The following is a 576,716-nucleotide window of genomic DNA, read 5'->3' on the forward strand; positions in this document are numbered from 1 at the left end:
CCCAACCCCCGCCAGCCGAAGACATCGTCCTTCGTTCGTTTTCTTCTTTCTGAGTCTCACAATGGCTTCAGCTGGCGGGGATTGGGGTCCCCCGCCAGCAAAGGTAAGCGACAGCAGGCGGGGGGTCAAGAGGGTCGTCGGGCAGGTGGGCGACAGTTGTTGGAGGTGGTTCTGGTTCTGGTGGTGGCAATGGCGGCGGGGGGATGGGGTGGCGGCACCGGGGGGGGGGGGTTCACCGGGGGGGGGGCTAAAATGTGCCCCCTCACCTCGGCTCTGGACCCCCCTACCGGCAAAGTCCAGATACGCCCCTGCATGCAAGTAGCAGAATTTAACATGTGAATTTTGCAACCTGTGCATCAGTAATAATAAGTGCCATCACTTGAAAGTGTAGGTGCCAGATTTCACAACTGGACATCCAAAGGGAACCAGTTAAGGCCAGGAACTACCCAGTTCTTTTGCTTTTTCAGGTGGTCTAAACATCAGAGAGGAAAATAACAGCTGTCCTCTCAATCACTCCACCAAAGATTAGATCCAACAAGTAGTTGGCTGATTCTTATGCATGAGTCTGAGCAGGAGTAAATGTTTGAAGGGTAAGTTATTTAAAACATGCAAGTGTTGCCATTGCAAAATAGTGAAAAAAAACCAAGAACAAAAACAAAAAACCGAACTGTTCCACAAGTAGTGGCTACGCTCTAACATCAAGGAATGTGAAATCAAACTCTAACCTCCCACATTTTTAGTGAAAGTCCATAAAATTATTTCTATTTTTAATATTATAAAAAGGAGGAAAAAAGGTCTCAGGTTCAAAGGTTGTTGCTGTGGAATATTACAAATAAAAAAAAGAGAAGTAATTTTATGGACTTTCACTACAACTTTGGGAGGTTAGGGTTTGATTCCACATTCCTTGATGTTATAGCATTACAAAATAGGAAATACCACAGGCCCTCCCAAACCTCAACCAGGACACACCCTCTTTAAAACACTGTGCATGCCACAGGTACACACATGTAGGTGGCATCTTTTCTAAAATCACTACTTATATCCACAGGGCCATTTACAAGTGTAAATCCACTACTTTCACATGAAAATACCACATAAGACTTCCAAAATGACCGTCTTGATCTACATAACTGAAAGGTGGCAATCCAAGATGGCACAGACAAAATCCCAAGGAAAGAGAAAATGTACATTCTTAGCAACAACATCCCTGATATAAACCAAGGAGGTAACTGCTCACCAAAGCAAGATTTTGGAGTCTGGCTCCTCCAAAGTGAACCTGAGCACAAAGGAAAGAAAAATGCTGATATCTGAACATCCATTCAATAGTATTAGGATGATTACTCAATGCCCTTTAAAAAAAGGCTTGGACAAGTTCCTGGAAGAAAAGTCTATAACTTATTGTGCGGCTTATTCCTGAGATGAACAGCGTGGAAATCTTTTGGGATCCTGCCAAGAACTTGTGATCTGGATTGGCCACTGCTGGTAACAGGATACTGGGCTTGATCGACCTTCCTCCTGTTCAGGGCAATGCTTAGGTACTTAATGACAAGCCAAGGAAAAAGTGGCAAAACCTTGAACGCAGAAGGAAATTCAAGGAAGCTGCTGACCTTCCTTTATACGGAGAGACGAGTATCTTGGAAGGGCAGGTGCAAGTTAGCCTGAGCAAGGAATAGCAGTCATAAGAAAAGGTATGTTACTGCATGAGTAGTCCTGCTAAGCTGTAGGACCATTAATTAAACAAAAACAGCACAGAATATTACACAGTTGGGACAAGATGTTATCATGCCGCTAGAAAAAGGTAGGATGTTCTACTCTAGGATTACAAGAATGAAGTATTTGGAGCCCGAAGGCATAAATTCATACAAAAAGGCAACCGATTCATTCTATAGTGCTCTTTCCAACGCGTACCGTTCATTCAGCACTGCAGAAAAACACTTTCGGCATTGCCCTAATGATATACAGAACGTATACAGTAGATACCACTGTATTCCATCATGGAAGAAATGAAGAAAATGATTATTCTGCTGAAATAAAGGGACAGGCATGATCTGGACACTTTTTGTGTGTGTGTGTGTGTGTGTGTGTTAGAGTTTCCCAAATGTGTTTGTCTCACGCATGCTAAGAATATAAAATAACGGCATTTATTTGGAAAACTCTTATGATATCTGAAAGGAAATGTTTGAAATTAAAATACAAAGATTTTACGAAAAGAATAAAATACAAGTTTCTTAGTAGATTGCAATCTAAGGCAGTCAAAAATATTTGTTTTCAAAGCAGACGACTACCAATGAAAATGAGAAAATAAAACAATCTTTTAAATGTCCTTATAAGTTAAAACAATGAAACCAAAAATGTTTACGGCTGTTATAAATGTATATCCGAAGGTCATCTGAGAAAGAGAAAAAAAAAGCTTCGTTTAAGCTTAGCTTAGCATAGCTGCGATGTGAACGAAAAGTTCGTTCAATGCAACTTTTTCTAGAGCTGAAAAGTGTCCGGGCAGCACTAGACTTAGGCAACATTTTGCTCACATGTTCCTACAAATCCATAAAGAATGATTTGCAGTTTTGCACGGGAGAAAGATGGAATGACATTGACTCACAATGGCTCCAAAATAATCTGAGACTCCGATAAATTCACAGCAATTTCCCCAGGTGTTGTTTTTCCTGTGGTCCTGGTGATTAAGAATGGCTGTGTCTGGTATACTGAGTTTCAAGATGCTGAAATTTTAGGATTAAGTTCCGATAATACATTACTATGTTGCTCAGCAGGTGAAAACGAAAATGGTTCTATTTTAGAAGAAAAAAAAATCGAATAATTTTAAACAGATCGGACATTCTTGTTGTATTTCAGACCAGGCAACAAACTGTAGAAAATCCATAATACTACTCATAGCTTCTCATTATTTTCGCCTGGCAGTCCTCGGAGGGGGGGGGGGGGGGGGGGGATTCTCTTACGGTTTTCAGAAATCATTCCTAATCTTTTACGGTCAGCACAGAGAAGTACAGAAGTACATTACATCTGGATCAGAACTGTATGTATGTGTGTTTTCAGGTTGCAGAGTACAGCAAAAGTCCATTCATTTTGCCTAATCAATATTACTTTGCTTCCAGCTCCCAGAAATGTATTAGTTAAAAAAAAAAACGTCTCATCAAAAAAATAATATTAGTTATTTCTTACAACTTATTGTCCTAAAAAGCAATATTTTGCCCAGGCATCAAGTTGAAATGTTATTGCACCCAGTGTCTCCCTAGCCACCCAATGTCGCAGAAAGAAGTCCCAGATTGGATGTATACTCCAGAGCGATAGGAACGAGACACTTTTGGGCGCACTTCGGAAAATTAAAGTATACTACTCCAGCACTGGTTACAGCTGGCTCCGTTTTCTTATTTGTATTCGCGAAAAAGCAACGTGATGAAAGGGAAGTGACCGGGCAGCACTCGCCTACCTGGGAGCCTGCAGCATCACTTAGCACTTATGTAGACGAGACGCCTCTTTGTATTCCACTATCGTAAACCACCGATTTTTTTTTTTTCCAGCACAGGGAAACATTCGTTCAAGTGTGACAAAGCAAAGCAAGAGGGGCTTCGCCTGGTTAATGTAAAGCAAACATAAGCATCACAGGGTTAGCAGGAAAGTCTCAGAGGGAGATGCTTGAGGGTACATACTGCTCTGTCTTGAGCTCAGGAGCGGGAAAGGGTACAGAAGCGCTGCACTGGACTGGAACCTTCATTGCTGGCTGCAGAGAGCCCAGGGGTCTGCGTTTAGAGGAGGGGAACAGATCACCAGAAGGCAGAAAGACAAGGGTTAAACTAAACTTTAAAAAAAAAAAAAAAAAAAAGGAGAGAGAGAAAGAGACAGGCTGCCCCCTTCGGATAGGCGGGAGAGCGCGCGACGGCTGCCTCCCATTGGTCAGAAGTTTGCAGCGGGGCGGAGCGTGCGCCGCTCTCCTTGCGGTCCCGAGAATCACAAAAGGCAACGCAGGGAAGCGCCGAGAGGCCGCCGCCGCCACACAGCACCCCCTCCCCCATTCCACCGTCAACCGGCGGCCGGCAGCACCCGCACCCTGCAATCGCCCCCCCCCCCCGCACCGAGGTGCTCACCCCTCCCCATTTTCCCCTCTCCGATTGGGCTCCTGGCGAAGTTGACTGACCCACTCGTGCAGTAAAGCTTGCTCAGTCGGGGTGGGTTTTGTTTTGTTTACCCCTTCCCCTCCCCCCCGAAGATGTGGATTTGAAGATGTGTGCTCCTCTCCGCCCCCACCCATCTCCCCGCGCACCCCCCGCCTTGGATGGCTGTAGGAGGTGGAAGAGAGTTACTGCTGTTGCACTTGCAGGTAGAACTTCTGTCGCTGCTGTTTCTGCAGAAAATGATCCTGTGAGTGACTGAAAATCGAACAGAAGGAGAGAGAGAGAGAAAAAAAGCACACGTCTATCAGAGTTCAAAGTTTGATTTCACCTCTCCCTTCTCTCTGCTTGGAAGAAATGATTTCGGAGCACATGGACAAAGCCAGCTAATTGGATTTACAACTTAATTGTATGGGGACAACAAAAGATCGCTATATACGTTTCTGTGAAACTTATTATTTAGATCGCGGGACGAATTGAAGGTAAGCCGTGGGGGGCTAGTCGAGTTGTGTGCGGGGATCGGCGAATGCCGGGGGGAGGGGAGGGGAGGGGAGGGGAGGGGGGGTTAGCGGAATCGGGCGCCTTTAGGAGCCAGAGCCCGGCACAGCCTCGCTCCCTGTGCCTGGAACCGGCCGGGCGGGGGTGAGTTTTGCTACACAAACATCTCTCCTGGTAAAAATGCTAGAAACGCCAGCAGAGCGCATGCAGTAGTAAAGATCGTGGAAGCTTCTCCGCATGCTAGAGTATTCGTAAAATTCTTCCTGAGTGTGTTTCTACCCCCCCCCCCCCACACACACCCCCACCCCCACCTATAACGTTCTGCTAAGGGCAGTGAAATTATTTTACCAATAAGCTGCCCAACCTAAGGTTACAGTTCTTGGGTGAACCAAGTGGTCTTGACTTTATCTGCAGTCAAAAGTGTCGCCGACCCTGGCAAGTTGTATCGCTGCTGAGCATAAAGCAAGATCTGGAGAACATCAGGTTTATATAATTTCAGCTAATAATAACATTATTACTATATATGCGCGTTCAACCGCTTATTACATGTTTTTTTTTTTAATTTTAGTTGCGACTAAAACGTGAGTATTAAAAATACGAAATGCGTAAGAAGTGGCCCGCTTCTTTTTCAAAGTTGATTGGAAGTGACAAGGCGCGGTGCTTGTGCCCTGATTACAGCCTGAAAGGCTGGGCATGCCTGTGCCTCGTATGTAGTCACCCGTTCAAGTACAGCCGAGGCTCTCTTTAATGTGCACTTCAAAGACTTTGCGGTTATTATTCCGCCTGGCTGAGAAGAAGCGATCAGGTTGAAAACTGCAAACCGAGGATGTTCACACGGAATAACCTAGACAGATTTCTGGATCCGGGGCTTCCAGGTACTGATCCTGGATGTGCAGAAAACACCAGATCGCTCTGCTCAGATGGATTTCACCTTTGATCTTACCATTGATCTCTCTCTCTGACTAGTTTGAGTGGTTTTGATAGAAATGGGATCCCCCTCCCCCAAAATATTCCATAGTGATCTCAAAGCTCTCAGATTATGAGAATTGACAACAAAATCGTATCCCACCCTGCCTGCCCCACGTGGGTCTGTGTGTTTGCAGTTTCCGTAAAGAAAAGATTAAAAAAAAAAACCTTGACTCGTCTAGCGCCTTCAGCATTAAAAAAAAAAAAAATCTCCTCCTTACACATTTGTAAGCTAATGGCCTTGTGTAATTATTAGGTTTGTTGGATGAGATCCTGAGATTGTTGCGTGGCCCGCGGGCATGAAGCGTTTAGATCTGGGAGTTTACATGAGTCAGGAATTCAGACAGTGTTTAGAGAGTGAGAGGAAAGAGAGTTGCATGTCATTAAGGTACAAACTTTTGCTCTGCCTTGGCGATCGCTTTGATTGTGGTGCATTAACGTTGCCTTTGAAGGGAATCCTGCGGAGATTGCAGAGTGAACACCTTGCAACGGCAGAAACAGCATTGATGGTGCTACTGTTCAATTTTAAGGACTGGCAGCATTTTGAACAGTGTGCAATCAGAGATTCTTTGTAGTAAGGACACATTGAATCCCTCAAGAGGTTCTCGGACATCTGTGCACCAAGCGCTTTTTCATCCTTCCGAAAAAAATAGTTTTTCTTATGGACGTGCTGTTTAGCAAGTTTAGTATTGTCTGCCTCAAGAGCAATTCGTCATCCGGTATCGCGTTATTCATGTGTAAATGAAAATAACTCCGTCTCAGTGGTTTCTTGGCATGCATTGTATTAAGAAAAAGATTAAGGTAAAGTTGCTTAAACTTATCTGGTTGATTTATGAGTAATGACGTTACAGTTCCATTTTCTAATTCTGCCGTGCTGCAGTGAAACCAGTGGCCACACGATTATGAGCTATTGAAAATGCTTGTACGGTTGTTTTTCAGGTTGATCGACGGGAGTCAGTGTAGACAGAGATAAGATCCAGTCGTGAAAATGGAATTCCGCTTTGCTATCCTCTTCGCTGGGATAATTGCAGTTTCTGATTCAGCACGAGGTAAGTGTGGTTTTATTGCAGCTCTTGGGAATACCGTTTGGCTTTTAACTTGAGTTTTTGTTCCAGGATATCCTAATTTTCCATAAATAGTTACATGGTTTGTTCAGTTTATTTCCCCCATTACCAATTTACTTCTTTCAGGGAAAATAAGGGCAAAGTAGCAGAGAGGTCTTATTGTTTCCTTTAAAAATGCATTAATTATATTCTGGGGATATATGTACTGAATTATTTACTTTGGAAGTGACTCCGTTTTTACAGTTTTTTTTCTTGGTTAATTAGGCTCCAGTTTTCAGAATAAAGTTAAACAAACAAACAAACAAACAATGACGTTTCTCTGTGGATCAGGGGTGCTTCTCCTCTCCTGTAATCCCTTCCATTTCTGTGCCTTTTTCCCCAATAGCAAATCAAACAAACAAATCCATTAAAGCAACAAAGAAATGACAGCAGCTAGCATGGGTTTCACCACCAAGTTGCCAGCGGATTTCACGACATAGTTTATTCAAAGGTGGCATTAACAGTTGGTTATATGAATTAGAGCTATGAGTTTGAGCAGAAAATGGCATTTAAACATTTTTTGTTGCATCAGAATTGGCTACATAAGACCTTTCTAGAATTCATTGTCCTTTTCCATTTTGCCTAATTAGACCATGAATAACCAAGGGGATAGGAGTTCCACATTTCTGTCATAGTGTCTCAGTATGTTAATTGAAGTAAATAGCATATAAGAGAGAGACTATTGACAGGAAACAGTTTTTGCAAGACGAGAAACTTGGATGCCACATCTAATTTCTTTACATACAGTTGTTTAATCTGTTTTTAGTTGTGTTATCACTACAGATTTCTGAGCAAACGTCTGACACCAGTAGCAAGAAACAGAAAAACTGTTTCTGTTTTTGAGTCACGTCACCTAGAAGACCCTAATGGCTCATAGTACAGATATATTTCCAAGCGCCATGTGATAGGGCTCTGAACGCTTTAGTTAGAAAATACCTGATACAGTTGAGGCTTGGGCAGTGTGTCAGTGGAGCAGAATACTCAGTTTTTTGACTGCCAGGTTATATATGCTGGTGCCTCACCTTTCTGTCCTGCCCAGGACATTTTATCATATGCAGGAAATGTCCAGCAGTCATGATTCATGATGGCAGCGTTGTCGTAAACGGGCTGGCGTAGAGTACAAGGCAACAATCATTATCCCTGATGTATCACAGCTTTTTTTTTTCCTCATCTGGAGGGGAAAACTAGACATAACATCGTCTTTCTGCAGTTGTCACGTGTGCCATTAAGGTAAATCTCATCTGCCGTATCGGAAGATGGAGGAGGATTTCTTAAAGACCTGCTTTTGTGACTTGTGGAGGAATTTGTGCTGCTCGGTGTACACACTGCCCATAGGCATGGCATGTCATGCACTTCATCCTTTCTGGCATTTCGAGAATGGGGCTAGCTAAGAAATGGAAAAGGCACAGGGCTGTGCTATTCTTGAATGTGCAAACAGGAAGGAATGCTTGTTAAGTGCCGCTTTCTAGTTGAACATCAGTTCCATCCCATTTTATTGATGGATTTTCAGCATCCTGGTTCTAAAAGCAGCAGCGAGGTAGTGCATGCACACAGACTGCAAGAACTAGATCATAACAATCTCTGGGCCAGATGTGCTACTGCTTTTCAAAGTCAAGGTAAAATAAAAGTAGGGTTAGTGAAAAGACATTCAAATGAAAAGAAACTAGAATTAAAAAGTCTGATGCTTTCGAAATTCTTCATCATGAGATTTTTGCAGATGTGAAAAACCTCCCTATGAAGGGTTTCTTTCAGGGCACAGTCTCCTTATTTGTTCTTTTGCTCATACCATGACAGTAATGAACCTCACTCCTAAGCCAGGGTGTGTGAAGTATGATCCAAGCAGGCCCCCCCCCACTCTTGATTAAGTAGGAACTAAATCTGTGTTTTATATGTTTTTTTATTTATTGTCCATTAAACCTAACAACAATAATTGATAATAAAAAGAATAAATTATGATGATTATAAATTGTAATTTCCATTATTTATAATTGCACTTATTTAATTTTTTTTGAAAAATATGAGGACCCTTGTAATGTGAGGTGCTATGTTGTAGCTTGTCTAGATTTAGACATAAATCTGGCCCTGGATCAGTCTCTCAAATGTACTGCTCACGGCCTTGAAATGTACCTGCTGTTTGTAAATTATTCTTTTGTGTCGGGGAGTTATGACAGGTGCATCATTTTTATCACTTCATTTCCCCCTAGGAATCCCTTGGTCCGTTTACCCTCTGCTTTTCAGATTAAAAAGGCAAGGCAGTGCAGGCTGCTCATTTGTTCTGCATTTGGCAGGCAGTGTGTGAGAAGCCCACCCTGAACCTATGCACTGGCTCTTCACTATGACTAATATTAATAGAAAGCCAGTTTGCGTCTTGGGGTGGGGTTGGTTGGTAGCAGTGAAGGTCAGGTGACCCAGCTTAGAACCTACTGTTACAAATTGCTTTAACCTGCATATTGTTTACCTTTTCAACAAGGATACATTTAATGGCTGAGTTTCTGTGGCTGCCCATCTATGTTTTGGGATGGACAGAATATTAACTATGAGCAGATCAGATTCAGATGGGGATACTTCTGGTTTGTTGTAAGGAAAGAGAGGGGTACCAGGGTCTTGGGTTAGTGGTCTCATTCCCTAACATTTTTATCCCTCAGGCACAAAAAATTGAGAGTTCTTTTGAAGACGGCCCAGGGGGGCAATTTTCAGACTCTCACATTGCTGCAAAGTTCCCAAGTTCGCTTTCCCTGACGCCTTTGCACCAGCTTTTGCTGTTCAGAGTGCTTCCAGAAGAAAGACATTTGTAACTGCTTTTTGGTCTGTGCCTTTTGCTTTGGGAAATAAGTCTACACATTCTATTGATCTAAATGCCCCTAGGAGCTTCTCCTCCAAACAGTGGCTCAGAGGATTCCTGTAGGGAAGACTGTACAGTAGTCCTTGGGCTGAGGGTGGTAAATTTCAGGCAGCCCTTTTACCTGGGTCAGTTGGCTGTGTACCTGGGTAAATGGGTTTTTGTAAATTGCCTTCCCCATATTCTTCTTTGAAGTTCTGATTCTACATGTTTAGGATATTTTTAGTTGTGTAACTGTAGCCAGGATATCTGGGGAGCACTTTGAAAAATTTAAAATACCTGCAAAAGTTCGCTCCTGTCTTCGAAAGCTCATGCCTCAAAAAATCAGTTAATCTCCATTGTTTTTGCTCAGAGGTGTTACTAGGTGGGTTGCGAGGGGAGCAGCCTCTTCCCCAAATGGACTTCACACGGCACCAGCGCCCATTTTTCATATGATCTGTAGTGTTTAAAATACACTCTGTCGCCGTCGACAGTCCACTCTCCACTCCCCCTGCATCCTCAACCTGGCTACACTTCTGTTTTTGCTGCTCCTGACTAACAGGCTACTCCTTTGGAAGTACGAATATTGTTATTCCTATTCAAAATGTTTGTTGATATGGAGCCAGTATTACTGCATCTCAGGTGCACTTTAAAAAATGTCAGGTTTCCTTTAATATTTCCTCATCCTAGGTGATTGACAGCATTATGTTTTAAACATCATTTATGCTGTAGCAAACTAGCTTCTTGCTCTGGTGTAATAGTGCATAGCTGTATGTAATGTCAGTCCCAGGTCAGTGCATAGAAAGCAAGGTCAGCAGATAAGTACTGTGCTGTATGGAAGTCATTAAGAGGGTAATTCTATAATAGTGTCTCCACTATAGGTGCTGGTTATGGTGCCTTTTCATTACGTAGCTTCCCACTATTCCAGAACCTGTGGGATAGTTGTGTCCATCAACCAGCAGGTGGAGATAGAGAAGTGATCTTGGCATCCAGTCCAGCTCCTCAATATTTTCTATCTCCAGCAGGTGGATAGAGTCAATTTTTAGCTTCTGGTTCTTATTGATTTGCTCCTGGTCGAGTTGGTCAGCTGGTCCTCAGTTGAGCTTTGCGGGTGGCATGAGTCTGCGGAGTCATATCTGGAGGTCTTCAGATCCCTTTCTCTTCTGCCCTGTGAATTTACTTTTTCCCTCCCTTCACCTCTCCCCTGTTTTCTGTGGAGCTGTCCTTTCCTGAGTCACCACTTGGGTCCTTGTGGTGTGGCACTTGTGACAGTCGGGATGAATGGTGACTCCCGCAGAGGCAGTTAAGCAGTGTTTCTGCTGTGGGACTCTGATGTTGTGGTGCGTGCAAGCCTGAAATCTCACAGGACATGGAGGAAACAGTCAGCGGCAGCATGTCTTCAGATTTGGTTCAGCGTCCAAATATGCTGGGGATTTCACGCTCTCTGACAGGGCTGGTGCGCAGTATGATGCAGGACAGTGTGGGAACAGGCACCATTTTGTTGGGACCAACTGGCAGTGAGGAGCAACCTCTGTCTGATCATGTGTGAAGTATAGCCGCCATTTTACAACTTCAAGGCCCAACAGAGCATTCAGCTGCATCTATTGTTTTCTCTGGAGTTTATATTGTTCTTACATCAGGCCTATTGACTGAAGCAAGGGACAGTCGAGTAGCTGCAAGGTGCTTCTGTTTCTTGCCCTGCTGCCCCTCTGGCTCCTAGGAAATCTCGTTTAGACCTCCAGGAGTGGGCAGATAAGGCTCTCTGCTTCTCCTTCCGTATTTGAAGTGGCCTCAGTCTATTCAGAGGAGCCATCATTGAAGGAACCATTAGTGGAGGGAGTTGACCAGAAAGTGCTTTGACTTTGCCTCTTTACACACTCTGGTTCATACCTTTATCATTTTCAAACTCGACTATGTGACTCTATACTTGCAGGACTCCCGAACTCTCAGCTAAAAAGACTCAGAATTTCTCACCGTCATCGATTTCAAGGAGGCATACTTGCATATACCCACATGGCCACCATATCAGAGGTTTCTACAGTTTGCAGTCCAGTGACAATGCACGCCAGCAAGTTGGGTTGGAGAGCTCATTACAAGTTCCATCTGGCACGAGTCACAAGGATGGAACAGGAGTCTCAGTGGTCAATAAATTGCTTGGAACTCAGGGCAAGGCAGAATGCCTTGCACAACTTAGTTTTCTTTCTGGTGGGGGTCCCAGTCTGAGTTTTCTTTTGCCAGTTCAATGGCAGTGGTTTGTATCAACAAGCAAGGAGGGACCTGCAGCCATCTGATGGTAACGGAGGTGGCCTCCCTTATGAGTTGGGTAGAGAAAAATCTTCTCTGCTTGGTAGCAGCTCGCATTGTTGGGTTCTTGAATATGGAGCAGACTTTCTCAACAGGCACTCCTTGGACCTGGGAGAATGGGAACTATTCAGTCAGGGTTTTTAGCTGATAGTGGACCAATGGGGTTCTCCACTTCTGGACTCGATGTTGACAAAATGAAATGCCAAAGTTCTTCAGCCATGTAAGAAAGGGCTCAGTGAAGATCGATGCCTTACTGGATCCCTGGCTGGAGACACATCTACTGTGTGTCTTCCCTTCTTGGCCCATGGTATGCCATGTGTTGAAAAGGATCGTATTGCACCAGGGTTGAATAATTCTTATAGCCCCGGATTGGGCCACAAACCCAACCCCCCACCTGATGGTCTAGCGTCTCCCCCCATACCTCCACAATTGAGGAGTGGGTAGTACAGTCCCACCTCTTCCAGCGCCACCTTCAAAATGGCAGTTCCTTGCCCTGCCCAGTTGATCCTGTGATGAGCTGGTCAGGGCTTCCCTACCATATAACAGAGTTTCTCTCCCTTATATGGTAGGGAAGCCCTGCCAAGCACATCCCAGGATGCACTTTGAATGGGCTGTGTTGGCATTGCCGCGTGGCACTGGGGGGGGGGGGGGGTATGTTTGTTCGTCTGTATTTTTGCTCTACTTTTACCCATGGTAGAGATAAGATTCATGTTTTTATAATTTGTGCTAGATAGTTTATTTTTAGCATTCTGATTTGTATTATTTTTGTTGTTATGATTTTTGTGTAGTAATTTATATTATTGTGTCTGGTTGACAGTCCTTGCCTCTGACACAGCCATGTGTAGGTGGAACCTGGCTATGCCAGGCACAGTATTTTCTGTGATGCAATAAAAGCCTTTCACGTTACTACTCTGTTCATGGCTTTGATGGTCCACTCGTGTATCTGCTAATGACTGTAATACCTCCATTTATGCACCTTCTGGCTCAAACTAGGCAGCTCCTTTTGATATTACCCCTAAGGGTCCGATTTAGTAAGCCTTTTTACTGGTAGTAAATCAGGCTGAAGGTTAGTTTAGGGTTTGCAGCCTGTTTCTGTTCAGCACTTCGTATGTAGTTAGCAATATGGGTGTCAGACAAATGTATGAATGCTGCACAGCACTTTCTCTATAGCCTATAAGCCAGGTCCACTTGTGATGATCTTCTGGGGCACATCTGGGCATTCCAGTGGTGTGAAGAAGGGTTGAAATGATATATTCTGACAAAAGTGATAGTCTCTGTCCCTTCTGTACAATAGTAAGTAGATCCCTTTTCTTCAAATTAGGTTTGCTGCTAGTTTTTTTTGTATTATTTCTTGTTGAAATTTATGGCCTGATTCCAAAACTGTTTTGTGTTTGAACCTGAGGAAGGGAGTGTTAACTCCCCAAAGCTACTCAAGTAGTGGATAGTCCAGTAAGAAGGTTTTTCACCATATATTTATTGATTCAGTTTCTAAAATGTATTTAATGACTTTTTGAAGAAATTCTCTCAAGATGGTGTGCAGCAAGTGTAACTGGATGTAGGCAGTTTACAAGTATAGTTACAATGGGCCTGATACCTGTATAAATGCTGTGATCAGCACTGACCCTGAATATTCAGTGCCGGACTGTTTCCAGTAACCGGCATTTATTCGTGTTTTTCTTTTTTCTTTTTTTTTTTTTTGTCTGGCTCAAACTTAACCAGCTAAATGAATATTCAGCGTTGGCCAGTTAAGTTTATAGTGACTGCTATTTAGGTGGTCTGATTTGGCCACTAAACTGAGGGGCCCTTTTACTAAGCTGCATAAGCGCCTACGTGCACCCAACTCATACCAATTCCGAGTTACCACCTGGCTACCGTGTGGCCCAGGCAGTAATTTCATTTTTGACACATGCCCACTAGTGACAGAAAATAATTGCGCTACCGAGCAATAAAAGGCATTTGACATGCATAGACCATTACCACCCAGTTATCACATAAATCCTTACCGCTAAGTCAATGGGTGGCGGTAAGGTCTCAGACCCAAAATGGACACGCGTCAGTTTTCATTTTGCCACACGTCCATTTTTGGTCAAAATTTTTAAAAGGCACTTTTACAGGTGCGCTGAAAAATGAATCTGCGATCGTCCAAAACACGAACTTACACTAGCTCAGGCCATTTTTCAGCGCACCTTAGTAAAAGGACCCCTCAGCCGGCCAGCGCTTGAATATTCAAGGCTAGCTAGCTGTATCACACAATATAGGCATTTAGCCGCTATGCGCTAACCGCAAAGATTCAGCGAAGATAACCGACTATCTCCCGCTGAATATTAGCAGTTAGCCAGCTAAATGCTATTTAACCGGCCAGGAGCTGTTCCTGGCCGGTTAAATATTGCTGAATATCGGCCAGAGTATGACCAAAATAAAATGCTCAAATATTGGCAGCTTAAAATAAAGGACCTGACATAGATAACGGGGCATAACTAACATTCAGTGTTGTGGCCCCCACATTTAAATTAGCGTGTATATATATATATGGTGCACCTACAAATACAGTATGTGATGTGGAATTGATGTGGAATGTGGTATCTGCCACTGTTGTGTTTAGCTTAGCAGGTCTAAACTAAATACAGAGCGGCTGATTATCGTTCGGATTGAATGGGCCTGTTACAGAAATTTTGACAAAAATGTAGGCTTTAATTCTATAACGGTAATATTGCTCATAGTTGCTGCTGTAGAATACTCAAAACAAATGTTTGTCCAGACCCAACCGGAGGAAGGTCATATTAAAGTTATGAAATTTTAAACAAACGGAGCCTCAACTGTCCAGCTGAAAGTTATAAACTTATTCATTAACTGTTAATGGACATCACCATTGCTTGTCATCTTTGTTAAATGTGTATTGAATCATCTCATCCATCCCCTTTTAGTCTCACTTATTTCTACCATTCGTCTTCTGCATTTTGCATTAACCTAAAAAATCAGTCATTTTGTTGTTGGCATGTATATAGCATGCTAGGGCAGATACTCTTATGGGCTTAAGTATAATATAGGAATTATAGTTCTTTCATCTTTGCAGGCTTTCCTCTCTTTATACAATTAAATCTAAATCTAATATAATTAGGCTTCTTCTATCCCTGTGTTAATTTGTTAGCATATAATCTTTATGATGAACACGTTTATTCCATGTTACTTTATTAATTTGGTTTGTACAGAACTGTTTTCGCCGCCTTTGTCTAAGGTACATTTCTGCTTTTGATCCAGATTTTACGAGGGTGAGGGTGGGCTGGGGCGGGGCTGGAGGCATGTTAAATGATCCCTTTTGGTATTTTTCTCTTCGTTATGAAGCAGCGAGACACCACACCTCACACCCGATTTCCAAAGATGATCCTGCTTGTTGGTCATGTAGATTCCACTGTCTCTTCTCTTATTTTGGAGTTCTGGCTGAAGTGGAGAAATTATTCCGTCATGACTGATGCTTTTTGCCATAACACAAACATGATGCTTTACGTTCTTGAATTGCGACCAAGAGCGGTCGTCCCTTCCCTCTGCTCAGTGTTCAGGGTAAGAAAGTGATAGCCTGTAACTCTCACCGTAGTTTTATTGGCTGCATCACTGGAAATACTAATAAAGAAGTATATATGGGAATGGAGTCCTGTAGCTATCATGTTCTCTCAAATGCTCATATTAACGACATTGGAGGAGCAGGTTTGTAATATTATCAAGGTGATTTTTTTCTAAATTGGAAGTTGTTAGGTGGCTGAAAGATTTTTTTGACTGCTGACAATTTCAGAATGCCGAACACTAGAACTCCATACTTTGATTACTGTATTAGTTTATTGGTAGGTATCCCTAAACGATCTGAGGAACAGGATGGGTTTCGTTCATTGGCTTTCTTCTTTTGGAAATTGTGAGGCGATTTGTTAGTTGTGTTGTTCTTGGCTCCAGTCCTTTAGAGTAAGTGGATGGAGGAGGAAGGTCCCTGATAGTTTTTTCTGTAGGTATGGATAATTTGTATGGTTTATTTACCTACAGTAAGAAGCGTGAAACGCTAGAAAACGGTAAGTTGCACCTCTAAAAACCCTCAGCTTTCAAGATTATGAAAGTAGCTTTGTAGTGATATACTGTAGAAGAGCTACAGAAAATTCAAAGTCCTGGATGACATTGACTGTGGCAGACAATGGGAAGGTTTTTTTTGGTGGTGTCGGGATTCTTTGCAGTGTTTGGTGCAGGCGAATAGAGTCGTGTAAGGACTTCCTTAGGATGCTGCACTGCATGGGCTTCCCAACCACATGGGTGTCTTCTTCAGATAAACTGTGCACTCTTAGAAGCTCCTGGAAAATACAACGTTGAGTATTTCTTTTGTGGCATCTTCCGGTAAATGCTTCCAAGGTGTGCTTGCACAGGGAGAGACCTCTTTCAGTGGAAAGCAGGTTAGAAGGAAGGATCATGAGATGAAAGGGGATAGACTTAGGAGTAATTTAAGGAGCATGGAACAGCCTGCCGGTGGAGATGAGGGCATTATAAGTGTGGGACAGGTACAGAGGATCTTGGAGAGGAATGGATTGTAGAGCCAAGCAGGTGGTGTGGATGACAAAATAGACCATATGATGTTTGTCTGCTGTCATACTCTGTGTTTGTATGTTTCTGAAAAGGTATCAGTATCTATAACGGAGTTAATCTTCTTCAGGACGTAATTCTTGCTATTAGAATTCTGCGCTGTCTGATAATGACAGTCCTGAAAGAATCCTCAGAAAGTGGAATGTATTTCTCGTGGTGTTGGTTACTATGTTTAAAGAAAGGATAATGATCAGAGAAATGGACCAGATCTGCACTGTACAGAATGCAACAGTTCCATACTGATGGTTTTCTGAAGATCATGATTTTAATTGGATGAAGCATGCTTTAATTTATCATTCCACGTTTGTTCACAGGTGGGTCTGATCCAGATCCTTCCCTTGGTTCTAGACTGCCCTGCTGAAGCATTTTGGCCCACTGTGAAACCTTCTCTGTGTTCAATGTGCTACTCCTGGGGAAAGTCTGCCCACAATATTTTAAAATTTTGCAAAGTTTTTATTTGTAGTACTTTGTGTACAATTTCCCTCATCATAAGGCCTGAAATCCCTTCCTGCTTTTTCCTTTCTCGGGTTCCAACCTCCACAGTTTCCTCTCCCTCTATATCCCAACAAGACCCATAATTCTGTCTGCCCCAAAGTTTTCTCCTGCATACAATACTCAACCTCTCATTCTTTCTCCTTCACTCCCCAGCTATCATTGTATCTCTCCCCTCATCCTCCCACATGACACACCCTCAGGATTGATCACCCACATGGCAGTGGCATACCTTCAGCTTATTGCTCCCACCCTATGGACAATCACAGCTTTCTCTGCCTTCCTATCCTTATGGCACACTCTGACCTTGCTCTGTTCCTCCCTCCCCCCAACCTCCATGACCTACTCGCACCTTTTGCTCTGACCCCAATTCCCCAATACACTTCACCTTTGCTCTGCCCACTTCTCATTTCCAGCCATGGGCAGCAGCTGCTCCACTCACTTTCTCGTCCCCTCCCCCGCTGAGCTCCCGTGGCAAGAAGAGGAGAAAGTAACCCATGGTTCACATACAGGTGGGTCTAAGCTGACATAGGAGGAGGAAGTGGCCCAATGTGCAGTGGTTCACTTTCTCTTCCTGCCACACAAACTCAGTGAGGAAGGGGAAGAGAGATGGGGAAGAGCTGTTGCTTCCCGTTTCTGCTGAATTTTGCACAGCAAGTGCAGAATTCTGCACATCCTGTGGGGGTGGGTATGTAAGTTCCGTGTTGCACAGTTACACAAAATTCTCCCAGGATTAACAATTACTATATGAACTGGGCCGTCCTACAAACCCAGTCTTCCCTCAGCTGTCCCTCAGATAAGGCTGAGCTAATCCCATTTGTGTTTTTAAATGCATTTACTCACTTGAAACACAATTGCTGTTAATGAGATTCTGTTTCTGATTTATTTCGAGGGATATTTTTGGTCTGTTCCTTCAGCCTTGAACCAGGCGCCTATCTAAGGGTGCCTCCTCTAGGGGTCACTTTGATAGCAGCAGTTCCTCTCTTTAATATCTTCTGAGCATCCAGCATTATGGTCTGACACAGTGGAAGAAAAATGAGGAAGTGAATGAAATTAACGGCTTGAGTTTCTGTCATGTGCTACCGCCATTACGCACATTATTATACTGTAGATCTCATTTTATGCACGGTGACCAAGTTACTAATAACGCACGCTAAAGAGGTTCCCAGACCTGGCCCTGAAGGCACCCCGGTCACTCAGGTTTTCAGGATATCTACAATGAATCGAGTGGAGGAAGTGCATGCAAATCTCTCTTGTGAATATTCATTGTGGATATCCTGAAAATCCGACTGGCTGGGGTGCCTCCAGGATCAGGTTTGGGAACCATTGCACTAACACTTTAGTTGGGACTATACTTACTCAAAACTGGTATTACTATTCTCCATGGTGTTATCTGCTCTTCTGATCTGACAGTGACGTTATAACATTCAGCTTCGTATGCTTTAATTGCTAGCTGAAATGTTGAAGTGCTGATCCAGTGCTAGAAGCCCTGATCATGTAGGGAATGAATTTATTAAGCCCATTCCACATAGCCCAAGGGTCTGCTTGGCATTTAAGGAAGCACTAGGGGTGCAGACGAACTGGCGCTTGTAAAGGGTCTGCTTTGGCACTCACTACTGTGAAAGCAGGGCTCTGCCATGCAAGGTTTCCATCTCTAGCACATGCAAACAGACATTTCCTTTAGCTTACTTTGGAAAGCTCAGGCGTTGGCACTTTTTATCCTTCAAGTTGTAGGTGGTGCCGAAATTAATGAAGCTTTCAGTTTTTTCTGAAGGCAAGAAATTCCTTCTTCTGCTTATATAATCATGCTGCTGAAAAGTTCAGCTCCAAGGCACATCCGAAGACTGCCCGAGTCGGTAAAGTTGTTTTCAGTAACCTGTTGTGCTCTCATAATATTTCCGTTTTTTTTTTCTCAGGGTTTATGCTGGCTGACCTCGGTTGTGGCTTTGCGTTGCATATCTGCAAGTCTGTGCACTGACCCCTTCTTTCAGTTATTTTAGTGTTGCTGTGCCCTGAATCTCTCCTACAGTGCGTTATTTCAGTCTGGCCCACTACAGTTAGAATCTAGGTTTAAATGCTTCACTGAGGAAATATAATACTAACTGGTGTTTTCTTGGAAGGAATAGAACATCTTGCGGGTTTTGAGCTGACTAAGCTGCAAGTTACTTCCCACCTCCCCATCACTATTAGGTCTCTACTTTAAGCAACTCCCCATCCCTATACCAACTGTTCAGGACTTACTGTAGACACTGTTCCTTTGGTTGGCAGCAGTTACCTTCGCAGCACAAGGCATTTGTTTTCCTCCCCAGGGACTGAGTGTATTGCCTCTGTGTCAGCTCAAGCGCCGCTATTACGGCGAGTCAGGACAGACATCTCTCGTGTTGTGACCTGGGCTAAGAGGCCATCCCTGCAGTGCTGCTATAGGATAGTTGAATATTTTATGTTTTTGAAGATGCTGCCACCAGTAGTCTTTTGTCCCTGTGAACTGGTTCCAGTTTAGCACGTACATAAGGTTGCCAATTGGATCCAGATTCGCCCGACAGGGTTGATCCAGTCCAGGATTTATCCCATTGCATGCAGGGACTTGTAGTCTTGCCTTCTCTTTTAGGGAATGCAATGGGGGAATCAGAACTACAAGTCCCTGCATGCAGTAGGGTAAATCTGAGGCTGGATCAACCTTGTCAGGTGAATTTGGATTCCTGTTGGTAACCCTATGCATACAGTAGAATTTAGGATTTTTTTGTAACATGCATGCAGTGTTGTATAAAGCAGGCAAATCTCATATTTGTTAACTTGGCATAACTGACCGATTTCGCAATAAGATGAAAAAGAGAGGTGGCTGCCGATCTCCCTATTCCTGGCTTTGTTTCTGAATATTTAGTTTCTTCCAGCTCAGCTGGCATGGCTTGAATGCAAGGTGGCTGCGAAGAGACTCAAATTCATGGCACATAGCTGTGGGCCAGTTAGTGGTGCGGCCTGTGGGACAATTTGCGTCATTCTGTAAGGTGGGCTGTCGGGCAGAGAATGTACTAAAGGCGGTTAGCTTAGCGGAGTTTAAAAAAAAGGTTTGGACGGCTTCCAAAGGGAAAAGTCCATAGACCATTATTAAATGGACTTGGGGAAAATCCACTATTTCTGGGATAAGCAGTATAAAATGTTTTGTACTTTTTTTTGGATCTTGCCAGGTATTTGTGACCTGGATTGGCCACTGTTGGAAATAGGATGCTGGGCTTGATGGACCTTTGGTCTGTCCCAGTATGGCAGTACTTATATACTTACAGTGGGGGAAATAAGTATTTGATCCCTTGCTGATTTTGTAAGTTTGCCCACTGACAAAGACATGAGCAGCCCATAATTGAAGGGTAGGTTATTGGTAACAGTGAGAGATAGCACATCACAAATTAAATCCGGAAAATCACATTGTGGAAAGTATATGAATTTATTTGCATTCTGCAGAGGGAAATAAGTATTTGATCCCCCACCAACCAGTAAGAGATCTGGCCCCTACAGACCAGGTAGATGCTCCAAATCAACTCGTTACCTGCATGACAGACAGCTGTCAGCAATGGTCACCTGTATGAAAGGCACCTGTCCACAGACTCAGTGAATCAGTCAGACTCTAACCTCTACAAAATGGCCAAGAGCAAGGAGCTGTCTAAGGATGTCAGGGACAAGATCATACACCTGCACAAGGCTGGAATGGGCTACAAAACCATCAGTAAGACGCTGGGCGAGAAGGAGACAACTGTTGGTGCCATAGTAAGAAAATGGAAGAAGTACAAAATGACTGTCAATCGACAAAGATCTGGGGCTCCACGCAAAATCTCACCTCGTGGGGTATCCTTGATCATGAGGAAGGTTAGAAATCAGCCTACAACTACAAGGGGGGAACTTGTCAATGATCTCAAGGCAGCTGGGACCACTGTCACCACGAAAACCATTGGTAACACATTACGACATAACGGATTGCAATCCTGCAGTGCCCGCAAGGTCCCCCTGCTCCGGAAGGCACATGTGACGGCCCGTCTGAAGTTTGCCAGTGAACACCTGGATGATGCCGAGAGTGATTGGGAGAAGGTGCTGTGGTCAGATGAGACAAAAATTGAGCTCTTTGGCATGAACTCAACTCGCCGTGTTTGGAGGAAGAGAAATGCTGCCTATGACCCAAAGAACACCGTCCCCACTGTCAAGCATGGAGGCGGAAATGTTATGTTTTGGGGGTGTTTCTCTGCTAAGGGCACAGGACTACTTCACCGCATCAATGGGAGAATGGATGGGGCCATGTACCGTACAATTCTGAGTGACAACCTCCTTCCCTCCGCCAGGGCCTTAAAAATGGGTCGTGGCTGGGTCTTCCAGCACGACAATGACCCAAAACATACAGCCAAGGCAACAAAGGAGTGGCTCAGGAAGAAGCACATTAGGGTCATGGAGTGGCCTAGCCAGTCACCAGACCTTAATCCCATTGAAAACTTATGGAGGGAGCTGAAGCTGCGAGTTGCCAAGCGACAGCCCAGAACTCTTAATGATTTAGAGATGATCTGCAAAGAGGAGTGGACCAAAATTCCTCCTGACATGTGTGCAAACCTCATCATCAACTACAGAAGACGTCTGACCGCCGTGCTTGCCAACAAGGGTTTTGCCACCAAGTATTAGGTCTTGTTTGCCAGAGGGATCAAATACTTATTTCCCTCTGCAGAATGCAAATAAATTCATATACTTTCCACAATGTGATTTTCCGGATTTAATTTGTGATGTGCTATCTCTCACTGTTACCAATAACCTACCCTTCAATTATGGGCTGCTCATGTCTTTGTCAGTGGGCAAACTTACAAAATCAGCAAGGGATCAAATACTTATTTCCCCCACTGTATGAAGGCACAGAGATCTGGACAAGTGTTTTTTGATGAAGTTAATACATGTTGTCTGCCTCTGACCGTATTCATGTTTCAGGCTGTTTCTCCCTACCATCTTCCGAGACAAATAAACATCGGCTGCATGGTGTTTGGTCAGTTGCGACTATTACATTGGTCAGTTGTGACTATTACACAGTCTCTCCATTGTATCTCAGTAGAAACATGGAATCCCTCAGTGCTGTGAGCAGCCTAACATGTTCATTTCATCTAATGCGCTCCAGTTTTTAGTTGGAAACCCAGCCAGTAACTCCAGGCTACTGCTTCCATTAAGTGTTCAAACTGAATTCCGAGTTGATACGGGAAAAGAGAAAAACAAAGAACTAAATTGGGAACAGAGACTTCTTGAGGGCGACTCCATTTCTCTTGGTAGTTTGTTTTCTTTTCTGTGTAATAGTAGAAGTTCAATGTTTTTTACCTTGGCAAGAGAAACTTAAGTCAAATCTCTCCCCACCATGTCTAATAAGCTGGTGTAACGCAGAGAATACAGAATCTTAGATGTGTTTGGTTCCTTTTCTGTCTCTGGTCAGTAGAAGGCAAGGTCTGTGTTGGCACAAGCTAGATGCTTCTTGTGTGCCCTCCAGTGAAGAATGGCGCCGTCATGCATTTGAGTGAAGAATGTAAAAAAAAAAAAAAAAACAAACCCAAAAAAGCCAATGGAGAGCTCAGGGCGAAAGTGTTTTGCAGCAAAGTTTTGTTATGTTTGTTTTCTTGCCTGGTCCTGCATATTACGCATCTATTGGATTTACTGCAAAATGCACTGTACATTTCAAGTTGACATTCTTTCCGTTACTGAAACATGCAAACTTTTAAAACGTTTTTCAGAGTTTTTCCATCCTCTGTCAAACTGTCAGGCATGTGACTGGGTGCCGTCTGCTCTGCTGGGTTCAACAAGCAATGGCAATGGGGGAAGGTATGGCAAAGATCTGTGGTGGAGGTCCTGAAAAGACATTTTGCATTAGACATAACAGTTGATCAGTCGTTTTTCTTCTTGACGCATTGGGGTTATGAAAATAGTTTGTTCAGGTCTGCGTACAGTGAAACAGAAGAACCTTTTTAATTACTTTGTAGCTATTAAATGATTTTAATTGTAATATGTGGGGTATCAAATAAAATGAATCTTTGAACCATTCTGAGAGTGGAAAATTTGGTCAGACTAGGATACTCATGGCCTACCCTGTTCTGATGCCCCTGATGAAAGGGATTAGCACTTACCCCACTTTAAGCCCAGTTATGTTTCCAGTGCAAGGTGTTTGTAGATAGTCTGAAACAGCAGACTGTCCCTTCAACCCTTTTTCCTACCCAGCTACCTCTCTGCAGATATGATACCTAGGAAATTCTGAGTTACCATACCCTAACCCAGCATTTCTGCCATTCCTAGGACCGATCTTGGCACTCACCCAGTTCCTTGACCCATGAGTGGCTCAAGGCAATCTCCCACCTGAGGCGAGGGATGAGACGCTGCACTTGCCCCCCCCCCCCCCGAGTCCAAAATCTCTCTGTTCACACACTCTGCCAACTCCCGCCCGCCCTGGCACTGTCTGGCATCTCCCCCCATCTTTCCTCACCCCCTTCCTCGAAATCTACCTTCTTTTCTTGTTTTCCAAAAAGTCGGTGGCAGCAGCGATTCACAAAGGCTGCCCTCGCACCGGCCTCTTCTCTGTATTGCGGCCCGCTTCTGCAGAAACAGGAAGTTATGTCAGAGAGGTGGTGGGCCGTAGAAGAGAGAAGAGGCTGGTGCCGGTGACAGGGCAGTCTATGGGAATCACTGCTGCTGCCGACTTTTGGGAAAACAAGAAAAGAAGGTAGATTCGGGGAAGAGGGTTGAGGAAAGAAAGGCAGAGGGAGATGACAGACTGCGGCCAGTGGGGGGGGGGGGGGAGGGTGGAAAGGAGTAAGATGTTTCTCCATGAAGAGTGCTGCCTGAGGCCCCCCTGCCTCAGTTGGCCTAATGGTAGGGCTGCCAGTGCCTTGACTTCAGAATACTTCCACATCCCTCCTCTCTGACTCCAGCACTTTTCCCCCTCTCTAGGCGTAGGTGCACTGGGCTGGTGAGATTAGTCTTGTATAAAAGAACAACTCTCTGCTTTCTACTCCAGCTCCTCCATTCTCAGGTAGGAACATGTAGGAACAGGAGGGGAAGAGGTGAGGCAGATGTTGGAGCAGACAGTGCAGAAAAGACTATTCAGATTGTGAATCCAACATCCCTCCTATACCCTTCCTCATGTTGCAAGAAACATGGGCCAGCACTGCAGCTTCCAAGGTGCCCAGGTCCCCAGTGGAGCAGTCTGTTTTTTGCAACAACTATTCAACAAAAATCTTCCCAGGGTGCTGTTGATTCTGTTTAACTTTCAAGGAAATACTATGATTAACTTCCTGAAAGACTTCTTACCAATATTTATACTCCTGTATTTGAAAGACAATTGTATGTGATCTGATTTGTCAGTTTCACTGCCTTGAATGGCCCATGCCCAGCCTTTATCATATGGCTCAATGCAGTCCAGGCTCTGAAACAACAACAAGGACAGTGAAACCAAAAAAACAAATATCGTAACTGCTAAAACTTTATTACACATAGGATTAAAAACTACATGTAGGGACTTGACATGGCTGTGTTTCGGTATACACCACAAATGTAACAACAAAACGTTTTTCCAATATTTATTTGCTAGCATCACTCTAAATTTGAAAGTCATAAAGACAAAAAATAAACATAACATGGAAAAACACAATCATTGTAAAACAAGGTGAACAAACAGAAATGCAAACATTGAAAAAAGGAATACAAATAAGTCTTAAGAGAGACCATGAATGCGTATGTATAGATTTAGTAGAGTAGAATGACTCAAGACATCAAACTTCTCAAAACCACCATGGTCATATTGAGAAGGTATGGAATTGCATCATCAAAAGTTGAAGTTTTATACGGTTACAGTGTTTCTTTTGGTTCCACTGACTTTTTTTTTGTGTGTGTGGTTCATTGCCTCTTCTTTTTTGTCTTTGAGGGCATTGAAATAGATAACAGTGCAGGAAATAGAGGTCCTGGCTTACAGTGGTGCAGGACAGTACAGGGGAGGGGAAGGAAGGAGAGCAGCCAGCTTCGACAGGCAATCAGGGGTCCCAATGTGGTCCAGAGATGGCAAGTGGCATTGGAAAAGGAACAGACAGGAATATGGCAAGAGTTGAACCAGGGGCGTATCTGGAATCCGGCGGTAGGGGGGGCCAGAGCCAGAGAGAGGGGGCACATTTTTCCCTCCCCCCCCCCGCCGTCGCCTCTCTCCACCCCCCCGCCGTCAACCCTCCCCGCTGCTTACCTTTGCGGGGGGCCCCAACCCCCACCAGCCGAGGTCCGACCCGCAGTCTTCATATTTCGTCTTCCTCCGATGTGCGTACAACGTGCTGTGACGTCAGACTCCGAACTGGATTCAACGAATCAGCAGCGTTACTTACAGCATGGCCACGGAGGCGTCGGAGGAAGACGAACTATGAAGCCTTCGGGTCAGACCTCGGCTGGCGGGGGTTGGGGCCCCCCGCCAGCAAAAGTAAGTAGTGGGGGAGGGTTGACGGCGGGGAGGGGGGCCAGGTCGAAATCTGAGGGGGCCCAGGCCCCTGTGGCCCCACGCAGATACGCCCCTGAGTTGAACCAAAGTGGTGTACACTTATGGAGGCTGTGTCACACCAGGTCACTTCAGCTCCTAAATGGAAGCAAATCAGGGACTGCTGTGGTGATGATTTTCAAAACCTTCTGCATTTATTACATTATTGTAATTCTTATTTTAAATGTAATTCCTGGTATGTCCAGTTTTATTATATAAATCACACTGAACTCTTTAAGATATGTTGCGACTTATAAGAAATAAATTAAAGTAAAAGTAAAGTAAAGCAACTAAAAAGTACATTTAGGGAAGGAAATTTAGGCCCCTGCTCCCAGTACAAAACCAGACTTTGAGAGGCTAAGTTTATGCATCGTTTGTGACTCTTACAGAACAAGTACATGCCTAAAACTCTGCGCACTGCAAGATGGCGCATGCTTGTACATTAGAGAGGCTCAGGGGCAGAGTCATGATTTATGTGCACATTTTATAAAATGCACGTGCATGTTTCTACCTGCTGCCAAGCAGATGTAATAATGTCCATGCCTTCAATTCAGGAGCAGTTTCTCCAGGATCTGTGTTAATATTTGATAAAGACACGCACAGGGCCCAATATTCAAAGTGATTTAAGCAGCCAGGAGAGGATCCGGTCTGTTTAAATTGCTTATCTGGGGCTAAACGGCAATATTCAGAGGCACTTAACTGTACAGTACCACTGAATAATGCCTCAACGGCCAACCCCTAAATGACGAGATTGTGGCAGGCTGGGGGGCTGTGTTTGGGTGGAGCAGCCACCTAGCCAGTTAGGGGTGATTAGTCTTCTAACCAGCCAGGAACCTGCATAAAGTTAGGACAGAAAAAAAAAAGCTGTCTTATGTTGTGAAGGTAACCAGTCATCATTCTGAATATTGGTCTGTGCCTGGTTACCTTCCGAGTAGCAGCTCCGGCTGGCTCCCTTGGCCCGTTCTCCCCCACCTTCCCAAGATACAGGAAGGTAGGCCTGGGCCCCTACCCCTGCCGGACCACCTCTGCATCTTTGGATGTATCTTGAAGAATTCCTGATGGTTTAGTGGTAAATGGGCAGGAGCAATGCCCATTTGCGCCTGCCCATGCCACAACCCCTAGTGGCAGCTTCTCGGTGCTTCAGGTACCATGGTACGTGAAGTACGTGTGGTACTTGAAGTACCATGAGGCTGCTGCTAGCGGTCGTGGCAGCCATTTTGTTGCTTCCTCGGACTTGGGAAGGAATGAGTGGGCATGGCTCCTGCTCATTTACCACTGGACCACCAGAGATTCTTCAAGGTAGGTCCAAGGGAGGGGGGTCTGGTGGGGGTGGGGGCCCAGGCATATCTGCTTGTATCTTCAGGGGGTGGGTGGGGGGATTGTTTCTATTCTGTGTGTGTGTGTGTGGGGGGGGGGGGGGGGTAGGGGGGTTAGGATTGGGATTCGGGCAATAATGTTTTTATTCAGTGTCAGTTCCCAGACATGACTTGCCACCAAATTCTTCAAGGTAGTCCCAGGGAAGGGGGTCCGGCGGGGGTGGGGCCCAGGCCTATCTGCTTGTATCTTCAGGGGGTGGGTGGGGGGATTGGAGGACTGTTTCCATTCTGGGGGGGGGGGGGGGGGTGGGGTGGTAGAGGAGGTTGGGATCCAGGCACAATTTTTTTTTTAATGCGGATCTTGGCCAATACTCAGCCAGGACACCCATAAGCTGTAGTGTCCAGGGACTTGTGAATTAGCTCCTAATATTCAGTGTCAGTGCCCAGACATGGTTGCCACCGAATACCTAGGGCTAATTTAGCTGGCGATGGTCAGTGTTAAAAAAAACCCTGACCGCTGCAGCTGGACAGCCTATTTTGTTGAGGCATGTAGGTGCTAAAACTAGGCCCCTTCCTATCCTATTAAACTAGGGGCCCCATAATAAAATTACCTTCTGAAAGTATACATAAAAATGTACGTCTTTGGTTCTTGAAAAAAAGTGTAAAATGTCCCGTAAGAAGTGAAGGCATGTGAGCTAGAGAGGAAGCAATAGAGGCAGATTCAGGAAAAGCAATGGTTTGGGGGACTCTTGCTAACATTGCTCCTGTGAAATCCTGTTTCTTAGAATGGCCGCCTTTGTTTATATATGGTGGGTAATGTGGAAGCCGCTAAAATAAATAATCTGGCTGAACAGGGGATGCTTCTATCATAGCAGAGAAACACTATTACTTCTTTCCCCTCTGGTGACCTTTTAGCTAAACATAGGTCAGTTGCAGAATATTTCCACTCCATACAGGAAACATTTTTCTTTTTCTTTTCTTTTTAATTTTGTTTTTCCTGCAACTAAGAACTGAGGGGCCTTTTTACTAAGCTGCGTTAGGCGGTAACACATGCCTAACACAGAAAAAGATGGCTTAAAATGGGATGTGTTCAAGCGTTCCGTGTTAGTCTTGCCATCTGCGCGTGCTCCTTTCACTAAAAGGAGCGTGCAGGACGTGAGGGGAAGAGAGAGCACGGTGGCGCCGGAGACTGGCGCTGGACGAAGGCTTCAGCTGGTGGGGATTGGGGACCCCAGCCAGCCAAGGTATTTGCAGCAGCAGTGGATGGGGAGTGGCAGGGCAGTGAGGTGGTGGTGGGGGGGCAGAGGCGAGGCAGCAGGCCAAAATGTGCCCCCCCCCCCCCCCCCCCCCCACCTTGGGCTCTGGCTCCCTCCCACTGTGAGGTCTGGCTACACCCCTGAACAGCACACAGCTATTAATGAAACAAATAGAAAAAAAAGCTTTTTTTGATGGCCATTCTAGAAGTGTCTTTCTTCTGTGTTTGTACAGCGCTGCGTACACTTTGTAGCGCTCTAGAAATGTTAAATAGTAGTAGTAGTAGTAGAAGTGGGTTTAGCGTCTGTGTAAGGGCAGGCACTGAGCCCGTTTCTTAGCGCAGCTTAGTAAAATGACCCCTGAGAGCAAGATAGATAATGTTTCCTTTTTATTTTTTGTGCTTCATCTTTCTTGCCGCAGGCTTCTTGTGGCAGCGGTGGCTGAATGTCCTGGGTAGGTTTGGGGGGTGGGGTGGGGGGTGTTGTAATGTTCAGCCTTCTCCTGACCCTCCACCAGCAGGGCCCAGGAGAAATGGCTGACCTGCCATGAAAGGGGTTCCAATTGAGTGAAAACATCAACAAGACAAAGGAAGCGATTGGGAACATAATATCCTCACCTCTGCTGTCTTGCAAGGATTTATTGGCTTGGGGGGGGAGTAGAGAGGGGGTTTACTGCTACAAGTTTGTTTTTTCCCTAATGAGGTGTGATTGATGGGGAGTAATAAGCCAGTTGTGCAGGTGTGTGTATGTGTCTGGGTTTCTGCTCCCAGGGCTTCATCAGTTCAAATCCTGTGCTGCTTTTTTGGGGTCCAGCTGTTTAATACATGTTTTTTCCTACATTATTCTCCTTGAAGAAAACTAAAGTAAACCACATAGGGTCCCACCTTTATGGCAGACGTGCCCTGTGTTGTGTAATTTGTATGTCTCGGTCTTAAAATGATATGGGCTGATCCGGACCTGCATTTTGAATACATTTTGGCTTTGTTCTCTTGATTAAACTTGAACTAAAATTTGTTTCTGTGCGTCTCGGCGGATGTTCTAGATTGGTGTTTTTTAATCAGGAAACATTTGTAAGACCTCTAGTTCATCCTTGGGGGGGGGGGGGGCGGTTATGTTGAGTGACTTGATTCTAAGAACAGTAGGCTATCCTTTTTTTTGTAATAGGTTTATCTTAGGGTGCGCAGGAAGATTTAGGAAAAGGTTATACAGTTGAAACCAACTGGAAAGTCTCCCAGCAGCCCAGTACATGCTTCTGAAGGGGTTATGAGGGGTGTAGGAGCAGCCTAATGATTAGTGCAGCGGCCTGAGAACCAGGGCCTGATTCCCACTTCAGCTCCTTGTGACTCTAGGCAAGTCACTTAACCCTCCATTGCCCCAGATACAAAATAAGTACCTGTATATAATATGTAAACTGCCTTGATTTTATCACAGAAAGACAGTACATCAAATCCCATCCCCTTTCCCTCAAAGGCAAAACAACCATGCCCACTTCTCCCCCTACCTCATGACTACTCATAGCAACACAGCACAGGGGGAAGGGATCATCGGTTAAACCATTAAACCTGCCTTTTCTCACCCTGGCCTAGTGATCTACTGTGATACTCCTGCAATGATGGAAACTTGTGGAGGAGCTCACCCAAGGAGTGTAACAGAACCCCCCTTTCCTTCAAAGAAAAAGACATTTGCTACAGCTCTTCAGTCAAGGGATTCTTGTTTGCTTTTTCTTTCCCCCCCCCCCCCCCCGACTCCCCCACTAAGTTTATGACCAATGTTTGCCCAGAGGAAACGAATGAATGAACATAATTTACTGTTTTTAAAATGACATATTATGTGCCCCCTCTGCCCTTCCCTCCGTTTCCCTGGCACAGTGCAGGCAAGTGTGTGTTTACGGAGTCTGGGTCCATTTAGAGAGAACAATACCCTGATTATGGTACACACAGCCTGCCGTTCACAGGAACCGGGGAGAAACCATCAGCTTAGACTAGCTACTGCTCTCTTGAAGGTGCAGGCAGCAGGAGCTGTTACATTGCTAAAAAAAAAAAAAAGAAAAAAAATCTGTAGACACAAATGGAAGGCATTGTTCTCTGTAGAAGTTGATTAAAAAAAGATTTCTGTGGTTCAACCCTATGCCAAGGTTTTGAGGTCCTCTACATGTGGAGCTTTAGTTGAGCTTTCTAATCTAATTTCCAAGTGGAAATAGGGAGCTGAGGCAGGGAGTCATGGTGTAGAAGGAATGGGAGGGCTTTGTGGTAGAATATCTCAATGCTTCCTGACTCCTGACCCTGTTTTGCCAGGATTTCTGAAAGTGTATCTGAGCCAGAACTGCCCAAGTGGAGGAGAAGGCCTAGTACAGCACTAGCCTTAACATCCAGGGATGCCTGGTTCAAATCCCACTGCTGCTTCTTATGATCTTGGGCAAGTCACATGGGGGCCCTTTTACTAAGCCGCTTAGGCTCCTACGCGCACCCAATGTGCGCCAAATTAGAGTTACCGCCCGGTTACCACGTGGCCCTTGCGGTAATTTCAGTTTTGGTGCGCTTCCGCAAAATATTTTTGTTTCTGTTGCATAGCAGCTCCGCACGTCAAGTGGCATTTGACGTGCGTAGACCTTTACTGCCCGGTTACCGTGTGAGACCTTACCGCTAGGTCAATGGCTTGCGGTAAGGTCTCAGAACCAAAATGGACGCTCGGCAATTTTCATTTTACCGCACATCCATTTTCTGCGAAAAAAGGCATTTTTTGTAGGTGCGCTAAAAAATAATTCTGCGCACACCCAAAACATGTCTACACTAACGCAGGCTATTTTTCAGTGCATATTAGTAAAAGGACCCCTTAACCTATTGCCTCAGGTGCAAAATTAGATTGTGAGCCCTCCACGAATGGGGAAAATATCTACAGGCATATGCTCAAAACTCCAGCGCTGTACAAAACAGCACTTGAAAATACCAGTGTTACACCGCCAAAAAAGAACTTCCCATTGCAGTGCTAATGATATGCAAATTTTATGCACGCTGTTAGCACTGAGCATTGGGAAGTAAGGGGGTGAGGATGTGCCTAGCACATACACACAAGAGCTGTCTTCCTTCTTTTACTGCTGCAGCTCCTTCCTGCACTTGTGTGGCTGAGGAGATCTGTAGTCTGTTTTTTTTTTCTTTCAGTGTAGGTCTGCTCTGCTTTACGTTCCTCTTTGTAAGGTTTACATTTTTATCTAGTGTTGGCAGCGCTGATTATTATTTCCTGCTGGGCTTCCCATTATCGTAATGCATCTAGCTGTTCTTTACTCTTGCCCATCTTTTTGACTCTGTAAACCTCCTGCATGAGGGATGCAATCATTGATCACTTCTAGTATTTTTAATATTGGCAGCCAAAACCTACAGTTAAACTCTGTGAATGCATTTTTGGCCCAGCCACAAAACAAAGCCTTTCCTAGCTGCTGTGCATATTCGAATACTGTAACTGGAGATGATTTACATTGTTTTGAAGTTGGATTTATAACGCTCCTGGGTGACTGACCACTGTATTATACTTCCTGCTGCTAGGTAATATGCACGACACGTTCTGGACACATTTAATGGCGGCAGTATCTAAAAACAGAGGCTTCCAAAGAAGATATAAAAGTTTTATTAATCCATAGCTAATCAAAGGCCAGTGGAAGGTATATAATGGTAACATTTACAGACCGTATTGAATGTTAATAAATTTATTTTTGTTGTTGTTGTTTTCCAAAACTCTGGTGTAGGAGGGGGAGAGAGACTGGAGAGACGGTATCCCTGACACCCTAACGCCATCTTTGAACTGTCAAAGGGGTTACAGCAGTAGAAGCGCCCTTATGACGCACGCATTTCTCTGAGTATTGGGGATGAATACAGAAGGACCTTGTCAGCGTACATTTGCATGCTCATTGCACTGGCGAGCTCGTTAGTTCATGCGCTCGTTAGCTCTCAGCAAATGCAGGTGGTAGTCTGGCGCTAATGGCCTCTAGCACCCGCTTTTGCTTCTGAGTATCGGGGCCCTAGTATACCTGAATGCAACTCACCTTGAGCTACTACTAAAAAAAAGGTGTGAACAAAGTCTAAACAATAAATAAAGTATCGTAGAATGTGTTGAGGTGTGAGATTGGGCCTTCCAGTGATGAAGAGCTTCATTTAATAAACAGATTCAGGGGGCAGTTTCTCCAAATGACTTAGTTTTGCTCATACCGTGACAGTAATGAACCTCACCCCTAAGCCGGGATACGTGGAGAACGATCTTTGAGCTTTACTGTATGATTATTTTAAATAATCACACCAGAGGTCATCAGCAATTAGAACGAGTCAGATTGCTGTGCAAGCTACTCATGTCAGAGGATGTCCGTGGGGATGAAAGAATTTGCACAGCTAGAAGCTTCCCTGTTGTGGCAGCATATGCGTTGTTTGCCGATGTTGAAGTTCAGCTGTCAGATGGCTGTCTGTCTTTGATTTGTATTTCTCAGTTTGGACACAACTTTGGATCTCAAGAAGGTTGGGTTTCTAGTATTCAATTAGTGGCAACTCTTTTCTTCAGCCAAGCTGCGTTCAAAGCATTTTCGGAAGATGAGCAGTTCACCTTAGGTGCATGCAGAGGTCATGTGCTTAATTTTTCTCCAAAAAGACAAGGAACTATGGGGCAGACATGAAGCTGCTAAGTAGTAAATTTAAAACAGATTGGAGAAAATATTTTTTTACTCAGTGTGTAATTAAGCTCTTGAATTCATTGCTAGAGAATGTGGCAAAAGCATTAGCTTAGCAGGGTTTAAAAAAAGGTTTGGTCAAGTTTCTAAAAGAAAAGTCCATAAGCCATTATTAAGATGGACTTGGGAAAATCCACTGCTTATTTCTAGGTTTAGCAGCATAAAATCTGTTTTGCTGTTCTGGAATCTTTCTAGGTACTTGTGACCTGAATTGGTCACAGTTGGAAACAGGATACTGGGCTTGATGGACATCGGTCTGTCCCAGTATGACAAAGCTTATGTTCTGAACATAGCAGGTCTATATTCAGCTGCCAGGGGTCAGGAGTTAAAAAAGAATTCCAGCCACAATGGTCAAATATCTGGTATTTATTTATTATGATTTATTTACTGCCTTTTTGAAGGAATTCACTCAAGGTGGTGAACACCAAGAATAAGTCAAACATAGGCAATAGATAATTACAGTGGTAAAAATATTTAAATAAGAATACAAAGTATGGCATAGTATGGTACATTACAATGTCAACACAATATGCAATAAAACATTTTAATGGACAGCATAAGTTGTAAATAAAGATGGAACATATAGGTAGATAAAACAGACTAACAGGAACTAGAAAATAAGGAGACAAATTTAAAGAGGTCAGAAAGGTGCTTGAATATTATCTTAGCTAGGGTAGCAGTGGATGAACATGTCTTCTGTAGTATGTCCAGCCGGTATCACTTCGTGTGTGTGTGTGTGTGTGTGACTAACAAGTTAGTTAATTCTTCTATTAAAGGCCTGGTTGAAGAGCCAAGCTTTGACCTGCTTCCTGAAGTAGAAATAGTCCTAGAGATTGTCTTGTGTTAAGCAAAGCCTTTCAGAGAGTGAATTCCATTGGGGTCTACTTCGGAGAAGGATCGCTGGTGGGTATCACATCGTGTGATGTCATTTGATGTTCCGCCATCCAGAAAGTGGTTGTGCTAAATATCCAAATGGGGACGGATTCCGTAAATGGTGCCAAATGTAGGCACTGTGAAAAAGTCGCACTAAGCTCTGTATTGTAAAGGGTGCTCTGGGCTGGGCACCTTTTATAGAATAGCACTTAGAGCGGATTCCCGCACCCAACTTTGAGTGTAAGGACTTATAGTAGCTGAAACCTGGCATAAATCCTGTTGCGCAAGTTGGGTGTGTAACCCCAGTAGTTGTCCTAACTTACTTGGACAACAGACCAAATATCCCCCACCTCACATAATCCAGGTTATCAGTAATTGGGTCTTTTTGGGGTCCTTTTACTAAGCTGTGGTAAAAAGTGGTGGTATTGCACCCTTACACAGATCAAAATAATGTTCCTGGTAAACCAGTTTAGCTTTATGCCATTGTATAAAACATCAGCTTGAGTAATTTTTCACGAATCAGCTATATCTGACAATGAAAGAAATAAACTTCAGCCTGACTAAGGACATTCTTCCCAAATAACATACCACTTACCTGGGAAAGCACCAGTGCCTCATTTCCATGATAATACAGTGCTGAGACTTCCTTAGACCATAGAGAGTTCTGAAAGTCATCCTAAATGAGTATGTAATCAGAAATTAGAAGGCAGTTCCTTCTGTACCACTTTCACACCAACAATGACCAAATTCCCCTATTTTGATGTTGTCAGATTAGCTATCTAGTGGCTAGGGCTAGGGCTTTTCAGCTTGGAGAAGAGACGGCTGAGGGGAGACATGATAGAGGTATATGAAATAATGAGTGGAGTGAAACAGGTGGATGTGAAGCATCTGTTCACGCTTTCCAAAAATACTAGGACTAGGGGGCATGCGATGAAACTACAGTGTAGTAAATTTAAAACAAATCGGAGAAAAGGTTTCTTCACCCAACGCATAATTAAACTCTGGAAATCATTGCCGGAGAACGAGGTGAAGGCGGTTAGCCTGGCAGAGTTTAAAAAGGGGTTAGACGGTTTCCTAAAGGACAAGTCCATAAACCACTACTAAATGGACTTGGGAAAAATCCACAATTCCAGGAATACCATGTATAGAATGTTTGTACGTTTGGGAAGCTTGCCAGGTGCCCTTGGCCTGGATTGGTCGCTGTCGTGGACAGGATGCTGGGCTCAATGGACCCTTGGTCTTTTCCCAGTGTGGCATTACTTATGTACTTATGAACTTTGCTACTTGAAAGTACAAACACAAGGTGAAAGAATTTGAGGAACCTTCTTGCACGCTCTGGAGTTTGACCACCCAACTTATGGAATACCAGCTAAGGGTAACTGATAATTAGTGCCAGTTACTGTCACACCCCTCACCTCATTCAGTGCCAAGAAGGATCCTTTTACTTTTACGCAGTCGATGCCCCAGTTTCAGGATCTTACAGACTCACAGACACCAGCTTCTCGTGCCCCCCAGGAGGAAGACCCCATGCATATAAGGAATTCTCGACTTTCAGAGGAAGAGAAAAGGCATCGGAGAGTGCAAAACCTTTGTCTATACTGTGTGGACCTGGGACATTATGCTAAGCGATGTCCCAGAAAGCCGGGAACACTTCCAGACCTAGGAGTTGTGGGGGAGATGTCCCTAGGTCCTTCCGAGTTGTTCCGACCTCCCTCTGTACGTTCTCTGACACCCTTCTATGGGACAATAAACAGATTAATGTCCAAGCTCTCCTCGATTCTGGTGCAGCCGAGAACTTTGTGGACGAATGGCTGATACGCCAGAGTGACATTTTTGTGAATCAACTCAGGGAACTCCTTTGCATTTCCTCGGTCTACGGCTACCATGTCATCTGTGGGCTACTACACAACTTATTTCCCTTCACGTGGATTCTCAGCATCGATGGACAGATCTAGGGAGTACATAAAACTCTATCAGGTCATTTTGTGGCTTCCCTGGTTGCAGAAACATGAACTTCGTATTGACTGGCACTCTGGTGACATTCTTGCTTGGGGTCCAACCTGTTCTCAGTCTTGCTTAACATCTATTCTGTAATGTGTGTTGCAGCCTTGTTCCTATTCCTGCCTGCTCCTGCTTCGTGTTCCAGCCATGCTCCAGCCCTGTCTTCCAGCTCCAGCCTTGTCTTCAGTCATACCCGGGTGTCCAGCCCACTGCCAGTTGGGTCCTAGCAAGTCCTCGGGTTGGCTAGGTAGCATCAACTTGGCTGTGGCCCAAGAGCTCACCACGAGTCATGACAGTTACTTTTGAAACTGACCTTATTCTGTAACTTGCATGTGCAAATGCAGCTGTATCCAGAAAATTACCTTGGGATCTGGTGTAAATGTGTGTGGCTGAAGTATGCGCATATGTCTGTAGAAGGATGATTGGAGTTCCAAATTGGAGTTCCTTTCTTTTTTACATAAGAACATAAACATTGCCATACTAGGACAAACTGAAGGCCCATCAAGCCCAGTATCCTGTTTCCAACAGTGACCAATCCAGGTCACAAGTACCTGGCAAGATCCTGGAACAGTAAATCAGATTTTATGCTGCTTATCCTAGAAATAAGCAGTGGATTTTCCCAAGTCCATCTTAATAATGGCTTATGGACATTTCTTTTAGGAAATGTATCCAAACGTTTTTAATCCCTGCTAAGCTATCTGCTTTTATTACATTCTCTGGCAACAAATTCAAGAGTTTAATTACCCATTGAGTGAAGAAATATTTTCTCTGGTTTGTTTTAAGTTTACTACTTAGTAGCTTCATTGCGTGCCCCCTACTCCTAGTATTTTTCAAAGAGTAAACGAGCGATTCACATACCGTGTTTCCCCGAAAATAAGACACTGTCTTATATTAATTTTTGCCCCCCAAAATGCACTAGGTCTTATTTTCAGGGGCTGTCTTATTTTTCGGGGAAACATCGGGGTTGGATCGGGGTTGGCCCGCCCGCCCTCTGTCGCTCCCGGAACTAACCTTAAACGCATCCTTTCACCTTCGCAGCAAGCAGCAGCAGGGCAGGCCACTCCTTCCTTCCGTGTCCCGCCCTCGCCTGACGTAACGTCCGCGAGGGCGGGGCCCGGCGACCTCGGGTGGGGGGACAGCCCGGGGGTGGCCTTGTCCGGCTCTCGGCGGCCCTGCTTTCAAACAAAAATTTGCTAGGTCTTACTTTCGGGGGAGGCCAATTCAGGAAAACCTCTACTAGGTCTTATTTTCGGGAGATGTCTTACTTTCGGGGAAACAGGGTATAATCGTTCCACTCCACTTCACTCAGTATTTTATAGACCTCTATCATATCTACCCTCAGCCATCTTTTTTCCAAGCTGAAGAGCCCTAGCCGCTTTAGCCTTTCCTCAATGTGAAGTTGTCCCATCCCCTTTATCATTTCCATTGCCCTTCTCTGTATACCGCTTTGATCTACTTGTTCTGATAATGCAGTATGGCAAGCTTTAATAAACTGTAAACTGTACAGTAGTTCCTGCTTACAAGATGTGATCATGTAGAAGTGAGGGCCAGCAGCTAGTGCTCGGGCCAGTGTTAGACATGCTGCTGTTGGTGCCCAGGATAGAAATTATGGAGGGGGGCCAGAAAGCTCACTGGCAGGCAAAGCTTTCCTTAGCTTCAGGCTGTTTCCCTGTTTGTACCAGCCCTGAGGGTGACTTTTTTGTTTTGTTTTTAAAGCAGTCTAACCAAATACATTGCCAAAGAACTTTCAAGAGCTGTACTGCCTTCAGAGCTTATGTGACCTGAGGAAGGGAGTATGGGTTGGGAAAGCTACTTTTAATTAATTAATTTATTTATTTATTGGGATTTATTAACCACCTTTATGATGAGATTCACCCAAAGCGGGTGACTAATCAGTCATAATTAGTCCAATAAAGAGGTGTCACCTAGGATTTGTTAGTTGGCCATTATGATGTTTTAGAGTTATTGGATGCTACATGTTTTATAATATGGTATGTTCTGGTTTTATGAGTGTTAGTTGTAACCTGCTTAGATGAGCCGGATAAGCAGGATATAAATTTAATAAATATACAGTATATACATTTTGATCACACAGTTGGCTCACTAGGCAAACAGAAGAGAAAACTTTGCTGCTTGTGTACAAGCAGTGCAGAATTGATCTCTTGTCTTAGGCTGAAGTTGAACAAAGAAAAGGCAGAAATACCTTTGATTAGGCAGCCCAGAACACCGCAGCCAGACTCATTTTTGGAAAACCCAAATACGAAAGTGCAAAGCCCCTAAGAGAGAAACTACATTGGCTCATGCTCAAGGAACGAATTGAGTTCAAGATCTGCACGACCGTACACAAAATCATTCACTCAGATGCCCCACTCTATATGTTAAACCTAGTGGACTTACCGCCCAGAAACGCCAAAAGATCGGCCCGCAAATTCCTCAATCTGAACTTCCCCAGCTGTAAAGGAATTAAATACAAACAGGCTTATGCTACTACCTTTGCGTACAAAAGCACACAGATATGGAACGCATTTCCCATGGCCCTGAAAACCATGAACAATCTAACCAGCTTTCGCAAATCTTTGAAGACACATCTCTTCAACAAAGCCTACAAAAGACATCCTTAATGAAACTAATCATTCCTTAAACCACCCAAGTGCTTCAAAAAACACCTCTCACAGGACCTTGCCTAACACCTTTCCATCTAAATCCACATCCACCTTCAGCTTATTATGGACTGTATTTAAGATCAGGTAACGACTTTATCATAACAACACTCTGTAAGCCACATTGAGCCTGCAAAAAGGTGAGAAAATGTGGGGTACAAATGCAATAAATAAATAAATAAATAAATAAATAAATAAATAAATGAGGTTTGTCCCTCTTGCAGGTAGATAGAGTGGAATATAAGTAATCGTCTAAAGTCAGAACCCTGAGAATTATTTTGAAGTTGGAAGAAAACATAACTGCATTGTACTTTATTCTGTTTAAGGTCAAAATCCCTTGAGGCTTTTTTTGCATGAAAAAAAAACTGTAGCCCAAAATTGCACATTCAGATCTGTTTATTAAAAGTTGACCCAAGAAATTACGGAGTCAGAACGAAATCTGATCTAATGCTGTTTGATGGCTGCCAGCAGTGATGAGCTGGAAGCCGAAACAAAATGTAAAACAAAAAGTCTAAAATGATTACAGACCTTATGCCATCCCCAGAACTGTGTTTTTAAGCAATCTGATTGCCATAGCGCATTGCAGCATTAAAAACAAAAGAAAGGGGAGGGTTTTGCAGTCACCCATCGATTCTGGAGTAAGTTTCCTCTCACATTCTTAGTTCCCCAGAGTGGGGTTGATGCTGTTTTTACACTCAGGGTTCCCAGGTTGTGTTAACACCATTCGGCATTACAAGGTAATTCCTTTGGTGTTTTTCTTGGTTCCTCCTGCTTGTCACTGGCTCCCCCCCCCCCCCCCCAAGTTTTTGTTCAGTGCAAGTGGGCAGGGAAAGAGCAGAGCCGTGCCAGCTTGTGGCTGTGTGAAGGAGGATTTGTGAGAGAGTTTGAGCTGGGGGAGGCGTTGGGTCAGAGGTAGAAGCCTGGTTACCCTTTCCTGGGGCTCTTTTAATAACAATCCAAGTCCCTGGTGAGAGGGGTCCTCCATTTGCTCTGGCTCTGCCCAAGACAGAAACAGATTGCCGGGCCCCCAGCTGTTTCCTCTATCACTTTACAAATGAGATGTTGAAAAGCAGCCCTTGGACACCAGACAGCTTTTCTCTTTCTGTTTTGTTCTCCTCATCAATTAATGTCAAGCAAAGGTGTTTTATAGCTCTTTGTTAACTTTTAAATGGCAGAACTCTTGTATCCTACCTAAGGTAGAATCTGGCTTCTGTGTGGAACCTGGGTGCAGTCTCAGAAAAAGGAGAATGTGGTGCTTTTCATGTAGTTGGGACTGAAAGTCTATTTCTACCATTTCAAAAACTTGGTTATAGGAAGTTAAATACAATTAAAGATGTGAATTCTGACCCTAAGAAACAGCCCATTTGTGCAGTTTAATGAAAGAGAGATATATGTGTGTGGGGTGTGTGTGTATCTATCTATCTATCTATCTATCTATCTGTCTGTCTGTCTGTCTGTCTGTCTGTCTGTCTGTTTATCTATCTACAGACTAATGTTATCATTGGGGTTTCTCAGATAGAGCTTAATAATCACAATGGAGCAAAGAAATAAAGATATATACTGTCTGGCCAATATTCAGCGCTATTTAACCGGCCAGGAACGGCTCCTGGCTGATTAAATAGCATTTAGCCGGTTAACTGCTAATGTTCAGTGGGAGATAGCCAGTTATCTTCACTGAATGTTTGCGATTAGTGCATAGCGGCTAACCAGCTACAGCATGCATATTCAAACATTGGCCGGCTAAGGTTAGCGGCCAAATCAGACTGCCTAAATAGCAGTCCTGTTTTTCGTCACTATAAACTTAACCTGCCAGCGCTGAATATTCACTTAGTTAAAACACAAGATCATATTATTGTCAGAGTCCATCATAATTCTTACAGTTTTGGTTTAAAGGAAAAACTCAATCCAGGCAGGAGAAATGGAGCTTTGGGGGAGGGGGGGGAGGGGAACAAACTAGTCCCTGCCCTTGCCCTCCAAGCTTCCTAGTTGCTAATGTTTTGTGGAGGAAAAAGTTGGTCAAGTCATAGCCGTGGAGGTCCATCCCATCCCAGAGAGGGGGGAGAGCGCAATACCCAGAGTAATGTTTCAGAATTCTGATTGTCCAGTGCATGTCTCTAATCCTGTATATGGGTGTGCAATTCTATAAGGACAGCAGGAACATGCATAAGTGGCAGAATTTTAGTCATTTACATGCATAAATGGCCCTTGTAGAATGCTTAGGGGGGGAAGTTATCGACATAGGCTACCATTAAGATAGTTTATTTTACTGTTAACCCAGATTATTAGTATCTAGGGCCCATTGCATAAAATAGGACCTGTGCTAAAATATCAGGAGTTAGTGGTAAAATAACCTGTCTTAATGGCTGCCCACGTTGATATTTTTCCCCCTGGCCAGCAGAAAAGTATATGATATGTTTTGATGGCGCGTGCTTTGATACACAAATTTTATAGCATTCTGTACTTTACATGTATTCTAGCTAACATCTAGATGTGTGCATTTATGTCGGCTATAGGGTTGGTGTAAATGTGCTATAAATATAAGCATGTTTCCTTTCATTTGTGCTCCTTTTTTAAAAAATAGAATAGGCTTGAAATATGCGCCTGTTTGTCCTCTCAAATTTACCCTTGGTACTGTACAAAATGCCTTCCAGTGAAGAGCGATGGCAACAAGTTAGTTGACCGAATAAGCCAATAGTAAGGACGGAGCTGCCTGCCGAAATATCAGTTGAATACTATAGGAACAAGTAAGTTCCCAGAGAGCTCAGAATCCAGCAGGCTCCCTAGGCCCCATCATGAAAATCGAGCATTTCTGAATAACTGGTGCTCTGTTCTCAACAAATGCTTGCTTGACCTCATGATGCTGATCAGTGAAACAGCTGGAAATGAAATATCCCAGACTAACCAGGATTTAGATGGTTCTCTGAATGATCTTAAGACTAGTCAAACAGCTGAGAATTCAGACTCCAATTTGGCTGGCATTAAAACAACTGATGGAGAAATTCCTAGGGGAACTGAAGGGATTTAGATATAAGAAATTTATGAGGGGCAGTAATGATTATCACAGAGGTCTGTGCTTGGCTGGCTAACGCAGAACCCAAAAAGTATACTCCAGAAACTCACCGGAAGATGTCTGCTCTTCTACTGAGGTGTGTAGAATTGGATTAGCTTTTATTTTTTTTGGACGGAGAGAGGGTGCGTGTTCCTCATCTGCAAAAGGCCCAGAGCAGATGAAACAGCTTTCTGAGGCAGATGGCTGTCTAGTGTCAGGCTGTGGTGGTTTGGGATTTCTGTTTTATTTGCTTCTGTTTTTGTTATTTTTATCCTCGGAGTATATGGAGACTGTACCATAGGGTGTCCTCGTCTTCTTTTTTTATAATATTTTCCTGGGCGCTATACTATCTTTTTTTTTGTTGTTTTTTAAGTGCCCTTACAAGTTGATTATTTGCCAGCTGCGTTGTTAAATGTCATTAAAATCTCTCTCATGTTCTCACTAAAGTCTCTGGAAAACTTTACCTGCCAGTCCAGCAACTTGTGTGACCGAATGCCGCTGTTGGCTTTGTTATGGCATTAAATAACTCATTCCACAGGAAGCACAAATTCTATAATGGCAGTTGTGTATGCAACTGCCATTATAGAATACTAGTGTAAAGTGTGCATTTACATGCCTAACTTTAGGTGCAAGCACTTGCATTTGTTCAGTGGTTTGTGTAAATACTTGTGTCCAACAGTTTAGGCATGTAACTGTTACTATTCTATAATTCACATACCCTAATCGTGACTGGACAGATAGGCCAGTGCTGAGCAGACTTCTATGGTCTGTGCCTTGAAAATGGTAAGGACAAATTAAGATCAAGTATACATATGTAGTACCACACTGTATCTTATACTATGAATTTATCTTGTTGGGCAGACTGGATGGACTGTAAGGTCTTTAGCTGCTGTCATCTACTATGTTATTCTAGTTAACTAACTGACCCAGCTGTGCCCTTCCCAGGTCCACGCCCTCTGGAAGTTACACGCTCTGGAATTTGAGTGCCTCAACTTATTGAATAGCAACTAAGGGCAGTTACATGAGTAACTGCTAACTGGTGCTTATTAGTTCCAATTATAGCCTGTTATTGCTCGTTAACTCAATGATGACCTGATAAATTCGTGTTATGTGTGCAGTTGACCTTATTCTATAACTTGCACATTCAGCTTTCTAGAATTAGGGGTCAGATCATTGGAAAGGGAAGTGAGCTGCCCAGTCGGTGACTTCTGTTCTATCCCTCTTTAGTTACTGTGGGAGAAATATTCAGCCAGCGGCGATCAGCATTTTGCTGACCACCGCAGGCGGTTAAACCTGGATATTCAATGCCTGGCCATGTCCAGGCTTCGGCATTGAATATCTGATTTTGCGGATCCAGCTAAGGTCATAGCTACATTGCACCTAAGCTGTGGAACTCCCTCCCTGTTGCCCTCTGTCTCGAACCATCCTGTGCCAATTTCAAATCAGCGCTAAAAACTCACCTTTTCACGCTTGCTGACCCCTTCACTTCTTGATCACTGTCTGTTATCTCTCCCCTCTCCCCACTGTCCTATGCTTGATTTCATGTGACTGCAGCAAACCACATTGAAACCATTTACTGGCGTTTGTGGTATTTTGATCCTTGGTAAATAATTAAGTCCGATATTCAGCACTTAACCATATATGGGTTACAACCAGGGGCGTAGCTACGTGGGGCCACGGGGGCCTGGGCCCCCATAGATTTGGCCCTGGACCCCCCTGCCGACGACCCTCTCGACCCCCCCTCCCGCCGTCAACCCGCCGTCGCCGTCTGCTACCTTTGCTGGCGGGGGACCCCAACCCCCGCCAGCCGAGGTCCTCTTCTTCCTTCGTTCTGTTTCTGAGTCTGACGTCCTGCACGTACAACGTTCAGGATGTCAGACTTACAGAAGCAGAACGAAGCCCTGCAGATCGCAAGGCTTCGTTCTGTTTCTGTGAGGACGTCAGACTCAGAAACAAAACGAAGGAAGAAGAGGACCTCGGCTGGCGGGGGTTGGGCTCCCCCGCCAGTAAAGGTAGGCGGTGGGGGAGGGGGAGTCGAGAGGGTCGTCGGCAGAGGAAGTCAAAGTTGGTGGTGGTGGTGGCAGCGGCGGCGGCGGTGGTGGCGGTGTCGGGGGAGTCGGCGGCGCTGGGGGGGGGCTAAAATGTGCCCCCTCACCTCGGGCTCTGGACCCCCCCTTCAAAGTCTGGCTACGCCCCTGATTACAACATAGAGAGGACTAACTTCTATTCGGTCCTATTTATGCAGTTAATCAGGTGCTATTGGTACTTAATCAGTACTTAATCAGCCAAGAGCCGACTCCGCCCCTGGAATGCCCCCAAAATAGCCAGTTTGCAGTTCACCAACTGGTTAAGTGCCACTGAAAATGACTAGTTAGCCATGAACAGATGATTTAACCAGCCATGAACTGGTTCTGGCTGGTTAAAATAGCTTGAATATGGTAATTTAACTAGAATTTAGCCTAATACGAGCTCTGAAAGGAGGTATAGCAGTTACAGTCAGCTGAATATGTCTAACAGGGTTTTGAAAATGGTCACAGAAGGGAAAAGGACTTGATATACCACCTTTCTGGGGTTTTTTTCAACTATATTCAAAGCAGTTTACATAGTATATACAGGAACTTATTTGTACATGGGGTAGTGGAGGGTTAAGTGATTTGCCCAGAGTCACAAGGCGCTGTAGTGGGAATCGAACCCAGTTCTCTAGGATTAAAGTCTGCTCCATTAACCACTAGGCTGCTCCTCTACTCCAGAGTGTTGCTTGCACTGTTTTTTTTGGGGGGGGGAGTGTAGATGAATTAACTCTAGGAAACGCTGTGAAGGGGTCTCTGGCGGTCTACTTTTGTGTCTACTGGACCTTTGGTTTAGAGCTTTGTAGCAGTATTTCTTAAGTGTGAAGGAGAGAGGCAGTTCTGGGTACAAAAGAGTAGAGTAAGGTTTAAAGAAAGGGACCAAGGCTTTTGTGCCTGTGCTATCTGTACACTGTCTATAAGAAACTGTCCCCTCAGTATTCAGCGCTATTTAACTGTTCAGAAACATCCACTGACCGGTTAATTAGTGTTTGAGCATTTAACTGTGAATATTCAGCTGGCTATATTGTGCGACTTATCTGGTTAGGCGTGGATATTCGGCACTTAACCAGATAAGCGCTAAACTTAAGTCTGGACGCATAAATAGCAGTCCTATCTGCAACCGCTAACAAGTTAACCGGTCAGTGCTGAATATCGGCTTAATCGGTTAAGTTTTTAGTGGCCAAAAAAATCCAGATATTCTATGCCAGAGGCAGGATATGGCCCGGCATTGAATATTCAGGTTTAATACTGGTGGTGGACAGCAAAAGCTGTTCCTGAATATTGGGCCTCCTGTTTATATTTATCTGTTGATTTAAACTCACTGTGATGTGTGTGTTGCCCTGAAGGGGGTGTTGGTAGCAGTGCATCAGTGACCTGTGTGATCTTCTCATCCAAGTACTAACCAGGCCTGGCCTTGCTTAGCTTCTGAGAGCAGCTACACTAAGGGCAGAGTTGGCTATAGGTGATCTGTGGGATAAGTGTTTTAAACAGACACAACAGAAGAAGGGGGATGGAGAGTGAAATAAGTTACTAACAGACACAACAGAAGAAGGGGGATGGAGAGTGAAATAAGTTACTAGAGTTGACCTAGCCAGTCCTCTGGGAGGAAATAGATGGAAAGAATTGCCCATTATTCAAATAAATGCCAAAAGCATTCATATTAAAAGTGGGGATGTTAATCCATGTAAGTCCAAGTTAATGGTTTGGAAACTAAAATTGGTCTTTGAAAGTGAGAATGGCACTTTATCAGACCATTAGGGCAAATATTAACAGCTGAGCCAATTGGGAAAGAGGTTTTTGTTTGTGCAGCTATGGTAGCTACTTATTCACTAAAATACTCCATGACTTTGGAAGAAATGCTGTTTGGATGAAGACATCAGTTAAATTGGCATTTATCATCCGTTCCCATCTGTGTGCAGCCAGAATTGAGTATCTGACTGAACCTGCATCTAATAGAGACCTTACCACAGTTACTGTTGTCAGTTTTCTCATCTGCAGAATTAGCCTGGGCTTCGTCCCACTGCACTCCACAAGCCAAGCAAAGACCAGCTGAGCTTCCCAATACTTGTTTACAGCTGTTGCTCTGCACATGCAGGGGTTAATTCTATAAGGAGCAGTGCAGTTGTAGGTGGCGAAAGGTGCATCAGCGGTGGTGTGTTAGTCATTTACACATGTAAGTGGCTACATGTGTGCACAAATGACATCTTAATAGAATATAGACTAAGGTACGTGCCATGATATGATGGTCTGAACTTTGCCAGTGGGTGTGCGCATCTGTTGTTTTGGATGGAGCACACAAGTGCATATGTAAATTATAGAATGTTCTAATTTACATGCATTCTAACATGCAACTAGGCATGGGCATTTACATCAGCTATGTGGCGTATGCCTACATGTAAACGTGTTTTTGGCCACTTGAACTAGTATTCTATTTAAAAATAAGTAGGTGCCTACTTTTATTTCTAGAATAGGCATAAACTAGGTGCTCTAGCCAGCGCCTTTAGTAAGTGCCCTGTTACCTTATAGAATTGCCCTCCACATGTATAGTGTAAGTTCAAATAGGACTCTGGAAACCACCCACGAGACTGTTGTAAGATTCTCTCAGAGCACATTATTAGGAACTGGTGTGGGAGAAGGGCCACTTGGCTTCTTTGTGGGCGGCACTGCTTGTCCAGTGTTGAGTTCCAACAGCGCTAATAAACCCAGATGATATAGGATCTTTTCACTGTTTCTCTTCACTGGGTGTGGAGGCTGGGTGGGAGAAGGTACCATTTCATCTGTGCTGTAGAGGTGGCGGTGGAACTTAGTTTTCTCCTCTCCTTTTAGGGCATGCAGACGGGCAGAGGGACACACTTTGAGTTGGAAGGGGAAAACAAGCCACTCTAATCTATTCCCCCAAGCTTTCCTAATTGCAGATATCGTGTGGGGCAAAAAATTATGAGGGCCAAGACACTTGTGGCCACGATGTTGCTGTCCGTGCTTGTAGCTCAGTCAGAACCAGTCTCCAATGGGCTGTGGCAAAGGAACATAGGCGTTGCCGTACTGGGACAGACTGAAGGCCTATGAAGCCCAGTATCCTGTTTCCATCAGTGGCCAATCCAGATCACAAATACTTGTCAAAATTCCAGAACAATAAAACGGATTTTATGCTGCTTATCCTATAAGCGGTGGATTTTCCCAAGTCCATCTTAATAATGGTTCATGGACTTTTCTTTTAGGAAATTATGCAACCCTTTTAGAATCCTGCCAAGCTGACTGCTTTTACCACATTCTCTGGCAACGAATTCCAGAGTTTAATTGTTGTTTATTAAATTTGCTATACTGCTTTCATTGCAGGCAAATTAAAGTGGTTTACAATAAAATCAATAAAAACAGAACGGAATAGAATGCCAATTGTAGATAGGAAAGAATGAAAGAATGAACGCAACCAATCAAACACTATCTCAGTCACACAAAGAACATAGTCGAAGACATGCATACAAAGAAAATAAAACCTATAACAAAATCAAAACGTGATCAACAATTCACACAGTTAAATCCGTCTCTCACCTCCCATTGCAGAATCAACCCAAATCTAAATACGTAAAGCCTGCTGAAACATGTGAATCTTTAACAGAGTACAAAAGGACATGTAAGATGTTTCAAGTCCAGTGCACTGTGGTAACAAATTCCATAGTGCTGGTGAAATAAAATAGAATCTACTGGGTCTGGTGAATTCCCATCTAGCTTTTGAGGGGTGTGGGAGAACTAGCCTGTTTTCTGTTAGTGAAGAAATATTTTTTCCAGTCTGTTCTAAATTTACTACCTAGTAGCCTCATTGCATGTCCCCATAATCCTGGAAAAAAATAAACAAGTGATTCACCTCCACCTGTTCTACTCCACTCAGTATTTCATACATCTCCATCATATTTCCCCCTCAGCCTTCTTGCAATTTTTCACAATCCTTCCACGACTCAACAACCCTGAACAGCTCTACGTCATTAGCAAATCCAACCACCCCACCAGTCATTCCCATCTCTAGATCATCCACAAATATGCTGAAAAGCAGTGGTCCCAGCACAGGTCCCGAAGAACCCCACCATCTACTCCCCTCTCCCACCGAGAGCACTGACCATCCAACCCGACTCTGCTTTCTATCTTTTAACCAGTTTCTAATCCATAATAGGACATCATCTCCCATCTCATGACCCTCCGACCTCCTCAGGAGTTGTCCATGAGGCACCTTGTGCGTTTTTGAACAGATAACCAAGGTTTTATCTCTTAGAACCCCCACCTAGTCCACCCATTGCAGTGACAGTGGTCACGGATGGCAGCCCCCTGTTGCGCACCCTGAGTCTGGGCCCCTGGCTTATAGGAGTAGCCTAATGGTTAGTACAGTGGTCTAAGAACCAGGGGAACTGGGTTTGATTGCAGCTCCTTGTGACTCTGGGTGAAGTTACTTAAACCTTAATTGTCCCAGGTACACTGTTCCTAAACTGAACAGGAGTACTCCACCTACACTCCTTCCAGTGGGGAGTGCTGTTTCACTGTCACATCTTCAATAGTGAGGGACAGGCAAGCTCTGCCAGAATCCATGGAACCTGCCTGTCCTTCTCGATTGAAAACACAGTATTGAAACACCACCTCCTACTGGTAGCAATTCAGTTGGAAGACTCCTGCTCAGATTAGAGGGAAAAGTGCCCAGGTTCAAAATAAGTACCTGAATATAATATGTAAACTGCTTTGATTGTAACCCAGAAAGAAAGTATATCAAATCCCAGCCCTTTCTCTTTTCTCTCCTCTAAGGGCTATGAACACGGCTTCTGTTGTACCACTGACCACCATGAGGAGCAGAAGCCTGGCCTGGGAATTGAGCGTTCAGATTGTATGGCGGCACACAGTGCTGCCACTAAGCTGGCTTTCCAGAAAAAAAGGAATAAAAGGGTTCCTAATACACCAGGCATTACCAAAAGCAGTATGCAGTGGCGCTGTGGTGGAGGGGATTGTCGTAGAGTACCATTTACAGCACACGTAGCTAGGCTTCTCCTTCAAAATTCTGTGTTACTACACGTAGAGGGTAATTTTATAAGTGGAATGCCTATTCTAAGCAAGAAACTACATGCCTATTGAGCTGCAATTTTCTAATACGTAAGTACATAAGTATTGCCACACTGGGACAGACCAAAGGTCCATCAAGCCCAGCATCCTGTTTCCAACAATGGCCAATCCGGGTCACAAGTACCAGGCAAGATCCCCAAAAAGTACAATACATTTTATGCTGCTTATCCCAGAAATAAGCAGTGGATTTTCCCCAAGTCATTTTAATAATGGCCTATGGACTTTTCCTTCACGAGGCGGCCAAAAAAAAAGTGGATATTCAATGCCGATCACCAGAAACAGCCCAGCATTGAATATCCGGGGTCACCGCCGATCGTGGCACTTAGGCGGGCTGCCTCCTGTGGGCTGAATATCGGCCTCATAGGTGCCTACTCTGGACACACCCAGTTAGTCAGGTTTTCAAGATACCAAAATGATTATGCATGAGATAAATTTGCATGCATTACCTCCATTGTATGCAAGTCTGTTTCATTTATATTCATTGTGGCTATCCTTGAAAACCTGATTGGCTGGATATATGTATCCTGGGTTGAGAATCCCTGCTTTAGAGAGACTGTAGGCAAATTTATCACCCAACAGTTGTAGGAGAAAAAAAAAAGCAAGCTAAAATGACCAGGTTCTTTGTGTGACAGTTAGCATTTAGTCATAAAAACTTGCATTTGAGAACTAATAATGGACAGTTTAAGGACTTTAATAACATTATAAGAGCCAAATACTTAGTATGTGCTTTGCGCCTTCTGCAAGCCTTGTGTATCTGGTCAGTCTCCTTCCTCTTGCTGCGGGCTTGTCAGTTAAACTCCTAAATGAAACTGCTTCCCTCCCTTCCACATCCTTATTCACCACCTCTTGCCCCACATACCTGACCCTACCCTCCCTTTCCCTCCACTGTAGACCTCCACAATTTCTCCCATGGACCACTATGACTTCTCCCCATTTCTTTCCCTCCCTCTCTGTGTGTTTATTTCTTTTCCAGCCTCTTCTAGCCACTCACTCATCCTCTGCACAGGAAAGCTGCCAGGACAGAGCTGAGCTTCCTGCAACCCCATCCTTCTGCCTGAGCTTGGGAGGTGGGGGGGGGGGGGGTCTGAAAAGCCCAGTATGCAAACTAATCTTATGAATATTTATTGCAGACATCCTGCAAACCAGGACCTGTTTGTAGCCCTCAAGGATTGTCTGAGACCCCTGAAGTAATGGAATTAACTAGTTTCTTTTGAAGCAAAAGTACATAGTGTCTGTTGGACATATGGTAACACACAGAAAGATTGTTTAGAATTCCTTTAAAAGTAATGATTAATGCTTCACAGTTTTATGGAAGGAGCCAGTAGTCAGATTACAGATAGGAAAAACACTCTCACCAAGTGTTACTCATCAGATCTACTGTGTTTAAAAAGAATGGTGAAAGTGTGCAGTGTTTCCCAATTTGGCATTTGAACCTGTGGGTGAGGAAAGCTTATGAGGTACTGCTCTGGCTGATCTCATCAACAGGGGAATGATCAGAAGCAAACGCCGGCGCTAGAGGCTGTTAGCGCCGGCGTATGCTACCGCCCCATGATCAGAGTCCTCAAGCGCGTGAAACCTCCAGCCCCCCTGTCGCTGGGTGGGTGTGGGGGGGGGGGGGGGTTGGTTGGTTGCCCACTAGGCCACCAGGGACTGTTTGTTGAGGGGAATTGGGGGGGGGGGCTGGAGACCCATTGGATCTCCAGCCCTCCCTGAACCTGGGGGGGGGGGGGGGGATTGTCGGGGGGGACCTCCAGCCCCTGTTGCTCAGGGCAGGGGTAGTTGGGGCCTGGTGGTCCCTTGGACCTGCAGCCCCTGTGTTTGACAGGTTTGGGCTTGTGACAGCCCAGACCTGTCAAACAAGTGCGGGAGGATTGTGCTGAGCGCATGCTCAGGCACAATTCTCCCCCACTGCTACCCCATGATCAGAGATAATTGCGTGCTTAAATTTGCATGCAATTATCTCTGATCATCAGTGCGGTAAAGCCCCGAGCTGTTCCAGCGCTATTTTAGAGCGCTGTTTGGAACAGCGCGGGACTTTTGATCATCTGCTTGCAAGTGAAGTGGTGCATAGCCTTCTGCTGACAGATGTGTAAAGCACAAGGCATGCAAAATGCCAGCCGAGACCTGGATCTGACTACTGGCTCGTGTTCAGTGTGGCAGAGCTCTGAAAAGTGGAGCCTGCAAATGAAAACTGTAATCGGTTACCACAGGAGTCTGTGATTTTAATTAAATTTTTTTTTTTCCTTTTTGATATATGATAATATGGTGCTGGTTATAATATAGCTTCTAGTGTTAGTACTCACAGGTGGTTCCTGCAGTGAGTTTGTTGCAGCTCCACATCCGGAGTTACAGTCCTCGAGTCCTATGGGAATCAATCACAGATACTATGTTAATAAAATATATATTTATGATAAGGACTGAACTTTTGAAATAAGAAGTGGCTTCTCAAATCAGAACCTTCTATGATAAGTGATGCTATGTTAATATGTGGTACTAGCCTAAAACTTGCATAGGTGAGTGAGATTTCGTCTGGGCCTATGCTGTCGGCCATTTTGTTTTCTGACACATGATGCCTCTTCCCCTTCCCTGAAAGCAGCATTGGAGGTGGGAAGCCCATCCTACCATGAAGGCATCTCACAAATATGAGATGCAGTGCTTTTTTTGTGCCGGTACGCAATGGTACGGCGTACCGGCACCTTTTTTTTTTGCTCCCCCCGCCCCGTGAGTCCATGTCCCGCACGCAGTGCCAGCCCCCATTTCCGGCCGCTGCTGCTTCTCCTGTTGAGCAGCAGCGGCCGCTACACAAAGAAAAAGATTTAAAAAAAAATTCAAACCTGGCTGAAACGCGGCACCCTGGCACTGTAGACAGCCATTAGGCATTGGCTGTTGCCCCGCAGCCGCTCCTCCTCTTGCCTCTACGTCACTGCGCTCCTCCGGGGTCTTCCTCCAGGGGCAGTGACGTAAGGCAAGAGGAGGAGCGGTTGCGGGGCAACAGCCAATGCCTAATGGCTGTCTACAGTGCCGGGGTGCCGCGTTTCAGCCAGGTTTCAATTTTTTTTTAATCTTCTTTTTCTTTGTGTAGCGGCCGCTGCTGCTCAACAACAGGAGAAGCAGCAGCGGCCGGAAATAGGGGCTGGTGCCGCGTGCGTTGCGTCTTCGCGCCGTTCGCGCCAAACTTGGCAGGGAGAGGGAATCCAACAGAGGGAAGGATTGGGGAGAGAGAGAAAGAGGGAAAACAACAGAGGGAAGGATTGGGGAGAGAGAAAGAGGGAAAACAACAGAGGGAAGGATTGGGGAGAGAGGGAAAAACAGATGGAAGGATGGGGAGAGAGAGGGAAAAACAGATGGAAGGATTGGGGAGAGAGGGGAAAACAGATGGAAGGATGGGGATAGAGAGAGAGGGAAAACAGGGAAGGATTGGGGAGAGAGGGGAAAACAGATGGAAGGATGGGGATAGAGAGAGAGGGAAAACAGGGAAGGATTGGGGAGAGAGAGAAAGGGAAAACAACAGAGGGAAGGATTGGGGAGAGAGGGAAAACAACAGATGGAAGGATGGGGAGAGAGGGAAAACAACAGATGGAAGGATGGGGAGAGAGGGAAAAACAGATGGAAGGATTGGGGAGAGAGGGAAAAACGGAAGGATTGGGGAAAGAGAGAGGGAAAACAGATGGAAGGATGGGGAGAGAGGGGGAAAACAGATGGAAGGATGGGGAGAGAGAGAGGGAAGATGCTGGATGGAAGAATGCAGAAAGAAATAGGGGAGACACTGGAAGGATGGGGAGAGAAAGCAGAGCTGCTGGATGGAAAAGGGGAATAGAGAAAGACTGGAGAATAAGAGGAAGGGGCATGGGGAGAACAAGGGTGAGGAAAAGATGAAAAGCCACAGGTAGATGAAGGAAATTAAAGAATGGATAGTAAGAATGAATTAAATCTGGACAGAGAGAGAGAGCCTGAAAAATATTGAAGAAAGCAAAGAAAAAGGAGACAAAAATGACAAATGGCACAGAAGAGTTAAGCGAAAAGAAAAGAAAGCAGAATCACAGACTGGGACCAATATGGAAAGAAAAACAGTCACCAGACAACAAAGGTAGAAAAAAATCATTTTATTTTCATTTTAGTGTTTGTAATTATGTCCAATTTGAGAATTTACATTGGCTGTCTTATTTTGCACTGGGTATACTGGAGCTGTAAGAGCTTACAGAGATTATTTATAATGAAAAAAATCACTTTATTTTTTTCTCCTATAGTACTATAATATTTTCAATGATGTCTGTTTATATGCGCCATGGCTGGTATAGGGGGTGTGGTTAATGTGGGTGTGGCTATCATAGGGGTGGAGCCATGTGTGGTGACCCCGCCCATAATGAGTACCGGCACCTTTTTTTCTACAAAAAAAGCACTGATGAGATGCCTTCGTGGTAGGATGCGCTTTCCACTATATCCACAGTGTGTTTGATTGCTGATAGGATTATACAAAATGTTCTTTTTCACATCTGAAATTGATATAAAAATATGGTTCATAATGCAATGCAGTCAGTTTTGGTTACTGTATTCACCGGTTGATAGCGTTGATTTCTGTCTGACTTGACAAAAATTCTGTATCCAGACATCTGAATAAACCAAGCATGCACTAATTGGGTATGAGTGTAAAAATAATGTTTTCACCACAGCCGCATTTCTTAATGGAGGGGGCCTCCTCTCTGTAAAGCAGGAGAGTGGCTTTGGATGAAACTGGTATACTGTGTTCAAGAGACAAAGCCTAGTTGTTTCCTTTAATGCTTTTACTGGCACCTGTATTTTGTGCTGTGAGCTTGGAGCAATGCACTGGGCTTCTGGGGAGGTCAGAGAGGCTGGTGGTATTTCCTCATAATTAGAACGCTGGGCAAAAAAACCTCAGACTCTTTATTATTTTAATTTCAAGCACCATTGCTATCATATTTGCTGTATGATAAACCTTGAGCAAGTCACTTGATCTTTTAGTGAACAGACTCTTATTTACTCTTTCTTTTTTTTTGTTTTAAGGGAAAGCAAAATCAGTGCAGGTATTAAAACTCCCAGTGTCAGTGATGCCAAGTGTCACTCAGTTGAAGGCTCTCTCACTCTCATACTCTTTTGAGCACCTTCTCTCACTCAGTAGATCCTTGGTGCCAGTTAACTGATTCTGATCACTGCTTTCATGAGAGGCAAGGCTGAGAGAAGAAAAGCCAAGTGGCCTAACCAGTAGGAAGATATGAACACTTCTTCTCCTGTATTTTGTCTCCCTTTGCTGCATCGCTTTTCCCTGCACCCACAGCTACATATGCTGCAAAACCTGCGCTCATGCCTTTAGCTATTGAATGAGGAGCAACTTTCAGCATAGAGAATTTGACTGACAGACAGTTACCTGGGCAGATTCCTTTGAAAACTTTCATATTGCCTGTCTGTATCCTTTCATAGGGACCAAAGAAAAGCAGGTATCATTTTATGTTAATTTTTTTTTATTAGTACATAAGTAATGCCATACTGGGAAAAGACCAAGGGTCCATCGAGCCCAGCATCTTGTCCACGACAGCGGCCAATCCAGGCCAAGGGCACCTGGCAAGCTTCCCAAACGTATAAACATTCTATACATGTTATTCCTGGGATTTTGGATTTTTCCAAGTCCGTTTAGTAGCGGTTTATGGACTTGTCCTTTAGGAAACCGTCCAACCCCTTTTTAAACTCTGCTAAGCTAACCGCCTTCACCACATTTTCCGGCAATGAATTCCAGAGTTTAATTACACGTTGGGTGAAGAAAGATTTTCTCCGATTTGTTTTAAATTTACTACACTGTAGTTTAATCGCATGCCCCCTAGTCCTAGTATTTTGGAAAGCATGAACAGACGCTTCACATCCACCTGTTCCACTCCACTCATTATTTTATATACCTCTATCATGTCTCCCCTCAGCCGTCTCTTCTCCAAGCTGAATAGCCCTAGCCTCCTTAGTCTTTCTTCATAGGGAAGTCGTCCCATCCCCGCTATCATTTTAGTCGCCCTTCGCTGCACCTTTTCCAATTCTACTATATCTTTTTGAGATGCGGCGACCAGAATTGAACACAATACTCAAGGTGCGGTCGCACCATGGAGCGATACAACGGCATTATAACTTCCTCACACCTGTTTTCCATACCTTTTCTAATAATACCCAACATTCTATTCGCTTTCCTAGCCGCAGCAGCACACTGAGCAGAAGGTTTCAGTGTGTTATCGCCGCCGCCGCCCAGATCCCTTTCTTGGTCCGTAACTCCTAACGTGGAACCTTGCATGACGTAGCTATAATTCGGGTTCTTTTTTCCCACATGCATCACCTTGCACTTGCTCACATTAAACGTCATCTGCCATTTAGCCGCCCAGTCTCCCAGTCTCGTAAGGTCCTCTTGTAATTTTTCACAATCCTGTCGCGAGTTATCAGCAAATTTAATTACCTCGCTAGTTACTCCCATCTCTAAATCATTTATAAATATATTAAAAAGCAGCGGTCCTAGCACAGACCCCTGAGGAACCCCACTAACTTCCCTTCTCCATTGTGAATACTGCCCATTTAACCCCACTCTCTGTTTCCTATCCTTCAACCAGTTTTTAATCCACAATAGGACATTTCCTCCTATCCCATGACCCTCCAATTTCCTCTGTAGCCTTTCATGAGGTACCTTGTCAAACGCCTTTTGAAAATCCAGATACACAATATCAACCGGCTCCCCTTTGTCCACATGTTTGTTTACTCCTTCAAAGAATTGAAGTAAATTGGTCAGGCAAGATTTCCCCACACAAAAGCCGTGCTGACTCGGTCTCAGTAATCCATGTCCTCGGATGTGCTCTGTAATTTTGTTTTTAAAATAGCCTCTACCATTTTCCCCGGCACCGACGTCAGACTCACCGGTCTATAATTTCCCGGATCTCCCCTGGAGCCTTTTTTAAAAATGGGCGTTACATTGGCCACCTTCCAATCTTCCGGTACCACGCTCGATTTTAAGGATAAGTTGCATATCACTAGCAGTAGCTCCGCAAGCTCATTTTTCAGTTCTATCAGTACTCTAGGATGAATACCATCCGGTCCAGGAGATTTGCTACTCTTCAGTTTGCCGAACTGCCCCATTACGTCCTCCAGGTTTACCGTGAAGTCAGTAAGTTTCTCCTACTCGTCCGCTTGAAATACCATTTCCGACACCGGTATCCCACCCAAATCTTCATCGGTGAAGACCGAAGCAAAGAATTCATTCAGTCTCTCCGCTACGTCTTTGTCTTCCTTGATCGCCCCTTTTACCCCATGGTCATCCAGCGGCCCAACCGATTCTTTTGCCGGCTTCCTGCTTTTAATATACCGAAAAATTTTTTTACTATGTTTTTTTTTGCCTCTAATGCTATCTTTTTTTCGTAATCCCTCTTGGCCTTCTTTATCTGCGCCTTGCATTTGCTTTGACACTCCTTATGCTGCTTCTTGTTATTTTCAGACGGTTCCTTCTTCCATTTTCTGAAGGCGTTTCTTTTAGCCCTAATAGCTTCCTTTACCTCACTTTTCAACCAGGCCGGCTGTCTTTTGGAGTTCCGTCTTTCTTTCCTAATTCGCGGAATATGTATGGCTTGGGCCTCCAGGATGGTATTTTTGAACAGCGTCCACGCCTGTTGTACAGTTTTTACTCTCTCAGTTGCCCCCCCTAAGTTTTTTTTTAAACCGTTCTTCTCATTTTATCATAGTCTCCTTTTTTAAAGTTAAACGCTAACGTATTTGACTTTCTGTGTACAGTTACTTCAAGGTCGATATCAAAACTGATCATATTATGGTCACTGTTATCAAGCGGCCCCAGTACCATAACGTCCCTCACCAGATCATGCGCTCCACTAAGGACCAAGTCTAGAATTTTTCCTTCTCTCGTCGGCTCCTGCACCAGTTGCTCCATAAAGCTGTCCTTGATTTCATCAAGGAATTATATCTCTGTAGCGTGTCCCGATGTTACATTTACCCAGTCTATATTTGGATAATTGAAGTCACCCATTATTATCACATTGCCCATTTTGTTCGCGTCTCTGATTTCTTTTATCATTTCTGTGTCTACCTGCTCATCCTGGCGAGGCGGACGGTAGTACACTCCTATCACCGTTTTTTTCCCTTTTATACATGGAATTTCAACCCACAATGATTCAAAGGTGTGATTTGTGTCCTGCTGAATTTGTAATCTATCTGAGTCAAGGCTCTCATTAATATACAATGCTACCCCTCCACCAGTCCGGTCCACCCTATCACTACGATATACTTTGTACCCCGGTATGACAGTGTCCCACTGGTTATCCTCCTTCCACCAGGTCTCAGTAATGCCTATTATATCCAATTTTTCGTTTAGTGCAATATATTCCAACTCTCCCATTTTATTTCTTAGACTCCTAGCATTTGCATATAGACATTTCAGAGTATGTTTGTTGTTCTTATTTGCATGATGCTTAGTACCTGACACTATTGATTTGACATCTTTTGTCTGATCTTTAGTTGTATTTAAGGGCACCTGGTCTACCACGGTCTGTTGTGCAACCTCACTATCCAGAAACCCTATCTTCCCTGTTTGTGAGGTATCTTTGCAAGATACCTTTTCCCGAACCATGCGCTTTTGAGTGACTGTCGGCCTTCCCCCCATTTCTAGTTTAAAAGCTGCTCTATCTCCTTTTTAAATGCCGACGCCAGCAGCCTGGTCCCACCCTGGTTAAGGTGGAGCCCATCCTTTCGGAATAGGCTCCCCCTTCCCCAGTCCGGGGAATGCAACACTTAAATCTTTCTAGACTTGTAGCCTGGACACCATCTATAAAATCTCGCTCTTTGGCCTTCAGTCATTATTTTCATATGGTAAATCTTATTTGGTTATTGTCTGCTCTTGTATAGTATGTCACATTCAGGCTTATTTTTGAAACAGAAGGATGCCCATCTTTCGACACAAATCGCAAGATGGGCGTCCTTCTCACAGGGTCGCCCAAATCGGCATAATCGAAAGCCGATTTTGGGCGTCCTAAACTGCTTTCTGTCGTGGGGACGACCAAAGTTCACAGGCGCGTGTCGGAGGCGTAGCGAAGGCGAGACTGGGGCGTGCCGAACACATGGGTGTTGTCGACCAATAATGGAAAAAAGAAGGGCGTCCCTGATGAACACTTGGACGACTTTACCTGGTCCTTTTTTTCTTACGACCAAGCCACAAAAATGTGCCCTAAATGACCAGATGACCACCGGAGGGAATCGGGGATGACCTCCTCTTACTCCCCCAGTTGTCACTAACCCCCTCCCACCCTCAAAAGAAAAATTAAAAAATATTTTCCTAGCCTCTATGCCAGCCTCAAATATCCATGACAGCAGTATGCAGGTCCCTGGAGCAGTTTTAGTGGGTGCAGTGCACTTCAGGCAGGCAGACCCAGGCCCCCCCCCAATCTGTTACACTTGTGGTGGTAAATGTGAGCCCTTCAAAACCCACCAGAAACCCACTGTACCCACATGTAGGTGCCCCCTTCATCCCTTAGGGCTGTGGTAGTGGTGTACAGTTGTGGGGAGTGGGTTTTGGGGGGCTCAGCACATAAGGTAAGGGAGCTATGCACCTGGGAGCAATTTCTGAAGTCCACTGCAGTGCCTCCTAGGGCTGCCCGGTTGGTGTCTTGGCATGTAAGGGGGACCAGTGTACTGTGAATGCTGGCTCCTCCCACAACCAAATGGCTTGGATTTGGTTGTTTCTGAGATGGGCACCCTCGGTTTCCATTATCGCCGAAAATCGGGGACGACCATCTCTAAGGTCGACCTAAATTTCGCGATTTGGGTGTCCCTGACCGTATTATCCAAACGAAAGATGGCCACCCATCTTGTTTTGATAATATGGGTTTCCCCGCCCCTTCGCCGGGACGTCCTGCGAGGACGTCCTCAGGAAAACTTGGGCGCCCCTTTCGATTATGTCCCTCTATGTTATCTAACCTTGCATTGGATTCTAGAAGAGGAGAAAACTCCTTGTGGTAGGAGATTTGTGTTCAGAAGAACAGATTCAGGAGCAAGATTGGAGGGAAACAAGATATTTAAATACGTAATGTAAAGTACATTCTGAGTATTGCTGGAACAGAAAGAAAGAAAGGTGAGATTGATGTCATAAAGGGCAATTCTGTGATGTAGGAGCCTGCATTTACACGCCAATTGCACACACAAATGTCTAGAATACTAGCACTTACATGGATATGTGTGCACATACTTGCATTGATGCTAGCAAGGTGCCTAAGAGCTATTCTGAAAATACCTGCGTAACTGAGTAGTGTAGAACAAATAGAAGTAAATCAATTTTTTACTCGTTTGTGAAGTGGGCCTAGCATTGAATTTCTGGGTTTAACGTTGGCGCAGTCAGCAAAACATTGATTGCCGCTGGGTTAATATTGGGCCAAATATGTTTATGTTTTATCTTGGTGGCCGGGTTTAGAGAAGTGTCGTGTATATATCTTCACTGGAACCACTTCCTGAGCTGCTGGTCACAGCACTTTTCCATCCCACAAATTTGAGCAAGATGATAGGGTGAGAAGAAGGGCTCTGATAGACATGGCAAGGAATAAGGAGAGAAAGTTTGCTTGGAGGAAATAGAAACACTTTAATATGACAACAGTGTGTTTTTGGAAGGAGTTTTATGGTGTGTTTTGTTATGTATCCTGCAACAGATCCTTGAGATTTCACAAAAGGAGAGTATAGATCTTGTGCAAAATATGCAATCACGTTGACATTTTCTGCCTAATGTTGCACTGGAACACTGCTCCTAATCTGAAAGGTCTACAAATCAAGTTAATTAGCTTTTCTTAGGCCATTCATTACTCAATTGCCATGTACAGCAGCTCCAAGGCAAATGGGGCTGGCCTTCACTTTTTTTTTGTGTACTGTATTTGTTTTACAGAAAATGCCTTTGACATGTGCTTGTTGTATTTCCATGCTCTACAAATGATAGATTCTTCCCCTGCATCCTGTGACAGCCTTCCCCGGAGACAGACAGTCTGTGTTGTTTTAGTGAGATGAGGAAAGATTAGTAGGAGAGGCTGCAGTGATACTGTGAAGGGACTTGGTGGAGCAAAAGGAGCGAAATTCTAATACTGTAAAATAATAAAACAGAAACGAGAAAAGTGGGCAGATAATGAGAATGTTTCGTTTAAAGATTTTCCTTCTAGCTGCTGTTCTTACCATTAAATCAAGGCAGGCAGGAGAAGATTGTGAGTTGGAATTAAAGAATCATTTTGCCTCTTTTGTTGTTGTTGTTGTTGAGGTTAATTCTATAGGCTGGGAAGGCACATAGGGGATCTCTTACTAAGGCACGCTAATGTCCATGGATGTCACTAATGTTTAGCGCACCCTAAATATTAGCGCATGCTAAAAACGCTAGCGTGGCTTAGTAAAAGAGGCCCTAGACACATGTTCGGCCTTTTTTTTTCTTTAACAGTTATATTGCGAAAAGATAACACAAACAGCAAAAATAATAGCGCAATGACCACTACATACATGTGTACACCCCAAGACCCTCCCCAGCCACCTGTCCCGAACCCTCCCTCTTGTGGAGTCATTGTGCTATTATCACTGGGTTCGCAGTGCTCATAAGTTTGCCAGATTTTTGAAAAAGACAACAAACTACTGTCTCGATGCTATCAATTTGGACATTTGAAAAACATATTTGGCTTATTTTCTAATGCTGACCTGTTTTTTTTTTTTTTTTTCATTTCTAAAATCACTTCGCTAAAGGCTCCTGCTCAATGTGCTGAGGTTTGACTAACATTATGAATGTATATGCTGCTAGAAATTGGCACTTAATGCATGTATTTTCTAAGATATGTGCGTAAATGCTGGTCATTCATTCTCCACACATTCTCCGTCCCAGGTAAGCGTGTAAGGGGTATATAAGGTGTCCTAAATATAGTTGTGTTGGAATAATGCGTCTGATACGGTCAGTCAGCTGGTATCTAGACTTCTGTGACCTACATACCCTGATTCATGCATTTATCATTACACTTATTGACTACAATCCCTGCACAGTTTGGTTGCTCATTTTTTTGTGTCATGCAAAACATTTTGATCATATTACCCCTCTCTTTATCCAATTACACTAGCTTCCAGTCCCATTTAGATGTTGGTTTAAGGTTCTTTGGCTCACAGGGCACTTTACCAGGGCTGCCCAATCTATCTTTTGACTGTTACAATTCCTTATACTCCTCCTCGGTCTCTCCGTTCTCTTGACTCTAAATTACTTGTGCCTCTTTTTAGAATACGCCTAAAAAGCGTGCGTAAATTCCAATTATTGCCAATTAGTGATAATTATTGGTACTAATTGTAATCAGGATGTATGCGTGTAAATTTAGGTGCCTGATCTGCACCTAAATTTTACGCGTGTTCTGAAAAAGGCGCAGAAATGGGACGGTCGTGGGCGGATTGTGGGTTTGGGTTATTCGTGCAATTATAGAATAAAGGGGTTCCATGCATAAATTTAGGTGTGGCATTTACACCACATTTTCATTGGTGCAAATGGACGTGCCTAAATTTAAGCACGACCAACGGGACTTAAGCGCTATTCTATAAACCGTGCCTAACTTTAGGAACGGCTTATAGAGTAGCGCTTAAGTGTTTTGTTTTTTTTCAGTGTTGATTGTTTAAGCGCGATTTATAGACTTCATCCCTAATCACGATTCTATAAATGGCATGTGTCCTGGCTGCATTCCTTTTTCAGATACATAACATGGGATTTAGACACCGTGCTTTATAGAATAGCATGCAGCAAGATGAGTGCGCAAATCCTGATTGATGCCATTAACTGCAGTAATTAGGAACAAATCCTAAGGAAACTACAGACTGCTCAGAATAGGGCAGCCAGGCTTATCTATGGAAAATCTAAATTTGAAAGAGCAAAGCCCCTCCGGGAAAAACTACACTGGCTACCAATCAAGGAACGAATCGCTTTCAAGATTTGTACCTTTGTTCACAGAATAATACATGGTCTAGCTCCGAGCTATATGTCTGAACTAATCGACTTACGAATTAGAAACACAATTGAATCAGCTAGAATGTACTTAGCTTTACACTTCCCAAGTTGTAAAAGCCTGAAGTATAAATCAATATATGCGTCAAGTTTCTCTTACATATGCACACAGCTCTGGAATTTTGTACCAAAAAGCCTAAAATCTACGAATAATCATCTAGAATTCCGAAAAAACCTAAAAACTGACCTGTTCAAGAAGGCATACCCCACAGTATCTGACATAGTAACATAGTAGATGATGGCAGAAAAAGACCTGCACGGTCCATCCAGTCTGCCCAACAAGACAAACATATGTGTAAACCTTACCTTGATTTGTACCTGCCTTATTCAGGGCACAGACTGTACAAGTCTGCGCAGCAGTACTTCCCGCCTCCCAACCACCAGTCCCGCCTCCCATCACCGGCTCTGGCACAGACGGTATAAGTCTGCCCTCCACTATCCTCGCCTCCCAACCACCAACCCCTCTTCCCCCCACCTGCTCCGCCACCCAATTTCAGCTAAGCTTCTGAGGATCCATTCCTTCTGCACAGGGATTCCTTTATGCATATCCCACCCATGTTTGAATTCCGTTACCGTTTTCATCTCCACCACCTTCCGCGGGAGGGCATTCCAAGCATACACCACCCTCTCTGTGAAAAAATACTTCCTGACATCTTTTCTGAGGCTGCCCCCTTCAACCTCATTTCATGTCCTCTCGTTCTACCGCCTTCCCATCTCCGGAAAAGATTTGTTTGCTGATTAATACCTTTCAAATATTTGAACGTCTGTATCATATCACCCCTGTTCCTCCTTTCCTCCAGGGTATACATGTTCAGGTCAGCAAGTCTGTCCTCATACGTCTTGGAACGCAAATCCCGTACCATTCTCGTAGCTTTTCTTGCACCGCTTCCATTTTTTTAACATCCTTCGCAAGGTACGGCCTCCAAAACTGAACACAATACTCCAGGTGGGGCCTCACCAACGACTTGTACAGGGGCATCAACACTTCCTTTCTTCTGCTGATCACACCTCTCTCTATACAGCCTAGCAACCTTCTCGCTACGGCCACCGCCTTGTCACACTGTTTCGTCGCCTTCAGATCCTCGGATACTATCACCCCAAGATCCCTCTCCCCCTCAGTACCTATCAGGCTCTCACCGCCTAACACATAAGTCTCTCTTGGGTTTCTACTCTCTAAGTGCATCACATAAAGACCGAATAATGAAATATGGCATTTTAATCAGTAAACGGACAGTTTTCAACCCCGACGCATGATCACACCCTAACATTTTGTCTGAATCACCCCTACCTATTTACCGATACTTCTTTACTGTACCTGTCACTGTAATAGTACCCCTATACTGTATTTGTTCACACCGGAGTCTGTAACTCCCTCTCCGGAACTTTGAGCCTACTAATAAGCCACTTTGAGCCTACTAATAAGAGGGAAAAGGTGGGATACAAATGTAACAAATAAACAATTAAATAAATAATTGGTTGTTAGCGCTCAGTTGTTTCTAGTTAAGGGCTTGTTAATCAACTTGCACAATCAAATTAAGGTGCCATATATAGACTCTGGGGATTAGTGATTTAGGCTCACTGTTTATTGAATAGTGTCTGTCACATGTGCGTAACTGCCAGTCATTGGCACCGAGCACTAGTATTCTATAAATAGGCACACTATAGTAGGAGTGGAGGAGTAGCCTAGTGGTTAGCGCAGCGGGCTTTGATCCTGGTCATCTAGATTCAATTCCCACTGCAGCTCCTTGTGACTCTGGGCAAGTCACTTAACCCTCCATCGCCCCAGGTACAAAATAAGTAGCTGTGTATACTGTGTAAACCATTTTGATGGTAACTACAGAAAGGTGGTATATCAGTTCCCACCCCCCTTTCTCCTAATTTTGTATACCCTAGAGGAGAGGAGGGACAGGGGAAATATGATACAGTCGTTTAAATATTTGAAAGGTAGTAATATTAAATAGATATTTTCCAGAGAAGGGAAAGTGGTAAAACTAGGGGACATGAATTGATGTAGATTTAGAAGAAATGTCAGAAAATTCTTTTTCACGGAGAGGGTGGGGGATGCCTGGAATGACCCCCCCCCCCCCCCCCCGAGGGAGGTGGTGGGAAAATATAACTGTGGCGGAAGGCTGAATTCAAAAAGGTGTGGAATAAACACAGAGGATCTCTAATTAGAAAATGAATGATATAAAAAAAACAAAACATAAAGGGTTGCATATGTGTTTGCATGTCAGTTGGTGCTTAGAAGGCAACTCTGGCTGTATCAGCTAAGGCTGGTGCTGGGCTGGCTTCTCTGGTCTGGGTCCCGCATATAGCAATCCGGTTTAGGATGGGCTATAGAGAGAGCTTCGACGGAAGCGCCAGTGGTTTCGAACATGAGGACAATGTCAGGCAGACTATGTCCTGCAGATGAGAAGACGGATTTGGATAGGCTAGAATGAATGGGCTTTGATGGCAACTGTGTTACTCATGTTAAGACTGGAGGAGTGGCCTAGTGGTTAGGGTGGTGGTCTTTGGTCCTGTGGAACTGAGGAAGTGAGTTCAATTCCCGGCACAGGCAGCTCCTTGTGACTCTGGGCAAGTCACTTAACCCTCCATTGCCCCATGTAAGCTGCATTGAGCCTGCCATGAGTGGGAAAGCGCAGGGTACAAATGTAATAATAATAACTATGTTAACTCCAGTAGTTGGAACGTAAGGACAGAGTCGGGCGGACTTCTATGGTCTGTGTCCCAGAAACACCAAAGAAAGACCATGATCAAGTATATAATACCACATTCGTTGTTGATTTAAATCTTGAATTGATAATGTATGTAATTGTTAGGCAGACTGGATGGACCATTCAGGTCTTTATCTGCTGTCACTTATTATATTACTATATTATTGGCATCTGAATTTAGGCATGAGTTTATAGATTAAGCTTACACATTTTATAAGTGTAAGTACATGCTGAGACAGTTTTATAAGTGCCTAATTAAAAACTAAATACATTGTTTTACATATTTGTCAGTTATAAAATTGCTCCTTTACTCCCGCATTCAATAAAAGTTGCTAAAACTTGTGCATACAATTGAGTAACAAGCTAATTAGCACCGATAATTAGCTTAATGATCAATTACTGGCACTAGTTAGATTTAATTGAAATACGCGCGCATAAATTTAAGTGCAAGTTCAAAAAGGGGGCACAGAAATGGGAGAATCATAGGCGGAACGGGGGCATTCCGCTGTTATAGAATGGGGGGATAAGCGCCTAATTTAGGCACGTACATTTACACCACATTTCAGTTGGCGCAAATGGCTGTGCGTAATTTTAGCCGTGATTCCTGGGTGTAAGCGCTATTCTGTAAACCGCGGCTAACTTTAAGCACAGTTCATGGAATAGTGCTTTTCCCAGTGCCGATTTTTTGGCACCATATATAGAATTCACCTTTTTGTGGCTGAAAAACTTTTCCTAAGTTAGTTCTGGGCAATTGAGTGCTATACAGTTCACTGTCCTTTTTATCCCAAAGGTAGGCAGGCACATTCTAGCAGTTTAAATTCCTGGGGATTAGGCCTATGGGTGATCAGAATTGCAGCAGGTCCGAGCTTTGTATATCCCTAGTCACGCTTCTGGGACTGATTCAGATAGCTCTGGAGGGAAGCAAAAAGCATGGGATGCTTCAATTTGCAGCTGAATCTGGCAGTGATTGATATGCACTGAGCCATGCAGAGCTTTTAACCTTTCCACTGGACATTCTTAATGATTACTGTACAGTGTCAGAACGTAAATTGACAGAAATAGCCTACAGGAAGATTTTGAGCAACTGAGCTCTTAGCAAGGAGGAATATTTACACAAAGCTTGTGTGAATTTCCTACTTGTAAACCCTCATGCAGGTTTGATGGTTTTTTTTGTTTTTTTTTTTGCAGTTTGACAGCACAGATTAAATGTTGAGGTCCTGTTCATAGTAAAGAATGTATGCATTGTGTTAGTTTTCATTCAGTATGTGTTTTTTTTTTCCCTAGAAAGATCTCAGCAGTGGAGAAGTAAGAGTTGAAAAAGATCCTGATTATATCATTGCTAGTGTGATTTTTTTTTTAGGTGATTGGAGGTGGGGAGGGGATACCTAAGACCACCAGATTACTGGATTTTACATTTTTGGGTACAAAAGAAGATAGGGCGAGGGGCCAGCCTGGGTGGCCTTTTCTCTGGGAGAAAGATGTTTGATTAGGGAAATAGACTGGAGGAACATCAGAGAAGTGTGGCACTGTCCAGCAACTCATCAAGGATTAGAAAAAAAGCCAATTTGGAGGGAGAATGAGAGAGCTGAGCTCTTTGCATGCTGCTTGTGATGAGCTCAGTGGAAATACATGGACCCTGAGGCTCCTGGTTTCATGTTAATTGCTATCCCTGAAATTACTCCTGAAATTAGGCTTGTACTAAGACGGGAAAACAGGAAATTACTTGCACCTGTGGGCGACTTAAGGCAGCTGAAAAAAAAAAAAAAAAAACAACTGAAACCCCCAAACTAATTTGAACTAATTATAAGCCCTAGGTGAATGCAGAGTTTTGACATGCACATTTTGGCACAGTATTCAGGTTGGTAAATGGCAGAGGTGATGTGGATGCTAGCAGCTGTTGCTAACAAAATGGCTGTTTCATTCAGAGGGAAACGCAGGGCAAGATTTCTTTCCATTTTTCTTCTAGTTCCTTCCCACTGTCCGCACACAGAAAAAGCCCTCTCCCTCCCTTCTCCCATGTGCTGTCATATTCTTGGAACATCAAGTGCTTTTTCTTTGACCGCGTACATCTTTTTATTTCGCACAGTTGAGAAGGGCCAGGATGCAAGTGCCAGACATTTCAAACTGATGTTTCTGATTGACCCAGGTCAGCAGGGTTGAAAGTATATCCCTAGGTACAGAAGGCCTCATTTACTAATGGGCCAGTATTCAAAGGGACTGGGCACCCACTTTTTTTTTATAGAATACTAGCGTGACAGCAAAAATTCATGACTATAAAACTCTTAGGAGTCGTTTTGGATTCAGGATTAGCTATGGAAGTAGATATTAATAATCCAGTTAACTTTTTTTTCAGATTAAAAACATTACATCGTCTTAAGAAATATCTGGATGTTACACAATATAAGATAGTTATTCAGGCTCCAGTACTTATAGTATTGGGTTATTGTAATGCAGTCTTTTGGGGTCTTCCCAAAAAAACCCCTGAAGAAAGTGCAGGTTATACAGAACGCAGTAGCGATGTTGATCCTAGATAGAAAGAGGTATAATCACGTGTCTCCTTACTTGATTAAATTCCATGGGTTTTACCATTTATTGCCAGGATTGAATTTAAGGTTTTAACTTTGATTTTTAAAATATTCTATGGTCTTTGTGCGAGTTATCATTTATTCATCTAAAAGGTATCTTCAGTCTACACAGGAATTAGTGCTGTCCAATTCTTGACTCGAATTGGTTCACTGATTTGTTTTTGGCAAATCAATTTGAATCGATTTGTTTTTAAAAAAAAACATTGGATAGCTCGATTTCCCCCCACATACTTTTAAAAACTGTTCTTCGCTAGCAGAAAGCACGAGCAGCCAGCGACACTGCTCGTGCAGGCCACACATCCTCCCAGTGTCGTGACTTCCTGTTTCCACAAAGGCAGGAATACGCCAGAGGGAAGGCAGTGGGCAAGGAGGTTTTATAACAGGAGACGGCATAATGTCAAAACGTTGAAGCCGCTTACCCCGTGCAGCCTCCATATTGTTTGACTCCAAACATTCGCAGATGCTATTGAAAGCAATAGGCAGTCATAAACCTCACGTTTGCTATGTGTGTGTTTTTCAAAAATTGACAGCTTTTTTTATTTATTTGAACGCTTCTTATATGTAACCTGAGGTTTTATATTAACCTCTTGTGGGGGGGGGGGGGGGGCGAGCTGCTGTCCCGCCGTAGGTGTGGGCATTCCAGAGCGGCAGACTTGTGTTTGGAGCCATGAGAGGCTCTATTTTTGTAGGGGCCAGCTTTAAGAAAGATCACTGCTCTGCCTGAGCCTTGGGGTCGAGTTGTGGGCATCTTTCAGCTCTCAAAACAAGTCTGCCACTCCAGAGCACCTGCACCAGCGGCAGGACCACGGCTCACCTCCCAGGACCCCCTTCCCCAGGTTAAAAAAACATTGATACGAAAGGTATAAGCCACCATAACAAACAGTGAAAAATGTACTCATAAGTCCATTGTGAACAGTAATGTGAGCAGATATGAAAAATTTACATAAAAGACAAATGAAGAGCATAGTGGGCCAGAATCTATACAACTTGTGTAAGTGATTGGAAGGACATTCTCTTGTGTGAATACATAGTAGTACATATACAAAGTGAGATGTAACAAACTTTATTCAGCACCACTCGTGTATTAGACCCGATACGGGGCCGTGCTTCAAAGGATGCACCAGCCTGCTTCGGGGGTCTTAACACTCACAGTTGAAACACAAAAAGGGTCGGTGCAGAACAACGAGACTTGTATTTGAAAAACTTGCAGTGAATTTCAATCGGATGCCGTCAAGTCCGCCAAAAGATAGCATCTTACTTCTGGATTTTGTCTTGGATTATACCTTTTACTTTTTGGTTTGGCTTTTGTGAATACGTAGTAGAACATGAAGAAAAACTACCATGGACTGAGATTGTGAATCAGGGTGAATACAGAATTAATCCACAGATGTGAATGGTCATTTGGGACCACATGGATCCCTCTTCCTGTAGTAGTAGTCAGTTACATTTGAATCTCAAATAGAGTATAACCTGTGGATTAATCTTATGTTGCCAATGCAAGGTAGTATGGCCTGCAAAGAATCCAATGAACAATATGGGGGCTTGAACAATGTTTAACAATATATAAAATCTTATCCCCTTTCCTTTCCCCTTTACTTGCTGGTTGCAAGTGCTCTCTGCTTATCTTCAGCATTATCACCTACTACTACTACTACTACTAACTAGCATTTCTAAAGCGCTACTAGGGTTACGCAGCGCTGTACAATTTAAACATAGAAGGACAGTCCCTGCTCAAAGAGCTTACAATCTAAAAGACAAGAAAACAATCTAAAGACAAGTGAACAATCTAGAGGACGAGTGAACAGTTAGTCTGATAGGGTGGATAGATTGGGGTATTTTATATATCTCGAGTGGTTAGGCGCCGAAGGCAGCATTGAAGAGGTGAGTTTTAAGCAGAGATTTGAAGATGGGTAGGGAGGGGGCATGGCGTATGGGTAAAGGAAGATTGTTCCAGGCATGGGGTGAGGCAAGGCAGAATGGGCGGAGTCTGGAGTTGGCAGTGGTGGAGAAGGGTACTGAGAGAAGGGCCTTGTCCTGTGAGCGGAGGTTACGGGCGGGAACATAGGGGGAGATGAGGGTGGAGAGGTAGTGAGGAGCCGCAGACTGAGTGCATTTGTAGGTAAGGTAAGGTATCACCTGTCAGGATAGTGGCAGTGGAGTATACATGTTTTTGTGAATGCTGCAGCTGCCATATTTTAAAAAAACTGCTCACCGCTGGTTCTGAATATTGACCAGTAAATTTCTTTTCCATAGAGACAAAGATAAAAACAGAGTTGTAGGGCACTTTATTAAGAAGCACTAGGGTTTTGCAGTTAACGCAGTAACCAAAATGAATGTGAGGTATCAGCAAAACCTGCATTAACTGTTGGAGGTGTTAACCAGCATTTTGGGAGGACTACTGTGCCTTTATTGTAGAGAAGAAGCACCACCATGCAATGCACTAAGGACATAGCCAATGATGCACAGTGCAGTTAGTTACACTTCTTGAGGCAGCATAAAGAAAATAGCTTTATCTGCTGTGGTTTTACAGTTAAGGTGCGTAATGATCTCTGTGTAGAGCCCCCTCTTTCCTGTCCGGAGCGCTGCCCTGCATGCATCCTTCCTGTTCGTGATCTCGGCGCTGATTCAAAATGGCCACCTAGAGTTGAAGTGACCTCGCGAGACTTCAACTCTCGGCGGCCATTTTGAATCGCGCTGAGATCGCGAACAGGAAGGATGCATGCAGGGCAGTGCTCCGGGCAGGAAAGAGGAGGCTCTTTCCTGGCCCGAAGAGGTCACTAGACCACCAGGGCAGTAGTAAGGGGAGGGGAGTGACGGGGTGTGTGACGGGGGGGGGGGGGGGAATGTGACAGGGGCGGAGTGAGGGCGCGAAAGGGGGCGGAGCGAGGGTGTGAAAGGGGTGGGGTGCGTGAAAGGGGGTGGGGCGTGTGTCATCCTTTTTGGGCGACAAAATATGGTAACCCTATCTCTGTGTCAACTGGAAGGCGCAGTCCCTGCCCTAAAATGACATTTCCTGCCTTCTAGGAATCTACCAGCACCACTTGATTAGAGTCTAGTTTTTCTTGGAGCATGGCCCTGCTTATTTTCAGAAAGCACATGGGATCTAATTTCAAGAAGTCTAGCTGTAGGTTGTTTCTACAATGCAGGAGGATGGAAGTCATTTGCAGAATAATTCTTTATGATGACTGTGCTCTACTCTTGTAAGGGAGTTTTAGTCTCTGGCAGTCCTTTTGATAGGTCTCTTTAAGCTCTGTACTTGGTATAAGGGACTTAGCTGCTGAGAAGTCACCTTGACCCAAGATACTGTGGTGAAGTTGTGAGTTGCATGTGACTCACTCATTTCTAAGAAGCAAGTGAAGGAACTGGAGAGGAAAGGTGCCAAGCATGTCTAATGAAATGTGCCACGCAAGAGGTTCTCCCTTCTAAAATTCTACAAACTTCATTTTGGAAAATAGAGGTGGAGTGCATCCACAGCTATGGAACGCAACAAAAATCTGTGAAAGCAACAAAACAACCAAACAAGCTGGGACTTCGCATTTTCTTGTTTTTTTGCTGGCATAAAATAAAGAGCATGAAGCAAGGTGGGACTGTGACATATGAACGTAAAAACATAGGAGTAGCCATACTGGGTTAGACCAATGGTCCATTTAGCCCAGTATCCTGTTTCCGACAGTGTCCAATCCATGTCACAAGTACCTGGCAGAAACCCAAATAGTAGCAACATTCTGTACTACCAATCCCAGGGCAAGCAGTTGCTTCCCCATGTCTGTCTCAATAGCAGAGTATGGACATTTCCTCCAGGAACTTATCCAATCCTTTTTTTAAACCCAGATACACTAACTGCTGTTACTACATCCTCTGGCAAAGAGTTCTAGCCATTGTACTTTTGGAACGAGTAAAAAATCGATTTACTTCTACTTATTCTACACTACTCAGGATTTTTTAGACCTCAGTCATATCTCCCCTCATCCGTCTCTTTTCCAAGCTAAAGATCCCTAACCTCTTTAGCCTTTCCGCCTATGAGAGGAGTTCCATCCCCTTTATCATTTTGGTTGCTCTTCTTTGAACCTTTTCTAATTCCGCTATATCTTTTTTGAGATATGGCGACCAGAACCAAATGCAGCTCTGAAGGTGAGGTTGCACCATAGAGCGATGCAGAGGCATTATAGTATTTTTGGTCTTATTCACCATCCCTTTCCTAATAATTCCTAGCATCCTGTTTGCGTTTTTGGCTGCCGCTGCACACTGAGGAAAAGATTTAAGCGTATTATCTATAAATGACACCTAGTTCTTTTTCTTGGTTACTGACCCCCCAAGGTGGACTCTAGCATCATGTAATTATGATTCGGATTATTCTTTCTAATGTACATCACCTTGCATTTGTCCAATTAAATTTCATCTGCCATTTGGATGCCTTGTCTACCAACTTCCTAAGGTCTTCCTGCAAAATTTCACAGTCTACATGTGTTTTAACAACCTTGTCATCACCTTTAGATTTAATCACCTCACTCGTAATTCCAATTTCCATATCATTTATAAATATGTTAAATAGCACTGATCCCAGTACTGATCCCTCGGCACTCTTCTGTTGTCGCGTGCTCGAGGACCTTGGCATACTGTCAGGCTTCTTCCCCGGGAGCACTGGGTTTGTGAGCCCATGGGCCACTACCGTGGAGCGGCAGTGGCAGGCAAGATCACCTCCAAGGTAGAGATGAGACAAAACTGGACCGGAACCCCGGACTGGAGTTCTACACCGGAATACACGGAACTGGAACGCACCGGACGGGTGCGCACTGGAGTGGAGCCCGCTGGACTGGAACACACTGAAGGGCCCCACAGGACTGGAACATACAGGAGTGAAACCTGCTGGACTGGAACACACTGGACCTAGGCTTCACCTACGCTTGACCACCTTTCCCCGAGGGTTGAGCCCTCAGGTTCTGGCAGCCGGTAGGACTTACAGGAAAACCCGGAACTGGAACTTGCAAGCAGGAACAGCAGGAATGAAGATCCAGGAGTGCCCCCTGGCACCTAGGCGCAGGCAAGGCCGACAGGCAGGGACTGTCCATGTTCTGGCAGTCGGCAGGTTTAAACACAATGACTAGTAAACTGTACCTAGGCTAATAGAAACGCTATACCCAGGCAAACCAGTCATACACAAGAAACATACACAGAGCACACTCAGGAGACTTGAAAGCTATACACCAGCTAACAACAAAGCTGTGCCCAAGCTAACAAGTCATGCACTGGAAACAAACACAGAGCACTAGCAAAGCTATACACAGGCTAACAAGCCACACGGTGCCTAAGCTGGCTAGTCTAAACAAACACAGAGCACTAGCAAAGCTATACACAGGCTAACAAGCCACACAGTGCCTAAGCTGGCTAGTCTAAACAAACACAGAGCACTAGCAAAGCTATACACAGGCTAACAAGCCACACGGTGCCTAAGCTGGCTAGTCTAACACTAGGAACAAACACAGAGAACTAGCAAAGCTATACACAGGCTAACTAGTCACACGGTGCCTAAGCTGGCTAGTCTAACCCTAGGAACAAACACAGAGAACTAGCAAAGCTATACACAGGCTAACAAGCCACACGGTGCCTAAGCTATCTAGTCCAACATAGAAACTCACACAGAGCAAACACTGAAATAGTGTACAGAGCACTGCATACACCAGGGCCCTAGATGAAATGCAAAGGCCAGGGCTGTAGTCTCTAAGTGATTAATAAAGCCCTTCCACACCAGAGGCACAGCTGCAGCAATCACCTTGCATCCAAACAGAGGCTTGACACACAGAGAAGTCAGCCCAGCGGGAGCCATCTTGGATACTGGCATAGAGGAGTCGGCGGCAGCCATCTTGGAAAAGGCATAGCCCACACAGGTGAGGTTCAGTAGGGCAATCAGCACACAGAGCCAGAGAGAAACTAAGACAGACACAGAGACAAGCAGAAGCCAGCACAGCCACTGACTCCCAGAAACAGGGTAAGTCTGAGGGTGGTCACGGCCACAGACGTAACATCTGTTCACCCTCCTCCATTGAGAGAAGTGACCATTTGACTCTGCACTGTGTTTTCTGTCCAATAACCAATTCCTAAACCACCAGAAAATTGCCTCCTATCCCATGACTTGTTAATTTTCTCAGGAGTCTCTCATGAGGAACTTTATCAAAATCTTTCTGAAAATCTAGATACACTACCTCAACCAGCTCACTTGTATCCACGTGTTTATGCCTTCAGAGAAATGAAGCAAATTGGTAAGGCAAGATTTCCCTTGGCAGAACCCATTCTGACTCTGTCCCATTAAACCATGTTTGTCTGTGTGTTCCGGAATTTTATATAGTTTCTACTGTTTTGTCCGGCTCTGACGTCAGGCTTACCAGTCTGTTATTTACCAGATCACCCCTGGAACCCTTTTAAAAAATCTGCGTTACATGGACCACCCCCTAATCTTCAGGTATTATGGACGATTTTAACGCTAGGTTACATATTATTAACAGTAGATCAGCAATTTTATGCTTGAGTTCTTTGAGTACTCTTGGATATATGCCATCCAGTCCAGGTGATTTACTACTCTTTAGTTTGTTGATTTGACTCTGTACATCTTACAGGTTCACTGAGATTTCTTTCAGGTCCTCCACATCATTACCCTTGAAAACCATTTCCGCTACAGGCAGATCTCTTACATCTTCTTCCGTAAAGACCGAGCAAAGAATTAATTAATTAAGTTCCTCTCATGTGGCCTTGTCCTCCCTGAGTGCCCCTTTTGTTCCTTCATGATCTAATGGTCCCACGGATTCCCTTGCAGGCTTTCTGCTTCTGATGTACCTGAAAAAGTTGTTACTGTGAGTTTTCGCTTCTACGGCAAGTTTTTCTTCATATTCTCTTTTAACCTTTATTAATGCTTTGCATCTCACTTGCCAAAATAAGGAAAGACAGGTTATCTAGTTTATCAAATATTTCTTTTCCCAGGATACTGCACTAAACCCTTTCATAACCCAAACACAATTGCATGGTCCAGTGATAAAGCAGATTCAGGACACATAAATTAGTTTTGCCCGCTACATCCAAAGAAGTCATCTCCTAGCTAGTCAACAGTTGTGGAGCTTCTGGTGAACTCAGTGAAGTGGGGTATTATGAGATTGAGATGATGGAGACCATACAGTCAGCTATGTATAAGTGTAGGGCAGCGATGCTGTTTGGGGGAGGGGCTGGACAGTGTGGTATCTTTGTGTTATACCAAAAGGTGATATATTAAATTTTAATAAACTATAGTCCATGTCATTCTGTAATGCGGAAGGGTCCAGGCTATGGTCTGTGAAGAGACTTAAGGGACTTTGTAGCCTTCAGCAGAGTAATTTGGCCTTAATCTTCTACTACTAATGCCTACTAGACTGGCAAAAAAACTTCAACATAATTCCTTGGCCCAGTATGTATGGTAGCTCTATTAACCACATGGCAAATGTGAAAACATCTGCAGATGCCATCTAAAAATCATTTCCATTTAGACCAAATTGATTACACAATCATTCCACCCTGCTGCTGATATCCAAAGGTGCCATACTCACACCCACCCCACCCACTAAGGCAGTGAAACACACCTTTGCATAATGCTCTTCTTAAAGTAGGAAGTATGGCTGGAAGTGCATGAATATGTAGGGATGGGACATGACTATGAGTGTAGTGAGATGTGGGGTTATGTCTTTAAGTGCAGAGGATGGAAATTCAATTTCCTGTATGCAACTATGTAACAAAGGAGCAAGTCAAATAAGTGATTGAGGAGTTGCCCCACAGTAGATTGTGGAAGGCATGTGTGTTGAGTATGGAGTATGGTCAAGGAGAGGTATGTTCAAGGGGCAGTGTATTTGGTGAGGGTGTGTGTTTTCTTCTTTACACTCCTTCCCTCCCCCCTTGTATTTGCACTCCCTTTTCCACCTCCATTCACTCACTCTCCCTCTTGTTCTCCCCTTTCACTCACTTGCTCTCCCACTTTCTCTCTTCCCTTTCCCAAGTTTCCTGTTATCTTCTTTGGTTCAGTCGGTTCCTCCACCAGTGGCGTAGCCACAGGTGGGCCTGGGTGGGCCAGGGCCCAGCCAATTAGGGCTCAGGCCCACCCAACAGCAGCACACGTATTAGCGGTAGCAGTTGGGGATCCCAGGCTCCGCCAGCAGAAGACTTCCCCCTGATGATAATGAAAACGCTATTCTCCAGGATACCAGCACCTGAGCATGCTGTTTTTAGAGCGCACATGCTGTTTTCAGCGCGTGCCTGCTGCAGACTGCTAAGGTGGAAAGAAGCGTTTTCCCGCCAGCTGAGATTTTTTTTTTGGTGGTGGGTGAAGGGGAGAACACTTGGTGCCCACCCACTTCTTGCCTAGGCCCACCCAAAATCTGTTGTCTGGCTATGCCCCTGGCCGGCACATTGAAGAATGAGCCACCATGAAGAAGCCGCCTACTCTTCTAGCACGTTACTGGTTTGTTGGCTGCTGCCTCCTCTTCTGTTGGTGGTGTTGGGTACCTGGTACCGTGTTGATTACTACGCTGTCACCATCAGTTTCTTTTTGCTTTTGTGCTGTGGGAGTTGGGGCACCATGGTACTGATTTTTGATTTGAGGGCTCTCTTGGAGTGGTTCTGGTTTACAGTTTATGATGTATTGTATGTTGACTTGTGTGTGTTGCCTTCATTCTATTCTATTTTTATTGGAGTTCTGGTTTTTATCGTCTGTTGATTTGTTACCATTTGTATTATTTTGATTGTAAACTGCTGTGATTTTTTTTAAAGCTTATGTGGTATAGCAAATTTCATAAACTGTAAACCCCCTTAACATCTCTGGGTGGCAAGACTTGACCTTCCCATTGCTCAGATGATTCTTGCTCCTTCTCTTCTCAGCTTTGTGAAATGCAGAGATTAATTGGCACATGTTAAATGCAGATGGATCGTCTGGCAGAAAATGGATATACCTGTCCTCAGTAGGTGCTAATGCTCAGGCAAAATGTACCAAAATAACCCCCCAGTTGTGCAAACAGTTTCTGTTATATACAATGATCAACTTGGTAATTAATTCTAACTTTCAGTTTTAGATGTGAACAAATTCCGTTTCCTAGCAAGAATAGTTTTGGAAACTGGTTTCTACCACCTCTTGTTTTTGAGATATTCAGACATGAAGATTAAAAAAAAACATGCAAATTGGGAAACTGAGACTTTTTTAATTCTTTAGTAATGTAGGAAAGCACACCAGGAGGAATCTATCATTGTGAGCAGTGGCAGCCCTATCATTAGGCCAACTGAGGTGGGAGCCTAAGGCGGCACTCTTCATGGAGCGGCATCTCACCACCGCCGCCAGCCAGCCTAACTGCTTGCATCTCTTCCTATTGGGCTGACATTGCTCCGTTTCACCCTGCACCCTGGCTGCAGTCTGGCTTCTCCCCCCTTCCTTTCTCAATCCCCTTCCCCGAGTTTACCTTCTTTTTTTGTTAGCCAAAAGTCGGCGGCAGCAGTGACTCCTATATGCACCCTGCCGCCAGAACCAGCTTCTTTTCGCTCTACTGTGGCTTGCCTCTCTGACATAACTTTCTGTTTCCTCAGAGGCCAGCGGCAAGGCAGGGCAGTGTACGGGAATCGCTGTCGCTGCCGACTTTTGGAAAACAAAAAAGGAAGGTAGACTTGGGGAAGAGGGTTGAGGAAGAAAGGGGTGGGAGTTGGGAAAGAGAGAGAGAGAGAGATCTTGGATGGGGAGGGGGGTTCAGGGGCACCATCTCATCCTTCGCCTCAGGCTGCAGATTGCCTTGGGTCCGGCCATCCCTGATTGAGAGGGTGAGTTGGGGAAGAATTCCCTCCTTGATTCCCTTCCCAGCACACCTGTTGTGAATATGTATATTTTGTTCATATTGCCTTCCTTTTCAGTAACAATAAGTAAGTGGCACTCCTACTGCATATAATGTAGGTGAGATAAATAGCTGGTGATAGATATGTTGAGCATAAAGTGTTGTGATTATGCTGTGGCTGTTGCTGCTCCTGTCCTTACCACACTATCTATGATTCTCTTTTCTCTGTTGTCCTTCCCCTTCTCATGTCCCTCTGTCACGTCAGTGTTGACCTTCAGAACGATTTCCACTGTCTTGATTCCTGCTGGAGGTGGAGTCTGAATGGCTTTCCTCAGTAGTCCATTTTCTTTTTTGTTTATTTTGACCCAGTGGTTTCCTCATACTTCTTTGGGCGTCCAGCTCAGTCAGAACCAGGACTGTACTTCATTCAGAAGTACCTCTTGAGTTTTTCTGTCTTTTATAACAACTCCTCCTCCCCCTCCCCCCATCTTACTTCAGCACATCCATTGCAGTGAGGCACCAAGGCCTCTTTAGGAATTGCGCAGTCAAATGTGGCAACCACCGGATCCGTTTTCAGATGAGATGCCCGCTAAGATAGCCAAGGTGTGCACTAAGATTAGGAGCATTTTTAACAGCACTGCAAGTGTAAAAGGGTGTCTGCGTTTATGTGCCTCTTGTGTGTATAAATGTACAGAATACCAGCACTTTTGCAAAAAAAATGTACCCTTGCATACATAAGTGCTATCAGGCACCAAGTGCCATTTTTATTTTTTTTATGTTATATTAACAACATAAGAACATAAGTCATTTTTTACTTCTCCCTCTCCTTCTCTGCCCATATCCAGCAGACAGCTAAGACCTGTTGCTTCTTCCTCTATAATATTAGCAAAATTCGCCCATTCCTCCTGAACAGACCACCCGAACCCTCGTCCACTCGCTCATTACCTCTCGTCTTGACTATTGCAACCTTCTCCTCGCTGGCCTCCCGCTTAGCCACCTATCCCCCCTTCAATCTGTCCAAAATTCCGCCGCACGTCTTATCTACCGCGTGAACCGATACTCTCATATCACCCCTCTCCTCAAGTCGCTTCACTGGCTCCCGATCCGCTACCGTATACAGTTCAAGCTTCTCCTATTGACCTTCAAGTGCACTCAATCTGCAGCCCCCCATTACCTCTCTACCCTCCTCTCCCCGTATGTTCCCACCCGTAACCTCCGCTCTCAGAACAAATCACTCCTATCTGTACCCTTCTTCACCACCGCTAACTCCAGACTCCGCCCCTTCTGCCTCGCATCACCTTATGCCTGGAACAGACTTCCCGAGCCCATACGCCATGCGCCCTCCCTGGCCATTTTCAAGTCCTTACTCAAAGCCCATCTCTTCTCCCTTGCTTTTGGCGCCTAACCACCTTCCCCATTCATGATACGTACACTTACTACATAGTTTGTTACCTTTAGATTGTAAGCTCTCTTGAGCAGGGACTGTCCTTCCCCATGTTTAAACTTGTACAGCGCTGCATAACCCTGGCAGTGCTATAGAAATGCTAAGTAGTAGTAGTAGTAGAATAGTCATACTGGGTCAGACCAGTGGTCCATTTAGCCCAGTATCCTGTTTCCAACAGTGGCCAATTCAGGTCACAAGTATCTGGCAGAAACCAAAATAGTGGCAACATTCCATGCTACCAATCCTAGAGCAAGCATGACTTCCCCCCTGTCTGTCTCAATAGCAGACTATGGACTTTTTCTACTGGAACTTGTCCAAACCTTTTTTAAAACCCAGATTCGCTAAACGCTGTTACTACATCCTCCAGCAAAGAGTTTCAGAGCTTAACTAGTTTTTGCTTAATGTACAGACAAATCAGGCAAGTGCCTATACAAAAGCCATGTCCTTACAGAATAGCACTCAGTGACAGTATAATCACAATATTGCTATTCTTCCAACAAAATCACTGAGTACTAATATGTAAGGACATGCCTAAGTGCACAGCATGTAAATGTAAGGGGTTGCACACATGGACAGGCAATAGACAGACTCCCACATATGCCTGTAACTTGCAGAATAATGTAAATTATCCTGCATTTACCCTGACTGGTGTAACTGGGTGTGTGTTTAAATTTAAAGCATGCTGATATTGGGTTTTGCTCCGGATGCTGTGACAGAATAGGCTTTCACCATACGTCCTTGAGGTGCCTAGATGGAGGTACCTTGTTACAGAGTTACCCACAGTACACGCTGCTGAAAATATGTGCCTAATCCATACACCAATGCGCCTATTTGGGATGGATGGGCACAGTTATTGGACACCTATGCATCTAGCGTGTATGTTTGGGCCATGGAGGAGATGATATATATCTGCGTGGAAAACATTTCTGCCTAAGCATATTCTATAAACGATGCCTAGATTTAGGTACGGTGTATAGAATATGCTTAGTGGATACCTCAGCGCCTAAAATTATGCGCGTCTATTTACACCAACGAAAACATGGTATAAATTCCTGCACATAGATTTAGGCACACTGAACCATGTTCTGTAACTATGGGCATACATTTTAGAACACCCCTTTTTGCCTGCAAGCATTAAAATTTAGGCGCTCTGCATTATAGAATACACTTGGCGATTTGTGTGCATAAATTCCAAGTATTGTCAATTAATGCTCATTATAGCTTGTTAAGTGCTGTTGACAACACTGATTGGCTTGATAAGCCAATTAAGTTACGCGTGCTGTTATAGAATCCACTTGGATTTCGGTGTGGAACACCAGCAGGCTTATTTTCAAAACAGAAGGACACCCATCTTTCGACACAAATCGGAAGATGGGTGTCCTTCTCCCAGGGTCGTCCAAATCGGCTTAATCGAAAGCCGATGGGGCGTCCCCAACTGCTTTCTGTCGTGGGGACGACCAAAGTTCCCGGAGGTGTGTCAGAGGCGTAGCAAAGGCGGGACTTGGGCGTGCCTAACACATGGGCGTCCTCGACCCATAATGGAAAAAAAAGGGTGTCCCTGACAAGCACTTGGGCGACTTTACTTGGTCCTTTTTTTGTTACGACAAAGCCATGAAAAGGTGCCCGAACTGACCAGATGACCACCGGAGGGAATCGGAGATGACCTCCCCTTACTCCCCCAGTGGTCACTAACCCCCTCCCACCCTCAAAAAAAAACTTTTAAAAATATTTTTTTGCCAGCCTCAAATGTTATACCCAGCTCCATGACAGCAGTATGCAGGTTCCTGGAGCAGTTTTAGTGGGTGCAGTGCACGTCAGGCAGGCGGACCCAGGGCCATCCCCCCCCCCCCCCTACCTGTTACACGTGGTGGTAAATGGGAGCCCTTCAAAACCCACCAGAAACCCACTGTACCCACATTTAGGTGCCCCCTTCACCCATAAGGTCTATGGTAGTGGTGTACAGTTGTGGGGAGTGGGTTTTGGGAGGCTCAGCACACAAGATAAGGGGGCTATGCACCTGGGAGCAATTTCTGAAGTCCACTGCAGTATCCCCTCGGGTGGTGTCCTGGCATGTTAGGGGGACCAGTGCACTACGAATGCTGGCTCCTCCCATGACTAAAGGACTTGCATTTGGTCGTTTCTGAGATGGGCGTCCTTAGTTTCCATTATCGCTGAAAATCAGAAACGACCAAGTCTAAGGACGACCTAAATGTTAAGATTTGGGCGTCCCTGATCGTATTATTGAAACGAAAGATGGACGCCCATCTTGTTTCGTTAATACGGGTTTCCCCGCCCCTTCGCCGAGACATCCTGTGAGGGCGTCCTCAGGAAAACTTGGGTGCCCCTTTTGATTATGCCCCTCTAGGCGATCTATATAGAATCCTGTAGCATATATCCAACCCAGATATGCACGTTAGAAGTACATTATAAGTGCTCAATATCTGCACCTCTATCTAGAGTAGGTGCGTAGTGGGCTCTGCTCCTTCAGGACGCCCCTTCCACATCCATCTTTTTTGCATATAAACTTGGTGTACGCTTATGTGCGGCTTTGCTGAAAATGAAACTCAAGCGGTGGAGCGCCGAACATCTAAGTGCTGTTTGAGGATTGACCTCCGAAAGTCAGCCCTGAGCAATGACTATAACTTCTCGCTTTGCAGCATCCCCCAGCTTTGGCTCAGCCGTGAAGTGAATCTGAGCGTGGCGTCAAACCCAGGTCCCTCCGTACAGGGTTGTGAACTGCTACCACTCACCACTAGGCCGACTAGTATTCCATTTTTCTATTTATCGTTTAATATGGCACCATCAGCAGGAGAAGCACTGTTAAAGGGACTTCATTTTTTTTCCAGTGCCTTTGGCTCAGTAAAGTGACCTGCAGGAGCAGGACACTGGCTGATGACAGAGAGAGAGAGTGGAACAATAGAACTGAACTGGTCTCATTACAGCTGTTGGTTCGAGTGTAAACTAAGATCTGTAGTCTCACCAGTTTGATTCTTTCTCCCAGATTCTTCTGCCTTCTTTACAGAAATAGTATTTGTGGTTTATTACTTAATCTCTTGCATGCCACAGATCTCCATTGTTGCCATTTTCTTGTCAGTGTTTTGTGAAGCACGCTGTGTACAACCTCAGCCCCATGCAGGTGTGCTTTCCTAGGACAGATTGAGCATAAATCATGGGACGCTCAAGGGCTTACTATCTTTGTTTGCATTAGATATCTTTTGAAGAAAGAGAGGACTGTAGTATAAAGGCCAGGATGCTTATCCCTCTTTAATTCTAGTGTATTTAGCGAGTTCTGTACAGGGAGTTCCTTAAAACCATTTTTTTAGTTATAGTTCAGATGGAAATAATGGTCTGCTTAGCGAACTCATATGCCTCTCCCTGTACAGTCCGAGACATAGGAGCCTGGATAGGGCTTCTTGACTCAGAGAATCGATTAACTCATTATTCTCAAACAATAAGGGAAGTACAAGTATAATCTTATGCCTCTTTGATTTCCAGGAGAGTTGTGAACACCAGGGTTGGGGTTTCTGCAGGTGGGTGTGTTTTGTACATATCTTGACAAGTATGGAATAGAGACTGACCGAGTTTCGGTTTTGGTTTTGGCGCCAAAACTAGCCTGAAATTTTGATTCAGCCATGTTTTGGTGTTGGCTGAAAATACTGGTGCATTTTTTACTGAAGTAGCAACAAATAGCAGAGGTAGTCCAGAGAAGAAAGCAATCAAGGTGCAATTTTATTATGCATTGACCTGATTCGGCCAAGTTTCGGCACTATGCCTTCGTCAGGACTCTAAAAAATACACATTAAAATACTATAATAAATTTCAAAAACACTGAAACAATAAAAATAAATTCAAACAAATAAAATAAAATTGGCATATTAGTTTTGTTATTTTATTTTATATGCCAAATTTATTTGTTTTATTTTAATACTACTACTATAAATCATTTCTATAGCGCTGCCTTCTCCTCTGGACTACCTGCTGTTTATTGCTGCTTTTGCAGAGTGCTTTTCTCCTGTTTTGTTGCTTTCCAGTTTCTGAAATAAAACAACTCCCCCCCCACTTCCAAATGTGAAATGCTCCTGCCAATGCCGGCTCTAAAAAAAAAAAAAAAAAAAGGCTGCCGCGACTTTCAGTGACAGTCTCGTGAGACTGGTGCTAAAGGTCTCAGCAGGCATTTTGATGGTGGAGACAGCAGGGGCAGGAGTGACTGGGGAACATTCCTACCCTGGTTAGGCCACTAGACCAGGGTTTTAGTGGGCACTGGGGGGGAGGGGGGTCTAGTCAGGGGGGTGAGGTGGGAGACTTTAGTTGCAGAGGGAGGAAATGGGTGCTGTTCAGGGGGCTAGGGCAGGCCGGTTTTGGCTTTGGTCGAAATCAAGTGGTGAAATTCGGCCGCAGATTCAGTTTCGGTCCATATCTGTCTAGCATGAACCCCACTCAGTATAAACCATGCCATGTAGGAAAAGCTTTGTTTTACTACTAGTGCACTCTTTATTGGTTGCATTGTTCCAGAGAGGATGTACTATGTAAAGGTAACATATTAAGGAGTGCTAGGAAGTTCTTTATAATCACCCAGTGATGCTGAAGATTGGACGTGGATTCGAGAGCCTGGCTTTTGCTTTGCAGGCAAGATGGGGCTGGTGGATTCTGTGGGGTCTCTTATGGATGAAGCGGGAAAGGGAAATGGAACTTGATATACTGCCTTTCTGAGGTTTTTGCAACTACATTCAAAGCGGTTTACATATATTCAGGTACTTATTTTGTACCAGGGGCAATGGGGGGTTAAGTGACTTGCCCACGGTCACAAGGAGCTGCAGTGGGAATCAAACTCAGTTCCCCAGGATCAAAGTCCACTGCACTAACCACTAGGCTACTCCTCCACTGGAAGGATCAAACAGTCCACTGGAAATGAATCCAGCGTATTTTATTTGTAATCTAAGGTTATTTTGTTCACGTGATTTCTGCCCATTCAAGTGGCAAGGACTTGAGTAGGCATTCTTACTAGAGTAATCCACACTCACACTTTTGGGAAACTTCACTATCCATTGCATTATCTTATAGCCTAAATATCAAGACAGTTGCTTAGTGTTGAAAGCCAGAGTGAAGTTTTGCAGTGAGGCCCAGGGCTTCTTTGAACATTCAAAATTCCAAGATATGTTGATGCTAGACCTTTTGGATTGGCCCTACAATGGTTACTTGTTTGAGGCTAATATAATAGGTGAACTACATTGTGTTGTTAGGTTACAAATCCAGAAGCTCTCTGTCAGTTGAATGCAGTTCTAAAGCTGTAATAGATTTACCTCTAGAATGATCCACAGTACCTCCGTTTTGTACATACGTAATGCCACACTGGGAAAAGACCAAGGGTCCATCGAGCCCAGCATCCTGTCCACAACATCGGTCAATCCAGGCCAAGGGCACCTGGCAAGCTTCCCAAACGTACAAACATTCTATACATGTTATTCCCGGAATTGTGGATTTTTCCCAAGTCCATTTAGTAGCGGTTTATGGACTTGTCCTTTAGGAAACCGTCTAACCCCCTTTTAAACTCTGCCAAGCTAACCGCCTTCACCACGTTCTCTGGCAACGAATTCCAGAGTTTAATTACACGTTGGGTGAAGAAACATTTTCTCCGATTTGTTTTAAATTTACTACACTGTAGTTTCATCGCATGCCCCCTAGTCCTAGTATTTTTGGAAAGCGTGAACAGACACTTCACATCCACCTGTTCCACTCCACTCATTATTTTATATACCTCTATCATGTCTCCCCTCAGCCGTCTCTTCTCCAAGCTGAAAAGCCCTAGCCTCATTAGTCTTTCTTCATAGGGAAGTCGTCCCATCCCCGCTATCATTTTAGTCGCCCTTCGCTGCACCTTTTCCAATTCTATTATATCTTTCTTGAGATGCGGCGACCAGAATTGAACACAATACTCAAGGTGCGGACGCACCATGGAGTGATATAACGGCATTATAACATCCTCACACCTGTTTTCCATACCTTTCCTAATAATACCCAACATTCTATTCTCTTTCCGAGCCGCAGCAGCACACTGAGCAGAAGGTTCAGTGTAGTTGCTACTCCTTGTAGAGTGTATATACTGAAGTGATGGCTTAAGCATTTATTTAAAAAATCCCTCCAGTTTTTCACTTTTCTTTGTTTTGTCCTGCAGTGGAGACCTGATTGAAAGTGACTGTGGCAGCAGGAAATTCCTGGATGAGTTTGTGGAAAATAAAACCCCAACCAAACCCAGGGCTGATTTTGGTGATTGAAAGAGGCTTCCATTTTCCCCTGTTAAGGGCTGGAAAAATTGCTGAATACTTGGCACTCACATTTAATCAGCCTAGAATCCCCCCCCCCCCATATATTTTTTAGAAGTGGGAGAGGATTATTCCAGGAAAAAAAGATCTTTGAAGAGGCAGGAGCAATACAGAAAAGTTGAAACTGGCCATATATTAGAGCCTGGTGAAATCTTAAGTGTGTACATTTATAATAAATAATTCACCATGAGCACGTTTGCATTTTGTTTTGTTAATTGCTGAAAAGCGGTAAAACATTAGCTTTAATCTGATGTGTTATCTCTAGTTTCTTTTTCAGTTCTAATAATCAGCTGCTTGACTGTTCCTTTCCCACAGAAAAGGTCTCAGAAATCTCTTATGGCCCTGAACCAACTTTTCTTACTGTAGCTGCTGGAAATTAAGTTGCTGTGTATGTGAATCCTATGGTGTAAGTATCCTCTTGAGGATGGGAGATGCTATGGTAACCGACAAAATTATCAGCCTCTTCCTCTTGTCTGAGCCAGTTTTTCGGGAGAGATACAGTGCAGCTCTTCCTCGACTCGAGGTGGAGCCCATTACAGAGATATGCTCCCTAGTTTTTCTACAGCAGTTACCCTGTAAAGTTTCATTGTGTATTGTAGGATTTGACTGCTAAAATGTCTATTGAACACCTAAGTATTCAGACCCGTTTAGAGTGTTGGGAAAATTCCAACCTTCCAAAACTATAAATAGATTTAGGAGTAACATCAGGGAATTCTTTTTCATTGAGAGGGTGGTGGATGACTGAAATACCCTCCCAAGGGAGGTGATGGGGCCAAAAACAGTGACGGAATTAATAAAATGCATGGGATAAACACAGAGATCAGATCCCTATATAGTAACATAGTAGATGACGGCAGAAAAAGACCTGCACGGTCCATCCAGTCTGCCCAACAAGATAAACTCACATGTGCTACTTTTTGTGTATACCTTACCTTGATTTGTACTTGTCCTTTTCAGGGCACAGACCGTATAAGTCTGCCCAGCACTATCCCCGCCTCCCAACCACCAGCCCCGCCTCCCACCACCGGTTCTGGCACAGACCGTATAAGCCTGCCCAGCACCATCTCCGTCTCCCGCCACCGGCTTTGCCACCCAATCTCGTCTAAGCTCTTTAGGATCCATTCCTTCTGAGCAGGATTCCTTTATGTTTATCCCACGCATGTTTGAATTCCGTTACCGTTTTCGTTTCCACCACCTCCCACAGGAGGGCATTCCAAGCATCCACTACTCTCTCCGTGAAAAAATACTTCCTGACATTTTTCTTGAGTCTGCCCCCCTTCAATCTCATTTCATGTCCTCTCGTTCTACTGCCTTCGCATCTCCGGAAAAGGTTCGTTTGCAGATTAATACCTTTCAAATATTTGAACGTCTGTATCATATCACCCCTGTTTCTCCTTTCCTCCAGAGTATACATGTTCAGGTCCGCAAGTCTCTCCTCATACGTCTTGTAACGCAAATCCCATACCATTCTCGTAGCTTTTCTTTGCACCGCTTCAATTCTTTTTACATCCTTAACAATTATAGATAGATAGAAGATGGAATCAGAGCAAAACTTAATGAATTTAGCACATTAGACAGGTCCTAGAGGGGTGTGACTTGCCCAGAGCGACAGTTACAACTTTGTCTGCCTTGTTGGGCAGACTGGATGGACTGTACAGATCTGCCGTCGTTTACTATGGCGCTCATTTTCAAAAGAGGAAAGAGGTCTCATAAGCGGCACAATGTGGCAGATGGACATTTTCCCCATGAAAAACATCTAAGTAACGATTTTCAAAACTCAGATTTCTGACGGTTTTCTCCGTAGTTCATCTAAATCGCAAGGGGGCGTGTTTTGGGCAGGCCAAGAACTTGGATGCTTTTCAGGGATAATGGAACAAGATAAAAATGTGTAGGGCAAAAATTGGGACTTTTATCTGGACCTGTTTCAATCACGACTAAGTCACAAAAAGATGCCCTAACTGAGCAGCTGACCCCTGGAGAAATTAATGCATGACCCCTTCAATACCCCAGTGGTCACTGACCTTCTCCCACTCCCCAAAGATGTGACGGTGACAGCTTCAAATATTATGGCCATTCCTGTTAGAGCGGCAAGCTGGTCCCAGGAGTTAGGCTAGTGGTCAGTGCAATGGACTGTAGGCCATGAAAGGTACTTTACATTGGTTGTTATTAATCTAGAACCATCTTATCGCGAACATTGCTTTTTCTGAGTTTCCGCATTAATCACTATAAAAATAGATACGCTAACAATAAAGAGAGATAAGGTGCAGGCAGTCTGGTGTTTCCTGTTGAGTTGTGGTGCAGCTGTTTAATGGACAATGGAAAGAACAGTAAGGGCTTGCCCTTATTAAAGTAATCTGTGCTTTCCAGGTTATTAGCCTGATGTGTCATTCCAGGCTTGTCTCAAGTTTAGTCCTTGAGGGCCACAAGCAGGCCAGATTGTCAAGATATCCCTTATATTCTACCAGTGTCGCTATGCTCATATTAACCCTCTCCCCAAGCCACTTCACTGGCTCCCTATCCTTTTCCGCATACAGTTCAAACTCCTCTTATTGACTTACAAGTGCATTCACTCTGCAGCTCCTCAGTACTTCTCTGCTCTTATCTCTCCCTATACTCCTCCCTGGGAACTCCGTTCACTTATTTGCTCCCTTCTCCCCCACCGCTAACACCAGACTCTGTTCCTTTTATCTTGCTGCACCATATGCCTGGAATAGACTCCCTGAGCTGGTACATCAAGCTCCATCTCTGGCCGTCTTCAAATCTAGACTAAAAGCCCACCTTTTTGATGCTGCTTTTAACTCCTAACCCCTATTCACTCATTTGTTCAGTACCTGTATTTTATCATTCCCACCTTAGTAATTTCCTTATCTCTTTATTTGTTCTGTTTGGCCTAATTAGATTGTAAACTCTGTCGAGCAGGGACTGTCTCTTCATGTTCAAGTGTACACTGCTGTGTACGTCTTATAGCGCTATAGAAATAATAAGTAGTAGTATTAGCAATGAATATGCATGAGAGAGAGAGAGAGAGTTCCATGCCCACTACTTCCATTGAATGCAGATCTCTCTTTTGTATATTCATTAGAGATATCCTGAAAATTACTACTACTACTACTTATCATTTCTAAAGAGCTGTGGCCTGTGCAGAGACTTCAAGGACTGAACTTGGACAAACCTGTTTTATTGAGATGATTTCTCTTAGGAAGAGTTCAGGTCTTCAGGAAGCATTCACTGTAAGTCATCTCACTTCTGTTTCCGTTACAGAGTGTGCTAGATTATTGTAGTGAAATGATTTCTATCAAAGATCAAAGATCTTTCCTTGAACCTCCACTGCTTAGGCAGACTCACCACAGTTGAATTTCTGAGCCATTCTGATGGAAAGAGGTCTTTTTCTCCTAATATATGAATCATCCCTGAACAAGTTCCCCATGGAACCATGGTGGGTGAATTAGAAAGAGACATGACTCCCTGAACAGGAAATGAATAACCATCTGTGTCTGGCATTGTGTGTGTCATCAGGGGAACCTGGTTGACTGGGACACTTGTGTAACTGGTCCCAGCATAAGCAATAATGCTGAGCTATGAAATTGATATCAGATAAATATGAAGGAAAAGTATGCCCTGTTGACCAATAGTACTGTGATATGCATAAGGGGGTTAATTGATGAAAACAAGTGAACAGACAATAAAAGTCCTGCTCTTTAGAGTTGCAGTGAAAAAGATCCAGCGTGACCCCCTTACAAGACTTGTGTACACCTTTAGCAAGTCCAATGATTTAGTTGCCAGTGCCAGTTTGCCAGTGCCGGGAGTCATGGCTGGATCTGTTGAGATAGCCAAGAGCGTGGTGGAGAGTCGGCCGGGTGTGACCGTGAACCGCAGTGAGAGTGAGTTTACATCGTCTTGCCCAGTTGTTAGTGGAGCAGAGATGGAGCTGGCAGGCACAGCATAGCGGGATGAATTGGTGATTAGCTGCTCTCCCACCAAGGCTGTGACATCGGGGCTACAGTGGAAGACTGTTCTGGGCTTACCCTGTCATCTATCTGGAAGGCGATCACAAACCTCACTAAGACACTGACGGCGCTTCGGGGCTGGAAAAGACTGTGAAGAGGAGAGACACAAGTTAAATTAGTGAAGAGTATTATGGATACCCAATATAAATTGGAGCAAGTTGAGAACAGACTTGTAAACTTAGGTTTTTGAATTTTTGTAAGGTTGATTTATTGTCACCAAGAGAACTTTTTAAAATCTATCTGTTGGACATTTTAAATGTATTTCAGGATATATTATTTACCATACAAGTAAAGAAGATCTAGAGATCTGAGTAATGTGCCATTGATTGAGGGGGCAGAAGCCTCTCCAGATAGTTTGTGTCAATTTATTTTAGAGACATCACAGTACTTAGTGGAGATGTGCGCTACGTTTCTGGTCTCCTTTGTGTTTGAGGCTAAGAACTTAATTTTGAAACTTTTCTTTCAAAATAGCTCAGTAAGCTATAAGGGTCGAAAGATATGGTGTTTTCCTGATGTGAGAAAAGAGACTCAGGAACGCTGTAAGGCATTCCTGGATCTTCGACCATGGATTCATCAGAATAATGGTGATTTTTTTTCTTTGATTTCCTGCTAAATGTATAATTAAAATTTGAATGTTAGATATGTTTTTTATGACTTTGTGCAATTGAAATTGTTTCTTGATATTAAGTTTCCTCATCAGATAGTTGGAAACCTTCCTGTTTAGACTTGGTATCTCTATAAATTCAGGCATAATGTAGTGTCACCTGTAAGGCCTTTTCCTTTTTTGCTTTTGTTACTTTAATGGAATTCTCTGTATATTTCTGTTGGATCTCCATTATTGAGGACTACTAAAGGTTTAAGTTCAGTGGATAATTCTGATATATATATATATATATATATATATATATATATACTAGTAAAAAAGCCCTGTTTCTGGGAGAGATGAAACGGGTACTAGCAAGGTTGTGGTGTGCAGCGACGCTCGTGTCTCCCGGCGTGTGCAGCCTCCCCACCCATCCGCATGCATCATCAGCGACTCAGCTGTCCCCCAACCCCCGTGCAGGCACTTGGAGATCGTGTTTCCAGCCCTGGCACCCCATCCGCACGCATCGTCAGCGACCCAGCTGTCCCGTGGTCAGTGACCCACCTGGCCCCGAAGCCCCCTCCAGCCACCTATGCACTGTGTGATGCGGGTCCCGTCTGAACCATGGCCGCCAAGGGGCAGGGGGAGATCGCGTGTGCTTGTGGACTGTGCTCCGCCCTCATCATCATCACGTTCTGACGCGAGGGCGGGGCACGATGCCTCAAAGTTCCGGTTTTGAGCCATGGGCAAAAAGGATATCTCTGGTGCCTCACACTTCCGGTTTGTAGGCTTCATTTAGAACGTTGGGGTCGCGAATTATGTCCGGAAGGGGCGTGGCTGAGGGCAGGTCTATGAGTGACAGTGAGTGGTGCATGAGTGACAGTGAGTGAGCTGACAGCCTAGCCGTCACTGTTTCCCTCCCACAGAGTGAGCTTCAGAATGTTTTCTAGGTGAGAATTATATATATATATATATATATATATATATATATATATTGTCCCGTTCCGGGTCCTTACCCGTGCTCCCGCGGCGGGGAGCGATGATCGACGGGGGCCGCGGGCTCCAGTGCGGCAGAGACAGGCCGCCGACGGGGCCAGCGCTTCCGCGGGTCGGCCCGAGGCTGGCGACCCGCGGGAGCGAACGCCGGCCTCGGGGAAGGGAAGGCGCCGGCCAAGATGGCGGCGCCGGCGTCGTCGTCTCCCCGGCCGGAGCTGATCAGCGAGCGGGTCCCGCCCACTCGCGCCGGATTGGCGCATGGAGGGAGGAACTCCGCCTGCGAGGCAGGTCCACCTATCCAGGCCCTCCTGGCCTGTCAGGGCTGAACGGATTGGCTCCTCTCCAGGGAGGGGATGGACTGGCGGGGGATTTAAACCCCGGAACAAGAAGGGCTCAACGCTTCCGTTTCTATTGTCAGGAGCCGACACAGTGGAGTACGGAGCGTTGCCCTTCAGAGACTGCGTCCTCTTCAAGCTAGCCGTCCTTGCTAGCCACCTTCAGAGACTGCATCCTCTTCCAGCTAGCCGTCCTTGCTAGCCACCTTCAGAGACGGTGTCCTCTTCCAGCTAGCCGTCCTTGCTAGCCACCTTCAGAGACTGCGTCCTCTTCAAGCTCGCCGTCCTTGCTAGCCACCTTCAGAGACTGCGTCCTCTTCAAGCTCGCCGTCCTTGCTAGCCACCTTCAGAGACTGTGTTCCTCTTCCAGCTAGCCGTCCCTGCTAGCCACCTTCAGAGACTGTGTTCCTCTTCCAGCTAGCCGCCCCTGCTAGCCTCCTTCAGAGACGGTGTTCTCTTCCAGCTAGCCGTCCTTGCTAGCCACCTTCAAAGACCGTGTTCCTCTTCAAGCTAGCCGTCCTTGCTAGCCACCCTCAGAGACTGCGTCCTCTTCCAGCTAGCCGTCCTTGCTAGCCACCTTCAGAGACTGTGTTCCTCTTCAAGCTAGCCGTCCTTGCTAGCCACCCTCAGAGACTGTGTCCTCTTCCAGCTAGCCGTCCTTGCTAGCCATCCTCAGTGACTGCATTCCTTTTCTGTGCTAGCCGTCCTTGCTAGTTGCCCTTCCGAGACTGTGTTGCTGACTACCCGCCAGGCCGGCCGTCACCCCGCGGTTCCAGCAGTCCTGCTGGCCGCCTGCAGCTGGGGGCTCAACCCTCGGTGAACGGCGGTCGCCGCGGGTGAAGATTCGGGGTGCATGGCGGTCCTCTGAGGTCTTGCGGGCCTCCGGGAACCTAAGGGCTCACCAATAACCGAAACAGGACATATATATATATATATATAATTTTTTTTTTCTCCTTTTGGGGGAATGATTTTCTGTGAACTTTTCCTGTTTCTGGACAAGTAATGTTTGCTTGTGTATAATTTTGAAATTCTTAATAAAAAGAAAAGTAAAGCTTCCAAGACCAAATGACTTGAGGGCTTCTTGTGTGCATGTGTGTGCAAGTGTGCCCACACGTGTGTTTATGCCAATATCTTGTGAGGTCTCAATGTCTCCATGCATGGGTTAGATGTAGGCCTAAATTAGCTATTTCAGCATCCAGTGACTTCCTGTGAGATTTAATCTTTAACAATATTAGTTATGCAAAAGTATTCATTTCATTTCAGATATAAAGCTTCAGTGTGTCTCTTTTTAAATTTCCAGCTGTTGGCCTCCCGTCTTCTTCTTCCCTTCTTCCATTACAGATTGAGGCCCACCACTGTGAGGTGGTCAGGTTTGTAGCTCACCAGTCTCCCTCAGCTGGATGGGAGAAGTGCTCTCAAAAAGTCCTTGTAGGTCCTTCTTCCACTCAGTCTATCTGGCTCACCTGCACCCCTCTGTTAGTCCTCTCAGTGATGTAACCTTTGAAGCTTCAGATATCACACAGCCTTGGCCTGACTTCTGTCACAGGCATCATGGGCGCTGGGCCAACTTGGCTCTAAACCTCGGCCTGCAAAGGCCAGTGGCATGGGGTGAAAGCACTTATTTAAATGAGTTATGCTAATTCAAAACCACTTGAAAGTCTCTTCTTAACACAGTAGGGGCATTCTGATTTCAATATTTTCTGTTCCCAGAAGCAGTTATCACATGATAGGGATTCAACTTGCATACAGTTGTGGAAATGATGCCTGATGCTTCAGCAGAGGGGAATGATGCATATATTTTGTCATACTCTTTGTCTTGAATTTTGCTGGTTTTTCGTTGAACAGTGACCTTGACTTTCTGTTGCATATGATTAACCTGAAGCCTGTTAAAGAATCGGTTGATATGTATGTGAATAAACCCCCTGATATTCAGCGGCATTTGACCGGCCAGGATCTTCACTTAGCCGGTTAAATGCCAGAAAACCGGCTATCCGCTGATTATTCAGTGGTACATGGCCAGTTAGCAGCTAGCCGGTTATATCGGGCAACAAGCCGTTAAGCCCGTAAAAACGGGCGAGATTTCCAGCTACCCTCCTCGGCACCACTCCCTCCCCCCTCCGTGCCGGGCCCCATGCACTGACCTGACAGCGCCTCTCACCTCCGTATGAAAGCGCTGCAGGCAGCAGCAGATCGCTCTGCTGCTGCCTGCAGCGCTTCCACACGGAGGTGAGAGGCGCTGTCAGGTCAGTGCAGGGGCCCGATGCGGAGGAGGGCGGGAGCGGTGGCAGGCAGGAGGGTGGAGGTTGGTGCGCCCGATGTTCATTTCCAGGCGGCAGCGTCCGACAGTGACTCCGACTCCGTTTCCCTCTCTGTTCCGCCCTCTGACGTCATCACATCTTGACGCGAGGGCGGGACAGAGAGGGAAGTCTCTACTGCGCATTTGCAGGTGAGTCGGTCACTTGCCGTTTATATGTTTGATGTAACCAGTTATCTGCTGATTTTTAAAGTGTGACTGGCCAAGTTTGGCAGCCATATTTGGCCACATGCAACCCTAGAATATCTTTGGCCATTCTGAATTTAACTGGCCAGGGCTGAATATCAGCTTGGCTGGTTAAATTCTGAGTGACCAAAGATAAACTGGATATTCAGTGCCAGTCACCGGAAACGGTTCGGCATTGAATATCGGGTCTCCGCACAGACTGTGGGAGTTAGCAGGTCTAAATCTGAAAATTGGCCTCAAAGAGTTTAAAATTCAAGAGGCCTGCCATTCACTGTTAAGGCATTGTTTTAAAATCAGTATGGGGATCTCAGCATACTGAAGAGATCCATCATCAAGACTTCACCAGTTGTACCAGTTTGTCCCAGTGCTGGATTGGCAGAATACAACTAGCGGTTAGGGAAGTGGTAAGGGTAGAGCTTCCTGTGATAAACTAATTCCAATCGTTCCCTTAATCAGAGATGAGACCTTTTTAGTGGACTTGCAGTGCGTTTGAGAGAGAAGGAGCTCACTAAAACGTAGTACCAGCAACTTATTTCTTGAGCTCTTTTTCTATGTATGAAACAAAATAACTCCTCTCACCACATAATATAATGGTGGTTATTAATGACCCGTAAAGGCTGCAAAGGGTAGGACAAGCTATGAATGCGTTCAGAGCAGGGGCGTAGCCAGACTTCGGCGGGAGGGGGGTCCAGAGCCCGAGGTGAGGGGGCACATTTTATCTCCCCTGGCGCTGCCGACCCCCCCACCATTGCCATCACCCCACCGCCACCTCCACCATCACCAACTTTGACCTCCCCTGCCGACGACCCTCTTGACCCCCCGCCGCCGCCATCGCCTACCTTTGCTGTTGGGGGACCCCAACCCCTGTCAGCCGAGGTCCTCTTCTTCCGGCGCAAGGCTTCATTCTGTTTCAGAGTCTGACCGTCAGACTTCGAAACAGAACGAAGCCTTGCGCCGGAAGAAGAGGACCTTGGCTGGCGGGGGTTGGGGTCCCCCGCCAACAAAGGTAGGCGACGGCGGGTTGGCGGTGGAAGGGGGTTCCAGGGCCAGATCTACGGGGGCCCAGGCCCCCATGGCCCCACATAGCTACGCCGCTGGTGCAGAGCAGCACAAAAGTTAGAGGGACCCTTTTACTAAGGCACGTAGGTGTCTACACATGTCAAATTGGCACTACTGCCCATCTACTGTGTGCCCCAGCTGGTAATTCCATTTTTGGCATACGCGGTAGTTGGCAGTTTACGCAAGTTGAACACTTACCGCCCAGTTAGCGTGCGAGACCTTACCGCTAGATCAGTGGGTGGCGGTAAGGTCTCAGGCCGAAAATGGACGCGCGCTGGTTTTAATTTTGCCACACATCCATTTTCCAGCACAAAAAATAAATGCCATTTTTCTAGGCATGCTGAGGAAATGGACCAGCGCGTATCCAAATCACGCGCCTACACCAGCGCAGACCACTTTTAGGTGCGCCTTAGTAAAAGGGCCCCAGAGTGCTGTAAATTATGATGAGTCCACCCTCTTGCAGAGGAAAGTGTGATGGGAATTAGCGTGACGGAATCCACCTTCCAGCTCAGGCATATGCATTCATTATCTGCTTTTGTGAATGAAATATGCCACATGTAAGTTATCCCTGCCACACGCATGCTTGTACATTCCCATCTGCCTTGGTTTAGACCAGTGCTTCTCAACCTAGTCCTCGGGGCACACTTTGCCAGCTGGGTTTTCAGGATATCCACAATGAATATGCACGAGAGGAGGTAAATATCCTGAAGACCCGACTGTCTAGGTAGGCCCCAAGGACTGGGTTGAAAGGCAGTGCTTAAGATTAATAGTAGATGGGTCTGAGTTAGGTGTATTGCAAGGGCACAGGGCTGGTATGATGGGAGAATGCAGAATGGTTGAGAGGTCACAGAAACCCCTTGTAGGTTACAGTTGGAAGGCAGAGCACAATGTGCGGCTAAAAGATGTACAATCACATTTGGAGACGGTAAACTCTGTAAAGGTCATGGTTTAAGTTTCTCCTTTTGTCAGGCATGTGTGCAGGCACATCTTCAGCGCTGCTTGGTGTGGCCTGTTTCCACTGCAGCTCCTGTTGGGCTGGAAGCTGGTGTAGCCTTGCTCAGCCCCAAGTTGTCCTTGCATTTGTGCCTCCCTCTAGTTACTGAGATAAGGAGTCTGTGAAAGACTGTGCAAAGTACCATGTCAGTTTAATCAGCGTACGAAGGGAGATATACCCTGTGAATGCGGTCACAGCATAGGCATGAAGTCAAGTGGAGGGGTGATGGAGAGAAATGTGGGCTAGACTGAAAGACCATTGGAAGCATGTTTTATTTATTTATTTATTACATTTGTACCCCACGCTTTCCCACACATTGCAGGTTCATATTGAAACACGTATCTGTGTTGCTTTCTTTTTAACCTGCTGTTGATTGCAGGTATATAGGCAAGATATGTAAAATCTAGTGATTAGTGTTTTCAAAACTTCTGATTAGAATTTGCTCTCGGGGGTCAGTGCAGAAAGCTACTGTGAGCAGAAGTGTGTGGTTGCTGTGAGATGTAGGCACACGTTAATGGCCACAGAATATAGAAAGGGTTCAGCGCAGGAGTTTAACATGTGTGGTACACGTGAGTGCACAGTATATTAAAATACACGGTAATGAGGCCATTAGGTATTCTGCCTCAGTGCAGAGAAGTAAGCAGGGATTTTAATGTGTACACAAAATTAGAAATTCACCGCCAGGCCCAAGGCAGCGTAGAACGGTTAGTTGAGAGGCTTTTATGTCAATTTTTGAGATTTACTGCTAGTTTTTTCTTTTCTTATTTTTTTCCTGCAACTATTTAAGTACTTTCAACCTTCAAAGGCAGAATGGAAATAACAGCTATGTGCAGAGGTAGCAAGAGGTTCGCTGTGCATGTGTCTGAAGAAAAGTACAGTCCGTTCGCGCTGTTCGCTGGGGTTAGGTTCCTAGAAAACCCTGTGAATACTGAGAATGTGAAAACGGAACCATTGATCCTATGGGAAAAAGGGGGTCAGGTTCCGGTGTGACCCTGTTCACCTAACACCATAAACTCATCAGGTCTAATATTTATGCACAGAATTACATGCACAAATACGCCGGCACTTTCTGTTTACTTCTGACATGCGTACAGTGAAGCTGCGCTTACTATAGAACCTCTGTGCGCATGTGTCTGGTAGGCGTTCCCAGATTAGCACACAAGTTCTATTCTGGAATAAACTTCCTGAGCCCCTATGTCTTGCCCCATCCTTGGCCACCTTTAAATCTAGACTGAAAGCCCACCTCTTTAACATTGCTTTTGACTCGTAACCACTTGTAACCACTCGCCTCCACCTACCCTCCTCTCCTCCTTCCTGTACACATTAATTGATTTGATTTGCTTACTTTATTTCTTGTCTATTAGATTGTAAGCTCTTTGAGCGGGGACTGTCTTTCTTCTATGTTTGTGCAGCGCTGCGTACGCCTTGTAGCGCTATAGAAATGCTAAATAGTAGTAGTAGTATTCACTTTGAATTTTCATCTCTTTAGCTCCTGAATATTTTCTTGCTAAGCTTGTAGTAGAAACTGCACTCGGCCATTGGCACACAGCTGAACCGTGTGGCTGTCTGCATCGAGCTATCAGTGATTTACTAAATGGAGATACTCACATTTTTCTCAGGAGCAAAGCCCATTTTTGACTTTTCAAAAAATTCACAAAGTTGTGTTCTGAAAGAAAAATGTTCTTTGTATTAACAGAATCTGAGTATGTAGTGAGGGAGGTGTAAGAGCTGGGAATGTGGAGCCCCAGGAGAAGGTGTTCGGTAGCACAGAGTAGAGGATTTCAACTTCCCTCTGAGGAAGCTTGGGTACATTTGGAAGTGGGGGAGGGGGGGAAGCTTGTAACTGCCAGCATTGATGAAAAATACATCTGTCCTTTTCATTTTATGGACCTTATAGGATTTCCAGAGAAAAAGAACATGTATTTTCACTGTGAAAGTGATCCCAGGAAATGTATTCACACACATTTTACACCTTCTATGTTTAAATCTGTTTATTGATTTTACAAAACAAGAGAACCAGAATCAACTGAGCAGAGCAACCAGTGCTGGGAGCAACAATACAGGAGTAAAGCAAAACCAAAGAGGCCCTTGAAAACAATGAATACCATTCCTAGAAACAGTTTCAACACCCCAAACCCCCCCCTCCCAAAAAAAGAAACCCAACCAGAAGCAAGTCTCATCCAAAATTTACAAAGTATTCAATATCAGACTCCGAACTCTAGGAGAACATACATAGTAACATAGTAGATGACGGCAGAAAAAGACCTGCACGGTCCACCCAGTCTGCCCAACAAGATAAACTCACATGTGCTACTTTTTGTGTATACCTTACCTTGATTTGTACCTGTCCTTTTCAGGGCACAGACTGTATAAGTCTGCCCAGCACTATCCCCGCCTCCCAACCACCAGACCCGCCTCGAGAAAGGGAATGTATGTAAGGATCCAGTGCTTTTTGCGCTTAAAGGACAAGCCCAACCGTCTGCTTCTCCATCAGCATAACATGATGGAAAAGACTATGCGAAGTCCAGAAAGAAGGGGAATCTGAAGCAGTCCAAACCTTTTAAAATGATCTTTTTAACATTTACACCTTCTAATTTGCGCGGATACGATGTATGAGTAAAAATACCTGCATTCTTTGAGAGTGCAAGTATCCTTGTTTCTAACCCTATCCCCAGGAATGCTTCCCTGTACAGCAGGTGAATGTATATGTGAAATGCTTCTGTTCATGAACTGATACCCGCATACAGGGCAGAACAGTGTTATAAAGCAGTGGCTTAGCTATAGCAAAGGCTTTGAAAATTCCCCTCCCCATTGTTGTTCTTCTTGTGACCAGCTCTCTCTGAGAAAATCTGAAAACATTGGGTCGATATTCAGCCGGTTGTGCTCAGAGTTTTGCTGACTGCTGCTGACATTATGCCTGGAAATTCATTGCAGGGCCATGTTTGGGCTCCGGCATTGAATTTCCAGGTTTGTAGAGCCGGCTACACCATAGGTGGTTAAGTGCCATATTCAGTACTTAACTGGCTATGGGTTTCTGCATAAAGACAGGACCGCACAAAAGTCAGTCCTGTTTATGCACTTAACCTGGCTGGTTAAGTGCTGAATATTTGCACTTAATCAGCCAAATGCCAGCTCCCCTCTCCCCCAGAACACCCCCAAAATAGCTGGTTATGCTTGAGGCACCAACTGGTTATTTTCAGCAGTACAAACCACCAGTTAAATGCTGCTGAAAATGATCGGTTAGTTAGTAAGCTCTTTGAGCAGGGACTGTCTTTTTTGTGTATGGTGTACAGCGCTGCTTATGCCTTGTAGCGCTATAGAAGTGATAAGTAGTAGTAGTAGTAGTAATGTAGAAGCCTGCCCTTGCAGATCAGCAATGCGGCCGCGCAGGCTTCTGTTTCTGTGAGTCTGATGTCCTGCACGTATATGCAGGACCGTTGCTGATCTGCAAGGGCAGGCTTCTACATGGAATGTTGCTAGTGGAAGAGTAGCCTAGTGGTTAGCGCAGTGGAACATGGAATGTTGTTACTATCTCAGATTCTGGAATGTTGCTATTACTTGAGATACTACATGGAATGTTGCTACTATTTGAGATTCTATATGGAATGTTGCTATTCCACTAGCAACATTCCATATTTAGATTGTGAGCTCTTTGAGCAGGGACTGTCTTTTTTGTGTATGGTGTACAGCGCTGCGTATGCCTTGTAGCGCTATAGAAATGATAAGTAGTAGTAGTAGTAATCCCAAACAAATGATGTTTCTGGCCAGTTAAATTGCTTTGAATATCGACCGCAAAGTGCACATGAGGGCAAAAGTTAGTTTCAGGAGTGCTGTGCAACTTCTCTAGGAAAAAGAAAAGCAGCTTCTTGGTATCTTAACTCTTCATCTCTAGTTGAACTTAATTTTTCATTTTTTGAATTTCTTACGTTTTCCTTAATGTGATTTGATGTACTGGTTTTAACCGGCGCGCTCAGAGACATGACAGGGAGCAGTCATACATCCGGTTAATTAAGACTCACGTCGGCAGTGCACCGGTAAACTTTCGATTGCTTTTAGTTATTATACTGGAAAGAGATCATTGAGTCACCTTCAGTTCTCTCCATCAACGAGAAAAGCGAAGGTGGGGGCAAAAAAATGTTTAGTAGTGGAAAAATAGCACCGTCTGTTTATGTGCTGTAGTTTAATAAAAATTGACCTGCATAAATGCTTCCATATGGGGCATTTTTGTCTGTGTTACAGAAATAGGCCTGAAATGAATGTTTTTTTTCCCTGCACTCCTCATAAACTGGCCAAAAGGTGGATGAGAATGGAATTGGATGTCTATGTACTTCACATGGGGAAGGCTGGGGGGGGGGGGGGGGGGGGGGGGGGGAGGAGGTTAATTTCCTAACAGCACAGTGGGCCCTATGGCAGAGAATGTGTGAGCTAAGCTTTATTAAATGACCTCTCCCTTACTGAAAATGTGAATGAAGAGAGAACTAAGAGGCTTCCGTGTTGCACCAAAATAGTTCAGGTTGCAGGGCATTTGTGTAAACTTTGTGCTGTTTGCATGTAGGAGCCATTGTGTTTCCTGCATGACTAGATCTATTTAATGCAAACTATCTGAATATCCTTACATTTTCAGTCTCTCTCACTGTATCCAGTTTCCCAACGTTGCATCATTAAAAACAAGGCAAACCTTCACCAGCCAATGTTCAGCTGGCAGCAGTGAAAAAAACAGCGAAGTCGATTAGAAAAGTGGACGATGCTCCAGGTAAAAAACTTTATTGATGAACACGACTCGACACAGCTGTGTTTCGGCCTATCGGGCCTGCATCAGGAGTCTTGTGTGATCTAAAATTCACTTGTTGTGTTCATCATTCAGTGGGTGGTGTTGAAATGGAGCTTTATCGTCTTGTAAGTCAAATTGAAGTATTGCTCTTAGAAGCTTTTCGAATCTCAAGAGTAAACCCAAACGTTTTCATTTTCAAGTTCGGGTTTACTCTCGAAATTTGAAAAACTTCTAAGAGCATTACTTCACTTTGACTTACAAGACGCTACAGCTCCATTTCAACACCACCCACTGAATGACGATCACACAAGACTCCTGATGCAGGCCCCTTAGACCGAAACACAGCTGTGTCGAGTTGTGTTAATCAAAGTTTTTTACCTGGAGCATCGTCCACTTTTTTAGTCAACTTCGCTGTTTTGTTTCACCTTATATATCCTTGCGAAGATTCATTTCTTCTGTTTTAGAACAGCTGGCGACAGTCACATTTTTAGAATTTTTAAATCGTCTCTGGCTACATTAGCTCCCAATATTTAGTGCAAGGCAATGTCTGGGGACTGACACTGAATATTCGTGGCTAACTGAAAGGGCCCTGGCTGTTGGAGTTTGAGGGTCCCGGATAATATTCAGGGGCCAGCATAAGACAGTTATGTGGGTCCCGATTGAATATTGGCCAGGACCCACATAACATTTTTTTTTTTTAGCTCCTCTATCCCCTGTAAAAGCTCACACCTTCATTCTTCCCCCTCCCCTCAGCTCGCAATTCACAACCTCCTTCCCGACTGTCCTGTCTCGATAAGTCTCCTGGGCCTACCCAATATCCCTGGTTGTCCAGTGTGGTCAGTGAGGGCAGGAGCGAAGGCTACTATCTCCTGCCTCTTATGGCCACTAAGGGCCACTGAGAACATGGCTGCTTTGATCTTTTGCATGGAGGGGTTTGGGGGTTATTCTGGGGGGGGGGGGGGGGGTGGAAGGCGGTTTATGGCTCATGAGGGGGATGAAAGGAGGGTGTGCTTTTCCAGGGTATCATGGAGCTAAAAAACAAACAAACAAAAAAACGTTATGCTGATCCCAGCAGATATTCAATGCTAGGTTGGTTAAAGATAGTATAACTTTTGAGCTGTCCTAACTTGGCCGGCCTAGCTATGTGGTTCTAAGCACAGAATATTGCTGGCACCCGCATAACCGATGGCTGCTTCCCAGTGCCACTCCCCTGTACGGCCCCTGACCTGCCCACTTCAAATATGAGTGGTCAGAGACGATATTCAGCACCACCACCCGGTTTAATTTTGCTGAATATCATTTGTTAAGCGGCTTAATTTTGCTGAATATCATTTGTTAAGCGGCTCAGAGCTTCTCCTGTCCACTTCAATCGCTCTGAATGTCGGCCGGTGTGTTTTTAAAGATGCAAGTTCAGAGTGATTTTGCTTGTGACCAGGCAGGCAAGATTAAAGCTCCCTTTGATGTAGCCTTTAATTTTTTTATCTTTTAGGAAATGTTCTTATTTTTCATTGGATGATTTTATTTTTACTGGCTGTATCTGGAGAAAAGTGTAATGCGGCGCAAGTAAGTGGTCTGGGCATTGCCTTGACTCGCTGTATCTGAGGTTATAAGTTCCCCTGGCCATACCATCACTCTCCCACCAGCAATAGTGCTGTAGCAATGCCTCTGGTGCAGGTTTGCCATTCTGTGCTTGACTTTTCAGTCACTTCTACAAAGCACTGTAGTAAATTGGAGAAGCACAAGCACAGGCTGAGTCTTTACCCTCTGCTCTTCACAGCGTGCACATACACATTTACCCTGGGTGTAATAACACAGCTGAGTAACCCTGTAAACAGTATTGCTTTGCCCTGCAACACTATGAACTAGTCTCAGGCAATAGAACTTGGATTTTCACACTGCAATAAAACTGTTCAAAATCTTGCTCTCCTTTTGGGTCAGTGTGTGTGTCTATGTTCATGATTTTAACTTTTTATGTGGCACCTCATTCTTAAGAAACTATAATTAATTTATTTTTCTTGTTTGTATATTATGTTCTTAGTATTTATTTATTTATTTATTTATTTATTCATGACATTTATATCCCACATTAGCCCGAAATAGACTCACGTTCAATGTGACTTACAAACAATAAAGTGAATACAACATAATAATGTACAGAATATAACACAAATTACAAGAAGTTCAAGAAGCAAATTAATACATGTGCTGTAAGTAACCAGGGATTTAGACTATCTCAAGGACAAACAAATAATTAAGGGTGGATAGGTGAGAGCATAATTAGGAAGGACTAGATGGGAAACGAGATTAGGAAAAGGGTGTGGGTAAAATTCAAATAGAGTTCTTTGTATTCAGAAAGGCCAGACTGAAGAAATGTGTTTTTAGAATTTGATACTTGGTGACTTCTGGTCTTTCATGAATATTCACATTTTAGCTATCAGAAACATGAACTCATACCTTTTCACTATGAAACTACCCCTTCAAAATTTTCTCCCGTTTGGATCTCTTTGGAAACAAGTATGCCTGACAAACATTCTGTATAAAAGCAGCCCAATGCCCTGTAATATGGTGAAGAGTAATGGGAGGGAAATAGGCATGTCTGCTCCTCTGTTTCTGTGATTGTTCCGGTCGCTTCCTACAAAATCATAAGAGTCAAATCCCAGGTCGCCAAATTGGAAGTACTGTATAGGCTTCAACAGAATCTTTGCATAGGCGCATTATAAGAGCATAAGAACCCTTCCCGACCCCTAAGTAACCTCATTTTAGCGGCCCCCATCATCTTGTCTTGAATATTTGACTGCTCCCGTCCTTGCCTGCCCAACCTAAACAAATCTCTCTTTTTTCCAGACTTTTAAACCCACCCTTGCCCAGCCCAAACACAAGGTCAACTTGCCAGTCCCTCTCCTGACCTGAACAAACATCCCACTTTTTCCGGTATCCTATTCGTCTCCCTGGCTTCCTGCAGCCCTGCACACATCGAGAATTCTACAGCCTTGTAGCTGCTGGTCTTTTTGCAAGGTGCATTCATGTGCACCTCACCAGTCTCCGACAGATACCAGTCCTCCCAATTTATAGATATAGATATAGATATATAAACATTTACAACAGGTTTTAAAAGCATCAATTTTGTCTAAAATATATGGGGGCAATTTATAAGGAGGCATACTTATCACTGTGCCTCGGGGTTTATTTAACCTCGCATGAGGTTGTCTAAACACGGTTAATGACTGTATGAATGTATTGTTTTTGGATACTGGTTTTGGAGAGAGGCTGGGATGCTTGACTGAAACATTCAGGCTACGCTCTTAAAGTGGGTATATCCAGCTCTGTGATTTTAAGCTTCTGCATTCTGTAGAAGAAGAGCAGAGGCAGGGGTGGATGGGAGAGAGGGAAGAATTTCAGAAAAGCCATTCTACGCAGGGGTGTTTGTCCACCGGATGTATAGGTCACTCAGATTTGGGTGCAGATCACAGATCCATGTGTAAACTAATTAGTCAGATGTGAACAATCAATTATTGGAGTTAAGCATCACTTAAGAACATAAGAACAACCATATTGGGTCAGAACAATGGTCCATTTAGCCCAGTGTCCTGTTTCCAACAGTGGCCAATCAAGATCACAAGTATCTGACAAAAATCCAAATAGTAGCAATATTCTATGCTACCAAGCCCAAGGCAAGCAGTGGCTTCCCCATTGTCCATCTCAATAATAAACTATGGACTTTTTTCCTCCAGAAATTTGGCCAAACCGTTTTTAAACCCAGATACGCTAACCGCTGTTACCACATCCTCCGGCAGTGAATTTCGGAGCTTAACTATTTGCTGAGTGAAAAACTATTTCCTCCTATTTCTTTTAAAAGTATTTCCATATAATTTAATTGAGTGTTCCTTGGTCTTTGTACTTTTTGAAAGAGTGAAAAATTGATTCACTTTCATCCGCTCCACACCACTCAGGAGTTTGTAGACTTCAATCATATTCTCCCTCAACTCTCTCTTTTTCAAGCTGAAAAGCCCTAACCTCTTTAGTTTTTCCTCATATTGGAGCAGTTGTATCCCCTTTAGCATTTTGGTCGCTCTTCTTTGAACCTTTTCTAATTCCGCTGTGTCTTTTTTGAGATACAGTGACCAGAATTGAACACAATACTCAAGGTGAGGTTGCTTATGGAGTAATGCATAGGCATAATAATATTTTTGGGTTACATCACTCTCCTAATAATTCCTAGCATCCTGTTTGCTTTTTTGGCCATCGCCACACACTAGGCAGAAGATTTCACCATATTGTCTACAATGACACCTACATCTTTTATTGAGTGCTGCCTTCTAAAGTGGACTTCAGATAACTGTAATGTGGATGATTCTTCCCAGTGTGCATCACTGCATTTGTCCACATTAAATTTCATCTGCCATGTGGATGCCCAGTTTTCCAGTTTCCTAAGGTCACCCTGTAATTTTTCACAGTTTGCATGTGTTTTGACAACTGAGTAGTTTTGTGTCAGCTACAAAAGGAGCAGTTCGACAACGGAGAAGTAGCGTAATCAACAAGACTCTTCCAAAAATCCAAAGAGACAGGATGAAGAGCTATGCTGTTTATTGGTAATAAGAATGGACTCGACACGGACCGTGTTTCGGCAAAAGTGCCTGCCTCAGGAGTTTTTTCTCTCAGATATTGATTAGTCACACCACTTTGCAAACCTTTTCCCCAAAAAATATATAAAAAAATATAGTTATGTTTTGATCCTTTTTACTTATTTGTTTTCCTTTTCCATCTCATACTACTTTTCTTTTAATGCTTCTTTTTTGCCCATTCTTATCATGCCCACATACTTAAATTTATTCTCTTTTTTTTTTTACATACAATTGCTTTTACATATAAATATTGTTCTTCTTCTTTGTATGTAGAGTTGATCTGGCTTGTATACATGGCTTTGTCCCAGATTCCATATGATGCAGAGTTAGGCGTGAAATGTGGACTAAGTGGTCCTTTTATAAAGGCATGTTAGCATTTTTAGTGCATGCTAAAAATAAAGTGTTCGCTAAACGCTAGAGACGCCCATATATTCCTATGGGCCTGTCTAGCGTTTAGCGTACTGAAAGCACTACTGTGCCTTTGTAAAAGACCCCCCTATGGTAGTATTCTATAAAGGACATTCTGCGCAGAGCACCCTTTACAGAATACAAGTTTAGTGTGGATCATCCCGGCGCCTAACTTTGAACACTATTTACTGAATCTAGGTCTATATCATCTGTTCATATTTAGAGTTGCTTTGTTTTCTCCATAAAGAGAGCAAGCAAGAGAAACAGCTCCTCCACCCCAGTCAGCCCCCCAGAACAGGGCCACCAAGAAAAGAGGGGGGAGCAAGATTCACCAGGGCCCGGCCTCCAAGGGGGGCCTGGCGCCGGGGTCAGTGTCTGTCCTGCTCCTGACGGGGCGCGATCACCAAGGTCCCAACAGGAGCAGGAGAGAGACAGACAGACTCCGGCACCAGCTCCCTCTTAGAGGCTGGGGAGGAGCAGACACAGAATTCCAAATTGGGTTTGGCTTCGGGGCCTCTGGTTTGGCTGGCGGGGGTCCCCAAGCCCCCACCTGCAGAAACCTTCCTCCAGTGCTGTTCTCCGCTGCATTACCTGCCCTGCTTTCCCTCATGTCGCGCAAGCTCAATTTTGATGAAATTGAGCATATGTGACGTGAGGGAAATCAGCCGCAGGGCAGGCAGTGTGATGAAGAACAGCACTGGAGGAAGCAGTGCCGTAGCAAGGGCGGCTGACACCTGGGGCGGGTTGCCGCTGCGCACCCCCCCCCCCCCCCCGGGTGCAGCACAGCACAGCCCCTCCCGAGCGCATTCTTACCACTGGCGTAGGATAGGGGACAGGTGGGAGGACCGCTCCGCCCCGAGTGCACGTCGCTGGGAGCTGCGTCGGCTCTGCTGGTTCCCTGCTCTCTCTGCCCCGGAACAGGAAGTAACCTGTTCTGGGGCAGAGAGAGCAGGGAACCAGCGGAGCCGACACCCCCCTAGTGGCGTGCACCCGGGGTGGACCGCCCCACCGCCCCCCCCCCCTTCCTACGCCACTAGGAGGAAGGCTTCTGCTGGTGGAGCATGGGGACCCCTGCCAGCCAAGGTATGTGGAGATGCAGTGAGGGGGCAGGGAGGTGGGGCAAAATGTGCCCCCCCCCACTTTGGGCGCCAGCCCCTCCAATTTTTGAAGACTGGCTACGTGGCATCTTAGGGGGGTGGCAGCGGCGGTTCTCCCTGGGGGGGGGGGGGGGGGGGAATGGCAGCAGCAGTCCTGCCCCGGGCCCGGCTCAGTCTCTCGGCAGTCCTGCTCCAGAAAGGTCCCTTTGATTTCTGAGAAAATGCAAAACACACAAACTTCTTTTAAGCTAAAAAAAAAGTCAGAATTAAGCTACTGCTCTCAGGAGTCCCTAAATCTCTGAGATCAGTTCATAAACCAGCCCAGGAAATCCAAGCAGATCCCTCGCGCCAGGCTCGGTGCACCGGTGTGACTCCTGGATAAACTCCAGTGTGTTTGCATGTTCAGGCTGAGAGGCTTCGCAGTTTTCTTGAGGCCATGTCCTTGTCTGAGCCAGCAATTCTTGAGGCATGCCCATGAGATTGGGATGCTGAATGGACACATTGTTTTGCAGTGATGTAACTAGTGTTGCTCCCTTATGCATGTTTAAAACAATGGCAATTTGTCCTCTATGACTTGTGCTTCCTTTAAAAAGAAAAAAAAAATCCAAACTTACACCAACTCATTTCATAAAGAGAATCTGATAGGACCTGCAGATTTGGCCCGCTGACAACCCAAATCAGGAGTGGGGCTACATTTTGCCTAAAATCCGACAGAATTAATCTAGTCCACAGTAGAGCTGGTACATATCGGAAGTGAGATAAAATCAGCTTGGCTTTATTTTCATAGTGTAGAACAAACAGACATCAGCCCACAGTGCTCAACATAACCGCTGAGAAGTGTTCCTGATCTACCCTGGGCTGCTGCCAAGAAATCACTGTGCTACGATTATAAACAGACCATGCACATGGAACAGAGCACTGACTGATCAGAGAATCTACACACAAGGCTGCACAATAATATTTTGATTGTTAATGTGAAAAAAATGCTGCTGACCATCCTCATGCACTATATAAAATGTGTAATAACAGAGGATCAGAGAACTTGAAATAATGTGGATTCCCTAGAAGAACTTAATGTCTCAACAGATTTATTTCCAAGGGCAGCCCAAGCAATTGCCCCCTGAGGTAGGGTTAAGATGGTGCCCCAGCATTGTGCCCCCCCCCCCCACAGAGTCCAGCATTTTTCTACACTCTCTGCCAACTCCCTCCCTGCCCCCCCCCCGCAGTCTTGCATATCCCCCCTTCCTTCCTCAACCCCCTCCCCGAGACTACCTTTTGAAAAACAAAAAAGAAGTTAGGCTGGGGAGGGGGAGTTAAAAAAGGAAGGGGGAAAGATGTCAAAAAGAGTGCCACTTGAGGCCCCCACCTCAGTTGGCCTAATGATAGGGCTGCCACTATTTATTTCTATATATTTGAAAGTGCATATCTTTTTAACGTATATGCTGTTTTAAAGAAAAAGATAAGAGTCTGAGGATTAGAGGACTAGCCTAATGGTTAGTACATTGGATTGAAACCCCGAGGAACAGGGTTGGATTCACACTTCTGCTCTTTGTGATCCTGGGCAAGTCACCTAACCCTCCATTTCCCCAAGTACAAAAACTTAGAATGTGAGCCCACTAGGGACAGAGAATGTGCCTGCATGTAATTTGTAAACTGCTATGTTTGTACTACGGAAAGGCAGTATATCAACAATCAAAACAGAAACAGAGAAAGAGCATGTGTATTTAGGTATTTGTTTAGCAGAGGCAAGTCTTGGGAGGCTTTCTGTAAGTGAGCACTCCATTTAGGTGCCCCAGTGCTATTTGCTGGGGGCCTTTCCATAAAGGCCCCTGGACGCTGAGAATACTCTTGTAATTGAGTATCGGTGTAACTGCAGTCTCATAAATATGGAAGGGACACGTGTAACTGACACTATTCTGTAAGTTATTATTATTTAGAACTTATTGCTTGCCATATCCATTGATTACAGTGGGAGCCCTGCCCATGCACATCCCCCTTGTGTTTAGGTGCCATGCCAGTTATGTGTCCTGGTACAGAATAGTGTCGGTGACCATTCTGGCTGAGGAACCAGCGGGGTCAAGAGTGTCCGGGGATTACTGTTGCCTGGAAGAGGCCATTAGACCACAAGGAGATTTAAAAGGTAGGCCCGGAAGGGCGGAGGGGCTGTGGCAGGCCTGGGAGGTGGTTGGGCAGTCCAAGAGTGATTTGTGAGGGGATTGGGAGGAGGATGGGGGTGTTTCAGGTGAAAATGCACTGACATTCAAAACTGAAATTCAGTAGCCCAGTGGTTAGTGCAGTGGACTTTGATCCTGGGGAACTGGGTTTGATTCCCGCTGTAGCTCCTTGTGACTCTGGGCAAGTTACTTAACCCTCCATTGCCCCAGGTACAAATAAGTACCTACATATGTAAACTGCTTTGTAGTTACAAAAACCACAGGAAGGCAGTATGTCAAGTCCCATTTCCCTTTCATGGGTAATGCAGATGCCCGATTATAGAACTACCTGTTTGGGGTAGGGTATAATGTCATTAAAAGCAAAGTGCTCCAATGTCACCATGACTTTAGCTGTCCTCTTCGTTACCTGAAAGATGAAGGCATTGCCTGAAAATTATACTTTCTACTGCAAGGGTGCACATATTTTTGGGCTCTGGATGAAAGGTGGCACTAGCCTTTCTTTACTTTCTGAGAATATATACGAAAAGCTGAATTGCTGATTTTTTTATGAGAATTGTTGCTCACTGTAGTAGGTAGTCCTTTATTTTATGTTGGATCGTGTGATCTTGGCTGAACCAGTAGAAAGTAGCTGATCATTTTTATAGGATTTTTAAGACCTTATTTTTTTTTTTTAAGTTGAGGTCTTGCCAAGTGTGACTCAATTTAGTCAGTTAGGTTTTCAGAATATTCACAAAGACAAGGCATGAGAGAGAGTTGTATGTGCTGTCTCCATTGTATGCAAATCTGTTTAATGTATATTCATCTTGGATATCTTGAAAACTGGTGCTTGAGAGCTACTGCTGTAAAAGCAGACATTGAAGCCGATATACTAGTGTACAGCGCTGGACACTATACTGCTACCAAGGCGTACAGTCACTGTCCTTAACTAGTTCCATAGTTATCTTAACAATCAAACATGCCAACTTGCCCACTGTGCTTCCCGCTCCCCTGTTTTTCCCCTCCAGTCTGGTGTTCTTCAAGGATCCATCCTGGCCCCTACCCTCTTCAGTATCTTTCTGGCTGTTCTCCTCACTTTGATCCAATCCAATTAACTGCATTCCTTGCAGCCTCCGGACCTTTCAGAGCTTCACCTCTACCTGGACAGTTTCTTTGTGGCTGCGTGAGCACCGCATGTTCCTTAACACTAGTAAATGTGAAGCAGTTAATTTCCCCAACCCATATGCAGCTGCTCCCTCCCCCTTCATATCAATGGCAGCCCTCTCTATTTCCAAGACTTCATTAAAATCCTCGGAGTGATCTTTGACCTTTGGCTTACCTTCATGCCACAGATCGACTTGGTTCTACACTCTTCCTTCTTTGCCCTTCATCGAATTCGTTCTGTCAGATCTATTCTTCCGTCCTCTGCTATTTGCTTGATACTACTCAGCCTTGTGGTACCACACCTTGACTACGGCAACTCCCTGAACTCGGGTTTGCCATTTTACTCCCTAAAACATCTTCAGTTTGTACAGTCTACTGAAGTCCGTCTTCTTCACAACTTGAAGTCTTTTGATCACATCACTCCCCTTCTTCAAGCAGAATACTGGTTACCAGTTTCACTATGCATTAAGTTCAAAATGCTTACACTGGTCTTCAAGGTGCTTCACCCATCAGCTCCTGATTACATCCACCATCTGCTCATCCCCTGTGCTCCCTCCAGGACCCTTCGCTCCACCAACTCTGGTCAAATTACACTCCTGCCACCTTCCCTTCTTCATCTGAATATCACTTGTGCCTCCGCCATTAGTTATGTTGATCCCAAACTTTGGAAATCGTTCCCTCTGCAACTGCAGCTGGAACCCTCCTATCCCAAATTTAAGGTTGCCCTTAAAACCTTACCGTTTACTTTTTTTCTGAAGACTGCGTAGCCCTCTTGGTCTTTCTTGCTGCTCACTTCTTTCTCCTCCTCCTCCTGCTCCAGCAAATTTTACTTGCTTTTGTAAACCACATAGAAGTCAACTCTGATCTTTATGGTATATCAAGCACTTGTAAATAAATAAACAAAAAAACTTTATGTGAAATTTTCCCTAGGAAGTTTTAACTTTCTCTTCATAAAGAAGCAAATAAATTCAAACAAATAAAACAAACCTCCTTAAGGTGTACCCTCCTTTACATGCTAATCAGCTGTACATTCATGGCCAGTGAGTAGATGACAGCAAACCATAGCTACGCGATTTAAACTTCCACATAGGAGTCACCACCCAGGAAAAGGATCTAGGTGTCATTGTTGATGATATGTTGAACCCTCTGGTCAATGTGCAGTGGTGGCTAAGAATGCAAATAGAATATTAGGTATTATTAGGAAGGGAATGTAAAACAAAAATGAGAATGTTATAATGCCTTTGTATTGCTCCATGGTGCGACTGTGGTTTGAATACTATATGCAATTTTTGTCACCGCATCTCAAAAAAGATATAGTGAAATTTAGAACAGGTACAGAGAAGGGCGACAAAAATTATAAAGAGGATGGGACGACTTCCCTATGAGGAAAGGCTAGAGCAGCTACGGCTCTTCAGCTTGGAGAGGAGATGACTGAGGGTAGATATGATACAGGTCTATAAAATACTGAGTGGAGTGGAAGGGGTAGACATAAATCGCTTGTTTACTCTTTCCAAAAATACTAGGACTAGGGACCATGCAGTGAAGCTACTAAGTAGTAAGTGTTAGTAATATGTAACTTACAGAACTATTGTTAGTAATATGTAATTTAACTTTAAAATCAAGCATGGTATCGGAAGATTGGAGGGTGGCCAACGTAACACTGATTTTTAAAAAAGGTTCCAGCGGTGATCCGGGAAATTATAGACCAGTGAGCCTGATGTTGGTGCCGGGGAAAATAGTAGAGACTATTATAAAGAACAAAATTATAGAGCATATTCAAAAGCATGGATTAATGAGACAAAGCCAGCATGTAATAGTACACTACTTACATAATAGAACATTTTAATTGACAGTGAAGGGTAGGGTTACCATACGTCCGGATTTACCCGGACATGTCTGGACGGGTTTTGGCCAGCCTGCCCATTTGTCCGGATTTCTGGACAAATGGGTGGGCTGACTCTGATGTGCGGGCGGCGGGCTGACGCTGACGTGCGGCGGACCTCCCCTCCCCTTACTCACGATCTTCCCTGGCGGTCTAGTGACTTTGGGGCAGGAAAGAGCCCCCTCTTTCCTGCCTGGCGCGCTGCTCTGCATCCTGTATGCTGCCTGTTACAGTCTCGGCGAGATTCAAAATGGCCGCCGAGAATTGAAGTCTCGCGAGGCTGCTTCAATTCTCGGCAGCCATTTTGAATCTCGCCGAGACCGTCACAGGCAGCATACAGGATGCAGAGCAGTGTGCCGGGCAGGAAAGAGGGGGCTCTTTCCTGCCCCGAACTCACTAGACCACCAGGGAAGATCGTGAGTAAGGGGAGAGGTGGTGACGGGGCCGGGGTGAGGTGAGGTGAGGGGGTGACCAGGGGGAGGGGGAAATGTGATGGGGGCGGGGTGAGGTGCGACAAGGGGCGGGGCGAGGTATGGAAAGTGGCGGGAGAGGGTGTGGAAGGGGTGGGGTGGGGGTATGGGCGGGGCAAGTGTAATCTTTTTTTTAAGGACAAAAAATGGTAACCCTAGTGAAGGGTAAAGCAAAGATGGAACATGTAGATAGGTAAGAGGAGTTAGAAAATAAGGTGACTAATTTAATGAAAGGTGCACATGAGGTCAGAGATATTATCTTAGCTAGGGTAGGAGTGGATAAACATGTCCTGCTGCAGTATGTGCAGCCCATGTCACTCCTTGTGTGTGTGGGTGAGACTAACAAGTTAGTTACTTCTTCCATTAAAGGCCTAGTATGCAGCAGTATTACTTTTATGACCTGAAAGGAAGTTACTGGTGCAGTGGAGCCCTGGTGAATGTGATAACCTTGGTGTACACATGATCAGCCTACCTACGTCGGGCTCAGGCCCACCCAGCAGTGGCACAACTTGTGATGTGGTTGGTAGGGATTCACAAGCCCTGCCAGCTGAAGACTACTGGCATCTCTCTCTCTCTCTTCCCCTCCCCGACAAAACATATTAGTCTAGTAACCTAAGTGCTTTGAAAATGAGCCCAATAGTAACATAGTAGATGACGGCAGTTAAAGACTTGGAATCTCTTACCTCCACGCCCCCAAACACCTTCCATAAATTCTTCAGTTCTTGGCTGGCAGCAAGCAGTGACTCATATCTGCTGCTCATGTCGCCATCAAGCCTTCCCTCTGGTGCAGCTTCCTGTTCACGGTACCAGCAAGTTGTGTTAGAGTGAAGGCATGGGGCCAGTGTGAGCAGCAGGTAGGAGTCACCACTTGCTGCTGCTGAAGAATTTAAGGATTTAAAAGGTACAGGGGCATTGGGGGAGTGGAGGTAAGAGTTTCCAGATTGGTGGAGGGGGGGGGGGGGAAGAGATGCCGGGCAGGGGGTAGGGTTGCCTTGCCCACCCACTTAGACCTGCCAAAATAGGGTGTCTGGCTGCCTCCCTGCAGCATTTCTGTTCCATTTAGGTGCTCTGCTTGTGTATTTGTACTGCATACTGAAAATGAGTTGAGCAATTACCCCTTGAAGAGTGCAATTTATTATGTTTTGCCTTGGGCTGTCTTGTTATCTCTGAAAGCTGCATGTCAGAAGATAACACTTTTGTCTGGGTCAAGAATTATACAAAGCAGTGGTCAGTACAAGGATACTTCTTAACCAGAATCTTACAGGTCCAGGCTTACAGGTCCAGGCTTTCCTTGTCTAAGTGGCTCAATCAATCGGAGGAAGGAATCTAGTTAACAAGCAGCAACCACAGTATGTACCAGGGCTCATCAGCTCAGATCCTCCAGGGCTGTAAACAAGTCAGGCCTTTACAGTGAATATCCATGATGAATATTCATTCTTGCATAGTCTTTGCCCAAGAACTAGGTTAATTTGTGTACTTTGGTTAGCTTGTTTAGGACCTTGAGAACCGGAGGTACAGAGCCCCAGTATGCACCATACTAGATCCTTCTTCCTGTGCCTATAGCTACTCTCACCAGGGGCAAGTTAATGATCAAATGAATATTCATGATAGATTTGCATGCACGGCCTCCACTTAATGCAAATCTATCTCATGAATATTCATTGTGGGTATCCTGAAAACCTGACTGGCTGGAGTGCCTCCAGGACCAGGTTTGGGAACCACTGCCATAAGCCAATATTAAAATGGACTTGGGAAAATCCACTGCTTATTTCTAGGATAAGTAGCATAAAATCTGTTTTACCCTTTTGGGATCTTGCCAGGTTCTTGTGATCTGGATTGACCACTGTTGCAAACAGGATACTGAGCTTGATGGACCTTTGGTCTGTCCCTGTATAGCAACATAGAAAAGTGTAGGCAGATAAAGACCATATGGCCTATCCAGTCTGCTTATACATGCCATAACCCACAGAGGAAATCAAACCTACATCCCAAATGCCCTCAAATATGTCTACACCCAAGCTACATGAAAGCAGGCACAGCTGCACATATGTTTATGCATGGGTAATTTTATAGAGGAGTAGCCCAACAATTCTTGCAGTGTGCTGAGAAAACTGGGGAAGTGGGTTCGATTCCCACTGTAGCTCCTTGTGACTCTGGGAAGTCACTTAACCCTCCATTACTCTAGGTTCAAATACTTAGATTGTGAACCTGCAAGGGACAGAGAAAGTACCTACATATAATATATGGTTGTACGATAGAAAGGTGGTATATCAAACTTTGACCCTTTTTGCACATATACAACAGAATAATGTTATGACAGGTCACTCAGGTAGGAAGTGCAAGTAGATGCCTGTTTTAAAACTTATTTTGTAAAGACACATAGGTGCTTGTAAATGCACTCGCGTACATGTACTCCTGCTCAGGAGCTGGTATAAATATAACAAGTGAAGTATAAACTATGGGGCAGATTCAAGGAAGATCGCAAAAATTTAGGTGCTGGGATGATGTGCGCTAAGCGCAAGGGGGAAAATTCTATATATGGTGACGTAAAACATGGTTAGTGTGATTAAACTACACCTAAAGTTAGGCGTAGTTTGTAGAATACGCTCATGCATCGTTCTTGCGACTAAAATTTAGGCGCACCCATTTAGGCCACCTAAAACCAGGTCTAAATACTTGCGCCTAAGTTAGGCGCTCATCAGGTGTATTCCATAATTGTGCACATAGTTTTTTGAAATGCCCGTAACCCACCCTTGGCCACTCCCCCTTTTTGACTGAGTGTTATAGAATATGCCTAGAAAGTTGTGCATGTAAATTCTAATTAAAGCCAATTAGTGCCACTAATTGAATAAGTACCAATTATTTGGCGCTGATCGGCTTGTTAATCAATTAAGTTCTGCTTTCAATTTGGCCACGCAGCCAAATTAGTGTGCACAACTTAAGACACCATATATAGAATTTGGGGGAAGTATATAACGGCATAGAACTGACATTATGGAATATTAGCGCAAGTCTACAGTTTCCTGCCTAACATTAGGTGCAAGCACTTATGCCATGTCAAAGGCTGCTGTGAATGCTCACCCCTGTTGTCAGGCACGTAACTCCTTGTATTCTATAACCCACACACCTAATTCCTAGGCACGCCCCTGACCTACCCAGGCCCCTCCCACGACAGCATCTCCTGGTAGTTGCATGCAATGGAATCGGTGTGTACAACTCGAATAGCGACTAAGGGCAGTTGCCCATGCAAATGCAAAATGGTGCCAATTAATGCTAATTAACACAATTTAAAGCCAATAATTGGCTGTTAATGCCAATTAGCAGCCAATTATTATATTAAATTGCATGTGCAATTGCCCTTATTATATAACTTGCACATGCAAATTTGTGGGCTAGGGCATAAATTTGGCCATGTTTATCAAATCTGGGGGGTATGTCATGACTCTGCCCTACTACTACTACTATTTAGCATTTCTATAGCGCTTCAAAGCGTACGCAGCGCTGCACAAACATAGAAGAAAGACAGTCCCTGCTCAAAGAGCTCACACTTAAACATGGGTCACATATAAGTACCCCCCCTTCTTTTCACTGCACATACTTTAACGTATGTAACCTCTGGGGTATTTTTAAGAGTCCATTTACTCGCATAAAACAGGATTATACATGGAAAAATCCTTTCTAAAATTAACCCCCCACCCCAACGAATGGGCACTTGGACTTCTCACACACATCCTGAGGTAAAATTACAAGGCAGTGTTTATACTGCCTTCATAGCTGCAGAACCTGCGGATACCTTTTACCCAGGGGCTTTGCAGCATGTTTTTTGGCTTCTTCCCTGCTCCCCCCCTCCTTTGAGTTCCACCATGTTCTCTTCTGTAGCTCTCTGACTACTCATTATCATAATCTGTCATTTTCCTTGTCCTGTTCTCACGTTCTTCAATGACTTGGGTGTTTCATCTTTATGTTTGCTTTATTCTAAGGGGCTGATGTACTACCCCAGGGGATTTCTCTTGATGGAAAAATCTCTCTATAGATGCAAAGTAGCTTTGTAGCAAGCTTTCACATGAAAATGACCTATATGGCACTTAATAAAAAAAAAGATAACTGTACTTCACGGAGGCAGAGGGAAGGGCAACAAAATTATATAGAGGTGTAATTTGTTTGCTTTGATTAACTGCCTTTATGAAGTGGTTCACCCAAAATGGTGTTCAGCAGATATGGGTTGACGTAAAACGTAACAATTTTGTTCACACCGTAACGATAGTAAAATTGCCAAATCAATTGTTAAGGTAATCTTTGAGACAGTCAAATAAAAATTGAATAATTGGACTAGAATTGTACTATGTGAGAAATATATACATGAAAAAAGCACTGTAGAACAATCAAAACAGCATCTCCCCAAGAAAAGTGGGCCACGAATCAAGCCCCTCTGACCTGGTAGTCTAGCGGCCCTCTGACCCGTTCCCCTCCCACCTTGTTGGAGGCCTCCTCCATTAGCGCCACCTCAAAAATGGCGGCGCCCTGCCCAGTGCTTCCTAGGATGCGCTGAGCGGGGCTTCATACCATATCAGGGCTGGGCTCCGCCATTTTCGAGGCGGCACTGCTGGAAGAGGAGGGAATCTGCCTCTCTCCTCCAACAAAGGTACGGGGGGGGGGAGCGGGGAAGAGGGCCACTAGACCAGGTTGGGGGGGCTTGATCAGCGGCCCACTGGGTCACCAGGGTTTTCTTGGGTGGATACTAGGGGGGTTAGTGGGACTGGACACCCACCGAATCTCCACCTCTCCCTGAACTTCTGTTGGGGGGGGGGTCAGGGGACTGGAGGTCTGCCAGACCTCCAGCCCCCCTGTCGGCTTGGGGTGGGGTTTTGGTGGGGGCACTAGGCTACCAGACCATGCTGTTTGGGGTCTGGTGGTCCCACAGACCTCCAGCCGCTGTGTTTGATAGGTCTGAGCTTTTGACAGCCCAGACCTGTCAAACAAGTGCAGAAGGATTCAATCCTCCCGCACTTTACCCTATGATCAGAGATAATAGCGCATATAAATTTGCATGCTATCATCTTTGATCATAGGGGTGGTAAAGCTATTTTTAGAGCACTGTTTGGAAGAGCACAGGGCTTTCGATCATCTGGGCAAGAGTGCACACAGTGCAGAAACAGATTTTAATTTTATTGCAGTCTTCATTGGATGGAAGCATTGATTTGTAATGTGAGCTTCTGTGAGCGGCACTGAGAAACATAAATGAAAGAATTGTTTAGAGAGTGGGAGTTAAGGGCCTCAAAGAGCATGCAAAGTCTGTGTGTCTTTTGTTTTGCATTTCAGATATGCACCAAGGTCATCAAATATGGCTCTGGGTCAGAAGGTGGTTTCTGTTCAGCAGCAGTGGAACAAGAGGAGACTAAATTGCTTTGGCCACATTTAGTTGCATTGGAGAGAATGTGTGATGATACAAGATTTCTGTTACATTGCACAGCGTGCAAGAAGAGTGTCATTCATGGGCCATCTGTATCCACCTCCCAGCCTTTCCATTACCTAAAGACTAGCATGAATGTGTGGCCTGTATTGTTTCATTAGAAGGGCAATGGAAGAAATGCGCCCATTGGGAGAGGAAACTGTAGAATCAGTAGAGTTTTGTTATGACAGATGAGCTGCACACTCAACGGTGTGGTCCATATCCATGTCCCTGTAGACCCATCCAGGGTTTGTGGGCTTCTAATCTATAAACTTTGCATTCTGTGGGGGCCTGAATATGTTTTTTTTTTTATGTACTCCTTTCTCTCCTGAAGTATCATTTCTGTCAGGGATGTGTATACAGATTTAGAATTCAGGCAGAATTTGCCTAAAAAAAAAAAAAGCCACACAGACGGATATCTTCTTTGTAAGTTCAGCCTCAGAGCATATGGTATGGAGTATCAAGCGGGAACACCCAGGTTCATGCTAATAGCTCCAACCTGTTAATCTGACAATGCGTTATTCCAGTTGTCAGCCAGAGTCTCAGTTAAAAAAGAGTGGCTTAACTATGTTGGTCCACAGATAAAAAAAAATGCCAAGCTTAGTTGTTAGATACGATAGTACTATTTAACTGCACAGTACCAACAAGAGCAACTTTTAGGACACAGAAACTGTTGTTTTTTTTTTTTTTGAAGTTCTGAAGCTTTCAGAATAGCCTAGTCTCTTGATCTTAGCTTTAAAAGTAGATTTGTTTTTGTTTTTTTTTCATTTGGGCAGATAAATGTGTAGTTAATGGATGTTAAAAAAAATATTTGGCAGCTCAGACAGAGAAAGCCCTTTGTTCTGTTTTTAACTGTCAGGCTTATGATCCTGACCTGCCGCAATTGACTGTAAAAGGAGCTTCTTAGAAGGATCGAGCTGGTTGACACCCGCACTGGTTTCTCTGCGAAGTGGAAATCGAGCTGTAATGACAGGTACAACACGGTCCCGATGACAGGTTCATTCAAACAATATTCTAAGGCTGCCTGTAACCCTTAGGCTGTCATCAAGCGTTTGTCAGGCCCTGCGTCTGTAGGGGGAATAAACAGGCCGTCTTCAAGTGCAGCGCCAAGGGTGAGATAACATCAGGTTCTTCAGATCTGATTAAAATAGAAATAAGTAAGTAGCCCCGGCAAAATAAAACAAAAAAAAATAATGCACTTCTAATCTTCCAAAATGTGGTTTGTTTTTATATATAATCGGGTTTCTGAAGAAATGATTTGGACAAAATATGACACCTTAAACTGGAGAATGGGATGGAAGAGAGGAGAGTTAAAACACAGGGATGGTGAAACAGGGAGAAGGGGGTGCCCTTGTATCCTTAAATGAAGTGTTGGTTTCGTTGACAGTGAAATTCATTGCAAGTAATTACTGGTTGAGATTTATCTCTCTAGCACCATGAGGGTCCATCCACAGCACACAAAGGGCTACATATTTCTGTTCTTTACAGTGAAGTGGAAGGAGGGCATGGGCCTTGGGGCTGTACAAATGCTGCTCTGATGAAAGTACACTGCCTGTCAAACAGCAGTCAGGGAAATTAACTGACCCACTTCCAGCATCACTAATATGAGGCCAAGTGTATTAAAGGGATTGCCATGTTTTGTATCTGGAGGGGGAAAAAAACTGAGCACAATGGCTTTTTCTTCAGGTTTGTTGCTTTCTCTCTTTATTTTATGGTGACTGTGATGATGATGATTATTATTATGAGTTGTGGAAGGAAGAACGTATGCTGTTGCCAGTTGGAGCAAAGCAGGAGGAAACAATTGCTTGACATACAGCTTAAAAACTTTAAAATATCTAGTAGTTGGAGCATCACTCACTAGAAGCATTAGTTACCACGTCAGTAATGGTTTATTTTCCTGGAGAAGTCCTGTATTGCAAATCACAGGAAGCTCACTGGATAACTATCAACTGTGGAAAATAAGGCCTATTAAGGAAAAGCAAGAAGAATTTAGATTTGTAGTCCTGATGGACAGACTGAGGGATGCCAGAATGTCTTGGCTCACATGTAGCTGCCCTGGTTTCTTCAGTCTTTGTCATATTTCTGTGTTCTCTGAATGACAATGCTAAAATGTTTCCACTTGTTAATGAGATCCAGCTTGCTTCTGATGTTTTACACAAATGAGGTGTTGGGAATATTCTGTTCTGTGAACAATTTCTCTGGACATAAATGGTACTGAGAGTTGCACTGTTTATGCGTCATGCCCAGTCTTGTCATTTCAGTACCTTTGCTTCATAAGAATGTGATGTAGTGATTCCTAGTTTTTCATTTGGGGAGGGATAAAGCTGTGCTTTGCTCTTACTGTTCAGAAGTTAGCCAGATACTTAGTCAGTGCCATTCAAGAGACTTACTAAATCACATTATCAGGCTCATTTTTGAAAGAGAAGGACGCCCATCTTTCGACACAAATCGGAAGATGGGCGTCCTTCTCACAGGGTCGCCCAAATCGGTATAATCGAAAGCCGATTTTGGGTGTCCCCAACTGCTTTCTGTCGCGGGGACGACCAAAGTTCACAGGGGCGTGTTGGAGGCGGGACTTGGGCCTGCCTAACACATGGACATCCTCAACCCATAATGGAAAAAAAAGGGCATCTCTGACGAGCATTTGGACGACTTTACCTGGTTGTGTTTTTCTTACGACCAAGGCACAAAAAGGTGCCCGAACTGACCAGATGACCACCCTCAAAATAAATCTTTAAAAATATTTTGTGCCAGCCTCAAATGTCATACGCAGGTCCCTGGAGCAGTTTTAGTGGGTGCAGTGCACTTCAGGCAGGTGGACCCAGGCGCATTCCCCCCCTACCTGTTTCACTTGTGGTGGTAAATGTGAGCCCTCCAAAACCCACCAGAAACCCACTGTATCCACATCTAGGTGCCTCCTTCACCCGTAAGGGCTATGATAGTGGTGTACAGTTGTGGGTAGTGGGTTTTGGGGGGGGCTCAGCACACAAGGTAAGGGAGCTATGTACCTGGGAGCAATTTCTGAAGTCCACTGCAGTGCTCCCTAGAGTGCCCGGTTGGTGTCCTGGCATGTGAAGGGGACCAGTTCACTACAAATGCTGGCTTCTCCCACGACCAAAGGGCTTGCATTTGGTTGTTTCTGAGATGGGCGTCCTTAGTTTCCATTATTGCTGAAAATCAGAAACGACGAAGTCTAGGAACGACCTAAATTTCGCGATTTGGGCGTCCACGACTATTATCGAAACGAAAGATGGACGTCCATCTTGTGTTGATAATACAGGTTTCCCCACCCCTTCATCGGGATGTTTTGCGAGGACGTCCTCAGCAAAACTTGGTGCCCCTTTCAATTATGCCCCTCCACGTGTCTCTGGTTGCATTAATCTGTGGTCTGGTTTACGTCTTGCCTGTCTCACTGAAGGTTACTACTGAGCGCTGTCCCAGTCTCATTACTGCTGCCCCCCCAAGCCGTGTATCATTCTTTCTTGTCTTCAGATAATAGATATACATACATTGATACATACATAGCTATAGATTGACAGAGCTAGATATATATAGATCTACCTGTATTATACTGATAGTCATCCGGTTAGCAGACTGAATATCGTCTGCTAATCAGATAACTCCTGTATCTGCTCCTGTAGTTTGTAAAGGCTCCTCGCTCTGGATCACCTAGGCTCCTCGCTCTGGATCGCCTAGGGAACGCCTTCTCCCCCACTGAGGTCAAGGGACTGCTTCAGGAAATCCAGCTGAAGCTCGTTCACTGCTCCACTCTCCTAGGACCCTTTCCGCACCGATAGGAATTGTGGGTCCTTCAGGCCCAAGGGTACACCGGAAGTCTCAGGGAGAAGGCTCCACTCAGCTGGGTCTAGCTGACCCAGCCACGGACTCCCTTTTCAGATCCCTTGAGCAACCCCCTCCAAGCTCAAAATATGACTCATCAACCTAGGGTCCATATATCAGTTTATGTACCCCCCCCCCCATCCAATCTGCAACCCCAGTAGTTCAACAAAGCAAAACAAGGTTCAGACTTCTAGCAGTTTCTGTAGAGCAGTTCATCCCAAACATTTCTCAAACCCCAACAGTTCATGTAAAGCAGTTCCCCAAAAAGGGTTCAAAATCCCACCCAACTTGGCCAGCGCTGTCCCCCAGCCACCACTCCCCCTTTGACCTGCCAGGGAAAACCTGCTTCTCAGTTCTCCTTTGGAGATAACCACTCTTGGCCTTTTTTCACCCAGCCTCTATACCAGTGATGGCGAACCTTTTAGAGACCGAGTGCCCAAACAGCAACCCAAAACCGAATTATTTATCGCAAAGTGCCGGTACTCATTATGGGCGGGGTCACCACATATGACTCCACCCCTATGATAGCCACACCCCTTACACCAGCCATGGCGCATATAAACAGACATCATTGAAAATATTATACTAGTGTAGGAGAAAAAAATAACATGACTTTCTTCCATTATAAATCATTTCTGTAAGCTGTTACAGCTCCAGTATGCCCAGTGCAAAATAAGACAGCAGATGTAAATTCTCCAATTCGACATATTCCAAACACTAAAATGAAAATAAAATGATTTTTCCTACCTTTGTTGTCTGGTGATTTTGTTTTTCTATCCATATTGGTTTTAGTCGCTGATTCTGCTGCTCTCTATCTGTTCTCTTAACTCCGTTTCCAGGGCTTCCTTTCCATTGATTTCTTTACTTTCCTCCTTTCTTCTTCATTTCTTGCCCTCCATCCATGTCCAGCAACCATCCTCTCCCCTCCAGCCACAAATGTCCAGCCACCCTCCTCTCCCCCCTGCCCTACCTCCCAGCACCCAGCAGCAGGCCTCCCTCCCACCCAGCACCCACCATCAGGCCTCTCTCCCACCCAGCACGCAGCAGCAGCAGGCCTCCCTCCCACCCAGCACGCAGCAGCAGCAGGCCTCCCTCCCACCCAGCACGCAGCAGCAGGCCTCCCTCCCACCCAGCACCCACCATCAGGTCTCCCACCCAGCACGCAGCAGCAGGCTTCCCTCCCACCCAGCACCCACCATCAGGCCTCCCTCCCACCCAGCACCCACCATCAGGCCTCTCTCCCACCCAGCACGCAGCAGGCCTCCCTCCCACCCAGCACCCACCATCAGGTCTCCCACCCAGCACGCAGCAGCAGGCCTCCCTCCCACCCAGCACCCACCATCAGGTCTCCCACCCAGCACGCAGCAGCAGGCTTCCCTCCCACCCAGCACCCACCATCAGGCTTCCCTCCCACCCAGCACCCACCATCAGGTCTCCCTCCCACCCAGCAGCACAGAGACAGCACCAGGCCGGCCTCCCGCCCTCCCTCCAACCCAACGAGCATCAGCCCGCCCGTCCGTCCTCCCTCCCTCCCAGCACCAGGAACCCCCCTCCTCCTAAAATTTAAAAAGCGTACCTCTTCAGTCGGGGTTAAGGTGGCGTGCGTCGGCAGCGAAGCGCCTGTGCTTCGCTCGACGCGCCTTCGGCCTTCCCTGTCTCTCAAGCTCTGGTCCCGCCCATAGGCGCCTATGGGCGGGACCAGAGCTTGAGAGACAGGGAAGGCCGAAGGCGCGTCGAGCGAAGCACAGGCGCTTCGCTGCCGACGCACGCCACCTTAACCCCGACTGAGGAGGTACGCTTTTTAAATTTTAGGAGGAGGGGGGTTCCTGGTGCTGGGAGGGAGGGAAGGAGGGAGGGAGGACGGGCGGGCGGGCTGTTGCTCATTGCGTTGGAGGGAGGGCAGGAGGAAGGCCGAACTGGGAGGGAGAGTGGGCGGACCAGCGATGGCGACGGCGCGCGTGCCAAGGGAGAGGGCTCTGCATGCCCTCTCTGGCACGCCTGCCATAGGTTCGCCATCACTGCTCTATACCAAGCCCCCAGCTGCTGCTTTATTTCACCTTTGAGTTTAGCCAGAGCTGAGATATCCATTGGCCCCTCCTGTTCTCTTTCCTCTCCCTTTTCTGCCCCTTGCCAGTTGATGGGTTCCTCCCCACATCCTTCTCCCACTTGCCCCTCTTTTCCTTGATTGGGCAGATTCAGGACCTCTTCCCTTAGCCTAGTTCTCTGTGTCAGGTTTTTCCAATTTCCCGCCCTTGTCCTTCTCTCAACACCCTCCGGGGGCTGATGGGAATGGAAGTCCCTGCTGCGATGGTATGCCTCACTCAGGGACTGCTGGGAAATGTAGTGCCGCATTCTAGGCCGTGCTTCTCTCGGGGACTGGTGGGAGTTGTAATCTCTCTCCTTTCTCCACTTCTCCGGGGAATAGGATCTGCTGCTTTCTCTAGCCCTGTCTTTCCCCCTACCCCCCTCATATTCCTTATAACTTTCTGCTGCTACTGGGATACACCAGGGCAGTATGTAAGTTTCAGCGGCATTATCTGGTGAGTGCTACTGAAAATCAAGGAATGATCCTGGTCTGCAGCACTTATCTAGATAGCAGGTACTGCTATTAGGATAAATCTGTTTTTAAATAACAGGCTGTTGAGGCACAAAAGTGCATATGCTGTACCTGTTTTACAAGGGTAATAAATGTGCCTGTGTACCTTTTATAAAATAGCCTATGAGAAAACTCATGAGCAAAGTTGCACCTGTGTGTAGATGTCGGTAAGAACCGGTGTCATTCAAGTATTTTATATTATTACATAGATTATACTGTGATCTGTTTTACATCTTCTTTTTGTCAAGAGCTCATTAATAACCCTTTGTGAGATAGACAAAATGTAAAACAGATCACGGTATAATATAAGCAGTAATATATAGCATCAGGGTAACTTTATATGGGTTATGTAGGTGGTCAAATGGACATCTAAGTCCACCTGTCTTTTATAAAAGGCTTGGTGAGTGTGAGTTTTTTTTTTTTTATAAAATACATGTAGTTTAGCAGAAGATACATATGTATTTAGCACTATGCACAAGAGTGGAAGGATAGCCTAATCCAGTGCTTCTCAAACCTGGTCCTGGATTATCTGGAATCAAACCTGGTTCTCAGCCCGCTGCAGTAACGATTAGTCCAGGGGTTCCCAAACCTGGTCCTGGAGTCACCCCAGCCAGTCAGGTTTTCAGGGTATCTATAATGAAAAAATTCATGAGATAGATTTGCATGCAGTGCCTCAATTTGCATGCAAATCTATCTCATGAATATTCATTGTAGATACCCTGAAAACCTGACTGGCCGGGGTTCCTCCAGGACCAGGTTTGGGAACCCCTGGACTAATCGTTAGTGCAGCAGGCTGAGAACCAGGTTTGATTCCCAGTGTGGCTCCTTGTGACTCTGGGTAAGTTACTTAACACTATAGTGCCCCAGCTACAAAAACTTGGATGACGAGCCCACTAGGGACTCAGAAAGTATCTGTATATAATATGTAATCTCCTTTGGTTGTACCACAGAAAGACAGGTGTATCATGCATTACCCAAGAGAGAGGGCTATTCTGTAAACAGAAATGCACAAAATAAGAGCAGCATAACAATGGGAAAATGTAGAATCGGTGCCTCATACATGCTGGGATTTTATAAATAGCCACTGCTTCTATGTGCTCCCATTATTAAGCCAGTGTAAACGCTAGTGTATAATGTATATGCAAATACACATAAATCATAATTGTACCCATACACCTCCCAAACTCTACCCCAGAACATGCCTACATCGGTCGCAGCAAAGTACAGTACAGTCTTGATTAACCAACCTTCGGTAATCCAACCATCTGGGATATCCAACAGACCCCCCTGGTGATCTTATCACATTTATTTCTATTAAAAATCTTTGTTTTGGAACAATTTTTGAAAATTGCAAACTCTGTGCCTTTGTTTGTGCATTGTTTGAGGGGTTTATGCAGTGCTTTCTGTATTCAAGTTTTCAGTTACCCGATAATGGGTTGGTCTCGTTTAGGTCAGATAATCCAGACTATACTTTATGTGCCACCTTGGCATTACATGTACTTCTATTTACATAAGAACATAGTGGTTTATCTAGCCCAGTATCCTGTTTCCAACAGTGGCTAATCCAGGTCACAAGTATCTGGTAAAAACCCAAATATTAGCAACATTCCATTCTGCCAATCCCAGGGCAAGCAGTGGCTTCCCCATGTCTCTCAATAGCAGACTATAGACTTTTCCTGCAGGAATTGGTCCAAACCTTTTTTTAAACCCAGATACGTTAACCGCTGTTACTACTAGAGAATGATGCGGAGACAAAGTTTATCCCTGTCCCCGCAAGCTCTGTCCCAGTCGAAGTCTCTGTCCCCGTCCCAGTCTCTGTGAACTCTGTGTGATCCCATCTGCAGAAGCCTCAAACTGTTATGATTTTATATTTAAATCATGTTATTAAAGTATAAAAACAAACAATATTCTGTACAACTGTTTTATAAATCACAACCAAGTATCAACAAAACCCCTGTCTTCCCTCCCCCCTCACAAATATCCCTTCCACTGTTGGGAAAAGTGAGCAATCCAGATTGCTGCAGAATGCTACAGCGAAAATTCATGCTAACAGAGTACCTTGGTCACACAAACAGAACAGAAATGCCAAATTGTTCAGTTTCTCCCTTCTCTGTGCCCCTATACTTCACTGTCCAGCATCTCCCTGTCCCCTGTGACCATCTCCTTGCATTCATCACCACCTATGTCTATGTCCCTGTCCCCTCCCCCTGTGTCCAGCCCCCATGTTAGCATTGTCCCTCTGTGTCCATATAGCCTCTCCCATGTCTGGCATTGCCCCTCTGTATCCATACACCATCCGCATGCAGCATCTCACCCTCCCTTCCTTCCCTTCTTTCCAGCGATGCCTTTGTTCCCTTTGGCTCCATTCTGCCCCCCCCCCCCTCTCTCCCTTCCTTTAGCGCTGCCCCTCACACAGTTCCAGCCCTCCCTCCAGCGCTGCCTCTGTGCCCTTCAGTTCCAACCCTCCCTCCAGCGCTGCCTGTGTCCCCTTCGGTTCCAGCCCTCCCTCCAGCACTACCCCCCTCCAGCACACCCTCCGTTCCATCCCTCCCTCCAGCACTACCCCCTCTGTTCCATCCCTCGCTCCAGCACAGCCCCCACTTAGTTCCAGCCTTTCCTCCAGCACTGCTCCCTACCCCTCATGGGTCCAGCACTGCCCCCTCCTGCTTGCCCCCTCCCAGTTCCAGTACTGCCCCCCTCCCCTGCACGGGTCCAGCACTGGCCCCCTTCCCCCCCACGGGTATGGCATTCTTTTTGCTGCAAAGATCCCCCATCAGCCTGCTCTGGAGCCTTCCCTCCTCCGGCTCTCACCTTCTATAAACCAGGAAGTTACATCAGAAGGTGGGAGTTGGCAGAGGCGTGAGGGCCCCAGAGTAGGTCTGTGGGGGATCTTTAAGGAAGATGTGAGGGGTGAGGAAGGGAGGTAAGAAGGAAGAAGGATGGAAAGGAGGAAACGCTAGACATGCGGATGCAGTAATCTTGGGGGGGGGGGGGGGGGTTACTGCGGGAGCAAGACTTTTTTTTACTGCACCTGCAGGGCAGTAAAAAGTTTTGCTTCCACACCTGTGGTAAATGCGGCAACATTTTTTTTTTTTTTTTTTTTTTTACTGTGGGTTCCTGTCCCTGTGTTATCCTTTAGTTACTACATCTTCTGGCAGAGTTCCAGAGCTTAACTATTTATTGAGTGAAAAAATGTTTCCTCCCATTTATTTTAAAAGTATTTCCATGTAACTTCATTGAGTGCCCCTTAGTCTTCGTACTTTTTGAAAGAGTAAAAAATTGATTTACTTCTACTTGTTCTACGCCTCTCAGGATTTTGTAGATCTTAATCATATCCCTCCTCAACCGTCTCTTTTCCAAGCCAAAGAGCCCTAACCTCTTTAGCCGAACTGAATTCAATACTCAAGGTCACACCATGGAGCAATACAGAGGCATTATAGTATTCTCAATCTTACTTACCATCCTGTTTACTTTTTTGGCTACGACTGCACACCGGGCACCTAGATCTTTTTCTTCGGTGCTGACCCTCAAGGTGGACCCTAGCATCAGGTAACTATGATTTGGATTGTTCTTCCCAGTGTGCAGCACCTTGCATTGTCCACATTAAATTTCATCTGACATTTGGATACCCAGTCTTCCAATTTCCTAAGGTCTTCCTGCAATATTTCAGAGTCCGCATGTGTTTTAACAACCTTGGATAGTTTTATGTCATCTGCAAATTTAATCACCTCACTTGTCATTCCGATTTCCATATCATTTATAAATATGTTAAATAGCACCGGTCCCAGTACAGATCCCTGTGGCACTCCACTATTTACCCTGTGAGGTAATTTTATTGAAGTTCTTTTACATGTATAAAACAGTTTCAGGTTTATTCTATACTTAGCTTTCTCCTGATCAGTGTATTATCAAAGCAGTTTACAATTTCATAAACACCAGAAAGAAACAAAGAGGACTACAATAATGAAGTTAAGGATTTACATGCAGAAAACTTTCAGAGGAGCCCCTATCCCCCAGATTCTATTTAATGCGACTTGAGTTGTGCGTGCAATTCTGCATGCGCAACTTAATTACCTTAACAAGCCAATCAGCGCCGATAATTGCTATTTAACAAGCAATTATTGATACTAATTGTCATTAATTAGAATTTATACGTACAATTTTGCTACGCATATTCTGTAAAGTGATGCTCATAAATTCTAATGCACGTAGCCAAAAGGGGCGTGACCATGGGTGTGGAATGGGTGGTCTGTGGGCGTTTCTAAAAATTATACGATCTGTTATAGAATGCACCTGCTCCACACCTAAGCAAGTCGTTTACACCAAGTTTTACTTCGCGTAAATTCCCGTGACTAGATTTAGTCACTCGGTTGGGCCTTAGGCGTGCTCTGTAAACTGTACCAAACTTTAGGTGTAGTTTGTAGAATACACATAGTGCTGATTTTTATGGCATCATATATAGAATCTAGCCCTATTTGTATAAGTAGTCCCCTCTCCAAATTGTTTCTTCCTCTGGAGACACAGCTGTTTATCAATACCGTATTTATTTTCAGTTCTGTTCGAACTCCTCCCCCCCCATAGCTTAAAATCTATGGACCTAAATATAGATGCTTAATAGACCTTAAAGTAAACACACAAAACCAGGATCCCAACTTATGAAGTAATTAGCGGGCTAGGATAAGATCTTGCATTACCAGTCTGTAATTTGGTGAGCATTTGTGTTATAAATAGAATGTGAAATTAAAAGATACATGATGGACTTCTTGCAAAGCAAAAATAAAGATGGGAGAAAAGATGTGTGTAAACAGATCGCTATAATACTCAGTTCCCAGCGTTCTAGTCCAGATGCCTTGCAGCCCCATATCAAGACATTGCTACACCCAGTTTTTAATACTGTGGGTATCTAATAACCATATTAGTACAGCCTCTAATATGGAACAGGGAAAGGTTTCTAAATATATAACCTTGAAAGGACACCCTCGCTTACAATAGACACTTGAAATATTTCACTTAGTTGTGATACTTTTACGCTTTTTCAGTGTGGAAGGCATATGCTTTCATTTTCAAGATTTCCTTCCCGGAGTCTGTTGCCAGAAGTTTGCCCTGTGTTTGTACTTTAGCTTGGTCAGTGTGATTCTTTCTTGGGGGGGGGGGGGGGGGGAGTGGAGGTTGGTCTAAAACGCAGGAACAGTAACATCCATGTTTGGGTTCACGGCAGTGGGAGTAGTGAAATGGAAGAAGCATTCAGAAACATGGAGCACTTTTGCATCTCCCTCAGGAAGGAAATAAAAGTCAGGACAGTGAAGAAGAATTGCTGCAATTTTGTTTGTTTTAAGTGTGAGCTGAATGATTTAAGTGTTTGCTGGGAGCACAGCTGCTCAGTCTTTTTAACTTGTGCTTTGTTGGGAACAGGATCCTCATTTGATTCTACACCATTGGCAGCTTAGCATGAAAACAAACCCTCACAATGATGAGCAGTAGTCTTTCTTTCCATTATACATTGTGCTTTATTACCTATTCAGAAGATCAAATTCAAAATGTTAGGGATGATAGTTTCTATAATGAGTGTATAGTTTTTTAAACCTCTGCTGGTTGCGTGTCATGAGCTATGAATGATGCAGGCTTTGTTATCAATACTTTGTTTCCCAGTCCTAAAACAGGGTTCAGAGGTCATGCAGAACCTTACTGGCAGTGGCGTACCAAGGGGGGGGGGGGCGGTGGGGGCGGTCCGCCCCGGGTGCATGCCACTGGGGGGGGGGGGGGGTGCCGCGCGCCTGTCAGCTCTTTGTTTTCATGCTCCCTTTGCCCTGGAACAGGTTACTTCCTGTTCTGGGGCAGAGGGTGCATGAAAACGAAGAGCCAGCAGGCGCACGGCACCCCCCCCCCCCAGCAGTGTGCACCCGAGGGGGGGGTTCGCCGGGAAATCGGGGTTTTTTTCACCGGGGGGGGGGGGGGTGTTGCGCTGTTCCGGGGGGGGGGGGGCGCTGGGCGCATCGGCGATCCGCCCTGGGCGATCAGCCCCCGTAGGAACGCCACTGCTTACTGGTAATTATTATTATTATTATTATTTATTGCATTTGTATCCCACATTATCCCACCCATTTGCAGGCTCAATGTGGCTTACAGAGTTTTGTTATGACATAGTCATTACAGAAAATCAGATACAATTGGTAGTGTACAGAATTGTGTTATGATAATCAAAGTTAGAACTCTAAACTCAGTTGTGTGCCAGATTCAAAATTTAAGCCCCGCATCTGCTGCAAAAGAGAAACGGAGAAAGTCCCAGAAGGTTTTCTTCCCACCCATCCCTAATCCGTGGATTCCTTTCAGTCTCGTACCTCATCTGTGGTCCTGTCATGGGAGAAGAGCACTCCTGTCCCACTGGTGAATTTTTCAAAGTGGCACTGGCAACTCAAGACCAGTGAATTTTGCCATAAAACAAAATGTCACTAGTGAGCAAAGAGGGCGATTCTTTTTTCTTATATGGCAAAATTCAGAATGGCAGCAGCCTGAGGTCACCAGTGCTGTTTTGAGAATTGGCACCTATGGGATAGGAACAATTGGAGATTGCTTCGGCCCTGTGAAAATACTATTAATGGGGTAAGACTAGGGGGATTTGGGTGGAGAGAGGGCCTGGGTATTCTTTTGCATTTCTTTTCACAGCAGGGGAAGGGCAACCAACAGGTACGTACTCATCACTGGTTCTGTGCGTATCTCTACATCTGATTTTCCTTTGTTCAGAGGACAGACAGAATTGACACTGTGGCTAACTCAATACATAAACTCAAAACAAAAGTAGAGGAGGAGGATCAATTAAATTCCAATACAAAAGTTAAAAAATAATAATTTTTTTACCTTTGTGTTGGAATTTGATTGGCTCTCCCCTATTTTTGTTTTAAATTTCAGTTACTTCGTAGGGGTACCCTCCTCTTCTTTTTTTTTTTTAACTTGATATATGGGAGACTATAACAAAATGAGGACATTTGTTAGTGAAAAAAAGCCTAAAAGGAGTGATGCCAGGTTCAAATATCTGTATGAGTCTTAGACATAATTTTAAAAGACCATTCTGGAAGCCCAGATAAAATATATTCTACATATCAATAAAGACCAAAAGAAGGCCAAACAGCCAGTGTGTTTTAATGATGAAAGGAAGAGGTAGTAAAATGCAACAGTGCTTTTCAAAAAATGGAAAGCGGACTCTTATGAAGAAAATGGGGATGAGGACAAGTACTGATAATTTAGATGTAAAGGGTAAAAGGGTTATGGATCGATATACTGTCTTTCTGTGGTACAACCAAAAATGTTTACATATATTATATGCAGGTATTTTCTCTGTCCCAAATGGGCTCACAGTCTAAATAGTGCACTTTAGGCATGCCAACTGACACAAGCTATTGATCTGTTGTAAGGTAGTTATCAGAGGGGACCGTGGACTCCACTATAAACAGTAGGCAGGACTAAATTTTGGCATGCCATTGCAAATTTATGCTATTCTATAATGGCTTAGTTGTTTCTATGTGATGTTACAGAATTGGCACTCAGTATGCCCTATCGTGGCACCTACATCTTGGTGCCAAGTTATAGAATTACCCCCATAGTATTTAGGCCCAACAGTTTGTTCTTTAGACCCCCATGTGTGAGCTAGGAAGTGTTTAAAAGTTCCCTAGGCAGGTGGTCTGCAGCCTCCTCCAGGAGATACAGCTCCATAGGAATCACAATGCATTGTTAGCATTCTGTACTGGGTTCTGATTTGCATTGAGCTTTCTCAGGGCAGATTCTCTTCACCCCTTTGTCATATAAGCATATACTGTGCATTACTGAAAAGGTAGGAGTATTAGCTTTCCAGAAAAATTATTTGTCTGTTTGATAAACTTTTCCTGAGACTGTGATTTCCAGGCAGCTCTATGTAGTCTGGAAAATACTCCCTAATGGAAGGTTAATTTAGCAGTGACTCTGGCTTTTAGCAACAATTCAGATTGCATGAGTGTGAGTACTATCTCTGGAGGGCTGCAAACAGAAAATTAACAAATGTGCCATATAATTCACTGATGACTGAATGAACATAAATTGTTACAAGAATGGTCTGTTACCTTATACTTCTGTCTTTCCAAACAATTGCTAACACTATCAAACAAGTCTTGTCCCATTGTATTCTCCAACAGTTTCATTGACAAGAAAACCTTGGTTAATGATGTTTGTACGGGCAATTTTCTGTGCATACTTCTCATGGTCTCGCAGACCGCATAAAATGTAATGGCGGGCTGCATGTGGCCTACCCCGGTGCTAGCATGTACTTTTTAGTTTCTCATTAGGTAGTGTGTTGGTGCTTTAGGACCCAGTGTAATGTTTACAGTGTTGCCTTTTCATGGATAAAGCTGTTGCTCTTTGAGTTCTGGGAGTTAGTGCTATTATGGTATGGTAAGGTTTTTGCACAAGTTTGTGCATGGTATTTTGCAGTGGAGGGAATGTGTGTTGGCCCTACTGAGATTACATCAAAGCATTAATATAATTTTAATTTGTTATAATATCAGATGAGGTTTTAGAAGATTTTGCAGGATCTGACGTGTGGTGAGGTGTTGTCTTTATAGCAGACTTGTGTCGGATCATGGGCAGACTGGATGGACCCTACAGGTCTTTCTCTGCCGTCATCTACTATGTTACTATCCAGCTCATTTTCGAAAGAGAAGTGCGGCCATCTTCCGACACAAATTGGGAGATGGCTGCCGATCTCTCTAGGCCGGCGAAATCGGCATAATCGAAAGCCGATTTTCGCCGGCCTCAACTGCAGTCCATCGCAGGGGTGGCTAAAGTGAAAGAGGGCGTGTTGGAGCTGTAGCGAAGGCGGGACAGGGCGTGGTTAACACGTGGCTGCCCTTGGCCGATAATGGGAAAAAAAAGGCCAGCTCTGACAAGCATTTGTCCGACTTGGTCCATTTATTTTTAGGACCAAGTCTCAAAAAGGTTCCCCAAATGACCAGCTGACCACTGGAGGGAATCGGGAATGACCTCCCCGTACTCCTCCAGTGGACACCAACCATAGGCGGTCGGTGGCCCAACTGTTTGGGGAGGCTAAAGGGGGCGGGTTGGGGGTGGAGCCAGGGGCGGAGCTTATATCCACAATTGACAACACACAGAAAAAAAATAAAAGTCACAATTAATACCTTTTATTAAATTTAGATATTAGATATATATCATATGTCAAAGAATAAAGTGGTTGCTCAAAGCATATACTAACCACAATCGCTCAACTGTAAAACACTATGCATAAATTTGTGCAAAAACACACTCAGAACCTTACTGTACCATAACACTAGGCAGACCTTAATGCACCAATATACCACCCATACGGAAAATGCAGACCGTCAACAATATGAAACAAGGGATCATAATATCACAATTCTCATGTAGAGCCACAGAACACCCTTTTAGGGTGGATAGTGTTCACAATGAGCTCCTTTTATTAACGACCATATGTAGATCCTTCAAGAGGTAGTGTGTCATGATTTAGGCTCTACACCCTTTCTGATGTTTTGGTGCCACCTCAGTAAGGCCAACACACAATCTATCCACTGCAAAACACTATACACAAACTTGTGCAAAAACACACTCATAACCTTACCAAATCATAACAGCACTAATTCCAAGGACAGGACGAGCTACAACCTTATGCGTGGAAAAGGCAGCAGTATAATTACACCGGGCTCTAAAACACCAGTACACAACCTAGTGAAACAAAACAAAATGCCGGCAAATACTACACACTAGCAGAATACTGCATCTTGATCACACATGAAAAACACATGACACAACAGATACAAAGGCAAAACTGGAAAGTTACCTCAAGAAGTCAAACTCGGCATGCAGCAATACTAGAAAAATTGAAACTTACATGCAACATATCACAGATGCACATTTCCAAAAGCTGATATTTCAATTAATAAATTCAGAATAAAATTCTTCTTTCTACCTTGTTGTCGGAGCATTTTATTTTTGTAGTCACGCTGGTCCAGTGTCTATTTTCTGTTTTTCCTGTTTTTGCAGTATCCCCTGTCCGTTTGACATTTGTTCTGTCTTGTCCACCATTGATCTTCCCTCTGTGTCCCTACTGGTCCCGCCCAGCATCTCCATTCTGTGTGTCCCTGTCCCTATGTTCCATCTGTCCTCTCAGTGTCTCTGTCCTCCCATTACATTCAGCATCTTCCCTCTGTCTTGCTCTTTCCTGCATTTCATCCTGTTTGTCCCTCCCCACCCTACCTCATTGTGTCCAGCATTGCCCCTGTGTGTCCCTTTCCCTATGCTTTCTCCATGCCCTGCATCTCTTCTTGCTCTCCCTGACCTTCCACTCTTCTCTGTCTTTCCTTCCTCCTGCACTCCTACTCTGGGGCCTGAATGCCTTCCTCTTTCTCCCACCCATGGTCCAGTATTGCTCTCTATATCTCCCACTTTCTTCCACTTCGTCAATCCTCTCTCTCTGTCTCTCCCCCCCCCCCCCCCGTATCTATCCTCTTATTCTCAGATCTAGCACCTCTCCCTCCCTCCACAAATCAAGCGTTTCTCCCCTTTCCTTTCACCCCAACCTCACAGCCCCAACTCCCAGCGGCTCTGATTCTCACTTTCCTCTCTGTGGTCCGATGGTGCTGCTAATTTGCCTTGATCGCTGTCAGTAGCGACACTGCAGCGATTAAGGCAGGCTGCCTCGGTCTTCCCAGCAGTGATGCCTCCCGCCCACGCGGAACAGGAAGTTGCATCAGAAGAGGGCGGGAGGCATCACTGGGAAGAACGAGGCAGCCTGCCTTAATCGCTGCAGTGTCGCTACTGACAGCGATCAAGGCAAATTAGCAGCACCATCGATCGGACCGAAGACAGATGCACGGCCGCACCTGAAGCAAACAGCCTACAGAGCCTGGAGATCATGAGGGGGGGGAGACCAATCGCTGTAGTAAGAGCTGGTAGGCAAGGCTTTAAAGTTCGAAGTTCATCTTGTACAGGCACCTCTTTCACCACCAGCGTGGGGGGGGGGGGGGGGGCGGGGCTGAGAGAGGGATGGGTTCGGGACATTTGGAGCAAGAGGCAGGCGGGGAAGGTAACAGCTGGGCTGGAGAGGCTTAGCCTCCCCAAGCCTCTTATACGGGGCGCCTATGACACCAACCCCCTCCCACCCTAAAAAAAAAATTAAAACATTTTTTGCCAGCCTGTATGCCAGCCTGAAATGTCATACCCAGCTCCCTGAAAGCAGTATGCAGGTCTCTGGAGCAGTTTTAGGGGGTACTGCAGTGCACTTCAGGCAGACGGACCCAGGCCCATCCCCTCCCCACCTGTTACATTTGTGGTGGTAAATGGCAGCCCTCCAAAACCCACCTGAAACCCACTGTACCCACATATAGGTGCCCCCCTTCACCCATAAAGGCTATGGTAGCGGTGTACATTTGTGGGGAAGGGGTTTTGGGGGGGAATTGGGGGGCTCAGCACCCAAGGGAAGGGAGCTATGTACCTGGGAGCAATTAATGAAATCCACTGCAGTGCCCGGTTTCGTGTCCTGGCATGTCAGGGGGGCCAGTGCACTACGAATGCTGGCTCCTTCCACGACCAAATGCCTTGGATTTGGCCGATTTTGAGATGGCCGCTCTCAGTTTCCATTATCGCTGAAAACCGATGCCGGCCATCTCAAACCCGGCCAAATCCAAGGCATTTAGCCGGCCCCAACCGTATTATCAAAATGAAAGATGGCTGCCCATCTTTTTCGATAATATGGTCGGGCCCGCCTCTTTGAGGTGCTGGCCAAATAGATGGCCGCCCATGTAGATGGCCGGCACCGTTCGATTATGCCCCTCCATGTTACTATGAGACACTGCCTCTTGAGGGGTCTTTAAATACAGCTGAATTGTTCCCTTAGATGTGTATGTGGTCAAGTGCTTGAAATAATTGAGTTTAAAATATGTAACATATCACTCATGTTACAGAAATCTATAGTTAGGTTCACATGAAGGCATTACTGATCAATAGAGCGGCCTCAGGCCCTTCACCAAAATGCCAAATTTATATTCTAAATTCACCGTAAGGAAAACCTCACTCATTGGCTTTTACTCTCACTCTTTGGGATGGGCCACCCATGGCATCTCTGCACTGTGGTCTAGCATCTTCCTTCCTTCCCTCCCCTCTCCTGGACCAGCAGCTTCCTTACTTCCACTACCACTGCTTCCAGCAAAAAAAAAAAAAAAAATTGCGGTGTGAAGTTGTGGATCTGCTGTCTAGGCTACACTGCTGATGTGCTGATGGTTCTGCTGGTCCCACCTCCTTCTGATGTGGGTTTCCTGATTCTGAGGGGCAGAACCAGCAACAGCCATCAAAGTTGTGGCCTAGACAATGGCTCCACACATTTATGCATGTTTTTTAATGTTTTTGGTAGGAAGTGGCTAGTTTGGCAGAAGGATGAGAAAGATGTTCTGCTGGACTGTGTGGAGGGTGGTGGGGAATGATCCATCCACAAAAGTTTGCCCAGGGCCCCATAGGTGGTTAAAGAGGCCCTGGCAGGACCATAGCATACGAGAATGTGTCTCAGCGTAGCAGTCCCCAGCAGTTACACAAGGCTGGCCTGCAGCTGGCTAGGTCTAAATACAAACTCTTTAAGGTTCCAAGTTGAACCTGGCCTACCTGAATGTAATAGTTGCAGTTTCTTAGCTTCAGGGTGGAGATGTCTACAATGGGCGTTGCTGCTTCTCTCTGGGCCTTCTTACCTAGCTCTGGCCCAGCCTTTTATACTTCCTGGACCATGCCCTCCTGACTCCACCTTTCCTATGTCACTTCCCCCTTGGGCGTGACTAGGTGTTTTAAGGTGGTCCGACACTCTGAGGGAGTGTTCTTAAGGGAAGTGGTAGCGTCTACAAGACTACCTCACACCAAGCTTGTAACAGCTACGGTATGTAACCTCAAGCTTATTATACCTTTTACGGAACATATTCTGTTGGCTGTAAGAAAAACAGGAAACATTTATATTATGCATATTGATCAGATGTAATTTATATTAAGGAATTATCCTATATAATAATTCTCACTTCCAACGTTCTGACTTGCTGCCTGGGACCGTGGCTCATTCCGAGTTGGTCTGCTAGGCTTCGTAGATCAGGCTGACATCACCGTAGCCATTATGATGTCAACTTCAGAACCCGGGGGGGGGGGGGGGAACATGCCTCACAGCTGATTCATGTCCAGAGGAGGGTCGCTGGACATGGGTGGCTGGAGGGGGGCAGGGGAGAGAGGAGGGTCGCTGGACATGGGTGGCTGGAGGGGGGGCAGGGGAGAGAGGAGGGTTGCTGGACATGGGTGGCTAGAGGGGGGGCAGGGGAAAGAGGAGGGTCACTGGACATAGGTGGCTGTAGGGGGGCAGGGGGTCGCTGGACATGGGTGACTGGAGGGGGCAGGGGAGAGAGGAGGGTCACTGGACATGGGTGGCAGGAGGGGGGCAGGGGAGAGAGGAGGTTCGCTAGACATGGGTGGCTGCAGTGGGCACAGGGGGAGAGGAGGGTCGCTGGACATGGGTGGCTGCAGGGGAGCCGAGGAAATCCTTGCTAGCGCCTGTTTCATTTTTGTCAAAAACGGGCCTTTTTTATTTGTACCCTATATAAAATCCTCACTGTAATTCAGAGGTCAGAGAGAGATTTTGAACTGGGTAAGAGGGACTCTGTATCTGACTAGGCCAGGTTTGTGATTTCTGCTAATAAACAGTGACCCTGACAGACTTCTGAACTGGTCTCGAGAGCATTGTCCGTGCGCATATGGCATATTTTGTAAGGGTAGCTGGTGGAAAGCTTTCAGCCGAGTGAACGTCTTTGGCAGCTACTGAGGTATTCAAGAATATGTCAATTTAAGATCATGGTTTGGCTCTGTGGTGCTTCAGACAGAGATGCTATTTTTGCACATCATGTGCTGACTGAAATTGCTATCCTGTATCCCGTTAAAATTATGGCTTGAGGTGGCGTTCTGCTCTGACCGAATGTGTTTTGGAGTAGATGGGTATCACTTAATGGTACCTATTGTACCCCCCTCCTTCATTTTTAAAGCACTTATTTTGGGTTTCTTTAGCTGTGCAAGAGATCACAGTGTAGATTTTACACTAGACTGCTTGCGCCTGCTTTCTGGGGAAAAGCAGCCCTTTCCAACCTCCCCTCCCCACCTCATTCTTTTCCAGCTCCCTTGTTTTCACAGCTGTCACATGGCCATTCCCACACAAGCCCTGAAGGATGACTGCAGTCAACATTCTTGGAGGGCCCCTATGACAGGGCTGGGACTGACCTTTTTGGGCCATTGCTTCCCCTTAATTAATTGAAAGAACAAATCAAAATAAAACCTTATCCTTTATTTAAAAAATAGTAAAGTCCATTTTATAAATAAGCACTTCAGTGCCTGCAAATGCAGGTATTAAGGCTAAAAGAAACATATATATAGGCTTTTGACATTGGACAAAGGAAGGTCTTTCTGTGGAGTAGTTTCAATGGAATGTTTCAGTCTTATCTGAAAGTAGCTGATGAGATATGGCATGTAGAGGGTTAAGTGAAACATTGGGTGCAAGTTACTGACAAGTGGTTTCTGTTGCAAGCAGAGATGTGCAAAAAAAAATCAAAATGAAACTCAAACCAATTATTTTCAACTTGGTTCAACTTTGATAGTGTTTTTATTTTTATTTTTTTTTGGGGGGGGGAGGATTTTTCCCAGATCTGTTGGGACAGTTGATGTATGGGGAAAATCCAGCTAGATTTGCAGGGGTTTGGTATGGGTATGTGGAAAACCATATAGACTTTCACATCCCCCCCCCCCCCCAAAAAAAAAAACAAAAAACATTTTGTCAAACTCTGGGCCTCAAACTAGTTGTAGATTTCTGAATTAAACTACAAAAAATAAGTCTGTAGGTGTAAGTTTCAGGTAACATAATATTAGCATCAAGAAAAGCTACCCCCCCCCCCTGTTTTATTAAGCCGCTCTAGCAGCTGCCGTGCGCTCATGCCAACACAGTCCATTCACTTTGAATGGGCTGTGTCGGCATTCACCGTGGCTTAGTAAACAGGAGGGGGGGGGGAGGAGTAAATTAAAACCTCATTAGTTCTTTGTCTTTGTAAGTACATAGTTATCTAAATAGCTTGCTGTCTTTCCAAACCATACAATTCAAAGCATTTAAATAAAAACTCTTTTTTTTTTTTTTTTTTTTTTGTAAATGTACAAAAATATTCTGAAAGCCTGAATGCTGGTTTCACCTCTACTACTACTACTACTTATCATTTCTATGGCGTTACTAGACGTACGCAGCGCTGTACACTTGAACATGAAGAGACAGTCCCTGCTCGACAGAGCTTACAATCTAATTAGGACAAACAAACCGGACAAACAAGAGATAAGGGAATATTAAAGTGAGGATGATAAAATAAGGGTTCTGAACAAGTAAACAAGGGTTAGGAGTTAAAAGCAGCATCAAAAAGGTGGGCTTTTAGCTTAGATTTGAAGACGGTCAGAGATGGAGCTTGACGTACTGGCTCAGGAAGTCTATTCCAGGCATATGGTGCAGCAAGATAAAAGGAATGGAGTCTGGAGTTAGCAGTGGAGGAGAAGGGTGCAGATAAGAGAGATTTACCCAGTGAGCTGAGTTCCCTGGGAGGAATGTAGGGAGAGATGAGAGTGGAGAGGTATTGAGGAGCTGCAGAGTGAATGCACTTGTAGGTCAATAAGAGGAGTTTGAACTGTATGCGGAAACGGATAGGAAGCCAATGAAGTGACTTGAGGAGAGAGCTAATATGAACGTAACGACCCTGGCAGAATATTGAACAGATTGAAGAGGAGAGAGATGGCTAAGTGGGAGACCTGTGAGAAGCAAGTTGCAATAGTCTAAGCGAGAGGTGATAAGAGCGTGGATGAGGGTTCTGGTAGTGTGCTCAGAAAGGAAAGGGCGAATTTTGCTGATATATTTTGCTGGTCTTGTGGTTAGGGCTCTTGCAGTACCAAGTGAGAGAGACCTTGAGACAAATGCCGGCTCTTTTTCCTAACTGTCAGTTGCATTGCTCCTGGTGCAGCGTTCATAAACCAGGGAGAGAAAGCCAAGTATTGCTGCCTGATAACACCTACTGCAGCCTTGAAACCTTTGTTAGCTTTAAAGGTTACATTTCCAGCCATTTGATTTGTTGGTCATTTCATAACTAATGTTTCAAACACTAATGTTTGTCGCAGTACTTATGGGATGCAGTCTGCACAGTGCAGTCATCAACACACTTGGATCTGTGTAGAGCAGGTGAGGGAAAATACCCCTATCTATATGTGATTGCCTCTGTGGGAAGGAGTAAAGAAAAGAGAAAGGAGATGGGACTTGATGTACTGCCTTATCAAAGTAGTTTACATATTACATATAGGTACGTATTTTGTAACTGGGGCAATGGAGGGCTAAGGGATTTGCCCAGAATCGCAAGGAGCTGCAGTGGGAATTGAACCTTGCTCCCATGGTTCTCAGGCCACTGCATTAACCATTAGGCTACTCTTCCATTCCAACAGAGAAGCCTGACAGAGGAGGAAATCAGTCCCTGAGTTGCCGGTACATGTTACATCTTATGAACTTCAGAAAGAAGCTTTGTTTGGCTCAATTTGAGTACTGCGGCCAGCGTAAGTAGTAAATTTGAAAGACTGAGGTCATATTCCACATACCCTGGCTTAAGAGTGAGGTTCATTACTGTCATGGTGTGCGCAAGACTAACCCATTTGGAGAAATTGCCCCAAGAGAAATAGTCCTCCTTAGTCCACATGGGGTACTTCAAGTTCTGTCATCAAGTTCTGTCATCCCTGCTGAAGGCGGTTTGCTACCAGTGGGCCAGAAGAACCCAGTGTTATACTCTGTAAAGGATAAACATCAACCTCTAGGCAAAAATGAAAGCAATTTTTGTTTTTTTTAAGGTGTAGGGCTATTCCATGCAGTAAAACTTTGACAGTGTAATTCCTGAATTGCTGGAATTCTTGAAGCTATAGCAAACCCTGTTTTATCTCTGCTAGTTTCTGACATATCAAGTCTCCTGAATGTTTTCAATGGGTTCCCAGGCTGCGAGCCTTCTTACTCCAGATAACTGGCCATTGCTGAAATACCAACGACCGCTCGGTGCATAGTTGACCTATCTATTGAAACGTTAACAAGATAAAACACACCGCAGGCAGCATCCCTTTGTGGTAATATAGATTATAATGGAGAATGTAGAAATAAACAGACAAGCCTATTGGTCTGAGAGGCTTTGGTTGTTTTTTTTTTATCCATGTAATTTTTTGAAGTCTCTTCATAATAAAAGTAAACAGGCTAAAAAAAAAAAAAAAAAAAAGTAGATGTGTAAGATTTGACTTAGTGTGACAGGCATCCTGTTTCTCCCTGCTACTGGAGTCCATCTTGAGGGTGGTGCAGTGTCAGATGGCATGGGGGCACAGCAGAGCTTTTGCAGCAAACCAAGGAACTTTCCAGTCATTACCCGCATTCCAAGGCTTCCATTCACAACTTGGTGCTTCCTACATCCTTCCCTGATGAACTTTTATTTATTTATTTATAAACAGCACTATCTCACAATTCTAGGCAGTTTCCAAAGTAACATACATAATAAAAACATTCTGACATAAAATCTAAAATTACTATTAACTACTAAACCTGTGAAAAAAATCCCCCCCCCCAAATGTCATGTGAACTTTAAGGTAGTCGCTGCAGAATTGATGTAATTAAGCCAGTGCAACTAGCAGGTGGACTAGCTCTTTGTGACTGTGCCTGCTTCCCCCCCCCCCCCCAACGTACATGCTAGAGGGGTGCAGATTTAGGGATGGCATGGTAGGAGAAGGTGGGACAGGAGATGTGCAGTCACGTTAAGGGTAAGGGTATAGGGTGTTTATATGTAAATGGATGTTGACTGGAGCATATATGAAACCTATAATGGTGCAGAAAAGAGGGGCTTTCTGTTTTGTACAGTCACTACCACTGGGGACTGACTGTCTCTTTTATAATAACACTACCAGCTTGGGTTCCTTCATTTTGCCTTGGCTGGGTCCTAGAGATTGCAGCAGTGGTATCTTTAAATGGGCTAGTGGGGCAGAAGGGAAAGGGGGTGGATGACTAAGAGGGTGAGCAAGAGTGAGGACTAAAAAGGAGATGTAGGGGAGAGAGGGAAGGGATGGTAGAGGATACTGAGTGGAAAGGAGGTTGATTAGGACAGAGATCAGAAACAAAGCTTCATGGAAGAGGAGAGTGACCTGGAAGGGTCTCCAGAGCACTCCACTTGCTCTCATATTTCAAGGCGACCAAAACCAGTGTTCCCAAGTAGGGTGTGGATGTGCAGGATCTGAACTTCAAGGGTCATGAGCATGGAGCTGACAGGCGCACTGGTGGAGCCGAGTGTTGGGAGGCACTGGGCAGAATTAAGTGTGGGACAGGTCATAGTATCAAGAATCATGTGTAAGTTCACTTAAGTGTGAAATGGTGATTAATTACATGACTCTAATACTGCTTTAGTGTTTGGAAAAAAGATCTTTTTCTGATGCCGTATATTGCGCTGAGAGCCTCAGAGCATGTTCTTATGATTGCATGGCCTGGGCATTAGAAGCTTAAGGCTGTAACATAGGAGCCACAGGGCCCCACAGAGTTTCAGAAACCAGGGAAATGGAGAGGGGGGGGGGGGGGGCAGGAGCAGAGCTTGTTTTGTTTGGATCTCCCAAGTAAAAAGATATTCAACAACCCTTGCAACAAACACACAGACGTACATACGCATTTACACAACGAAAGCGCGCGCGCACACACACACAAACACACGCGTACATGCACCCCTGGTACTCCATGAAGCAGCCCTGGGAAGGAAGCTGGCATCAGCTGTGGAGGCAGCTGTTCATCTGATGCCTGCCCCCCTGGCTGTTGATTTTAACGCTTATTAAACCAACAGAATGTCCAATTCAGGTCCAGCGCTTCATTTGATAGTGCTGAGAAGCAGTGTTTCTTCAAAAGCCTGGGAAGAAGGTGAAGGGGCAAAGAGGAGTGGTAGGACAGAAGCATATTTTTCACAAACGGTGCTTTGCTGCTCTTGACTTTTTACCTCCCGAATCTTTCAAAGTCTCCTTTCTTAGGCTTCCATTCAACTTTACCAGACTAATACAAAGTGCAGTAGCAGCCGCTGCTGTCTGCAAGAATCTTAACATGATACCCTGCCAGATGGCAGGAATATAAACCTGCATTTATACTCTGTGAGTGATCAAAGTTTTTTTGCTGTTATCACCCCTGTAATGTTGTTACAGTGCACTGTGTGATGCAAGGCTACTGTACTCTTGTCTCCCATCTGCATTTCTAGCCCATTATAAGTACCTCTTTCATAACAATATACACACATTCATCAAAGCCCTGCAATAACCTTCCAGGGAAAGTATTTTGAGATGGTTGATTTTTCTGTCCTGGTGTTGTAAATTAAGAAGTGCACCTCTTTCTGCATCCTAACTATATATATATACATGTTTTAACCAACGGATTAGGTTCTGAATAGAGTTTTTGCATGCACAGTGTGAAAGACTTCTTTTTTCCCACCTTGCACAGATGCATATGGATGGAGGTCAGGTTTGGTTTGTCACTGATGTCTTCCTTATTGCTTGTCCTTCAGGGTCCTTGCAGGGAGGGAGTGGTTGCAGGGTCATTGAATGGTAAAAAGTGACACAGATTCTTGTATAACAAGAACTCTGTGCTGGTCATGCATCTTTGGCTATGATACAATATCACATTACAGCCCAGATGTTATTCTTAGAAAGGGAAATTCTGCTCTGGTGAATGCCTAGTATTACACATTTTGGAAATTTTGAATACAAAATATCTGAGGAATGACTGGCTATCGTGTGTTCTCTCTGTGGGGTTCAGACTGACAGCTGTTTGGAACCACCTTTCCTATTCCCTAATGAGACCCAGCAATGAGAGAGAGGAATGAAAGAAATGATTGTGGGTATGATGGTGTTTTTAACAGAAAAGTACTGACCCAGGGTCTTGCACATGTTTGGGGTTAAAAACTCTTTTTGGCACTGTTCTGTATAAGTGACTATAGATGCAGGGGATTTTTTTTCTTTGCCTTCCTCCAACTTATATTGATAGTACTCTGTCAAAAGGGTAAGATTAAATCAACTATTGGTCTTCTTTCAACCTAGTGTGAAGGTCAGTAGGTAACCTGGATTAACCTCTGTTGGGTTGAGCCTCCTTGTCTGTAGGAAGTGCTATATCCCCATCCCTTGTGTTTTCTCATGGGATGATGTGCCCTCCTGCCTCCCTGTGTCTTGTCTGATTGGCTCTTGCTGAGCAGGGTCTTCTTCTTATTAGATTCTGTGCTATGTTTGTTTGGTCTAACACTGGGTCCTAAACTGTGATACTCATGATTCTTTTGTACCGAAATGACAGGGACCTGGGGAAAGGAAGAAGCGATATGGATCACCTTAAAAAGAGAGGATAGAACCTCTATACACATGGGTGTTGTCTACAGACCTCCAAAACAATTGGAGGAATTAGATAAAGACCTGATCGCAGATATTCAAAAGTTGGGAAACAAGAGAGAGGTGCTGTTGCTGGGAGATTTCAATCTGCCGGATGTAGATTGGAAGGTTCCGTCTGCGGAATCGGAAAGAAGTAGAGAGATCCGTGGATGCTTTACAAAGCAGTTTGCTCAGACAAATGGTGACGGAACCCACGAGGGAGGGAGCGACGCTGGATCTGGTGCTCACAAATGGGGATAGGGTGTCAAATATCCGAGTGGGTGCCCACCTGGGCAGCAGTGACCATCAAACGGTTTGGTTTGATATTACAGCTAAAGTGGAGAGCGGCCACTCAAAACTCAAAGTTCTGGATTTCAAGCGTGCTGACTTTAGTAAAATGGGGGAATACCTGAGGAAGGAGATGATGGGCTGGGAGGAAATACGAGATCTTTAGATTGTAAGCTTCTTTGAGCAGGGACTGTCCTTCCTTGTTTATTTTGTACAGCGCTGTGTAACCCTAGTAGCGCTCTAGAAATGTTAAGCAGTAGTAGTAGTAAGTGGAAGGACAGTGGTCTAGGCTGAAAGAAGCTATAAATAGGGCCACGAACCTTTATGTAAGGAAAGTAAATGAAAGCAAGAGAAAAAGGAAACCAATATGGTTCTCCAAGCAAGTGGCTGAGAAAATAAAGGCTAAAGAGTTGGCATTCCAGAAATACACAAAAACTCAAGAAAAGGAACACGAGGAGGAACACAGGATGAAACTGAAAGAAGCCAAGAGAGAGATACGTCTGGCGAAAGCGGAAGAACAAATGGCTAGAAATGTAAGGAGGGGTGACAAAAATTTCTTCAGGTATATAAGTGAAAGGAGAATGACTAAAAAGGGAATTGTGAAACTAAAAGATACTGCGAACCACTATGTGGATAATGATGAAGAAAAAGCAAATTTGCTAAATAGACACTTTTGTTCTGTTTTCACAGAAGAAAATCCTGGAGAAGGACCGCGATGGACTGCAAAAAGTACAAATGAGATTGAAGTGGATACAGCACCGTTCACGGAAGAGAGTGTGTATGAACAGCTTGAAAAGCTAAAGGTGGACAAAGCCATGGACCGGATAGGATCCACCCCAGGATATTGAGGGAGCTCAGAGAGGTTCTGGCGGGTCCTCTTAAAGATTTGTTTAATATATCCTTGCAGACAGGAGAGGTTCCGAGGGATTGGAGAACGGCGGAGGTGGTCCCTCTTCACAAGAGTGGTGATAGGGAAGAAGCTGGAAACTACAGGCCGGTAAGCCTCACTTCAGTTATTGGAAAAGTAATGGAAGCGATGCTGAAGGAAAGGATAGTGAATTTCCTGGAAGCCAATAAGTTACAAGATCCAAGACAACATGGTTTTACCAAAGGGAAATCGTGCCAAACGAATCTCATTGAATTCTTTGATTGGGTGACAGGAGAATTGAATCAGGGACGAGCTATAGACGTAATCTACTTAGATTTCAGCAAAGCTTTTGACACGGTTCCCCACAGGAGGCTCTTAAATAAACTGGATGGGCTGAAGATAGGACCCAAAGTGGTGAACTGGATTAGGAACTGGTTGACGGACAGAAGCCAGAGGGTGGTGGTGAATGGAATTCACTCAGAGGAGGGAAAGGTGAGTAGTGGTGTGCCTCAAGGATCGGTGCTGGGACCGATTCTGTTCAATATATTTGTGAGTGACATTGCCGAAGGGTTAGAAGGTAAAGTTTGCCTATTTGCGGATGATACTAAGATCTGTAACAGAGTGGACACCCGGGAGGGAGTGGAAAACATGAAAAAGGATCTGAGGAAGCTAGAAGAATGGTCTAAGGTTTGGCAATTAAAATTCAATGTGAAGAAATGCAAAGTGATGCACTTAGGGAATAGAAATCCTCGGGAGACGTATGTGTTAGGCGGGGAGAATCTGATAGGTACGGACGGGGAGAGGGATCTTGGGGTGATAGTATCTGAGGATCTGAAGGCAACGAAACAGTGTGACAAGGCGGTGGCCGTAGCTAGAAGGTTGTTAGGCTGTATAGAGAGGTGTGACCAGCAGAAGAAAGGGGGTGTTGATGCCCCTGTATAAGTTGTTGGTGAAGCCCCACCTAGAGTATTGTGTTCAGTTTGGAGGCTGTACCTTGCGAAGAATGTAAAAAGAATTGAAGCGGTGCAAAGAAAAGCTACGAGAATGGTAAGGGATTTGCGTTACAAGACGTATGAGGAGAGACTTGATGACCTGAACATGTATACTCTGGAAGAATGTAGAAACAGGGGTGATATGATACAGACGTTCAAATATTTGAAAAGTATAAATCTGCAAACGAACCTTTTCCGGAGGTGCGAAGGCGGTAGAACGAGAGGACATGAAATGAGATTGAAGGGGGAGGCAGACTCAAGAAAAATGTCAGGAAGTATTTTTTCACAGAGAGAGTAGTGGATGCTTGGAATGCCCTCCCGCGGGAGGTGGTGGAAATGAAAACGGTAACAGAATTCAAACACTCGTGGGATAAACATAAAGGAATCCTGTTCAGAAGGAATGGATCCTAAGGAGCTTAGCCGAGATTGGGTGCCAGAGCCGGTGGCGGGAGGCGGAGATAGTGCTGGGCAAACTTACATGGTCTGTGCCCTGAAAAGGACAGGTACAAATCAAGGTAAGGTATACACAAAAAGTATTCAGTGGCACTTAACTGGACAGTTCTGCTGAATCTTGGCACTCACAAGCTATGTTGTATGTGAGCAAGTGAGGAGCACTACAAGGAGTAAACCCCGCTCACACCCCTAGCAGCTCTATTTTTAAAATGGCCGCTATGACTTCTAACGATAGTCTTGCAGTACTGCTGACCAGTGCTGGCTGAATATTGACCAGACAGCTTATATTTTTAAGAGCCTAGCTGTTTTTTTTCCTGTCACAATGTTTTAACCAAAGAAGCAAATATTTGTTACCTAAAGGCTGTTCTCAGTGCTGAACAAGCATGTTTTCACACTTTCTACCACATTTCCTGTCTTAATCAGCAGAACAGTGAACTGCTCCACTCTGAATGAATGCATGAATAGCCACTACCCTAAGGTCTTTGAATATCCCTGGGAACACTTCTGAAAGCGATGCCATGAGATCGAACACTGGGAAGTTTCACCTCTCACATATGGACAACAAGCCTTCATAACTCAGCTCCCAATCTCCTGATTAAAGCAGCTTCAGTTCAACTAGTCCACCTACAAATTTATTTTTTACACCAACTGCACATAGAGTGAGAAGATTCCTCTCCACCTATGACAGAATCTTGGCAGTCTCCATTATCATCTTTGGGCTCCTTGTTCTCTCTTTTTTTGGTGTAAATACATTGCAAATACAAGACAGTCTTATTTTATTAATTCTTCCTTTTTCCCAATCCTTTACTGGAAGTCTCGTAAAACATTTCCACTGTTTTATTTCTAGAACATTCATATGCAGGCTTCTCTTTTCCTGAGACCAAAGTTCTTTAACTACACGTCCTAACAGTGTCTCCCTATCTGAGAAAGAATGCATGTTTTTGATGAATGTCCCGTTTTTCTCAGCAAGGATCCTAGTATCTCCAAATTGCTTCTTCAAACCCAAGACTGGTTGTCTTCCACTATTTTACCAATAGATGCAACGGGTTCATATGGAACTATGCCGGTTATCATTAAGCCTCATAGGCACAGACATTACTTATTGTTCTACAATCACAATGCTCTTTCTCCATCAATTATTTTTCTCCATGAAAGAACATGGTCTATTAATATATATATTTTTAAAATACTTATAACCCACCCAATTCCCAAAGTACTAGGTGGTTAAAAAAAAAATCAAATGGTGGCTGTTACTCATCCCTGCTGCTGGAACAGGACACCTTGACACTGGGAACACACGCCTTCCTTCCACAGATGGTTTCTTCCTTTTGGAAAGAGACTGGACTCAATCCAATTGGTCACGGACCACAACTTGCAGCTTTCTAATATCCTTACAGAGTCCCACCATCATAGAACACCCAGGGATAAATGTGGTCAGACTTTGAGTGCTAGCCCCTTTCAAACTCCAATTCAGCCCCATCTATCAGACAAACTTGCAATTCAATCACCCTGGTGCTTCAACCAAGCCTTGTGTGTACCATGGGAATCACTGGCTCACTCATAAACAGAGCAGAAGCCTGCAGCACAAGGATCCTCCTTCTGCAAAGCCAATGATGTAACTGGACTAAATTGGCCCAAGCAGAAAAATTGAGATGGGCTCCCTATAATACCATCGCTCCCAGAGGAGTGGGGACAGGAGGGGAAGGAGGATGCTCATTTCCCAAACCTGACATATTACAATTAATAATTATTTTCTATTTTTGTTGTCTGAGCATTGCTTTAGTCCTAGTGTCTCTCTTCTGCTTTTGTTTTCTTTTCTTTTTTTTATTTAACTCTTTCCAGGATCTTCTGTTCTTTTGACATTTCTTCTCTATGTCCACCTTCCATCTTTCTTGTGTGCCTCTATCCCTCTTGTCCAGCATCTCTTCTGTGTGTCCCTGTCCCTATGCTCCCTTTAGAGCCAGCACCCCCCACCCACCGTGGTCTGGTTTCTCTCTCTCTGTTTCCTATACTCCTCACCCCCTTAGTCCAACATCTGCTCTCTCACTTCCCCCCTTCCCTTCTCTTTGGTACAGGTCTCTCTGTCTCCTTTTCCTCTGCTCCAGGTCTCTCTGGCTCTCTCTATTGCATCTGCTCTCCCCATCTTCCCCCAGAGCCTGGGTCTGGCATCTGTTTAGCTTGCTCCCCCCCACAAAGGGGCGCAAAGGTCCGGGTCCAGGGTCTCTCCACTTCGGCATCTGTCTACCTTCCCCCACCACTCCTGAAAACCTGTGGTAGGTTGGAGCAGGGGCAACAATGAAGGCTGCTCTTTTCCTCTGCCGCGTCCTGCCCACAGGAAGTTGCATTAGAGAGGCAGGATGCAGCAGAGGAAAGGCCTCACCGGACAGAGAGCAGCCTTCAGCGCTGCCTCTGCTATGACCCACCACAATTTTGCAGGAGAAGTGGAGGAAGGTGAGGGGAAGAGACCCTGGACTCTGGGCACAGGAGTGGGGGAGGGGAGAAGAGGCAAGGAAGGGAGGTAGCAATTTCAGGCGGCCCCTACCATTGGGCTGCCCTGGGCATTTTGCCAGGCTAGCTCAATGGCTAGCTATGCCACAGTGCAAAGCAGTAATCCAATGTGAAAATGGCAGGGAAAGAGCATCAGAACTGATCCCAGGAAAAAAGAGACAACTTTTCCTAAGAAGAAGATTGACTTTAGTCTACTGAGCAAGAGGATAGGATACAATGCTATATTATACAGAAGGGAAGAGATATCAAAGTGCAATTTAATGCCATTATTTTCCCTGTTATTAAAACACAAATTATTTTAAAGATAACAGCATAGCAAACAAATTAGAATAAACAGAAGCAAAACTTGAAAACTCAGGTTCATATCACAGTTCCCGTGCCAGTGCTTGCTGTGTGATCTTATGAAGGTCACTATCATTCTGTGTTGAGAACTTGAGTTGTAAGGTTTTTTCACTAGCAGCCAGGTGATCTATCTTGTTCAGCACTGAGAACAGCCTTTAGGTAACAAATATTTGCTTCTTTGGTTAAAACATTGTGACAGGAAAAAAACAGCTAGGCTCTTAAAAATATAAGCTATCTGGTCAATATTCAGCCAGCACTGGTCAGCAGTACTGCAAGACTATTGTTAGAAGTCATAGCGGCCATTTTAAAAATAGAGCTGCTAGGGGTGTGAGCGGGGTTTACTCCTTGTAGTGCTCCTCACTTGCCCACATACAACATAGCTTGTGAGTGCCAAGATTCAGCAGATGTCCAGTTAAGTGCCACTGAATATTAGTGGCTAGACAGGCTCAAGCAATTTAAATGGGCTGGAGAATCTACAGACAATTTAAATCACTTTGAGTATCAACCCCTGGGTCACCAAATATGTTTAACCCAAAATGATGAATAAATCATTTTATGGATCAACTTTATGTTGACTTCACCTGGTCAACTAATCATCAAGCAACATTGCTGGTTAGGTATGAGGGAAATCCTATACCCGAATGTAGCTAGTCTTGGAAAAAGGAGCAAGCTAAACGCTTAAAAATAAATAAATGTATGTATGTAGGCAGCCACAGGGCATAGATCCCCTAGTAATAAGCAGTGCTCACCATAGCAAGGCCAAAGGCATGTTAAGCTTGATTAGCCTCACAATGCAAAGTTAAATATATACAGAACTATGGTACAATGGGAAAGTTCCTTCACAACCCTTTGTGAGGGACTATGGGTAACATAGTAAATGACGGCAGAAAAAGACCTGCACGGTCCATCCAGTCTGCCCAACAAGATAAACTCATATGTGCTACTTTTTGTGTATACCTTACCTTGATTTATTTATTTATTTATTTTTGTTACATTTGTACCCCACGCTTTCCCACTCATGGCAGGCTCAATGCGGCTTACAAGGGGCAATGGATTATAATGACAGCTTACTGATCCAGAGAGTCCGTGATTTCCAGTGGTTGCAGCTTTCATACTTCCACTCTTGAAGGATGTATCAGCCCAGGGATGGTCTTTCATCTGAACCGAGAATCACTATTTCTGATGGTTTTGGATGTTGGGAGACTCTCCCTAATACAGATAGACAGTGTAGGGTGGTTGAAAGTTTATTAAAGTTAAACAAAAAGGCTTTCACAAATCTTATGTTATTTGGAGAATATTTGCATTCTGTTCTAGAGAAAGAACATTCCTCCTCCTTCTCTGAATTCAAATTTGGAATTTTTATTTGATAATCATGATAAAGGCTTAAAAGTAGCTGTTACTGTTGGAAATAGCATCCCTGTCAACAATGTATAATCCAAAGGAGGAAGAGAGCTTTTTCTCTCACCAAGTTTTTAAGTGCACTCTAAGTTATATCTTCAAGTTAGAAGTTCCTTACCAACTAGAACTGCTGTTGAAAACATTAGTGAAGCCATATTTTTAAGCAGTAGTCTGGTTCCTTATTTTTTTTGACAATCAAAGCCATTTCCCTAGTGAGGAAGAGTCAATTAGCTATAAGCTGCCTCCTATTTCTCCTTTTGTTTCACAAGATACTTAACAGGATAATTCCTAGTTTCATTACGAAGAAGAATTCAGCTTTTCTGTTGAAGCAGGATACGGTAATTCCTGCCGTATGTCTGCAACCCCTTTAGAGAAAGAGGTGTTTCCATATCATCAAGCTGATCAATCCATAGACTGGTGGGTTGTGTCCATCTACCAGCAGGTGGAGATAGAGAGCAAACTTTTGCCTCCCTATATGTGGTCATGTGCTGCCGGAAACTCCTCAGTATGTTCTCTATCTCAGCAGGTGGTGGTCACACACAGCAGCAGCTCTGGCTAGGCCTCCAAGCCTAATTTTTAGGTTTTGTTGAGTGCCTGGGGTTGAGGGCTCTTTTGAGCAAGTGCAAACCTGGTGGTGCCAGGTCCCTCCTTTTCTCCCCCCTCCCGCTGGCTCCGTTAAAAAAAAAAAAAAAAATTTGAACGTCCTTAAAGGCGTTTATTTCGACGTTTATTTAAACGTTTATTGCAGCTACTCACTGGGACACCAGGTCGTTACAGCTCGGAGCGGACAGCAGGTAATTTTTACCTTTTTATAGCGGGCAGGGGGTTCCCCGATTTATCTCCACGTGGCATATGGCGTCGGAGGGCGAGGGCGTAAAGAGTCGCTCCCCGGATCGCTTGGGCGCTTCTAGAGGGGATGCGGGGGTCTTAAAGCCTGATTCGCCCTTGTTGGGTGACAGTTTCGTGGCCGATGAATGTCCCGGTCCTTCCTCCGGCGTGGCGATTTTTCCCGCCATAAACGCCCATCCCCCGCTCCTCGCCTCCGCCATCTTGGCCGGCCACGCGGCTCGGACGGCTTCTTCTTGGGCCGCCCTTGAGGTTGGAGACATTAATGCCATAAACGCCCTTAATTTGGGCGACGGCACAAAGCGGCTAAAGTTAAGCGCCGTTCTTCCCGCGCGGCTCCTTCGCGGAGTGTCGCGCCGGACGCCATTTTGGATGCGCAGCATGTCTCTCCCCCGCTCTTGCAAGCGCCGGTTGAGGGTGCGTCTAGGGCTGTTGCCCAGGCTGCGGAAGTACACAGTCTGGGGGGTTTCTCTCCCGAGTTTGTTTTGCTGCTGCATCAGGCCTTCCTTATGCAAAACGCTGCCCCTGCTCCCTCGTCTGGTATTCAAATGTCTGCTCTGAATTGTGGAAGTAATGTTTATTTTGATGTTCATCAATAAAAAACTATTGAAACAAAAAAAAAAGAGGTTGAGGTTCCCAGAGGTAAACGCCCTCGGGTTGATTCACAGGCCTTGGAGGACTTTGTCTCCTCTGATGTAGATGAGGGCAGCGTATCTGAGGTCTCCCAACGGTCCTTTGCGGATTCCTTGGAGGAGACGGATCCCCGCTCGGATGGAGCGGATGACCCCTCTGCAGCGCGGCTTTTTAGCTCAGAGGATTTGTCCAACCTGTTGGTACAGGCCATGGACACTTTGAAGATTTCCTCTCCGGAGGACGTCTCTCCCTCAGCCCCTGTTGGCTCTGCCATTATGCTGGGGACGAAGCGCCCGCCTAGAACCTTCCACGTGCATGATGCCATGCACACCTTAATTGCGGCTCAATGGGATGTCCCGGAAGCGAGCCTTAAAGTGGCTAGGGCTATGTCCCGCCTCTATCCTTTGACTGAAAGTGAACGTGAGGCCTATCTGTGGCCTACCGTGGATTCTTTAATCACTGCGGTGACTAAGAAAACGGCGTTGCCGGTGGAAGGTGGCACGGCCCTAAAGGACGCCCAAGACAGAAGATTGGAGGCGGCCTTAAGGTCGTCCTTTGAGGCAGCTGCTTTAAGTTTGCAGGCCTCAATTTGCGGCTCCTATGTGGCCAGGGCGTGCCTGACTATGGTGCAGCGGGCTTTCCCCTCGGATCTTTCCTTGAGGGCTGATTGGCCGGCCCTGGAATCGGGCTTAGCCTATTTGGCAGACTTGCTGTATGATGTCTTGAGGGCCTCAGCGAAAGGCATGGCTCAGACAATCTCTGCGCGGCGGTGGCTTTGGCTGAAACATTGGTCTGCTGACCACGCCTCTAAATCCCGCCTGGCTAGATTGCCTTTTAAAGGCAAGCTGCTCTTTGGGGTCGAGCTGGACAAAATCGTGACCGATCTCGGCACGTCTAAGGGCAAGAAGTTACCAGAGGTCAGGGCTCGGGCTAGTACTCACCCTGGTACCTCCAGAGGACGGTTTCAGGAAACCCGTCGGTACCGCCCGGGCAGGTCGGGCTCCTCTGCCCCTTCTTCCTTCAAGAGGAACTTCTCCCCCAAGCAGCATTCCTGTCGCAGAGACCGCCGTCCCGGAGGTGCTCCCTCCGGTCCTCCCCCAGGGTCTCGTACCCAATGACGGGGCCTGGGTCCACGCCCCAGTGCAGATTGGAGGACGGCTGTCCTCGTTTATGGGCGAGTGGACCACAATAACTTCAGACGCTTGGGCGCTGGAAGTCATCAGAGACGGCTACAAGCTAGAGTTCTGCCGACCCTTAAAAGACGGGTTTGTACTCTCTCCCTGCAAGTCTCCGGTCAAAGCTGTGGTAGTGCAGCAGACCTTGAACAATCTGATCCGCCTGGGGGCGGTCGTTCCGGTGCCAGAAAATCAGCTTGGCAAGGGATGTTACTCCTTTTTCTTTGTGATACCAAAGAAAGGAGGTTCTGTACGGCCTATCCTCGACCTCAAAGGGGTCAATTGGGCCTTGAAAGTTCGGCACTTTCGCATGGAGACCCTCCGCTCTGTTATAGCGGCAGTGAAGGCAGGAGAGTTCCTGGCATCCTTGGACATCAAGGAAGCGTGCTTGCATATTCCCATCTGGCCTCCTCATCAACGCTTTCTGCGTTTTGCAGTACTGGGCCGACACTTCCAGTTCAGAGCCCTCCCGTTCGGGTTGGCTACTGCTCCGCGGACCTTCTCCAAAGTAATGGTGGTCATCGCGGCCTTCCTGAGGAAGGAAGGAGTTCAAGTCCATCCTTATCTGGACGACTGGTTGATCCAAGCCCCCTCTTAATGCAGAGTGCGGCAAAGCTGTGAACCGGGTGGTTGCTCTTCTGAGCTCCCTGGGGTGGATCATCAACTGGGAGTAAAGCCAGCTGCGCCCGACTCAGTCCCTGGAGTATCTGGGAGTTCGATTCGACACCCAAGTGGGCAGAGTGTTCCTGCCAGACAATCGGATTGTCAAGCTTCAGGCTCAGGTGGACTAGTTCCTAGTAGCCTCTCCTATTCGGGCTTGGGACTACGTGCAGCTGTTGGGCTCTATGACGGCCACGATGGAAGTAGTGCCCTGGGCAGGGCTCATATGAGACCACTACAATAATCTCTGCTGCTGCGCTGGACTCCGATGTCGGAGGATTATGCTGTGCGCCTTCCCTTGGACCCAGCAGTGCGCAAGGCGCTGAGCTGGGGGACGCAGACAGACAAGTTGTCTGCAGAAATGCCTCCGGTGACCCCGGAGTGGATTGTCGTCTCGACAGACGCCTCTTTGATGGGCTGGGGAGCCCACTGCTTGGGAAGGACAGCGCAGGGGCTCTGGTCTCCTGCAGAGGCAAGTGGTCTATCAACCTCCTGGAACTCAGAGCCATTCGGTTGGTGTTGTTGGAGTTCATCCCGGTACTGGTGTTGAAGCCTGTACGGGTCCTGTCGGACAATGCCATGAATGTGGCCTATGTCAACCGCCAGGGAGGTACCAAGAGCGCCCCTCTAGCCAAGGAGGCTATGAATCTATGCCAGTGGGCGGAAGCGAACCTGGAGCAGCTTTCAGCGGCACACATTGCCGGAGTCATGAATGTCAAGGCGGACTTTCTCAGTCGCCATACCTTGGAGCCCGGAGAGTGGCAGCTATCTGCTCAGGCGTTCTTGGACATCACGAAGCGCTGGGGCCAGCCGAGCCTAGATCTGATGGCGTCATCGGCCAATTGTCAGGTGCCGCGCTTTTTCAGCAGAGGACGGGACCCTCGATCCCTGGGAGTAGATGCTCTTCTCCAACAGTGGCCGACACAAGAGCTTCTCTATGTGTTCCCGCCCTGGCCCATGTTGGGCAGGGTGCTAGACCGGGTGGCAAAGCATCCCGGCAGGGTAATCCTGGTGGGTCCGGATTGGCCCAGACGTCCCTGGTATGCGGACTTGCTCAGGCTCTCAGTCGGCGATCCTCTGCGGCTGTCAGTGGAGCAGGGCCTGTTTCATCAGGGTCCCGTGGTGATGGAGGATCCCTCCCCCTTTGGTCTTACGGCCTGGCTATTGAGCGGCAGCGTCTGAGAAAGAAGGGCTTCTCAGACAAGGTCATCGCCACTATGCTGAAAGCGAGGAAGCGCTCTACTTCTACTGCTTACGCCAGGGTTTGGCGTATCTTTGCAGCGTGGTGTGAAGCAGGCTCACTTTCTCCCTTCACTGCTCCAATTTCTTCAGTGTTGGCGTTCCTGCAAGAAGGTCTGGATAAAGGCCTGTCGCTCAGTTCCCTGAAAGTTCAGGTAGCGGCTCTGGCTTGCTTCAGGGGCCGCCTGAAGGGTGCTTCCCTGGCTTCGCAGCCAGATGTGGTGCGCTTTCTCAAGGGAGTTAATCACCTGCGCCCTCCTCTGCACTCAGTGGTGCCTGCGTGGAATCTCAACCTGGTGCTAAGAGCATTGCAGAAGCCGCCTTTTGAACCCTTGTCGAGGGCATCTCGGAAAGACCTGACGTTGAAAGCAGTCTTTTTGGTGGCTATCACTTCAGCCAGAAGAGTTTCCGAGCTCCAGGCACTCTCATGTCGAGAGCTTTTTCTGCAGTTCACTGAGGCAGGAGTGACTATTCGCACAGTGCCTTCCTTCCTGCCCAAGATTGTTTTTCGCTTCCATGTGATTCAGCAGCTCTGTCTCCCTTCCTTTCGTAGGGAGGTCTACCCAGAGGAATACTCTGCTCTCAATTTCTGGATGTGAGACGAGTCATCATCAGATACTTGGAAGTGACCAATGATTTCCGGAAATCGGATCATCTGTTTGTCCTGTTTACAGGTCCTCGTAAGGGCCTGCAGGCTTCTAAGCCTACAGTGGCAAGATGGGCAAGGAAGCCATTGCAGCGGCTTAGGGTCCGTCTCCTTGGAAGAGATTTGCAAGGCGGCAACTTGGGCTTCGGCCCATACCTTTGCCAGGCATTACCGCTTGACTGTGGCTGCTCGGGCGGAGGCCCGGTTTGGAGCTTCAGTGTTGCGGTCAGGGATTTCTATGTCCCGCCCTGGGTGAGTACTGCTTCGGTACATCCCACCAGTCTATGGATTGATCAGCTTGATGATATGGAAGGTAAAATTATGTATCATACCTGATAATTTTCTTTCCATTAATCATAGCTGATCAATCCATAGCCCCTCCCAGATATCTGTACTGTTTATATTCTGGTTGAATTTTAGGTTCAAGTTTAGCCTTCAGTTACTTCAGGAGGACTTCGTGTTCAAGTTCTTCTTTCACTTGGATTCTTCAAGAGTTGAGACGAGTTTGTGTTACAGTGAGCTGCTGCATTCCTCTCCCCTCCGTTTTACGGGGCTGGATTGAGATTTAAATTCTGCCGGCACTCCCTCCCGCTTCGTGCGGCTGTAGGGCAGCTTTGTACCCCTCCCGCTTCGGCGGTGTTAGGGTCAGTCAGCTCCTCCCGCGGTTGCGGTTGCAGGATAAGCCAGATCCCCACGCATCGGCGGGTGTGGTGTCCCTCCCCCGCTCCGCAGGGATGAGCTGGACGGATTCCCCTCCCCCACTTGTGTGGGGATGAGCTGGGTTAATTCCCCTCCCCCGTTTCGGCGGTGGTGAGCTGGGCAGAGTGTCCCTTCGTGGGTGTAATTCTCTAAGTGCTGAGTCCTGCGGATGGAGCTTTGATATCGACATACTGAGGAGTTTCCGGCAGCACATGACCACATATAGGGAGGCAAAAGTTTGCTCTCTATCTCCACCTGCTGGTAGATGGACACAACCCACCAGTCTATGGATTGATCAGCTATGATTAATGGAAAGAAAATTATCAGGTATGATACATAATTTTACCTTAATTTTTATTTGGAGACATTGAAATCCTTCCAGATATCAGAGCAATTGTTGGTCTCTTTCCAGTTTGGACCAAACCCAAGTGTATGAGTAGGGGGTCAATTTAGTTTCTGTACAGTGGTCACATCTAAACTTTTTTCCAGTTTTTTTTTTTTGTTTGGTCTTCTTCTTACGCTTGGGGTAGGGGGAGCAGCAGAAAGGATTGTGGGAATAAGGAGGCATTACAGGAACTCTTCTGGTTAGTCTTTTGAGCCACTAGGTGAGGGGTGCTACATTGTACCCTACATAGTCCAGATTGTTAAGGAATTACCTCAAAGAATTAGCTGTTAGGAGAAATGTCTCTTTTTAAAATTATCGTAGTTTATGATTCTTTATTTTACAACTTGACTGCCCTTTTGTTAGCTGTTTGAATGAAAATTTTCTATGAAGCCACGATACAATAAAAATTGTGAATCTAACTAGGTAACAAGAATAGTGCAGTATGCAGATATGGTTTAATTGATTCCCGTGAGATCATTTGGCCTCCTTGTCACATTGGGGAAGGAGAGAGGAAATTTTCATGAAGGATGAGTCACACTGTCCATCTTTTCTACACAAACCACTTAATTGGAAGAACCAAAAAACATAAACCCAATATGCCAACAATAATCATCACAACTCATAAAGCTACACTTGTAAAGAAGGATTACTATCATTTTTCTTCTGAAAATGAAGTGGATGGGACATACGACTGTTAGAGCAGGTAACCTTTTCTTCGTATGCTAGATTCTTGTGGAACAGACCTAGCTTCCTGCTTGCTGCCACACAAACACAAGTTCTCTTTCTGTAAAGTCTGCAGAGAAGTTTTGATGAACTTGTTAAACTGTACAGGTGGCCAGAGCTAATTGCCTGGAGGTTTATGATAAAGTTTCCTTTTTGTTGTAGAAGGGCAAGTGATTCTCTGCAAGGTCTTCTGCTGGTAATGTTATTTTTCAAATCAATGGGACTGTTTCTCCTGTGCTGAGATAAGCTTATTAAACTTTTAAAAATCCTTTTTGATTTCTCTCTGATATGGCACTCTCTTCATATGATATGAGTGATCTCTTTAGGTTTGGATGCACCGCCTTTTTTATTCCTAAGCCATAGCTGAATTTTATCTATGGAGATTGGTGAACTAAGCAAATGTGGGACACTACACACATAAAGGACCAAATTCATAAGAACATAAGTGTTGCCATACTGGGATAGACTGAAGGTCCATCAAGCTCATTATCCTATTTCTAACAGTGGCCAATCTAGGTTACAAGTACCTGGCAAAATCCCAAAACAGTAAAATAGATTTTATTCTGCTAATGGCTTATAGACTTTTCTTTTAGAAAGTTATCCAAGCCTTTTTTAAACTCTGCAAAGCTAACTTCTTTTACCACATTCTCTGGCAATGAATTGCAGAGTTTAATTACTCACTGAGTAAAGAAATATCTTTTCTCATTTGTTCTAAATTTACTACTTAGTAGCTTCATTATGTGCCCCCTAGTCCTAATATTTTTGAAAGAGTAAACAAGTCACATCTACCTGTTCCACTCCACTCAGGTTTTTATATACCTCTATCATATCTCCCCTCAGCCTCCTCTTCTCCAAGCTGAAGAGCCTGAGCCACTTCAGCCTTTCCTTATCATCCCATCCCCTTTATCGTTTTCATCACCCTTCTCTGTACCTTTTCTAATTCCAATGTATTTTTTTTTTAGATGCGGTACCAGAATTGCACACAATATTCGAGGTGCAGTCACACCATGGAGTGATACAAAGGCAATATAACATTCTCATTTTTGTTTTCCATTCCTTTCCGAATAATTCTTAACTATCTTTTTGCTTTCTTAGCTGCCGCAAAGTCAGTGGTGCACAAATTTGGCTGCCCGAAAAAGTTGGCACGGAATGCTATTATTGAATAAAGAGTTCTCCGAGATGAGCGTTCTTTATAGAATACTGCTTAGAGCCTATTCCTGCGCCGGCATTTATGCCAGCTGTAACCTAGTATACATACTGGCCATTTGAGGATTCAAGAAGTGCAGACAAGTTATGTTCGCAAGTTAGCTCCTGCTCGCTTCGTCGAGCTGCGATAGAAGTCTGCTGGAGCATTGAGGTCAACTAGGACCCAAGATAAGTGATTTGGGCAAACATTTTTATTATTAATTATTGTTTCCTAGCTAGTCTTTTTGTGAAGATTTATTTTCTCATACATTAGGTGGCACAGTTTTAGTTTTAACACCATTTGACATGGCATAAATAAGGAAAAGCTGGTCGCGGGTTGGTTCTCCAGGGGTTGTTCAACCCCAAACGCCCCTTTAAATCTCTTTGGTACCTCCGTCATTCCTGTACACTCCTTTAGATATTTGGGTGTTATTTTAGACTCAAGACTCACATTCTTTGCGCAAATTTCTCAATTATGCAAGTCTTATTTCTTTATTCTCTGGCAACTCCGGTTGGTTAGAAGCTATTTTGATCACGACACATTCCACTCACTTATCCTTTCCCTTTTGATGTCAAGAATCGACCAATGTAATATAATACTACGATCCCCTCATTATTCTTTAAATCATCTCCAAACATTGCAAAATACCACAATTAAACTTCTTTGCCTTGCTAAAAAATAGCCATGTTTCAACTTTACTTCAGAAATATCACCGGCAACCCATAGAGCAATGAATTGTTTATAAACTTCTTACCCTTACTTTTAAGGCTTTCTGGTTGGGATTTCCAGATTATCTAGCTAATCTTACCATCCCATATTCACCCATTAGTTTGTTGCAATCACTAAGGGCTCTGTTTACTAAGCCACGCTATAGGCACTCAAACTTTTTAGCGCCTACTAAAAATTAGCATGTGCTAATGCTAGAGACACCCATAGGAATATAATAGGTATCTTTACCGTTAGCAGAACTAATATTTAGCGCACGCTAAAACGTTAGAATGCCTACGTCATGGCTTAGTAAACAGAACCCTAAGTGATTATTGTTTAGTTTTTCCAAATCCCTAAAAATATAGTTTAGAATCCACAAGATGCTGTGCCTTCTTTTTCACAGCCCCCGCTTATTGGAATTCTCTCCCACAGGACATCTGTACAGAGCTGTCCTTCAAAAAGTTTGCATTAAAGGTCTGGCTATTCCATCAGGCTTGTAATCTTTCAAATTAGTTGCTTGTGGGCTCTTGCTGCTGGTTTGAATCCCACCCCCTTTCCTTCTTCTCTTCAGTACCCCACCCCTTTCTTTGCTTTTCCTGAGATGGATATGTATTGGCTCAATCTGTACGTGTGTAGACTACTTTCCTGTCAGAACATTGTAGTTCCTTTCTTGATCTATTTTATTTTTATTTTTGTATTAGATTTGTAAACCACCTAGGGCTACTTGTTAGTTAAGGTGGTATATCAAGCCACTGTAAATAAATAAGAAAATAAATAAATAAATTGGGCTGTTATGGGCTCCATATGGGTTTGAGATCAATGGTAATATTTAGTGCCACTGAGTGGTCTGCCCGCCCCGCCCTCTACGTCATCGTGTTTTGACGCGAGGGCGGAGCTACACTGACTGCAGGCCAAACCGAATATCTCTGGCGCCTCAAGTTTCTGGCTTGAGGCTTCATTGGAATGTTGGAGGTGTCTTTTATATATATATAGATTTAACAGTGAACCTAATTCTGATTGCGATCATTGGGACTGTATTTGTTAGAGATATTTATTTTTTTTTTTTTGGCATTTGTCTCTATGTACAGATTTGGCATTTGGGCTCAGGAATAGCAGTATTCTATAACCCTGCACACAAATTCTTGGAACACCCCCTGGCCTCACCCCTTTTGAGTGGTGCATTAGGGGATTTAGACATATACTGGTTCAACAAACTTTGAGATATGTTTACTATGGTGTGTTAGTGTTTCTAACGCACCTTTTAAATTTAAGGTGCGTTAAACGCTAACGCACCTATACATTTCTATGGGCGCATTAGCGTTTAACATGCATAAACCATTTACACGCATTTAAAAAAGCTAACGCGCCCATAGCATACCTTAGTAAACATAGGCATTCATGCTTTAATGATGTGGGAATCATATGGTGCACAACATTACCCTAAATGTCAAAAAGACTTTTTGGCTATTTGGACTCCGTATTTGCTCACAATTTCACCAGCCGCTTGTGGTTGGGCTATTAATAATTTTCGAGAAAGGACTCCACAAGTTTGTTATTAATAGAAAAGGGGAGGGATTCTTGGGGGTGGTTGAGACTGTTGGTGGCTTTCAAAGTTGGGTTTGGAGGTGTAAGAGTCCTACCCTTGAACCTTGTGTTTATCGAGTGTTCTTGCATGCTATAAGGTGTTGGGGTGGAGTAAGTGTTTTTCATTACTATAACCATGTTGAACTATTTGGAAGTGCGTGGTTTGTGATTCTCTTAAAAAGATTTGTTGACAATTATTATTATTAGCGTTTGTATAGTGCTACCAGACGCACACAGCGCTGAACACCTGATACAAAGAGACAGTCCCTGCTCAAAAGAGCTTACAATTTAAGTAATACAGACGTGCAGGAAGATGCACGTAAAATCTAATTAATGCCAATTAACTGCAGTAATTAATTGCTGAGATCAGTTTATTGCTAGTTAATGGGCTTGTTAGCTAATTAGTTTGTGCGTGCATCATCGATCCACACACAAAGTTTGGCTCCCAAATTTGGGTGCCATGTATAGAATCCCGGAGAAAATGTGCAAAATGGCCCAAAATGAGCAGAAACACTGGTATTTCAGCATTTTTCATATTTTGTACATGTAGGGGATCATTTACTAATAGTGTCCACCAACTCCATTAATGTGTGCTATCTGCTGCAGGGCCTGTAGGAAGAAAACAGGCCCTGAAGCAGGTAAATGACCTGCATACCATTGCTGCAAAAACATTTGCAGAAATTCACATTGCAAGTAGTAAAATTTGCGCAGTCAACAATGCATGAACGTTTACTTAAATCCGTCATTAAAGAACTGATGTGATACAAAATTGTGCCACACAGCTCATTAATGATGCATTTGTGAAGCTTTTTTGCAAAAATGACTTTGCAGGCTGGTTTTTAGGAGAAAGACCTCCTAAATACCTCAGCCTGCAAAGTTGCTTATATGAAACTTCTACGCCTAGGTTTTCTACTGAGCTTATTTGCATTTGAACTGTAGAACACTTACAGGTGGAAAATATGGATTTTCCCCCTGACACTACACAGCTTGTTATATTGCCCTCATGGTGTGAAAATATAAACTCCGCAATGCTTAATATCGATTGATTTAGCTGATTATATTTTCGCTAAAAAAGGTAGGCAGATCATATCATATGGTGCACAATAAAAGGAACTCACACTAAATATCAACAAAAAAGTGATCAGAACCCAAACTGGCTTTTCCTCCTATATAAAGGGTGTTCAGCGATTCTTATCTATATTCCCACGGTCTAGCTGGTTTGGGTTCTGATCACTTTTTTGTTGATACTTAGTGTGAGCTACTAGCAAGTGATCTTTTTCTTCATTAGTTTGTTTGATAACACAATAAAAGGAAACATACATAGTAACATAGTAGATGACGGCAGATAAAGACCTGTACAGTCCATCCAGTCTGCCCAACAAAATAAACTCATATGTGCTACTTTATATGTATACCTGACCTTGATTTATCCTTGCCATTTTCGGGGCATAAACCGTAGAAGTCTGCCCAGCACTAGCCCCGCCTCCCCACCAGTGCTGCTACCCAGTCACCCCTAAGCTTCTGAGGATCCATTCCTTCTGAACAATTAGAGCTCTGGAGTCTCAATGCGTGGATGAGATGATGGTGCAGGGAGGAGGGTTTTAGATTTGTTAGGAACTGGGCAACATTCTGGGGAAGGGGGAGCCTATTCCGAAAGGTGGGACCAGGCTGCTGGCATCAGCATTTAAAAAGGAGATAGAGCAGCTTTTAAACTACAAACGGTGGGAAGGCCGACAGTCGCTCAAAAGTGCATGGTTCGGGATAAGGTATCTTTCAAAGATACCACCAAAACAGGGTAGATAAGGTATCCTGATAGTGAGGTTGCAAAAGAGACCGTAGAGGCTAACCAGTGGGACACTGTCATACCGGGGTACAAATTATATCGTAGTAATAGGGTGGATCAAATTGGTGGAGGGGTAGCATTGTATATTAACGAGAGCCTTGAATCAGGTTGAAAATTCTGCAGGAAACAAAGCACTCCTTGGAATCACTGTGGATTGAAATTCCATGTGTAAAGGGGAAAAGGATAGTGATAGGAGCAGGGCTTTTTTTGAGGGGGTACTTGGGGGTACTGAGTACCGGCACCTTTTCCATTGATTGTTAAAATTGAACCAAGGTCCTCAAGTTTTAATGAAACAGTTCAGGCTCTACACACAAATTCTGCCTTGTCATAAATTCTGTGACTGGTTGCAGGGGGCCTGGCTATTGTGTGTGTGTGGGGGGGGGGGGGGGGGGGGGGAGAGGGCCTGACTGTTGTAGGGTGGGTCCCTCAGTGATCACCCCACTTCTGAAGGGTGGCCTGGCATTTGAGTACCAGCACCTTTTTCGCTAGAAAAAACACAGTGGATAGGAGTGTACTAATGCCTGGCCAGGATGAACAGACGGATACAGAAATGTTAAAGGAAATTAGGGACGCAAACAAACTGGGCAACACACTATTTCTGGGATAAGCAGTATAAAATGTGTTGTACTTTTTTGGGATCTTTCCAGGTATTTGTGACCTGGATTGGCCGCTGTTGGAAACAGGATGCTGGGCTTGATGGACCTTTGGTCTTTCCCAGTATGGCAATACTTATGTACTTATGCACTTATGATGTGCTGCATCGTTTTGTAGTGCCTTGTGAATCAGCAACAGAATCTTAAAAACTGATGTGAAATTGTGAAGGCAGCCAGTGCAATGGCTTGAGATATGGAGTAATGTGATAATGTCTTGGTATGCCTGTTAAAAGTCTAGTGACAGCATTTTGGACTAGATGCAAAGCTCTCGAATGCATTTGGGAAATATCCAAGTAAAGTGAGTTGCAATAATCAAGCTTAGCTAAAACCACACTTTTGGAGCACAGTCCTGAAATGCTGGCTTGTGATCAGTATATTTCAAAATACCACCCCTCAGGAATAGGTTTTTCATGGAAAATAACACTCACAGATTTGAAAATACAATCCATGTGCATTATTTGTCAGTCCCGTTCAAAGCATGCCCCAAGGGACACTCTTCCTCTCCCCCCCCCCCCCCCCCCCAACATGTGGCTAAAGGTTTGTATGCTGTGGAATCCCAGGCATAGTTTTAGGAGGATTAAGGGACATTTTCAAGTGGTTTACTTGGATGAATTTTTTTCATAACCCTTTCATGAAAGTTCTTTTCTATTTTATCACCTGGGGAAAATGGCAAAAGCCTACTTTGCAAGCTCTTTTTTTGCAAAAAAAAATAAAAATCTCAGTGGAACGCAGTTAAATTTTTTTTGCAACACTTGTCTGTAGGAAACTTCTGTGCACAAACTTTCTGGTGGACTCATTTGCATGCAACTCCCAGAAGAAAACTTACATGGAGAAATATTATACAGTTACCTAAATCTGTAGAGGTAATAGGTGCCTTCAGCTTTACACTGCCCCCCCCCCCCCCTTGTTCAATTAAACTTTCAGGGCTCTTTGCCTACAACCCACTTCCCCCAAGATTATATGTTGTTATCACTCACAAATCCTATGAAAATGCAAGTTAAAGTATGTGCTGATGGTGGTTTGAGTTTGTGTGGCTATCGGGGCCTGTTGTTTTTTTTTTTGACTGCAAGTGCTGTTTGCTTCCTCCAAGAAACTGCTGCCCTAGGCGATCATCCGATGTTGCCTAATGGTTGGGCTGGGCCGGTTCCTTTGATGTGGCATTGAGGAAGTAAGTTTTCTGAGTTGCTGTGAGGTACTCTAAGCTGTATTTCAGTGCTGGGGAATAGCAGAGAATGTGTGTATATAGATATATAGATATAGATAGATATATAATAATTTTTTGCTGTTAGGTTTTGGCTCTTATCTAGCAGTTATCCTGCCAGGTCTATAATTCTGATGTTTGAGGAATCAGTCATTGGAGTGTTAAATCTAAACCTGCCTTTGTAGGTTTGTGTATTTCGAGTTTGATTTGTTTTTCACCATTCCACCCTATAAAATTTGTTTTGTAGTCGAAACACTTTGGAATTTATAACTTGTTTCATTACGTTTTTGTGGTTTATGAGGTTTGTCGTCTTGCAGACAGTATTTTTACTGCCCAGTGGAAAGTTTTTACTTAATTCCAAGTGAGTATAAAATCTTTTGAATGCTTCCACCTTTTATTTTTCTCTCTCTCATTTATGTGTTGATTTTATTTGTACCTCATAAGCTCTACTTCAAGTCTGTTTATTTTGTTTCTGTCCTGCATTTCTTTTGAGAATTGATAGTGGTGCATTGAAATTAGAGAAACTCACAGTTACTACTTGTAAAGCAAACCCTCCCTGCCCCCCCACCAAAAAAAAATCAGGAAAGCATACATGCTGTCCTGCTTGTAGAAGTAATCCCGTGGATGAGAATTTGTGCCCCACACTAAAAGAATTAAAGTAGCATATCAGCACAGCCAGACTCTAAACACAAACAGCTAAGGGTCACTGCACCGGTGATCTCTGGTGTGGCACCTCCTTAAGCAGAACTCAACCTTGACAGCTGCAAGAGATCCCTGTCAAAAGGAGAGCACTCGGGAATTCAGTATGTTGTCTAAAGCTAGTGACCAGGTGGCAGTTTGGAATCTTAAAAATGTATATAACAGCTGGTGTTGATCAGTAGGTGATCACATGGTCATCAATTTGCTGAAATGGTCGATCTTGACTATTGAAAAAAAATAAATAAAAATTTGACTGCCAGTGTTCGTTAGTAGGAGGAAAAAATTCGTATATACCAAATAGCAAGGTATAAGCTAATATTTCTCTCTCACACCTTAATGGACCAAAACCAAAACACCATCACTGACCAAAAACTTCCATAATATACCAAATAGTGAGATATAAACTGATATGCATTTATATCTATATCTATCTATATATACCTTAACAGACCAAAATCAAAATGTCATCATTGGCCATAAACCTCCATAACATTTTTGTTATAAATTCAAAGTATCAAACTTAATTTTCATTTATGTCAAAGATTCTGTATCAGAATTTTATACAAATGAAAATCGGCACACTTATCTTGACACTCCCAACGGGCCCCATTTCACCTGAAGCTTCTTCAGGGGAAATAAATGCACTCTTAATTGACCATGAAGCAAAAACAAAAGTTGGAAAGGTGCTTTCAAAAACTAATGCAAGATGCTGCTGTATATAAAATATACAAATATTGGTTATGGCGTTTTTCAACACTTGATATACTTCACTGTTTGGCGTATAAGAATTTATTCTTTTCTATTGGTGAGGCGTTCCTATTTAGTTTAAAATGCTCTTTCATTAGTAGGAGGAACCTGACTGAGGAAGAGGAAAATTAAAAGTGACCCAATTTTATCAAACAAGAACTGAAAATACAAGTATAATAGAGATTGGGTGGCAGAGCTGGTGGCGGGAGGCGGGGATGGTGCTGGGCAGACTTATACGGACGGTCTGTGCCAGAGCTGGTGGTTGGAGGCGGGGCTGGTGGTTGGGGGGCGGGGATAGTGCTGGGCAGACTTATACGGTCTGTGCCGTGAAAAGGACAGGTACAAATCAAGGTAGGTATACACAAAAAGTAGCACATATGAGTTTATCTTGTTGGGCAGACTGGATGGACTGTGCAGGTCTTTTTCTGCCATCATCTACTATGTTACTATAATTTATGCATATTTTCAAAGCACTTAGCCGTCCAAAGTTCCATAGGTTTCTATGGAACTTTGGAAGGCTAAGTGCTTTGAAAATATGCCTCATGGCTGCCATCAGCAGCCAAGGACCGGATTCTGGATATGGCACCGAAACTTGGGGCTCCTTTTAAAAAGGTGTGTGCTAGCAGATTCAAGGTGAGATACAAATAAAAAAACAGGTGAGATTACAATACAAAATTTAAAAAAAAACAGTAAAAAAAAAAAACTACATTTTTTTATATCCTACCAAGAATCAAACATATAAGTCTTCAAAGCTTTACGAAAGGAATAATAGCCTTCACCAAACATATTTCTGAAGGAAGATTATGTCATAGCCAAACTGCCAAAAACAAAAAAGAATGAGAAAATAAAGCTTTGAATCTAACAGACCTAATTGTCGGAACAAGTAAAAGCAGTGGAGCTTAGAGTATTGAGTAAATGGGACAAGGCCTCCGGACAATTACCTTCCGGAATTTTAAAAACTAGGCATAACACCTTAAAATGGATTCTAGGCTGTACCGACAACAATGCAGTTCCCCCAGTAGGGGAGTCACATGTTCACTACGAGACTACAAAAAACAAGTCTAGCAGCAGAATTCGGAATTAATTGAACTAGCAGTTATATGTAAATAAAGAGAATTGCAATAATCTAGTGAAGCTAGAATTGAAAGTTGCACAATAATCTAAAATGATCCCTCAAAAAAATAGGAACGCAAAAGGTGAAGCTGCTTCATCTTAAAATAGGCCTTCATAACAAAACTATTAATCTGAGATTTCATAGTCAAAGAGGAATTCAGCAGTATCCCCCAAACCTTTGTTACCCTTTCAATATATTGTGTCAATTTAGCACCAATTAGTTAATTACATTATGCATGTAACTGACCCTATTCTATAACAGGGTGCGCAATAGCGCAACTAACTTTAGGTGCCATTTATAGAATTTGGAGGATAGTGCCGCTGCCTATGCAAATAGTTAGACACTAGTGCCAGGGCGTAACTTGGTATCTTGATTGGGTCAGCTAAATATCAGGCCCTTCGTCTTTTACAGTTTTGGTTATTACCACATGAATTGTTCAGAAAAAAAACAAGAAAGAGAGAAAAAGCTGCTGATAAGGATCTAATATGCTTTACCAATCCATTCTTGAAGTAAATAGAGCAGCTTCTTTTTTGATACGGCTATTGTGGCAGCACAGATTATGTTCTCCGAAGCACATCCTGTCTGTGTCACCTCTCAGGGTCCCTATTACAGCTGAACAATAGTGTTACCCGATAGGCCTGATGTCCACTTCTACCTTGCCCTTTCCAGTGAATTAATGTAACTTTCTTAGAAAGCCCTAAGAGCGAGGAAATGAATGTGTCTTTGTCCCACTGCAGGGCCTGTTCCATGCAATCGATCAGGCAGCAGGATCGATTACCATGCAGACTAGGGACTGATAACCCAAGGAATTTGTATGAAGACCCTGGCTTGGCCGCTGCTTTCTCAGTATTCCTCGCTGCTCTCATTTGGGAACGATTGTATCTTTCAGTCCTTGAAATGCATAGCTCTGGGAGAAAGTAATCCCAGCCGCCGTGAGACGATAAAGCTCAGATCTTCACAATGTGCAGTGTTCTATCAGTCCTGCAAGACAAGTATCAATCCTGTCCTTTATGTTTGTGTTTCAGTGGACAGTGATGTCAAGCCAGATTTGGCAAACCAATCCATAAGAACAAATTAATGTTAAAGAGAGCCTGAAGGATGTTTTGGGGAGCGTATTCTTCTTTAAGAAAGTATATAGAATTCCTTTTGTATGTGACATGCAGTATATCACTTTTTTTTTCTGGAAACGCAGTGTAAAGGTCTTTCTGTCTTTCGTACAGCATTTGGATTTTAGTAGTAATGACTTAGTCTCAGGGTCAGTTACATTCAAGTAAAGTACTTCCCTGCCACAGAAAGTTTATAATCAAAGGTCCCTATTTACTAAGCTGTGTTAAGATAATAATGCATATTTATTTCCCAATTATGCAGGGTTTGCTCACTGCAATGCATATTAAATAATAATGAACTATGGAGTTGGAAAATGCATGCAGAGCAGCTCATTATATAAAATGAATAACATAGCTTATGTTAACCCTTACAAGCCTCCATCATTCATAGAACATTGGCATCTTACCAGAAAGCTGCCAGGACTGGAACGCCCAAGTATTGCTCCTGCCTTCCCCCTCTTTCTGGCTACTAACCATAAGAACGTAAGAATATCCATACTGGGTCAGACCAATGATCCATTTAACCCAGTATCTTGCTTCTAATAGTGGCCAATCCAGGTCAGAAGTATCTGTCAGAAACTCAGATAGTAGCAAGATTCATGCTACTGATCTAGGGACAAGCAGTGGTTTTCCCTATGTCTATTTCAATAGCAGACTATGACTTTTCCTCCAGGAACTGGTCCAAACCTTTTTACAACACAGATACCACATTCTCCAGCAAAGAGTTCCAGAGCTTAACTATTCGTTGAGTGAAAAAATATTTCCTCCTGTTCATTTTAAAAGTAGTACCATGCAGCTTCCTTGAGTGTCCCCTAGTGTTTGTACTTTTTGAAAGAGTGAAAAATCAATTTATATTTACCTGTTCTACACCACTCAGGATTCTGTAGACCTCTATCATATCCCCTCTCAGCCGTCTCTTTTCCAAGCTGAAGAGTTAACCTCTTAAGCCTTTCCTCTTATGAGAGGAGTTTCATCCCCTTAATTATTTTGATTGCCCATCTTTGAACCTTTTCTAATTCTGCTATATCTTTAAGATACAGCGACCAGAATTGCTCACAATACTCAAGGTGTGGTCCCATCATGGAGCAATACAGAGGCCCCTGGTGGATGCCAGTTGGAGTTGGTGGAGGTGCGAGGGGTGGCTCTTATTAGGAAAGGAATCTAGTTTATTTATTTAAACCGTGTTAAATTCAAGGCTCTGTTTTTCATCTATAAGACATTTCTGGAAGCTCCTAGTTAATAAAAAAAGAATGAAAAATGATATAGTCTGACTAGACTTTTTAGGTGATTGGTATGGCTACTTAGACCAACGTGTAAAAGTGCTCACAGTGACAAAGAGGCTTATTTTCGAACGAGAAAAACGCCCAAATTCCGACCTAAATCGGGAGATGGACGTCTTTCTCTTGTGGGTGCCCAAATCGGTATAATCGAAAGCCGATTTTGGGCGTTTCAAAACTGCACTCCATCGCAGGAACGCATAAAGTTGACGGGGGCGTGTCGGAGGCGTGGTGAAGGCGGGACTGAGGCGTGGTTATTGGCTGAGCAGAGATGTGCGTGCTCAGCCGATAATGGAAAAAAGAAAGGCGTTTTCAGAGAGAATTTAGGTCACTTTTGTTGGACCCGTTTTTTTCACGAACAGGTCCCAAAAAAGTGCCCTAAATGACCAGATGACCACCGGAGGGAACCGGGAATGACCTCCCCTGACTCCTCCAGTGGTCACTAACCCCCTCCCACAAAAAAACACGAATGTTAAACACTTTTTTCCCAACTTGTAAGCCAGCCTCAAATGTCATCCCCAGCTCCATGACAGCAGTATGCAGGTCCCCGAAGTAATTTTAGTTTAGTTAGTGCTGTGCGGGACCCATGCAGAGAGGAAAAATCGGAAGAAAAAAAAAAAAAACAAGCAAGTGCAGTCAGGGACGTCTAAATTACTCAGATAGTAAAAGGGGGAATCGAACCAGCAACCTTCTGATTACAAGCTCAGTGCTCTAGCCAGTGCACCACTGATTAGACGTCCTTTCCTTTCCATTAAGTCCCTCCAAGTTTCTGTCAGCCAATCACCACTGTTTAGCTGACACAGATGTCAGCTAAATGAGCTGTGATTGGCTGACAGAAACTTGGAGAGACTTAATGGAAAGAGAAGGCCGTCTAATCAGTGGTGCACTGGCTAGAGCACTGAGCTTGTAATCAAAAGGTTGCTGGTTCAATTCCCCCTTTTACTATCTTTTAATTTGGACGTCCCTGACTGCACTTGCTTGCTTGTTTTTTTTTTTTTCTTCCGATTTTTCCTCTCTGCATGGGTCCCGCGCAGCACCAACTAAAGTAAAATTGCTCTGGGGACCTGCATACTACTGTCATGGAGCTAGGTTTGATATTTGAGGCTGGCATAGAGGCATCTCAGGGGGACCAGTGCACTACGAATGCTGGCCCCTCCCACGACCAAATGCCTTGGATTTGGTCGTTTTTGAGCTGGGACGCTTCGGTTTCGATTATCGCTAAAAAACAAAAACGCCCAGCTCAAAAAACGCCCTAATCCAATGTATTTTCGGAAAAAAAGATGGACGTTCATTTTTTTTCGAAAATACAGTTCGGCCCGCCCCTTCACGGACCCGTTCTCAGAGATGGACGTTTTTACAAATGGGCGTTCGCGTTCGATTATACCCCTCATAGTGATGTGTACTTTGCTTGTTCAGTAGGCATTCACCCAGACCACATTCCCTTGCTGTATGATGGGAATTCTGTATATAACAAGGGAGTGTGGTCTGGGTGCATTTTGGGTGGGACTAAAATGTACACCTGCATTCCCCAATTCAGAAGGGGGGAGTACATGTTAATGCCTTCAGAGATCAGTGTCAGGATTCAGGCTTGTTCTTAGGGAAGTGTATGTTCTCCAGTGGTGCTTGTTTTGTGCAGCACTCTACTAGAGGGATTGGGGAAGGTCATCCATAGCAAAATGGTGACTGCCACAGGCAGATGTAACCCCAGATATTTAATGCTGGGCCATGACCGAGCACTGGCATTGAATATAGAGGGCTAAATGAAGATCAGGAAGCTGTTCTGAATCCCCCACTCCAGCCCGCACAACCCTGATCCCCCTCCCTCCCTCCTACCCTTCACATATGTAAATGTCAACCAGGGCTCCCCACCCCCATAGGCCTGCTTGAGGTTATGGCAGCCATTTTACACTGGCTGCTGCCGCCACATACAGGAGTGAGTGGGCTTCACTCTTGCTCATATGACTCCACTGGACCACCAGGTATTTAAAAGTAGGCCCATGGGGAGTGTGCCTCAGTCAGCCCTTACATACATGCAGGATGGGAAGGAGGGGGATCGGTGTCATGGGGAAGAGAGAGGGCAGTAGGAAAACACTAGTGCTGCAACCTGGAAGCTAACCTGAAACTGGCCACTATTCAGACTGGTACTTTCCGCTGTCAGCCTTTTTGCTGTCTTAGCTTTAGTTGCTTACCTAACTGATCATCAAGAACATTTCTAAACCTGCATTACCCAAACTGTAAAGGACTAAAATACAAATCAATATATGCATCCAGCTTTTCCTACATTTGCACCCAGCTCTGGAATGCATTACCTAGAAAAATTAGAACTGTGAACACCCATCTAAAATTCTGAAAAGACCTCAAGACTCACCTCTTCCGGAAAGCCTACCCAGCAGACCCGAACTAATTCATGAACAATGCATCACATTTATCGAACTAAGAAATGAACAATACCCCTTCCACATAATTCTGTTACTTCAAACTGTACGAATTTTACCACTCCAGTTATATTTAAGTGTACTTTTACCCTTATCCTACTCTGTATTGCTCACTAGAAGCTGTAGTCCCATCCCCGGAGACTTATCAGCCTCATTGGGATTACTTCTCTCTATATGCTACTATATATTCGTCCCAGAGTTGTATTCTCTTTTCCGGAACCTTATCAGCTTCCTTGCACCTACTGTTACTCTATTTTCCACTCTGTATATATTCCCGGAGTTGGTACTCTCCTTTCCAGACCCTTTAAGCCACATTGAGCCTACTGCTATGCGGGAAAATGTGGGATACAAATGTAATAATAAATAAATAAAATAAATAAACTGGCTAGTGGTCTGAAAATGGCCAGTTAGGTCCTGGTTCAACCCAAACTTCGCCCAATGGACTTCCCCAGCACTGGTGATATTCAGTGGCACTGTCTGGTTAAGTACCGCTGAATATCACTACTTAAGCAGAGAGAAGCGATTTAACTGGGCATGAGCCTCTCTGGCCTGGTTAAATCGCTTTGAATATCAGGTAGCCAGTGTTCCCCCACGCACCAAAAGCGATACTGACAGATGATAAGTCTGCATGTTCTAAAGTATGAACATAAATGTGTAGGTGCTGGGACACACACTTGTACTGTTGTCTTCTTGACTCCGTTGATATTTGAGATCAGGCGTTCATAACCAGTGGTGTCCACACCCCCAAGGGATGCAGGAAGATGTCAAACAGGGTGCAGAGAAGGATCTTGAAATCTGAGGCAATTTACCAAAAGTTTCTAAACAGAGTGAAGGCAGTCAATTGAACAGTGTTCAATTCTGGTCGCCGCATCTCAAGAAAGATATAGTGGAATTGGAAAAGGTGCAGCGATGGGCGACTAAAATGATAGCGGGGATGGGACAACTTCCCTATGAAGAAAGACTAAGGAGGCTAGGGCTTTTCAGCTTGGAGAAGAGACGGCTGAGGGGAGACATGATAGAGGTATATAAAATAATGAGTGGAGTGGAACAGGTGGATGTGAAGCGTCTGCTCACGCTTTCCAAAAATATTAGGACTAGGGAGCATGCGATGAAACTACAGTGTAGTAAATTTAAAACAAATCGGAGAAAATGTTTCTTCACCCAACGCGTAATTAAACTCTGGAATTCGTTGCCGGAGAACGTGGTGAAGGCGGTTAGCTTGGCAGAGTTTAAAAAGGGATTAGACGGTTTCCTAAAGGACAAGTCCATAAACCGCTACTAAATGGACTTGGGAAAAATCCACAATTCCAGGAATAACATGTATAGAATGTTTGTACGTTTGGGAAGTTTGCCAGGTGCCCTTTGCCTGGATTGGCCGCTGTCGTGGACAGGATGCTGGGCTCGATGGACCCTTGGTCTTTGCCCAGTGTGGCATTATTTATGTACTTACGTACTTAGTTTCCCCAAGGAATTTGCCCAGAAGAGAAAACGACTGAATGAACGTGATGATATGCTAGTTGTACAGTTGAAAACTGAACCACAGTTTGGAGCTTTTGGTCGAGGTTAAACAGCAGCAATGCCCTCACTAAGGGGTATGTTTACTAAGGTGCGTTAGCGTTTCTAACGCTCCCTTAAATTTAAGATGCGTTAAACGCTAATGCGCCTGTACATTTCTATGGGTGCATTAGCGTTTAATTCGTAGAAACCATTTAAGCAGTATTAAAAACATTAACGCGCCCATAGCGCACCTTAGTAAACATAAGTGTAATGGTGCTGAAACTTGATTTTTCTTTTTTTTAAAACTTCAATTACACACTTCTTCTCCAGGTTGCACCTTTGTGTGTCTTTGTGACAAAGGCTGTGACCCAATGACTGAAATTACTGGACAGTTGTTGCGAGGCATTTATGTATGGAATATTTTCTAGCACATATTGTTAGTAAAACTTATATGACTTCTTTGATAGTATAGCTGTGTACTACTGTAATTTTACTGACATGTTAGCAACTGTTAGTGACATATGTAGGTCTCAGCAGTCGCTAGTGGACATTGTAACCAGGTACCTCTCTTGTGCAGCCAAGGATAGAACAATCTCCTCCAGCCACAGGCTCCCGGTACAGTGAAGAAACAGATGTCCACCAGTAACTTCAATTTTAAGAACTTTTATTCCATGCAGGTTTCTAATACACAGTTCCATTAGCAGCATAGCACATACCAGGATTCAATACATGCTTACAGGCTCCAGTCTGGGCTCTTTATCCAGTGCACAATAAACAGTAATTCAATTCCCAAGACAAACAGTTCTTTCAGTTCATCATCACAGTTCAGTCACCCAGCAGCATTTTCTACCTTCTATCCTCTTTACCTTCAGGAGAGTTCAATATTTTAGGGACTCCTTCTACCCAAGGGTTTTCCCCTGCATCAGCTTCACAGTAAATTCAATACTTTTGGGACTTCCTCTCACCCAAGGAATCTCAGCCTGCTTCAGTGGAGGAGTGGCCTAGTGGTTAGGGTGGTGGACTTTGGTCTTGGGGAACTGAGGAACTGAGTTCGATTCCCACTTCAGGCACAGGCAGCTCCTTGTGACTCTGGGCAAGTCACTTAACCCTCCATTGCCCCATGTAAGCCGCATTGAGCCTGCCATGAGTGGGAAAGTGCGGGGTACAAATGTAACAAAAATAAATAAATACTTTAGGGACCTCCTTGCCCAAGGATTTTCAGCCTGCAAATACTTCTCTCCTTCTGCTTCTCTCTCCTGAACTGAACTCCTGTCCTGGGACTCCTTCCCACCTGCCTAATTAATCCCTGGCTTCAGCTACCACCACCCAATCATTCTCCTTCCATTAGCTTCCTCACACCCAAACCAGCTGAGTTGAGCATTAAACTAATGAGACCAATGATGAGCTCCTGCACAAAGGGTTTCCTAACTCTCTTTCCGCCCAGTGGCAGCCACTCTACACAACCTGCCAGCTTACACCCATGTCTTCCCCGATTGCAGCTAGGAGTCCAGTCCGGGTTCTTCATCTCACCCTCTGGCTCCTTGCCTGCAATGCCTTCTGGGACTTATATTTCAGACTGAAACTGCCTTAACCTAGCTTTCCTGGAGGTGACTTTATCACAACATGTGTTTAGAAAGTAGGTGCAAGAGTTCCATTGATCATTTAAAGAGGTGCGGGAAACAAAAAAAGGTTAAGAACCCCTGTTTTAAACTTTTTTAACAATTGCAAAATGGGTGCTTCCCCAGGTAGCTGGCACATTCCTGCATATATTTTAGAAAAAGCTCTGTGGCGGCAGATCCTTTTCTAGAATACTAGCAGAAATTGTCTCCTTCCAACCTGGATGTCTTAATTCGGATTTGTATGTAGTTTCTAAAACCAGCCTTCATATGTATGTTCTTGTAGTCAGACAAGGAGCAGATGATAAATTCTATTAAATAAATAAATAAAATTACAGAGCATGGTACAGTCTCGATTATCTGACCTTCGCCAATCTGACCATTCAGCATATCCAACAAATCCCCTGGTGACGACATCGTGTTACTGTTAAGCAGTGCACAGGTTCTCTTCCTGTTTTCTAGCTTCACACATGGTGCGGGTTGGTGTTAATAAAACAATCCTGTATTTTAAATACAGATACCCTATGCCTGTCTTTATGCATAAAATATGTTTTCCATGCATTTTTTAAGGGGTTACCATTGTTTTCTACATTATCCAACTTATCACTTATCCAACTACGTGTCGGTCCTGTTTACGTCAGATAATCAAAGTTTGAACTGAATGAAAGGAGTAAGGCCATATATAAGCCAAAGAATGAGTAGAGCCAAATATATTAAACAGAGCAACAAACATATATAAGAGCTCACTGAATTGAAATAAAAAATGATTTGACTGTAGTATGAAGGTATAATAACAGCAATATGTATTCTTTTGACCTTCCCACTGCCATGGTTTGTTCTTCCTTGATGCTAGGATAACCTTCGCTTTTGTACAATGCCTTGAACAGAAATCCTTGGCATTTTGAAGATGTCATTGAGTGACACCCTACTCACTTTCGCTCTTTTGGATACATGAACAGTTTTCGAGAGAGTGGAGCATGAATGGTGAACTTTCTGTTGAATGCTGTTGGTTTGAAACATTCGCGTTTAGAATCTGCTGGTGATTTCACAGCTGCCTGAATCTGAGTTCTCCTTCTCCCATTTCCTTTTCATTTTTCAAGATAACAGGCCGTAAGCTAAAATGCTGACTGATCAGGATACTGCTTTGAACCAGAAAGGCAAAGTGATGTGAAAACATTTTTTTTGCCAAAATGGGAGCATAGGGATTGCCCTCTTAGCATTGTTGAAATTCTAAAGTATCGTACACCATACTCTCTGCCAGGGTTGTCCAACCTCTGTCTTTGAGGGCTGCAATCCAGTTGAGTTTTCAGGATTTCCCCAATGAATATGCATGAGATCCATTTGCATGCATTGTCTCCATTGTATGCAAATAGATTTCATGCCTATTCATTGGGGAAATCCTGAAAACCCAACCTGACGAGGGCCGAGGTTGGACATCCCTACTCTGATGCTTTATTTTCCTTTTCTGATAAATATTATTTTATGAATAAAAAAATAATATAGTCCAAGCCAGTGGCATAGCCATGAGTGGGCAAGGGCCCATCCACTTTGGGTTCAGGCCCACCCAGTGGCAGTGCATATCCTCAGTGTAGCTGCCAGCTACATCCTCTGCCAGAAGCTCTGGGTCTTGTCAACAATGATACATATGCAGGGGGTGCAAGCGTTGGGAGATGCAGAGAGGAAGGATGTAGATGATGTCGTCAACTGATGGGGCTTGGAGATTCCTGCCAACCAAGGTATTTTTAATGCTGGGGGTAGGGGTGGGTGGAGGAAATTCATGGCCCATCCCAATCCACTCCTGGGCTATGCTGCTGGTCCAAGCAGGTGTTTGTCCATGTAGTTTATCACCAGAAACAGTGCCCTAGATGAAGACTTCCGACTTTTTGGTTGGGTTTGATTTGTGTTGCATACAAAGGGTCAGATTTAAGGAGATCATTTATCATTTATTCATTTTATATACTGTTTCTTATTGCTGGTGCAAAACAGAACGGTTTACATTTAAAAAAATATATAACCCATACATACAAACAAATAAGATCTCCAATCATTGATAGAAAAGCACAGCAACCCAAAATGACAAAGAAGGGCATACCTAGTAAAATCTACAAATTAAATACAGTTAAGCCTAAACCTCTACACCTTCTCTACTATCATAAGTTCTGTTCAATACAGTTTGTGAAGAGAAAAGTTTTCGAAAGTGAATGTAGGACTTCTCTAATCTAATCTAATCTCTTTTGGAAGCCCATTCCAAAGAGAGGGAGACAGAAAGAAAAAAGCTGATCCCCGAGATGACAAAAAGGAGCCAGCAATCAGCAAATCAATTGAACTTGTACAATTCTGAAATTGTGCATATTTTGGCTTTGGCTTTAATTTCCTGTAATGTCTGGGAACGCTAAATATTCTTTAAAAAATCTTTTGTGCAGTGTTTGCTTTCCTGTCTCTTCTAGAAGACAGAGAATTCCACCATAAATTATGCAAATAAAAATTTTCGAAATCCCTTTGTGTTATATACAGTCCTTCAGGAAGTTATTTTAGAAGCATCTCTACATGTAAATAGTGGCATTTACATATGTAAATCACGGACACATGTAAACGTTGATTTCAGAAAGCTGCTGTTTACCTGTACAGATCCATACCATGCAGAGATTTCAAGGGAATATGGTTTTGAGAATGGCCTGGGTAGATCAAAAATCTACACGTGTATTCTCCATTATACTATGGGAATATACTTACATGGGAGAAAATTTTCTGATTTGGTTTTCGCCAGTTCAGAAGAACACACAGATTTTAGAATGCTGCTCATTTTGTCAGGGCTTTTACAGGAGATATTAATGGCGTTATTTCTCCTTAATTACTCAGTATTCCTTTCTGCTTCCAAAATGAAAAAAAAGATAATAAATTATTATGGTACAGTACTTAATAGGCACTCTTTATCTCTCTCTCTATATATATATATATAAATATAAATCTCCATGTGGAAGCTGCCGTATTCATGCCACTCATTTTTAACACGTCTGTTTTTGTGGGTTGGTATTTTAAAAAGGATGTCCAACTCAGAATAAGGACGTCCAAGCCAATATATTGCTGGTGGTACTACCAGCACGAGCAGCCATTTTACAAATCGAAACATCCAAACTATGAATGGGGCAAAACAAGAGGCATGGATTGTGGTAGCATAGGAACATCCATGTTATAAAATGGACACATAGACATCCATGAAGAAGAGTAGCTGAGAATCAGAGGACCCTGGTTCAATTCCTACTGCAGCTCTTTGTGATTTTTTTTTTTAATTATGAGCACTCCAGGGTCAAAAAGATACCCACTATGATTTGCCTTAATTTAATATTTATATTTATTTATTAGGATTTATTTACCTCCTTTTTGAAGGAATTCATTCAAGGCGGGCGTGCAGTAAGAATAAATCAAACATGAGCAACAGACAATTACAGCAGTAAAAATATTCAAATATCAATACAAGTATGGCGTGGAGGGGCATAATCGAACGGGGCACCTAAGTTTTCCTGAGGGCATCCTTGAAGGGGCGGGGAAACCCGTATTATCGAAACAAGATGGGCGGCCATCTTAGGTTTCGATAATACGGTCGGGGATGCTCAAATCTCCACATTTAGGTAGACCTTAGAGATGGTCGTCCCAAGAGATGGTCGTCTCCAGTTTTCGGTGATAATGGAAACCGAGGACGCCCATCTCAGAAACGACCAAATCCAAGCCCTTTGGTCGTAGGAGGAGCCAGCATTCGTAGTGCACTGGTCCCCATGACATGCCAGGACACCAACTGGGCACCCTAGGGGGCAGTGCAGTGGACTTCAGAAAAAGCTCCCAAGTTCATAGCTCCCTTACCTTGTGTGCTGAGCCCCCCCCCCCAAAAAAAAACCCCACTCCCCACATCTGTACACCACTACCATAGCTCTTAGGGATGAAGGGGGGCACCTAGATGTGGGTACAGTGGATTTATGGTGGGTTTTGGAGGGCTCACATTTACCACCACAAGTGTAACAGGTAGGCGAGGTATGGACCTGGGTTCGCCTGCCTGAAGTGCACTGCAGTACCCACTAAAGCTGCTCCAGGGACCTGCATTCTTCTGACATGGAGCTGACATAGAGGTTGGAAAAAAAATATTTGAAAAAAAATTTTTTTTAGGGTGGGAGGGGGTTAGTGACCACTGGGGGAGTAAGGGGAGGTCATCCCCGATTCCCTCTGGTGGTCATCTGGTTATTTTGGGGCACATTTTTGAGGCTTGGTCGTAAACAAAAAAGGACCAAGTAAAGTCGGCCAAGTGTTCGTCAGGGACACCCTTCTTTTTTTCCATTATCGCCAGAGGATGCCCATGTGTTAAGCACGCCCCAGTCCTGCCTTCGCTACGCTTCCGACACGCCCCTGGGAACTTTGGTCGTCCCCGCAACGGAAGGCAGTTGAGGGCGCCCAAAATCGGCTTTCGATTATGCCGATTTGGGCGACCCTGGGAGAAGGACTCCCATCTCTCGATTTGTGTCGAAAGATGGGCACCCTTCTCTTTCGAAAATGAGCCCAATAGTATACTACTTACAATGTCAACACATGTAGGGTATTATAAGCAAAGATGAGACATATAGATAAGTAAGAGAATAAGAGGAGTTAGAAAATAAGGTGACTAATTTAAAGAAAGTTGCACATGAGGTCAGAGAGATGGTTAACATAGATAGGCAAGAGAGTAAGAGGAGTTAGAAAATAAGGTGACTAATTTGAAGAAAAGTGATCATGAGGTCAGCGAGATGGTTAAATATTATCTCAGTTAGGGTAGGAGTGGATAAACATGTCCTGCTGCAGTATGTGCAACCTTTGTTACTCCTTGTGTGTGTGAGTGAGACTAACAAGTTAGTTACTTCTTCCATTAAAGGCCTGATTGAATAGCCAAGCTTTCACCTGCTTCCTGAAGTATAGTCTTGTGTTTAGCGGAGCCTTTCAGGGAGTGCATTCCAGAGTGTGGGGACTACTCCAGAGAAGGCTCGCTTGCGGGTATCACATCGTGTAATGTCTTTTGGAGAGGGCTTGGTTAGTGATAGTCCCTGAAAGGAACTTAACATCCTTGACCAGGACAAACTTGAAAGTTGTTGGCCAGTATCCAACATCCATTTCTAGGGAAACTTATAGAACAAACAACCTGTGTTCAACTCAGTGATTGGCTAGAAGAGAGAAACTGGCAAAATCCATGTCAATCTAGATTCAGACCCGGTTATGGAATGGAAACAGTCCTCGTATCTCTACTTGATGATCTTCACAGAATCCAAGACAGGGAATTCACCTTGGTGTTAGTACTGCTAGATTTCTCAGTAGTTTTTGACACTGTGGATTATGATATCATGCTAGCACAACTGATAGAAACAGGTATCAATGGAACAGTATTTGCTTGGTTCAGATCTTATCTATCAGACAGGCAATGATTTATAATGTTTGGCAGCAACTCATCGCCACCATGGGCACTGACCTATGGGGTATCACAAGGATCGATACTATCATCTATTCTTTTCAGTATTTACCTCAAGCCACTAGCTGTCTGGACAAACGGGCAGGCGGGCAGGCCTAGGGGTGTCCTATCCTCCCCTCCCCTTACCTTACTGTACAGCCCTGGTGCACTAGTGACCTCTTTGGGGTGGGAAAGAGCCCCCTCTTTCCTGCCCGGAGCGGCTGCAGACTATCTCTTGCTCATTGGCGTACCAAGGACGGGGCGGTGGGGGCGGTCCGCCCCGGGTGTAAATATAAAGGGGGGGTGCTATGCTCCCACTGCTCCCGACCCGTCCCTTTATTCAGGCCACCGGCGCCACTGTTGCCTCTCTTCCGCAGTCCCCAGTCTCAGTCTCCACCTGTCTACCCTCAGCTCCCTCAACAGCCCTCTTTTCTCTGCCACCCGGTCCCCTGCATTTTAAAAATCACTGAATTGGCAGCGCAGCACCAGCGTGCTGCACTTAGCGTCTGTGAAAGAAGCAGATTACATCGGGCCTTCCCTCACTCTCTCCCGCCCTCGCAGAAATAGGAAATTACATGGAAGGAGCAGAGATAGAGGACAGACTCTAGATGGAAGGGAGAGAGAGGGCAGATAGTGGTTGGAAGGGGCAGAGGGAGAGAGAGGGCAGATGGTGGATGGAAGCGGGGAGGAGGGCAGACGGTGGATGGAAGGGTCATGGAGAGAGAAAGAAAGCAGACACTGGAAGACTGGAAGAGAGAGAAGGCAGATGCTGGATGGAAGGGAGAGAGTGAAGAGAAGATGAGGAAAGCAGAAACCAGAGACAACAAACTGTAAATAAAATATATTTTTTCTTTTTTTTTTGCTTTAGGATAAAGTAGTATTGTAGCTGTGTTAATAAATATTTATAAATAGAAAATGGAAATAAGATAATCATTTTATTGGACTAATTTTAATACATTTGACTAACTTTCGGAGAACAAAACCCCATTCCTCAGGTCAGGATAGGATACTGTAACAGCAGTATACAGTATTGACCTGAGGAAGGAGGTTTTGGCCTTTGAAAGCTAAATGTATTAATCCAATAAAATTGTATTATCATATTTTCTATATTTGTTTTATTTCTATTTGTTAATTTCTAAAGTAGTTTTTTCAAATTTACATCTATTATTTTTATATTTTGCATAATACTAGGGGACATTTTCTGTTTCTGTGGTGTTGCATTGTATGCAGAATCTGGCATCTTGGGGGTTCAGTTTAATTTTTGTCTAACTAGAAAGTTTGTGGTTACTTATTCTATAGTGGTTTAGAGTGTATCTGTGTCTGTGAAAAAGACATGGCTTTCAGTTGGCATTGACTGTGCAGGATTGATGATCTGTACTATTCTGTCTGGTTTCGTTTTACAGTAGTTGATATTCTGCTGCTGACTGCAGTGTTTAAGATGTTTCCTTTTCCTAGGTGCACCATTGTGTGATTCGTAGAAATTACTGCTTATGGTATGGTAGAATTACTGTATAGGTCCTGAGTGTTTTGTATTCTCGGTATACCTAGTACTGGATTTTGGAGGGGGATGTAAAAAAATGACCTGCCCCGGGTGTCAAATACCCTAGGTATGCCACTGCTCTTGCTGCCTCTGATCCTGGCGCCGATTCAAAATGGCTGCTGAGAGTTCACGTGGTGGCCTTGTGAGACTTCCACTGGGACAGGAGGTAGCAAGACAGTCTGCAGCCACTCCAGGCAGGAAAGAGGGAGCTCTTTCCTGCCCCGAAGAGGTCACTAGACCACCAGGACAGTACACAGTAATGTAAGGAGAGGGGAGGGGATGATAGGACACCCTTTGGGGGTGTGACGGCGGGGTGGTGGTGTGACAGGGAAGGGGTGGGATGTGATGGGGCAGGGTGGGAGTGTGATGGTTGGGAAGGGGCGGGGCACGTGTTCCCTTTTTTGGGGGAGCAAATATGGTAACCCTAGTTTGGAGGACAGTGCCTGGAGGTAGGGAATAGTGGGAGGGAGGAGATGAAGGGAACAGAGTGTTTGAAGAACTGGAAAAACAAAGAAAATAAAATAATAAAGGAAATAAAGATAGAAATGGTAAAAAAATAAACATCAAAATAGCCAACATTTAAAAAAATATGAAGAAGCAAAACAAAAATAAATTTCCCTGGCTCATAAAAATGTTTAACTGATGCCTAAGTTTCCTAATATATTTCAACTCTTGTTGACTGAAAAAAAAATTGCAGTGAATAAACTGATGAAAATTAAATGGAATATGTGCAGTGAAACAGGATAATGCCACGGTGTTACCAATAATTCTGAATTAAAGGGTATTAGTGTTTTCAATGAGTCTACATAAGTTATGAATAATCAGTTCATTTTTATGTAAAAAGCTGCAGGGGCGAAGAATCCATTTCAGATTTCTCTCCAAAACCACAAATATGTATGTGTATGTATAGGTAAACTGTGAGGAACCCAGGGGTAGAAGTTGTTAGATTTTTCCTTGAAACTTTTTGAATGCAATGAATAACCTTTTTTTTCCTCCTTTGTAAATCCTTGTAATATTCCTTTTTGGTTGACCAAAAAAAAAAAAAAATCTCAGAGAAATCTTTCCAGATATACATGTGAATGTTATGAATAAAACTGGGCCAAGTTTCTGGAAAACCAGTTATAATAACAGTTCTTGAATCTTCCGTAAAAGGAGCCTTTTGTGTCAAGCACAGTCAGATGGTGCATGACTCGTGATTTGCTGTTTTTAGTGGATTGATCTGAAAGCCTGTGTGTTTCTTGAAGTTCTGGGAAGAATGGGGAGATTGTGAGATGGACACACTTTTTGAAAGACAAAAGACAAGCCTGGCTTCTTACATGGCTGACATGACAAACAAACCAGATACTTGCAATTGGACTGACAGAATAATTTAAGGGCCCTTTTACTAAGCTGCGATAAAAAGTGGCCTGCGCTAGTTTTGGTGCGTCACCTACCTTTGCTGGCGGGGGACCCCAACCCCCGCCAGCTGAGGTCCTCTTCTTCCGGCACAAGGCTTCGTAGGACGGAGGGCATGAGTCTATGATTAGAACGTTAGCAGCATATCAGTTTAAAATGAGCTGCGACTAAATATGAGACTGTGCTTGTAAACTCCATCTTAATAATCCTCCCATAGTACTCTACTTTTTTACGCTCATTGTGTTGTTATTGAAGATACAAGTAGAGTTTAGCTGCATTGGTTGGCAGTAATTATCCTAGAAATAAGCAGTGGATTTTCCCAAGTCCATCTTAATAATGTTTTTTTTTTTCTTCTAGGAAATTATCCAAGCCTTTTTTTTAGCCCCTGCTTAGCTAACTGCTTTTACAACATTCTCTGGCAGTGAATTCCAGAGTTTAATTATATGTTGAGTGAAGAAATCTTTTCTCTGATTTGTTTTAAATTTGCTATTTAGCTTCATTGTGTGCCTCCTAGTCTTTCTATTTTTGGAAAGAGTAAACAAGAGATTCAGGTCTAGGCATTCCACTCACTGAGGGGGAAAACTGTTATCTCTGTTTACACTTGGATAGGTTTGTATTCGAGTATAGATGGTACATATATTTTCATGCTCATTTTTCTGCACACATGCTAATCTTTTCAAACGGATCTAGAGTGCATACTAGGTCCTTGGCTAACCTTTAGTAGTCAATCTAATGTTTAGATCAGAAGCCCCTAAGAAGACATATTTTCAAAAGAGATGTACTTGTGTAACTAAGCAATAATCCAGCTTCATTGCCCTGCTTGAAAATTATCCTGCTGAGAGCAGCTAGAATGTAGAGGCTTTCACAACAGCCGTACTGCCGGTGCCACTGAGGAGATGCCAAGGCCATGGGAGGTAAACACCCTCACATTTGGATTTTTATATATACATTCACAGATGTGCTCCCGTTCACTATCCTCAGAAATAGGAGGTGCAAGGCATATGGAACACTCTTTTTGTTTCCCCTGGTAATGTGTTGGTATTTTTTTTCAAAAGTAGCCATGTGCATCTGTGGGTACAATGGTAACTGCGAGCTTTGCAAAGAGCTGTCATCTATAGGTCCAGTAGCCCTAGTTTAATTTAGTTACAGCCAGTTAGCAAAAGCTTTTTGACTGATTTGCAACTAATGACATTTCAGATATATACCTTGATGTGAACTTTGGACAGCTCTGCAGACTGGAGTCAGCTGGCAGTGATGGAATCACCTGACTTGGCAATACTCTGCCTGTTCCTTGCTGCTTAATCTTTGACCCATTCACTGTGGGGTCAGCCTAACCAGCTGCAAACCTGTATCCTGGACTAGGGATGGAGTAGTTTTACATGTCATTTTGCTCTGAAGAGTCTTGTGACCAAACTCCTCTCTGTTGATGCGGGGTGTTGGCAGGAAGCAGATTTACTCTGATTGCAACTTAAAACATCTTTTATTAAGCCTGTACCTATCTCAGTAGCCTTGTACTGTCTTATCTTTTTTTCTCTCTCTCTTTTTGTCTGCCTGTTGGCAGCTGAGTGTACTATGGAGGGTAACGCCCAACTGAAACAATAAATTACTCTTCGGTGAGGGCAATTTAATTGTGACAGCAGATTTTGCTGGCTGTCTCCTGTAATACAATATGAAGGGAAGAGTTTGGTTTCTATATGTCATACAAGCTTGTTGCGCAAACTCTGTGGGTGGCCTCTCCCCACAATTAACCCAAGGGCCTACTTTCCTTTTCTAATTTGTAGGAAGTGGCTCATGACATCTGTCGGAGCCCTGAGGCTCGTTCTTGAAAACCTGTAGCCATTTGTTTCCACATTCTCTGTCTGCCTTGAACAAATACAAGGCTATGAGATGCTGAATCTGCTGTCCTACCTATTTGGGCTGCTGTAGGCTGAGAACCAAGCTCGAACTCAAGATGGTGAAAAGATCTTAAAGGTTTTGAGGAACTTTGATTTAAATGTAGCTACTCTATGTAAAAAAAGAAAGAAAAAGCTTTAGAGTCATTCAAAGCAAAAAGAATTAGAAATGATAAATTATAAATCAGTTCTCATTTACCAACCTGCATTAATGTGTTAGCATGACTTATTAAGATTTAATTCACATTAAATAAAGCAACCCTGTTATTCTCACTGGGGCCTATTTACTAAAAATGCACTAAACTCTCATTAAGGCATATCAAAGCCTTAATGAGAGTAAATGAGGGTCATTGATGCATTCTAGTTAAAAATATTGTTTTGAAACCGACAAAAAACTAGCAAGGAGACCTGCACCTTCCTGTTATGTGTACTGAACATTTTTCAGTGTTTAATCCTTTTTCCTTTTAAAATGCATATGCGTAATCTGAAAATACCCCACCCTGGTCAGAAGCGTGCACGCACAGGCATGATCACATGTACCTATTTGTTGATCTCATTGATTTTATGCTCTATTCAGGGTAATTCATAAGGAGCACATACTATAAGAGGTAAAGTGCAATCTCGCTGTGTGGGGTCTTTTAATCATCTGCATGTGGATATGGCGGCATATGTTGTAAATAATCTCTTACAGAATGCCAGTTAGTTGAAAAGTATGATCCATGAGATGGTGGTGTCTACTTTTGCTGGCAGGAATGCGCAGGAGTAGAGTTTAGGTAGAGTAAGCAAATACGCGCATAGGGACCCATGCAGAAAGCAACTGTGGGCTTACTGAGAGTTGAATGCTGGTTCCACATGCCAAGTAATGCAGAGAGGACTTGTGCGTTGATGTTAACTCACGTAGAAAACACAGCCATATGTTGTATTAGAAACATAGAAAAATGTAGACAGATAAAGACCATCGGCCTTATTTTCGAAAGTGATGGGCGCCCATATTTCGACCCAAATCGGGAGATGGGCGCCCATCTCGCAAAGGCGCCCAAATCGGTATAATCGAAAGCTGATTTTGGGCGTCTTCAACTGCAATCTGTTGCAGAAACGGGCAAAGTTGACGGGGGCGTGTCGGCGTGGTGAAGGCAGGACTGGGGTGTGTTTATCGGCCGAGGAGAGATGGGCGCCTTCGGCCGATAAAAGGCGTTTTTAGTGCGAATTTGGGTCACTTTTTTTGGACCCTTTTTTTTTCTTCAAAAAAGTGTCCTAAATGACCACATGACCACCGGAGGGAATCGGGGATGACCACCCCTGACTCCCCCAGTGGTCACTAACTCCCTCTCACCAAAAAAACAACTTTAACAACTTTTTTTTCCAGCCTGTATGCCAGCCTCAAATGCCATACCCAGCTCCATCACAGCAGTATGCAGGTCCCTGGAGCAGTTGTTAGTGGGTGCAGTGGACGTCAGCCAGGTGGACCCAGGCCCATCCCCCCCCACCTGTAACACTTGTGGTGGTAAATGGGAGCCCTCCAAACCGCCCCCAAAACTCACTGTACCCACATGTAGGTGCCCCCCTTCAGCCATAAGGGCTATGGTAATGGTGTAGAGTTGTGGGCAGTGGGTTTTGGGGGGGATTTGAGGGGCTCAGCACCCAAGGGATGGGAGCTATGGACTTGGGAGGTATTTAAAAATTTTTCTTAATTGTTACAAGTGCCCCTAGGGTGCCCGGTTGGTGTCTTGGCATGTGAGGGGGACCAGTGCACTACGAATCCTGGCCCCTCCCATGACCAAATGCCTTGGATTTGTTCGTTTTTGAGCTGGGTGCCTTCGGTTTCCACTATCGCTGAAAAATGAAACCGCCCAGCTCAAATCCGCACAAATCCGATGCATTTGCCCAGCACCAACCGTATTATCGAAAAAAAAGATGGGCGCCCATTTTTTTTGAAAATACGGTCTGTCCCACCCCTTCACATACCTGTTCTCAGACATAGACGCCCATGGAGATGGACGTTCGCATTTGATTATGCCCCTCCATATGACCTATCCAGTCTGCCCATCCATGCCATCTACTCTCCCTATTACACACTTAGAGATCCTATGTACTTGTTCCAAGCTCTCTTGAATTCAGATACTGTTTTCTTCTCCACCATTTCCACTGGGAGGCCATTCCACAAATTCACCACCCTTTTCGTGAAGAAATATTTCCTTAGGTTACTTCTGAGTCTATCTCCTTTCATCTTCATCCTATGCCCCCTTGTTCCAGAGCTTTCTTTCAGTTGAAAGAGACTCTCCTCCTGTGCATATATGCCAGGTAGGTATTTAAATATCTATATTGTATCTCCCCTCTCCTGCCTTTCTTCCACAGTATACATATTGAGATCTTTAAGTCTGTCCCCATAATACTTTATAACAAAGACCACTGACCATTTAAGTAGCCACTCTGTGGTCTGACTCCATCTTATTTACATCTTTTTGAAGGTGTGGTCTCCAGAATTGTACACAACATATTCTAAATGAGGTCTCACCAGAGTTTTAAATAGAGGCATCATCACCTCCTTTTTCCTACTGGCTATTTCTCTCTGTATGCACCCAAGCATCCTTCTAGCTTTCGCCATCACTTTTTCTACCTGTTTGTCCACCTTAAGATCATCACATAAGATCACACCCAAGTCCCGCTCCTCTATTGTGTACAAAAGTTCTTCACCCCCTAAACTGTACTGTTCCCTCAGGTTTTTGCTGCTCAAATGCATGACCCTGCATTTTTTATTATTCAGTCTTAGCTGCCAAATTCCAGACCATTCCTCTAACTTTGCTAAGTCCTTGCGTAGACATCCCTGATGGTGTGGATAACATGAGGAAGTCCTTCCTCTTGTTTTTTTTTTTATTTTAATTTTTTTATTTATCAAGTTTTAATTTTATAAGCATACAAACTTGTTTTAAGAAAAATTGGAAATTGAAGATTACAATAATTCAGGAAAATCTATTATCATCATAAACATTCCTCAAACCAACATAAGTCCACATTGGAGGAGTTCAAAAATACAATAAAGTTGAAGCAACTAAGTAAGCAATTAACATATAGAAAGAGCAAATGGATGCATGTTGACCGTCATTATATATTATCGAACATTATTACTAGCTGGAGAACCTGTTCCAACTATCCTTTTAGATGTTATAAAAGTCTCAAGTTGAGCAGGATCAAAAAACGCAAACTTTTCAGATTGGTAGGAGACTAGACACTTGCAAGGAAATTTCAAGAAAAAGGTTGCTCCCAAATTAAGCACTTCCTGTTTCTTCTGTAAGAATTTTTTCCGGCGCAGCTGTGTTTCCCTTGATACATCCGGGAAGATGTTGATCTTTAAACCCTTTAAAAGTTTTGCAGAATTTTTATAAAATAATCTTAATATCCAAGTTTTATCTGGTGACAGGACCACCGTAGCCACCAAAGTAGCAGGTATTACTTGTTCAGTATCTGACAGCTCTAACAGAGCAGATACATCCAAAGGTTGAGTCTCTAATTGTTGTAAATTCTTGGGTGGAATATAAAACACTTGTGCCAAAGGAGGTATATCCTCCTCCTTTATTTGAAGAATCTCATTAAAATATAACTTTAACATCTCTTTAGGAGTCATGGAGGGGCATAATCGAACGAAAACGTCTATCTCCATGGGCGTTTATCTCCAAGAACGGGTCCGTGAAGGGGCGGACTGAACCGTATTTTGGGAAAAAATAGACGTCCATGTTTTATTCGACAATTTGTGAGCTGGGCGTTTTTGTTTTTCAGCGATAATGGAAAATGAAAGCGCCCAGCTCAAAAACGAATAAATCCAAGGCATTTGTTCGTGGGAGGGGCCAGGAATCGTAGTGCACTGGTCCCCCTCACATGCCAGGACACCAACCGGGCACCCTAGGGGGCACTGTTACAAAAAAAAAAAAAAAAGGTAAAAGAGCTCCCAGGTGCATAGCACCCTTCCCTTGTGTGTTGAGCCCCCCCAAATCCCCCTCAAAACCCACCACCCACAAGTCTACACCATTACTATAGCCCTAAGGGGTGAAGGGGGGCACCTACATGTGGGTACAGTGGGTTTGGGGGGGCGGTGTGGAGGGCTCCCATTTACCAGCACAAGTGTAACAGGTGGGGGGGATGGGCCTGGGTATACCTGCCTGATGTCCACTGCACCCCCTAATAACTGCTCCAGTGACCTGCATACTGCTGCCAGGGAGGTGGGTATGACATTTGAGGGTGAACATAAAAAGTTGTGAAACATCATTTTTTGTGGTGGGAGGGGGTTTGTGACCACTGGGGGAGTCAGGGGAGGTCATCCCCGACTCCCTCCAGTGGTCATCTGGTCGTTTAGGGCACTTTTTGGGGCCCTATTCGTGGAAAAACAGGGTCCAGGAAAAGTGCCCTAAATTCTCGCTAAAACGCATATTTTTTTCCATTATCGGCGAAAGGCGCCTATCTCTGATCGGCCGATAACCACGCCCCAGTTCCGTCTTCACCACGCCTTTGACACGCCCCCATCAACTTTGTCCGCATCCGCGACGGAGTGCAGTTGAAAACGTCAAAATTCGGCTTTCGATTATACCGCTTTATTCGTTTTTGTGAGATAAACGTCTATCTCCCAATATCTCGCAATATAGGCGTTTTTCTTTTTCAATTATAAGCTGGATAGTATTCAAACAAGGAAAATTAACAAACCGAAGATTATTACTCCTGGAGAAATTTTCCATTATCTCTGCCTTTCGTCTTAGGTTAGTTAGATCTTTTAAAACTACATTTTGAACTTCATGTAGTTGTTGAATATCTTTTGCCTGTTGTTCAACCTGTATATTTAATTGTTTAACTTTATCTTCCACCCTTTCAACATCTTGTTTAACCTTCTATATCTGGAATATTAGAGCTTTGCCCAAATCCATTATAAGAGTCCAAAGGGATTCAAGAGTTATTTCGGGAGGTTTAGTTTGTGATAAAGCAAACGAGAAGGCTCCTACCTCCATCGGTTGCTGTTGCAAAGCGTTTCCTGCTCCGCTTGAGTTCGTTCTCTCCTCGGGCGATGTTCCAATCAGCGTGGTCAACCCAGCTCTTTCAAGTTCTTCACTCGCCCCCAGTGTCCCTACTGATACTTCCCCTTCCGGGGTTAGGCTCGGAGACGCCGCTCTTGAGGGTGGGAGCCCGCGAAGCATTGGAGGAGGAGGAGGAGGTGTTCGAGCGTCAGGGCTCAACGAAACTTCCAGCTCAAGCGTCTCTTGAATGCAACTGCAACGGGAGAAAGCAGCGAGCCGCCCATCGGCGTACTGGCGGTCTGAGCCCGCTGTAGGAACGAGTCAATAATGCCTCGAGCTGGGGTTCCAAGTTGCTGGGAGGCAACAGCTGCGGCTTTCCCCCTTCTCTTCGGCATTGTAAGGTAGGACTTCGGCGTAACAAATAACACCTAAGCCAGTTAAAGGAGTTCCACAGGAGCAACACAAATGCGTCCGTCCTACTCGGTGGCCATTTTGAACTCCATCCTTCCTCATGTTATCCACACCATCAGGGATGTCTATGCTATTGCAGGTTTTGGTATCATCCACAAAGAGGCATACCTTACAAGACGGCTCCCAGCGATATCACATACAAAAATGTTAAAAAGAGAACCGAACCTTGCAGCACACCACTGGTAACAAACATCCTTTTCCTCAGAATGAGCTCCATTTACCACTACCCTGTCACTTTCCACTCAACCAGTCCCTAACCCAGTCACTTTAGGGCCCATACTGGGGGCACTCAATTTATTTATTAGTCCTCTATGTGGATCTGTGTCCAAAGCTTTGCTAAAATCTAAATATTCCACATCTACTGCTCTCACTCGATCCAACTCTCTGGCCTCCCAGTCAAAATGTATGGTGATGAAATGCTTTAGGTATTCAATGATATGCAGAGAGTACATGGCCCACTTCTGACATGTGCACAGTGCGAGAAATTTACTGTGAGGGTCCAGGGTAGCATAGAAGGTTTTTGCAGATGATTTCTTGTCAATCTTTCACATTTAAGTGCTGGTTTTGTCTTGTTATGCAAGCCAAAGGAAGCCCATGTGAGTTTTAAAGGTAGATAGTGTGTAACAATCATATGCGCGTGTGCAAACAAAACTGAAAGTGGAAGCTCGCATCAGTGCCTTTTCTTTTGCACCTAAATATGAACCTCTCAAAAAAAATTTCAAGGGTAGACAATTTTTTGCTGAAGAACAGGCACCGATGTGCATTGACAATTTCAGTTTTGGTTCAGACATGCGCACTGTGCTTATTGTGAAACCTTGTACACATGTGTCCAGCATACTCCCCCCATTTTTGCTACAGATTTGCTGCACATAAGATTTGCTGAATTCCATGCTATTATGCCCGCCATAGAAGCCACCTAAATGTAGGCTTGTTTCTGCCAACTTAAGCTAATATTCTGTAATGGAACCTTGTGCTCGGATACCATTATAGAATTCAGTGTAGTGCATCTGGGTGCCCAGTTACAGCATTGCCCCCTAAGAATCCGGGATGTGGCGAAACCACCTCAATTATTTAAAACAGAAAAAGAAAAAAACTTTATTGTAATTCCAAAAAGTGAGAATGCTGCTCAGAATAAAGTGTCTGTGATCCCTTGTGACCATAAAATCACTTGGCAATCACTAAATTCAGTCATTGTACCTTTCTTTCAAACAACAGCAACGTGGTTGGGAATGGGTTTGCACTTACATGCATGTTCTTGCATTTTTTAAAAGCGTGTGCACAGATTACCCCAGGAAAACTATCCACACAAGTTAACAGGTGTGAGAATGTGTGTGGGTAGCTTTCCCTGGGTAATTTTCAAAGTGAAAAAGATTACCCCCTTAATAGAAACAAGAAATAGGAAGCATGGCTGGTCCCTGGACTAGGGAAGTAGTTTATAATAAAACTTTTATAAATAAATGACACCCTTATCTGCATCATATTGGCAGATGTGTTTGTGGATTGCATTGATGTGCCTGTACAACAGATGTTTTCCATGTTTTCATTGCATCTGGTTTTAACACTGGGGGTTGAGGGTGCAGGTTGTATAACCATGTAATACAATCTGTTTGGTTATTCTCCCACTGTCCTACCCCTTAGCTCTTTGCATTTTGGCTTGAACTGTGGATCTAAAGCGGTTTATCAAATCTTATCAAAATGCCTTTCATGGATGGAGCTTCTTTCTGATGGTTGGTCACCGAACCCAATGATTTCGGCTTCAGCAGGAGTGAGACAGTGCCTGTAGTTTTTTGAAGGAGCATGTGCCTGCTTTGGAGAACAAGGACTACATGTCAGCTTGCTTCAGAGGAAACCTGATCCTCTTACTCAAGGTGTCCAGGGCGTTGATGGCTGCTTTTACCCTTCACAGAATTAATTGGGGCCCCTGGCAATGGTCAGGAATAATGGAGCTTCTTTTGTAAGCTGTTTCCAATTGACCTGTGACAGCTTTTGAATGACCTGCCTAAGAGTATATTTGTTGATCTCCACACAGTTATTTTGTCACTCCAGGCAATATTACAAAGCCCTTACTGTCAAAGGGACTGGTTTCAGCAGGAGCAGGAATCCCAATTGACAGTACAAACATTCCTTACTCCTTCCTGGCTGTACTGGTGTTGTTTTACTCACTAAACATAAGTATATGGAGATCACTTGATGGGGATATCTCATACTATACAGCAGAAAAATGAAGAGGAAAAAAAAGGAAAATCAATTTCTTCCATTTCCACTTTTTACCTCTCAAAACATGTACTGTATGAGAGAATAGAAATCAAAATGGGAGAAATACTTAACCGGAATGCCAAAAAAGCATTTGATACCCCTCCCCCCACACACAAAGAAAATATGTAAAAAAAAAAAAAAGGATCAAAATTAATCCTATGGTTTTTTTTTAGATTTCTTATAACCAAACATCTTTCTTGGTGTCCCATCAAAATGAATACTCTTGTGCTCATAAGCTTTAAATAAATGTTGGAATCCTTGGCGTTCTTCAGTTATACAGTTTCTGAGAACAGCCTAGTTCTCCAAGAGGAAGAAAAACGCTTTGAATATGGGTCGAAACATTGTATGAAGCAAGTGAGATTCAGACGAGTCCAGAACTCATGAGGAATGATATAATACAGAATATAAATAAAAGGGGACCGATATTGAGACCACTGGAGGGAGCCTAACTATCTCCTACAGTCGGCAGTGAACCCAGGATATTCAATGCCAGGGCCATATCTGGTGACCGGCATTGAATTTTTTTTTTTACTTCTTGGGGAGGGGGTGTCCTGGGTCATGAGCCGCTGTCTCCCATGATTGCGGGTGCTTCGGAGTGGCAGACTTGTTTTTGGAGCCGGGGGAGGCTTGAGGTTTGTAGGGGGCAGCTTTAATTAAGAAAGGACCCAGCTTTGCCTGAGCCTCAAGGCCAAGTTGTGGGGACTCCCGCGGCTCCAAAAAAATGTCACTCTGGAACCCCCAGGGGTATTTAAAAAACTTGGGTTACATTTGGGAAGCTTTCAAGTAAATAAGAAAGCTATCAAATAAATAAAAAAAAAGACATATAGGCAGAAGTTTGCTATTGTTTTCAATAAGCACTGCCATACTGGGAAAAGACCAATGGTCCATCAAGCCCAGCATCCTGTCTCCGACAGCGGCCAATCCAGGCTTCAAGAACCTGGCAAAACCCAAAACAAAAAAAAATTAATAATGTTCAATGGACTTTTCCCTCAGGAATCTGTCCAAACCCCCTTTAAACTCCGTAAGGCCAGCTGCTGTCACTACAGTCTCCGGCAACGAGTTCCAGAGTCCAACTACACGCTGAGTAAAGAAAAACTTTCTCCTGTTTTAAATCTACCATATTCTAGTTTCATCTTGTGTCCCCTGGTTCTATTATTGTTTGAAAGTGTAAACAAATGCTTCACATCTGTACGCTCTACTCTGCTCATTATCTTGTAGACTTCTATCATATCAACCCTCAGCCGCCTTTTCTCCAAGCTGAAGGGCCCTAACCTTCTCAGCCTTTCCTCATAGGGAAGTCGTTCCATCCCTTTTATCATTTTTGTCGCCCTTCTCTGCACCGTCTCCAATTCCTTTATATCTTTTTTGAGATGTGGCAACTAGAATTGGACACAATATTCAAGGTATGGTCGCACCATGGAGCGATACAACGGCATTATAACATCCTTGGGTTTGTTTTCCATCCCTTTCCTAATAATACCCAACATTCTGTGCATTTTCTTAGCCGCCGCAGCACACTGAGCAGAAGTTTTTAACATCTTATCCACGATGACTCCCAGATCCCTTTCTAGGTCTGTGACTCCTAACGCGGAACCTTGCATGACATAGCTGTAATTCAGGTTCCTCTTACCCACATGCGTCACTTTGCACTTATCAACATTGAACTTCATCTGCCACTTGGATGCCCAATCCCCCATTCTCGCGAGGTCCTCCTGTAACCTTTCACACTCCTCCTGCGACTGTGACTGTTTGGCGGCAAGCTCTGCCCACTGGCTTCAGTTCAGAGAATGGACCAGATAGGCTCATGATGTCTCCTGTCATAAAACCTCCTTGACGGTAGTATTCAGCCAAGATAGCTGGCTATCTCGCACTGAATATTAACGCCTAGCAGCTTTCGGCTATTTAACTGGCCAGAAGCCATTCTTGGCTGGTTAAATAGTTTGAAATATTGAACAGCGGGAATATAGCTATCACATTCACTGCTGCTTTGCAGGATCTCCCCATCACTTTACACAAAATACATGCCACCTAGTGAGTACGTGTTCTATAAGTAGGGAAAACAGTTCTTGCAGTTCAAAAACACAGCAAATGTAAGAGGGAATTTTCCCAAGCCCTGCTCTCTGTACTATAGAAAGGATCCTTCTTTCAGTAGCAGAATTAAAAGGGGGAGGGGCTTGGGTGAGGTCAGGGTTATCAAGCTATTAGAGGGTTGATTCCCTTATCTAAAAAAATTTCTCTCAGTGTTGCCTTTCATGCTTATACAGTTTGGATTTTAAGTATTAATCCAAAGTCTTCCCATTGGAGTACAGTCATGCATTCCTGCAACAAATCAATGTTGAAAAACAATCATAAAATAGCACTGTCTGGTGGAGGGAATACAGTCTTGCCTATGTAAAAAGTGATTGTTTTGTTATGAACTTACTGTCTGTTTAATGGGACCTGTAAAATGATCTAATATATAACTGCCGTGTTTGAAGCAAGACCAAATATTTATTTATTTATTGGGATTTAAGAATAGATTCTCCCAAGGCGGTGTATAGCAGATCCAGTTTAATATAAAACTTACAATTTTGTTAACAACATAAGAATAGTAAAATGATCAAATATAAACATAAACACAATAAATGAGGTAAATTTGGGAAATATGATGTCAGCACAATAAAAATGCCATAATAGCATGAAAGAATATTCAAATAGCATAAATTTAATATGATGTCAGCATAATACCAATAACATTTAATAAGCAACACAATAGAACATTGTAAGAGCATAGATATGATGCTAATGCTTTTCTATGTACCTGAGGGACCAAGTGCAGATATAAAGGTGAGGACAAGATGGGTAGTACAAAGTCAACTGGAATGAATAGATAGAAGGGTGGCTAAACTCAAAGTAAAATCTTTGTACAGTTAAATAAGATAAGAGGAACTGGTCTAGGTTACAGGGTGTGCAGCAAGCTAGTCTAGGTGCAGAATGAGTGTATAGTTAGTTACCACATGTATTAAAGGCTTGTGAGAAGAGCCAGGCTATAGTCTTGAGTTAAACAGAACCCCTCTGGGAGTAAGTTCCAAAGTGTGGGGGCTGCTCCTGAGAAGGCTCGCTGGTGGCTATCACATCATACAATTTCTTTTGATGAGGATATAGATAGTGATGCTCCTTGAGAGGACCTTAGAGGTCTTAAATGTGTGTAGAGGGTTAACTTATTCTTTAAGTTCTCAGGCCCATTTTAATAAAGACCTTGTTCAGGTAGACTCTCATTGTGAGAGGATTTTTATTGGATCCACTGTTTGTTCGCTTGTCTGTTCACTTGTGGAGAGATCACCTTCTGTGGGTGTTTGCGACAATGAAAATCAAACACCGAGTTTTAAATTTAGCCCTGTAAGGTACTGGTAGCTAGTGTAGTTTTTGCAGAAAGGGTGTGATGTGGTCACACATCTTGCAGCCTTCTCTATCAGTTAGGCTGCAGCATTCTGAATTAGTTAGAGCTGACACAAGCTCTTTTTGGTTTGACCAGTGTACAGGGCATTACAGTAGTCTAGTCATGATGTTATCATAGCATTGGCCACTGTGGTCAGGCTTGTCTTTTCAATATATGGAGAGAGATTTTGTACTTGCCATAGGTGATAGAGACAATTTTTAAAGGTTATTTGAATTTGCGGTATCAGAGTGAGTGATGAGTCCAGCAGTATCCCAAGATTCGTCACTAAAACGTATTTTGAAACCATGTATTTGTTCACTTGTGTTAGACCCCCAAATAACCTGTTTTGCTTGGGTTCAGGCAGAGCTTGTTGTTTTTTTGCCTATTCCTGAGTTGCAGTTAGACAGGCAGTCAGTTTATTCAAAGCTGTGGGTAGATCTGGTTTAGTGGGCATGAGTAGTTGCATATCATTAGCATAGATATAGAATTTTGTGCCATTTGACTGAAGCCTCTCAGCCAGTGGCTTGAGGTAGATATCAAATAAAACAGGAGACAGTATGGATCCCTGTGGCACCCCACAATTCAGTGCCCAAGGTAGTGATGTGCTGCTGTTGTTGTCTGTCTGACAAACAGGATTTGAACCATATAAATACTGTGTCTCTGATACCTGCCAGCCTCATAAGCATGATACTATGATCCACAGTGTCAAAGGCTACTGATAAATCTAGCAATACTAGTATCGAGGAAGATTCCCTATCACAGTTTCTGTGCAGATCATCGAGAAGGAGGGACACAAGAACTGTCTCTCTTCTGTACCCAGGTCTAAAGCCAGATTGTATAAGTCTAGCCAATTACTTTAATTTAGCTAATCATTGAGTTGAATGCAGACTCTGTTCTATAAGTTTTTCCAAAAAAGGAATGTTAGAAACTGGTCAGTAGTCTTCAAACTTGGCCTGGTCAAGGGAGCTCTTTTCAGTAGGGCAGTTGTTCCCAAACCTGATTCTGGAGGCACCCCAGCCAGTCAGGTTTTCAGGATATCCACAATTAATATTTATGAGAGAGATTTGCATGCAGTGGAGGCAGTGCATGCAAATCTCTCATGAATATTTATTTTGGATATCCTGAAACTCTGACAGGCTGGGGTGCCTCCAGGACCAGGTTTGGGAAACACTGTAATAGAAGGGTGCACCACAGCTCTTTTTAGTGTTGTTGGCAGCTGCCCTTCCACAAGAGAGAATTTAACAATTTTTGTGGCCACTTCAGTGAGGCCTGTGCTTGCTCGCTGTACTATCCCTGCTGGGCAGGGGTCAAGAGGGCAGGTTATCGGCCGTCCGTAGACCTTTCAGAATAGCTTTAGTTTGAGTGTCTTCAACTGTTTTTTAGGATGTACAAATATTTGTCAGTGTTCCTTTCAATGTGGTCTCATTCTGTTTCTAGAACAGAGAATGTGAATATTCAAAATCTTGAGTGTAAAACAATCCTGTGGAAATGGGGAGCATGGAGATGGAAAGCCTTCATGACTCCTGAGTTCTTCATGTGAAAAATGTAGGTGTTCTTAGACTTGGGTTTCCAGGCTATCACACTTATGTAAAGGAAGATGAAGACACTTGGTGAGACTGTGGAAGAAATGTCACCTTAAGCCCTACTTATATATGAGATAATTTTATAAAGCCTTTCTGCATTTAATGCATGTTTTATATAATGAAAATGTCTTTTATGAAATTACAGTAAACATTAGTTGCACAATTTTTTTACAAGCATTCGCTGAAACAAGCCTTTGAAGTGGCCTGTTTGGACCTTCAAGCAACAGTGGTCACCTTGTTTGTGACAAGAGCATGCCTAAAGTGGTATCAGCAGTCAGCAACACAATTCGGGCGCCATAATGGCCAGCTGGAAGCAGGTTTGGCATACTTAGTGGATTCTGTTTATGATATGAGATTGAAGGGGGGCAGACTCAGGAAAGATGTCAGGAAGTATTTCTTCACGGAGAGGGTGGTGAACGCTTGGAATGCCCTCCCGCGGGAGGTGGTGGAGATGAAAACGGTAATGGAATTCAAGCATGCGTGGGACAGGCATAAAGGAATCCTGTGCAGAAGGAATGGATCCACAGAAGCTTAGCTGAAATTGGGTGGCGGGGGGAAGAGGGGTTGGTGGTTGAGAGGCTAGGATGGGGGAGGGCAGACTTATACGGGGTCTGTGCCGGAGCCGGTGATGGGAGGCGGGACTGGTGGTTGGGAGGCGGGAAATACTGCTGCACAGACTTATATGGTCTGTGCCCTGGAAAAGACAGGTACAAATCAAGGTAAGGTATACACATGAGTTTATCGTGGGCAGACTAGATGGACCGTGCAGGTCTTTTTCTGCCGTCATCTACTATGTTACTATGTTACTATATGATACAGGTTATGGCTTGTAGCATGTCTTTTGGCTATTATGGCATGTCGGCAACTCTGGTTGCAGCATTGGACAGTGGATACAGCGTCAAAGTCATGTGTATTTAAACTGCCCTTTCAGGGCAAGTGGCTGTTTAGAGAAGATTTCAGGAACTTGGTGAAAGAACTGGGGGAAATGAAGCCACAGCAGTTGCCGGAGGATAAGCCTCTGGTCATCTGTCTTCAGTGGGTTCTCAATCTCAATTTTGAGACAGCAGACGGTGCCGGGCTGGTTGTCAACAATATGGTCTGAAGTCCTCCTCTCAAACACGCCAATATGCCTTTCTTGTGGACAGGAAGTCCTCCTTTCAGTCAGTTAGAATGCCCAATGCCTCCATAGTTTCACAGTGATGTGAGGCTGGTCCACTCTTCCTCTAACGAGAGGATGTCTTCAGGAGTTTCAGGAGGAGTGGACCAAAAACACGTCAGACCAGTGGGTTCTGGATATTCTTACAGAAGGTTACAAGTTGGAATTCTCCTTTCTGGTCGCTCCTGTCTTCTTGCAGTCTCCTTGTCGAAAGAGAACCAAGGTAGTTGAGGTTCAGGCCACCGTAGACTCCTTGCTGGCGCTCTGGGCCATTGTTCCATTTCCCCAGGTCTTCAATCCAGTGTCTGTCTTTTCTCTCACCTCATTTAAATCCAGCCTCTGCCCTCCTTCTCCCCCATTCCATCTAGCGAATGCCCTCTTTCTCTCACCCCTTCCATTCAGTGCCTGCCCTCTACTCTCCCTTTCTATCCAGTGTGTGCTGTACTTCTCTCTCCTTCCATCCAGCATCTGTTCTCCTTCTGCCCCTTCCATCCAGCATCTGCCCTCCTCCCCACTTCCATCCAGCTTCTGTCCCCTCTCTTTCCCCCCTAATCCAGCACCCAGTGTACCCGAATATAACTCACCTTGAGCTACTACTGAAAAAGGTGTGAGCAAAATCCAAATAAATAAATAATCTAGACCAGGACTGTTATGGAGCTATAATTGTGCCCTTTGCCACTCACCCACTGACATTCCCCCGCCCCCCCCCCCCACCTCACCCTGCCCATTTCACCACCACCAAGGAGAGGAGGTGGTGGACTCAGAGCAATTTCAGCACCCCTCCATATTTTGTGCATGTTGTAGCTACATTGCTTTGCATAGCCCTAGGTACTGTCCTGGCATAGACTGGTCATTGCAGTGACAATCCTTGGCTAGAGAACATGCTTCAGGGCTCTTTCTGGAATGCTCCAGTCATGTGCATTGAATTAAGCCACAGTTATCACTCTTGAGCCATGAACACAACTCTTCCCCCCTGGGGCTGTGAGTACTGTCTCTGATTCATTTCCAACTGTCTGGGGAGGGGAGTACCAGCTGGGAACCTTCCATATTGTGGTACTATCACTTGGCTACCTGATTTCTGATCACATGGCGAGATGGGCAGAGCAGCTTTGGGGCCTGAGAAGCTGGGGGAAGATCTGCGGCTTTATAGCTTAATGCTGTAACCACTAGGCTGAACTACAAGCCAAGATGAGGTTCCAGATGTTAGTTATAAGTAAAATTGTGCTTTAGTTTTTCATATAAAGGTAACTTCATGAACTTGAGTATCACTTTAACTGACCTCAGCAGTTACTAAAATGTAAATGCAGGTTTTGAGTTTCTGCTTCAGATCTGAAACTGTGTTTGGCCATTATTCAGAGAGGGAGAGAAATATTTCAGCATTTATCTTTCAAGAAGACATTAATACAGTTTTTAATGTCCCTTTAACTTTCCAGCCTCCTCCCCCTTAGCCTACCAGAAATGAAGGAAAGTGCTGACAGACAGCAGCTATTCAGCACATAGGAATCCAACATAAACAGATTTACTGGTTGTGTACTTGGACATGTTAAGTGAGGTCTTTGCTTTGATCTTCCCAGCACCATCCTTGAGCCCAGCAAGAGAAAAGGCTAAGTAAACAGACCTTCGCTTTCAAGGCTGCCTCTGTTCAGGGGTCTTGTAAAACTTTATCAAAGGTGGATCCTTGCTACTAAGGGTTTTGCTTGGACCCTAGGTGCCTAAATAGCAGCAGCAAGCTTTCATTGACCCCTCTCATCCCTCCCTGTCTCTTTTTAATAAGTAGCAGCTGTGAATAGGAGCCAGATTGTGATTTACTGTGGACTACAAGTTTGAACAAAACAGGCACCTGCTTACAATGAGGTTGTCTTGTAAACCTGATAGATACATAACGTAACGTAGCAGTGATATTTATATCCTTCTGTAACTATACATTCTAAGCAGTTCACAATATTTATTAAGAAACCAGGACAATCTCCCAGGAATTACAACACAAATTAGATAAACAATAGTTTCAGTTATTAGACAGAACAAACTTCTGGAAAAGGTAAGTTTTAATATTTCTCTTAAATAAAACATAGGAGTCAGATTGAGAAAAACATAGAATTCTTGCCAAAATTTAGGGGCTTGATAAGCCAACAATAATTCATGAACTTTCAATCTGTTACAGCCTTTGGCAGAAGGAAAGCTAAAAGGAGAATTGTTTATGGTTCTTCAAGATCTAGACAAGGATGTGAACTGAAAAGTACCAAACATATAATCTGGAATAACTCGATTTATTTATTTGTTAGGATTTATTTACCGCCTTTTTGAAGGACTTCACTCAAGGTGGTGTGCAGCAAGAATAAGTCAAATATAAGCAATAGACAATTACAGCAGTAAAAATATTCAAACAACAATACAAAGTATGACGTGGAGGGGCATTTTCGAAAGAAACGTCCAAGTTGTGATTTGGATGTCCTTGCAAAATGGTGAAATCCAGGGTCGGGGAAACCCGTATTTTCGAAACAAGATGGACGTCCATCTTTCGTTTTGAAAGTACTGTCAGAGACGTCCAAATCCTTAAATTTGGACATCCCTAGATTTGGACGCCCCTAGACATGGACGTTTCTGACTTGCGGTGATTTTTGAAACCAAAGACGTCCATGTCAAAAACGTCCAAATGTAAGCCATTTGGATGTGGGAGGAGCTAGCATTTGTAGTGCACTGGTCCCCCTGACATGCCAGGACACCAACCGGGCACCCTAGGGGGCATTGCAGTGGACTTCATAAAATGCTCCCAGGTACATAGCTCCTTTACCTTGTGTGCTGAGCCCCCCGAAACCCCCCCAAACCCCATTACCCACAACTGTACACCACTACCATAGCCCTTATGGGTAAAGGGTGGCACCTATATATGGGTACATTGGGTTTGTGGTGGGTTTTGGAGAGCTTGCTGTTTCCTCCATAAATGTAACAGGTGGGGGGGTATGGGCCTGGGTCCGCCTGACTGAAGTTCACTGCAGTACCCACTAAAACTGCTCCAGGGACTTGCATGCGATGTCATGGACCTGAGTATGACATCTGAGGCTGGCATAGAGGCTGGCATGACATATTTTTAAACATGTTTTTTGAGGGTGGGAGGGGGTTAGTGACCACTGGGGGAGTAACGGAAGGTCATCCCTGATTCTCTTCGGTGGTCATGTGGTAATTTCGGGCACCTTTTTGTGTCTTATTCGTAAGAAAAGCACTTCCGGGTGAAAACGTCCAAGTGTTCGTCAGGGACGTCCTTGGTTTTTTCGATTATGGGTCAAACACATCCAAGTGTTAGGCATGCCCAAGTCCCACCTTCGCCATGCCCCCGACACGCCCCCTTGAACTTTGGCTGTCCTTGTGACAGACTGCATGCAGTTGGAGACGTCCAAAATCGGGTTTCGATTATACCGATTTGGACGTCCCGGGGAGAAGGACGTCCGTCTTCCGATTTATGTCGAAAGATGGACGTCCTTTTTCAAAAATGAGCTCAATAGTATGGTATATTATACTGCCAACACAATACGCAATAAAACATTTTAATAGACAGCATAGGGTGTAAGTAAAGATGGAATATATAGATTATATAGAGTAATAGGACATAGTCTTGTACCGTCCTTAATTCCAACTTTATTTGATAGGTAGATCATTCCGATACTGTCTTTCAGATATCTAGGTGTGATTATAAACTGTGCTGTTTCAGATATCTGATGTTGTGAAAAAATCGTTCTGTTACCTTTGACAATTGCGCTTCATCAGAAATTCTATAGATCAAGAATCCCTACGTACTCTAGCACACGCTTATATTACAACATGATATGATTACTGTAACATTATCTATGCTGGCATTACGAAAACTAACCTAAAATGTTTACAAATGTTCTGAACTATTCAGAACACAGCCGCTGGTATTATCTGTTGAGCCTCAAAATATGATAGGGCCACTCCTCTTTTATGCCATCTTCACTGGATTCTCTTTATGACGCATAAGGCGCTTTATACTGCAACCCTGTCTTATCTTGGAACCCTAACTATTCCATACACATCGACACAAACGCTCCGTTCACTCACAGGCAATAAACTAGTTATAACCCCAGCTTCAAGGGCTAGATGGGAATCAACCAGTACATCAGCATTCTTCTTTTTATCTCCAAAATTTTGGAACTCTCTACCACAGTCAATTAGATTAGAACAATCATACTCTCTTTTCTGAATTTATTTATTTATTTGTTACATTTATACCCCACATTTTCCCACCTATTTGCAGGCTCAATGTGGCTTACAAAGTATTGTAATGGCGAATGCCATTACGGTAGATAACAAATACAAGGTTGTGTTATGGTCGCAGGTAGAGGCGTTTCAGGCGTCATGGGGTCGAGGATGATAAATTATCCAGTACGATCATAGATTATCTTGTGTTGCTGGGTGTGGGGATTTATGTTGGATCGGTGGGATAAGCTTTTTTGAAGATGAGGGTTTTCATTGATTTCCTGAAGTTTAGGTTGTCATGTATTGTTTTCACTGCATTTGGGAGTCCATTCCATAGTTGTGTGCTCATGTAGTAGAAGCTGGATGCGTGAGTTGTTTTGTATTTTAGCCCTTTACAGTTTGGGTAATGTAGGTTTAGGTATGATCGTGCTGATCCAATTCTGTTTCTAGTTGGTAGGTCAGTGAGGTCTGTCATGTATCCTGGGACTATGCCGTAGATGATTTTGTGGACTAAAGTGCAGATTTTGAAGATGATCCATTCTTTGATTGGGAGCCAATGTAGCTTTTCTCGAAGGGGTTTAGCGCTGTCACATCATGTTTTACCATATATCAGTCTGGCTGCTGTGTTTTGGGCGGTCTGGAGTTTTTTAGTGAGTTATTCTTTGCATCCCGCATAGATTCCGTTGCAGTGGTCTGCATGGCTTAGGACCATTGATTGTACTAGTTTGCGAAAACTCATTTTTATCAAACAACCTTTGATATTTAACACTACATTTTATTAGGAAGACCACACAGGTGCCTAGAGTGCTTTAGGCTGCTGTAAGGAGATGTTAATAGTATGTAATTACATATGAGAGTTGAGTGTTTATGCTGCTATCTTCGGTATGGAAGTTTTGTTCTTTCCTATCATTCAGTGGAATTCCTAGTTTAAATTAGTTTGTGTGTTATTGTACAATTTTGCCTTGTAAACCATTCTGTTTTGCAATGCAATAAGTGACAATAAAGTAAATAAATAAATGATACTGGACCCGGGGGGGGGGGGGGGGCAGGGGAGAGAGAGACTGGCCCTAGAGTGGTGAGAAGGAAGGAGAGAGGAGAAGCTGAATATGGGGAGAGACAAAGACACAGAGGGGCTGGGATCTAAGGAAGCTGTGCCGCTCCACAGGGGAGGAGGTGAGGAGGGGGAAGGGTGCTACTAGACTTGGGTGGGCCATCCACAAAAGTTTGCCCAGGGCTCTATAGTTGGTTAAAAAGCAGCCCTGGTTAGATGCAAATGTGACGCTTTTCGGTACGCGCTTTATGTCTGTAGTTGAGATGGTGTAATTGGGTACACTTAAATGTTACTGTGTAAATGCTGCAATATGCTAATGTTCTATAATAGAATCTGGGCGCCCAGAGGCGGTTATAGAATTAGTACCTAGCACGCAATACCAATTTTAATCTCTTGTACTCATCTTTTCTCTTGGTAATGAATGCCTTATTGTCGCTCCTCCTTCCACTCCTAGATATTTGTAGATACCTTTTGTCACAGTCATCAGTGAGAGAGATGCTTTCAGTTCCGCTCAGCTTTTCTGTAAGGAAGATTGCATTAACACATTTGTCAAGATCAAAAGACATCTTCATGTCATCTGAGAAGCTTTTTGCTATATAGAGTTTGTTCTGCGAATTGCGGATCACGGGAACTATAGAGCTTCAGGTCATCTACAAACAGTAATTAGAAGGCAGTTCTTGTAAGTGGGTCCCGATACCACATAATGAACAGCTATTCTATCATGGCATCTGGGCGCCCAGATTCCATTATAGAATACTAGTGGTACCTGGTATTGGCGTACCTTACAAGTATGCGCCCCTGGTTAGACCAGCCATAGACCTTGCGTAACTGCAGCTGCCCAAATGCAGCAAGGGGGCATGTAACATATTGTATTCTGTATGTTGTGTGTGTATATGACAGCCCCGCCCATGCCCCTCCTATGCTCGCCTATTTAGGTTCTGTGCTACTTACACATGCATTATGTTCTATGCTACTTATGCATGCCCTTACTGAATACCACTTAGGTGTTTTGCTGCTGCTTACGTGCCTAAGTGTACACTTACCTGTGAAAGTGACAGTATTCTTTAAACCTATATGCTCAAGTGGTACATAAATGTGGACATTTTGTTACAGAATTGGCCTTCACATATGATGTTGCTTCTGTATTGCCACAATGTTTAGGCTGAATCCATAGCCCAAGTAGTTAACGAGATCATGGATTAAGTGCCATACCAAACAAAAGTGGTGACAGGGAGTGTCCCTGAAATATTCCTAACTGGATCTTTATCTTGATTTTCATACTTCATATGGAGTCTGGTCTGCCACATTTTTGTGGTGAACTTAATGTACTCGATCAATCCAGAGTCTATTTTTTATACTTTAAGGCACTTTATTAACCAAGAGTGCAGAATGGTATCAAAGGCTTTCTTAAGGTCCATCCATTCTGTACTGAGATTTTTGCTTTTCTTAGCGCTGGTCATGATGGCTTTATTCAGCATTATATGGTCTTTAGTTTCATAAGCAACCATCTTATTGCCCTTCTGCTCTGTACTGTGATGATGTTAGAATTGGTATGATGATGATGTATTTTTCAGAATCTGTTGTGGTGAAGAGTTTATACATTGTAGACAGAAAAGTTATTGGTCTGTAATTTTTAAGAACATTATATGGATCCATTATATGGATCTTCCTTTGGAAGGAGAAGTGTTCTTCCTGTTATTAGTCATTGTGGTATTAAGTCTAGCTGCTTGACCAGTTGAGTTTTGAAGTTGGGTTTTGTTGGAATGATGCTAACTGTTTCAACCAAAATTTGGTCTCTCTGGGCGAGGGCTTTTCTGATTTGGTGCTCTTTTTAACCTACTTTCCTTAGCCTACGCCAGTGGTTCCCAAACCTGATCCTGGAGGCACTCCAGCCAGTCAGATTTTCAGGATATCCACAATGAATATTCATGAAATAGATTTGCATGAGGTGGAGGCAGTGCATGCAGATCTCTCTTATGAATATTCATTGTGGTTATTCTGAAAGCCTGACTGGCTAGGGTGCCTCCAGGACCAGGTTTGGGAACTAATGGCCTACGCAGCAGATGAATCCAGGAACTGGTGGGTTGTGTCCATCTACCAGCAGGTGGAGGTAGTGATTACAAAGCTGAAGGCATTGACACCAGACGGTCAGCTCCTCCTTCACTTCAGTATATCTCTATCTCCAGTAGGTGGTAGACGGTGTCTGCATTTCCTGGATTTGTCTCTTGGGCCTACTCCTAGGCCTTTTGTCAAGTGAGCTAAGGGGGTGTTTGGGCTCTGTGCCAGCTTTAGGGGCATACCTGATGTCCTGAGTCCCTGACTCACCCCGTGGACCCTGTCCTTCCAGAAATGGGCTGTTGTTGGGTCTGTAGCCTTCCTCACAACAGCGATACAGGAGACAGGCTCTGCAGCTGCAGGCAGGGACAGCAGGTTGCTGAGAGGAGCCTTGGGGGAGCGTCTCTGGAGTCACTGTGTGTAGCCTGCTGAGCCTGTTTGGCAGCAGGCTTGCCTGGGAGGCCCCACTGTGGGCAGGAATTCTGGCTGCGTGTCTCCAGTGAATGTGTGTTTTTCTGCCTTTGGGGGACGCGCAGTAATGGCGGCGGAGGCCATCAAAAGATGCTCATGTTGGGTGGCAGCGGGGGGTGGGGCTATTGCCAGATGCGCCGAGGTACATGCAGGCACCAGTGACTCCCTTTCTCCCGAGCAGGATTCTTGCTCTGACACATTGGCTATGTTGGAGGCTTTACGGTCAGCTGGGCTGCAGGGTTCATCTCTTGGGGTTCCTGCCTCTGCTATGGGGACCCCTTCAGGCTATGCTATAACCTATCCTGATTCTGGGAATATTTTTCCCAGATTTCATCCTTCTTCACCAGGCCTACTTGTTGAAGAGGTTTTTGCCCCCACAGCATTTGTCTGTAGTCCTCCCTTTGGGGGTTTCTTTGGATCCAGAGGTGGCCTTGCTACTCTCTGTGGAAAATCCAGTGATAAAGAAGATATGGCTGGGTGCTGCATCAGATGAGGTCATTGGAACCCTTCTCTGGCTCCTCCTCGATAGCTATGGGCTTGGGAGAGTTTTTACGCCCATCTCTGGTGGATGAGCTTGACCGGCAAGGTTCCCCAGGAATACTTATGTAACATAAGAATGTAAGTATTGCTATACTGGGTCAGACAGAATGTCCATCAAGCCCAGCATCCTATTTCCAACAGTGGCCAATCCAGGTTACAGGTACCTGGCAAGATCCCAAAACAGTAGAATACATTTTATGCTGGTTATCCTAGAAATAAGCAGTGGATTTTCACCAAGTCCATTTTAATAATGGCTGATGGACTTTTCTTTTAGTACATAAGTACATAAGTAATGCCATACTGGGAAAAGACCAAGGGTCCATCGAGCCCAGCATCCTGTCCACGACAGCGGCCAATCCAGGCCAAGGGCACCTGGCAAGCTTCCCAACGTACAAACATTCTATACATGTTATTCCCGGAATTGTGGATTTTTCCCAAGTCCATTTAGTAGTGGTTTATGGACTTGTCCTTTAGGAAACCGTCCAACCCCTTTTTAAACTCTGCTAAGCTAACCTCCTTCACCACTTTCTCCGGCAACGAATTCCAGAGTTTAATTATACGTTGGGTGAAGAAAAAATTTCTCCGATTTGTTTTAAATTTACTACACTGTAGTTTCATCGCATGCCGCCTAGTTCTAGTATTTTTGGAAAGCGTGAACAGACGCTTCACATCCACCTCTTCCACTCCACTCATTATTTTATATACCTCTATCATGTCTCTCCTCAGCCGTCTCTTCTCCAAGCTGAATAGTCCTAACCTCCTTAATCTTTCTTCATAGGGAAGTCGTCCCATCCCCGCTATCCAAACCTTTTTTTAAAATGCCGCTAAGCTAACTGCTTTTAATACATTCTCTTGCAATGAATTTGAGTTTATACGTCTGTTTCATCAGGATGAGCTGCCTTCCCTCATTTGTCATGCTCTGGAGACTTTGAATATTGAGGACCCTGAGACGCAGGCGGCGGTCAAGGTTAACCCCAAAGTGGCGAGTATGAGGAAGCTGTCCAAGGCTTTTCCTGTCCATTTAGGAACTTATATCGGCCCAGTGGTCCAACCTTGAGGGGAGTTTGATGTTGGTTAATGTTATGTCTTGGCTGTATCTTCGCGCTGCACATCATGTGGAGAAGTTGGTTCTCCCTAAGGTGGATGCTTTAGTAATGGCGGTTACTAAAAAGATCCCTCTCCCAGTGGAGGGCAGAGTAGCCTTAAAGGACATGCAGGATCAGCGTCTGGAGGTTTCTCTTAAGCCAGGATGTGTCTTGGTTGGTTTCAGCAAGCACTGGTATACCCAAATTGATAGGGCGGCAAGATCTACCTACTGACTTCAGCCCACATAATGGGCCACATAGGCTCTGGGTGTACCAAGATGGCAGCAGCTGCATTGGGGAGAATTAAAACCTCTGGGGGGAGTGGGTGGAGTCCAGCTTCAGCCTTGTGTCTCCTGTAATCAAACCATCTTGGTACCTGCTGAACCACCACTTTCCCTCTTCTAGGCTCTGTCTTTTAATGTGGCTCCCTAACTGTGAGGGAGTGCCATTAAGGTGGAGTGGTAGTTTCCTATAGACTCCCTCACACTCCCAAAGGTGACTTGTGCAGCAGCAGCTTCAGGATAGTTTATTACAGCTCATAGGTACACATTTTGCCTTTTATAACATTCCTAAAACATAGGCAACTATGTGCCATGAAAGTCTCGTCACCCTAGTATAAAGTCACTATCTGTGCCTGTCTGTTCCCATTGGATTGGTATAATGATTGGAACTGACCTCTTCTCTCCTGGTCCTCTCTGGTCTGATGGATGGTTCTTTTTCAGGGACTGGCTTTCATTGTTTTATACCATTCTGCCATTTCTTTTGTCATTGTACAAGTCCATATGTTGTGCTGCTTTTCCTCTTTATATATCTAGGCACCTTTTCTAGGGGCCCAAGAGATAGAAATGAAATGTTGGTGAATTTATCATTCTTTGGATTATTTCTACAATTCAAGTAAAAACTGCTAATTAAGGGTGTGACTTTTTAACTTACAGCTCTGATTGGTTGATTATTTATTGTTGCGCCTTAGCATTATACACAAACGTATGACTTTTATGACGTATCATTTGCTTAATGGTAGTTAATTCGTAAATATTTTTAGGTGTCTAGTAGATTCTCATCTCTTCTAGACCAGGAAGCTCCTAACCACAGGAGTTTTACTGAGATGTTAAACCATCATTTTTTTAAACATCATTTGCATCTCTTAAGGTCTTTGTGGATCTTCCTCCTTTATTTCTACAAGTCCTATACAATGTGGGCCAACATAACTCTTCAGAGTTAAACAAGCTTTCTGAGTATGTCCAGGCAGCTACTGGCATTTTGCCTCACTTGCATCCTGGTTCAGGTGAATTTTTACAAGGTTATACCTTCCATTGCTTAATGTCAGACTAGCAGGCGCGTAGCTTGACTATTAGAAAGATGGTTGACTTACTGTTGGCAGCGTACTGAGGTTCCTGTTCAGTTTTCCCAAGCAAAACTATAATTTTGCAGTTGGTGTGGTACACCGTAATTACTTCAATTACATTATAGCTTCAGGCTGGCAACAAGTCTGTGTCATTATAAGCCGGATATGCATGTTTCCAGCAGTCATGCTGGTTTACTCCTAAACCCTTCTGCTGTACTGGCATAAGTGAGAGGTATCTGTATAAACAATAACATACTATAGTACTCCAGTAAGAATATACAGTTGTAAACAAAGCAGCCACTATGTCCTGCCACCCTGCAACTGTAAAACCCTCTGTTTGATGTACTGTTTCACTAGGGTAGACTGCACAAAAAGTCACTGGCGAAGCACCATCAGACACAATTCTTAACAACTGCTGCCAATAAAGTAAGATTAAAAATAAGTTGAAAAACACTTGAGGCCTGATATTTAAAAAAAAAAAAAAAGCTGAGCTCCTAAATTTATGCTTCTAAAGTTTTGCCTTATTTTCAGCCAATCTTAAGAGCCTAACTTTTCAGCTGAAAACTCATCTTAATTTCGGAGATTAAAAATTATGCTCATAAATTTAAACCTGCCCATTTGTTTGCCTAGATGTGTGAGCCGGATTTATGAGGCTAGTGTTGAAAGTCGGTGCTAACCCAAAAAGTGTACAAAAGAAAGAAAGAAGGCCTAATTACATCTAAATACAATATAGCCCCTAGTACCCACCCCCCCCCATCCTGACTTTTCCCATGAGTTACAAATGGCAGCTCAAACTGTTTAGCATCGAAAACAAATTTCAATTGTTGTGATTCATAGAACACATGTCTTACTGAAGAAATAATTACCGCACATTTGCCATGAAACATAGCAGAAATTGGTCAGGTTTTGACAGAATTCTGCAGAAAACAAGCTTCGTCTAGTTTTCTCCAGTTAGGTGTTCTGATGCAACGCACTGAGCACCAAATCTGGTATACAGTCACTTCAAGTGATACAGAACTTAGCAGTGCGGTTGTTAGAACTAGAACTGAGAATGTGACTGTTTACCTTAAGCATTTGAAATGGCTGCCTGTGAAGTATCTTGTTCTGTACAAATGCTATTGCTTACACTTTGTGCGCTGTACCATGACTTTTCTACTTAGTTGAAGAAGGCTGTGGTGCAGTATGCTCCAATGCGCGTGTTGCAATCACAGAAGCATTGTAATATCCTGGTACCTACTCTTCAACACTGTCACTTACTGTTAACTAGAGCTGGCACATGTAAAGTGGAATAAAGTGCCCCGGCAACTAAAGGTGGAATTGCAGCTTACTTTTTTAAACATGAATTTGAAAGATTAACATTTTACATGGCATAGTTTGTTCCTATTTGAACTCTTGCCTTTCTTTTTGGACTCAAGGACTTGTAAAGGCTGTTCTTCTGTACCATTGTTACAAAGGTTTTCAAGGTTTGTATTATTTTGTATGTGCTTTTGTTATGTATGTCTATTTTTTGTATCTCCCGCTTTGGATAAAGGCAGTTTATAAATAAAATACTCTAATTCTAATTTTGTGGGCCGGGATGCTGTTTTAGAATACTAATGTAATGTGTATTGGCGTGCCTTAAGCTTACAAACACAGTGAAGGCGGGAAAAAAATGGTTGAAGCTAGACAATGTTCTCAATATAAAAGGTTTATTAAAACATCCAATGACTCAACACAAATCGTGTTTCGGCCACAAAGGCCTGTTTCAGCAGTCTTTTTATGGATGTTTCTAAATGTGCTAGCTTTCCAAATACAATACTCCTTATGCAGCTAAAAGATGTCTGTTGCCTTAAAATGATCGCTTACTTGCTTGAACCAAGTAAGTTCGAGCAATTAAGTGATTACTGTAAGACAAGAGACATCTGTTAGCTGCATAAGATGCGATTTTATTCGTGATTGTATTTGGAAAGCTAGAGCTTCGATCATTTTTTGTCACCTTCGTTGTGTTTATCAATTCTGTAGTATTGCGAGGGTGCCTATTCTTCTGTTTCCTTTGTCGATGCGTTAAGCTTAGGCATGATCATTGCCCCTTCCAAACTCTGCCCATGAGTATTCCCCTTGCAATTACATGCTAAAACATGTGCTACCGTATAGAATAGCATGTAGCACACTTATACACACAGGTGCCACTGTTCTGTGCAGTTGCGTATTTATTTATTTATTTGTTGCATTTGTATCCCACATTTTCCCATCTATTTGCAGGCTCAATGTGGCTCACATTATGCCGTAATGGCGATCGCCATTTCTGGAATGAGAAATACAAAGTGTTATTGCATTAAAGTTCGTAAGTGACAGAGTAAATTAAGCAGTCAGGTATAGAGAGTTCATTTCCAGAATGAGAAGTAAAGTGGTATAGCGTTAAAGTTCATTAGTGATAAAGTATATGAAGCAGTCAAGTATAGAGAGTTTGGTTTTGTTCAGTTCTGGTATAAGTTTCGTTGTCTGGTATTTAGGATGGATCGTTGTGGTATGCCTTTTTGAACAGGTTGTTTTTTAGTGATTTTCGGAAGTTTGTTAGGTCGTGCATTGTTTTTATGATGTTTGGTAGTGCATTCCATAGTTGTGTGCTTATGTAGGAGAAGCTGGATGCATATGTTGATTTATATTTTTGCCTAACTATATACACCGAGTCATAGCATTGCTCTTTAGATGTGTTTCTAAGTTTATTTAGAGGTTTGATATACTGTCTACAGGAAAACCATCAAAGCGATTTACACAGTATAGTATAATAACTAGTAAATAGAGGGAAAAGAATTCCAATAGAACTGGACAGCAAAGAGAAATGGATAGAGAAGGATTAACTTTAGGACAGGAGGGAGAGGACGAGAAAGCAAGAGAGGACGGTTTGGCGAGAGGAAACTGAACACCACCATGCGGGTCAAACAAGCCAGCAGGTTAGAAACCAGCACTAGACTCAAAGTCCTGATTGATCAAATGGGCCTTAAGGTGTGCTTAAAAAATGGTAGTGAGGTTTCTAACTGGAGGGCCAGGGTAAGAGCATTCCAGAGTTGTGGGCCTAAGACGCTGAATATCCACTTGTGCAATGTGGAGAGACGAACTTGATGAAGGGAAGGGACCTGGAGTAAGTGTGCTTGAGAAGAGGGTAGAACCCTGGAAGGTTGGTAAGGATGTAGATATTGAGATAAATACAGTGGTTGATCCATATGGAGAGCTTTGTGGACTAGGAGGATCAGTTTGTATGTAGTGTGGAAAGATATGGGCAACCAATGTTCATCATGAAGCAAAGGAGAAATGTGATCAAACCGGGTGGCATCAATGAGAAGATGCACGGCTTCGTTTTGGACTAGTTGTAAACATTGAATGTCTTTCTTTGGACATTTGAGGCTGTGGGGGAAAAAAACCTTTGATCCTCTGCCCCATCAGCAAGCACTGGATGTATCGTAGAGAACATAGTGACATTTGTGGGTTAAGTTTCTTATGAGAAACTTTTTAAGGAGTCCAGGACAACAGGATCTGTTTCTTGTACAGTACTAGGTATCATCGGAAGCAACTCTGTGTTAACAATGGAAATGTTTCCTGATGCTGTTATTCCATCTTGCAGATTTACTACTGTTTCTTGGCATCGGCTAACTACTGTTGTCCTTGATTTGAAAGATAAAGCTAAAGGGAGAAAGGAATAATGTATCATAGTAAAGATGAGAATAAATCTTGGAGACACAATCTTGTACTACGTGAGGGCAAAGGCAGTGGCTAGGATATTTCATAACAAGAATTTGTCCAGAAGGTAAAGAGTCTGTGATGACTGCTGTACGACAAATAATGTTTTAAAAAGTATAGGTCCATTATTTCTCTTTCTTTCCAGGGGTCCATTCTCTCTTTCTCCCTATCCCCCCGTTTCTCCCTCCCTTCCACTCCCCATGAGCAGTGACACAAACTTAATGGTGAGCAGTACCAAGCTCTTCTCATAGCTGCTGGAGCTCACCACCGCATTCATAGCTTCTACCAGTGTCCTCTCCAGTTCTGCTTACAGGTTTGAAGCTCACTCACCTGCCCCTCTCTCAATCCCCCTCCCCTGCCGGTCTACCTTAAAGGTGGTCTTTTGTTGGTCCCCCGGCAGCTTCAGCGTTGCACATAAGCTGCCTGTGGCCTGCTCCTAAGCTTTCCCTCTGGCCCATCCCGCCTCCTGTGGCCTCACTTACTGTTTCTGCATAGGTGGGATCTATGAAAGGGAAAGCTTTGGACCAGACTGCAGGCAACATATGTGCAATACTGCTGGGGACTAACAGAAGACCAGCTTTAAGGTAGACCGGCATTGAGGGGAGGGGGGGTGATGTTGAATCATGGGTGAGGGGAAAGATGCCGGATTGCACTGAAGACAGGTATCAGGAGTGGAAGAGAGCAGAAGAGATATTTGAAGGAGACAGGAGATGCTGCATCATGATTAATTTTTTAAATTGCGATGAATAATTAATGCATTACAGAGTTAACTGCGATTAACTTGCGGCCCTAGAATCCACCCATGACCATATCCAGTACATAGCTTTCATGAACTAGCAACTGGAGAATGACTCGGGGACGGGGACCCACAGTAACTGTGGGGATGGGGACGGGGACAGAGCTCGTGGGGACAGGGCGGGGACAGATCCCACGGGGACGAGGCGGGGATGAGGCAGGAATGAGGACAGAGCCCTTGAGGATGGGGACAAACTTTCTACTTTGAAGCCTGTTAATGAACTGGACTGTTGTTTATGTTTGATTGATGCAGACAATATTTTTATTTTTTTGGAAAAACAAGCAAACATACTGTCCACTTCTAGCAGAATTTGCATGGGGGATCCTGTACATCTTGCTACCAGCACATCTTCTATTGCAGGAGGGACTGTGGAAGACAGGAGAGCTAGACTGAATCCTGAGATTGTTGATGAATTCTTATTCATCCACAGATTTAAAAATCATTCAGCATTATCACTATACAAGCATTCATGTCAGTAATGGTCAAGTTTTCTGGTTATTTCAGATATTGGCCAAAACAATGTACAGAACTGTGGCAGTAACTAGGAAACTTGATCATTACTGACATGAATACTTGTATAGTGATAATGCTGAATGATTTCAAGTAGATATCTTCTTAGCTTCTTGGAGGAACCAAAAGCACATAAATGCAATCAACAGCCCTAATTACATTAGAGAACTGAGATATCTCATGGAAGCCCTTTGCTATTTCCATCCTTTTCTGCTCAATATAGTGCTGCTAGATACAACTTATGTGGGCCAGGGCATTTTTTATTATTTTTTTGTCTGGCTCCTATTCTTTGGAAGATGTTGCATGTAGCTCTTCAGGCTGAGTTGTGTTTAAAAAAAAATTAAGTCCCAATTAAAAACACATTTATCTCAGAAGGAGTTTGGCTGAAGATGTCCACTGAGAGAAGGGAATAACTGACTATGTGGTTGCTTTTCTTCTGTGTGGTGGATAGGTCTCTTCTATGCTGTCTAGATTCTTCCTCATCATATTATTTATTCTGTAAATCGCTGTGACGTGTTTCTTAGGTAATGTGATATATCAAATCCAAATAAAAACAGAAAACATGTAGGTAAGAAAGTAGTTGACACTTGTGGAGGCTGAAAGCTGACTACTACTACTACTACTACTTATCATTTCTATAGCGCTGAAGTGAAGGAGTGGCCTAATGGTTAGTGTAATGGGTTGCGGACCTGGGGAACTGGGTTTGATTCCTGCTGCTACCTAACAGTTGGCAATGGGTTGAGATCCTAGGGAACCGGGTTCAATTCCCTCTGTAGCTCCGTATGACCCTAGGCAAGCCACATAACCAGTGGCGTACCAAGGTGGGGGCGGTCTGCCCCGGGTGCACGCCGCTGGGGGGGGGGGGTGCCGCGCGCCTCTCGGCTCTTCGTTTTCATGCGCCCTCTGCCCCGGAACAGGTTACTTCCTGTTCCGGGGCAGAGGGAGCATGAAACCGAAGAGCTGGCAGGTGCGCGGCAACCCCCCCCCCCCCCCCCAGCGGCGTGCACCCGGGGGGGGGGTTCTTTTGCCGGGGGATCGGGGGGTTCTTTCGCCGGGGGGGGGCATCGTGCTATTCCGGGGGGGGGGGCGCATCGGCGATCCACCCCGGGTGTCAGCCCCCGTAGGAACGCCACTGCACGTAACCCTCCATTACCCCAGGTATTATATATGTTACTTAGATTGTGAGCCCATTGGGGACAGTACTAGTACCTGTATAGAAAAATTGTACTTGTTAACTGCTGTATGCCTTGGTGAAGGCCTCTGTGATATATCAATTGCCGGTCAGGTTTTCAGGGTACCAACAACCACTGTGCATGAGGTTTGCATACAGTGGAGGCAGTACATGCAAATTTATTTCATTCATATAAATTGTGGTTATCTTGAAAATCAGACCTGCTTGGTGTGACCCAAGGATTTAGCTGAGAACCCCTGTTCTGGCCAGTCTCTGGAAAAAGTCAGTTGCCAGATAATGCAATTATCATGTTCATCTGAACTCATGATGTGTGAGGGTGACCTATATGAGAGACTGTGCATCCAAATAGCTTTCCAGCGATCTGGGACATCAGAGCCCAAATCAGCTTGAGTCCATGCACTCTCTCTCTCAGTCAACTCTCTAATTCAGGGGTCCTCAAAGTCAGTCCTCGAGGTCCACAACCCAGCCTGGTTTTCAGGATTTCCACAGTGAATATGTAGGAGATCTATTTGTGTACAGTGGAAACAGTGAATACAAATAAGTCTCTTTCATATTTGTTGTGGAAATCCTGAACATCAGGGTGGGTTGTGGACCTCAAGGACTGGTTTTAGGAATCATAAGAATAGCCATACTGGGTCAGACCAATGGTCCATCTAGCCAAGTATCCTGTTTCCAACAGTGTCCAATCCAGTTCACAAGTACCTGGCAGAAACCCAAATAGTAGCAGCATTCCATGCTACCAATCCCAGGGCAAGCAGTGGCTTCCCCCATGTCCATCTCAATAATAGATTATGGACCTTTCCTCCAGGAACTTGTCCAAACCTTTTTTAAACCCATATGTGCTAACTGCTATTACCACATCCTCCGGCAGTGAGTTCCAAAGTGAAAAAATATTTCCTTCTATTTGTTTTAAAAGTATTTCCATGTAATTTCATTGAGTGTCTCCTGTTCTTGAACTTTTTGAAAGAGTGAGAAATCACTTCACTTCTACCCATTCTACACCACTCAGGATTTTATAGACCTCAATCATATCCCCCTCAGCCATCTGTTTTCCAAGCTGAAGAGCCCTAACCTATTTAGCCTTTTCTCATATGGGAAGAGTTCCATCTCCTTTATCATTTTGGTTGCTCTTCTTTGAACCTTTTCTAATTCAGCTATATCTTTACAGCAACCAGAATTGAACACAATACTCAAGGTGAGGTCACACCATGGAGCGATACAGAGGCATTATAATATTCTTGGTCTTAATTTGCATCTCTTTCCTAATAATTCCTAGCATCCTGTTTGCTTCTTTGGCCACTGCTGCACACTGGGCAGAAGATTAAGGCGTATTGTCTACAATGAAACCTAGATCTTTTTCTTGAGTGTTGACTCTTAAGGTGGACCCTAGCATCAGGTAACCATGATTCAGGTTATTCTTCCCAATATGCATCACTTTGCATTTGTCCACATTAAATTTCATCTGCCATTTGGATGCCCAGTCTTCCAGTTTCCTAAGGTTTTCCTGCAATTTTTCACAATCCGCATGTGTTTTGACAACTTTGAATAGCTTTGTGCTATTTGCAAAATGTAATCACATCATTCGTTGTTCCGTTTTTCAGATCATTTATAAATATGTTAAATAGCCCCGGTCCCAGTACAGATCCCTGTGGCACTCCTCTATTCACCCTCCTCAATTGAGAAAAATGGCCAATTAACCCTACCCTCTGTTTTCTCTCCAATAAGCAGTTCCTAATCCACAGAAGGACATTGCATCCTATCCCATGACTTTTTATTTTTCTCAGAAGTCTCTCATAGTTATTTAAATATCTCTATCGTATCTCCATTCTCCTGCCTTTCTTCCAAAGTATACATATTTAGATTTTTAAGTCTGTCCCCATACACTTTATGATGAAGACCACTGACCATTTTAGTAGCCACCTTCAGGACCAACTGCATCCTGTTTATATCTTTTTGAAGATGTGGTCTCCAGAATTGTACATAATATTCTGAATGACGTCTCATTAGAGTTTTATACAGGGGCATCATCACCTCCTTTTTCCTACTGGCCATTCCTCTCCCTATGCACCCAAGCATCTTTCTAGCTTTCGCTGTCACCTTTTCTACCTGTTTGGCCACCTTAAGATCATTACATATGATCACACTCAAGTCCCACTGCTCTTTCTTGCACAAAAGTTCTTCACCCACTAAACTCTAGCATTCCTTCAGGTTTTTGCAGCCCAAATGCATGTCCTTGTATTTTTTAGCATTAAATCTTAGCTGCCAAATTTTAGACCATTCCTTTAGCTTTGCTTAGTCCTTCCTCATGTTATCCACACCATCAGGGTGTCTACCCTATTGCAGATTTTGGTATCATCCACAAAGAGGCAAACCTTACCAGACAGCCCTTCAGAAATATCACTAACAAAAATGTTAGAAAGAACTGACCCAAGAACCAAACCTTGTGGCACACCACTGGTAACATCCTTTTCCTCAGAATGAGCTTCATTTACCACTACCCCCTGTTGCCTTCCACTCAACCAGTTCCTAACCCAGTCAGTCACTTTAGGGCCCATACTGAGGGCGCTCAGTTTATTTATTAGTCTAGCTAAAATCTAAATACACCACAGCTAGCACTGTTCCTCAATCCAACTCTCTGGTCACCCAGTCAAAGAACTTAATCAGATTTCTCTGGCAAGACCTGCCGCTATGGAAACAATGTTGCCTCAGGTCCTGTAATCCATTGAATTCCAAAAACTTTACTATTCTCTGTTTTAATAGCGTTTCCATTAATTTACTTACCACAGAAGTCAGACTTTCTGACCTGTAGTTCCCAACTCCTTACCACTTTTGTGGAGAGGGACCACATCTGCTATTCTCCAGTCCTCCGGGACCACTCCTGACATTAGAGAAGCATTGAAAGCCACAGAGCCACTTGAACTTCCCTAAGTTCCTTCAGTACCCTCGGATATATGCCATCCAGCCCCATCACTTTGTCCACCTTTAGTTTAGTGAGCTCCTCGTGAACACAGTCCTCTGAAAATTGTTCAGGGACTACCACCCCTTTTCTGTGGTCCCGCTCCTGGCCCGTCTACTGTGAACACAGAACAGAAATATTTGTTAAGCAATTCCACCTTATTATCAGCTGCTACATATTCCTCTCCTTCACCTTTGAGTTTCACAGTGCCACTTTTGCACTTCCTCCTATCACTAACCTGTCTAAAAAGTGTCTTGCCCCCCCCCCTCCCCCCCCAATTTTACCATATTGGCTATTTTTTTTTTCTTCCATTTGCATTTTTGCTTTCCTGATTACTCTACCAGCTTTTCATAGCTTTTCCTCTTTCTGCGATCTCTTGTAGTTTATAAAGGCTAACCTCTTTTTCCTTACCTTTTCAGCTACTACTTTTGAGAACCAAAGCGGCCTCCTTTTCCTCTTACTTTTATTTACTTTCTTTATAAAAAGGTTTGTTGCTCTTACAATAGCACCTTTCAGTTTTGCCCACTGCTTTCCAACTTCTTCCAGATGTTTCCATCCAGGCAGCAATTCCTTGAGATAGTGTTTTTGAAGTCTAGAACCTTCACTTTTGAATGAAGCCTCTCCACACCCATCTTAATATTAAACCACAGCATCTGTTATCACTGGATTCTAGATGATCACCTACTTACTATAAGATCAGAAACACTCTCCCCATTAGTAAGCACTAAGTCCAGTATAGCCCCACCCCAAGTGGGTTCCATCACAAACTGCTCGAATAGTTTCCCCTGTTTCTAAAAGACCCTGCAATAGGGATACCTCAATCAACATCTGGTGTATTAAATTCACCTATTAGTAGTACTTCCGCTTTCGTATCTATATTTTGAATGTCTTCAATTAAATCTCTGTCCACTTCTGTCTGTGAAGGAGGCCTATATATCACACCAATGTAAATACATTTATCATTCTCTCTTTCCAGATTGCCCCACAGTGCCTCTTCCTTACCCTGTAGGTTCCCGCAATTGGGTGGCTTTAATATTATCTTTAACATATAATGCTCTTTCTTTCTAGCCTGTCTTTCCTGAACAGGTCAGATTATAGCCTGCTATAACTATTTCCCAGTGACTGTTCTCCAGAAATATAGCTGAAATCACACCAAACTTCCCTGCCGTAAAGAATGCCCGACACCGCAGGTTTCAATTTGAAGGTTTCATCAGGGGCTCGGGTGAGGGCCGTCTCTCAGACATAGAATTTCCAGCTGGCCCTCACCTGAGTCCCTGATGAAAGTTTTGAATTGAAACCTGCAGCGTTGAGCGTTCTTTACTGCAGGGGGAATTGGTGTGATCTGTGCTACATTTCTGGAGCCTTATGTTTATCGGAGCTTTTGGCGTTATTCAATGTTCACTGATGCTGGGCTCACAAGATAAGTACTTCTTTATTTACTCCTGAGTATTATTGTTAAGCTTATTATTAAGATGATATTTTGATTCAGTGCACATTTGGTTTGATTGCCTTGGTGACATATTATAGCACTAGTTGGCACGTTATTGCACTTAAGCACCGCTTGGAGTGAGTGAAAGAAGGGCAGTATTTCACCCTTTAGTGGTCGCCAAAGGTGACTACTACATGGGTGTGTTTAAAGTTTGAGGGTACTCCTCCTTTCATTTTCATAGTGCTTTCTCCTGGTATTTTTTGGTGTTTTAAATTTTGAAACATTTCATTTCATTTCACCCCCACTTCCATGATTTTTAGAAGAAAAAAAAAACAGAAGATGAATGGGACTTGATATACTTCCTTTCTGTGATTTTTGCAAATACATTCAAAACGGTTTACATAGTATATGCAGGTACTTATTTGTACCTGGGGCAATGGAGGGTTAAGTGACTTAACCCAGAGTCACAAGGAGCTGCAGTAGGAATTGAACCCAGTTCCCCAGGATCATAGTCCGCTGCACAAACCACTAGGCTACTCCTCCAAAGATCTTTGTTATTGAAAGTAATGAGTAACTTTTACTTGCTGTAGGCTCTTTGTTTTGTTTTCCATTAGCAGCATTGCAGCTCATGCCGTAGCTGATCCTGTCCATCTGTGTAGCATGCAGGGAGTTTCCGGGTGTGCTCGGAATTTTGGACAATCTGGCAAGTTTCCAGGACTGAACTAGAGAAAATCCTGACACAAGCTGCCTGAGATGTTAAGGCTGCGGCCACGTGCTCTAACCACGTGGCCAGTCTCATTAGACTCCAGAAAGTCCCCACCCTAAATGCCAAGTTACCACTCTCAAACTGAAGAGGAAAAAGAATAAATGTTATCTGATTCAAAAAAAGAGCCCTGTCAGTATAGTTCAAATTGCTTTCCACTCCGGATAACATTAAGCCAGCAATTTATTTACAGATATCCATGAATGTGGCATTGAGTCAACCATGGTGGTTTCTGTTTCCCTACAGACATAAACAGTGACACTTACAATTTCCTGCTTGTGTGGCTCACACTGAGATCCCTGTCTGTAGGGGAAACGGCTAATTACTTATTAAACCATCTGTTGTGCACAAGGTTAAACATTGACTACCAGAAGTTCAGGAGATTCAGTGTCAATCCACAGAAACTTGAGCAGCCAATCATCCCAGGACATCTCAAACAGGGGATTAGAAGAGGATGAGACACAGAAACAGGGAACGAACCACAAATTGTTTCTGTATAACAACAACCATCTGGTTGCAGAGCTCATAGTGAGAAAGAAATGGCTGGAGCCAAAATTCAGTTTAACTGTAGTGGGTAAATTTGCACTGTATTCTCTGAAATTTTATTGAGGCAGGAATACATGATTCGGGCAGATTTATAATTTTGTCCCCAGTGTGACACATACTTATTATTTTCCCCCAATTTGACGAATATGGTTTTCCTATTGGAAATCCTGAGATATTTTCCCTTCTCCAGCTTTGATGAATTTGTCCCAATGGGTGTCTTACTTTCATCTAAAACAGTTATTAAAGATGCATGCAGTTATGCTTGGTGGTGATAGGTTATCAGCAGGGTTCTCCAGTTTTGTTTTGTTTTTGTTCACCAATATGTTAGATGCCTAAAAAGATGCAATTTTTTTTTCATAGATTGTAGAACAAAGTTTTCTTTTTCACTCTTGTTCCCTGTATTCTTTCTTTATGGCTTTCACTCAGTTACTTCTGGAGGAATTCACAAAAATATGAAATTCTGCTCACAGTGTTTAGATTTCTGCAGAATTTTGTGCACTTTTATTTGTGAAAATAAGAAAATATGATCACTATATTTGAGTAATTATTTGACATACAAGAGGTTTTATTATTCAGCGATGCAGAATTTTACATATTTTTTCCTGAATTTGATCAAGATAAAAAGGACTTGAAATCCGCTTAACTGCCCTCCTTCTTATGCTTGATCTCTCGATGTTGAAATTGATCCTTTAGCTTGCTCCTGCCCCCCCCCCCCAAGGTCACTGTTCCCAGTTTACCACACTAATTACTCCCCTTCTGGCTACTCCCCACCCCCAAGGCTCAGACCTCTTCCCAGATTCAGATCTCTGTGCAGCTCACCTTTGCCCACATCACATGACTTGATCCTCCCCCTCTTTCATCTCCCTCTTAATCTTCCCAACTTTCTCTTTCTTTCTCCCATCTGCTTAAGGCTGAACCTCTTTCACCTTTAGTCCTAGGCTCACATCTCAGCTCTCTCCTTTGCTGACAGTAGCTCTGTCCCCGTCACTCGCTGAAGTCTTGAGACTACCTTCTTGAGCTACACAGGTTAACCAGCATCTCTGTCCTCTATTGGCTGCATGGGCTGACCTGAAGGTGGAGCCCGACTGATCCCAGGTTCTTTGGTTTCTGCCGAAACTGAATCTGTGACTGAAATGGGCTGCTTGGTTTCCATAGAAACCAAAGCCGGAAATGAAACTGCTCTCCAGTCCTTCCCCTGACCATAAAAGCCCCCTCCCAAGCGACTTCTCTCCTGCTCCCCCTTTCCACCTGACCACCCATACCTTAATGTAACCCTGGTGGTTTAGTGGCCTCTCTGGGTACAGAAACAAACCCCACTCATTCTTGCCTTCTTGCCCCATGCAACTGCTCTCTCAAAGTGGCACTGGTGGTCTAGTGGCCTCTTTAGGGGTAGGAACAGACCCCACTCGTTCTTGCCTCATTCACTGCTCCAATCCAAATGGCTGCTAATAAGTAGTAGTAGTAACAGTTCCTGTGACAGCCTCACGAGATTGCCCTGGGAGGTCCCAGCAACCATTTTCTGATTGGAAATGGCATGGAAAGAGGACTCACTCCTTTCCATGTTGGTTGCAATTGCAAAATAGCTGCCAGAACCTCCCATGGCAGTCTTGCAAGGCTGCCACATGAGCAGAATGGGGCAGGAACAAGTGTGGTTCATTCCTGCCCCTGAAGAGGCCACCACTAGATCACCAGGGCAGTCATTTTAGGTAGGATGGACTTCCCAAATCCAAAAGCTTTGAGTTAAACATAAAATGTGTTTTCCTTGCTTTGTTTTAATAACACATTTGAGCCATGAGATTTCCTAAGATGCAACATATAAGCTAAAAGGAAGTGGTCAGCTCTGCCAGGTGACGTACTTGCTTTTTCCCTAGCGGATTATCTTCCTGTTCTTACAGCCAGTGGCATTTTAGTGACCAGTATGCTTAATAAACTGGTCAGTCCTGTTGGGTTTAGTAGGACAGTCTGACAAGGATTACCCAGCTGCTAGATGCAGCACTGGATACTTAATTTTACTGGAATGTTGTTTTAAAAATACCTGATCTTTTATAGAAAGTGAATGTTTGAATTATAATAAAAACATGTGACCCTTGGGGCTCATTAAAGTATTTTTTGCTTCTTTATTACAGTATGGGAACATTGCAAATTATTTTCTATTCCAAAAAAGCTGTCCAAGCTGGTTAACCTACCTTGGAATTTCCTCTTTGTAATTATGTGTAATATATTAATAAAGTTTACTTTGAATTGTATCATGGCAAATGGTCTCCCAGGACCTGGCCCAAGGCTTATATGCTCACCATATGTGACGTTCAAGTTAAGTGTTCCGTTTAGTAAGGGAGTAACAAGACCGAAAACTGTTTGTAAGACCCTAGTCTCCTCTCCAGGTTAACATTAACAGCGGTTCCTGGGGTTTCAAGCAATGCAGGAACGGAAATAATTTTGTGCTTCCTTTTAGACACTGTGCAAATCACTATCAAAAGAGCACAATATAGCCTCTAGCACAGTGTTTTCCAACCTTTTGAAGCTCAAAGTACATGTGGCACACTAGCCACTGTGTGAAGCAGGTGGTATAGACTTGAGAGTAGACTTACAGGGCCAAAAGAAAAGCTAGGAAAACACTGATAGCTGTACCAGAGGCAGGAGGGATTCAGCGAAGGAGAGGGATGTAAAGAAGGTGTTGCATGCAGTGTGTGTTGCACAGACCTGGGCCTGGCTGTCTGTGGTCTAGATCAGTGTTTCCCCAAGTCCAGTCCTGGAGTACCTCTTGACAGTCAGGTTTTCAGGATATTCACAGCAAATATGCATGAACTTGATTTGCATACACTGCTTCCATTATATGCAAATCTCTTTCATGCATATTCATTGTGGATATCCTGAAAACCTGACTGGCAAGGGGTACTTGGGAAACACTGGTCTAGATGCTGTCTACTAATCTCTCACTTTGGGGCTCATGCTCTGTTTATTTCTCGATTCTTCATCGTAAATGGGACCAACGGTTGTCGGATAAGTGAAAAGTCAGATAATAAGGGAAAACAAAGACAGGGTCCCAGGCCACAACAAAGCTGTTGTGGAGATTCTGGCTCTGAAACAAATTCCCAGGAGCAAAACTTCCCTCTGTGCTACTCCGGAAAACGGAAAGAGAAGCCGTGTGCTTCTTAACAGTGACGCAGTGATGTCACCAGGGGGTCTGTCAGATGTGCCGGATGGTCGGATTAGCAAAGGTCGAATAATCGAGACTGTACTGTATTTTGACTTAGTTCACACCTTTTCAGTTGTAGCTCAGGGTGAGTTACATATGAAAGAGAGTGGGATTACATATGTGCTCAGAAAGGAGCCCCCTGAGCCATTACAAAGCCAGATGCTGGTCTGGACCTGAGTATCAGGTGGTGACTTTTTGCCACGGCACGACTGGTAAGGTCTAAAGGCACACTGGATGAGAAATTCAGAGCTAGTGGATGTACCTGTGCAGTACAAATGGATAAAGTGCATGGCGTGTTAGTTCTGTTCAGTCCAAGGTAGTATATAGTCACATCCCCAGCTCCCACCTTTTCAGTAGTAGTCACACCTAATAAAATGATGATAAATTCTAATCAGTGTTGTCAAGAGGTCGGCTATTCAAAGGATTTATGCTCCTAACTTTGGAAGTTAGGCTCTAATTTGGCCTCTTTGAAAATTTACATGCCTACATTTAAACTCAGAATTACATTAAACTCTTATATTTAGGAGCATAAAAAGCGGTTGGCAACAGGGGTGGATTTAGGGCAGGGAAAACAAACTAGTAGCTTAGCACTGATTTTAAGCACTGGGCTCATAAAACTAGGCCAGTGAATGGCAGGCCTAAATTTATAAGCATAGGGCAGATATTCAAAACTATTTAACTAGCCAGGAACAACTTCTGGTTGGTTAAATAGCATTTTAGCACCTAACTGTGCATTTTAGCGCCTAACCGCTAACCGGCTATATTGTGTGACATAGCCGATTAGGTGCGGATATTCAGCGCCAAACCAGCTATGGCGTTTAAAATAAACCTGCTGTTTATGCAGCCTATCTTAAATCACTAAGCACTTAAGCAGGTAGTGCTGATTATTGGCTTAACTGGTTAAGTTGCCATGGTCAAAAATGAAACCATTTCACTAGAAACAGCCCGGCATTGAATATCCTGGTTTAAAATCCCTGTATGCTTGCCTAGCTACACATGCATTGACACATACGTGTGTACAGGTGGATGGTCAGATGACAGGTGGATGGCCCTTCTGCAGTAGTCTGTGCTTCGCTCAGCATCCACGTCCCAGTTTCTCTCACCCCCCCCCCCCCCCCCCCCCCCCCCAGTCCCGTCACCAGTACAGCTCCGGACTTTTTCTCCTTCCTCACTGCCTCAAAGTCTTTGTCTAGCGGGTCATCCGCAGTAAAGTGGAGTGTAGTTTCCAATAGATTTTGAATTGAACTACTTGAGAACCGATGCTTACATCAGTGTAAAATCATTGGCAAGGATCAGTGCTGAGGTTTTTGGTGTTCTGTTAAATTCTGAGTGGGAAAACAGTGCTGCCATTATTGTGTGAAAATAAGAGGATGCAGCAGGTGTATATTAAACAATGTTAAATGCATGCATTGTGAGGCACAACAGTGAAAGCTGAATATGTTCATTACTTGGGAAAAGTGCAGCAGAATCCATTCATGTCATGTAATAATCCTGCAGGACTGCCAATTCAAAGCATAACTAAATGCTTGATTTAGCCAATCTGATTGGTTAATTATGACTTTCTGCTGTATACAAGTCCCTCTTTGCAAGCAGTATGTGCCTGCGTGAAAGGTCTTCATGCGCTTTCTTTTTAAAATATGCAATGGGATTGTAATAGAAGGCGCCATATTAATCAGATAGGAAGAAAAAACAAAAGGCGTTGAATTACTTCATGTCTGCATTTCATTACAAGTGGGAAGCACTCTATGATGTGATTAACATTGTAAGGGAATGACTAGTCTTGTGCTGCTACTTGTTATTTCTATAGGATTACTAAATGCACATGGCATCAGACATTCTAAGCAAGAGAGTTATTCATTCTTTCAGAACATAGCACCACGGAATATTTCTCACGTGATATAAGTGGAGTAAACTACTTAAGAAGTTTAGAATTCCTGTTTGGTGAGTGTGGTGTCTGCTAGCATATTTCTATAAGTAGCATATGAAATGTTGATCTGTTGATGAGGGTTGTTTCTGTTTAGCCCCACCCCACCCCAAGTGAACTCGTACCTGATGGACTACTTATGATTGTAAGCATTTTATATGACAAAGCAAGAACACTTTACGCATGTCAGTTTTGAACTATCGCCCGGCTACTGTGTGGCCCAGGTGGTAATTTCATTTATGTGCATGCGCTATGCACATTGGAAAATTTCCCAGTGCGCGGTGGGCAGCAATCAACAATGTACGCATGCTGACGATTACCGCCCGGTTAACGTGTGAGACCTTACTGCTGTCAATGGGTGGCGGTAAAGTCTCAGGCCCAAATGAACAAGCACTAATTTTTCATTTTGCTGCACGTCCATTTTCGTCCCCCCCCCCCCCCCCCCCCCCAAAAAAAGACCTTTGTTAGCAGGTGCGCTGAAAAATGGACCTGCACATGTCCAATACACGTGTCTACACCAGCGCAGGCCATTTTTCGGCGTACCTTAGTAAAAGGACCCCATAGAGATTGTGGCCATCCTGCTTGTGCCCTAGTGTCAGTAGACAGTCCACTGATTGAAATGAGCTAATGTTTCAGCAATTACACTTGGGTACTCGACAACTTTAGTGTTTTGACTGAAACGTTTGTCAGAAATGTTGTGATTATCCATTAAGAGGTTTTTACACATGCTGAAGTATATTTTGCATGTAAAACCCTGTTAGTGTGCTGAAAAAGTGAACTAGGCCTTTACTTTAGGTTGGTGTGGAAGAGGCTGTTTACAAGAGAAGATTGACGGTAGAATTGATTGTGTGCTCTAGGTACATTGCTGTTACCTTAAATTTCACTAAAGTATACAAAAATAAGGGATTTGGACATTGACCAGCCAATGCATAAATTCCTGTTAAGTGGCCAACCAGTTTTTATTACCTAAAATTGTGGCAGAGCTTATTGTGCTGTCATCATAGGTTAAATCTTAAAGAAGCTATGCACATTGATATTGTAAAACACAATTTAAGGGTTTTCAGTATGCAACAGAACAAAACATATGGCAGTATTATAATGCTGTGAATGAAATATTTCCTTTACTTAACAATTTGCTGTTGATTTGTGGAGCTCTCCATTCACATATTCAGTGAACACTAAGAGAGAATGTCCAATGGCAATGGCCAAGGATGAAAGGCCGGTTCTTCACCATATATCTCTGTTCTTACACTTTGGAGCTATTTTGCCGTAATACATGAACACACTATGGAAATGTTTAGTTTCTACATCTTAAAATGGTTTTATATCTTTAAAATTGTTTAAATTTCTGTTTATAATTGCAGTTATTCATGCCAAAGCATAGTATAATTATGGAATGCCACATTTCTGCTGAGTGAAACAAGACAATGTCTCATGATATATCATCCCCTGTTGTGAATTATTGATTAAAGACTCAAAGGCCCCTTTTGGCAAAACAAAAAATTACAATAAGCAGAATTTATAGTGGTTGTTAACAGACATGGTAAAATGCAGTTATTCTTTTGTTAAATTATAACAAAAAGCTACCAAGTATGCATTCTGTGTAGGCCTTGTTTTCAATAAACTTCTGTGAAAAGAAATACTGAACCTCACAGTTTCTCAGGACATCAAGCCCTCGTCACAGGAGTTATGGAACTGTCCCTAGAGGCAGAAAAATCCACATGAAGAATTGGGCCTGGCGTCAGTGACTGTTCTTATTTCATACAGTTTGTGATCATGCCATAGAGTTCTCTGGGCTTGTGGGGGCTGTATGTTTTGTATTCCTAGAAAATTAGGAGTGTCAACAAATTCAAAGCACAGAGTCTTGAAACAGTATGGGGCCCTTTTACTGAGGCACGATAGACCTAATGTGGGCCTACTGCATTCTAAAAGGGCACTACCACGGGACTCGCTGAGTCATCCTATGGTAGCTTCCTGCTCAGCGCACACTAGTCCCGCACTGGAAAATATTTTGTATTTCCCAGCGTAGGAAACATATGCTGAGCTGGCGCTAGTCACGGCTTTAGGGGACAGTCCTTGAGACAGCCCAGGGATGCGAAACATGCATGTCTGATGCAGTGCCCCTAGACCGTATTGAATAAATACCACTTTAAATTACAATAAGGATTATATATAAGTTGTTGCAATCAGGTGAACCGATGAAGAGGTGTGTGCCATTTATCTTGCTAAAGAGTTTCATAGGCAAGAGTCACCGCCGAGGTCACCGAAAACAAAGATTAAAGACGCAGTTTGCTGTTTGATATGTAAGTATGCTGAATGAATGCACTGAATACAGTGTATTTATAAGTTAGACAATACAAAGAAGTGGTAGTGAAGAGATTTAGTATTGTTTGGCGTCTCCCACATAATTCAAGTGAATATTGAGTGCCGGTTTTGAGTGAATATACATGAGGCAGATCTGTACATGTCAGGGCTCCAGTGTGGGCATATTTTATCTGGAAACTTGACTGGCTGGGTGTATCCTGCAGACTGGGTTCAGAACTACCTCGTTCTGAGCCTTTTTCAAATGAAGGGAAACTCTGGAATGAGGGGACATACGATGAAGTTAAGAGGAAACAGGCTTAGGAGGAATCTAAGAAAGTATTAGTTCTCGGAAAGGGTGGTGGATGTGTGGAATGGCCTTCCGGTGGAGGTCAAGGAGACGTGGACGGTGTCAGGATTTAAGAAAGCATGGAACAAGTACGTGGGATCCCTTAGGAAAAAGAAAAGTTGGTGGTTACGTAGGATGGGCACAGGGTTACTGAGGAAGGGCAGACTGGATGGGCCATTTGGCCTTTATGTGCCGTCATGTTTCTATGTTTTTAGGTGGTCCCAGGACAGGCTTGGGAAGCCCTGCTATAGATGCTGCTATAGAGAAATTGTATGTTTGAGGACTTGAAGTATCTCTCTATATCTTTTGGTGACACAGTGAAGTGCACAGTAGCAAAAGATGTCCATTAAGTGGCCCAGCTGCTCAGTGAGACAGGTGGAGGAGTCTTCCTTTTATATATAACAGAAGAGACTCGAAATTCCAGTTGTTCATGTCTCTAGTGGAGACAAATAAATCAGCACATTTGTCTGGAAATAAATCGAGCTGAAATAGCTAAACTACAACAGCAGCCACAATATTCCACTCATAAATAATCCTATAGACATTTTATATCATACAACAGCATTAAAAGGAAAGGAAACATTTTAAACTAGGCAGTTCTTTCTTGCTGAGGATGATAGGAAGAAGCAATTAACACTTAAAGGAAAGTAGAGGACTCCTTCTTTGCCATGCATTTTATTAGATATACTTCAGCTTCTTTGCAACTTATGCATTTTTATGAAACGTTATGCACTATGGGCAAATTCTATATATTGCATCCGAAAAATCAACGCCGACTAAAGACACGCTTAGCATGATTCTATAAAGAGTATGCACAAATTTATTGAACAACAAGCAGCTCTGATAATTGGGTGATAACAATCAATCAGTTATAAGAACTGATTAGCAATAATTAGGATTTAGACGCATATCCGATTCTATAATGCATAACAATTTGGGGGCATGGTTAGGGTTGTTCCTGGGGACGTTTTCAGATTTTATGCACGTTTTGAGGAATATGAGAGTGAGAGGGAGAATGGAGGAACAAGGAGGCTCGAGAGGGAGGGAGGGAGACTGGGTAGAGAAAGGAAGGAGTCTTTTCCCCTGGGGAATTGGAGAAAAGGAAAAGACTACAATTCCCAGCAGCCCCTGAGTATGTCCCATGGTAGAAACAGGGACTTCAATCCCCAACAGCCCCCAGAGGAGGTCAGGAGAAGGGCAAGAGAAGGGAGTTGGAAAAACCTGTCCCAGAGAGCCAGGATGAGGGAAGGAGTTCTGAACCTGCCCAATCAAGCAAATGGAGAGCAGCTGAGCAATGGGTATGGGGAGGAACCTATGGACTGGCAAGGGGAAGGAGAGGGGGATGAACTAGAGCAAGAGGGGCCGATGGAGATTGCTGCTGTGACTAAACTGGAAGGAAAGGAGGTGAAACAGGAGAGGGGTGCTCGGGAGGAGAGCCTGGTAGATGAAGGGAAAAGGTGGCTATCCCACGAGGGGAGCTGAGATAACAGGTTTACCATGGAAGGGTCATGCGGGTGATGGTCAGGGTATAATGCTGGCCTGGTTGGGAAGGGACCCTTGCCACTCTCCATAGGTTGATTTCTTTTGAAAGGGAGAGAGGAGGAGTGGTGGTTTTGGGCATAACTGCTATACATGAACTGCTGGGAGTTTGAACCTTTTCTGAACTGCTGTGTTTGGGGAATTGTCTTGCATAACTGCTTACATGAACTGCTGGGGAGTTTGAACCCCTTTTAACCTACCGTGTTTGGAGAATTACTTTGCATAATTGCTATACATGTACTGCTGGGAGTTTGAACCCTTTCTGAACTGCTGTGTTTGGGGAATTGTTTTGCCTAACTGCTGACATGAACTGCTGGGGAGGGTTTGAACCCTTTCTGGAGTTACCGTGTTTGGAGAATTAGTTTGCATACCTACTATACATGAACTGCTGGGAATTTGAGCCGTTTTTGAGCTACTTTGTTTGAAGAATTGCTTTGCATACCTTTTTATATGAACTGTTGAGATTTTGGAACCTTTTGGGGGTTTTTTTGTGTTTTGTTTTGAATACTATGCCGTTGAACTGCTATGCTTCTTGAGAAATGCTGTGGTGGGAACTACCTTTGGAGGAGCAGTTGACACAAAGGGATTACAATAAAGTATAATGATCTGACCTCGTGGATTGCCGTGTGCTCTTTAGCAGCGGGTTACAGCACACAGCTCAGCTAAAGGGCCGAGGGACTCAAGAGTCTCCCGGTGGTGGAGACCTTACAACATTGATACAGGCCTATAGCAGGCCTAATTGTAGGTGCCTACAGTTAGGTGCAGCTTAGAACTTAGTTCTAAGCGCAGTTCTATAAAAGACCCATACTCTTTTAGAATCACACTAAGTGTGACACATTATCGGCGCTCATTTTTAGGCGCTACTTATATAGAATTTACCCCTATGTCCAGTCTTTGCAATTTAATTGCTATTACTAAATATTGTGGGCCCAATATTCAGAAAATGCTGAGCTCCTAAATTTATGCTCCTAAGTTATTCTCCTAAATCTGTGCTTTATTTTCACCCATACTTAGGAACATAGGGGGTCTTTTACGAAGCAACGATAAGCCCAATGTGGGCTTACCGCTGGCTAATCCAGAACTACTGCCTTGCTACCGCAGCAGCCTGGTGGTAGTTCCCATCCCCAGCACACACTATTTCCTGCGCTACAAAAATATTTTAATTTTTGTAGTGCTGGTGTTTACCCAGTGTTAATCAGTTACTGCCGGGTTAACGCAGGAGCCCTTACTGCCACCTCAATGGGTGGCGGTAAGTGCTCCCTCCAGAAATGGCCGTGTGGCAAATGGTTCACTTGTCCATCCGTGAGTCACACAGCAGCAGGATGGTAGGAAGGTATATACTAGGATCGATACTGTCACCTATTCTGTTCAATATCTACCTCAAGCCACTGGCTGAGCTGATTCGGTCAATGGACACTCAGTTCTACATCTGTGTGGATGATGTGCAGCTGCTCGTACCCATTGAACCTGACTTACCTTCAGCCTTGAATAAACTGATCACTTGTCTAACATCAATTCAAGAATGGGCTAAACACAACAAACTTTGCCTGAACCCAAGTAAAACCGAGCTTCTCTGGGTCCCTAACACAAGTGGATACATACCTGACATCAAAATCCCTTTTGGGAAGTATGAACTCACCTTCAAATCACAAGTCAGGAACCTTGGAATACAGTTAGATTCAGCACTTACTCTGATTCCCCAAATCCAAGCAACCTTCTAGAGCTGCTTCTATTATTTGTGACAGCTACACTGCCTCTCTCCTTGAGAAGGTAAATCTTATCCCAGTTGTGCATGCCATGGTATCATCAAGACTGGATTACTGCAATGCACTATACAATGGTCTGACTACAAAGAGCCTGCACCAGCTCCAGTTGATTCAGAATGCAGCAGCAAGACTCACAGAAGGTTAAAAGTGACGTGACCACATCACACCATTTTTGCAAAAACTTCATTGGCTACCAGTACAATACAGGGCTTAATTTAAAACTCTATGTCTGATCTTCAAGGCCCTGAAAGGAAATGGCCCCGAGTATCTGAAGAATAGGATGATCCTCCACACACCGCCAAGGACACTAAGGTCCTCCCAAGGACTTTCACTAACTACACCCTCTCCAAAAGACATTACACAATGTGATACCCGCAAGCGAGCCTTCTCAGGAGTAGCCCCCACACTCTGGAATGCATTGCCTGAAAGGCTCCGCTTAACACAAGGCTACCCCTACTTCAGGAAACAGGTGAAAGCTTGGCTCTTCAACCAAGCCTTTAATGGAAGAAGTAACTAACTTGTTAGTCTCACTTAAAAAACACAAGGATTGACTCGGGCTGCACATACTGCAGCTGGACATGTTTATCCACTCCTACCCTAGCTGAGATATTTAACCATCTCTCTGACCTCACGTGTAACTTTCTTCAAATCAATCACCTTACTTTCTAATTCTTCCTACTTTCTTACTCATCTATATGTTACAACTTTGCCTTACCCTTCACTACCAGTTATAATGTTGTAGTACGTATTGTGTTGTCATTCCAAGTAGTATTCCATCAAGCTTATTTTCGAAAGGGAAGGACACCCATCTTCCGACACAAATCGGGAGATGGGCGTCCTTCTCCCAAGGTCGCCCAAATCGGCATAATCAAAAACCGATTTTTTGCGTCCTCAACTGCTTTCTGTCGTGGGGACGACCAAAGTTCACAGGGCCATGTCGGCAGTGTACCCAAGGCGGGACGGGGCGTGGTTAAGAGATGGGTGTCCTCGGCCAATAATGGAAAAAAGAAGGGCGTCCCTCATGAGCATTTGGTCAACTTTACCTGGTCCCTTTTTTTCACGACCAAGCCTCGAAAAGGTGCCTGAACTGACCAGATGACCACCGGAGGGAATCGAGGATGATCTCCCCTTATTCCCCCAGTGGTCACCAACCCACTCCCACCCTAAATAAAAAAATTAAAAAAAACATTTTTTCCAGCCTCTATGCCAGCCTCAAATGTCATACCCAGCTCCATCACAGCAGTTTGCAGGTCCCTGGAGCAGTTTTTAGTGGGTGCAGTACACTTCAGACAGGCGGACCCAGGCTCATTCCCCACCCCCACCTGTTACACTTGTGGTGGTAAATGTGAGCCCTCCAAAACCCACTATACCCACAAGTAGGTGCCCCCCTTCATCCCTAGGGGCTATGGTAGTGTTGTACAGTTGTGGGTAGTGGGTTTGGGGGGGGGGGGTTGTGGGGCTCAGCACCCAAGGTAAGGGAGCTGTGCACCTGGGAGCAATTTGTGAAGTCCACTGCAGTGCCCCCTAGGGTGCCCGGTTGGTGTCCTGGCATGTGAGGAGGACCAGTGCACTACGAATGCTGGCTCCTCCCACGACCAAAGGGCTTGGATTTGGTCGTTTTTGAGATGGGCGTCCTCAGTTTCCATTATGGCCGAAAACCGGGGACGACCATCTCTAAGGTCGACCATCTCAACATTTAGGTCGACCATCTCTAAGGTCGACCTAAATGTTGAGATTTATGCGTCCCCGACCATCAAAACGAAAGATGGACGTCCATCTTGTTTCGATAATATGGGTTTCCTTGCCCCATCGCCGGAACGTCCTTAGAGATGGACGCCCTTAGAGATGGTCGTCCACGTTCGATTATGCCCCTCCATGCCATACTTTGCATTGTTGTTCGAATATTTTTACTGCTCTAATTGCCTATTGCTCATGTTTGATCTATTCTTACTGTACACCGCCTTGAGTGAATTCCTTCAAAAAGGCAGTAAATAAATCCTAATAAATAAATAAATCCTAATAAATATCCAGTGGGTGCATGATGATTCTGATGAAGCTTTATTATTGTGAAATCTGTTACAGCAAATCTCATGACACACAAGATTCTCTGACGCTCATATTCTCAGTAATACCAAGTGAAAAGAATACAGCTTTCAGTTTTTACTTACAAACTCATATGGTGCTTAATTCATAATCACACTTCCCCTGATATTCAAAGCTATTTAACCAGCTAGGAGCAGCTCCTGGGTGGTTAAATAACATTTAAGCATCTAACCATGGATATTTAGTGGAAGATAACCTGTTATCGCCCGCTGAATAGCTTCTAACTGGCTGTATTGCGCGACATAGTCAGGCGTAGATATTTAGCGCATAATCGGCTATGTTAAGTGGTCAAAATAGGCCGCTTAAATAGCAGGCCTATCTTTGACCACTAAAAGGTTAACCGGTTAGTGCTGAATATCAGCACAGCTGGTTAACTTTTGTTTATTCTTTTACCCTCCCCAGATTACTAGAATGTTCCACACACCCACTAAGTGAGGAGAGTAAAGACATAGAAGGCTTACGTATATGAGAAGTCAGCTTTTATTTACTTACCAAGCAAGAATACAAATAAATCAAGTGGTTCTCATATGGGAGACTAGTCATGATACAAAAGAGCAGCACAGACACTAAGTTCTCCAAAACATCATCCACAGGCTGTCAGTTTTATACCCTCTTATTATCTATCTGGTTACATGTATTAAGCCTAGTCATAGTGACCAATTATATTCAAGTCATCATGATAAGCAAAGCCTTTCTCCTCCCAAATTTATTTATTTGTTACATTTGTACCCCACATTTTCCCACTTATTTGCAGGCTCAATGTGGCTTACATAGTACCAGAGAGGTGTATGTGGTCTCTGGAGTAAACAAATACAAGGTTATGATTGTGATAAGAAAGATTCATGTGGGAGGACCACATGAAGGAATCATGCATTGGTATAGTTGTTTAGTGAGCATTACGAACTTTAGTGTTGTTGTATCGCGTAGATCAGGCATTTAAGTTGGCTCGGAAGGGTATGCCTTTTTAAACAGGTGAGTTTTTAGTGTTTTTCTGTAGGTGGTCAATCGTGGTTTTCACGGCTTTTGGTAGTGCGTTCCACAGTTGCGTGCTGATGTAGGAAAAACTGGATGCGTAGATTGTTTTGTATTTTAGTCCTTTGCAGCTAGGGTAGTGCAGATTTAGGTAAGTTCGTGATGTTGTGGAAGTGTTTCTGGTGGGTAGGTTGATCAAGTCTGTCATATATCCCGGTGCTTCTCATTAGATGATTTTATGAACCATAATGCAAATTTTGAAGGCGATACGTTCTTTGATAGGGAGCCAGTGTAATTTTTCGCGGAGGGGTGTTGCGCTTTCATATCGTGTTTTTTCGAAGATAAGTCTTGCCGCCGTGTTTTGAGCGGTTTGAAGTTTCCTCAAGATTTGTTCTTTGCATCCCACATAGATTCCATTGCAGTAGTCTACCTGGCTTAGTACCATTGATTGAATCAGGTTATGAAATATTTCCCTCGGGAAGAATTGCTTCACACGTTTTAGTTTCCAAATTGAGAAGAACATTTTCTTTGTTGTGGATTTTGCTTGGCTCTCTAGTGTTAAGTTGCAGTCTATTATTACACCGAGGATTTTCAGGCTGTCTAAGACAGGGAGGGTGTGATCTGGAGTGTTGATAGTTGTGGGGTTGTCCTTGTTGTGCTGGGATGAGAGAGTGTGTTTTTTCTTTGTTGAGATTTAGTTGGAATGCATTTGCCCAAGAGTCCATAGTGTTCAGGCCGATCTTGATTTTGTTGGTGATTTCTTTCAGTGAGGTCTGTAGGGGATGTATATAGTGACATCGTCTGCATAGATGAAAGGATTAAGGCTTTGGTTGGATAGGGTTTTGGCTAGTGGGGTCATCATTAGGTTGAAGAGAATCGGCGACAGTGGTGATCCTTGTGGTACTCCGCGGTCTGCTTTCCACGGTGGTGATATGCTTGATTTTGATTTTACTTGGTATGTTCTTGTGGTTAGGAATCCCTTGATCCAGCTGAGTATGTTGCCGCCAATCACGAACTTGTCGAGTAATCTTAGTAATATATTGTGGTTTACCATGTTGAATGCACTGGACATGTCAAATTGAAGGAGGAGGATGTTGTTACCAGTTGCTATTTCCTGTTTGAATTTGGCTAGGAGAGTGAGTAGTATTGTTTCTGTGCTGTGTGAGGGACAGAAACCTGACTGTATTTGTGTAATATTGAGAATTTGTCTATGTACTCTGTCAATTGTTTGGTCACCGTGCTTTCCATCAGTTTGATTGACATTGGTATGGATGCTACTGGTCGGTAGTCAGTGATTTCATTAACTTTTTTTCGTAGCGTCTTTTGGTATCGGGATGAGGAGAATATTGCCATTTTCCTCCAGGAAGAGACCTCGTTGGAGCATGTAATTTAGGTGGGATGTGAGTTCTGCTTTCTAACACCTGTTTGCACAGTTAGCCCACTCAAAGTTGCAACAGCTAAACCACATTGTTCTGTAAACAGCTCTTTCTTTATGTCAGCTCTTTCTATAAGCTTGGCAGCAAGCTTGTCACGAGGGATCATAGGTATGTGTGTCACACCACACAGGCCGATTTCTGTGGGCCTAGTTCACAACTTCAGGCCTCTTGACCTATTTTCTGGTGTTTGAGTTGTGGCTATAATGTACACTTTTTAGCACCCAAACTAAACCTGATGAGTTGAAGTAAGGACCTATCACCTCCCTGATTTTGTGTTCTGCTGTATTTACATTTTTTAGTGTATTTTTATGAATTCAACCTTTATAGTGGCATTTGAAGAAATTGCTCCCCTTTGTACACACATATCTCACTATAATTAGAAGTCTTGGTATCAGGGCCCCTTACACCTTCTGAAAGACTGCCGATAGTCTCGCTGTTTTCAATGATCTTCACCATTTCTACCATTCCCAACTGAGGGATCTTAGTCGTCTAAATTACACCAGGCTAATCAATCAATCTGCTAGTCATCCAAAAAAGCTCTTTGTTGTAATTTCCAGGTTCTCCTCTATTGGCCCCAAAGATGTTATTCATCCAGGTCTGTCAGTCTTTAATTTCTCTGATTATTTTTCATCCAAACTCACTCTTCTTTCTACATTCTTTCCTTCTTCTAGAAATGTATGATCTCATGTCCCCTAATTCTGGTTCCATCATTTCTTCATCATGGTCATTGACTTCCTTCACTAAACTTGTTTCCTCCTTTAGGCAAGGTACTTGTTCCCTGGATTCTATCCTGTCACCCTGATTGTGTCAGGTTCTCAGGTTCAGAGCCTGCGGGGCTGGGCTCTGGAGCAAACGTGAGCCATTGAGCTGCTGACGAGGAGCGACAGCAGCAGGCAAAACCCACCAACCAACGCTGGACAAGCACACCGACACCGGCAGGGACTGCAGGCACCGCCCAGCGAGCCGGAACACACGGACTGGAACACTGGACTGGAATTCCCCGGACTGGAGGACACAGGACTGGAACCCCCCAGACTGGAACACTGGACTGGAATCCCCTGGACTGGAGAACACAGGACTGGAACACACCGGACTGGTCCACACAGCTTCACCTGCTCTTAGCTACTAAGCCCCCCAGGAGTTGAGCTCCTGGGTTCGAGTAGCCGGCAGGACTTACTGGATACCGGATGACACAGGGACCAGGACTGGAAACAGAAGTGCTCCTAAACCTAAACTGATCTACGTGCTCCCAAGCCCTAAACCAACAGGAGTGTTCCTAACAGTAAACTGACAAAAGGACTTCCTAAGCCCTATACTAAACAGGAGCTCCTAAGCCCTGCTCAAGAAAGGGACTTCCTAAGCCCTAAACTAACAGAGCAGGGAACTAAACACAAAGCTAACACAGGTGCTACTAAGCACCAAGCTACAAGCAGAGCTCTACACTAACAAGCTAAACACAAAACTAACAAGCTACCTAAGCACTGCTCTAGCAAGCTAGAAACAAAACTAACAAGGTGCTTCCTAAGCACTACTCTGGCAAGCAACCAGAAGAGCTCCTAGCACTAAAAGGGAAGACAGGGGAGCCACAAGGAAAAAGCAGGGAAGCTAACACATAAGCCAAAAGTGATTCTAAATCACCAAACACCAACAGCAAAGACTGCAATGCTCCCAATAGCACAAACCCAGAAGTACTTCTATCAGCAAACTCTGCAGTGTTCCTAACAACACCAAACCCTGAAGTACTTCTATCAACAATAGAGCTTCCAAAGCCCTACACACAGCAATGCTTCCAAAACCAAGAGGGAAAAGCAGGGGAACCATAAGGGAAAAGCAGGAAAGCTAAACACACAGTCACCAGTGCACACTGCACTAACACTAACCTGGCTCTTAGCAAAAGCAAGCAGGGAAACTAGACACAAAGTCAGAAGTGCACACTGCACCACCCTACCTAAAGCAAACACCACTGTTGCCAAGGCTCTGAAGGAAACAACACCACTTCCTTATCAAGGCCCACCCTGATGATGTCACACTCCCTAGCCCCAGGCAACAGCACACTGACCCAGAGAGGCCCAACCCACACCAGTGCAAAACCGTGAAGTACTTGAAGCCAGTACCCCCAAAGAGAGGTAGAGCTAACTCAGTCCACACACACAGGTGCAGTATAGTGAAACAATTAGAGCCATGCTGCTGGAAGCTGCCAGCACAGAGAGACAGAGCCAGCTCAGAAAGGACAGAGAAAAGAAACAGAAGCCAGCTAAGAAGCTGACCCCCAGGAAAGAGGTAAGTTTGAGAGGGGTTCTGACCCCAGTCATAACAGCTTGCAAATAATTTTCCTTTTTAATGGTCTCTAATTACCTATATATGGGCATTGTTCCACCTGCATGGCAATCCATTGTTGTTCACCCAATTCCAAAGAAAGCTAATATTGATACAACCTAACTTTCCAATTATAGGCCTATCTCTAATCTCTCCATTTTTATGAATATTACTTGAGAAAATTGTGTTCTCCCAGCTTCTCCAGTATGTGGAAGCCACCAATATAATATATTCCATCCCCGCCAGTCTAGCTTTAGGCCACAACATTGTACTGAAACACTGATTACTTCTCTTTTGAATGAACTCCATGCTGACTTTGACAGGTGAGATGTGGCCCTTGATCTCATCACTGCTTTTGACTGCTCCCTTTTTGCCCAGATTTCATACCATAGGCCTTAAGGGGGTCAGTCCTTCAGTGGTTCAATTCCTGTCTCACTGATCGTACCTTTACTGTATCGTTACCTTCCTCCAGCTGTGCAGCTTCCTCTCTTCTGTGCGGCATACCTGAGGGCTCAGTACTATCACCCCTCCTCTTCAGCATCTTCCTCAACCCCTTTGCCACCTTGATTTAGGAATATTTGATCTCGGTGTATTTCTATGCCAATGATAATCTTATCTCGCGACATGAACTCCATTCCCCAGATCTCTCATCACTCCTTTACAGATACATCCATCTTCTTAATCCCTCAAAATCACTTGACTGTTGGCTTACTGGATGGCCACTGTGCCTGTTCCAGACTCCTAAAATGCAAGGCACCCTATTGACTCTTGTAGATTCCTTTAAGTATGTGAGAGTTTTTTTTCTTGACTTTCAACTGGCATTTCATACCCAGGTAGCCTCTATGGTTTGATTTTCTTTCTTAGCTGTCTACTAAATCTGCTCTTTTTTGAACCATTTAGGTTCTCTGCTACTATTCAAATAACATTGGCTTCCAATCTCTTACCACATCCAGCATTAAATTGTAACATTATCACATGAAGTTCTTCAAAATGGGTCATAAGAACATAAGAATAGCCATACTAGGTCAGACCAGTGGTCCATCTAGCCCAATATTTTGTTTCCAAAAGTGTCCAATTCAGGTTACAAGTACCTGGCAGAATCCCAAATAGTAACAGTATTCCATGCTACGAATCCCAGGAAAAACAGTGGCTTTCTTATGTCTATCTCAATAGCAGACTATGGATTTTCCTCCAGGAGCTTGTCCAAACCTTTTTTAAACCCAGATAAGTTACCCTCCTCTCCTCCTTCCTGTACACATTAATTGATTTGATTTGCTTATTTTATTTTTTGTCTGTTAGATTGTAAGCTCTTTGAGCATGGACTGTCTTTCTTCTATGTTTGTGCAGCGCTGCATACGCCTTGTAGCGCTATAGAAATGCTAAATAGTAGTAGTAGTAGTAGTTAACTGCTGTTACCAAATCCTCTGGCAATGAGTTCCAGAGCTTAACTATTTTTTGAGTGAAAAAAACATTTTATCCTATTTGTTTTGATAGTATTTTCATGTAACTTCATTGAATGTCCCCTAGTCTTTGTACTTTTTGAATGAATAAAAAATTGATTCACTTTTACCCGTTTTACACCACTCAGGATTTTGTAGACCTCAATCATATCTCCCCTCAGACGTCTGTTCTCCAAGCTGAAGAGCTCTGACTTCTTTTGCCTTTCTCACATGAGAGGAGTTCCATCCTCTTTATAATTTTGGTCATTCTTCTTTGAAGCTTTTCTAGTTCTACTATGTCTTTTTTGAGATATGGCAACCAGAATTGAACGCAGTACGCAAGGTTTAGGGGGTTGTTTACTAAAGCTTAGCTCGAGTTACCTGCAATAGGGCCCATAGGAATAAAATGGGCCCTGCTGCAGATAACTCGAGCTAAGCTTTAGTAAACAGGGGGTTAGTCTCCTGAAGATGCTGAGTTAGGGAAAATGTTAATTCATGTAGAGACTAAGTCCAGCGGATTGTATCAAACAGCAGCTGAGTGTCTCATCTGTTCCATTAAGTAAGGAGATTGCAAGTCCCTTGACAGTCGGCACTCAGAATTAGATTGTGGTAACAGATCCAATTCTTTGCACTTTACCCTAAAGGGATTATTATCAACAAATTATAGAGTAGTAAATCACCTGGACCGGATGACATACATCCAAGAGTACTCAAAGAACTCAAGCATCTAATTGATGATCAGCTGTTAATAATATGTAACTTGTTGTTAAACTTTTCCATAGTACCTGAAGATTGGAGGGTGGCCAATGTGACGCCGAATTTTAAAAAGGGTTCTAGTGATGATCCTGTAAGCTTGATGTCGGTGCCAGGCGAAATAGTAAAAACTATTATAAAGAATAAAATTACAGAACACATAGACAAACATGGTTTAATGGGACAGAATCAGCATGGGTTCCGCCGAGGGAAGTCTTGACTCACCAATTTGCTTCATTTCTTTGAAGGCATGTTTTAAAAGCTCTGGAACTCTTTTCCAGATGTAACAGGGGTTAGCATATCTGGGTTTAAAAAAGGTTTGGACAAATTCTTGGAGAAAAAGTTTCTAGTCTGCTATTGAGACAGGCATGGGGAAGCAACTGCTTGCCCTGGGATTGGTAGCATGGAATGTTGCTGCTAATTGTGTTTCTGCCAGGTACTTGTGACCTGGTTTGGCCACTGTTTGGTAAGCAGGATACTGGGCTAAATTGACCATTAGTCTGACCCAGTATGGCTACTCTTATGTTCTTATCACTGAAGACATTATTTGACAAATCGTTTACAGTTCTATTACCTACAAGAGAAGGTTCGTTTAGGACTACAAGGGTGGACAACCTAAAGACAAATATATTTGCATAGTTGTTTTTGTGGTCAAAAAGATTTGGTCTAGGTTCCATGGGAAGTTATTATAGGGAGCATTTGATTAAGTCTGTTAGCGTTGGATACCAAGGATGTTTTTAACAATTGTGTATTTTCTGATTTTTATTTGAATTGTTGAGTAATGATTTTTTGTGATAATTAATGCATATTCATTGGGGAAATCCTGAATACCCGACCTGGCGAGGGCCAAGGTTAGACACCCCTTCCAAACTTTAATAGGGGAAGAGGGTGGGGAAGAGCGTTCACATCTATCTCATGCATATTCACTATAGAAAACCTGACTGGGAGTGCCCCAGGACAGGTTTGGAATCCAGGTTCCTAAACGTGTCAAAATAAAATCTTATCATTGTCAGTGCATACTGTGTCATCTGGATGTGAAGCTACCCTGCATTCTGTTGCATGTGCTACTTCATAACTAGATTTGATTGCTTCTTTCATCAGGAAATAATATTTTATAACTTTTAAAAACTTTGTTTTTCTCAGAGTCTAAAGGAAGACAATCATTTGTGCATGTATTAGATACATCAGTAATTTGTTGGTAAGCTGCTTAAATAATCGAGCAGGTAAATTATTTCCTATACCCTTTACTTTCAGGCTTCAGGTAGTAACAGGAATACAATGAGCGAATCTGGTGGTATGGATCTCTTGGAAGTGATTCCGCACGGATTTAGTACTTTACAGAAAAGTGAGGTCTGGTGTTGCATTAGTACTGCCAGAATAAAAGCTGCAGTTGATTAGACTCGTATGGTATTTGTTGCGCTGTGCAGATTCATTTCCCCCTGCTCACTTCACCCTACATCATTTCCAAAGGTCTCTAGATCCAAAGCTGATTTTATTTTTAAATGGGGAAGGTAGCAATTTCCTTAAACTTCCTAGGCTGCTCATTTGCCTAAGACTTCATGAGTGACATTGCATATCCCAGAGCTGAAGTGCTCCTTTTATCCTACCCTACAGTGTTGGATGACACTACAAGGTGTGCCAAAGTGTGCCTCAATGTGAAAAGCACTTCAGCACACACAGGGCAACATGTCAGTGCACATGCGTTGAAATAGGACCTGGTAAACACAGTACAGTAAAAATAATTTGTTAAAAAAGTAGACGTGTCGCAAGACTAGGGTCATGTGATGCTTCCGTAAGTCCATGACATATCAAGCTATCTACGGCACAACTGCGGAAGGCTGCCAAATCCTCTGGTAGTTCTGTCATCTACATAAAAGGACAATCTCTGAGCCCTTTGATATGCGGCCAGGATAGGAGGGGACTTCATAAAAATAAAACAGGAGCAAGAAAGAACAGCAAAGGGTGGGGGAGATCAATTATATATTTTTTAGGTTGTTTGGAGAGTCTGTATCCACACGTTTGAGCATTTTCTCTTCCTAATTATAAGTGGATTTTGTTTTTGGAGGAAGACAGGTTTATCCCAGCTGCTAATAGATTTGAGGAGGGAACATGAAGCAAACTACTGGTTTGCAGTAAAGGGCAACCCCTAAACGTTTTGCAGAAACCATGTAGAAATACCTTGTCTAGCCTTGGAAGGTCTTCTTTTCTAAACTACAAGGAGGTCAGTGAATAGATTTGACAAAAGGAAAGCAGTTCAGAACAAGATTAGAGGTCACTCAAAAGTCAAAAGGTTTTGAGAGGGTTCTGTAACTGAGGTAGAGTCAGTGATTACTACATTGCCTTTTTCATAAACTGAATTGTGATCGTTTATGAGCCAGATAGAAGATCCCTGTCTCACTTTTTTGTTTTTGAACATTTTGTCCTGTTTGTATAAAAATTTGCTTTAATCAAGAGCACAAACTCAATCAAATGGTTCAATAAAGAGAAACTTTTTAAAAATTGCTTTATATTTTTTCCAGTATGCTGTACAGAAACACAGAGGTGGTGGGCCATAGAGCCATTACTAAAGGAAAGGATAGTGGACTATCTTGATCTCAGTAGTTTGCAGAATCTAAGTTAGCATGGTTTTTCCAGAGGAAGATCACCTCAAACAGGTCTGAACTACGATGTTTCTTTGAATGGGTAGCCAATGAATTTGGTTAAGGGGCAAGTGCTGGAAGTGGAATACTTTGATTTCAGCTTTTGACGTTTTGTTCCAGACAAAGAGATACATAAATAAGTTGAGTAAACATTGAAAAGTTGGGTTCAAAAATAGTAAGTGGGGTTAGAAACTGGTCACATGAATAGCCTCCAGAGGATAGCGATAGATGGTGTTCCAGCCAAGGAGAGTTATCAATGGAGTGCCTCAAGTTTATGCCTGGGTGTAATTGCAAAAGTATTGATAAGAAAGGGTTGTCTTTTTGGAGATGATGCAAGATATCTAGTGGGAGAGTGTCATCTGAAAATAGGATTGATTTAGTTTTTGTGTTAGTAAATATCGCAGGTACAGTCTACTATCCTGCTTATAATCGAACGAGAAAAACGCCCAAGTTCCGACCTAAATCGGGAGATGGACGTTTATCTCACAAAAATGAATAAAGCGGTATAATCGAAAGCCGATTTTTGGACGTTTTCAACTGCACTCCGTCGCGGATGCGGACAAAGTTGATGGGGGCGTGTCAGAGGTGTGGCGAAGGCGGAACTGGGGCGTGGCTATCTGCCGAACAAAGATGGGCGCATTTCACCGATAATGGGAAAAAAGTATGCGTTTTTAGCTAGAATTTAGGACACTTTTCCTGGACCCTGTTTTTTCACGAATAAGGCCCCAAAAAGTGCCCTAAATGACCAGATGACCACTGGAGGGAATCGGGGATGACCTCCCCTGACTCCCCAAGTGGTCACTAACCCCCTCCCACCACAAAAAAATGATGTTTCACAACTTTTTATTTTCACCCTCAAATGTCATACCCAGCTCCCTGGCAGCAGTATGCAGGTCACTGGAGGAGTTGTTAGGGGGTGCAGTGGACTTCAGGCAGGTGGACCCAGGCCCATCCCCCCTACCTGTTACAATTGTGCTGCTTAATGCTTATTAGTCGTCCAACCCCCCCAAACCCACTGTACCCACATGTAGGTGCCCCCTTCACCCCTTAGGGCTATAGTAATGGTGTAGACTTGTGGGCAGTGGGTTGTGAGGGGGATTTGGGGGGCTCAACACACAAGGGAAGGGTGCTATGCACCTGGGAGCTCTTTTACCTTTTTTTTTGTTTTTGTAAAAGTGTCTCCTAGGGTGCCCGGTTGATGTCCTGGCATGTGAGGGGGACCAGTGCACTACGAATCCTGGCCCCTCCCACGAACAAATGCCTTGGATTTTTTCGTTTTTGAGCTGGGCGCTTTCATTTTCCATTATCGCTGAAAAACAAAAACGCCCAGCTCACACATTGTTGAATAAAACATGGGCGTCTATTTTTTCCCAAAATACAGTTCGGTCCACCCCTTCACGGACCCGTTCTCGGAGATAAACGCCCATGGAGATAGGCGTTTTCGTTCAATTATGCCCCTCCATGTGTTTCTGTAAAGCACTTGCATACCTGCTATAATAACCATTATTATTATTATTATTCACCATTAGCTTGTTGCATTTTAAGGGACGGTTTGTATTGTGCTGCAGGGACCTCGTTTATTATGGGTTTTAGTTGCAGTTGGAAACACAGAAACATGACGGCAGATAAGGGCCAAATGGCCCATCCGTTTAACTTAATTCTATGCATTTTATTTATTACATGTTAGATTTCTTACCTTACCGTTATGAAGAAATAAGTTGCTTTGCATTTTTAAATTCATTGAATTGGTTGTTTCACTTCCTGTCATCTCCATTAGGGGTTGATAAAGTTTAGTCCCCATGATGTACAAAACCATTTAACCGGCTACGAATGGCACCTGGCCGGTTAATGACATTTAACTGGCTATCCGGCGATATTCAGTGGGGGATAGCCGATTATCCTCCGCTGAATATCTCCAGTTAGCGTGTAAGGGATAACTGGCGATCCCTGAATATTCAATTCATATCCGGCTATTGTAAATGGCCACTTAAATAGCTGGTATAACTTTAGCCGGTTTAAAGTTAACTGGCTATCTTTGAATACCGATTTAGCTGGTTAAATTTAAAGTGGCTAAAAATAAACTGGATATTCAATGCCAGTTACTGGAAATGGCCCGGCATTGAATATCTGGGCTGACCACCAACCGTGGGAGTTAGCCAGGCTCCTTCCTGCAGTCTAAATATCAGCCCCTATGTATTTTCTCTCCATGGTAAAACACAAATAGGACTTCATTCTGAATACATGCATTTTTGTTAAATATAGTTTAATAAAATGTGAGTCTGAATATTACTCCCCTTAAGATTCAGTAGGACACTTTTTAGATAGAAAACAGTAACTAAAATCATATCATGTAACAGCTTAAAAAAAATACAAAAAGAAGGAAAGCTAAAGTTCTCGTTTTATCATTGTCTAGGTCCTCCTCGCATTGCAGACAAAGTGATCCATCGGCAGTCTGTGAGACTAGGGAGAACCATTAAGCTTCTCTGTCCAGTGGAAGGTGATCCACCCCCCCTCACTATGTGGATGAAAGACGGGCGAACAATCCATAGTGGTTGGACACGGTTTCGGGTCCTCCAGCAAGGACTAAAAATCAAAGAGGTTGAAGGTGAAGATGCGGGAACCTACATCTGCAAGGCCACCAATGGGTTTGGGAGCATCAATGTGAATTACACCCTCATAGTGATTGGTGAGTACACCAGCACGAGCTGTATTCCTCCTCTAACCAAAGGGCAGGGCTGATGAGACAGACTCAGCTATTTTAACAGCAGTGTGCGTCCTTTAAACGCTACAGCATTAAGAGAATCAGTGAAGCAAGCAAACGTAGCCACATTTTCAGTGCTAATAGATGTATTTACTTTTCTGGAAATTTTCAGAAATGGACATTTTAGAGAAATCTTTTTCTTTTCTGTCTCTCACCAGAATTCCAATTCTAATATGCTTTGTGACATACTGTAAACTTTATGCACAGGTTTTGTAAACCAAGGGCTTAACCTGTCCTTTTCCCTCCAGAGTCAGAAAACAAGTCAGTGGGTCCACCAAATCCAATACGGACAATAAAATAATGAGGCAGACCTTGTAAAAAAACAATGTATTAGTAGATTAAAAGCTCCCAGGTATTCAACTTAAAATGCCCACCATGGCCATGTTTCACCAGTATAAAAATGGCTGCGTCAGGGGCAATAGGTCACCAGCTGATAAAACCAGGCTGATGTGGTTGTAAAAACATAGAAAGCTAGATTCTGGGAACAGTCTCTCAAAAAACATTTTGTTTGCAGTGAAACATGGCCATGCCGGGCATTTTATGTTGAATACCTGGGAGCTTTTAATTTACTAATAAAGACATTGGGTGTTTTTTTTTTTTAACAAGGTCTGACTCATTCTTTTCCCTCCAGCTCCTGTGTATTGCTTAAAAATGGGCAAATATATTAAAATGAGATCATGTGTGTTAGTGCAAGGTTCTCTGTTCACCATTCTGCTCATAGTAGTGCTAGTTACCTTTCTCTGGCCTATAGTCTGGAGTTTCAGGGTGATGTTTTCATATTCTAGAACCTGGCAATAAACGAAGAATATGTGGTAGGTGAGATGTCTGAAATTGTGTCCTTGAAGAGGTGAAATGACAAAACCCAGCCATGTTGATCTATTTACCAGTTACTAAAGCAGAGAGGTTCATCAAACAAATCTGGCAAATCCATTGTTTTGGCAGAGTGTGTAGTAGATCTGTGTAGTTTTCTGATTTGTGACTTGCCAGTTAATGTTACAATATAGGAACTGATTTCCATACTGCTCTTGTAGTTTATACCTATGGACTTTCCACCAGTTTTCAAAGGAAAAGAATAATTTCATTTTAAAAGCTACTTTAGGAAAAACCACCCAGATAGTTGCAACTGTATTTTCTGGCTAAAATAACATGCAAACCTTTGAAAATACAAAAGTATACATGTTATTTCAGTCACTGCTTTATCCCTGCCCCTGAGAATGCCTCTGCTGAATGTGGGTAAAGCAAGGCCAGCCTGTCAAGTAGGCAGACTAGGTGTCCACCTAAATTAGCACTATTTGGGGAGGGGAGGCAGTGGCAGCACTAATACAGCAGTCATGACATCTGCAGGATACTTATTGTATAATGTCTTTTGCTTTAACACCATCATGTAATTCACCACCATGTAACACAAACCCTCTGTAAACCTAATGTATATTCACTTCTATTTTCAGTACCCATGATGTATTGTAAGCCACATTGAGCCTGCAAAGAGGTGGGATAATGTGGGATACAAATGCAATAAATAAATAAATAAATTGTGGCCAGTGCAGGATCTTAAGCATCTGCATATGCTCAAGGCCCATACCAAAACAAGAATTTCAGAGGGGGCAGAGGGGGTGAGAACTGGCAAACCTTAAGCATCTACAGATGTTCAAGGTCCTGCTCTCTCCATAGTGAATCTTCTATAGATATTCTGACTGTTTTTTGGTGCCGACACTAACCTGGAGGTGGTAGAGAAGGGAGAGAAGCTGTTGAACACCTCATAGGGGGAGAAGGTGAGATGCTAGACACCAAGGGGGGAGATGTTGGACTATGGAAGGGGAGAAGGCCATGACTGAAATTTTGCCTAGGGGCAGGTCTTCCCAAACTGTGGGTTGCAAAACCTGCATTTGGGTTCACAATCTGGGCAGATGTCATTGGTTGCACACTTTCTGTGGCTGTGTGACTGGGGTTGTGGGCACAGAAAGATTGGTAAGTGCTGGGTGTCAGATACCCTTGGGCCAGCCCTGGGGTAAAGTTAGTTACATGTGTTATGGAACTAGGCTTTAGGGATGGGCAGCCCCAAAATTTTCATTTCATTTTGTTTCCCATGTCGTTTGCAGCATTTTTCATTGTGTTTTGGTTAGTTTTAAGTTTTCTTTTCAGGGAGAATGCCATTAGGGGTGTGCCCTCTTTGCAAATGAAAAAACACAAAATGTCATGTTTTTTTTTTCTGTTGTTTTCATTTGTCAGTGACATACAGTGACATGGGGTTTGGATGTTGACATTTCCTATGTCCTTGCAAACGACAGCCCATCCCTATAAGATGTGCAGGATGAGCAGTGGAACACTGTTTTATCCACAGAACTGGCTCTGAAAATTGCAGTAATAATGAATAATATGTTGTTCTTTTGGAAAGGTGAAATCTTTATAATGCAGATCTCTGTAAGCTTTTTGTTCTCTGAAAGCTGAAAAATACAGCAAACCCAATAAAAAGATGATGTGTTTTAGTAAATTGTATTGTACACATGGTAGAAGAGAAACCTGTCTTTTCATAAGCATTCTTCTCTCGCTTCAGCCAGTCTGAGCCTCTTGGGTGTCTCCCAGTGGGAAAGTGTTTTCGGTATTGCCCACTCAGATAAGAAAGTCTGTCTGCCTGTCTAATAATTATATATGGACATGTGCTTAAGAGACTTGTTCAAACCTTTTTTAAAAAAAATCAGCTATGCCACTATCCTTAATCACATTCTCTGGCACTCAATTTGTATGTTAAATAAAACATTTTCTGAAATTTCTTATGTATTGCCTGCAAGTTATTTAAAGCAGTGTACATTCAGGTATAGTAGGTATTTTTCTGTTCCCAGAAGGCTCATAGTCTGAGTTTGAACTTGAGGCAACGGAGGGTTAAGTGATTTACCCAAAATTACAAGGAGCAGCAGTGGGATTTGAACTAGGCTCCCTTGGTTCTCAGCCCACTGCTCTAACTATTAGGCTGTTCCTCCAGTATAAAATATCTCTCTGAAATTTCATGGAGTGTCCCTTAGTCTCAGTATTATCTGTTAAATAACCATTCCCTATGAACGTATTCTACACCATACATAATTTTATAACCTTTATCTTGTCCCCTCTCCTCCAAGCTGAAAATTCCTAACCTGTTCAGCCTTTCCATCTCCTCTGACTCATGACCTTCAAAGAACAGTTGAATGTGGCTATTTCCCCAACTTTATCCTCAGTAAAAACTGACGCGAAGAATTCCTTTATTTTTCTACATTGGCTTTGGCTTCTTCATGCACCTTTTTTTCATTCCCTGGTTATCCAGTGATCCTACTGGCTCACTGAAAGATTTTTAATTTTAGTTATTACCTGTGTGGAAAACTTCTCAAATTCTATATCTAACTTGCCAGAGCTTATGCTCTTTCATGTTTTCCTCACTTGCGCCTCGTTAACATATTTTGTAAAGGATTCTCTTTGTTTGCTTTAAAAGCCGCTTTCCCAGCTCCACTGAATCCTGCTAACAGTCATTTGACCTTTTCTCAACTTTTTTTTAAATGTCTGGAATACATTTTTCCTAAGATTTGAAGATGGTGTTTTTTTTAATATAATATCCACCTATTATGCAAAATTTTCTTCTAATTTCCTCATTTGATCAATTTCCTGTTATGAATGCGAGCAGAATAGATTCTCCCTCACGTGACTGCAGCAGATTTGATTGCATTATGATCACAGTTGCTAAGTGGCTTCACCATATTATCCAGGTCCAGAAACCCATTGAGAACTATATCTAAAGTTGGTCTCCCATCTCTCATTTGTTCCAGGAAGCAGTCTTTTATGGCATCTAGAAATGCCAGTTCAGTAGCATGTCCTCATGAGACTTTAATCCAATCAGTAATGGAGTAATTGAAATTGTCCATTATTATTATTGCCAATTTTATTAACATTTCTTATCTAATGATGCAGTAATGCAAAGTAGAAGCAGGTAGTCCTTCCAGGGTTGGAATCTTCTCTTTTTCAGGGTTTCCAAGATAAAGAATATCAGAGAGAGTTTCTTTTTTTCCCCTCAGCACACAATCAAGCAGTGAAATTTGTTGCCGAAGGACGCTGTCAAGGCAGTTCACACAGTTGGGTTTAGAAGATAAGTTCCTTGAAGAAAAATTCATAAAGCACTGTAATCCAAATAAATTGGGAAAAGCCATCACTTAATCATGGTGGTGAGCAATAAGAAATGGATCTACTTTTGGGGAGTCTGCTGGGATACCTCTTACCTGGATTGATAGGGCAAAGAGCTTGATGGCCCGTTTGATCTGATCCAGCATAGCTCATCTTATTTACTTGGATTTTGCTCACACCTTTTTTTAGTAGTAGCTCAAGGTGAGTTACATTCAGGTACTCTGGGTATTTCTCTGTCCCTGGAGGGCTCACAATCTAATTTTGTACCTGAAGTAATGGAGGGTTAAATGACTTGCCCAAGATCTCAAGGAGCAGTAGTCCAGACTGGTGCTGTAACCACTAGGCTACTCCTCCACTCCACTCATAGGAGCCAACTTTGTGGTTTCTGTGGGTGCTTGAGCACCCCCAATATTGAGAAACTTCCATGTATGTGTCCAGGGAGGGGTTATTTCCATTGGGCTTATGTCAGAGTTGTGAGTTCTTGTGCCAAGTAGTGTGGTGCCGGGTGTGAATGACACGGACCCGGATTCTGCTTGATGACCAAGCAACCCCGAGGTTCACCTGCAGTGACTGCCATTCCCCGGAGGTTGAGCCCCCAGGTGCGGGTGGCCGGCAGGACTTGTGCAGAAAGATGAGACGAGGGGTGCTGAGAAACCAGCCAAAGGAGAACTTAAAGGAAAGGTCCGGAAGCAGGCCACTTGCAACAAGCCGGAATCCACAATTCCAGGAATAACATGTATAGAATGTTTGTGCGTTTGGGAAGCTTGCCAGGTGCCCTTGGCCTGGATTGGTCGCTGTCGTGGACAGGATGCTGGGCTCGATGGACCCTTGGTCTTTTCCCAATATGGCATTACTTATGTACTTATAGTCCAGGAACAGGCAGGGACTTACAGGCAGGGAGCAGACAAGAGAGTAATCCAGGTACAGGCAGGTTCTATCAGGCAGGCGGCAAGCAAGAGAGTAATCCAGGTACAGGCAGGTTCTGTCAGGCAGGCAGCAAGCAAGAGAGTAATCCAGGTTCAAGCAGAGTCAAAAATCAAGAAAGCAAGGCAGGCAAAAGCACAGAGTAAAGAAACGCTTACCCCAAATAGAAGCCGAAGCAATGAGGCAGAGGGAAAGCGTTCCAGAAATAGTGCAGTCTTCTGACGTCGACAGGAACCAGCTGGAGAGGAGAGCTTCCATAGGTCAGGTAGGCAGAGAGAGAGAGCAAACACAGGTGCGTGGTAGCAACGCAATTAAGGAGCCTGGAAGCCAGGCAGAGCAGATCCAGGTGCATGAGAGCAAGGCAATCAAGGCACCTGTAGCCAGAGAAGAACTACACACACATAGGCTCAGGGCTGAGCCAGTCAAGTGTGTTTGTCGACAGGACCCTGCGCAACCCGAGGACGCCACTTGCGTTGGGGTAGGGGACATGACAGCTTAGCACCCCCAATAATTTTGAAAAGTTGGCTCCTATGACTCCACTTATACTCTAATGCAAATTAACATATATCAAAGACCAAATGGAAGCATACATCTGATGAAAATTATAAGTATCTTGGCAGCTTGATCTGTCTGACAAGCAATACAGAGGACCTAATGTTTAGGCAATGGCCATACTAGTTTACTAGCTATTGCCTTTATCAGAGAACATTGGGTTAGACGTGTGAAAGGTGGTATACTGGAAAGAACAAACTAAGTAGATCTTTTTGGATACTCATCTACTCAAGATGGTGGAGTACCAAAAGGTAAAACAAAAAGACGGGTGTGGATAAGGAAAGATCTAGTTCTCTGTGGCAGGCAGCTGGGTTGTATCCTCAGCAGTGTGGACAGAATAAGTGGGCTGCCAGATAGGTCAATTGGTCTTTTTCCACCATCATTTGCTATATTACTGTGTTACTGTGATGGGTCAGTGACTCTCAGGGCCTGAAATTGCGTTGTTTTCAGTCACAACTTCTGTTTTATTTCTAGCTCTGAAAAGTAGTTGTGCAGTTGCCTTATGCTAATTTTAGATAAGGTTTTGTATAATGTGTTTATTTTGTTGAAATGTTATTACTAGTAAAATAAACTTTTAATATTAGGGTGCCTGTGAGTCTCACGTATTGGGAGTCGCTGACATTGCTGGAAATACAGAGGAAAGCTTTTTTTTTTTTTTTTTTTTTTTTACAGAAAAGGACTTTAAAAAAATTGCATGGCTGCATATACCTTTAAAAAATAGGCATGTGGCGAGACTATATTTATTTTAACACAATATGCATGTGGGCATTCTGGGGCATGGTTTTAGTGCATGTATACCACAGAGCATATCACCTCCCAGGAGTTAAGAGAAACGGAACAGACAGCACTCATACAAGAGGAAAAGGGTGCCAGTAAAGGCAAATAACCTGTAGAACTGAGAAAGAAAATGGACGCTTCCTCAAATAGCCAGGTTTAAGAGGTTTTGTGGCTTACCACAAAATTTGGGATGCCTGTTAGAGTACAGAGAATAATTACAAGTCCTGGAGGAGGAACCCCCCCCTCCCCCCTTTAATCAGTCTTAACATTCCTGTGATTAGCAGAAATTGTTCTTTATCCCATAAAAAAAGCAGCCACCCAGGAGACTAAAAGAAAAAGGGTGAGACGAGCAGAGATCTGTGAAGAATAAAACAACCAAAGGTTTAAATTAAGACTTTGTGCTCCTGACTATGGAATTCTGGTCTTCTTTAGTTGGAGGCTTACAGGCCAGAGCGCTCCTTGGGGAACAAAAGGAATGCTCTCAGTGCTTACTGTTATTAAACGTCTGCAGTTAAAATAATAATGGTTGTAATTTGTGGCGCGTACTCATAGAAGCATAGTGCTGTTGATGAAATGCCTTGCACATTGCTTTTCCTGCACCCCAGAACATGCTATGTGATTTGTAAATCACTTTGATGTTTGCAATTTAAATCCTTGTCTGGTGCTGTCTGGGCATATTGACTGTTGCCGGATAGTGCCACTTGGTTAGCGCCCAACCTGAAATCGGCAATTTTGGGGGACGTTCCAGAGGCCGAATCAGTACTTGGCCGGTGAAGTGCTGATATTCGTGATTTTTTATATGGTCCTGTCTATCACATATTCACTATAGTTGGTTAAGTGCTGAACTTAACCGGCTACGTTTTTGCAGCTCTCATATACCTGAGAATTTAATGCAGGAGTCCAAACCTGACCCAGCATTGAATTTACGGCATCGGCAACGGTCAGCAAAACGCTGATTGCCGCCAGTTGATTCAGGATGCATGGAGAGAGGCAAGGGGAAAGTGATACCGGATTCGGGGCAAATGCTGGCAGAAGACTTGTTAGATTTCTACTCTTATAACATGTGCGTTATATTCATGTATGTGTTATACCAGCTTTTTTTTCCATAGTTTAGCAATTCGTGTGCGTATTATCACCCAGATTCTATATAGCGCAACTTAAGTTGCTTGCACAAATTTGATTTTATTCTGGATTAGCACGCACAACTTAATTAGTTAACAAGCTAATCAGCACTGATAATTGCCAATTAACAAGCTATTATTGACACTAATTGACATTAATTAGAATTTACGTTTACAACTATCTAAGCATATTCTATAACGTGATGTGTGTAAATTCCAAGTTGCATAGTTCAAGGGGCGTGGCCATGGGCATGGAATGGGCAGGTCGTGGGCATTTCTACAATCTATGTGCGTGGTTATAGAATACACCAGCCCACGCCTAATTTAGGTGTTGGCATTTACTCCAACTTTTACTTGGCATAACTGCTCGTGACTAAATTTAGTTGTGCAGATGGGTGCTTGGCTTGTTCTATAAACCACATGGAAACTTAGGCCTAGGGTGTATTTTGTTTTGGTGCCAATGTTTTGGGCATGACAGATAGAATCCTAAAAGGAGAGCATCATCCTGGTAAAGTAGAAAATTCTCCTGTAGCCAGGATCTGCCCACCAGGGGATGCACTATTCTCTCGCACTGAGGATATGTTTCCAAGAAGTTCTGCCCAGGAAGGAAGGGTTAGGACAACTGTTGTAATTGGTGATTCAGTCATTAGGCATGTAGGTAGCTGGGTGGCTGGTGGACATGAGGATTGGCTGGTCGAAGGTGGCAGACTTCACGCGTCACCTAGATAGGATTTTAGATAGTGCTGGGAAGGAGCTGGCTATCTCAGTACATTTGAGTACCAGTGACATAGGAAAATGTGAGATGGAGGTTCTGGAAGCTAAATTTAAGCTCTTAGGTAGAAAACTGGTTTCCAGATCCTCCAGGGTAGCATTTTCAGAAATACTTCCTGTTCCATATTCATGACCCAGTCCGTGGTTGAGATGATGGTATAGGGATGAGGGATTTAGATTTGTTAGGAACTGGGCTACATTCTGGGAAAGGGGGAGCCTGTAACAAAAGGATGAACTCCACCTTAACTGGGATGGAACCCGGCTGCCTTTAAAAAGGAGATAGAGCAGCTTTTAAACTAAAATGGGGGGGGGGGGGGGGGGGGATGGAGTCGACAGTCGCCAAGTATCGAATATGGTTTTGTGTGGAGTATACTATTGAAACAGGAACTTTAGGGAATCACAATAGAGAGGTTTCAATAATGGTGAAAAAAAACTGGGAGTGTCTAATGGGGAGAACAAGTTATCCCCATGAACTTCAAGCCTAAAAAATAAGATCAGAGAGTTGGAGTTTATAGCACTAAATGATGAGGTAGATAAAATAGGCGTTTCAGAGATTTGGTGGAAGGAGGACAATCAGTGGGGGACACTGTGTTAACAGGGTACAAATTATATCACAATGATAGAGGAGATCAAATTGGAGGGGGGAGGGTTGCACTATAAAAGAGGGAATTGAGTCAAACAAAATAAACATTCAACATGAAATAAATAGCAACTTTCTTTCACTTTACTTTCAAAATCTTCTTACTCTCTTAGCTATCTATATGTTCCATCTTTGCTTTTACCCTTCACTATCAATTAAAATGTTCTATTACGTATTGTGTTGTCATTGTAAGTAGTATACTACGCCATACTTTGTATTGTTATTTGAATATTTTTACTTCTGTAATTGCCTATTGCTCATGTTTAATCTATTCTTACTGTACACCGCCTTGAGTGAATTCCTTCAAAAAAGTGGTAAATAAATCCTAATAAATAAATTATGGATAGAAATTCCATGTGTGAAGGGAAGGAGTATTCTTGTAAGGCTATACTATCATCTTCCAGGACAAAACAGAGAGATGACAAAATGTTTCCAGAAATTAGGAAAGCTCTCAAATTGGGCCACACTATAATAATGGGTGAATTCAATTACCCCAAAATTGACTGGATAAATGTTACATCAGGGAGTGCCAGGAAGATAAAATTCCTAGATCTAATAAATGACTGCTTCTTGGGGCAGCTGGTCCAGAAACCGACAAGAGGGGGAGCCATTTTAAATCTAGTCCTTGGTGGAGGTCAGAGCATAGTTTGAGAGGAAACAGTGATCATAAAATGATCAAGTTTGAGCTACTTTCTAGAATGAAGCCACAAAGGAAATCTGCTGTAGCTGCATTTAATTTTTGAAAGGGTGACTATAATAACATGAGGAAAATATTTAAAAAGAAGCTAAAAGGATTGGCTGCAAAGGTTAGGACATTGACAGGCTTATTTTCGAAATCGGAAGATGGGCGTCCTTCTCACAGGGTCGCCCAAATCGGTATAATGGAAAGCCGATTTTGGGCGTTCCCAACTGCTTTTCGTCGCGGGGATGACCAAAGTTCCTGGGGGCGTGTCGGAGACGTAGTGAAAGCGGGACTTGGGCGTGCCTATCACATGGGCATCCTCAGCTCATAATGGAAAAAAAAGGGTGTCACTGATGAACACTTGGACGACTTACCTGGCCCTTTTTTTCTTACGACCAAGCCACAAAAAGGTGCCCGAACTGACCAGATGACCACCGGAGAGAATCAGGGATGACCTCCCCTTACTCCCCCAGTGGTCACTAACCCCCTCCCACCTCAAAAAAATGTAAAAAATATTTTTTGCCAGCCTCAAATGTCATACCCAGCTCCATGACAGCAGTATGCAGATCCCTGGAGCAGTTTTAGTGGGTGCAGTACACTTCAGGCAGGCGGACCCAGGCCCATCCCCCCCCTTCCTATTACACTTGTGCTGGTAAATGGGAGCCCTCCAAACTGCCCCCAAAACCCACTGTACCCACATCTATTAGATTGTAAGCTGTCTGAGCAGGGACTGTCTTTCTTCTATGTTTGTGCAGCGCTGTGTACGCCTTGTAGCGCTATAGAAATGCTAAATAGTAGTAGTAGTAGTAGTAGTTCAGTAAGTATGGTAGAATGGCTGGTGCCGCTCAGGCAGCAGTTACATTTGGGGCGTCGGTTCTGCATATGGCAGATTCGGCTTCCCACCGTCGTAGGAATAGCTTTTGAACATCCCACTTGTCCTGGAATAGTGGGAATGAACGTAATGGAAGGAGAAATTAGGTCTTACCTGATAATTTTCTTTCCGTTAGTTCTTCACACTATTGCAGGAGCCCTCCCGTGGTGTGACGCCTTTGTTGGTGGCTCTATGTACTGTCTTTGTATCCTGTTTTCCAGGGGGCTTATCTTTGAATGGTTCTTGGGGCTGGATATGTTGATTGCTGACTATGCTCCTGATTGAGTGTGTTTTCTTCCTTGCTTGAGGACGGATACTGAGGAGCTGAGCTGCTAGCAGGGAGCTATGTAGTGGTGCTCAGTTCTGTATTTTCTATCTCCACCTGCTGGTCGATGGACATAACTACCCACTTGTATTTTTTCACGGAGAGAGTGGTGGATGCTTGGAATGCTCTCCCGCGGGAGGTGGTGGAGAAGAAAATGGTAACGGAATTCAAAAATGCTTGGGATAAACATAAAGGAATCCTGTTCCGAGGGAATGGATCCTCAGAAGCTTAGCTGAGATTAGGTGGCAGAGCCAGTGGTGGGAGGCGGGGCTGGTGGTTGGGAGGCGAGGATATTGCTGGGCAGATTTATACGGTCTGTCCCAGAGCCGGTGGTTGGGAGGCAGGGATAGTGCTGGGCAGACTTATACGATCTGTGCCCTGAAAATGACAGATACAAATCAAGATAAGGTATACACAAAAAGTAGCACTTATGAGTTTATCTTGTTGGGCAGACTGGATGGACCATGCAGGTCTTTTTCTGCTGTCATCTACTATGTTACTATATGTCCTGGAATAGTGTGAAGAACTAAATGGAAAGAAAATTATCAGGTAAGACCTAATTTCTCCATTCTGAGCTCCGCTGAACAGATAGATGTATTGTTCTTCTTTTTTCAGTATTTTTGTGTATCATATTCTTGTGCATCATTAATCTGCTGAATTCATGTTTATGATGTCTACATCCACAGTGAGGAATTTCTCATCCCTCCGTTGTCTCTGCTGACCTGGTTTTGACAGTACTGCTGTTTGCCATTTGTTAGTCAAGTAGCAATTTCACACATAAGTTAGCAGTCTAACAAATAACTGGGAAAAGCATACAGTTAATAATGTGCCAAGTCCCCTCTACCTCAAAGAATCAGTCTACTAGTTAGTTTTTAGAAAGCCTCCACTCAATAAGAGCTGGAAGTACTCAGGGATTTGAGATTTCTTTTACTCCATAGGTCAGCATGAATGTACCATCCTGTTAGTCTGCAGGAAAAAAGCCATCAATCAGATTACACTAGATTTTGGGCTACTATTTACGGGCCAGGTTAGTTGTTCCATAGCCTGTTACATTTTCTGGGAGGGAAGGGGATCATATGCATTTTAAATTGGTTCCTTCATTGGTACCTGTTGTACATCTTGATGGAGCCCTAAGGTCTGCTACCCTTTATTACTCATTTGGAAGACTTCAGACACTCCCCAGTTTGTTTACTCTTGTTAAGAGTTAGCCATAGGCCTTTATCTTCATTTTCTGTACTGGATGTTCTTTGAACAGTGGTGTTCGTGACTGTTTTCTAATCTGATTATTGTTTTATGACTGTTGATTGGTTTTTAATTTCTGTATTGACTCACATTTATAGTTAGGTGTTGGAGCAAGGCTGTTACTGAAGGAAAACAACTTAGGCCCCGATTCTGAAAATTCCAGTGCTGTTCCAAATAGCGCTGTAAAAATACCTCCAGAACAGCGCATAAAAAACAACACCCTAATGCTCAACACTAGTGAGATGCAAATATAGGTACGCTCATAGCATTGAGCATTAGGGAGTTTGGCGAGAGGATTGTGCTTCGTGCACGCACAGAAGAGTTTCTTGTTAAGCTCGGCTCCTGTGTGCATATGCCTGATAAAACCCAAATGTGAAGGACACATTGGCGCCTGTTTTCTGTGGCCTAAATATAAGCATTTAAATTTTTTCCGCTGGGGCGCTTATATTTAGATGCAGGAAACAGATGCCAATGTGTGCTTTCACTGGGCATTTTTAATTTATTTTTTTGTTAGCATGAACACTTTAAATTTAGATGCAAAGAGATGCCAATGTGTGAGGGTCTGTTGTTTCTCACGACCAGCGCTTAAGGGCTTGCACGGGCTTCCTTCTGCTTCCAAGAGCAATCAAAACCTGCAGATTTTGCAGAAAGAAGCATGAAAAAGCATGAGGATCATGAGAAATCCTCTCTTTCAACACCCTCACACCTGCTCCAACCTGGCATTAGTTTTTACAGCAGTAAGGCAGGTTTGTTTAGGGTGCTCTTTTCTGAGCATTGGGGAGGAATACAAAATTACCTCATTAGCCTGAGTTTGACTACATTTGCATGCTATCTGCTCTAAGGCCTATCATGCTCGTCGTTCGCTGCACTAGACCCCTCAGAACATTCTGCGCAGGTAAATACGGGCACTAGTATGGCACTAATTGCCCCTAGCACCTGCATTTACTTTTGAGCATCAGGACTTTAGTGTGCTCCTGAGGGAATTCTGCACAACTCTGCAGTGCAGATTTGACCTCTGTTCCACTCCTTTGCAGAATTCTGTACAGGGACCAGGAGGGAGCAACGGTTCGCATGGATTCCCTTTCCCCATCCCCATACCCATCATATGGCAAGAGGAGGAGGAGAGCAGCTGTGCATCAGGCCACATCTTTCTCTGCAGTCCTGAGTCTAACCACCAATTTGAACTGTGCTGTTCTGGCTTGAGCCATGTGGGATACCATAGAAGTCAGGCCTAGGACAGAAGTGGAGGAGGTTTCAATCCCATGGGTAGCTGCTTTCCTCTTCTTGCATGATTGGCAGGAGGAGGGGGGCAAAGGGGAGAGAGCAAGCTGCTGATGTGTTCTGTGGGAGGAAGGGGAATGTAGTAAGTAATGTGGGATGTGTGCCCTGGGAGAGGGGTAGTGGAGAAAGAGGGCTGGAGAAGGGTACCTTGGGGGAAGAGAGAAAGATTTAAGGATGTGTGCTGGGGTAGGAGTGGAGAAGGCAAGTGGGAGAGAGAAAAAGAGCTGGACATGTGTGCCCAGGGAAGGAGAAAGAAAGAAAAATGAAAGACCTTTGGAACAGAGTTGGGGATCTTGCTCGGGGTGGGGTGTAGGTTAATGGTAAAGAAAAAGAACAGGAGAGCAGAGAGAGACAAAGTTTGGAGGGCTGGGAAAAAGAACACAAGGACAGCAAGAGAAAGGTAGAGGATGTTCACCGTGGAGAGGATCACTTAACAATGAAATAACCCTCAAGGGAGACATAAATGAAAACAAAAGCAAAAAACAAAAGAATCATCCCATTAGAAAACATAATTGCGAATACAGCCAGAGCTTAGTTTCAGTGAAAATTGCCTCAAATACGGTTCACTTAAGAAGCTCTATACAAAGGGAGGGGAATAATGGCAGGAGTTTTAAAGATATATAGAGCTTCTTAAGTGAACCATATTTGCGGCAGTTCTCACTGAAATTAAGCTCGGCTGTATTTTACAGCCTATACTGACTTCTCCTGTTTCTCTTCCAAAATTCTCTTTACAAATATTAATATAGCGCGGATAAACATCTGGTGGTGCAGGTCCCAGGTTGGTTATTAAGCGATATTCACACATATCTTCTAATGGGATTGATTCTTTTTTGTATCCTGAAGAGGAGGCAGAAAGGGCTGGGGTGTTGGAGGGAGGAAGGTGGGGGGGGGGGGGGGGGGTTAAAGCTAAGTTGGGGAGAAACAAAAACTGGGAGGGGGTGTCGAAGGGAGTAGCCAGGTCTCTTGAGGGGAGAATTCTGCACAACAAAAATTAGAAATGAAGTATGCAGCATTTTGCAAGAATTTTAAAATATTATGCACAGAATTTTTAAATGTATACTCAGAATTCTCCCAGGAATATTAGTGGTTAATGAGAGATATCGAGATCAAGTTGCTGAAAGGCAGTATGTTTTGATTATCCTAGTAAGAATGCCATAATCATTGAAGCTAGATTGTACGTAATTACTCACCTTTCCAAACCTGAGCTCATGACTGGCTAGTAGTAATTTGAACTCCTTTGACCACTTACCAGACAAGAGTTTAGCAATGTTTGGGCAGATAAGGGCAACATAGCCTTTGGACTAATCAATAGAAGATTTGTTAAAAACAAAATACCAATTATGTTTGATTTACCTGCTGACCGTAAGGTGGATAACTCATATGTGAGAGAGTCTCGTCTCCAGGAGACTGCTCATGTTATGCACCAGATTTGTTCCCTGGACTTCCTTTGTGAGCATTAGTCAAAGCCAGAGAAAATAGGGGAAGGATGTTAACCATCTTTAAAAACTCATCACCCTTCATCTCCTGCCCTTTAGTCCTTTCTTCTGGTTATGAAGGTCTCATTTTAAAGACCAAGAAGTGTGTTCTAATTCTTGTTTATCCTGCCCCAAGTCCTACAAGTATGAATTCTTTTAACCTAGTGGACTTGTGTATTTTCTGAATCCATTCTGGGAGATTTTTATATATATTGAGAATCTACATTTTTACCCCTGCTGAGGAATTTACTTATTTATTGTAAAGATTTTTACACCTCAACCCCCCCCCCCCCCCCCCCACCATCTAATATTCTGAGTGGTCAACAAGCAACATAAGAAATAGCCTAAATGTGAAACACAGTGATAAGAGGACAACAATCAATTGTTTATCCTAGTGGTTAAAACAGCAGTCTTTGAACCAGAGAGGCTAGGGTTCAAATCCCACTGATACTCCTTGTAGTCATGGGTAAGTCACTTAGGGGCCCTTGTGCTAAAATTTGCAATTACTGTAGCTTAACTCAGAAATTTACCACACAGTAGCTGCAAATGTAATGCCGCATCTTTTGGGGGCATTCCCACTGTTTTCTATCGCAGGTTATGCGTTAATGTGCCCATTAGCAGACAGTAACTGCTGAGAGTTAACATGAGACCACTTACCTCTTCCACATCCACTCTCCTTCCATGCTGCGCCCCCTGAGGGAAAAAAAATCTGAAAAATGCAGTAACGTGGTTCTGACATGCAAAAACAGGCAAACAGCCGCAAAACCCCTTCATGTAGTAATGCTCTAGCCTGGCTCCACATGTTAACTGCGCATTGGTGAAATGGCCCCTTTACCCTGCATTGCCTCAGGTGCAAACTTGGGGGTGCTTTTACTAAGCTGCGGTAAAAAGTGATGGTAGCACACTCTTACGCAGGTCTTTCCTGCACACTAAGGCCATTTTTACTGCAGCAGTAAAATGGACGATTTCTATTGTCGGAATTAATGACCATACGTTAATGTTGCCATTAATAGAAACTAGCATATTAGCACCAATGAGGTTAGATTGAGAACAGGAGACGGTTCGAGGCTATCTAGCCCATTATATGGGTTGAAGCCAGTGGGCAGAGGTTGCTGGCAGTAGGCAGAGATTGCCACCACACTGGTTCACCTCCCCAAAATATCAAACGCTATTGAAAACAATAGCAAAAGATTATAACAGACTGCCTATGCGTGGTCATCTGTAAAAAGTCAAAAGCTGTTCCAGTTGGATAGGCAGTGCCTTAAAAGGTGGAGAACAAAAGACATATTTTTTTTTACTTCACAGCTTTTTAATTTATTTGAAAGCTTCCCATATATAGATAAAAATATCATGAAATCAAAACTGAATATCACTAAAACAGCTTCAAAAATTATTGTAGCTGGTGGAAACAGCACTAATAAAGGCTGTATTTTGTGCTTATTTTTCTACACTGTTCTATACAATACAGTAATACATGGCCAAATTTCAGTGAGGATATCCTATTTACTGATGAGTTAATCTTAACTGTTGTTGTAATCTGCCTTGGGAAGCCTGGTGTTATAAAAATTGGAAGTAAAATTAAACTCTCCTTTCATTGGGGCACATGGAATCCCATCTTCACTTTCTCTCTTTTGCACAAATGGATTATTCTATTTTGAGCATGTTTCAGGGACAAGTGGTTTTCATAAGTCAAAATAAAAATAAATATTTTATTTCATGCAGATCTGTCATTTGTTTAAGCATAACTAAATGTGGCTATAAGCCCCTAATGCAGTCCATTGGTTTTCTTATATTTTGTCCTTTTGATGACTTATACTGTGACAAAACTGGAAATACAGTGAGACAGAGTAATAGAATTCAGAAACATCCAAAACTTATTAATTAACATTATAATTGTGTTTGCATTTGGATAATAACTGAGAAAATGCTATTGGAAAATGGCTTGAAGAAGAAATAAATGTATATCACAGAACTGGAAAATGTTGGCACATTTAGACTTGACGACGTCTGCATGAAGGTAGCTCTGCCCTCATTCAATTTCTCTCTTTTAAATAGTAGTAATAAATAATAAGTGCGTTTTTATAATTTTAGAATAAGGATATTGCTGGGCAGACTTCTAAAATGGCAAAGATAAATCAAGACCTGGTATACATATGAAGTATCACATACCATATATAATGAGTTTATCTTGTTGGGTAGACTGGATGGGCTGTACAGGTCTTTATCTGCTGTCATTTACAATGTTACTATACTATACTATACCACTGCATTTCACAAAACAAAAGGAGCATATTCCCATAAACCATTTTTCTCTCTTGATCTAGGCACAGAAAAAAAAAGATGTTAATTGCTCCCAGGTTTCAACCTAATTCACGTTTAATGTGGAATATAAATGCCATAAATAAATACATAGAAACTCTGGATGCTGAGCACCTGATTCTCATAACATGATGTCTGTTTTAGTGGCTCTTTACCAGGAGAAAAAAAAATCTGTGCACGAATATAACACATGCTAGGCTGTCCCTATAACCAGCCCCTCCAAATGACACACTGATTATGATTTATAACAAATTACTACTCTACCTTTGAAACGTTATTTGGTTATTATACTTCTTCTGTGTACATCTGTACGCTGCACAAGCTGGCATGTTGAAAATATAAGTAAGATTAAATAAAAATGCTACCAACCATAAAGAATGAGAACGTGGATGCATCAGCTCCTAGGTTTTATTTGTTTTGAGTGTACGCAGAATAATGGCTGCGCGGGGAAGGGGAAACATAGACTAACCTAAGTGGTTTCAACATTTTGACATCATACCGTCTCCTGTTCTCAATCAAACTCCTTGGTGAGCACTTCTTGACACCCATTTTGTAGACGATAATGGCTCACGCACTAATCCTGTGCTAATCAGTGTGCAGTAATGTAGATGCACCAACTGAAACGCCCACTGTCCGCCCCCCCAGACACACTCCCTCTGCAAAAAAAAAAATATTTTTTAGCATGTGGGTAACGCTCACAGAGTAGGAATTTACTGCAGGATGCCTCAGCACGCCCTGTGGTAACACTGTTAAGTTGCTGTATATCCACAGCTTAGAAAAAAGACCCCTTAGATTGTAAGCCCTCTGGAAACAGCAAAACATCTCTGTCTTTTTTTTTTTTTTTTTTAAATTTCCAGAAATGGACACTTTCTAGATGTTTTTGTACGTTTATCTTTTTGGTCCATTTTCAGGAAAAAAAAAAGGCCAAGTGAAAAATGCACAAAATCAAGCCATTGGGATGTAGGTGGAGCCAGCATTCTTAGTCACACAGACATCCCAGCAGAGCAGTGGGGCATCCTAGGGGGCACTGACTTCATGTAAAAGCTCCTAGGTACACATTTTTTTTTTTGTTACATTTGTACCCCGCGCTTTCCCACTCATGGCAGGCTCAGTGCGGCTTACATGGGGCAATGGAGGGTTAAGTGACTTGCCCAGAGTCACAAGGAGCTGCCTGTGCTGGGAATCGAACTCAGTTCCTCAGTTCCCCAGGACCAAAGTCCACCACCCTAACCACTAGGCCAGTCCTCCACATCTCGCCCTTGCCCCCTTATGTTGTATGGTGAGCCCTCTAAGGGCTACTGTAGTGGTGTACAGTTGCGTATAGTAGGTTTTTGGAGGGTTTTAGAGGGCTCGCATTTTCCATCAAAAGTGTACCACAGTGGGATATAGGCCTAGGTCCCCTTCTCTACAGTGCACTGCACTAACCACTAGGCTACTCAAGGGTCCTGCTTGCTGCTCCAATAGAACTGGCCATAACATCTGAGGCTGTCATAGAGGCTGGTATGTACTGTTTCTTTCACATCTTTGGAGGGTGGGAGGGGGGTCAATGACCTTTGGAGGAGTAAGGGGGGGGGGGTCATGCCTTAATCCCTCCAGTGGTCATCTTGTCATTGAGGACACCTTTTTCTGACTGTTGTGATAAAAACAGGTCTAGACCAAAATTTTTAAATTATAGCCCTGGACATTTTGGTTTTGTTCCATTGTGGCAGAAAAACGTCCAAGTGTTAGGAACACCCTGATCCCGCCCCCAACATGCCCCCTTGTGATTTGGACACACTGTAGACAAACTGCATAGATAAATGTCTGGAAAATAGGTTTCAAAAAAAATAGCGATTTGGACGTTTTGGCAAGCAAAACATCCAAATGCTGCTTTATGCCACTTTTTAAATGTTTTTCTCTTTCAAAAATGAGTCCCAAGGTGTCTCTCAAGAGATTTTGTCAGTTGCCGTCTGAAAATCCAAATGAACCTCTTTATTGTACATTTTCTTGATAAGCACTGCTAAATAATTTCTTTTGTAGAGACATCAAAACATTTTTAACATGACATAAAGGAGCTTTATTGTTCTGTGGGTTCTAATATAGGCTAATTCTTTGTATTTTTTAGCTGAAAATATAGCCACAGGTTATAGTAGCATTTTCCTGCCAACCCAGTGGTTTTTACAACTTTATGAAAGCTGTCTTTCTTTGATATCAGTCACATGGGGCAGATTGCAAGAAAGCAGTCAGCTTTGTTTTGTGCTGTGTCCTGTGTGTTTCCATGAAAACTTACCCATGCATAGCCACATCACTTATTCCAGTATATTTCATGCTGTTTTCAGCAGTAGGAACCCGGTGGGAAGAAGAGTGTTAAGAAGCATATGGTTTGCATTTAATATATTTGGATGAAGTCATCATTTGGTGTCTCAGAAATCATTTACAATGTAGAAGCCGTGAAAGCAGTTTTTTGTCCAGAGTCAGGTGCTGTCAGCCATCTTGAAAAAAAATGTGGCAGTTCACTTTTGGCCTGTCAGCAAGCTCTAGGGAGTAAAGGGAGATGATGCTCAGCAGTGATTTTTATCCACTGGCTCTGAGTCAGCAGCAAGACACTCTAAATGCTTGGAAGAAAAATGAAATGAGTCAACAGTCAAGCAACATTTTAACATTTGTGTAAAATGTATACTGTACTTCAGTAGAGTCTAAATACAATATTAATTATTGTATATAAGTTTCCCATAAGTCCATTCTATATTTTCATTAGGCATATGATTACTATCTATCCATCTATCTATATTACTGAATTTACTGGAAAGCTAAATTTTAATATAGATTTCTAGTCCTGACTTTGGACCAGGTACGCAGAGAGTTAGACAATTAGCCTATCCCTATCAGAGCTGCCCTGGCACTCTTCCAACTTGTGCCTTCGCTAGGCCATTTTTATAGTTCTAAGGAGTGCTTCTGAAAGGTCTGCAGTCTGTGAAGAAGCTAACTTTCCCATCTTCTCAACCCTCTGACTCAGTTGCCTCTACCATGAATGATTATTCTCAAAAGTGTGCTAGTGTTGAGCTCTGGAAACCTGTTATCTCTGAACAGAGGAGAATATCTCACCATAAACCCTGTGTTATTAATGAGAAAGGAATACATACTACTGATTAAAAGGTCATTTTTGTTGTCAGATTCACCTGCATCGTCCATTCCTTTGAAAACATAATCTACATTCAGTCACAAAGATGAAGTGTCTTCAACTTGTACAAATCTGTGCCATAAAAATGATCACAGGAGCAAAGAAGTATGATCATGCCGCCCTCCTTTCTGATAGAATACAACTGGCTTCCTATTTTGTGTAGGATAAAATGTAAAATCCTAATTCTTGTTTTGAGAGCCTTACTCATAGATTTTCCCTATCTTATCCATTATCTCTTAGGGGAACATCGGAGATCCACTCAACACTGTCTTTTAGTTATACCTCCTCCTCAAGCAGAACATGGCTTGAGTGTACATACTAGTTGACTTTTAGCTACACAGCAATGGATTTCTAGAATTTGCTGTCCGTCTCCTTCCAATCATCCTCCACATATTCCTCATTCAAATCCATCCTAATGATCTGGATTTTTGAACAGTAATACCACCACCTATAAAGTTCTAGAGAATGTGAGTGTCTTCGGTGGGCCTGGCCATGTATGGTTCTACCCCTCCCTGCCTTCTCTACACCTTCTTATAAACTCTTCTGGTTTGTAACTAGGGAACCTTTGTTTACTGTACTTAACTGGTCTCTGTGGTTATTTGTAACTGTAAACCACTTTAGTGCTTTTCCTCAAAAGCAGTCAGTCAAATCAATTAAACTAAACTAAACAATTGATGAACTACCCTTTCTTTTTTTTTATTGTTTTACCACTTGCTTAGGTACTCTGAAAGTACATTCATTAAGCAAATGGGTGATGCACTGATAAAAACTACTGTTGAATGTGGAGGGGGGAAAAACACATCCCCTTCATATTAAGAGACTCAAGTTAACCCCAGAAAAACCCACCACCTTGATAGCTGTCATTCTAAGGATAGTTGATGCTGTTCAGAGTGGCTGTTTAATATTAGTGATTCTAGATGGTTTACTGAACCATCAGTTGTATGAGTGGATTAAACTATGTATGACGAATGGACCTTAGTCTTTAACATAGAATCCCTGCTGTAGGGTGAAACTCTGAAATTCCCAAGACTGCAAGCCTGATCCATTATTCATTTTCCCCACTCCACCCCATATGGTATGTCCACCTGGAACTGAGAGACTTGCCAGCCCCCTGTACTAGAAGAGATGTCTCCTCAGGCATGGTCCCTCAAGGATGCTCTCTGTGGTTGTCAGAGGCTGTCCTTGGCATTGCACAAGAAACTAAATTGGGCAGACTAGATGGATCTAATAATCCATATTTGCCCTCTACAATTTTCTTAGCACTTCAGGGTGCTGATACAAGTGATTCTCCAAGGACTAGCAGGATAGCCAGTCCTCACAAGTAGGTAGTCACTCAGGGGAGCCTCAAACTGATCAATGTGTCTGCAACTTGGGGCACGTACGAAAGAGAACATTTTGCTGTGGCATAAAAGCAAGGATACAGGGAGATGGGGCTTTGATTTTCCATAGACAGGTGGGGAGGGGGGATAATTCTATAAGGAGCTGCCTAGTTTTAGGCGAGAAGAACCACATAAATGTTGGACACATGTGCATGTAAATAACCATTTCCCAATGACTTGTCATCCTGTAGGTACTTGCCAAGATGCAATGGCATAAACCTTGCAGGTGGGTGTTCACATAGATGATATTTGAGCATAACATGGGCAAGGTACAGTTAGTTGCAAATACTTAATGCTTGTCCTGTGGCTTTAGGCACATGTTATGCTAATATTCTATAAACAACAGGGGATACTGGGGAGAAGTCAAGATGGCAGCATGCTTGCTGAGATGCCCGAGATCTAGTGACATAACTCTGAGTAAGCATTTTCCTTTCTGCTGAATTTTCTTACCTGGATGCCGTACAAATGGAAGGGGAAGGTGAGAGTCCTACTGCAGGTGGCGGCGCTTCCCATGTCTTTTGCGCTTCAGCTCATGATTGTTGGGTTTTTGTCTCAGCCTCGAGAGGAGGGAAAAAGTGAAGGCCAGGCCCCTGCTGCCAGCAGCATTGGTGGAAGCGCTGACCTGATTGTGGGCAAGGTTTCCCTCAGCCCTCGTGAGCACTCGACACTGGCACACACAGCTGTGAGCTTTCTCCCCTTTTGGGAGTGGATGACTTGGGTTCGGCTGTTAGCCTGAGCTCTTCCTCAAGTCAGAACGGAACACAGCCCACTGCAGTGAAAGCCATTCGGGGTCCCCCGACTGACGGGCCTTTGGTGCCATTAGCCCCTGAAGTTGAGACTCCTAGTTTGTCATCAGAGGTGCGAGTTGAGAATCCAGCAAGGAATGAGACAGCTCAATCTTCAGGAGAGGTAACTCTTGGTGCCATTTGGGGTTTTCTTACCAAGTTGGAGCTAACTATTGATAATTGCTCTTTGGATATTGCCTCTTTTAAATTATCCTGTGGTTCTCTGGCTAATAAGTTTGAGACTTTAGAGGCTGATCATCGTGTGACATTAGAGCGGCTGTAGAAGTTTGTGAAAGACAAACTATTGATTCACCGCAAGTTGGAACAATATGAGAATCAATTTAGACATCTAAACTTGTGGTTACTTAACCTTCCAGAGGTATTGGGCATACAACCTATGGCATGTTAAAAAAACATCTGAAGGAGGTCTTGCCTTTGCCGCAAGACTTGTTTCCTCCTGTTAATAATGTGTTTTATTTGCCAACTAAAGTACTGGGGGAAAATCAGCAATCAGCTTTGGATACATCAGCTATTTTGGACTCACAAGAATAAATCTCAGACAGAGCCACTTTACTTGTATCATTTGTGTTTGAGCAGGATTTAAATACGGTATTGTGTTTATATTTCTGCAGTTTGCAAGGTTTATTTTATGGACGAAGAATCAGGTTATTTCCTGATGTTGCATGGGTCACGCAGGAAAGAAGAAATGCTTGGTGCTACTTTTATGCTGTGTTACCCTTGCAAACGTTTAGTTAGGTATTAGATATGTATTCTTTGTCGCGGAACAGCTGTGCTCCTTCTTGGATTTAAAGAAACACTTACCAGGATGACTGCTGTCCTTTAGTGTAATCAATGTACCTCTGTAGACATCATGACATTGCCTTTTTCCATTATTAGAAGTTTGTTGGTATGCTAATTTTCCACTCCCCCCCTCTATCCTCCCCTATCTCAAGATTTGTGGTCTAATGTATCACCAGGTATATGAGGATGTTTTTGCCTACAAATTATGTTTTCCTTTTTAATATTTTTGTATTATTAACACACTGGTGATTGTATTTTCTTGAGCAAGTGGATGCTTGTAAGTAAAGTTGCAACGTAATAAAACTAAAATACAAAAACCCCCCAAAAGAACAGCAGATACCTAGTTTTCTTATAGAATAGGTTTCAAATAGGCGCTTGCCTAGTTCCTACTTCTAGCCTTTAGTACATAGGCCCTAGGGTTTCCACTTTAAATACAGCACAGAAAGACTGAGAGGGTTTCAACAAAGGATTTGTATATTTTGTGCTGTATGGTGGTAGGGAGGAGGATATTTTATGGCCTAGTCAAACATAGATAAGATCTTTTTTTAGCTAACATGGCATCCCATTTTCAAAAGAATAAATCCCATTTTGTGGGTGTGCCAAACATCCTTTAAGAAGATAAATAGGACCCTATCCTGCTTATAATCGAACGAGAAAAACGCCCAAGTTCCGACCTAAATCGGGAGATGGACGTTTATCTCACAAAAATGAATAAAGCGGTATAATCGAAAGCCGATTTATGGACGTTTTCAACTGCACTCCGTCGCGGATGCGGACAAAGTTGATGGGGGCGTGTCAGAGGTGTGGCGAAGGCAGAACTGGGGCGTGGCTATCTGCCGAACAAAGATGGGCGCATTTCACCGATAATGGGAAAAAAGTATGCGTTTTTAGCTAGAATTTAGGACACTTTTCCTGGACCCTGTTTTTTCACGAATAAGGCCCCAAAAAGTGCCCTATATGACCAGATGACCACTGGAGGGAATCGGGGATGACCTCCCCTGACTCCCCAAGTGGTCACTAACCCCCTCCCACCACAAAAAAATGATGTTTCACAACTTTTTATTTTCACCCTCAAATGTCATACCCAGCTCCCTGGCAGCAGTATGCAGGTCACTGGAGGAGTTGTTAGGGGGTGCAGTGGACTTCAGGCAGGTGGACCCAGGCCCATCCCCCCTACCTGTTACAATTGTGCTGCTTAATGCTTATTAGTCGTCCAACCCCCCCAAACCCACTGTACCCACATGTAGGTGCCCCCCTTCACCCCTTAGGGCTATAGTAATGGTGTAGACTTGTGGGCAGTGGGTTTTGAGGGGGATTTGGGGGGCTCAACCCACAAGGGAAGGGTGCTATGCACCTGGGAGCTCTTTTACCTGTTTTTTTGTTTTTGTAAAAGTGCCCCCTAGGGTGCCCGGTTGATGTCCTGGCATGTGAGGGGGACCAGTGCACTACGAATCCTGGCCCCTCCCACGAATAAATGTCTCGGATTTATTCGTTTTTGAGCTGGGCGCTTTCATTTTCCATTATTGCTGAAAAACAAAAACGCCCAGTTCACACATTGTTGAATAAAACATGGGCGTCTATTTTTTCCCAAAATACGGTTCGGTCCACCCCTTCACGGACCCGTTCTCGGAGATAAACGCCCATGGAGATAGGCGTTTTCGTTCAATTATGCCCCTCTAAGGGGACAAATGCACTAAAGTGTTTCTCCTAATTGCTGTCGATTCCATAGCCCTGGAGAAGACATTATAAAGTAGTATACTATGCCATATTATGTATTGTTGTTTCAATATTTTTACTGTTGTAATTGTCTGTTGCTTATGTTTAACTTATTTTTGCTTTCTCCGAGGACAAGCAGGCTGCTTGTTCTCACGACTGGGGTTGACGTCCGCGGCAGCCCCCACCAACCGGAAGAAGCTTCGCGGGACGGTCGGCACGCAGGCCACGCCCACCGCGCATGCGCGGCCGCCTTCCCGCCCGTGCGCGACCGCTCCCGCCAGTTACTTTTTTTCCGCGACTGAGAGAGTGGTGCGTTTGCCTCTCTCTCTGTTCAGCCGCCGGATTTTCGACCGCGTTTACGCGGATCGTCGCTTGGACCGTTCGGTTCCCTCTGTTTTTGTATTGTTTTAAAGAAAAAAAAAAAAAAAAAAGAAATTTTTTGCGCGTGTGGAGCACGCGCTCCCCTTTTTTCCCTCGCTTTCTAGCGGGGACGCCACGTTGCGGCCTAGTGGCCGCTCGGTCGGTTGATTTTTTCGTGGTGTGATTTTAGCCACCATTGCCGACTTTGACTTCGCCGACGCGATTTTTCCGTCGATGTCCTCGAAGGTCCCGAGTGGATTTAAGAAGTGTGGTCGCTGCGGCCGGCCGATCTCGCAGACCGACACCCACGCTTGGTGCCTCCAGTGCCTCGGGCCGGAGCACAATCTCAAGTCGTGCGCTTTGTGTCTCGGTCTCCGGAAACGGACTCAGGTTGCGAGGCAAGTTCTGCGGGACCGTCTTTTTGGAACTTGCGCCGGCCCCTCGACGTCGACCTCGACGGCATCGGTATCGAAGGCCGGTTCTTCGGTACCGGTATCGATGCCCGAGACATCGGCACCGATGGCAGCGACCCCAGGAGAACAGGTCCCGTTGGCCCGCCGGTCCGCCGGTGAGAGTGGGGTTGAGAGGCCGCGTGGGCAGTCGGCCCCGGTCACTCCCTCAACTCGTGAGCCACGGGACCGAACCCTGTCGGACCCGGTACCTCGAGACCGAGGGGGATCGACCTCCTCCTCCTCCATGCCCTCCGGCGCCGGTGACGTGCACCGGAAAAAAGATAAGAAGCGCCGTCACCGGGAGCCCTCGGTGCACCCTGAAGAGGAGTCGACGCCGAAGCGTCATCGCAGAGAGGAGAGATCTCCGTCGGTGGTGGAGGTACCGACGTGTCGGGGTTCCGGCACCTCGGTGCCGTCTCCTGGCCCCCAGCAGCTTCTGGCACCGACACCCTTACCGGCCCCACCGCCTTTCCCGGCAGCGGGCCTGGACGAGTGCCTCAGAGCCATCCTTCCGGGGATCCTGGAAGGGCTGATGCGCCAGGCTGTGCCGGCGTCGGGGGTGCTTGCGCCCCCGGCGCCGATGACTGTGGCGCCGGCGAGCTCTAGCCCGGCGCCGGGGCTGTCGACACCGCCGCCGCTTGCGGTGCCGGTCTCGACCGCCACGCAGGTGGAGTCGACGTCGATGGAGGGAGCTCCGTCCCTGCCGGCGCGGGAGTCCACCACTCGACGACACCGAGACCTTGGTGCCTCGACGTCGAGCCGGGCCCGGTACCGGACTCAGCTACATGAGCTAATGTCCGATACCGAGGATGAGGACTCGTGGGGGGAAGAGGAGGACCCGAGATATTTCTCCTCAGAGGAGTCTACGGGCCTTCCCTCGGACCCCACGCCGTCACCGGAGAGGAAGCTCTCACCTCCTGAGAGTCTCTCCTTTGCCTCCTTTGTGCGGGATATGTCTATAAGCATTCCCTTTCCCGTGGTCTCTGTGGAAGAGCCGAGGGCCGAGATGCTCGAGGTCCTCGACTATCCATCACCACCTAGAGAGTCCTCCACGGTACCGCTGCACAATGTCCTGAAGGAGACGCTGCTTCGGAACTGGGTGCGACCACTAACTAACCCCACCATTCCCAAGAAAGCAGAGTCCCAGTACAGGATCCACTCTGACCCAGAGCTCATGCGGCCCCAGTTGCCCCATGACTCAGCGGTCGTGGATTCTGCTCTCAAGAGGGCACGGAGTTCGAGGGATACCGCCTCGGCGCCCCCGGGGCGGGAGTCTCGCACTCTGGACTCATTTGGGAGGAAGGCCTACCAATCCTCCATGCTCGTGACCCGCATCCAATCTTACCTGCTCTATATGAGCATCCACATGCGGACCAATGTGCAACAGCTGGCGGACCTAGTCGATAAGCTCCCGCCGGAGCAGTCCAGGCCTTATCAGGAGGTGGTCAGGCAGCTGAAGGCGTGCAGAAAGTTCCTGTCCAGGGGGATTTTTGACACCTGTGACGTGGCATCTCGTGCTGCGGCCCAAGGTATAGTGATGCGCAGGCTCTCATGGCTGCGTGCCTCTGACCTGGACAACCGCACCCAGCAGAGACTGGCTGACGTCCCTTGCCGGGGGGATAATATTTTTGGCGAGAAGGTCGAGCAGATGGTTGACCAACTGCATCAGCGGGAAACCGCTCTCGACAAGCTCTCCCACCGGGCGCCTTCAGCACCCGCCCCCGCGGGCGGGCGTTTTTCCCGGGCTCGGCAGGCTGCACCCTATTCTTTTGCGAAGCGTAGGTACAACCAGCCGGCCCGAAGGCCTCGTCAGGCACAGGGACAGCCCCAGCGCGCTCGTTCCCGTCAACAGCGTGCGCCTAAGCAGCCCCCTGCGCCTCCACAGCAAAAGCCGGGGACGGGCTTTTGACTGGATCCATGGGAACATAGCCGCCCTACAAGTGTCCGTACCGGACGACCTGCCGGTCGGAGGGAGGTTAAAATTCTTTCACCAAAGGTGGCCTCTCATAACCTCCGACCAGTGGGTTCTCCAAATAGTGCGGTACGGATACGCCCTGAATTTGGCCTCCCTGCCTCCAAATTGTCCTCCGGGAGCTCAGTCTTTCAGCTCCCATCACAAGCAGGTACTTGCAGAGGAACTCTCCGCCCTTCTCAGCGCCAATGCGGTCGAGCCCGTACCACCCGGGCAGGAAGGGCAGGGATTCTATTCCAGGTACTTCCTTGTGGAAAAGAAAACAGGGGGGATGCGTCCCATCCTAGACCTGAGAGGCCTGAACAAATTCCTGGTCAAAGAAAAGTTCAGGATGCTTTCCTTGGGCACCCTTCTGCCAATGATTCAGAAAAACGATTGGCTATGTTCCCTGGATTTAAAGGACGCATACACTCACATCCCGATACTGCCAGCTCACAGACAGTATCTCAGATTCCGCCTGGGCGCACGGCACTTTCAGTATTGTGTGCTGCCCTTTCGGCTCGCCTCTGCCCCACGAGTGTTTACAAAGTGCCTCGTGGTGGTAGCGGCCTACCTACGCAAGCTGGGAGTGCACGTGTTCCCATATCTCGACGATTGGCTGGTCAAGAACACCTCGGAGGCCGGAGCCCTCCGGTCCATGCAGTGCACTATTCAACTTCTGGAGCTGCTGGGGTTTGTGATAAATTACCCAAAGTCCCATCTCCAGCCAACTCAGTCTCTGGAATTCATAGGAGCGCTGCTGAATTCCCAGACGGCTCAGGCCTACCTTCCCGAAGCGAGGGCCACCAATCTCTTGGCCCTGGCTTCGCAGACCAGAGCGTCTCAGCAGATCACAGCTCGGCAGATGTTGAGACTTCTGGGTCATATGGCCTCCACAGTTCATGTGACTCCCATGGCTCGTCTTCACATGAGATCTGCTCAATGGACCCTAGCTTCCCAGTGGTTCCAAGCCACCGGGAATCTAGAGGATGTCATCCGCCTCTCCACCAGTTGTCGCACTTCACTGCTCTGGTGGACCATACGGACCAATTTGACCCTGGGACGTCCCTTCCAAATTCCGCAGCCCACGAAAGTGCTGACGACGGATGCATCTCGCCTGGGGTGGGGAGCCCATGTCGATGGGCTTCACACCCAGGGTCTGTGGTCCCTCCAGGAAAAGGATCTGCAGATCAACCTCCTGGAGCTCCGAGCGATCTGGAACGCACTGAAGGCTTTCAGAGATCGGCTGTCCTGCCAAATTATCCAAATTCGGACAGACAATCAGGTTGCAATGTATTACGTCAACAAGCAGGGGGGCACCGGATCTCGCCCCCTGTGTCAGGAAGCCGTCGGTATGTGGCGTTGGGCGTGTCGGTTCGGCATGCTTCTCCAAGCCACGTACCTGGCAGGCGTAAACAACAGTCTGGCCGACAGACTGAGCAGAGTCATGCAACCGCACGAGTGGTCGCTCCATTCCAGAGTGGTACGCAAGATCTTCCGAGAGTGGGGCACCCCCTCGGTGGATCTTTTCGCCTCTCAGACCAACCACAAGCTGCCTCTGTTCTGTTCCAGACTTCAGACACACGGCAGGCTAGCGTCAGATGCCTTTCTCCTTCATTGGGGGACCGGCCTCCTGTATGCTTATCCTCCCATACCTTTGGTGGGGAAGACCTTACTGAAGCTCAAGCAAGACCGCGGCACCATGATTCTGATAGCGCCCTTTTGGCCCCGTCAGATCTGGTTCCCTCTTCTTCTGGAGTTGTCCTCCGAAGAACCGTGGAGATTGGAGTGTTTTCCGACTCTCATTTCGCAGAACGACGGAGCGTTGCTGCACCCCAACCTTCAATCCCTGGCTCTCACGGCCTGGATGTTGAGGGCGTAGACTTCGCTGCGTTGGGTCTGTCTGAGGGTGTCTCCCGGGTCTTGCTTGCCTCTAGGAAGGATTCCACTAAAAAGAGTTACTTTTTCAAGTGGAGGAGGTTTGTCGTTTGGTGTGAGAGCAAGGCCCTAGAACCTCGTTCTTGCCCTGCACAGAACCTGCTTGAATACCTTCTGCACTTATCAGAGTCTGGCCTCAAGACCAACTCAGTAAGGAATCACCTTAGTGCGATTAGTGCTTACCATTATCGTGTGGAAGGTAAAGCCATCTCTGGAGAGCCTTTAGTCGTTCGATTCATGAGAGGCTTGCTTTTGTCAAAGCCCCCTATCAAGCCTCCTACTGTGTCATGGGATCTCAACGTCGTCCTCACCCAGCTGATGAAACCTCCTTTTGAGCCACTGAATACCTGCCATCTGAAGTACTTGACCTGGAAGGTCATTTTCTTGGTGGCAGTTACTTCAGCTCGTAGGGTCAGTGAGCTTCAAGCCCTAGTAGCTCATGCTCCATATACTAAATTTCATCACAACAGAGTAGTGCTCCGCACTCACCCAAAGTTCCTGCCGAAGGTGGTGTCGGAGTTCCATCTTAACCAGTCAATTGTCTTGCCAACATTCTTCCCCAGGCCGCATACCCGCCCTGCTGAACGTCAGTTGCACACATTGGACTGCAAGAGAGCATTGGCCTTCTACTTGGAGCGGACGCAGCCCAACAGACAGTCCGCCCAATTGTTTATTTCTTTCGACCCTAACAGGCTAGGGGTCGCTGTCGGGAAACGCACCATCTCCAATTGGCTAGCAGATTGCATTTCCTTCACTTACGCCCAGGCTGGGCTGGCTCTTGAGGGTCATGTCACGGCTCATAGTGTCAGAGCCATGGCAGCGTCGGTGGCCCACTTGAAGTCAGCCACTATTGAAGAGATCTGCAAGGCTGCGACGTGGTCATCTGTCCACACATTCACATCTCATTACTGCCTCCAGCAGGATACCCGACGCGACAGTCGGTTCGGGCAGTCGGTGTTGCAGAATCTGTTTGGGGTGTAAATCCAACTCCACCCTCCAGGACCCGAATTTATTCTGGTCAGGCTGCACTCTCAGTTAGTTGTTCTTCGTAGGTCAATTTCTGTTGTACCCTCGCCGTTGCGAGGTTCAATTGACCTGGGTTATTGTTTTGAGTGAGCCTGAGAGCTAGGGATACCCCAGTCGTGAGAACAAGCAGCCTGCTTGTCCTCGGAGAAAGGGTATGATACATACCTGTAGCAGTTGTTCTCCGAGGACAGCAGGCTGATTGTTCTCACCTACCCTCCCTCCTCCCCTTTGGAGTTGTGTGTTTCATATTTTATTGCTTGTCATTCAACTGGCGGGAGCGGTCGCGCACGGGCGGGAAGGCGGCCGCGCATGCGCGGTGGGCGTGGCCTGCGTGCCGACCGTCCCGCGAAGCTTCTTCCGGTTGGTGGGGGCTGCCGCGGACGTCAACCCCAGTCGTGAGAACAATCAGCCTGCTGTCCTCGGAGAACAACTGCTACAGGTATGTATCATACCCTGTACCCCGCCTTGAGTGAATTCCTTAAAAAAAGGTGGTAAATAAATCCTAATAAATAATAAAATATATATTCTGCATCTGTGGGCAAGATGGTTAGTACATCCAACCCAAAGTGTCACTAAAGCTAAAACAGGCCATCGAGTCATCTTTTCAGTTTTAAATCAGGAAGTGGTATGGAACGTCAAGCTATTTCATGCCTCTGGTGGGACAGTGTTCTTCCCCAGCATACCATTCACTGGCAGCCAAACACTTGTGTTTTATTTTTAAACACATGCTTTGTTATGTCTACTTGGTGTAATTAGATTTTTCTAACATATTTCACATTATAATTTTCAGTACACCATGCACTGTTCCATAAACAAGGCATTCTTGAGGGAGAGAGAGAGAGAAAATGTATAAAGCTGTTAGCACAGCCATCAAGTTCAAAGGTGGCAACACCTGATTGCAGTTTAAAGAAAATGAAAATATTTTCCCACATAGATATCAGTATGAAATGTATACATATATCTTTTGTATATGTTTATATCTTTATATGTATTTAGTTATTTATAAAGAGGGCCTTTTACTAAGCTGTGCCTATGCGCAGGTCTTTTCCACGAGCTAAGGCCATTTTTACTGCAGCCATAAGAATGCCTTTTTATTCTGTTTTCTGCATTATTGGCCATGTGCTCATGTTTATTTATTGCTCACACCTTTTTTAGTAGTAGCTCAAGGTGAGTTACATTCAGGTACGCTGGATATTTCTCTGTCCCAGGAGGGCTCACAATCTAAGTTTGTACCTGAGGCAATGGAGGGTTAAGTGACTTGCCCAAGATCACAAGGAGCAGCAGTGGGATTTGAACTGGCCACCTCTGGATTGCAAAACTGGTGCTCTAACCACTAGGCCAACAATGCAAACAAAAGTAGAGGCTGGCCAACAGATGCTCCAACGCAGGAGATAGTGCTTAAAAGATGCTTTATTTGCTACTTGGGTAAAAGGACCCGACACAGTCTGTGTTTCGGTGCAATCAAACGCCTGCCTCAGGGGTCACATAAATATTCAAGCCAAGACCTGAACTCTGGGTTACGCTGTATGTCTGGATTTTCTCCCGAATGGAGTTCTTTGGGCAATTTCATTAGTTCAGGTCTTGGCTTGAATATTTATGTGACCCTTGAGAAAGGCGTTTGATTGAGCCGAAACACGGACCATGTCGGGTCCTTTTGCCCAAGTAGCGAATAAAGCATCTTTTAAGCACTATCTCCTGTGTTGGAGCGTCTGTTGGCCAGCCTCTACTTTTCTTTGATTGTACTGTCTACGTGGAGGTTTTCCTGTTTGCTGTGCCATTAGTGCATGGCCATTTTGAAAATTGCCACATGTTCACTTTTCACCACCCATTTTGCAGGTGGCAAGGGCTCATGCGCTGTCCGTATGCTAACCAGTTAGCACATGGTAATGTGCAGGAGTGCCCACTCTCCACCTCCTGGTATGCCTCCTCTTATAGATATATATTTATTTATATTAGTGTGCGGTTATTTGGCAGTTACCACAGGATGCCTGAGCACACCCCACGGTATGCAATTTTGAGCTGCTTTAGGTACGAGTTAGCATCTTACGCATCTTAGTAAAAGGGCCCCCCCCAAGTTTGTATAGCCTCTTATCAGGATTCCAGTCAAGATGGTGAACATAAATAACAGAGGCGCCCCTCGGATGTGTATTTTTTCTTTCCTGAGTTTGAAGCTAAGTACCTTTTCTAGCCATATGGTTTTTCTACATTTTACCTTCCCTTGTGAATTGTATTTTTCATTCTTCTGGTGTATGACATTACACCTTTTTAGGTCTATTTGATTTTATCTGTGCTTGTAGCTGATTAATTTTCAATTAGCCCTACTCCGTTTTTTACTGCAGATTGGTTTAGCTATTTCACTCTGTAGGTTTTTCAGAGGCGGTGGCTGGCCCATGATTTTGAAGCCTTTACAGGTGTGTCCACTGAGTTGGTACCCTTGGCTACTGAGGCCGTTTGTTTAAATCAATTCCGATATTTTTTTTAAAACAGCACAGATAATTCCAATAGCCAATTAGAGCAAGTTGTTGTTTTAGTTTCTCATTGTCATTGCTCTAAGCAGATTCATTAATTTTCTTTGTAATTTGGAACATAAATAAAAACATTTAAGAAACAGGGTAACAGTACTATAGGGGTCCTTTTACTAAGCCATGGTAAAATGTGGCCTGCGGTATTGTGGGCACATGTTTTGGGCGTGCTGGGCCATTGTTTTACAGCGGCTGGGAAAAGGGCTTTTTTGAATGGGCCTGTCCTGAAATTAAAACTATCACGCACCTATTTATGGCCTGAGCCCTTACTGCCACCCATTAACTTAGCGGTAAAGGCTCAGGCGCTACCTGCGTAGTAACCACGCAACGCACCCCAACTGCTGATTACCGCCGGGAACACCCTCCATGGTGGAAAATAGAAAATTATTGTCTACCATGGGATTCGGCGCACGTGGAACTCAGAATTATCATCGGGCACACAAGCTAGCCCAGCGGTAGTGCCGATTTGGCACATGCTACCCACGTGTTAGCCCTCCCGCGCCTTAGTAAAAGGGCCCCATAATGAAGTAACAAACATTTAAGTGGATAGGATTTTAAGCAGTTTTTGTTTCTTTAAAAAAAAGGGGGGGGCACTCCTTTCAGCACCTCAGGTTTCACAACTCAGCTGCAATGTATTTATTTATTGTATTTGTACCCCACATTATCCCTCCTTTTTGCAGGCTCAATGTGGCTTACAGAGTATGGAAATGAGATCTAAGAAAACAGTTGATCAATCATAAGCTGAGGTGAAAGAGGAATTTAGGTAGAAGGTGTTAGGTAAGGTTGTGAAAGAGGTGTTTTGGTGTACTTGGGTGGTTTAAAGAATGATTTGTTTCATTGAGGGTGACTTTTGTAGGCTCTGTTGAAGAGATCACTTGGAAAACCTTCTTTTGCCAGGCTTCTTTCTTTAAGATATTTTTACCTGGACACACAAAACAAATCCTTTTCAGATGATTGTGACAGATGACATATTTTTGTATATAGTTTTTCCCTGCATATTCAGTTTTGCTTTAGACTTCTGAAATTCTAAGGTGTAGCTGTTGTTAATTCAAAGCGTGCAGAAAATGTGGATGCACCTAGCCCACACTCCCTTTCAGTCGCTGCAGAGTAAGCGTCTGTTTATTTATTTGTTACATTTGTATCCCACATTTTCCCACCTATTTGTAGGCTCAATGTGGTTTATATAGTACCAGAGAGGCCTTTGCAGGCTCCAGTGTGAACAAATACAGGTGATGTTGTGGTAAGATCAAGTTCATGTGGTACAGCCACATTATATACAGATACTTTCTCTGTCCCTAGAGGGCTCACAATCTAAGTTTTTTTTTGTACCTGGAGAAACAGAGGGTTAAGTAACTTGCCCAAGGACACAAGGAGCTGCAGTGGGAATTGAACCCAGGCTACCAGGATCAAAGCCCAATGCACTAACCATTAGGCCACTCCTCCACTCCATTTCTTCTTAATATGTCTGTTTAAGAGGTGTTGGTGCACATTATATTCAGAGATAGTTTTTAAGTTCTTTTTGTGATTTTTTTTCCCGTTTCTGCTTGCTATAATATTCCCTTTACATAATTTTCACTAGATACTGAAGTATTGCCACTGAAGATTAAAACCCCAAATTACACTAACCTGTCAGTGGCATACAGTGTCATTTGATTGGCTGATAATTGATTTTAATCTCTGCTCTCTGTGGTGGTTTTCCACTGAGATCAGCCTCTGGTTCAGCCCCTTTTCTGTGGTGTCAGATGTATTTCTGTAGGTTGCTCTTTGTGCCGTGTTATAATCTCTTGGCACCCTGTTCACCAAGGTGATCAATTATGAGCCAATTCAGTATTTAAACCTCTTTTATTTATTGATACAAGTTTTATATACCATCTTTATAAACTCAGTCAGAATGGTTTACACGTCAGTCATGAAAACCAGTTCAATAAACAGCAGAAGAATTAACATATTAAAAATTTCTCCATCAGCCCAATCAAATCTCCAGCTTTCCCATCTACCATCTATTAAATAAATACATCTTAAGACCTCTGCTAAATCTTATACTCCCCCTAAGCTCTGCTGGTAACTTACTCCAGTTTTCTGGTGCAGTCGGCTGAAATGCCCTAGCCCTCCATGCTACTTTTCTTCATAATCTCCACTGAAGGGACCACTAATAGATGTCCCTGAGGCGAGCACAAGGTTCTACTTGGAATGTAACGTTGCAAACTTACCTCCAAATCTTCTGTTTTTTTGAGACAGTGATAGCTGAAAAGTAATAGCTAAAACTTAAATCACATCTTTCTCTAATGGGGAGCCAATATAATCTCTCAAGGCAAACCTCACACTATCCCGCTGCTTCATCCCTGTCTAAAGTCTTTGAGTCATCATTCTGTTACTTCTTCTGTAATCCCACATTGTTTGATTACTCTAATGCACTCTTATTTCCCACCAACTGTAACGCCTTAGGCTCTACATTTGGACAAAGTTGTCAAACCAGCTGCAGCTTAAAATAAGCATTTTACCGTTTGCAATATCTGTTTCTGATGGATACCCGTCTCTTCCAACACCACCCACAATGATCTCATAGACTCCACCCGTGGAATTTCCACCTCCTCCTTCATCTGCCTGTTCAGAATTTCATCCTTCTGTAACATCCCAAAGCACATACGAACCGTCTTTGCCACATTCAGTATCAACGCACTTCTTTGCTTTACCCAAACATTGATTCAGCTGCAAACCCTGGCTCCCCCAGTCCGTGTCCATTGGCAGTGTCAGCATATGCGTAGAATAGCAATCCCTGCTCATGCACTATATCACCCAAAGGTTGCAGATGTTACGCAATGATGGGGATATGGGTGATCCTTGAGGTACACTCTAACGGCAGGCATGAACCTCTGAACAACCCCCATTAATTCTTACACAAAACTGACCCATATAGGTGGGAGCGCTGGATATTCGGATGATGCAGTCACCATGCTGGCTTTAATAGTTTAGTTCAGATCTGCTGTTCACAGGCCTAAACATAAAATTCAAACAGTGACTGAGTATCACCACTAGCCAAATAATTTTTTTCTCCTGCCCTCGCCCTGCCCCCTTTTTTATATAGATGGCATTGGGCCATATAACAATTTAAACAGCTCAATACCATCCATACAATAATAATTTTTAAAAACCCCAGATAAATCATATCGCCCAACATTTAAAACCATTTAACTGGCCAGAAATGGCTCCTGGCTGGTTAAATGTCACTGAATATTTCCGGTTAGGGGCTATCCACTAATGTTCAGCACATCGCCAGCTAAGTTTGGCGGCCAAATTAGGCCGTCAAAATAGCTGGAATATCTTTGGCTGGTTTAAACTTAACTGGCCAGCGCTGAATGTCGGTTTCGCTTGTTAAATTTAAACCAGCCAAAAATCACCCAGATATTCAATGCTGGTCACCAGAAACAGCCCTGCATTAAATATCCAGGCTCAGCATCGACCACCGGTGGCAGCCTGGCTACCTTCCATGGTCTGAATATTGGCTCCATAATGTTTACTAGCCATCAGTGAACTTGGTTGGAATACTTGCCTGAATTATTCTTCTCATATGCATGAAACAGGAAAATACCTGACTGATTACAATTCTGGGAGAGTATTTTCAAAGCATAGTTTGTTGCAAAGAAATTCAGTATTAAGTTAATGCTAGACCTAGCTTCTATTTGAAAGCAAGGTAGTCTTTCATGGGCTAATATATACAGTACCTCTGATCTAAGCGATTATACAGAACAAATAAGCCTCATTAGCGAAACTGCAGTGTTTAATCTTAATGTGATTGGATAGCAATTAGAAAATGCAGCAGCAAAACAAATGTATGCTTTATAAGTGCCTGTAATATAATTCACTTTTGAGAAGCCTCATTAAGCTAATTGCATTGTTAGATCTTCTAATGCTGAACATGTGGAGACAGATCTCTGAAAGGGAGAGAATGTGCATGTCTAATGCCGATGGGGTATTATCTTAGAGAAAACAGTCTTGGGAGGAAACCAGTGGCCAATGTCAGTTTAGTAAGAAGTGATCCAGTAGAGAGGCAAAAATACTTTATCGTTTTTCTAGTTCTACAGAATGTACATATTGCAGTACAATAGTAATAAGTGTTCAGATACAATATACCCCTCTCCCCCCAAAAAGGTAATTTTATGTAATCTAATTTAATAGAAAGCTTGCTGAATCACTAACTCCCGGATTCTATATATCATGCCTAGCGTTCTGCGCTGAAATCCAAGCGTATTCTATAACAACGCATGTAACTTAATTGACTTGACAAGCCAATCAGTGTTTTAACAGCACTTAACAAGCAATAATGGACACTAATTGGCAGTAATTAGCATTTACACCCATAACTCGCTAAGCAGATTGTGTAACACAGAGCGCCTAAATTCAAATGCGTAGAGCCAAAAAGAGGCGGGGAAATGGGCATTTTGTGGGCGTTCTAAAATTTACACGCACTGTTAAATATGCTCCCGTGCACCTAAATCTACATGCTGGCTTTTTTGCCACATTTCCCGTGGTGTAATGGATGCAGTAGTTCTAGGTGCTAAGATATCAACTAAGCATATTCTATATACCACCCCTAAATCTAAGCACTGCCTATAGAATATTTTTAGGTGGAAATTTATTCTGCGCAGATTTTCAGGTCCCATATATAGAATGTAGCCCTAAATCCCTAAAATAGGTCCTAAGTGACTTACAGGAAACAAAGGGCCCTGTTTACTAAGCTGCGCTGTAGGCTTGCTAACTGTTTAGCGCGATAAGGATAGAGACACCCATTATATTCCTATGGGTGTCTCTAGCGTTAACACGTGCTAAGTTTGTTCACCTAAAGCGCGGCTTAGTAAACAGGGCCTGAAGTTAATTAGACTTTGGAATTCGTTGCCAGAGAATGCAGTTAGCCTAGCGGGGGTTTAAAAAAGGTCTGGACAACTTCCTAAAGGAAAAGTTTATAGACCATTATTAAATTGACTAGGGGAAAATCCACTGCTTATTTCTGGGATAAGCAGCATAAAATGTATTGAACGTTTTTGGGATCTTGCCAGGTATTTGTGACCTGGATTGGCCACTGTTGGAAAGAGGATGCTGGGCTTGATGAACCTTAGGTCTGCCCCAGTGTGGCAATACTTATGTACTTATGAAATACAAAATATTGGAAATGTAGTTTAAAACCATAAAACCTATATATGTATATATATATATATATTATGTTCATACAAATAAACATATTTCCAGCCTTTTGCAAAATAACAGATAATTTATAAAGTTATTCTCAAAAATGACCTTATATAAAGTACTGACTGGAGTAAAAGCACTTAAAAATCTCTCAGATGGTGCTCCAATAGGCGGTATATCAAATAACTAATAAACCTGGAAACCTCCCCCCCCCCCCCCCCCCCCACACCCTCAAAAAAGAACTTTAAAAATATTTTGTGCCAACCTCTATGCCAGCCTCAAATGTAATACTCAGGTCCATCGCAACAGTATGCAGGTCCCTGGAGCAGTTTTAGTGGGTGCAGCGCACTTCAGGCAGGTGGACCCAGGCCCATCCCCCCCCCAACCTGTTACACTTGTGGTGGTAAATGTGAGCCCTCCAAAACCCACCAGAAACCCACCGTACCCACATCTAGGTGCCCCCTTCACCCGTAAGGGTTATGGTAGTGGTGTACAGTTGTGGGTAGTGAGTTTTGGGGGGCTCAGCACACAAGGTAAGGGAACTATGTACCTGGGAGCTTTTTCTGAAGTCCATGGCAGTGCCCCCTAGGGTGCCCAGTTGGTGTCCTGGCATGTCAGGGGGACTAGTGCACTACAAATGCTGGCTCCTCCCATGACCAAAGGGCTTGCATTTGGTCGTTTCTGAGATGGGCGTCCTTAGTTTCCATTATCGCCGAAAATCAGAAATGACCAAGTCTAAGAACGACCATCTCTAGGGACGACCTAAATGTCAAGATTTGTGTGTCTCCGACTGTATTATCGAGGACGTCCTCAGGAAAACTTGGGCGCCCCTTTCGATTATGCCCCTCCACGGGTCCCTTTTACTAAGCAGTGACAAGCAGTAACACATGCTTACTGCACGTTAAAAGCCATTATCGTGGGACGTAGTCGGTTTTGGAATTGGCACACTCAAAAAAATAGGTTTTATTTTTTAGCACGGAGAGTAGTCATGCCCTGCACTCATCAGGCAGTGCTCATAAATTGCTGCGCTCTGCCCTATTAGCGTGGGGTTAGAGGCGGGAGCCTTTACCGCATAGTAAATTGGTGGCGGTAAGGGCTTGCACGCTAATTGGGAAAATAGAAATGCTGGCCATTTTACAGCCATGCTAAAAGTGGCTTCAGCATGTGGGAAACCCACATGCTACAGCACAGGCTGCTTTGTAGTGCAGCTTTGTAAAAGGAAGAGTGGAGGAGTGGCCTAGTGGGTTAGAGTGGTGGACTTTGGTCCTGGGGAACTGGGTTCAATTCCCACTGCAGGCACTGGCAGCTCCTTGTGACTCTGGGTAAGTCACTTAACCCTCCATTGCCCCAGGTACAAATAAGTACCTAAGCCACATTGAGCCTGCCATGAGTGGGGAAGTGCGGGGTACAAAAAAAAAAAAACAACTGCCCTTAGGATACGATGGCTCACAATTTGCCAGTGAGTGGGCAGGGGGCAGTTTGATCTGAGTAGTGGGTAGAGTTAGCACATACATGTGTAATTATGAAATATATTAATCTATGCATGTATGTGATTTAAAGTATGTACCTTCAATTATACCAGCTCGCAAGCAGATATAAGTGATCATATCTACATTCAAGGCACATTCTTTGGCGATGAAAATGATAAAGGGGATGGGATAACTTCACTATAAGCAAAGGCTAAAAAGGCTCGGGGAAGAGATGGTTTAGGGGAGATATGATAGAGGTCTTCAATGTTGCCTTTGGCACCTAACCTTTATACCTTTCAGGAAATCTAGACTGCCCCAATTTGACTGCCCCTACTTGACTGACTGTACATTTGTCCATTAGATTGTAAGCTCTTTGAGCAGGGAATGTCCTTCTATGTTAACTTGTACAGCGCTGCGTAACCCTAGTAGCGCATTTGAAATGTTAAATAGTAGTAGTAGTAGGTCTATAAAATACTGAATGGACTGGAACTGGTAGATGTGACTAGGGGACACACAATGAAGCTGCTAAGCAGTAAACTTAAAACAAATCGGAGAAAATATTTCTTCACTCAGGGGCCCTTTTACAAAGCAGCATTAACCCCAGTGCGGGCTTACGCTGCTGGTCTACTGCAGCAAGCCCGGTGGTAGTTCACACCCCCCAGCATTCTGTCATATCCGGCACTACAAAAATATTTTAATTTTTGTAGTGCCTGTGTGTACCCAGCGGTAATCGAGTAGTGCCGCTCGCTGCCTGTTTAGTGCAGGAGCCCTTACTGCCACCTGAATGGGTAGTGGTAAGGGCTCTCCACCCCCAAAATGGCTGCACGCAAGTGCTTCACTTGCCACATGGCCATTTCCTGAAGATAAGAAAGACCTACCTTTTACCTGCTGCGGTAAAAGGGGGCCTTAGCATGCATCAATGCACTATTGCCAGCGCAGCCCCCCTTTTACCACAGCTTGTTAAAAAGAACCCTCAATGTGTAATTAAACTCTGGAATTTGTTGCCAGTGACTATGGTAAAAGCAGTTAGCTTAGCAGGGTTTAAAAAAAGGTTTGGCCACGTTCCTCAAAGAAAAGTCCACAAGCCATTATTAAGAAGGACTTGGGAAAATCCACTGCTTATTCCTGGGTTAAGCAGCATAAAATCTGTTTTTACTCTTTTAGGATCTTGCCAGGTACTTGTGATCTGGTTTGCCCACTGTTGGAAACAGGATACTGGGCTTGATGGACCTTTGGTCTGTCTCAGTATGGCAATGCTTATGTTCTTATTTATACCTGTCTTTATAAAATAACATCTCTATAGATGCCTACCCTTGGTTCCTATTATAAAATTACTCTCTAAATGGGACCTGAGGCAATGGGAGGTAGTAACCTGTCCAAAGTCACAAGAAGTGTTCGTCAGAAATAGGACTTGAACCCTGGCATTTTACCACTAGGCCACATCCTTTTCTGTGTGTCGGGGGGGGGGGGGGGGGGGAGTTTAAAGGCAAGTAACTTTTCATGATGCCATTGCTGTCCACGTTGCACCATGCCTAGGTCAAAGGGCATGGAACATTCTGTCCTGGCAGGAATTATATACTTCTGCAAAGTGGTCTGCCCATGTTTTCTGATCAGGTGTGCTTTTGCCAGGAAATAATAATATTTTATTTTTCCTGTGGCTGATCTTGTGATTTTTCTGTTCTCTCGATCATGTCTGATTTTCTTAAACAAAGTATTCTGTGTTACAGGTTTTTGAATATCATGTGTGCTGGGATGCCAGGAATTTGCTCACTTTCTAGAATGCACATAGTGGCTTATGCATAGGTATTTCCTAGTGTTTGAATTTGAAACATTTCTTGGCAATATATTTGGAAAAGAGGAGTAGAGGCATTAATCCCAGAAGCTATGAAACTTCTGCTCTATGTTTAACTTATGCTGTTAAAGATATTGGGTTCCCAGCAAACATCCATCTATCACCGTGTGAGAATTTGTAAAAGGCTTACTTTGTTCTGAGCTCCCTACCCCACTGATTATGCACAGTTCTTGTATTTTGTGGCAAAGATGGTGACCCCTGGCCCCTGCTAATGATGACAGATTTATGTATTTTAACACCCAGAAGCTGCTGTATTTGGAAACTGCAGCCTGATTCCAGCAGTGCTAGGAGAGTGCAGTTTATTTTCATTGTCAAATTCACATTTTTTAAAGGTACCCTGCCACCCCAAGCACTAAGAGCTACAGCGGATTTCCAGGGAGGAGATATTGAGGTGTTTAACTGAAGGAGACACCATTTCAGGCTCACTCAGATACAAACGAGTTAGCACACCATGCTCCCGTTATACATGCTTTACAACTTGACTGGGTTTTCTGAAGCCAGTTCATAGGGTACAATAAAATTACAAAATACAATAAAAATACAACACAATGCAATTTCTTCTGTTCTGCAACAATTCCAATATTGGTTCTTCATGGAGTCGAAGAAAGAAACTAGTCATAACTAGGAATTCCAGTAAAATAATGAGAATATTAATAGCAAGTTGCAGCTTATAATAATGAAACCTCTCCCAAACATACAAAATCAACTAAAAAGGTATGGGGAAGTTTTCAAAGGGGTAACTGGGCACTTACTCCTACTCCTGTTATCATGAGTAAGGATAGGGAAAAAGCATCTCTGTGAGACTCTACCTTGCACATTCCAAGGATGAGATTTTCTAGCATCCTTTACAGCCTTATAGGTTTTACTAGTCAGGAAACCACTAAACAAATTTAGAACCTTCCTTTAAGCCAATATCACTGAAGGTGTATAACAACAAATCTTGATCTACTAAGTCAAAGGCAGCCAAAAGATCAAACTGCAGCACTATGACCAATATTCCTTTACACAGGAGCATTTCTAATTTCAAAAATTCCATACTGTATCTCTTACAAAAATCTGATTCAGAAACATGTCATATGTCATGATTTTCCAAGTAATCAGATACCTGTTTCATCACGAGCTATTTAATTATTTAAAAGAAATGGGAATGTAAGCAATGGTTTGATGGTTATTTTTAAGTATAGGTATAAGAAGAATCTCTCCTAAGAAAGCACAAGAAAACCAGGGAGAAGTTCTTCAGTAAAGTTATGGGACACTGATCCAACCTACAGTGTGGAGAAAACTTTATTAATTGACAAATTTATGTCTGATATCTGATACTAGAGGACACGTTTGCCAGAAATGATCAGCAGGAATTGCAGATGATTTTATTGGTGAAAAGTTATTAAAATCTGTTTGTGAACATTTTCTATTTTAGCTTTAACGTAATCAGGCAGTTTGAAAGCGTTTGGAGATACTGCTGCAGCCAAAGATGTTAGGGGCCCTTTCACTAAGCTACGTAAGGGCCTACGCGCATATAGCATGCGCCAAATCGGTACTACCGCCCGGCTAGTGCCTGAGCCAGGCGGTTAATTCCGAATTTGGTGCACACCAAATCCCGTGGTAGAAAATAATTTTCTGTTTTCTACCACGGGCTGCTTAAATGGCGGTAAACAGCAGTTGGTGCACGCTGCATGTTTATCACATGGATAGTGCGTGAGACTTTACCACCGGGTCAGTGAATGGCGATAAAGTCTCAGGCCGAAAATGGATGCATGCTGGTTTCAATTTTAGCACACGTCCATTTTCCGGCCCCTTAAAAAAGGGCCTTTTTCCTAGATGCGGTAAAAAACGGTCCTGGGAGGAGCCAGAATTCGTAGTGCACTGGTCCCCCTCAAATGCCAGGACACCAACCGGGCACCCTAGGGGGCACTGCAGTGGACTTCACAAATTGCTCCCAGGTGCATAGCTTCCTTACCTTGGGTGCTGAGCCCCCAACCCCCCCCCCAAAAAAAAAAACACATGTCCCACAACTGTACACAACTACCATAGCCCTAAGGGGTGAAGGGGGGCACCTACATGTGGGTACAGTGGGTTTCAGGTGGGTTTTGGAGGGCTCACATTTACCACCACAAGTGTAACAGGTGGGGGGGGGGTGGGCCAGAGTCCACCTGCCTGAAGTGCACTGCGCCCACTAAAACTGCTCCTGGGACCTGCATACTACTGTCAGGGAGCTTGGTATGACATTTGAGGCTGGCATAGAGGCTGGCAAAAAAAAAATTAAGTTTTTTTTTTAGGGTGGGAGGGGGTTGGTGACCACTGGGGGAGTAAGGGGAGGTCATCTCCGATTCCCTCCAGTGGTCATCTGGTCAGTTTGGGCACCATTTGAAGCTTGGTTACAAGAACAAATGGACCAAGTAAAGTTGGCCAAGTGCTCATCAGGGATGCCCTTCTTTTTTCCATTATCGTCCGAGGACGCCCATTTCTTAATCATGCCTCAGTCCCGCCTTCGCTACGGTGCCGACACGCCCCTGTGAACTTTGGTCGTCCCCGCGACGGAAAGCAGTTGAGTACGCACAAAATCAGCTTTTGATTATGCCAATTTGGGCGACCCTGTGAGAAGGATGCCTATCTCATGATTTGTGTCGGAAGGTGGGCTCCCCTTCCGAAATGGCCACACAGCAAGTGCTTTGCTTGCCACATGGCCATTTCCTGCAGGAAAAAGAGACTTCCCTTCTACCCGTTGAGATAAAATGGGGCCTTGACACAAACGCAGGTCCCCTTTTGCCGCAACTTGGTAAAAGGGGCCCATCGTCCTCTTAGACTCTAAACTATTAGCCTTATTCCTTCCAGTTTCTTCTAAAGTTTCTAAGGAGTCTATGGTTAATTCCTCTTCATTAGTAGACCTCCCTCATTTTTGAATTGACAAATAATAACTTCTTAATATAGTTAGTATAAATTGTAGGGGATTTTCAAAACTTCCAAGGTTATCAATAGAAATCAAACAAAATAAAACATGGAAAAGAAAATAAGATGATACCTTTTTTATTGGACATAACTTAATACATTTCTTGATTAGCTTTCGAAGATTGCCCTTCTTCGTCAGATCCATGTTTTATTTTGTTTGATTTCTATTGATAACCTTAAGAGTGGACTAACACGGCTACCACACTCCTCTACTCAAAACTTCCAACAAATGCATATGAAATAGTTTTCATAGCTATAGTATTAGCAACAACTGGCATATTCAAAACTCTAAGATTAACACTCCTGAGTGAATTATCAATATGTTCCACCTTTGATCATGTTATAGAGGCCTGGGGGCTCTTTTTTTATTAAAATTTCCGTGTAAGTGTATGGTTAGATATAGGAATAAGAACTACTGTATATATTTTTTTCCTTCTGAATTGGTGATGTTTCTCAGTAATAAAACAGTGGACCGGGGTCAAGAGGCTGTTCTCCCTTCTTCAGAGGGTCCGGGCGCGCAGATCTGAACCTTTTTCTCCAACTCGATATGATTGGTTTTTTTGCACTCTAGGTTTTTATTGCTTATTATGCCTAAGAGGTTCTTTTACAAAGGCGCGCTAGTGTTTTTAGCGCATGCTAATGATTAGGGGAGAGAAGGGGAGAGAGATGACAACCACAGGGGAGCAGAAACAGGGACGAGTGTGTGAGAGGAGGAGTCTTCAGTGTGTGAGATGAAGGAGGTGGCCAAATGCGTGTCACACACCACACACCTAATGTATGTGATTTGGCATGTCTGAGGATATTTAGATTCATAATGTTGGGTGTAGCTAAAATAGGAATAATGTTTGAAAGCTTTAAACAGTAGCATCTCATCAGAGTAAAACAAAAATTTCAGAAAACTGAGATTGTATACATTTGTATTATATTTTTTCTGCTGTTTCTTTAAATAAATAAGTTGCATTCCATTTCCTAGATGAGTGAAAGAGAACAGATCTTATGACGGTTCCCCCTTTCTGGTGGAGGAGAGGAAAGGGGGAGGAGGGCAGGCTGGGCGCAGGGGGATAATGGAATTCCCAGACCTGCTTGTTGCTAGCTCTCTCTCTCCAGAGAAATCCCAGGAATCTGACAGAGAAGTGCAACGGCGCCTCCTCAATCCTCCTGCACAGCTTACTGTACTTTGTTTTCACCATCCCTTGACAACTGCAAACCCACTTCATACTTTCCTTGGTAGCCATTGTGCACGTCTGCAGAGGAAGCACTAAACTGAAAGGATATTTAAGTGATCATTACACATTATGAAATGAATTGGACTAAGCTCTGACTTCCTCAGTCTGTGCCAGTGCTACTTAGGAATTTATTTATTTTATTTATTTATTGCATTTGTATCCCACATTTTCCCACCTTTTTGCAGGCTCAATGTGGCTTACAGTGTATTGTTTTTGGTAGATAGTAGATTGGGGATAACAGTTAAATTGGGAATCACAGTTAGATTGGGAAAATAGATAGAGTTACATAGATGATATAATCGAATAACAGATTGGGAGTAGCAGATAGTATTACATAGATGATATCATAATCGAAATTTAAACCGAAGGTATAAGTAGAAAACAATATTGATGATGGGTAGGGTGGAGATGTCATAGGAATTCACATTTCTGCCAGTTTTGGGGACACTCGTTTCCCTTTTTTTAGTTAAGCAGGGGATTTATTAAGGTTGCTACATCTATCAAACTCTTTATGTTGACAAAACTGACCTACTGAAAATTTTATTTTATATTTGCTATTTGTCCGCTTTCCTCTGGATTCTATATATTGTACCTAAAGATCAGTGCCAAAATCGGCAAGGATTCTGTAACAATGTGCATAATTTAGTACATAAGTACATACGTACATAAGTACATAAGTAATGCCATACTGGGAAAAGACCAAGGGTCCATCGAGCCCAGCATCTTGTCCACGACAGCGGCCAATCCAGGCCAAGGGCACCTGGCAAGCTTCCCAAACGTACAAACATTCTATACATGTTATTCCTGGGATTTTGGATTTTTCCAAGTCCATTTAGTAGCGGTTTATGGACTTGTCCTTTAGGAAACCGTCCAACCCCTTTTTAAACTCTGCTAAGCTAACCGCCTTCACCACATTTTCCGGCAATGAATTCCAGAGTTTAATTACACGTTGGGTGAAGAAAAATTTTCTCCGATTTGTTTTAAATTTACTACACTGTAGTTTAATCGCATGCCCCCTAGTCCTAGTATATTTGGAAAGCGTGAACAGACGCTTCACATCCACCTGTTCCACTCCACTCATTATTTTATATACCTCTATCATGTCTCCCCTCAGCCGTCTCTTCTCCAAGCTGAATAGCCCTAGCCTCCTTAGTCTTTCTTCATAGGGAAGTCGTCCCATCCCCGCTATCATTTTAGTCGCCCTTCGCTGCACCTTTTCCAATTCTACTATATCTTTCTTGAGATGCGGCGACCAGAATTGAACACAATTCTCAAGGTGCGGTCGCACCATGGAGCGATACAACGGCATTATAACATCCTCACACCTGTTTTCCATACCTTTCCTGATAATACCCAACATTCTATTCGCTTTCTTAGCCGCAGCAGCACACTGAGCAGAAGGTTTCAGTGTGTTATCGACGACGACACCCAGATCCCTTTCTTGGTCCGTAACTCCTAACGTGGAACCTTGCATGACATAGCTATAATTCGGGTTCTTTTTCCCCACATGCATCACCTTGCACTTGCTCACATTAAACGTCATCTGCCATTTAGCCACCCAGTCTCCTAAGGTCCTCTTGTAATTTTTTTTAAATTTAATTTAACAAGCTTAACAATGTAATGAGCACTAATTGGCACTGGTTTATTTGCACAACTCAAGGGGCCCTTTTACTAAGTAAGGCGCGTAGGCGCCTGCATGCGTCCAACATGCGCCAAATTGGAAGTACCGCCCGGCTACCGTGTGCCCCAGGCAGTAGTTCCATTTTTTGGCATGCGCCCAAAACACATGTTAGAAAATATTTTCTACTGTGTGACGCTTACCCAGCAATAATCGGAAGTTTACGCACAATGGTCGCTTACCGCCTGGTTAGCGCGCAAGACCTTACTGCAAAGTCAGTGGGTGGCGGTAAGGTCTCAGCCTGAAAATGGACACGTGCTGGTTTTAATTTTGCCGCATGTCCATTTTGGCCACAAAAAATCCCCCATGTCTTTTTTCCAGGTGTGCTGAAAAATTGACCTGTGCGTGTCCAAAACACGCACCTACACCAGCACAGGCCACTTTTAGGCACTCCTTAGTAAAAAGGCCTCTTAGCCTATTCTGTAATAATGTGCGCCGAACTGATGTGTGCAGGCAGAAAGGGGTATGGTTATGGGCAGGGAAATGAGTGTTACGTGTGGACGATCCAAAATTTTGGCACCTAGTTATAGAATATAGCCCAGTGTGCCTAAATCTATGCACCGAGATTTACGCCTTGTTTTCATTGGTGTAAATGGATGCATTTAGATTTAGGCGCTGAAATATCAACTAAGCATATTCTAAAATCTGCACCTAAATCTAAGCACCGATTATAGAATACGCTTACTCGGCACTGATTTCAGCACAGATTTTTTTTTTAGGCACCATATATAGAATCTCCCCCTTTATCTTTTGAAGAGAGCTGCCTTACTCAAATATTGTATAGGCAGTGTACATACAAAGTATTACAAAAAAATAAAGGACTCCTTTTACTAAGCAGTGGTAAGCACTAACGCATGCTTTCTGCGCACCAAAATACAGTACTGCGGAGCATGCTCAGGCATCCCGTAGCAGTTCTGGCATCTTTGCATGATTCCCCTGTGCTTACAAAAAAAAATACTTTAGCACTGGGGCCGTGTTTGGGCTGGAGAGTAGACGTGTCCAGTGGTAATCAGCACAGCTACATTGCCGTATGCTAACGATTAGTGCGTGGTTAGCACGTGAGCCTTTTCCACGTACTAAATAGATATCGGTAAGGGCTCGTTTGCTAATTGGGAAATTAGCGCCTGGCCATTCATTGTAAAATTGGATATGCGGCCATTTTACAGCTGCACTAAAAGTGGCCTCAGCGTACTGGGGAAGCCCACGCACTAGTCACATCGTGGGCTACCTTTTAGCACAGCTTAGTAACAGACCCTCGAAATGTTATGTACTTGCCTCACTTCTTCCAAGCCTCTCTCCTTACAGCTGAATGGGGAAATTTGTAGCTTGACAAGAATATAATGTTAATGTTCGCTACGTCTGAAACATAAAAATAATGCCAACCAGGTCAGAGATAAAAACAGCGAATGTTTTTTTTTTTGTTCTAATGTTTGTTTCTGTTTAAAAACCTTTACTACATGCATTTCATATCTTGTAGAGAAGTGCACATATTGGGCACATGGAATATAGGTGAACAAAAGGCTGAATTAGCAGAAGTTTTGTAGATTAGAAGCAGTTTTGCCATTATCTTCCTCAGAAAGTACATTCGCCTTTGATGGCCTCTGGGAGTGTTGCTGTTTTGCTTCATCCAGCACCTCCTTACCAGGAGCCTTTGCTATAAACAGACACACAAAAAGGGGCCTGGTTAGCACAGGATTGAAACTTTTGAGTTGTACCATCAGGCAGGGCCGTGCCTAGGGTCTCTGGTGCCCCCCTGCAGACTATCAGTTGGCGCCCCCACCCCCTCCGTCTAGCAAAGCAGGAACAGAAGGGAGCAGGCAAGTAAGCTGGACCTCAGGAAAAAAATAGCACTGTATGTATCCCTCATTGATAAGGCTCTGACTCTAAAGTTTAGCAATTTCATTAAAGCAAAATGTATTTTCATAACACTTCAAAGATTTCCAACTCAAAATAGGAATGCTAATTCAAAATGTGAGCAAAGTCCTCTTAGTTTCCAAAGATTCTTTTTCTAATCTCCTTTGCACCAAAGGATATAATTCAGATCAAACATTTGTCTCTGATCAACTATCTCAGATCAAATATTTATTTCAGATTAAATATTAAGGTTTCCTTGCTTACAGTCACTTAAATCTACCTAGCCTTTATATAGCTTATAGGATTTAAACACTCTTAAACTGAAATTCACCCTTTTCTATTCTTCATAAACTTCAAGTAATCCTGAAATATTCAGATCCTTTTTCACTAGAGAAATCTCAAACTTCAATCTCCACCAACCTCTTTTCATTCATATTTTCTCATTTACCACATAATCTGGCAGTCTTTTATAATTTCAGTCAACACACACAGGAACTCACAGCTGCATGTCTCTCTTGGCCAAACCGACAGTCAGTTGCTGTCTCACTCTGTTCCCTTCCGGGCAGATTTCTAACAAAAGCTGATCATCCAATCAGAGAGCTCTATTTGAATGCAGATTAACATACAGACACTGTAATGGGAACTTTTAGTCAAAAACACTAGATAAACCCTTCGTTTTTGGATCAAACTTCACACTTTTGATCAGAGCCATGCCCTAACATTAAGGCTGTAAACACTTCCATCATTTTTTATTCATAAATATGCAAATGAGAACCTCCCAAAAACGGACTAATTTGCATACGATTTAAACAAATCTGAGCATATGACAACCAAGTACAGAGTCCCAGCACCTGAATTCTGCAATTAGATTTAATACAAATACTTTTAAAACTTATTTTTAGCACTTTTAAAATTTCAGGTTGTCTTTAATTTGAATGCGGTTCAAGCTCTGAAGCTCACCCTGAGTGAGGAATTAGCCACAAACCACAGCATATATAGCAATTTGGTTGCATTCTTTAAAATAACTTGAAGAGCCTGCCTGCCTCAGTCAATAATGCTGTTGCTTTCACTTCCGGTTTTAGGGCAGGGGCGATCGCAACTTCAGCTAAAAGATTTTGCAAGTGAGTGGAAGGCAGGGACCGCAGGGCAGCAGCGCCCCTCGAAGGCAGGCGCCCCCCTGCATTGCTTACCGCATTGGCACGGCCCTGCCATCAGGTTTTAAGTATTCAACCCTGAGTATTGGCTGTCTGCACATCTTTCATGTGCATTCATGATTCAGTCATCTTTAAAACATAATCTAGTTAAAGTAAGAGATATAAAATAGAAAGCATTTTGTTTTTGTTTGGTTAGGGGACCTCTGGTCCAGTTCTAAGGAATTCACAGACCACAATTAGATATACTGGGCCAGATTTACAGGGGGGGGGGGGGGGTTGTTATCTCTCTGTATCCTCTGATCCTGGATTTGAGGGCTGCTCATGAGTTATTGCAGAGTCTTCGGAATGGTGGACAGAACCTCAGGGGCCTACCTTAGTCTGCTGTGCTTTAGAATGTCTAAATATAAATTCTGTTGCTGGCAGTGTGGCTGATTAGATTCAGAGTGGGAGGATTCTATGACAGAACCCAAGATGGCATCAAGGCTTTCCCAGGTATGTCTGATTCTCCTTCAAGAAGGTTAGAGATGGTGGGAGTTACAGCGTAAGAGCCTGTCCCCACTGTGTATCTCAAGTAGAGCACAAAATCAAACCTGGTTTAATCAAGTGACTTCTGTTCTCTCTGGAACCATCCCAGAAATCCCAGTATAAGACAAAAGCAGTCAAGGCCCCCAAGTACATTCTGCTTAGGAACTTTGTAGTTCCACTGCCCTTTGAGGGTAGGGTTCTTTCTGCTATCTAAGAACTTGGACTTCAAAGCAGAATCCAGAATTCCAGACTCGTAAATTTGGCAGAGATAGGTATGCTTACCAGCTGTTGAGTCTAGGGCTCAAGCGGAAAATGAAGGAACCATAAAATAACTGGGGATGTTCCTTTCTCATTTGATCCATGGTAGAGCCAGTTTTGAACAAAGGCTGGGCCTACTCAGACAAGAGGGGCTTCTCTTGTAAAGTCCTCTGTAGGTCTATAAGAATCTTTGGAGAAAAGCAGAGCATCACCCCTAAGGTGGTCTACTTGGTGTCAGATTACTTGAAGCTTTTGTCTGTTCCAGTTGAGGATTCTGTCCTTCTGAAAGGATACACAGACAGCAGAATGGACATATCCTAAGCCAATATGAAGAAAATCTTACAATACACAAGAAAGTTTTTGCACCAAAAGAATGATTTGAGCAAAAGGGCATCAAAACCTTACATCACCAAATAATTTTAAAACTATGAGATAGATATTTAAAGAGACCTTATCACTTCTAGACATAAAACCACATGTCTAAAGCTGTACAGGTAGAGATTAATTTTATGACAGATCACCTAGCATGGGAGGGCAAACAGACACCAATTTTAGGCCTATTTAAAGGTAATAAATATAAATAAAACAAACCATAAAAAATATTATACCTTTTTTATTGGACTGACAATGCATTTTTAATAAGCCTTGAAAGGCAATACCATCTTCTTCAGAACAGAAATGAGCAAATGTTGACAAATATCAGAATATATACAAGAAACATAAAAGCATTCCAGTGATAGTCTCAGAGAAAGAGTGTAGGGGTGGGTTAGGTGAGAAACATGGAGAGCTAGGTGGGTGAGAGACAGGGTGAGATGGATGGGTGATAAGAGCAGTGCTTTTTTTATGCTGGTACTCGCCGGTACGGTGTACCGGCACCTTTTCTCTGAGGGCCAGCTCACCTGTCCGCCTTCAGCTCCCTGACTTTCCGTTCCTGCCTCCTGCATTGAAATCTTCTATTTACCCGAAGTCGCAGTGGTGAACCGGCAGTGAAAGCAGCAGGCAGGCAGGCTGGCCTCCTCGTCGCTTCCCTTCCCTCTCAGCGTCCCGCCTTCCTCTGATGTAATTTCCTTTCCGCAAGGGCGGGATTCTGAGAGGGAAGGGAATCGATGAGGAGGCCAGCCTGCCTTCCTGCTGCTTTCACTGCCGGTTCGCCGCTGCGACTTCGGGTAAATAGAAGATTTCAACGCAGGGGGCACGAACAGAAAGTCGGGGAGCTGAGGTCAGGCAGGTGGGGTTGGGGTTGGAGCGATCTCGGGGGCAGGTGGAGGCTGGGGCAAATCACTGGACATAGAAGGGAGGGGGAGGATAGGGGGTAATGGAGAATTGCTGGACATGGAGGGGAAAGAGGAGAATCGCTGGACATGGATGGGAGGGAAGGATAGGGGCAAAGGAGAATCGCAGGACATGGTGGGAGGGGAGAGGAGAATCGCTGGATATGGATGGGAGGGAAGGATAGGGGCAAAGGAGAATCGCTGGACATGGAGGGGAGACCAGAGGAGAATCGCTGGACGTGGATGGGAGGGAAGGATAGGGGCAAAGGAGAATAGCTGGACATGGATGGGAGGGGAGGCCAGAAGATAATCGCTGGACATGGAGGGGAGAGAGGAGAATCGCTGGATATGGATGAGAGGGAAGGATAGGAGCAAAGGAGAATTGCTGAACATGGATGGGAAGGGAGGGCAGAGGAGAGAGAGGAGAATCGCTGGACATGGATGGGAGGGAAGAATAGGGGCAAAAGAATTGCTGGACATGAATGGGAGGGGAGGCCAGAGAAGAATTGCTGGACATGGAGGGGAGAGGGGAGGGGAGAGAGGAGAATCACTGGATATGGATGGGAGGGAAGGATAGGGGCAAGGAGAATTGATGGACATGGAGGGGAGGTTAGAGGAGAATCACTGGATATGGATGGGAGGGAAGGATAGGGGCAACGGAGAATTGCTGGACATGGAGGGGAAGTTAGAGGAGAATCGCTGGACATGGATGGGATAGGAGAGGAGGGCAGGGGAGAGAGAGGAGAATCGCTGGACATGGATGGGAGGGAAGAATAGGGGCAAAGGAGAATTGCAGGACATGGATGGGAGGGCAGGGGAGAGAGGAGAATCGCTGGACATGGATGGGAGGGAAAGATAGGGGCAAAGGAGACTCACTGGACATAAATGGGAGGGAAGGCCAGAGGAGAATCGCTGGACATGGATGGGAGGGGCGGGCAGGGGAGAGAAGAGAGTTGCTGGACATGGATGGATGGAGGGGAGGGCAGGAAAAATGCTGGACTTCAAATAAGGGCTAAAGGCCTACCTGTTTGAGGCTGCTTTTAATTCCTAACTTGTCACCTGCTCGTAACCTTTATCTTGTCTTCTTCTCTTCATTAGTCCCTTTCCCCATATGTCCTATGTGTCTGTCCTACCCTTATCTCTTATTTGTCCTGTCTGTCTGTCCTGATTTAGATTGTAAGTTCTTTTGAGCAGGGACTGTCTTTTCTTCATATTAAATTGTGAAGCGCTGCGTACGACTAGTAGCGCTATAGAAATGATTTATAGTAGTAGTAGTAGATGCACACGGATGGAGGGGAGAGAAGAGAAATGCTGGACATGGATGGAGTGGAGGGAAGGGAAGAGAAATGTTGGAGAGAAGGAAAGACAGGGGAAGGAGATGCACACGGGTGGAGGGGAGAGAGGAGAAATGCTGGACATGGATGGAGTGGAGGGCAGGGAAGAGAAATGTTGGAAGGAAGGAGATGCACACAGATGGAGGGGAAGGGAGAGAGGAGAAATGCTGGACATGGATGGAGGAGAGGGAAGAGAGAGGAAGGAGATGCACATGGAGGGGAGGGAAGAGAGAGGAAGTGAGATGAACATGGATGGAGGAGAGGAGAGAGGAAGGAGATGCATATGGATGGAGGGTAGGGAAGAATAGGAAGGAGATGCATACTGACGGAGATGAGGGAAAGGGAAAAGAGGAGAAAAACTGCACATGGATGGAGAAAATAGGCAAAAGCTGGATCCACTCTATACATCCTCCAGTCAAGTCTGCAGAGGACCCAGCTTTTACCTATGGATGTAGAGCAAGAAATGAAGACAGGAGGAAAGTAAAGAAATAAATGGAAAGGAAGCCCTGGAAATGGAGTTAAGGGAACAGATAGAGAGCAGTAGAATCAGAGACTGGGACCAACATGATCAGAAAAACAGTCACCAGGCAACAAAGGTAGAAAGATCATTTTATTTTCATTTTAGTGTTTGGAATATGTCCAATTTGAGAATTTGCATCTGCCTTTTTTTGCACTGGGTATACTGGAGCTGTAACAGCTTACAGAAATTATTTATAATGAAAAAAAATCACAAGTTATTTGTTTCTCTTATACTGGTATAGTATTTTCAATGATACCTGTTTACATGCACCATGGCTGGTATAAGGGGTGTGGCTACCAAATGGGCAGAGCCATAGATGGTGACCCCCACCCATAATGAGTACCGGTACCTTTTTTCCTACAAAAAAAAGCACTGGATAAGAGGGTGACAAAGCAGTATAATTTTATGTTTATAATGTGATAGAAAACATTGATCTTTGTTAAGTCCTGTCTGGTGGGTGTCAAAATATTTCAAAAGCTATGAGAGGGGGAATCCAAAGCACACCTGAAGAAGCAACAAACCTTCAAAAGCACAAGGAGCCTTCAAGAGTGGGGGTGTCAACCCAGTATTTTATTAATCAGACCCAACACGGTCCATATTTTGGCAAAACCACCTTTGTCAGGGGTCTTACAATGCTCACAAATTCCGAGATTGTCAAACAATCAGTGTAGAATGTTAAATCTTAATACACAGACAAGAGCCGACAAACAGCGCGAGTATAGTGATAAAAGTGCCAAAAATTCTCCCATGCTGTAAAATGCTCTGCTGTAGCGCTGCAAACAAACGCGAGGTAAAAGCATTTGCAGCACTACAGCAGAGAGTTTTACAGCATGGGATCATTTTTGGCACTTTTATCACTGTACCCATGCCATTTGTCAGCGTCTTTTTCTGTGTATTAAAATTTAACATTCCACATTGATTGTTTGACAATCTTGGAATTTGTGACCATTGCAAGACTCCTGACGCAGATGGTTTTGCCAAAACACGGACTGTGTCGGTTCTGATTAATAAAATACTGAGTTGATGCCACAACTCTTGAAAACTCTTTGTGGTTTTGTTGGTTTGTCAAAATATGTCATCATTTTGACTTCAAAGGTCTTACATTCCTGGATTGTCTTAAAATTTCCTCTTAGTATTCTCACCATAAAACCATCGATGCATTGTTCTGGTTTTGTAAAGTGCTGTCCCACAGAAGTAACATCCTGTTTGGTATTGTGATGTTTAATATGATGTCTATGTGAATTGTTTCTAGTCTTTAGCATATGAGTAGTGGCTGTAGATCTTTAATGATTTTTCTCAGTTTTTCCAGCTCTAGATTGTACTATGAGGGGGGACTCTTTCTGTGGGTTTTTTTTCTTTGTTCTGTAATAGGTTTTTCCATAGGTGTTTCTAGGGAACAGTCAGTATTCTTGGAGAGTATTTTGGGGTTATAGCTTTTGTTTGAAGGATTCGGTCAGGATTTTGAGGTGTTTATTTCTGTCTCTTGGGTCAGAGTAGACACGATGGTATTGTGTGGCTTTGCTATGTATAATGGATGTTTTGTATGTGAAGGGTGGAAGCTGGAGTTGTGGAGGCAGCTGCATCTATCTGTAGGTTTCCTGTATATATTCCCACTGCAGCTCCCTGTGAACTTGGGCAAGTTACTTTACCCTCCATTGCCCCAGGTACAAGAAAAACTTAATTGTGAGCCCTCTAGGGATAGAGAAAGTACCTGCATATAACATGTACAGTGCTGCGTACATCTAGTAGCGCTATAGAAATGGTTAGTAGTAGTAGTATATAGATGTTTGTATATAGCCATTGTCAATGGAAACTGTGGTGTTTAGAAAGCTGACTTTTTCCGAGGAGTAGTTAATTTTGAATTTGATTGTAGGATGGTGTGTGTTGAAAGAACTGTAAAACTGTTTGAGAATCCAAATCATAAAAATATCACCAATATACCGATAGTATTTTAAGGGTTTAGTCTGATATATATTCAAAAATGTCTCTTGCACTTCTGCAGTGAAGAGGTTAGCATATTGTGGTGCCATTCTGGTGCCCATAGCACTGCCCATGATTTGCAGATGCTTTTGTTTCACCCACCCAGCTCCCCCTGTTTCTCACCTAACCCACCCCTACCCCCTTCCTGTGAGACTGTCATTGGAATGCTTTTATGTTTCACTTGTACATTCCGATATTTGTCAGCATTTGCTCATTTCTGATCTGAAGAAGAAGAAGGTATTGCCTTCAAAGGCTAATCAAAATATGTATTAAGTCAGTCCAATAAAAATCTTATATATTTTTTTAAATGTTTTGTTTTATTTCTGTTTATTACCTTTAAAAGTGGGCTAACACAGCTACCACAACACTTTACTCAGGGCCTATTTAATAAAGACATTGGCGTCTATGCTTTTGTTTTTTTAAATAAAATTGCCTTGCAAAAACTGAAGAAACTCTGGCTAAAATGAAGCTGTGGGCCTTTGCATCTGCTTGGGAGCCAATGTGAATTCACCTGCTTACAATATACACACGTAAATTGTGACTCCACCAGTGCTTTGCCCATAATCATCCCGTGAACATGACTACATCAAAGTTTCAGAAAAGTACTTTCCCCCCGGATTCTATATAGTGCGACTTACGTTGTGCACTCAAATAGTCGTATTCTGTATTTACGCGCACAGCTTAGTTAACAAGCCAATCAGTGCCAATTAACAAGCAATTATTGACACTAATTGGCATTAATTAGAATTTACACACAGAACTGTCTAAGCATATTCTATAATGTGCTGCATGTAAATTCTAAGTTGCCAATTTGAAAAGGGGGCGTGGAATGGGCGGGTCGTGAGCATTTCTAAAATCTATGCGCTTTGCTATAGAATACATCTGGTCCGTGCGGATTTACACCAAGGTTTACTTGACGTAACTGCCCACGACTAAATTTAGCTGCTTGGATTGGTGCTTGGCATATTCTATATACCATGTGGAAATTTAGGCTGATTCTGTAAAGTACACCTAAATTAAGGCATACTTTACAGAATATGGTTAGGTAATTTCATTTCAACACATATTGTTTAGGCCTGATGTAGACTCTAGCCCTATATATGCATTCTTATCACTGCAGTGCTTTTATATGTGTGTAATATACGGTGAAAAAAACCTTTATAAAATGATACCCATTTTGAATAGTACCTATATGTGGTGCCAGAAGGATGTACTACAAATTAACAGCACATTATTTCATATTTACAGCCATTTACACATTCTATACAGAATAGAAAAGTGTAGTCACCAAGCCTTCCAAATATGATGTACCTGCACTACATCCTCCCCCACCTTCTACCTCCCAGTCAGAAGTATCTTCCTTCTGCTACTGAGGCAACCTGCTGTCCCACTGATCCAAAGCCCACTATCCTGGAGGCAAGGTGTTCTGGCTGTTCTCCCAGACCAGGAAGATGATTTTTTGGCACATCTAGCATTGATCTGAATAGAAAAAAACAGGGGAGCCTTGTCAGGCAACTTGTAGTAAACATGGCCAAGATAAGTGCATGTTGAAGCAGTTCAGTTTACGAGCACTGATTATATTCAAGCATCAAAATAAAGTACATGTAACCCCCTTTCTCCAATTCACATGCATTTTATCTAACATAAAATATAAAAAATGTCAGAAAATTATTTAGGGGTCCTTTTTACTAAGCTGCAATAAAAAGTGACCTTAATGCACCCTTGCGTGTATTTTTCCATCCATGCTAAGGCCATTTTTACTGCTGCAGTAAAATGTACAATTTTCCATTTTTCAAACAAATGGTCATTTGCTAATGTTGCCATTAGCACACGGCCATTAAAAACTGTTAGCACCTGAGCACTTGCACCAGTTTTTTAGGTTGTAAAGGTTCACTTGCTAATTCCACACTAATCAGTTAACGTGCGGTAATATAGCTGTGCTAACTGATTAGCGCACGTCCAATCTCCAGCCCCTCCAAGAAAAAAATTTAAATAGTTTTAGCACTTGGTTACCATGTGCAATTTTGGACATCATCACAGGATGCCTGAGCAGGTTCCATGGTAAGTCATTTTAAGCTGTGACAAGTGCAGTGCTGGCACTTACTGCAGCTTAGTGAAAGGGCCTTTTACAGGGGAAAGGGAAATGGGACTTGATATACTGCCTTTCTGTGGTTTTTTGCAACTACATTCAAAGTGATTTACATAGTATATTCAGGTGCTTATTTTGTACCAGGGGCAATGGAGGGTTAAGTGACTTGCCCAGGGTCACAAGGAGCTGCAGTGGGAGTTGAACTCAATTCCCCAGGATCTCAGTCCATTGCACTAACCACTAGGCTACTCCTCCAATGTACCTCCACATAGTATTGATGTGGAGGGTGGAGAAGCAAGACTCAGACTGGCTATTTCCTTGGACTGTTTATTGTGTAGAACTCCAATTTTATTTATTATAATTATATATTTATTTATTATATACTGCCTGCAAGCTTAAAAGCAATTGAAGTGGTGTACATTCAGATGCAGTAGGAATTTTTCTGTTTCTGGAGAACTCACAATCTGATTTTGTGCCTGAGGAAATGGAGGGTTAAGTGACTTGCCCAAGATCACAAGGAGCTGCAGTGGGATTTGAACCAGTCTCCCCTGACTCTCAGCTCACTGCTCTAACCATTAGGTTGCTCCTTCACTCCAATTTTCAGTATTCTGTATTGAATGCAAATGTTCAGAAAAAAAACTATCTAAGCCATGTTAGCAAAGGAGAGGGGATGGACTTTCGATAATTTTATAGAGGGAAGTTTGCAGATGTTAATTGTTTAGGCAAGTAATGCATGTTCTGTTTATGAAGATTATTTTTATAGGTCTTGAGTTCTTTAGGTTTTTCTCAGATGCCACTCGTGTCTCTGATCCTATGTTAGATTTAATTTATCAGGGTAAACTATTAAATCCTTTATTAAGTTCTCTTGTTCTTTGTTCCAAAATGCCTTGGTCTTATCATTCTTTTCTAAAGTTTTCATTAATTTGTTTTTGAGAATTCTGTTTGTCATAAAATACCAGATAATGATATAACATTTGGAAACAAACAATTACAACTACAAAGATTTCTATCCACTACCACCTCCCAACAACTTTCCCCCTCCCCCCTTTTACAAAATAAGTACCTGTATATAATATGTAAACTGCTTTAATTGTAACCCCCTTCCTTTGATACCGTTCCCCCCCCCCCTTCAATTTCTTCCCAACCATCTCTGTCATATTTTGTTCCTCATGTCCCTTCATTTAGTCACCTCATCCCAAAACATTAGTGGAGGTTCTTCACTAGCCCTTCGGTGTCATCATACTTCATACCAAAGGACATACTTTCTGCTTGCTGCATTCAAACTCCTCCTCCCCAATCACAAACATCCCCTCCCCTTCCTCTAGAGATAGTGACCCCTACTTTTTGGAACCTCTGCCTTTGTCAGTTCAGGGCGAACTTTCACTTAAAAATTTTATGATGGCATTAAAAACCTGGTTATTTCAGCAGGTTTACAAACCTTAATCTCGGGCACCGATTGAGTGTTTTTTGGACTTCGGCTCCTTTGTTGAATTGTAGGTGTTTTATATAATTTGTTTTTCTTGGACTGAATGTTGTATCTCCATTTTTAGTTCCTTTCATTATCGGGGTCTTTTACTGTGCCGCGCTCACGTTTTTAGCGCGTGCTAAAATTGTGGGCGCGCTAAACATTAGAGACGCCCATAGGAATGCACTGGCGTCTCTAACTTTTAGCACGCCCACAATTTTAGCGCGCGCCAAAAATGTGACCCTCTAAATTTGTTATTAGTCCATACATCGTTTTGTTTCTGCTAGTCATTTCTAATCATTCAACAACCAACTTTATATCCAGTGTGGTGTGACTGTCCATATTGGTTCCCAAGTTTACTGAAACATTCTCTATCTGTGTGGTTGTTGACTTGTGAATAAGGTGTTCCTTGACTTGTGAATAAGGTGTTCCATTGGCTTCTTTATGGATTTTATTGATGGCCTAAGAACCTCTTAGATTCTTATCCTTCATGACCTTGCTTTTCTAGATGTCAGTGATGCCATTGACCTGTGACAATGTTTTTTAGAGACTGTCCCAAACCAGATATCTCCTCCGAGATGTGTTTCTATCCATCTTACATGAGAAGATAACCCTTAGCTGCAGTAGCGCAAAACTATTACTAAGGGTGCCATTTTGGAGACACCGGCTAGGGATCGCTCCTGCCCTAATATCACTGGACCACAAGGTAAAGGGCTGGTAGACCCACAATGATGGTAGGGAGAGCCCTTTGGGGAGTAGGAGGATGTGATAGGGTGGTGGTGGCAGTGTCCCTTTTAGGCTTTGGCCAGAGAGCATTGGGCTCTGGCTTTGAGGCCTGATGCTCCCGACATGGTAAGATAACCCCAGTTTTTGGTTGCCATTTTATGCCCACAATGCAATTTGTGGTGTATACCAGGTGCACACTGCAAGTCACATTCTGGTTTTTGCGTAGTAATGAGCTGCTTTCCATGCATTTGCATGTATTGTATCTTATTACTGTGTAATCTGCAGTGACCTAAATATCACCGTGGAAGGGAAAGATAAGGAACATTGGAGCCCTTTAAGTTGTGTTAAGGGGCAAATAAAGCAACTTAAGATCCTAACGCAGCTTGATACTTCCCTCCTAATGTTTTTTTTTGTATTGTTTTATATCATTTATTCCATGTTTTATATCTTGCTTTTTAGTTATATTTTTTTTACCTTGTTGCAGTGGGTGGCGGTAAGGTCTCAGGCAGAAAATGGACGTGTGCTGGTTTTAATTTTGCCGCACGTCCATTTTCTGGCCCCTTGGAAAAAAAAGCCCTTTTTCCAGGACACGGTAAAAACTGGCCTGGCGTGCGCTCAAAACATGCGCTCACACTGCTGAAGGTAGGGTTACCATATGTCCGGATTTACCTGGATATGTCCTCTTTTTGAGGACATGTCTGGGCAACCAGGCGGGTTTTGCCAATCTGCCCGTTTGTCCAGAGATCAGGACAAACGGGCAGATTGCTAGCCTCCCCTTACTTACTACAGCCCTGGTGGTCTAGTGACGTCTTCTACCTTCGGGGCAGGAAAGAGCCCCCTTTTTCCTGCCCCGAAGAGGTGACTAGACCACCAGGGCAGTAGTAAGGTAAGGGGATGGGGGGGAGTGATGGGGGAGGGGAAATGTGACGAGGCAGAGCGATGGGTGTGAAAGGGGGTGGAGCGAGGACGTGAAAGGGGGCGTGGCAGGTGTGAAAAGGGGGCATGACGGGTGTGTGGTGGAGGCGGGGCATGTGTTCTCCTTTTGGGGGGACAAAATGTGGTAACCCTAGCTGAAGGCCACTTTTTGCTGCAGCTTAGTAAAAGGTGCCTCTAAATGAATTATTATAAAAATCTTGGCAGAATCATTGGCATAACTGTACTAATAGACTCTGCTAACAGCTTGAGAGCCTTGCAGTTACCTGAATAGCTTTATGAAACCAACAATAAGATGCAGCAAAGGTGTCTTGGAGAACAGAAACTGCTCAGCCATTCTAAAATCCTGAAGAAGTTTAGAAAACTGCCATTGCAGTGAAGCAGCAACATGAAATTACTGTCATATGTCCCTAAGAGGTCTTTAGCAATTCATAAGCTTGCTCAAATAACCATCGGGCCAGTTCTCAAAGGGAGTTATGCATTGGCCGCTGAATGGGTGCATTTTTGTTGCTGCTGGTATTGTTTTATGCAATCTTGGACCATTCCAAAGATGACAGGCCTGCAATGGGCACCCAACTACCATTGTGCATTCATGTAGCCGATAACACGCTGAGGGGCCTCTTTACTAAGCGGTGGTAAGCACTAATGCATTCTTACTGCACGCTAAAAAGGCACTACCACAAGATAAGCTCAGGCAGCCCAAGGTAGTTCTGAAATTGGTGTGCACCAAACCCGCAATAAAATATTTTTTAGCGTGGGGGGCATGTTTGGAGGTGGAGAGTAGGCGTGTCCTGCGCTAATTGGGTAGTGTGGGTAAATTAGCACCTGACCATGAATATAAAAAAGAAATTGCAGTTGAAGTGGTCTTAGCGCACGGGAAACCCATGCACTAAAAATAGCATAGGCCACTTCTTACTATGGCTCAATAAAAGGGCCCCTGAGGTCTTTTATGCATTCGAACCCACTGTAGGATTTACTAACCTGTGGTGCTCAGGTATTGAAGGTTAGTAAATCTTTCGGCTCTGCAGTAATTTTTCCCACGCTAGAAGCTGTGCTTTTTTAATGCTGTTCAGTAAATAGACCTCTGGGGCTGGAAGAGCTTAGTTAAAGAGATTTTGGCTTGCTGCCTCTGCCTTATGATGTCAGAGTGGATCATGCTCCGACCTCTTTGTCTGTTCAGTTCCATTCATTGTGGATGTCAGAAAAGGAGCTCTGCATATCAGGAAATAGGAGGGGGAGTCACACTGCTATACGGAATCCCCTTGGAAAATAGTGCAGGAAGGAGTTTAATTTTTTTTTTTTCTTCCTGGGATGCAGAGGGCTTTTTTTTTTTTTTTAAATATGGAACATTTGCCAAACTGGAAATATAGCTTTTGGTTGTCAATGTATTTTTCTGAGTCCTGAATTTGAGTGAATTTGAACCCTCGGTGTCTGCATTTTGAAAATCACAGTCAGATTTACAAAAAGCTGGCAAAAGATAGGAACACAGTATAAACCTGGCAGATTGATTTACAAACCAGCCTTACAGACTCATGCCGCTTAAACATACCAGACTGTAACAATTAAAGCCAGCATCTGGAACTCATTGGTGGAGCAGATCCTAAGTAAACAGTGAATGAATGTCCATTTCCTGAGCATTGGATTTCCTCTGGCTACCACTGCTTAACTAGTGTCATCCTGTCAGTTAGAGGTAATGATACTAACAGGGACCAAATGTCAATATAATGAGCCGGGCCTGTTTATTCCATCTGTCCTTGGCAAAATAAGAATACTGCTTTTATAAGCACTGGGCAGAGCTAGATTTGAATGAAAGCTAGTACGGTAAAGTTTAGAGAACCGAAGAGCATCCCTGTATCTAAGTGCACATCAGCATTCACTTTATTATATACTTTCAGGAGAGTCACTGGGTCCTCTCAGGTGATTTCCTTTAGCAGCTTGTTAACAGCAGGCTGCAACACATATTTCCTTCTAAGGAATAGACCTTCAAGCTCTGTAAACTTTATATCCCTTCTAGCTTTCATTAAGTCTTATTAGAGCTGTTGCATCTACTTCTGCATCTCTTTCGGGTGTGTCACTTGGGGGCCCTTTTACTAAACTGCGGTAAGCGCTAATGCGTTCTTACTGCAGCAAAAAAGTGCTTACCGCAAGGTACACTCAGGTGTCCCACAGTAATTTTGCATGTGCGCATGCTTCCCTCACGTTAAAAAAATAAACTTTATTTTTTTAAGCACTGGGGCAGGTCAGGGGCTCAGAGTAGGCATGTTCTGAGCTAATCAGCACAGCTACATTGCCATGCGCTGATTAACATGTGATTAGCGTGTGAGCCCTTACCGCCTACAAAATTAGGGGCCCTTTTACTAAGCTGCGTAAGCGTCTGGACGCGCCCAATGCGCGCCAAAATGGAGTTACCACCTGGCTACTGCATGGCTCTTGTGGTAATTTTATTTTTGGTGCGTGTCCGATACACGTGTCTGAAAAATAACTTCAGATGCTTGTATCAGACGCGTGCAGGTCCTTAACTGCCTGGTTACCGCATGAGACTTTACTGCTAGGTCAATGGCTGGTGGTAATGTCTCAGACCCAAAATGGACGCGTTCCAATTTTGATTTTGCTGCACGTCCATTTTCGGCAAAAATGTTAAAAAATGCATTTTTTGCAGGTGCGCTGAAAAATGGATCTGCGTGTGCACAAAACACGCACCTACACTACCGCAGGCCATTTTTCAGCGCACCTTAGTAAAAGGACCCCTAAGTGTAGTTAAGTGCTCACACGTTAATGGGGAAAATTAGTGCCTGTCCATTAATGCTGAAAATAGAAAAATCATCCATTTTACCCACAAGGTAAAAATGGCCTCAGCATGCAGGAATGACACACATGAATAACGCTAAGGCCACTTTTTACTGCAGCTTAGTAAAAATAGGCCCTTTAGTGAATTGTTTGTACAGAGTAAATGCATGGAAAGTTACATTTGAGCACTGACAGAAGCTAGCCAAAATCACACTACTGAATGAGTTGATTGTCAAAGAAAACCACCTTGCAATGCATTCATTTTGCAAGAATTTGGGGCGTTAGAAGGCCCCTGCAGAAGTGGTCTAGGTCATAAAAGGGGCATACAAGGTGATTCAAAATTTCCATGATATTTTTCACAAGGCTCGCTGAATACATAAAATATGCATAATGGCTTGCAATGGTATACACGTGTTTGCAGGCACAGGCCTTGAGAAGAGCTGTTTTACAAAAAAAAAAAAAAACGCTTGTGCTGAAATGGGGTGTCACATGTTTATTTGCTGGCAGTTAACAAATATAAGTTGTAAAATCTACACTTACACATAAGTAACAGATTATATAAGTCTATGTGTACAAGCAGAGCCAGTTAAGAGCCGTGTTCACACTTCAAATTTTTGGCCTTTTTAGATTTTTTTTTTGTTATTTCCAAGTTTTTTTAAGGTTGGACAGATAAGCAGAATTGCTCCCTCGCGTACGCCTCAAAACTCCAGAATCAAAGGGGTATTTTGCTCACGTTTATGTAGAGACTAATAGACGATTCACCACTGGAGACGTGAGTCCAACAGTCTTTATTATATCAGAGATAACGACCTGACACAGGCCGTGTTTCGACACTAAAAAGCGTCTGCATCAGGGGTCAATAAATACACCAAGTAATGAATGCAAAAGGAAGAGTCCTACTTGTATATACAAACTATCAGAGCAAATGGTGATGACGGCAAAGTAGTGAGAATATATATATATATGATAGTTTGTATCCAGCATATTCTGTTTGGTGCTACGTGATCAGTGAGTTGACAACACATATACAAGTAGGACTCTTCGTTTTGCATTCATTGGTGTATTTATTGACCCCTGATGCAGACGCTTTTTAGTGTCGAAACACGGCCTGTGTCAGGTCGTTATCTCTGATATAATAAAGACTGTTGGACTCACGTCTCCAGTGGTGAATCATCTATTAGTCTCTACTTTTGCCTTCTGTGATTCGTCATCGTAGAGAACTTTTCCTGTTCTATATTTTGGCTCACGTTTATGTGTAATCTGGAGCAGGTGTAAATGCCGAAGAGGAATTTTTAAATGAACTGCGCATGCATTCCCTTTCTAAAATGGGAAGTACTACTAGTGCTACTACTTATAATTTCTATAGCATTACTAGACGTACGCAGCGTATATTTGAAAAGTTCACCCACACCACACTCCCTTGAAAGCAGTGCAAGCTGCTGATATGCATATGTAAATAGCTGCTTTTTAAATAATTCTGCTTATATGTCTACGCCTGTTTACATGTTTAAATTAGCTTTTTGCATGTGTAAGTACTGCCTAACCTTTTCAAAATGGCTTCCAAAATTTATCTCTAGCTTGTCCTCAGCATAAGCAAATCAGGGATGGTAGGAATTCAGATAAGAAGTTTCTTGTGTTCATGGAGTGAGATATCTTACAGGTAATATCTTCTAAAAACAGTGCCTGTCTTTCAAAACCGTGGGAAGAGAAAATGATCTGGATTTGGAAGTAGAAATAACATACTAGAGCTTTAAAGCATCAGTGTTAGCATTTAAAAAAATCTTTTAATAATTTACTGGCGTTTAAACCAAACAAAACCAGCCTTCCCATTTTATACTCCGACTTTAGTTTCAATGCCCCAAGCAGTATTATTACCTTATTTGGATTACTGCAATTTATTATATGGGGGTGTTGCAGTAAAATTATTAAAAAGCTGCAAGTACTGTAAAATACTGTGGCTAGATTGATTTTTAAAGCAAGTAAGTTTGATAAAGTCTCTCCTTTACTAAGGAGCCTTGATTAGCTGCCAGTAGAGTCTAGAATAGAATTTAAGATAGCTTGCATGGTTTACAAATCACTGACAGGCCAAAACCCAGATGGACTGGTGAATAGTAAGCATCGGAAAGGGGGAAGCCACAGGTGGCATTGCACACCCAAACTTTTTCTTCTCTCCTGCTTTCTTCCCTCTCCTGCTAGGTGTCTTTTTTTTTTTTTTAACCTTCTTCCACGGGGCAGCAATGCTACTGCCAGAATAATGAAAGTAGTATCCGCTGGCACAGAGCCTTGAGCATCAGTGCATGCTCAAAGCCTACCAGCTTCCGCCTCCTGTGAAATGGGAAGTTCAGGGAGTGGGAGCCAGAAGGCCATGAGTATGTGGCGATGCTTGAAGCCTCAAACTGCCGGAATTAGTGCCTCTTTTCATGCTGACTGTAGAGTTGCTGCCTCGGAAGGAGGTAAGAAAAACAATGCATGGGAGAATGGGGAAAGAAGAAGAAAGAAGCTGTAGACCATGGGGGGGGGGGGGAGCAGAGAAATACTGGGAGCCACTTTGGAGTGGGGGGAGGAAAGACAAGAAATGCTGTAGACCATTGGGAGGGGGAAAGGAGGGAAAGAAATGCTGGAGACCACCCAGAGGTGGACGAGGAGAAATGCTGGAGACCACAGGGGGGGAGGTGTAAGGGGACGGGAAGGAGAGAAATGCCGGAGACCATGGGGAAGGGGTAGGGTGAAAGGAAGGAGAGAAATGCTGGAGATCACCCAGGTGTGGGAGGGAAAAAGAGAAATGTTGGAGACCCAGTGGAGGGAGAGAAGGATTAAAATGCTGGAAATCCAGTAAAGTGAGTGAAAAAGAGAAACGTTGCAGACCACTGGGAAGGGGAAGGGAAGGAGAGAAATGCTGGAGACCCAGGGGAGGGAGGGAAGGAAGGAGAGAAATGCTACAGAGTGAGGGAGGAAGAGGGAGTGAGATGCTTCAGACCATGGGGGAGGGAGGAGAAAGATGCTGCAGACCACGGGGGGGGGGGGGGGGGGAGAGAGAAATGCTGCAGATCACAATGTGGAGGAGAGGGAGAGATGTCACAGATCACGGTGGGGGGAGGATGAGAGGCGTTGGAGACCAGGGAGGGGCAGGGAAGGATAAAAGTTGTGGACAATCTGGGTTAGGAGATGGGGTAAGGGGAGAAGTTCTGGACACCATGGTGAGGGGTGAAGAAGAAGGAGAGAAGTGATGGACATCATGAGGGTAAGGTTTGGAAGGAGAGAAAAGATGGACACCAGTGGTTGGCGGCCTTGCCTTGAGGGATCTGCTAGATAGGAAGCCGAAACGGGCTTTGCAGCACACCTTGAGGTGACTGCTTTGGAGCTGCAGGCTTCTATTTGTAGCCCTTTGGTGGCACAGGCCTGTTTGCGGTGGCATCAGCAGTCCTTTTCCCAGGGCAGCCCAGGGCTGCCTGGATGGAGGCGGGCTTAGCCTGTCTGATGGCCACTGTGTATGTCATTCTTAGTTTTTCAACCACAGGCGTGTCATTGACGCTCTCCGCGAGGCGTCAGTTCTGGCTGCAGGCGTGGGTGGCCGTTGCCACTTCAAAGGCCTGCGTGGTCAGGTTACCCTTTTGAGGCACATTTCTCTTTGGGAATGACCTCAGAAATTTGGTTCAGGAGCTGGGTGAGGGGGCCCCAGCGTCCTCCAGAAGACGTTCCTTGTTCCTCTGCTTGCCTTGCAGGCTCAGCAGGTGCCCTGTTTCGTGACAGCTCCATGTGTAGGGCTGGTTGTCAGACCTTTGTCCAGAGGGCTCAGTTTCGGGCCCGGCAATCTTCCTTCCGGGGAAAGGAGAGCTGGCAGGGCACTGAGAGTGAGTGCTTGATGTCTCCTGGCAATCCCAATGTAGCCAGGCCGGATGGTCCCTCCAGGCTTACAGGAGGCTGCTTCAGGCCTTTCGAGACGTATGGTCTACCTTTTCCTCAGCTCTGGCGCTGGTTATTCTGGGTGATGGCTTCCAGTTGGAGTTCTCCCCCCCACCACCCCCGGTAGCTCCTCTCTTCTTACAGTCTCTTTGTCAGGGGGCCTCTGGCAGCTCAGAGCAGAAGCTCAGTTGAGGTGCTGCTGGCCCTTCGGACCATTGTTCTCATCCCTCCCGCCGAGTGCAGTCTGGTCGTTTTTTCTTCTGTTTTGGGGTTCCTAGGAAGATGGGAGCAGTGCAACCCAATCGGGATCTCTAGGGATCCACCGGTGTCTGTTTTCGGATGGTGACCCCGAGGTCTGTGCTCCCGTGCGGGCAGCTTCTGCAGTTCTTTTCCAATTCCGGTCTCCACCATTTGGTCTCCTCACGGGCCCGGGGACCTTTTCCTAGGTCATGCGTGTAGCGGTCTTTCTGCGGTGACGTAGGTTTCGTTTCCTACTGCACTGGCAGCTGGCTAATCCGAGCCTCCTCTTCCCAAGCCTATGTAAAGGCTCCTTCTACAATGGTTCGCCTCCTGTTTTGTTTTTTTTTCTTTTCTGGTTTGGATGTTCAATTTCAGTGGGGGCGGCTGGCGCCAGCACACCAACTTGGACCATCTAGGTGTTTTTTTTTTTATTCCCTGGAAGCTTGAGTGTTTCTCACAGAGGGACGGCGCTTTAACTTAGCGCACTGGATTCTTCGCTTCTGCTTCATTCCCAGCTTCCAGCCTGGGATTTTTGTGCAGCTCCTTGGTTCTGTGACAGCGGCCCTGGAAGTGGTACCTTACCCTCTGATGCGGCCAATTTATAGTGCCCTGTTCAGCTCCTGGTCTCCAATTTCAGAGGGTTACAGCCTCTGGCTTCTTTGCCCCTGGCGGTCGGACAGACCTGAGGTGGTTGCGGCTTCACCAGTCGTTGACCCTAGGGAGGCCCTCCCCGCTCCTGTCTTGGGAAGTGGGGTCTACGGTTGACAGTTTCTTGGGCTGGGGGGCCCTTTGCGTGGGTCCCCTGGCATGGCTCTTGGTTTCCAGTAGAGGCAAATTGGCCCTCTATCCTCTGGAGCTGTGAGTGGTGTGCTAAGCTTTGGAGGCTTTTGCCCCGCTGTTGGGAATGCTTTGGTTTGGGCCTTTTCGGACTATGCTTTGGCACTGGCCTCTTCTTCTAGCTAGGGGGGGACTCCTAGCAGTCTGCTGGCTCTGGAGCCCAGCTGGTTATTGGCCAGGGCAGAGACACACCTGTTGTGCCTTTCGGCTGTTTTGAGGGAGCCCTCTCGTGGTGACAGACCTTAGCAGGCACGCTTGGACTTCCAGCGATTGGGAGCTGTCGGTCGAGCCGTTACAGCTGCTGATGTGTCGATGGGGCTTAGTTCTCTTGGCCTATTCCTACGTCATGGTTCCTTGGTTTTTAGCCGTCACAGGGAAGAGGACTCTCTGGGTCTGGACACCCTGCTGCGTTTGTGTCTGAGCGAGGGACTCCTGTAGGCCTTCCCCTGTGCCGAAGTTAGGCCGGGAGTGGGGGAGAGTGGCAGACCTTCAAGATACAGTGCTCCTGTTCTCCAGCCTGGACACGGCTCCAGTGCTATGCAGATCTTGTGAAGCTCCTAGTTGGGGAGCTACTGCGATTCCCTCAGGTTCGAGGTTCTTCTGTTAGGGCCTGGTGGTCATGAAGGATTCTTCTCCCTTTGGTCTTACGGCCTGGCCTTAAGAGGGCTCGGCTGAGGAAGAAGGATTATTGGATTCAGTCCTGGCTTCCCTGCTGCAGGGTGGGATACCGGTGTTGGAAATGATATTTCAAGCGGACGAGATGGAGAAACTTACAGACTTCATGGTAAACCTGGAGGACGTAATAGGGCAGTTCAGCAAACTGAAGAGTAGCAAATCTCCTGGACCAGATGGTATTCATCCTAGAGTACTGATAGAACTGAAAAATGAGCTTGCGGAGCTACTGCTAGTGATATGCAATTTAGCCTTAAAATCGAGCGTGGTACCGGAAGATTGGAGGGTGGCCAATGTAACGCCCATTTTTAAAAAGGTTTCCAGGGGAAATGCCTGCTATTACTCTATTTCTCAATTAAATAAAGCTATTTAGGAAATATCAAATTCTATTCAAATTTTTTTTTTTAATCCTTCTCAATCGCACACACCTTCAACACCTCCTGCCTCTTCCAGACTCTCTCAGCTTCTCCCCAGCGGTCACCCTGTGACGTTGGTATTTGTTAGAACAATATTCTGAGACCCATGTTCCTTCAGGGAGTAGTTCAGTCAACCAGCTTGCAGCTTACATAAACTTGTAAACCGAATCAGAGAAGTCACTTTCAAAAACTTTTTTAAAATGATATTTCCAAATTTTATTTTTGGGTTAAACCTCACTAAGGAGGTCTTTTACAGAGCCATGCTAGTGTTTTTGGCTCATGGTGAAAGTCAGCATGCGGTAAACGCTGAGATGCCCGTTATATTTCCCTTACCCTTAATTGTTCTGTCTGTACCTGTCTTATCTAGATTGTAAGCTCTTTGAGCAGGGACTGGCTTTTTTGTGTATGGTGTACAGCGCTGCATATGCCTTGTATCGCTATAGAAATGATAAGTAGTAGTAGTAGTAGATTCGGGAAATTATAGACCGGTGAGTCTGACGTCAGTGCCGGGGAAAATGGTAGAGGCTATTATTAAAAACAAAATTACAGAGCACATCTTAGGACATGGATTAATGAGACCGAGTCAGCGTGGCTTTTGTGTGGGGAAATCTTGCCTGACCAATTTACTTCAATTCTTTGAAGGAGTAAACAAACATGTGGACAAAGGGGAGCCGGTTGATATTGTGTATCTGGATTTTCAAAAGGCGTTTGACAAGGTACCTCATGAAAGGCTACAGAGGAAATTGAAGGATCATGGGATAGGAGGAAAAGTCCTATTGTGGATTAAAAACTGGTTGAAGGATAGGAAACAGAGAGTGGGATTAAATGGGCAGTATTCACAATGGAGAAGGGTAGTTAGTGGGGTTCCTCAGGGGTCTGTGCTAGGACCGCTGCTTTTTAATATATTTATAAATGATTTAGAGATGGGAGTAACTAGCGAGGTAATTAAATTTGCTGATGACACAAAGTTATTCAAAGTCGTTAACTCGCGACAGGATTGTGAAAAATTACAGAAGGACCATACGAGACTGGGAGACTGGGCGGCTAAATGGCAGATGACGTTTAATGTGAGCAAGTGCAAGGTGATGCATGTGGGAAAAAAGAACCCGAATTATAGCTACGTCATGCAAGGTTCCACGTTAGGAGTTACGGACCAAGAAAGGGATCTGGGTGTTGTCGATAATACACTGAAACCTTCTGCTCAGTGTGCTGCGGCTCGGAGAGCGAATAGAATGTTGGGTATTATTAGGAAAGGTATGGAAAACAGGTGTGAGGATGTTATAATGCCGTTATATCGCTCCATGGTACGACCGCACCTTGAGTATTGTGTTCAATTCTGGTCGCCGCATCTCAAGAAAGATATAGTGGAATTGGAAAAGGTGCAGCAAAGGGCGACTAAAATGATAGCGGGGATGGGACGACTTCCCTATGAAGAAAGACTAAGGAGGCTAGGGCTTTTCAGCTTGGAGAAGAGACGGCTGAGGGGAGACATGATAGAGGTATATAAAATAATGAGTGGAGTGGAACAGGTGAATGTGAAGCGTCTGTTCACGCTTTCCAAAAATACTAGGACTAGGGGGCATGCGATGAAACTACAGTGCAGTAAATTTAAAACAAATCGGAGAAAATGTTTCTTCACCCAACGCGTAATTAAACTTTGGAATTCGTTGCCGGAGAACGTGGTGAAGGCGGTTAGCTTGGTAGAGTTTAAAAGGGGGTTAGACGGTTTCCTAAAGGACAAGTCCATAAACCGCTACTAAATGGACTGTGGAAAAATCCACAATTCTGGGAATAACATGTATAGAATGTTTGTACATTTGGGAAGCTTGCCAGGTGCCCTTGGCCTGGATTGGCTGCTGTCGTGGACAGGATGCTGGGCTCGATGGACCCTTGGTCTTTTCTCAGTGTGGCATTACTTATGTACTTCTGTACTTCTTCCTTGGCGCCTGCCAGTACTTTGCTTCCTCCCATTGAGTGGCCCTTTTATGAAGATGCGTAGGGACCTATGTACGTCCAGTGCACGCCATATTAGAACTACCGCCCGGCTACTGTGTGCCCCGGGCGGTAATTTCATTTTGTATGCGCATCCAGTGGTAATCGGCAGTTTAGCCGCCTGGTTAGTACATGAGACCTTACTTCTAGACAATAGGTGGTGGTAAGGTCTCAGGACAAAACTGGGTGCGCACTGGTTTTAATTTTGCCGTACATCCATTTTTACCACAAAAAAAATGTCCTTTTTCCAGTCACGCTAAAGAAAATAACCTGCGCGTGTACAAAACATTCACCTACACCAGCACAGGCCACTTTTCAGCATGCCTTAGTAAAAGGGCCTCTGAGTGTGCACGCTTTTGAAAGAGGGTGCGCTATGCATGCATGCTCAGTGGTTTGCTCATGCATGATAGTTTTCACATGAACCACGTGGGTGCCCTCTTTGTATATAGTGCACACTCTCTTGAAAGAATGTGCACTATTATCTGCAAACAATACAATTTTAATTTTCGTGGGTTTTTTTTGCTCGTTTTCATTTGATAATGAAATGCAATGACATGGGAGATCCCATATCATTGCAAATGAATGCCCATCCCTACAATATATATAAATCTAGAGAGGGGGGGGGGGAGTATATACACATCTATGTGTATAATTCAGTGCCTTTGCACATTCCTAGGATTACTGGTGAACATTTTTGTGTGTGCGTGTATGTTTATTACATCTGTAGAAACCAGAGCAATATATAAACTGTTTCACTGTCTTTTTATTTTCATTGCCCCTAAAAATAACATTGTGGTCTCTGTGGCTGCCCTGAGATTTATATTTTAGCTTTCCCTTCCAGAGTGTTAGGGCGACTGTAAAGAACTGCACTATTGTGTGAGCCCAAAGGAAACTCTGGATAGAAAATGTGAGGAATTTTTAGGCAATGATATGTTTGGACTAGGAGGCAAGGGACCTGCAGGAATGCGGAGTGTGGTTCCAGCATATTCCCTGCAATAGTGCTCTTGGTCAGTAACAGTTATTTTTATTGGCCCTCTGGCCTCGCAAATAGTGCTGATGTCATTCTCCCTCATGGTAGACTTGGAAATACAAAGAATGTTCTGTGGCTTTTCAGGAGAGAGAATGGACAGCTGAGCCAGCTCACTTTTGTTGTCTTAAATAGTTATTTTTTTATCTTCTAAAAGTGAAGGGGGCTGGTGTTTGACGGCTTAAAAATGTGCACTGGAAGCTCCATTTATAAACTCTTTTAACTGCTTGGTACTTGTACAGCTGCATTTGCAGGAGAAACATGAACCTCTTTTGGAGATTTTTTTCTTCAGGAGTCTGTTTAGGCCACATTTGTAAGAACCTCAGTTTGTTTTTCTCAGTGTACAACTAATTCTTAGGTTTTTTGTATTTTTTTGTAATGGAAACTGTATCTTGAAGAGGAGGCATATTGAACTGGGTCAAAATACCTGACAAGCAAGGAAACATTAATACTAAGCTGCAAGTTAACTATAGAATTTATGTATGAGCCATCAGGGACCCCTTTGAGCCATTTGGTTTCAGTCTCTAAGCATCCTGGGTTTTGCTGCCTGGGTTTGGGAGTTGTGAATACAGGGTTGTAAATTTCAGAATGTTTACAGAAGTCCAAGGGAAAACACACACAAAAAAAGCCATTGGGATGTATGGGGGGCAGCATTCTTAGTAGACCAGCCACACAGACAACCCAGCGGAGCACTGGGGCACCCTAAGGAACATTGCAGTGGACCTCACATAACAGTTCCCAGGTGTTACTCCCTTGTATTGTATGGTGAGCAGTGGCGTATTTATACTAGGTGTGTGTGTTGTATATGCACTCCCTGTCAGACCTGTCCTTCCCAATCGTACTGTACACCACTAGAATAGCCCTTATATCTGCAGGTGTCACATATATGTTTCAAGTTTATGTAAGGAATTTTCTATCCCGCCCATCAAATGAGTATCTGAGAAGAAAGAGAGGGGAAAGACACCCCAGACTTGCGACAGTGGGAGAGAGGGGAGGAACTGCAATATCATGAAAGAAAAGAAGGGGATGGAAAGCACAGGAGGGAGACTTACGGGCTTATTTTTGAAAGAAAAGGATACCCATCTTTCGACATAAATCGGAAGATGGACGTCCTTCTCCCAGGGACATCCAAATCGGTATAATCGAAGCTCGATTTAGGACGTCTTCAACTGCACTCCGTTGCAAGGATGGCCAACGTTTAAGGGGCGTGTCAGAGGCGTAGCGAAGGCTGGACTTGGGCGTGCCTATCACTTGGACGTCCTTGACCCATAATCGAAAAAAACAAGGATGTCCCTGACGAACACTTGGACGTTTTCACCCGGACCTGTTTTTCTTACGACTAATTCAAAAGAATTTATGAACCTAGTCAATATCTTCCCATATTTTTTCTTTCACAATGGATTTACATATTGTCTCGAACAGTCCTTCAACCAATTCATAAAAATATACAGCATTCATACATTCTTTTATCAAAGTGACCTCAGTGATGTTCACCGCCCACCACCCTTACAGGCTTTACGTGGCGATATATATCAACATCAACCTCTTCATCGGTACACTATTGCTTTCTTACAAATTTTTATAAATTTTTAAAGATTTTAAACAAATCACTTATCTTGCATACGTCTGTCGGACTCGGGGGGGTATTAATGTCCGACATGCATGTTTCACTCACACAAGCAAGCTGTCTCAAGGACCTACCCCCCATAGTCTTATTAGTGCCAGCTCTACCAAATGTTTCCTCAGTACTTACGACTAGGGCACAAAAAGGTGCCTGAAATGACCAGATGACCACTGGAGGGAATCAGGGATGACCTCCCCTTACTCCCCCAGTGGTCACCAACCCCCTCCCACCCTAAAAAAAAAACATCTTTAAAATATTTTCTGCCAGCCTCTATGCCAGCCTCAGATGTCATACTCAGGTCCATCGCAGCAGTATGCAGGTACCTGGAGCAGTTTTAGTGGGTGCAGTGCACTTCAGACAGGTGGACCCATCCCCATCCCCCTCTCCCTACCTGTTACATTTGTGGAGGAAACAGCAAGTCCTCCAAAACCACTACTACTACTACTTAACATTTCTAAAGCGCTACTAGGGTTACGCAGCGCTGTACAATTTAACATGGAAGGACAGTCCCAGCTCAAGGAGCTTACAATCTAAAACCCACTGTACCCAAATCTAGGTGCCCCCCCTCACCCATAAGGGCTATGGTAGTGGTACAGTTGTGGGTAGTGGGTTTTAGGGGGGGTTGCGGTTCATAGCACACAAGGTAAGGGAGCTATGTTCCTGGGAGCAATTTATGAAGTTCAGTGCAGTACCCCCTAGGGTGCCCGTTTGGTGTCCTGGCATGTCAGGGGGACCAGTACACTACAAATGCTGGCTCCTCCCATGACCAAATGACTTTCATTTGGTCGTTTTTGACATGGACGTCTTTGGTTTCGCATTCGCCAAAAATCAGAAATGTCCATGTCTAGGGATGGCGAAATTTAAGGATTTGGACTTCCCTGATGGTATTTTCGAAACGAAAGATAGACATCCATCTTGTTTCGAAAATACGGGTTTCCCCGCCCCTGGAGTTGGACATTTTGCGAGGACGTCCCTTTCGAAAATGCCCCTCCATGTCATTCAGTACTCAGGGGTCTATATTCAGCCATAAGTGTCATTGAAAAGAAAAGTTTTGAGATTGGATTTAAATTGGAGCATAGAGGAGGGAGTCCAGAGATCAAGTGGTAGGAGATTCCAGAGGATAGGAGCTTGAACTGAGATGAAATGCCGAATGGTGTCTCAGGGAATCTCATGGGAAGAAGGATCCATGAGCTGATTTTGTTGAAGTCATGGAGGGGGCAGTAGAGAATCAGGTAGCAAGAAATGAAGGAAATTTCACCACAGACGCGAATTTTGCATACTAGGAGAAGTTCGAAAGTTATTCAATGAGTGAATGGCAACCAATGGGGGCATCCTTCAGCAGGGGTGTAAAGTGATCATATTTCTTGTGCCCAGTAATTAGTTTGATGGCAGTGTTTTGAACAAAAATCTGTAAACGTTTTAAGTTCTCTCAGTCTAATTACCATGTGGAGCGTGTTACTGTAGTCAAGCCAGGTGATGATTAGGGAGTGTATTAGTATGTTTAGTACAGGGGGGTGAAGAAAGGAGTATATAGAGTGAAACATCCTGAGTTTATAAAATGAATGTCAGAACACAGAGGATAGTTGAGGGGCAAATGTAAGGGAACTGTCAAGGATGCCTAACATCTTCATTTATTGACCTACAGAATGGGACCAGAGCCCAGAAGAATAGGGGTAGCTAATGTCTTATCAGATTGAGCAGTAGAAAACATAGCTTTCGATTTGTCGGGATTGATAATGAGTCTGTATTCTGTCAACGACTGGTGTAGCCATGGAGGGGAAGCCTTGGGTCCCTGGGTCCCCCCACTATGGGTTCAGGCCCCGCAAAGTTTGCTAGTTTGGTTGGCAGGGGTCCCCAAGCCCTGCCAGCAGAAGCTTTCCTGTGGCGATATTTGCTGCTGTGCTGCCTGCCTTGCTTCCCCTTCCCTCATGCCTATGCTTGGTTTTAATGAAATTGAGCATGCGTGAGCTTTACGCATACTCAATTTCACTAAAACTGAGCTTGCACACCGGGGTTGGAAAGCAAGGCAGGCAGCATGGCGCTGAGTATCGCCACAGGAAGTTTTCTGCTGGTAGAGATTGGAGATCCCCACTAGCCCAGGTATGTGGGGTTGCAGCGAGGGCGGTGAGGCAGGACAAAATGTGCCCCCACACTTTGGGCTCAGCCCCCCCACCCCCCAAATTGAGGTCTGGCTACACCTCTGCTGTCAACCAGGACCCGATGGTGGCTAGTTTCTGATTAAGTATGCCTATTTGCGAGGGATCGCACGGGTCAGTAAGAATGAAGACTTGTATATCATCTGCATAGACAAAGGGGGTAAAATCAAGAGATTGGAGAAGTGTGAACAGCCTTGGAATGCTGTAGGTGTTTAGTGTGTTTTGGAGGAGTCACACGTTCCACCAGAAGTGTACTAAGAGTGGGATATGGGCCTGGGTCCCCTTCTGTACAGTCCACTGCAGTTACCACTAGGCTACTCCTAAAACCTGCTTGCTGCTGTAATAGGAATGGCCATCATACGTGAAGCTGTCATACAACCTGGTATGTACTGTCACTGTCAGGGGGCTGGGAGGGGGTCAGTGACCACTGAGGGAGAAAGGGGGAGTTATGCCATAATCCCTCCAGTGGTCATTTAGAGGGGCATTTTTGAAAGGGATGTCCAAGTTTTGATGAGGACGTCCTCGCAAAACATCCCCATCCAGGGGTGGGGAAACCCGTATTTTCGAAACAAGATGGGCGTCCATCTTTCGTTTCGATAATACGGTCAGGGACGCCCAAATCCTTAAATGTGGTCGTCCTTAGAGATGGTCGTCCCTAGACTTGGTCGTTTCTGATTTTCGGCGATAATCGAAACCAAGGCTGTCCATCTCAGAAATGACCAAATGCAAGCCATTTGGTCAATGGGAGGAGCCATCATTTGTAGTGCACTGGTCCCCCTGACATACCAGGACACCAACCGGGCACCCTAGGGGGCACTACAGTGGACTTCATAAATTGCTCCCAGGTACATAGCTCCCTTACCTTGTGTGCTGAGCCCCCCAAACCCCCCTAAAACCCACTACCCACAACTGTACACCACTATCATAGCCCTTACAGGTGAAGGGGGCACCTAGATGTGGGTACAGTGGGTTTGTGGTGGGTTTTGGAGGGCTCGCTGTTTCCTCCACAAATGTAACAGGTAGGGAGGGGGGTGGGCCTGGGTCCGCCTGTCTGAAGTGCACTGCACCCACTAAAACTAAAACTGCTCCAGGGACCTGCATACTGCTGTGATGGACCTCAGTATGACATCTGAGGCTGGCATAGAGGCTGTCAATCAATATTTGTAAAGATGTTTTTTTAGGGTGGGAGGGGGTTGGTGACCACTGGGGGAGTAAGGAGAGGTCATCTCCGATTCTCTCCGGTGGTCATCTGGTCATTTCGGGCACCTTCTGGTGCCTTGGTCGTAAGAAAAACATGACCAGATAAAGTCGTCCAAGTGTTCGTCAGGGACGTCCTTTTTTCTTTCGATTATGGGTCGAGGACGTCCTAGTGTTAGGCACGCCCAAGTCCCGCCTTCGCTATGCCTCCGATACGCCCCCTTGTACTTTGGCCGTCCCTACGATGGAAAGCAGTTGGGGACATCCAAAATCGGCTTTTGATTATACCAATTTGGACGACCCTGTGAGAAGGACGTCCATCTTCCGATTTATGTCGAAAGATGGGCGTCCTTCTCTCTCAAAAATGAGCCCAGTAATCATTTAGGTCAATTAGTCATCACTGAAATAGTTCTAGCCAAAAATGTCTTAATTTTGTCCCTAGACATATTCAGTTTATTCCATTATTGCTGAAAAATATCTATCTTTTGATGCTATCGACGTCTCGCCCACAACACACCTCCAACATGCCCCTTGGAATTTGGATGAACTGTGAAGCAAATAGTCTAAAATCGGGGTGCTGAAAGTCGCAACTTGGATGTTTTTGAGAAAAAAACGTCCTTCTGCCATATTGTGACTTTTTTGGACATTTTTTTGTTTTGAAAATGAGCCCCTACATGTCCTTAGTGACTTGCAGTTAGTTAGTAGGTCTGGGACTTCCATACAGCTCTTCCTTGTGTGCATCTTGGGAAAGCACAAAGGTTCCCAGCTCAGGAGTGTTCTCCAGATTGGTTCTGGTAGAAGAAAACTGAGGGGTGTGTGTGTGGGGGGGTGGGGGGGGGGGGGAGAGAAAAGAACATGTAGGCTTTGCTAACCCTGAAAATTGCTATTACTATTCACAAACCTAATGCAATGCTGACAGATACACAATGGCAGGAAATTGTAAAAGGTGTCAGGTTTTTCATTTAATTCTATTAGCCCTTGGGTATTAGTTTTCTTTGGAAATACTGTTGAAAGGGTCCAGTTTCCAGATGTATAAGGTTTACTGTTTACCTTCCCTCTCCTCGTCCTCTTTTTCTTGACAATATTAAATTATGAAGATTCTTATTTAACATTGTTTTTGCCCACTTCAGGTAGCCAACAGAAATAGATGCAAACTCTGATTGCTTTTTTCTCTGTTGATCCTTGGTGTTTGACTTCAGCTAGTCTGTTATTAATGAACCTACTCTGCCCGCCCTGATCTCTGCCTATTCTTGGACTGTGCCTCTCTCTGGGATAAGCAGCATAAGATGTTTTGTACTTTTTTGGGATCTTGCCAGGTATTTGTGACCTGGATTGGCCACTGTTGGAAACAGGATGCTGGGCTTGATGGACGTTTGGTCTGTCCCAGTATGGCAATACTTATGTACTTACGTATGCCTGTTGTCTTGGATTCATTTTCTGCCTGGTACTTTTCCTGCCTCCTCCTCTGCCTAACATTCCCTTCTTTTCAGGACCCCCATGCTCCAAGTCCCGACAGCTTCCAAGCACTGGAGGTCTCAACCCAAAGGGGTTTTAAGTGCAGGGGTATGTCCATAGTTGCTGGGTTTTTCCTTGAGTGGACCTGGCTGTGACATCCTGAAACCATTCTATGCTCTTTCTTCAAAGGAACGCTTTTTAAAGCTCCTGTACTGAATTGCTTGGAACTGATCATTTTCATTTTTTACATGACATATTTCAATGTAAATGGCAACACACTAATAATCTGTAAGGACACAATATTAAAGTGTGCTTTGTGTGAATCTTAGAAACATTGACTTTGAAAATGGATAAAGGCTCGTTTATCTTGCCCATTTTCACTACTTAACATAGTAATTGACGACAGATAAAGACCTGCACGGTCCATCCAGTCTGCCCAACAAGATAAACTCATTTTACATGGTATATGTTACTTTATATGTATACCCGAGTTTGATTTGCCCTTGCCTTTCTCAGGGCACAGACCGTAGAAGCTGATGTATTGCACACTTTGCTCTCACATCCCTACTAATAAGGCTCTCTTTTTGAATTTCAGGGCCTTTTTTAAGTACCTACCATCCTTAATCTGAATGCATCCATCAGTGCTTCTGTAACAAAATATTTTCTCATGTTCCTGTAATAGTCTGTTCCTTCCCACTCACATCCCTCTCAAATTTATATCACAGTTTCTTTTTCTAGAGCTTCATTTACATAATACAATCAACTTTCATTATATCAAATGTAAATACATAAATTTGTCAGGAGGCTTATGTAACAGTTTGAAATGTTATCCCCTTGTGTACTTATACTTGCAAATACAGTTCGTTTTTCTCCTGGACTACAGGAAAACTAGCTTTGCCAGAATAGGGGAGTACCTCAAGGAGTCATTAACTGGATGAGAAATCTAGGGGAAGTAGAAAAGCAGTGGGCAAAACTGAAAGGAGGTATTGTAAGTGCAATACCTCTGTTAAAAAGGTAAATAAAAGAGAAAGAGGCCTCTGTTTTTTGACAGGTTTTCCTGCCTAGTTAAATCAGTTTTTGTTGTCTTATAGCCTGAAAGGAAAATATATTAAAACAGTGTTTGTTACATATATTCCAGTTTACAGTAGCCAAGTGACAAATATATTCCAAAATCCTTAGAAAATGAGGTAGGAAAAAAAAAAGAAAGAGCTTTGTTTTGAATCCTTGTTCTTCTGCAGCAGTGCTCAGTACTTTAAGGGCCCTGTTTACTAAGGCACGTTAGCATTTTTATCACGCCTACAATTAGCATGCTCACTAACTGTGTAGGCGCGTACATGGTTAATGCACGTTAAAGACGCTAACGCTCCTATAACGCAGCTTAGTAAACGGCCCTAAGTTTTGGTGTAACCAACTGCCTTCCAAAGCACCTGTGTTAAATGAACTGATTCACACGATGAAAGATCAATTCAGTTTATTTTGGTTCCCTGTGCTGGTAATGCCTTTCAGTGAGTCAACCATAAGCAATGAGGAGCTTGCCAGGTATTTGTGACCCGGATTGGCCACTGTTGGAAACAGGATGCTGGGCTTGATGGACCTTTGGTCTGTCCCAGTATGGCAATACTTGTGTGCTTATGAGGAGCTGACAAAGAACTTTGAGAGTTATGAGAAGACAGAGTAGGGAGATAAGCATAAAAGAGTTGCAAAGTCCTTGAATATCCCTCAAAGCATGATTAGGACCATTATTAAGTGATAGAAGGTGTATATGGCATCACCCTGCCTAGGTTCAGCTGGCCCTCCAAACTGCATGGCTGGGCAAGGAGACTGATTAGGGAGGAAACCAACAGGTCAGACTTCCATGGGCAAGACTGGTCAAAATGCATGTGACAGCAGTATACCAAGCACTCCACAAATCTGGCCTGTATGGTAGGTTAGCAGGAAGGAAGCCAGTATTTAAAAAAGCTCGTCTTGAAGGATAGAAAGGAATACTCGGGAGATACTGTAGTCACTGTTTTGTGGTTTGACAAACCTAAGATAGAAATGTTTGGCCTGAAGGCAAAGCATACATTAGGCAGAAACCAAATAACCACATGACCCATATTACACCATCTATACTGTAAGGCATGGCAGTGCCATCATCATGTCATGGGGCTGTTTCTCAGTGACAGGGACTTGGGTACATGTCAGAAAGCTGAAACTGGTGTAGAGGTTCACCAAATGCATTGGGCCATATACTGGGGGTCTCATTTCTCTGGAACACTTGGTCTGATTTGGCCCATTTTCAAACTCAGTGTGTCTTTTCACTGTTTTTTTTTCCACATGCCAAGGTTTATCCTATTCCATTAACTATTATCTTCTACAGAAGCTGGAACTCCTCCTTCCTTAGCAATGTATTGGGTCATTTTTTTTGGGGGGGGGGGGGGTGGCATTTGTGGGGGAGGGGGATGGCTTAGATCTCTGGAACACCCTATACAGTCAGGCATGTTTTCAAACTAGTATCTTTTCACCAGCTTTTCCCTTATGCCAAGTTTCATCCCATTCTGTAACATTCTTGGACCATTATTGTTGCCCCAAGACAGATGAACAGACATTCTCAACCCCTTTTTTATAATTTTTCCAACTTTCCTTGGGTTGGAAAGGATAAATATAGAGTATAAAAGATATTATTAAAGGAGAAATCAATTCCAAACGAAACAAGTACTTTTTCCTTTTATACCTTGGCTTATTATACTCAGTTTGGCTCGATAGGGAACAGTAGAACTACGGGGCATGAATTGAGGTTTAGAAATAACATCAGGAAATCCTTTTTCACGGAGAGAATAGTGAATGCCTGAAATACCCTCCCAGTGGGTGTGTTGGGGACAAAAACAGTGATAGAATTCAAAAACGTATGGGATAATAACAAGACCCCCTGATATTAAGCTGATGTAGCACAGTTGACTGCCACCATGAAAGAGATTTTCATATAATGGAGGTAGTGTATGCAAATCAAGTTCATGCATATTCATTGTGGATATCCTGAAAACCTGACTGGCAAGGGGTACTCCAGGAATGGACTTGGGAAACTCTGCTTTAAACAGGGCATAGAGGGGTTTAAGCTGCACAGAGTGACAGGTACAACTCTTGCCACCTTGTAGGCAGACTGGAGGGCTCACATACGTCTTTATCTGTCATTGTTTACTATGTTGAGAGAAGAAGCATTTTACGGTGCTCAGAAGATTGTAATATTTCATGGCTTTTCAGTAGTAAAAGGAGATCTCTGCGCTGGCTCAGGGACAGTGAGGAGTTGAGACCCCTGATGCAGGTGTTTGTACGCCAAAACACGGCCCGTGTCGGGTTTTCATCATAAATAAAGGACTACATTTTTCTCAATCCTGAAGGCCCAGTGTTTACTTTGTTTGTTTGTTTCCCTGATTCTCAGCCTGCTGCTGTAACCTGTAGGCTGCTCCTTCATAAACTAATGACCTTAATAGGTTTTCTATGCTTATTGCGTCAGTCTCAGACATAACTTGGTATGTGACTGCTCAATATTCTCTCGCTTTCCTTCTTTCTGAGAAATAAACTCATTGCTTAACCAAGGAAGAAATATCTTTGATGTGTGTGGGCCACAGATTTAAGAAATCTAACAACTTGTTCAGTTAATCAGCCAAATAGGTTTAGTTGGTTTGAAGTAAATTTTATTATAAACAACCAGTGGCTGTGGATTGTTACTTTTAGCTCTTTATTTTTCCATAGAAAATGAACAAAAGACCCTCCCTCTGTACTTTAGATCTTCAAAAAGAAAGTACAACAAAAACAACTGTCAATTTTCATGCAAAAATGTTTAAATCATAACCAGTGAGCAAACGTTTGATTTACTTTATGATTGTTAATGTTAGAACTCAACTGTTTATAAAATCGGAATGTTCCCTGAAATAAATAGTCAAACCATGAATTAAATAGGATTATCATGTGTGAAGGCAGTATGGTTGTAGATTGAGTCTTCTATCCAAAATATTTTTGCTACTGGCATAAGATGAAATAATATATAGCATTACTTGTTGAACCTAGTTTATGAAAATAGTTGATTATCTTTGAAACTAAAATCTGTTCCTTTTTGGTTTAGTTATGATTAAAAGTTATGAGGAAAAGTGGAGGCCTAGTGGTTAGTGCAGTGGACTTTGATCCTGGGGAACTGAGTTCAATTCCCACTGCAGCTCCTTGCGACTCTGGGCAAGGTACAAAATAAGTACCTGAATATATGTAAACCGTTTTGAATGTAGTTGCAAAAACCTCAGAAAGGCAGTATATTAAGTCCCATTTCCATTTCCATAGTGTGAGAGTGTCACAGGCCTTGGTAAGGTCAGAGAGGAACATGACTTGTCCCAGACAGTTGTTGGTAAGACTTGTCTTTCAAACTCATGAGTCCACTTGGGCTGTTCCTCACTTCTATCCTGTCTCAGGCACACGGGAGGAGCTTTTTCCAATGAGATATTGAAACTGAAGCACAAGGGTAAGTTGGTGAAAGACAGAGCCATGGAGGGTAATTCAAGAAAGGGGCATCTGTTTTTAGACACCCAAAAAGTGCCTATTTGGAGTCTATTCCATAAAGGAAAGTGGATGACACTACCTTCCTTTATACAATACGAGCATAACAGGTGAAATACCTGCCTATATTTTAGATCCGACTACTTACACCATCCATAGAACTGGAGTATGCTTGTGCCTGGATTGTAAATCATAGTATTCTATAATCTATGTTTGTAATTGGGTGACCTGCCCATGCCCCTCCTGTGAAGTATGCATTATTGAAGATTGGCACAGAATAGAGCATAGCCAGTATATTGTAAATTACACATTTCAACGGTTAAAATATTGGCAATAATGTGCATTTGTGCCATCTAAATCTAAGCGGCTCCTCGTAGAATTATCCTAGGTGGGCTAGATTGAGAGTGCAGGAAGGTGTCTATTTTAGCATATTTTATAAAGCACCTAGGTGTCTGTAAAATACCAGCACAAATCCTGCAGAAATCGTGCCTGAAGTGAAGTAGAAACATTCAAGTTAGTAAATGAGTGTTTCCACCCATTCTTCCTACATTATCAAAATTTTTTGAGTATATAGAGGGGCATAATCGAAGGGGGCGCCCACGTTTTCCTGAGGACGTTCTCGCAGGACGTCCTGGAGAAGGGCGGGGAAACCTGTATTATTGAAACAAGATGGGCATCCATCTTTTGTTTCGAGAATACGGTCGGGGACGCCCAAATGTCAACATTTAGGTCGACCTTAGAGATGGTCGTCCTTAGAGATGGTCATCCCCGGTTTTTGGCGATAATGGAAACTGAGGACACCCATCTCAGAAACGACCAAATCCAAGCCATTTGGTCATGGGAGGAGCCAGCAGTCGTAGTGCACTGGTCCCCCTGACATGCCAGGACACCAACCGGGCACCCTAGGGGGCACTGCAGTGGACTTAAGAAATTGCTCCCAGGTGCATAGCTCCCTTACCTTGTGTGCTGAGCCCCCCAACCCCCCCCAAAACCCACTCTCCACAACTGTACAACACTACAATAGCCCTAAGGGGTGAAGGGGGGCACCTACATGTGGGTACAGTGGGTTTCTGGTGGGTTTTGAAGGGCTCACATTTACCACCACAAGTGTAACAGGCAGGGGGGGAGTGGGCCTGGGTCCACCTGCCTGAAGTACACTGCACCCACTAAAACTGCTCCAGGGACCTGCATACTGCTGCGATGGACTTGAGTATGACATTTGAGGCTGGCATAGAGGCTGCCAATAAATATTTTAAAAGGGTTCTTTTTAGTATGGGAGTGGATTAGTGACCACTGGGGGAGTAAGGGGAGGCCATCCCCGTTTCCCTCTGGTGGTCATCTGGTCATCTGTGATTTATTATATGTGGGTAAAACCAAGAGAGCTATAAAAACGAGGATAATAGAACACAGGAGCTGTTTAACAAGACATGTGCAAAGTGCCCTGTTGGTATTACATTGGATTGAAAAAAAAACACACACAGTAGAAGATTTAAAATTCTTTGTATTCAAAAGAAATACATATGTCATGGCATGGTGGTAACATTGATGTTAAACTATTGAGTGAAGAACAAAGGACCATATACACACTAGATACAGTCACACCGCATGGACTCAATACGGATACGGATTTCAGTTCATTATTGTAAGTATATATATTTTCTCAGTTGATATACACAAAGACAACCACATATCTTTTTATCTTTTATTTTTTATTATTCATTTTTTTATTATTCATATTTTTCATGTCTTTTTAACATTTATTTTTATTTTTATTTTTTCTATTTCCTTTATTCTTCTCTCTTTTTTCAGTTTTTTTGTTTTTTCCATTTCACACACATATATATATATATATTTTTTTTTTTTTTAATTTTCTTTTACCTCATACATTTTATTTTTTTTTATTTCCTTATATATATAAAAAAATAATATACTTCATCAAGTTTTTTATAAGGATATTTCACTTATTATTCATATTATTCATTTTATATTAGCTTAATCCATATTTAGTGACTGTTTGTAAAATACATATCCACAAAAAATACCTGTATTATATTAGGCACTAGACCATTATATTCTATTTATCATGTGTTTTTACATCAGTTTGTTTTATATTGGGTGGTGTGGATGTTTAAATATTTTTACTATTTTAGAATATATATCTCCTACCGATAATCAGCAGCCACATGCACGTCGGAGTTCAGTTTTTTATTTCCACACATATATTTTGTTTGGCGCCAATGTTTTAGTTTTAATCAATTTTAAAAGTTTTTTTATCAGTATTTATTTATACCTTTTCCCCCTTTTTTTGTCATAATATTGGACCGATATTTTTGATCAATTATGCACTGTGGTTCAGTTGCATCGCATCTTACGTAAGTTATGTCATTTCCAGTTCCGTTATTTATTTCCTGAATGTCAGCGTCCTTGTTCTTTTGGTTTATTTTCGACCGGTACACTGCATTTGACAGAGATAGTTGCAGCAGCGTATTGCACACGGTATGGTGTTTGTTTGCCTCCCATTTATTTTCTGGATGGTTTTGAAGTTAGGATATTTTATTATTCTTTGACTATTCGTGTCATCTTACCTTCGCTTGCACTACCCTTATATTCCGGTTGATACTGTCATGTGATTTTATAGAGTTCATAGGTTTTAGGTGTTTTCTTATTATAACAGTGCTCGTTTTATTTTTTTATTTTTTCATATTCTTTTTTATTTTGTAGCGCTTTGCATTGTGATTTTTTTTTGTACCCCGCGCTTTCCCACTCATGGCAGGCTCAATGCGGCTTACATATTATATACAGGTACTTATTTGTACCTGGGGCAATGGAGGGTTAAGTGACTTGCCCAGAGTCACAAGGAGCTGCCTGTGCCTGAAGTGGGAATTGAACTCAGTTCCCCAGGACCAGAGTCCACCACCCTAACCACTAGGCCACTCCTCCACTCCAATATTGGCTTATTCACGCATATTTCCACTTTTTATTGTACCGCCTTTTCCTTTTGGCACCAAACGTGCAATGTCAGCTTTTGCACCGTCAAGATTTGCCGTATTTCATCCGTTGCTTTCATTCAGACTTCATGTCATGGTGTATCAGTCTAATACTGTGATTTATCTTTTATTTATATTTTGGTTGTCCCGTGTTTTGTGCTCATTTTTAAAGATATGTTTCACCATTTACTTTTTTCCTATCCATGGTGTCTAACTATGATGTGAATGACCTATGTGACAACACAGTGCGTTATCATTATATAAGTGAATGCCCAATTTCACATTTTTTCATATACATATTATTAATATAACATATCTGTTTTGTTTAAAAAGCATAGTTGACACGTTAAACACTAAATGTCTAATGGTTTGTGCCATACATAAATGTTTGGATACTTTTAACCCCTTTTTTTGCAGTTCTCCACCTTGTGTGTCACTGGGAGAGTAAGGGGAGGCTATCCCCGATTCCCTCCGGTGATCATCTGGTCATTTCGGGCACCTTTTTGAGGCTTGGTCGCAAGAAAAAATGGACCAAGTAAAGTCGGCCAAGTGCTCGTCAGGGACGCCCTTTTTTCCATGATCGGCCGAGGATGCCCATGTGTTAAGCACACCCCAGTCCCGCCTTCGCTATGCTTCCGACATGCCCCCGTGATCTTTGGTCTTCCCCGTGACGGAAAGCAGTTGGGGACTCCCAAAATCGGCTTTCGATTATGCCGATTTGAGCGACCCTGGGAGAAAGACGCCCATCTCCCGATTTGTGTCGAAAGATGGGCGCCCTTCTCTTTCGAAAATAACCCTGGTAGTGTCTTCCTTGTATGTCTATTTGTTCCATTTCCCAAGATAATCCAAACTATGAGGTTTTATATATATATAGTAGAGTGAAATGAAAGATGCCTAATGATTAGTGCAATGGCCTGAGAACCAGAGGAACTGGGTTTGATTTCCACTGCAGCTGGGCGAGTCACTTAACCCTCCATTGCCCCGGATACAAAATAAGTACCTGTAAATAATTTGTAAACATCTTTGATTGTAACCATAAAAAGGCGGCATATCAAATCCCATCCCCTTTCCCTTAAAAAATAAAATAAAATAGAGTAAACCCAAGACTGAATTGGCCTATTCCTGAGGTCCTGGAGTCAGATGATAACTGTACTGTCATACATCTTAGAGGGTGCTGTGATTTCGTTTGTCTTGTGGGACCTGGGTTCAATACCCTGGTCAATACTTCTATTCCCTGAGCCAGCCCAGGTCATAAATACTGTAGAGATGATGTTGACAACCTTAGAAGGAGAGCATCCCAGGTGTTATGCAGTGATTACTTGTGGTCTGTTGGGGACTGTTGCAGTGATGACTGGGCTGAGTTAAGTGAGGAGGAATATAAAATAGAGGAAAATCCTTGAGTAGTTGAGGTTGAGAGCTCATGGCACGGAGCCCAAACAGAGATTGGTGTCAATGGAGTTGGAAGCCCAAAGTAGCTAAAAAAATAAATGCAGGTGAACAGTACGATACATCTTTTCCCAATGGGAATCAGTAGGATTTGACTATGAAAACATACAATAATAATAATAATAATAATGCACAGTTTACTTGTCTGCCATTCATACCCAAGGACATTGTGTTGGTTTACAAATAAAAATCAAGAAAACACATACATCTAATGTCCAGTCATGCTCCGATGCATGTAACTTTTCTAAGCACATCAAAATTAAAAGGGAGAGAAAAGGGGGGAGAGATATGTCCTAGATTGTGTTTTGTCTAGTTCCCACTCAGCCTGATTTACTGAAAGCAGACTTTTCTTTGCAGATGCCACACAGGGTCTGTTCTTAGACACAGGGTTAATACAAACGGCACACAGGTCATGTTGAGTTTCAAAGATTTAAACATAATCTATATGTCTTCATGGCATGGAGCAGGGAAGCGCTCAATAACTAGTAACAAGTCCAAATGCAATAAAGCAGAATCAGCTCATAGTACCGTACAACGGATTCCGTTTCAGGGTCAAAGTATGTGGGTTTACTTTCACATGTAACTCAACAGGTCCATACAGTTCTTCACTACAGCTTACTTCATGGGTCACAGATCAGTTCTTCACTACAGCTTACTTCATGGGTCACAGATGTCTTCATGTAGGTTTCAAGCAGCACAGTTAAGGAGCATTTCTCTTCCCCCCCCCCCCCCCCCCCCCACCTCCGCCTAGAAACATCTGATCCTCAGGGGTGAAGTGTCTGATCCTTGCATTACACAATGCCAGGTCTCTTGGTTTGCACCAGGATGCTGCAGTTCCAACTTACAGGGAATTAATTGTCTTCTGACCCGTATTAGTTACTTTTGCTTCTTCTAATTATCAGTGTGCAAGAATTTTAAAAATTGATGGTATTCTGCCATAATTTAGTGCTTCATTAACATATAGACTATACTAAAACTTTAAAAACCAGCAGTTCTGTCTTTCATCACCTCTTACAGCATTGCCTCCGTATATCATTTCTTGACCCTGCTTCTTCACCGATACTTTTCCAAAATGTTAGTTCTTCACATCTTGATTTCTGAAGCTTTCTTGTGTGACCTCCCCAGCTCCCCAGTCTGTTTTAAGATGTTGAGACCTCATGAAACAGTACATAAAGAGCTTCACTTCAACTCTCGGCGGCCATTTTGTATCGGCGCCGAGATCAGCAACAAGAAGGATGCATGCAGGGCAGCGCTCCGGGCAGGAAAGAGGGGGCTCTTTCCTGCCCCGAAGAGGTCACTAGACCACCAGGGCAGTAGTAAGTAAGGGGAGGCTAGCAATCTGCCCGTTTGTCCGCCCACCAGCCTGCCCGTTTGTCCAGAAATCTGGACAAACGGGCAGATTGGCAAAACCCGGACATATGGTAACCCTACCCATGCAGCACATCCCACAGACTATTCATATAAATCTCTCCTCCCCCACCCAGCTTACCCTGTCCTCTGGATCATGTGAGATAAGGAAGAAACAAGCAGCAGTGCATCAGACCATTTCCTTTTGCAGTCTGGGCCCAACTAATCTACAGAGTCCTGTGTAGTTCAAATATGCGGTGGGCCCAGGCCAGCAAATGAGGAGGAAATAGTCTGATGTGCAGTTGCTTGTTTCTTCCTTATGCCACATTTTCCTAGAGGAAAACATGGTCATGTAGAGGCAAGGAAAGAAAGAACACAGAGAGGTAGGGATTGGGGGCTAAGGGGAGAGAAAAAACTTTGGAGGCAGTGAAAGCTGGGGGAAGGGAAGGATTCAGGCTAAATCAGGGTGGGAAGGGTGGAACTTGAAGCTAAGTTGGAGTAAGAGAGCAGGGCAAGCTGAAACACGGAGAGCAATATTACTAGTGAAGGAAGAAGCTGGGGGAGTAGTTAGGCCTTATGATTGGAGAAATTCTGCACAAAAACAATTACATATAAAGATGCAGAATTTTAAAATACTGTGCACAGAATTTCCAACATTTTTGTGCAGAATATTTTTCATTTTGCACCAAATTCCCCCAGGAGTAATAAGTAGGGTTCTTGCTGTTTGAATCAGGCAATCTTCATCCCTCTCCTTGATTATTGTAATTTACTATACTATAATATCGGTAAACAGCAGCTGAACCGTTGACAACTATTGCAAAATTAGGCTGCTCGCTTAATATATTGTTTGGGAAAATATAGCAAAGCTAGCCCTTTATTGTAGGAATTACACTGATTAAAAATGAAGGCAGATAAGGATGCATAATCCACCTAGGTGGATGAATAACAAAATCCCACGAAACCAACAAAGAAAAAGTGGAAAGTGGACCAATAACTCCAGAGACTGGGACAGCTGGGTCAAACTGGGGAAACTTTAATACAGACTCAACACAGATCTGTGTTTCGGCCACAGGCCTGCCTCAGGAATCTAAAAACATATAAAATAACATATAAAACAATACAAATGATAACAATTACAAAATATGTAATATAAGATAAAATATAAAAGCTAAAAATGCATAATATATGTAATGTAAAATGATATGTACGATGATACAAATAATAAAATACAAAATATATGCCATACAATCATGTTTTAATAGTGATATAGATTTTAGCGTTTTCTTATATTTGCTTTGTACATGATATGTTTTTGTTTGTAAGAATAGAGGCACACATTAAATTCAAAATCACATGTTTAGTTCACAAAAGTGTTTATGGGGAAACCTCGATAATGGTGTTTCAACTGTTACCACCTCTGGGCACCAGAGAACAGTTGAGGAGCTCCAAAAACCTTACATTAGATATACCAATAGTAAAGAACTTGAAGCTGAAATTAATATAGGAATGTTCCTTCTCTTTTCAAGGTCCCAAGATCTGGAATGCAATCCCAGTTTCTCTACGGACTATAGCAAATTCTATCCCTTTTCGTAAAGCTTTAAAAACAACACATTTATTCTGATTTATTGTAAACCTTTTGGGTTTTGTTATACTGTACTTCCTGTCCAAATATGATATCTTCTTGACTGTACCACTTTGAAGTTACAGTTGTAAGTGATATAGAACTATCTGTATAGAATAGTATGACATGTTTGCTAAGTGACTATTGAGTTTGGATTTTCTTTAGGTTGTTATTATTCCGATGACATGAGAATCAGAATAATTGTACTGTGACTTCCGTGGAGAAATGTCCTAGTTATGATCTACACTTGTAGGGGGGAAGTTGGACTTTTGTGGATGCAGAGCATGTTTACATGTAGCTCATAAGAACTGCTATATTGTGTTGGACCAAAGGTCCCTGAGGGTCATATGTGCAGTGTGTCACATATACGAGCATCATCTATCTGGTGTGTCCTAATTGAAAAGAGGTTGAAAATAATTGCCATAGAGTCCCTGAAGCATTTAGAAAGCAAAACATGCAGATCTTTCCAAACTTATACCCCAGATACACTGGTAGAAAATCTCACTCATTGCTTTAATAGTCATTGTGGTGATAAATGCCACTCTTTGGGATGGGCCACTCTTTTCATATTGTTGTGGTGCACCAGCTTCTTTTGGTTCCTCCAAAACGTGTGTCAGCTGCTCTTTTCTGCAGCCTGCTTGGTCTGGTGCCGCTAAATCAGCTGCAGAGTGAGGAGCTCCTTCCTTTGCTCCAGCTGCTGTGGCTGCCACACAGCTGCTAAAATCAGAGAATCTACTTTCTGTTTTATGTGCAGTATAGAAAATATTAGTTCTCTGCTTTCAATTCCTGTGTGGTGCTGGTGGCTAGAGTAGCTTGAGAGAAGGCTCCTTTCTCTGCAGTGGATTTAGTGGTGCTGGGCAGATAGGAGAAGGGGGCGGATGAGACCAGTCTGATGCTGGGGCTGGGTAAAGGGGGCTGGGGGGGGGGGGGCGCTAACAAGGGAGCAGGTGGGAGAAGGGAGCTGAGCAGTGTTAAAAATAAGCATGTTTTGCTTAAAAAAAACAAGCACAAAACAAACAATATCAGTTCCTAAAAATAATCCCAATTTTTTGTGTGTCTTATAAAGTATGTCCTGGGTGTCAGAAGGGAGCCCTACTACAGGGGCGGTTCATGTTGTGATTAACTCCTTCCATAGCCAATGAGGAAATGAAAGAGGAAGGAAAAGGCGAGACTGAACGCCAGCTGACATACTTAGGCGACAATTGTGGGCAATCGGCAGTATATCAAGTCAAATAAAAGAAAAAAGAACAAACCCAAAAATAAGCTACCCGCGAGTTCAGAATAAAACCCACAACTTCAAAAACTAACAAGCCCAAACTCGCAAGAAATAAGCTAGGTCGGCAACACTGGAGCTGGTGCTTGGAGATGGGCTTAATTCAGGGGGTGGGAGGAGGACATTGGTGGTGGGAGGAGGACTGATATTGTTGGGGGGAGGGAGGAAACATGGTCATATGCAGGGGAAGATGAAGACAGAGAGGCACAGAGATGGATCCAGGGTTTAAGGTGGAAGAAAGATAAGATAGAAAAGTATTGAAGAAGGTGAATAGATGCTGAGGAAATGGAGAAGGAAATATGATAGAAGAGGTAGAGACAGTGGCCGCTGGAGGAAATGGGGAAAAGAGGGCTACAAAGAGTGTTTGATGGAGAAAAGAAGGTGACATAGGTGAGAGAAGGTGGAAATAGGGGAGGTAAAACAGGGAATGGGAACCTGAATAAGGGGGTAAGACATAAGAAAGGGACTAGAGATGGTGGGGGGGAGTTGAATAACAGGGAGGAGGTGAGAGGCAGAGATTGATGAGGCCTGGGAAGTGATGAATACAGGGGCTGGAAAGTGAGTGAAATGCAAGGAATAAGAGACTGAAAAAGGTATGAGAGAGGGGTGGGGATGGGAGGAAAGTGTAGGAAGTGGGAAGCTGATAAGTAGGTGAGACCGAGGATCGTGGGGAGAAGAGATGAAATCTAGTTACAGGTTTATAAAAAGGCAGATGAGAGAAATGGAGACAAAAATGAAACAGAAGGATCAGTGTCAGAGTCAGGCATTAGAAAGAAGACAGGGCAGTGAAGAAACAGAAAATGGAAATAAGATCCGAGTCAGGCATTAGAAAGAAGACAGAACAGCGACGAAACAGAAAATGGAAATAAGATCCTGGAAAGAGAAAAGCAACAAAAGGAAGTAGTAAAGAGAGACCTAGATCAACCCAATTTGAAAAAAAATAAAATGGTCAGAAAAGACACAAATTTATTTTTTGCTATTTAGAGAAAGATAATGTCAGCTTTGAAAATATGCACTTCTTGTATTTTGTTCTATACTGAAGGAAATGCATCTCTGTTTCTCTGGGGTTTTACTGCTCACAGTCTGAATCTGATTTCTTTTATTTTGCATTTAATTTTTTTGTCTACATTATGAAAATCCAAAAGTAAGCACATGAGTCTGAATTCCATCTCTGGGAGTACCTCTGTTCCCCGAGAAGAAAAATGTATGCATGTTTTCTTTTACCTGCATAAAATCTGAACAGGGAGATACGATCAGGTTGCCAAGATGCCTCTTCAGATTCCTTTCCACTAACTTACTACTACTACTTATCATTTCTATAGCACTACTAGACGTACGCAGCACTGTACACTTGAACATGAAGAGACAGTCCCTGCTCGACAGAGCTTACAATCTAATCAAGACGGACAAACAGGACAAATAAGGGAAGGTGGGAATGGTAAAACAGACATAGGTACAAGTGAATCGGGGTTAGGAGTTAAAAACAACCTGAAAAGGTGGGCTTTTAGCCTAAATTTGAAGACAGCTAGAGATGGAGCACCCAGGGTTTGGTGCTTTTCTCCCCATCTCTTTACTATCCTTGATCCAGAAACTCAAGGTTACAGCCTATATCTATGCAGATGATATTCTTCTTTTATCTGCAGTAGACCCATATAATCCGGATCTGTCTGTTCTCCAGTCTTGTCTTGATGCTGTGGACAGCTGGCTGACTAAACACCATCTCCGTCTTAATCCATCTAAAAGTGCTGCTGCATGGATTACTGATCATCCTTTGCGCCCTTCTCATGCTCCCTCACTTAGAGAAGTACCTTTGATTCTGGTGGAATCCTTCAAACATCTAGCAGTTCTGTAGGCAAATCTTAGCAGTTTCCAGATCTTGTTTCTGCACCCTATCAGATCAATCTGGAACATTTTAGGCGACTCGTCCTGTGCAACACTCTTTTATCCTCTCATCACATCTCACCTTGATTATTGTAATTCTGTTTATGTCAGGGGCGTAGCCAGACCTTGCCAGGAGGGGGGGCCAGAGCCCGAGATGGGGGGGCACTGTTAAGCCGCCTCCCCCCCCTCCGGCAACCCCCCTTCCCCCGCTCGATCGCGCCGACACTCTTAAACTCCCCCCCCCCTCCCGCCACCAACCCTCCCCCACCATCGCCGCTAGCCCCGCTACCGCATGATTTACCTTGATTGCTGGCGGGGATGCCCAAACCCCGCCAGCCAAGAGTGTTCTTCAGCGCTGGAGTTAGTAAACTCCGGCGCCTTCATTCAAGGAAGTTCGTCTGAAGGATCAGCTGGTTTTGACGCATTTACGTCCTGCACGGGGCTACATGCACGGTGCAGGACGTAAATGCGTCAAAACCAGCTGATCCTTCAGACGAAGTTCCTTGAATGAAGGCGCCGGAGTTTACTAACTCCAGCGCTGAAGAACACTCTTGGCTGGCGGGGTTTGGGCATCCCCGCCAGCAATCAAGGTAAATCATGCGGTAGCGGGGCTGGCGGCGATGGTGGGGGAGGGTTGGTGGCGGGAGGGGGGTCGTCGGCAGGGGGCCAGGGGCGAATCTGCGGGGGCCCGGGCCCCCTCAGGCCCCACGTAGCTACGCCACTGGTTTATGTTGGTCTGCCCAATTATCTTTTGAAAAGACTTCAATGTATACAAAATACTGCCATTAGATTGTTGACTTATACAGGACGTACTGATGTTATTACCCCTTCACTTTTCTCAGCATCATTGGCTGCCTGTCTATTGTAGGATCCAACATAAAATCCTGACCCTTGCATACAAGGCCCTTTCCACAGGAGCCCTATAGCCATTTATTTTCACTTGACTTCAGAAAAGCGTCTTTCTAAACCATCCGTCTACTGTGTCTGTTTTTTTCCTTCATAACACCTCCACTTTGGAACACTTTGCCCTTTACCCTATGTATAAAACAATCACATTTAAATAGGGCTTTGTTGAAAGCCCATTTGTTTTCTCAAGTTTTGGGGGGTGCCCTGGAACTTTGAGCACAAGAGGCATCATTTGACCTGATCTTTCTTTTGTTCCTTTCCTGGCAATATTTGTAGTTTCTTTAATCTTGTTGATTTTAATTTTGTAGACTGCTCTGTATGGCAGTGCCAGAAGGGTAGTATATCAAGTCTACATTAAACATTAAGCATTAATAAGCCATTTCCATGCATTAACCACTGTTGTACAATATGGTCAATCCCCCCCCCGATACTCAAAACCATTTAACTGGCCAGGACAGCAACTGGCTGGTTAAATGGTACTTTGCAGGCTATCCAGCGATATTGCTGAATATTGTCGGTTAGCTGCTAGTGGATAGCCAGTTATATCGCCCGATATAACCGGCTATCTGCTGATTTTCAGTGTGAGTTTGGCAGCCATATTTGGCCATGTGAAACCCTGGACTATCTTTGGCCAGTTTAAACATAACTGACAAGCACTGAATATTGGCTGAATAGACTGGATATTTGATGCCAGTCACCAGAAACGGCCCGGCATTGAATATCCAGGTTCAGTGCTGACCACGGGAGGTAGCCGGGCTACCTCCCGCGGTCTAAATATTGACCCCAATGGTTTAGAATGCTGTAATTTAAATAAAAATTAAGGTTGAAAAACAAAACTAGTTATGATTGGAAATGGCTTTGAAAATTATCACTTCTTTTAGTAGAGCACTCAACCGGAGCAGAGAGCATCCTCTGCCATACCAGCATATCAGCTGTACATTAACCTAAACTATTTTTTTCAGATGTAGCATTAACTAGTCCATCTTCCTTCAACAGGCTCTTTCGCCTTTAGTTACACACCACTTCCTTGAAAGAAAAAGCTTGCTGTCATTCTGAGGCCTAGAGCAAACCAATCTTCTCCAGCTGCTTTGTGTCACACCATTTGTTTTCTCTTCGAGGAGGAGGTGGGGGGTTCTCATTGTCCTCATCATTTTAAAGCATAACATTCTGCCTATCATTTTATTGATTAATGCTGGGATCGGGGTCACCTGCAACTCATTTTTCTCCTATGACATTCTTACAGGGACAATTCCTGACACGTCCCCCCTCCCCCCACCCTTCATTTCACCTTCTGAGAAAGCATGAGAGCTTGCAGAAACTCTTCCACTTGTTTCACAGCAGTGGATGCCACATTTTTTTTTTGTCACATTACAAATGGCTGATCACTCAGCCTAGTGCTGTGCCGGGGCGCAGCCTGGCCACCACCTGTTTAGAAAGCTGGAAGCGTGCCAGAACTGAATCATTTGAACCCCAGAACGCCTTTCATGTGCTAACACATGCATTGTCCTCCCCAGCTTGGTAAATTTGTCTTTGCTTGTACTCCGCTGACCCTCAATAGGCATGTGTCTGCAGGCAGGGTGATGTGGGCTGGGCTGTCATGCATTGATGGGCTTTTTTTTTTCCAAACCAACTGTGGCATCCACCAAGGGGAAGAGGAGGCTTCTTTTTAATTTAGAAAAGAGAGGGGTGGGGGCTGGTTCCTGGTTGAATGTTCTAACGCACATTCTAAGGAAACAGGAAGAAAAGGCAGCTGTACATGTCAGGTTAGAGGCAAAAGGCCTAAATCTGATTTTCTCTGAAACATCCAAAGTTCATGTGTTCTGCCAGGTTCAGGCTTAGGTTAGTGGCTTCCGCTTCAGGGTTGTCAACTGGACAACTGAAAGACTTCACATAGAAGAGATACATGTTGCTCATGTTCTCATAAAGTGTTTCAGACTTTTGGAGACAGCTTTTTAAAAAAAATGTTTCTACTATTCTGTACCTGGAGAGGGGAAAGCTGCCTGGTCAAGCATCTTATCAGATGGACACATGTATACCAGCAGACCCCTGACTAATGCTTATACTAGTTATTATTTACCTTTTAAATACTGTTTGTCTTTCTACCTTACCCACCTAACCCACCCCATCCTCTTCTTGTGAGACTGTCATTGGAATGCTTTTGTGTTTCAGATATATTCTGCTGTTTTTCAACATTTGCTTATTTCCGATTTGAAGAAGAAGGGTTCCTTCAAAAGCAAATCAAAAAATGTATTATTAATCCAATAAAAAAGGTATCATCTTATTTTCTATTCTATCGGAGAAAATGTTTCTCATTCAGCATGTAATTAAACTCAAATTCGTTGCCAGAGAATGTGGTAAAAGCAGAACACCCTCAGAAATACCCTCTTCCCAATCCTTTCCCTTCATACTGGCCCAGAAGCTTCCTCCTCTCTCACATCCTTTGCACTTCCCCACACTGTTGTTCACCAACATCTTACCCCACCCCCACCACACCTTTTCCCCCCTCCTGTTACCTTACCCCCTCTCTTCCTGCCCTGAGCTCATCCCACATTCCATTCTCTGCCACATCCCTTCTTATTTCCAGAACTTTCTTCACTCTGCCATTACCCCCTCATTCTCTCTCCCATCACCACTCTACACTCTCTTTCTGTCCTGCCCATCTCCTTCTCCCTTCCAAACTCTCCCCTCTGTACCCCCAACCCCTTCCTACCCCTACCATCCCCTTTCTTCTCCTTTTTACCCCTTCCAATTCTGAATTGGAGTTGCAGGTTCTCCTTAGGAAAATGAAGCCTATAAATTATAGAGTGGAATTGGACAGTTAATTAAAACTGGACAAATTCTCAAGTAGCAATCTACTTGGAGGGCTTACTGGGAAAACAAATGTGTTTTTCTCCACTGGGTTTTGTTTTTGGACGTTCATTTGCCCGTGGCCCTTTAACAAAAGGGGGGGCAACTTTTTTTTTTGGCTAAGGCAAGGCTTATTGGAAAAATGTATATATTGCAATGTTGGGCAGAGACTACGCCAATGACATTCTGGCACTGGAGAAACGTGCTCTATTCTTGTATGATTTTGGAGGCTTGGAATGCTAGGTAGTCATTTAAAAGATGCAAGATGTTGTTGGTGATTTGGGAGGTTTATGTTTCAACATTTTATTGATGACTGGTCACCTTCATTTCAGGTGGCCAACTACAAATCATAGCATTACATAGCCGTACATATCGTCATCAACTTTTATACTATAACAACCTCCCCCCCTCCTTCCACTCTCTCTCCCCCCTACCCTTCCCCCCCTCCCTCCTACCTTTAGTCCCCCTTCCCACCCGGACTTGTACTCTGATAGTCCAAGTGAGCCTCCCCACCCCCCCACCCCTTGATTCCTACTTCCAGACAGAAAGTAACATAGGGATTCCTCTTGAGTTTAATGATGCGACATATATCTCATTATTGTGTCATGTTAAGTAACATATTGCGTCCCCTTGGGCTCATTTTTTGAACATAAGGACTCCAAATCTGTGTAAAACGTTGCAACCGTTTCCTTGACCCCTTCGCTTCCCTAGCTTCCCAGGTTTTGGGTGGTTTATATACAGTCTCTCCCAGGTCATGTGAGAAGCCTCATTGTTTGCCTGCCTCAGCTTGAATGTGGAAATTGCAATGATTTGCTTTTTGTTTAGGTGGGGTGCAATTAATGGCAAAGGGTGATGGGTTTGAGGAGAAGTGGAAGGAAGGAATTATGGAGGGATTCCAAATGGATAATGTGGTGAATAGATATGGATTGTATTTGTACATCATGTTTGAGGTATGAAACATGTTTATTGTATTGTTGGTTCATCAATAAAATAGATTTTTCATAAAACTGGACAAATTAAGGGCCCTGTTTACTAAAGTGCGCTAGCATTTTTAGTGCACGCTAAAAACATCAGTTCGCCTATAGCACAACTTAGTAAACAATGCCCTTAGTCTCACCACTAATTAAAGGCATTGCATACTGAAAAAAGTGTCACCTGAATACATTGATGTCTCTTTGATATCTAGATTAAACCATTGTGATTTCTTATTGTGGCATAAAACCTTGAACCATGCAGAGGTTTTCAACCTAGTCCTCGGGGCACACCCAGCCAGTCGGGTTTTTCAGGATATCTGGGGATATCCTGAAAACCCCAACTAGCTAGATGTGCCCTGAGGATTGGGTTGAAAACCCCTTCATTGGTCTTGAACAAAAATTGTGCAGTCAGTGTGACGAGGAATTATTCTTTAGCTTAGTAGTCCGGCTTGTTCTCTGTTAATTACAGTATATTATGGTTTTCAGATTCTCCTTCAGGGTCATTGCATTCTTTCAAATGAAAAAGAACACACATACAAATCAGCTCTTTTCCTCTTGTAGAACTTCAGGGGGTATCAAAGCTGAATGAGGAACAGCTGCCAGAAAGCTGCCCAAATGTTGATGACTGCCATCCAAGAACAGAGTTTCTTGGTTTATGCATTTTGCAAAGATAACAACCGCTGCATGAGCCGTTTTGCACAGTGCAAAAAAAAACTAATGGTGTTCTTTTTTCACAAGACACATTAAAACAAATTTCGATTATACCTGCAAAGCAAGAATCCAGAATGTCTTCTATGAGAGCTTTAGGCTTTTATTTCACTGAAGATGAAAAGTCAGCCGTTTTTTTTTTCTTTTGCTAAATTGCTCTGTGTGGTTCGAATGGCTTACCTTTAACATATATCTAAAACAGCATTCCTTTTGTTGATGCTATGACTGTGTGGGCTGATCTGTAGAAAAAGCATTTGAGATCTAGCCTTCTCAGTTGTTACAACTGATGTTCAGCAAATATGCAAATTAGTTTGAAAAACTCCTGGCATTAGCGGAGATTAGGTAGGAAAGCCGGTGCTGGGCAGACTTCTATGATCTGTGCCCTGATCGAGGCTGAATGGATTTGGATGGGCTGGAGTGGAGCTTTTCAGGGTCTTTGACAACAACTTCAGAAATTTTAGAACAAGGCCAATGCCACGCAAATTTCTACGGTCTATGCCCTAAAAATGGCAAGGATAAATCAAGATCAAGTATACATATATTTATTTATTTATTTATTTATTAGGATCTATTTACCGCCTTTTTGAAAGAATTCACTCAAGGCAGTGTACATAAGAATAGCTCAAACATGAGCAATAGGCAATTAGAGCAGTAAAAATATTCCAACAACAATACAAAATATGGCATGATATACTACTTGCAATGACAACACAATACGTAATAGAACATTATAATTGGTAGTGAAGGGTAAGGCAAAGTTGTAACATATAGATGAATAAGAAAGTAGGAAGAAATTGAAAGTAAGGTGACGTTTGAAGAAAGTTGCACATGAGGGGAGATTCTATACTGTATATAGCGCCTAAAATATCGGCGCTGAAATTAGTGCTAACTAAGCATATTGTATAATTGGCACCTAGATTTGTGTGCCGATTATAGAATATACTTTCAGCGCCTTAATCTGCACACATCCATTTACGCCAACTAAAACATAGTGTAAATCCCGGCGCATAGATTTACACGCACTGGGTCATATTCTATAACTAGGCGCCTGAATTTCAGAACGCCCACGAGATGTCCATTTCCCCACCCATAACCATACCCCTTTTTGCCTGCGCACGTTAGAAGTTCAGTGCACATCATTACAGAATATGCTAGGCGAGTTGTGCACCTAAATTCTAATCAGTGCCAGTTAGTGCTCATTATTGCTTGTTAAGTTCTTATATCAGTGCTCATTTCTTTAAGCCTATTAAGTTATGTGTGGTGTTATAGAATCCGCGCTGATTTTGGCACCTAAATCAAAGCACTCTATATGGAATCCGTGGGATAATGTATCATACGATACCATATGTAATGAGTTTATCTTGTTGGGCAGACTGGATAGACCATACAGGTCTTTATCTGCCGTCATCTACTATGTTACTTGCAGGCTTATTTTTGAAAGAGAAGGGCGCCCATCTTTCGACACAAATCGGGAGATGGGCATCCTTCTCCCAGGGTCGCCCAAATCGGCATAATCGAAAGCCAATTTTGAGCATCCTCAACTGCTTTCTGTTGCGGGGACGACCAAAGTTCCCGAGGGCGTGTCGGAAGCATAGCAAAGGCGGGACTGGGGCGTTCTTAACACATGGGCGTCCTCGGCCGATAATGGAAAAAAGAAGGGCATCCCTGATGAGCATTTGGCCGACTTGGTCCGTTTTTTTTCTTGCGACCAAGCTTCAAAAAGGTGCCCGAACTGACCAGATGACCACCGGAGGGAATTGGGGATGACCTCCCCCAGTGGTCACTAACCCCCTCCCACCCTAAAAAAAACTTTAAAAACTCCTATTTGGTCTGTTTGTCTGTGTTGAATAGATTGTAAGGTCTGTCAAGCCGGGATTGTCTCTTGCATGTTTATGTACTATTGTGCTGTAATAGTAGTAGTAGTAGCAATTTACTACAGCTTCCTCACAATGTTCCCTTTAAGTGCATAGTGATTGCTGATACATTTTAGGAGCGTTGCTCACAAAAAATATTTTTGTGCTATATACAGAAATGTAGTACTGGCACTCAGAAATTGTTGGTTTTTAAAATTTGTGGCTCGCATGAAAAAAAATTTGCATACACCAAGCCACTCCTTAGAGGAAGCATTCATTACTGTGTATAGAATTCTATTAATGTAGATAGTGCCATGAAAGAGATAGGCGAAAAAAGAAAATAGAAAGGGTATAACGGAGATAAAAGTAAGGTTGCTGGCAGGCACTTCCCTACCCCAAAAAGTCTAGGCAGAGGGTAAGAAGGAGTTTGTTTTATTTAGCCACCCACAAAGGCACATAAGTTCACAAGTATTGCCATACTGGGACAGACTGAAGGTCCATCAAGCCCAGCATCCTGTTTCCAATAGTGGCCAATCCAGGTCACAAGTACTTGACAGTATCCCAAAACAGTGCAACACATTTTATGCTGCTTATCCTAGAAATAAGCAGTGGATTTTCCCTAAGTCCATTTTAATAATGGTATATGGACTTTTCCTTTAGGAAGCCTGCCAAACATTTTTTTAAACCCCGCTATGCTAACTGCTGTTACTACATTCTCTGGCAACGAATTCCAGAGTTTATTTACATGTTGAGTGAAGAAATATTTTCTCTAATTTGTATCTTCATTGTGTGCCCACTCCACTCATTATTTTATAGACCTCTATCATATCTCTCCTCAGCAGTCTTTTCTCCAAGCTGAAGAGCCCTAGCTGCTTTAGCCTTTCCTCATAGGGAAGTCATCCCATCCCCTTTATCATTCCTTATTCCACGGCTAAGAGTCTGTTTTGCTGTGCCTCTTCCACTTGTCTTTTATTGACGGTAAGTACTCTGGGACGTTATGTCTTGGGATTCAGTGAGATACTCTGTGTGTACTGTGGCAGGGGCGTAGCTACGGGTGGGCCTGGCTGGGCCCAGGCCCACCCAATTTCAGCCCAGGCCCACCCAGCGCCAGCCCCAGCACCCATTGCCGGCCACTGCTGCTTTTCCTGTTGAGCTCAACAGGAAAAGCAGCAGTGGCCGGCAATGGGAGTTGGCGCTGGCATGCAGGGCGGGCCTCGTCGAAGAAAAGAGGGAAAACATGGAAGGATGGGGAGAAAAAGAGGGAAAACAGATGGAAGGATGGGGAGAAAGAGGGAAAACATGGAAGGATGGGGAGAAAAGAGGGAAAACAGATGGAAGGATGGCAGAGAATGAGGGAAAACATGGAAGGATGGGGAGAAAGAGGGAAACATGGAAGGATGGGGAGAAAGAGGAAAAACAGATGGAAGGATGGCAGAGAATGAGGGAAAACATGGAAGGATGGGGAGAAAGAGGGAAAACATGGAAGGATGGCAGAGAATGAGGGAAAACATGGAAGGATGGGGAGAAAGAGGGAAAACATGGAAGGATGGGGAGAGAAAGAGGGAAAACGGATGGATGGGGAGAGAGACTCTGGATGGAAGGATGGGGAGAGAAAGGGGAGAGACTGGAAGGATGCAGAGAGAAAGGTGAGAGACTGGAAGGATGTGGAGAGAGAAGGGACACTGAACAGAAAAGGGTAGAGTGATACAGAGACACTGGTTAGAAAGAGGGAGAGAGACATTAGATGGAAGGATCAGGAGAGAGGATAGATGGATGGAAGGATGGGGAGAGAAAGAGGGAAGACGCTGGATGGAAGGGTAGGGAGAAAGAGGTGACACTGGACGGAAGGATGCAGAAAGAAAGAGGGGAGACTACTGGAAGGATGGGGAGAGAGAGGGGAGACTGGAAGGATGGGGAGAGAAAGAAGAGAGCTGCTGGATGGAAAAGGAGAGTAGTGAAAGACTGGAGAATAAGAGGAAGGGGCATGGGGAGAACAAGGGTGAGAAAAAGATGAAAAGCCATAAGTAGATGAAGGAAATTAAAGAATGGATAGTAAGAATGAATTAAATCAGGACAGAGAGAGAGAGGCAGAAAAATATTGAAGAACGCAAAGAAAAAGGAGAGAAAAATGAGAAATGGCCAGGAAACCGTGGCAGAAGAGTTAAGCGAAAACGAAGAAAAGCAGAATCTAGAGACTGGGAGCGACACAATGAGAAAAAGTAAATGGCCATACAAGAAAGGTAAAGAAAATAATTTTATTTTTAATTTAGGATAAAGTAATATGGTACCTGTGTTAATGAAGTTTCAGAGACCAATACTTCCTTCCTTAGGTCAGGCGAGGATACTGTAACAGCATTATACTGACCTGAGGCAGGAGGTTTTGGCCTCTGAAAGCTCATTGAAAAGGGTGTTAGGCTATTAAATAAATTTTCTGAAATCTGATGCACTGAAAAGCAGCACTTTACCCTGTGTGACAAATGCATCTGATTAGCGTGACTAAATTTTGCTGGGGGAGGGGGGTAGAGAGAAAATTTTGTGCCCACCCACTTTGGGTTCAGGCCCATCCAAAATTGGCAGTCTGGCTACGCCACTGTACTGTGGGTTAGTAGTAGTACTTAGGGAATCTAGCAGAGATCTCATTTTGGTATGTCTTGTGAAAAACAATTTGAGAGTAGAGCCTTTGGAGGACTCAAGGTTTTTTTTTTTTTGGGGGGGGGGGGGTTACCTGCTTTCCAAGTACGTTGAATGAAGTCCTTGCTTCCACTTTCATAAGTTGAGCACAGGTCATATGCAAACTGCTGTGAGGGTTGCTTCTTGTCTTTACTGGATTTTATAATCTTTGCATTTAAAGTAGATGGAATTTATTTTGTGAAGTTTAGCTCTATAGCAGTTTTTTCTAATTTTCAGTGAATTTGTAAGGGAACAAAACACTTTTAGGGAAGTCAGTCGAAGAATCATTTGTGCAACCTATTTGCTCATCTTGTTTTCTCCTCCATTCGTGAAGGTACCTGAGATACAATTTCATCACATGGTAGTAATTGCTAAAACAGTGGAGACTCACAGTGACTTAGAGTGAGTTTTACTGAGCTTATCCCCCCCCCCCCCCCCCCCCCCGCCCCCACCCGTGTGAACTGAGAACAAGAGAAAAGCCTCAGAAAGACCTTTAGAGAAGCATAATTACCTTATTACCTTCTAGAGAAATCAGATTTACATACCTAGCCCTAAAGACAGATTGATTAGAGTCAGTACCCCAATCTGGGCCATTAATAGCTCTCGATTCTCTCTCCCTCAAAGGCTATACATTTTTTTTCTCAGTCAAAAGACCTTCTCTCATTATTAGATTATTCTGTGGCTGGGAGGCCAATGCTTGGTTCTTGGCGTTCCCCTGTGAATGGTTTTTTTTCCGCTGCCACCATAACATTTATGAGGCTCCAGGACTGAGTGCCAGGCATGTGATTTCTTTTTGAAATGGCTGCCTGTAGCTCGCAGCAGAATAAAATGGAGGATGTGGGTTACATAGCGTTTATATTCCTCAGCTGGCACATGCAACAGGATCAGTGACCAACACTGGCAAGGCAGCTGTATTGCTCCCAGCAGGTACCACAGAGGTCACAAGCAAAGAATGGCCATGCTCACATCTAGAAACTAAAATAAAGGCTGATGGGCTGGCCCTGTGGCTAATGTTGGAGAATTCCTCCCAGTCTTCTCTGGGCACATGGTACTCAGGCATGCTGATGAAGGGAAATGTGGTATTGGAGAGTAGATAAGATGTTCTGAAGAGTTATGGGGCGGGGGGTTCTTGCAATCTTGGTTGTCTTTCACTCCTAGTTAAGTCTATTATCTGATGTTGTTTGTAGATGGAAAATCAGTAAAGACATTTGAACTAAAAAAGGAAGACTGGATGGAAACCGTCAGTGGCATATCATGGATTGTACCTGAGTCTCGATTGGCTATTTATTACATTGAGTCAGCCTCAGGAGTAATGTCAGGAAGTATTTTTCCACAGAGAGGGTGGTGGATATGTGGAATGCCCTCCCATGGGAGGTGGTGCAGATGAAAACAGTAATGGAATTCAAACATGCGTGGGATAAACACAAAGGAATCCTGTTTAGAAGGAATGGATCCATGGAATCTTAACGGAGATTAGGTGGTGACACTGGTAATTAGGAAGCACAACCAGTGCTGGGCAGACTTCTATGGTCTACACCCTGATCGTGACTGAATAGATATGGATGGGCTGGAGTGTAAATTTGAAGGGGTTTCGACGTTAGCTTCAGAACTTAGTACAAGAACAGTTCTGGGCTGGGTGTGTGCCCTGAGAATGGCAAGGACAAATCAAACTCGGGTATAAAGTATCACATACCGTGTAAAATGAGTTTATCTTGTTGGGCAGACTGAATGGACCATACAGGTCTTTATTTGTTGTCATTTACTGTTTCTTTATTCTCCAACAATCCTTTGGTGAGCCTTTCACAAGCAATTCACTATTTCCCTCTTATCTCCGTTCCTCCATGAGACGGCAACAGCACAGTGGTTCAACTTGGAAGCCAAGCTAGAACTAGCAGTAGTAGGGGGATGTCAGTCAGTGTCACCACTAGCTCAGAGCCTCAATCAGCCTTTGTTTCAAAACAAAATAACCTTCCCCAAATTATTAGCCCTCCCAGTGCGATACTTATGAGGATAAGTATGCTTTTGAAATCTTGGTGGAAGGACAAGGCATGTTTGAGGGGGATGGGGAAGGTTCTTTTCTGATTTCAGCACAGCTGTTTATGCAGAGGAGGAATCCTATCTGTATTAAAAGTTTGACAAAATCATAATAAAATGACTGTTTTCATAGATGAACAAAACAGTAACTAATTAAGTGAGGGGTGAAAATAAAGTGCCACCTTAATGAAAAATACGGAGTGGTAGGAGTAATGAGAAACAGCCTGCAGGGAAAGAAAGAAGGTGAGGAAGGCCTCTCATCTCACATCTGCTGCTCAGGAACAAAGCTGGCTTGAAGAAGATTTCAAAAACACGTTAACAGTTTTTCCAGCTACTTTCCCCCCCATTAGCTGGCTACACCCCGCTTTCTACAATGGGGAGCTGAAACAAAATCACCCCATTCCAAACAGCAGCTGGACATTTCCCCATGACATTGATTCTGCTGCTACCTCCTCTTACCTCGGTACACTGCACCCCATCCCACCCAACCCCACACCATCTCCTTCCTTATCTTAGAATCCCAAACATATCTGGGTGCTCCCCCAATGAAGAAGCAAGATCGATGCTCCCTTCACAGCTCAGCGCAGCAATTTATCACTGTCTAGAGCTGACTGGAGACTCCCCACAGGGACTGAGAAGTCAGGGGTGGAGGAGTCACCTGGTAAGATTATTTTTGGCTGAACTGAGAACCAAATATTTTTACCATAAGGATTAGGGTCTGTTTAACTAAGGGAGGGGTGAAAATAAAGTGCCAACTTAAAATAAAGTGACGCACTAGGTGGTCATCTAAGTCAGCAAAGAACAGCTGCAAATCGCAGCAAAGTAATAGGTCCTGACAGCCATTGTAACTCTGATAATCAGGAAAGGTGATAGTTTGCCAAAAAAAAAAACAATAAAATAAAAACATTACCCCGCTAAATAGCCATTTACCCAGATAAAAATGGCTTTTGGTAATTTCTTTGTTGGCTTTATAGGAAACAAATCTCATGTTCATCTTTATTTCATATACTGGTGAAGGGAACAAGTGTAATATTTGAAAGTATTATGTTCTTTTATGCATTTTTTTATAGGGTTGTTCTGGGAGGGATGATGTTCCAGGAATCATGATTGTTGAGGTTAGTGATAAAAATCTTGGGGGACAGTCCTTACAATCCTGAAATTTATTTGAGGTGGGTGTGTCTACAGTGCTTAATATCCTTGCCAGGTTCACAGTAAAGCTCAAAATGAGAAAAAGAGTATTTTGATAAATAAACAAGTCTGTTACTGAAGTACAATTCAAATTAGCAGTCACAACATGTTATTTGCTTAAATTAATGCGTGGTAATGCAAAGCCAGTTCAGTAACTGTTGGAGGTAGGCCCAAATCTTCTCAAACAGCTATCACATAGAAGAAACACTTACCATATCTACTATAATAAAACTCACCCTCAACGTTCTGAAGACAACATTCTGAAGTCACTCAGTCACTCCCTGAAGGGTTCGTCAGTTCATGGTGGTGAAGCAACAACACTGACCATGTCTTTCTGCCCCGCCCTCGCATGACAGACCAATCAGAAAAAACACCCTCAACGTTCTAAAACACAAAGGACCATCACAAAACCGTTACCAGGCAACGCTAGGTGACGTAAGACGGACCTAACAGAGGAAACTACGTGGCAATAAGGGAGGAGCATTCACCAGCAGAGCGGCTCATTATCTGTGCAGCACGGAGAGCACAGAACCACCGCTTGAACGAGAGAAGAATATTCATGCTGTGGTTATGTGCAAAAATAGACCGGGGGGGGGGGGGGGAATTTTAAAATGCCTAATGCCGGTACTGAAGAGTGCCGGAGGGCCTATAGCACAGACTATATTTGGGTTCGCTTGACGTGGAGTTGGTTGAGCCGGAGAACAGCGTGCCCCTCACCATCTGGGACGTGGGCAAACAGGACAAGCTGCAGCCCAGCTGGAAGGATTACCCGCGACCCAGCCAGCAGCAAACAGCAACCAAGGAAGGGGGAGCAGTAGGGAAACACGCGGAGCGTGTTTCCTTACTCCTTCCCTGCCTAGGAATCGCAGGAGACTGGCTGCCAAACTAACGAAACAACCGTACACCGATGCACCACCTCCATCATTTGAAAGGCAAACTAATAATACAAAACAAAGAATACCCGGTTTCACACGCGGCTGCAAGTAACTCCCCACCCCCTTCCTCTTCCCCTTTTGCCGAAGCGGCCAAGGACGTGCCCAACCATCCCCAAGACCGTGCTACTCTCCCTTCTGCCAACTTAAAACAACCATCCCCGTCCTCAGGCAAGCCGTCTCACTCCTCCAGGATGCCCAGAACCCCAGCCCAACGGAAAAAGATGGCGCTGCTTCCCACAGCACATTTCTCTTCCAGCGTTCCCCTACAGCAGCCCTGAACAGCAGACCACGAACATGCTCCTCTACCTTCCGCCCATCTAAAAACAACACTGGTGCCTCAGCACAACACAAAAAAAAAAACCCCGGAAAAAACAATCCACTACTCAGCAAAGGCTGACTCCCCCTACAACCACATTTACATTTCACCAACAGAAAGACACCCCTCCACAAACCTCTTTGACAGACAATACCACACACATACAACAGAAACACACCCTCAAAGCCACACACCAATCCATCCTACTTTGCCAGCACAGCACATCCCCCAACCCCCCATGCAAAAAACAAACCAAAAAAAAAAAGACACACATCACAACCTGCACACACACCCCACCCGCACACACTCACACACACAAAATAACTCTGTGACACATATACCCACACAAAAAAAAGCCACATGCTAGCGCCTGTTTCATTGGTTTCGGAAACGGGCCTTTTTTACTAGTCTTAAATAATTAAACGATCTGCACTCTTTGCCATGATAACAGGGTTGCAACATGCAGTTAGTAACTACATGTTGCAACCCTCCCTTATTCCCCCTCCCTTTTCCATGCTAAGCAGCTAACACAGGAATTAGTACGCAATAAGGAGGTGATTCTGTAAGGAGGGTAACCTGAACCCCAGCGTTTACACACGCCTATATGTATACATACGTGCATAACTGCCACTATTCCAGCTACACTCTCTTGTGTAAAGTGGCACCTAAATGCAGTGGCACATGGTATGTAGATGTACATTTACATGGACAGAGCATCCATTTACACATGCGGATTATAGAATAATATACTGTAATCTGTGCATGTTCTCATGATCATTGACACCAGCTCTACGGTTTGCTTAAGTGATTACGTCTAAGGGTAAGGGTTATGAGGTTTGATATACCATAGAAGTCCAAAAATCTGGACTACTCAAGGATTGGGTCAGTCTGGATTTTTGGACTTTCCAGATTCTCAGGCAGCATTTATTACCCAGCAGCCAGCCCCACACCCCAGGCCCCCTGTGGCTCCACACCTTCTTTCTCTCCCCTTCCCCCCTCCCTCCACGCACAGTCTGGTGTCTCTCCCCCCCCCCCCCCCCCCCCCCAGGCCCTGTCAGGTACCTTTCATGAAGTCTTCGGTGCTACAGCATGCAGCAGGCCTTTCCCTTCTGACGTCCCGCCCTTCTGATGCAAGTTCCTGTTGTCGGAAGGGTGGGATGGATCAGAGGGGAAGTTCCACTGCATGCCGGAAGCAACCACTGCGTAAGGCTGCTGCCGGTGCTGTAGCACCGAAGACTTCAGGGAAAGTACCTGTAATGAAGAGCAGCGGGCAGGGTCAGGAGTGGGGGGAGGAAGACGCCGGGCTGTATGAGGGAGGGAGGGAGGGATGGAAGGGGGAAGGTGTAGCTACGGGGGGGGGGGGGGGACACCTCTTAGGCCTGGGAGAATGAGAAGGAAGCGCAGGGCCGAGAACGGAGGGAAAAAAGCTGTATGGGGGAGGAGGAGGAGTCCGCATTCTCGAGCGGTTGGCAGTCAGCTTTAAAAGGTCTGGATTCTCGAGTGTTCCGGATTTCTGGCAGTTGGATTTCTTCTGTACTGCTTTTTTGTGGTGCAACCAAAGCAGTTTACATTTATTATATGCAGGTACTTTCTCTGTCCTTAGTGGGCTTGCAGTCTACGCAGTGGAGGGTTAAATGACTTGTCCAGAGTCTCAAGGAGCTGCAATGGGAATTGAACCCAGTTCCCCAGGTTCTCAGCCCACTGCACTAACCTCCATTCCGAATACGGACATATTCTTGGTATGCGATGCTGATCTCTATATATAAAAGGCACCACCAACGTTCTAAATGAAGCCTCCTGCCGGAAGTGTGAAGGGGGAGAGATATCCGGTTTCCGCATGAGTGTCTGCTCCGCCCTCGCTCTCTCTGTAACACAAACAGTGAAGGAAAACACAGCAAAGCAAGAAATCAAATCGCTCTCTCTGTAACAGTGAAGGACTCAGAGGGGGGAGGGAACAGAGGGCAGAAGCCCTCACTATCTCTGTAACACAAACACAGCAGGAAACTTAACACTGAAGGACTCGACTCCGAGGGGGGAGGGGACAGAGAGCACAGGGGAAGGGAGAGAGGGCAGGGACACACACACTCCCACATGCACACAGAAGAAAACCTTGCTAGCCCCCGTTTCATTTGCATCAGAAACGGGGCTTTTTTACTAGTATTCTATAAAGAAAAGTGGGTGCCTACTTCCCTATGTAGAATAGGCTACATGTAGGCACCCTTTTATGGACTGAACCTCGATGTGTCCAACCATTGCAGTAACTGGTGCAGGAACACAGTTTAATAAAAGGTTCCCTTAGTGTCTTTAATGTTCAAATCATACAGTAGATCTTCTGTCAATTAGGGACTGATTTTATAAAGCACTTCTACGTGTAAAGCCTGTTTTCCATATGGAAAAGGGCTTTTGTAAAATTGCATAACCACATACATGCGCTGAAATGTTCATGCATGGAAGAGGCTCCTCTTTTATACAGTCTGCATGTGGGCGTTCCCAGGAGCATAGTTAGGGTGGAGTGGAAGAAGAGTTGCAAATTATCTGCATTAAAAAAAATAGAACGCGCATGTACGTGCATAGAGTTTGCCAATTTAGACACACTGAGATGCATGGTCGGAGCCTATTGCGTAACAGAGCCTGGACACCCAGGTGCCGTTACAGAACACTAGCGTGACCTGGTATCGGCATACCTAACATTTAAGAGTCTGCAATTATTCCAGCCATAGAGATGGTGTAAGTGCGGGTATTTAAATGCGGCAGGGATGTATATAACGTACAGAATTCTGTAAGTTATCCCCCCCCCCACACAAATTCAATAAAAAGCTATAAAAAATGAGGGTGCAAATTTGGGCACCTGTGCATTTTAATTTAATAACAAGCTAATTAGCACCAATAATTGGCTTTTTAACAAGCAATTATTGGCACTAGTTAGATTCAATTAATATGTAGACACATAAAGATCTGCAACTAAATTTTATGTGCTAGTCAGAAAAGGGGGCACAGAAATGGAAGGGCCATGGGCCATTGAGGGTGTGACATGCGTAATGATAGAATAAGGGGGCTTCAAGCCTAAATATAGGCACGAGCATTTGCACTACTTTTTCGTTTGTGCAAATGACCATCCCTAAATGTAGGCACAATCCCTGGGCTTAAGCGTGATTCTGTAACCCGTGTCTAACTGTATGCGCAGTTTATAGAATATTGTTACATGCTTTTTCGTTGCTGAATTTTTAGGCACCATTTATAAAATTTCTCCCACGTATGTAACTGGAAGCCCACCTATGTGCTGCCCATGTATGCACATGCATGTACACACTATGTAAGTGAAGCACGCCAGTACAGAATATTGCTTAAGCTCCCTGCTGGCACTTTCACAGGTAAGTGTAAAGTTTCACGCGTAAGTGCTGGTCTTCTAGGGGTACATAAATGCAGGCACTAGATTCTAGAATTTTCCTTTTAGAGTGCATGCACAGATTTACACCGTTTGGGGAGTAGATATGAATTTGTGTACTGTTGGACCTGGATTCGGCAGCCTGTTTTATAAAGAAAAGTGGAGGCATGTTGTCAAAGCACTTAAACTTACAAAGTTACATGTAATCTATGGAACTTTGTAAGTTTAACTGCTTTGAAAATAAGCCCCATAGACAGCTCTGTTGCCTCTTTAAAATAGGCACCTTTTTGGACTTCTCACATTGGTATCCTGTTGCAAAATAAGGTCTATGGTGGCTGCTGTAGCCTGTGGTGCTTTGCATCTTGATTTCATTTTGAGCAGAGAGCAAACTGAGAAATGATCACTTTTATTATTATGTAATGGGGTAGTGCCAGCGTTTGTTAATCCAATTTGACCACAACGTGAAATAAACGCGCCCACCTGGATTTGAGACTGAGGTGTCTGGTGCCTTCAGGTGTCAAGTTTAATTTTCTTAAATGCTTCTAGACACACATTTAAAGTTAAATTGTTAAGTCAGGGGGCAAAAGGTTGATCACTCCCTGCCACTAGCATTTAAGGAAGGGTCTATAAGGCATCTGTCGTCTACAGATTCTCAGACCAGCCCTTAGTAAAATCTTTTTTCCTTTAACACTGGGTGATAGGACAAGAAATTTTAACCGCAAAGTTAATGTCCTGAGAGAAAATGCCTCCCCTAGTCCCACTCTAGTATTTTTCCTACCTTAATCTCAGCTTTCATAACACATTCTCTGTGTATTAATCTAAACTATCATTTCCCTTGGAGGGGAGCGGGGAGTTATTTTTCACCATGCAGAGCAGAAAATGCTAGCTATGACTTTTAGCCTAATTGCAGCCAAATTAAAGGAGATCAGATTTTCACCATCAGGCTTATTTTCGAAAGAGAAGGGCGCCCATCTTCTGACACAAATCGGGAGATGGGCGTCCTTCTCAGGGTCACCCAAATTGGCATAATCGAAAGCCGATTTTGGGCGCCCTCAACTGCTTTCCGTCGCGGGGACGATCAAAGTTCACGGGAGCATGTTGGCAGCGTAGCGAATGCGGGACTGGGGTGTGCTTAAGACATGGGCGTCCTTGGCTAATAATGGAAAAAAAAGAAGGGCGTCCCTGACGAGCACTTGGCCAACTTTACTTGGTCCATTTTTTCTTGCGACCAAGCCCGAACTGACCAGATGACCACCGGAGGGAATCGGGGATGACTTCCCCTTACTCCCTCAGTGGTCATCAACCCCCTCCCACCCTAAAAAAATACTTAATATTTTTTTTTTGCCAGCCTCAAATCTCATACCCAGCTCCATGACAGCAGTATGCAGGTCCCTGGAGCAGTTTTAGTGGGTACAGTGCACTTCAGGCAGGCGGACCCAGGCCCATCCCCCCCACATGTTACACTTGTGGTGGTAAATGGGAGCCCTTCAAAACCCACCACAAACCCACTGTACCCACATGTAGGTGCCCCCCTTCACCCCTTAGGGCTATGGTAGTGGTGTACAGTTGTGGGGAGTGGGTTTCTGGGGGGGGGGGGTTGGGGGGCTCAGCACACAAGGTGGGAGCTATGCACCTGGGAGCAATTTCTGAAGTCCACTGCAGTGCCCCCTAGGGTGCCCGGTTGGTGTCCTGGTATGTCGGGGACCAGTACACTACGAATGCTGGCTCCTCCCATGACCAAATGGCTTGGATTTGGTCGTTTCTGAGATGGGCGTCCTCGGTTTCCATTATCGCTGAAAATCGGGGACGACCATCTCTAAGTACGACCATCTCTAAGGTTGACCTAAATGTTGAGATTTGGGCGTCCCTGACCGTATTATTGAAACGAAAGATGGACGCCCATCTTGTTTCGATAATATGGGTTTCCCCGCCCCTTCATGGAGCCGTCCTGCGAGGACGGCCCCAGGAAAACTTGGGCGCCCCATTCGATTATCCCCTCTATGTGTTCAAATTGGCTCTGTCAGGAACTAGAATTGAAAAGATCATGTCTTTATATGGTGATTTAATACAATCCTATTCTATTCTGAGATTTTAGGTGCAAAGTGGCTTACAATATTAAAGAAATATCCCCTTTGGATAAAATGTACAATTATTCAGTAATCCATTCAATTAAAAATTGTCAACTCTTATCATTAAAACTTGTTTCTGTAAATCAGGAATCTAAAAAGAAGTTTTTAAGATTTTTTGAAAAGAACTGAAAGGCATAGTCAAGCGAATTTTCAAGATAGGCTATTCTATATTTTAGCTCCCTGAAATGGAAATGAACCTTGCCATATAGACTTCAAATGCATATTCTTTACCGATGGAATATCAGAAGTAAATCCCCTACCATTTCTGAATTAGCTCCATATACACTCTTGTAAACTAGATTGCTACTTTGAATTGAATGTAAGTTGTTCAGCAGAGGACTAGCCTCATTAAACTTACCCAATTTAAAAATTAGCCTAGCAGACGTATTCTGCAGCAACTGGAGTCTTTGCAACTGCTGTTTATTAATATTACAATAAAGGGAGTTCAGTAGTCCAATGAAAACTTGGTGTAAATCCCAGCGCATAGATTTACACACACTGGGCCATATTTTATAACTACCCCCGTAAATTTCAGAATGCCCACAAAATGCCCATTTCCCCGCCCATAACCATGCCCCTTTTTGCCTGCGCGCATTAGAAGTTCAGCACACTTCATTACAGAATACGCTTAGCGAGTTGTCCTCATGAATTCTAATTATTGCCATTAGTGCTCATTATTGCTTGTTAAGTGCTGTTATCAGCGCTCATTAGCTTATTAAGCTTGTTAACTTACGTCTGTAAAGAGCACTCGGGCAGGAGCACCCTTTCTAGAATAGTATTGACTACAAATTTTTCCCAGCGCCTAGCTTTTGACGCCATTTACTGAATCCAGCCCTTTGTCTCTTTCCTTACCTCCTGTGTATCATTGCCTTCAATTGCCCTATCTTAGAGAGATCTCCTTCTCACATCTCCAACCATCTTCTTCCCTCCTCCCAGGAGCAGTAGCGCATCTCCCACCAGTTGGTATGATCATGAGAGTCCTTTTTTGAAAATAAGCTGCTCCTGTCTCCAAACCAGTTGTCCAGCATAACAGCAATGAGCAGCTTTAAAATAAGTGCAACACTGAAAAGAAAACTGTTACAGAAAGTACGTTGCTGCTTACCCAGTTCCCACCACCACCACCTTTGCTCTCCCTCTCTCCATCCTCAGGAGGACATGAGGTCCTTGAGTTTCTTTAGCATTTTTGGCTGTGGATCAGGGGGCAAGGAAGAAAGGAGAAATTGGCTTCACTCTCCCCCGTCACTACCACCCTATACACATAAAGACTTATTCCTGACTCGTTATATGATTCCTTTCTCTTGTACAGTATGGTTTGTTTTCTAAGAAGCCTCTTGTCATTCTTAGAATCCCTTCAATTATTTTTGTTCAAGAGCTTGCAGATTAAGAGACCTTTGTTTTATACCTTTTTTCAACAGCCCTTCTGATTGTGTCTTTTTTGGGGGAGGTGTGAGTCGCCTTCCCTTTCGGGGGGTCCTTTCCAGCATGGGATCTTCTCCTGGTCCTTCAGGGGCCGCTCCGCTCTCCGTCGGAGCCCATCCTAAGTGCCCTGTTAGATCTGTGTGGGAGAAGGTTTCTCTTGGGGGTGCAATTCCCTCGGCCTGTTGCTTGTTTTCTCTTCATTTGTTCTTGGGAGGTCTCCTTGTCCATTTTTCGGTGGTGGGGGTCTTGCTTCAGGCAGTACCTCCCTTCTTGCCCAAGCATTTTGGTTTTTTTCTTATTCCTTAGTCTGTGAACCTCCCTTCTTTTCATTGACAGGTTGTGGGGGAGCGACATGCCTTGGCAGCTTCTGGTCTTCGACGGGCATTCTTGTGTGTTTAGAGGTTTCCATTGTCCTCGTCCTTCGTATAGACTTTTTTGTGCTGTCTGGTACCCAGAGGTGGGGTCTCTGGGCGTCCGAGGTTTCCTTTACCCGGTGAGTGAAGGGGGCTGGTGGCTCAGCCTTTATCCAAGAAGAGACCATTCCTCTGCATGTTTGTGACTCTGTCTTCCAGGTGTGCGGCTACGACTTGGGTGGAGGCTTCAGGGTCTTCTCTGGTTGGTTTCTGTAGGGCAGTGGCATGGGCCTTGCTGCATACCTTCAGTACATTTGTCGCTTGGTTGGTGGCACGCAGGCAGCCCTTGGGGCGTTGGTTCAACCGGCGGCAGGTTTGGCTTTCCACCCTCAGAGGGATAGCTTTTGAACATCCCACTCATCCTGGAATAATGGAAATAAATGTAATGGAAGGAGAAATTAGGACTTACCTGATAATGTTCTTTCCATTAGTTCTTCACACTATTCCTGGAGCCCTCCCATGGTTCAACGCCCTCTTTGGTAACTCTGTGCACTGGTTTTGTATCCCGTTTTCCAGGGGCCATCTATTCGTGTTGTTGGTGAAGCTGGCTCTACTGGTTGCTGACCATTCTCTGGATTTGGTGTTCCTTCTTCCTTGCTTGAGGACTGATACTGAGGAACTGGGCTGCTAGCAGGGAGCTATGTAGTGGTGCTCAGTTCTGTATTCTCTATCTCTACCTGCTGGTCGATGGACATAACTACCCACTCATCCTGGAATAGTGTGAAGAACTAATCGAAAGAAAATGATCAGGTAAGTCCTAATTTCTTCTTTCTTACACCTGTCTTTGCATGAATGAGCTGCTTTGTATGAGTTTGCATTGCACCAGCTCGTTAATGCAATGTTTATGTAAATGTTTGGCACTGCAATGTATACTTTTGCGAAGTAACTTCTATAAAGTGTACTTCATACAAAAAAAACAGCACAAAAAGTCTGCATTTTGGCACTTTCTTGGCAATTTGTGCTGTTTTTTCATGCAAAGTGCAAGCCACTTTGCACGTTAGTACATAAGGCCCAAATCATGCCCAGCAGTGTACATAATTTTAAAACAAAAACGATAAATGGTGCACATCTGAAATAATTATGTTATTGAAACAGTAAATCAGTTTGACTTGTTTCAAGTTTAATTTTTTACCAGTATACTTCTTAGTAGATGAACCATCAAAGCAGGGCTATAAAAAAAGGAAAATAGAAAGGAACTGCAATAATACAAAGGAAAGAGAGGTTGCTCCCTGCTCGAGAAAGCGACAACTGAAACCATAGGGAAACCTTTATTCAAACACCTTTTGGAAGAGGTCTTTAAAATGGCCCGAAACTTCTGAAAGGACAGTTCCTGACTTAAGTATTGTCAAGATAGTGAAAAGATAGTATATTTGGGGCAATATTTGTCTTTTCCATGAACCTTAAGGCAGCTGACAGCCTTTCAACTGTGTGGACAAAACGTTTATTTCGGTTCGACTTTCCTGGTCTTGTGTGCACTGTTGGTGAAGTGGGGCTACCACATTCTGCTTCACCGATATTTGAGTTTGTGGACCATTCTGAAATCCCATATGGCTACAGTTCCCTGAAATGCCTATTAGTCCCTCTCCTTAGGGTTATCATATTTGCAAAAACAAAAAAGAGGATACAAAAAATAAAAATGGTTGCCACCTTTGCTAAAGTAATATTTAATCATAGCAAATGTGTACATAGCTTTTAGTTAATTATCACACATCAAACAGTCATTGACTTACAGTTCAGCAGTAGACAATCTACTTTTCAAAAACTTCCGTTTTTGAGTTTGACTGAGTCTGAGCACACGAAGAGCGAATATCTCTGAACAACCTTGGCTGGCTTCTCAGATATGTGTGAATGGCTTTGCATGACACATGCTTAAAGCTGTGCTGCACAAACAAAATTCTTTTGACAGATTCAACCAGCATGGAAACAGAGAGGAAATCAGCAATGCCTTTCTCTCTCTTTAGCACCCCCATGTGTCCAGACTGACTAATAGGCCAGAGATGGTTTCTTACGTTATGTGGGTAGTTGTCTTTGGTCATAGGTACATAAAACCTGGAGGACATATCTGAAGTCCAAAAGGAGGACATGTCTCCTTAAAAGATGACATCTGGTAACCTTATGTCTCTTTCCTATGGACTAAATCTACTGACTCAATTTTATAAGTAAACGAAGACATGGCATGAGCGAGGCCTAGCAAGGGGTCTTAAGCCTGGGCAAAGGAACGTTACGACACAGTAATATGATCATCTTACTAAGCTTATTCTTTGCATCTGAATATGCAGAATTTGCAAAGTAGCTGCCTCCTTGCCACAAGTATTTGTCACAGTGTAAGCGATTGGTAACTGTAACATCCTTAGGAGGGAATTAAGGCTCATCAGTTTCAACCAGGCTTGTCAAAAAGCAGATTAAAGGCTAAATATGTTTTCAACAAGGGAATGCACTGCGTGAAATAGAGTGTACAGTAAACATCCATTTTCTCTCATCATCAAAGAGATTGTTGCTCATTACCAGCATTCCTCCCCTCCCTCTACCCTATTTATACTTATGATTTACTGGGACTCTTTGACCTCTAACCTGTGTCAAGGGAACTGTAACATTTGCAGCTCATCCTGCTGGAACCCAAGGGCTGGAAGCAAATGCACAACTGAAGAAAGTACTAAGAAGCTGTAAGCTAATACCGTTCAACGTTCATACAGGGGCTGTTATTAGAATGTAGGCTTTAGTGTATTGGCACAACGCAAATGTTAAGGAGTTTGTAGTGGCATTCCCAGTAGTTGGCAGCAGATCTGTGAACGGTAGCCTTGCTTAGAATGTAGCCCAGCAGAACCCTATCTGGATGGGATAAGGTGTTATATTTCACTAGACTGAGACAGGTTTCCAGTTGTAGCTGAAGGAGGACTGTGTTTGATAGCACAAGGTAAAATATATAAAAACATGCATGTCTTCAAGATGCCAGGCAACATTTGCACACAGTTTCTGTTTAGTGCTGTGGAAATGTTCTAAGTACATTAGATTGATGACAGTTTAACTTAAAGGTCAATTTCCTTGCTTCTCAGTTTCCATTTTCTTAATTTTTTTTAAATCCTCCTGCTCTTTGGGCTTCCGGCTCAGCAGCAGCTGGGATCTAGCACCATAAACCTTCATTTACAGCTACCTGGAAAAATTTTTTCCCTGTATTATATATTTTCCCAGCTCACCTAGCCCAGTCTCTGCTGTGACAGTCTCCTTGACTTGCGAACATGCACTGCTGATCCTTCTGGAACTCTCAGTCCTAGGACCCAAATCTACTACTACTACTACTTAGCATTTCTATAGCGCTGCCAGGGTTACGCAGCGCTGTACAAGTTTAAACATGGCCACTAGGTATCCCTGTTGTACAACTACTATAACTTCCTCATTTCCAGGGGCTGTGAACACTGTCTCCCCAGTATCAGGTAGCCCAGGGAGCAGAATATCACGCCCCTCACCTGTTTCCAATGGGGTCCGACAGCCTCCCATGCCTGAAGAATTTGTCCTACTTGAACTCTGCATTTCCTTTTTATGGTCCTGCAAGAGGGCACTGACTGATGACATCACATCCTGCCTAGGAGTATTTAAGGAAGTTCTCCACTGTTAGCCAGTGCCTCAGCAACAGGCTTCATGGTGCCCTGCTGACTCCAGTGGTGTTGCCTTGTTCCTGCATTCTTGCCTTGTTCCTGCTTTCCTTCTTTCCTTGCCCTGTTTCAGAGTCCCTGCTTGTCTGTACCTTCCTCACCCTGTTCCAGAGTCCCTGCCCGTCTATTCCTACGTCGTCCTATTTTTGAGTCCCTGCTTTGCCCTGTTCCAGCGTCCCTGTGTGTATGTTCCTGCCTTGCCATGTTCCAGAATTCTTGCCAGTCCGTACCAGCCATGCCCTGTTCCATACTTGATCTGCTTTCTGCCTTCCTTGACCTGTGGCCTGCTCCTGACCATGCCTGGCTAGATCCTGGTCCTGGTTTGGTTCGTGTCTGCCTGCAGCCTATTCTGGACTTTGTCTAGTGCAGCATCAGCTGTCATCAGCGAGGGCCTGTGGTACCAACCTCTCTACGGCCCAAGGGCTCACATTCCTCAAACTGTGACACAGACCTGAGGCAGGAGCCAAACCCAGATCGGTGCATGTGGAGTGCAGAGTTGTTCTGAGCGACTGAACCAGGCTTATGAGTCACTATTCACCATCTTTTAACTTAATAACAAAAGGTGTTCATTTGTTTTACTTCACTTGCTTGCTATAGATCAGTTTTGAAGTGCCACTATTGTTTTCAAATGCTAGTCTCAAATGCTTTGTTTGCTCTCTGACAAAACAAATGGTGACCCTCCATTGTTTCCTCTTAGTCTCAAAGTTAAAAAAAAAAAAAGGATATGTAGGCGTGGTTTTCAGTAGGTCACATCAACATAAATGTATTGTTTTTATTTTAGTGTGGAGAATAATAGATTTGAAACCTTTGTCAAGAGAGCAGAACTTTCACTGAGGGATTCTAGAAGATTTCTTGGTTCAGCACTGGAAGACTAAAATGGAGTTTAGTCCAGTGGTTGAATTTCCTACTATTGCAACTTATCCAAAATTGTTCATGGTGTATGATCATATAAGAAATACAGAGGCTTCTGTTAAGTTAAATGACTTACCTCGGGTCTTTCTAGGTTTGAAGGTACTGAATAGCTCTTTTTAAAAGAGTGCTGATGTATCCTTATATATGGTGCTGTACTAAGTTGCAGACACATCGTTTGGTATGTATCATCTCTCTATATAAAACGCACCTCCAACGTTCTAATGAAGCCTCACTTACCCAACATTCTAAAAGTGAAAGGGGTGAGATCACTTTGTGTCTGCCCCGCCCACGCGTCAAACGTGATGACGTCGAGGGCGGAACAATGACACTCAACCAATCGCATCGCTCCGCCCTCAACGTCATCAAGTTCGACGCGAGGGACGAGCACACATCCACACGGCGGGAGATTACTATTCAGATGCCCGGAGGTACGTGATTACGTCACGCACGAACTGCGTCCATCGGGGAAAAGGACATGAACGGAGGTACGAGAGTAGCAGGACCAAGGGCTTCACGGCGAAAAAACGTGTAACACCTGCTACCTCTGCGGCAGCAGGGCGGGGGGAAACAGGAAGAGGTGGCTTCCTCCGGTATCTCTCACTCTCCCACCTGGGCCAAAACTGACTCACTCAACGCCCCAAAACACTGGCAGCGACACACAACGACAGGCACACAGCCTCCTAATGACATCACCGTGTGCCCACTGTCTCGCACGAAATGTGCAAGACCCTCACGTGTCGCTGGCTGCACCGCGCTCTGTTGTTCCCGTTCCATCCCATGCTGCTAGCCATCTCTGCTGTTGCCTAGCTCACGCTGGACACTGCCTGCCAGATGCCGGTCCTCCTGTCCACACCCCCCCCTCCCGAGACACATCGCCGCTCGATTCCTATGCCCCCACACACAGTCGAATACATTGCGAGTTCGGCGAGGTAGCGATGACCACATTACAACCTCATTCAGGAGAGCCCAGTAACCCATTCCGACTGACCTTCCAATAATTGCCCCTCCCACTGCTATCAGCCTTCACTTGCAAAACAAAATGATGCAACAAAGCAGGACTTTCCCTTTAAAGCATGAATAACAACGGTCCCCCAATAAATACAACAGCAAGCATGGGGCATGCAGATCACTCCACTCTCCTCCGTGGACTCTAACCCGGTTGCCAACACAAAAAGAAAAAGAGCCCAGAAAGCAGCAAGGAGCTCCAACACAAAATAAGTAGGAAAGAAACTCCGGAACATAACATAGTAACATAGTAGATGACGGCAGAAAAAGACCTGCACGGTCCATCCAGTCTGCCCAAGAAGATAAATTCATATGTGCTACTTTATTATTTGTACTGTCCTCTTCAGAAAGCAATAATTGAGAGCGAAAGGGCAGTGGGCAGGAAGGCTGGGATCGGCTGCTGTGTGCTCACTGTTTCCTTCCCTGTGTCTTTGGCAGGCATCTCCTTCCCGGCAGCCGTAGTCCTGGCCTGACTCCTCTTCCTGTCAGCCGGAGCCTGGCCCGGGAAGCTGTTCTACCTCGGGCATTTTCTGTATTACTCTCTCCCCCGTCCACCAACCCTCCTGTCTCCACTACCCTCCCCCCATATCAAACAACCCTGCTCTGTCCCCTGCTCTCTTGCCTGCCCTGCCCCCCAAAACTGTCAAATGCAAAATCTACATCTTTCAGACACACACTGTGCCATGCACAGACAGCAACTCTCTCACTCGCACACACACCTATGTACCTCAATCACCACCACACACCCTATGACCCCCCAAACCTCCACTCACACAGTCACTCTCACACACACACTGTCAAACATACATACTCCAAGGAAAACCCTGCTAGCGCCCGTTTCATTGCTGTAAGAAACGGGCCTTATTTACTAGTACTTTAATAATGATAAAAATACTGCAATCGACAAAGAGAACAGAAGAACAAAGTCCCTCAAAATACACAGATCAGACAAACACAATGAAAGTGACTCCAGAAATGAAGCAAGATAATGTGTGAATAGTGCAGAAAATGTATTCAAACATCCAAAGTCTCCATACAAATTGTGTTTTGCCCACAACAGCCTGCTTCCAGTCTTCAAATTGGATGTTCTCTAAACATTCTAGCTTTCAAATGTAGTACCAGGTACTAATGCACCTTTAAAAAAACAAACAAAAAAATTCTCTCTTGACTTTTTAACGTTTTGAATGAAACAGAATTTGCAAGCACTCCCTCAGCAAGGAGTGCTACGTTTGAAAGCTAGAGTGTGGGAATCTGCGCTTAGTGATATTCTATAAAGATTGCTTAGCACCAGGTGGCCTTTATAGAATTAGCGCTTGACGCGGATCTTAACGGCACCTAACATTGGACACCATTTACTGAGTCCAATCCATAGTGCATAAATGGCACAGTGCAGCCGAGTACTATGCTGCGAGGGCGCACCTGAAGGACGTAGCACGTAAATGGAAAAGATGGGGGGCATTCACATGGGTGGAGCTTAGGTGGGACATGGACGTGCCTCCCACTTAAGTGCATAGCTTACAGAATACTGTAAGTTGTGTGCCTTGCTGCATGTGGGTGTCCGCAATTACATCAGGTCTATTGCAAGCAAGGGCGTAGCTATGTGGGGGCATGGGTCCCTGTTGATTTGACCCTGCCCCCCCCCCCCGCCGCCAACCCCTTCGACTCCCCCCCCCCTCCCCATATGACGAGCAGCCTGAATCACATAGCAGAAATCCGCTGCTTATTTCTGGGATAAGCAGCATAAAATGTATTGAACTTTTTGGGGATCTTGCCAGGTATTTGTGACCTGGATTGGCCACTGTTGGAAACAGGATGCTGGGCTTGATGGACCTTTGGACTGTCTCAGTGTGGCAATACTTATGTAGTTATGTACTTATGTAACCTTTGTGTTGTCAGCTGACAGGCTTCGTTTTACAAAACCAGTTTGTGTAGGGCAGTGGCGTAGCCAAGGGTGGGCCTAGGTGGGCCCAGGCCCACCCACTTTGGACTCAGGCCCACCCAGTAGCAGCACATCTATGATGTGGTTGGCAGGGATTCCGAAGCCCCACTAGCTGAAAACTCCCAACAACTATCCCTCCTGCATACCTTGTAAATAGCAGATCTTCACCTGCAGCAAGCAGCGACTGATACATACTGCTCACACCGGCCCCATAGCCTTCCCTCTGACGTATTCCCGCCTATGCGGAAACAGGAAGTTGCAGCAGTGGGAAGGCTGTAGGGCCAACATGACAACCAGTGTGTATTAGTTGCTTCTCACTGCCAGCGAAAATCTGCTATTTAAAAGATATGCAGGAGAGGGGGGATGTTTGAGGCCATATGGCACGCAGGTGAGAGAAGGAGAGACCAAATCACCTGTAGGACTGGGTGTGGGGTTCTTCTGCCCACCCATCTTGGGCCCAGGCCCACCCAAAATTGGGTGTCTGGCTACGCCCCTGGTGTAGGGTGAACCAGGTGCGGAATCACAATTGTCAGTCTGTCCGCTATAATTTTAGCATAAATCTTACAGTCCTAGTTCAGAAGAGAGACTGGTCTGTAATTTTTCATTTGTAAAGAATCCCGCCCTGCACAAAATCAAGAAGAAGAAATAGAATGCCATTTGGATAGGGAAGGAGAAAAAAAAAAGAGCAGTATAATAGAGCTACAGTGTCCTCCAGGGCACACCATCACACTCAAATCTCCAACTTCTGTCCAACAAGTGAAGACTTATAGGAAAGCTTCCTTAAACAAATACGTTTTCAGATTGCTTTTAAACATGGGTAGATACTCCTGTGATTTTATGGATAAGGGAAGGGTGAATCTTCTTCCTAATACACTCAAGCTTTATCTGTCTAAAAGTAAGAACAGCAAGGAGGAACAAGAACAAATCAATGTACGGTATACGCAAAAAGTAGTGCATATGAGTTTATCTTGTTGGCCAGACTGGATGGCTCGTGCAGGTCTTTTTCTGCCATCATCTACTATGTTACTATCCAGCTGATTTTCGAAAGTGATCACCGGCCATTTTCCAACATAAATCGGGAGATAGCCGGCGATCTCGGAAAAGCGGCCAAATCGGTATAAGCGAAAGCCGCTTTTTTGCCAACAGCGCCGCTTTCCCGTCGTGTCACTGGCCAAAGTTCAAAGGAGCGTGTCGGCGGCGAAGCGAAGGCGGGCATGGGCGTGGCTACCAGATGGCCGGCTTTCGGCGATAATGGAAAAAAAAACGGCGATAAGCAGTTTGTCGACGGGTTTACTTGGTCCTTTTATGTTCACGACCAAGACTCAAAAATGTGCCCCAAATGACCAGATGACCACTGGAGGGAATGGGGGATGACCTCCCCATACTTCCCCAGTGGTCACCAACCCCCTCCTATACTAAACAAATAAAACTAAAAACCTTTTTTGCCAGCCTGTATGCCAGCCTCAAATGCCGTACCCACCTCCATGACAGCAGAATGTGTTGTATCCTCTGACAGCCCTTCCCTGGTTGCGATGTGGCTCTCGGGTGAGTGTGCCACCTTTTCTGTTAGGTGCCCTGCAGAGTCACATCAGCAATGCATTGTGGTGGGTGTAGGGTACTGGGCTCTACTCCCATGGTGCTTTTCCCCCCTGCTAACTGGGTTCAGAGTGTGCCCTGTTTTGTTTCCGGTAGTCCATGAGGTAGTGGCCATTTTTGTAAGCGAGTTTTAGATCCCTTTCATGTGTCACCCACGTTAGAGAACGTTATTACCTTGAATATGGCTGAAAGAGGGCATTGTACACCATTCTGCCAGCTCTGACCTACTGCTAATCTCAGTACCAGGGAAACTCTTTGCCAGTGGGGCACAACCTCTGATCTGCAGTTAACTGTGAGTAAACGTGCTTATTCAAATAAAGGACTTTTTCAAAGAGATTAGTCTTCAGGTGTCAACTGGTGTGCCAAGGTTATACACCAGCAACAAGTCCTAGAGGCCTGCGTGTATGCAGGTCCCTAGAGCACTTTTAGTGGGTACCGCAGTGCACTTAAGGCAGGCGGACCCAGGCCCATCCTCCCCTACCTGTAACACATGTGCTGATAAATGGGAGCCCTCCAAAACCCACTGTACCCACATTAGTTGCCCCCTTCACCCCTAAGAGCTTTGATAGTGTTGTACATTTGTGGGTAGTGGGTTTGGGGGGGGGGGTTGGGGGCTCAGCACCCAAAGTAAGGGAGCTATGCATGTGGGAGGTTTTTCTGAAGTCCACCGCACTGACCCCTAGGGTGCCCAGCTGGTGTCCTGGCATGTCAGGGGGACCAGTGCGCTACAAATGCTGGCTCCTCCCACGACCAAATGCCTTGGATTTCGCTGGCATTTTTTTCATTATCGCTGAAAAACAAACCCGGCCATCTCAAACCCGGCGAACTCCAAGGCATTTGGCCGGACTTAACCATATTATCGAAAAAAAAAGATGGCCGGCCATCTTTTTCGATAATACGGTTCCGGCCAGCTGTAGCACCGCCGCCAACATAGATCGCCGGCGATCTATTTGGCCGGCGACGTTCGATTATGCCCCTCTACGTTGATGACTGGATCGAAGAGGTCGTCGGGGGGAATAGTATTGCAGCAGCTGGATTAAAAAAGGGGAAGATTAGTGCACAAGATTTTATGGACCAAGAGCAGAATTTTATAGGAAATCCGAAACGTGAGCAGCAGCAGCAGCCAGTGTGCTTCACACAATAACGGGGTTACATGATCGTATTTCTGCGCGACCCTGAGAAGTTTGATAGCCACGTTTTGAATGATTTGAAGATGGCAAATATCCATAGTCCTTAATCCCTGATAGAGGACATTACAGTAATCCAGATTGCTAATTACAAAAGCATGGATAAGTGTTTTCTAGTGCTGCCAGATTAAACAAATGTCTTACAGATCTAATTTGACGTAATCTATAGAAACCGCGCTGTATAACAGATGTGATTTTCACCTGAAAATTAAGCTGATCATCTAAAAGAACACTTAGTATTTTTAATGTGGGAACAATGGGTATAACCGTACCCTAAATGAGAAGTGGTGAACATAAGTTTGGAGGGCCACAATTCAAAACCAGAAGAGCTTTACTTTTCTGATGATTCGGAGCCATTTGTCATTAATAGCTGGAACTGCAGAAATATTAGTGTGATCAAGGGCAGTAACTATCTGAATATTGAGTGCACATACAAATGAGATCAAGCCCTGAGAATGTGTTAGTCAGTAGTGGTGCTAGAAAAATATTAAAGAGAAGCAGGGCTAGTATGGATCCCTGTGGTACTTCACAAGATTTGGAGTAGTCATTTGAGAGATTGGATTGCCAATTGACAGATGAGTTCTATGGCCAAGATAGGAACAGAACTGGGTTAGTGCAGTTCCCTGGATCCATGGCGTTCCTCCATGAATCCTTTCCCCTTCATTGAGAACAAGCAGGCGCTATGAGCCTGGTCACATGGAAAGAGTACAAAAGCGTTTCAATATGTAGCCTCAGTTCCTCCCTTTTGTTCCACAAGAGCAAAGTGGTGAGAGCAGTCTGGTAGTTTTTTTGTCAAAAGCAGTGTATGAAAAGAGATAAAAGACTCATGAAAGAAATGCATTTGGCTGGTGAGTCATGGTTCATTTATCTCCATCAACACCTAATCTTTCCTTCCTCAGATTGCCAGTCTGTACGTTAACAATTAAAAACTTTAAGAAGGTCTTGAAAACCTCAAAGGGGGGAGGGGGGGTTGGACTCCATATACACATGTGATTTAACCAGGGCTTTGCCTCTGCACAGGTGCATGTTTTAAGAAAAGGTTTCCTCATGCCGCCTTTTATTGGGAGTCACTAATTGGTTACCAAAGAACCCAAGAAACAAAACTGAAGTCCAGCATGTAGGGGTTTCAGCAGTGCTGATGCAAGGTCAAATTACACGCTCTGGTGTTCCTTCATACAGCCTGAGAATATCAATTTCAGACAGGCCGCCTGGGCAACTCCCAGAATCAAACGTTCCACCTGATTTCAGATAAAACAAATACCAAGGTGACACGCTTGTTCCCACTTACACAATAATGCAGTAATATGAGCGTTTAAAGCCTGTTTATTGATCCTTCTGTTTTGTTAATATACGTTTAGTTGCAGTACCCACCACACCTGGCATGTGTATAACCAGACCACAGTTACTCAGGAAAAACACCAACAGCAATCAGTGGACCTGTCATTTATATAATTTTTTTTCTTGATGGGTAGGATAGTTTGAGGAACAGTTGCGCATTGTCATAGGGTGAAATATCACAGGGAATCCCAGCAAAACCGTTCTGATAGACAGGGATTCCTGATGTTGCTTTTGGCCAGGCTGGAAACTCATGACAGGTAGCAGAGGCGATCCTGTCCCTTTAAAATAGTTGAGCTTATTGTTTTGAATTGTAAGTGTACACACATTAGTTCAGCCTAATTACAGCAGTGATGAGTAGTAGCAGGTAGAGGCTGATCCTGCCTTTATACATGGGGGGGGGGGGGGGGAGGTGGTGGTGGCGGTTCATTTCTTTTGTTGCTACATTCAGCTGCTTGTGTTGATCTTCACAGGGTAGCACAGCTGGCTTGTTACCGTACAACTTAAAAAAGGACATAACTCACCAAACCCTGTTTACAAAGGCGCACTAGTGTTTTTAATGCACGCTAAAAATTAGCATGCGCTAATCGTGTAGACACCCATAGGAATATATTATGGTCATCTACATGGCTAGCACACGCTAAAAATGCTAGCACGCCTTTGTAAACAGGGCCCTTAGAAAGAAACACTTCTATGAACTGATGTGCACAAATGAGGCATGGGGGTATTTAGTGATAACCCACTCCTCATTGTGCCTTAGGATAAAGTAGTGTGGCTGCTTTGTTTATCCACTTTGAAATATAGAAATAAAAGTTGTAAGTGATAATTTTTTTTTTGTTGTACTAGCACAAACTTAATACATTTGTGAGTAGCCAGGATCGGGATTTGTGCACGTTACATATAGAAATTTGGGATGTCTGCAGCCGAAAAAAATTGGTTTGTTTTATTATTTTCTGAATTTTTTCAAATTTGTGTGTGTGGTTTATGGTTTATTGAGCTTAATATACCACTTTTCATAGAAAATGGCAAAACAGTTTACAAATTAAAAATCAATTAGTAAAAGAAAGGAAAGAAACTACAATTTCAATAGGACAAACAGCAATTAAGAACCAAAATAAAGCAACAGATAGTAAGAAACAGAATGAAAATTAGGACCGTAGGACAAAAGCAGAAGAAAAGAGAGGTTTTTAGAGCTTTCTTGAATTTTGGAAAGGAAAGCTCATGACACAGGTGTTTTGGAAGTGAGTTCCAAAAAGGGCCAGGTAGAATATGTCTGAGGTGCGGTTGACTCAAGATAAGGAGGATACATTGGGAATGTGTAAATGACAATCGTCGAAAGAACGAAGGGCACGTGTGGGAGTGTAATGGATGATAATAGAAGACAAATAAGCTGAAAGTCCCAGTTGCAGTGTTTTATGAGTTAATGTAAGAATTTTATAATTTATTCGGTAAGCTACTGGCAACCAGTAGAAGGGGGGGGGGGGGGTAACATGGTCGAAGTGGGTTGCATGACAAAGAATTAAAGAGACCATGTTTTGTACTGATTGTAACCTGTTTGTTTTTTATTTCTTTTCACATATTTAAATGTGTTCATTGTATGCTTTTTAAAACTTTTTACATGCAGAAATTGATTATACACGTGTTAATTCATAGATGTATACATATACAAGAGATCTGTGTGAACACAAAACTTTTTAGCACCCAAATGAACCAAATGCATGCTAACAAATGCAAGTTTCAGTATTCTTGCTTTAAGTATAAACAGAAATATGGAATAATACCTCTAAAAAGAGTATTACAAAAAATATCTTAATCCTAGGGACCTCCAAGGTTAGACCCCTCCCCAGTTCCCATCCCTGTAAGTTGACTGTTATATAGTCAGTATTATTGAAAGCCCAATAGTAGCAGGTGCAGTTTATTTAGTCCATAGATGAATGCATGTGAATTAAAAATGGCAAATACAGTTGTGAGGGTCATCACAAAATGCAGGAGTAAATGAACAGTGTCCCCAAAAATGAGGTTGCCTTTATCATTTTTCTTCTGTCTTTTGTAAGTAGTGTTGTAAATTGAGGGGTTCAGAGACCCCCAAGAAGGCTGGAGTGACCTTAAATCTGACTCCATCTCTAAATAGCACTAGTACTGGGGTAATCAAGGAGTTGTGAAGTTCTAAAAGGAATTGCCACTAAGAGAGATGTTAGGTCTAAGGAAAAGATACCAGCCTTATGACAAACTGGATTTAGGTTACAAGTTATACAATGCAGCGAAAGATAGCCTGATACAGCAAAAGCATTTATACTTACAGCCTTTCATCATTAAGTGAAGCCCACAAATCATCATTTGGAATGAGGAGTTTATTTGCCAAGGTATAAGTCAAATCAGTGATTGACAACAGGCACGTACAATCAATTAATTATAGGAATATAATAATCCAGCTGCAAACAGGTGTTAATTAGTTCCTAATCTTTTATAATTTCTCTTACCAATTAGAGGTTTTACAAGGGAAAGCAATTAGGTAATTTGTCAATTCTGCTGGACACATTGGTTTCCCTTGGAGAGAGAGAGTGGCAACCCTTTTCTCTAACTTAAACCAGGAAATACCCTGATTTTTATAGGTGCCCTCGAGATATGGATAATATGACAGTAGATATACCTGATTGGATCTATGCTAATGTCATGGTTGTCACTGATTGGCTCATGCTAATGAGTAGCTTCTATCTTGCTAACATGGTTTTTTCTTTAACTCGCTTGACCACAAATCTTAAGCAAGACCCTGCATCCAGCTACACCTTTCCTTTCTCACACCATGGCTGACCACAATCCTGCTCACAGGATAGTCCTCAATCCGGGCTACAAACTAGGCCATACTTTTCCAGTAAGCTCCCAGTTATGTCAGCCATCAGATTTCTGACTCAGCCAAGGTCTGTAATGGCCTGAGCTCTATGACTGGGCCCGCCACCATTCCAGTGGGGGGGTCTCTGGCTGTACCATAATTATACAGTAGATAGAGATTGTTTCAGTGTAAATTCTTTGGTTCAATGTTTAGCATGTCAACATGTATGTAGGTGGCATGATGGGATTGGTTACACATTATTTAAAATTTGAAGTGAAGTAGAAACAAGCTCCCTGTATGCAGATGTTTGTAGGTAGTGACATCTTTGGATCAGAAAAAACAATGATGTTTCAGGTCATGAAATTTTGAGACCAAAAGTAGGTACACACTTTCCAGGCATACATTTTTATGTACATAGGTGGTTGGAGTTCAGTTTCCTTTGTTGCACCTTGTGGCCTTGGTCAATCCTCTTAACCTTCCAAATTCACTTAGTCCTACAGTACCTTACAGTTGCTTGGTTTCACGGATTTTATGGTTGCACCCTAGAACAATCTAGTGCCTTAGGGGGTGGGGAGTGTTTATGTTCTTGGGTGTCATAAGTGCCCTTATCCCCTCTGATGTATATTATATTTATCCTCTTGTTCGGAGGTATTTATTTCATAGATTTATATCCCGCTGTTTTTCGAGCAAGGTGGCATGTTTTTCAAGCCAGAAAGTTTCCTCTTCCTTCCTGGTTTTGGGAGTTCAGGGCTAGTGTCTCTTCAGGAGAACCAAAATTAGAAGGGGAAAAAGACTTTACAAATCTATAAGGTGGAACCTGGAATGTTGTTGTCTAGTCCTTTTTGTCTATAGTCTTCTGTTTCCAGGCACTTATGCAGAGTATCAATGCCTACCTCTCCACTATTGGGGTTAGGGTCCCTGGAAGAGACCTTTCTTCCCTTCCTGCAAGGCACAGTATATGGAATGGACAGGTCTTGCATGTCCATACTTGGGCATCCTTTAGCTCCTTTGCAAGGGAGAATGATGTTAGGCGAGTGATGGAAGGTAAGAGATGTATTACCAGGACAGTGCTGGTGCAGGATAAGACCTCTAGTGATCACAGTTTGGTCTTTCAGGGCCTTCCACTTTTGAGGATAGGTATGGTAAGATTGTTCCAAATTCTTGCCCCATAAAGTGAAAGGATGATGCCAAATGGGTTCTTTTATTTTAACACCCTTCACTGTTGGGAAATTAAACTTCAGTTTTTGATCATTCCTAGATGTTAACCAATTGTTTGGCAACCTTAGGAGCTCAGTCAAACCTTCAGAATTGATAAAAAAAAGCCTTATAGATCAAACAAGCAATCTTAAACTCAACCCTCACATTTACTGGAAGCCAATTCAAAAAGCAATAGTGAGGCATGCTCAAACTTGCCGGTATGCCTCACATCAGTGGTAAGAAAAATAATGGAGTCGCTGCTGAAGGAAAAGTGGAGGAGTGGCCTAATGGTTAGTGTAGCAGGTTGTGGACGTGGGGAACTGGGTTCAATTCCTTCTGCTGCCTGATGGTCGGCAGTGGGTTGAGATCCTGGGGAACCAGGTTCAATTCTCTTTGCAGCTCCGGGTGACCCTGGGTAAGTCACTTAACCCTCCGTTGCCCCAGGTACAACAGTAGTACAATGTACTACCTAGACTTTGAGCCCAATAGGGACAGACCCAGTGCATGTAAATTGAAGCAGTAAACTGCTTAAGTCTATATAAATACTTAAAATGAATGAACTTCATAAAATCCATTGGGTTGCAGGATCCGAGGCAACATGGCCAAACAAGTCTGATAGATTTCTTTGACTGGGTGACTAAAGAAATGAATAAAGGACGTGCGCTAGATGTAATCTACTTGGATTTCAGCAAAGCCTTTGATACGATTCCTCACAGAAGACTCATGTATAAGCTGGGAGGGCTGAACTTAGGACCGAAAGTGGTGAAATGGATTGGAAACTGGTTGACCAACAAGCGACAGAGGGTGGAGATAAATGGAATCCACTCGGAGGAAAGGAAAGTGAGTAGTGGAATGCCACATGGGTTGGTACTGGGGCTGAATCTGTTTACTATATTTGTGAGAGATATTGCTGAAGGGTTAGAAGGAAAAATTTGCCTTTTTGCAGATGACACGAAGATAGCCAATAGAGTGGATACCCCAGAGGGAGTAGAGATGAGAAGAGATCTCCAAAAATTAAAAGAATAATCAAAGGTCTTGCAGTTAAAATTTAATCAGAAACTCTGAACACAGCAGCACAAAAACTACGTACAAAAATCAACCTGCTTGGTTTTGCAATACAGCGGACTGGACACAGAATTGAAATCCCAGATGCAGCGTTGAAACCCCTGATGCAGTGGATGCGAAACGGGGACTCCCTGTTGGTTTGACTGGCTGGTGATGTTAAGGACAGCGGAATACTACAGTAATTGGATGAAATGGAAGAAATTGAAGCTAAGTGTCCTGTGGCTGTCTCACCATGACTGTTGATTAGTATTAAATTGACGCATACTGTATGTAACGAATTGAAAGGAATTGATTTGAACTATATTCTATGTTCTGCAAATATATACATGTTTGTCACCTTATCCCCTTTATTTGGGAATTGTTTTCAGTATATACCTTGATACATCAAGGAGCATTACGGAGTGGAGTTTTCTTTGAGCAATGTGATGGTGCGCTGGGCCTACGCCTTATAGTCTGCACTCTTAGGCTGGCTGGGTGGCGTTACTGAGGCTTTTTTTCTCCACGTTTTGGTGCGTTTGCTTGTCTGTTTGGGTGGCAGCGGGAATTATCAATTGATTTTTGTATTCAGCTTTTGTGCTGCTGTGTTCAGGTTTTCTGATTTAATTTGAAAGCTTGAGTGCATTATTAGTTAAAATGTAATGCCAAGAAGTGTAGAGTGTTGCACTTGGGGTGTATACATCCAAAGGAGATTGATAAGCACAACTCAGGAAAGGAACCTTGGGGTGATGGTGTCTGAGGATTGCAGAGTGACGAAACAATGTGACAAGGTGGTGGCCATGGCCAGAAGGATGCTAGGCTGCATAGAAAGGAGTATAACCAGCAGAAGAAAGGAAGTGTTGATGTCCCTGTACAAGTCATCAATGAGGTCCCACTTGGAGTTTTGGAGGTCGTATCTTGTTAAGGACGTAAAAAGACTTGAAACGGTTCAGGGAAAAGCAACGAAAATGATATGGAGTTTTCATCACAAGACATATGAGGAGAGGCTTAAGGAACTAAACATGTATACTGTGGAGGCAGTGGCGTTCCGTGGTTCACTTCCACCCGGGGCGGATCACTGCTGCGTGCACCCCCTCCCCCTGCCGGCTGCAGGGCAATACTGCACCCCCCCCCCCCCCCGGCGTGACCCAGGCGACATGGCACCCCCCCCCCCAGTCCCCACCTGTCTTGCCAGCTCCGTCCTCGCGCGACTCTGCACTTCAGTAAAAGAAGAAAATTGCCTCGTCGGCCCTTCCCTTATTCTCTCTGTCCCGCCCTCTGATGTAACGTCCTATTTCCTCGAGTGCGGGACAGAGAGAGTAAGGGAAGGGCCGACGAGGCGATTTTCTTCTTTTACAGCAGCGCAGACACGAGGCGCCGTACCACACAGCTGCCGGGTGAATGGAGCTGGACTCACCAGCAGAGCACCCCCTCCCCACTTGTTGACACCCAGGGCAGACCGCCCCCACCGCCCCGCCCTTGGTACGCCACTGTGTGGAGGAAAGGAGAGACAGGGGTGATATGATATAATGGTATAAATCTACAAACACACCTTTTCCAGAGACAGGAAGGTAGTAGAACTAGAGGACATGAATTGAGGTTGCAGGGGTGGGGGCTGACTCAGGAATAATGTCAAGAAGTACTTTTTCATGGAGAGGGTGGTAGATACCTGGAATGCCCTTCCGCTGGAGGTGGTGGAGATTAAATCAATAACAGAATTAAAAAATGCGTGGGATAAACACAAAGGAATCCTGTGTAGAAGGCATGGAACCAAACAAGCTTAGCGGTGATTAGATGGCAACACCAGTAATTGGGAAGCAAAGCCAGTGCTGGGCAGACTTCTGTGGTTTGTGCCGTGCCTGGACAGATTGAGCTTCAGTAGCTGGAGAACAAGGTCAGTGTAGGCAAACTTCTACAGTCTATACCCTAAAAATGGCAAGGACAAATAAGGATCAACTATACATTTGTAGTTCACATCATACTTTTATGCGATGAGTTATCTTGTTGGACAGACTGGATGGACTATGTTACTATCAGGCTTATTTTCGAAAGAGAAGGGTGCCCATCTTTCGACACATATCGGGAGATAGGCGTCCTTCTCTCAGGGTCGCCCAAATCGGCATAATCGAAAGCTGATTTTGGGTGTCCCCAACTGCTTCCCGTTGCGGGGACGACCAAAGTTCCCGGGGGCATGTCGGAGGCATAGCGAAGGCGTGCCTGGGGCGTGCCTAACAGATGGGCATCCTCGAGCGATAATGGAAAAAAGAAGGGCGTCCCTGATGAGCACTTGGCCGACTTTACTTGGTCCATTTTATCTTATGACCGAGCCTCAAAAACGTGCCCGAACTGACCAGATGACCACCGGAGGGAATCGGGGATGACCTCCCCTGACTCCCCCAGTGGTGACTAACCCCCTCCCACCCTGAAAAAAACAACTTTAAAAACTTTTTTTTGCCAGCCTCAAATGTCATATTCAGGTCCATCGCAGCAGTGTGTAGTTCCCGGGGGGGGGGGGGGGGGGAGGTGTGTGTGTGTGTGTCAGCGGAGGCATAGTGAAGGTGTGGACGTCCTTCTTTCAAACATTTTGGACGTCCTGAACTGCCCCCCCCCCCCTCAGGGATACCCAAATTTCAAGAGAGTGGAGTGGAGGAGTGGCCTAGTGGTTAGAGCACTGGTCTTGCAATCCAGAGGTGGCCGGATCAAATCCCACTATGGCTACTTGTGATTCAAAATCCAAACAAATAAAGGGGGTGTTGGAGGTGTAGCAAAGGTATGGATGTTCTTCTCATAGAAACATCCACATTTTGGACATCCTGAACTGCCCGTCGCAGGGACAGAGGCATAAAACGAAGGCGCCTAACACGTGGACGTCCTTCACCCATACTTAAAAAAAAAAAATACGTCCCTGACAAGCACTTGGACGTTTTCACCTGGACTTGTGTTTTTTTAAGGTGATAGGCTGCAATTTATTTAAGGTTGTAGACGACTACTATACACGCAGCTTGTCTGCATGTATGAAGCCGTCTTTGGCATGCACAGAGCAGCCACGCATAATGCTTGGTTGCCTCTGCACTGGCTTCCCTCCTTAGGAAGGAAATGAGCTAACAGCGAGCAGCTTATTTGCTTGCGATTTCCTTCATGCATGCCCATTCCTTTCCGAATCGCTAAGGGATCAGTAAGGGAAGGGCTTTTTCCATTCAGTTAGTGCGTCAGTTAGTCCACTGCAGTGCCCCCTAGGATGCCCGGTTGGTGTCCTGGCATGTCAGGGGGACAAGTGCATTACGAATGCTGGCTCCTCCTACGACCAAATGAGTTGGATTTGGTCGTTTTTGAGATGGGCGTCCTCGGTTTCCATTATCGCCGAAAACCAGGGACGACCATCTCTAAGGTTGACCATCTCAACATTTATGTCAACCATCTCTAAGTTCAACCTAAAAGTTGAGATTTGGGCGTCCCCGACCGTATTATCGAAACGAAAGATGGCCGCCCATCTTGTTTCAATAATACGGGTTTCCCTGCCCCTTCGCGGTGATGTCCAGCGAGGACGCCCTCAGGAAAACTTGGTCACCCCGTTCGATTATGCCTCTCCACGTTGCCCAATGAAAATATCAATCTTGCTGCTATGTTCTGGGTAACATTTGATGTCCAATAGTTGGAGCTTGCATTGTAATTTTTTAGAGACAGACCTATATAACGAGTTACGGTAATCCAAATATGGAAACAATATAGATTGGACTATAACCATAAAGCTATTATTATCAAGAGAAGATCTAATTGTCCTAAGCTGATGTAACTTACAAAAGAATTTTCTTGTCAAGTTATTTGTCTGCAGCTCAAAGGTCAAACTAGAATCCAGAAGAACTCCCAAGCTTTTTAACTGGCACTGACTCATACTCACTGAACCATAGGACCTTAGTCTTTGATTTATAGAATAGACTCCAAATAGTTGCTCATTATAGAATTACTCTCACAGTTTCCCCATAGTAATTTTCAGAGCAGAACTATACATGCACTTTAACTTTGAAAATCCGGCAAAGTTTGCACAAGGAAAAGTACATGTATATGTTTTACCACTGAATAAAAATGTATTTGCAGAGCTGGCCCAGTAGCTACTGAGGTGGCTGGGCAAAAGTGGGAGAGGATATGATTAGAGTCGTACACTGAGTGGGTTGGCTCATGACACCACAACCCAACATAGAGGCCATGAAATGCTAATATAAGAGGCAGTTTTCAAGCTGTGTGCTTTTGGAGAGTCCACAAGCACATTTTCCCTGTGGACCTTGCATCATGCCTCGGAGGCAGGGAGGACAGTTTCCAGATGGCTAGTTTATGAGAGTAAATGACTGTGAAATTGCCCCCACTCCCCCATGAAATCTTTATTCGCCAAGACAGAAAGGAAAATAAACTATGCTTAATTCTCTGTATTTTATTTCCACAGTTTCTATAATGCACTATCTATAGTACTAGGCAGTTTACAGTTTAACTTTCTTAATAAAAATAGAAAATTGTCACATAAGAACATGAGAACAGCCATACTGGGGCAGACCGATGGTCCATCTAACCCAGAATCCTGCTTCCAACCGTGGCCAATCCAGGACACAAGTACATGACAGAAACCCAAATAGTAGCAGCATTCCATTCTACCAATCCCGGGGCAAGCAGTGGCTTACATAAGTACATAAGTATTGCCATACTGGGAAAGACCAAAGGTCCATCAAGCCCAGCATCCTGTTTCCAACAGTGGCCAATCCAGGTCACAATATACCTGGCAAGATCCCAAAAAAGTACAAAACATTTTGTACTGATTATCCCAGAAATAGTGGATTTTCTCCAAGTCCATTCAATAACGGTCTGTGGACTTTTCCTTCAGGAAGTCGTCCAAATCTTTTTTAAACTCTGCTAAGCTAATCGCCTTTACCACATTCTCTGGCAACGAATTCCAGAGTTTAATTACACGTTGACTGAAGAAAACTTTTCTCCGCTTCGTTTTAAATTTACTACATTGTAGCTTCATCGCATTCCACCTAGGCCTAGTAAACAGACGCTTCACATCTACCCATTCAACTCCACTCATTATTTTATAGACCTCTATCATGTCTCCCTTCAGCCCGCCTTTTCTCCAAGCTGAAGAGCCCTAGCCGCTTTAGCCTTTACTCATAGGGAAGTCGTTCCATCCCCTTTATCATTTTCGTCACCCTTCTCTGCACCTTTTTTAATTCCACTATATCTTTTTTGAGATTCGGCGACCAGAATTGAACATAATATTGGAGGTGCGGTCGCACCATGGAGCGATACAAAGGCATTATAACATCCTCATTTTTGTTTTCCATTCCAAATAATACCTTACATTCTATTTGCTTTCCTAACCGCAGCAGACCAGAAGGTTTCAAAGTATCGTCAACGACGACACCTAGATCCCTTTCTTGCTCGGTGACTCCTAACGTGGAACCTTGCATGACGTAGCTATAATTCGGGTTCCTCTTTCCCACATGCATCACTTTGCACTTGCTCACATTAAACGTCATCTGCCATTTAGACGCCCAGTCTCCCAGTCTCGTAAGGTCCTCTTGTAATTTTTCACAATCCTTCCATGATTTAACAGCTTTGAATAACTTTGTGTCATCAGCAAATTTAATTACCTCACTAGTTACTCCCATCTCTAGGTCATTTATAAATATGTTAAAAAGCAGCAGTCCCAGTACAGACCCCTGGGGAATCCCACTAACTACCCTTCTCCATTGAGAATACTGACCATTTAACCCTACTCTCTGTTCTCTATCTTTTAACCAGTTTGTAATCCACAATAGAACACTACCTCCTATCCCATGACTCTCCAATTTCCTCTGGAGTCTTTCATGAGGTACTTTGTCAAACGCCTTCTGAAAATCCAGATACACAATATCAACCTGCTCACCTTTATCCACATGTTTGTTCACCCCTTCAAAGAAATGTAGTAGATTGGTGAGGCAAGATTTCCCTTTACTAAATCCATGTTGACTTTGTCTCATTAATCCATGCTTTTGAATATGCTCTGTAATTTTGTTCTTAATAATAGTCTCTACCATTTTGTCCGGCACCAACGTCAGACTCACTGGTCTATAATTTCCCGAATCTCCTCTGGAACCTTTTTTAAAAATCGGCGTTACATTGGCCACCCTCCAATCTTCCGGTACCACGCTTGATTTTAAGGATAAATTACATATTTCTAACAATAGCTCTGCAAGCTCATTTTTCAGTTCTATCAGTACTCTGGGATGAATGCCATGCAGTCCAGGAGATTTGCTACTCTTCAGTTTGTAGAACTGCCCCTATTACATCCTCCAGGTTTACAGAGAATTCATTAAGTTTCTCCAACTCGTCAGCTTCGAGTACCATTTCCGGCACCGGTATCCCACCCAAATCTTCCTCGGTGAAGACCGAAGCAAAGAATTCATTTAATCTCTCCACTACGGCTTTGTCTTCCCTGATCGCCCCTTTTACTCCTTGGTCATCTAGCGGTTCAACCGATTCTTTTGCCGGCTTCCTGCTTTTAATATACCTAAAAAAAATTTTTACTATCCAGCTTATTTTCGAAAGAGAAAAACGCCTATAGTGCGACCTAAATAGGGAGATAGACGTTTGTCTCGCAAAGGCGCCCAAATTGGTATAATCGACAGCCGATTTTGGGCGTTTCCAACTGCACTCCATCGCGGAAACGAATAAAGTTGACGGAGGCGTGGTGGAGGCGAAACTGGGGTGTGGTTATCAGCCGAGGAGAGATGGGCGTCTTTAGCTGATAATCGAAAAAAAAAGGTGTTTTGACCGCGATTTTGGGTCACTTTTTTTGGACCCTTTTTTTTCACGAACAAGTCCCAAAAAAGTACTCCAACTGCCCAGATGACCACTGGAGGGAATCGGGGATGACCTCCCCGGACTCCCCCAGTGGTCACTAACCCCCTCCCACCAAAAAAACCCCCACTTTGCAAACTTTTTTTCCAGCCTCTATGCCAGCCTCAAATGCCGTACCCACCTCCATGACAGCAAAATGTGTTCGATCCTGTCACAGCCTTTCCCTGGGTCAGATGTGGCTCTCGGGTGCAGTACAGGGTCACATCAGCATTGCATTGTGGTGGGTGTAGGGTATTGGGCTCCGTGATTTCATTAGCTTGTGTTACAGTCTCACGATGTTGGTAGTTGGTAGACTCTTCTCCCATGTTGCTTTTTTCCCCCTGCCTACTGGGTCAGAGTGTGCCCTGTTGTGTTTCCTGTTGTAGTCCAGTAGTGGCCATTTTTGTAAGCCAGTTTTAGTTCCCTTTCCTGTGTTAGCCACGTTAGAGAACTTAGTTCTTACCTTGAATGTGGCTGAAAGAGGGCATTGTACAGCATTCTGCCAGCTCTGACCTACTGCTCATCTCAGTACCAGGGAGATTCGTTGCCAGTGGGGCACAACCTCTGATCTGCAGTTAACTGTGAGTAAAGGTGGTTATTCCAATAAAGGATGTTTTCGAAGAGATTAGTCTTCAGGTGTCAACTGGTGTGCCAATGTTATATAGCAGCAACCAGTCCTAGAGGCCTGCGTGTATGCAGGTCCCTGGAGCACTTTTAGTGGGTACCGCAGTGCACTTCAGCCAGGTGGCCCCAGGCCCATCCCCCCCCCCCCCCCCCACCTGTAACACTTGTGCTGGTAAATGGGAGGCCTCCAAAACCCACTGTACCCACATGTAGGTGCCCCCTTCACCCCTAAGAGCTATGGTAGTGTTGTACATTTGTGGGTAGTGGGTTTTGGGGGAGGGGGTTGGGAGCTCAGCACCCGTGGTAAGGGAGCTATGTATGTGGGAGCTTTTTCTGAAGTCCACCGCACTGACCTAGGGTGCCCAGTTGGTGTCCTGGCATATCAGGGGGGCCAGTGTACTACGAATCCTGGCCCCTCCCACGACCAAATGGCTCGGATTAGGACGTTTTTGAGCTGGGCATTTTTAGTTTCCATTATCACTAAAAAAAAACCAAACGCCCAGCTCAAAAACGTCCATTTTTTTCGAAAATTCGGTTTGGCTCGCCCCTTCATGGACCCGTTCTCGGAGATAAACGCCCACGGAGTTAGGCGTTTCCGTTCGATTTTTCCCCTCCATGTGTTTTTGCCTCCAACGCAATCTTTTTTTTTTTTCGAAATCCCTCTTAGCCTTCCTTATGAGTGCTTTGCATTTGACTTGACATTCCTTATGCTGTTTCTTATTATTTTCAGTCGGTTCCTTCTTCCATTTTCTGAAGGATTTTCATTTAGCTCTAATAGCTTCCTTCACCTCACTTTTTAACCATGCCGGCTGTCGTTTGGTCTTCCGTCCTCCTTTTTTAATACGCAGAATATATTTGGCCTGGGCTTCCAGGATGGTGTTTTTGAACAGCATCCACACCTGATGTAAATTTTTGACCCACGCAGTCGCTTCTCTAAGTTTTTTTTTTCACCGTTCTTCTCATTTTATCATAGTCTCCTTTTTTAAAGTTAAACGCTAACGTATTTGATTTCCCATGTATACTTACTTCAAAGCTAATATCAAATCCGATCATATTATGATCACTGTTATCAAGCGGCCCCAGCACCATTACCTCCCGCACCAGATCATGCGCTTCCCCATGTCTGTTTCAGTAACAGACTATGGACTTTTCCTCCAGGAACTGTCCAAACCTTTTTTAAACCCAGATACTCCAACGGCTGTTATCACATCCTCTGGTAATGAGTTTTAGAGCTTAACTATTTGTTGAGTGAAAACTATTTGTTTTAAATGTTTTACCATTATGTAAGACAAATTAAAAACAAAATATACAAAATATTGTGCCATATTTGTATATGATGTTATATATTGAAGAATTAACTGTCTAATATGCTTGCAGGTCATTGGATTGAATAGGAAGTTAGTGTTCCACTGTCATGCCCTTAGCAAGGATTCTGTTCAAACCACCCTTATATTGCAAAACTACTTCTGGATAAACAAGAGACTGATTATAATGACAGCACCCAATGCGGATTTCATGAATTTGTTGGCATCTTGTTTAAAACGCATTGTATTAGGTAAAAAGATACCACATCTTTTTTTTTTAAAAAAGAGGCTAAGCCTTTCTTATATAAATACCTGTAAAACTGAAAAGATCTGCCGTATTTATACCTGATAACGCTCCTGTGATCAAACAGTTGTGGTTTTGTGTTCAAACAGTTCCCTTTGTTTGTGAACATGTTATTGGGTGTGGTACTGAAAAGAGGGATTTAATGACAGAATCGATTTTAGAGGGTGGGGGAAGGGGGGTCCTGTCTTTCAAAGCCAGGGTTGTTGCAGAGCATGTAGGGACAGAGATTAATGTTCACCCCTAATGCTTTGATGATTGAGGGTAGTGTTACAAGCTGAAGCAATGAGAATTAGTTGTGCGGCAGGTGAGAGGAACCTCGCCCCTTTCTGTCAACAAAGAGGGCAAATATGTAATTAGTGCTTCCTTTGAGTTGATTAGTTGTTTTCTGGAGAGGGGTGGTGATGGTGAACCAAATTAAGTGGCTGCGTGCTCTTTTGATGTGAAAAGACCAGTGTAATCGGGGGTTTTAGTTTACAAGAAGTCGCTTACAAAAGAGCAGGTTTGAATTAAATTTAGAGGCACCTGCTTAAATTTAGATGAGCATGGGTATTGTGTCCGGAGAGACCCCGCCCACCAGACCCCAAGACTAGTATTCTTATTTTATTGAATAACCAGAAGGATCTAGTTCTCTCCAGCCTGGAGGTTCCTAAACATGGTTTTCTAGCTGTGGTCTAACATAATCATACAGGACATACTATAGAATAACGTAGAAAATCTGAACCAGAATGTGCTGGGGGTGGAGCTGGAAGCAATGTTATTCTCACTTTTCTTTCCCGCTTGATTTTTTTTTTTTTTTTTTGTTAAAGCGTTAGTCATACTTATGTTACACAAAATAAAACTACTCTGACTTTTTAGAAATAAAATGATATTTAATGCAATTTTGCAGGAATCTTTTTACCTACTGTGGAAAATCATATTGTGCCATGTATCCAAAGAATCCTACTCGGCCACATACCTGCAGATTTACACCATAAATGTTTTTTTTTAATCTATATTTTAAAACTGCATTTTAAAACCCTCAGTCCCATGGATGGTGATGGATTGATAATATTGTTTAAATGTGTCAAAAACACAATGACAGAAAAATAGTGGCTGGATGATAAGAAATATTACGTGTTAGATTTTCTGCAGCAATCTTAAAATGTTTGAGAAACCGGGAAACTCTTACCCTCACAAACATTTCTCATCCATAATCCCTCTTGAATAGGTGCAGAGGTGCTGCTGGAGGCCATTTGCAATAACACTGAGAGGGATTATAGGTTAAAAAAAAATACTTATTTTCTTGAGGTTGAGGAAATACAGCTTGCAGCAGGATTACTTATTCACCAGAAAAAAAAAGAATAAGTTCTGAAATAGATTCTAAACGCTTAGGATAGCAGTTCTCAAACCCCCACCCCCACCCCCAGTTCTCAGCCTCATTTTCAGGATATCCTCGGTGAACATGCGCGAATGTTGCACAGTAGAGACTTTATGCAAGTACAACCCATCCACATTCATTTGGATAACCCGAAAACCATCTGACTGGTAGGTCTTGAGGGCCGGGGTTGAATGCGACTATTCTAGGACCCACTGAGGGCAAGATGCACTAAACTAAGCGAGCCTTTAACGAACAAGTTTTAAACTGTGGCATGCACTAAAGGCCATTTTCCGACGGCGGTAGCAGCTAACGAAAACGGAATGCAGATGAGCAAATTGTGCAGAAACCCTATTGTAATGAGATGCACTAACCTTTTCCAATTGCCTTAACGGTGGAAATCGCCGGAAAATTTAACGAGAGGTTGTACCTCTCGTTGGGGCTGCGCTAGATCGAAAAATTGTCAAAAACGTATGTCATATACGCCGCCCGAAGACGCCATGCCACTCACCTCCCCGTTTTTCAATCAGCTGATATCGGATCAGCTGATATCGGAGAGAGCAGTTGAAAGCGTGCATCACAAAAATAGCCTTCCATTTTGGCCGGGTTTTCAATCAGCTGATATCGGAGAGTGCAGTTGAAATCGTCCATCAGAAAAATAGCCTTCCATTTTGACCAGGTTTTCAATCAGCTGATATCGGAGAGTGCAGTTGAAAGCGTGCATCACAAAAATAGCCTTCCATTTTGGCCAAAAATAGCCTTCCATTTTGGCCAAATAATAAAAACTTCCTTTTTGGCTGTGCTTCACTCAGCTGAGAGACCTGGAAGTCTCTGAGCCAATCATAGCGAGTTTAGCTGAGCTAAATGTGCTGTGATTGGCTCAGAGACGTCCAGATCTCTTAGCTGACTGTGAAGCATGGCCAAAAAAGACTTTTTATTATTTGGGTGTGAATAATGGCCAAAATGGAAGGCTATTTTTGTGATGCACGCTTTCAACTGCACTCTCCGATATCAGCTGATTGAAATGGGGGTGAGCGGCACGGCGTCTTCGGGCAAGGTGATATCATAGGTTTGGTGATTGTGCGCATGCGTTTCCTATACCGCTGGCGGAGATTACACCAGATTAACGATACTTTCATGCATCCGATGTTTGAATACCGCGCCGAACATGTGCGTCTTTTTTTTTTTTAGTGCATCCTTCGTTTTTTCTAAAACGGTAATGACTTTTACGTTTTCGGTTGTTTTACGTTTTGTTGGTGCATCTTGCCCTGAGTGTTTCTCCTGTGCAAATGCTGTCACTGATAAGCAATTCAGACATGGAGAATATTTCTGCAAGCGTCAAGAGGACACATCTAGGGTTGAGTGACCTGGCAGTTGTCTCACCTAGGGGGCAATTCTACAGTATAATTAGGTGCACCCTATTAGGTGCCCGGGTTGACAGCCTAGTCTATAAAGGCATCTGGGTACCCAGGGTCTGTTATAGAATACTAGTGAAACCCAGCATTAGCGTACTTTACATTTACACCCTCAATGACCCTCCCATACACCTGGAGTAATTGCAGTCACGTAAATCAGGGGTATTCAAGCCTTCCTAGGCTCCATGGACTGGTCGGGTTTTCAGGATATTCCTAATGAATATGCATAGCTCTATTTGTGTATAAATAAAGAAATGAAATATATTCCAGATTCTGTTCATTCACTGATATGATTTTCATTAGCCCAGAGCTCTTGTTAATTATGGAAACATACCATAGAAACACAAAATCGTTATCACTCAAAGCTGTTATGCTTTTCTGTATTTCTGTGGAATAAAGAACTGTTAGTCTGAGCCGGTGCCAAAAACAACAGATAATAAGCTATCTGTAGACAAATCATTTTTATTATACTCACTCCACGCACCTATAACTCTTGTTTACCTCTCTCTCACCTTTCGTATCCGTCTGTAAGATAGCAAATAGACTTTAAGGAACACCCGGATGCTGGAAGGGAACCCAGGTGAATGCATCCTTTTTGCTTCACAACTTTTGGTGTCATAATGAAGCCTACACTTCACTAATTTAATTCAGCATCTTCCTGCTAAGAGCATTTTGAAGGGTGCATGACTCTTAAAAGCTAGTCACATCTGTATTCAGTTAGACCAGTAGAAAAGGTTATCAGCTGCAACTCATTTGTCAGCCCTTGTTTCTACAGGTTATAAAACCATTACTGTTCAATAGCACCTTAATGGAGATGTTCTGCCTTGTTATTAGTCCTCTAATGATCTTGGGGACAACAAGGTAGGAAGGGGTTGTCTAAAGGGTTGCTTGTCTTGAGCTCAGCAGGAAGCCAGCGGTTAGATAATCTTCCAGGAACTATGTGCTCCACTGCATTACCCAAAAGAGAAACTGGTTCTGTCTCATGCAAAATTTAAAGCATCTGTTTTATTCTGTATGCCTTCATCAGGATGTCTGAAATGATGCCCTTTGAGTAATTTATGCTGTTAAGTTACTGGAAATAGTACTCCTGGGTGAATTCAACATAAAAATTTTGAGTATCCTGTGCACAGTGTTTCAGAACTCTGCTGAATATTATTATTATTATTATTAATATTTGTATAGCACTACCAGACGCACGCGCTGAACACTGCATAGTTTGTCAAAATAACACAATGTAATCACCAGGGGCATAGCTATGTGGGGGTATGGGCACCTGTAGATTTGGCCCTGCCCCCACCCCGCCGCCAGCCCTCTCCCGCCGCCGTCAGGTACCTTTGCTGGTGGGGGTCCCCAACCCACGCCAGCCAAAGTCCTCTTCTCCGGCGCGGCCGCATTGCTGATCTGCAAGGGCAAGCTTCTGTTTCTGTGAGTCTGAGGTACCCAGCGGTGGGAAGAGGGAGTCGAAAGGGTTGATGCTGGGAGGGAGGGGAGGGGTCAAAGGTGGTGGTGGCAGCGGGGAGGTCAAAAACGGAGAGGGGGGGTCAAAGGCACCTGGGGGGGGGGCTAAAATGTGCCCCCACACCTCGGGCTCTGGACCCCCTCCTGCCGAAGTCTGGCTGCGCCCCTGGTAATCACTATCTGACTAATAGATAATCTGCCTGATATTTAAAACTAACCGGCCAGAAACGGCTCCTGGCTGGTTAAACGGCATTTAGCCGGCTATCCAGCAATATTCAGCACTGAATATTGCCGATTAGCACCTAGTGGACAGCCATTTATATCAAGCACTATTCTAACCATCGCTGGATAAGTTTAATGGCCAAATTCTGCCAAAATAGCTGGTGTATCTTTGGCCAGTTTAAACTTAACTGGCCAGTGCTGAATATCGGCTTGGCCGGTTAAATTTAAACTGACAAAAATACACCCTTAATATTCAAATCTGGTCACTGGAAACTGCCCAACATTGAATATCTGGGCTCAGCACCGACCGTGGGAGGCAGCTCGGCTACCTTCTGTGGTCTGAATAATCGGGCCCCAGTATAAATGCAATAAAGAAAATAACTATTATGCAAAGATGCAGAAGTCTTTCTGTTTTGTGCAGAATTTTCTCAAGTACTGCTTTCCCTCAACTCCCTAGGCTTGACTTCTCCACCCAACACTCAGTCCCCCAACTTGCTCCCCCCCCCCACACACACACACACACACAGCTCATTCTCTTCCTTCCCCTACAGTTGCTATTGCCACCCTGAACTTGACTCCCCTGCAACTTATCTGTGGCCCCCTCGCTTTACTCAGACCTACTTTTGCTACCCTAGTTGAATCTCTTCCTCTTGTCCCCAAGTTTGGCCCCATGCTTACTCTCTCTCTCTGTTAGGACTCAACTCCATTTTCCCTCTTCTCTGTTTCTTCCTTTCTCTCTCCCCAACGTTTTGTTCCACAGTCACAAGCTGACCTATAGATTCTCTTCTTTACCTGCCCAGGCTTAGTCCCCTCCACTTACTCATCTGGCCACACAGTTGCAGCTGCCTCTTCCTACTGTGAAGCTGATTATACTGCCTTCATCCTCTTATGGCTGCATAAGCTGCAATTGTTAATTGTGCTGCTTCCCCCCACCCCCCAGCAGCACATGCGCGCTACCTCTTCCTGTCATGAGGCACCTCTCTTGGCTACAGGGGCCACAGCTGTCCCTTTCTGCCCAAGGCCAATCATGCTACCTCCCACTTTTTCTGGCCGCAGGGGCCACAGCTGGATCTACCCACCATGGGTCCAATGTTGCTGTCTTCCTTGTCTTCTGGCTGCACATTGCCTAATTCTGCACAGTGAACGTAGAATTCTGCGCTGGGGGGCGGAGGGGACTTCTTGCTCAGTTGCACAGAATTCTGTTGGAGACAGGATACTGGGCTAGATGGACCACTGGTTTGACTCAGTATGGCTACTCTTCTGTTCTAACTTTTCAAAAATTGAAAGGCTCATATTTAAGCGCAGAATAACAGTCGCCGATGTGTGCTTTCACTTTTGGTTTTGCTCGGGCTTGCACACATTTTTTTCACTATCAGTGTTTAAAGGCCACACGGGCTTCCTTCCACTTCTGAAAGAAGACAAAACCAACAGTTTAAAGTGAGAAATTCTGAAGAAATCCTCTCTTCTAAACGTTCAACACACCCAAGTTTCCAGCGTTAAAGGCAGCATTTCTTTCTGTGCTGTTGTCCAAGCATTGGGAGGTAATATCAAATGACCTCATTAACGTCCATTATGAGTACGTACAATTTGCAGCCACCTTTGGCACGTGCAGTGTTTCCTGCGCTAGAGCCCGCTGAGTATTCTGCACACATTAACATGCACACTAGTCCAGCGCTAATTGCCTCTAATTTTGGCATTAGATTTTACGCATTGGGGCCCCAGCTATTATGAAATAACTCCTGCCTCCTTCCTCCTGGGATTCACTTTCTGCACTTCCTCAGTTTCAGGAACTTACCAAACTACAGTTGTGCCTTGTGCGACTCGCCTACTGAGGCTCCCTACCCTGCCCTGTCTGTTCCACCACCGCCAGTGAGAGGAGACATTGGGTTTGGAGCAATTTTTGTGCCCTTCCATGTTGACGCCCTGTGTGGTCATAAAGCCCTTCATATAGCACATATCAGTTTAATTGTTGTTGTTTTTAGGCCTGTTTCTCTGCATGCAGTGGACCTTCCCAAGGTGATTCAGGTTTGCAAAACATGGCTATTTCAGGAAATGTTTTTCCAGTAAGATCTATATTATTAGGGAGTATTTTACTTCGAGGAGGAGGAATAGCTTAATGATTACAGGGCAGTGTGAGAACAAGAGAAGATAAATCCAAAACTTTCTTCCTTTCCCCCACCTTTGTTTTATGTATATGATTTCATTATGTTATATGTTTTGGCTTGATGTATTGTTAATTTGTTTTGTGTTTCAATTATGCTAGGTATGTTGGTTGTAAGCTGCTTCTAGCAGTTTTCAAAGGCAGCTGTCTCATAAATTTAACTAAATAAAAAAATCTTGAGATGCTGTTTTAATGCCAGTGGTTCAGATTTGGATTGAGACTGGCAACACTGAAGGATCAAAGGGTGCCACAGGACTGCAGTTCTGACCCAAATCAGACTTCCATCAAATGTTTCCCAGGAAGTTCTGCAATCACAGAACTGGGACAGAAACCAGAAGGCTGTGGGCTTAGTCTCTGAGCCCAGATCAGGAGGCTGCATGGGTTGCTGTTTTAAGGGAAACGGCTAGGTTTATTGGATGTCTTCTCCTTAGAGAGTCTGTGGGGCTCATTTTCAAAGCACTTAGACTTACAAAGTTCAGTAGTAACCTATGGAACTTTGTACAGTGGGGGAAATAAGTATTTGATCCCTTGCTGATTTTGTAAGTTTGCCCACTGACAAAGACATGAACAGCCCATAATTGAAGGGTAGGTTATTGGTAACAGTGAGAGATAGCACATCACAAATTAAATCCGGAAAATCACATTGTGGAAAGTATATGAATTTATTTGCATTCTGCAGAGGGAAATAAGTATTTGATCCCCCACCAACCAGTAAGAGATCTGGCCCCTACAGACCAGGTAGATGCTCCAAATCAACTCGTTACCTGCATGACAGACAGCTGTCGGCAATGGTCACCTGTATGAAAGACACCTGTCCACAGACTCAGTGAATCAGTCAGACTCTAACCTCTACAAAATGGCCAAGAGCAAGGAGCTGTCTAAGGATGTCAGGGACAAGATCATACACCTGCACAAGGCTGGAATGGGCTACAAAACCATCAGTAAGACGCTGGGCGAGAAGGAGACAACTGTTGGTGCCATAGTAAGAAAATGGAAGAAGTACAAAATGACTGTCAATCGACAAAGATCTTGGGCTCCACGCAAAATCTCACCTCGTGGGGTATCCTTGATCATGAGGAAGGTTAGAAATCAGCCTACAACTACAAGGGGGGAACTTGTCAATGATCTCAAGGCAGCTGGGACCACTGTCACCACGAAAACCATTGGTAACACATTACGACATAACGGATTGCAATCCTGCAGTGCCCGCAAGGTCCCCCTGCTCCGGAAGGCACATGTGACGGCCCGTCTGAAGTTTGCCAGTGAACACCTGGATGATGCCGAGAGTGATTGGGAGAAGGTGCTGTGGTCAGATGAGACAAAAATTGAGCTCTTTGGCATGAACTCAACTCGCCGTGTTTGGAGGAAGAGAAATGCTGCCTATGACCCAAAGAACACCGTCCCCACTGTCAAGCATGGAGGTGGAAATGTTATGTTTTGGGGGTGTTTCTCTGCTAAGGGCACAGGACTACTTCACCGCATCAATGGGAGAATGGATGGGGCCATGTACCGTACAATTCTGAGTGACAACCTCCTTCCCTCCGCCAGGGCCTTAAAAATGGGTCGTGGCTGGGTCTTCCAGCACGACAATGACCCAAAACATACAGCCAAGGCAACAAAGGAGTGGCTCAGGAAGAAGCACATTAGGGTCATGGAGTGGCCTAGCCAGTCACCAGACCTTAATCCCATTGAAAACTTATGGAGGGAGCTGAAGCTGCGAGTTGCCAAGCGACAGCCCAGAACTCTTAATGATTTAGAGATGATCTGCAAAGAGGAGTGGACCAAAATTCCTCCTGACATGTGTGCAAACCTCATCATCAACTACAGAAGACGTCTGACCGCTGTGCTTGCCAACAAGGGTTTTGCCACCAAGTATTAGGTCTTGTTTGCCAGAGGGATTAAATACTTATTTCCCTCTGCAGAATGCAAATAAATTCATATACTTTCCACAATGTGATTTTCCGGATTTAATTTGTGATGTGCTATCTCTCACTGTTACCAATAACCTACCCTTCAATTATGGGCTGCTCATGTCTTTGTCAGTGGGCAAACTTACAAAATCAGCAAGGGATCAAATACTTATTTCCCCCACTGTAAGTCTCAGTGCTTTGAAAATATGCCTCCACGTGTCTCTGTATATCGGTACATTTCGCTACATATCCATGTGTATACAGTATAAACTAAGGTTGTTTGGCACTTATGGAGGCAAAAGAAAAAGGCAACCTGATGCTTGAGTTTATTTCCAGTCCTGTTTGGGCAGCACTTGAGAGAAGTATTATCAAACAGTATAAGTATGGCTAGATTACTAGAAAATAAGGGGTCTCATATGATGGAGAGATTAGAAAGATAAGTGGGCAGGAGCTGGTGATGACAGCCATGTGGTTTTATTGGTTTCACCAATTAAGAAAGGGCATGAATCAAGCCACATGTGAATGCATTGCAGCATCTACAACTAAAGCTGTCAATACCATGGGGTATTCTCTTCTCTCAGGTGACCCTGTAGTCTCTCATTCAGGGATCAAGGAATCAGTCTGGGGAAGAGTTGCTTAACAGCTGGATGTTGGTCTGTACAGATCTAAGCTTCTTTGGGTAGGGAGGCATATTGTGGGGCACTCTCAGGTCAAGCCCAGGGTAGCTGCAAAAGAAAAAGAATTTATGCAATGTTGAATTCCTTTCTGTCATTTTAGAAGAGCTGTGCAGAGGAGGCAGGTCCTGTACATTCAAGAAATTCTATAATAGCCATGTACAGTACTGGAATGAGGAGTCTCGATATGCAGCAGAGACCTCAGTGGTTCTCTTTGGGCTCAGCAGGATTTCTAAGTCTTTGTCAGCAATCTGGTAGGAAGGCAAACCTCCAAAGCCTCTGACCAGGCAGACACTGCAGCTAGGGCACGGGGAATTTAAACCTGTTCCGGGGCAGAAAGAGCAGGGAACCAGCGGGGCCGGCACCCCCCCCCCCCCCCGAGCGCGTGCACCCGGGGCGGACCGCCCCTCCCGCCCCCCCCTTCCTACGCCACTGCTCCACTGATATGTGAAAGATGAAAGAATATTAGCTCTTATGGCATTACAGTTTTACAAAAAGGGTTCAGTTAGGTTTTTTGTGTGGTGGTGGTGTTGTTTTGTTTTTTTGGAGAGTAAGTTTGCTTCTTGCTATAGAGAGCTGAGTATTTGTAACCATATGATTTCAGTGAAATTTGTGAATTTTTTTTATTTGATGGAATTGAAAAAGGTTTCAAAGTCATTTTGGAGGCAGGAAGCAGTCTGGTCTTCAATAACAGGACTGTTCCAGAGGGAGAATTATTGTCCCAATCAGATTTAAAGGGAATGATTTTGTCTAATCTTTAGTGACTGCTTAAGCTTTACTCACACAAGGTTTGAACAGTACTGTACTGCGACTTCACGTGCTCCAGGACGGGACATTTATAGGAATATTACCAGCCATCATTCTAGAAATCCTTTAAACTCTGTCTCCCCCTCTCCAGGCTTCTCACTCCATCTCTACACATCTCATCCTCCCCAGCCCAAAATTCCTGGCTCCACCTTCATTTCTTTCTTTACCCTCCTGCTGTCTTGTGTCTGTAATCCTTACCAACACACCCTTTTTCTTCACCTATGTGTGGCTGTAATCCCCTAGTAAAGTGATAAACCCTGCTTGCATTTAGGGGCAGATGCTCAATAGTAAACCAGGGCACTAGAGGCCATTAGCACTGTGCTGGTGCCCGCATTTACCTGCGCAGAATGAACAGAGGGGTCTAGTGCGGCAAACAACAAGCGCGCTAGGCCTTCGCACAGATAGCATGCAAATGTAGTCAAACTCATGTAAATGAGGTCATTTTGTATTCCTGCCCAATGCTCAGAAAAGAGCGCCCGAAACAAAACTGCCTTACCGCTGCAAAAAATAACACCAGGTCGGAGCAGATATTGGAAGAGAGGATTTCTCATGATTCTCATACTTCTCTCATGATTCTTTCTGCAAAATCTGCTGGTTTTGATTGCTTAAAGAAGCCTGTGCAAGCCCTTAAGCGTTGGAAACAGCAGACTCAAGCGAAAGCACACATTAGCATCTGTTTCCTGCGGCTAAGCTAAGAAAAAAAATTTAAAACACTTATAATTAGACCAAAGCATGTGCCAGCACAATCCTCCCGCACCGAAGCACAATCCTCCCGCTGAACTCCCTAATGCTCAATGCTATGAGCACACCTATATTTGCATCTCATTTGCATTGAACATTAGGGTGTTGTTCTCTGCTGTTCCCGCGGTATTTTTATGGCGCTATTCAGAACAGCGCCAGAGTTTTGAGCTTCAGGGCCTGAGTGAGCTTAAGGGCATTCTGAGAGGGTTGCAGTGAATTAATGTTATTTCTGTACATATCTCCGATAAAAATCTACATCACATTTGTGTCAAATTCTGAAACCCACTTCTATAAAAGGATACTGATAAAGTGGAAACAGTTCAGAGTAGACCCATATGTCTTATCTGAAGAGGCTTAAAGAAAATATGTACTCCTTAGAGGCAAACAGGAGATATAATAGAATAATTAACCCCAGATTCTATAAAGTTAGGCACCCAAATTAATGCTAGAATTAATGTTTGAATTAATGTTCGAATATTTTTCCTGCTCTAATTGCCTACTGCTCATGTTTGTTCTATTGTTACTGTGCACCGCCTTGAGTGAATTCCTTCAAAAAGGTGGTAAATAAATCCTAATACATAAATAAATAATGCTTAGCTTGCACTCCACCCCTGAGCTACTCCTCCAGTCCCATCACATCACAGCCCCCTTCTTACCTGCGGACCTTATTTCTAGGAGAGCCATTTCACACACACATCGCCTTCCTCAGCCCTGACAGAAAGGTAGAAACTCATTCACTGACTGACACACACAGAATCAGAGTGACAGGCAGACCCGAGACCCACAGAAACAGCCGCAATACCTTTCTGCCCTGAGTGCTGTACCTAATTCTAGATAAAATACCTTTTTCCAAGCCACACTTATGTGTTGTATTGTTGTTCTGCAAAACCCACTGCCCCTGAGAAGTGGACCCGGGACCAAGGAAATAAACCCAGAACCAGATGAAAGCCAAAACTGCCATCTGACTTCTGGGGACCATAACTAACATCTGGGTCAGCTGATAATACATAAGCAGTTAACTGTGCCTTTAAAGGTGTAGTTAAATTTCTTCCCTATCTGCCTGCTTTGCAGTTGTCAGGTGTTAACTGTTGGGCCGCCTTCTCCACCCCTTTACTGCCCATCCCCAGTTAAATTCCAAATTAGTAGTTCAATACAGGAATTGATGTACATTAAGGAGGAAATTCAGTAAATGGTGGCAAAACTTTGATGCTGAAGAAATTCAGTGCTAAACACTATTCTAGAAAGAGCGTGCACCTTATATCGAATAGGGTTTAGCGCGGATCCCCTGCCTAACGTTTTGGTTGCCAGACGTACGCCTGCTAAAACATGGTGTAAATACCATCTTCCAGGTTAGACAGTGTTCTGGAATTCCACATGCAGCGTTTTGGAATGCCCTGAACACTCCCATGGCCACACCCCCCCTTTTCAGGTACACGCCATGGGAGTTGGGCATCGTGCCGTATAGAATATTGTGCATTCAGATGCGCACACAAATTTTAATGAGTACCAAGTAACACCAGTAATTGGTTGTCAGTACCTAATTATTGATGTTTCAAAGTTCATTATCCAATTTATTTGCTTGGACATCTCGGAAGCGGGCTCAGACTTGGGCACACAACTTTGGGCGCCACATATAGAATTTAAGGGAATCTGTATTTATTACATGCCAGCTGAGTTTTTTTTTTAACCTTTTTTTCTTATTTTTATTTGCTTTATATAATTTACGTGGAGGAGTGGCCTAGTGGTTAGGGTGGTGGACTTTGGTCCTGGGGAACTGAGGAACTGAGTTCGATACCCACATCAGGCACAGGCAGCTCCTTGTGACTTTGGGCAAGTCACTTAACCCTCCATTGCCCCATGTAAGCCGCATTGAGCCTGCCATGAATGGGAAAGCACGGGGTACAAATGTAAGAAAAAAAATACATTCATAGAACAAACTTATGAAACATAATGGAAAATCATCAACCATATAACACTCATGAAACTCTCAATTCCATGAGAGAGGAAAGGAAAAAAATCCTCTTTACATTAGCCCACAATATAACCCAAGATACAAGGAAATAAAATAAAAAGAAATAACCCATATAATTAATCTAAGACTAACTATAGAGACCAGGGCCGTGCCAACACGGTAAGCGAGGTAAGCATGGCAGGAGGGCACCATCCTCTGGGGGGGGCGCCCCGCCGCACCATGCTTACCTCGCCCTCTTCTCCCCAGATCCTTTCTTTTTTTTTTTTGTTTAAATTTACCTCTGTCCGGCGGCAGCGTAGCGTTAGTGAGAAGGAGGCGGCGCTCCCCCGCCCCAACGAGTCAGTCTTCCCTTCGCTCAGTTCTGCCTTCTTCTGACATCAGAAATGACATCAGAAGAAGGCGGGAACTGAGCGAAGGGAAGACTGACACGTCGGGGCAGGGGAGCGCCGCCTCCTTCTCACTAACGCTACGCTGCCGCCGGACAGAGGTAAATTTAAACAAAAAAAAGAGGAAAAGGATCTGGGGAGAAGAGGGCGGGTAGTGTAGCGATCGTTTTCGGGGGAGGGGACGGCGCGGGGCCAACTGCAGGGGGGCGCCGGAGACCCTAGGCACGGCCCTGATAGAGACAGCAGGTTAACTATCACAGCCAATCTAACAGCATTTCTTTATCAAGTAGGTGCATTCAAGGAAGCATTTCTTCTACCTTCTTGAACCGAAATATATTCTTGCAGCTTTTTAGGGTCAAAAAAGACAGCTATTTTTTTTAACACACCGTTACTTACTAAATCACGTTAATTTCCTCATTAAACAGATAACACACCTTTATTAAGCCCTGCATGCTTAATTTTACCCACATATACTTTCAGGCTGGAAGTTTTCAAAAATCTTCTTTCCAAGGCTAAAGCACTATTTCACCCATGCAAATGGATTTCTGTTTTTGAGGGCAGGGAAAGGAAGGGATAAAGCTCTCTAGATCTGCTTCCATCTAATACTGTTTTTGTCATACTAAGACAGTGGAACTTTTTTTTGTTGTTGTTGTTGTTCAAAATGGCCTTTTCCAAGAAAAACGAACCATGAGTGAAAGGCTTGTCACAGAATATCAGTATAAAAGTATCTTCAGTGGAAGCATAATTAATGCAAGCCTGTTGCAAACACCAAAAGATGGAAGGATGCATGTGAAAGCAAAGGAAGGGGGAGATGATATTGCCTCATATTTGGTCCTTTAGAATTATTTTTTGTAGTGTGCTGGATGGCTGGTGAACAAGTTTGAAGATGGAGGCCGTTTCCAAATGGTTAAAGCAGATTTCCAAATATTTTTCATGCACTGGCAAAGCAAAATACTTTCAAAAATAATAATCCAGGGAGAAATTGTTTCCCCTTTTCCCCCATGTAGAACACAAAAAGGTCTCCAGATAACACATATTGAGAGTTTGAGACATGCAAGAAAGCCTAAGCAAATAAAATTCCAGATTGTATTCTCATTAATAAAACCTCCAGCCCATTAAAAGATTAATCTTGATCAATTTTAACTACTTAAATAGTCCATGTGCATTTCATGTGCTACATGAACATATTTTCTTTCAAATGACGTGCATCATAAAATGTGAAGGCTGAAGGTTGTAACAGTGACATATTGTGAGGCAAGCACTGATCTTTCTCAAACAATTAGTGGAAGAGAGAGGATAGAGGGATCAAAGAAATGTAATTGTTGTGCTGCCTGAAAAGAGACAGACAGATGCACAAAACATTAAGGGAAAAACCATAGCCTTGTATCTCCTGAAATCACAGATGCTGTCTCTCAAATACCCTTTCCATTATAGCTGTAATCATGTCATGTCCCACTTCTCAGCAGTGTAAAGGAACTCATTTCAAGAGAGACCCCTTCTTGCCAAAAAACATTCCTCCCTAGCTCTCAGCATTACAAAAGGGAATGGGATTTTAACAGACACCATGGTGGGGACCATTTGTCTGCGATTAGGCCAAAGAAAGAAAGGAAACTTTTATCCCAGTGAAAGGAAAGCTTGTAGTTCATTAAGCAGTGGAAGGATTAACCATGTTGAGGGCTCTGTTCTGAAAGGTAGTAGGAGATGGTCCTCAGAGGGTGGGGTCTATCTGTAAGATCTTTTCCCCCATTCTTTTCTGAATGTCTTTAATGGCCTCCCTGTGGTGGGTCATGTTGTAAGTAGAAGATTCTATTCTTATTTGGGGGGTTTTTTCAGTCCAGTCTCTTTGTCATTTTGCCAGTTCATTACAGGCCTTGGTTTGGCTTACAAGTTTAGGCCTAACCTAGGGAAAAGTAAGGTTTGGGCGGAGGGGGTGAAGAGCACATGAACTAATTAATTTAGATGTATTCAACCCCAAGAATGCAAGCTTTTCATGAAATTATCATAGAAACAAAATACATCACTTGAGCAATGTTAGCTTTTCAGGGCGGCTACTGTTGCTTAGAGAACTCGGGGCAGACATTTTTATAATTTTAATTTGGTGTATTGAAAACTCTTCCCATAGAATTGTTTCACACATAGGAGCTTTGAAAGTTGCTTTAATTGAAGAGGCAACTTTAATTGCTGTTAGAGCTTATGATATTTTCAGGTAACAGTGTTTTCTTTGTAATTTCACTTTTTCATAGCTTTACCCTTCTTTGTGTCAAACTGCCCAATTCTTTTGTTAAGCAGTGGGAAAGAGCTGGTTGGCAAAACCTTTCAAATAAGTATTGCACTGTACAGCTTAATGTTTTCAGTATAGGTGCTATAGTTCCTGAAATGAGAAGGAAATCACTTTCATTATTTTAGATTGATTTTACCTTTCTGCATCACCAGTTTTAGAAAAGGGTTTTTAATTAATGCTATAGTCCTGTTCAATTCTGTGGGCATTGGACAGGAGATCCAGCAGCATGGGTAAGGTAGGTTTTCATGGACTTCTTCCTGTTTGAACTTAATTGAAGCAGAAGGGAAAGTATTCAGAATGATTTAACTGGACAGGAGAAACTCCTGTCTGGTTAAATCACATTGAGCAGGTCGGGAGGGGATATTTAGCGGCCCTTCACTTGACAGGACTGCTGAATATCCACTCTGACAGCTGTGGCACTCACCAGTTGGTGCCAGGGCAGTTGGGGGGCAAAGATCTCCAATAAAACTGCCTTCATAGCTATATAGGCAAGTAGAGCCACATAAATAGCAGTCCTGACATTGCCCTATTAGCTATATTTATTTATTTATTTATTTGCTGCATTTGTACCCCACATTTTCCCACCTATTTGGGACCCCAAATATCAGCCATACTTGTGTAACTTTCAGGTGCCACCAAAAACAGTGTCAGTGCCTGGATACGACAGAGGTCTAATTTAGCCAAAGATGGTCAACATTTGAAAATATACTGACCGTCAGTGGCTGCATATTGACCCTGCTAAAGAATTAGCAGACTTATTTTCGAAAGAGAAGAGAGCCCATCTTCCGACACAAATCGGGAGATGGGCATCCTTCTCTCAGGGTGCCCAAATCGACATAATCGAAAGCCGATTTTGGGCGTCAACTGCTTTCTGTCGCGGGGAAGACCAAAGTTCACGGGGGGCGTGTCGGCAGCGTAGCAAAGGCGGGACTGGGGCATGCTTAACAGATGGGCGTCCACGGCCGATAATGGAAAAAAGAAGGGTGTCCCTGACGAGCACTTGGCCGCCTTTACTTGGTCCATTTATTTCTTGCGACCAAGCCTCAGAAAGGTGCCCGAACTGACCAGATGACCACCGGAGGGAATCGGGGATGACCTCCCCTTACTCCCCCAGTGGTCACCAACCCTCTCTCACCCTAAAAAAAACCCTTAAAAATATTTTTTGCCAGCCTCTATGCCAGCCTCAAATGTCATACCCAGCTCCATGACAGCCCTTGGTAATCACTTCAAGTCCTTGAGGTACTGACAACAGGCCAGATTTTTAGGATATCCCTAATGAATATTCATGAGGGAGATCTGAATACCTAGTGTCTCCTTTGTATTGCAAATCTCTCTCATGCATGTTCATCAGGGATATCCTGAAACCCTAACCACTTTGTGGCTCTTGAGAATGGGAAGTTTATACCAGAGTTTTAAGCCATGTGTAAACAGCAATGTAGATGTGTAATTTCGGGGTCTGAAAATTGTCTTCTCAGTAGAGTTGTGTTTCACAGAACCCAGACTTTCAGCTGCAGTTAGGGAATGCGTTCCCAGTGGTGTTATTTGCGTACAGTTGGAAGCTAACCCGAGTAAATTTAAGTGTATATGTGCAAAGTTTGTGAGACTTTGAGGGGCATAATCGAACGGGGACGACCATCTCTAAGGACATCCCGGTGAAGGGGTGAGGAAACCCGTATTATCGAAAAAAGATGGGCGTCCATCTTTCGTTTCGATAATACGGTCGGGGACGCCCAAATCCCAACATTTAGGTCAACCTTAGAGATGGTCGTCCCTGTTTTCAGCCATAATGGAAACTGAGGACGCCCATCTCAGAAACGACCAAATCCAAGCCATTTGGTCATGGGAGGAGCCAACATTCGTAGTGCACTGGTCCCCCTCACCTGCCAGGACACCAACCGGGCACCCTAGGGGGTACTGCACTGGACTTCAGAAATTGCTCCCAGGTGCATAGCTCCCTTACCTTGTGTGCTGAGCCCCCCAACCCCTCCCCAAAACCCACTCCCCACAACTGTACACCACTACCATAACCCTAAGGGGTGAAGGGGGTCACCTACATGTGGGTACAGTGGGTTTGTGGTGGGTTTTGAAGGGCTCCCATTTACCACCACAATTGTAACAGGTGGGGGGGGAGGATGGGCCTGGATCCACCTGGCTGAAGTGCACTGCACCCACTAAAACTGCTCCACGGACCTGCATACTGCTGTCAGGGAGCTGGGTATGACATTTGAGGCTGGCAAAAAAAATTTTTAAGTTTGTTCGTTTTTTTTTTTTTTTTAGGGTTGGAGGGGGTTGGTGACCATTGGGGGATTAAGGGGAGGTCATCCCCGATTCCCTCCGGTGGTCATCTGGTCAGTTCGGGCACCTTTTTGAGGCTTGATTGTGAAAAAAAATGGACCAAGTAAAATCGGCCAAGTGCTTGTCAGGGACGCCCTTCTTTTTTCCATTATCAGCCAAGGACGCCCATCTGTTAAGCACGCCCCAGTCCTGCCTTCGCTACGCCTCTGACCCACCCCCAGGAACTTGGGTCGTCCCCGCGACGGAAAGCAGTTGAGAACGCCCAAAATCGGCTTTCGATTATGCCGATTTGGGCGACCCTGACAGAAGGACGCCCAACTCTCGATTTGTGTCGGAAGATGGGCGCCCTTCTCTTTCGAAAATAAGCCTGTTTGCCACAAGGCAGACAATCTGAATATTGTCTCCTTAAAGTCTTTTCTTAAAATGTACATTTTGAAGAGAGTAGTTAGTGTTGCCTCACGGCTCATATTCATTACCTATATGTTAAGTTTGCTAGTGCTTGGGTGGATATCAAAGGAAATTTGGTTATTTTTGTATCACTGTGTGTTGTAGCAATTTTAGGAAGATTGATTGAACACTACGCATTGTATAAATGGTTATGTATATGTCCCTGTATATTTAGGGCTTCTGGTTTTATTTTTAACTTATCAACATTGATTTAAAAAATACTCCCAATGCAAACAAATTAAATAGGCATTTGTGGGATAAACACCTGAGAAACACCACATTCTGCAGTACTGTGTCTCTTCCCCCTCCCCCCCCCCCCCCCCCCCCCACGCCAAGCTTTTTTCGTATACTCAACTCAGTTTTTGAGTCTTTTCTATGATAACACCACCAAAAAAGCACTAATATTTGTTACCCTGAAAAATAGCAGCTGGCAAACACCTAAATTTACAATTTATGAGGATCTAGGAATAGAAACTGTAATAACTTCATGCTCAATGATAGAGCTTGTCTCCTTCTCATGAAGGATGTTAATACATAGAGACGATATTTCAGAAAATATGGAGTAGGTTACAATTTGGCACAATAGGTAAAGATATTTTTTCTTTTGGTTCAGTAATGTATATTTTAGCAGGATAGTACATAAAAGCATGCACATTAAGGCACCTTTTTTTTTTTTTAGCAGATATTCAAATGCTAACCACTGCCCCTCCCTCCCCTCCATTGAAAGACAAGTCATTTGTGGGTATGGGAAGGTACACTCAGATGTGTGAGTGGCCATACATACACTGTACAACAATGTGCTTCCCTTCTGAACTTTTTTGGGGACATGGTATGGAAAGACTGCAGCAGTCTTCATGTAGCCAAATCCCAGCTGGGTATTGGTTTCAAAGAGAACGATGACTAGCCAGTATGCTAAATATTTTAATTCAGTAAAGCCTCCTGTTCTCCTTGATGTTTGCTAGAGTTACGTTCAGCAGCTGTACAGGAGAATGTGTACAAGAAACCAAAGGAGAATCCTACGTCCTTTCCCCTCTTGCTTGACCAATAAGTCAAGTCAGTTTATTGCGCAACCAGTAGAGCTTCTCATCACACTGAAAATTAGGTGAGCGTTTTGTTGAGAAGTGGGGTGGGGGGAGACGGACTCAGAGCAGCTGGCCCAGGTGACACCATGGGTTTCAAAATGTCAAGTTAAAGGCCGTTAACTTACTAAAAGCTTCAGAACCCTTTGTAGGGTAGTCTTTAATGTTTCCCTTGTGTCACGTGTGAGCATACAAATAGACACATGAAAGAAGTCCCTGAAAAGCATAGCTTTGTAATCCAGCATGTACTGTACTTCAGAAGATACACCCTTCCTAGGTATGACATGACTGATTCCAAGCATAGAGAAAAAAATCTCTCTCTCTCTCTCTATGTATGTGTGTGTGTGTATATATATATATATATATATATATATATATACACACACACACACTCACACACACCCTATATTATAATGTTTGTTTGTTTTTTATTTTGCTGAAGTTGGAGTGGGAACATTTTTACTGAATGCAGTAAATATTGTAGCTAAGGACATTTATTAGATAGCAGTATTCACACTGTAGGTTATAATATCAATAGATGAATTTGTATACCATGCCACAGAGAAAATATGTTTGTTGTTTTGAGAGTGTCGTATCATAAACCAGTGCATCTGAGTACTGACAGAATTGCTCTCTGATTTTGGGACCTTTATCCTCTAAATGTCACAGCTGAGGAGACTCATTTTCTGCAGGGAATACCTATGGATAATGGATTTCATACTGTACATCAGTAAAAATTTCTATGATTTCAAAAGGGCTGGAGCTGTTATGGTGGTTTAGAAAGAATATACCTCTTCAGCATTATTCATATTTTGTTGTATTAGACTTGCACTCAGTTTAACGATGAGTTGTGTCCATTCATCAACACACTATCCCCCAAATTCTGTAAAAGTCACTAAATATTGTGTGTGCAATTTAATTGAATAATAAACCAATTAGAGCCGATAATTGGCTTCTCAACAAGCAATTATTGTTGCTAATTGGATCTCATTAAAATTTGTGTGCATAAATTTCGGCATGGGATCAGCTTATAAAATTTACACGCAAGCCCAAAAAGTGGACACAGCCATGGGCGGATCGGGGACATTCCCACAATTTATGCACGTTATTATAGACTAGTAAAAAAGGCCCGTTTCTGGAACGAATGAAACGGGCGCTAGCAAGGTTTTCCTGGGAGTGTGCATGTTTGAGAGAGAGAGCCAGAGTGAATGTGCAGAGTGAATGTGCGGCTTTGTGACAGAGTGAGACTGTCTGTGTGACAATGTGTGTGTGAGAATGAGATTGTGTGACAGGGCCCCCTCCCCTGTTCCTAATGCCCCTCACCCCGTTCCCTCCCCTCCTTTTCCTCCTCCTTCCCACACTTTGGGTTCCTTAAGGCTTTCAAAAGTCTATGTACCCCCGTGGCCCTAACGCCCAGTATCCGGATACCCCACCACTTTCCTCCTCACCCCTCCCCCAAGATGTAATACTTTCACGTCCTTCATTTTTTAAAAAAAGTGTCCTATCTACCCTGTGTACAAATGGCCGGCATTCAGATTGTGTTCCTCTCGTAAATTTTCATTTCTTTCATTCATTCAGAACTTACCCCCCCCCCCCCCCCCCCCCCCCCCGAACACTTTTGGTTCCTTCAGTCTTTTAAAACTCTCCTATCTACCCTGTGTCCTAATGGCCAGCATTCAGATTGTTTTCCTTTCCCAAATGTTCATGTCTTTCAGTCGTTCAGAACTCCCCCCACCCCCCATTTAACACTTTCGGTTCCTTCAGTCTTTTAAAACTCTCCTATCAAGCCTGTGTCCTAATGGCCAGCACTCAGATTGTTTTGCTTTGCCAAATTGTCTGTCACTGATGTCACTGAGGTCAGTGCGTGCCTGCCTAGCAGACCACTTCCGGCAGGCACGGTCCCAGGCACATCCTGTTGGAGGTGAGAATTATTATATAGGATCAGTGTTTCCTGAGTCCAGTCCTGGCGCTACTTGCTATTCTATAAATGGCACCTAATTTTAAGCACCAATTTTTTAGGTGCCATTTCTAGAATTTAGTCCTATACCTTTTTCAAGGGGAAAACGTTTTATTGGGGGACAAAGTATGTTCCAAAAAAACAAAATTGAAATGCAACAGTTGGTGAAATCTCCACCTTTCTTGGTCACTACTTAGTGGAATCACCTTTAGGAGCACTTATAGCTATGAATCAAGACAGCCAGATTTGTCACTGTTGGACTACTCATTCTTCTTTAGGAAACTGTTCATCCTCTGTCATGTTCCTTGAGGAGCATTCATGGACAAAAGTCTTCAAGTCATTCCACATTCAATTAAACTGAGGGTAGGTAGGGGAGGCACCTTTCGGAGGAGGGGGAAGGGTCCTCAGAGTACAGGCCCTTTGGCTCGTCTCTGAGGGGGTGTCGGATTCAGCACTTAAACCTATTGTTAGTTAGATGACTTTGAGGGGCATAATCGAACGTGAATGCCCATCTCCATGGGCATCTATGTCCGAGAACGGTACGTGAAGGGGCGGGACAGACCTTATTTAAAAAAAAAATGGGCGCCCATCTTTTTTTTCGATAATACGGTTTGTGCCGGGTAAATGCATTGGATTTGTGCGGTTTTGAGCTGGGCGGTTTTGTTTTTCAGCAATAATGGAAAACAAAGCCAGCCATCTCAAAAACGAACAAATCCAAGGCATTGGGTCGTGGGAGTGGCCAGGATTCATAGTGCACTGGTCCACCTCACATGCCAGGACACCAACCGGGCACCCTAGGGGGCACTTGTAACAAGTAAAAAAAAAGTTAAATACCTCCCAAGTCCATAGCTCCCTTCCTTTGGGTGCTGAGCCCCTCAAATCCCCCCCAAAACCCACTGCCCACAACTCTACACCATTACCATAGCCCTTATGGCTGAAGGGGGGCACCTAAATGTGGGTACAGTGGGATTTGGGAGCGGTTTGGAGGGCGCCCATTTACCACCACAAGTCTAACAGGTGGGGGGGATGGGCCTGTGTCCACCTGGCTGACGTCCACTGCACCCACTAACAACTGCTCCAGGGACCTGCATACTGCTGTGATGGAGCTGGGTATGGCATTTGAGGCTGGCATACAGGCTGGAAAAAAAACTTGTTAAAGTTGTTTTTTTTTTTGGTGGGAGGGGGTTAGTGACCACTGGGGGAGTCAGGGGTGGTCATCCCCAATTCCCTCCAGTGGTCATCTGGTCATTTAGGGCACTTTTTTGGGACTTGTTAGTGAAAAAAAGGGTCCAAAAAAAGTGACCTAAATTCTCGCTAAAAACGGCCATTTTTTTCAATTATCGGCCGAAGGCGTCCATCTTTGCTCAGCCAATAAACACGCCCCAGTCCCGCCTTCACCATGCCTCCGACATGCCCCCGTCAACTTTGTTCGTTCCCGTGACAGATTGCAGTTGCAGACGCCTAAAATCGGTTTTCGATTATACCGATTTGGGCACCTTTACGAGATGGCTGCCCATCTCCCGATTTAGGTCAAAAATAAGACTGTTTGTCTATTTGTTAAAAAAGTTAAAACATGCAAATTGACAGTATTTTTTGGAGTGCATTGAGTTTGAATTTATGCTGTTGATATGGTGTTATATATGAGGTTGGCACTATTTTTATGTTGTCATTAATACAGATGTTAAAACATAAAAATTCACCACATAATGGGTAAGGGAGGGGGGATATATTTACAAAAAGGTTGATGACCGTCTGTAATGTATTATCTTTACTATGTATGCCTTAGCATTGGAATTGGTTCAGGAATGTGTTTATATTTACTTGTCATCAATAAAAATCGTTGATACATAAACTGAGGGTAGGGCTCTAACTGAGTCATTCAAGGACATTTACCTTTTTTCCTTAGCTACTCCACTGTAAAACTGGCTGCGTGCTTCAGGTCATTATAATGCTGAAAGGTGGACTTTTGGCCCCAGCTGTAAGTTAAGTGGGTCCCGGCTGACATTCAGACCAGTGCCCGGTTAATTCGGTGGATAAAGTTAGGATAGCCTTTTTGCTGCCCTAACTTTATCCAACTACTTAGCTGGTTAGCGGACTGGATATCCCTGCTAACTAGCTAAGTAGTGGTTCTGGCCAGATTCTGCCCCAGACCGCCCCTAACCTAGCCAGTTAGGACATGGCCGGTTAGAGACGATGTTCAGCAGCACCCCTGGTTAAGTGCCACTGAATATCGGCAGCCAGCCAACTCAGCAACATCTAACGGAGCAGGAGTCCAGTTAAATCTTATTCTGTAGTAATGTATGACTTATCTTTATTGTTCAGTAATCATAGTACTTCATCAACATTTAGGAGCCATGTATTAGTTTCAGTGTTAGTTTACAATTAATAAAATCAGAAACAAAAAATACTTTTAATAAAAGTATTTAACTCTCTTCTGCTTTTCTCTTTTTTTCTTAACTCTTGTCCCAGGATCCCCTGTCCTTTTCACGATTCTTTTCTCTCTATGTTTCAACATCCATCTTTCCTCCTCGTCCCTATCCATCAAGTTCATGGTCTCAACTCTGTGTCCCTGCCCCTATCCTCCCACCATGTTGAATATCTGCCTTCTCCATGTCCCCGTCTTCTCTCCATATTCAGCATTTCTCCTTTTGTCCCTATGTTACTCTGTCCAGCATCCCCCTCTGTGCCCCTATCCCTCCCCTATGTCCAGAATTGCTCCTATATATCCCTGTCCCTTTGTGATCCTATCCCTACATGCCCTACATCTCTTCTCTTTGTCCCTGCCCTCTCCTGTCTTTCCTCCTTTGCCCCACCCCTGACCCCCCCTTTGATCCAGCATCTCTTTCCCTCCCTCCCTCCCTCCTTGGTCCAGAGACTGTCTCCCTCTCTTCAGTCTGTCTCTCTCTCTCTCTCTCTCTCTCTCTCTCTCTCTCTCTCTCTCTCTCTCTCTCTCTCTCTCTCTTCCCTCTGCGCCCACATACCCACAGTCCAGCATTTTCCCCTCTTCTTTAGTCCAGGACTCTCTCTCTTTTTCTCTTTCTTCTGCTTCTCCCACCCCCAGGTCCAGCATCTCTCCCTCTGCCCCTCTCCACTTGGGCTTTGCATATCTACAGCTCCCTACCCGCTGCTAGTCTTCCAAATGCTGAGGTAGGTCTCAGCAAACACAGAATTGAAATCTGCCTCTTTCTAGACAGTGGAGCGTTCCCTCTGCGCATCCTGCCTCTCTGATGCAACTTCCTGAGGGCGGGATGCAGCAGAAGGGAGGCTCTGCTTGCCAGAGAGAGGCAACTTTCAGTGCTGTGTCTTCTGTGACCCGCCTCAGTGTTTGGTAGACTGATGGTGGGGTGGGGGGGGGGGGGGAGAAGAGGAGAGGAAGGGAGGGTAAAATTGCAGGCACCATTGAGCAGCTTTGGGCATTTTGCCAGGCTCACTTAGTGGGAGCTATGCCCCCTGATATCAGGCCCTTTGGATCTTTGTAGGTTGTGATAAAGAAGCAAGAAAAATAAATAGGAGATGTCTAGCAACCTGAAAGGTCTCTCCATTAGATATCACAAAAAGAAACAGCCAAGAAGTGTCCAAAATTCATATGTGCTATTAAAACTGTACTTCAGACATAGGAACTTGCAATTCCCATGTCTCTAGGAAAAGGGGGAATTGGGATTAGAATCAGAATTGAGTCAGCTTGTCCTTGCTGATCCACAGCCATCTTGTAATGCTAAATAGTAGTAGTAGTAGTTGTAATCATCCTATATAATAATACGCACCTCCAACATTCTGAAGTTGACTGCATGGCTGAGGCATTCCTACACTCTGTATCCATCTCCTGAATTGACATCATGTACTTCCGGGTTCGTCACAAGCAGAAGTGACCAACACACGAGGTTTCTCGGCTTCAGAATGTTGGAGGTGCATTCTATTAAATAGGATTGGTCAGTTCCTTGAAGCACAGCCAGAGCTCAGCGTTCTGCACAGTAACGCTCAGACACCAGAGAGAGAGAGGGGGGGCCTGACACCAGAGAGAGGGAGGGAGGGGGGCCTGACACCAGAGAGGGGGGTGTATCTCTGTCACACACACACACTCTCTCACAGTCAATGTCTTTCTCTCACTCTCACACACTGTCGCTCACACACTATGTCTCACACTGTATCACACAGTCACTCACACACTCTCTTGGCCTCATACACTCAGTCTCACAGAGAGTCTGTGTCTCACACACTCTCTCTCTCGCACACACTGTATCTGTGTGAAACACACTCTCTCTCTCTCTCTCACACTGTGTCTCACATACACACTTGCACACACTCTCATTCTCACACACACACTCTCTCTCGCAGACACACTCGCACCCAGACTCACTCTCTCTCACACACACACACACACACACACACACTCGCACATTCACTCTCTCTCTCACACAGTCACTCTCACAAACACTCTCTCAAACATATACACTACGAGGAAAACCTTGCTAGGGCCCATTTCATTTGTGTCAGAAACGGGCCTTTTTTACTAGTATTTGTCATAAAACTATTAGAAATCATTCTTTATCAAGTTGAATGACTGCTTCTAAACTTCTAGCTATCCAGCCACATGAGTGTTGTGCACCCATATTCTTGGGTCCGTTCAAATGACCCTTCATGTTTAGAATGGTTTTTACATTCACGTAGAAAAGCATGCTGAAGTCATGGTTATTTCACACCCTGCTATCAGTTGCACATGTGTATTATTGGCTGCTGAATGCACAACACTTGTGTATATGAAATCAAGAGGGATAGAGCCCTTTGATCACGGCTCACAGAGCATGTCAACTGGACGTTAGAGGTTTCAAGATGGAAACTAAAATAGAAGGGAAGCAAAAAAAAAAAAAAAGAAAAGCCAAAACATTTAGTTCGAATTAAATGTGCTCATCCTAAAAGTATTCTTGGCTCTTGGAGGGCATATTCCCTTTGATCAATTTAAGGATATCATTAACCCCTTGCCTGCCATATCTTTTAACTGGAGGTACAGTTATCATATCATGTGCAGCAAATGGGTTGTGATAATCAAGTCAAAGCAAGGTCAACAGGCAACATAAGCTGAATATGTCCAAGCAGTAATAGAACTAACAAACTGATATTTAGTTGTTTTATCTTTTAGTGGTTATTAAATAAATTATGTTATTTATTTATTACACAGTTTATAATACCGCTCTGTCCGAGGTACTAGGTGTAGCGCTATAGAAATGATAAGTAGTAGTAGTAGTAGGCGGTTTACAAAAGAAACATTCATAATAAAATCATATAAAACAAAATAAAATCTACTAAACAACACTTGACAGCTAATTCTCTCAGGGGTCCTTTTACAAAGGCGCGCTAGTGTTTTTAGCGTGCGCCGGAAGCGGAAGCCCATATATTCCTATGGTTGTCTCTAGTGATTAACGCGCACTAAAACCGCTAACACGCCTTTGTAAAACACCCCCTCAAACAACAAAACAACTAAATTCTAATTTCAGTGTCCAAATTCCAGCTCCCATAGGAACAGCAGCCTATAATATAGCAGTCTTAAAGGCAAGTTGAAAAAAAAAAACGCACCTTAACTAGTTTGTAAAATTGATGATAATCCTTCACATTGCATATCCCCATCGGAAGACAATTCCAAAGCTTTGCTCCTTCCATATAGAATATTTTCTCTCTGGATTCATCTAGTCTAATCTGTTTTAAAGATGGAATATTTAATATTTTGTGGTATTATCATAACAAGCTATCACAGGTGAAAGGAGAGATATAAAGCCCAAATTAAATAGTATTAAAGGAGATCTTTTTTTTCAGCTAATAATAAATGACTTTGCATTTATTTTGATTAACCATAGTAACCAAAGGAATGTCATGTTAGACTAATATTACATTTTATGGGTTTAGAAAAATTGCAGTTAGTACGTTTGCGTGTCTGTGGCGTCTCTCTATCAAGTCTTCTGACAGCACTCATGCTAAGGTGGCCATTCTTTCCACAGATAGTTCTGCAGTTTGTTTTATCATTTGATAGGCTTTTTACCATTGTGCCAGCAGACATGTTGCGGCCTAATATGCTCACACAGGAATGAATGTTCTCACTAATGGTAAGATTGGTAGTGAGGAGATGAATGTCTCAAGACAGAAGGTTTACACTACCTCAAGACCACCTCTAATCCAGAAAGCAGGTGAAAGTCTGGCTTTCTGCCAAGCCTTTAATGTCTGTGGTGACAGTGCACCAGGACAAGCTTTCTGCACAACCTCTGAGACCAATTGCCTGTTCCTTTTTTTTTACCCTTTCTCTAGTCACCTCATTTGCCTTGCTCATCTTGTCTACTTCTCCCAGCTTCACATGTCCCCTCTGCTGTCTGTTAAGATCTTGCATTGTATGTGCTGACTCTGAATATCGTATTGCTGTTCCATAAATGTTCTACTGTGCTATTTTAATGTGCACATTACCAACACTATCGTACTCTTGCTATATGATATAATTTAATTTACCTATTCCCAAGTTTACCTCATTCTTCTAATGATGTATTATGTTGACATTTGGCCATTCTATTATTATTATACTGTTACTATCAGTTGCCTATGCCAAGCAATACCTGCTGCACACCAGGGCCGCCAAGAGACAGAACCGGGCCCAGGAAAGGGCTGCCGCAGCCCCCACCCCTCTTGGGCCACAGCCGCCGCCCTCACTTCTCCCCCCCCCCCCCCCCCCCACACACACACACACACTCGGACTCCGGCCCCGGCCCCCTTACCTTCCTGCGTCTACTCCTCCCTCAGCCTATCACTCTCCTGCTTCTGTTTGCCGGGACCCGGGTTATCACGTTGACACAATCGCCCAGGTCCTGACACACAGGAACAGGAGAGAGACAGACTCTAAGGCGGGGCCCGGGGAATTTTGCCACCCCTCTCAGCAGTGCTGCTGTACACCAAGTCGAGTGAATTTCTTTATAAAGATGTTTCATAGATCTTAGTAAACTAAGGGGCCTTGGTCGAGGAGTGTCGAGTTCTTAACATGCATTTAGCACACAAAAACAGGGTACTGCACAAATTCATTAAAGCAATTTTGCTGTATTTTCCTTGTTTTGTGCGCAAAACCCTGCGTTAATGATTTTTTTTTAAAATACGTTTTGAGGATCGTGGCATGGGTGATGAATGGACCTTTCTGCGCTATCCAGCTAGCGGGTTCTGATTAGCATGCGCTAACAGAATAATGCAGAGTTAAAGCAGGAGCACTTCGCACATCCTGAATAGGAGACAGTAAGTGCTCCTGCACCCTTTATGCAGATATCGCACACTAATAGCAACTTTAGTGCACAACCAGCAGCTACAGAAAACAGATAAAGCTCTAAAAAGAAAATGCCATGTTAAATCAGCGCACATTAAACCCAGATTTTACCACACTTTAGTAAAAGGGCCCTTAAGAACTAAATTCAATAAATGGCACCGAAAAACAATAGTGCTATTCTATAAATCGTACTCACGGGCACTGGAAACCATGACTACTTTTTGGTGTGACCATTTACCCCAACAAATCCCTGGTGTAAATCCCCTCACCTAAATTATTCTATAACAATGCACATAAATTGTGGGAATGCCCCTGATCCACCTGTGTCCCCTTTCTGGATCTGTGTGTAAAGTTTATGCCCGTAAATTTGTATTAATGCCAGTTAGCACTGATAATATAGCATTTATTATCGGCACTGATTGGCTCATTCGATTAAATTGCAAGTATAAATTGGGCACACACCCAAATTGACATGTGCAATTTTTAGCAAGTTTTATAGAATTCGGGGTAAGTGCATTAACAGCAGTGTTCCGCTATACATCAGGAATATTGGAATTTTTGTATTTATTTTGGAGTAGTTTTTAAATTGTATACAAGCAAAAAAGTGTCAATTATTTTTTTATTTTTGTTACATTTGTACCCCGCGCTTTCCCACTCATGGCAGGCTCATTGCGGCAGGCAATGGAGGGTTAAGTGACTTGCCCAAAGTCACAAGGAGCTGCCTGTGCTGGGAATCGAACTCAGTTCCCCAGGATCAAAGTCCACCACCCTAACCACTAGGCCACTCCTCCACTGGAGGAAAATATTATTAAAATATTATTTTATTATAGCAAGAGGCTTTAATAAAATAAGCTAACTTAAAGCTCTCACACAAAGTTCCATCTGCTCTGTGACAGGTGTAAATTTGTGCATGTATGTAATGGTAGGAATCTGTGTGTATTCATTTAGGTTATAAAATATACATGCTTTAAGTGTTGACACATCCGTTCTCCACTCTTGGGATATCTATAAGTAGAACGCATCAAAGATGGGACTAGCAACTTTTATGCATCTAACACGGTCCATCCAGTCTGCCCAACAAGACAACTCATATGTGCTACTTTTTGTGTATACCCTACTTTGATTTGTACCTGTGCTCTTCAGGGCAAAGACCATATAAGTCTGCCCAGCACTATCCCCGCCTCCCAACCACCAGCCCCGCCTCCCGATCTCGACTAAGCTCCTGAGGATCCATTCCTTCTGCACAGGATTCCTTTATGCATATCCCACGCATGTTTGAATTCTGTTACCGTTTTCGTTTCCACCACCTCCCGCGGGAGGGCATTCCAAGTGTCAGTTGTTGTCAGACATAGGACAGGAAGGAGGTGCTGTCAGAGGCTCTGAGGAAAGGGAGCCAGGCCTGGTCCCTTCCCCAGCTAGGCGGAGGGGTCCTGGGGAGAGAGGCCCAGGAAACTCCCAGGCTATGGGGCCTACAAGGCCGAAGGATCTGAAGGCCCGGCGGAGTAGCTCTCAGCCAGCCCCTCCTCCAGCACGAAGGGAGCGTAGTCCCCTGGACCGTAAAGCTTCCAGGGCCAGGGAGGATTGTGGATCTGGCGCCTCCTCCATGACCCAGCGGCGTCCAGGTAAGGAGCCTGAAGATCATGGGGGAGGAAGGAGGAAGGTTGAGGCCCTAAAGGTGCAGACCCAGAAGGAGCAAGGACAAGAAGGAATGGAGGTGGGGCAGGAGGCCCAGTTGGGATTTGAGGAAGCCGGCAGTGAAGAAGAGTGGTCAGAAGAAGGGGAGGAGGCCGGTGAGTGGGAGAAGATGGACCCAGGACAGTGTGCCAGAGAAACGGTGGAGCGGGTGAGGCACATCAAGTCTCTGGAGAAGGAAATAGAGGAGCTGGGGAAACGGTTGAAAATGACTAAAGCCATGAGTAGGCTTGCCCCAGCAGAGCATGGTCAAAAGTATAAGACGGAAGAAAAGCGCTTAACAAAGTTGCTGAAACAGAAGGAAAAAAGAATTGCTTGTTTTAAAACAGGCTCTGCAAATCCCTTGAGGGAGGTTTATGAGAATCAAGAGAGGATGCAGGCTGGTACATCTAAAACTATGAGCCAGGAGGTTTTCTCCCCAGCACAGGAATCTACCAGTTTAAACTCAGGAACATTGTTTCACAAAAGGCAGTTGGTAACAGAGATTGTACAAAGTCCAAACAGTCAAAGTACATTGCAAACTATGAAAGCCCTGATGAGCCCAAGGGAAGAGGGAGTACTCAGGTTGGATACGGTTCCAGGAGAAGGGGGAGGGGCGGATTGTTTGGCCTCAGGTATTCCGGTAGAACAGAAAGGAAAAGACACAAAGTTACAACACTGTCATATTATTGAAACGGATGGAGACAGGCTTTTCACCCAGGACAATTGTTCAGTACCCACTAGTGGGGAAGAAGAACAGGGTGTGGAAAAAAGTATTGAACTTACCTGTATGGAGAGATTGCAAGAGAAGCAAAAGCCAGCAGGCTTCCAACTGCAGGAGCACTCCAAAGGTGCTCTGATTGAGGCAGCAGTGTCTGGTAATCAACTATCATCAGCTGTGCAGCTTGGCTCAGAGCAGGTCTGCCCGCGAGGTCAGGACGGACAGGAGGAAGAATCAGGAGAGCTCTGTTCAATCTGCAGTCAAGGTTGCAGGGGACCTGCTAGGGTATGGTTCCCAGGACATGGAGAATCAGCAGGAGAAAGAGGAGCGGGAACAGGAGTTGCATGGAATGGAGCAGGACATTGGACCAATTGCTCAGTCCAGAGTAGGCTCTGAAAGTGCACTAATTGCTAAAGCTCCTGATGTCCCAGTTGAAGGTCTGGGTTTGAACTGGTTGAGGGGGGGCTGTGTGCGAGGGGAGGGTGGGGGGCGGGGGGAGGGTCTTGGTCAAGAGAGGGGTATGCTTTCTTGTCGGCAGGTGGGGGAGGGGGATGTGGGGAGCCGGGATTCGGAGGAAGGGAAGAAGGGTATGGGAGAAGTGAGGGGGGCGGGGGAGGGGCAGGGTGCTCTTTCCTTTGCGGCGGTGGTGAGGGGTGAGGGGGGAGGGGAGATGGGGGGGCGGCCAGTGCCTGTGGAGGGATCAAGGGGGAAAGGGGGGGAAGGGAGAGGGGCGGGGCAAATCCCCAAACGAAGGAATGTTGTGCAGATTAGATGGGTGGGGGAGGGGGCTATGCCTTCTCGGGAGAAGGTTTTGAGGATGGTCATGGGTCTGGGGTTTGTGCCGGAGGACTTCTATGCCTGTATTCACCCAGTTAATTTGCCTGAGTACGATGTTAGTTTTCTAACGCAGAGGGGTATGGAAATCTTTTGGGAAAGGTATGAGGAGGTGAAAGGAAGGGGAGATTGGAGCAATTATGTGGTTATTCCTATTAGTAGACCTGACTTGGTGCAAGTCACTGTATTGGTACGAAACGAGTCCATTTCAGGGGCAGACCTGGCCTACTGGTTACAGAGGCATGCGGATTTGAGAACCCCGTTATCCAAACTCCCGGATCCAAGTAGGGTGTGGGCAGGGGGGTGGGGGGCTTGGGTTAAGCTAAGACAGGAAGGGCAAGTGGTCAAGCACATTCCTTCTGCGGCTTTTATTGGCCGGGACAGGATTCTCTGTTTTTACAAGGGACAGCCACGGCAGTGTTTCCGTTGCGGATCCTTTCGCCATTATAGTATGTCTTGCCCAGTACAACAGTGTGTAAAGTGCGGGAGTAAGGAGCACTATACAGAAAATTGTTCCTCTATCCGTTGCAATTTGTGCGGGGGTCTGGGGCATGCCTTTAGAGACTGCCCGAGGGCGCGTCATAATAGGAGGGATGAGGGCAGGGGGAATATGATTCGGGGAGAGGGGCAGGATCTAGGTCAGGGTTCTGGGGGTCTGGGGGTTGGGAGGGCTTGGGAGGAAGGGGGAGGAGAGGGAGGTTTGGGGGTACAGGGGAGGGATGGTTTGCAGGGGGAAGAGGAGGGTTTACGGTTAGAGGAGGGCGGGGGTCTAGAGAATAGAGGGGGAGGGAAAGGGAGAGTGGGTTCAAGTGTCAAAATTAAAGAAACGGAAGGTTTCAAAGGGTAAGGGTTTGACATTACAGGGGTCGCCTGGGGTGGGGCAGGGGGGTAATCGATTTCAGATTTTGGAAGAAGAGGATGGGGGGGCAGAGATACAGGGGGAGGGGGATGATGGGGAGAAGGGACCTCAGGAAGAGGGAGGAGGGGAGAGGAGTCGGGGAAAGGATAAGGGGGAAAGGAGTCAAGGTAGGAAGGGAAGGGGTACCCATGACGAGGAGGGGGAGATGGAAGTGGAAGATGCTGGGGTTGGGGAGGAGGAGGGGGTTCCGGTAGGGAAGGGTGGGGGGGTAAGAGGAGGATGGGGCAGGGGGGGGTTAGCCAGGAGCAGGCTCAAGGGGACGGTAGTGTAGAGGTAGGAAAGGAGGGGGAGGGGGTGCAGAGGGGAGAGGTTCAAGAGGGGAAGGTTGCAGGGAGGGATTCCGTAGGGTTTAAAAAGAAGAAAGGGAGGAAGAAAGGAATGAGGGAGGGGGGAGGGGAAGGTGGGGATCAGGATACAAGGATAAGGGACTGGGCGGCAGAGATAGGGGATAATGGAGAGGAGGATTACATTCTGGGTAGCAGGTTGCCACAGAGAGTAGATAGTATGCAAAGGAAGGAGGAGAGTGAGGAGTTGCATGAGTCCTAATGGGGGGTATGGCAGGGCTTCTTCTGACGTTCGCCACCCTAAATGTGGCGAGTGTGGCTTCCCAGAGAGCTCAGTGTTTGGCCTATGAGTGCTTTTCTCAGGTTAAGGCCGATTGTTTTCTGATTCAGGAAACGCGTTTGCAGAACCTGGAGCAGCTGAGAAGGGCGCGCAGGGATTGGAGATGGGGACCCTCGGTGTGGGGGCTGGCAGGGGAAAGATACGGGGGAGTGGGGATTTTATTTAAGTCACATAAGGTGGAAATTCAGCGTGTGATGGAACTCGGGGTGGGGAGGTGTTTAGTGGTAGACGTATTATGGCAGGGTATGGCGTTGCGAATTATTAATCTTTATGGGCCACAGACTAGGAAGGAGCGCAGTTTGTTATTAGGGAAGATCAGGCCTTACTTGTTTACTGCACGCCAGGTAATTTGGGGGGGAGATTTCAATTTAATTCTTAGGAAACAGGATAGTGGGGGTACTAAGGTACAGGTGACATATGATGGGGTGCGCTTGCTCGGGATCATGAAAGAGGGGGGGTTGATAGATGTTCACATAGAACATTTCCCAGATGAGGATGGATTCACGTTTAGCAGGGGGAGATGTAGGAGCCGTATTGATCGGTTTTTGGTTCGAAGAGGGGTATGCCAGCGGGGGCCTCGCCTGCTGGACGTGGATTTTTCCGACCATAAACTGCTTCTTGTGGAAGTAGGGGGGTCGGCGGCTCATAGGATAGGTAGGGGGTTGTGGAGGATGAATTTAAGATGGGTCCAGGATGAGGAGGCTCAAAAGAAATATTTGAATTTTTTAGAAGACCAGTTATCCTTACGGGGGATCTTTCCCTCCGGAGGAGAATGGTGGGAGGTGGTGAAAAAACGGACGCGTTTCCTTTTCATGGGACAGGCACGGAGGAGGGGAAGGGAAAGGACACGTTTGGGGATGGCCTTGAAGCAAAGGAAGGATTATTTGATTTCCAAGGGAGGGAGGAAAGAGGATATCCAAGAATTACAGTGTCTGTTAGAGAAGACTCAATACGATCGGTATTCCTCTTTAGTTTATGAGAGGGACTTTGGTAAATTGATTAGCCCAGATCCCTTCGTTTGTTGTAGGGAAAGAAGAGAGCATAGGGTGGTGGAGGGTTTTAGGGATACTAGGGGGGTGATGCAGGATTCCAAAGAGGGAATATTGAAGGTGGTGGAAGAGCACTTCAGGGGTTTTTTTTCGGATCAGCACTTGGATGGGGGGAGGATGGATCAGTATGTGGAAGGGACTCCGGGGGTGGGGAATTGGGGGTCTCATCTCCAGGCCCTTTCGTGCCCCTGGACACTGCAGGAGGTTGAGGAGGCTATAGGGGCCCTGAGAAAGAGGACATCTCCGGGGCCGGACGGGCTGCCGGCAGAATTCTATCATACGTTTCGCAGGCGCCTGGCTCCGATTCTATTGGATCTCTGGGAAGAGGCACGTCAGAGGGGGTCTCTTCCAAAATCCTTGTTGGAGTCTGCATTGATTTTGTTAAGTAAGGGCAAAGATCCGCAGCTGTTAACTAACTGGAGGCCTATTGCGCTACTAAACTGTGATCGTAAGATCTTTGCGCAGATGCTCTTCAAGCGTATGCGGCAATTCTCGGGGGACTTGTTGGCAGCCTCACAGGCTTGTGGGGTGCCGGGTAGAGGGGTTCTGGAGGCTGCTGCATGGGTGAGGGAAGGTTTAGAGCGGAGTCGGGAGGAGGGGTCAGGGTGGCTGATGGTGGCGCTTGACCAAGAGAAAGCCTTTGACAGGGTCCAATGGGAATTTCTCTGGCGGGTTTTAGAGTATTACGGGTTCCCTAGGGATTGGGTGGCACAATTACGATTGTTATATTCTCATGCACATGCATTTCCATTGATCAATGGGTGGAAAGGGGGGGAATTTGAGCTGACGGCAGGGGTTCGGCAAGGGTGCCCTTTAAGCCCTTTGCTGTATGCATTTTCTATAGACCCTTTTATTAGGCGTCTGGAGCAGGGTGGGGTGGGAGGATTGAGGGGGGTGGAGGTAAGCACGGGAGAACAGTTGCGGGTGGTGGCATACGCAGACGATATTACTGTGTGGGTGGCGAACAAAGCAGAAGGGGATAAACTTTTGGAGTTCATCCACGATTTCGCAGGGGCTACAGGGTCACGGGTGAATATCCACAAATGCAACAGTTTGTGGTTGGGGCCAGGAGGGGAGCAGTTTGAATTAGGAGGGGGTTTCCCGGGGGTGGTGGATAGAATGAGGGTTTTGGGGATTTACTTTGAGATAGGAGATTATGCTAAATTCAACTGGGACAGTTGTCTTCAGGAAGCAAAGGGGCGGGTGGACAGGTGGAAGAGGTGGAAAATGTCCATGGAAGATCGGGTGAAACTCATCAAGACCCATTTGGTGCCCCTCTTTTTGTTCATCAGCTACATTTGTTTGGTACCTGAAAAGTGCTATGCCTCGTTGTATAGCATTTTCTTCCAGCTGCTGTGGGGCAATCGGTTGAATCCAGTTAAATGAAACACCACATATCTATCTAGGAAGGAGGGGGGGGTAGGGATGATCAATCCGGTTTTGTTTTTTAGTTCTTTGTTTGTGCACTTTAATCTAGGGAGAGCGGTGGGTCAGGCTCCTCCAGGGTGGGCGAGTAGTGTGCTGGGGTGGTGGGAGAGGGTTTGGGTGGGGTGGAGGAGAGGGGAGAGGGTAGGGATATTGCGGAAAGGGGCTCCGGAAAGGGTAGGGTACTATAAAACGTTAGTAAAATTAGTACGGGTCTGGGGGATTCTAGTGGGGGAGATTAGGGATGGGAAGAGAGGAATCTGGGTGGAGAGAGTGCGCTCCCAGATGTTCTCTTCCCCTCTGGTACTTAGGGATGCTCCTAGGGAAGTGCTGAGGCAGGGGCTACGGAATATCAATTCGGAGAGGATTCCGGCTAAATATCGGGACATTGCCTGGCTGTCCCTACACGGCAAATTATATGTCAGAGAGAATCTGAGAGATAGGAAGATCCAGGACAGGAACTGTCCAAGGGGGGAATGTGTGGGGAAGTTAGAAACCATGGACCACTTTTTGAAGGACTGTCCCTTTTCCCGGGGGGTGGGTGACAGGGTTTCTGCTCTCCTCCAGATCCCCACGTTCCGTTCCTATACGTATGCGGACTGGGTGTATGGATATCGATTCAAGAGAGGTCAGCTGGATCCGGGGACAGGGTTCTTGATTTCGCTCATTCTCCGGTTCTGTCTTTGGATGGCTCGTTGCCGGGTATCCTTGCACCAAGAAGATAGATCCATTGAACAGGTCAGTTGGGATGTGGTGCGGGCGGTACAGCAAGTGGCGCAATGGGAAAGAGTGGAGAGGGATTCACCGATGGTGTCCTTGTGGTGGAAGCATGTGAGGTTAAAGGCCTTATGATTATAGTTACTGTGATGTTGTGTTGGTTTTAATTGTAGGGGGGGAATAAGGGGGGGAAAGGGAGGGGGAGGGGTGTATATACGTATAGGGGAAGAAGGGATTGTTGTGGTGATAGAATGGTTTGTGTTAGGCATGTGAATAGTGGTATTTATATGATTTCTGTATTTTTGTTATTCGTTGCTGTAAATAAAGAAATCTCCAAGCATCCACTACTCTCTCCGTGAAAAAATACTTCCTAACATTTCTCTTGAGTCTGCTCCCCTTCAATCTCATTTCATGTCCTCTTGTTCTACTGCCTTCGCATCTCCGGAAAAGGTTCGTTTGCGGATTAAAACATTGGTCTCCACATAAAAAGTTGCGTTAATATTATCCCAAAAAGTACAACCGTACTTCTCCGTATGTGAACCATGGCAAACCTTTGAAACAAAAGCTTGCAACATATTTCTGTTATGCCTGCTCTTGAGTACGTACCTGAAGCTGACTGCAGTCAAGATCTTCTAGTGTGTTTTAATTTGGGCCAGAAAAGGATAGGCCAATGGTCGCTTTTTTAAAAGAATATAATTTTCAAAACCAGTTTTGTGAGTAAGCAGTCCTTTTTGTGCAGAAGTAAACGTTAATAAAATTACACAGTGATATAGATGTAAATTTAAACATACAGCCTGTACATGTGTAACTTTACCTAGACTAAGCAGAGGCATTCCCAAGGGTGGGGTGGGGAGAGGTGGCATAGCTAGGACTAAATGGTAGTGGGGGGGGGGGGGGGAAGGAGGAGGAATCCCTTCAGAGCTCCTGTAAACAAACCCTGCAAAAAGTAAACACATTCCAGACCTATATAGAAAATCTGTCATAGAAATAGGAACTGAAATGTAAGATATCAGAGATACACATGGGCAAAATATGTGTACATTCAAATACACTTGTACATTATAGACTACTATAATTTACATGAGTTCTACTATTGATAGGGGGCATCCTTCCATATAAGGAGATAGCAGTAGTACTGTGAGATTACCAGTAGGAGTCATAGCGGCCATTTGGCATCCCATCATAGTCCCAGGTGGGAGGAGAGGGGTGCCACTCCCTCTTGGGCTCACTGAACTGCCAATGAAGACCCTCGGCTCTGGGTGTGGGGGGGTCCGAATCAAGGAAGGCGACATTTAGGACTTGGGGGGCGAGGTTTGAACCAGGGAGGATCAGATGGGGGAATGTCGCAGGGATGGGGGTCCAGATCAGGGGAGTGTTAGGGGAATTAGATTTGGTTTGGGGGGGATGTGTCTTGGTGGGATCAGATTTGGGGGGAAATTGTGTCCTGGGGAATCACATGGGGGGGGAGACATGTTTGGGGGATGCACCGCCATGGCAGTGATTGACTTATTTAATTTTCTTCGATAACAGGCTGGGACGGCAGTTCATGCACACAGGTGCGTATCTGAACTTCAACAGTAGGGGGGGCCAGGGCCGAGGTGAGGGGGCACATTTTAGCTCTCCCTGCGCCGCTGACCCCCCCCCCCCCCCCCCCCCCGCTGAAGACGACGACACCACCACCACCACCTCCAACTACTTTAAACCCCCCCCCCCCCTCGCCGAAGACGACGACGACAACACCACCACCACCTGGCTCCTACTACTTTGAACCCCCCCCCCCTCCCACCGTTGCGCCTCACCTCCCTTTGCTGGCGGGGGACCCCAACCCCCGCCAGCCGAAGTTTCCTTCCTTCCTTCGTTTGGGTTTGGTTTCCGATGTCCTGCACGCACGTACAACGTGCAGGACGTTGTACGTGCGTGCAGGACGTCAGAAACCAACCCCAAACGAAGGAAGGAAGGAGACTTCAGCTAGCGGGGATTGGGGTCCACCGCCAGCAAAGGGAGGTGAGGAGGGGGGGTTGAGAGGGTCGTCGGTAGGGGGTCCAGGGGCAAATCTACGGGGGCCAGGCCCCTGTGGCCCCATAGCAGATACGCCCCTGCATGCAGGTGCTCCCACCTGGTGTGTCTGCCATCTGTGATAATTGAAGAGCAGATGCTGGACACTCCCATTGCAGTTACCACACAGGCTTTGCTAGTTTTTGCAACTCCATGCCCTGTAAGTGCAAAAGCTTACCACAGAATCCCCCGATTTTAAATATAGTAAATAATGTCCAAAAAAAACAACCTTCATCAAGGATATATTAAAAGGGTTTCAGAATCAGCCTTCAACAGTTTCTAAGACGGAATTGTTTCTAGCATACATTTCTTATACATTCAGCTATTCAGACTCCTAAACTTCTAAGAAAATAGGTATCAAGTTGCAAGTTAATCAGTTGGCATGAAATAATGGCTCGTAAATTGCTGTTTTTGGAAACAGAAGTCTCATAAATTCTAATTCTTAAGCAATAATAAATTGTAATAATAGAAGTGGTAGAGCCTTGTGTCTAAGAGAAGGGACAAGAAGCTGTTCTTATTTAAACAGAAAGGTACCCCGTGGCAGGATATTTAATATTATTAATAAAAACATGTAGACTTGTTCAAAATGTTTTCACATGATACAATACTTCATTCAGTAGTTAAGATGTGGATCTCATCTTATGATTACAGGAGATTTTTCTCTTCAGACACTGGAAAGATTTTGCAACAATGGAAACTGACTAGGCAGCACAAAGTCTCAAGAAATCAACTTATAGGCAAAGTCAGTCAGGTGTACAATATATAGAATGAGAAGCTGAATGGAATGTGGGAGATAGGAAAACATTTGTACTTTTTCTGTACAGAAGCACATTTCAGGGCTTGTATACTAGTGTGATACATTTTTGTTCATTAGGTGCAAAGATTAATGCTGACTGGAACACCTGTGCATTTACTGGTGGGTGTGGCCTGTTTGGCAGTTACCACACAGGGCAAGCATTTATCACATCTACCTCCCATCAGCCTTGACACCCTCTCACCACCTCATGCCCCCTTATTCAGCCGGTTGCGCACCTCCTATTGTGGCACTTACCACGGTGTCTTTGGTGGGATAGTGGGTGATACCCTGGTGCTTCTGCCTTGTCACCAGCCCAGGTTCAAAATGGCCACTTTGACCCCTAGTGTTAGTGCCTTATTTGGCATATTGATCCCAAGTCAGAGCCACCATTTTGAACCTAGGCCAGAAATGGAATAGGGGCATCTGGAGATCGCTCCTGTCTCCACTAGCCCGACAAAAACATTCCCCAATAAGTGCTGTGTGATCTGGGCATGGAAGAGGGAGGGGGTCAAGAGGCTGATCGAGGGGGTAGGGTTGTTGGAAGATACATATTGGGGGATGAGGTTTCTGGTTGCAGTTCAGAGAGTTGGAGGATTGATAAATACAGTTTGAGGGAATCAGGATTTTTTCAAACAGCTTTAGACCAAACTAAATGCATGCTTATAGTGTTCGTGCGCTTTACTTCTCTTGAAGAAGCAGTAAGTGCATCTGTGCTATTGGCAAGCATGAAAGCACATTGTAACTTACAGTGCGCTAATTGTAAGCATTGTTATTTTTAGCAGAATGCAAATCTTTAAGCATGTTGTAAATGGAATAATATGATAAGATATGGAGGTAATTTTAAAAGATTTTTCCATGTGTAAATCCTGTTTTATACACAGGAAAGCCCTTTAATAAAGCATTGTGGTAACTGTGCTTGTATAACTACAAGTGGTAAATGGATAGTGTGTTCTTACACATGCACTACGTGTAGACATTCACAGGGGTGTCATTTGGGCAGAAGAGGGATGGAGTTGTGATGTACACACTTTGTATAGGATACATGCTTATAGACAGAGTACATGTGCCTCAGAACAAGTGTAAATATATGTGTTGACGTTTGGGACTGGTTCTGAGAGCGTATTTTAGACTTTTCACACAATATATGCAGGTCTCTCCTCTTATCAATTCCGTCATCTACAAACACTCCAAAATGCAGCTGCTCATTTTTTACTTAAGGCTATGAAGTATGATTCCTTTGCTAGTTCAATTACACTGGTTACCAGTTAAATTCCATATCTGTTTCAAAATCTTATGTTTGGCACATAAAGCACTTCACCTGGGAACTCCTCTCCACCTGTCCGCTGTGATAATATCTTACACTCCTACTTATGCCCTCTGTTCCATTGATGCCCATAGACTGTCTCCCACCTCCTAAGAAGGCTCACTATGTTTATTAATTTATTTATTTATTGCATTTGTATCCCACATTATCCCACCCATTTGCAGGCTCAATGTGGCTTACATAGTTTTGTAATGACATTGTCATTCCAGAATATCAGATACAGTTAGTAGTGTGAAGAGATTAAGTAGGGAAGAAAGAGGAAGTGATTGGGCGGGTGATAGTAGAAGTGGATTTTCATAACCGGTTGGGTTGGGAGAGTGAATTAGTGAAGCTGTTGGTTCTCGTTGTAGGCCTTGTTGAAGAAGTGTGTCTTCAGAGATTTGCGAAAGTTATTTATTTCGACAATAGATTTCAGATCTGTCAGTATACCAGGAACTCTGCATTTTTATATTTGGCCTCTAAATTGTGGAACGATCTCTCACGCTTATTCACTCGGAGCTAAGCTTTGTAAAATTTAAAATTCATTTAAAAACTAATTTATTTCAGATTGGCTTTTGATCGTGATGAATAATGGGTGTTTCTTTCACGTCCATACCAGACCAATCATTACTAATGGGTTGTGCTCATCTACCACTGGATGGAGACAGAGAAAAACTTGTTGGGGTTAAGTCACTCCTTAAGGGTATCATGCAGCCTAGAATGTTCAGTATTTTTCTGTCTCTAAGCGGATGGTAGTGGATCCAGCAGCTCTTATATGGTGCTTGGCTGTGAACTCCCTCCCCCTCTCCCTCCCCCAAGCTATATCCCGACTATCCTGCCATTCTTCTCCTTCTTTGTATGGAATGCTGTGAGGATAAGGTGTCTTTTGCCTTGCCTATGACTTGGGTGATATCTTCCAGTGGCCTTTACTACTACCAGGTGAGAGGTCTGTATTTTTTCCTCTGTGGAGCTAAGTGCTGTTTTCTTAACTGTTTCAGCGATTTTAACGAACCAAGCCTTTAGAACCTTATTTTCTTCTCCTCTCCCTGCCATCGAGCGGCAGGGGTTTCAGTTACCTGACCTTAATTTCAGTGGCAAGACAATATTTTCAGACTTCTTTTTTTTGTTGTTACAAAGGTTCTGAGGTTGGAGTACTACCATGCTATCTCGTGCGGCAAGCTTCTCCTTTTGATTTTTGGTGGAGTTTCTTGCCTGCCTTGACCATGGCCCTTTTTGTCAGGCCACATTCCCTTGTTTGACTTGGCGAAGCAAGGGATTGGGGTAGCTGACAGTCTCCCAGCCCTAGTTGCTGTGCTCTTCCTACCTTTGCTGTTTTGAGCAGCTATTCTGGAACCCTGCCAGGTTGGCTCCTTGGTAGTCAGTTGTGCTGGTTGCTGCAATTACTCCGTTCCCACGTATTCTTCGTGGCTGTTATTTATCCTGCTGCGCAGGGGAGCTGATCTTTGAGCTCCACCGTCCCCTAGGTTCTGTGGAAGTTATGAGGTAACATTGTCCGGAGTTATCCAGGGAACACCTGTCAATTTGGTGGGACAAGCAGATACCATAGCTCTGCATGGTGTTCATGCCTGTGAATGGTAAGCAGTAGGCTCTCTCTCTTTTTATTCTGGAATGGTTGCAGCTACCTTGGGGGCTATTTTGCTCTGGCACCCTTTGTGCCATCTGCAGGTAACATATTCAGTTCCTGCTTATTTATTTATTGGGCTCAGCAGTGCCGCAGTTGTGTCCAGTTCAGCACTCCTGGCTTCTGCGCATTGGTTATCTTGTCCTCTTGTATCTATGGAGAGGTCTCAGCAAATAGTTTGGCCAGGGGTGCTGCAGCACAGAGGGCCTGTTGGGTGTATTTCACTATGGTTATGTGGATTCTGTGACCATCCACTTTGGTGCACAGCAGTAGTGCCGTGCACCTCTGTTCTGTGGTGCACTAGTTTTCCACACATGCTGGAAGCACCATTCACTTCTTAACCCAGCAGTGCCTTTGCTGCTAAGTTTTTTGGTGGTGAGATTGGGCACTTGAGCTGTGTCATGACTCTGACCTTGTGTCTACTGGTCCTGATGCTCGGAGATACTTCTGGCACTGGTGCTCTGCACTGACTACTGACACTGGTGTTCAGCTCTATCCATGGACTCTTCTGCTCAGTTCTGCTGACAGACCTTGGGCTTCTGTGCCATCTGGTGCTTCTGCTCTCCGGTGGCAGCTTGCCCTGTTTCACTACTGGGGCACTGGGCGCTCTTGCAGTGCATTCACTACATGTTCATAGGCTATGTGAGTTTTCTCCTGTTGAATACTGGCACTGTCCTTTGCCCCTGGAGATAGCACCTTCCTCCCTTGTTGGCCAGTGTCTACGGGCCATTGGATTCTACGGTGAATGTGTCTGCAGGGGTGGCATGGCGGCATCGTCTTCTTTGTGGGCCCGCTGATGCAATGGAGTGTCAATCCTTGCTTAGAATTGTCACGAATTGTGACTTTATGAGTTTGTGGGCACACTGTTGGCAGGTTTGTTGGAATGTAATTGTATTTTACATGCATTGCCTGTCACCTATTATTTCTCTGTGATTACTCTGTGACCTCTGATGTGAATTACTTAGAGAGGTCACACAGCTATGCAACTTCCTGTGGGGATCTGATGCAGCACATGCAGCACATGGAGCACATGGAGCTCATGATCTCTCCTAACCTGAGAGGATCTATGGTGGTGTGAGCATCCATTACCATCTAAGCACATGGAAGGAGCTGATAATACAAATGTATAGTAATATGTATATATAAGCCTGTCTGATTATAATCTAACTACAAACTGTGAGTAAACAGATGTTTTGTTACTTCAACTTTAAAGTGACTCAGCAGTGAATTATTCAGGGGTGAATGAGAGAGAGATGAAGAAAGAAATTAACATTTCTAAAGCTGAAGCTGTGTGTACTAAAATCTGCTAATTATTTACTTCAAATAATCCAACAAAAGGGTTATGGGCCCAGGGGCTCAGGAATTGAAAAAGAAGAGAAATATTACCAGGCCACATTTTTCTCTTAAGTTTTAAAGGAAAGATTCAGTCTGTCTCTCTCTCCCCCCACACAGCAGACAGAAGGCTAAGAAAATGGCTGAGGGAAGAAATTCACCATTTTTCTATTCTCTCAAGGTGCCTAAATTAACTGAGTTTAATTATCAGCATTGGGAATTAAGATTCATATGTCTCCTTCGAGCAAAAGGATTAGATATATGCTTAGACCAAGACAGAACAGCTGAAAATATGGCTGAATGGGACAATGCAAACTATTATGTGAAGTGCATGCTTTTGGAAGCTCTCTCAGAGAAACAAGCCATATTAGTGGAGGGAAAAGATACACCAAAGGACATTTTATATAAACTGAGAACTATGTATGCAACTACATATGCAAAGCAGCAACCAATTTGGTTGGCAGAGTTGAATGAAACCAAATTAAGGGATAAAAGTAAATGTAATGATCACATTATGCATCTTATGTCTTCATTTCAAAAGCTAGAACTTTCTGGAATTCCCATGTGTGATGCATTGAAAAGAGCATTTCTTTTTACCTCACTATCAAAGAAGTTTGATGTTTTTAGGTCTGTAAATGAGGCCATTGAAGGGCAATCTTTTGAACAGGCAACATCAAAACTAAGGCAGGAATGCATAATAAATGATTCTGAGGAGATGTGTTCTCAAAGCAAGTCAGAGAGAAATGAAACAAATTTCTTGGCAAAGAACAGAGGAAGGCGGAGCTATGGGAAAACTCCACCCAAGGGCAAGCTGATTTGCTACTCATGTGGAAAGGAGGGACATGTATCTAAATGGTGTAAGGAAACACAAAACACTCCCTCTAGCTCACCTAAGCCAATGGAACTAAAGAATTTTCAAACCAGGAAATGTATGAAGGACAAAGATAAACACAAGGGTTTTCTAATGGCAGAAAAATCTTTGACTATGGTAAATAATAATTCAAATGAAAGTACTTGGATTTTGGATTCAGGGAGCACATGCCATTTAACCAATTGTAAGGATTTCTTTCAGGAAATGTGTCCAGAGGAAGGTATTCTTAAAACTGCAAACGCAGGGACTGCTAAGATCCAAGCAAAAGGTATTGGATTCTTAAAATGCAAAGTGTCTAATGAAGTTAAAGAAATTCCTGTAAGTGATGTCTTGTATATTCCCCAAGCAGTTTGCAATATGCTTAGTGTATCTACATTAGATAAGAAGGGATTTGCGATTCATTTTGAAAATAGTAAGTGCACAATCTCTAAAAATGATGAAGTGTATGCTGAAGCTTTTATGCATAATGATGTTTATAAGCTGAACATTTCAGGTGAAGCCTCACATATGGCGCAAGTAAGGAAGAATGATGGTAAATGTAGTCTGGAAATCTGGCATCGCCGCCTGGGACATCGTGATTCTAAGGTGATCCAGGATCTTTACAGTAAGCAACTGGCCACCGGCATTCAGATAAGTGCAGATGCTGGTAAAATGGAGAAATGCATAGACTGTGTTACTCAAAAAGGTGTGAGACCCTCATTTCCTGCATACACAGGAAATAGGAGTAATAAAGTGCTGGACTTAATACACAGTGACTTATGTGGACCGTTTAATATCCCATCATTGGGAAATAACAGATTTGTGCTAATATTCTTGGATGATTTCTCTAGATATTGTGTGGCCTATTTGCTGAAAGAAAAAAGTCAAGTCACAGACATGCTGAAGAAATACGTAGCCATGGTGAGCAATAAATTTGAAAGAAAACCAAAGGTTCTTCAGACCGACAATGGTGGTGAGTTCACTTCACAAAGCATGCGCACATTTCTAGAACAAGAAGGCATTCAACATATCACAACAGTAGCTTATACACCAGAGCAAAATTCTGTTGCAGAGAGAAAATTTAGGTCACTTGTGGAAATGACCAGATGTATGCTGTCAGATAGCAATCTCCCTAAAAGACTATGGGGGGAAGCCATTCTCACAGCAGTGTACCTACAAAACAGAATGCCAACTAAAGGCGCTGAGCGCACACCACATGAGACATGGCATGGTAGGAAGCCAAACCTGTCACACATAAGAACATTTGGAAGTACAGCATATGCTCATATACCAAAGCAAAGAAGGCATAAGCTGGATTCCACAACAGAAAGGGGCATTTTAGTTGGCTATACTCCAGGACACAAAGGATATAGAATTTTGAATCTGAAAACTGGCATTGTTGGCATAAGACATGTTACATATTTTGATGAAAACAAAAGGGTTGATAAAGGCTGGATTATCCCAGATGAGCCTTATCATCCAGAATATGAAACTAGAACCATAATAGACATGCCAGTGTATATAAATGCCATACCAAGGCAGATGTCTGAAAGCAACTCACCTGTATCTAACGAGGAACAGGCAGAGGAAACAGACACAGAAAGGATCATTGAAGAAGACAGTACAGTTGGAGAAGGGGAATCAATTGGAGAAGGACTCTCAGATATAGAGGATGCAGAAAGGTCAGACCAACCTGTAGTCAGACGCTCATCCAGGGAAAACAAAGGTGTTCCACCCCCAAGACTGTCTTACCTAACAAAGTCAGCAGAAGCTCAAGAGCCCTTAACATGGGATGAGATTGAGAAAATGCCAGCAGAAGAAGCTGCTGAATGGCGTAAAGCTGCACAAGAAGAAATTGATGCATTGGATAAAAATAATACTTGGATTCTTACAAAATTACCTCCTGGCAAGAAAGCTATAGGATGCAAATGGGTATTCAAGTTAAAAAGGAATGCACAAGGAAAAGTGGAAAGGTATAAAGCCAGATTAGTGGCAAAGGGATATCTTCAAAAATATGGAGAAGATTTTGATGAAGTGTTTGCACCTGTAGTGAAACACACGACAATCAGAACACTTCTGAGCATTGCAGTCTCAAAAGGCATGCAAGTCAACCACATTGATGTGAAAACAGCGTTTCTTCACGGAGATATAACTGAAGACTTGTACATGGAACAGCCAACAGGTTTCATAAATACAAAACAAAGACAGCTAGTGTGTAAATTAAACAAAGGTCTTTGTGGATTAAAGCAAAGTGCAGAATGTTGGAATGAAAAATTGCATGAAATATTGACAAATTTGGGATTTAAGCAAGGTGAAGCAGATAAATGCTTGTACACTAGGTGCACAAATGGACAATATGCATACATTTTAGCTTTTGTTGATGATCTGCTCATTGCAAGCAAAAGTGAGCAAGAGTACAAGGACATTGTAAAGTGTTTAAACCTCAATGTTGAGATAAAAGAACTTGGTAATGTGTCATACTATCTTGGTATAGAAATTGAGAAACAAAATGATGGTTCTTATCTTCTAAGCCAGAAGCAGAAAATAAATGAGCTTATTGAAAGTTTAGGTATGCAAGATGCCCAAGTTGTAAGCACTCCCATGATCACTGATTTTCTGAAGGATGAAACAGTAAGAGAACCTTTACCAGATAACATCCAATATAGATCAGCCATAGGTAAGCTTTTATATCTAGCTACCACATACAGGGCTGATATAGCAAATGCAGTAGGAATTTTGAGCAGAAGGGTCAGCTCACCTACCAAATCAGATTGGACTGCAGTTAAAAGGATGGTAAGGTATTTAAAGGGTACCATTGATTGTAAATTAAAGATTTCAGCCAATAGTAATCCAAAACTAATATGTTACTGTGATTCAGATTGGGCAGGGGATCATTCTGATTATAAATCCACAAGTGGATATGTGTTTATGTATGGAAATGTACAAATTTCATGGGCCAGTCATAAACAAAGTATTGTGAGTTTGTCTTCTACAGAAGCTGAATACGTGGCCGTATCGGAAGCGTGCAGAGAACTGATGTGGATTGAAAAACTTTTACTGGATTTCGGAATAGCTGAAAAGAGACCAATCCAGATAATGGAAGATAATCAGAGCTGCATCTGACTGTCACAGAATGACAAGGTTCAGTCACGCACCAAGCACATCGCAACGAAATACCACAACGTGCGAGAGTTGGCAAAAGAAGGGGTCATCAGTCTACACTATTGTCACACCAGTGAGATGACAGCTGACATCATGACCAAACCGTTACCCAGAGAACATTTTGTGAATCTGCGTATAAAGCTTGGACTTTGTATGAATAAATAATTGCATGACAGTTATGCATGAGAAGGGGTTTGTTGGAATGTAATTGTATTTTACATGCATTGCCTGTCACCTATTATTTCTCTGTGATTACTCTGTGACCTCTGATGTGAATTACTTAGAGAGGTCACACAGCTATGCAACTTCCTGTGGGGATCTGATGCAGCACATGCAGCACATGGAGCACATGGAGCTCATGATCTCTCCTAACCTGAGAGGATCTATGGTGGTGTGAGCATCCATTACCATCTAAGCACATGGAAGGAGCTGATAATACAAATGTATAGTAATATGTATATATAAGCCTGTCTGATTATAATCTAACTACAAACTGTGAGTAAACAGATGTTTTGTTACTTCAACTTTAAAGTGACTCAGCAGTGAATTATTCAGGGGTGAATGAGAGAGAGATGAAGAAAGAAATTAACATTTCTAAAGCTGAAGCTGTGTGTACTAAAATCTGCTAATTATTTACTTCAAATAATCCAACAAGGTTGTCCATTGAGCCGGCTGATCACTTGTCCACCAAATTAATGCCGTGTGCCTGGTGTAGGAGCAAAGTCGTATGGGCTTGAGCATTCTCGCCTTTGGTGGGCATTCAGTAGCTGGCAGGGGCCAAGGTGAGGCACTACTTCCTCGGCCAGATGATTGTTTGATGCAGTCTGCTACTGCTTCTCCTCTTTTTGCTGTGCCATTGCTAAACGTTGCACCCTACAGCGACCATCAGCTGTTGTATGCTGCCAATGGCATGGGGATTATTATCCTGCCCTCAGCCATGTTTCTGCTTAGTCCTGCTTCACATTATCGCTATTTCTTCTGAATGCGACTTCCTCTTCAGTTTTTCAACTGAGCTGCTTGATTGGCCTCCTGAGTTGGTCGAGGTTTGTGCCTTCCTGCTCCTTAGACTTTCTGCTGGCTTCAGTCAAATCCTGTTTCTGGTTGTATAGTACAGTTTATGCCTTTTTCTGTTTGGCATGGTTACATCCTAGGCTTTGTGTCCACAGTTGCTAGAAGACATCCTCTGCTCCATCCATTGAACACTGCTCCATCTCTGGATGTAGAGCTCTGTCCAGCTATGACTGTCTGCCTATAGCACATGGATCTATCGAGTGGGTACAACACCATCTCTGTGTTTCGAACTCAGCCCCATATTCAGTTCTATTGTGCAGCCCATCTTTGAGTTTGTCTGTGGACCTAGGACAGAGCTCTTTCTCTGAGTGGGCAGCACAGCTCCATCTCTGCAGGAAGACCTGGGTTTCTTCTGTGAGTGTAGACCTCAGCTCCTTTACTACATGGGGTGTGTAGTTCCATCGCTGTATGTAGAGCACAGTCGTGTCTCTGGACACAGAGCACAGCACCATCTCTAAAGTTCGGTAGAGCTCCGTGTCTGGATGTAGAGCACAGCTCCATCTCTGGATATGGAGCACAGCTCTCTCTCGGGGAAACAAAAAGCAGGGAGGAGAATCCTCATGCAATCCAAAAGCAATGAACACAAAAAGTGAGGACGAGTTGAGGAGGAAATCCAAACAACTTTATTGGTAATAAAATGACGACCCGACACGGCTGTGTTTCAGCATCAAAGCCTGCATCAGGGGTCAAACAAATCTATACAGAAATAAAATTAAAATAAATTAACGATTATAATTAAGATTAAGATAGACCATTGGTTAAAAATAATCATAATGAAAAGTACATATAGAACATAGTGACATATACAAATAGATTCTTCGTATTGTATGGATGATCATAAGAAATATGTGTGAAAGAAAAAACCAAATGCATTTGTGTAAAGAATAAATTAAAAAATAAATTAAAAAAGCAACTCTAAAAGTGCATAGATTGTACATCAAATCATACCTGAAAAAAATTTGTTTGTGTTGTTGTAATCAGACCATAAATGATATCGTGCCTTAGTGGGTGGAAAAAATAAATAAAAATAAAAAGATAAAAAGTAAAGAATAGTGAATAATAAATAGAAAAAGATAGAAAATAATGAAATAATAAAAAAATAAAAATAAATAAAAATTAAAAAAATAATTTGAATTATTTTTGAAAAATACATTTATCAAAAATAGATAAGGAATTTGTAAAAAATGTGACTGTGTAATTATTGCTCTTAAACGAGAAACGTAATGTCTTTAGATAATGAACATTTTGAGATGATCGTTATATGCAAGCAAAGTGTACCTTTTAAGGTTGTCACTCGATAAAAAACAAGGAAAATATGGCTTTAGGACTTCTGTAAAAGAAAATCAAAGTGCTGTTAGTAGGAGAGAAACTAGAAGAATATCAAAAACAAAAGCTGAAAATATGAGGACCTACTGTGATGTGAAGAAATATAGTATGAGTGGTAGTGCTATAAACTTATCGCATTTATGGTATATCCGAAGTGTATAATATTAGAGTAACCCTTTGTGCTCAAACATGTAACAAACTTTGTATTTTGAAAAATATTTATTGAAAGTGCTGTGAATGCAAAATAAACAAGCTCAAAAATATTCTGTTGAAATCCATCGGGAGTGTGAGTGTTATGCCTGTATGAACCACACACCCGTAAGTTTACCCAAGTGTAGGCCAGGTCATTTTATAAAAGACCATTTACTGCAAATACCATGTTGATAGCTTGCAGGTGTTATAATAAGAAAATAAGTAAATAAAGCAAGCACTTGAAAATTGCCCTATCTATGACTGTACACCACCTTGAGTGAATTCTTTCAAAAAGGTGGTAAAAACATCCTAATAAATAAATAAATGCTGAGGTTTTACCATTTGGAGGGATCATTTACTAACAGCATGCTATTAGTGCATGTTGTTTGTCACAGGGTCCAATTTATACAGTAATCCCTGTGGCAAATAACGGGGCCCTTATGCTAAAGCTTAGCGTGCACTAACGGAATTAGTGTGCACTAAATGCTGTGTCCTATTTTAAATCTGTGGGCCCCATTACACTTAGCATATGCTAATGTTTGGTAGCTTGCAGTAAGCTTTAGTAAAAGGGCCCCTAAGTTAAGTGTTCGACCGTGCATGCTGTGTCAGTAAACGACTGTTGATATTTTACATTTCTTTTTCTGATAAGTTTCTGTTTTACATTATTGATTAAGCAGTGTGATTGCCATGTTGGTCCACTTGAAAGTATAGAATTAAATAATTTTTAAAAGTAGATGTTATATTTTATTGTACTAACAATACATTTTGGGGAGTTAAAACCCCTGACCTGAGGAAGAAGCTAGTCCAAATGTATTAGTCCAATGAAAAGGTATCCAGCACTTCAGAATTTCTCTTCATTATTGAGGCAATTGTGGTACACTGCCTTGCACTCCTGTAGAAGTAGACAACAACATATCAATGCAAAGAAGTACGGTAAATGGAAGTGAGTCACCCTTGATTAGGGATGTTTTGTCATAGCAACCAGGAACTTCCTACAAAGGGTGTGGTAAGAGAAAGCACACTGTATAAATTTTTGTACCAAACCTTTCTAGAATCCAATTACAGGCCAGTGTATTGTAGAGTGCGTATATTTGATTCACAGTGTAAGCTTTCTCTTTACAAAGCAAGGTAGAGGAACTCTAAGCCTGAGCTTTCACTGAGCAGAGAAGGCCTCATTAATATTGTTCAAGCCTGACTGGATTACATCACTTTCCCCCTCATTTCACTTCTTTCCCCCTTTTCTTTATTTACACCCTCTTGTTTCTGCCCAGGCACTGAGCAGGAGCTGCCTTAATGATGTATGCTGATCGCTTCATTCCCCTCCAACCCCCACCCACTTTGCTTTGAAGTGTGCTCAGGTCTCAGGCTTGAGTTCAAAGGTCAGAGTGTTTATTTATGCAAAGCCGGATCATCTGTGAAATGGGGCTTTCAAGGCCTCTGACATCAAAGACTCCAAATCTGGACCCGTCAAGGCAAAGCAGGGACCTTCCTTTGCATTTTACAATATTAAAGTAACTTTGGGTATCACAGAGAAATATTAAGGCCAGTTATTTTAATGTTTGTATTGGGTGTGGCTCTGATGGTTGAGGGGTTCAGAGCATGTGTAACAAGTAGATTGCAAATGCCATTTTTCTGTCTAAAATAATTCAGTTATTTCCTAGGAAATTGTTGAAAATCAGGCAAAATAATTCCGTGTTTGACATATTGATGATCTCATGATATTTGTCATAATTTGGAATTGGTGTTCAAAGATTTTAGTTTCCACTTTTCAAACTTACTTGTTTCTCAGAATGATCATACTTTTCCTATGTTGAAAACCCTTCATGAGTCTTCACACTATTCTGGGAACACATGCATGTGAAAGTCTTCCTTCTTGTGTAATCTTGCCATCTTCATTCAGGGTGTTGAAAAAAATTATAAACTTCTCTCTAGTTGTTTCAGAAATGGCAAGAGCAATATCCATCTCACCAAGGGGTAGACTTTCCAGGGATAATTATATAATAGGGCACCCATGTGAGATGTCCAAAAATACACCTATCTTACAGGGGTCATTTTGTAAAGCTTTTCCCATGGCAAAAGCCAGTTTTACATGCTTTTATAAATTATGTCACTGCATAGGCATGAAAAAATTATGCATATGGAACGCATTTGCCTGCATGTGTGCCATCTATGCGTAGTTGAGTTATGCATTCAATTCTATAATTGCACGCATAACTCAAATCCATATCCACATTCTGCTCTAAAATGCCCATAACCCTCCCATTTCCGCACCTCCTTTTCCGGGACGCGTGTAAAATTTAGGTATGGATCACATGCCTAAATTTATGCGTGTACATATTGATTTCAATTAGCATCCATAATGGCTTTTTAAAAAGCCAATTATTGGCACAAATCTCATTATTCAATTAATTTGCATGTGCAACTTGGGCATGTGCCCAAATTTGCACACAAAATTTTTAGTGACATTTATCCAATCAGGGGGATAGTGCATTCACAAATGTACTGCTTTTTCAGAGCAGTTGTAATGTGTGCACCAGCATTTGCTCACTTTTGAGAATCTATTGTAAAGGATTTTCACAGCTATTCACTGCTTATAAAAGTGCCCCATGTGTGATGACAGTAATATGTGTACTTGTGTGTGACTGTGGCATAGGCTTGCTCAGTGGTATATTGTGGGCAGAGTCCTGAGTTGTGTGCATTCTTCATAAAATGTTTGCAATTATTTACTGTGGTCAAGCTAAGACAATCATAAGAGAGAGTGGGAGGAGGTTTGGGAACCTTTTACTTCAAAATGGTCATTTTAATTACCGTTTGCAGAAGCTTAAGGGGTAATGAGATGGGGTTGTTGTTGGGTTTTTTTGGTTGTTGTTGTTTTTTGGTGGGGTTGAGTTTTTGTTTTCTTAAAATTGTACTACATTATGGAAGTTTCTAGGTTGTGTATTGATAACTGCTGTTGCGACTTGTTCCCTTTTGGGACTTCTATTGCTGTTTATTTTCAGTTATATGACTTGTTGTATCAGATCTATTCTTGGTTTCAGTATTGTCTCCTCAACAAATACCACTAAGCAAAAAAGCTCTTTCAAGAATAATATTTTAATATTTTTTTTATGGACCGTCAGTGGATATATAAAAATATTATTATCTTAATCAACACCTTCAATCGTCTTCGGTCCTTTTTATCAAAATAGTTTTCTTCAATTCTGTCCATCGATGCATCGCACAATCTCATATAAACTCTCTTTTCTTACATTTTCCTTATATTTTCAAACTGAAGTAACCGGTACTTAAATCCAGTTGCTCAACACCATCACAGAAAAGCCTTTCTCTCAGAGTTTCTCGATGGCTGCTTCAAGGAAGCATTCTAAATTTACAACTCTTCAGGCTTGTGCATAGATTTGCACAGCTTCCGAGCAGGTTTTAATGTTAGCTGCAATCTCAGTAGGACTTTTGCTAGTATTTTATAACAGGGAACCAAATTAAGCACCCACTTCACCTCCCCACCCTGGTCGACCAGTTATAAAATTACTCTTTGGGGCTGGTTCTAGGAGCAGCGGCAGTGAAAAAAGCTAATGGAATGTTAGGTATTATTAGGAAAGGAATGAAAAACAAAAATGAGGATATTATAATGCCTTTGTATCACTCCATGGTGCAATTGCACCTAGAATACTGTGTGCAATTCTGGTCACTGTATTTCAAATAAGATATAGTGGAATTAAAAAAGGTACAGAGAAGGGCGACGAAAATGATAAAGGGAATGGGACGACTTCTCTATGAGGAAAGGCTGAAGTGGCTAGGGCTCTACAGCTCGGAGTACAGATGGCTGAGGGAAGATATGATAGAGGTCTATAAAATAGTGAGTGGAGTAGAATGGGTAGACATGAATCGCTTGTTTACTCTTTCCAAAAATACTAGGACTAGGGGGCACACAATGAAGCTACAAAGTAGTAAATTTGAAGCAAATCAGAGAAAATATTTCTTCACTCAACGTGTAATTAAACTCTGGAATTCATAGCCAGAGAATTGGTAAAAGCAGTTAGCTTAGCAGAGTTTAAAAAAGGTTTGGATATCTTCTTAAAAGAAAAGTCTATAAGCTATTATTAAGATGGACTTGGGAAAATCCACTGCATATTTCTAGGATAAACAGCATAAAATATATTGTACTATTTGGGGATCTTGCCAGGTACTTGTGACCTGGATTGGCCACTGTTGGAAACAGGATGCTGGGCTTCATGGACCTTCGGTCTGTCCCAGTATGGCAATGCTTATATTCTTATGTTAAAGGCCTATGACACCCCGAGTGAGGGTTGAGGGTGGGCCTGTGAAATAACACAGCTGGACAAAGGGATATAAATTAAAACAAGTGTCTATTTAATTGAATCCTGGGGCCTGTTAAGTCACAGGACCAGGAACAAAAGATGCCTCTGTAGTTCAATAAGCAGTCTTAAGCAGTCCTCAGACTGGCAAGGCCTGAATACAGTCTGTGACTGGTAGGGTGACGCTGCCCCAAATACAACCTGTGAGTTTTTCTCATTTCTTCTCCAAGTACTAGAGTCTGACTCCAGCCAGACCTCAGAGCAAGGCTTGTCAGTGTCAAACAAGAAGCAAAAGCATCTTTCCTCAGCCAGGTCACAATTCTTAACTATAGGTGGTAGTGGCGTACTCTGGGGTTTTGATTCCTTTTTCTCTCTGGGCCACCTTAACCTCAGTCAGGCCCTGTCTTATATACTTCCTGGTTTAGTCTCCACCCCTCCTCCCAGATCACTTCCTCCCAGGCGGGACTGGTGTTCTTAAGATGTCTCAAGCTGTCTAAGGGATGATCTTATGGGAGAGGGACAGACTTCTGTAAACCTCCTCACAAGGCCTGTACGGCATCTTTATTGCCTTTATCAAACAGGTGTCTTTTTTGATTATACACCTAGATGTCCTTTTATAAAATCAAGGACATAGAGGAAACATTGGCACCTATGCCTTTAAAATATCAACTCAACAATGGCCCCAAGTAACATCAGATCTGCCAAGTCTCCCGCATTTAGCAGGAGACTCCCGCTTTGGTGAGTCATCTCCCGCACTCCCGCCAAAGCGGGAAAGTTCTCCCGCTGAAACACGCGGCGGCGCTAAGCTCCCTCCATTTCCGGCCATTGCTGCATTTCCTGTTGAGCAGCAGCGACCGCGACAAAACAAAAGGAGCTAACAAACAAAAAAAAAAAGTAAAAAAGCGAGCATGTCACCGTAGGCAGCCTTCAGGCATTGGCTGTCTGTTCTGCAGCTGCTCCTCTCTCTTCTCACATCACTGCCCCTGGAGCGCTGGAGCAGGAAGTTGAGATCGACTTCCTGCTATGCTGCACTCCTCTGGGAACAGAGAGAGGAGCAGCTGCAGAGCAGACAGCCAATGCCTGAAGGCTGCCTGCGGTGCCGTGCTTGCTTTTTACAAAATTTTTTGTTAGCTCTTTTTTTTTTTTTGGCTCGGCTGCTGCTGCTCAACAGGAGAAGCAGCAGTGGCCAAGAAACTAAGATCTGGTGGAAGGAGGAGCGGTAGGCAGGAGGTAAAGTAGAGTGGGGGGGAGAAGGAGGGGAGATGGAGCAGGAGGCAGGAGGTAAAATAGAGTGGGGAGAGAAGGAGGGGAGATGGAGAAGGGCTGGGGAAAGAGAGAAACTGCTGGTGATAAGGATGGGGAGAAAGGGGGGGGGGGGAATCCTGGCTGAGATCAGAAAGAGGGAAGACACTGGAAGGAAGGGTAGGGGGAGAAACAGAAGAGACATTGAAGGATGGGGAGAAAGAGGGGGGAAATGATGAATGTAAAAGGGTAGAGAGAGACACTGGATGGAAAGAAGGGGATAGAGAGAGACAGAGACACTGGTGCTTAATGCCTATTAGCACCTAATTCAATAATAATGGGCCCCTTTTACTAAGCTGCAGAAAAAGGGGGTGTTTTTTATGTGCGCTGAGGCCCCCTTTTACTTCAAGGGTAAAAGGCTGTAATTTTGTAATTTTTTTTCTAAGAAATGGCTGTGTGGTAAGTGAATCATTTGTGCGGATTTTAGAATAGTGGTTTTTTTTTTTTGCACCATATAAAGAATGTAGCCCTGTGTATGTAAAGCACACGTAACTACATACTCAGTTATAGAACTGACCTTAGAGTGTTTGATTCCTTCTAGTCAAAATAAACACCCAAACTTGAAAATGGGATCTCAGGCAGTGAGGGAGGGAGAGGGAGGGTTATAGGCAAAATATAAACTTAAGGAAATGGTTTTATTTTTCTTACACCTGTTTTCCAATTATTTAATGGGAGGTTAAAATAAAACTTGGACCTTTTCGAATTGAATTTAACATGGGCTGGCTCTGCCATTTCACTTAATAATTTAATAATCACAGAATTTTAGCACTAGTAATAGTGATGGATGCTGCTGCTGCTGCTTCATAAGGCAGCAAAGTACTCAAAACTGGAATATCATAGAAATCCGTCTAAAGGAATACAACAAACAGTTGTAAGATCATTCTGTACAGAACTATTTTATTTTATAGTATGGGCAAAATAATCCATTTTCAAAATTTACATACTGAAATATTTTTTTATTTGCAATTAATTTTCATAGCAAATTGTGCAGTTTAGAAAATGTGGCATTCACAATAAAAAGAAACTAATGGTCACTGTCTGATGTTTCAGCTCTAGTGGAGGAGTGGCCTAGTGGTTAGAGCACCGGTCTGGAAATCCAGAGGTGGCTGGTTCAAATCCCACTGCTGCTCCTTGTGATCTGGGGCAAGTCACTTAGGTACAAACTTAGATTGTGAGCCCTCCAGGGACAGAGAACTATCCAGTGTACCTGAATGTAACTCACCTTGAGCTACTACTGAAAAAGGTGAGAGCAAAATCCAAATAAATAAAACAATAATAATTAATAAAATGGTGAAAGTGAGTAAACTGTAAAGGTCACAGTCATGTGTTCAGTAGTAGAAAAATGTATAGAATGGGGCAGGGTACATTTTGTAAGCCCCCAGTCTGTAATTTTCTTGCCAGTAACTGTGCAGGTTTAGGATTTGGCTGGATAACAAGCAAAGTTGCATCTTCAAAGGATCAAAAGAATTCTGAGTAATTCGGCTCACATCAAAGGCTTGGCAGGAAGTCAAGTGGTATGAGTACGCCAGTCAGTTGGTGTGTAGATGTGTGCATGGGTGAGGGGAGGGAGTGCCCATAAGCTGACATTCTGCAACATGAGGCCAAAGACAAAGGCGGGTGTTCTCCTCTGTGCATGACAAACAGCGTGGATTAGGATATAAATGTATTTGACAGAACACTTTGTTTCTGCTTAAACTCCTTTCCAAGTGTTAACAGTAGGTAACAGTCTTTTAAGATCGGTTATTTTCAGCCTTTTATGCTTTAATGTGCCAAGAACGTAATGACAGCATGTATGTCAAGATTCCATTTTCCTGAGGGTAGCTGTTTAACTGTGCTGTTGTATTATTAAACTGGGAAGATCTATAAAACTTTGAAGTCACTATAGTATAGTGTAGTGCAGTGGCGTAGCTACGTGGGGCCCGAGGGGGCCAGGGCCCCCGCAGATTCACCCCAGGACCCCCCTCCCGGTGAACCCGCCGCCACCTACCTTTACTTTTGCTGGCGGGGGATCCCACTCCCCGCCAGCCGACGTCTTCTCAGTCCTTCCTGCTCTTCAATTTGTTTGCTGACGTCCTGCACGTAATTGTACGTGCAGGACGTCAGACTCAGAGAACAGGCTATTATTAAGAATTAAGAATAAAATTGCAGAGCATATACAAAAACATGGACTGATGAGACAAAGTCAGCACGGATTTAGTGAAGGGAAGTCTTGCCTCACCAATCTAATGCATTTTTTTGAGGGGGTAAGCAAACATGTGGACAATGGGGAGCCGGTTGATATTGTATATCTGGATTTTCAGAAGGCGTTTGACAAAGTGCCGCACGAAAGACTCCTGAAGAAATTGCAGAGTCATGGAATCGGAGGTAGGGTATTATTATGGATTAAGAACTGGTTGAAAGATAGGAAGCAGAGAGTAGGATTGCGTGGCCAGTATTCTCAGTGGAGGAGGGTAGTTAGTGGGGTCCCGCAGGGGTCTGTGCTGGGTCCGTTGCTTTTTAATGTATTTATAAATGACCTAGAGATGGGAATAACTAGTGAGGTAATTAAATTCGCCGATGACACAAAATTATTCAGGGTCGTCAAGTCGCAGGAGGAATGTGAACGATTACAGGAGGACCTTGCGAGACTGGGAGAATGGGCGTGCAAGTGGCAGATGAAGTTCAATGTTGACAAGTGCAAAGTGATGCATGTGGGTAAGAGGAACCCGAATTATAGCTACGTCTTGCAAGGTTCCGCGTTAGGAGTTACGGATCAAGAAAGGGATCTGGGTGTCGTCGTCGATGATACGCTGAAACCTTCTGCTCAGTGTGCTGCTGCGGCTAGGAAAGCGAATAGAATGTTGGGTGTTATTAGGAAGGGTATGGAGTCCAGGTGTGCGGATGTTATAATGCCGTTGTATCGCTCCATGGTGCGACCGCACCTGGAGTATTGTGTTCAGTACTGGTCTCCGTATCTCAAAAAAGATATAGTAGAATTGGAAAAGGTACAGCGAAGGGCGACGAAAATGATAGTGGGGATGGGACGACTTTCCTACGAAGAGAGGCTGAGAAGGCTAGGGCTTTTCAGCTTGGAGAAGAGACGGCTGAGGGGAGATATGATAGAAGTGTATAAAATAATGAGTGGAATGGATCGGGTGGATGTGAAGCGACTGTTCACGCTATCCAAAAATACTAGGACTAGAGGGCATGAGTTGAAGCTACAGTGTGGTAAATTTAAAACGAATCGGAGAAAATTTTTCTTCACCCAACGTGTAATTAGACTCTGGAATTCATTGCCGGAGAACGTGGTACGGGCGGTTAGCTTGACGGAGTTTAAAAAGGGGTTAGATAGATTCCTAAAGGACAAGTCCATAGACCGCTATTAAATGGACTTGGAAAAATTCCGCATTTTTAGGTATAACTTGTCTGGAATGTTTTTACGTTTGGGGAGCGTGCCAGGTGCCCTTGACCTGGATTGGCCACTGTCGGTGACAGGATGCTGGGCTAGATGGACCTTTGGTCTTTCCCAGTATGGCACTACTTATGTACTTATGTACTTATGAGTCTGACGTCCTGACGTCAGCAAACAAATTGAAGAGCAGGAAGCGACTGAGAAGAAGACGTCAGCTGGCGGGGAGTGGGATCCCCTGCCAGCAAAAGTAAAGGTAGGCTGCAGCGGCGGCGGGTTCGCGGCGGGAGGGGGGGGTGGCAATGTCAGCGGGGGGAGGGCTAAAATGTGCCCCCTCCCCCTGGGCTCTGGACCCCTCCCCCACGGAAGGCTGGCTACGCCCCTGGTGTAGTGTATATAAATTTGTAGGGCAAATAGTTTTGGAACCAGGTCGTTAATATGAAAGAAGTATCAGCGAGACCTGCTTCAAATTGCTCAAATGTGTATCTATTACAGTGGTTCTCAATCCTGTCCCTTCAGGCCAGTCAGGTTTTCAGGATACCCACAATGAATATACATGAGCATATAGTGGAGGTAATGCGTGCAAATTTACTTCTTGCATATTCATTGTGAGTATCCTGAAAACCTGGTTGGCAAAGTGTGTCACAAGAACTGGATTGAGAACCCCTTCTCTATTATGAAATGGAAGTGTAAATTGCAACACAATCCTATCTGTCTTCAGAATTAACATAGAGGAAAACGTTGCATAGATTATTTAAGTTGGGACATTCACAGTTTGCACCGTATTTTACAAAAAGCTCACTGAACGAACGCACAGCCTTTTTGTAAAATACATATAAGGCCACCAAAAATATGCGTATTTGCTATCACATACAGTGAAGCAGCCAAAAACATAAAACAAAACAAAATACACGTGTGTGCCAGATTTTGCTACCTACACATGTAAGAGGATTTTGCAAGACAGAATTTCCCAGAGGAAACTATTTTCTTTTCCGTTCAAGGTGTTTTAGAACATCAGAGAAATATAATTCCCTCTTTAGCCACTTCTCCAAATCTCAGGTCCACACAAACCAATAGGTAATAGTTATGCACGCATTGGATCATGTCTATGTGCTGATGGCAACATTTCTTGAAATAGATGTGTATTTCCATTGAAAAATATAAAATGCATATATAATTAAGTTCTTTCCTATTCACATCCAGATCACACACCCTTCAAATCTGTATATGCCATATGCATACATTCATAATTAGGACATTGCTGGTAAATAGCATATTTTACAGTATAAACATTCTGAAATTACCACATTAACATACTCACAGTGTAGATTAATTTCTTAATTTAATTATATACCCTTTCCTGACAGCAGATAAAGACTAAAATGGCCTAACTAGTCTTCCCACGAAAGTGGTTAGAGTAATAACTGCCCAAAACCTCCCCCCCCCCCCCCCCCCCCCCACACACACACACACACACTTTCCCCCGGAATGTGTCTTCTTAGAAGCAAAAAAAAAAAAAAGTTATTTCACAGCTCATTTTTGCTGAAGCAGCTATAAGAATAGCCATACTGGGTCACACCAGTGGTCGGTCCATCTAGCCCAGTATCCTGTCTCCAACAGTGGCCAATCCAGGTCTCAAGTATCTGGCAGAATCCCGAACAGTAACAACATTCCATGCTGCCAATCCCAGGAACAAGCAGTGGCTTTCCCCATGTCTGTCTCAATAGCAAACTATGAACATTTCCTCCAGGAACATGTCCAAACTTTTTTTAAACCCAAGTTAGTACATCCTCCTTCAGTGAGTTCCAGAGCTTAACCACAGTATTCTCTCCCCTTCTCAGTCTGCCCTCCGTAAAGGTTATGGTACTGAGACTTTACTAGGTACCCTGCTCTCAGAGATACATTCACAGATAGCCCATAGTCATCAGCTGCTTTTATTACAATTTGATCTGTTTGCAGCATTTGATTTGATAGATCATGATTTAATGATCTATCTTGAGATGTGGAGTCCCACAAGACTCCCAGCTCTCTCCGATTCTCTTTAATTTAGTAATAATTTGGATTATTCTTCCCAATGTGCATCACTTTGCATTTATTCACACTAAGTTTAATTTGCCTTTTGGATGCCTAGTCTTCCAATTTCCTAAGGTCTTCCTGCAGTTTTTCACGGTCTGCTTGTGTTTTAACAACTTTGAGTAGTTTTATGTCATCTGCAAATTTAATCACCTCACTTGATCATTCCCATTTCCAGATCATTTATACATATGTTAATAGCACTGGTCCCAGTATAGATCTGTGGAGAACCCCACTATTCACCCTTCTCCACTGAGAGAAATGGCCATTTAACTTTACTCTGTTTTCTATCCATTAACCAGTTCCTTAAACACAATAGGACATTGCCTGCTATCCTATGGCTTTTTAATTTTCTCAGAAGTCTCTCATAGGGTACTTTGTCAAAAGTTTTCTGAATATCTAGATACACTACATCAACCGGTTCATCTTTATCCACATGTTTTTTCCCGTCTTTGAAGAAATGAAGTAAATTGGTGAGACAAGACTTCCTTTTGCTGAATCTATGTTGATTCTTTCCCCCTGAACCATGTTTGTCTACAGTATGTGTTTAGTAATTTTATTCTTTATAACATTTTCTACTATTTTACCTGGTGAGTTTCCTGGATCACCCCTGGATCTCTTTTTAAAAAGTGGTGTTACAATGGCCACCCTTCAATCGTACTACATACGTTTTTAAAGACAGGTTACAGATCACTAACATCAGATCAGCAATTTCATGTTTGAATTCTTTCAGTATCTTGGAATGTATACCATCTGGTCTAAGTGATTTGCTGCTCTTTCACTTGTTGACTTGACTCAGTACTTCTTCCATGGTCTTTCAGTTCCATCGCATCGTCATCCTTGAAAACCATTTCCAGAACAGGTAGATCTCTTACATCCTCTTCGGTAAAGAAGACTGAAGCCAAGAATTCATTGAGTCTCTTCAATGGCCTTGTCCTCCCTGAGTGCCTTTTCCACTCCTTGATGATCTAATGGTTCCACAGATTCCCCGAAAGGCTTTCTGCTTTTGCAATACCCAGTGTGTCTTTATAAGCAAAAAAGGTGCTGGTACTCAAATGGCAGGCTGTCCTTCAGGGCTGGGATGATCACTGAAGGAACTACCTCACAATAGCCAGGCCCCCTGCAACAAGCCACAGAATCTAAGAAAAGGTAACATTGATATGTAAAGCCTGGGCTGTTTCATTAATACCCCTGAGTGCCCCCTGAAAAAAAGCCCTAGATATAACTGAAAAAGTTATTACTATGAGTTTTTGCCTGTGTGGCAAGTTTCTCTTTGTAGTTTCTTTTAGCCTTCTTTATCAGTGCTTTGCATCTAACTTGACAGTAATGTTGCTTCTTGTTTGCTTCATTCAAATCTTTTTTCCATTTTTAAAAAGTTGTTACTTTGGCTTTAATAGCATCTTTCTGTTCATTTAACCATTCTGGTTGTCATTTTCTCTTCTTTCCATCTTTATTAATTACATGGAATATATCTGGTCTGGGCTTTCAAGATTGTTTATGTTTATTAAAACTTTTTATACCTCCTTACTGATAATGCATATCTAGGCAGTGTACAATCTAAAACCGTCATTTAAATAGGAAAGCAGACTGCATTCAAACAAGAACATTCATGCCCTATAAAACTTCATTCTCATAGACATATCCATCCCTTAAGTCTGTAAATGAGAAAAAAAATCAGAATAAGCTCATCCCAAAGTTGTAGCTAGAGTAAAGAAATAGTTATATTTTTAAATGATGTCCATTCCTGATTTAAAGCCCTAACCTTTGCAGCTGATCCTCATAGCTTCTTTTAACCATTTTCCTCATTTAATCATAGTTGCCATTTTGAAACTTAAATGCTGCTACAGTAGATTTCCATAGTGACTTCACTTCAGTTAGTAAGTCAGATTTGATCATATTATGATCACTTTTTCCCAGGGGATCCAACACCATTACCTCTCATACTAAGTCCTGCATTCCACTAAGGACTAGGTCTAAAATAGCTCCTCCTCTTGTCAGTTTCTGGACCAGTTGCTCCAAGAAGCAGTCATTTATTATGTCTAGGAATTTAACCTCCCTAGCACTATCTGATGTGATATTTATCCAGTCAATATTGGGGTAATTTAAATCAGTCATTAATGTACAATATTCTACTTATGTTATATATGTTGGATTTGCTAGAAACCTTTAAATAAATTGTGGAGAAAAATTTAAAGGTTTCTAGCAAATCCAACAATACATAACAAATAAGTGGAATATTGTATGTTAATGATAGAATTCTAGTGATTTTTGGTAATTTAAATCACACATTAATATAGTGTTGCCAAATTTGCTTGCTTTCCTAATATCTGTTTACATTTTTTCATGTTTATTCTGGCCTGGTGGACAGTAGCATAGCCCTACCAGTATACTCTTTAATGTCACACATGAAATTTCTGTCCATAAGGATTCCATGTTGCTATCTGTTTCCTGCAGAATTTTGTTGTATGACTCAATTAATATAACATAACAATATTTTATAGTCTGCTATCTACCTTTCAGTTCTGTGCAGATTACAAAAGATAAATCAGGAAATTACCAGAGATTAACGTTACATTATGACAAAAAATAAATTTCCCTTTAAAATTTACAATAAAATCAAAGACAAGGTAATAAACAACCAATAATTGTTAATCTGCAGAATGTAATACAAATTTTCTAAACAGGTATGTCTTAATCATGTGCAAATAAATGCCTGTAATCTAAAGCAAAAAGCATAAAATTTGAAGATAGTTTTATCTAGTCTAACTGCTTGGAAAGCTTGGAAAGCTAAAAGATTCTCTAATAACTTGAGCCTCTTTCTACCCTTTAAAAAGAGATAACTGAATAAATTGCAAGCTCTTGTGTCTGTCACTGAAGACACAAGACAAGACACCAATATTTAGTGCTATTTAAGTAGTTAGAACAGATGCTGACTGTCATGAAACACCTAGCCACCCACCCGGAGCTATCCCATGGCCACTTAGAGGGTCTATCCCCAGCACAGTTCAAGTCCGCCTACGCCTGCTGCTTGTGCTGTACACTAGCACCCGCCTCATACCGACTGGGTCTGAACTTCCTCTGGGCGAGTCTCCACTCTCAAATTATCCCCAGTGATTTCTAGGTTACTGGGGCCATACTCCCAGTGCTCCCACAGTTCCTAGAAAGCACTCACAGACCCAACACACGTTCCACCAGGATTCTTAATCAGTCCAGACAATCAGGGGCAATAAGGGTTTATTGTCTGAAAAATTAGAACAGTGAACAGAAAAGGGTGCAGTCAGTAGAACAGTAACAGGTAACTGAACTATGTGTCAATTATAACACAAATTAAACATTTGTTTACTACCTAAATAGTACCTGGTGAGATCAGGACATATAACCACAAGTTACAAGTTGTCAAATATAAGTTTTCACAGGGCTTCAGCAAAGAGCTCTCTCTCTCTCTGCCAATCAGAGCCCCATAGCTGGCCACATCACTGCAGGTCTTTTCTCTGTAACGGTTTTAAACATAAACATGCACCACCTGCTGGGCCTCTGCAATTTTCCTTTTAATCGTGTCTCCTGTAGATTGTTTCCAATTCAATGTAAATTGGTAAAGCAAATGATCAGACCAGGGCACTTTAGACCAATTATCATTACAGATTGTGATATCAGCATAACTAGGAGAAGAATAAGCCACTAGATCCAAACAGTGACATGAAAGAGTAATTAGGAACGTAATAGTTTAAGGCTTGCAAGAATGCTAATAGATCCTTGACTCTAAGATCACTATGATTCTTTCACATATAAATTATATCCCCCAGAATCAAGTTAAAAGGATTTCCATGGGGTTATCCAGAGTATGATATTATCACGATTGGCCTACTACAATGCTCTATCTTGGATTGGCAAAGATCAGGGTTAGGTATTGCAGTTAGTCCAAAATGCTGCTGCTAGGTTGGTAACAGGTGTAGCTCAGGTAACACATATTACTCCAATTTTGAGAAAGTTACACTGGTTGCCAGTGCAGAGTCGAAAACAGTTTGAAGTTCTTTGTTGTGTGCATCAGGCTATTTATAGATCTACACCAAAGTACTTGAAAGATAGTTTTGTTGTGTATCATCCTGTTAGGAATTTGAGGTCTGAGATGACAATGTGTTTGTCATCTTATGTGGTTTCCCATACAAGATATTGTGAGACTAGATCTGCTGCTTTTTCTGTGGCTGGGGTATAGCTATGGAACGCTTTAAAAAGTCAGTGGAGGTTGTGCTCTGAAATTTTGCAGTTTAAGTGGTTATTAAAGACTTCTCTGTGTGTGGAATTATTTATGCAAAGATGGTTGTTACAGTGGCACAGTTCTGATGCAAGTCATGGATATGAGTATAGGAGAAAGTGGGATGTTTGACCACGGAAATACAAAACCTGGAGAAATAGATCTTAAAAACACTTGTTTATTGATGAAAAGAGACTCGACACACAACGGTTGTGTCAAGTATCTTTTCATCAATAAACAAGTGTTTTTAAGATCTGTTTCTCCAGGTTTTGTATTTCCCACTTTCTCCTATACCTGTGTTCTCCCGTGGGGCGTTCGAGTTCTCCGCTTGCCTGCGGATCTGTTTGAGTCATGGATATGAGACATCAACGGTAGTATATGCTTTTCTATGTATTTTATTGATTTTATTGTTGGTGCTGAATGTAGTTTACTTTGTATGTTTTTTGTAAACCGCTTTGATCGAAGTGGTTTATAAATGTGTAATATAAATAAATTATTTATTTATTTTTAAATACAAAATCTAAAAACTGATCTTTCACTGTTGACCATTTTCCTGGAGGCAAATAAAACAGCATACAAGCGAATGAGTTATTCAAAGAGAAGTCCCTCAGGTGATACACTCTAATCTCTAAATCTAATGAAGTGTGAGAATCTAAAATCTCTATCTCAAAGAAGTCCTTAAAAATAAATGCAGTACCTCTGCCCCTCCACTCCTCTTTTTCTCTCTACAAGTAACTTAAATTTTGTAACCTGGAGGACAGATCTCCTTAATTGAAGGATCTTGATCAGATGATAGCCATATTTCAGTAAGAAAACAAAAACTAGGTTGATTAGCTTCTATCCATTCCCTAATTACTGGCCTAGTATTAATGTAAATACATGGTATCAGCACATAAGAGATTGGTTGGTGAAAAGTTTATATATACTAAAACTCTTTTCAATCCAGATCAATTAGATTGAAATTTCCTATTAAAGCGACCTGGAAGTCTGCCAATCTAAACATTTATTATTAGGAATATAAGCAGCACAATCAATTAATTGGCAATAACTAGGATAGACTAGCATCAGCTTGTATAAAATCAGCCTAAGGCCTTACCCAATAATCAATATCCAAAACCAAACCACCCCTCCACCACATAAAAGTAGTAGTAAAAACCATTCTCTGTTTAAAAAGTGTATAGCCCACAACCTTGATAAAAGTTAGAACTGCATATTGTTAAATTTGTGGAGGAAACAACGAGCTCTCCAAAACCCACCACAAACCCACTGTACCAATATATAGGTGCCCCCCCCCCCTTCACCTGTGGTAGTGGTGTACAGTTGGGGGGGGGTGGGAGCTGAGCACACAAGGTAAGGGAGCTGTGTTCCTGGGAGCATTTTATGAAGTCCACTGCAGTGCCCCCTAGGGTGCCTGGTTGGTGTCCTGGCACGTCAGGGGGACCAGTGCACTACAAATGCTGGCTCCTCCCACGCCCAAATGGCTTGCATTTGGATGTTTTTTACATGGACGTCTCTGCTTTCAAAAATCGCCGAAAGTCAGAAACATCCGTGTCTAGGGACGTCCAAATTTAAGAATTTGGACGTCTCTGACGGTATTTTCGAAATGAAAGATAGATGTCCATCTTGTTTCTAAAATACGGGTTTCCCCGACCCTGGATTTCGCCGTTTTGCAAGGATGTCCAAATTGAAAATTGGACATCCCTTTCGAAAATGCCCCTCTAACTCTCCCATCTTATTTTTAAGGCTTCTAGCACAGACACTTTAAATTTTGTTTTTTCCCTTGGACTGATAGTTTGTAACCTTTACTCTGCTGCACTTCCCTTAAACACTCTTAGCTTTCTATCACTTATGTTGAAACCTGACTATTGAGATTCACTAAAAGTCCAATTTTGTAATTTTTTGTATGCCAACTATCATTTGAGGTTGCTTAAGAAATTACAGATAATAAAAATACAGCTATCTGACTGATCTATTGTGCCACGTGGCCCATAGGTAGAAAATAAGGCGTAAAGCATTTAGCATGCACTAAGCTTTAGTAAAAGCGGCCCTTCAGGGGCAGCCCAAGGCAATCTGTCACCTGAGGTGAAGGATGAGATGGCACCCCCCACCCCGAGTCCAATATCTCGCCCTTCACACTCTCTCTCTCCTAACTCCCTCCCCGTCCCCAACCATTGTCCGGCATCTCCCCCCCCCCCCCCCTTCCTTCCTCAACCCCCTTTCCCAAATCTAACTTCCTTTTTGTTTTCCAAAAGTCATCATTGGCAGCGATTCCCATACGCTACCCATGCTGCCGGCACCGGCTTCTTCTCTCTACTACAGCCCGCCTCTAAGGTATCAGGAAGTTATGTTAGAGAGGCGGGCCGCAGTACAGAGAAGAAGCCTGTGCCGGCGGCATGGGTAGCGTATGGGAATCGCTTCTGCTGACAACTTTTAGAAAACAAAAAAAGAAGGTAGACTCGGGGAAGGAGGTTGAGAATGGAAAAGGGGGGGGGGGAGCCACACTGCAGTCGGTGTGGGTGGTGGAAAGGAGCAATGCAAGCAGTTAGGCCGGCCGTCTGGTGGCAGTAGCAAGATGTCGCTCCATGAGGAGTGCCGTCTGAGGCCCCCACCTCATTTGGCCTAATGGTAGGGCCACCACTGCACCCCTTATATTGTTAAGTTGTTTGCTGTGTTTTCCTCAGGTCACTGGCACATACAGAGCAGAAGTATTTCCATTTTGCCCACAGGTTTCCATTTCTTCAATAGGTTTTTGAAACAGTGTGTTAAGTAAACATGATTTAGTGGCAGAAGCCTTGCCTGTGGGCAGCCCTAATGAACTTTTTACCTTGTCAGGTCTCTAATAAAACCTTTATGATTAAATTGCTACCTGAGTTCCAGCAGTACTTTCTGCTCGACTGAGCAAAGTCCCTGCATTTATTAAGCTATTGTTCTGGTCGATATTATTATCAGTGGTAGAAATGGACCATCTCTCAGAAAAGGTTTCTGGTAAATGTGAATGCTGCGTGTTTGTCTGGAAGGGAATTCCTCTCAATAAATCAGTATTTTGACCAAAACTCATCAGAAGTGTTTGAAACTATAAAATTGAGCAAATATTAAGATATGGAATTCAGCAGAGTCACATATGTTCAAAGTTTAATCAGGATATATGCAGGTGTAACACAGGTCTCACACTCATTCCCCAGTGTCCTGGGCACCAATTAGCTCTTGGGGTTGGACACCCTCGACCCAGGCCACAAAAGTTAGTACATAAGTAATGCCTCACTGGGAAAAGACCAAGGGTCCATCGAGCCCAGCATCCTGTCCACGACAGCAGCCAATCCAGGCCAAGGGCACCTGGCGAGCTTCCCAAACGTACAAACATTCTATACATGTTATTCCTGGAATTGTGGATTTTTCCCAAGTCCATTTAGTAGCGGTTTATGGACTTGTCCTTTAGGAAACCGTCTAACCCCTTTTTAAACTCTGCTAAGCTAACCAACTTCACCACGTTCTCCGGCAACGAATTCCAGAGTTTAATTACGCGTTGGGTGAAGAAATATTTTCTCCGATATGTTTTAAATTTACTACACTGTAGTTTCATCGCATGCCCCCTAGTCCTAGTATTTTTGGAAAGCGTGAACAGACGCTTCACATCCACCTGTTCCACTCCACTCATTATTTTATATCTCTATCATGTCTCCCCTCAGCCGTCTCTTCTCCAAGCTGAAAAGCCCTAGCCTCCTTAGTCTTTCTTCATAGGGAAGTCGTCTCATCCCCGCTATCATTTTAGTCGCCCTTCGCTGCACCTTTTCCAGTTCCACTATATCTTTCTTGAGATAATTACTTTGCAGCAATGTTCCTTTACACATACTGAGCTCAGTGCAGGCAAGGGCCAAATCCAACAATACTCCAGTCCACAGAGTTATGCAAACAAACCACACTTTACTGAAGATTCTGCAACAGGCAGTTCAAACCCTTTATCTCGAACAGTTACCTTTGTAGTCCTACTACTACTACTACTACTTAGCATTTCTATAGCGCTGCCAGGGTTACGCAGATTGATATCAGAAGCAAAATATAAATCCAGAGCCAAACTTAGAGATATGGTGTATTTTCTTAAATGCAATTTATTATCCTACAGTTTGTACATATTTACAGCCCCTCCTGTCCATTTCCCATCCCTTTGGGCTGTATAATCCAAGGCTGCGCTTGTAGCATTGGTTGTCATAAACAAACTCCTGCAGGATCAGACCTCCCTGTCTGTCCGCACTTCCCTGAGCTACACCCTCTGGCCTTGAACAGGTTCTTCCCTGTTACTGCTCCTGGGCTGGGTTCCTCTTTACCCACCCAGAGCACTGTACTCTTCGAATTACTGCCTTTGGCTGACAATAACTCTCCCTTCAGATCAGTCTTGGGTTATTTTGGCCTTTCCAGGACACCCCTTCTCCTTACAGGACCTGGCGGGGGTAGTGGCAGCCAAAGACCACCTCCTGCAAACCCCAACACCTACTTTTATTGACTTCTAACTCCTCCCCTACTGTCATTCAACAACCAAAAACATTTCTCTATGCAACTTACCCAGGAAGCCACCCCCTTGGGCGGGATCCTTTACCACTCACAACCTCAGAACCCTCCCCTCAGCAACTCTGGAGAGTTCTCTCATTATAATGAGGGATTGCACAGGTAAATAAAAAAATGTTGCGTGAGTAGATTGAATAGTTGGGTGGCTGGATGAGGAGGAGGTGTGTTTCAGAGGCACAATTGAAAATTGAAATGTACATGTATGGTGGTTTGTTCTGAGAAAATTTCAAGGAGATAGTATTCACTTACTTTTACCCTTTGATACTTAGCACACAGACACATTCCTCCTCATTGTATAAATTTGGGTGCACAATTTTGTGACTAGCACACAAATACACCTAGCACCTAAGATCTATAGCGTGTAACTGCAAAGGGGGCGTTACCATGGGAGGGTCAGGGATGTGTCAGGTACTTAAACACTAACTCTGTATTCTATAAAAGTCACCAAAAATTGGGCCAGTTTGCATTTGTTCAATTTCATTGAATAACAAGCTAATTAGCGCCAATAATTGGCTTTTTAACAAGCAATTATTGACACTAATTAGATTTAGTTGGCATTTACGTGTGTAAATTTAGGCATAGAATCTGCACCTAAAATTTACATGCGATCTGAAAAAGTAGACGTGGAAATGGGAGCGTCATGGATATAATGGGGGCATTCCTAAAATTAATGCGCATTGTTATAGAATAACGGGGATAAGCACCTAATGTAGGCATGTACATTTGCGTCACATTTCAGTTGGTGCAAATGGCTGCGCCTAAAGTTAGGTGCAATTCCCATGTGTAAGTGCTATTCTATAAATTGCACCTAACCTTAAGCCAGTTTATAGAATAGTGCCTTTTTTGTGCCATATATAGAATCTAGCCTTAAGTTTCTAGATTAATGACAGTTACCCACACAACTGACAGTATTCAGGAGCAAGCATTTACGCAAGCCGGTGACACGACATAAATGCTTTTGCGTAAAGTTTAGCATTCAAGTACTAACTTCTACTAGTGTTCTTTAATTCCTTCAGTGCCCAACTTTGCCTTTATAGAAAACTTGCTTGGTGCTCAGTTTTATTGCGCCTTTATAGAAAACTTGCTTGGTGCTCAGTTTTATTGCGCCTAACTTTTGGCGCCCTTTCTTTAATCTACCAGTCTGTGCTGGTATTTTGTGTTTTATCAGGTTGGGGTGTGAAGACTGAAAAGTATGTAGACATTCATTGCCAGTTAGACATCTTACTGAATATTTGCCCAATGTGCTCCAGAAATTTGATACAGCATGTCTCTCCTGCTCTCCCACCGCATAAGCACGCAGAAATGTAGTAAACAGAATATTCTCCTTCACTGTCTCTGCAGATGACTCCAGCTTGGGAAAGGACAGACATATTCCAGAAACCAACAATGGAGAATTTGAGGATCTATCAGGAAAGCAGTGGGGTAAGAATTATTATTTTACTTTTTTCTTCCAAGTTCAGCATTATCTGCCACTTCCAGGGTCCAGTTAACCCTAATTGAGATTTCACTCTATTCTGGAGGGGGTGAGGCTGCTATTCAGAGACATCACCACAACGCCTAAAAAAGTTACCTTGTTCTTAGAGATGTCTGGTGTTCAGGCATTGGAGTTACAAAATTAAAGGTAGCTAAAAGTAAGCCAATGGTATACTTCATTAAAAAAAAAAAAAGCATCTGACAGGATGGAATTAGTGGGGTGCAACCAGGGTATCTTTCACTTTTGCCTTTGTACTGGAACTGCTCTCTTCTTTATCAAATTATTGAGAAAGACTTTGGGCCTGGTCAGTCAAAGATTTTTCACATACATTCCGTATGGAAGAAAAGTTTGATAAACCAGGCTTCTTGCGCCTAATGGCACAGATTTATTTATGTATACATTTATTTATTTATTGAGTTTTATTGACCACCTTCATGAAAAGATTCACCAGGGTGGTGTACAGCAGGAACAGCTTAACATAAAGCTTACAGTTTTGTTAAACAGTGTAACAATAGTGAAATAATCAAAGATAAGTGTAAATATAATCAATGAGGTAAACTTAGAGATGGAAATTGAGTCCTAGAAATAGGAGTAATATGATGTGATATCAGAAATATACACAGTTAAATAGCACAGTAGAGTGCTCATATATAGAAAAATGATTAATGTATCATTTGTACTCTGTTGACACTTTAGTCAGCATGGAAAGAGCATTCATATAACAGATTTGATACTTATGATGTTAGCATAATACAAATGTAATACTTCAATAGGCACACATTAAAACAATCACAAGTATGATAAACACAATGTCAGCATAATACAAATGACACATCAGAATAGGCACACATTAGAACATTCAAATAGCATAGCATAGATACTAGGACTAGGGGGGCAGGCGATAAAGCTACAAAGTAGCAGTGGCGTACCAAGGGGGGGCGGTGGGGGCGGTCCGCCCCGGGTGCACGCCGCTGGGGGGGGTGCCGCGCGCCTGTCGGCTCTTCGTTTTCATGCTCCCTCTGCCCCGGAACAGGTTACTTCCTGTTCCGAGGCAGAAGGAGCATGAAAACGAAGAGCCGGCAGGCGCGCGGCACCCCCCCCCCCCCCAGCGGCGTGCACCCGGGGAGGGGGTTCTTTCACCGGGGGATCGGGGGTTCTTTCGCCGGGGGGGGGGGGGGGGGCGCATCGGCGATCCGCCCCAGGTGTCAGCCCCCCCTAGGAACACCACTGCAAAGTAGTAAATTTAAAACAAGTCGGAGAAAATATTTCTTCACTCAACGTATAATTAAACTCTGGAATTCGTTGCCAGAGAATGTGGTAAAGGTGGTTAGCTTATCAGGGTTTTAAAAATGGTTGGCCAGCTTCCTAAAGGAAAAGTCCATAGACCATTATTAAAATGACTTGGGGAAAATCCACTGCTTATTTCTGGGATAAGCAACATAAAATGTATTGAACGTTTTTGGGATCTTGCCAGTTATTTGTGACCTGGATTGGCCACTGTTGGAAACAGGATGGTGGGCTTGATGGACCTTTGGTTTGTCCCAGTGGTAATACTTATGTACTTCTGGTAAAAAGGTAGACATTCAATTTATCGCAGGTGCAGGGCTTATTACCGCTCCCGTGGGGTGAGAAAGTAGCTGCTGTTTGCACCCACATTAAAAATCTGGAACTTTTTAGCGTTCCCACAGTTTTACCATGGTTTACAGCATTTACCCACTCCCGTATCATTCTGTACTCTGGAGCTGCCATGTCAGGGAACAGGAAGAATCGCTGGGCTGAGTGTACCATGAGGAGGCTTGGCAGGTCTGCTTGTGGTTGAGGAGGCGTAGCCTCCCCAAGCCTCTTATACCAGACACATATGCCTTTGCCCTTAACTATACCCCTGTGAATGTCTGCATGCAGATCACATAAAAGTAGATGCATACTTTCCATGTTCATACTTTTTAAATGCATATGTGGTCACTCAATTTTATAAAAGCCTTTTTATTCATGTACAACAGGCTTTACAAGCAGAAAGGGCTTTGTAAATGTATCCCCTATAAGTGCAACATAAAAACTCTGTTAAGTAGATCCAAAGGGATATACAAGCTTATCTGAAAGGAGAAAAGCAATAGCCTGTTCTGGAAAAAGATCAGGGGAATACCAAGCAAAAGCTCCACACCAAACTCAGTGGAATGGCCAGGCAGCCACACGTGCTGCCTCAGCTGTTGCAGTAAGTATATTCAGTGCTGGGCTTGCTCTGTTTCATTAGGTTACACATGAAAGCATTCACACAGAGCAAAGCATTGCTCCCAAAGAGTTTGAAATAACAGGAGTCAAGCAAGGCCCAAAATGTCAGCCCAGGGAGCCCTTCACCAAAATGGCCTCCCTACTGTGAAGGAAAAACACATTCCTTTCACCACACCTCAGGGAGCTGATTATTTCAGTTGTGATACACAGGGAAATCTGTGTGTACATGTGACCTGTAGACTGGAAGGTAGGCAAGCCTAAAACTAGTGAATACTGCTGGGTGGAAAAGCATTAACAAATTTGAGAAAGCCTGCTTCTTGTCAGTGTAAACACTGAAGGGAAGCCATTCTTTGTTTATGACTGCAGTACATTAGTGTAGGATTTAAGAGGCAAGGACAGTTTCAGACAGTAAAAATACTGTGCAGTGAAGCTAAAGTTTACAGTAACATTGCAGTCATAGAGGAGAGAAAGGTCATTGGGAATCATGACCCCTAAATATTTAAACTGACCCTCAGCCAAGCTCAAAGGAAAGTTTCCAGGCCAGAGCATATGGAGCTCCAGGGTAGAGGGAAGTGCTTAAGATTTAGTCAAATTGAGTCTAAAACCTGAGATCTCACTATAATGAGAAACCAAGCGCAACAGTGCTGGCAAAGAAGTGTGGGGCTCCGTCAAAGTCAAAAGCAAGTCATCCGCAAAGGCAGACACCTTAAGAACCTGGACAATCGGTTTGTCAACCACTACCCCCTTGTCCTCTTCTGAACTCCTAATCAAACACAAAAGGTGCTCTAGAGAAAGAAGAATGAGCAGGGGAGAGAGGGGGCACCCCTGCCGAGTTCCACAGCCAATTGGAAAGGAGGCCGTCTGGACCCCATTATCCAGCAGAGCAACACAAGGATCAATATAGAGAGCAGATATGGCCTTATAATAGCATCCTTCAATCCACACATGGCTTAGAGTAGCAAGATGAAAAGGCCACTGCATGCTGTCAAAGGCACGTTCAGCATCCAGGCTAGTGACCTGCCACTGTAAAAAAAAAAAAAAAGCTGTAAGCAACTTCCGAACATTGAGGACGGATTGACGCCCACTAGCAAAATCAACCTGATCATCCTGTATGACCCCGGGCAAGCCCAGCACCAAACGGTCTGCTAGAATTCTCAGTAGCATCTTAAGATCAATGTTAATAAGAGAGATAGGATGATATGCCGCAGGCTGAACTCTGAGCTTGCCTGGTTTAGATAAAAGGCTAATAAAAGCAGTATTTTCATATGAAGAAAGCCTCGGAGCATCAACAATGTCATCAAAATATACCACCAGCAGGCTTATTTTCGAAAGTGATCGCCGGCCATCTTCCGATATAAATCGGGAGATGGCCGGCGATCTCTCAAAAGCGGCCAAATTGGTATAATCGAAATCCCCTTTTTTGACACCATCGCCGCTTTCCCGTCGTTGAGCCGGTGAAAGTTCAAGGGGGCGTGTCGGCGGCATAGCGAAGGCGGGACATGGGTGGGCATGGGCGTGGCTACCAGATGGCCGGCTTTCGCGGATAATGGGGAAAAAAAAGCGGCATTCATCAGTATTTCGCCGGGTTTACTTGGACGTTTTATTTTCACGACCAAGCCTCAAAAAGGTGCCCCAAATGACCAGATGACCACCGGAAGGAATCGGGGATGACCTCCCCGTACTCTCCCAGTGGTCACCAACCCCCTCCCACACTAAAAAACACAATTATAAACATATTTTGCCAGCCTCAAATGCCGTACCCACCTCCATGACAGCAGAATGTGTTCTATCCTCTGACAGCCTTTCCCTGGTTGTGATGTGGCTCTCGGGTGAGTGTGACACCTTTTCTGTTAGGTGCACTGCAGAGTCACATCAGCAATGCATTGTGGTGGGTGTAGGGTAGCAGGCTCTACTCCCATGGTGCTTTTCCCCCTGCTAACTGGGTCAGAATGTGTCCAATTTTGTTTCCGGTAGTCCATGAGGTAGTGGCCATTTTTGTAAGCCAGTTTTAGATCCCTTTCATGTGTTACCCATGTTAGAGAACTTAGTTATTACCTTGAATGTTGCTGAAAGAGGGCATTGTACACCATTCTGCCAGCTCTGACCTACTGCTAATCTTAGTACCAGGGGGCTCTTTGCCAGTGGGGCACAACCTCTGATCTGCAGTTAACTGTGAGTAAACGTGCTTATTCAAATAAAGGACTTTTTCAAAGAGATTAGTCTTCAGGTGTCAACTGGTGTGCCAAGGTTATACAGCAGCAACAAGTCCTAGAGACCTACGTGTATGCAGGTCCCTGGAGCACTTTTAGTGGGTACCGCAGTGCATTTCAGGCAGGCGGACCCAGGCCCATCCTCCCCCCTACCTGTAACACTTGTGCTAGTAAATGGCAGCCCTCCAAAACCCACTGTACCCACATGTAGTTGCCCCCTTCACCCCTAAGAGCTACGTTAGTGTTGTACATTTGTGGGGGTTGGGGGGGCTCAGCACCCAAAGTAAGGGAGCTATGCATGTGGGAGCCTTTTCTGAAGTCCACCGCACTGACCCCTAGGATGCCCAGTTGGTGTCCTGGCATGTTAGGGGGACCAGTGCACTACAAATGCTGGCTCCTCCCACGACCAAATGCCTTGGATTTCGCCGGGTTCTGGATGGCCGGCATTTTTTTCCATTATCGCTGAAAAACAAAACTGGCGATCTCAAACCCGGCGAACTCTGGCATTTGGCCAGCCTAAACCGTATTATCGGAAAAAAAGATGTCTGGCCATTTTTTTCCATAATACTGTTCTGGCCAGCTGTTGCGCCGCCGCCAAAATAGATCGCCGGCAATCTATTTCACCTGTGATGTTCAATTATGCCCCTTCAGGTGACCTATGACCTTCATTTGGAGGTTTATAATTTTCCCTGTTTAAGCCATCTGGCCTAGGCGCAAAATGCAATTTAAGTGCCTGAATAGCTATCTGGACCTCTTTAGCAGAGATGAACTTATTAAGATCCTGTAAAACCTCTGCGGCAAGACAAGGCATTCCCAAGGACTGAAGAAAATCTTTAATCCATGACGAGGCTGCAGTAGGATTCCCATCAGCTCCATAAAGGTGGGGAAAATGGGAGAGGAACACCCCTGCAATCTCCTCCACCCTTGAGGTCACCCCACCCGCTGGCGTCCTAAGAGAAGAAATATGGTGGGCTCCACTCCACGATTTAATAACTTGAGCCATCCGTTTACAAGCTTTATTACCATATTTAAAGTATTTGTACTTCTGGTACAAAACCATGCGCGAGGTACACTTATTCAGGAGAGCATTGAGAGCCACTCTAGTGGCATCACTATATCATAGGTCATGCGGTAGGGCATACAATATAGGTGCGTTTGGCAGCTTTTTACATTCCAGATTATGGATACTTCACGCTATCCACTTGTTACGAGCAGTAACTTAGGCGATAGTGGCACCACACATCACCACCTTCACTGTGGGCCAAAAAAGCTCAGGGTCATCAGCATGACGCTGATTATGAGACAAGAAATCATCCCACTGCTTGTGTAAAAAGGTAGTGAACTTCGTACAGGAAAACAAATAAGACGGAACACGCCAGCCCAAGCGTTGTTGAAAATAAGGGTCTCCATCAAGGTCAATCCAGACCATCACATGGCCGGAAATCTCCTCAGGACCTATGGAAGCAGAAGAAATATGTGGAAATAAAGCCTTACTAACAAAGATGTAGTCCAGACATGAAAGCATACGATGTGCACAAGACTTGTGGGTGTAATCCCGCTCCTCAGGATATAAGAGCTGCCAGGGATCCAGCAGGTTAAAAGCAGTACAAAATGTATTCAACATCCCTATCCCTCCAGAGGGTCCCGACACAGCTCCCGCAGAGCAATCCAAAGAGGAATCCAGCACCAAATTCATGGCTCCCACCACAATCAAGGTGGACTCTACATAATGGATGTACGCCTGGAGTAAATGATGATAGAAGGAGTCGTCATAGGGAACCAGGCCATAGATCCCTATCAGAATCACCTCCCTGCCCTGTAAAGTGATATGGACCCAAAAAAAGTGGCCCCTATCATGATGTAATTCGGATCCCAGCTTCAATCTCCTGTGCCTTAGCTAATCTTTCCCACTGAGGGACTGATGCAGAAACCTTGCTTTATAGCCATGCGTTTTTCACTAACCTGGACAAGCACACAGGTTAGTACTAGCAGCAGCTAAATCTTGCGCGTAAATCAGCACCCAGAATTGTATGCATAAAATTTTTGCAATACCAATATTTGTGTGCAAAATTGGATATGCACATGCAAATCCAGCTGTTATCCAGTTGTTGAAGAGGGGAAGAACGGCACAGAAAATAAGTACAATCCCACAATTGGCGATGGGGGTCCGAAATTTGTTGTGCATTCATGCATCTCTCCATAGTCCAACACTTGGACTATGCACTTGGACTTTGCATTTTGTTCTAACCCACCAGCTTCTCAGTTCTCTCTTTGTTTCTTTCTTTTTTTTTTTTAATTACCCATGCTCTTCATGGAACCAAGTTACGGGTCTTAAATGCTCTCTGTAAAGAAGGGAATCAGGAATGAAATTCTCACCAACACTAGCCACAGAGGAATGAGCTAACCTTTTACGCCTCCTCAGAGCTTGTGTTAAAGCCCTAGCGTTAAGCCTTTTGGTCTTCTGCACACTTCTCTTCATCTGTGCTGAATAGCTAATATCTTCATTAGCATGAATTTAAATGTGCTGTGCGCTGGTGTCTGCACAAGGCTTTTCACACGTTTAGCTCGTGCAAATTTATTTTTGCATTCTGCACCTACAAAAATCGTGCACTAATGCTAACTGGTGTGCAAAGCCTGAAATGCTTTACTGCATTGACCCCTTGAGTTCTTCCAAAGATGGATGAAAATCTAGTTCTCCATCAGTTGGACCTGATGCTCTTAGTTCTGGGTTGGAATCTACAACCTTAGGGGGTCTTTTACTAAGCTATGGTAGCGTTTTTAGCTTTCGGTAGAAATCAGCCGGCGATAAACGCCAAGACGCCCATTATATTCCTATGGAAGTTTCGGCCTGTACTGCCAGCTGATTTCTACCGCAAGCTAAAAACGCTGCCGCAGCTTAGTAAAAAAACCCTCTTAGTCTAGACAGAAGACATGTCAAATTTATAAGGGGTTCGTGTATATGGCCCTTCTCAGAGACAGCAATACTATTCAAATTATCTTTTCCTTTTGTTACCCAGTCTGGTGGCCCTTGTTTTACAGCCGCAGCCTACTTAGTTTTATTTAGTTGAAAATTAAGAAATAAAAAGGAAGATTTGGGTTTTTTTTTCTCTCTCCTCCCTTTCTTTGAATTTGGTAGTTCCTTTCCTACTGGTTTTAATTGATTATTGTACATCACTCTAATGTAATTGTGAAGGGCGGTATATCAAATTTTAATAAGCTAAACTAAACAATACGCAGATGCCCCACTCTACATGCTAAACCTAGTAGACCTGCCACCCAGAAACGCCAAAAAATCGGCCCGCAAATTCTTAAACCTGAACCTTCCCAGTTGCAAAGGAGTGAAGTACAAACAAGCATATGCCACGACCTTTGCATACAAAAGTACACAGTGCTGGAATGCACTACCCAAAACCCTGAAAACCACGAACAATCTAACCAGCTTCCGCAAAGCTTTGAAAACGCATCTCTTTAACAAAGCTTACAAAAGTCTCCATCAATGATACAACTGTTCCCCCAATTCACCCAAACACACCTAAACACCTATCACATAATCTACCCAAGCTTCCACCCAACTACCACCTCTCTTACCTCTGCTTTTGATCAATTGTATTTAAATTAGGCACTGTCTTTATCATAACCTACTCTGTAAGCCACATTGAGCCTGCAAAAAGGTGGGATAATGTGGGGTACAAATGCAATAAATAAATAAATACTTCTCCATATCTATGTTTTCTTCTGATCTGAGACTGTGTGCTCTCTAAGTAGAACCAGGCATTAAAAGGCCTTGGAATATAATTGCAAAGCAGGGCCGGCATTAGGCGGTGGCAACCAGGTCGATTGCCCTGAGCCCCCCATACCACAGGAGGCACAGGCTAAAGGCCAGCTTTTGGGCCCCTTCCCCAGTTTCTGCCCTAGGCCCCTGAATGTTTAACACCAGCCCTGTTGCAAAGCAGTCAGTATACATGAGAAAACTGGGTAGGAGAAGAAAATGAAAATTTAGGGGTCGATACTCAAAGGGAGCCTTAAGTTGCTTGTCCAGGTCTAACTGCAGATATTCAGCGGCACTTAACCGGTTAGTTTCACTGAATATCCGCGGTTAGCACCTAGCTGAAAAAGGCTGATTTGTGGGTGGTGTGGGGGCAGAGTTACCACTTATGTGGTTAAGTGGCAATATTCAGTGCTTGACCACATAAATAGGACTGCATAAAACACAGTCCTATCTCTATGTGTGTCCCCTTATACAGTTAACCACATAAGCAGTAGCTGGCCGCATATGCCTGGATATTCAAGGCCTGTGCCATCAGCTGAATGTTTGCCCTTTGCTATAGATTATTGACTTTTTGTCTGAAAGTTTAGGCTGTTTTTAGCAGTAGCGCACATTCACAAATATAGTTGAGGTTTTGAGAAAACCCAAAACAATCAGAGAAATGACTCACTGGACTGGCACAACATATTCTTACATATAGATCACCATTTTAAATCTGATTTTGGAAAGTGGCGTCTGAAAGTCATCAGCATGTGATACCCATTCATTACCATATTTCAGATTCTATTGTACTGGAGTCTGATCTACCACCTGTTTTCCAAAAAAGGATTCACTGTGGTTTACTTATAAAGAGAACTCTACAATAGAAAGAGATAGCATCACAGAGAAAACGTCACAATAAACAAACAGTAACTGGCATATTCCAATTATTGATAAAAAAGATAAGTCTTTAAACCATCCCTAAAAGAAAAATAAGAGGGTATATGTCTTAAAACTGATGGTGACGTATTCCATAATCTTGTCCTAAAAAAAAGGAAAGGGATTCTCAATAATAGTTTTAAAATAAATATTTTTTAAAGAAGGAAAAAGCTACTGTCAAAGTTCTTACAAAGCCCAATTTTCTACTGGCAGATGGAACAGCAAGGAATTCTCCTAGCCCCTCTGAATTTAAACCATTAACTGATTTTAAAATGAAACAACTTATTTTAAAATTAATATGTTAACGTATTGATAACCAGTGAAGATCACGCATGGATGAAGACACACTATCAAAACAACTCAGCCCACAAACCAGCCTAACAGCAGTATTCTGCATCAGCTGCAAACAGTTTTGTAAATTTCTTGTAATCTGAAGATATAACAAATTACAATAATCCAGTTAGGGCAGCAAAACTGTCTGGGCTGAAAACCCTAAAGTCCTCCTGTTGCAAATTTGATTTTCTGAGAGTGGTATTGTCATTTCAGACCTTGACTGACAGGCATCCACAGTTCTAGGGGCATCATCACATCAGTCCTGACTCCTTAAATGACAGCAGTGGCAGAGAACTCAGGGATTACTGAAATACACTGGAGGAGTAGCCTAGTGGTTAGTGCAGTGACCTCAGAATCTAAGGAACTGGGTTCAGTTCCCACTGCAGTTCCTTGTGACTCTGAGCAAGTCACTTAACTCTCCATTGCATTAGGTACAAAATAAGTACCTGTATATAATATTGAAACCACTTGATTGTAAACCACAGAAAGGCACTATATCAAGACACATTCCCCTTTCCTTGCAGAACAGACCAGAGACACATCTGTGCAATAAATATAAAACCCCCACTCATTCAGTCAGTGTTTTGCTGACTTCTGAGTGGTATCATGAGGACTGTGATTAATAAGAAAGAGATACATCGATACTTAAATATTAATATAATATATTGTAACCTTTTCAGTGTATTACTTTGTCTTTGATAAGAAGCTGATACAATGAGAGTGCTGTACTATTAAAGCATAACCCATCTGCCATGCTTTTTAATTTAATTTAATTTTTTTTTTTTTTTTTTAGTGCGACCAAGGTTTACACAGCCAGCTAAGATGAGGCGAAGAGTGATAGCAAGGCCTGTGGGGAGCTCAGTCCGTTTGAAATGTGCAGCTAATGGGAATCCTCGACCTGACATCACGTGGCTGAAAGACAACGTGCCTCTCACCGCTCAAGAGGTTGGAGAGAACAAGAAGAAGAAATGGACTTTGAACCTGAAGAATTTGAAACCCGAGGACAGCGGGAAGTACACATGCCGGGTATTTAACAAGGTTGGAGAAATCAATGCAACGTACAAAGTGGAAGTGATCCGTAAGTGCAAGCCTTGCCTTTAAAACGGGATGTTAAGGGTAATCTGCGCACAGATAACTGTGTGATTCCTGAATGAGAAGAATTAAAAGCACATGCGGCACGTTTGCTTGTGGTTAGAGTGCTCAAAACTTGTTGGACATCTGGTAGTGATAATGATGCAGCTGTGTGGAGATCCTAATAACATGTGTTTACAGTAAAACCAGAAGCAGAAACTGGAAAATGAATCCAGAGTCATCCTAAAGTCAGATGTGGCATTTTCACATCTTCAAAACTAGAGCACAGAGAACAAGCCCTTGTCTGTCTGAGGAAAATAGATCACAGTTAATTTAGCTTTTCTCATCTTAAGGTTGTGCGTAACATTTGTTTCTTTTAGCAATCTCTGTCTATGTCTTAAAAGAGTCCATTGAAAGAGTGGCTATTAGCAGGCAAAATAAAGATGTGGATATGAAAGGTTGTCTAAGGCTGCCTTCTGTCAGCAGTATGCTATAATAGTTTCTGGTTTTGATCAATTTCCTCCATTAAATCTTTGGTTGAGCTACTGGCCTAACCCTTCAGACTTCATCCTTGACTACTTATCTGAATCCAGATCCCTCTAGCTTTTGCTTCTGGCTCCAGTGTGTGGTACAGCTACCTCCAGCTTCTGGAGAGTGTGAGTTTGCCACAGCAGTGGTTCACCTTTTCAGAATAGTTTCAAGTTTATTCCAATTTGGTATCCTGCCTTGCAGAAGACTGTCTAAGCAGTGTGCAAATATATAAAATCAAGTAATTAAAAGAAGAAAAGAATCCATATATGCAGTGGCATACCTAGGGTAGTTGACATCTGGGGCTGGTCATTTTTTAACACCCCCCTCCAAAATCCAGTACTAGGCATACCTAGAATACAAAACACTCAGGACCTATAGAGCAATTCTACCATACCATAAGCAGTCATTTCTACGAGTCACACAAGGAAAAGGAAAGCATCTTAAACACTATAGTGAGACTAGAACATCAATTCACCTATTGTAAAACGAAACCAGACAGAATAGTACAGATCGTCGATCTTGCACAGTCAATGCCAACTGAAAGCCATGTCTTTTTCACAAACACAGATGCACCCTAATCCACTATAGAATAAGTAATCATAAACTTTCTATTTAGACAAAAATTAAACTGAACCCCCAAGATGCCAGACTCTGCATACAATGCAACACCACAGAAACAGAAAATGTCCCCTAGTACTGTGCAAAAATATAGAGACAGCAGATGTAAATTTGAAAAACCTAACAAATACCAATCACCACTTTACAAATTAACAAATAGAAATAAAATAAATATAGAAAGGTTTTGTTCTCCGAAAGTTAGTCCAAATGTATTAAAATTAGTCCAATAAAAAGATTACCTTATTTTCATGTTCTATTTATAAACATTTATTAACACAGCTACAATACTACTTTATCCTAAAGCAAAATAATTAAAAAAATATATTTTATTTACAGTTTGTTGTCTCTGGTTTCTGCTTTTTTCATCTTCTTTTCACTGTCTTCCTTCCATCCAACATCTGTCTTCGCTCTCTCCCTGCCATCCAGTGTCTGCCGTCTCTCTCTCCCTGCCATCCAGTGTCTGCATTTTCTCTCTCCCTGCCATCCAGTCTGCCCTCTCTCCCCTTCATCCATTGTCTGCCCTCTCCCTCTGCCCCTTTCATCCACTGTCTGCCCTCTCTCTCCCTTCCATCCACATCTGCCCTCTCTCTCCCTTCCATCTGGCGTCTGCCCTCTATCTCTGTCCCTTCCATCCACCATCTGCCCCTGTCTGCCCCCTCTCTCTCTCTCTCTCTCTCCCTTCCATCCATTCTGCTTTTTCTCTGCCTTCCATCCACTGTCTGCCCTTTCTCTCTGCCCCTTTGATCCACCATATGCCCTCCCTCTCCCATCCATCCAGGGTCTGCCCTCCCTCTCGCTCCCCCTTCCATCCAGGATCTGTCCCCTCTCTCTCTCTCTCTCTCTCTGCCTCCTCTTTTCGTCCCCCAGTTCCAGCCCCAGCCCCATTATCCCACCTGCCCCTAGTTTCAGCCACAGCCACTTCTCCCTGTCGCCTTTTCAGCCCCCAGTTCCAGTATTAGCCCCCTTAACCCACCTACCCTCCTTTTCAGCCCCCAGTTCCAGTCCCCTTCATCCACATGCCTTACATTAGGGCCCCCCTTTTCAGTTCCAGCCCCATTCTCTCACCTGCCCTCCTTTTCAGCCCAGACCCATTCTCCCACCTGCCCCTGGCATGGCCCCATTCTCCCTCTTGCCCCCTTCTCAGATCCCAGTTCCAGATCTAGGCCCCTTCTCCCATCTGAGCCCCCCCCCCCCCGACCCAGTCCCCTTCTCCCATCTGAGCCCCACCTCCCCGACCCAGTCCCCACCTGCCTACCCTCAGCTCCATCAACAGCCCTCTTCTCTCTGCCACCCGGCACCCTGCCTTTAAAAAGAAATCTCTGAAGCGGCGGCACAGTGCCTCACGTCTGCGTGTAAAAGAAGCGGATTGCCTGGTCGGGCCTTCCCTCACTATGTCCCGCCCTCCTCTGATGTAACTTTCTATTTCCACAAGGGCGGGACACAGGGAAGGCCCGACAAGGCGATCCGCTTTTACATGCAGATGTGAACTTCAGTGATTTGAGGGGGAGTTTGTACTTCCCAAAAGGGATTTTATATTTTAGAACAGGCATCTGGCTGGGCAGGAGTGAGTAAAGATAGCTCCATTGCTTCCTAGGCCTCTTGGGGAGCCAGCCATTGTGTATTTTTGTCTTTGGCAGAAAGGAGTGTTTTTAGGAGATTTATGCTGTACATCAGGATTGGAGGGGTTGGTGGCACACTAGAGTGCCAGGGATCAGAGCATCCTCTGAAGGGGGTTCAGGGGAATCTGTTTTATAAATATATATGTCCGAAGTTGGGGCTAGGGAGAGTGGTGGTGTCAGTATAAACCACCAGGAATTGGAGACCTCCAGGAGGGGTCCAGAGGTTTTCCAACATGGGTCATCTGGGCCCTTTACATTGTACTGCTGCCACACATAGGGGTTTCTTGGGTTATTGGGGATCATTTGCTGACAGTGGACTGCAATCCCATTCCTGGTTACTGGGATTTTGACCACATTGTCCCATTGTTGAACTTGTTTGCTTCCCTCCCCCACTCATATGGAACTGAAGATTCATGTTATGGTTCATCTTATGCTTTGCTCAGATAACCCCTTCCTATCTTGCAGACCTTCTCGCCCTTTATGCTTCTGGCAGCAGTCTTTGTTCCTCCCCCAGGCTTCCTTACAGTCTCTTCCCTTTCGATCTTATCTTCACCTCAACATCTCTTAGATTCTGCCTTCCCATGTCTCTCTGTGGAACTCCCTCCCATTGACCACTTGGCAACAGCCCTCCCTCTCTAAATTTAAGCAAGAGTTTATGTCTTTGCTTTTTCAACTGCCCTTTCCTGACCTGTGAGGTTGTGGAAGTATCTCCGCTTCCCATCCCTTTTCTCTGCCACTCCCCTATGTTGAGTTAGTACAATTGACAGTTTCCCCTGTTTTTCTTCCATCCTGCTTCCCTTATGTCCTCCTTTCTTATCTTTTTACTTTTAGACTGTTTCACTTTGCTGTGCCTGTTGCATGAATTGCAGTATACCAAGTGCCTGTAAATAAATAAAGATGGTTGAATCGATGATGTAGTGGATCATGCTCAAGGTGAATCAATGTATTGAATAGGAAAATGACATAATCAAAATGTCCCCTCAGTGGCCATAACAGTTTTCTTTCTTAGATAAATGGCTTTTGTATCCAATCCTGATGGATCAGTTTGGCATTTGTGGTGAAGTCCTGCAATGGTTCAATGGTTTCTTAAAGTCAAGACAATATCAAGTGGGGTGCCCCAGAGTTTATTATTTTATTTATTTATTATTAGGATTTATTTACCGCCTTTTTGAAGGAATTCACTCAAGGCGGTGTACAGTAAGAATAGATCAAACATGAGCAGTAGGCAATTAGAGCAGTAAAAATATTCGAACAACAATACAAAGTATGGTATGGTATACTACTTGCAATGACAACACATATGTACTAGAACATTATAATTGGTAGTGAGAGGTAAGGCAAAGTTGTAACATATAGATGAGTAAGAATGTAGGAAGAATTAGAAAGTAAGGTGATTGATTTGAAGAAAGTTGCACGTGAGGTCAGAGAGATGGTTAAATATTATCTCAGCTAGGGTAGGAGTGGATAAACATGTCCCGCTGCAGTATATGCAGCCCGAGTCAATCCTTGTGTGTTTGAGTAAGACTAACAAGTTAGTTACTTCTTCCGTTAAAGGCTTGGTTGAAGAGCCAAGCTTTCACCTGCTTCCTGAAGTACAGGTAGTCTTGTGTTAAGTGGAGCTTTTCAGACAATGCATTCCAGAGTGTGGGGGCTACTCCGGAGAAGGCTCGCTTGTGGGTATCACATCGTGTAATGTCTTTTGGAGAGGGAGTAGTTAGTGAAAGTCCTTGGGAGGACCTTAGTGTCCTTGGCGGTGTGTGGAGGATCATCCTATTCTTCAGATACTCTGGGCCATTTCCTTTCAGGGCCTTGAAGATCAGACATAGAGTTTTAAATTTAGCCCTGTATATATATTTAGCCCTTGAATATAAATTGAATTTAGCCCTTGAATCAAGCCTCTTAAGACTTGTTAACTGTAAAGTCTCAATATCTTGAAGTATAACCGTGGTACACCAGCACACACCTGAAGTCTCTTTATTTTCTGAAGTTTCCTTTATTGAATAAACACAGATAATTTACTCACAGTCAGATGTTCAGAAGTGTTGCTCCAGGGCACAGAGACTCCGTTATTTTGAGAGCTGTATTAGTGTTGGAGGTAGAAATCTGAAGAGAGGCAGCTTTATTGCAGAGGTGAGAAAATAGTTGAACAGGTAGAAATAGCTCGGAGCTGGGTGACTGGAAAGTGCACTGTCTCATTAGGAAGATATATAGAGAGAGTTCCCTCCTTTCTCCCATTCTGTTTAATATAATGATGGTCCCACTAGGTTTAATACCTTTCTTTACACTGATGATGTCACTATTTACATACCATTTAAAGAAAACTTAGATGAAATCTTGGATCTGATGGAATCTTGGGCTGCCAACTTTAAATTAAAACTGGAAAGGATAAAACCAAGTTACTAATCTTTTTTTTATTATTATTATTATTATTTTTATATGCAATTTACAAGATATTTCAGGATTATACACTTGAATAAGAAAAGTCAGTATTTCAAAAGAAAAAAAACATTTTACAATATAATATGAAAGAAGAAGAAATAATAAGAAATATATTACCCAAGTCCACTAGAGTGAGGATCCAAGAAACATATCTCAGGAGGTATCCAAAGAAAAACTATTATTAAACAATTTGATTAACACCTAGAAAAGACAGTGAATTATCTTATTTTATGCCTGTTGTATTTTTAGAGGCTATGAAAGATGTTAATTGTGAGGGTTCTGAAAAAAAACATATTTTATCAAATTATGTCGAATCACACATTTGCAGGGAAATCTTAAGTAAAATACAGCACCTAATTAAAGAACTGCTGATTTTAACAAAAGAAATTGTCTTCTTCTCTTTTGAGTCTCTTTCGACACATCTGGGAATAAATTTACTTTTAATCCAAGAAACAATTTATCTCTGTTTTTAAAAAACAGTCTAAATAGCCATGCTTTGTCTGGTGATAATACTAAAGTGGCTATCAAAGTCACTGGTATAGCTTGCTCTGTTTCAGAGGTCTCCAAAAGTGCTGACACATCTAAAGGTACATTTTGTTCTTGCTGAGATATTTCTTTTTGTGGAACGTAATATACTTGGTTAAAAGGTGGTAGACTTTCTTGAGGAATTTGTAAAATTTCTTGAAGATATCTTTTTAACATGTCTAGTGGCTTTACCATTTTAACCTTTGGAAAATGTATAAATCTGAGGTTGTTATACCTCATATAATTATCATAGGTTTCCATCCTTCTTCTCAAATTTACAACATCTTTCACCATTATTTGTTGCACTTTCTCAACTTCTAAAATTTTTTTATCCATTTTTTCTTCTTTTTCATTTAATACTTTAATATCCAACTCATTCTTAACCACCATCTGTTCAACCAAATTTACTTTCTCGTTTATAACATTGGATTGATTGGTAAAGGTCTGAACTGCTTGGGAAATTAAATCCCATAAGGAGTCAAGTGTTACCTCAGATGGTTTCTCAAGGACTTTAAGTGAAGGTGTAAGAAAATATTTCAGAGTCCTCACTGCTTCATCTCCTCCGTGTCCCGTAGCTGAGGCCCCAGCATTGGTCATCTCGGGGATCACTAGCTGCCCCTCTCTCTCCCTCATGTTGAAACACAGCTTCATTCTCGGGGCTTGCCCCTCCGCTCAACGTCGGTGGCCCCATTGATCCTGTAGAGGGAGAGCTGGTAAACCACGGCTGCGGGGGCGGAGTTCTCTGATCGGGGCTCAACGATACACTGTGCCCTGAGGTCACTGATTCCTCCAACACGCCGGCGTCTCTCATGGGTCCACTTCCGGTCACTTTGCACTGCCCTGAGGACCTCACAAACTGATCCATTGGACCTAAAGGTAAGGGGGAAGGTAGCAGTGAAGCTCAGGCTGCTGCTTTTCCCCGTCTTTTTGGCATAATTTTGCGTGCAGAAAAAAGAGGTTCTCAGCGTTTCAAGGTGTGGCAGCCATCTTGGATCCCTCCCAAGTTCCTAATCCTAAGCAATTCTGCCCATTCAATGTCTAATAAAAACTTCACTACTGATAATGTATCCTATCCTTTTTCTACCACCATGAAAATCTTGGGAATAACTATCGACCGATACCTATCATTTGAACCTCAAGAGTCTATGGTGATTTCTACTGTCTTTAATTCTCTTTGGAGAAAGAAAAGAAAGGCCTCAGTCTTTTCAAATTCACTTTAGTTCAGTCTTTAGTGCTATCCAGATTTGATTACTGTAATGCTGTTTACTCAGGCCTAAAAGTCTCTCTCATTAAAAAAACATCAGAATATTGCGGCTTGTCTCGTATATAAAGCTCTTCGATTCACCACGTCAGCTCTTCCTTTAATTAAACTGCATTGGCTTCCACCAAATGCAAGAGTTATCTTTAAACTATGTGTACTTGTTTATTACTACTACTACTATTTAGCATTTCTATAGCGCTACAAGGCGTACACAGTTTTATTTGGTCTTTTACCTGACTATATGCAATACTTGTTAAAATTACCTTTGCCTGATGCTCATCTGACGTCAAGAGACTATCTTCTCCACTTTCCATGTAGTAAAAATGATGAAAAAATTCACATACCAAGCTACTAGGAAATGGAATTCCTTACCACAGTCACTCAGATATGTTACTGGCTACTTGAAATTTTATAAATTGTTGAAAACATTCTTATTATTTAGTGGATTCCTCGTCACTGTTGGTTATTGTTATTATTTTAGTTAATTTGTTATTGCAAAATGAGTCATCTTACTGCTTGGATGTTTTTACCTATTGTTTCATATTTTCGTTATTGTAATTTGCTTTAAAAGTTTGATGTAAGCTACATTGAACCCGAATTTGTTTGTGATAGTGCGGGGTGGAAATGCCATAAATAAATAATAAGTTCAATCTGGCTCATGCAGTGGTGGTTCCAGCTTATCAAAGTTGATTCCAAGTCACATAAAGAAAAACAAAAAGAATACAGTCACATACACATATGGCTGCATTTTTGGGACCATGATTTTATCTATGTATTTATATAGTTTGTTTTAAGAGACAATGCAAACCGAGCATTTGAGAATCTGAGGTAACTGCAAGTTTGGGGAGGGTCCTGGGGGTGGGAGGAGAACGTGAAAATGAACAATGTGTAACTGTCACAGATATAGAATTGTTGATATTGTAACATCTTTGTTTCTGGAACTTTTTGTCACTCTCAAGGGGTTATTTATTAACAAGATGTACTAAATTGTAATTAAGGGGATGTTTTTATTTTATTGTTAGTTTTTTTGTTTTGTACAGTATTTTAAGTGGTGATAGCCAAGAAGAGGGTATATAAAGATTTATAAATAAAATAAAAATGTGATTAACACACATTTACCACAGGTTCCACTTCATAAAATAGGCCCTGTGGTAAGTCATGGGGGGGCAATTCTTTTAAGTGACATCTAGAGTTAGGCATCACTTAGGCATATCAAATGCACCATTAATTGAAAGTAAGGCCTCTATGTGCAGTAGGCACTATTCTATAAGGTAGTGCCTAACTGCAAGCAGGGTAGAGCGTAAGCGGTCCATGAGCGTGTCTCCCAGGTGTGCACACCCCACCTTACGCCTGCTATTGACATAGCATAAGAGCATGCACTTATACATGGGCACACCAATGCTGACCTTACATTAGTATTCTATAATGGAATGTTGATGCCAAGATGCCGTTATAGAATTGGCACTAAATGCATGTCATTGGGGCACCTAGATGAGGTGCCAGTTTGTAGCATTGTCCCCAGTGTGCGTTAACTGTGATAGTGTGTTATCCTTACTGTTCTTGTTAATAAAGAAGATTTGTCTGTGCAATTTGTTTTAGAGAGGACAAGATCTAAACCAATCCTGACAGGAAACCACCCTGTGAATACAACAGTTGATTATGGTGGAACTACTTCCTTCCAGTGTAAAGTGCGCAGTGATGTTAGGCCTGTTATCCAGTGGTTAAAGAGGGTGGAGTACGGCACAGAAAATAAGTACAATTCTACAATTGACGTTGGAGGCCAGAAGTTTGTTGTACTGCCCACTGGGGAAGTTTGGTCTCGGCCTGATGGATCCTACTTAAATAAGCTGATGATAACCCGAGCAAGAGAAGAAGATGCTGGCATGTACATCTGCCTTGGAGCAAACACCATGGGCTATAGCTTCAGAAGTGCTTTTCTAACTGTGTTGCCAGGTGAGCACTGATTTTTGCAATGTGGCCTGTATTAATGCATTATCTGGTGTTAGGGTTGTTTCAAAAAGTGAAAGTTTTGATCAAAAATGTCTGTGATAGATTTTATTTTAATAATCCAAACCCTGCGTTACATGGTTTTCAGAAGATCATGATTCAGAGGAAATAAACCCCCAGAGATTTGATCTGTGAATCACAAATATAAATTATGCCAGCCAGTAGATACCCAGAAATGTATTTTGTAGTTTGACACTTGACCTGATCTCCTTTGTCAATTTAGAGAAAAGTAGACTGAGCAACTTTTAGGAAGCTGAGAGGGAGTGGGATCACTGCACTATTGTATTGCAGAAATACTTTACATTCACTGAAATTGGTGATTATTCAAGAGTTTCTTCGGCATGGAGTACCCTGGTTTCCTGCTTACATGAAATAAATATTTCTGAGGTGTCCAAAATAGACTTTTCTTGGTTTACACAGGCCCAGCATTAGCCACTTGCCAAACAGACTTTCAGCATTTGAAGTAGGAAGGTCCCTCTAGGTTAGCTCTTTGGGTCAGAAATTCAGCACTAACTCTCTTCTCATGTAGGAGGCAAGATTTTAGAGTACATACTGTTTACAACCATTATTTGTAAGTTTAGGGAAGTCCTTTTTGCAACTTTCTATGTAAATAATATGTATTTTAAACCATTGCACAAATGAAAACAACAACATTCCTTATTTTCAGTGGTTATGACTCTTCTTGGTCCTAATTCCAGCCTGTGACCTTAACCAGCACACTTCCAGTCAACTTCTACCTCAGACATATTGCTACCAAAATGCATTTGCAGACCTTCCTAATCCCAGCATTTTAGCTGCCACTCCTGACTTGTCTGTCTCTAGGCACTACAAACACCATTTAGTCTTAGATTATCTTACCTATGGCCCCTCATCAGTTACACACCCAGCCAATATACAACTCTCTGGTATTTTATTTTTGTTACATTTGTACCCTGCGCTTTCCCACTCATGGCAGGCTCAATGCGGCTTACATGGGGCAATGGAGGGTTAAGTGACTTGCCCAGAGACACAAGGAGCTGCCTGCGCCTGAAGTGGGAATTGAACTCAGTTCCTCAGGACCAAAGTCCACCACCCTAACCACTAGGCCACTCCTCCTGAGTCAGAATGTATTCCTAAGAGCATCGTGGTTACTCCTATCAGCTTGTCTGGCTGCTCCCCAGCAAAGACTGTGTGCCCAGGAACTTTGAACATCATGTGACTGCTGACCTTTGGCTTCTAATTAGAACCCCTCACAAAACACAGTACTCATCTGTCACTGCCCAAAACCATGGTAGTTCCTTAATTCCTTCACAATCTGCTACACTATTGCAACTACCTTATTTCAGGATCTCCCCAGTAAGCCAGAATTCTACCTTGGTATTAAATTCTCCTGAACTCATTTGTGGCATGCAGATTTGCCTCCTGTGTGCCTCACAAACAGCTTAGGCTTTTTCTTCCATTCAGTAGCAGGCTGCTTGGTCACAGGTGCTTAATTTTGTTTACTTGGGCTTTGAGCCCAAGCTGCTTTCCTACTAAAGTTCATAGTCTGCCTGTTTCCCTCATGAGTTTACTTTCTGTGAATTCAGAACTCCTTGGGGCTACAACTCCCAGCATTCCCGTGAACTCGCTGCTTTTCAGGGTACTCTTATGTTTTATGGAGTGTCCCCTGGTGCAAGATTGCCTTATAAATAGTGACATGTTATCCAGCATGTTACACATTTCAATAGAAATACTCAGGATCTCAGCTTAGAATGAGTAGGGCCATTGAACCTTCTTTAAGCATAACATGTTCTAAAATGCTTGAACTCTTAACATGGGATGCCACTTTCATAGCACTCAAGTATAAAAAAGAACCCCAAGTTTCAAAGTATGTGTGAGCCCAAATCTCTTTCCACTGATAGCACATTTCTATGAACTAGTCATACTGCTTATATCCCAAGAAAATGGCTGCCGTTTAATAAATCAGTACGTTACCTCACAGAAATTAGAATGGAACCCTTAGTTCCAGGAACACCCAGGCCACATCACTAAGTTATTGATATTAGAGATTACTGTTTGTTGACATTTACCACATTTCACCTTCCAGTTTTTATGAGGAAGCCAAGCTCAAGGCTGTGTTGACAGCTTTGCAACATACGTGCCTTGAATTTGTTCATACTCTTACAAATGGAAAAGAAAATACAAATGAACATTTGGGTTCGCCCTTCAACAAAAAAGAAAGGAGCTTGTTTGTCCTTAAGAACTTGGAAGTTAAAACATCAGGAACAGAACATTATTGGCTTCCTTTGTGAATACTTGGCAAAACTTGGCTATCAGAAACACTGTGCAGAACCTCCTTATGCTTAACAAGTGTTTTAAATCTGCATTGCATAACTTTCCTTAACCTTCCACTTTTTCTTTTTCTCCTTCTCCCTGTTGTTCAGATCCCAAGCCCCCGATTGCTCCTGTAGCTTCTTCAACCAGCAGCCTGCCATGGCCGGTGATCATCGGGATTCCTGCAGGGGCCATTTTCATCTTTGGGACAATCCTCTTGTGGCTCTGCCAGACGAAGAAGAAACCTTGCTCCCCTCCATCTGCAGCTGTTGTACACAGGCAACAGCAGAGAGACAGGGTCAGTGTGCCCCAAGCCGTGGACAAAGACTGTATGTCCTCACTAAACTATGAGGAATATGTAGTTCAGCAGCAGCATTTACTGTCTCCAGGAGCTACAGTGGCACCTGGGGTGGCATCAAAAATGTACCCAAAGATTTACACGGACATCCATACGCATACTCACTCACATGTGGATGGGAAGGTCCACCAGCATCAGCACATTCATTATCAGTGTTAACTGACCACCCAAATACTTGTATTGGTTTACCACAGCGGTACCTCGGAAAGACTTCAGTCAGCTTACACTGCCAGGAAAAAATGTTAAAAAATTAACATGGACAAAAGTTAATGTTTTTGGTTTCAGGTTTAGGGCATAGGCGTGGGATTTTGAAGGAAATAATTGAGGGAGCCAAGGCATTTCTTCAAGAAACAAGATGATGATTATTAATAATATTTTTAGGATGGGATGGTAATAGTTAAGACAGAAGGCGATGATCAGAAATGTATGCCATGCCAAGGCCAAAATAATTTAAATGTGGTTTTATTCCATGAATATCGCTCTTTTATTCCTCTGCTGTTCATCATGTGATTGGGTGCTGGTTCCCTCGGTCTCCAGTCTTTAGGAATCTGATTAAGAATCCCTTACCTCAGCCTTAATGAAGGTGTAACATACCTGAGGGATAGTGCCAAAAAGTGAGAAAATACAGACTGAAAGGTTTGACTGGCCTGGTCCAAAGGAGTGGGAGCTTTGTGGAAAGCTGGGATATATTTTTACATACAAAGTTTCTGCCGGTTTTCTAGATGCACAAATATTTTTTGAGTTTAAGTCTGTTTTTAAGAATCTGAACTTTATTTCTGAAAGGTAGAAAAGTGTGTACCGTCCCTGAATATCTGCCATGAAGAAAAGAAGAAATTGTACGTCTTACCTCTACAGTTTCTATTAAAAAAAATACTTCCAAAGAGTGATCCCAGATGTCCTTTTCCAATGTGGACAGTTTTGATTTCCCCAGATGCCTTTGATTAGATGATGTAACAAGCTACCATCGCAATATGAAAAACGGAAAAAGCAATAACACGAAAACATTGTGGCGTATGCACTTGAGTCATGTATTTTCACAGACTCAGTTTTTGCTGTTGATACAAAGCAAAGTTGTTTAAACAAGACAGGACCTTATAAGTGCCTCTGTGGACTAGAATGAATTCAATCATGAAAATACATTTGTAATTCTATATAGATTTTAAACAGAAGTCATGTATATTTAATTTATTTTGTTAAAGAGAAAGTGTATAATATTTTCCTCAAAACAGGCATTTCTAGACATATATTTGATCAAAGCAGAAAGATTGTCCGGTTCTTCTACAGAATATGCCATTCTCCAGATGTAAAGCAATGTAGCATATGCAGTTCTTTGCTTCATCAACAGGAAAGTCATGTGCTTGTATATACGTAGTTAAATTAGACGTGTCTAATATTATAATCATTGTGCCGACAATCTTGTACAGTTGAACCGTGCTGTTAAGGTGAAAGCTTTATCAAACATTGAAAAAACAAAGGGGCCCTTCGACAAAAGTACTGTAAATTATGGGCTTTAACGCGTTTTATCGTGGGACTTTCCTGCCTGCTAAGCCCAGATTTAGTATGGCATTTTTTAAGGGTTTTTCACTTTTTTTTTTAAAATTTGTAAGTCGTGTACTAATGTTCTCAATAGCGCATGAGATCTGTTAAAAAATTAATTTGGGAGCTCTTGCCGTCTCCTATTTAGGAGGTGGTAGGTGCTCCTGTGTTAATTCTGAATTATCTAGTTGGCTTATGCTAATCATAAAGTGCTAGCTGGAAAACGCAGGAATGCCCCCTCTGGAAACTAATTTAAAAAAAATAATCCTGTATACACAGTGAGGGGCCCTTTTACCGCATGCCAATATGGAGCTATCACCGGCCCAGTACGGGCACTGGGGGTAGTTCCAACCCTAGCACACGCCATTTCCTGCACTAGGGAAAATAGGGCACTGTTTTCTAGCGCGGCAGCTACCCAGAAGTAATCGGGCAGTGCCGTGTACTATCCGGGTACAGCTGGGTTGGCATGGGAGCCCTTACCGCCACCTCAGTGAGTGACAGTAAGTGCTCCTCCCCGCATGGCCACGCGGTAAGAGCAATCGTACTGCATGAACATGGCTATTTTCAGCCTATTTTGCTTGCTGCGGTAAAAAGGGCTGCAGCATATGGCAAAAATGCCCCCCCCCCCCCCACCCCCCGCTAGCGCAGGGCCCTTTTTACCACAACTTAGTAAAAGGACCCCTTAGTGCGTGCAGACAGACAAAATACCACAAAATGCTTTATCACGTTTCCATGGTAGCCTGTTCTGGCACACTAACGTTACCTTACGGGCTTAACATCCTCTAGTAGAAGGCCTTCAAAGTTTGGTCCATGGTTAAGAATAGTGAAAGAAGAAAAAATGGTTGTTCGTGAGTACGCATGAATGTTCACATGTATATGTCACAGTTATGTTTATGCATTTGTGTATTCATGTGGTATAGCCATCTGTAGATAATTTTACACATGTGTATGTATATGTGTATCCGTATATGTGTGTGAGTGTGTAAGATAAATGCCTAGCTATATATTTTTTATATATTCATCTTCCTACTCAATTACAAATATGTGAAAACAGCCCTACTGTCTGCCCACCAGAGTGATCCTGGTAAATATTCAGATACAGACTGTCACAGCTCAACTTTCTGAACCAGGAATATTTTGATCCTGTAACGACTGAGCATTTCTGGGATGCCTTACTGACAAAATTCGTATTAAAAATAGCATTAGCATGAGAAACAGCTGCCATTAAACTTTTTGCACATATTCTGCATATATATATATATATATATATATATATATATATATATATATATATATATATAGTAGTATTACCTGGAGAGTCGATTCATTTTCAGACTCGAGTCCCAACTTTATTAAAGATTAAAAAATCTTTTTTTGATCATCTAATGACACAAATGCTTGATAAAGCTTTCACTTTAACTGCAACATGTGTGCTTTCAATTATATAAAACTGCATATTCTAATTTTTTTCTTTGAATTGAAAGGTGTGTATAAAAAAAAAAGCGGTGAATTTAGCTTTTAGTTGTACATGGCTCTTCAGCTTCTTTCCCTGTCAATTCTAGGTTTGGCATTTTTGCGTGCTTGCAGTTTTCTGCCTGTTTAGGATAAGAAATAAAGCCTGTTTCATGCCCTTTCACACACAAATGTCAACAAAGCTATAAAGTCACATACTTCCAACCAATAAAGTAAAGCATAGATGTTGACGGATGTGAGCTGCAGTACATTTTTGGAACTGCTTTGTGATGTAGAAAATAGGGTAGTAAAGAGCTCTCCCAAAAATGATGAAAAGAAATCCCTGATCCCTTCCTTATCAAGAGACCAGATTTCTCATTCATGCAATGTATACACTGTCACTGGGAATCAAAACCATGAAATACTTAAAGAAAGGAGGTTTATCTAAACTTGTTCTGAAAAGCTTCGTTTAGAGTGGTATTTTAAAGCTGTAATTTCAGAAATTATAATTCATTTCACAAATGGCGAATGAAGTATGCATCATGAAATAATAAGTAATCACAATATTTTAGCATATGTGATCTTTTCTGAGAAAAAGTGACCAATGTCACCAGAAACAAAAAAATGAGGTTTTAATGAATTCTCCAAACCCCATCCTTGTATGTGGAAAAAAATAAAAAATTACAGAAGTTCAAACAGTGAAGTCTGCAGACTACTTATGGGCCCATCACATGAAAAAGTGTTCATTCTCAGCATTTTTGGACCTGCTACTTTAGTCACCTTTTCCCAGAGATGGTCACATATTTAAAACAGAAGAGCCTTCACACCTTAAGTACTGATGTGTGCCAACCCTGTTAACATTCATTTTTTTTGCTCTGATCTTTCTCTTGTCAGAATCTTCAAAATCTGTTGTGGACTAAACTAACTATGGGGGTCTTTTACAAAGGTGTGCTAGAGTTTTTAGTACACGCTAAAAGCTAGCAACGCCCATAGGAATATATGGGTATCTCTAACGTTTTGCGCGCGCTAAAAAAGCTTTGTAAAACAGGCCCTATAATACTTCCAAATTACTGTAAATGATTTCCATTGATTGAGATCTTATAGGGCCCCTTTTACCAAGCTGTGGCAAAAGGGGGCTTTTTCACAAGCGCCGAGACCCCCTTTTACTGCAGCGGGTAAAAGAGAAGTCTTTCTTTCCTACAGGAAATGGTCATGTGGCTATTTGGGAGGGGGAAGCCCTTACTGCCATGGCAGTTGGGGCTCCCGCGCTAACCTAGCGGTAACTGGGCAGCACCCAGCACTGCCCGATTACCGCCGGGTATACAGTGTTATGCTTAACGCTCGCTAAACATGAAGTACCGGTGGTTCTTCCCACCCCTATTGTGCCGTCATATCCAGCGCTACAAAAATATATTTATTTTTGTAGCGCTGGATATGACGGCACACTAGGGGTGGGAAGAACCGCCGGTACTTCATGTTTAGCGAGCGTTAAGCATAACAGTACTGCGACTAGTGGATAGTGACAGTTCTGCACACAGGTCTGAGCAGAAAAAAAATTGTATTCATGCATGAACTGGAATATTGTTTTCTGCATAAATTTCAGCATAGCAAAACTTTTTATATACAAGCAATGTTTGCAAGGTTGATATTGATCTTCAGAATAGCATACCGGCACATTCACAGATGTGTGCTGACACTTTCGTTTAACTCAGACACGTGCACAATGCTAGCTACCCTCGACGCAGAACCTTATGTACATGCGTCCAGCAGATTTAACCTGATTACCGTACAAGTTCTGCGCGCTGTGAATTTGCATATGAATAGCTTACTGCATCAGCGGGCAAAACATTCTCATTCAGTTCACATTAGAAGCTGTGCGCTCTGATGCACATTTTTCTGCATCAGCCCCTCAGAAAGCACAGGACCCAACACGGGAATCAGCCCAGAGTTTCTGGGTGGTGGTGCACAGCACTTGCCATCTGAGCCACTAGGTCTTCCCTGTATTACTCTAGCGACTATTTCCACACAAAAGACCAGTTCCTTTCAAATGGTTCAAACAGTTTATAAGATGTTTGGCTTTGCAGATCCAATTTATCAGTGTAGTAATATGCAAGTGGTGTTTTTGAAAGCTGATCTTCAAACGCACTTTGAGCCGATGATAAATTTTCACCAAAGTTAATGTTAAAAAATGCATTTCTGCAATAGCTTTTTGAGCGTTGTTAATGAATGAAAACAGGAGTTGGTGGCTATCAGTCATTTTGACAGATTATATAATGTTTCTATTGCTACTGGCTTATTTCCCAACTAAGAACACATGTAGCTCTTGCACAGTCCGCCAAGAATCTAAATTTCCTTTTGCTGCATTTTATTCCATCATTGTTTTGCTTGGTAATGATTTTGATAACAGTTTTTTTCCCCCCCTAGAAGTCATCTACTGGAAAATAAAAACGTGACTAAAACAATAGGTTAATATTGTTTGAGTTAATCTGGTCACACTTCCTCGCTGTGCAGACAATCACTTGGCAAAGATGTTAGATCAACTTGCTACTTTCTTGTTGAGAAAATAAACATTCATGCAACGTACATTAGCGTTTTATGTGTTTTATTAGTAGTATCTATGATATACATTATGCAGGCCAGTGCTGTGGTGGAGAGTGTCTCAGTAGCACAAGAGGCAGAAATGCCATCTCCAACTCTTCTTTATTAAAGTGTGTTTTCAGATGAATGCAGCACTTTACAGACAGTCCCTGCTTCTTAAAGCTTACAATTTAATAAGACTGACAGAAAATGGGAAATGGACGAGACATAGAGCCTTTAAGATAAAACAATGGGGCATCCAGGGAGTAGCCCATGGGCAATAAAAGGGAGGCCATGTATGAGATGACTAGCTTTAAGTTTTAAAAATCACCTTAAGGAGCTACATTTTCAGACTGGATTTGAATCTGGCAAAATAGGAGGCATGGTGTATGTGTGGATGAACCAGTTGGAGTTATGCCCTTCAGTTAGCAAAGGGTAAAGGTGCAAGAATCAGGACTGTGCCCCAAAAATAATCTATATAAGAAAAGCAGAAACTGGGTGTGGATAAGTGAGAAGGATTCCAGGACAGCTGAACGTGCCATTTTCTAGTAAATAAATGGCTAGGAGAGACCCCCATGCACCTTCATACAGCACTTGACCCTACAAGCTAAACCAAAATCATTTTGGTTGTATTGTGTGGTATTCCTCATTTAAGTTTCCCACTAATAAATTAGAAATCCATTCCACTCAAAATAATTTGTGAGAAAGTTAAATGACAGCTGGCTTGGACTCTTGCTTTATTTCCCATTTCCATCTGTATGTAGGACATTTTTTTAAATACCTTGGTGTCGTTAAATATTGCTGTCTAGAATTTTGAGTCAAAATGATGGCTTCAATTTTAAGAAGAACAAATCCACATTGAGATATATGAATAACAGGCTTATTTTCGAAAGAGAAGGGCTCCCACCTTCCGACACAAATCGGGAGATGGGCGTCCTTCTCTGAGGGTCGCCCAAATCGGCATAATCGAAAGCCGATTTTGGGCGCCCTCAACTGCTTTCCATTCCCTGTTCTGTAAAACATACCAAACCCCAGCCTTGGCTGACCTCTAGAATCTGCTACCTAAGTTCCTGTGCCCGCTCTGCCGAACGCCTTTGGCTGAAATCCCGTGCCCATGCTGACTTCATACATTTCAAATTCTTCCTGATCTCCTTCCAGTCTGCTCTTTTACTTGCCAAACAGGACTATTACATCCAGTTGACAAATTCTCTTAGCTCAAACCCTCGGCGTCTCTTTGCCACACTGAACTCTGTCCTCAAAGTGCCTTCACCTTCAACTCCCCCTTCACTTTCCCCCCAGACTCTGGCTGAGTACTTTCATGATAAGGTTCACAAAATTGAACTTGAATTCTCAACCAGGTCACCTCCATCTCTCCTTCCCTTAGTCCATTCTCTCAACCTTCCAACCCCTGCCTCCTTTTCTTCATTTTCTGAAATCACTGAAGAGGAAACTACACATCTTATTTCCTCCTCGAAATTAACTACCTGTTCCTCTGATCCTATTCCCACTCATCTACTTAACACTATCTCTCCTACTGTTAATCCCTTTTATCTGTCATATCCTCAATCTTTCACTTTCCACTGTGACTGTTCCTGATGCCTTCAAACATGCCATAGTCACACCACTCCTTAAAAAACCTTCATTGGACCCTACCTGTCCTTCCAACTATCGCCCCATCTCCCTCCTCCCTTTCCTATCCAAAATACTTGAACGTGCAGTTCACCGCCATTGCCTTGACTTTCTTTCATCTCTAGCTATTCTTGATCCACTTCAATCTGGCTTTCACCCCCTTCATTCAACTGAAACAGCACTTGCTAAAGTCTCCAATGATCTGTTCCTGGCCAGATGCAAAGGTCTCTATTCTATCCTCATCCTTCGCGATCTATCGGCTGCTTTTGACACTGTTGATCACAGCCTACTCCTTGATACGCTGTCCTCACTTGGATTTCAGGGCTCTGTTCTTTCCTGGATTTCTTCTTTTCTCTCCCAGCGTACTTTTAGTGTATAGTGTAGTGGATCCTCCTCTACTTCTATCCCACTGTCAGTTGGTGTACCTCAGGGATCTATCCTGGGACCTCTTCTTTTCTCCATCTATACTTCTTCCCTTGGTACTCTGATCTCATCCCATGGTTTTCAGTATCATCTTTACGCTGATGACTGCCAGATCTACCTCTCCACACCAGAAATCTCAGCCGAAACCCAGGCCAAAGTATCAGCCTGCCAGTCTGACATTGCTGCCTGGATGTCTCAGTGCCATCTGAAACTAAATATGACCAAGACTGAGCTTCTTATCTTTCCCCCTAAACCAACCTCTCCTCCTCCCCCATTCTCTATTTCTGTGGATAACACTCTCATCCTCCCTGTCTCATCAGCTCGTAACCTTGGGGTCATCTTCGACTCCTCCATCTCCTTCTCTGCACATATTCAGCAGACTGCTAAAACCTGTCGTTTCTTTCTCTATAATATCAGCAAAATTCGCCCTTTCCTTTCTGAGCACACTACCAGGACCCTCATCCACACTCTTATCACCTCTTGCTTAGACTATTGCAACTTGCTTCTCACAGGTCTCCCACTTACCCATCTCTCTCCTCTTCAATCTGTTCAAAATTCTGCTGTACTACTATTCCGCCACTGTCGTTATGCTTATATTAGCCCTCTCCTCAAGTCACTTCACTGGCTTCCTATCCGTTTCCACATACAGTTCAAACTCCTCTTATTGACCTATAAGTGCATTCACTCTGCAGCTCCTCAGTACCTCTCCACTATCATCTCTCCCTACATTCCTCCCCAGGAACTTGACCAAACAGAATCTGAAATACTAATACTAGTACTGGACTTAGTTGAAAAAGAAATAAATCGAGTCCTTTTTCATGAGTTGTTTGAATAGAGGGTAACTGAAAATAAAGATTAGATAAAGTGAATGAATCAGCTACTTTCAAATCCAAAAGATTTTCTAAATGAAGGTTAATATCTCCAAGTTGCAAAAATACTATCAGAATGAAGCATATTTCTAAAAATAAATTCATAAAATATTTGTTTAATAGAGGACCATTTGCCAGGAGGGCAATAAAAAGAACTGATATTAAATCTCCCTCAAATGAATCATCTCTTAGTTGATAAACTGCTATTTCCAAATCAGTATTGTTTACGGATTCTATGACACTAACAGGTTCATTTTCAAAAGAGAAGGACGCCCATCTTTCGACACAAATCAGAAGATGGGCGTCCTTCTCCCAGAGTCGTCCAAATCAGTATAATCAAAAGCCAATTTTGGTCATCCCCAACTTCTTTCCATCGTAGGGATGGCCAAAGTTCAAGGGGGTGTATCGGAGGCGTAGCGAAGGCAGGACTTGGGCGTGCCTAACACATGGACGTCCTCGACCATAATGGAAAAAAAAGGGCATCCCTGACGAGCACTTGGACGACTTTACCTAGTCCTGTTTTTCTTACAACCAAGGCACAAAAAGGTGGCCAAAATGACCACTGCAGAGAATCGGGGATGAACTCTCCTTACTCCTCCAGTGGTCACTAACCCTCTCCCACCCTCAAAAAACATCTTTCAAAATATTTTTTGCCAGCCTCAGATGTCATACTCAGGTCCATCACAGCAGTATGCAGGTCCCTGAAGCAGTTTTAGTGGGTGCAGTACACTTCAGACAGGCGGACCCAGGCCCATCCCCCCTAACTCTTATGTTTGTGGAGGAAACAGCGAGCCCTCCAAAACCCACCAGAAACCCACTGTACCCACATCTAGGTGACCCCTTCACCCATAAGGGCTATGGTAGTGGTGTACAGTTGTGGGTACTGGATTTTAGAGGGGGTTTGGGGGGCTCAGCAGACAAGGTAAGGGAGCTATGTTCCTGGGAGCATTTTATGAAGTCCACTGCAGTGCCCCCTAGGGTGCCCAGTTGGTGTCCTGACATGTCATGGGGACCAGTGCACTACAAATGTTGGCTCCTCCCATGTCCAAAGGACTTGCATTTGGTCATTTCTGAGATGGGCATCCTTTGTTTCCATTATCGCTGAAAATCAGAAATGACCAAGTCTAGAGACGACCATCTCTAAGGACGACCAAAATTTCAAGATTTGGGCGTCCCCGACTGTATTATCAAAACGAAAGATGGACGTCCATCTTGTTTCAATAATTCGGGTTTCCCCGCCCCTCCATCGGGATGTTTTGCGAAGACGTCCTCAACAAAACTTGGGTGTCCCTTTCGATTATGCACCTCTTTGTGCCCTATTTACTAAGGTGCGTTGGTGTTTTTAGCGGGCCTACACTTAGCGCGTGTGCCAACCATGTAGGTGCCTATAGGCATGTACATGGTTAACGCGTGTTAAAAATGTTAACGTGCCTATAATTCTGCTTAGTAAACAGGGCCCTAAGTTCCATGAAATCTTTTACTATCAAAGCAATTCCCCCCCCCCCCCCCCCCCTCTTTTTTCCCTGCCTTGACAAAGATGGTAATCTTGTAGCCTGGAGGACATATTTCCTTCAAAACAGGATCATCAACAGAGAAAGTACAAGTCTCCAATAAAAATAAACAACCCAGATGACGTTCCTCAAGCCAATCTTGAACTAGTTGGACTTTATTACACACTGATCTTATATTTAGATAATAGCAGGGAATTGGGATAGAATGTCTTCTCCACATTGTAGAGAAATCAAATTAGAAAAGGTTGAAGGCCCTAAACCATGAGATAATCTCTTTACACATGAGGATTTTGTTCTATTTATATGATGTGGCATTGCTGCCTCACAACCAATCAAAATTCTGTGCTGACACCCAAAATTTATATAAGCTTTGGATTTTGGTTTAAAGTCAGTATGGAAGGAATGTAGCTATTAGCCAAAGCTTCAACTTGTAATGAGTCCTGCCCACCCAATAGCAGTTGTATGAGGAACATTAACAATAACCGATCCATTATCAAAATAAAATGGTTTAAAAGTTAATGGAATCAATCAATTAAAATAAAAATAAAGGATTCTGTTTACTAAGGTACACTAGCATTTTTAGCAAGTGCTAAAAATTAGCACATGCTAACACTAATTTAAACCTCAGAAATTGACTCTTGGGAGCATCAGTTCAATGTCAAAGAGAAAGAATAATAGATTCAATTGATCTTGGAGTAGCTACAAAATTGAGCATGAAGGGGCAAGGCATGCCCTTTTGGCACGCCCCCTGAGGTGCAATTCCTCAGAGGTCAGCCTCTTCTTATACCGGTAGTGCTGACATCATCAAAGCATGCCAAATGTGCTATCACTGGCCTCCCATTCAAAATATGATTTAGATGGACAATAAAGGATCGGTCCTTTTTAGAATGTCACACTTTTTGTGCAGGAGGTTAATGACTTGACATCTTATACCAGTGATGCTAATATTGTCAAAGTGGACTAAATACACTATCACCAGCCTCTCCTTTAAAATATGATTTAGATGGAAAATAAAGGATCAATCCTACATAGAATGTCACACTTTTTGTGCAGGAGGGTAATGGCCATTGTCAGTTAATCTCTGGAAATCTTTGCTGGAGCAAGTAGGGTAGGGTTTAATGGCCAATTCTCTCAGTGGAGTTGGGTGAATAGTGGAGTACCCTAGGGATCTATACTGGGACAGTGCTATTTAACACATTTATTAATGATCTGGAAATCGAAATACCAAGTGAGGTGATTGATTAAATTTGCAGATAACTATTGTTAAAATGCATGTGAATTGTGAAATTGCAGGAAGACCTTAGGAAGTTGGAAGACTGGGCATCCAAATGTCAGATGAGATTTAATGTGGGCAAGTGCAAAGTGATGCACATTGGGAAGAATAATCCAAATCATAGTTATTTGATGCTAGGTTCCAGCCTAGGAGTCAGCACAGAAGAAAAAAGATCTAAGTGCCATTGTGGACAATACGCTGTGATCTTCTGCCCAGTATGTGGTTGTCGGCAAAAAAACAAACAGAATGCTAGGAAATATTAAGAATGGTATCAGCAGTTAGGATATCTGGATTTTAAAAAGGTTTTGACAAGTTCCTGGAGGAATGGTCCGTAGTCTGCTATTGAGATAGACATGAGGAAAGCTACTGCTTGTACCTGGGATTGGTAGGATGAATCTTGCTTCTGTCTGAGATTCTGTCAGGTACTTGTGACCTGAATGGTCACTGTTAGAAGCAGGACACTAGATGGACCACTGGTCTGACCCAGTATGACTATTCTTATGTTCTAAATGGTAAAAGTAGTTAATGTAGCTGGGTTTAAAAAAGGTTTGGACAAATTCCTGGAGGAAAAGACCACTAATTGTTATTAAGGTAGACCTGAGGAAAGCCATTGCTTATCCTAGTGATAAAGTAGCCACTTTTTGGAACTCTTCCAGTTATTTCTAACCTGGACTGAGCACTGTTGAAAACAGGATACTAGCCTAGTTGCACCCTTGGTCTGACTGTGTAGGGCAACTCTTATGTTCTTATGTAAGTAAGGACAGTGTATCAAGGAAAAGGTGGTGATCAACAGCATCAAAAGCATTGGATAGGTTACAAAGGTTGAGGATTGAGTAAAGATCCTTGGCTCTAGCCAGGAACAGGTCACTGGAGACTCTGGCAAGGGCTATTTCTGAAAAATGTAATGGATGAAAGCTAGATGGGGTGGGTCAAGCATAGCTTGTGCTGGAAGAAAGGCACTGAACAGCATGTTCAAGCAGCTTAGGTTCAAAATGGAAGATGGAGATGGGACCATAGTCGGAAAGGCAGATAGGGTCCAGTGAAGTTTTTTTTTGTTTAATTACAGCATATTTGAAGGCTAACAAATAAAACAGTGAGGTAGATCCAAGGAGGATATAAAATAGTCTTTATTGGAAACTATTTTATATCCTCCTTGGATCTACGTCACAGTTTTATTTGTTAACTCACGGTTACGTGAGGTTTGTTCCTCCTTTTTGTTTGTTTAGCATATTTGAAGGCATCAGAAATAGTTGCAGTGGAAAGCGATAAGCTGATAATTGGATAGATGGAAGGGATGAGAGTATGGGAAATACAGGGTGGGAATGTGATCAGAAGAACAAGTGGTGAGTTTGGAGGAGGAGAGAAAATATGCAGTTTTCTGTGATTTTAGAAAAGGATAAAAGGGTGGCAAAGGTTGCAGGAAGAATGCTAGAATGACGTGGAGGAACTTAGACCAGGTTCTGCTTGGGGGCTGGACAACCCCAGGTTTCACCTGCGCTGACCGCCATTCCCCAGAGGTTGAGCCCCTAGGTGCAGGTGGCCTGCAGGGCTTACGAGATGGATCAGGAAGCGGGATGATGAACATGATGGCCAGACAGGCAGCAGGCGGGGTGATCCAGGTACAGGCAGAGTCAGTAGGCAAGCAGCAGGTCAAGAGAGTAATCCAGGTAAAGGCAGAGTCAGTAGGCAGGCAGCAGACACGAGAGTAATCTAGGTACAGGCAAGGTCAGGCGGCAGGCAGCAGACACAAGAGTAATCCAGGTACATGCAGATTCAGTAGGCAGGCAGTAGACACGAGAGTAATCCAGGTACAGGCAAGGTCAGGAGGCAGGCAGCAGACACAAGAGTAATCCAGGTACAGGCAGAATCAGCAACGAAGAACAAAGTAGAGGAGAAGCACACTACTGAGCAAGTAACACCTACCAAAGTAGAAGCCGAAGCAAGGAGTCTAGGGAGAGCTCAGCTGATAAAGTGCTGGCGTCTGACATCAGCAGGGAGAAGGGGCACAGCCATAGGACAGGAGCAGGGGAAGGAGAAACCAGAAGACCAATAGGAGAGAAGCAAGGGAAGCCAGGCAGAGGAAGAGCAGACCCAGGTGTATGGAAGCAAAGCAATCAAGGAGCCTGAAGCCAGAGAAGAACTACAAACACATGGCTCAGGGCTGTGCCAGTCAAGTGTGTGTGTTGACAGGACCCTGCGCAGCCCGAGGACACCGCTTGCGCTGACGTAGGGGACATGACAACAACTATAGTTTGAGCATTAAGTGAAGAGGAGGAGGTGGAGGTTGAACCACTTTGAGGAGAGAGCTCAGTATTGCAAAGAGATGGGAAGGTTTGGAGGCATGAGAGTTTGTCAAACGAGCAAGTGCAAGTGCAATAGTAGGCTGGAAGGAGGTCATCAAGAACCTGAAATGTATGAAATCAGCATGGTGTACCATTTTAGCCAAAGGTGCGGCAGCCCTGGGTGGAGGGGGGGATTAAGTGTGAAAGTTAAAGTTATCAGATGATGGTCAGTTATAGGAAGAACTGAGGTAGATAAACTGGAGAGTGAGAAAAAGTTGGAGAAAAAGACAGGATCAATATAGTGGATATGCTGGTGAGTAGGGGCAAGAGAGCATGGCTGGAAGTTAAATGAGGAAGTTAACCTTACACTACAATCTTTCCACAGTATCATTCTCAAAAATGTTAAAAAGAACAGGATCAAGGACCAAGCCCTGAGGAAAACTCCTGGTAATGCCCTTATCTTCAGAGTGAATGCCATTTACCACCTTTTGTCACTTCCATTTCCAAGTCAGTTTTTTAGGGACCATACCAAGAGCACTCAGCTTTTTTACTTTTCCATTCACCAATGTGGAGCCGTATCAAAGGCTTTGATAACATCTAAGTATATCACATTCAGTGCTCTCCCTCAGTCATACTCTTTGGTCACCCAGACAAAGAAAATAATCAGATTCATCTAACAAGACCTACCTCTCGTAAAACTATAATGCCTGGGATCCTGCAGTCCACTGGATTCCAGAAATTGTTTTAGCAGCATTTCCATGAATTTATTTATCACAGAAATCGGACTAAGAGGCCTGTAGTTCCCAACCTCTTTCTTACTTTCACTTTTGTGGAGAGGAACCACATCTGCCCTTCTCCAGTCTTCTGGGACCACTCCCGACTCTAATGAAGCATTTGAAAGGGCAGACAGCGTAACTCCCAGAACTTTGCTAAGTTCTTCAATACTTTCAGATATATGCTTGGATATATACCATCTGGCCCCATCGCTTTGCCTACTTTGAGCTTAGCTATCATTCAAGGTCTCCCTCACTTCCATTCTTATATGTGTTTGCTTTCTACTGCCCTATTTCCAACCCATCTTCTGTGAACACAGAAGAGAAATATTTGTTAAGTCATTCTGCTTTATCCTCATCATCACCTTTTACATATGTTCCCCTTCACCTTTGAGACTGACCAAATGCCACTAGGCACTTCTTCCTATCGCTTTTGATACTTTCTGAGGGATACCGTATCTAGCAGTGTCTAACAATAAAGTCTCGTGCTCTCATTTTATTATTAGGGATGGGCTGTCACTTGAAATGAATGTCACTTTCCAAAAGGAGTGCACACTATTGGGAAACAATGCACAATAACCCCCGGATTCTATAAAGAGTGCCTGGGTGCAGATCCCAGATCTACACACAAAATAATTAGTTAATGAGCTCCAGTTATTTAATTATTGGAGTTAACAAGCACTTAGTTGGCAGTAATTATGATTTGCACACAGATCTGGCTATACGCTATTCTACAACAATGGGCATCTAAATTGGATCACTTGTGACTCAAAAGGGGTTTGTTTATTTGGATTTTGCTCACACCTTTTTCAGTAGTAGCTCAAGGTGAGTTTTATTCAGGTACTCTGGATATTTCTCTGTCCCAGGAGGGCTCACAATAAGTTTGTACCTGAGGCAATGGAGGGTTGTGATTTGCCCAAGATCACACGGACCAGCAGTGGGATTTGAACTGGCCACCTCTGGATTTCAAGACTGGTGCTCTAACCACTAGGCCACTCCTCCATGAGAGTAATATGGGCAGGTTAGGGGCAGTAGGTGCAGTCTTAGAGAATAACACAGCTCCGTGCCTAACTTGCGTGCCAGGACTTACACCAGGTTTCAGCAGGCTTAAGTCCTTGTGCCCAAAGTTGGGTGCGAAAATCCACACTAAGCATTATTCAATAAAGGGTGCTCATCCCAGAGTGCCCTTTTTTGAATAGCAGTGAGCGTGGATTTTTTTCTGGTGCTTAATTTTCGGTGTCATTTATACAATCTTGCACTATGTGCATATAATGTGCACTTTAAGAAAAGTGCACACTATTAATGACATTTGTTTTGAAACACACAAAAGAAGGGAAAAATACTGAACATTTGTTGGCTGCCTATTTCTGTATTTTTCATCCATATGCATTTTTGCTTTTCTAATTACTATACTAACTTCCCTTAGCTTTTCCAGGTGTTGTTGGTTATCTTCCTCTTTCTGCAATCTCGTGTAGTTTATGAAAGCTAACCTCTTTTTACTTACTTTTTCATCAACTTCCTTTGAGAACCATATAGGCCTCCTTTTCCTCTTATTGAATTCCATAATAGAAAAAAATGTGTTGCCCTTAAAATATCTCCTTTCAGCTTTGCCCAATGCTTTTTCTACTTCCCCTACTCTGCTAGCAACTTCCTGAGTTATTCCTCCATCTTGACAAAGATAGTATTCCTGAAGTCTAGTCTAGACTTTGGAATGAAACCTCTTCACATTTGTCCTAACATTGAACCACACCATCTGATCACTGGATGCCACTTGTAAGTACCAGGTCCAGTATGGCCCCCTTCTGCATGGGTTCCAGTTTCTGGAAGTTTTCCCTGTAGAGAATCCAAGATCACTCTAGTTTTAAACACCACCACAGCAGTCCTAGTCAGCAGCTGACAAATTGAAACCACTTTTCATTAGTACTTTTCCTTTCATAGCAATACTGGGCCCCAGGGCCGCCGAGAGACTGAGCCGGGCCTGGGGCAAGGCCGCCGCTGCCACCCCCCCCCCCCCCCCCCCCAGGATAGCCGCCACTGCCTCCCCTCCAGGATCACTGCAGCTGCTGCCACCCCTGCCCACCCGCTAGAACTGCAAATACCTTGGCTGTCAGGGATCCTGGGGCCCCGCCAGCAGAAGAAGTCTTCCTCCAGCGCTGCTCTTTCCTCTGCCGCATGGCCTGCCTCTGCGGCTGCTTTTTCTCTCACATCGTGCATGCTCGGTTTCAAAACTGAGCATGCATTGAGGGGAAAAGCAGCTGCTTGGCAGGCAATGTGGCAGAGGAAAGAGCAGCACTGGAGGAAGACCTCTTCTGCTGGTGGGGCCAGGGGGGGACCCCCACCAGGCAAACCAGAGGTCCCACTGTGTCTTCTCCTCTGGGTCCTTCCCAGCCTCCAAGGGGGGGCCCGGCGCCGGAGTTTTCTCTCTCCTGCTCCTGTTGGGATGCGATCACCCAGGTCCCATCTAGAGCAGGAGAGAGACCCCAGCGCCTGTCCCCCCTTGTAGGCCCAGGCCCAGGGAATTTCCCCCCCCCCCCCCCCGCCCCCCATCTCAGCAGCCCTGCTGGGCCCGATTTTCAAAGCAATTTAGCCAGCTTGGTTGGGGCTAGCCACTAATATTCAGTGGCACTTAGCCAGTTAAGTGCCGCTGAATATCTGTTTACCACTGAACACAAAGCCAAGTATGTTGGGGGTGTTCTGGGAGTGGAGTCAGCACTTGGCCAGTTCAGGGCTGGTATTCAGGCCATAAGCAGCTAAGTTTACCACAAAAATGGGACCACATAAAAGTCTGTCCTATTTTTATGTGGTAACCCGTGGCTGCTTAAGTGATTAATATTGACTTAAGTGGGTATGTGTTAGCTTAAAAATAACCAGATATTAAAAATTGAAGTCCGCACAGGTCCTGGCTTTGAATATCCGGGAATAATGCTGTTCGCGGTGAGCAAAACGTTCACTGCCGATAGCTGAACATTGATCCCACTATGAATATCTTTAGTTGAATCTCTGTCAGATTCTTCTGCCTGTGGAGGAGATCTGTCTATCACATCAATGTAAGCTGAAGTTCCATTTTCTCTTTTCTGATATACCACATTTCCTCTTCCTAAATTCTGCAATTCTGTTGCTATTCTGGTCAATATTCAGTCAGTAGTGGTCAGGGCCAGCGTTAAGGGGTGGCACAAAGGGCAATTGCCCTGGATTCCAATACTACAGGGGCCCCCCAAACTTTCCTCAAGCTGAAGAAGGCATAGGCTGAAGACCAGCTTTGGGGCCCACTCCCCAGTTTCTGCCCTGGACCCCTGAATGTCTAACACCAGCCATGGTGGTGGCAACCAATGCCAGCTAAGTTAAACATGAATATTCAATGCTGCACCATGTCAGGGCACCGGCATTGAATATTTGGGCATATCCCGGAACGTGTCAGTCACTGACAATTGTCTGAGCCCTAACTGATATTCAGTCAGGTCCCAGATAAGACACTTGTCTGGGTCTTAGCTGAATATTTTCCGTGACCTGGATATTTCAACTTTTTTATTGATGATTCCACATCTTGACAACCTCACATAAAATCGTTTTACATTGCCTTGTAAACATAGCGTAACATTAACATCTGATTCAACACTGAAATTCTTGTCCTCATCAAGTAGTTTTTAAATCTTTTCTCCCCCCTCCCCGTGACCTGGATTAGCGAACCTGTCACTGAGCTGCCCCAGGATCAAAGTCCGCTGCACTAACCACTAGGCTACTCCTCCACTCCACACAAAAAGGTGCCTTTACTTCCCCAATGGTCTCTAACCCCCCTCCCACCCCCCCCCCCCCCCCCAAATGTGATTAAAAATATTACTTGCCAGCCTCTGATGATATACTCAGGTCCATTAGAATAGCATGCAGGTCCCTGGAGTGGTGTAGTAGTGGTGCAGTGCACTGCATATAGGTGGACCCAGGCTTCTACCGCCCCCTACCTGTTACACTTGTGGAGGAAACTGTGAGTCCTCCAAAACCCACCAGAAACACACTATACCCACATATTGGTGCTCCCTTCACCTGTAAGAGCTATGGTAGTGGTGCATAATTGGGGGTAGTGGGTTTTGGGTGGGTTTTGGAGGGTTCAGCAGACAAGGTAAGGGAGCAATGGTGATATAGGTACCTGGGAGCATTTTATAAAGTCCACTGCAGTGCCCCAAAGGATGCCCTATTGTGTTCCTGGGATGTCACATTTCCACTATTCTACCTGTTGCCAAGCTTCCTATTTTTTTTAATAACATCTGAGCCTTGTGTCTACTGTTTATCAGTAGATTAGGGCTTTGAATTCAGATCTATAGATAAAAAGGAGGTCTCATTACATATATCTAAATACCAGAGTGCTATTTTTCCATATTTCATAGCAAGTGTACATTCCCTAATGCAACTGAAGTTTTTAACTCCTCAGTGCATGTAAATGGTTTCATCCCTGTGTGGATTCTCTGATGCCGTGTGAGGCTTTCTTTCCAACCAAAGCTTTTACCACACTCAGGACATGTAAATGGTTTCACTGCTGTGTGTATTCTCTGGTGCATTGTGAGGTTAACCTTCTGACCAAAAATTTTACCACACTCTATAAATGCAAATGGTTTCTCTCCCATGTGGACTCTCTGATGCACTTTGAGATTTACATTACAACCAAAGCTTTTACCACACTTAGAACATGTGAATGGTTTCACTCTGTTGTGGATTTTCTTGCGTATTTTGTACGTTTTGCATTTGGATGTTTTTTGTTTGGAAATGTACCAAAAAATAAAATGTCCAAATCACAAAACATTTTTCCAAACAGCATTTTCAAAGGGAAAAGAGAGACATTTTTTTTTGTAGAAAATTATCTTCTTTCCTGTTCTGATTTTGGACGATTTACAAAAAACGTCCAAATTCAGTTTAGAAGTCATATCCAAAATATGCCCCTTGTAAACTTGACTTGCCCAAGGTCACAAGGAACTGCAGTGGGAATCAAACCCATGTTGCCAGGATCAAAGCCCACTGCACTATCCATTATGCCACTCTTAATTTGGATGTTTCGCACTTGGACGTTTTTTGTTTGAAAATGGACCAAAAAAATAAAACGTCCAACTCACAAAACGTTTTTCTAAACAGTATTTCAAAAAGGAAACATAGATGGGGTTTTTTTTGTTCTTGAAAATGACCTTCTTTTCTATTCTGAATTTACGTCCAAATTAAGACTTAGACATCACATCGAAAATGCCCCTCTTTGTGAACTTCAGCTCCGCTTGATGGGATGTACAGGTCAAGCAGTGAATTGAAACCAGCCAACGGAAAGGTGTTCCAGAGACGGATGGACAAATTATGCTTATTAACATTCTAACACTTCCAAAAATGGAGGGTTTTGTAAAAAAAAAAAAAAAAAAAAATTTGAGTAGATCTGACCCTTATACTTTGAATGTCACAAAATGAACCACGTGTTAACCAGAAGGAATGCCATGGTATATAATAATATAGACCTCACTCAAGAAATAGAGGAGCTTCATTACTAAGCTGCATTACAGCAATGATACACAGCATTACTTGATTATCACACACTATTTTCTGATAACACAAGCTAAGGTAATGCTGATTACCTCACCAAAAAACAACCCCAATGCAAGTGAAATGACAATAAGAGGTAACCTTGGCAAGCTGCATTATTTTGAGAATGTTATCTACACTTCTAAAAGTGTGGTGTGGCATTTTAGAAAGGATGTACAAAGTGGAACTGAGATGTCCAGATTAGGATGTCTCAAGCTCCGCTAGTGTTTTAGACATTCCATTTTTTTTCTAGCGAAAAAGATTCCGGTACTCAAATGCCAGGCCACTCTTCAGGGGTGAGGTGATCACTGAGGAACCCACCCCACAACAGCCAGGCCCCCTGCAACCAGTCACAGAATCTATGACAAGGCAGAATTTGTATGTAGAGCCTGAGCTTTTTCATTAAAACTTGGGGACCTTGGGTCAATTTTAGCAGACAATAGAAATGGTGCCAGTACTCAGTACCCCCAAGTACCACCTCAAAATAAGCCCTGGTTTTAGAACAGGATCTGCTGACAGAGTCTGTTCTGAAATACTTGGTGAAACGGATGTCCCTTATATGGTATTGAAGCCCCGCCCAGTGCATCCCAGCAGTGGTGTCTCTAGACAGAAATGCTGTTTAAGATCCTTCTGTTACACTAAATGTATATTTTCTAATATATTTTCACCATCCATGTTGTACTGTAAGCCACATTGAGCCTGCAGGGAAAATGTGGGATACAAATGCAATAAATAAATAAATAACTATAGGGATCAAGCAAGGTTTGAAAGGGGGCAAGCCAAAGGGACATTTCCTCAATGCTCCCCCCTACCACCACCACATCACAGCCCACTCCCCCCACTTGCCTTTAAATTATCTATATAAGACAAACAAAAAAAAGTCCCTGGGGTCTTCTATGCATAACCCTTCCTAGCTAGTGGGCCTGGAGGAAACCACTGCTTATACTTGGGGATAGTGAGCATAAGATCTTAACAAACCTGCAGGGTGCTTGTGACCTGGATACTGCCCACAATGGACCTTTGGTCTCACCCCATATGGCAATTGTTTTTTTCTTATCTCCTGAAAAAAAAAACTTTTACCTCAATTAAATTCCCCCATACTCACTCACTTGACGGCAATATCAAGGTGCCCCCACTATTCCAATGACAAAATACAGAATCTCTCCTCTCAGCTGTACCAAAGAACAAAACTGATCTCCCTGACCAGTAAAATGGAAAATGTGAAATAGAGTTACAGTGGAATTCCACATGTTGATGTTGAAGGCAGAGCTGCAGAGTTTTAGATCTGCACCTAAGAGAGATCTATGAAGCTGATATGGTTGATTCAATTTATAGCAATAGACAAATATAGAAGAAAAGATAAAAACGGACAGCAAAAAAAATATGGAACAGGTGGTTACAAATCTTTAGGCTCCATCATGTCTGAAAACCAGACAGCTCTAGTCTGGAAAAGGCTGAATCAACTCTAACTAAGACACCATGAAAATTATGTTGACATTACAGTTATGAACCCATTTTCACATAAAATGAGGTAAACCATGGAAACCAGGTCATTATCCTTATTGCTTCATTTGCTATCCTGTTTGGCAAAGTTTAATCTGGCTTTGGGATGAAATTCTGATAAATCTGGGAGATAGGGATTGGTGCTGAGTGTCATGCACTCTACCCAAATCAGGCAGATAAAGTCATTTTAATTTTAATTCTTGTGTCTTATTCTCTCTTTCTCTCTCGCTCTCTCTCTCTCCCTGCACACACACATTTACATATATATATAGATATGTGGTCAATATTCAAATAGCAGTTATACGTTTTGTGCCATGCTAAACATATGACAGCTTTTTGGGGAGTCCTTTTACTAAGGTGTGCTGAAAAATGGCCTACGCTGGTGTAGACGTGTTTATTGGACGCGCCCAGGTCCATTTTTCAGCGCCCCTGCAAAAAAAGCCTTTTTTTTGCTGAAAATGGACATGCAGCAAAATAAAAATCAGCGTGGATCCATTTTGGGCCTGAGACCTTACCGCCATCCATTGACTTAGTGGTAAGGTCTCACGCGTTAACCGGGTGGAAATCATCAGCAAATGCACACTGCCCGGTTAGTGCCACGTGGTAGAAAATAGAAATTATTTTCTGCTGTGCGTATTGGACGCGTGTAGAAATTAGAATTACCGCCAGGGGCACATGCGGTAGCCGGGTAGTAGTTCTAATTTGATGCATGTTACACACGTGTAGGCACCTATGTGTTTTAGTAAAAGGACCCCTTAAATTCTTAGGGCCCTGTTTACTAAGCAGTGTTATAGGCGTGTTAACGTTTTTAACGCACATTAACCGTGTATGTGCGTTAACCATGTACGTGCCTACAATATCCTTATAGGCGCCTATTTGGTTAGCATGCGTGCTAAGTGTAGGCACGCTAAAAACACTAATGCACCTTAGTAAACAGGGCCCTTAATTTGTAAGGATTAACAATAGAAGCTTTCATGCTTTTCCAAATACCTGTGGGCCTTTATACATATTTTTATTTATTTATTTGTTGCATTTGTACCCCACATTTTCTCACCTATTTGCAGGCTCAATGTGGCTTACATAGTACCGTCAGAGGCGTTTGCCCAGTCGGTGGATAACAAATACAAAGTTGTACAGTGATCGTATGAGGTATAAGTGGAGGGTCGGAATGGATGAAGATTGCGTGTTGTCCTGTGCGATCATAGTCATGCTGTGTTGGTAGGTGAAGAGGATTACGTGGGGTCGTTGGGGTAGGCCTTTTTGAAGAGGTTGGTTTTTAATGATTTCCTGAAGTTCAAGTGGTTGTGGATTGTTTTCACAGCTTTTGGGAGCCCAGTCCATAGCTGTGCGCTTATGTAGGAGAAGCCGGCTGCGTAAGTTGTTTTGTATTTCATATGCTTTACAGGTCAGTATTGAAAGTGATTAAACCAGCCAGAAGTGGCTCCTGCCCAGTTAAATTGCTTGTTCAGGCTAACTGGTCATTTTCAGTGGCATTAACTGGTTAGTGCTGCTGAAAATGACCAGTTAGCACTTAAAGCAAAACTGGCTATTTTGGGGGCGTTCCGGGAGGCCCATTCAGCACTTAATCGGCCAAGTTAACCACATAAAAAGGACCATATAAAAGTCAACCCTATCTTTATGCAGTGTCCCATAGCCAGTTAAGTGCTGAATATTGCATTTAATCAGATGGCTCCAGAAACCCGGAAATTCTGCTGAAGCTCGGACATAGTGCGACATTAAATTTCTGGGCATAGCGCTGGTGGTGGTCAACAAAATGCTGAGTGCCACCGGCTGAATATCCGTCCCATAGTGCCTAAATGAAAACACCACTTGTCTGCTAACATAGAATGCTAACACACGGGTAATGGTACACTTAGGGCTAGATTCTATATATGTTACCTCAAAAATCTGTACGGAAAAGAAATATGCCTAATTTTTATAGAATCGGCTTAAATTTCTACGCGGTTTATAAAATACTCTGAGCAGCTCGATACACAACCAAATTTTGTCACACCCATTTAGGCCATGTTTTACTTGTCATAAATCCCACGGCCTAAATTAGGCACAGAGTAGGCGCATTCTCTAATAATGTGCATAGATTGTAGAAACATCCATATCCCACCTATGGCCACACCCCTTTTTCACCTCTGTGACTTAGAATTTAGGCACACCATGGTACAGAATACACTTAGCGAGTTGTGCGCATAAATCTCAGTGCCAATTAGTGCTGATAATTACAGATTCTTGCAGGTTTTATATTACAGGTACTTCACAATATGCTTGGGACTGGAGAAAGTTTTTTTCTTTTTTTTTTACAGCGATTACACCAAAATCAGAACTCTCTTTGTATGGTGAGTTCCTCGGGAATTAGGTGTTTATATTTGTTATAAAGCAAAGTTGAAGGATATGTGCCATTGCTATAATTATTTTGCTGGATACTGTGATGAGTCTGGTCAACATCTGAATACACAAGTCTACTATAATGGCAAAGTTGAAGTTATGGGATAATGTAACTTTATTTAAAAATGACAGTGAACTTCCAAGCTCCCATAAGGCTGCATGTGGTTTATGCTGATGCAGGATAGACTGTTTACTTAGAAATCCATCATCAAGTACACTCTAAGGCATTATTTAGGAGCACACCAAGCACTATTCACACCTATATGCCTAGTGTACCCCCATATTAAATCTGGGCTCCCTAAAATGTCAGGTCTGGCTATATCACTGCTCTGAATACTCAGCACCAGTATCTGGATAGTGGCTTATGCTAAATAGGATGCTGTGCTGATGACTAATTAAGCAATTCTATAAAGGACGCTAAAAATTAGGCGCAAAAATATATGAGCACTGAGCTAGTATTCTATAACGGCAAATTTGCGCCAAATCCATCAGTTACACATCAACATTTAGGTATACCCACGTATGTCATATTAATAGCAGGCAGAAATGCGCATGCCTAAATGTAGCATTCTGCGTATGCTACTGATGGGATTCATGCCCATGACCTGCCCATTATAGAATAGCACCTAACCTGCTTATTTTCGAAGGAGATCGCCGGCCATCTTCTCACACAAATCGGGAGATGGCCGGCCATCTCCTGAACCCGGCCAAATCGGTATAATCGAAAGCCGATTTTGGCCGGCTTCAACTGATTTCCGTCGCAGAGCCGGCCAAAGTTAAAGGGGGCGTTTCCGCAGGGTATGGAAGGCGGGATGGGGGCGTGGTTATGAGATGGCCAGCTTTGGCCGATAATGGAAAAAAGAAGGCCAGCTCTGACGAGCACTTCGCTGGTTTCACTTGGTCGATTTATTTTTAGGACCAAGCTTCAAAAAAATGCCCCAACTGAGTAGATGACCACCGGAGGGAATTGGGGATCACCTCCCCTTACTCCCCCAGTGGTCACCAACCCCCTCCCACCCAAAAAAATTTTTAATCATTCTTTTGCCAGCCTCTATGCCAGCCTCAAATGTCATACCCAGCTCCATGACAGCAGTATGCAGGTCCCTGGAGCAGTTTTTAGTGGGTGCAGTGCACTTCAGGCAGGTGGACCCAGGCCCATCCCCCCTACCTGTTACACTTGTGGTGGTAAATGTGAGCCCTCCAACCCCCCCCCCCAAAACCCACTGTACCCACATGTAGGTGCCCCGCTTCACCCCTTAGGGCTATGGTAGTGTTGTACAGTTGTGGGTAGTGGGTTTTGGGAGGGGATTTGGGGGCTCAGCACACAAGGTAAGGGAAGTATGCACCTGGGAGCAATTTTTGAAGTCCACTGCAGTGCCCCCTATGGTGCCCGGTTGGTGTCCTGGCATGTGAGGGGGACCAGTGCACTACAAATGCTGGCTCCTCCCATGACCAAATGCCTTGGATTTGGCCGGGTTTCAGATGACTGGCATCGGTTTCCATTATCGGCGAAAACCGATGCCGGCTATCTCAAACCCGGCCATCTCTGACATTTGACCGTCCCCAACCGTATTATCGAAACAAAAGATGGCTGGCCATCTTTTTCGATAATACAGTTCGGGACCACTGTTTAGATGGCTGCTCATATAGATAGCCGACGCCATTCGATTATGCCCCTCCATTTGTACTTACAAGTATACCTAATTTAATTTCAGCATTTATATCCCACTAACAGTCAGCTTCAAAGCAGGTTACAACAGGACAATAATTACAATACAGTACAAAAATTATAGTATAGTACTGCTGAATTATTACACCATCAGTAAATAGTCCATCTACAAATATTGCTGGAACAGCTATGTTTTTTTTACAGCTTTCCTAAAGCACATATAGTTTGAAATATTCCTTAAATCAGATGGTAGACTGTTCCAAAGTTCAGCAGCTCTTCCAAATAATGTACTGTTTTTTGTACTAACCAGCTGGCAGCACATATGCGAAGGAGGGGCTAATAACGGTTCCTGGGAAAACCGCAAACAGCCCGATGGTCTATACGTAGTAATCATACCAGCTAAATATCCAGGGCTCAATCCGTATGATCCTGTTTCACCCCTGTTTTTATGTGTTATGAGCTGAATTTGTGCCTAAATTTTGGCACACTATAAAGAATGATAGAGTATTTGGATAGCTACCTGCACTGTTCCCTCTAAACTGAGCGGGAGTCCTCCAACTGCATTGCTGCCCGTGGGGAGTGGTGCTTCAATATTGTGTTTTCATTCGCTAGGGACAGGCATGCCCTCTGGAATCCTGCAGAGCTTGCTTAACCCTCACTATTGAAAATGTGATAGTGAAACAGCACCACCCACTGGCAGGACTGTAGGTGGAGGACTCCCACTGAGCTTAGAAAGAACAGTGGCTACCTGAATAATTTAGGACTGCTTTATCCAGATAGTTATCCAGTTAGGGAGTAATTCTACATAGTGGGTGCTAACAGTAGCTACGGCTATATCTCTGATAGTGTGTAGTTTGTAAGTGGGCATATACATGGGCGGGCCAGGGAGGAAAGGAGGGAAGTCCGGAGAGGCGATCAGCTGTTGTTGCCGGTGCAGCATCTTCACACGGAGGTGAGAGGCGCTGTAAGGGCCCGGTGGCAGAAGGAGGGGGGCAGGTAGAGGGGGGAGTAGCGGCGGCGATGACCTCGGGGGGCGGGGTGGGGCCACAGGGGGGCGGAGGATGGCGGAGAAGCTGTCATTTCAAGGAAGGAAGGAAGGAAGGGGGGGCGGGGCTGCGTAAAGTTCCGATTTCAGTGCAGGGAGGAGGGGGAATGGGGAGCGGTGGCGGCGACCTCGGGCGGGGGGGGCAAGGCCATCCATAAAGGATGTCCATAAAGGACGTGGTTTTTTTTTATGTCCTTGGCATGCGCAGTGCAGCCAACATAACGCTTGGCTGTTCTGCGCATGCTCTACCGGCCGATTATCCAACGGTTTTACGAAGGATTAGAGAATGCAAGTGAGCTGCAATGAGCAGCTCATTTGCATTCCCTTTCCTTGATGCATAGCCATTTCCTACCGATTTGCTATGGAATTCGGTACGGAATGGTTCTAACGACGACTTTAGTGCATCCCCCCTAAGTGCTTTATTAAAAGGACCACAAAGACGTTCAGAGCAATTTTCTAGATTTTAAATGTATTTAAAAGCTTTATGCTTTATGTCAAAAGGTTTTTACCAATTATATAATTTTTGTAGTTTTATAAACATTTTATATAGTTTTTAGTTTTTTTAAATAAGTTAAATATTTATCCTGCTTTGAAAGACATACTCCTTTTTTGTTCACAAATTTTATTTATTTATTTATTCATTAATCATGCAATACTAAAGCAGTATATCAACAACCCAAAACATCAGCAGTATGGTTGAGTTCAGAGTAGTATACAAAACAATCCAACAATATCCTTCCTTCCCTCCCTCCCTCCCTCCCACTCTTCTCCTTCCCCTTTCCCACATACTAGGATCCAGTGCTCTAAACATGAATCATCTAGACTAGTTAGCTAACCTAACATGAGGGTGCATTGTCCAAAAACTTCTTAATGGGTGCCCAGATCTTTAATCTTCTGGGCATATGACCTGTGACCTGTGCTATATTTGTTTCATATCTGTAGACAAGGAGAACCGTATTCTACCAGAAGTGCATATTCAGCAAGTTAATTGATTTCCAGGCTTTTAAAACATGCTGCAAATACAATGGCTGTCAAAATATGCAACAGTTGAAGTTCAGAGTCATGTCACATTAAATATTATTCCCTTATAAGTTAAAGGAGCATGAAATATAAGAATCTGTTGTATATAATTCCAAACCTCGCTCCAGTACTCTTGAAGCACCACACAATCAAATAACATGTGTCATAGAGTCCCATGAGTTAATTGACATGTTCAGCATAAATTTGACTGAGTGGCACAAATTTTATGTAGCTTAGCTGGTGCCCAAAGCACTCTGTGTCCAAAAAAATAAAAGGACTGTGTGATAAATGCTGATTTCATGCAGCAGATCTCTTTTCTCCACCAATAACACTTGTCAGCCTCTGTAACATGTGCATCTGTATTCTCTGACCATATGCCCCTAGGACTGCAAAACGTCTTGCTCTTATTGATTGTCGGCAAAACTTTATACCAGGGGTGTCCAACCATGGCCCTCATTAGGTCGGGTTTTCAGGATTTTCCCAATAAATATGCACAAGATCTATTTGCCTACAAGGGAGACAGTGCATGCAAATAGATCTCATGCATATTCATTGGGGAAATCCTAAAAACCCAACTGGATTGTGGCCCTCGAGGACTGAGGTTGGACAACCCTGCTTTATAGCAATTGGAGGTCTCATGCTCCACCGCTTGAAAGATATATTCCTGTTAGAAAAACAACCAACTCTTGCACATTTCCCGTTTCTTGAGCTGTTTTCTACCAACCCAAAGAAGCCTTTCATGCAGAAATATATTTTATTTTATATTTAAGCATAGAAGTAAGCTACTGGGGTGAACCCATAGAAGAAAAAGGAGGAAGATGAAAAGCTCTTGAATTTTTCATGCTCAAGGGAGAAAAATCCACATGGAAAGAAAAATAGTCCATTGAGGGGAGGAGCAGAGACAGAGAAATTAAAAGGAAGCTCCTGACAGGCAGATGATCAAATGCCCCGCAGGGCGTTATTAGACATATGATCAGAGATAATGACATGCAAATTTAAGCACGCAATTATCTCTGATCATGGGGTAGAAGTGCAGGAGAATTGTGCCTGAGCATGTGCTCAGCACAATCCTCCTGCACTTGTTTGACAGGTCTGGGCTGTCAAAAGCCCAGACCTCTCAAACTCAGGGGCTGGAGGTCTAACACAGGGGCTGGAGGTCCAACCAGACCCCAACTACCCCTGTCCCAAGCAAGGCAAAACAGGGGCTGGAGGTCCGGTGGACCTCCGGTTCCCCTGACGACCCCCTCCCCAGGTTCAAGGAGGGGTGGAGATCCAGTGGGTCTCCATCCCCCCCAACTCCCCTCAGCATTTCTAAAAGGTCCCTGGTGGCCCAGTGGGTGACTGACCCCCCCCCCCCCAGCAACAGGGGGGCTGGAGATCCGCCGGACCTCTGGTCCCTCTGACACCCCTGTGACACAGTTCATGGAGGGCTGGAGATTCGGTGGGTCTCCAGCCCCCCATAACCCCCCTAGCATTGACAAGGGGTCCCTGGTGGTCCAGTGTCAATGCCCCTACCCGCACCACCCCCTACCTTGAGTTGGAGGAGGGACGTAGCCTTCCTCTCTCCTCTTCCTTCGACGCTGCCACCTGCAAAATGGCGGCGTCCAGCCCTGCTCAGTGTATCCTGGAATGCACTGGGCGGGGCTTTACACCGTATATCCCAGGATACACTGGGCAGGGCTGGGCACCGCCATTTTGCAGGCGTCATCGTCGAAGGAAGAGGAGGGAGGCAGGCTACCTCCCTCCTCCAACTCAAGGTAGGGAGTGGTGGGGGTAGGAGCATTGACACTGGACCACCAGGGTCCCCTTGTCAATGCTAGAGGGTTAGAGGGGGCTGAAGACCCACTGGATCTCCAGCCCTCCCTGAACTGTGTAGGGGGGGTGTCGTGGGGACCGGAGGTCCGGCAGACCTCCTGCCCCCCCCCTGTCGCTGGGGGGGGGGGGGGTCAGTGGACACCCCTGCCTCGTTCCCCATCCCAATGCTATAATTGGTGTAAGGATCTCATTTACCAACAATTGGGCCGTGGGATTTCTGTATAGTACTCTTACCCAATCCAAGAAAGCCCCCTTAATGCCAAAGCGCTGCAGTATCCAAAAAAGATAAGGCCACACTACCCAATCAAAAGCCTTCTCGGCATCTAAACTTGCTATTATTGAGTCTCCTCCTCTGTGTCTCCCTTCCCGTAGAATACGGCAGACTTTTAATATATTTGCAGATGCATATCTTCCTTTCACAAAACCTACTTGGTCAGTGTGGACTAATAGGGGGAGCAGGTCTCCTAGTCGTGTAGCCAGTACGCCTGCCAGGATCTTGAGATCTTGGTTTATCAAAGATATAGGTCTATATGAGCCTACTAATTCCTTATCCTTCCCTGGCTTAGGCAATATAGTGATAAAAGCGTGATTCAATGTGGGCCCCATTATCTGTGACTCGCGTATAGCATCGCACATATCTATAAAGGTAGGTATACAATGTTCTTGTATTATTTTATAAACTTCTGGCCACAGTCCATCCGGCCCGGGGGCTTTGGCGGGTTTTAGTTTTTTAATCACCACCTGCACTTCCTTCCCTGTTATAGGAGCACTGATCTGTGCTACATGTTCTATTGAGAAGAGCGGTAGATGTACATGTCGAAAAAATTCCTCACAGCTCTGCTGGCAAAATGTGCCAGAATCATATAATGATGCATAAAACTGTGACAACTCTCCTTGTATATTCTTTTATGAGGTAATGTTTTCTCTCCCTGCTCCTTTCAGTTTTGCTAATTTTTTCCGGGTCTTTGCCGCACTAGGGAGGCCAACAGCTTCCCCGTCTTATTTCCCCATCTATGGAGTCCATACTTGTACAGTTTAATACTGTACAAAGCTCATTCATTGAACAATTTCTGCATCTCTTTCTGGCTTTCTATATATAGGCGCCTATTCTCTTCTATTTGATGTGATATGTATCTGTGGCGGGCCTCTCCTAACCGTTGCCCTGCTAATATTATGTCTTGACTCCTTTTTTTTTGCGCGTGGCTGTTGTGTACGCTATTATCTTTCCCCTAAGAACCGCCTTTGCTGCCTCCTAGTATATTTGGGGTCCTACGTCCTCTACCTTATTCTCAGCTACATAGTCCACCCAGGATGTTTTAAAATATTTTTTGAACTCTATATTCTGGTATAAAGCTGGATTCATATGCCACCGTGCTGGGCGAGTTTTACCTATCCAGTTGATGTCCACCCATGTAGGCGCGTGATCCGATATTTTGGCTTCACTGATTTTTGCTGCATGTGTCTTATTTAACAGGACACTTGATACCAATATGTAGTCTAGGCGCACATGGGTCCTATGCGGGTGTGAGAAGAAGGTAAAATCCCGTTCCTCTTCATGAAGTAAGCGCCAAATATCTATCAATGCCAATTCCGAACTCAAATGGTTGACTCCCTTTGAGTGGTGATCTTTTAACGGTGGCCTTGGGGGCTGGCAGTCAATGGATAGGTCACTAGTAATATTAAAATCGCCTCCCACGATTAGGGGGTAGTCATCTAATATTGTTAGCTTAGAGTGTACTTTAGTAAAAAACTGGTGTGAATATATGTTAGGGGCATACAAACTGCACATTGCTGTTTTAACCCCCTGTAGGTTGCCTGTGACTATCACCCATCTGCCCTCTGGGTCTTGTATGACTTTGTGTAGAGTGAATGCCAAAGCTTTGTTTATTAGCACTGCCACTCCCCTCTGCCGGTCAATGTATGATGCGTAGTATACTTCCCCTACCCAATCCCTCCGCAATTTCGTAAGTTCTATCCTATTCATGTGGGTCTCCTGCAATAGCGCCACATCTGCTTTCAGTCTTTTTAGATACTGCAGAAGCCTCTTCCTTTTAATAGGAGAGTGAATTCCATCCACATTAAGAGTTACTACCCATAATGTTTCTGATGTCATCTTGTTACATATATTTGAACTTTCAGTTCGACCAGCTCTTTTAGGGACGGGTAGGCTCCCCAGTCAAGCCCCCCCCCCCCCCCCCCCCGTCAGCTGCCTCATCAACCCCATCCTTTGCCATCCTCCCCTCTTAATGTAACTATCTATGCCTGGAGGTCTACCTCTATCCCCGTCATGTTGTCCCCTATACCATCCTTCCTCCCTCCCCTCCCACCCTTCCAATTCTCCCCACTCTAATTTCCCCCCCGTACCCCTCCCCTTATTACAAGTATCCCCTCCCCTTACACCCCACACATACCCCCATACCATACACAACCACCCTCACAGTTCTTCCCACCTCATTTGTCCACAACTCCCTTCCTCCCCCCTCCCCCGCCCCACTACTTTCCTCCTTCCCCTCTGCTGCTCCCTTTAACTTTGTATCCTAAAACATACATTTTAGTGAACTTCCAAGGTAGTACAAGAACATAACAGTCATAACCAACTCGAACCAACTGTCTCGTGTCCTAAGTATTTAACTCGCTTCGCCCTTCATTCGCATTCTCTGTCCCCTCTACTCACAGCACTTCTCCATCAGGCTTTGATGAGTTCTCACGCTGTTTGAGGGTATCCAGGGTACTTATATTTTCCATATGGGCCTTCAGGTCATTCTTCTCTGTGTGCTTCACCATTCCATGCACGCATTCACCTGTTGTCCATAATCCACTGCACATCCAATAGTCATTGAAAAGAACAGTATTGCTATTGGATATCATACTGTTTGATAAGCAGCATTTCTGTATCAGTCTTAGGTGAGTTCTCACACTGTTTGCGGGTTTTCATGTGGCAAATATTTTCCGTGTGGACATTCAGGTCATCCTCCTCCAGGAATTTGCCGTTTCATTCACGTGTTCATAATTTATCCATGAAGGACTTCAGATCCGCTGGGTCACTGAAAAAGAAAGTATTGTTGTTATGTACCACCTGGACCTTTGCCGGATAGAGAACTGCAAAACGGATGCCCTTGTCAATCAAGGGCTTGCAAAGTGTTCCCATTTTTCTCCGTTGCTCAGATACCCGGGCTGAATAGTCTTGGAATAGCAAGATTTTTTGTCCTCTGTATTCCACTGTTCGCTTGGCTCTATACGCTTGCATCACCCGTTCTTTGTCAGTGCAGTTCAGTATTTTCGCCAAGACCAGTCTGGGTCTCTGGGCTCCTTCCCGAACGGCTCCCACTCGGTGTATATGCTCCACAGTGAGCGATCTGCCCGTTGTCTGTATATCCAGGTGACCAGGGAGTCAATTTGTCAGAAAGTCACGGAGTTCTTTGTCGTGCACCGTCTCTGGCAGGCCTATTATCCGAATATTATTGCGCCTGCTTCTGTTTTCCAGGTCACCCGCTAATTGTAGGAGCTGCCTTGTCTGTGCCTCTGCCGCTCCTAGCCGATTTTCTACCACCTCCACCCGGTCTTCCTGTCTGCTGATTAGCTTGTTAACTAAATAAGTTATGCACATTATTATGAAATACACATCAATTTCCACACAGAAATCTTGGTGCTATATATAGAATCCTGGGGTTAGTCCCAATTAAATCTAATTAGGGCCAATAATTGCTTATTAAAAAGCCAGTTTTGGCACTAATTGGCTCATTCTATTAAATTGTGCACACATATCGGGGGCTGTCCCTAAATTTGCACGTGTAATTTTTGGTGACCGATCTAGAATCAGGGGGTTAATGTGAAAGAGACCTTCTTTTTGTTCTTTTTCTCAAACTCTACCAATCATGAGACTTCCCTAACCCCCTCTCCCCTCCAATATAACAACCCTTTTTCTTCCTTCTGAATACAATAGGGTTTCCCTACCAGAAATTGCTTTAAATTTCTTCATTTGTTCCTTTCTCATCGATTCTGGTGGAGTATTGTATGTAAATGGCTGGGAGCATATAAAATATATTAAAAAAAGATGAGATAGTGTGATAACTGAAGCGTGAGCAAACATTTTTGGCTTCTTACCCTTAGATAAAGCTGACATCATAGCAGCAACATATGCAGCATACTTCATCTATCCAGTTCCAGATGCTGGTGACATGTGGAGGAGTGGCCTAGTGGTTAGAGTGGTGGACTTTGGTCCTGGGGAACTGGGTTCAATTCCCACTGCACGCACAGGCAGCTCCTTGTGACTCTGGGCAAGTCACTTAACCCTCCATTGCCCCAGGTACAAATCAGTACCTGTATATAATATGTAAGCAGCATTGAACCTGCTATGAGTGGGAAAGCGTGGGGTACAAATAAAATCAGGAGAACAGCCTCATATAGCCAAAAAGGGATACAAAGAGTCATGTGCACTGTAATGGAGCCAATAAGGTATTATGCAATTTTGAGCAGGTGTTGGCCTGAAAACATATGTAAAAGGAGGTAATGTGATTATCCTGAGATAGGCAGAGCTTATGAATCATGTTTTGTTTTTTAATGCAATATATATATTTTTTTAATGTGGTGACTTCAACAAATTTCATAATGTGCATTTTTCTATTTTTCTGGATTTGAATGTATTTGAATCTCAATCTTTGTTGATTGTGCAAATATTTATTTAGGGAATTTTCTACTGCTCTGCAACATGAGATGAAGTGTGATTATTTCACTGTGAGAAACAACTGCCGTCTGTTGAGGTTTCTCCTTGGTTGGCGTGGAGGAGGCCCTCCTATTTTATTTTATTTTATATTTATGCAAATTTAATAATACAACTCAAGAAAACAGCCTTTTTGAAAAAGAAATACAACAAAACTTAAATCCAATCACAAGGCAAAATAAGAAACCAATCATATAAGGAGGAAAAACCATGGCAATTGGACTAGCTCTTTAAATCACAACAAAGGAATACTTTTTAACAGGAAGTTTGTAAGTCTGGCAATGGCAGCGTGCATAATAATCTTTATCCTTTAACCCACCTCCCCTCCCAAAACCACAGAAGTAACAGGATCAGGAAAGTTATGATTAAGGAAATTCTTCAAATGTCGAGGGTCATAGAAAATATATTTCACATTAGCAAAGTTAATCACACACAAACATGGAAACTGGAGCAAAAAAGAAAACCCAGAAGCTACAACTCTCTGTCTCATTGCCAAGAAAGACTTCCGTCTTCTTGAGAGGCCCTGTAAATGTTTGGAAAAACAAAAATCATAACCCCCACCCCCAAATTCATTTCTATATTTAAAGAACAATTGCAACATCCATATCTTATCATGTTCCAGTGCAAACGTCATGAGAAGGGCCCCTCGATCAGGTCTTCCTATTACATCATCCATGTAGCGCTGAAGGTAACTGGAGCATAACAATGGACTACAAAACTGAAGCTCAGTTTGTGTCATATAAGAAACTCAACAGTTGATGAGCGGGATTGACTTGAACGGGAGCTGTGAGAGATGTAATACTATCAATGCCTGCTGCAAATGTCATGAAAAAAATATTAGAGCAAGGAAGTGCTCCAACAGCTGGGGGATGCAACAGATGTTTCTCAGACAGCTCCAGCCCAGGAAGATGCAGGACACATAGATCACATTTCACAGAGAGTATGAGATAATGAATGTAGGGCACATCTCTTTTAAGTAAGTCTATCGCACAGACTAATTTCAAATCAAAAATGAGCAGAGTTTTATTGTTAACCTGTCACTTAAAGTAATACCCATTTACCATATCCCAATGCTGCATTCAGATTTATCACAATAGTACATTGATTTTATTAGGGTATGAATTAAACCCAGAGCCTCAGCTGGCAACTCTTTTCACACGGGAAACTCACTACCGTGATTCACCCAACTGTTCATCGGCTTTCCCTCTCTCTTTCTTAACATCTCTCATTTACTCTTTGTGTATTTAATTAACATATTTTAGAATAAAATAACTTACCTTTAGAACCATTTGCCAATAATGCCGACATGCACCATATTTTGCAGTATAAGCTGCATCAGGGCAAGTCCTAAAAAACAAAAATATTTTATCTGTAATATCTTACACTAATATAACTGTTCAATATCAAATACTCCATAACATACCCTTACTGCTAAATCCATTACATTCAACTCCCATTGCAATCTATTTGCATTCTAAGATGACGCCACTGCTCAGGTCCGCCGAGAGGGGGGGCAGGGGGGACAAAATTCCCTGAGCTTGGGCCTCCAAGGGGGGCCCCGCACCGCAGTCCCCAATCTCACCCGCCCTCGGCCCCGCCCCCGAGGTCACCGCACTACAGTCCCCACCCGCCCCCTCCATCCGCCACTGGGCCAGGCCCCCTGCATTGCAATCATCACAGCATCTCACTTGTCACCTCCGTGACTGAAAGCGCAGCAGCGGCAGATCAGATTCGCCTCCCTTCAAGCCTTCCCTCCCTGTGTCCTGCCCTCATCTGATGTAACTTCCATGAGGGCGGGACACAGGGAGGGAAGGCCCGAAGGGAGGCAAATCTGATCTGCTGCTGCTGCGAGGTGACAGGTGAGGTGCTGTGATGATTTCAATGCAGGGGGCCTGGCTCGGTGGTGGACGGAGGGGGGCGGGTGGGGACTGTGGCCCGGCGGGGGGGGGGGGGGGGACGGCGAGGATAACCTTGGGGGCGGGGCCCCAGGGGTGGCCTTGCCCTGGGCCCGGCCCAGTCTCTCGGCGGCCCTGCCACTGCTAAGTTCTGATGATGTGCTGGTGGCAAGAGTTCCAAGCAGGGAACAGGCAACATGTGTTGGTACCTGTAAAATATTGACTCAGGTGATCTGCAAGACACTTCTTTAAGGATGCTATCACATGGCTGAATGAGCTTGCAATTTCCAGATGCAGTTTTAACTGATATTTTGTTGGGCCCACCAGATATAGTAAAGGCTTTGTATCTGTTGGCAGTGCCGCCGAGAGGGGGGGCAGGGAAGACAAAATTCCCCGGGCCTCCAAGGGGGGCCTGGCGCCGGGGTCAGGCTGTCAGTGCTGTAGTCCCCGGTCTCACCTGCCTGCCCTCGGCTCCATCCGCCACCGGGCCCCCTGCATTAAAATCGGCAGCGCATGCCTCAGCTCCATTTGGAAAGGCAGATCGTCTCACTTCGAGTTCGGGCCCTCCCTGTGTCCTGCCCTCGTGGAAACTGGAAGTTACATCAGAACAGGGCGGGACACAGTGAGGGAAGGCCCGAAGGGAAGCGATCTGCCTTTCCAAATGGAGCTGAGGCATTGCTGATTTTAATGCAGGGGGCCCGGTGGCGGACGGAGCCGAGGGCAGGCAGGTGAGACCGGGGACTGCAGCGGTGGGGGAGGCATTGGCAGGGTGGGCGGCCTCGCCCCGGGCCTGGCTTAGTCTCTCGGCGGCCCTGTCTGTTGGCAATTTCTTTTGTAGTTCTGTCAAATGGTTCCAATACCATAACAACTTCTGCCAGCAAGGTGTCATCAATTGTGCACAATTTGGTCAGGAACTGCTTGTTTGCACCTGGTTCAGTGGCAATTGTGTGCAGCTTCTCCAGATTTCAAAGTCAATAGAATGCTGTTCCATTGAGCTGACATGCACTGCTTGAGCATTTTCTTTGGTGAACAGTTGACTTTTGTTCATTTTTACACTCACTATGTTATAAGCTCACTTATCACACTGGGAAAGCCACTCAGATTAGCTTCAATTTTTGATAGCTGGAGTCCATGAGAGAGAACGAGATGAGATTATGACCTATGCAACCTATCCAGACCTCATCTAGAAATGCTGCTTTCAAATTAGCTGCATTATCAGTCTCACAGAAGAGACTAGCTTGCTGGACAATATACTCTGCAAAAAAAGACCACAAAAAGTAGAAAGAACACAAAAGTCCCATGCGATAGACAAAGTTAAAAAGCAAGGCATGGAAACTGGATCAGGCTCTTCAAAAACAGACTCAGGACTCCAAAGTGAAATTATAAATGTTTATTTAAGCTGACTCGACATGGTACCATGTTTCAGCATACACATGCCTTCCTCAGGAGTCTTGATGCATATACTTGACAGTCAAATTTATCCTTAGCAATACGTCCGGTGAAATAAACATAAGCTGGTCTTTAAAAGACCGTTGATGAAATAAAAAATATGAATACTACTACTTATCACTTCTATAGCGCTACAAGGCATGCGCGAATAGCATGTGAAATGCTGCTGTAGTGCCAGACGTATTGCTAAGGACAAATTTGACTGTCAAGCATACGCATCAAGACTCCTGAGGAAGGAACGTGTATGCCGAAACATGGTACCATGTCGAGTCAGCTTAAATAGACATCTATAATTTCACTTTGGAGTCCCAAGTCTGTTTTTGAAGAGCCTGATCTAGTTCCCACTCCTTGCTTTTGGACATTATACTCTGCCATGATGCTTGAAACAAATAGATGAATATTCTCACCTGTTTGCTTATCAGTGGTCTCTCTCTCGACAAAATTGCTGAACACATGCACAAATTTTCATCAAGGTGAGCTCCTCTTTCAATTAAAGAAATTTTTTTTAGCTGAAGTGTTGGTGTGCACAGGGACATAATCTGGTCCCCATCCTACCCGTCCCCATTCACTTCCAATCCATCCCCTCCTGTCCCCATTCATTTTCGATCCATCTCCTCTCATCTTCACAGTAGTAATGACATTTTTGTCCCCAACCCTGCAAATTCCCATGGGTTTCCTATTGGCCCCATCCCTGCGCACACCTCTAATTTTTAACATCTTTATCTTGTCTTTAGGGAAACAATGTGTGTGGGGGGGGGGGGGGAAGGAGTTGGTTTCAGGTCTGCATGAGAGATGTGTGTGAGATTGTGAGGATGAATGGGGGGGGGGTCATTGATGCAAACTGGGTGGGGGGGCGGTGGAGGAGAAGGGGAAAATGGTGGCATGTGTTTGGGACTACCTCTTGTCGGTTGTTATCCCCTCGATAAAATTCCACCAGGGAGTATAGATGTACTTGTAGTTTATGTTACGTTATAGAGTATGTTCTGTATTTGGTTTTTGTAATTATTGACTTTTGATGATAGATCCTCATGGCCGAGTTGTATTTTTCTAAACATGTGCTTCAATGAATAAAGAAAAAAAATGTTTTTTAAGTGACTTGCTAACAATTACAAGAAACAGCAGTTGGGTTTGAACCTGGCTTCTCTGATTGACAGGGAAGTGCTATAACTGCAGGTTTTCCTAAGAACACTCCAACACTGGTGTTAAAGTTAAACAAATGGCACTAACCTGCTATGTCAGAAGGGCAGGGCTCTGGCAGGGTGGTGGTTAAATGCCCTGGGGCAGAACAGATCAGGGAGGCCCTAAGGGAAGAGGTTTCAAGGAGACAGGCCTCAAGTGCAGAGGTCTCCTAGAGGGAGGCTCCATGAGAAGGAATCCTCCCAAAGTGTTGGCTGGGCAGCAGTGCCTGTGGGGAAGTCCAGGGGAAGTCAGGAGTGGCCCTAGCTCAGAGGTTTGCACCCTAGGGTAAGAAGTAGATGCCCAGGGATTTCATGAGAAGAAACAGAGCTGCAAAGGTAAAAGAGTGCCTTAATTTATCCATGAAGACCCAGGTCCTGAGTGTCCCAGCTGCAGCTAGACCTGGACTTATGTGTGAGTAACTTGAACTGTGCTGAGGAAGCCTGTCAAAATAGAATTGTTGAGATAAGGAAATAGTTGTCAACGGGGCTGGCCTAAGGCACGATGCCGCCTGAGGCGGAGCTTGCATGCCGTTCCCCTCCCCCGGGCTGAGATGCCGCTCCCCCGCCCCCCCTGGGCCTTTTACCTGGTCACGGTGACTTTCTAAACGTAGCAGACGCAGCGATTCCCATACGCTGCCCTGCCGCTGCCGGCATCTGCCTCTTCCCTTTACTGCGGCTGCCTGAGTGAAACAGGAAGTTACTTCTGGCAGCCACAGTAAAGGGAAGAGGCGGGTGCCGGTGGCAGCAGGGCAATGTATGGCAGTGGTGTTCCTAGGGTGGCTGACACCCGGGGCGGATCACCGATGCGCCCCCCCCCGGGTGCAGCACGACCCCCCCCCACCCCCGGTGAAAGGACACCTCTCCCGGCGAAACGACGAACACCTCCACCCGGCGAAACGACACCCCCCGGGTGCATTTTTACCTGCTGGGGAGGGGGGGGGGGGGGTGCTGTGCGCCTGTCGGCTTCGCTCGTTCCCTGCTCCCTCTGCCCCGGAACAGGAAGTAACCCGTTCCGGGGCAGAGGGAGCAGGGAACGAGCATTGCACCCGGGGCGGACCGCCCCCCTTGGTATGCCACTGATGTATGGGAATCGCTGCTGCTGCTGGGTTTGGAAAGTCACTGAGATCAGGTAAAATGCCAGTAAAATGCTGCAAACCTGCCCTCCGAGATGTCGCTCCTAAAGAGTGTCGCCTGAGGCCCCTGCCTCAGGTGGCCTAATGGTTGGGCCACCCCTGGAGGAGTGGCCTAGTGGTTAGGGTGGTGGACTTTGGTCCTGGGGAACTGAGGAACTGAGTTCAATTTCCACTTCAGGCATAGGCAGCTCCTTGTGACTCTGGGCAAGTCACTTAATCCTCCATTGCCCCATGTAAGCCGCATTGAGCCTGCCATGAGTGGGAAAGCGCAGGGGTACAAATGTAACAAAAAACAAAAAAAAGATGCTTGTTGCTCATCTTTAAGCCTGAGTCTGCAACAGGAACAGACTGTGCTATTGTGACTGCTGGTTCAATAATAAAGTTTTTCTTTTTGACTTACACTACACTTTGCCTGTGTTTGTGAGGACTTCAACCAACTGCCTCACTCAGCATGTGTCCTCCTGGGTCTTGTTTCTTTCAATAATATGCACTAGCCCCCAGATTCTACATAATGCGCTTAGATTTAGGCACCAAAATCGGTACAGATTCTATAACACTGTGCGTAACTTAATTGGCTTAACAAGCTAATGAGTGCTGATAACAGCACTTAACAAGCAATAATGAGCACTAATTGGCACTGATTAAAATTTAGGAGCACAACTCGCTAAGCATATTCTGTAACGATGTGCGCTGAACTTCTAACGCACGGAGGCAAAATGGGCGTGGTTATGGGCAGGGAAATGGTCATTTCTTGGGTGTTCCAAAGTTTAGGTGCCTAGTTATAGAATATGGCCAAGTGCACCTAAATCTACATGTTGAGATTTACACCAGGTTTTCATTGCTGATATCGGTGCTGAAATATCAACTAAGCATAATCTATAATTGGTGCCTAAATCTAGGTGCCGATTATAGAATACACTTAGTCAGCACTGATTTCAGCACCAGTTTTTTAGTCACCATGTATAGAATCTCCTCCTATGTGGGCTATTCAATAAGGAGCCACCTAGATTTAGGCAACAAGAGTGCACATAAATGCCAATATTCTAGTCATTTATGCACATATATGAACACATATGTGTGTAAATGACAATAATCTGGCCCTGCACCATTCTGAAGTGTGTGCTTTATAGTTGGGCATTCACATGGGTGCAGCATAGTCAAGGAATGCACTTACATATGTAAATTATAGAATGCTTTGATTACATGAGCATTTACACCAGCTTTGGGGGTGGCGTTAAGTATTCATGCATAAAAATATAGGTATATATTTGACTGGTTATGCTAGTATTCTAAATACAAAAGTAGGAGCCTACGTTTCTTAATAGAGCAGGCTCTAAATAGGTGCATTCTTAGTGCCTAAAAATAGGTGCCCTCATAAAGAATTACCACTTATCAATGTGCATTATGGAAGAACAGTTCACGCTATTTGAGCAATAGTATATACTATTATACAGTTGTGTACACTGTAATGTAGTAGTGTGCACTATTATGCAATAATATATACTATTATGTAGTAGTGTGCACTATTATTTAATAGTGCCCAATATTATGCAGTAGGTATACACTATTATGCAATAGTATGTACTATTATGTAGTAGTGTGACCTATTTTGCATCAGGTTGTACTAATATGCAATAGGGTGTATTGTTATATAGTAGTGTGCACTATTATGAGGTAACATCCACTATTATGCAGTATTACCTTTCCATGTTCCATGTTCAATTCACATATTCTTAAAACATTACTATTACTATGTTTATTACAATTTGTAAAAGACTTTATAATTCTATTTACTATGTAAGCTGCATTGAACCTGCTATGTGTGGGAAGGCACAGGGTACAAATGTAATAAATAAATAAATAAATAAATAAATAAATAGATATGCACTATTATTCAACCGTATGTACTATTATGAAGTAGTGTGCACTATTATGCAATAATATGTACTGTTATGCAGTAGTGTGCACTATTTTGCAGTAGTTTGTATTATTATGCAGTAGGGTTTACTGTTATGTAGCAGTATGCACTATTATGAGGTAATATGCACTATTATACAGTAGTGTGTACTATAATGCAGTTGTGTGTACTATGGCTCAATAGTGCACATTATTGATTATATCACCTCCAAAATAAAAACAAAAACAACAAACAAAGCCTTAAACAGCATAGGAAACTAAAAAAAGAATGAACATTGTTGGCCTGCTCTTCCCTATTATGTGGTAAAACAAAATCCCTTTTGGAAGAATGTTAGAGACTGGGAATCTCCTGTGTTATCTCCAGCTCAGTTACTTCCATAGCATCTTTCTCTGAAGCTGTATAATCTCCCCCAGCAGGAACTCAGATCCAGAAAAAGGAAGAGAGATTTCATGTAGGATGGAGGACCTTGAATGCAGGCTCCTTTCCTCCCCTTTCTTTTCTTCCAGCAGTGGCATAGCCAGAGCTGATTTTTCTAGGGGAGAGCCCGAGGTTAACGTGGCATAGAGGTCTGAGCCATCCTAGTTATTTCTTATCAACAAACAATGACTTACAGTGCACCTAGGTAGACTGCAACAGCTGCATCATGGGTGACACTTTAAAATATTTTAAACTCAATTATTTCAAGCACTTGGCAGTGCAAAACCACATACACACATATGGAAACAATTCAATTATATTTAAAGATGACTCCAGAGGCAATATCTCATAACTTAATTTAAACCTGACTAGACATAAGTCCACTGTAAAGACAAACATGGTAATATCACAGACTACAAATGTTCTAAAAAGCCACCTGATGTTATCACAAATTACTATAATTTAGAATAAATCTTTCAACTTTGTTTTTTTGACAGATGCGAACAGATACTCAGCCTGTGGTGTTCAGTGTTCTTAAAGGTGTTGTCTGCCGTGGGCAGAAAATAACCCGGAAATTCAATGCTGGGCCTAAGGTGATTTCCAGGGTTTGCATGGCTGCCATAAGTTATCCGGGTACCGGTCAATATTCAGACCGGTATGCGGATAACAAAGTAGATAAGGTTAGGATAGCCTTTTTACTATCTTAACTTTATTCACTTCAGGGTCCTTTTAAAAAAGCACACTAGCGTTTTTAGCGCACGCTAAAAATAAGCGTGCGCTAAACGCTAGAGTCACCCATATATTTCTATTGGCATCTCAAAGACTTTTGCTGCCACAATTATTTATGTGGAGGTTCTGCCTTTTCTGAAATTGTAGGAAATATAGGGCTTCTTTTACTAAACCTCATTAGCAGTTCCTGGTGCAGCAATGCTAACAAAGCTCAATTCACTGTGAATGAGCTTTGTCAGCATTGCCGTACAGGAATCGCTAGCGTAGCTTGGTAAAAGAGACCCTAAATCCTGAAAAATGTGGTCTATCACATTTGTCAAGCAAAACTGACGTGTGGGGGCTTTTCTTTTTTCCACATTTTTCGTCCTATTTTTGCCTGAAACTTAAATGTGGCCTTTCAAGAGTAAATAATTCTGTATCTACAGCAGCCCTTGGGGCACTGTCCAATCTAAACAAAAGTAGTAAATGTTTCAGACAGAAATTTATCTTTTTCCACAGAATTTTTTTAAACAGGGAAATGCAAAGGAAAGCATTCCTGGATAAAGTCAAAAGACAACTTTGCAAAGATTTTCCCAGAAAGAGAAAGAAAGAGAGTGTGGAAAATTACAAGCAGATACGTGACTATAGAGGGACCATGGATTGTTTGGTTCATTCATGGACTTTGCAATAAAAACAAATATTTCTTATTTTGGAAAAATAGCTCTTTATCCCCATATCCCTCCAACATACACAGGCTCAGAAATGCCATTTAAAACACTGTAATTGCAGAGACAGTAGTAATGATGGAAATGCTTGACTTCCAAGTTGCATATATAGCACCAATGCAGTTGGCAGTGGTGTCCACAGTGTAAGTGCTTAAAAAAATCTTTTCTCGTTTTATGGTGGCCATTTTTTCCTATGCAGGAGAGTGTTTTGAACCATGGAGTTAGAGCCTCTTCCCTGAGGAAGTTTTTTTTTTTTTCCGAAACCTGGCCAAGTCGGCAGAGGTTCTCCTCTGGTTAAAAGTGCTGTCATTTGTTCCTGTTGATAAAACGAGAAAAGAAAATAATAAGAAAACAATGAAAAAAGATAAGTGTTTACGGTCTATCACATATATGTTTTTGAAAGAAGTTAAAATTACGCACTGTTTGAAGTTTTAGTGCAACTGTGGAAAAATAATTTGTAAGGGTGGTCTTATGAGGATTTGCACTACAACCATTACTCGATGGAGTAAGGAACACTGTGTTCTGATGGTGTAGGTTGCAGTTAGATCTGATGACCCCCAGAAAAAAGAGTAAAAAGAAGGTTCTCTCACTGCATGACTTAAGTTTGATGGAATGCTTCTCCTGTTTAAATCTACTTAAGAGGTCTGTGCTGTTTGATAATTATAAAAGCTAATAATATATGTTTGGGGCACTATATATTACTACTTGATTACAAGTCCCCACATACTTTATAATATACGGTTCTTCTATTGGAAATTTAAAAACATCTGTGGCACTTAAATGAATAATTTTGGCCATTTAAGTCACACAGAGCACAATTCTACAAAGTAGCCACTAACATTTACACACCAGTTAAAAGTACATAAGTATCGCCACACTGGGACATACCAAAGGTCTATCAAGCCCAGCATCCTGTTTCCAACAGTGGCCAATCCAGGTCACAAATACCTGGCAAGGTCCCATTTTATGTAATGCAAGGTTCCATATTCGGAGTCATCGACTAGGAAAGGGATCTAGGTATCATCGTTGATGATATGTTGTAACCTTCTGCTCAGTGTGTGGCGCGGCTAAGAAGCAAATAGAATGTTAGGTATTACTAGGAAAGGAATAGAAAACAAAAATGAGGACATTATAATGCCTTTGTATTGCTCCATGGTGCGACCGCACCTTGAATATTGTGTGCAATTCTGGTCATCGCATCTCAAAAAAGATGTAGTGGAATTAGAAAAGGTACAGAGAAGGGCGATGAAAATGATAAAGGGGATGGGACAACTTCCCTATGAGGGAGAAGAGATGGTTGAAGAGAGATATGATACAGGTCTATAAGATAATGAGTGGAATGGAACAGTAGACGTGAATCACTTCTTTACTCTTTCCAAAAATCTAGGGGGCATGAGATGAACCTACAAAGTAGTAAATTTAAAATGTATCAGAGAAAATATTTCTTCACTCAATGTGTAATTAAACTCTGGAATTCATTGCTAGAGAATGTAGTAAAAGCAGTTAGCTTAGCGGGGTTTAAAAAAGGGTTGGCTATCTTCCTAAAAGAAAAGTCCATAAACCATTATTAAAATGGACTTGGGGAAAATCCACTGCTTATTTCTAGGATAAGCATCATAAAATGTATTGTACTGTTTTGGGATCTTGCCAGGTACTTGTAACCTGGATTGGCCACTATTGGAAACAGGATGCTGGGCTTGATGGACCTTTGCTCTGTCCCAGTATGGCAATACTTATGTTCTTACTTTCTCAATAGCGCTATCTCACATAACATCTCATAGGGCTCTCACTTCCATACAAAATGGCTTCCAGATATCAGATGCCAATAGTAACCTTGCCCAATCCAGCTTTAAGGGCAATGTTACAAACATTTTTAAATGAAATTACACCATTCATTTCGAGAATTTAAACTCACAGGTTCTAGAGAGTTCAAAATATAGATCCATTTTTGCTCTTGTCTTAACAACAATTTTCTTCTATCTCTACCCCTTCTAAGTGGGGCAATCCATTGTAAAGCTAGACACTGCAAATCTTAAAACACATGATTAGCACATTAACAATGTAGTGCTACATGTAGTCCCGCTGTCTGTAATTGTAAAGAGCATTTATGCCCAGTCAAGCGAATAGAAAATCTTTGTGTAGTTTGGCCCACATAAAGCTTATTACAAGGACATATCAAACAGTAAATCACGTGGCTTTACCTTGTGGTTTGCTTTTCGTTGAGGCAAGAACTTGAAAGAATGGTTAAGTCCCTCTGCATTGCCAACTATGGGGCGGGATTCTGAATTGTCATCTGATGTCCTGGGCCATTTGAAATGCGGTGACTGTTCTTTTTGTGACATAATGATAGAAACTTCAGTCTTTACAAACCCAGTGACGAATAAGACCTATTCTTTGAAACATCGCACGGCATGCAAATCTGATCACATGATTTACTTTGGTACTGTGGCACCCTGCCTTCATGGACCAATAATACTTATCTGGTTTGGGAAGCAGTCCAGTGGTGTCTTGCTCCTTTCCACCACCGTCTTGGAAATAGTGGTGCCTGATCCCTAGCAGTCTGTCAAGACCAAACGCTAGGAATCAGTCCACCAAATAAGGCAGCATTGCTAAATAAGCGAAGGACTTCCTTATTTGGCAGACTGACCCCTAGTGGTACATTTTGGTGTGTCACTGTAGGTCAGGCACTGCCATTTTTCAAGATGGCAGTGGAGGGATACTCCTGGAAGCATCTCTGAACAAATTAAGTATTATTGTTCCACAGGGGTCAGGGTGATGTATCACTGAAGGCTCTCTTGTCAGGATTCTCCTTATGCCATGTGCCCTGGACTACATTGCCCTGCTCCCCTGGAGCTGCTGAAGAGGGGGTCAGGAGACTGCTGAGTCACCAGGGAATATTTAAGTAGTAGGGACAAAGGGAAGTGGGGGAGCACAGTTGGGTCCAGGGTCCACAGGGCTACCTGAGACTCTTTGAGCTGTGAGAAAAAGGGGGTTTATAGGCCATCAGGGCTATTTTAATGGGTTTTTTAAAACATGTTTATTTTCCTTCTTGTTAGTATGCGAGCCAACCTACTCAAGCATTAACGGGAAAGGAGACTAACACACCCAATTCAGTACACCACAGACGATTACCACAGTGGGTTTGTGGTGTACATTGTTTTTTTTCTGGTGCACGTTTTTAATACTATGGTAATTTTCATGTCAGTAGTTTACTGTATCAGGATTAGAAGATTTTTTTTCTGTGCATGTGTGCATCATTCTATTACATCAGTCTCTGAGTGTAGCAGACAGTTTAGGGAAAGGGAAAGAAAATGTGAGAGAAGAAATTTTGGTAGCAGGTCAGGGCACTGTTCCCTTTATGCTGAGCCAGAGTCTTCCACCTACAGTCCTGCCAGTGGGTGGTGCAGTTTCACTATCATATTTTCAGTAGTGAGGGGCAGAAAAGTTCTGCAGGACTACAGGGAACCTGCCTGTCCCTTTCAATTGAAAGCACAATATTGAAGCACCCCCCCCCCCCCCCACACACACACACTAGCAGCAATGCAGTTGGGGGACTCCTGCTTAACTTAGTGGGAACAGAGGGTCAGGGAGACAAGAGAAATTTGAGAAAAAAGAAGTGTCAAAAGAGATGCTGAGGAATTCAAGAGAAGGGAGAGAGGAGTCCTGCACTGCTCTGTCTTGCCCAGTGGCGTAGGAAGGGGGGCAGTGGGGCGGTCCGCTCCGGGTGCACACACCGCTGGGGGGTGTCGGCTCCGCTGGTTCCCTGCTCTCTGTGCCCCAGAACAGGTTACTTCCTGTTCCGGGGCAGAGAGAGCAGGGAACCAGCAGAGCCGACGCAGCTCCCAGCGACATGCACTTGGGGCGGTTCGGCCCTCCTGCCCATCCCTCACTGCTTTCCCTTGTTGCTTTCCCTGTAAGTACGCGCTCCGGGGGGGGGGGGGGGTGTGCTCCAGAGGGGGGAGGGTGTGCCGTGCTGCACCCGGGGTGGGGGTGCGCAGCTGCAACCCACCCCAGGTGTCAGCTGCCCTCGCTACGGCACTGGTCTTGCCCAGTAGTGAATGGTTTGAACTGCTTACATTTAACTGAGTTTAGATAGCTCAGTCAGAGCAGGCCTGTTCTCCAAAGGATGTGGTAGTTGTCTCAGGAATTCTGGTAGACTTACATCTTTTTCTTTTTAATGCTAAGGTCACTTTTCAGGTCACTATGCTTTACAAGTTGCTACAATTTCTAATGGGACTACTTTTAGGCTCCTTGTAACGCAACTGGTGTTGCAACATAGTACAAACTGAAAACATATGCTCTGCTTGTCTGTGTTATGTATAGCTCCAGGTTTTGACTTTTTTATTATTTCCTTCACATCTCTTGTTGGTCTTTGAGTTTCAACTCTTCTGCTACAGCGCTGACAAGGGTTGAAAGAAATGCTGTCTCTACAAATGTTTTGCTGAGCAGTGAACAGCACAAGAACAAGTGGTACTGCCGATACATTACATAGCAAAGTTGGCAAAGCAAAGGAAGCACAGGAGGTATCTTCTTACACTGCATAAAACGTAATCTTTGAATAGTAGTAAAAATGGCCTAACAAAAAGTAGCTAGAAAAATCACCATTTTAGGTTGTGGATCTGTAATTTCATCCCTATCTGGCTAAGTTTTCTCTCTAATAAAATTTAAAAGACCGTGGGCTCAATTCATGACAGCAGTTTGGACCTCACCTAGGTGAAGAGTGGCAGAATATTGAATTTTTCTGAATGTTGATTATCCTCAAAGGGGCTATTCAGTGCTATTCATATTGCTTTGAAGTCCCTGGGCCTCTGCTTCAACCTACAGCCCAAGAGCAGGTGCCCGGCAGGGTCTGCTTTGGTTATAAAAACCAGAAGACGTTCATTAGTGGGTCAAATCCAACAAGTGCAAGGTATAAATGGAAGAAGAAACTTACTCTCACTCTGGCAACATATATTGAACACCAACAATGCATATGGTCCTACCCTTCTCACACTTGGTCTCTGTATGATTCCTAGCAGCAGCTGTAGGCGCTTGAACTACTGAATGCTATTGTAGTTCTTGCTCAACCAATGAATATGTGATGCCCATTAGGGGCGTGTAAGACAAACATTTTCATTTTGTTTAATTTCCAGTGCCATTTATGGACTTTTTAAATTTTATTTGGGTTTCTAAAATATTTTCTTTGTTATGTTTTGAGGGGCAAAGTCATCAACTGACCAATTACTCAAGCCTAAAAATCTTGGGAGTGACAGTTGACCAACACCTATCATTAGGGGGCCCCAGGTGTCCCAAGTTAAAACATTTTTTAGAACTCTATGGAAATTAAAAAGGATTAGATTGTTTTTCTCCACCAAAATCTTCTGTACTTTAATGCAATCCTTAGTTCTATCTCAAATAGATTATTGCAATGCAATTTACGCCGGTTGCAAAGAAGCACTGTTAAAAAAGGTGTAATCTGCACAGAACATAGCAGCACACCTTATCTATAAGTCACCTTGGTTCGAGAGATCTACCCCATTAATTCAAAAGTTGCATTGGCTTCCAATCAGAGCCAGAGTTGCTTAGTGGTTAGTGCAGCAGACTTTGATTCTGGGGAACTGGGTTTGATTCCCACTGCAGCTCCTTGTGACTGTGGGCAAGTCACTTAACCTTCCATTGCCCCAGGTACAAAATAAGTACCTGTATATATGTAAACTGCTTTGAATGGAGTTGCAAAATACCACAGAAAGGTGGTATATCAAGTCCCATTTCCCCCCTTTCCCCTTTAAACTATGTGGATTCATCTACCAAATGCTAAGTGGTCTGGCTCCTCCCTATATGCAGACTTTAGTAGATCTTCCTCCTTGTAATGCAAACTTAGGAAGACATGACTATTTGCTTCTTCACTTCCCCAGCTGTAGGAAAGTAGTTTATAAATCAATATTTACATCCGGATTCTCCTATGAAGGTACCAAGTGCTGTAATTATTTTCCCAAAACATATCTGAGCCTTAAATAATTATGCGAGTTTCTGTAAAATGTTAAAACCTTTCTCTCAAAATAATTGTACTAATTGATACTAATCAGCAATAATAATTCTTTGCAGCTATTGAGACAGTGATATTAGAAATATGTTCATCCATATTCTAAAACCCCTTACAACAAGCATGTCCCTGAGCATATATATATATATATATATATATATTGTCATAGACTCCTGAAATCATCAATAATAGTTGGTTGCCAACAATCTTCCTTGTAAGTGCAAGTTATATATAATGTTGACTTTGTAATCTCAAGTTATTTGTAAGCCACATTGAACCTGAGCATGCTTGGGATAATGTGGGGTATAAATATCAAGAGGGTCTTTTACTAAGGCATGCTTACGTTTTCGGCATGCACTAAAACTGTGGGTGCGCTAAACGTTAGAGATACCAATGCATTCCTATGGGCGTCTCTAACATTTAGCGTGCCCACAATTTTAGCATGTGCTAAAAACGTGAGCGCGCCTTAGTAAAAGACGTCCTAAATAAATAAATAGTGAGCACTGTTGTGCTCTGATGACATCATCCAACTTTTCTTGTCATGTTCACGTGATGTCAGTAGTCCAGGATCTGCTTTTTCTTGCTTTAAAATTGGCTGAGCAACTGCACAGGGAGGAGAGGTTGTCTTTGGCCATGCAAACTCATAGAGGAGAAGGTAGTGGCAATGGGGGTTCCAACAGAGCCAGACATCAGAAATGGGTGACTATTTGGGCACTAGCCCAAACATTTCTGTCAACTAATCTGCCTGCCCTCCCTTTCTCTTCAGTACTGATGGTCTTCAGAGAAGAGGCAAGAAGAATGAATGACAACAGACACTATTAACTAACAAAGGGGACAATTTTATAACAGGAATTGGAAGGATAATTCAGGGTTGTTTCTGCTGAATGGTGGGAACTCAACTGTGTCACTTATAAACATGAAGTAGCTGCTGCGAGGCATTGTAATATCTTTCTCGCATGGACCACAAAATGGGAACCTTTATCGCAATATGTGGACTTCTAATTTTCTTTAGTTCTGTGGCACATTTGGATGTTGTATAATTCAATGCATTCTCTATTCAGAGTTTATGTATTTGTTTTGTTGAGAAATTTCAATAAAGATTTGAACAAAGAAAAATAATACCAACAAATATACACATATATGTGACAATATTTCACCTGTCATAAGAACATAAGAGTAGCCATACTGGGTCAGACCAATGGTCCATCTAGCCCAGGATCCTCTTTTCCAAACAGTGGCTAAGCCTGGTCACAAGTACCTGGCAGAAACCCAAATAAGCAGAAACATTCCTTGCTACTAATCCCGGAGCAAGCAGTTGCTTCCCATGTCTGTCTCAATAGCAGACTATGGACTTTTCCTCCAGGAACTTGTCCCAAACCTGTTTTAAACCCAGATACGATAACTGCTGCTATCACATCCACTGCTATCAACTCCCCTCGTATGAGGAAAGGCTAAAGAGGTTAGGGCTTTTCAGCTTGGAGAAGAGACGGCTGAGGGGAGATATGATAGAAGTGTATAAAATAATGAGTGGAATGGATCGGGTGGATGTGAAGCGACTGTTCACGCTATCCAAAAATACTAGGACTAGAGGGCATGAGTTGAAGCTACAGTGTGGTAAATTTAAAACGAATCGGAGAAAATTTTTCTTCACCCAACGTGTAATTAGACTCTGGAATTCATTGCCGGAGAACGTGGTACGGGCGGTTAGCTTGACGGAGTTTAAAAAGGGGTTAGATAGATTCCTAAAGGACAAGTCCATAGACCGCTATTAAATGGACTGGAAAAATTCCTCATTTTTAGGTACAACTTGTCTGGAATGTTTTTACGTTTGGGGAGCGTGCCAGGTGCCCTTGACCTGGATTGGCCACTGTCGGTGACAGGATGCTGGGCTAGATGGACCTTTGGTCTTTCCCAGTATGGCACTACTTATGTACTTATGTACTTATGTACTTATGCCAAAGAGTTCCAGAGTTTAACTATTCGTTGAGTGAAAAAATGTTTCCTCCTGATTGTTTTAAAAGTATTTCCATGTAACTTCTTCGAGTGTCCCCTAGTCTTTGTATTTTTGGAATGAGTAAAAAATTGATTTACTTCTACTCGTTCTACGCCATTCAGGATTTTATAGACCTCAATCATATCTCTTTTCCAAGCTGAAGAGCCCTAACCTCTTTAGCCTTTCCTCATACGAGGGGAGTTCCATCCCCTTTATATGTGAGGTGCTTATCATCTGGAATTCATCTGTGGGAGAAGCAGTGTTTGAGTTTATGGCAAACAACTGATGATGTCACTAACCTCGAGTTCAAAACACGCTAACTTCTGAGGCATTCAAAACCATTACCCACCATCTGCCTACTGAAATGCTGTTCCTCCTGTCTATCCGTGATGCTCTTACCATCTAGAATCCATCTGTGGGAGAAGCAGCATTCTAGTTTATGGTGACAACTGATTACATCACTGACCTTGATATCACAAGCATGCTAGCTTCTGAGGCCCTGCTCAAGGGACTTGCCACGCCCCCTTTTGCACATCTTCATGCGCAACTTCAGAAGTAACTAAGAATCATGAATATTAAAGCTGAGTTTCTCATAATATAATGGTGGGCTGTTTATACTTACTTTGGAATTAATTGTCCAAGTTTTGTGGTACATAGATACTATATTAGAAGGGCCCAATTAATTGTGGGTCAAATTTTAAAATAGAAACAATTAAATGTAAGTTAAGTGCTAGAATGGCTTTAAAGTAAACTGTTGCTTTAGGTTGGCCCTATGTACTTTAGGTAGAATATAACTGTTATTGAGATTTAACACGTTTATTATAATTTTGTTTAGATTCCAGTGGTAAACTGACACGGCACCCATTTTAAAATGCTTACTTTCTCAATTGTTATCATGGCTAGTAGGACAGGAGGTTGTTACCGTGAAGGGAGGAAATAAGATCTCAGTATTAATCACCTACAATCGTAAACTTAATTCAATTTATGATTGGGGTAGATCAGAAGACAGTCTAGTTCTGGTGAAGATAATAGTTGTCTGAAATTTAATGGGAAACAGAAATGCACATGGAAGGATAAGGGAAAACATGTACGTAGACATCAATTAATCGAAGTGGTGTGTTACATGCCACCTACAATTCTGACATTCCTGTGCCCACAGCTTTTATAAATGCTAGATTGATTGGCAATAAGGTAACTATAGTTAAGAATTGAAGAAGAACCATTTGGATTAGTTTTTATAGTTGAATCTTGGCTGCATTCAAAAGATGACCTTTTGATTAAAGACTTATGTCCAATTGGTTATAAAATATTATATTTACCTAGAACTCAGAAAAATGAAGGAGGTATTTCAATCATTTACAAATCTTTTTTAAAAGTTGCATTACTATCAGAGTTTATGTCACCCTCACTAGAAATTTTTGCATGCACCATTAATGATGAAACACTATATATTGCTTTATTGCCCCCCCCCCCCACTCCCCTCAGGCATTTGAAATTTAGTGCAGGCTGATGTTATGGATTTTATATCTAACATTTGTATGAATAATGTAAATGTTATGTTATAGGTTATGTTAATGTACATTTGGATAATGTTAATGATTTAAATGTTAAATATGTATTGGCTTTTTTAATGTTAGGTTTTAGTATCCCTCACAGATGGCGAATAATAATTACTTTATTATGCAGGAGACTCCAACACTATGATCTCTTCCATCTCACTGTGGTAATATTAGTTTTATAATCACCCCGACGCTGATGTGCCAACTGATATTCCACTGTTTATTGTTACTCTTTAGGTAATAATGATCAAAATTCTTGGTGACCTCAGCGGTGCCACCTGCCTGTGCCTTCACACTTGTGCAAGATAATAAGCGTCCACATCCTCATCAGTACACCTGATTTAGCAACTTTAAATTTAATTTAAATTTAACTTTGAAGTGATTAAACCATTTTTATACTCATCTTAAATATTGTCAGACTGGGGACGGACGTAATGTCCAACATGCATGTTTCACCTCCACAGGCTGTCTCAAGGACTGTCCCCTGAAAAAACAAAAATCACTGCATGAGAAACAAACTTACACTTCTCAAAAGGCGAATATAAAAAATTACATTTTTACCTTTAGCTGTCTTTAGCGTCAGCTCAGCTTTCACTCATGGGAAAACCCCTGCTAAGATGGTGACAGCGTCTTATCGGAAAATTTAAATACTACTTCCTGAAAATTACATCATTCCTCCCTCCACTCTAAATGGTCTACAGTCTCAATCCTCATTATGATTGGTCTCTAGCAATGATACCCATTCTAACTCCAAATTTAAACCTCCCGTTCCAACTGTTTGAAGTTGATAAATCAGCTGTTGTTCTCTGTAATTCAGAAGTCTATCTACTGATGTAATGGTCAGGAAGGAGTATTTAAATTTGCCGATAAGACACCGGCACCATCTTAGCAGGGGTTTTCCCATGATTGAAAGCTGAGCTGGTGCTAAATATGGCTAAAGGTAAAGATGTAATTTTTTATATTCACTGTTTGGAAAGTGTAAGTGATTTATGTTTTTTCAGGGGACAGTCCTTGAGACAGCCCGTGGAGGTGAAACATGCATGTCAGACGTTACGTCCCCAATCTGACACTATTTAAGATGAGTATAAAAATGGTTTATTCACTTCAAAGTTAAATTTCAATTACATTTAAGGTTGCTAAATAGGGTGTACTGATGAGGATGTGGGTGCTTATTATCGTGCATAAGTGTGAAGGCACAGGCAGGTGGCACCGCCTTGGTCACCAAGAATTTTGATCATTATTACCTAAAGAATAGCAATAATCGGTGGAAGATCAGTTGACACATCAGTGTTGGGGTGATTATAAAAGTATTATTACCACAGTGGGAGAGAAGAGATCATAGGTTTTAGTATCCAGTATACCCTTTCCTCTCATATTAGGGTCCATCAACTGGATATGGTGGAATCTAGATTTACCAAGTCTCATTCAATTTTTGTAAAGGATTATTCATTGGACCCTATGCTCTGGTCCGAACATAGTAAATTAACCTTTACTATTTACAGTTTAGAGAAAATTAAGAGGAAACAAATTGCACAAGTAGTACAATTTGAAACTAGAGGTGAAGAGGATGGGCAACAGTTCTGGTCAATAGTACTTTCAGAAGAGTATCAGAAATGCTTGGAATCCATTAATTCCCTAACTGAATGGGATGATATGAGTAAAATGATCTTAGATGAGATCATTCCTGTTTACAACAAAACAATGCCCACTGATTCTTGCCCTCTTGGTTCAATCAGGAATTATTGTATGCCAAACGATTGTGTAGAAAATGAGAAAGAAAATGGAATAAGGTCCATTCAAAGGCTAAGAAAGGGACTTGGAGGAGAGCAGGTCAAGATTATAAATGTAAAATTAGACTAGCTAAAACTAAGTATTATGATTCCTATGTAGGAAAATCTTTTTGGACACCAAACAATTATTTGGATTGGTAAATAATTTAATGAACACACAAGAGTTGTTAACAATAAATGAATCTTCTCTGTTAGCTAAAGAATTAGCTAAATATTTCAAAAAGAGATTGTTAATATTAGACACAGTCTTGTTGTGATCCATTGGATTTTGTAGATAATTAATTTTTAACAGGAGAAGGTAAAATAGGGGATAGATCTTGGTCAACTTTTACACCCCCTCACTTTCTACAGTAAAGTCTTGTTTATCAAGGTACGCCTCAGCTTCTTGTCAACTGGATGTTTGCCCCAGTAATTTTTTGAAGAAGCCCCTTTATACAATATCGTGCTCAGTATATGGTTAATATGCTATCCCAAGGACTTTCCTTATGTGAGAAAGGTAGCATTGTGCTTACACCTTTTCCTAAAAACCCAGCAGCTAAGAGGAGCGAGGTAGCTAATTATCTACCAGTTGTCTCCATTCTCCTCCTGGTTAAGGTGATGAAGGGAATAGTAATTCAGCAGCTAATGGAATTTCATGGTGATCATGAAGTTCTCCATGATTCTTAACCAGGTTTTAGACCGAAATTCAGCACAGAAACCATGGTAGCAATGCTTGTATCTGAATTAAGAAGTTAGTTATGGCAAAAAAGTGATTCTCCTATAATTCAACATGTCTAGTGCTTTCGACATAGTGGACCATAATATATTGTTACATCTTCTTGACTTTATTGGTATTAGCGGTATGGTTCACCCCTGGTTTAAAGGATTTTTGGAGAGCCACTCTTATTGAGTGAAAAAGTCTGGGTCTTTTTCATCAGACTGGAGGTCAGAATGTGGTGTTCAGCAGGGCTCACCAATTTCCCCAATTTTATTAACACCATGATGTCTCCATTGGGTAAGAAATTGGCTGTACTGGGGTTCTGCCCATTCATCAACATATGTATTCCTTTTGAAAATGACATTAGTAATATATTGGCAATTATTAAACAAGGGCTAGAGTCTCTGGGATTATGAGTTGTGGCATTTAAATATAACTAAATAGGGATAAACCTAAATTTCTGTTATTAAGCAGCCATCATCAATCTGCTGGGAATGACGGTTTTATGATTGATAATATTACTTATAAATTGGAGACTAGCCTGAAAGTTTGGGGAGCTATAATTGATAGTTCCCACTAGAACAGAAAATGAAAATTTTAGGTATTACAATCGATCAACACCTTTCTTTTGATCTGCAAGTATCTCTAGTAATAAAGAAAGCCTTTAAACCTTTATGGAGGTTGAAAAGAATTAGACCCCTTTTCTTAAAAGAAATTTTCAGAAACTTAGCTCAAACCCTAGTACTATCCCAATTTGATTATTGTAAACATAGTAACATAGTAACATAGTAGATGACGGCAGAAAAAGACCTGCACGGTCCATCCAGTCTGCCCAAGAAGACAAATTCATATGTGCTACTTTTTTTATTTGTACTGTCCTCTTCAGTGCACAGACCGTATAAGTCTGGCCAGCCCTATCCCCGCCTCCCAACCACCAACCCCGCCTCCCAACCACCAGCTCTGGCACAGACCGTATAAGTCTGCCCAGCACTATCCCTGCCACCCACCACCGGCTCTGGCACAGACCGTATAAGTCTGCCCAGCACTATCCCCGCCTCCCAACCACCAGCTCTGGCACAGACCGTATAAGTCTGCCCAGCACTATCCCTGCCACCCACCACCGGCTCTGGCACAGACCGTATAAGTCTGCCCAGCACTATCCCCGCCGCCCAACCACCAGCCCCGGCACAGACCGTATAAGTCTGCCCAGCACTAGTCTCCCCTCCCAACCACCAGCCCCAGCACAGACCGTATATGTCTGCCCATACTAGCTCCGCCTCCCAACCACCAGCTCTGCCACCCATTCTAGGCTAAGCTCCTGAGGATCCCTTTCTTCTGCACAGGATTCCTTTATGTTTATCTCACGCATGTTTGAATTCCGTTACCGTTTTCATCTCCACCACCTCCCGCGGGAGGGCATTCCAAGCATCCACCACCCTCTCCGTGAAAAAATACTTCCTGACATTCTTCTTGAGTCTGCCCCCCTTCAATCTCATTTCATGCCCTCTCATTCTACCACCTTCCCATCTCCGGAAAAGGTTCATTTGCGGATTAATACCTTTCAAATATTTGAACGTCTGTATCATATCACCCCTGTTCCTCCTTTCCTGCAGTGTATGCAGGATGCAAGGATAGGGTCAAAAAGAAATCACACACTGTCCAAAACACTGCCGCAAGACTTGTATGTAACATCTCATGATTTAACGAGGCATCACCACTTCTTTACTCATTAGATTGGCTTCTGATCAAAGTCAGGGTTGCCTTCAAATTATCTGTCTTTGCATTCCAAATTATCTATGGTATGGCCCCTGACTGTATGCTCCCTTTAATTGACCTCCCTATGCGTAATTCCAACCCTGGATCTAGAGAATTCCTAATTCTCTATCATCCTAATTGTAAAAAGCTTGTTTACAAAACAGTCCTCTCCTATCAATGTACTAATTGGTGGAATCTTCTTCCCAGGGCTGTTAGATCTATACATGATTACAGTTCCTTTCGGAAATTATTCTTTTCAAAAGTTCCTGCAACAAGATAATGGAATCCTATCTATAAATGTATGTGATTTAGTTATGAGGCTAATGTTTAAAGAAACTGAACCATGTTATATTATTGGTTTATGAATATATGGGAAATGATTCACTATTTATATCAATATTGAAGGTGTTACACATTGCACTAGAGAAGGTTTTTTTGACCGATGATGGTGTTTAAATGTAAGATTCTATGAGAAACTATGAGAGCTACTGAGGTCTTTTTCCTTCAATTTTAATATTAAAATACTCAAAGTGTAAAAAGAAATTACATTTTGGGGCTATTGTTGGGAGATTTCAATTTGTCTGACGTGGATTGGAATGTCCCGTCTGCGGAATCGGAAAGAAGTAGAGAGATTGTGGATGCCTGTCAAAGTGCCTTGCTCAGACAAATGGAGACGGAACCCACGAGGGAAGGGTCGATGCTGGATCTAGTGCTCATGAATGGAGGTAGTGTTTCTGATATCTGGGTGGGTGCCCACCTATGTAATAGTGATCATCACACTGTATAGTTTGATATAAGGGTGAAGGCGGAGTGTGGACGCACAAAACTCAAAGTACTGGATTTCAGACAAACTGATTTTGATAAAATGGGGGACTACCTGAAGAAGGAGCTGTTGGCGTGGGAAGGCGCAGGAGAAGTGGAAAAACAGTGGTCCAAGCTAAAGGCTGCTATAAATATGGCGACTGATCTTTTTGTGAAGAAAGTAAACAAAAACAAGAGAAGCAGGAAGCCTATATGATTCTCCAAACAAGTAGCTGAAAAAATAAGAGCAAAAGAGGCTTTGTTCAAGAAATACAAAAGAACGTAACGAGAGGATCATGGAAAAGATTATCGGATTAAACTCAAAGAAGCGAAGAGGGAAATGCGGCTAGCAAAAGCGCAAGTGGAAGAAAAAAATGGCTAAAGATGTAAAGAGAGGTGACAAGACTTTTTTCAGATATATTGGAGAAAGGAGAAGAGATAGGAATGGAATTACGAGACTGAAAGATAATGAGAATGGCTATGTGGAGAGTGATGAAGATAAAGCGAACATGCTAAACAATTATTTCTCTTCGGTGTTCACAGAGGAAAATCCTGGAGAAGGACTGCGGTTGGCTATCGAGGGAACATCTGGGAATGGAGTGGATACTGCGCCGTTTACGGAAGAAAGAGTTTATAAACAGCTGGAGAATCTGAAGGTGGACAAAGCTATGGGGCTGGATGGGATAAATTCTAGGATACTGAAGGAGCTCAGAGTGGTCCTGGTGAGACTTCTTAAAGATTTATTTAATAGATCTTTAGAGACGGGAGAGGTTCCACGAGATTCGAGACAAGCGGATGTGGTCCCTCTTCACAAAAGTGGAGACAGGGAAGAAGTGGGAAACTACAGACTGGTAAGTCTCATGTCGGTGGTAGGAAAAATAATGGAGTCGCTGCTGAAAGAAAGGATAGTTAACTTTCTAGAAGCTGACGGGTTACAGGACCCGAGGCAACATGGCTTTACCAAAGGAAAATCCTGCCAAACTACTACTACTACTACTACTACTACTACTATTTAGCATTTCTATAGCGCTACAAGGCGTACGCAGCGCTGCACAAACATAGAAGAAAGACAGTCCCTGCTCAAAGAGCTTACAATCTAATAGACAAAAAAAAAAAAATAAAGTAAGCAAATCAAATCAAAAAACGAATCTTAGTGACTTTTTTGACTAGGTGACCAAAGAACTGGATGAGGGACGTGCACTAGATGTAATCTACTTGGACTTCAGCAAAGCCTTTGATACGGTCCCCCACAGAAGACTCTTGAATAAGCTGAAAGCGTTGAACTTAGGACCGAAAGTGGTGAACTGGATAAGAAACTGGTTGACCGAAAGGTGCAGAGGGTGGTGGTAAATGGAATCCACTCAGAGGAAAGGAAGGTGAGCAGTGGAGTTCCTCAGAGGTTGGTGCTGGGGCCTATTCTGTTTAATATATTTGTGGGAGAGATTGCTGAACGGTTGGAAGGAAAGGTGTGCCTTTTTGCGGATGGCACGAAAATAGCCAATAGAGTGGATACCCTGGAGGGAGTAGAAACGATGAGAAGGGATCTCCGAACGTTAGAAGAATGGTCGAGGGTCTGGCAGTTAAAATTTAATTAAGCTTTAAATATTCTGGGTTAATAGCAAATTCCGGTTTCTATTTAGTAAACAACGATATTTAAAGAAACCAAAAGAAAAACAGACAAAACAAAAATGTGTCCTATATGTATAAAACTTAATAAATATATCCTTATAAAGTTTTAAATAGTGCTCAGTTTTTTTGGTGTATCACAACGACTCGAAGATTCGAGATATGTAAAAACACCCTTCCACCATCACAGCACTCCCCACCTCCACTCCTATTTGATATAACATATTGAATTAAACAGTCTTAAGAGGAGTCTTTCAAACAGCAGCTACTTAGCTTTCATTAGCTGGGGAGGAGGGTCTTCTTAGCGTTCTCAATTAGATCTTGCTATGCAGGAACTGGTGCGAGCCCCGGATCGGTGTGAGACATTTCTGCTTCAAAATCAATCTGTGACTATATCAAAACAATGTTGATCATTCGGTGTGCATGGTTCCCTACATGGACCATGTTTTGCCAAGATATTGGTGTCCTCAGGGGAACTAATCTAGAAAAAGTGTGATAATAAAAGTTAAAAAATCAAGCATAGAATGTTTCAAAAACACTATATAGACCATATAAAGTTGAATCAAAATTGGTTAAAGTAGCTCTATAATTGCTGCATTGTTACTTACATACCAGCAACTGTGGGAAGGAGCAACTCTCATCTGAGTTTGAGTCTGCACGAACGCCCACACATGTGTACTACTTATAATAGCTGTCAGCTGACTTACCAGTGCGGGAGCAAATTTTTTTAAACAAGAGATTGCCACTCTGTTTCCCTGTTCAGGCCACTAAGGGAAACACTGTTCAGGCCACTAAGGAAAATAAGTTCTTGCTCCTTGCTCAGAAGGGTCCTAGGAACATCTCCAGCATGGGGTAAAAAAACCTGAATAAGCACCACAAATTTGAAATCTTCAATGACATGATGTTCCTGTGTCCAGTGATCTACCAAAGGTGCTTCGCATTTATGATTTCTTAGGTTGCTTAAATGTTCCCCTATCCTTTGTTTGATCCGTCTATTCGTGTGTCCGATGTACCACTTAGCACACGGGCAAACTATTCCATAGACGACCTGGGAGGAGTTACAGTCCATGGAACTATTGAGATGAAAAGGTTTGCCAATATTAGGATTAATAACCATTTTAGTTTGCCAAGCATACCGGCAATAAGCACATCTCCCACAACTCTTGTGACTCTTTTCAGCAAGTGTAATTCTGTTCCGTTCTGAGAGACTGGTCGATGACAGCATCTCACCCAGGTTATGATTTCTCATGTAAGCAAAAACAGGTGGTTCATGAAACCCATGGACTGCTAGTATTGACCAGTGTTTAGTAATGATGTTTCTGATAGCCCTGGTCTGACGGGAATGAGGCAGTATACAAGTTAGTCTATCATTTCTACCTGATGTATTAGAGGACGGGTTTAATAACCAGTGACGATTCACATTCATGGCTCTCTTGTATGCCCTCTTGATGACTTTATTAGGGTATACTCGAGATGTAAATCTATTGTACAAGTCTGCCGCAGATACTTGAAAGTCTTTCTCAGAGGCAGACAATTTTTTAAGGCGTAGGAATTGACCTACTGGAATGCCATTTTTGGCCGCCATTGGGTGAAAACTATGGTAGTGAAGTAGAGTATTAGAGTCTGTAGATTTCCGATATATTTTTGTATTGAATCTCCCATCATGTAAATAAATGGAAATGTCCAAATAATTTAGGGATTGACCTCCAACCAAGGACTCAAATTTAATGTGTCTGTCAACAGAATTTAGATATTGCATGAACTGTTGGAGTTGCTCATCATTTCCCTTCCATATGAAGACTGTTTGAGTGCTGATTGATTACTGACACTTATTGAGTTTCGTTAATTTTTGCTATCACTGCATATTATGTTCACATGGTAGAACCCTTTGATGTTTTCGTGGCTTGAGTGCACCACAACTTCTCCGGTTTAGGAGCAGTTAGGCAGACACTGCTCTAAATGTCAGTGGTCGGAGGCCACTGATTAAACTGAGGACTCACACTTCACTTATCAATTATTTTATTTTCATTTTTACACATATATTTGGCAGTTTTATAATCCAGCTTAGATTGATTCAGGAGAACTTGTCAGTTGGTATCTTTTCTAGTTTCTCCTTTTGAGTTGATTTTTGATAAAAATCCTTTCTACCTTACTGTGGTCAGTTTCCTGCTGTAGTAAAGAATCTACAAGTCAGCTTTTATCCTACTGCTAGGAGATCATCGAGACATTGCTATACATCAAGTAGTAACTTAGTGCCTTGGGTGTCGTGAGCTTCTACTTCACTTATAAATTATAACTAAAGTTTACTTTTCTAGTATAGATGGAAAATCTTGTCTGCCACAGCAAGAATAAACGCTCTAACATTAACAAACTCTATTTTCCACATCTGCAGACAATGCATAAAAGTCATGATTGCCTAGTGATGCATATCATTCCATTTCTTCATCTGCTCAGGGTAAAACCTTGAGAGCTGTAAGCAAATGAGATCCATTTTTTTTACATGATATGGGCCATATTCTATATAAGGCACCTAAAACCCCCACATGATAAACATTTCCGCCTAAGTGTATTCTATAAGTGGCACCTTGATTTAGGAGTGGTATATAGAATATGGTTAGTTGATATCTCAGTGCCTAAAACTACATGTATCCATTTATACCAGCGAAAATGTGGCGTAAATCCCTGTACATAGATTTATGCACACCGGGCTATATTTTATAACTACATGTGTAAATTTTGGAACGCCCACAAAACGCCCATTTCCCTGCCTATAGCCATGCCCCTTTTGAACTGTGCATGGGTAAACAGGCTGAAAAAAGAAATGGCCATGCCGTAAGATTGCTCTTACCGCATGGCCACGTGAGGGGGAGCACTTACCGCCACCCATTGAGATGGCAGTGCGGGCTCCTGCGCTAATCCAGCGGTAACCGGGTGGCATGTGGCGCTGCCCGATTACCACCGGGTAACCCTCTGCGGAAATATTTTTTGAATATTTCCACTAGCACCGGAAATGCTGCACACTGGGGGTGAAACTACTGCCGGCACCCGCGTTGGGCCAGCGGTAGCTCCAGATTGGCGCGTGGTAAACCTGCAGCGGGCTTACTGCCGATTAGTAAAAGGGCCCCCTAAGTGACCTTTACAGAATTGGCACTTAGCGTCGATCTTAACAGCGCCTAGCTTTGGGTAATCTGGCTCTTTATGAGCAATCTCATTTCTGAGCAGTTTCTGCAGAAGTTTCATCCCACACGAGTGCTGCCGGCTGCACTAGTTTTGACCGGAAAAAATATGGTCCCAATTCAGCAGCTATCTTATTCCACAGGGTGTGCTTTTCCTATGTGTGTTTTTATATTTATGGCTCTGTATCTCCAATTTAATTGAATTGTCCACTTGGTTGCTTGATGCCAGATGTAATGATCTAACTCATGATTGAATCATGACGCACTTTATTGCATTTATTCAACTGCTGTCATCAGTCTATATACAAATGAAGGGAATGCAAGGCTTTGATGTGGCAGAGCTGTTGTTCCTTAATGGTAGAAAAGAAAAGTAATTGGCATGAAAAAAGCCAAATATACTATAGGTTTAGAAAGCTTTGTATCATTCACGTCTGAATGCTGAATGCAAACTAAAAGAAACTGAATAGCACATTTGTAATCTATTTTTGGCCATATTGCTCTTTCAGTGTCCCTTTGAAGCTCACTTGGGCCTCTGTATAAATATGAGATGGTGTAAGACTGCAGTCTTTGAAGAGATGAAAGGTGAGTGAGAAAAATAGTATAGTAAGCAGTTCTTTCTGAGCTGGACATGCTTTTTTTTCCACCCTGTGATACAGCTGGGACTTTCTATTATCCTTGAGAGCAGCTACTGGGTTCTTACCCATAAGAGGGAAGCTTAAACTTCATGATTCCGAATGGTGGGAACTGGTAAACAACACTTCATACCTCTTCTCAAGCAATTCACAGCCAAATGGATTGATTGTTTTCGTCTGCTCTCATTAATTCAAACATTCAGTCTATTTATAGTCCATCCAATGTACTGCTTTTTGGATAAACATCTCATCTCCCCAAGTTGTTCAATAATGCCAGAATGGCCAAGGATAATGCCTACCTCAGTCTTCTACTTCACTTCATAGTGCTGAACAATTTTCAGTTGATTCAAGCCCACTCAGTTAAATCATAAAGATGCCTATTACCTTGCCATCCATACATCACTTCAGGATTTTCTTCTCTTTCCCAGCACAGCATTACTACAAGACACTCCCAGATCTCTGCTCCTGGAGATTAGTACCCTAGATAAAAGGGAGTCCTAAAAGGAGTGGCCTAGTGGTTAGGGTGGTGGACTTTGGTCCTGAGGAACTGAGTTTGATTCCCAGTACAGGCAGCTCCTTGTGACTCTGGGCAAGTTACTTAACCCTCCATTACCCCATGTAAGCCGCATTGAGCCTGGCATGAGTGGGAAAGCACAGGGTACAAATCTAACAAAAATAAAATAATTGTCCAAGGCCTCTGTTTACTAAGATGCACTAAAGTTTTGCAGTGTGGTAACTGTAAAACTTCTGCGTTAACTGTTGGATACATTTCCAGCATTTTTGGGAGGCCTACCATGCAGTTAATGCAAGGAAATGTCCCTACCATTCTTTAACAGAATGAGAGATAACTTGTATTGCAGTTATCTATACATCCTGAGGTGGACTTAACTGCTCTGCTTCATCTAGGGATCCTTTTACTAAGCCATGGTAGAAGGGGGGCCTTCGCTAGCATCAGTGCATGTTTTTGACGTGTGCTGAGGCCCCCTTTTACCGCAGTGAGTAAAGGGCTGTCTTTTTTGCTGGAAAAGAACTGGCCGTGCGGTAAGTGAACCACTTGCCACGCGGCCATTTCTGCTTTTCACAATTCTGTCATTAGTTGGGGGATGTTTCTGGGGTTGTGCTATTTTCATTGCCTCTGGTTCTACCACAGTACTTCTTTTTTCGCTATCATAATGATGCAATGCTACAAAAGAATTTGACAGGGGCAAAGCTTGGAAGGGCGAGTGTTTCTGTGTCACAGATCTTAGTCTACCAGAGCCTACTGTGACCCATCTATTCCTCTGTGACGGAAATGGCACGCACTGGGGGTGGGAACTATTGCCGGGCTCCTGTGGTAGTTCCGGATTGGCGCACAGCAAGCTTGTTGCTGCGCTCCACTCCTTTAGTAAAAGGGCCCCCTAGTGCATTAACTGTTAGTGTGCAGTAGCAACCCGCACTTAAATTGTGAAATGCAGTGCCTGTCCATTCCCTGTTCGTTTCCCCACCCCAAAATGGTGTTTGCTGAATCAGCTGTTTAATGGTTCAGGAGGACTATAAATCACTAAACCATAAACCCTCACTAATGTAGCTGATAGTAATTCCCACATTTAAAGGTAAATGTTTTCACGCATAGAATGCTGATTTGCACGTGTGAAAGGTCTCGTAAAATTAGGTCACATCAACATGTATGTGCAGTGCAAGTAAGCGTGCATTTGTAGAGTAGGCTTGCTTAGGGGAAGAATTTGAGTACAGCATGGGTGGAGTCATGATTAACATGCCTATTATATACAATTCATACATACATGTAACATTTACATCTACTCACAAGCGGGTGTAAATAATCAGTGCCTTCAACGTAGGTGTGGATTTTATGCTATTTTATAAGGAGACATGGAGGGGCATTTTCGATATGATGTTCAAATGACGCCCGAGACATTTATCGCAAAATGTCCAAAGTTGGAGGGACATAATAGAAAAAAACCCCCAAAACATTTCCCAAGAATCGAAAATATGGGAAATATTCGTCTTGAAATAATACATCCACAAACAGCGGTGAAAAATGTCTCCACCATTCAAAAATACAGTATGCAAAACGTTCATCGTCATTACATGTCCCCACGTCAAGAAAACGTGCACGGCTGCAGCAGGACTTTACCTCTACATGCGACATGTCCATATATAGCTCTGCCTGTGGAGGAACGTTCATCAGTCTGCAAGCATGTCACTGCGAAGGGAACCTAATTATTCCCCAGAGGAGACTCAGCTCCTGGTCCTCCTGTGCCAGAGGAACAGGAGGCACCTGTTCAAACGCTATCACCACCTGCCTCCTATAAATGTCTCCCTTAGCCTGGCAAGGTAAGTGTCCAGCATTGCCCTCCTGGATCACAGCACCATTCATGTACAAGCAGAGGTGCAGCCAGGTGGGTCGCCAGGGGAGCGGTCACTCCCCCAAATGGACTTCCAATGGAGCCGGCACAGGCGCCTATTTTTACTTCTACTACTTAACATTTCTAAAGTGCTACTAGAGTTATGCAACGCTGTCCAATTTTAAACGAGGAAGGACAGTCCCTGCTCAAAAGAGCTTACTATCTAAAGGACAAGTATGCAGTCAATCAAATGGGGCACTGTAGGTTTCCTGAATAGAGGTAAGTGGTTATGTGCTGAAAGCTACAATGAAGAGGTGGGCTTTGAGTAAAGATTTGAAGATGGGCGATCTGTCATGCTTAAATTACGTGCCGGCGCCATCAGCAGTCTGCTGTCCGCTCCCTCAACCCGGCTACGCTACTGTGCACAAGCACCAGATATAGGCAGGGTCACATGCACCGAGGTCCAATTTCTTACTGTATTTCTCAGTTCAAGAGTAATCAAAAATACAGAACTGAGAAACAAAATAAAAAAAAAATTCATTGCTGAAATCAGAATGTACACTACATCCAATGAAAAGACAACATGGGGGCCACTCCTCCACTAACCATGCAAAGCTATAATGAGGGACTGTACAGACCTGCACCCCTTCCCCCCCCCCCCCCCGTATCCTGGCCCCCACCTACATAGTGATGGGAATATTGGCAGCAGCTCCCTAAAGTACATGTGGATGCCCATCCCCATATCCCTGCAATACTACACATGCTGCAGAGAAAGGTCACTATGCTACTCTCTGTCCCCATGGCCACCTTAGCTCACATATCACCTGTGCCAGTGTAACACATACCCCCCCATCAGTGCCACCATCTGTCTGTTGCCATCTGTTACAGCCTATGTGAGGAGCATTGCACAACATATCTTAAAAATTAATAATGTAGGTGAAGGCAAGAAGGCCCATCTCTACCAACTTGTGTTTTACAGGCGGTTCAGCATACAGCATGACCTGAAATCGCTCCAGCACTGGTACCAGCCTGTCCAGAGGGAAAACCCTGTGCTGATCTAGAGCAAATCACTTAAACCTCCATTGCCCCAGATACAAAATAAGTACCTATATATAATATTTAAACATCGTTGATTGATTGTAACCACAGAAAGTCAGTATATCAACAAGTCCCATTCCCCTTCTCATAATTGATTTTTAACACCTTATTGACTAATTAGTTTGTGTGTAGATCTGAGGATTTGTGCCCAAATTTAGGTGGTAGTCCTCCAACTGCATTGCTGCCAGTGGGGGGGGGGGGGGGGGGGGGGGGGGGGGGGGGAGAGATTCAATATTGTGTTTTCAATTGCTAAGGACAGGCAGGTTCTCTGGAGTCCTGCACAGCTTGCTTGACCCTCACTATTGAAAATGTGATAGTGAAACAGCACCACCCACTGGCAGGACTGTAGGTGGAGAACTCCCACTGAGCTTAAAGGAAACAGTATTTGGGTGACCTTTAGGGAAAAGTGCTACTGTTCTATACATTTCTATGTGCTAGCAGTGCTTTAATGTAGGCACCAAGTTATAGAATGAGGGGCTAAGTGTCTCACAGATACAGATTATGCCAGCGAGAGAGAGAGAGAGAGAGAGAAAAATATAATATGGTGTTTCAGATGCATCTCACTGAGAATGGTCTTAGATATGAAGAAAAGCTTCTATATTACAAAGGCAGCCAGAATGTTCTCTGTTGTTTTCTTTCTCTCTCTCTCCTCTAGGGGAAGGAACTGGGACTTAAAGTCAGATTTCCCAGCCCTTCAAGGAGTGAGAAATATTTTTAGAGTCCAGGAGGCTGCTGAAATGGAGAGAATCAGTGATCTGGTGTAAAACTGAGTTAACTCCTTACTCCTGGCCTGAACTGGAGATTTTCTTTTTTGATTTGAGAGTGACTGCCTGACTTGTGAAACTACTAACAAGTTGCAGCCTGGAAGAAGTAGTTAGCAAAAGGTGGTTCTTTGTACTGGAAAGTACCCGAAGATCTTCAAAGGCCTAAGGGCCTTCATAGACTATTTTTCTCCTTATCAGAAAAAATATGTGGGAGTGTGGGGTGTTTAGGGGCCTCTCTGCACCGAGAAGTGCCCCAGCATCTGAGCAGTTAGTAGGATTTACATAGTGATCCCATCACCTGAGGCTCCTAGAACAGACTACCAATGCTTTCAAAAGTAGCCCCCTTAACACTATATTCATGTGTGTGTGTGTGTGTGTGTGTGGGGGGGGGGGGGGAGCTTCAGCAGGGGGGAAGGTTCTTGTGTATGGGGATCTTGTGTCAGGAGACCCTGCTGTGCTCCTAGGTGGTGAAATAACCCCAGCAAAAATCTGGGGTTAATTTACAGTGATTTTAGGACCCTTATTTGACTTGCAGTGTATCACCACAAGTTGAGTTAGGCAATTTGCATAGTAATGAGATACAAAACATGCATTTGTTTGTTCTGCATCTCATTACTGCTTAACCCATTGTGACTTAAATATCACCTTAATAATTTTAGTCAGGTAGCGTTTGATATACCGCATTTGATATACTGCATTTGATATACTGCTTACATTAGTGAAATCAAGGCAGGTTACAATATTCCATTTAACTTTTGCCTGTCTTATGGGTGCTTCACATCTAACTTGCTACTGCTACTGCTTTTCCCTATTTTCTTCATTTGGTTTTCTGTTCCATTATTTGAATGATGTTTTCTTGGCTGAGCAGTCTCTCTCACCTCACCTTTTAACCATGCTGAAAGTCATTTGCCTTCCTTCCACCTTTTTAATACATGGATTACATTTACCTCCTTGTTTACTAAGCCGCACGGCAATACTGACACAACCCATTTAAAGTGGACGGGGCTGTGTTGGCATTAGTGTGCGGCTTAGTAAACAGTGGGGTTAGTTTTCAACATGGTATGTTTTAAACCTTTCAACCTAGTAGTTAGTGAGGTGGATTTTCATCCTGGGTAACTGTGTTTGATTCCCACTGCAGCTCCTTGTGACTCTGGGCAAGTCACTTAACCCTCCATTGCCCCAGGTACAAATAAATACCTGTATATACTATCCTGCTTATAATCGAAAGAGAAAAACGCCTATATTGCGACCCAAATCGGGAGATGGGCGTCTTTCTCCCGTGGGCGCCCAAATCGGTATAATCGAAAGCCAATTTTGGGCGTTTCCAACTGCAATCCGTCGCGGAAACGGGTAAAGTTGATGGGGCGTGGTGAAGGCGGAACCGGGGCGTGGTTATCGGCCGAGGAGAGATGGGCGTCTTTAGCTGATAATCGAAAAAAAGGCGTTTTTATCCCAATTTTGGGTCACTTTTTTTGTACCCCAACTGCCCAGATGACCACTGGAGGGAATCGGGGATGACCTCCCCGGACTCCCCCAGTGGTCACTAACCCCCTCCCACCAAAAAAACCCACTTTAAAAACTTTTTTTACAGCCTCTATGCCAGCCTCAAATGCCGTACCCACCTCCATGACAGCAGAATGTGTTCTATCCTGTGACAGCCTTTCCCTGGTTCTGATGTGGCTCTCAGGTGAGTGTGACACCTTTTCTGTTATGCGCACTGCAGAGTCACATCAGCAATGCATTGTGGTGGGTGTAGGGTATTGGGCTCCGTGATTCCACTAGCTTGTGGCAAATGCTCACGATGTTGGTAGTTGGTAGGCTCTACTCCCATGGTGCTTTTCCCCCTGCTTACTGGGTCAGAGTGTGCCCTGTTTTGTTTCCGGTAGTCCATGAGGTAGTGGTCATTTTTGTAAGCCAGTTTTAGATCCCTTTCACGTTTTAGCACGTTACAGAACTTAGTTCTTCCCTTGAATGTGGCTGAAAGAGGGCATTGTACAGCATTCTGCCAGCTCTGACCTACTGCTCATCTCAGTACCAGGGAGACTCGTTGCCAGTGGGGCACAACCTCTGATCTGCAGTTAACTGTGAGTAAGTGTGCTTATTCCAATAAAGGACGTTTTCGGAGAGATTAGTCTTCAGGTGTCAACTGGTGTGCCAATGTTATATAGCAACAACAAGTCCTAGAGGCCTGCGTGTATGCAGGTCCCTGGAGCACTTTTAGTGGGTACCGCAGTGCACTTCAGCCAGGTGGACCCAGGCCCATCCCCCCCTACCTGTAACATTTGTGCTGGTAAATGGGAGGTCTCCAAAACCCACTGTACCCACGTGTAGGTGCTCCCTTCACCCCTAAGAGCTATGGTAGTGTTGTACATTTGTGGGTAGTGGGTTTTGGGGGATGGGGGTTGGGAGCTCAGTACCCATGGTAAGGGAGCTATGCATGTGGGAGCTTTTTCTGAAGTCCACCGCACTGACCTCTAGGGTGCCCAGTTGGTGTCCTGGCATATCAGGGGTGCCAGTGTAGTACACTGGCCCCTCCCATGACCAAATGGCTCAGATTAGGACGTTTTTGAGCTGGGCATTTATAGTTTCCATTATCGCTAAAAAAAAACAAACGCCCAGCTGAAAAACGTCCATTTTTTCGAAAATACGGTCTGTCCCACCTCTTCACGTACCCGTTTTCGGACATAGACGCCCATGGAGATAGGCGTTCGCGTTTGATTATGCCCCTCCACATAAACCGCTTTGACTGTAGTTGCAAAAACCTCAGAAAGGTGGTATATTAAGTCCCATTTCCCTTTCTCTATTTGAGATTCTACATGGAATGTTGAGATTCTGTTGCTACTATTGGAGATTCTAAATGGAATGTTGCTATTCCACTAGCAACATTCCATGTAGAAGCCTGCCCTTGCAGATCAGCAATGCGGCTGCGCAGGCTTCTATTTCTGTGAGTCTGAAGTCCTGCACGTATGTGTAGGACGTCAGACTCACAGAAACAGAAGCCTGCGCGGCCGCGTTGCTGATATACAAGGGCAGGCTTCTACATGGAATGTTGCTAGTGGAGGAGTAGCATAGTGGTTAGTGCAGTGAACTTTGATCCTGGGGAACTGAGTTTGATTCCCACTGCAGCTCCTTGTGACTCTGGGCAAGTCACTTAACCCTCCATTGCCCCAGGTACAAATAAGTACCTGTATATACTATTTAAACCGCTTTGAATGTAGTTGCAAAAACCATAGAAAGGCGGTGTATCAAGTCCCATTCCCTTTCCCTTTAAAACCATTTCCCCATTTTTATCATAATCTCACTTTTGAAATTTAAATGCTAACACAGTAGGTTATCTTAGTGACCTCTACAGTTATTAAGTCAAAATTTTCTTAGTGACTTCTGCAGTTATTAAGTCAAATTTCATTTCTTGTAATCACTATTGCCAACTGGCTCCATAAATGCTACCTCTTACACCACGCCTATGCTCTATTAGGTCTAAAATAGCTCTCCCTAAATAGCTGCTCCATGAAGTAGTCATTTATCTTATCTGGAAACTTTACCCCCAGCTGTACTTTGTGCCAACATTCTCATTGTGTTTGGTATCACACTGCCAGACACCAACATTGCACAGCCACGGCCTAATGGCTGAAAGTGTCCAGGAGCTCAATCTGAAGGCAAGGTGAATGACTAGTGGATGTCCACATCCTTCACATTCCAATGCAAAGGGTGCCCTGTCCTTAGCTCCTTTTATTTCACCCTGGGCTTTGACAAGCTTGGGTTTCTCCTACCAAGGAAAATCATCACAATCACCTTTCCAAGTTATCATCTGTAGCTGACCAGGTAGTTTTAACACAGACTCTCACCAATAAGGGCAAGAATAAATGTGATTTGTCTTCACCTGAAGATACCCTAACAAAATAAAGGGGGGGGGGGGAAGAAAAAGCTCCCCAAACTCTATGATAATCATGAACATCAAAATAACAGAAAGCAAGGAACAAAATCACAATTAAAGAAAAAGTTTAAAGATAATTATGATAATCACTGGTCATGAAGTGTATTGATTATACTCCTATGGTAGACAATCTTTACTATAATTATACATTTGGGTCTGATATTCAGCCGGAGGTGATCAGCATTTTGCTGACCGCTGCCAGTTTTATCTCCAAATATTCAGTACCGAGCCACTCACAGGTCTCTCACTTAGCCAGCTCTCGCTTCAATCTGTTCAAAATTCTGCTGCACAACTAATAGTCCACCAGCGGAGTGGAGGAGTGGCCTAGTGGTTAGGGTGGTGGACTCTGGTCCTGGGGAACTGAGTTCAAGCCCCACTTCAGGCACAGGCAGCTCCTTGTGACTCTGGGCAAGTCACTTAACCCTCCATTGCCCCAGGTACAAATAAGTACCTGTATATGTAAGCCACATTGAGCCTGCCATGAGTGGGAAAGCACAGGGTACAAATGTAACAAAAAAAATAAATGCTCATATTAGCCCTCTCCAAGTCACTTCACTGGCTTCCTATCCATTTCCACATACAGTTCAAACTCCTCTTATTGACCTATAAGTGCATTCACTTTGCAGCTTCTCAGTACCTCTCCACTCTCATCTCTCCCTATATTTCTCCCCGGTAACTCCGTTCACTGGGTAAATCTCTTATCTGCACCCTTCTCCTCCACTGCTAACTCCAGACTCCGTTCCTTTTATCTTGCTGCACCATATGCCTGGAATAGACTTCCTGAGCCGGTACGTCAAGCTCCATCTCTGGCCGTCATCAAATCTAAGCTAAAAGCCCACCTTTTTGATGCTGCTTTTAACTCCTAACCCTTATTCACTTGTTCAGAACCCTTTTTTTTTATCATCCTCACTTTAATATTCCTTTATCTCTTGTTTGTCCTTGGAAAAATCCAAAATCCCAGGAATAACATGTATAGAATGTTTGTACGTTTGGGAAGCTTGCCAGGTGCCCTTGGCCTGGATTGGCCGCTGTCGTGGACAAGATGCTGGGCTCGATGGACCCTTGGTCTTTTCCCAGTATGGCATTACTTATGTACTTATGTCCTGTTTGTCTGTCCTAATTAGATTGTAAGCTCTGTCGAGCAGAGACTGTCTCTTCATGTTCAAGTGTACAGCGCTGCGTACGTCTAGTAGCACTATAGAAATGATAAGTAGTAGTAGTAGTAATGTTCAGGCTTTGGCATTGAATATCCAGGCATACACAGCTGATCAAAACTTAGCTGGTTAAGTGTGACATTCAGCATGTAACTGGTTAACAAGAACTACATAAAGATAGAACTGTGTTTTACATGGTCCTGTTTATGCAGTTATCTCAACTGGTTAAGTGCTGAAAATCAGCACTTAACTAAGGAGTCCTTTTACTAAGCTGTGGGGAAAAGGGCCCTGTGGTAGTGGCAGGGGCCATTTTCCCCACGCGGCAGGTCCCTTTACACTGAGGTGGCGGTAAGAGGTCCCGCGGTATCCCGGTGGTAACAGGGCAGCCCGTGTCAATGCCAAATCACCTCCGAGTTAGCGCCACCCTACAAAACAATTTTCATAGAGCGCCATAAATGGTTCATGCTTGAGCCAGAACTACTACCAGCAGCTGCGTTGGGCTGGTGGTAGTTCCGGGATAGCATGCGGTAAGCCTGTGTTGAGCTTACTGTCACTTTGTAACATGGCCCCTAAGTTCCGATTCCACCCTGGAATGCCCACAAAATGGCCAATTTCAGCTTGGGCACTATCTATCTGGTTAATTGCTGTTGAAATTGCCCAGTTAGCCTGGACAAGCGATTTAAATGGCCAGGAACCTCTCTTGGCTGTGTAACTTGCTTTGAATATTGGGCCCTTGGATATTTATTATGTCAGTACCTTTTTGGAACTGTGATTGGCTGTTCCTCGCAATTCAAATTGATTAAATAGTATTCATCAGTGTGCCATTGAGGATAGACAAGGAAGTGAATTGTTTGGATATTTATAAACATTGCAGGCACCATGGAGCAATACAAAGGCATTATAGTATTTTCAGTCTTATTCACCATCCCTTTCCTAATAATTCCTAGCATCCTATTTATTTGTTGGCCGCCACCACATGCTGAGCAGAAGATTTCAGCGTATTATCTACAATGACACCTAGATCTTTTTCTTGAGTGCTGACCCCCAATGTGGACCCTAGCATCGTATTATCCTTTCCAATGTGCATCACCTTGCATTTGTCCACATTTTCAGTGAAAAATTATTTCCTTAGATTACTCCTAAGCCTATAACCCTAAAGACGTATCTCTTCAATAAGGCCTACAAAGAGGACCCATAGTTTAACTATACCACCTCACCAATCCACCCCAGTTTAAAAGTCATCTTTCTATATCTATTTTCTTAGAACTTCTTTAACATTGTATCTGACACCCTGGAATGGCAATGCCATAACAGATCTCTGTAAGCCACATTGAGCCTGCAAATAGGTGGGAAAATGTGGGATACAAATGCAATCAATCAATCAATCAATCAATAAATAAATAAATAACCTCTTAATTTCATCCTATGCCCTCTCATTCCCGAGTTTTCCTTCATTTGAAAGAGGCTCACCTCCTGTACATTAATGCCACAGAGGTATTTATCTCTATCATATCCCCTCTCTCCCGCCTTTCTTCCAAAGTATACATATTGAGAGCCTAAAGTCTGTCCCCATATGCTTTATGAAAGAGACCACTGGCCAATTTTGTAGCTGCTCTTTGGACCAACTCCACCCTGTTTATATCTTTTTGAAGGTGCGGTCTCCAAAATTGCACACAGTATTCTAAATGGGGCCTCATCAGAGCAGACCTCGCTGTGAGAAGGGGCCAGAGCCCAGAGCACATTTTGGTCTGCCGCCCTGCCACTCCCCACCCACTGCCACAGCAAATACCTTGGCTGGCGGGGGTCCCCAACCCCCGCCAGCTGAAGCGCTGTCCAGCGCCGGTCTCCAGTGCCACAGCATTGTCTGTCCTGCTCTGTCTTCCCCTCATGTCCAGCATGTTCCTTTTAGTAAAATTGAGCACGCCCAGTTTCACTATAAGGAGCGTGCTGGACATGAGGGGAAGACAGAGCAGGGCAGGCAATGCGGCGCCGGAGACTGGCGCTGGACAACGTTTCAGCTGGTAGGGGTTGGGGACCCCCACTAGCAAAACCAGGGGCCCAGGTCCCCATGGCCCCATGTAGCTACGCCACTACATCAGAGACTTATACAAGGGCACTATCATCTCTTTCTTTTTTTCCTGCTGGCCATTCCTCTCCCTTTGCACCTGAGCATCTTTCTTGCTTTGACCATTGCATTTTCTGCCTGTTTGGCCACCTTGAGATCACAATCATCCGTAAGTCTCATTCTTGTACACAGAAGTACTTCACCCTATATACTATACTTTTCCTTTGGATTTTTGCAAACTAAATGTGTGACCCTGCATTTTTTTAGCATTAAATCTGAATTGCCAATTGCTGGACCATTCTTCAAATTTCACCAGATCCCTCCGCATATTATCCATACCCTCCGGGGTGACTACCTTATTACAAAATTTGGTATCGTCTGCAAAGAGACAAAGGGCCCTGTTTACTAAGCAGCGTTATAGGCGCATTAACGTATTTAACGCTAGTTAACCATGTATGCTCATTAACCACGTACGTGTCTACAATATCCCTATAGGTGCCTACATGGTTAGCGCACATGCTAAGTGTAGGCGCGCTAAAAACACTAACACATGTTAGTAAACAGAGTCCTTACCTTACCAGACTGTCTTTCTGCAATATCACTCAGAAAAACTACTACTACTACTACTCAACATTTCAAAAGCGCTACCAGACTTACGCAGCGCTGTATAGTCAAACATGAAGAGAGACAGTCCCTGCTCAAAAGAGAATACAATCTAAAGGACATAACAACAGAGACAATCAAATTAGGACAGCATAGTACATCTGATTACACAATAGTTCATAGGGACAGACTAATAGATCTAAACAGCTAAAGACAATTAAGGTATGCAAATGCATAATACAGACAGATTGGTAGTGGTATTGAATAGAGGAGTAGAGGTTAGGTTAAGTGCCAAAAGCAGAGTTGAAAAGATGGGCTTTGAGCAAGGATTTGAAGATGGGTAGGGATGGGGCCTGACGTATCAGTTCAGGAAGTCTATTCTAGGCAAAGGGTGAAGCAAGGCAGAAAGGGCGGAGTCTGGAGGTGGAGAAGGGAGCAGAAAGGAGGGATTTGTCCAGTGAGCGGAGGTTCCAGGTAGGAATGTAGGGGGAGATGAGGGTGGAGAGGTAAGGAGGGGCAGCAGAGTGAGAGCATTTGTAGGTTAGTAGGAGAAGCTTGAATTGTATGCAGTAACGGATCGGAAGCCAGTGAAGTGACTTCAGGAGAGGGCTGATGTGAGCATATTGGCTCTGGCAGAAAATGAGACGTGCCGCGGAATTCTGAACAGATTGAAGGGGGATAAATGGCTAAGTGGGAGGCCAGTGAGGAGCAGGTTGCAGTAATCTAGGCGAGAGGTAATAAGAGTGTGGATGAGGTTGCGTGTGGTGTGCTCAGAGAGGAAAGGGCGAATTTTGTTGATGTTAAAGAGAAAGAAGCAACAGGTTTTGGCCGTGTGCTGGCTATGAGCGGAGAAGGAGAGGGAGGAATCAAAAATGACTCCTAGGTTGCGAGCAGATGAGACAGGGAGGATGAGGGTGCCATCTACTGAAATAGAGAATGGGGGGAGAGGCGAGGTGGGTTTTGGGGGAAAGAGAATAAGCTCAGTTTTGGCCATGTTCAGTTTCAGGTGGCGGTGTGACATCCAGGCAGCTATGTCGGTCAAGCAGGCTGAAACTTTGGCTTGGGTTTCAGCAGTAATGTCAGGTGTGGAGAGGTAGAGCTGGGTGTCGTCATCATAAAGATGGTATTGGAAACTGAGATGAGAGCCAGCCCAAGGTTGATTTTTTTAAGTTAATTGATGTTAAGTTTGTGATGTCTGAATTATGTTTTGGTCTCTTTGTTTTTTGTAATCCAGATGGAACTGCATAGGCTTTTGCAGAATATAAGACCAATGTGTAATGTAATGTAATTGTTAATGAAGAATCAGGAGAACACAGCTAAAGATTATTCCCTTAGAATTCAGGCGGTAGAAATGGATACTAAGGCTCCTAAGGATGTTGATGCAACACTTACTCAAGATAAATATGGACGGAAATTGCTTTTAGTGTTTGTGTCGGATGCTTTGTCCAAAATAAATGATACCATTGATTGTGTGTTGTCTGAGTTTAAATGGGTGATAATTGCGGCAGTATAAAAGATTCTTAAGGGATTAAATCTACCCATCAGTTAGGGGAATCCATCTCCTGTATGACTAATCAAAGCCACCTGTGCTGGTTTTATGGAAGTCCTGACTGCGTCTTTGCAAGATGGATATTTGTGTCCTTCAATGAAAACTGTTGCCGTCCATCTGTTCTTGAAAAGTAGCACATTAGATCCTTTATCAACCTATCTAAAACACTCTTCTTTTGTAAAACATCTGGCAATGCTAAATTTCCTGGATCTTTTTCAAAGTGGCTTTAATGCTGAAACGGCCTTGGTGGAATTGTCTGATGATATTCTAATGGAGATTGATAAGATTAATGCTGTTATGCTGATCTTTCTTGACTTCAGCACTGCTTTTGATATTGTGGATTACTGTACTTTTGCAGGATCGGCTTAGGGAGATAGGGATCTGGGGGAAAGTGTTCAAATGGTTTTCTTCTTTCTTGAGAACAGATTTCAATTTGCGCAATTAAGCTTATTTAGATCTTGCATCCAGCCTCTGAAATATGGTGTCTTACAAAGATCCATTATTTTGCCTGTTTTATGTAACATTTTTGTAGCCCTCTTGAGAAAACTAATGCAGAGATTTATTATCGCTGGTTACCAATATCCTACAGCAGTGGCGTAGCCAGAAGACAATTTTTGGGTGGGCCAGCGGGTTGGATGGGTGGGCACTACAACCCCAACCCCCCCCACACGCACGCACGCAGCGCACAGCACCTTTAAAGTTATCGATGCTGCCTCCACTCACCTTCTCCCACTGTGGCGCTGACTTGTCTCCTGCACTTCATGGTCTCCGTCTCCCACTGCCGCGGCAGCGCTCTATTGGCGCTGCCTGCCTGACAGCTGACAGACGCGGCGCGATGACGTCCTGCTCCGGGACCTTCCCTCTGCAGCGTGCAATCCACCCTGTGTAAACAGGAAGTTGAATCAACGCGGCCGAGGGAAGGCCCCGGAGCAGGAGGACGTCGCGTCGCGTCTGTCAGCTGTCAGGCAGGCAGCGCTGATAGCAAATTGAAAGTGCTGCCGTGAGGGTGGGAGACAGACACCGCGAAGTGCAGGAGAGAAGGCAGCGCTACGGCGGGGGTGGGAGAAGGTGAGGATGGGCCTGAGACGAAACTGGGTGGGCCTGGGCCCATCCAGGCCCACCCGTAGCTACGCCCCTGTCCTACAGGGACAAATCTAAAACCCTGTCACTGATTTTTAAGGCTCTGAGAAGAAAGGGGCTAGAGTACTTAAACATGTCATTCTTCTGCACACCTTTTAGACCTCTAAAGTCCTTGTAGGAGTATCCTTAGCTGACCACTTCCCAAAAGAAATGACACAATGTGATACCTGCCAGTGAGCCTTTTCAGGAGCACCCGCTCATTCTGGAGCTCTATCTCAGAAGGACTATGCCTAACTTGGAAATCTCTACTTCAGGAAGCTGGTGAAAGCTTGGCTCTTCTCCCAAGCCTTTACCCCCTAATTCTATAAACGTTGCCCAACATTGCATGCCCAATTTAATTGAATAACAAGCCAATTAGTGCCAATAAAGAAAAAAGAACCCAAATTATAGCTACATCATGCAAGGTTCGACGTTAGGAGTTACGGACCAAGAAAGGGATCTGGGTGTTGTCATCGATAATACACTGAAACTTTCTGCTCAGTGTGCTGCTGCGGCTCGGAAAGCGAATAGAATGTTGTGGTGTGAGGTGTGAGGATGTTATAATGCCGTTATATCGCACCTTGAGTATTGTGTTCAATTCTGGTCGCCGCATCTCAAGAAAGATATAATGGAATTGGAAAAGGTGCAGCGAAGGGCGACTAAAATGATAGCGGGGATGGGACGACTTCCCTATGAAGAAAGACTAAGGAGGCTAGGGCTTTTCAGCTTGGAGAAGAGACGGCTAAGGGGAGACATGATAGAGCTATATAAAATAATGAGTGGAGTGGGACAGGTGGATGTGAAGCGTCTGTTCACGCTTTCCAAAAATACTAGGACTAGGGGGCATGCGATGAAACTACAGTTTAGTAAATTTAAAACAAATCGGAGAAAAGTTTTCTTCACCCATCGTGCAATTAAACTCTGGAATTTGTTGCTGGAGAACGTGGTGAAGGTGGTTAGCTTGGCAGAGTTTAAAAGGGGGTTAGATGGTTTCCTAAAGGATAAGTCCATAAACTGCTTCTAAATGGACTTGGGAAAAAATCCACAATTCCGGGAATAACATATATAGAATGTTTGTACGTTTGGGAAGCTTGCCAGGTGCCCTTGGCCTGGATTGGCCGCTGTCATGGACAGGATGCTGGGCTCGATGGACCCTTGGTCTTTTCCCAGTGTGACATTACTTATGTACTTATGTACTTATGTAATAATTGTTTTTTTAACAAGCAATTGAAATCAATTAACCTGCACCACGTTCATTTAGTTGAGTGATCAGTATCTAAATTTTACATGCATCTTGGGAAAGGGGGTGCGGAAATGGGAGGGTCATGTGTGTTTCAGGGTGGAGTGTGGGTACGGATTCCAGTTATATGCGCAATTGTAGAATGAGGTTCTGTGTATAAATTTAGGAGGGGCATTTGCATTACGCTTTTGTTAGTGCAAATGGACCCACCTATCTTTATGTATGACCCCTGTTTTTAAGTGCTAGTCTATACACTGCACCTAACTTTAGGCATTGCTTATAGAATAGCACATGCTATTTTTCCATGCCGATTTTTTTAGGTGCGATTTAAAGAATTCACCACTTCATGACTATGGCAACTGAGTAGCTAGTCACTCACACCACATTAAGGTTAGCTTGCTGCACACTCTCTAACTGCACAATCCTTATTCAACTATACATTAAATTTATTTATAGTGATGTGATGTGATATGGAACTTATATACTGCTAACTCCCACCAAATGGTGGTTCAAAGCGGTTAACAAAAATTAAAACTTTAACAAATATAACAGATCGATGAAGAGAAATCAAAACCAAGGTAAACAAAATTAAAACCTTAACAAATTGAAAAAGTTAAACATAAAATTTTCTAAATAGATATGTTTTAAGATCCTTCCGAAAGGAAGTATAGGAAGAAATAGCATGTAGTCTAGCCATCTACATTTCTTCCAACATCTTTGTTTTACCCATCTTGTCTGTATGATCCAGCTCACAGGTTTCTTCTGCTGCCTACTGAGATGTCTCATTTGTATTGGTCTTAGTAGCTTCCGCTGGCTAGATTGAGCGGAGATTAATTGGCCTGTGATCCTGATGCAAAAAGGGCAATTCAAAACGCTGGCTGCTGTTGATCACGGTCAACTTTTGGAAAAATGTACTAAGACCAAGACTACAAAGCTAAGTTTGAATTTATCACTATTTTGAGAGTTGGAAATATAGAAATGAATTATTTAAGAGCCCCAGGAGGTTTTTTGCTGATGATGAGGAAGTCCAACTCCTTGAAAACTATCAATTGAGTCCAGGAGTTTGCTCGAGGCTTTTTCCTCCTTCTCATATAAAATAGAGTGTGCATACGTAATTTTTTTAGAACCTTGTTTAGATTTAAGTGTGAATGTAATCATTTGTGTTGTGTTGACACTGTGAATATCATTTTTCTGTTATTTGAATGTTCCACTTGCTGCTTTAGGAGGTGCATTACACTTGTACATCAGCATACACATGTGTAAGTAGTTACTTTGGAAAGGGAGTTGCTTATACAAGAAAGTGGTAATATGTAAACTTTTAAGGGGACATGTTCTGGGCATGAGTTGGGAGGTATTTCATTATATCTGTGTATTCTGTATTTTTCAACAGCAATAGATGCACACATTAGCATTTACCACACTCACCGTCGCTGACTGAATACTTACTGGACTGTAATTACTGTTGCCAATCACCAACTCAACCTGCTATACACCACCTAGAGTGAATCTCTTGATAAAGGTGATTAATAAATCTTAATAAATATATAAATAACTGTGATGTGATTCTTACGTTGATGATTTTCAGTTCACGTATCTTCTTAGCAGAGAACTGGGCTGAGGTTTTGGAAAATTCATCCTCTTATATCTGTGCAAAAAGGTGTTGGATTGATTCTCATGAACTTAAATTTGACTAAAACTGCAGTCCTGCAAATTGCAAGGCCTGGTACTTGTCAGAGGACCTTTCTTTCCCTGCAGGCACTTTGATGCATAAATAAACAGTGCAAATTATGTCAGGGTGGTGTTTTATGACCAATGCTGCACTAGCTTCCTACAGAATATGAACTGCACTTTAAAATTCTCTGCCTGCAATTATGGTATTGAGCAATTAAAAGATCAGCTGACTGTCTTGGTGTCAGATCAATCACTTCAGGGCCCTTTTGCAAAAGAGCGTTAAGCCCTAATGCACAGTTAGCACAGCAAAAAAATAAAGGCATACCGTAAAAAGAATTAAAAGCATTTTACTATATTTTATCTATTAGTGAGCACAAACATGTACATTGCCTATTTTAGAAAAATATGTTATGGAAGCATGGGCTAGGGGTGGAAGCATTAACCAGCTAGCGCATTCACATTAGTGCATGCTAACTGGGAAACACAGAGTTAACGGGGGAGCACTTACTACCTTCTAAATAGGAGGCGGTAAGGTTCCCGTGATAACTTTTTACTGGTACTGTGTGCTAATGCAAACATTAGCGTGCGACTAGAAAAAATATATTAATAAAGCCTGCAATTATGCTATGCTGAATCTGGCTTTAGCATGTGAGAAAGTCCTGCATTAAAACATGCTTAAGGCCAGGTTCCACTGCGGTTTTGTAAAACAGCCTCTTCATTCTTTACAGGAGTTGCTATAGTCAAGCTTTGGTTCATTTTTATGGAATAAGCTTGCAATCAGGGCCATGACAGCTTTTTTTTTCTTCCATATCTTGTGAGTTTCATTTATCTGATATGCATTTTATGATTTTGCTGGGGTTTTTAAATGTGTTGGTGATTTTGATGTATTAATTATTATTATTTGAATTCTGTTATACCTTGCTCAGGGGGCTTCTGTTCTAGGGAGGGAAAGAGAATAAAGAAACAGGGAAGTTGCTGTTATGAAATATCTATTATTATTGCTTTAAATGAAAAAGATATTTCATAGGATGTATGAAATATCAACTACATTACGATTTTATACCCTTTTCTCAATTGGAAGTCTTTAGCATATCTTTGAGCCCAATACAAATTTTCTTCTGTTCTATCACATTTCTGTGATAAGTCACAGACCATTAACAAGCTTGAAATGAATGAAAAGCTGCAAAACCCTGGAATCTGGGTTGCCTTCTTTGCAAATGTGAATGTTTGTTTTCCTCTGAATGTCCTTTCTCCTTGAGGTGCCAGATACATTCTCTGCCATTCCAAAAACTCTGTGACTTGGAAATGAGGAAGGCTAATTTGTCTGCCAAAATATCTACTCTGTAAAATATACATCTATTTATGACCACTTGGAGGCATGTATATAATCCAGTGTAGAATACACACCTAGTGTCTTCTTTCCCCAAAGGGAGTCCAGTAACGATGTAGCAGTGGGCCACCCACCCGCCCAAGGGCCCTTGGTTCGATTTCCTTGTGACTCTGGGCAAACTCACTTAACCCTCCATTGCCCCAGGCACAAAATAAGCACCTGTATATAATATGTAAACTGCTTTGATTATAACCACAGAAGGGCATTATATCAAATCCTATCCCCTTACCATGATCCTCAGAGGCCAAAGAAAAGGAGGAGAATGAGAGCATCCAGGAGTGAGGCTGGGTTTCCCCATGAAAGGAGTGAGGAGACTGAAAGGGGTTTGAGCTAAAACTTAAAGCTTAATCCCAGGGCACAGTTCCCTGGATTCTATATATCACGCCCAACTTTGTGTGTGCATTGGAGATACGCACACAAATAACTAAAATAATAAACTCAGAAACATCAATAATTGGGTGCTAACAACGAATGATTAATGTTAATTGGCAGTCCAGGCACAGGTTACTGCTCAACAAGTTTCTGAAGTGAAATTATTAGATGAAAGAATTCAGAAGTTGGAACTTGTGGGACAAGTCTCATTAAGGGAGAAAATTTTTACTTCTAGACGCTTGAAATATTTAGAAAATCAATCTAGGAGGCTCAATTTGAGGCTGACTGACTTTCCTAGATCACCGTTAATTACACCGACACAAATGATTAAAAAATACCTGGTTGAAATTTTAGGTATTTCAGAGGATTCATTACCACCCATAACCTGGGCGCAGAATTTACAAAGTAATGTTAAGATGTTACCAGGAACTTTACAACCCCAAGGAGGAGAAGTAAAGAACCTTACATCTTTTTTGGAATCCTTATTAGAGGTCATAACTCAGAGAACAACTATGTTGGCTTCCTTTGCTCTGGAAATGGATCGACATGCAGTATTAAAACTTTTCTTTTGTCATTTGGACTCTTTATTTTTGGGATCTAAAATAAGAATTTATCCTGATCTGTCCAGAGAAACACAGAAAAGGCGTAAAGCTTTTTTAGCTTTACACCCGAGGACTTTGGTGTTAGGTGTAAATTTTGTACTTAAATTTCCCTCTATCTGTCGTATATTCAGTGACGTAGGAAGGGGGGGGGGCGGGGGGGCGGTCCGCCCCGGGTGCACGCCGCTGGGGGGTGTTGGCTCCCCACTGGTGCACTGCTCTCTCTGCCCCGAAACAGGTTACTTCCTGTTCCGGGACAGAGAGAGCAGTGAACCAGCGCGGAGCCGACACACCCCAGCAACGTGCAGTCAGGGCGGATCAGCCCTCCTGCCCATCCCTCGCCGCAGGTATGCGCTCCGGGGGGGGAGGTATGCGCTCCGGGGGGGAGGTATGTGCTCCGGGGGGGAGGGGGTGCGCTCCAGCGGGAGGAGGGTGCGCCGTGCTGCACCCAGGCGACCCGCCCCGGGTGTCAGCTCCCCTCGCTACGGCTCTGCGTATATTATTTCAATCTAAGCAATTTCAATTTTTTGATCCCAATTAAAGGAATTTTTGTTAAGCAAAGAAGAGGTTAATGTAACTGTCTAGTCATAGATGATACACTGTATGATAGCTTGGGGTAAGCAACCTGGGTAGCATTAACTTAATTTAGTTAATTGTTTTTTTTTCCTTTCTTGGATCTAAATTACTTAAAAGTATAGTGGACAATAATTAATGAATAATTTCAGTCATCTTGTTTTGAAAATTTCCTGAAGGTTATTTTCCAATCTCTTGTATTATCACTCAAAGAGTTGTATAATATAATATAAAATAAAAATAAAAAAAGCACGGTGTCTAACGTCAATCGCATGTATCTGAAAAGAAGGGGTGGCCAGAGCATTCCAAAAAGTGAAATGTGGATTTACAGAATTTGCCCGAAGCACGCCTAAATTGGGCTCAGGCATTTACTCCTGCTTTAGCAGGCGTAAGTGGGGCGTTCAAAAGTTAGGCACCGGATCCATGCTGTACACATTTCTATGAAGGGCACACTCCCTTTGTAGACTAATGCTTTCCCCTGGATTCTATATATGGCGCCTGAAAATCAGGACTGGAACAAAAGGACTGGAGCTGAAGCTGTAGATTGGCAGGGCTAGAAGAGAAGCTCAAGGCAGACAGGGTTGGAACAAGTAGTGGAAGAACTGAAGCTGAAGACAGACAGGACAGGAACAAGCAGGGTTAGAACTGAAGCTGAAGACTTGCAGGGCTGGAACAAGCAGGGTTGGAGTAGAAGTTGAAGACTGGCAGGACAAGAACTAGCAGGGCTGGAACTGCAACAAATGCACACAGACAAAAACTCACCTGAAGACCTCTGTTGCAAAGGCAAAGCCTGAAAGTTCCCGGGTGCTTAATAAAAGATTAACAGATAATGTCACAAGTGAGAGTGAGGCTTGGCAGTAGGAACACCAGGGCAAGGCTTGGATGCAAAAGCACCAAAGTGAGGCTTGGCTGCAGGAACCCCAAAGCAAGTCTGGAATGCTGGAACATCAGAATAGGACTGGAATGATTTCTGGAACATGTTTGGGAAACAGGAAAAAGACAGTCTACAGCAGCCACAGGGCCTGGTCACCAGGAGGCAAGGTGAGTGTAGGCATGGGATACAGCCACAACCGTGACATTAGGATTGTTGCACACAAGTAAAGGTGCCCATTGTCAAGGGTATGTTCATCTGTCTGTCTGTCCGTCTATACTTTGGGAGTCCCAGGGCCGGGGTGCACATATGAGACTTTCAGTGCTAATAGTTGCACCAATTCAGTTAGAAATGTGGCAGGCAAGAAACTTGGCCAGTGTCTATAGAGAGAAGATGTGGTCCAAGACTGCACTGAAGGATTGTGATAGGTAGGGATCCTGGGCCTTGCCTGCCAGTGGAAGGCAAGGTCCAGGATTTTGGAGTTGCAGATGTGGAACTTGAGCCTCACCTGCTAAAAGAACAAGGTGGTCAAGATGTCAGCAGAGCATCAGAGATGAGGAGTCCCAATCTTCCCAATCCAAAGAAGAAGAGGTACTGTACATGTGGGCAATTATTGATGTGAAATAAAGAGGTAGGTAGGTAGGAAGGAAACAAAAGAGAAGAGGTGATTGACTAGAGAAGGAGTAGAGGAAGGAAAGGTATTAGGAAGAGACTGGGAAAAGGAGAACCAGTGACCATTCTAAGTGGACAGTGCAGGTATGAAAGTGTGTACCACCCACATCCATATCTCAAATGATCCCTGCTTCACCCACAACATGTACCCCTCCCACTCAACCACACTTATGCATGACATATACACATATACTAGAAACATAATCATCCCACCCTCTTACACATAATTGCAACTCACTCGCATCCATGTACCCCAATCACACACATACACACTCACCCAATTATTGAGCAACCCTACATTCACATGCACACACAGTAAATCATGCCTAAATGCAATGCCTCTAATATACAGTTTAAACTTGTCTTGTTATTTTAGCTTTATCATTTAATTGTTATGATTTGTTCCATTTCATTTATTACTTGTATATTTCATCCTTTCAATAGAATTGCCCAAGATGAACCATAGCAATGTCACTAAAATAAACATAATCACATTACAAATACACAGCTCACAATTGTATGCAAATAGTTTTTTCTACTTGTATATCACTTAGAGTTCCTTTGAAAATAGGCATTTATAGATTCAAATAAATAATTATATATATATCTATATATCTCTGTGTATACTGTACATAGATATAGTTATGATCTAATACATCTTACTTTGCCCTGTTTTATGGAGGCATGCACATCACAAGAGTAAACACAAGACTTAGACTAAGACTTCCTTTCCCAAATGACCCAGACTAATCATAGGAGGATGCCCTGCATGAGTTCTGGTGATAAAGCCTACATTATGAGATACAGATGAAGCTCAATGAAAGCATACTAGATTAAAGCTAATATTATAATTGTAAAGAGACACATTATACTTAATAGAAGACTCTTGTACATTATCTCTTATTTTCAGAAACGTTAAGTCACGTCTACCTAGAATTGATATTTTGCAGATAATACTAATTTCCAAATTAGTGACCCAGATGACGCTGCTCCATCAGGGTGTGATGTCACTGAAGACATCTGTGTCATGGAAGAAGAGATCCCTGTGTTCTTTCAACCATTTCCCTCACTCCCTAGTCATTTTTTTCATTATCCAACCCCAGACTCTTGGCAACCTTCAAATCCTTTCATTCCCTAGCCAGGCAAATGGTGTGGTCCTGCCAACATCCTGTCAAAGAAACAGTTGCTTCAACAGCTCTATCTGCTTCTCCTGCTGGATGGCAGGCAGCAGACAACTAAAGAGAACATTCAGATCCAATGGGGCATGTTTTTTTTTTTTTTTTTTTAACTTGTTAGAGTTTGCAGCCGTTCAAGCTCCTCATTCTGGAGTTGGGAATCTGCCCTCTGTTCAGGGTCTGCTCCACCAATGACAACACTTTCTAGTGGGGACAGTACTGACACAATCATCCCTAATTCACTAGAAGCTCCTCTGAAACTGAGGATTCAGATGACTCATTGAAACACACTCCCTAGCTTGTGGTGGGCTACAATCCATTGTGATTTGAGGTGACTGGTTCTGGTCACATTCCTAGGTGAACGCACCCTTTGTCTCAGTTCCATACCCTTGTACTTTGAGAGTCAAGGCACCAGTGTGGTGAAACTCTAGAGCTTCAATATCTTCTTAGATTCCAGCTAAAACCAATATTCTAAAGTGGATTACAATATAATTTTAGGAAGTCTTTTACTAATGTGCTCTAGGGATTTGCATTTACCTTGTATCAACAGCAAAAACTAATGTGTAGCAAGTGCAAAGCCTGTAGGTTAAATGCAGGAGGTGTGCTCTGATTTTACCACAAGGAGTGCTCTGAGCCAAAAATACGCCATAGACAGCATGCTCCCTAGCGTTCCTGCCCTACCCACTGCAACGCAGCCAAGCAGGGAGGCATTGGATAGAGCCAAATTTGGGCACCCCCTCCTTCCTTGTGCCCTCTGTGACTGCACTTCCCACAGATAGTTCACCATCGGCCCTGCATAGGGCAGATGCCTACTGCATGTGCACTGTTTTACATACTGGGCCAATAACATGGACCCTCTGCACTATCAGCTTAGGCATGTAACATGGCCCAGGCACTGTCAAAGCAGCATTCCATGACAGACACACACAGCAGTGCTACCTGTCTTTGATTGCACCTGATCGGATCTCCTGACCCTCTTATAAGATCTTCCCTTTGATCTCCTAACCCCCCCCCAAATCCAGTCACCTGCTCTAATCCCTCCCCTGATCTGATCCCTTACTCTGACCCCCTTAAAAGACCCCCTCCAATCCTCTAACTCCTCCTAGATCGGAACCCCATAGTTAAGCCCCTCCCCTGAATCCAAGCCCTGCCCACTGTCAGCCAGTAATCCCCTTCACCCCAGTACCCATCCTGGATCTCCCAACATCTCCAGGACTTATTTGGAAGTGATTCCTGACAGTCCAGTGGGCAGGGGTGCGAGCAGTTTCCCTCTACTCTTTCTCTGTTTGACTCTGAATTCAAAATGGTATCGCTGACTCCTAGCAGTAGTCTCAGTACTACCGCTAGGAATCATCCTATTGCCCTTATACAGAAGACTGACCCCTAATGGTAGTATCACAATACTACCGATAGAGGTCAGTGACACCATGTTGAGCCCAGAGACATACAGGTTGGGAGCAGAGAGGGACTGCTTTTGCCCTGGCCCACTAGACTACCTGGAAGCACCTTGGGGTGGTGGTGGGCTCTGGGGGTCCAGAAGTTTATAACTGACATGATGTGGGTGAGGCTGGGATTCAGGGGAGGGGCTTAACTGAGGAGCTGTAACTGAGGGTTTGGGGGATCAGATGGGAGATCTGATAGGGGGTTGGAGCAAGGCACCAGATCAGGAGATGGGGTCAGAGAGCAGGGGACTGGAGCCAGGGTGAGGACTGGAGGATTGGGAGGGAGAGCTGGTCAGGTTTGGCCAATGGTTGGAGTACCAGATTGCCGGTAGTACAGTTGCACTTATTGCCTGTTTTTGAGGTGGTGGTAAGCGCAGCTAACATATGGGGTCAGCCAAACCTTTGACCCACCACTGATATGTCTGGCTCCCCAACCCTTCCCATGTTAAACAGCTAGCACAGGTGTACTCCCGCACTGCTGGCTTTAACACATGGTAGATGTTAGCGCAGATCTGCCAGCTGCTTAATACAACTTATTAAAAAAGCTCCATAATAATTATAAAATAAAAATAAATATATATCAAACAATAACAAGTTACAACACAAACAAAATACATCAATATACTACCAAAGTAAAATAGCAAACAATACATTTAAAATAGCTTTAAAAAAAAAAAGACAGGCCTTGAAGCCTCTTTGTTCTCTTTCAGATCTACACCTATATCACTTGACTTGCAGCCTTTCTTTATCAGACCTCTGCAGCTGCTTATTTGCCTGTGTTGAACTCTATGCTTTCTCTCTAAAATCTTACATGTGGGCAGTCTCATGCACTGCCCAGTTAAAATCTTTTAAATATTGATCCCAGTGCACCTACATTGCATAGTGCAACTGTCCAGGGGTGGGGGAGGGGAGACACATGGGCAGAATATGAGTGTGTTATTGGCATGTCATCAAGTGACCCACGCAACATACAGAATACTACCAGTTGCGCACTGTTGGCCTATCATAAGTAGGTATGTCTAACATTTGGCGCACCGATGTGGCTTTGCACTCATTTTCTATATGGCTCAGACATGCCCTTAAGCCATTATAGAATTGGTGCCAAAAATGAGGTGTCAATTTATAGAATTGCCGCCAAAGTAAATTGTGCCACTTCGAAGCCTGGATAAAGGGGACGCGTTGGAGATGTGTCAGTTTCCCATCCCTGCAAAACTTGAAAAGTGTGGAAAGAGACAACAGGCAACAATATCTGGAAAAGCTAAGAAAAGCTAGTAAAGTAGTCAGGAAAGCAAAGATGCAAATGGAAGAATAAACAGCTAATATGGTAAAACAGGGGGAGAAGACATTTTTCAGATATGTTAGTGGGTCACAAAAGAGAGGGTAACAGCATACAAATATAAACAGAAGCACAAGAAAAGCAAACACTGGGCCTTCAGGATTGAGAAAAATGTTAACCTTTATTCCGACGGCGTTTCCAAGCTTGAATGGACTTTCAACACACTTTGGGAAATATATCCTGATTGTTATATTGTGTCTTATATGTCCATGAGCAGACCTATAGGATCTTTTTGACCCCTGATGCAGGCGTTTGCACGCCGAAACACGGCCCGTGTCGGGTCATTTTCAGAATAAAGGTTAACATTTTTCTCAATCCTGAAGGCCCAGTGTTTGCTTTTCTTGTGCTTCAGATCAGGGGCGTAGCCAGACTTCGGCGGGAGGGGGTCCTGAGGATGCACATTTTAGCCCCCCCGGCGCCACCGACCCCCCCCACCATTGCCGACACCCACCCCCGCCATTGCCGACCCTGCCGCTGCCGTCGCCACCAACTTTGCCTCCCCTGCTGACAACCCTCTCGACCCCCCCTCCTGCCGCCAACCCGCCGTCGCCTGCCTTTGCTGGCGGGAGACCCCAACCCCCGCCAACTGAGGTCCTCTCCTTCCCGCAAAAGGCTTCCTTCTGTTTCTGACATCCTGCACATTGTACATACAGGACATCAGAAACAGAGAGAAGCCTTTTGTGGGAAGAAGAGGACCTCGGCTGGCGGGGGTTGGGGTCCCCCACCAGCAAAGACAGGTGACGGCGACGGCAGGAGGGGGGTCAAGAGGGTCATCGGCAGGGGGTCCAGGGCCAAATCTATGGGGGCCCAGGCCCCCCTGGCCCCACATAGCTACACCACTGCTTCACATATGTTAGTGACAGCAGGAAGTGCAAAGGCAGCATTGTGAGACTCAAGGGTGAAGGGGAGGAATATGTAGAAGCTGATAAGGATAAGACAGAATTGCTTAACAGATATTTCTGCTCTGTGTTCATAGATAAAGGAGCGCAGAAGACAAACACAAATAGGAATGGAAATATGGTAGACCCTGAACAATGTGTTTGTAAGAAGCTAGCTAAACTAACATTGGACAAAGCAATGGGGCTGGATGGCATATATCCAAGGGTACTGAAGGAGTATAGGGAAGTTCTGGTAGTGACGCTGACTGACCATTTCAATGCTTCTCTAAAGTTGGGAGTGGCCCAGAGGACTTGAGAAAGGTGAATGTGATTCCTTTCCACAAAAGCAGAAGTAAGGAGGTGGTTTGGAACTACAAGCCAGTTAGTCTGACCTATGAGGTAAGTAAATTAATGGAAACACTTCTAAAACAGAGAATAGTGAGGTTTCTTCAATTCAATGGATTTCAGGCCCGGAGGCAGCCTGTTTCATTAGAGGCAGGTCTTGTCAGATAAATCTGATTTATTTCTTTGGTTGGGTGACTGCAGAGTTAGATTGAGGGAGAGAGCTAGATGTGGTGTATTTAGATTTTAGCAAAGCCTTGACACGGTTCTACATAGAAGACTAATAAATAAACTGAGTGCCCTCAGTATGGACCCTACAGTGACTGAATCGGTTTGGAACTGGTTGAGTGGAAGGCAACAGATGATAGTGGTAAATGGAGGTCACTCTGAGAAAAAGGATGTTACCAGTGGTGTACTGCAAGGTTTGGTTCTTGGGCTGGTTCTTTTAACATTTTTGTAAGTGATATTACTGAAGTGTTATCTGGTAAGATTTGCCTCTTTATGGATGATACCAAAATCTGCAGTAGGGTAAATTCTCCTGATGGTTTGAATCACATGAGGAGAGATCTAGCGAAGCTTGAAGAATGGTCCAGAATTTGGCAGCTAATTTTTAATATAAAAAATGCAGGGTCATGCATTTGGTTTAGAAAAATCTGAGGGAGCAGTTCAGTTAGAGGGTGAAGTACTTTTGTACATGGAAGAGGAGCAGGACTTGAATGTGATCGTAAGTGATTATCTTAAGGTGGCCAAACAGGTAGAAAAGACGATGACAAAAGCCAGAAGGATGCTTGGGTGGATAAAGAGAGGAATGTTCAGCAGGAAAAAAGATGTATAGTGCCTCTATAAGTCGCTGACGAGACCTCATTTAGAGTACTGTGTGCAATTATGGAAACGGCACCTTCAAAAAGATATAACTATTAGAGAGGGGAAATATGATTGAAGTCTACAAAATCATGAGTGGTACAGAATGGGTAAAACTGAATTGATTTTTTTTACTCTTTCACTTTGAATACATGTGATAAAACTGATGGTCTTCCACCCTCTATATAAAAAAAAATTCAAAACATCAACAAATAAGATAAAAAGGAAAAAAAGATTACTTTGGTTTGGGAGTATATAACTTTTGGCCATGTAAAGCTTATTAATCTAACAGGAAGTACATTTTTTTAAAGTAACAAAACTAAATAATTTGGTAGAAATACTAAGATAACTACCTCACAGTAAATCCTTGCCAGCCTTCACATTATGGAAAAAGACAAATGTATTATTGCCCATCAGGCCTATATTAACAGGTGACCTTTCAAAACTGCAACACATGTAATAAATAGTGGTCAAAGGATTTGCCTTATAACCCTGTCACTTCTTTTATAACTGTGCAGGCAATAATTTCTGCACTCAATTTCCTGTACTCATGCATGACAGCTTGCCTAAGGGAGATGACTGAGGCAGGTGCACCTTTTAGACTAACCAATTTGAGGTTTGAGCTCTCGAGATGCATGAAGTGTAGTTCAGGAGGTGGGTAAATATACAGTAGAATGCCGATCATCCAGACTATCCTCTGCAGACGTGGTCCGGATAACCATAAATCTTGATAATTGGACACATCAAATTTCTGTAAAGAAAACAAGATTACAGCATTGCGTAATAAGCATTAGTTTTATTTTCATCAATATGTTTGCAGAAAAAAGTTGTTCTAATAAAAAAGTACTGTCTTTAAAAGTACAGTGCTGTATTTCTTATACATACTGTATATACACTACTGTGCACTAAAAAAGGAAGTAATTCTGTTTCCTCTGCCACGTCCCTGCAAGAGCAAGGCAGAAAGGGCTTTTTTCTGCTGCGTATGAGTCAGGAAAGGGCAGGAAAAGGAAAGGGCAGGTCTTTTTTCTGCACTGTCCGTGAAGATTGGCTGGGAAGGTATTGGTGGATAATGGGTCCAGATAATTGGAAATCCGGATGATCGGCGTTTGGATAACCAGCGTTCTATTGTACATGAAGATGCTTAGTGGGGAGGGAGAATACACAACTTAGAGATGGGTACCTTTACAGAATTTGTGGCCATCAGCTGCTG

The 576,716-nt window shown here is 43.7% G+C and overlaps 1 protein-coding gene across 2 annotated transcripts; it reads left to right on the top strand.

Annotated features, from left to right (window-relative positions):
- The first annotated feature begins 4,012 nt into the window (after positions 1–4,012).
- FGFRL1 (fibroblast growth factor receptor like 1) lies at positions 4,013–485,526 on the top strand. Of its 2 annotated transcripts, none has more exons than XM_030191069.1 (7): positions 4,013–4,606; positions 6,528–6,637; positions 247,286–247,558; positions 461,626–461,706; positions 472,008–472,292; positions 480,878–481,231; positions 483,688–485,526. In XM_030191069.1, the coding sequence occupies exons 2-7, from the start codon at positions 6,577–6,579 to the stop codon at positions 484,092–484,094; spliced, it is 1,461 nt and encodes a 486-aa protein (XP_030046929.1). In that variant the 5' UTR covers positions 4,013–4,606; positions 6,528–6,576; the 3' UTR covers positions 484,095–485,526. The 2 variants fall into 2 exon arrangements, with proteins under 2 accessions (XP_030046929.1, XP_030046930.1); XM_030191070.1 differs by lacking the exon at positions 4,013–4,606 and adding an exon at positions 6,315–6,389.
- The last annotated feature ends 91,190 nt before the right edge of the window (positions 485,527–576,716 follow it).

The sequence above is a fragment of the Microcaecilia unicolor genome, chromosome 2 (genome assembly GCF_901765095.1).
Source record: "Microcaecilia unicolor chromosome 2, aMicUni1.1, whole genome shotgun sequence".
In the NCBI taxonomy this organism is placed as follows: Eukaryota; Metazoa; Chordata; class Amphibia; order Gymnophiona; family Siphonopidae; genus Microcaecilia; species Microcaecilia unicolor.

Bases quoted from the DNA above. Each gene is read 5' to 3' on its own strand.
- FGFRL1 (XM_030191069.1), top strand. From the start codon at position 6,577: ATGGAATTCCGCTTTGCTATCCTCTTCGCTGGGATAATTGCAGTTTCT. The intron at 6,638-247,285 runs GTAAGTGTGGTT...ATCATTGTCTAG, and splicing joins AGTTTCTGATTCAGCACGAG to GTCCTCCTCGCATTGCAGAC. The intron at 472,293-480,877 runs GTAAGTGCAAGC...AATTTGTTTTAG, and splicing joins GTACAAAGTGGAAGTGATCC to AGAGGACAAGATCTAAACCA.